Source organism: Pipistrellus kuhlii, unplaced genomic scaffold, assembly GCF_014108245.1.
Source record: "Pipistrellus kuhlii isolate mPipKuh1 unplaced genomic scaffold, mPipKuh1.p scaffold_m20_p_28, whole genome shotgun sequence".
Lineage (NCBI taxonomy): Eukaryota > Metazoa > Chordata > Mammalia > Chiroptera > Vespertilionidae > Pipistrellus > Pipistrellus kuhlii.
The window spans coordinates 758,571-1,270,000 of NW_023425527.1; the positions used below are offsets into that span (position 1 = coordinate 758,571).

Sequence of the window (511,430 nt, forward strand, 5' to 3'; positions counted from 1 at the left end):
GCTGATTTCCCTGATCCTGGCTTTCTGCCAAAGGTGAGTAGCAATATTAATGATTTCATCCATGTGCTGGGATTTCCACTTTCCGAAGCTGTTCTGCTGCTGGGGCTGTTCTTCCTCTTTCTGTCAGACAAACTCCCCGGGGGCATTATCCATAAAGATGTGGGCACCGTGTAGGGAAGCCGCAAGGATGGCCTAGACTCCAAGGATAGTAACGGAGGGTCTCCGTTTGCTGTGTCTAAGCCTGAAGGGACAAGGTAGGAACAGTGCCTGGAACCTGTGAGGGAGCTGCGTGAAGAGGCTGTGTGGTGGAGCTGGGACTTTGTGTTCCTGGACCGTGCGGGGAGGGATTCAGGGGAGCAGATTTTGGCTTCACCCTTCTGCTTCCTGCCAGTCCCCTGCCGATGCCCCCACTGGCAGTATCAACTGGAACTCAACTAGAAACAGAGGGCAAGGAGCAGGGGGGGTGGGTGGGTGCAGTCCGTACAAGTCAGCCTCCTGGGACACAGGACAGGGAGAAGGGTACAGAGTACGTGGAGATCTAGGTGGGCAAATGAATTTACCAATGTTATGGGCTTACCCATGTTATGGTTTGAAAGGCACCCCTCAAAAATTCTTATGTTGAAGTCAGTTCTAGCCCCCAGCACCTCTGTAACTGTTTGGAGACAGAATCTTTAGAGAAAACTCTTGCTTTGAAATTCCTCCCCTATTGAGGGTTTGGGTCTTTGGGTTTCCTCCCTGAACTTGGAATAAACCCTTCTAATTCCTCAGCGGCGGTCACTGCAGGGGCCTCTGGGGGGCAGGCCTGAGTGGGAGAAGGGAAGTGTGTCTGTGGTCTGGGCTGACAACTTGCTCGGATTTGGACAGAATTAGAAACTTGTTATGAGGCCTGGGAAGACTATATTTAGCCGGGCGTGTGTTTGCTCTCCCTCCAGCACAGTCTTCTGGTCGGCAAACTCATTAGTCAACAGAGCCAAATATCAACAGTACAACAATTGAAATTCCTTTTGAGAGCCAAGTTTTTTAAACTTAAACTTCTTCTAACGCCACTTCTTCAAAATAGACTCACCCAGGCCGTGGTATTTTGTGGAAGAGCCACAGTCAAGGGGCCAAAGAGCCGCATGTGGCTTGCGAGCTGCAGTTTGCTGACCATGGTTCTAGACCTTCCTAGGGCTGGGAGACGGGAGCCTCCACACTTAGCCCAGTGGCCAGAGCTGTGTTCTCTCTTCTCTGTTCCAAAGGGCCCTGAGGCAGCAGTAACATACACGTCTCAGTTTAGTCCTGGGCCTCACATCACCCTGTCCCCTGCTGTTGGGGTCAATTTTACCTGACCTCCTCTGCTAACCAGCCTCCAGCTCGAGGCACAGCTGAGAAGGCAGTGTGGCATTCTGGGAAGGGCCCAGGCTGGGCTGGAAGCCCGGCTGTGTCAGTTACCTATCAGACAAGTTACTTAACTCCCTAAGGCTTCACTTTCTAATCTATAAACAAGATAATAATAGCCACTTAGCGGGTGGGTGTGTGGATCCAGTCTGATAACACAAGTACACAAGCACTAACTACTCATCTCACATTCCTCTCCACCTCCTCTCCATCCTCCCGAGGAGCAGAAAGATTGGATAATTTGATGCTCTTTCTTGCTGACAAAGATGATGGGTTCCTGGGAGACATATTATGTGTATGTGATTCAAAAGTAAAAATGTAAATACAGACTCCTTTACAGGTCAAACTCTGAAGGGGTACATAAAGAAAAAAAATTCTCCCTCCCCTCCTGCAATTTTACGTAGATAACCCATATTCATAGCCTTGTGTGACCTTCCACAAGTTTCTATCCTCCTACAAACACAAACACATACACTGCAAAGGGTTTTCTTTTGTCTTTCAACAGGTTAGGGTCGCCCTAAAGGTGTTTCTCTGATACTTCCTTTTTGGTTTAACTATAAGTCATGGGCATTTATCTAGGTCAGTGGTCGGCAAACTCATTAGTCAACAGAGCCAAATATCAACAGTACAACGATTGAAATTTCTTTTGAGAGCCAAAATATTTAAACTTCTTCTAATGCCAGTTCTTCAAAATAGACTTGCCTAGGCCGTGGTATTTTGTGGAAGAGCCACACTCAAGGGGCCAAAGAGCTGCATGTGGCTTGAGAGCCACAGTTCGCCGACCATGGATCTAGGTCAATATATAGATGAAACTAAGTCGTTAAAACCTGCATAGGATTCCATAGAATATATGAAGCATGATTTTCCAGCCATTTCCCATTAGCCACCCTTCTTCTCTAGGGGTGCTGTCCCCAAAGTATGGTTATTGGGCTGAAAGATAACCCTGGCAGGTTCCTTTCCCCAGATTATCCAGTTTCCTTCTTGGAATTTGTTCCGCACACTCTTTCCTTTTCAAGCTCCAAGGAGGAGCGAGGCAGCAACGCCTCCTCCGGGGAGGAAGCATTAGCTGCTGGCAGCATCCTCATTAGGACGGATGCAGGTGGCGCCCCAGGGCCTAAGGGTTTCGTGGGTCGAGCTAAACAGCAGCAGACAAGGCTCGGGCTCCATGTGACCCGGGGCAACGGGCTCCCCTCCCCGGGCCTCGGCTGCCTTTTGCGTAGTCTGTGACTCCAACCCAAATAGGCACAGGTGGGACCTAGTGCTGGAGGGCTCCTGGTGGCTCCCCTAAAACGTGGGCTGCGTCTCCCACCTTCCTCCTCATCCTCTGCCCACCGCGCGGGCCCCACCTAACAGGAGTGGCCTCATTGAGGCCAGACAGGGTAAAGCAGCCACTAGAATGAATCCCTCTCCTAGATCGGCCATTTACAGCTTTTGCCGGGCTTTGGCTCGCTCCTTCCCTCTTGGCTCGGCTGTCCAGTGCTCCTGTCTGAACCTGGCCGGGAGCCGAGAAGCGCGCCAGTTCGGCCGATCCTTTGCTTCTGCCTGGCTCCGCCCCCTCCACCCCCCGCCCCCGGCGGGGCCGCTGGTGTAATCCACCGCTCGGCCAGCAACTTTGCCTCCTTGGCCTGCGGCTGGCGCTTCCGGTTCCGGTAGCCGCTCACCGCGCTGCGTCGGCGGCTCAGGCCATGGCGGGCAGCCGGCTGGAGACGGTGGGCAGCGTTTTCTCGCGGTGCGTGCTCGGAGCCGGGGTGGGCTGAGGGTGCCTCCGCCGGGCGGGGGCTCAGCTCGGGTGTGGGGGTGAGCAGGGCGGGCGAAGCCTTCTTTCCAGGTACGGTGTCCGAGCCGGGGGAGGCCTAGCCGTGCTTCCTCCTGCTTCTGAACGGCTGTGCTTGAGGGTGTCACTCCTTGAGCTTCTTAGCTTTCACGTTCGAGGTTGCACCGCTCCCTTCCCCGAGCGAGTGGAGGTTTCTAGGAAGAGGCGGCTGGGTCTGGCCGAACCGTCTTTGCCTTGGACGTGACGGGCATGGGGCCAGGGAGTGGGCTGCGCTGCCGGATATAGGAGGGCTTAACCCTCTGAGCTGGATTAGGCGGGTTTGCAATATGGAGCTATCGGACCTGTAGGTGGGGAACACCCCTGCTCCACCCTCCTTACGGCTCCGTGATCTGGAGCTGTCTCAGCCTGTGACTGCACTGATTCAGGCTGTGGGAGCGGACTGACCTTCGTGGTTTTCCTTCCTTAAGGACCCGGGACCTCATGCGGGCTGGGGTATTGAAGGAGAAGCCCCTCTGGTTCGACATATACGCCGCCTTCCCCCCGCTGAGGGAGCCCGTCTACCGAAGGCCCCTCATGCGATACGGCAAAGCCAAAGCTGACATCCAGGACATCTTCTACCACGAGGATCTCATTAGAGCGTGAGTGCCCCAGGGCGGGTGCGCGGGGAACTGCAGGAGGAGAGGCTTAGCTAGCGGTCTGGCAACTTCAATAGACTTTGAGTCAGGGCTTGCCTTATGGAGATGGTCTTGTACATTTAGCAAAACGAGGGAATCAGTTCCCTCCCCCTTGTGAGAGAGACAGGAGTTCTGAGAAGTAGATGGAGCCCAGCAATTGACTGATCATTGCAGTTACTTGTTTCTGCACATCTGTTTTGCATCAGGCACTTAACGGGGTTAAGCACTTAACAATCGTCTCATTTAGGCCTTACTCTAGACTTGCAAAGTAGGCATCCTTCTCTCCATTTCAGTCATGTGGGCCTCTGAGACTTACAGAGGGCAACAAACTGGGAGTTCATTGGCACAGCCCTTTTCCTCAAATACTTGTCAACTAGCTTTATACTGGGAACTGGTATGGTTTCTTTTCTGTTAGATGTTAAGATCAGAGGTTGTGCCTAACTGAAGTTAATATATATTCCTTATCCTTACCCCTATTCCTGGGTGTAAGAAGACAGAGTTTATAGTTATATTCTCTATTGAAGCCCAGGTACCTTTCATTTGAGGGTGTTTTTCCTCCCCATACAACACTTCTTGGAGGCAGGAAAACAAGTATGTTCTTGCGCTACTTGGAAATTTTCAGGATAAGACACAAGATCTTTGGGGTATTAAGTACTTTTTTAACACCTTTTCTGCTCAGGTGCATTGGATGACGTGGTCAGCATGCTTTCCATGTTCACTTATACATTAAAATAACTTATGTGATAGGGCAATGTGGAATATTTTATAGCTCTCTTACTACTATCAATGCCAAAATAGTAACACCTTGTATTTAAATAGGTTTTGAACATCTATCTTTGTGGCTTTTGGGGGGCAGGAATGTGATGATGTTTTATATTTTTAAGAACTTAAAACAACAAAATAAATTCTAGAGCTATCAAAACTTAGATGTAAAAATGTGAAATCATAAAAGTACTAGAAGAAAACTTGGGAGAACTTTTTAAATAGTCTGAGTGATTAAGACCTTTTTAAGAATGACATAGAACCCAAAAGTCATAAAATGAAAATATTAAAATTTTCTGCATAAAGAAGTACCATAAGCAAAATAAAAACCCACCCTATATACTGGGGAAAAATTTGTAGCATTTTTGTATGACAAAGGGCTATATATCTTATTTTTACTGCTATAAAGTTTGCATATAAATCAATAAGAAAAAGACCACCAAATGGAAGTCAGCAAAGACATGGACAGGTTGCAGAAAAAAATCTTTATTGTTCCTTTTAAACATGACAAGATACTCAGTCTGTTTCACAAGAAAAGACAAGACTACTATGAGTTATAATTTTTACCTATCAAATTAACAGAGACTGTAAAGTTGGAAAATATGATTTGGTCAGGGGAAATAGATATTGTCGTATATTACTGGTGTGAGTGTACATTGGCACTAATGCTTTGGAAAGCATTTTGGCAATTGCTCATACTTTGCCCTAATAACATTTTTATGAATTTATTCCACAAACTTATTTGCACAATGCACTAAGAAATAAATTGCAGTATTGTCTAGAGTAGCAAAGGACTGGAAATAATCTACGTACATTGATTTAAAAATGGCCTCCAAGAATTATTAAGAAAAAGGCAAGATATGGAATAGTGCTTGCTATCCTTGAGGTCAAATGTGGCTGGAAATGGAATGATAGATGCCTACGTGCTTGCATATGAATGGAATATTCCTGGATGGATACACAGCAACTGGGTAGTGTTACCTCCTGGGAAGGGAACTGGGAATTTGGGGTGCAGAGGTGAGAGGGAGTGTTCCTTTTCCCTGGATGCCTTTGTGTAACATTGGATGTATTTACCATGTGCATGCGTTACTTAAAGACAAAACCCAAGCATTGTTAGGCTTAGGCTATGGAGGTGATGTTATAATTAACTCCTCAGGGCCTAGCGGTTATTTCTTGGGTTTGTTCTTGGAGACTTATCTGGTGCTCTTTGTATTTCCCAGGAAATTTTATTCAGCCTATGGATCTGGTCAAAAAGCTTTTGATCTGTTCAATCCAAACTTCAAGTCCACCTGTCAACGGTAAGCCATTTTATAAACCCTGGGTGAGTTATTTTTAAGAATTTAGTTACCAGCTTGAGGGGTTTTGTTGAATTGCACTAGAGAACAGTGCTCCTATAAGGAGGTCTGTTGAGGAAATCCTTCACACAGTGTAACAGCATGCCCTGACTCTCTCAGTATACAGACCTAAGATGTGACTGTTTGGAATTCCAGGTTTGTGGAGAAGTACTTGGAGCTACAGAAACTTGGAGAAACAGATGAAGAGAAATTATTTGTGGAAGCAGGGAAGGCTTTATTGGCAGAAGGTGTCATTTTAAGACGAGTAGGAGAAGCAAGGGCTGTGAGTATTGTATTATCAAAATTGTTATTAGGATTAGTTGTCTACTTGTCAGAGATTAAAGGAAGGCTTGGTTTTCTTTCCCCAACCTTGTCTCATGTTCCTGAACTCCAGGTCCAATACTGTTAGAATCTACTGGAGTTTTGTGGTTATGACTGAGACTTGGAGCAAGTGAGTTGTCATTGGGTCTTTGTGCCTTTGTAGAGATTTTTATTATCTTGTTTGTTGTTTGTAACAGAATTTGACCTGAAATATTTTAAAAAATCTTTATTGTTGAAAATACATTGCTCCCCCCGCCATTGACCTCTTCTAGCATGCCCTCACCTGAAATATGTTAAATTTTTGAGTCAGTGATAGAATGTGCCTAAATCATATACCGGTAGCTTCAGCCAAATACTTGAGTGAAAATGACATCTTTGTGACATACTTCTGTCTGGTCTTCTAAGCAACAGGACGGTAGTCACGTTTCCGGGAAATCTGAACCCACGGGTGTCAAATTGCAAACTTTGTTGGAAAAAATCCAGCCTCTGAAGGAAGTTCAACAGGATCAACCTTCGGAGACACCGGAAGAGCAGTCGAAAGGCCCCTCACCTCCCTGAAGAACTTGTATACCACACACACTGACATCCAAACTGTGTTCACTGGGTGAATATTGAACTATTTCCAATAGTTAAGCTGTGTAAATGTTTCTGGATCTCAAAGGCATTATGTTTGCTGTCTTTTAGTTCCTGTTGCTAGGTTGTCATAAAGCTCAGGTTCATGGTTTGAAAGAAGCAGTTATGTGAACTTTAGCAGTTAGGATGCTCTTCAATAAAGAATTCCTTAGCTGCTTGTAATGTAAATTTACCTTAACATTGTAAATAGCACCAGGAAACCTTTGTAAGTACTGTTTGAATGGGACTCACTCTGAGCAGGTTTGCTTGCGTTTTGGTGTTAACACGTGGCTGGCGCCCTGGCTGGTACAGTGCTGTTGGGCATCATGCTGCACATGGAAAGCTGGCAGTGTGATTCCCGGTCAGGACTCGATCCCCGGGATCCTAGGGGGTGTGCAGGAGGCAGCTGATCGATGTTTTTCTTTCATCAATGTTTCTAACTCTATCCCTCTCCCTTCCTCTCTGTAAAAAAACAATTAAAAAGAAAAAAAAAAAAGACTGAATCCAGATGGCATCTCTTGGATTGCCAAGAGGGAGCCACCAATTCAGATGATGCTCTCCACTGCCTCCCTGGTGTCGAGCCTGGCTGGTGTGGCTTGGTGGTTGAGTGTTGACTCAGGAACCTGGTTAGGGCATATGCCCGGTTTGCGGGCTAAATCCCTAGTGGGGGGGTATGCAGGAGACAGCTGATTGATGATTCTCATTATTGATGTTTGTGTTTTTTAAATATACTTTGATTTTTTACAGAGAGGAAGGTAGGGGGATAGAGAGTTAGAAACATTGATGAGAAACATCATTCAGCTGCCTCCTGCACACCCCAAAATCATTGTACTTGCTGCTATAGAACTACTTGCTGGAATCAAACCTGGGACCCTTTAGTCCCCAGGCTGACGCTCTATTAGCCAAACAGGTTAGGGCACCATTGACGTTTTTTTTTAATCTCTTCCTCTGAAAAAATAAAAAATAAGTGGCATATTGCTCTGAGATTGTCCCCTTTGCATTTGTAATCAAGCTGAGTAGGAAAAGTGGTTTTTAGCTACTGGTAATAAACTGCTTCAGAAATTTTTTATTTTAAAACTTGTGGTTTTCTACCCTGTGTTGTTTGTGTACAGTCACTTCTATCTCCTGGTACACGAAGGGTGGGGCACACATCTCAGCCTGTACACCTCCTGGCACATGGTGCTCAGATAATGGAAGGTGAGGGACTACATGAGGCAAAAGCAATTCACAGCCATGGTGCTTCTCCCGCCCCCCCTCCACACCCCCTTTCTCCAACCTTTATCTGCAAATCCTCTTGCTTTGGGAATGCTTCCTTTTAGGTGGGGCAGCACATCTCACCCATTGACAGCAGGCAGCCATTGGTTCCAATGCCGGGCCAGACCTTGGGCGGAGGACTTAGCAGGTGGAGGAGATAGTTCTCTTCAGAGAAACGGGTCACTCGTTGCTTCTTTAAACTTGATGTTTCTGGGGCTTAGGGGCAGTTCCTTATTTTTAAAATTAGCAGCAGTACCATTTGTAACAATATCAATAGGAAATGTGTAAGAACAAATCTGAGAAAAATGTACAGTGAAAAGTACAAAACATTATAAGGCAATTAAAAAAAACCAATAAAGGGCAGTTTCTTTTCCACAATATTGAAGAGTTTTAAAAGCTATTTGTTGCATACGTCTTCAAAAATTATACATGCAATGGTTCTAGATTTAAAGGCGACAAGCCAGTCTCCCTCCCCTGTCCACAAGCCACCCTTTTTTTCTCTCCCCTAAGGCCACTGCTATCACCATTTCCTTTTAAGAAATATTTTGGGCCGAGACCGGTTTGGCTCAATGGATAGAGCGTCGGCTTGGGGACTGAAGGGTCCCGGGTTCGATTCCGGTCAAGGGCATGTACCTTGGTTGCGGGCATATCCCCGGTGGGGGGTGTGCAAGAGGCAGCTGATTGATGACTCCTTCTCATCGATGTTTCTAACTCTCTCTCTCTCCCTTCCTCTCTGTACAAAATCAATAAAATATATTTAAAAAAATATATATTTTGGGCATATACATGGGGACACTGCATACTGTCCTGTACCTTGTTTTTCCACATAATATGTCTGGGAGATCCTTCGTATGGATTGATCAGTGCCCAGCTGACAAAAGCATTGTTTTCATATTCTCTTGTGCTGCAAACAGGCTGGTGTAGCCAGCGGGTGCATTCTTAGCCGCGGTGTTGCTGGGTCAAGAGATAGCTTTCCTTCAATGTTGTTATGACCCCAATGGAAACTGCTCACTTAGCCTCCCACCAGCCGTGAATGAAATGCTTACTCACCAGGACACTGTGATCTTGTTAGCCAGCCTGGGGCTCATGGGGACAGCGTGGGCCTGGTAGAAGGGGAGAGACGAAGCCTTAGCAAACCTTTTGTTGAATCCCAGTGACCAAAGCCTAGTGGAAGGTGTGGAGTCACTTGGGGAATTCAGAACTCTTCCCACTGTGGTCCTGGACTCTGTTGTTTGGAGGGAATGGAAGTGGGACCTCCTTGTCTTTAAGGAGCTTAACATCTAACTGGGAGAACCAGCGTGACTTTCAAAATAATAAGATGAATAGGAATCCTTAGAGTTATGGTACAAGAACATGGGAGAGAGTCAGGTGAGAGATCGGCCATGGGCTAGCCTGGGGACACTGCACGGAGAGCCGTGAAGGGTGGGCGAAATTTGGGGATTTGAAGTGCGTGTGTGGCTGCTTCTGTCGGGAACAACCCCTGCCACCACTGTCCTTAGAAGTCGTGCCTTCACTGCCCTTTTCAAATGGAATCTCTGCTCAGAAGTTTTACCTAATGTTCACATCACGTCTCCAGCCCCTTATTGAGCCCCTTCCAGACTGCGCTCACTGCACTGCAGCCGGCACGCCCGGCCCACTGTCTGTTCTCCTGCCCGGTTTACCAGGTCTTCATTCCAGAGACATAGCTACTCTCTCTCACTTCAGAGTGTCAACAAGGGCAGAAGTTCTTACCCACTGAGCCCACGAGGCATGGCACAGCCTCTCAGGAGTAGACCCTTCATGCGGTTTTTCTGAGCTGAAGGGCATGTGTCCCGATTAGAATGAAATTTGCACAAGACGAGGCTGAAGATCTGGGTTCTGGTTCTGGCTGCTCCGTTTTTTTACTGGTGAGGCCTCGTGCCTATCACTGTCTCTCGGGCTTCTAGTCAGAAACATGAGAATTAATGGGTATGATGAATCAAAGCCCACTTGTAAGATATGTGACAGGTGCTTTTATGACTCTCGAATAGGAGTGGAAAGCAGGTTTGACCAGGTAGGATGGGATCTGATCATGGTGGCCTCAAACTCTAAGAGGGATCCAGCTGGGTATAAGGAAGCTTGAACGAGGAAGTGCTGTCTGAAAGCAGAGTCAGGCCAAAGGAAGATTTGCCTGGATGTGATATAAAGAACGTGGCTGGGGGAATGGGCCACGAGGGTGGGAAGAGGCGGCCTTTTCTCTGAGCAGCCGTTCCAGGTGGAGGCAGAGATTCCAAGGTTATAAGCCTGAGCGGCCAGATCAGTAGCATCACTAACAAAAGGAGGGGAAGAGCTTCGATACTTAACATACTGCGTTAGAGGTGACGGAGCTGTTCCAGTGGCAAACGGTGAGATGGGTCAGGTGCTGGGAGAAGGGGCGGAAGCATTGGAGCCGGGAGAACGAGTGAGCTGTCCAAGGGGAGTGCAGAGACACAGACGTGGGGGGCTGGGCCAGGTGAGTGCTCTCAGGTAAAGGGCGGGAGGAAAGAGAAAGCCAGCGAAGGAAACGGGTCCCACATCTTCCATCACCGAAATAGCGAGGCCCGTGTAAATGGCCCTGGATTCCCCAGGTTTTAAAGAGTTCTCTTTTTGCTGGATAGCCTGACCCTTGATTTGTGTGTCCTTAAAAAGCAAGCCCAATTCTTTCTGTAATTTTGTATAATACTTAGTGTTCTCAGATAATGAAAATGTTGTTATAGAAAAAAAAAAAATCGGTGCCTCCCAGGGATTCCTAATTTGGTTAAAATGATACCTTTCTCTAAATAAATGATGGCTTGCTACTTAAAAACATTCACTGGATTCTTTTTTTAAAACAAAGTCATTCCAGTGGGATGATAAAGAGTTTCTCGGAGGCTAACACTGGTGCCTGCCTCTGCTTTTGGGGATCCCCATGAGGCACACGAGAGTGCGGGGACTCATCCACCCCTCCCAGCGCTCAGCTGTGACCAGGCCTGACTCAGAACTGGGCTGGCGGTTCTCCTGCCTGCATAGGAGCTAGGGGTGTGCGACACGATGTGGCTGCGGTAGCTAACACCAGCTGGCCTCAGCTAGAGGACGGTAGAGCTGGGAACAAGAGAAGGTGAGCCATGTAAAGGGGGTGGGGCCATTACTTTGTTCCTGGTCTCTGTGCTCCTGAACTCTGTTCCAGAACAGCCGAAAGGTGGAGGACTGAGAGGCTAGGGTAGCTGCGTGTTTTGACTCTTCGAGGGTGCTCGGCGAGATGGATGCTCTGGGCAGGTTCAGTGAGCAACTTGGTCCGGGTCACCTTGGCTGATGGAGGAAGGGCACCCGCTCTCCTGTGGAAAAGACAAGAAATGGCTTTCATGTCACTGCCAGGGTAGCGCTCAGTGTGGCAGGCGGGCCTCTGATTGGATGAGCCCAGCCCTGGAGCAGCATCTGTGGAGCCAGACAAGTGGTTATTGCCGCAGCACGAAGACGGAAAGGTTGCTAGGGGAAGGCAAAGGAGGCAGGACGCTAAGTGCTTATGTCTCCTACAAAATGCAGCAGCCACTGCCCCCTCCATCTGTGCCGATGACAGAGAGGGGATGCTCGTCGAATGCCAGCTGACAACGAAATTACATTTGGGGTCTAGTTTTGCCCTCGATGGATGCTTTTTTCCTGGGCTAGGACTTAAATGCCAGTCACCTGACCTTCTAGTGTCTCAGTTCTTTTAATTAAAAGACGCTTCTAAGCACCATCCAGGAGTGGGCTATTTATTATTTATCAAGCATTTCCCTCCCAGCAGTTAGTGAAAGGTCAGTGGCTTCAAGGGATGCTTTGTTTTTGGCGAGCAGCTCAGATGAAAGAGGTAAGACAATCAATCCCCGCTTCCCTCCTGTTTGCTCTGGGCCAGGCCACTGTGTAATCGTCACGGTGGCATTTAGGATCGCAGGCTTCTGAAACATGCAGAACAGTGCCTGTGCATCCCTTGCTACCGAAGGTTTCTCCAAAAGTAAACACCAGGTCGTGATGATGGTTAATAATGAGGTATTGACTGTTTGAAAATGTCAGGGCCTGGGCCGTCGGCCCCAGCACCACTAGATGGCGCTGCACTATCATGCTGTTCAAGGACAATTTCATTTCTTTGCCTCGGGGTACCTCGTCTTTCAAGGTTGGCGAGTGTCCTTGTAAAATAATGTTCTGGCTGAGACTTGGGAAGCTGAGGTCCTGGAGTGTGTGGGATAGGGTAGAGATGGGAGCGGTGAGGCCGCAGGACAAATGACAAAGGCCTGGGGGCTCAGGGAGGGGAACCAGCACTGTCTGCACCACAATGTGAGCTGGAGAGGAAGGAGCTAACTGTGCTGAGCCCCTGGAGACTGCCCTGAGCAGTGTTTTCTTACCTTCTCCCGGCAGTGACGCACATCTGTGAATTTGCTGTGCCGGGCAGGGCGGGAGGGAGGCAGGGCGGAGTAGTGGAAAAAACCCAGGCCTTGGAGAGAAACCCTGATGGATTGCTTTGTCTTGTGACATTAGGTGAGTGAGTGAATAACTGGAGCCTCAATTTCCTTATCTGTAAAACCGGAACACCAACGTCTACCTCATCAAGTTGTTTTATAGATTTAGTGAGAACATGAGCAAAATTCTTGGCACGAGTCAGTCTTTGCTCTCCGTGCTGGAAGGGGTTCAGCAACTGTTGATTCCCATGGGGTGGTGATGAGTGTGCATTGGATTAAAACAGAGGAGAGAGGAAAAAATGGGATCTTTCCCTTTTTTTTTTTTTTTTTTTTACTGTGTATCTTTTCAGCAGTCACTAGTTTGACCACTTATCCTTTCTCATCCTCTCCCCGCAAGTAGTTGCTCTCTCCATTATCTTTCTCCAACCTTCTAGTGCCAAAGCATTCAATCAGTTTTTAAAAAAAGACAAAGGAGGAAACAAAAGAACATCCTGGGAACTTGTTCATTATTGGAACTTACCATGCTGCTAGCGTTCACTGAAAAATTTGCTTTTATTTAGTTATTAGAGGCCCGGTGCACGACATTCATGCACGTTGTGGGGAGAGGTCCCTCAGCCCAGCCTGCACCCTCTCTGGCTGAGCAGTGCTCCCCTGGGAGCACACTGACCACCAGGGGGCAGCTCCTGCATCAAGCGTATGCCCCCTGGTGATCAGTGTGTGTCATAGTGACCAGTTATTTGGTTGATCGATTTGCATATTAGAGTTTTATTATATGGGACTAGAGGCCCGGTGCATAATATTTGTGCATGGGGGGATGTGTCCCTCAGCCCAGGCTGCGCCCTTTCTAATCTGGGACCACTCAAGGGACCAATCTGGGACCCCACCTGGTAGGATGGGGCCTAAATAGGCAGTCGGACATCCCTCTCACAATCCAGGACTGCTGACTCCAACTGCTCACCTGCCTGCCTTCCTGATTGCCCCTAAACACTCCTCTGCCAGCCTGATTGATGCCTAACTGCTCCCCTGCCAGCCTGTTTGCCCCTACTGCCCTCCCATGTAGGCCTGGTCACCCCTAACTGCCCTCCCCTACAGGCCTGGTCCCCCCCAACTGGTCATCCCTAACTGCCTCCCCTGCAGGCTTGGTTGCCCCCAACTGCCCTCCCTTGCAGGCCTGGTCCCTCCCAACCCCCCTCCCCTGCAGGCCTGGTTCCTCCCAATTGCCCTCTCCTGCTGGCCTGGTCCCTCCCAATTGCCCTTCCCTGCTGGCCTGATTGCCCACAACTGCCCTCCCTTGCAGTCCTGGTCCTCCCAATTGCCCTCCCCTGCTGGCCATCTTGTGGTGGCCATCTTGTATCCACATGGGGGCAGCCATCTTGTGTGTTCGAGTATTGGTCAATTTGCATATTACTCTTTTATTAGATAGGATAGAGGCCTGGTGCACAGGTAGGGGCCAGCTGATTTGCCCTGAAGGGTGTCCTGGATCAGGGTGGGGGTCCCCTTTGATGGGGCCAGCCTGGGAGAGGGGTCTGAGGAGGTTTGCAGGCTGGCCACACCCTCTTTGGTGTAGGGTTCCCTACTGGGGGTGGTGCTGCCTGGGCGAAGTTGGGGTGGTTTTCAGGCTGGCCACAATCCCATTGGGGTGGGGGTCCCGCTGGGGTGTGTGGCCAGTGTGGGCGAGGGGCCAGTGTGGCCGTTTGGGGGCGATTTGCAGTCCAGCCAAGCCTCAGTTTTGTCTGGAAGGACATCCCAGTCTTATTAGCATATTACTCTTTTTTTTTTTTTTAAATATATTTTATTGATTTTGTACAGAGAGGAAGGGAGAGAGATAGAGAGTTAGAAACATCGATGAGAGAGAGTCATCGATCAGCTGCCTCTTGCACACCCCCTACTGGGGATATGCCCGCAACCAAGGTACATGCCCTTGACCGGAATCGAACCCGGGACCTTTCAGTCCCCAAGCTGACGCTCTATCCATTGAGCCAAATCGGTTTCGGCTAGCATATTACTCTTTTATTAGTATAAATAGGATTTCTTGTGTGTGTGTGTGTGTGTGTGTGTGTAGAAACCAGTGTCTTCATAACATTCCTTCTGTCTCTTTCCTTCCTCACTGATGCTCTTCCTGTTCTCCTTATGGTAAACTTATCTTTCTTCCTTCCGCCCTGCACTCCAGATTGCGGGGAGGAGAGAGAGGGTCACGACCTAGAGGCCCAATAAAGAAAATGGGTCCAACCTCAGAGAAATTGTTCCTGGAGCCCCGGAGCCGCTCAGCCATTGGGGCAGGAGTTTCTGGAACTCCCTCTGGTCCTCCTTGTGAGGGGTGGGTGGGAGGGAGAGCGGTCCGGAGGGCCAGAGGATCTACTCATGGCCTTCTCGCTGTCCTGTGCCTCTCTCACTCCAGTTGACCCTGGTCTGTCTGCAGTGGGCTGTGCAGCCCCCTGCCTCTGGTCACGTGGGAGGCTCACACCCTAAGCACACTCAGGATTATCTCCTGAATACTAACATGGAGAGAGGAGCATCCTGAACTTTAGCCGTAGCTTCCCCTGACTGCTGCCACGTGAGGTAACAGCCCTACTCCAGCTCAGCAGCGGGCCACGGCCTCCTCGCCCTTCAGGAGCTCATCCCTTCTTCAGGCCTGTATTGTCCTGCCCTGGCCTCTATATCACTGATTCATCAAGGCTTCTAGCTCCCTAAGGGTGTAATTCAGGGACAATGGCTGTTTCCACTGCTGCTGGATCCTCCTTGGAGGATCCCATAGGCGGGGTCCCCCTTTTCAGACAGGCTTCTGGCTCCCCTCCTGAGTGTGCCTGAGTCCTGTCTCCCGGTTTCCCTGTCCAGTCATATCCTGCCTCTTGTTGGAACAAGAAAATTCCATTTTAAATCCTAAGGTAAAGCTTGTCTTTGCCAAGCCTGTCACATCCCTAACCTTCCCACTTTTGGATGTGAGAGAGGAGAAAGGGCGGTGGGAGACAGGCCAGATGGGTAGGAGGGGTCCGGGAATCTGAGCTGCATGCAGACACAGGGCACCAGAATGTCTGCAATCCTGCACATGCTAGCCATGTCTTGCCTGGCTTTCTGGGCAACTAGTTAACCTCCAATACAGCGTGTTCTCAAGATTGTAACTGTTTATTCCTTTCCTTTTGATGACTGTAGTGTCTAGATTGGCTTCTTAAGCATTTTGAATACCCGTAAAGTCAAGAAGTTCAAATTTAGGAAAGTCTCATCTGCAGGACTTAGTTCCCCTGAGCTGTTGGCCACTTATGAATATTAATGAAAGACAGATGATAGATGCTTATTGCTCAGCTGACACTCATTGCTAAAACCCAAAGGGGTTAATATAAGAGCTAAAGGACTCAAGTATACTTTACTGGCATGTTGAAGAGAATAAAACTTTCAGGGTATAATCAAGATTTCTTATATATGAGAACTCAAGGACTCATGGGCAATGTCTGCATTAAAAAAAAAAAAAAAAAAAAAAAAAAGCTATCACCTTTGCTTACTGACCTTAAAAATAGCTTCTTTAGCCCCTAACTGAGGTAGACAATGGATGGGATAGTAGATGGAGCCCTGGATGAGGCTCCTGGAGACCCCGGTCCCAGCTCACCCACTAACTGGCTGTGTTACTTGGATGTCATAACATCTATCTAACCATTTGTAACCTAAGGGGATTGAACTAAAGACCTCAGAGGTCCTATTCTTTGTGTCTACAGTTTCAAGAGGAATGAAAGGGCATGGATAGCAAGCACATTTCAAGACTTGTTTAAGATCTCTTCACTTTTAAAATTTTGATAGTGGAACCACTGATAAAATTAGAGTGAGTAAACGGATCCTCCAGATGTTCTTTGTTTGGACTTAACCATTATTAATGTTTTGCCATATTTGCTCATCTGTATTTTTTCTGAAACATTTTAAAGTAGGTGCAGACATGACTTCTCACCCAAGGCTTCAACCTGCTTTTCTGAAGAATAAAATCTTTTCTTACGTCAACATAATACCATTAGAAAGCTTAACAAAATGGTAATGAACAGTAATCCTATCTAATAAAAGAGTAATATGCAAATTAGCCATCATTCTGCTATACCCATAAGCCACGCCCACCAGCCAATCAGGAGCAAGTATACAAATTAACCAAGATGGCTATGGCCATGGAGCGAGCAGGAGGCTTGGGTTTCCCTGGCAATGGAGGAAAGCCAAGCTTTCTGCCTGCCCTTGCCAGCCTACGCCTCCACTCAAGGCTTCAAAGTTTCAATTATAGAAGAATTATCTAAAAATGGCAGCAGCCACGGAGCTGGAGAGAGCTGGGTTTCGCCGGCGATGGAGGATCTGCTCAAGACAACAAAGTTTCAATTATAGAAGATAAATAAATCCTAGATACCAGGGCCTCCGCTTGGGTTGCCAGGGGGCATGGCCAGCCCGAAAACCACCACAGGCCCCTCACCCAGGACGCCCCATGCCCCAAGGGAACCCCCACCCTGATCTGGGACACCCTTCAGGCAAACCAGCTGCCCCCAACCTGTGCACTAGGCCTCTATCCTATCTAATAAAATAGTAATATGCAAATTGACCATCACTTCAACACACAAGATGGCTGACTCCATGTGGACACAAGATGGCCGCCACAAGATGACCAGCAGGGGAGGGACCAGGCCTGCAAGGGAGGGCAGTTGTGGGCAGTCAGGCCAGCAGGGGAGGGCAGTTGGGAGGGACCAGGCCTGCAAGGAAGGACAGTTGGGGGTTATCAAGTCTGCAGGCGAGGGCAGTTAGGGCTGACCGGACCAGCAGAGGAAGGAAGTTGGGGGCAACTGGGCCTGCAGGGAAGGGCAGTTGTGTGTGGGGGGGGACCCAAGCCTGCAGGGGAGGGCAGTTAGTGGTGACCAGGCCTGCAGGGGAGGGCAGGGCAATCAGACTGGCAGGAGAGCAGTTACACATCAATCAGGGTGACAGGGGAGTGGTTAGGGGATAATCAGGCTGTCAGGCAGAAGCAGTTAGGGGCAATCAGGAAGGCAGGCAGGTGAGCAGTTGGGAGCCAGCAGTTTTGGATTGTGTGAGGGATGTCTGACTGCCCATTTAGGTACAATCCCAGAAACGGGCAGTCAGACATCCCTCCAGGGGTCCCAGATTGGAGAGGGTACAGGCTGGGCTGAGGGACTCGTCCCTTCCCACAAGCACAAATTTCTGTGCACTGAGCCTCTAGTTATATAATATCACCTAATAACCAGTTCATATTAAAGTTTCCCATAGTCCCCTGAACAGGCTCTCCACATCTTCCTGCTGCAGGCCTGTCCCTGGAGCTGACCCCTGTTAACCACGTCAGTTTTTAGTGCTTCTGGTGATCACCTTCACACAAATAATCCCCACTTATACCAACATACTTGTTTTACCAACTGCAGTCATTGTCTCTTGGCTTTCTGCTAAGGTAGAAGAGTATTTAGCTAATTTAGATTATCTCTTCTATTCTAGTTCCTCTGTGTAATAATACTTATTGAGGTTCTGTTTTGGGTTGAATTGTGTTGCCCCCAAAAGATACGCTGAAGTTCTAATTGAATGTGATCTTATTTGGCAATAGGGTCTTTGCAGATATAATTAAGTTAAGATGAGGTCACATTGGATTAGCCTGGGCCCTAATCCAGTGACTAGAGTCCTTAGAAAGAGAAAAATATTTGGAAACACACAAAGATGGAAGACAGCCACTTGAAGACAGAGGCAGAGATTGGAGTCATCTCCAGTCATCTCCCTTTATCCATGAGATATGTTCTCAGATCCCTTGTGAATGCCTGAACCGAGAATAATATCAAACCCTCTCTGTGCTATGTTTTTTTCCTATACATCCAGACCTATGCAAAATTTAGCTTGTAAATTAGGCACACTAAGAGATGAACAACAGCTACTAAAAATAAACAACAGCTACTAAAAATAAACAACAATACTATATAATAAAAGCCCAGCAACCGAAACAGCGAAACTACCAGCCCCTTGCCTATTGGGGGTATGGCTTGCCCAGTCCAGCCCTGCCTCCAGAGCGGACCCCCACCCAGATCAGGGGTGTGGCTGGCCTGCAAACCCCTCGTGGCCCCTCACTTAGGCTGGCCCCACCACCCAGCAGTGACCCCCATCCCAATTGGGGGTATGGCTCCTGACCTAGGCCAGCCATGCCCCCTCCCCCCACAGTTGGGACCCTCACCCCAACCTTCTCGCTCCAGCCAGCCCTACCCCCCAGCAAAGACCCTCCCGCCACCCGCTGATCCAGGGCCCCCATCAGGGCAGGCCAGCCGGCCCCGACCTGTGCACCAGGCCTCTATCCTATATAATAAAAGGGTAATGTGCAAATTCACCTTAATGGCGGAACGATCATACAACCATTGGACCAGTCACTATGAGGCACACTGACCACCTCTCCGTCCCTTTCCCCAGCCGCAGGCTCCAATTGTCTGATGACGAACAGGGAACTGGGGTTGGGTGTTGGGGATGCAGGCAGTGCCAGGCCAAGGCCCCAACCTCACCGGTCACCTCACACACAGAGTGCGTGCGACCCACGGTGGAGGTGGGGCCGGCCAGCGGGTGCGAACAGCCAACCTTTCAGTCCCTTCCCATGGCTATCAGGCACCGATCACCCAATGGTGAACGGGAAGTGGGGGGATGGGTGCAGTAGGGGGTGGGGCTGGCTGTGGGCAGCTAGGAAAGATGGTCCTGATGGCAGACCAGGCCTAGGGACTTAGCCATGCATGAATTTCGTGTGCCAGGCCTCTAGTTATACTATAATAAAAGTGACATGAATGTGGCATTATTAAATAAAATAAAGGTTACCTGAACACAAGCACTGTGATACCGAGACAGTGGACCTGACAACATGGATTCCAGACTTCTGGCCTCCAGAACTCCGAAGGAATAAATTACTGTTGTTTTGAGCCACTCGATTTGTGACAGTTGGTTATGGCAGTCCTCGGGAGCTGGTATGGTTCCTCTGGAGCATTGCTCTGAGGGAAAAACTCAGTTTTCTACCTTCCCCTATAGGAATAATCCAGTCTTCCCTGCTGTGTGTTTCTCCCCCATGAGTCTCCTTTACTACTCACATATTATACAACACTTTCCTTGCAGTCACCAGATGTGTGGGGATTTCCCCCCACAACAAGCAAATTTCTGTGACACCAGCTGGGTATCCTACAATTTAATTCAGTTCTGACAGTATTTATCCAGAAATCCTGCAGAATAGGGGCTCAGCCCCATAAACTGCTTCCCTCCCCAGATACGCAAAGACACACTGTAGATGCACTTGGAAGCCAAGGGCATCGCTGGTGCTTCTGACCTGCAGGCTATCGGTCAGGGGTCCCAATGAACCCCAACCTAGGTTCAGTTAATTTGCTGTAGAGGCTCACAGCACTCAGTTAATATGTTTTCACTGCTGTAGAGTATTCTACTGTAAGACTAGACAGATATAAGGTGGTATTTAAGGGCATGGTCCTGGGGCTAGATTACTAGGGTTCAAACTCTAGCTCTGCCACTTACTGCTAGTTCTGCAATGTTGGGCATATTACTTAAGCGATCTCTGCCTCAGTTTCCTCATATCCAAAATAGGCCTAATGATAGCTAATGAAGATTGAATAATTTGGTATCCATAAAGCATGTAAAACATGCTCGGTAAATCGTGTATGCTGTTCAGGAGCCAGCTATCATTGTTATATATTTCCTAGAGCAGTGGCTGCCAGTCTTTCAGACCTCACAGACCACCAGTGGTTCATGGACCACCGGTTGGTGACCGCTGCTCCAAAGGTTTCCTTAAACCAGTGGTTGCCAACCTTTTGGACCTCATGGACCATGGGTTGGTGACTGCTACACTAGAGGCTCAGTGCAGGAATCATGCACAGGTGGGGTCTGGTTGGCCCGTCCCAATGGGGGCTGATTAAATGTGACCTTATTTGGCAAAAAGCTCTGCATGTATTATTTAGTCTCATGCTGCTGACCAGGGCCTCCTCCAGGGCTGCCATGTGAGGTGGCGTGGCCTGCACATTGCGCAGACTACAATGCGACAGCGCCCACTGGAGTTGTGTGGTGGAGTGGCCCTGGCCTGCTAAGTAAGAGCTGAGAGAAAGATGCTCTCTACCTATCTGACAGGCTCAGAGGGGTGGACTCCTACCCGCTGCAGGCCTTTCTGCTCTGGATTTATAGACCTCTCGTAAGGTCATGGGTCTTCATATTTTAAAAGGCTATTGGCACGAGAGCCCTCCCACCTACACAAACATTTGTTTAGGGAGGGAGAGCTCAGCATGGGCCCCGCGGGCTGACACCAGCCATGTAAGGGCACCGACTCGGCTGCTGCTCGTGGCTTTCCCCGTGGCCACCGCAGACTTATTGAGCAATATATTATGAGTGCGCCTCACTCTGATGATGTGTTATGGATAAATCATTAAGGCGGCAGCTCACTGCGGTGATGTATTGGTGTAATAGATCATCAGAGTGAAGTCTTCTGCCGACATACGGGCTGGCTCAAAGGGTGGTGTCATTCAGGGAAGAATTAGCCCAGCAGCAGATCTGGCTTAATTACAGGATAAAAGGCCCGTGAATGATAGGCTGAAGGCTGCGGCACCAGCATTTTGATTCCCGATGTAAAAATATAATTGGGCTTCCTGAGAGAATTTTTGATTATTTCCAAACAGACTTCTGCTTCATCCCAACAGCACAGCCTGCCACGTGGCTGCGGGGCCATCTTATATCGGGGAGGATCTCCAGGCCCTGCCCACATCGGAATCATTGTCCTCCTTTCAATCTGTAGGTCACAGAACGAGCTAAAGGAGATAAAAATCCAGGAGGCCTGCCTTTAAGGTCTTCAGAATAATGTCCTTAGCAGCCAGACCATCAGAATGGAGTGATTTATTCAAATCATCATCAACCGGGGCTGTGGTTCTCGTCTAGGTCCGAGTGCATGTGCTGAGAAGACGGGCAGTCTGGTGAACATGTGTGCGTGTGTCTGAGGACATCAGCATCTTAGGGACAATACCCATCGTCCTGTTTATCAGACACTTAACACGGTGCTAAAGGCTCTGCATGTATTATTTAGCCTCATTGAATCCATACGACAGCATTGCGAGACGGGCATTATTATTATTATTGTTGTCATTTTCCAGCTGAGAGAACCAGCCAGGAGCTGGCATTATTGGCCAGGTTGTACCGCCGCTCTTGGCAGGGCCAGTGAGCCTGATGCTGGGGTGACTCTTACAATCCTCCCTTCCCCCTTCTTTGGAGGACCCTAACCCAGCTCCTGTGAACTGCAGACCTCGGTGGACACAGTTAAAGATATGTTTGCTGAAAAATCTATTATTTTTGTCTCAAGACACATACAACAAATTTCAAATATTACCAGACTCCCAATTTGGCCTGTGTCGATTACTTCTTGAGAAACTGATAGGATGAGACTTCCTAGCAATGGCAGGCGAAACTCTTTGGACCAACTCTCCTACTGGAAATAATTTTGAAAACAGCATACAGTATTTTTTCGAAATCTTCTTAAATAGTATGAAATTGCTGACAGGACAGTAAGAAATGACTAGGTCAACAGGGGAAAGAATAGGAACCAGAGAGGGGAATGAACAGAGGCTGCTTTTGCCCTGAAGGCTGCTGATCCCATGCTGCTCAGCCCGCTGGGAAGGGAAGGCAGAACGGAAGCCAGGAGCCTGCCCAGAGGCCTCACGACAGTCAGCTGGGCCCAGGGCTACATCCTCAGAAGAGGGTGGCCGGGAAGCAGAGCAGCCTTCCTGCAGGATTACCGCCCAGCTTCTCATTACCCAGCCTGTCCTGGTGCAGGAGACCTCAGGCCTGGGACTTGGTTGAGGGTGGGCCCGGACTGGTAGGGCTCCATGAGGGAAGCAGATCTGTGGGCACAGGTGCTTTTACATTAGGCCTCACATTATCCCCATACATTGAAAACAAACCAACAAACGCAAAACACCTGAGTGATAGTCAACACTAACCAGGCACACAAGGAAACCCACTCCAGGAGTGAAAACCAGCAAAAGCAGGCAACAGAACTGGATCCACAGAGACTTTAGATATTGAAACCATCAGACCACAAACAATAAATGGCATTTCTTCCTTATTATGTTTAAATTAAAAAAACAAAACAAACAAACAAAAAAACTTGTTGCTATCTGCAGAGAACAGAAAATAAAAAAGAAGCTGTTTTTCATCCATTCTCATTGGTTGTCCTGCTAAAAAGCCTGGGATCCAGCCATACCTCACTGGACCCCACGGCCATCTTTAGGGCATTTCCCAAGCAGAAGGAAACCCATGCCAATCCATCATCAAAAGCACCTGCAAAGATTCCCAAGAGGGAAGACAGAAGAAGCAAGAGAGTGGCTGAGTTCCCCGAGGGCCCATGTTGTGCCCACTGGCATCGGGCGAGCCCGAGCAGAACTCTTTGAGAAGCAGATCGTCCCACATGGTGGCCACACAGACTCTGCTCAGCCCCAGGGTTCCCTCCCATTGTGGTGAATGATGGCATGGAGTGGGAGCGAGCCCTCTGCCCCTTACACTGCCCTCAGGCGCTCAGCTGGAAAAGTCAGCCTGGCGCAGCTTGTGCCTGCGGGAGAGAAGGCGAGTGGACATACCAGGATTTAGCATCTTCATACCCAACAGGCACCTGAACCAACCACAGCTCCGTAAGGCAGACCAGGACTCTTCTCCTGGAGCCTGTGCGGCTCTGCTTAGGACAACCTACTCCCACTTGACCTGCATCTCCTCCCCAGAGGCCAGAAGAAGCTCCAAACACCCAAGCCCCACCTGGCTCTATGATGAAACCAGTGATGGGAAAGAGGCCCAAGTTAGCGCAGCTGATTTGGAAGCCATTACCCCATCCCCCCTGAGGGAGATGGTGAGCCTAGTCCAGCCCCTGAGGGTCTGTGCACAGCCTTCGAGTCAGAAGGTGACCAGACACAACACCCACATCACAGAAAAGCTGGCCAAAGCCTGCAATGTTCAGGGAGACAAGTGGAGGATCCATGGCTATGCCAAGGCCATCAATGCCCTTAAGAGCTTCTACAAGCCCGTCCCCTCCTACCAGGAAGCCTAGGGTACCCCTGGGATTGGGAAATGGATGGCCGAGAAGACTGTAGCGATCCTAGAAAGTGGATAGCATGCCTGTCTTGAAACTCTTCTCTAATATTTGTGGAGCTGGAACCAAAACTGTCCAGATGTGGTACATCAGGGTTTCCAGAGCTTAGAAGACATTCATTTACAACCGGGCCTCCCTGACTACCCAGCAGGCCATCGGCCTGAAGCATTACCATGACTTTCTGAAATGCATGCCCAGGGAGGAGGCTACCGAGATTGAGCAGTCACCCTGGGAATCAGCTCAGGTCTTCAACCCTGGGCGTTCCTACCGATGGAGAAAAGCAGCCTGTGGTGATGTGGATGAGTGGCTCACTCACCCAGATGGCTGGTCTCACCAGGGCATCCTCAGCAGCCTCCTGGGCAGCCTGTGACAGCGAGGGCTCCTGCCCCACGACATGGTGAGCCAGGAGGAGAACAGTCAGCAGCCGAAGTACCTGGGTGTGTGCCAGCTCCCAGGACCAGGGCTGGGTTATTCCTGGGACGGCACTGATGACTAGACATCATCGTTGTGCCCTACAGCGAGTTTGCATGTGCCCTGCTCTACTTCACTGGCTCTGCCCACTTCGACCTGCTCCGTGCGGGCTCTGGCCAAAACCGAGGGCCTGAGCTTGCCCTCAGCACAGCTGTGGTGCAGACACCCGAGATCTCAAGGTGGGGTGGGGCCTGGCCGAGTACTTCCTACTCCCACTGAGAAGGATGTCTTCAGGGTCCTAGGCCTCCCCTTCTGAGAACCAGCTGAGTGGGACTGCTGACCTGATCCATGGGGTGGAGGGGGCACCCACTGGACCAGCTGCCCTACCTGGCCATCCGGTACTCACCACCTCAATCACCAGCTCTCTGGGCCGGAGGAAAAGGGCCAGCCTGGCTCCCAGGGTCTGCCCTGCTCTGCCCCTACAAGAGCAGACTGCTCTCCCTTCTCCTACACAGCCGCTCTTGGTAGAGGTTTGCACGTGGCTCATTGCCCTGCTCTAAGCAGGAACAGGTGGCCTGTATAAAGCTAGCTTCCTGTGCTGAAGGCCCAGGCATCCCCTTTCTCTACCCTGATGAGGATCTAGCTGCTGGGAGTGGGATGGGGCAGCAGGGGGAGAGGCAAGCAGCTCTGGCCCAGCATTACCCAAGATCCTTTGGAGCAGGAGAACGAATTGCTTCGTGTATTCCCTCTAATCCACCCCACTTCCTGTGCAGCTGGCTGTGTCGGGAGCGGGTGCCTCAGGCTCCGTGAGGACAGCAGTGGAAGACCCAGGGGCCTAGTGAAGTGCATTTCACATTCAGCCTGCGTGGGGACTGTGAGCTGCCGTAGCCTCTGCCTGCCTTCTTCCGCCACATGGGCATGGAGAGGGCAGCTGAATGGCGCCCGGAAGTGCAGGTTAACTGCTCTTCCTATGGGCCAGGCCTAAGTCCGCTCCTGAACTCAGAAGGACACCTGCGGATGTTAAAAGGGAGATTCGTGAAGTCAGGCATTTAGGGGTGCCTGCTTACCCCTCAGCATCTCCCGTGGGCCCTGCCCTAGAACAGGCTATCTGGGAACATGAGCAGAAGTGGGAAAGACCAGCCCGGTTGGCGTGGCTCAGTAATTGAGCATAGACCTATGAACATGGAGGTCACGGTTCGATTCCTAGTCAGGGCACATGCCCGGGTTTGCCGGCTATACCCCAGTGTGGGGCATGTAGGAGGCAGCCGATCAATGATTCTCTCTCATCATTGATGTTCCTATCTCTCTGTCCCTCTCCCTTCCTCTCTGAAATCAATAAAAACATTTTTTTTTTAAAGAAGCTATTACAGGATAAATATGCAGCTATCTAGCCACCGTTCTCCCCTTCCATCCCATCCTCCTGTCCCCAAAAGAAGAGAGGAATTCTGGGCAGCAGCATTTCTTGTGGAAATCTCATTTATCTTGGTGGTAGGCAAGCTAGGAAATACATTGTTCTAGCTGCAATGTGTTTATTTTCCACAAAGCAGGTTAGTCATAGCATTTCCTTTTGGCTTTTATTTGTGAATTTATAAAGTTCTAATTTGAATTTTATTATTCACATGGAAGCAAGAACTACTTTTAGACAAACTGACTAAAATATCTTAAAAATAGACAACAGGCAATATACCACACCCCTATCCTGCAAAAGCGTGGGGATAAATTAAAACTCCCATTTTAAAATTATAAATTTAATATGTAGGTCTTAAAATCTAAAATGTAAGGGCCTACGATGCTATGATGTATAGATGCCATTTTAAAAATTCTTCTGATACTGGAGTATAAGGTCATAGTTAAAAACAGGCTCTCCCTCAAACAGACCGGGTTGGGGTTCGAGCTCCAACACTTACAACATGTTGTAATCTCAGGCAAATCATGTAACTTCTCAGAGCCTCCACTTGCTCATCTGCAGAATGGGAATAAGAATAGCACTGCACCTGCTTCAAGGGGTTGTTTGAGTCAACAGAGATCCTGAGTAGAGAGAGCTTTGCATTCATCTGACCCATGAAATTTGCTTACTGTGACTTTAGCTTCTTAGAACAGCATTACAGCATTCAGAGGACGTTGGCATCTGTGTTTTGCTTGCACTTAAATACAGGAAGGCTTTATGCAAAGAGTTTGATTCCCTAGGTGTAACTAGTCAGAAAAACTCTCTTCTCGAGAAAAGTCACTGAGACTTGGTTTCTAAGGACTGACCCCCGGCTGCTGGGACTCGGCCATACACAGCAAGCCTTGGCATAAAGAAGCCACTTATTTTGACCTCCGAAATCAAGGCCATCTCCTTGTGAAGGGTAGAAATCGAGGTGAGAAAAGATTGATAATCCTGCATTGCAGACTTTATTAAAGATGTCCAGATTACAAATTGAGCTGTCTGTCAATCAGTCAGCCCGTTTCCTGCATTTTTCTCTGTCATCCGCTAAAAATATTCCTGTGCAACGCTGAGCCCCTGTAGCCATCATAAATGCTAATCTCTCTTCCTTCCCTTTTTGAAGGACGAGCTTGGCCATGGTCCCTAGTAGAGGTACCTGGATTTGTCCTTGTCTTGCCATTATTTAAAGATTTCTCAAGTCAGATGACTTCAAGTGAGGAAAAAGGGCATATGAGTGGAAGTCACCAGTGAGGTGTTGTTCAGGCTGAATTCCTCTTTCTTTGGGTCATTTTCTTGAACCCTGGTGAGAAGGGACAGGTTGGAAAGAGCCAAACTGAAGATCCTATAGAATAAAGAGCTAATATGCTAATTAGACCGAACAATGGAATGACCATCCAGACAAAGCCGGGGCTGTGAGGGCTGAGCTCCTTGCACAAATTTCATGCATTGGGCCTCTAGCAGATCAATAAAAGGCTTCACTGATGATTGGTAGTTGCTATACAATTGTTAAGAGTTCCCTGCGTCAAGGAACCAAGTCAGCATCCTTGGAGTGTCTTAGTGTCCCTGCCTGAGCTTGGGGTGCCTTTCCAGGTTGGGTTCCTTGGAAAAGACTGTGAGATGGAGAGTTGCATGCAAAACTTTAATTAGGAGTGGAAAGGGGCAAGGAAAGTAGGACTGAGAGGAGAGAGATGTTCCCTAATGTGGTTGCCATAGAGACCTCAGCTAATTGTGCAGGAGCTCTGCAAGTGGGATGGCCATGCCTAGTTGTCCCAAGGTGTATGAGCTGGGCCTTAGCATCCCCCATCAGCCAGTCATAGGCCAGAGCTGTCCCTGGGAGGGGATTTATCTTGGTTAAAGCGATGTCCAGTGAGGGATGAAGCGCTGAGCCAACAGCAAGCTGATAGTCTCAGCAGCTGGGGGACTGGTGAATGGCCCTGAAGAGTAGGAGCTTGGCGGACAGTATCCATGATAGGCCATCCTCTGAGCTGCTCAGATTCACTTGCTTCTCATAGTGAGTTTGCCCCATCTCTACTGGCTTCTCTAGGATTGTGGACTGTTTTCTAGGGAAACTGATAAGAGAAGGGCTAGTGGGACAAACTACAACTTCTGATCTCAAGACTCTGATAATGCCTATGCCCCTTCCCCATCACCTGAACTAGAGTCTTCTTACCCTGTTCTAGTGTTTCTGCTGGTCTAAGTGGCTTGTTTGGTGGGATGACCCAGACTCTCATTCCTGAGGCTTCTGACCTTTGGCTACCCTGCACTTTTCAAGCCATAGCTGCTATACTTGCCCATGTATTGTTAAAACTGGGTATGAAAACACCAAGAAATGCCCCCAGTGGAACCTCTGGGTGCCAAATGCGTTCTTCCCTGTCTCTGAGTACCAGCAACCATTGCTCATACTGACATGCACTGAGCTGACTCCTCCATGAACTTGGCTTGGATTTTCTCCTTCTCTGTCAGCTGGCCTCAAGGGACCCCTCATGCAGCCATAGGTGTGAGGAGAGGGCTGGGGTAACACTGGTGTGTGACATGGACGTCAGGACTAATTGTTTTTGAAGCTCACTTGTGCTGATCTTGAATGTACCACCCCCATCCTATGATGGATCTCTGCCGGTCCTGCCTGCCCTGTGACTGGGTGGACGTGACAAAAACCAGCTCATGATGGGAAGCTCTGGTTGCCTGGTTGTTTGGCATCACTTGGTCAGAAACTTCATTGGCACCAGGGTCCTGCAGCATCGGGGAGCTACTTTTCAACTGGTGTGTGGTTTTTTCCTGCAGATGTCAAGCCTGGCTTCAGAACCCCAGGGATCTCTGACACTCTCTGGGCCTTGCCAGAAACTCCATGTTGTGTCTTTTCCCACCACAGATACCTCTAATTCCATTGAGCCTGCTGGGTCATTCAGCTCAAATGAACTGAGACAGATGCGCAAGTTTTATGACCATTATAAGGAATTGAAGCATCTCACTTGCAAAATTCCCAGAGGGAGAATCTGATTGGCCTGCGTTGGGCCAGCTGTTCCCTCCAGGCCAATCAACTGTGGCCAGGAGGCTGGGTTTGGACTGGGCATTCACCTCTGGTGTGCCTGCTTCTGTTCTCTCCATTCCCTCCCCCTATGCTTATTGACATGGCTGCGTCATGCGGCCAGCAGGGGTGTGGGGACATGGAGAGGAAAGGGCCTTGAAGGCAGACAATCTGGGTTTGCAATGACTGTGATGGCCAGGGGGTCCCTTATCTCTGAGGCTGGCTCCTCACTTTAGCTAAGAGCGGTGAGGAGAAAGCGCCTTGTGGATGAAGAGTCCCAAGTACACACTTGGCAGGAAGGAGGTCTTCAACGCCCCTTGATCATGAAGCGCGAGCTCAGGTTTCTCGTTCAAGATCATGCCGCTGGGACATTCAGGTGTGGGGGCCTTAGAGTTGCCACAGCTCAGGCCATGCTACTACAGAAGCCATTGACAAACGCCTCCTCCTGGCCCTCCCCACTGGGCTGACGGGACCAGGCACGGCCCATGGAGCGCTGTCTCCACTAGGGGGGGCTCCTCCAATCTTCCTCTTGATCTTGCAGTTCAACCCCCAGGGCGCTTCCCCTACAGGCCTAGCCTTCCCACTCAGTCCCATCTCCCCTCGCCATGGGCCCCTCCACACACCCACTTGGATGTGCGCTAATGCCATTATCTTCCCGAAATTAAAATCAAGCCTCAACTTATAACGTTTCACGGAGAGGGAATTGGGGTTATATATTCCTGCGTTGAGCCGTATTCTATTTCAGTCATAGCATTTAATTATGATTGGTATGTTAGTGCCCACCGGAGCATAACAAATTGTCATTATGTTATTCTGCTGAGTCTAATTTAATTGGCAAGTTGTCACAAAAGCAATTATCCGTCATTTATTTTGTTGCCATAACCACATCTCGAAGAGCACCTGCTGTCTGCGAGGAGCCATGCGCCACAGTCTCTGGGCCCTGGCTCCGAGCCACTTCGCTGACACAAAGACATTGCTTCCCCTTCTGATTTAAAAATATGTTCTTCCTTTCCCCGCTGTGGTCTCAGGAAGCCTCCTGGGGGAGCCTCAAAGCGCCAAAGAAAACCCGCGGGCTGGGGAGTCGCCTGGGACCCCGAGGGAGACAGGGGGGTCAGCTCTGCTGTCGGTGTGAGTGGGAGGCGGCGGGAAGCGGGCCCCGCGGAGGGCCTGGGCCCCGCCTGGGTCAGGCTTTGCTCTCTCAGCTGTTTCAGCTGCCGCCTCCGTGATGGATTCATAAATATTTGTTGCTCTTTTCTCCTGAGGCACACGGCGCGCGTGCTGCCCGGGGAAGAGGCGGGATGGTTTGGCCATTTCACAGAAAGGGAACCCGAGGAGCTGGGGACCGAGGCCCACAGTCCCCAGGGGAGTCTGGGAAGAAGCCAGGACTGCAGTGACCATCTCCAGAGCTTTCTCCCTCCAGACAAGCATGTGCAAGCAGAACCCAGGTCCCAGACGGTGCCCCTGGTGCAGGAGGACATTGCTCAGGGCCCTAGTTCACACGGACACACCTGTGATGGGGGCTGGGGTAGGGAAAAGGAGGGCAGAGGGCAGGGGGCGGAGAGAGAAAAGGGAGGGAAGAGCCACCAGACTGCCTGCCCACATCAGAGAGGCTGAGACAGGAGCGGCCGCTTTGCCAGGAGCCTCTGATTCCAAAGTCTTTGGGAGGCCCTGTGAGCCCCCTCCTGCTTAGCCACCTCCCACCTCCCTGTGCGTGAATATCCCCCATCCACAGGATCAAGAAGACTCTGGTGAGTGAGGAAGCAGAGGCAAGCAAAGGGATTTTTTTTCCTCCTTCCCTGACTCGGGGAGACAGTCATTCCTCAGGGAAGATGTCGCCTGTAGGTCTGTCTTTGTCCTGCGGGCTGGAAGCAGGTGCAGAAATGACTAATCCCCTCCTGGCTTCCCCGATGCTCTCAGTGGCAGAGTCAACACAGGACTCGTTAAGAACAAAAACAAACCCCCAAACAACAACACGAGGCTGCAGAGGGAAGAGAGAGCCGGGCCTTTAAATCAAGCAGCTTCTCCCTCTGGGTCAGTCAGCTCTAATTCCCAGGCTCCCTATTTGGGGACATTGGAAAACTACCAGCTTCCTGAACGCAGGCAGATCATTGCTTGTGACTCTCTCTTTTTTTTTTTTTAAGAAATCTCTCATTGTAATTGCTGACTAAAAATAAACTAAGGGATGTGTCAGGTTCCTTCCTCCTGGACCAGCGTTATCCCAAGGGGATGCTCCTCATCACTGGGGAGAAGTCAATCTTGCCACCACAAAATGGTCAAGACCCCTTTGAATGGTCATTTCCTGTGGGGAGACCCCGTTGAGTCTCAGGGGCCAGCACTTAGGTAGTTGACAGCAGAGCCGGGAAGAGGTTCCTGTGCACGAGGCCTGCTGGGCTGCGTTGCGGGAGAGGGTGGTGCTTGGTGCCACGTGAGCGGGCACATGAGCTTGAACTCTCTGGAAAGTAAGTTGGCAACATGGGGCAAGCACCGTGAAAAACGTCCATCGCCTCGGACCCAGGAATTTCGCTGAGGATAAGCAAATTGCTGCGAGAACAGAAGAAAGATGTTTGCTTCGGTGTTATTTATCACAGCAAAAGCAAAATTCATGCCGAGAGCAGAGCGACTGATTCGGAGTGCGTGGCTCTGAGCCCAGGGGTGCTGATAGAGTTTGCTTTGTGCTTTCTGGGAGGGATGCTGGGTCATGAGGAACTCTTTATGCGGTTTCACGAAGTAAGCACTTATGGGACACCATAATAGATGGAGCTAGCTTATGTGTGTGTATATAAATACAGACGCAACGGTCCCTCCTGGGCTAGTTCCTTATTTCCGCGGTAACAAATTTATCTCCAATTTAGTGGCTTAAACAATACCTATTTATCACCTAGTTCTGAGGCCAGAAGTCTGGAATGGGTCTGACTGGGCTAAAATCAATACATCCGCAGGGCTGTGCTCCTTTCTGGAAGCTCTAGGGGCGAAACTGTGTCCTTGCCTTTTCCAGCACCTAGAGCCTGCCCGCATGCCTTGGCTTGTTGCCTCCTTCCTCCATCTGTAAAGCTGAATCCTCCTCACAATGCATCTCTCTGACCTTCTTCTTCTCTCTGCCTCCCCTCTCCTGCCTCCCTGTTCCACTGTTAGGGGCCCATGTGATGGCATTGGGCTCACCCGGATTATGGAGGATAATCTTCCTATTTTTAAGGTTGGTCAGCAACCTTAATTCCCCTTTGCCATTTAATGCAACATACAAGTTCGGGGGATCAGGACATGGACATGTTTTGGTGATGGGAGGTGGGGGGCATTATTCTGCAAACCTCACTCCAGACCAGGAGCTTACACCTTAGTGGGACAGACATGTGAGCACATCTTTGGAGTGGATGGCAGCGTGCCATGACCAGCCAGCAGGGTCTGGGGAAGGCAGCATGTGCATTCATAACAACCCAGAAATTCCTCGCTGGGAAGCTAGATGTTGTTTCACTCGGTTTTCCTCCTCCTTCCAACACCATCTCTCTGCTGGGGTCCCTTTAGCCTCCTGCTGTTCCATAATCACCTTGTGCTCTTTTCCAGTCCCACACCTTTTTGCCCATGGCCACCCCCACCTGGCTGCCCTTGTTTCTTCTTACTCCCTTCCCAAACCCCAGCCACCCAGCCACCCATCAAAATCCAGATCAAGTCCCATGTTCCCCACGATTCTTCCCTGATCCCCGCCCCTGAGACTTCTATCACACTTACATTCTCAGTTACAGCATGGTCTACTACAGTGCGCTAAGTAGTTGCTCTCATGTGCTATTGTTTAAACTTTAGTGTGTTCTTATGTCTCTGGTTTTTGTTTTTGTTTTTTCTAATATATTTTATTGATTTTTTTATAGAGAGGAAGGAAGAGAGATAGAGAGCTAGAAACGTCGATGAGAGAGAAACATCGACCAGCTACCTCTTGCACACCCCCTAACAGGGATGTGCCTGCAACCAACGTACATGCCCTTGACCGGAATCGAATTTGGGACCTTCCAGTCCACAGACCGATGCTCTATCCACTGAGCCAAACCGGTTTCGGCTGTCTCTGGTTTTTAATCACTCTGAGATCAGGGACCATGTGCTATAAATCTTCTGTCACCCCCATAGCGTCTGGCACGGTGGTGACAAAGAAAAGTTTGCTAAGTTGGTCCAGCCATTCTTTGAATAAATGGAGCATTCTCATCCCAGAGAATGGACATGTGCTCTGAAGTGAGTCCTGTTAAAAAGGAGGCCTCATCGAGAAGGGGAGTCTGACAGGCAAACCGTGGGTTATGATATGACAAGACAAGGGCTAGAACAGAAGCATCCATAGGAAGGCTTCTAGGTCAGCCTGTGGGTGGATCAAGGAAGGCATTCAGAGGAGGTGATGTTTGAGCTGACTTTTGAAGGATGAGTAGGAGTGAGCTAGATAAAGGGATGCAGAGAAGGGTTCTATTCCAAGAGGAGGCGGAACATGTAAAACAGAAAAAAATAAATGGAATTCTGGAAAAGCGACTACTTCTTTCTCTATCAGACGAGATAGAGAGAGATGCTAAATTCTGTCCAACTTTATTTTCCTGGCTTCCCAGCACAAATAGGACAGAATCTCTTTTCTGTTCGACAGTCCCTGGGTGTTTTTTCTTAGTTCCACACCTTTGCCTATGAACTTGGAAAAAAAAAAAAACAGTGAAAGCTGTCATTCACAAGGGAAACTGAGAGGGAAAGGATAAAAATGACCAAGTCCCACTAAGTCAAAAGACTAATGATACCCTGTTTCTCCGAAAATAAGACAGTGTCTTATATTAATTTTTGCTCCCAAAGATGCGCTAGGACTTATTTTCAGGGGATGTCTTATTTTTCCATGAAGAAGAATACAGAACACATTTATTGTTAAATGAAAATAAAGGAAATTTATTACCTGTATATGGTACGGTAGTACGGTAGTTGTCAACACAAACCAGACAAACTGTGAATCTTACAGTATCAAGAATTTCTCATTTATTCAATGACAATCATGTTATCATCATCTGGAACATCATCATAACAATCCAATTCCTAAAATTTTTGTGACTCCATTTCTTTCAGAATCAGTGGACCAAATCTCTCATGTTTAGCCTAGGGGGGCCTTATTTTCGGGGGATGCCTTATATTTCATTCAGAAGGAAACCTGTAAGTAGGTCTTATTTTCGGAGGATGTCTTATTTTTGGGGATACACGGTACTACCTATGACAGACAATAATCAATATCCTTAATGTATAACCTGATAAGGAAAAAACAAAACTTAAAAAAAAAAATGGACAAAGGATATGAACAAGCATTTACAGATGAGAGAATACAAATAGCCAATAAGCATATGAAAAGACACTCGACTCTACCTGCAGTCAGGGAAATAAGAAATCAAACAATAATTAATACCATTTTCACTCATCAGATTGGCAAAAATTAAAGATGGATAAATGTGTTGTCAGTGGGTGGGTAAACAGGGCCTGCTACACATTGCTAATAGGTTCTGTGAATTGTTAAACCCTTTTGGGGAAGTATTATAATTTCAAGGTGGCGGTTAGAAGTAAAAATGAACATACCCTTTGATTCCAATTTTGAGAATGTATCCTATAGAAATAATAACATCAGTATAACACATGTAATATATACATCTGATTCGATATATAATATTATTTATACAATAATATATACATTCTTATAAGATTGACCCTATTTATAATAGCAAAAGCTGGATCCAATCAGAATTGTTCATCAACAGGGGAATGCTGTATAAATTGTTCGACTAGTAGGGGTGTCGAACTCAATCAGAGAAGGGGCCAAAATCTAAAATCCAGCCTAAATCGCGGGCCGAATGGTTTACTGAACAGTCATAAACTGTCATTGTGATGGAAACGCAGCGGAGTGCAGTGATGACAGCGCAGTGCGGGCCACATTGCAAGGCCTGGCGGGACGGATTTGGCCCGCGGGCCTTGTGTTTGACACATGTGGATTAGAGAATAGTATAGAACAATATTTATAGAATATTTTGGAGGTATTAAAAAGTTTGATCCATGTATCTTGACTGGGAGGAATCCCCATGATCCCATAATATAATGTTAAGTAGCAAGAGTGATGTGAAAGCCTGTGACAGGGAGGGGGAAATCCAAAGGGGAACAGTTTATATATTTAAATGATCAGAAAAGAAGGTAGAGAAGGCGATCTGTATTTTAGGATGTTAACATTGATTACCTGAACTGACTGGAATTGAAGGAAAGACAGCTGCTTAAAAATAATTCTGCCTTGTTCGACTTGTTCCAATGAGCACCAACGATTTTTGTCATTGCAAATATTAATAACGTGTGTTGTTTTTTTTTTAAAGTACCGAAGAAAGAGTTCACGGGTCTCAGTGGTAAGGGGCTGAGGAATAATCCCGGTGGGCAGGTTCCTGAGCTCAGGCCTGCGCCTTCCTCCTGGCCTCTCTTCTATTCAAATGAGCTAATTAAACAAACGTGAGATAGTTTTCATTTCCTTGGTTAAGTGCATTTAGATCCTGGGATAAAACAGCACCATTTACATATGTGGTGACCCCCTCTTTCTACCCGTGAACTCCCATAATAAATTAATTAGAGCCATTCAATCCCAACCTGTTCCTCTTTCTTTGGGTGCACGCAGCTGTCTGGAGCAGACTCCGGGGAGGTGTATTGTTCAGGCTTCTACTTGGGAGCAGCTGGGTGAGCCGGTGTCAGCTCCCCTGCCTGGGAAGTTGTTTGAGCACTTTCTACACGTCTCCAGCACGTCTCCCAGGCTCAACTATAATAGTTAAATGTCTGCCCCACGGACCAAGGGGACTGCCATTTGCATCTCAGCCCCCTGCTTCTTAGCCACACTGGCAGAAGCCCTTTCTTCTGAGCCTGAGTTGCTTCAGAGGTCACCCTCCCACCGTCACCATGGCAACTCCCTTCAGGGTATGACATGGGGCTCAGGAAAAGAGTCAGAAACTTACCAGGGGGCCCCAGGAGAAAGCCACTTGCACAGAGAGAGATTTCAAAGTCTGGGACTAGTGGGCTGCTAATATGGGGCACTTTATATAGGATACATTATTTCTGGAAAAGTTGTTCCAGGTCATTTTTTTGGGTGTGTGTGTGTGTGTAAAATTTTATTTTAAACACACAGCACGTGGAGTTCCCGATATTGAGAATCCTGTTGTGAATGCTTTTGTGAGGCGAATCAAAACCCCTATTATTCTTTTAGTGCAAGCATAGGCGTTCGGAGGGCCAGTTGTTGGAAGGTGGGCACATGCGTGTTTTGGGGTTTGGAGCTGGGAGGTAGCTGTGTGGGTGAGAGTGGGGAGGAGTCGCTGGGAGTCTTGCTTTAAGTGGAACTTGGATGTTGACTTAAGCTTGAGTTCTGCCAGAAGAAAAGCCTGGGCCAAGTATCCGTGTGCAAAGTGATTTGTAAATATTGGGGAGATATTTTAGATTTGTAAAGAAACAGCATTACTGTTAATGGGAAAAACAAACAGTCAGCAAGGTTCTAGAAACTTGAGCAACACTGTCAACCAGTTGATAACCCAACTGATATTTGCAGAGCACTATCCAGAACAATGGCAGAGATAACCTATTCGAGTGCATAGGGATCTTCACCAAGACTGACCATATACTGGGCAATAAAACAAGAGTTGATAAATGTAAAGAATTAACACGATATAGAGTATGTTATATGACCATGATAAAATTAAAGTAAATTTTAATAATAGGAGGTATAAAAAATATCTCCCCAATATTTGGCAATTAAACAATTGGATAATCCTGGGGTCAAAGAAGAAATCACAAATATTTTGAGGTGGGTAATAATGAAAGCAACTCATTATCACTGGATGCAACTACAATAAAACACAGTTTATACAGAAATAAGAAAGGTTTAAAATGAAGGACTTAAGCCTCCTCTTTAAGAAGAAAAATAAGAGCAAAATAAACTCAGAAAAAAGTAGAAGGGAGAAATTGTAAAGATGAGTGCAGAAATTATCAGAAAAAAATAGTAGATCAAATTAATGGAAACAGAAGCCACTTTAAAAATAATAAATAAAACAAGCTTCTAGCTAGAATGATCAAGAAAAACATCGAGCAGACACAAATCACCAATACCAAATATAAAAGAGTCAATGTCATTATACAGCCTACAGACATTAAAATGATAATAAGAAAATAATAGGAACAAATTTATGTCAATAAATTCAACAACTTAAGAGAGGTGTACTAACTTCTTCAAAGATACAAATTACCAAAACTGACTCAAGAAGAAATAGGAAATCCAAATAAACTTATTTCTAATAAAGGAATTAAATTAATAATCCAAAAAACCTTCCTGTGATGAAAATTCAAACCTTCCCTCACAGCTTCATTGACGATCTCTATAGAAAAATGTAGTTTGAAAAACATTTCTCTATGCATTATAGACACACTCAGCAAACTATGACTTAGAAGGAAACTTCCTGAACCTGGTAAAATGCAATTAAGAAAAACCCATAGCAAACATCATACTTTATGGTGAAACACTGAGTATTTTCTCCATGAGATTGGCAAGGATGAATGTTCTCATCACGTGTACTCAGCATTACACGGAAGGTTCTTGCAGGCACAAAAAGGCAGAGCAAACAAACAAAAGGGAAAACACACACAGATGGGAAGTTAGAAATAAGCCATCTTTGTTCACAGATGACATGATTTTTTTTTTTTTAACATAGAAAAGCCCAAGGAAAGTTATAAGAACTCATAAGTGAGTTTAGAAAGGCTTCAGGATACAAGGCTTATCATGTACAAAAATAAATTGTAAGCCTGTATGCAACCAACAATTAGAAACTGAAATCTTTAAAAATGTTATCTACAGCAGCATCAGACATATTAAATACATAGGGATATATTTGATGAAAGATGTGCAAGACACCAAAATTTTTTTAAAGTTGTTGAGAGAAATAGAGATCTGAATAAATGGAAGACCGGTGGTGTTTGCTGTGGACTAAGTTGTGTCCTCCCTAAAATTGATATGTTGAAATCCTGACCCCCTAGCCTAGTGTGACTGTATTTGCAGGTGGAGCCTCCTAGGAAGTAGTCCCGATAAAATGAGCGCATCACGACGGAGCTCTGACCCAATAGGACTGGTGCCCAAATGGGAACAGACAGTAGAGTGCGCTCTCCTTTCTCTGTGCCCACAGGAAAATATGAGCACACAGAGAGATGGCAGCTGTGTACAGCCTAAGAGAAAAGGCCTCCAAATGAAACTTACTTTGCTGGTGCCTTGATCTTAGGCTTCCCAGCCTCTTCCTATTGTTTGAGCCATCCAGTCTATGGCTTCTTGTTACGGCAGTCCAAATGGATCAACACAATGCTCATGGATTAGAAGACTCAGTATAGTTAAGATGTCAGTTCAACCCGGATTGAGCTACAGATTCAACACAATACTAGTTAAAATTCCAGAAGACATTTTTATAGACATGAGCAAGCTGTTTCTAAGATTTATGTAAAAATTCAAAGGTCCTAGAATAGCCAAAACAATTTTGGAAACACACACACACACACACACACACACACACAAACACACACACACAAAAACAAAACAAAAACAAAAACAAAAACAAAAAAAACACACCAAATTAAGTTGGAAAACTTATACTATCTGATTTTAAGAACTTAATATACGGCCACAATAAGCCAGATGGTGTGGTACTGGGGTAGAGATAGCCATGTATCAATAGGTCGATGGAACACAACAGAAAGCTCGGAACTAGATTAATCCGTATGAGACCCACTGATTCTCCACAAAGCTGCCCGAAGCCTGTTAGGACTGAGAACTTTGACTTACCAAAGGCCCCTGTCACATGAGTGTAAGTCAGAATCCAGTGAGGGGACAGAATTTATACCAATAAAGTAAACAGGAACTATTACAATATGAAAAAAGGCGATTCGCTATTTAAAAAGGTAAAAAAGAAAAAAGAAAAAAAAAGAATGCTAAGTTATAATAAAAGTAGACACTGTGGAAAGCTGAGCTATTATTTACTTTTCCCAGGGCTGGGGGAAGAGTGAATACGAAAGGAGCTTAAAAAGTTAGACAGGGAGCCCCACAGGGCTGAGATCCAGGTCTCTGAGGAGGGGGCATGGTCCATACCACACAGAGGAAATGGATGGAGAGTCCTCGCCCCAGTGAGCAGCAAGGGCAGCCCACCTGTGCAGTAACACAGCTCCATTTGCCGTTCCATGCGAAAACAGAACAACAGGAGAAAAAACACACAAAAAACCCTTTCTCATCCAGCCTTGCAATGAGCCTCCAGTATCTTCCACTGACAAAGCATATTATCAAGCCAGCTGGCAAAGGAGAAATATTATCTCCAGAATCACAAAGTTCCAGCATCTCAAAGCAAAGCAGAGAGAGAGGGAGTAAATTTACAGCTGGAACAAGGTGAAAAGGCACCCGCAGAGAGTGGAGGGAACTATTTGCCATATGTATACCTGTCACAGGACCCATATACAGAATATATAAGGAACGCCTACAAATCAATAAAGCAAAGAGACAGACAACCCAACAGAAATGAGCGAAGGACTTGTACAGGCACATTACAAAACCACATTTCTGAATAGCCAATAAATATCTTAAAGTGTCATCCTGGAAATGCAAATTCAACCTGCAACGTGATTGTACATTGACCTTGTATCCAGTGACTTTGGTAAATTACTTATTAATTCCAAAGCATCCTCAATATCTTTTTTTTTTTATTTTCTATGTGCCCAATTATGTTGACTGTGAATAATGGCATTATGCTTCATGCATTTTGAAGCTCTGCTGTTAGGTGTATAAATATTTATGATTATTATGTCCTCTTGATGAATTTACTCCTTTATTATTATTTTGAAATGACCCTTCTCTTTTACCCCTGGTAATATTCCTGCTCTGAAATCTACTTGGTCTGATATTTTAGAGCAATTCTAAATTTTGCTTAGTGTTAGCATGGTATATCTTCTTTCGCCCTTTTAAGTTTAACCTTCTTGCTCTTTATGCTTGAAGTGGATTCCTTAGATTGAAAAAGCATTTGGTTGTGTCTTGCTTTCCTATCCAATCTGGCACTCTCTGCCTTTTAATTGGGGGTGTTAAATGATGTGGATAGGTTAAAATACACTATTTTGCTGAAACTGGTTTGGCTTAGTGGATAGAGTGTCGGCCTGCGGACTGGAAGGTCCCAGGTTCGATTCCGGTCAAGGGCATGTACCTTGGTTGTGGGCACATCCCCAGTACATTCCACTGACAAAGCATATTATCAAGATGCAGGAGGCAGCCGATCAATGATTCTCTCTCATTGACGTTTCTAACTCTCTATCCCTCTCTCTTCCTCTCTGTAAAAAATTAATAAAATATATTAAAAAAGTAAAAAATAAAATAAAATACACTGTTTTGCTATTTGCTTTCTATTTGTGCCATCTATTATTTGTCCTTTATGTCTATGTTAATCCTTTCTTTTGTGTTAAATAAATATTCTTTTTATTATTTTTACATATCACCTTTATTGACATATTAGCTAAAACTCTTTGCTTTGTTCTTTTAGTGGTTGCTTCAGAATTTGTAATGTACATCTTTAATTTGTCACAATGTGCCTTCAAGAAATATTACACCACTTCACATATGGTATAAGAACCTTATAACACTACTAGAGGCCCAGTGCATGAAATTCATGCGCTGGAGGGGGTGGTCCCCAGCCTGGCCTGTGCCCTCTCACCGTGTGGGAGCTCCGTGACCAATCAATCAATTGCCCAAAGAAGTAGGCCCCACCCACCCATCCGGGGCTCCTTGAAGGATTGTCCCAAACAGGAAGGCCGGAGCCCCAGAACCCCTGGCCTCGCTGCAGGACCTGCCTCTGCACCACACACGCACCATCAAGCCCCCGCCCGCCCATGCACACATGCTGTGCACACAGCCTTCTGTGATCGCTCGTTACAGCATGAGGGCATCACAACCACACAGGCTTTTATAAATAGGATGCTCCCACGTCTCCCCTCCTGGCCTGTGTGTTATTATTGTCATACATTTTACTTCTATATATATTAAAAGCTCTACAATGCAAAGTTATTTTTGCTTTAAACTATCAATTAGTTTTTATGAGATTTAAGTACTAATAGAACTTTTATATTTATCCACGTATTTACTGGGGCTCATCCTTCCTTTGTGTAAATCCAGATTTTCTTTTGATATAATTTTCATTCTGCCTAAAGGACCTACGTACTTCAAGATTTTATTGTATTGGTGTTTGCTGCTGATGACTTCTCTCAGCTTTCATACGTCTGTAAAAGTCCTTATTTCATTTTCATTTAAAAAATTTTTAATATATATATTTTTATTGCTATTTTACAGACAGGAAGGGAGAGAGACAGAGAGCTAGAAACGTCGATGAGAGAGAAACATCAACCAGCTGCTTCCTGCACACCCCCTACTGGGGATGTGCCCGCAACCAAGGCACATGCTCTTGACCGGAATCGAACCTGGGACCTTTCAGTCCATAGACGGACGCTCTACCACTGAGCCAAACCGGTGTCAGCTAAAAAAAATTTTAAAAATATGTTTTTATTGACTTCAGAGAGGAGTGAAGGGGGGGAGAGAGAGAGAGAGAGAGAGAGAGAGAGAGAGAGAGAGAGAGAGAGAGAGAGAGAAATATCAGTGATGAGAGAGAATCATTGATTGCCTGCCTCCTGCACGCCCTCCACTGGGAACTGAGCCTGCAACCCAGGCATGTGCCCTGACCGGGAATCGAATCATGACCTCCTGGTTCATAGGTAGGTGCTCAACCACTGAGCATACTGGCTAGGCTTGTTGTTGTTGTTTTTAATTGATGATGTTTCAGTATGTTTGTAGTTAATGGATATAATCCAGCAAAGTAGGAAAAATTGATAATACAGTCCAGTATCTCCCCCAGCATAACTCTTTCCCCCTTTCTTTATTGCACAGCTTGGAGCATTGATCAATGTGCTTAGTAATTGCTTGTGGTTGATGTTCCTGTGAATGTCTCTGGCATCTATTTCCCCTTTAGGCAAAGTTGTTTCTCTCAAATATGCCCACGGAATTGGACCAGATCCATTTAATGATGAAAATGCTTTGAAAAAAAGAAATCCCCTGACTTTTGTCCGGGGGATCTTGTCAGTTATTCTCTCACCACTTAGTTGTAGGGGTGTCAGCTGTATCAGTAATAACAGTTATTATTATTGAAGGCTTGCTCTGTGTGTTACATGAATTATCTCCTCAAAGCATCTCTGTGATACACACGCTGTTAACGATCTTTCTTTAATGATGAAGAAACGGAAGCTTGGCCCTGGCCAGTGTGGCTCAGTTGGTGGGAGCGTGATCCCCTCCTACACCCAAAGATTTTGAGCTGGATTCCTGGTGAGGGCATAGGCCTAACTGAGAGTTTGGTTTGATTCCCTTTGGGGGCTTCTAGGGGAAGCGACAGATGGATGTTTGTCTCACATCAATGTCTGTCTGTCTGTCTCTCTCATTAATAAACACATTCTCGGGTGAAGATTAAAAAGGGAAAAAAGGAAAGAAATTGAAGCTTCTGAGGTTAAATCATATATGCCCAGGGCCTGGGCGGCAGTGTATTGTGGGACCAAGTTGGGAACCGGATCCCACACTCACGTGCCTCCCCAGACAACTGCCCCCGCTCCCCCCTCCAGAGGGCGCCACAGGCGGATGGATGTGTTGCATCCTCCTCCTGCAAGGCCTGGTGCCTCTGCTCGCAGGATGACCGGCTCTGCCAGGACACAGCCCTTCCCGGCGACCTGCTGCGCGGCACCCGGCCGCTCGGGCAGCAGGGGGCGCTCTTTTGTCACGAGAAGCGGAAGAACCGCGGCAGCTCCGGACATAGTGATGACACAGGACTCCCACTCGCCCAGCTCCCCCAGCCTTTCCCATCAGAGCTTATCTCTGCTCCATCAGCAAAGCTATTTCCCAGGAGCAGGAAGAACCTCTCCATGGAGGTTCGTGGTAAACTGCCGTGGGGAAGGGCCCTGGCGAAGGGGTGGGATAAAGGTAGGAGGTGCTGGCCCTTGGCTAGCGGGTATTGATGTTAAAATACTGGGGTCCAGCCCATCGGCGTGCAGCCCCGCGCCCGGAATGGTGCCTCTGGTGCATGGCAGGCGCTCGGCACACACCGGCTTTCTCTCCAGGTTCCACCTGCGATCCCAACCACCAGACCCGCTGAAATGCGAGGCCCCAAGTGGGAAAAAGAGGCCCCCGGAAGGGAAGCGCCTTCTGTGACTTTGAAGTGAATGTCAAAGGAAGAAGGACGGGGAGGAAGCAGATGCTGGGCACCCCTCCCCGCCCTCCTCTGCGCTCTTCTCCCCAAGCCCCGCTGGCCGTTTGCCGCTCTGATGGCAGGGGAAGGGGGCGAACAGCCGAGCAGCCGGCCCGGGACACCAGAATGAAAAAGGAAGCCATGTGCTGGGTGCCCGAGCCCTGGCGCCGCCACAGCTGTCAGCTGTGCGTGCTCCTGCCCTGACCAGAGGCGCCCCCTGCCGGCCGCGGGGGGAAGGGCGGGGACCCAGCTGCTCCCGCCGGGAGCGCCCGCTCCCGAGCTTTTCAGGGACCCACAGGCCCAGACCAGGGAGCGAAGATGAGAGCAGGGGGAGGAACCCGATACTCCCCGTCCTAACTGATTCCAAACTGGGCTTGCCTTTGTGGGCTTGCCTCTGCCCCTTGCTTACCGAGTCCTGCTTCTCCCCGCCTTCCCAGAGTCTGTGGGTGGCAGGAAGCAACCGGTGTCCTGGCATGGCCCCAGACGCAGATCTAGCCTTTGATTTGGCGGCTCTGGCTCTGTCCCCACCGCCACCCCTCAATCTGCTGGGAATCAGAGGAGCCGCACTGGAGGGGGAGAGCCAGCCGCCTCCTGCTGCAGAGTCTTTGCATCGCCCCTTTGGGAGTAGCCAACCCCGGAGCTGTTCAGAGGCGTTTAGAGCCGCAGATATCCTACCTGACACCAGCTAAGTTGGGCTGTGTTTTAACCTAAAGAAACTAAATAATAATAATAATAATAATAATAATAATAATAATAATAAATAAAAATCCAAGGTGTGACAAGTCAGTAGCAATCGCCTGCTGAGAAACCGAGCTTGGAATGGAGGAAGCAGCCTCCCCCTCAAGGGCCTTGTGATCTAGTCGGAGAGATGAGATGCGAACCCAAGGGAAGAGCAGCACAGGGAAGGGCGTAAGGAAGGGCTTCAACCACCGCAGAAAAGATGTCGCTGGTCCCTGCATGATTAATTACCAGCCCAACGGCTCTGACAGTAATTGCTCTCCTGGCTGGGCAGAGGAGTGCTGCGGACCCATGCGGTCAGGGGGGGCCGCACCGGGGCAGGTGGGAGGAGGGAGGCGGGAGGGAGGCCTGGGTTTGAAGGCTGAGTGTATCAGCTGTTAAGAGAAGTCGTGATTCCTCTGAGCTTTGGGAAAGATACAGGACGAACCCTCCTTTCTCGATTAGTGCCTGGTTCCAGGGCACTGCTCCTCACATCTTCAGGATGCCCAGAAAGTACAATCTGACAAAGAAGAATGACCTTTGATGGGCACCTCGTATGTGCCAACCATTGCAGGGGGCACCTTTAAAACCATTCTTTCTGATATTTGCAACCACATCCATCGGGAGATCCTCTCCTCCCCTAACATGCAGGCAAAGAGGCTCAGAAAGGGTAGGCATCTTGTCCAACGTCTTGGAACCGAGTCAGAGCGAAGCCAGGATCTGAGGCCTCTTCTATCCCATTCCCAAGCCCAGGAGCTCCGACTTGCAGAAGGGTCCTAGGCGGTAGCTGTTTGCTGCGGAGTTCCCCATATTCGTGCCTAACTGCCTGCCTTCAGGAAGACCTGGGCCTTTGGAAACCTCCGGCGGCACCGCACGGAGTGAGGACCCAGCTGGGATATTGTTTCCCTGTCTTCATTCAGGCTGAGGGAAGAGAAGCCCCCCCAGATTGCCACCGCTGAGAGAAAACAAAACAGTAGGGAGGTTTCAGAACTGGAGGAGGCTCTGAGCCAGTGGAAAACATTCAGAAGGCAGGGATCGCAGTGACTCAGAGGCCTCTTCAGGGAAAAACGAATGGACACTTCCCCATCCTCCCGCAGCTTCCTGTCCATCTGAATGCTGCCTCCCCTCCCTGCGGCTGACACCCACGGACGGGGTGATGCTGATGAAGCCGGACCCAGCTCCTGGAGGAGCCGGAACCCTCAGTCCTCAGAGAGGGGAGAGGCCAGCCCTTCAAGTCCCTGCCCAGGGGGTTCTCAGCAGCAGGCAGGGGGCAGGGGCAGGTGGCACCTGGTCATGCTGCCTGCACAGAGCTTGCTTGGGACCTGTCAGCTGGGTAGAGTGCAAATCCCTCCCCTCCCTTTGCTTTGCTTTCCTGACTCCACAGAAATGAGGTGATTTACTGCCAGCTCCTCCTCTCTTCTCCTGCAGCATCTCTGATCCCCTGGGCTCCTGAGGAATCTTTCGAAAGCCCCTACAGTTTAAAGATGATGAACATGAAATTAAAACCAACATGTTCTAGAAAAAAAAAATATGCATATGCATAAAGAATAGAAACATGAATAATCAACTCCTCCAACAATGATTACTGTGACATTTGGCTATACCCAGGTGGTAATGTTTTGTGTATACACCTTTGATGAAATTACACTCAATTTTGTGTACTATTCATTTACTTAGATTTTCCCCAAATTCTTTATACATTTTTGTGTGAACATAATTTTAATCTATATATATATAAAAGTCTAAGTGGCCGTTACGACCGAACAACTGAAAGGACTGGTGAACCAGTCACTATGATGTGCACTGACCACCAGGGGGCAGATGATCAACACAGGAGCTGCCCCCTGGTGGTCAGTGCACTCCCACAACCAACCTTTCGCAGCACCTACCCCTGCTGGCCAATATCCTGTGGTCCCTCCCCGTTGCCAGTCAGCCTCCTGTGGCCCCTCCCCCTGGCCAACCAACCTCCCCCTTGTTGGTTCCCGGATAGACCTCAATCACTGGCCAGGCCGAGGGACCCCACAGTGCATGAATTTGTGCACTGGGCCTCTACTTACTATATAATATTCTATCATAAGGGTGTACCATAATTTCTTTTACCCCAATATTATTGACTATCTAAATGGCTCTAGCTTTTTGCTGCTCTCATTCACATCACAACCAACATATGTGTGCATAAAGCTTTTTGACATTTTAGTTTACAGCCTTAGGATGAAGTCCCAGAAGTAGAATTAGAGGTCAAGAGTATGAATATATTTAAGGTTCTTCATGGATTTCTCCAAATTGCTTTCCAAAATGGTTATATCAATTCATACTTTATTAGAAGTCTATAAAAGTGTTAAACATGCCAAGCTCTTTCCAGCAATCAATAGGCCCTGTTAAAAATTAGTTTCTAACTCCTCAAGTCTACTCTCCTTGAAAAACAAAAATGTTACAGATCAGGCCTCATCCTCCCTCTGGTTTCCTCCTGGTTTCTGAGTAGATCCCCAGCTCTTCCCGGCTATTCCTATCTCTTTACGTACACTGGTTCAAATGGAAGCCACCTGCTTCCCTGGGTGGTAGAGCAGAAGCACAGGAGAAGCTTCTAGATCAGCTCTGGGCTGCCTTACTCAGGAGTCTTTCCTCCTCCATCTTCTTCTTTAAATAAATGAGAGAGATACAAATCTCTATCTTGTTTAGGCCTCATGGATCAGGTCTCTCTTACAGAAAGAGAAATGCAGTTCCCAAGGGTGGAAGCCTGGAGAAGGTCTGTAGTTTGCAGGACTTAATAACACACAAGAGAGGCCATCTGGCAGGATCCACGTTCCGGAGCCATCAGATGTGATGGGACAAAATGCTAAAAATAGGTGCCAGGCGCTGAACAGAGGCGGAACCCAGGTCGTGGGGAGGAAATGGGTAAAGGGGGAGAGGAAAGAGCCCCTAGGGGAGGGCAGGGCTTTCCTTACCAACTGTGAGAGGGGTGGCCACACAAAGCCAAGAGTTAAGCTTGAAGGAACAGGGCCCCAGATTGCCTGTGGATTTTGAACAGAGTAGATGATACATGAGCTTTTCACACGAAGGTATTAAAACAACAAAGGACTGTTTATGTGTTCCAGTTCCATATGGATGGACTGACCATCAATTATCCTGCTGCCCCTTCCTTCCTTCCTTCCTTCCTTCCTTCCTTCCTTCCTTCCTTCCTTCCTTCCCTCCCTCCCTCCCTCCCTCCCTCCCTCCCTCCCTCCCTCCCTCCGTTCCTTCCTTCCTTCCTTTTTGGGGTGGGCTGACCCTGGGGTAGAGCAGTAGGCCTTAGATCAGGGGCCAGATGGACAGAATTTTATCTGTGTTCACTCTAGGTCTGTATAAGGAAAGTGGCTGGGAACCCCACTTTTTTCCTTCCTTCCTTCCTTCCTTCCTTCCTTCCTTCCTTCCTTCCTTCCTTCCTTCCTCCCTCCCTCCCTTCCTTCCTTCCTTCCTTCCTTCCTTCCTTCCTTCCTTCCTTCTTTCCTTTTTTTCCTCCCCTCCCTTCCTTCCTCTAATAGTGAGGTTACAGTTTGGTGGAAATTAAGTCCAATCTAACTCAGCCTGAGGCTCAGTTGAGGAACATCCATGCACTTTCCATTACCCGAGCAACACACAAAGCCCACCTGTCACTAGCCCTGGGGGGCTCAAGGCTGCTCAGTAAGGCCTGCCATTCAGGGATGTGGGTCACGGCCAGGTTGAATCATAAGTGGGAAGTGTGAGGCTCAGGTACTCAGTGCCTAGGCTACCTGGGGCCAGGTGAGGGGGGCGAGGGGGTCAGTCAACTCATTCCCTGAGTGCACACAGACACCGTGGAAGGTTTGTTTCCCAACTTAAACCAAGAGGAGGAGAAGTGGCTCGCGCTGTGCAGTTAACCTTGAACGGAAGTCGCTGACGGAGGTCACACACTTCACCCTCGTCCCCTGACGAATGCAGCACTCCCCAGTTTTCCCTCAGACGTCTCCCTATCAAGATGATCTGCAGATTTCCCTCCGGTTGGCATACTGGCTGCAAAGATAATGTAGGTATTTTCAGCCAACCCGGAGCAGGGCAGATAAGGGAGGAGAGCTGGGGAGACTTGATTGAGTGACCAAGATAAATGCACTGTACCACAGGAAATCGAAATGCAAAAATAAGCATGGGGAGCCTCTGAAATATTTAAAGAGTGAGAGAGAGAGAGAGAGAGAGAGAGAGAGAGAGAGAGAGAGAGAGAGAGAGAGAGAGAGAGAAGAACGGGCAACCTCAGCCTTACCCTTTTGTCGCCTGAGCTCCTGAATATTGCAAAGGAGAATAGGGCAGAGAGAGTCCCAGAATAGAAAGTAGCCATTAGGGAGACAAAATGACAGGGCTGGCTTAAAAATAGGATTATAATTAAGAAAGAGGGAGAAGGGAGAGGGGCTTGGGGTTTGGTTCTTCACCTCTGGTCTCCCTTAGGTTAGGTCTCAGAGGCAAGCTCCCCCGGGTGGTGGCTTCTGCCTCCGAGAGACCTCAGTCCTGCCCGTCTTCTCCGAGGACCTGGGGAGGAGGCCAGAGCGGCGGCCTGCTTGGTTGATGGGCATGAGGAGCATATTGGGTAGAAGCAATGCCTGGCTGCGGCCGCCCAGAGGCCCAGGCCCAGGCCCAGGGGACAGAACAGCTCACATACGACAAGTGCTTACTTCTCTGTGATGTCCAGTTTGAGGGGAGCCCTCCAGACAGTCAGAGGGACCTAGTTCCTGCCATCGGGCTTTGGCGTAGTCTATAGGGTTGAGGCCGAGCTGCCAGGTTGGCAGCGACAGGGAAAGCGTGTGGAGAGGGCACACCCAGGCGCCCCAAGGGATGGCCACACAAGGCCAAGAGTTGAGCTTGAAGGAACAGGACCGCAGATGGCTTGTGGATTCTGAACAGATCAGATGATATAGGAGGAGCCTTGGACACAAAGGTGTTAAAGCAACCAAGGACTGTTTATGCGTTCCAGATCCACACGGCTGGACTGACCATCAATTATCGGGAGCATCTGAAAGATTAGCTGGGGTGCTGGTGGGCAGCAGGCTCCGGTGTGACCTGCATGTCAGTCTCGGGCCTGGGCTTCCTCCTTTGTCACAGACGCTGCCCTGAACCAGCTGAGTGTTTCCATCCGCGTTTCCAGCAGGGTCTGGTGGCAGGAGCACTTCTTGGCGAAGGTGTGGTGGGGGCGTCCTTCCCCATCTGCTTGCACGTGATCAGCCCCTCTCCCCCCACCCCTGCATCAGCCTGGGCCGCAGGAGGCCGACATGCTCATTTCCACTTATTATGAATGAGCAGCAGCAGCATCTTTGCAGAAAGTCTCTCTTTTCTCCTCCCAAACAGAGTACAACCTGGGACAGAAGGAGGCCGAATTAAACCATCAGCACCCAACAGGGGGACGGGACTTGCAGGCTCAGGAGGGGAGTACAGAGCTCCGAGCACAGACCACCCTCCCAATCCGCAGCAAGGAGGGTGTCTCTCTCTCACAGGCCGAAGGCTGGAGATGGGGTGGGTTTCTGGCCCCCAAGCCCCAGCAGCGGGGAGCCAGCCTGCTCTTCCTCAGGGCCACACGTGTGCTGTCAGCCCTGGGCAGCCTCTCCACCTCTCAGCGAGTGGCTCTGGACCATCTTCCCCAGATCCGTTCCCCATTCCCCAGTGCTGCCTGCTGCCTCCACAATCAATATGCGTGCGTGGTTAGGAGCTCCCTGCTGGGCGAGCCAGATCTAAGGGTGTCAGCCCCCTCCAACGTAACCTAACGCCCACCTCTGTTTTTAAGGATAAAAATCTATGCATAAAACGCCCTAGTGATTCAGAGGGCACTGTCTGGCTTATCTATTTTTTCCTTCACATCATCTGCCTGGCATTTGTTGAAACAATGAAACTATTTTCTTTCTTCAGACATGAAACATGGCCCCGGAAACCCTGACTTGCAGTCAGAAGCCCTGGGCTCTCCCGGGTCTCCAGGCAGAGCTCATCCTAGCTGCACACACTTCCCTCCGCCAGGCCTCTCTCCGAGGCGGCCTGGGAGCAGGCTGAGCGTGCATTTCTCAGGAATTTGCAAGAAAAAAAAATGTGTTTATGCTGGAAGAATGCTCTCAGTATTCTCAAGTGCCAGCTGCTCTGACTATGCACCTGGTTCAGGGCAACTAATGTCTTCTCAGAGCCTGTTACTTAACTTGTTTTTGCCAAAAATCTATAGTCTTTTTTTTTTTTTAAAGATATATTTTATTGATCTTTTTACAGAGAGGAAGGGAAAGGGATAGAGAGTTAGAAACATCGATGAGAGAGAAACATCGATCAGCTGCCTCCTGCACACCCCCTACTAGGGATGTGCCCACAACCAAGGTATATGCCCTTGACCGGAATTGAACCTGGGACCTTTCTGTCTGCAGGCCGATGCTCTGAGCCAAACCGATTAGGGCTATAGTCTTATTTAGATACAGAACCTTAAAGGAAACCACTTCCCAAGTCCCAGGAGCCTCATTTTCCTCCCCTGGCCCATCCAGGCTCCTGTCAGGACACTCTCTCATCAATCTTTTCTTTCTTTCTTTCTTTCTTTTTTTTTTTTTTTTTTAAATATATTTTATTGATTTTTTACAGAGAGGAAGGGAGAGAGATAGAGAGCCAGAAACGTCGATGAGAGAGAAACATCCACCAGCCGCCTCCTGCACACTCCCCACTGGGGATGTGCCCGCAACCTACGTACATGCCCCTGTCCGGAATCGAACCTGGGACCTTTCAGTCCACAGACCGACGCTCTATCCACTGAGCCAAACCGGCTCCGGCTCATCAATCTTTGCAGTTTGAGTTTTAGAGGACAGAGCTCTTCTCTTTTCTTTTCTTTTTTTCCCCAAGAGTTTATTTTAGTCCTAACTAGTTTGGCTCCGTGGATAGAGCGTCATCCTGCAGACTGGAGGGTCCCAGGTTCGATTCCAGTCAAGGGCATGTACCTTGGTTGCGGGCACATCCCCAGTTGGGGTTGTGCAGGAGGCAGCTGATCAATGTTTCCCTCTCATTAATGTTTCTGGCTCTCTATCCCTCTCCCTTCCTCTCAAAAAAAAAAAAAAAAAATCAATAAAATACATTTAAAAAAATAAAAAGAGAGTTTATTTTTTAGTCTTTATATAAGTCATGCAAGTTCAACATAAAAAAAGGGTAACATGGAGTAGCCAGGTGACCGCATGAGCGGGGCTTGGTGGGGTGCAAGCAGAAAGCAGTTTTCTTCTCTCCGCACTGGCCCTGCACGCCGGCTCTGAGGATTGTTTCCTCTTCCTCTTGCGTTTTGGATCCTCCCAGATAGGCAGGAGGAGTCTCCGTTCTCCAGGTAATAACATGTCATGCCCAGCCTCCTCTCAGACTCCCACGCAGTTTGTGAAGTCCCCTCTCCCTACGCTTGGCCTGTGGGCTCAGGGTGTGGTCAGCCCCCTCCCTGTTTTCTCCCTGGTTCTCCTCCTCCTCCACTGGGCAGGCTGCCTTCAGTTCAGTGTGGGAGGGAAGAGGGGGGCAGTGTTAAGGGGCTGCTAGGTCTTGGTTGACCGGGACAGTTGTCGCCGGGTGTCCCCGAGATGTGTTTCTCTTTTGGGGTCTTTGGAAACACCAGCTTTCCAGAGATCAGAGTCAAATGACAACTCATGTCTCAGAAGCCACCCATGGGCCAGCGCTGGCAGTCTGTGTGCAGGCCTGGTTACCTCAAAAGGGGGTCTTCGGCAGGGACACACCGTGCCTGGCAGGACGCAGAATCCGGCAACAGGCAGAGGAGGGGGCGATCTGGCTCCATGTGGGAGACTGTTTCTGTGGAGCCCAGGAGGGAGGTGGATTATATGGGCAGCTTCTCTTAAAGGGGCCAGGCGGCGATGGACCTTGTGTTGCTGTTCTCATGGGTCCTAGATGCCAATGGTACACCTTGCCCATCTCATCGAGGTCAGCGTCTTCATTGCTGCCATGGTTAGCATTACCATCATCAACAACTGCGTCCTCCAACAAGGGGACGACGAGCTTCTTTGTGCAATCAGAGGGCCTGGGAGGACCTCCTGGGTTACCTGTGGCTCTTCCTTACCCTCTTCCTCTCGTCTCTGACGGAAAGGAACATTCTGGGCTCCAGCGACTCTGCCATGGTTTCTCCTTCGAGGACAGAGTTGCTGCAGGTCTCTTTCCTGCTAGTTCCCAAGGCGGGCGTCACCTCACACTTCTTTCCTACCCCGTTCTTCCTACAAGCCAGGGAGGAAATCACACACGAACCCGACATAACATCCATTTCCAAGGCCCACTCACATGTTGCTCGCTGTTCAAAAGGCAGAAATGCCTCTCTGCTTGCTTCATCTTCTTAAAAATTTCCAATTCCCTCTGTCAAGTCTCTTAGGACTCCCAACGCTGAGAGCCTTAGGTAGCAACAAAGCCCCAACTCTCCAGAGCTGTTCGTGCTCTCAATTCAAAAAAAAAAATTTTTTTTTTCTTTCTCTTCTTCACCCAAAATGATCCAGAGGACAGGGCGGGAGCTGGGTAGGAAAGAGAGCGATCAATCTAAAATGCGGAGGCTGCTGGCTAATGGCCTTTAGATTGCAAAGACTGGGTAAACAGACTTAGCACGCCGATTCAACATATTAATTGTTTGTTAACCTTTGTGTAACCTTTTGGAAGCCTTTGAGTGTGTGGATTTAGAACCCAGTGTACACTGGAGGCATTCCCCGTGGCACGACCCACTTTTGCGAGGTGTTAAAACTCATTAATTTCCCGTTGAAGCTGGGCAGGAAAGGAGGGTTTGGGGGGAAACAAAGAATACCAAATAGGAAACCAATCAAGTAAATGAATGTATGCAGAAGGCTCTCTCCCAGGCTTGCAGAAATATCCATTTGTTACCTATATAAGCTATAATTACATAAAATGCAAGCGACTGAGAGATGGAGTGTGATTTAAGGGTTGAGAGAGCAAACATAATAACAATAGTGTGATACTAATAGCCATCATCACTCTAATAACGTTGGCCCGTGGCTAACACCCTCATTTAGGGATCTCCGAGCACGCTAGCCACATTAATTAATCCTCTCGCCGTACGGGTGTGAGGGTTGCTCGGCACCATCACCCCTCACCCGTTACCTCCTCGGGCGGAGAGGAGGACATCAGAGCTGGGAGGAGGTTGTGGGATTCAACGCTGCCCTGGCAAGCTCCAAGCTGGCCATGGTCTTGGTTCTGTGATGCTTGGATGAGAAGAATGGATCCCGATGGCCTTCTAGTGACCCAACCCCTTAGCCATTCAACGAACACACCTGGCCTCCCTGCCCACTGCTGTCTGAAGGCTCTCCTTGGAGCTGCAAAGCCAACACCCTGAGTCCCCTCAGACTTCCCTCTGCAGCCTGGGGCCCCCTGACCATGACCTTGACCCATAGCAACGATGGGGTGATGTCAGCTTCTGAAAGGGTCTGCCCTGCCTCTTGGTGAGAAGCCAAAACAAAACAGTAGGAACAACAAAGAGTAAAAAAATATATAGAGAAAACAAAAAGAATCTCACCTTGCACACAAAACACCATTCCTTTCGCCTAAACCCTCCAAAGGCAACCTCTGTCTGAGCGTTTATGTACACATATTAGGTATTTAGGTGTGTGTGTGTTTTAAACATACATGCTTTTGGATTGTTTTTCAACCAGTTTTTTAAAAAAAACAAAACAAAAAACTCTGTCTTAACCACATCAGGAGGTGCAAGATTCCCTTCATTATTTTTAAATAACTGCGGAGTGTCCCATCGTATGGATGGGCCATCGATCTCCCTAATGATGGGTATTTAAGGCTGATTCTCCTTTTTTATTATGAGCCCCGTTGCCATGAACACCATGCCTACCACCTCGCAGACATCTGTCACATTGCCTTGGGGTCGATTCTGGGGGTCAAAGGGTGTGGCCGTTAACATTTCTGATCAATGTGGAGACATTGTTTGTGAAAAAGCCTTTCTTCTCTCTGTCTCTCTCCCTCCCTCCGTGTGAGAATGCATCTCCCCCAATCCGCACCAGGACTTCCAGCCTTGTGGCTTAGCAGGCTCTTGCTACCCGTGTTCCCCCGAAAATAAGACATCCTCCGAAAATAAGACCTAGCGCATGGAAAGATAAGACATCCCCTGAAAATAAGACCTAGCACAACTTTGGGAGAAAAAAAATTAATATAAGACACTGTCTTATTTTCGGGAAAACAGGGTACTATCCACTAATCCTCCTGCCCCATTTTCCTGCCTTGGAACCTTTATACCATCGCACCCTTAAGCTTCCTGTGCCCTCGCCCCAGTGACCCCGCGTCAGTCCTGGAGCGGTATCTGTCCCCTGGGTGACACGTTGCTCCCCGACCATGAAATCTGGAGGCCACCCCCCAGCATCCGCTGTTTAATATTCATCGGGAGCTTGCGGTGAGCTGGGCCCGCACAGCAGCCGAGACCTTTGGGAAGAAGACAGGCCGCGATTTGAAAGGCAGAGACCACTTAATAAAAAGCGACAGCCTCGTCAGAGGCCGCAGGGTGCTGCTGTCTCCCTGGGCGTCCGCAGGCTCCCGGGGAGGCCGCGGGGGTGTCCCCCTCCGAGGAGCCACAGGGACGCCCGTCTGTGCGGTCCGATGGGGGAGCGCGTCGCTTCTCCGTCTCCGGGCAGAGAAACTGCACCGGGAAGCCCTGTATCTTCCCATCGCCCCCGCCGCGACCAGGGGGGCGTGCGAACAAAGAGCCCACAGCCGTGGTTAATTGGCAAAGTTATCACCTCTCCTCAGAGGCAGAGGCCGAGCGTCCAGTGCTTTTCCCGCGTCTCTCCTCTTGCCGAGGCGGAAACAACGGGCTCTGTCCCCCGCCCGCACCTCTGGAATTAAGTGTCGTTTGCAAAGCCCATAATTGCCCGGAGAGACAGTCGGTCGCTTCTTTTTGTCTTCCTCAGACTCGGATACCTGTAACCCGGCCCACTCCCACGCCTGCCCCCCTTCCGCCTTCCCCTTCCCTCCCCGCAGACTTTTGTTTCCCGAGTCCCACCCCAGGGCCTGTCAGATTACATATTTTATTGCGTGGAGACAAAAAGCCATCTGGAGCTCCTGGTCTCCACTGTCAGCGGGCCCCCGTTCCCAGGGTCTCCTGCCAGGCTCCCGATTAAGAATCACACCCCCCCACCAAGCCCTCTCTCTTTATCCTCCCCCCCACTTCCCCGCCTCAGCTCTGGAGCCTGGTCCCCTATCACTGGGATCCGGCTTCCTTGTCATGGCAGAACAATGTGGGCTGTCAGCTCGTATTAAGCGTCGGGGAAAGCGCCACAATTCCAGGAGGCTGAAAGCTTACAGATTCCTCATTTGGTTCCTCGAGCCCAGACGGTCTCTCCTGGCGGCTAATATACTTATTTCAGGCCTCATCTCGTCCTCTTGGTCCCAAACCGAGATAACACGTGAGTGAGGCAAGAGCCTTTGTAAGGACACAGAGGCCAAGGACAGCACAGAAGCTGGGGGTTGGGGGTGGGAGTAAGGGATGGTGGGGGGTGCAAACGCATCTCCTTGGCTCCAACAGCCCAGCAGGGGGCAGACCTGAGCTTGGGTCTGGGGTTGGATGAGGATGAGAAGAGAGGCCATCATGCCTCCCCCAGGCGGGTCAGGGCACCAGGAATTACCGTATTTTTCAGACCATAAGACGCTCCGGACCATAAGACGCACCAGTTTTTAGAGAAGGGAAATGAAGAAAAAAAGATTCTGAAACAAATAGTGTCCTAAAATATTTTATGTGCATTAAAACCCAACATCACAGTCATAAACACATGTAATCAACCCTGTAAAGTAAACAGCAGCATTTAGAACCATTTTAGAGCCGGGCAAGCACACAGAGACCATACAGAGCCAGGCAAGTAAAAAAACTTTTTTTTTAAAGTATATGTGTAGGCTATATTTGGACCATAAGACGCAGGGACTTTTCCCCCCCACTTCTGGGGGGGAAAAAGTGCGCCTTATGGTCTGAAAAATATGGTACATCTGCACTTTAGGATGCCTGGGTTGGGACTGTAGGGTGAGAACCCAGGCCCTGGTGACCTCTGACCTCCCAGCCCATAGAGAAGGCTTGCAGTGAGAGGCAGAGGCCTCTGCTTATAAGCGGGGCTTTGTCACAGGGGTCAGAATGGCTATCCGCAATAAACCAACCAACAGCAAGTGTAGGCGAGGAAGTGGAGAAGAGGGAGCCCTCTGCACGGCTGGTGGGATTGTGAATTGGTGAAGCCGCTACGGAAAACAACATGGAGTTCCCTAAAAAAAGAAATTAAAAATAGAACTGCCTTATGACCCAGTGACTCCACTTCTGGATATTTATCCAAAGAAATCTGAAACACGAATTTGAAAAGATATATGCGCCCCTATGTCCATAGCAGTGCTATTTATAAATAGCCAAGATGTGGAAGCAACCTAAGTGCCCATCAGTAGACAAGTGGATAAAGACGTTGCCTTACATATATACCCTGGAATGTAAGTCAGCCTTAGAAAAAGAATGAAATCTTAACATTTGCAACAACATGGATGGACCCAGGAAGTATTATGCTAAGTGAAATACGTCAGGCAGAGAAAGACAAACACCACATGATTTTACTTATAGGTGGAACCTAAAGAAAAAAAAAATGAACAAGCAAAGCAAAAACAAACTCATAAATATGAAGAATAAATTGATGGTTGCCAGATTGGGGGGGGGGTCTGGGGGGATGTTTGAAAAAGGGAAAGAGATTAAGATGTACAAATGGCCAGTTATAAAAAAAAAAACCCAGCATAGGCGATATAGTCAATAATGTAATAATTGTGTAGGGTGTCAGATGGGTACTAGACTTATTGGGGTGACCACTTTGTAAGTTATATAAACATCTAGTCACTATGTTGTACACCTGAAACTAATATAATATTTTATGTCAACTGTAATTTAAAAATTAAAAAAAAAAAGTCAGGACCGGTTTGGCTCAATGGATAGAGCCTTGGCTTGGGGACTGAAGGGTCCTGGGTTCGATTCTGGTCAAGGGCATGTACCTTGGTTGCGGGCACATCCCCGGTAGGGGGTGTGCAAGGGGCAGCTGATCGATGACTCTCTCTCTTCGATGTTTCTATCTATCTCCCTCCCTTCCTCTCTGTACAAAATCAATAAAATATATTTTAAAATAAAAACAAAACAAAAAAAAAATAGTGCCATTGTCAGGCAGAAAGGAGGCCTTGCCCCGAGGCGGGCCTGGGTGCAGGCATGGCTGCTGCGCCGTCCCTGGAAGAGCATCGAAGGGCCGTGTGGCCGGCAGTCAGGAGCTGGCACCTGGCTTTCCCGTCAGGGCTCTGCCCGTGGGAGCCAAGTGGCCTCCGTGTTCTCAGCCGGGAGAGGAATCTACTCCCCTCCGGCTGACGTGAGGATGGGATGAGACACTGGCGCAAAGCTTCAACATCATGCTTAGCTCCTCGAGCACGCTCATCCATGCTGGCTGTCCCGATTATCTCTGGTTTGGGATTTGAACTCCAGGCACCTAGTCCCTTGGTACCATTCATCTCTGAACGGAGGAGGTGGCTGGGAGCTCTTCCCCAGAGCTGGAGGGATGGCCCAGAGGTCCCAGGGGGCTGCCTGGCGTGTGCCCTCCAGGGTGCCCTCTCAGGGCCAGCACCTCACCCTACGCCGGATGCCTAGGCAGGCCCCAGGCACGCCTTCCCCTCTGAGGACTTCTTCGGATGGTGGGAGGCGGTACAAAGGTCAATACATCCCGTATCGTGTGCTTACGCTGAAATCCAGCCGGGTCTCCGGCATCAGGTTCCGGATCGGCTCCGGGAATGTGTCAGTTCTCATCCAGATGAGGCAGCCACTGGCCTTCCGACCGGAAACCCGGCCAGACCCATGGAGGGTGAAGGTGCTCATTGTCCTTGTCCTCTCGTCTGAAAACGAGGCTGCCTTTGTCTCTGAGCTGAGTCATCCCCGCACTTAACAAGGGTCCACGTGACTCACCAGGGGCACCTGTCCGCGGATAACCCCGCCTGTCTGCCTGGGAGCCGAGATTCTGTTTCTCCAGGGAAAACAGGGGGCCGGGAGGGCACGCCCCGCTTCTGCGCGCACCCACTGTTCTGCGTGAGTCTCACCAAGTCCCCTGAAGTGGGTTTTATCATCCTCATTTCACACATGAGTAACCGGGGACTCAGAGAGTTTAAGAAACTAGCCACGGCTTCAGAGCCAGGTGAGGAGTCAAGCTCTGTCCCCAGCGCTCTCTAGCACCAAGCCTGGGCCTCCCGGCCCCTCCAGCCCCACCAGCCCCTCCAGCAGCCTTTAATTAATCACCCAACAGAGGCGGACAAGGTACCTGTCAGGTCTGGTCAAGAGTTAACACATTCAAGGGTTCGATGTTCACAAATGATCAACTGGCTGGACCCTACCACGACGGCGTCTTTCCCAAAACACCGACATCATCACGAGGCTCAGCCTCTCGCTAATGACCGCAAACCACCTTGGGGAACCATCGCTTTTAAAAACCGAAGCCGGCTGCAAACTGGCGGTGGACAAAGGCGACCCGGGACGTCTCACAAATCTTTCTGTAATGAGCGCGGGGGTGGAGCCGTTCCTGGGAGCTGACTATGCTGAGGCTGATGAAATATTTGGGAGCTGAAAGGCTCCTGTGGCTTTGCTCAAACCCATTTAGAGTGGAAACTTTCCTTATTCCCAATGAGGTCACAGGAGAAAAGCAAAAATGGTTGGCACAGACCTATGCAAGTGGTCAGAAGTGAAGTGTAGGTAGAAATGCCTAGGTCCCCCCATGTCCTGCTGCAGAAAATATACACTTTGTGCCATAACCGGTTTGGCTCCGTGGATAGAGCACAGGCCCGCAGATGGAGGGTCCCTGGTTCGATTCTGGTCAAGGGCACATACCTTGGTTGCAGGCTCGATCCCCAGAAGAGGGTGTACAGGAGGCAGCGGATCAATGTTTCTGACTTTCTATTCCTCTCCCTTCCTCTCTGTAAAATCAATAAAAAAAATTTTTTTTTTTTTTAAAAAGAAAAGAAACACTTTGCCATTCCTGTACTTCAGTTTTTTCCAAGATTAGATAATCAAACTAGCATGGTTTCTAACGTGCTTCCGGCCTCACCCTATAATGTTGTGTCTCAATACCAGGCACCGTTGGGGATGAGATAAAATATGATTCTATATTCTATCAGCAAGAACAATTTGTGGAGCCCTTGCCACATGGCAGGCTCTGTTCTAGGCCATTTTTTATCTTCACAGCAACCTCCTGAGGTAAACATTGTTATCATTCCCATTTTAAAAATTCGGAAACTGAGGCCCAGAGAGGTTGAGTGACTTGCCTGAGGTCACACAGCTAGTAAGGGGCAAAACCAAGATTTGAACTGGGCAGTTTGGCTCCCAAGCCCCGTTTATTTTTTTGCTGTGGGAAAGTGGATAATATACTCCTACAGCCCTCACAGCCCTCTAGGCTCCTGTCCCAGGCCTCTATTGCACCCACACAGATAATCACTCGGAGCTAGTTTGTCAGGTAGAAAAATTAAGTGAATACAGTATCAAAGTTCAGCAAAGGTGACCAGCCTCCTGGGCCCTCACAATTATATATATATATATATATATATATATATATATATATATATATATATGTATATACACACACACACACACACACACACACACACACATATATGTATATATATATAAATATATATATATATATATATGTATATCTATAAAATTGATTTTTTACAGAAAAAAGGGAAAGGGATAGAAAGCCAGAAACATTGATGAGAGAGAAACATCAGTCAGCTGCCTCCTGCACACCCCCTACTGGGGATGTGTCCAAAACCAAGGTACATGCCCGTGACCGGAATTGAACCTGGGACCTTTCAGTCAGCAGGCTGACGCTCTATCCACTGGGCCTCGCAATTCTTATTTGCATCGAGGCTGGTTGGTCAGACCAGTTTTGCAAATCTCAGGCGTGGGGGTCAAAAATCACACAGTGCTTCCCTTTTTATTTGGAAAAATTAACAATCCTTGAAATAGGGAGTATTCACCTAAAAACCCAAGTCTCCAGGGTCTCATGAAAAACTGGGAGATCCGATGAGTGTGAGCTCCTCTTCCTACAGGGCATGCGCAGTAGGGGGCGGGGCCTCATGGACGGACGCTTAGCCCCCTTCCCTAGTTCCTATTTCTTCTTGGCCCCTCGAGGAACGTGGGTTTGTGGTCCCCGGACTCTGCATCACTGAGACCCCGTCCCATCTAACATGGTCCAGGTGGCCCAGCCGGCGTGGCTCAGTGGCTGAGCGTTGACCTATGAACCAGGAGGTCACCGTTTGATTCCCAGTCAGGGCACACGGCCAGGCTGCAGGCTTAATCCTCAGTGGGGAGCATGAAGGAGGCAGCCAATCAGTGATTCTCTCTCATCCCTGATGTTTCTGTCTCTCCCTCTTCCTTCCTCTCTGAAATCAATAAAAATATATTTAAAAGTAAATAAATAACATGATCCAGGTGTTCCATGTGTTCAGCTGGTCTCTGCATTCCCACAGGGCGAGAAAGGCCCCTTCCCTCTGACCCTGCAGCAGCCATGTGGGGGAGGAGGGGAGGGGGAGGGGACTCAATAGTTGTGTGACAGAGTCTGTCACAGAAGTGCGAGAAGTGGGGAGCTGTAGGCTCTGTGCTGCTGTGCCCTGGTTGCTGTTTTGTAGATGTCTCTGGCGAATCAAAATTAATTCTTAAATTAAATACATTGGGGTGGCGCTGATTAATAAAATTATACAGACTTGGTTGTTTTTGTTTTGCGTCGCTGCTGTTGCTACCAGGAGGCAGAAAGTTAGGGGAAGACATACGTTTTCATTCTTTTTCAGCACCAGGTCTCAACTTGACCTGCCCCTGGGAGGCGGGGGCGGCCATCTGGGTCCTGGCTGAGCCGGGCATGAATCACCAAATCCCTTTGGGACCCATCTCTGCCTGGTTCTTTTTTTCAGAGATCTTGCTTTTCACAGACTAATTGTTGTCCAATACAACTTATTTTCTAATCCTTTCAGGTTCCATTTAAAACCTTCTGCTTTATTTTACCTTTGTTGATAAAGTCGCTGACAGTATTTTTTTTTTTTTTTGGATTTGCCAGTGATTGTCCAGTTTGACAAATTGGATTCTTAAAGCTGATTCTTTGAAGGAAAGGATGCAGTGTGACGAGACGAGAAACAGCTCGTCCTCGAATGGGGAGGGTAAATAAAAAAAAATAAAAGCAACCCCATTCTGCGGCTTCCCCGCGACTCAAAGGGTGTCTGAGTTGTCACTGATAATCTAATCTCTCTATGATAGGCGAGGAACAGGACAATGGCGACCCGGCCGGCTGCGGGTGTGATAGGCCTCTGATTAATAGGACTGTCCAATGAGCCTCCAGCCCCCAGAAGATGATTAATGACATTTGATGTGAACTCTGACCTCCCTGGCGAGAACCGAGGGAGAAAAGGGAGCTGTTCAGACAGGAAGGTGCATCCTGAAAAGCTGATTGATTCCTGAAGGCTTTGTTCCTCAGAGGCGTGTGTGTGTGTGTGTGTGTGTGTGTGTGTGTGTGTGCGCGCGTGTGTGGCAGGGGAGGAGGAAGGGGGGCCCCAGGGAGGTCCAGCCACCCTCGCTGCTGGTCCTAAGCTCTCACATGCGTCCTGGCCTAGCAGGGTTTCACAGCAAGCACCTCTCCCATGGACCAGCCTTTTTTAAAAAAATTTTAATTTTAATTTTAATGATTTTTACAGAGAGGAAGGGAGAGGAATAGAGAATTAGAAATATTGATGAGAGAGAAACATGGATTAGCTGCCTCCTGCACAACCCCTATTGGGGGTATGTTCACAACCAAGGTACATGCCCTTGACCGGAATCGAACCTGGGACCTTTCAGTCCGCAGACTGATGCTCTATCCACTGAGCCAAACCGGTTTTAGCTGGACCAGCCTTTTAATTGCCCCCAAAACACTGCGTCTCAGAAGCAATTCCCTCTGGGGCCTTAGCCAACCTCTGCGGACCTGGGTCCTCCCCAACCCGTGAGGTCATGTTGATCCCTCCCTAACCCAGGTGCCCTGGATCAAACCAAGGAGGCGTTAAAAGCCAGGCTCCTAAGCATCCTTTCACTCCACCCCCTGGATGGGCACAGGGTGGCTTGGAGTTACCAGGCTTATGGCAAAAGCTTGCTTCTGTGGCTGCAGGGAGATGCCAGGAGGAAAGGGGGTGCCGAGTGAGATGGGCAGCGATGGACTGTCAGTCCACACTCAGGGTGTGGGAGAAGGCAGCCTGCTGGGCCCCAATGGCTTGGCTGCAAGCACACCCCAAACTTGGCAGGGGTTGGGTCTTCTTTGCTTACTTAGCTCCCCAGGCTCATTTCCCAGGTGTCTCCCCTTCAGAGGATGGTCTTCAGACAGTGTTAGAGGTTTCTAATGATATCTTACCCCAGCTATCATGTCCGTAGCAGCAACCCCATGCCATTGTCCTACCGAGAAGGACCATTGGGTGTCTAGGCCTTGGCTGTCAGAATGACTTAATGATTATAGACGAGAAAAATGTTAATCACAAGATCAATCAAGGGAGTGTGTGGGCTGCTGACCTCCCGAGAGAGGGAAGTGCATCTGCCTTTGGTGTGAGCAGGCCCTGTGAGGGATGAGCCCAACATGAGACCCAGGGGAGCGGGGCCCACAGACACAGGGACCCTGAGATGAGAGGCAAGGCCGGACTTGGCCACAGCCCTCACTCCCTGACAGTGCACTTCAAAACCCCCCAGTGCCTCCCACCTGCTGGATTTGGTTTCTGGTCCCTCAGCCATCCGGGGGGGGGGGGGGGGGGGGGAGATGGGCAGCTATTGGCCAATGTGTAGTCTAAGCCAGTGGTCGACAAACTCTAGTTAACAGAGCCAAATATCAACAGTACAACGATTGAAGTTTCTTTTGAGAGCCACATTTTTTAAACTTAAACTTCTTCTTATGCCACTTCTTCACTTCTTCAAAATGGACTCACCCAGACCGTGGTATTTTGTGGAAGAGCCACACTCAAGGGGCCAAAGAGCCGCATGTGGCTCACGATTTGCTGACCACTGGTCTAAGCAATGCCACCAGCTTAGGCCACACATTGGAAGTGGTGCAAGTGTTTAGCCATTTTATGGCATGTTGGCCTCTCTGATAGATCTGAGGGGAAGATGGACAAAAGGAAGCCACTGTGAAGGACTCACACCCAATCCAACCGGGACAAGGATGAGCCTTGGGCTCATGCCTGGGCTGGAGGCTCTTTAGTTTGTTTTTTTTTAAGAGCTATTTCTCCAGGGTCAGAAGAAATCTTTATATATATATATATAAATATATATATATATATAATTATTTTTTATATAAATTATATATATATGATATTTTTTTATAAATTATATATATAATTATTTTTTATATAAATTATATATATATGATATTTTTTCAGAGAGGAAGGGAGAGGGATAGTTAGAAACATCGATGAGAGAGAAACATCGATCAGCTGCCTCCTGCAACCACGCTACATGCCCCTGACCGGAATCGAACCTGGGACCTTTCAGTTCACAGGCCAATGCTCTATCCACTGAGCCAAACCGGTTTCAGTGGAGGCTCTCTAGTTTTAAAGGGATAGTGCACACAAAGCCCCTGGGCCAGGCCCTGCAAGCACCACATTCCTGGCAGGAATTATTATTAATTTTTAGTGAGTTATTATTAGTAATGAGATGCTGCTGCATGGCTGTTGGACAGTGTGCTCAGTCGTGAAGAATAACAACATCCAGGAGCCTATATGCCATGCTGGAAACGTATTCGGAAGAGGATGTGTAATTGGGCATTTATAATTTCCTTCTTAACCGAGCATGGATCCTCTCGCAACTTGAGGCCCATTGTTCGGTTGCTGCCCGTGGGACTCTCACCGGGGCTTGGAGTAACTCATTACGGCGAGAAGCAGGGCGCTCCCCGGAAAGTAAAAGGCCGGCTGCAGGGCCTCCCTGACAGGAGGGGGAGATGGGCTGCCCGGGCCTTCCCTCTGCCTCCCTTCCCGGGCCATGTGATGTGCGATGCGTGGGAGGAACGGGAATTCTCGGAGGGATTACAGGGGCAGGGCGTTGACATCACTGTCCCTCCTTACTTGCCAAGTTCACGCCTGCCCACGAGAACTCCCTCCCTCCCTGGCCATGATGTGGCTATTTAATAACAGGCCAGTAAATCTGACCAAAGCATTCACCTAACGCAAGTTTACCTGGGGGAAGGGACTAGGGTAAGGTGACCAGACGTCCCACTTTTGGCGGGACAATCCTGATTTTTAACAATTTGTCCCGCGGCGGTTTTTTTTTGTGCAAAAAATCGGGACTTTTTTGAAACGCCGAGGGACACGGGACAAATTGTTAAAAATTGGGACTGTCCCGCCAAAAGCGGGACGTCTGGCCACCTTAGACTAGGGAGGAGGGGGGAAAATGGCAGAAGGCACAGTGACAAACGGTTTTACTGTTCACGTGAGCAAAGGAAGCAGGTTTGACGTGGGTGAAGTTTCAAAGCCTCACCCAGGAGTTCCTGAGGTCTGGTGTCGGTCAGGGAGCCTCAGGTATGGATTAGCTCAATGATTGTTACAATGGGGTGATCGTCAGTCATCGGACAGGCTTGTTAAAACACAAACTGCTGGGTCACACCCCCGCCCCTCCCCCTGCCCCAAGGTGTCCGATTCAGAAGTTTCCAGTCCATACTGCTTGCTGCCAGGCCAAGACACAATGAGAACCATGGTACTGGCTAGGTTGATGGAAGCATCAGAATGACTTAAGGATTTTGCTTAAAATACCAAATTCTAGGGCCTTTGGTACAGTCACCATGCGTTAGGCTGCAATTAACAGAATACCAGGTGAAAGTTGTTTACGAAAGAGAGGCGTTTACATCACGTTTCAATTGGACTAGAGGTAGATGTTGTTTGAGATTGGGTGTAGCAAGGGACTCCATGATGTTACACAAAATGGAGGCTCTTTTGATCTCATTGTGCATCCATAGCACAGCTGAGTTTTTATCTTAGGTTCGCTGCCTCACGATTGCAGAACGGCTGCCGCAGTTCCAACTGTAATGTTCTCACACGACTACACCTAAGACATAAAAGAGGCAGACTCTCTCTCATTCCCTCTCTCGCCTCCCCCTCGCTCTCTCTCACCCTGTTTTGTCTCATTCTCTTATGTCATATGTAAAACCTTTCCATAACGCTTCCCTTTGCAACTCATTGCTGTGACGTGGGTTACAGGCCCACCTTACATAAAACAGCAACAGGGAATGGAATTACGGAACGCACCCAGGTTCCCCACCTGGGGCCGGGGGAGGGCTCTCTCTCCGGGAGCGTGCTACTGCCTGACCTGTGACCCACGGAGGAAGGAATGCTACGGGCAGGGACTAACAGCACCTGCCCGGCAAGGTGACCTGTGCGGGACTTCAGAGGCTGTCCTCATTGTGAAACGGAAAGTGGCACTTCCCAGGAACCCTCTTGGTTCAGGGCAAACCAAGAGGGTCGGTCCCCTAACTCCAGTCCCCCAAGACCCTCTGAGTTAGAATCTCTTGAGGGTAAAATCCAGACCTTAGAAATTATCTTTAACGCGCTCCCGAGATGATGACAATGTGTGCCCGAGTTGGAGGATCACTGGGCTTCAGATTCCATGAAGCCAAACGGGGGACTCAAGGTGGACACCATCGCGGCTACCCTCAGAGCAGGAAATCCCAGGCGAAGGGCGTGGTGAGACTCCAGAGCTGAAGCCCGGAGCGGCCTGGGGCCTTCTAATTCCACCCCTAGCCTGCTCCTTGTCCCCCCCAGGAGAAGGGACCATCTAACTTACCAGGAGAGTCCCCTGCTCTGGGTGGTCTTGAGCCCTGCAGCCACCGCTGTCAGGCCCCTGAGCGCAGAGCCGTGCTGTAGGACTGGCTAGCCGAGGGGCCGTCGCCTTCGTAGGACAGAAATCCCATCTCAGGTGCCTTCTATCCTGAGCATCAAGCACCAGGCTGGCTCATCTCAATCATTCGCTAAACGTGTGTTGGATACATGAATGAACGAATGAATGGAGACGGAATGAACAGGGAGGCTGCACTCTTGCATAAAAAAATGACCTCTGTCATCTAGACCCCAAACCTACCCTGTAGCAGTCAAATGCCCAGAGCCTAGAAATTACCCGCCTCTTCAGCAGCGCGGGGGAGGAGGGCGGGGGGGAGGGGGAGACCCTGGGCGGGGGTGGGAGAGGGTCGCTAGGTGACTGCGCCCTGTCGCCCTGGCCCAGGCTTCCTGGCTTCCGTGGGAAGCTGTGTGTCCCCCCCACGGCAGTGCTGGGTAACTTTCCGATGGTTTGAGCTCATTACTCATCATTAGGAGTCCTGGTGTCTGGAGTTTTCCAGGTGATCAAAGCTTCTCTGTCTGAAGCCGCCAGGCAGGCCCTGGTGTCTGTCACCAGTAATTCCCCCCTCCACCCCACACCCAGCGCCTTGCTAGGCAGACAGTTAAGTAACCCAGGAAGGAGGGGATTTGGTCTTTAAGCTCACGTAATGCAGCTCGACACCCCGACATGCAGGCAGTGGCTCTGGCTCTGTGCCTGGTTAGAAGGGGGTGGGCCCCAGGGATCAGCAGCCTGGCTTGGCGGAGTGAGTTTAGAGCCGGTGGGTGCCTGCTGGGCCTGCTGCCCTCAGGAGGGCTGAGGGTAGGAGAGAGAGTCAGCCACCCGAACAACACAGGCCTCCTCACTCTCCTGCAGCTCTGTCTGCTGTCCCCCGACACTGGCCTCCAGATACCGCCCTGCCCCCTGCTCCCCCGGACCAGAAGCTCCCACTGGGCTCTTATGGGGGCCTGGCATCTGATTGGCTCAGGGTTCAATTCTCCTTCCCAAGCCCCTCAACACTCCCTGCATCTGTGTCATTGCAAAGAAAATGTGTCACAGGTCGAAACCGGTTTGGCTCAGTGGATAGAGCATCAGCCTGTGGACTGAAAGGTCCCGGGTTCGATTCCGGTCAAGGGAATGTACCTTGGTTGTGGGCATATGCCCAGTAGGGGGTGTGCAAGAGGCAGCTGATCGATGATTCTCTCTCATTGATGTTTCTAACTCTCTATCCCTCTCTCTTCCTCTCTGTAGAAAATCAATAAAATATATTTAAAAAAAGGAAAAAAAGAAAAAAATGTGTCACAGGCTTGAACCCCAGAGTTCTGATGTTTCAGCAAAAATCACAAATTCCTTCAATGAGGGGGGGGGGATGGGGGTGGGGGTGGGGAGGAAGGATGCTTAAAACAAGGGCCTTGTCTAACTTTAAGAAAAGGTTGGGATTACACCTTTCGGCCTATAATTTTTCCTGATTTGACCAGCCCAGCCTGTGTGTCTCAGTGGTTGAGTGTCACGTGATTTGGGGCTCAATCCCCTGAGGGGGCGTGCAGGGAGGCAGCGGATGGATGACTCCCATCATGGATGTTTCTATTTCTCTCCCCTCTCCCTCCCTCTCTGAGATCAATTAAAAAAAAATTTTTTTTTTTTTTTTTTAAAAGAAACAGTTGCCTAGCCCTGCTCTCAACAGGGCGGCCACACTTCCTGTCCACATAGAAGGCCGTCGAAGGTGGAGTGACCTTGGGCAGCTCATTGGTCTCGCCCACGGAAATGGCTTCGCTGAAGAGTTAACACAGATGTCCAGGCGCCGGCTTCCTGATGGGTCATTTAAGGGAAGTAGTGTTGCGAGTGGGATAGACGGCCCTTCCTGGCCTGGTCTCCGGGCCCCCATGCTGGCCTGCGGACCGGGAGGGCCTCTCCTTCCTGCGGGCGGCTGTTCTGCCCCCGCTGAGGCCCGTGCCCGGTGGAGGGGGAGCAAGCGGGTGGTTGGTGCGGGGCACCACCCCTGCCCCGCCTGCTCGGAGGCCCCGCCTGGCACAGGCCTGGGCCTCCGGGGCTGGAGAAGGGCCAGGCCCCCCCCCATGGGGCTGCCTGTACTGCCGTGTCCAAGGCTGGCTCCTGTGTCTTCAGACCCGCTCCCCCGCCCCCCCCCCTTGCATGGTTTACATATTTTAATTACAGTGCCGCCCCGGCTGGCACGGCCTCTGATGGATGGCGCCCGGCCGAGTGGCAGGGTGGCAGTGCTGTGAAACATGGCATCCGACCACGCGCCCCTGCTCTCCGGAAAGCTCTGGCTCCCACCCTGGAGGCGGGCCCACGAGGGGGCCAGGAGGGGAGGCCAGACCGCAGGCGGGAGCAGGGGCGGCGGGGGGGGCAGGCACGGGGAGGCGGGCTCTGGGGTGGGAGAAGGGCTCAGGTAGGAGGCCGCCACGGCTGATTCCCACAAGCCAGCCGGCCGGCGGGCGGTGGGCTGAGTCCTGTTCTTGCAGACACGCAGCCCCACGGACACTCCTTATCGGTGTCAAATTATGATAAATGGCGCCGGGGAGAAGTTGCTGGGTGGCAGCTGCCGCGCCGCGGCGGGAAGCAGGTATTTTTAGCGCCGTGCCTGGGCCCGGCTCGGGTTAATTAATCATGCTCACAGCACTGCGTAGGGTTCTTGGTCCCGGTCCCCACCTGCACCCCAGCCTCGTCCCCATTCCCCAGCCTGGAGAGCCAGCGGCAGCGGTGGGCGTCTCCCACAGCTGGAGCCGCCCTTGACGGGCACTGGGCGTTCACGGGGGATGCCATCCCAGACTCCCAGGGCTCGGGCCCTGCACCTCCCCCTCCTCTCGTCCTCCTTCTGGGCCTGTTCCTGCCTCGGGGCCTCTCCACTGGCTGTCCCCAGGTGTCTTCTTTGTTCCTGACTCTCCCCAAGGGCTCCCCCGCTTCCCAAAGCCTCCCCTGAGGACCCCTCTCGCCTAGGCTCTCCACCTCTTTGTCCTGTTCACTCCCCTCAGAGCACTTGGACCAGCCCAAGCCACCGTCTGTGCTCACTGCTTTACTTTTTTCTGGTCTGTCTCCTTCTGCTGAAATGCCAGCGGCTTGAGGACAGGGGTCCCCTCTCTTGTTTGCTCTCTTACATCCGTTGCCCAGCTCAGCGTGCACAGGGCAGGTGCTCCGTCAATGGCCTTGACCACGCGGCTGGATGGATGGGTGAGTGCAGGCTGGAGGGAGGCCCTCTGTGCGCTCGGGTTTTAAGATGCCGTGCGTCCAGATTGCTCTTGTTGGTAGGGGCACATCTGGGGAGACACAGGCTGTGAAGCATCCTCCCCCAGGCCAGCAGCCACCTGGGGAGGCCCAGGCCCAGACCCAGGCCCAGGGGATTCTGGGAAGACAATATGCCGGGTAGGACCGACGACTACCTTCTCTGCTTTGGAAGTAGCCAACCCCACACTCTCTGATGTTGCTGAGAGATTGCTCTGAACTTGTGTGTATATATATATATATATATATATATATATATATATATATATATTTTTTTTTTTTTTTTTTTTTTTTTTTCTTGGCCGTGGAAGCAGAGGGGCTGGTTTTAAGGGATTCCTTGAAGAAGCTGCTTGAAAGTGGACATGAGCAGCTCAGTTTTGGAGGGTGAGCTTGGCTCTTTCACGCGTTTCTCCTCCAATACAGCTATGCGTTGTGGAAGCCACAGTTGGTCATCTCTCCTCCCCTTTCTTGCTTGGGAACAGAACCCCAATTTGGTGCTTGCATGGGAGGCCCGGTCCAGCCCCAGGAGGGCCCGTGATCAGTCAGAGCCAACTCTGAGAGCTCCGGCCCCCCAGCCAGCACTTGGGTTAGAAACAGGACGTGAATGTGATTCTAAACGGGATGTGAGGAGCTTTAAAGGGCCCCCTCACTTTTAAAGAGGCACGTGAAGGAGTGTACACATGTCCCTTTTCTTCACATATAGAGGCAGAGGCGTGGGCAGGGGCACATGACAGAGCCTGGGAGGGGTGCTGATCCATGTGGGCGGGAGTGTCCCCAACCCAAGACCTCCTAACACATGCCCACGCCTGAGACCCTTCCCATGGAATCAGGAGGGATCCGATTCTCAGGGGTGGGATCTGGACCTCTGTGGGGTTGGTAGCCCCCCATTATCCTGAGTCACAGGGAGCCTGTGAACTGTGGGAATAGACCAAGGACAGAGAAACCCTCCTGACGGACGTCCGAAGCCATTTCTCTTGACACCCTGAAGAGGACAAACAGACGTGTTGTCTGTCCTGGGTTACATGGAAGGGAATTTGTGAGGAAGGCACAGGCCTGGACTGCGAACCTTCTAGGACACATGTGTCAAACACAAGGCCCGTGGGCCAAATCCGTCCTGCCAGGCCTTGCAATGTGGCCCGCACCGCGCTGTCATCACTGCACTCCGCTGCGTTTCCATCACAATGACAGTTTATGACTGTTCAGTAAACCATTCGGCCCGCGATTTAGGCTGGATTTTAGATTTTGGCCCCTTCTCTGATTGAGTTCGACACCCCTATTCTAGGAGGTGGACATGCAGAGCACGTGCCCGGTGGCGAGTTGCCCCTGCTGAGGCCCCCAGAAAGTTCGGGAGCTGCCCAGCCTGGCTCCTCCGTTGACAGAGGCTCAGGGGGAATATGGTTCCCCCCGCCCACCCCCCCCCCCTCCCCAGGGCTCTGAGGAGAAATGAACTGAAACCTCATGAAAAAGCACCAGCGAAATTGAGGAACTGCTATTCCTTTTTTAACTTTTGCTACTTTTCTTTCATAGCTCTGGTTATGATTTCCAGCGTTCTCTGTGGGAGAGAGACAAAGAGGCTGAGAGTAAATGGAGAGAGAGAGAGAGAGAGAGAGAGAGAGAGAGAGAGAGATCACAAGATAGAGACACATTTTTTCTTTTGCTGATTCAAAAACCTACTATGGGCTGGCCCTGTACACACCCCCCCCCCCCACCCCCACCCCCCATTACACCACAAGTCTGCAGGCTGTTTACATCACCTTCCCAGTTCCCCTCTGGATCTCAGGTCTGGGAATCAAGAGGGTGCTGTTCCCACACGGACCAGTAGGTGTCATCGTGTCAGAAGGAAAGCCAGGGGAGCTCCTGGATTTGAGAGCTCCCTATGAATGCAACCTCAATGTCATCCAGTTTTCTAAGTGCACCAGGGCACCAGGCAGGACACTGGGGGTACGTAGGATGAGAGATGCACAGTCCCTGTCCTCATGTAATTTCCTGGGCGGCCTGGAAGGATGGGTTCTAGGTCACAGGAAGAGGGAGAAGGCGGTAAGTGCCTGGGGAGAGGTTTAAAGGAAGGCCCGTGTGGACCTTAGAACATCAGAGACCTCAGAGAAGTTGCCCCCCACTTTCCCACGTACAGCAGAGACAACAGCCTCGGACAAGGGAGGTGGCTCGCCTGGGGTCACACGGCAATCCCAGACATCAGATCTTCTGACTCCTAGAACAGTGCTCTTCCCACCAAACATTCTGTTTCAATATTTGGGTTTGTTATCCCATCTCGAGATTCAAAAGCACACCTTAGTTTAGTCACGAACTTCCCTGCAAAGTGCCCTCAATGGTGCCCACTGCAGGTACTCTAGGACCTAGAGTCTAGGTGGGCCATCTGCATCTCGGGGAAGGCAGCTGTCCTCGCCATGGGCCCTGTGGTTGCAGAGTTGGCTCCTACAGGTTCGTGAGGGCCAACTGAGCGTATCTCTTCCCAGAGACATCCTGTAGGTAGCCTGAAATCAGCCATGGTGGCGATACTTACACCATGGAAACTGGCAACAGCTATAAATCAGAGCTCTTATTTTTCCCCCTCCCAGGGAGCTGCATACCACTGAATTAGTATTCAGACTGTCTAAATAAGGAAACTGAGACTCAGGGAGGTAAGAGACACAGCTGTAGGTGGTGGAGCTGCCCCCCAACCCAGGTGGTCTGATGCGAGCATGCTCAGAGGTGGTGGCATCCGAAGGTCTCAGAGCCACTTGGATGGGGAGGGGTCTACATTGATTCCAGGCTTGTCACGTGGATGCTGGCATGGGTGCTGCCCCAGGGTGGTGTCATGATCCAGATGACAACCAGTTTGAAAGAAATGATAACTAGTTCAGCTTTGGATCACATTTGAGGCACACTGGAGAGATGTTTAGATTCAGAGACCAGAGGAGAAATCTGGGCAAGAGATTGAGATGAGCAAGATAGATGTTTGTCCTTGACTAAGGTGACCAGACTTGAACAATTTGTCCCAAATTGTTAAAAATTGTTAAAAATCGGGACCGTCCCACCAAAAGCGGGACGTCTGGTCACCTTATTCTTGACTAAACCAATTAGAAACATTTCCTTCCTTAGAGTAATCAGATAGGACGTGTGTGATTCACTCTCTACGTGTCTTTTCTGGCAGTTGGGCAGTGGAGACCATCCCGCTTGCCACCCTCGCACCCTGGTCCCGGTGCAGAGTGAGCATTCAGCGAGCACCTGCAGAATAAATGAATGACCTGTTTTTACCCCGCACATCCCAAGTCAGCACTGCTGTGGACCATACATCAAAACCTCATTGCATTCCTCGCCGCTTCTAACATTATCTAGAATTCTGACACCATTATAGGAGTATGGATTGGAATCAGAAATTACTTTTTTTTTTTTTATAGCATTTTAGAGCTAGAAGTGGATTAGGTATTATCTATTACGATGTGCTTGTTTCACTGATGAGGTACTGAAGCCCAGAGACCATTCCGAGACCTCCCCTCCCAGGGTGGAAGACCACCCAGCCTTGGCAGCCGGTGAGTCTGGCCTGGCCTGCTTTGCTTTGGCTGGTTGACTTCCCTGCCCTGGGCCGCGGTCTGTCTCTGAGGCTAAGGGAGAGATTAAACTCTGGTTCTGGAAGGGTGATGAGCTCATCAGAACCCGCCTCTCAGGAGGGACAACTCAATACCTCTTGGGTGGATGAGCACACAAAGCTCTGGATAACCAACCAATGGGACTATCATATGAAATGAATGGATTGTGGCTTTGCCTCCTGATTGGCTGAAGGGGCCCTGATGTCACAATATGCGGGCTTCTCCACTTCAAATGATTGTGTGTCTTGTCTCTAGCGTTCCCCCATCCCTACCCACCGCCCCAAAACTCCACTGGCCTGGCAGGTCTCTTAGCTCCCTCTCCTTGTCCCAAACGGGAAGACTATGGAACCCCTCTACCAGGCGGGGTCCATTCTCATGAAGGTGAATACCTTACAAGGGAAGAAGATGGTGGAGAGCGGCCTCCAGTCTGGGGACTTCTCCCTCCCCCCGTCGTGGCCCTCGGGCCTCCCGCCGCCAGCGGACTTGGAGGTCCTGCAGCAGAAGGTGGCCGCGGTGCAGCGGGAGCTGGAGGACTTTAAGAATGAGGCCTTGAAGGCCATCCACTACCTGGAAGACGCCTTCCGCGAGATGCATGGGGCCCTGGCGCAGCAGGAGGAGCAGGCGGCCCGCGTGAAGCAGCGGCTGCGGGAGGAGGAGGACCGGGGCGTCGTGCGGAACAAGGTCCTCACCTTCCTGCTGCCCCGGGAGAAGCAGCTGCGGGAGCACTGCCAGCGGCTGGAGGGCATGCTGCTGGGCAGGAGTCGAGAGGCGCTGGGCCTCCCCAAGAAGGTCCAGACCAACTGAGGCCTCCCCACGCAGGAGCTGCGCTTCTAGCGAGGAGCGAGTAGAAGGTTTTTTAAATGGAAGGACAGACCCTACGGCCTTGTCCATTGGCTCCCCTTCCTCCGTTTTTGTTGCTTTCCTCCTCCTACCTAAATAATACCTTGCCGAGAGGCCAAAAGACCCCAGTATGTTCTTTCGGTGGAGCTCCATTGATCCAGCATCGTCAGAGAAGGAAGTGTCCTTTAGACACCTCCAGTTCCCACCTTCTATTTTCCTGTTTGCAATGGTAATATTGCTCTAGTGTATGGCATGTTTGTTTTTAATCTTCTTAAACTGATTGTGTTGAACAGCTTCGCCTTTCTTTGAATGACTCAAGGCTCTCGTGACTTGTTACTGAAGGCCTGGGCTCCTGAGAGGGGCCCATCGCTCGCCCAGGCACCACACGGCCTCTGATGGCTTTATTTTTGCGGCTCCTATCCTCGCCCAGCTGGCGTTTCTCCTGCTTTCGCTGTTAGGCTGTCGCATCCTGGCTGCCTCTGCCCGCCTCTACCTCCCCTTTAGTTAGTCTGCCGCCTGGCAGATCAGACGCCCAGAGCTTTTTAGGACTCCAGACGAGCTCAGCCCACGGATGCTGTGACACCTATAGGGCGGCGCTCTAAAGAGTGAAACTGGTGTTCGCCTTTGACCTGTGGAGCAGGAATCGTTTGTGTACATTTCCCAGGCACCTTTGTTCCCTGTTGGGAAAAGCTGACCCGGGGAGGAGGGAAGGGGTCTGTCCTTTACCCAGGTCTCCACGTTAGCAAGTGGCAGGGCCGAGGTCAAGTCCAGGTCACCTGAGCCCCCTTGCCATTGGGCTGCCCCTTTGGAAACAGCCACCTCAGGCGTTCACAGAGGGTTGCGACTGTCACATGGGTGACTTGGGGGTCAGGGTTCCTTGGCTGTCACTGTGCCTTTATTTCCAATGAGCCTTTCCGTTTCACCGAGTCACATCTCCTCTCTTTGGTCCCCCAAACACTGCCAGACCACAGGGAATCTCCCAGAAACAACGGAAGTGAGCCAGGTGGGCTCGCTAAGACCACATGTCTGAGCCGGATGCAGTCCCCAGGCATAGGCACTGGCAGTGATGGAGCTGCCTCTGTATGCCAGGCAGTGTGACCTCTCTACTGAGGGACAGCGAGAGAGAGAGAGAGAGAGAGAGAGAGAGAGAGAGAGAGAGAGAGAGAGAGAGAGAGAGAGAATGGGGTGGGCTGTGCAAGAGCTGATCTTTCTTCCAAATGCCCCCATCAGAAAGTCACTCCCCTTTTTTGGGACAGGAGTGATGGGAGGGAGAACCCATGATGCTGCCCGAGTGGAGGCCCCTCCGTAATGAAAGGAATGGGACAGGAGGAGAAAGAGTTAGACTGCAGCCATGTCCTTCTCTAGCAGCAAAGGATGGATGCTGGCGGGAGGCAGATTTCAGCCCTACATAAGAAACAAAAATAGTGTTGGGTGCGTCTTATGTGTCTGTGCAGTAAAAGGTTGACTCAGCAAGTGTGGGATGTTCAAATCTTGCACATTTCAAAGCAAAGCCTGGCTCCGGACCAACGCCTGGGAGATAGCCTCCAAGCCCTTGCAATGAGCTGCCTGATAAGAGTTTGTCTGAGTTTCCCAGGGGCCTTGGGCCAAGCCAGATAGTTTCTGCTAACAATGTGATTTATGGTGGGGACCCCGGGCCAGGCGGTATCAGTCTGACTTTTGGAGGAGCGGAGATTGAGGAACAAAGGTCAGCCATGGAGGTGCTCTTTGCCCAGTTATAAGCCACCAATAAAACCCTGCACACCAAGACCCAGGCGGGCTTCCCTGGTTGACAGGGCAACGGGTTGCAACATATTGTTGCTGGAAAATGGATCAATCGTCCCCACAACTCCCCTGGGTGAGGACAACCGGCAGCTTGTGCCTGGTCTCCCCCGGGCCCTGGCCTGTGCTGCTTTTACCTTTTGCTGATCTTAATCTGTATTCTTCAGCTGTACTAAAATATTCACTAAGAATATAACAGCTCTTCTTAGACTGTGAGAAGCGTAAGATGACCCAAAGAATGGTCCTGGGAACCTGTGATGCAGTGTCAGGTGTATGTGACCTTCCATCCTTACTCTCCTCACAGTAACCTGTGAGCTAGGCACTACTGTCCCCATGACAGATGAAGGAACTGAGGCCTGGGAAGGTTAACTACCTTGCCTTACACAGTAAGACTCCAGAGCTCCCTCCCTCGAGCACCACCCGCACCAAAGGAAGGGACTTGGCGTGATGGGCCGGCCCTCTTTGCTTCAAGGTCCCATAGGGTGACCCCAAGGCCCTCCAGATCCAAGGAGGTGAGTCATCCTGTAGTGATCATGAGGAGGAAGCGCTGGAGGAAGAGGCAGGAAGGGAGCTTGTGAACTTCCTGTCTTGGGGAGCTCAGGTGCACTTCTGTCCAGGTTGGGTTAGACAGGTGTCCTGCCTGGAGGCAGGTGTCTCCTCGTGGGTTTCTCTGTCAGGGCTTCAGGTGTTCTTCTCCTCTATCACGGGCTTTTAGCTGCAAGCCACAGGATGCGCCGGCCTCTTTGAGGAGTGTTCATAATGGGACATCTGAAGTAAAGGGTTGGTTCAGTAGTTCAACAATGACATGGCCCTGAGTTGGCATCTCTCTGATCTTCTTTCCTTCCCCCCTCACCACTCCCCTGCAATGGTCACATGATGCTGCTGCAGGAGTTCCAAAATTGTGCCCTTGCTCAGGCGACTTCCAAAGCAGAAAAGGAGTGGCAGACCTAAACCCTTTTCCAGAATCTCCCCACCCCCCTCACCCCAGTAGATTTTCTTTGACATCTTGGCCAGACCTGGCTGGCTTGCTCACCCTAACCCAATCATGAGCAAAGAGGAAAGCAATTGCCATAACTCACTAGGGCTGGGCACCTCAGTTACTTATGATCTGAACAAAACCAAGGTTCCAACAGTGAGGTTGGCTGTTGGTAGGTAACCAGCCGCAGCTACCACAACCCAAGACTTAGCTTTTCTACTTTAAAAAAAAATATTTTATTGATTTTTTACAGAGAGGAAGAGAGAGGGATAGAGAGTTAGAAACATCGATGAGAGAGAAACATCGATCAGCTGCCTCTTGTACACCCGCCACTGGGGATGTGCCCCCAACCAAGGTACATGCCCTTGACCGGAATTGAACCCGGGACCTTTCAGTCCATAGGCCAACGCTCTATCCAAACCGGTTTCAGTTTAGCTTTTCTACTTAATTGACACCAGGGGCCAGGTAGAAGGAGCTCCGGGGAACAGCGTGACCGGACAGTGTGAGAAGCTCTTACTTCACTCAGGGAAGCATGGATTCAGGTCTGGGGGTTGGGGAGGAGGGCCGGACAGAGGTGTGGAGCTACATTAGTGCTGTGGGTGCAAACCCATTGCCCTCACCTATTCTACCCTCCTGTCCGCCACCCTTGAAGTCAGAGGCTTAAGATGACCCAAAGGCTGCTGGGAGAATGTGCAGCCCCTCAGACTTTAGCATAGGCAGCCACTTTTAGAGATGTATTAATAATTCACATGTCACCATCAAGTAAGACATTAGTCCAGATTTAATGAACTGTCTCTATTTGAAAGTGCAAGTCCCTCCCATATGCCAGGAGCCTTCTTAGTCCTGGGCAAACTGGGATGGTGGGTGACCTTGCATTAGACATGAACCACCTTCAGATGATCCAGGTGAGCTGTGGTGGGGTGGGTCACAGCGGGGTCAGGGCAGGAGACACAGACAGTGGATAGTAGTGGCCCTCTCTGCTAGATTGGTGCATCTTTTATTTTTAACCAGAGGCAGCTGGCCTGCCCGTTCTGGGGCAGGAGTGGCTTATTATTATTATTATTATTTTTAAGTAGGGGTTTTATTTATTTTAATCCTCATCTGAGGATATTTTTTCCATTGGTTTTTAGAGAGAGTGAATGGAGGAGGAGAGTTAGAGACAAACACATTGATTGGTAGAGGTATGTGCCCTTGACCAGAATTGAACCTGAGACCCTTCAGTCCACAGGCCGATGTTCTATCCACTGAACAAAACCAGCTGGGGCAGGAGTGGATTATTCTTTACTTTATTTCTCCTCCCCACCCTCAGGTTCTTGCCAATACTTCCAATATTGGCCAGGAGATTTGAGAGGTAGGCCTTTCTGGGCAACTTCTGAGACCCGTGTGTGGTCAGTTGGGATTTCTGATTAGGCCACATCACACAGCTGAGACCCTTGCCCAGGAGCACAGAGGACTCCATGGCCAATGAAGGAGCCCAAGAAGGGGCAGCTTTTTGTAGTTTCTGGAAGATGGGGTTTCCATTCCAACTCTTCTCTCCCCAACTGTGAACAATAAAGTTGAGCAGCCCAACTGCTCACTGCCTTTGAAATTCTAAAACAAACAGAAGGCAAAATAACAGATGGGGTTTTGTCCGCTGCCCATCGCCACAGTTCTCACAGGCTTTCTGCAAGCCGCCATGCTCTGCTCGCTCCTCGGAGCACCCCCAGCAGTCAGGGGGATGCTGAGATGGAAGACAACTGGCTTCATCTTAGAATAACTCTCCTCAGGCCAAGTCCTGTTCTTCTGTGAGCTGGGACGCTTGGGTGAGCAGCAAGGTAGTCAAACACAAGGTACCTGTTGTGGGAACAGGGAACCTCAGCTGCAGCAATGCAGCCTTACCTTTCTCCCCACCTGACACCCAGGCCAGGAAGAGAGCTCAGGGCCGGCGTGGCTGGGTGGAGCTGGCCGTGCGTGCGGGCGGGATGGGAAGCTAGGGTTTGGGTCTGGACACTGGCTTCTTTCTACGCAGCACTTTGCCTCCTGATCTGATCCAATCCATTTGCTAGTTCCTGGAGTGCTGAGACCTGCAAGGCATTTGCCTGACATTCACCAGGTGTAGATCTTGCCTTTTTTTTTTTTTTTCTTCTGTGAAAACAGTTTGGCAGTGTCTCAATGTGTTGAACATAAACTTACCACATGACTCAGTGATTCTACTCCCAGGTGTATACCCAAGAGAGCGGAAAGCATACATCCACGCAAAACATGAATGTTCACAGCATTATTCAGGATGGCTCCAAGGTGGAGCAACCCAAATGTCCATCAACTGATAAAGGATGAATAAAATGTGGTATATCCACTCTACGGGATGTTATTTGGCAATTAAAAAAGAAATGAGCCCAGCTGATGTGGCTTAGAAATTAAGCGTCAACCCAGGAACCAAGAAGTCACCGGTTCAATTCTGTCTTTCTCTCTCGTTCCTGGAGTCACACTAAGTACACACTGGGGGTTCATTTAGGAGACAGCCAGCATGTGAGCCAAAGTTCACTGGTGCTGGCTCTAAAACCAAGGTCTAAGTGGAAATGCCTCCCTCCGGGGCCAGAATCAGGGGTTAGGGGAGAGTTGCAGAGTCTGAAGGTCAGAGCTTGGAAGTGATAGTCCCAGCAATAGAGCACGTTAGGGGCAGCAGAAGAAGTTTCCATGGTTCACTCTTGTGGGCCTGCAGGGCTGGAGGCCCAGAGTGGGGAGTCCGGTGGATATCTTGACTTGCAGACATCCATCCTCCTAGAAAAGGTTCTCAAAGATGCTCTGATAATCTGGGGTGACAAAGAGAGCAGGAAGGCAGGGCCTGTCCCTGAGACTCGGAGAAGGGAAAGAAGCTGGTTCCAGTGTCCTTGGCTTGTCTGGCACCATCCTGGACGGCGATTGCTCTGGGAAGGCCACGGCCTTATTTCTGGGTTTGACAGTTCTGGTGGAGTCAAACCTGTCTCTACTAAATAAATTAGACCTCTCCAGGGCAGATCAATATTTAATGTGGGGTTTAAAAAGACCGACTCAGGAAATGAGTTTAAAAGTGGAGAATTTGCCTTAGGTGGTAATTTCTGAAATACAGTGGTATCTGGGGACAGATTATTCAAACCCAAGCCAAGGATAATATAAAAACAGTTCAACAAGCCGAGTTCTGCTTCCCGGGCATCGATGACTCTGAATCCTTCACGTTTCTGTGTGCTATTCACAGAGGTTTGGTCAAGTTGGAAGAGACCATCTCCTATGAAAGCACCTGTCCCAGTGATAGCAAAGGTCCTATAGCTGCCTCTGCCCTCGCCTGTGGCAGACATTACTAATCAATCCTGGCCTTCTTCCATTGTGAGTTGGTTGCAGACTTATATATTTTTTCCCTAAATACTGTACCACACTCTAGGTAGCCACCATCTACCGGCCAGAGTGCACTTGATGTAAAATTTATTTCCCTTCCTCATTTAGCACAAGTTCCTCACTTAGCAGAGGAGAAGCTCAAGGTTACAGGAGTTTGTGGCTGATCTAGGACCAGGGCCCAGATCTTCTTGCTCCTAAGATATATTTTCTCCCTACTCCTTCATGAATGCATCAGAGGTTGGGGTTCCATCAGGGATTCTTTAGTGACTCCACTGGGAGCAACAGGGACATTTCCTTGAGACGCTTTGAATATATTATATATTTTTAAAGTTGGAAGATTTTTTTTTAAAGTATATTTTATTGATTTTTCTTACAGAGAGGAAGGGAGACAGAGAGCTAGAAACGTCAATGAGAGAGAAACATCGACCAGCTGCCTCTTGCATACCCTCTACTGGGGATGTGCCCGCAATCAATTGTAAATGCCCTTGACCGGAATCGAACCTGGGACCCTTCAGTCCGCAGACCGACACTCTACCGCTGAGCCAAACTGGTTTCGGCAGGCTTTGAATATTTTGTTCTGGAGATACAATTATGGATTTTCAGAGCTAGAAACCAGCTTAGAGATCATCTACTTCTACTTATTCCATCAAGGGGAAAATAAAAATCAGAGAGGTTAAGGGACTTGCCTAATGACACACAGCTAGTTGCACTTTTCTTAACAACAATAACATGCATTCCAAACCCAGCGCTCTCATTTTAAGGCCTTGAACAAATCACACAAATGTTTTTATCTCAATTTCCCAGTTAGAATCTCAGTACTAAGTGTTGCAAATGTGTGTGTTTTCAGAAATGTACAGCATCTACTTTTTGATATATTTTGATGTTTTCATATCCACCCTCAGATTTGCCTTTCTAATATTTTGTTAGTACAGTATAGAGAATGTAATCAATAATATTGTAATAACTATGTATGGTGTTAGATGGATACTAGCCTTATTATGATGACCACTTAGTATGGCATATAAATGTCTCACCACTATGCTGAACACCTGAAATTAATATATTCCAACTATAATTTTAAATTTTTTTTTTAATGCTAGAAAATCCCTGGAAGAGATGAACAATAAGGACATAACTAGCCTTAAGAGATATCAACCTCTATAATTAAAAGTGAGTTATCAGAGCATAAATAGAGACCAACAGTGTGGAGTAGAAAGTCCAGAAATAGACCCAAGTACACACGAAAGTATGGGATATGATAAAAATGACATCTCAAGCCACTGTGGAAAAGAGGGACTTTTAAATTGATGGTGTTGGGACAACTAAAAAAAAACAAAATTGTTTGGCTGATACAGAAATTGGTTCCTATTCCCTAATCCAACTGGGAACCTAGATTCGTGCTGGTCCATCTGAAGGAATCCATTTTGCATGAAATATTTTCAGTGATTTTTGGTGTGCTCATGTGACCTGGAAATGAAGGTTTCTGAGGCAGGAAAGAGAAGCTATCTCCCAGGGTTGGAGGGCAATCCTAGACTTCACACAACTTTAGCGGCCTCCACTTCCTTGTCCATAAAATGGCAATACGATTCCTGTGCCCCCAACTCCAGAGGCAGATGATGAAGGTCAAATGGAGCAATGTCTGGAAAGGCAGTTTTGAAAAGTGAGGGATGAGGGTGACAGGCCAGAGGGGAAGGAGCTGGCAGATGGAGACGAGGTTCTCAGGGGTGGGCCAACGGGGGAGGGCAGAGGAGGATAAGATGCGGCATTGGCCGGGACTGGTTTGGCTCAATGGATAGAGCATCGGCTTGGGGACTGAAGGGTCCCGGGTTCGATTCTGGTCAAGGGCATGTACCTTGGTTGCGGGCATATCCCCAGTAGGGGGTGTGCAGGTAGCAGCTGATGGATGACTCTCTCTCATCGATGTTTCTGACTCTCTCCCTTCCTCTTTGTACAAAATCAATAAAATATATATTAAAAAAAAAAAAAAAGATGTGGCGTTGGCATTGGGACGCGGGCGAGAATTTCCATGCCCTCATTACACTGGACACTGCTGTCAGATTGAAAACCAGTCCCTGCTTTACTGCCCGAGACGCTGTGATATTTTAGGAATGGCAGCCCAGAGGAAGGCCGAGTTTGAAAAAGGTTGCTTCCCTGAATTCGCCACCGGGTATTATTTTTATGACGCTGTTCTGTTATCCAACTTCAAAATATACATCATATTTATATGGCTTCTGCTAAGCGTATATTTTCATTTTACTGCTTACCATGTGGGTGACATTTGGTTATTGAATGCTTGGAGAATTGGACCCGGTGGTTGTTGTTTTTTTTTTTATTCTTCCCTAAGTGCTCTGATGTATTAATCTGTACAAAAGGAATGAGACAGGGACACATAAGCATTCGTGTGTGTACACACACACACACACACACACACACACACACACACTGATCACATCGCCATTTTCTCTCACTTTGCGGGAGTGCGGCTACATTTATAAGAGCCGACAGATCTGAAATAGGTGGTCTGAACTGATTCAGGTGGGAAACGATGAAGCCAGCTGCCTCCTGGGAGCTGGTGAAGGGAGAGAGGGAGGAAGAGAGCCTTTTGTCTTCTGTTTGTGAAGGACACACCAGACAAGAAGAGGATTGAACCACTGTGAGTCTGAGCTGAAAGGGACCCTGGGGATAGATGTATGTGTCTCTATAAATACAGACATGTGTTTTATAGATATTTTATATCTTATATATCCATATATCTATTCAGCAACTCACATCATTCCTGATCCCGGGCTCAATAAATGGTTATTGAATTAAGGAACAAAAAGAATAGCTACATAAACCATCTATTGAGATGGTACTCTGTGCAAGATACATTACATGCGCTCTCTTAACCTCCCAGCATCTGCAGTGATTCCATTATCTCCACTGAAAAAATGAAGGAAATCGGGCTTCTCAAAAAGTTAAATATTGAACTGACATATGGTCCAGCATTTTCACTCCAAAGGCATAAAAAACAAATATTTGTACGTGAACATTACAGCAACACTATTCACAATAACTCAAAGGTGGAGACATTGTACATGAGTGGATAAACAAATCGTGGTCTGTTTATTATTGGAATATTATTCAGCCACTAATAGGAATGAAGTGCTTACCTGCTACGACATGAATGAACTTCGAAAACATTGCAAGTCAAAGAAGCCAGGCACAAAGATCATTTATATGAAATGTCCAGAATAGGGAAATCCATAGAAAGACAGAGCAGATTAGTGGTTGTCAGGGGTTAGGGGTTGGGGTTATTGGGGAATAATTCCTTAAAGGGTATGGGGCTTTATTTTGGGGCAATGAAAACATTTTGGAACTGGATAGAGATGATGAATGCACAAGACTGTGAGTGAACTAAATGCCACTAAATTGTTCCCCTAAAATGGCTAATTTTATGTTATGTGAATTTCATCTCAATTTAGGGAAGAAAAAAAAAGGAAACTCAGTTGAAAGGGTGTGGTAGGTGAATTATATTGGCAACAGGAATCACTCTCCTCCCTGTGTCTACACCAAGCATGTCAAACTCACAGCCCACGGGCCGAATGCCTCATTTATTTGGCTCATGTTAGCCTTTGAGTTTGACATGCTTGGTCTACACCAGTGGTCGGCAAACCGGGGCTCATGAGCTACATTCGGCTCTTTGGCCCCTTGAGTGTGGCTCTTCCACAAAATACCATGGCCTGGGCAAGTCTATTTTGAAGAAGTAGCATTAGAAAAGTTTAAGTTTAAAAAATTTGGCTCTCAAAAAAAATTTCTATCGTCGTACTGTTGATATTTGGCTCTGTTGACTAATGAGTTTGCTTACCACTGGTCTACACCATCTGCCCTATAACCTTATGGACCTCTTCTATTCCGACTCTGGCCTCAGCCAAATGACACTTTGGCCAATGGGACAGAAGCGAACTTAAAGGAGATGCCTGGAAAAGCCTGCATGTATTTCTACTCACTTGGACTTAAACACTGCCTTGGGGACAAGCCTGGGCCAGCTTTCTGGGGGATGGGAGACTATGTGGAGCAGAGCTGAGTCTTATGCCAGACAAGACCATCCTACACCAGCCAGCCCAAAGCTGAACTGCCAGCTGCATACAGATGCATGCGTGTTCCCGGCCAAGATCAGCCACGCCTGGCTCACATCAGCAGAACCACCCAGGTTGTTCATTGATTCATGGGAAATAGTAACTGACTGTTGTTTTAAGTCATTTGAAGTGGCTTATTTTACAGTAATAGCTAATGAAAACAGAGAGGTTACCTAATTTTCCTGAGGTCTCACATCTAGTAAGGAAAAGTAGCACTGGTTCCCAAGACTGGTTCTAAAGGTGCTATTCTACTCACCTGCCACCTTCATTTAACTCAAATCAAGAAAATGAGACTCAGAGCAAGAGCATCACCTTGGGGAGGGGGTGAGAGCCATCCTCCCCTATCCTTTGGCCACGAAGGGGTGTCACCTGTAAACCCTCCCAGCCTGTACCCAACTCCATACACACACCACTCCCCAAGCCCCAACCCAACACCACCGGGAGGTGTTGAAATGCTGGTGTTGGTTTCCAGTTTGGGTTGCAAGTGGAACCTGTAGTTTTCCATCCGTTTTTGGCAGGGCTCCTGCCCTGCACTGTCCTGAGGACTGCCTTGCTGGCAGAAAGTAAGACAGATCATTTGTCTCTGTGCTGTTCTTCCCTCTTAGAGCATTGCTCCGGCATGATCACGGCTCTCGAGAAGACTTTAATTTTGTGAAGCGGCCAGTGGCTTGGATGACGGCTGCCTGATCAGCTGTGTGTCCCAGGGAGGATATACAACTCACACAGGCCACACGACATAGGGAACCAAGATCAAGATTTCTTACGTGGTGCCATTCCCTGACATCCCTCTCATGCAAAGAGAATGCTCAGGACACTCTGCTTTAGCACCATCTTTCCCACCCAGCTCCTCCCAGCATCTCCTGCTGCTCCTTGGAGAGCTCGTGCTCGGGACAAAGAGCCAGCAGTTCTTTGGGCTGAGACAGGTGGCAGGCCCCCTCCTGCCGCAAACAGATGTAATCAAGCCATCAGCCTGTCTTTTTATTTTTTCTTAATCAATTCCCATGGCAAATGGGTGTAGGGAGGAGGGCAGCCTGCCCCAGGCATTCTGCACTTCAATCAGGATAACAGAAAGAGCTGGGTTCATAAAGCTATAATGGACCATTTGAGCATGTTTCCCAGGACCGGGACCCTGCATAGAGAGGGCTGCCTGACCTTCCCTTCCATTAGGAGAGGCTGTTTAACCCTTCACCCCAAGGGCAGATGGAGAGGTTACACTGCCTTCTCCTGGGGCCAGGAGCAGGTCTCTGTGCTCAGCTTACCAGCGGGCATTGGGGTGGCATGTTAGGAGGGGGTACAGCACATGGCCATAGGGGGGAACCTTTGGGCTTGGGCACGCCTTTGCCTCCAGTAGGTGTGTGACCTAACTTCTCTGGTCCTCAGTTTCCTTGTTTGTCAAATAGCGTTTGTGACACCTGTCCTTCTGGGCAATGGGTCATAAGCAAGGTGAAGGACAGGTGACCTTCAGGTGAAACCTGGCTCAAAGAGGCGCTCAATGAAAGACCAGAGTGAAATGGAGCCAACACAGGTACGGGCCTTTCTGCACACAGGGACTAGGAGATTGTCTTAACCACAGTGAAAAGCTGAGCAAACCGGAAATCAACAACTCCCTTAGATCTGTCACAGAACCGAGGTCACTGAGAAAACTGCTCCACCCCCAGATTAGAAAGACAGACAGGCAGATACAGATACAGGGAATGCAACTTACTTGAGCAGAAACCTTAGAGCAGAGACATCCACAGGAACCAGTGCTGGGTAGGAACATTTGAAATGTAATTGACGCATTGCTAGAGGCTTAATGCGGGCAAGCCAGGGGGCCAGACTCTTCCAGGGAACCAGTCATACAGGGCCTATGACTACCTCCAGGAGCTCTACCAAGATCTATGGGAGAGAGATCCTCGCTGGCTTCCTACAAGGGGAGGGGAAAGGAAGCATTTGGAAATACTTCAGAACACTCTTCTTTTTTTTTTTTTTTTTTGTATTGATTTTTTTTTTTACAGAGAGTAAGGGAGAGAGATAGTTAGAAACATCAATGAGAGAATCATCGATCAGCTGACTCTTGCAAGCCCCCTACTGGGGATGTGCCTGCAACCAAGGTACATGCCCTTGACCGGAATTGAACCTGGGACCCTTCAGTCCGCAGGCTGTTGCTCTATCCACTGAGCCAAACTGGTTTTGGCAGAACACTCTGTTCTTAACAAGGCCTGCCCTTAAGAGAAACTGGTTCACCAGAGCCTGACCTGCTGGGGCTTTAGCAGAGCCTGAGGGACCTGGGGGAAGAGAAATACCCAACTCAGCCCACCTAGCCTTCCTGGCCCACTGAAGGAAGTGAAAAAATTGAGAAGCACGTGGAAAGGTCACCACCCAGAGGCACGGGCTGCCCATACACACTTCACCATCACACCACTAATGGTTTAGATTAGGGGTGTCAAACTCAATCAGAGAAGGGGCCAAAATCTAAAATCCAGCCTAAATCGCGGGCCGAATGGTTTACTGAACAGTCATAAACTGTCATTGTGATGAAAATGCAGCGGAGTGCAGTGATGACAGCGCGGTGCGGGCCACATTGCAAGGCCTGGCGGGACGGATTTGGCCCGTGGGCCTTGTGTTTGACACATGTGGTTTAGATGCTTCGACCAGCTCAGTCCTCCTCCCTTGAAGCAGGGGCTGTCATCTCCATATCCAGACGGGAAAGCCGATGCTCAGGGGGGTTAGGGAACTGCATAGGGTTCCACAGCAGGAGTTAGATCAGGTGTTCTCACTCCTAGACCACGCCCAACAAGGATGCCCTGCACTTGCCCTTCAGCCCCACCCTCTATTCCCCTTGCTCTGCAGCATCCTGAGGCGGAAACTCTGCTCTTTTCCCAGCCAGGTGGACACCGGGCCACACGGGACTCCAAAGCCGCTATCCTGCGTGGCTCTGGGACGCCACAGAGGAGAGTCTGGCGGGCTGGGGGCACTGCTGTCAGAAAGGAGCCCGAGTGGCAGGTCACCACCCTAAGCTCCTCTGGGGCACACCTTCCTCAGGAGCTGAGGTCCCATCCCAAGCCCCTTAAGGGCCTAACCTCACTCCAGCCCAAGACTCAGGGCCACGGTTGTGAGAAGACGCCCAGGGGAGTTCCGGGTCTCATGCAAGCTGCCCGGAGCCAGGCCCGAGCCACAGCCCCCTCCTGCGGCCGGCACTTCATCAGGCCAGCCTGCTGGGACGGATGCAAGGACACCCCTTCCCTGGACCCCGATGCTCCCCGCTGACCCTGCTGGGCTCCCGGGCAGCCTGTCTCTGTGGTGTGCCCCTGTTGGATGTTTCCAGAAACAATGTGAGTTTTCTTGCAGAGGCAAAGAGAAAGAACTCCAGGCCTTCCTTCCACCCACTTCTCCGGGGACAAGCATAAGGAGAGGGCTTCGGAGCTGAGCACGAAGGCTCTGCCTGTTGTGCTTTCTGGATTCAAGTCCTGATTCCAGCTGTGCCACCTCAAATGAGCTCTCTCATCCTGAGTCTTCCTTATGAAAAGTGAAGATAATATTTGTAAGGAATTCACTAGGGCTGCTGTGCGGAGGATTGAGTGGGGTGGTTTATGCAGAGCCTCAACTCCTGGCACCAGGAGGTGATTAAACAAACTCTCAGTATTACTGTGGTCAGGAGCCTTCCTTCTGGGGACATTTTCAAAGGGAAAGGAGCCTGTAAGACAGCATCGTGCACGGGTCTCCCTGTCCCACCAACCCTCTGCCAGGTGACCTTGAGGCAGTCACTCTGCCTGGCTGGCATCATCGGGCTTCCCCACCTGTGAGTAGGAATGGCCGCTCTCGATGAGCCCCCCGTCCCCCCACTCTCCTCAGTCACAGGAACGAGCTCACTGGCCAGGCCTGGAGGGGGCAGGGAAGGGCGCTGAGCCCTCTGGAGGCGTGCGCTGCCACAATTCAAGATATTGTTTGTGAGTTTGAAATTTCCTGACGGACAGAATGAGCCATCTGAAGCGAGAGTTTCATTTCCGTAGCTGTCCGGCTGGGCCATCTGGGAAGGCCCTGAGTGACAGGCTATAATTAAAGCCTCAGCGTAAGTCCAAGCCGGAGGAGGACGGTCTTCCAGCCCAGCATGCTGGTGAGGACCGGCCTCTCCGTCCACGGGTCTGTGGGGGCCTCTCCCCGGTTGCTGTCGGTGTGCTGGAGCAGGCGGACCCATCCTCATGACCTTTACCGATCTGCACCAGGCCCCCCATCTGCCCGTTCCCTGAAGCCTGTGGAGCTGTGTGCACCTGCTCTGGGACCCCACGGGGCCCTGTGCTGAGATTCCCCAAGGCCACTTGCAGGAGGCAGGGGTGGCAGGGGGGCTCAGGGGCGGATTGCACCCCGGGAATTGAGGCAGTCTGCAGTGGGGACAGAGAGGCTTGCATCTGGGGACAGGATTACTCTCTGGTTTTGACTGCCTGTGGCTCTGGGGCGTGCCTGCAGAGGGAGGGGGTGCCACTAGACAGAGGCCTCCTCGCGCTACCCAGAAGCCCCTGCAAGCTGGCCCTCGGGTGCATCTGGCCCATGAGTCCTTCCTCTCAAGACACCTCTGCCTCAGCAGGGTCTCTGTCTCTCCGGGTCTTACTCTCTCATTTGCTCACTAAACAGTTATCAGGGAAGCTTCACTAATGCCCCGGAATGCAGCGTGAACAAAGATCTTTCCTCCAGACGGCGGGGCAGCTGTGAGTGGAGAAGGGAAGCTCTAGGCCCACACTGAAGCCCCACCAAACCCCCCTGAGCCTGCGGGGTGGAGGGACAGGGCAGCCGCCCGGCCAGCTCAGGTGCACTGCTCTGTGGGCAGGCTTCCTGTCCCAGGACCCGACTCACAGGCGCCCCCCTTCTCCTCCCCGAGAGAGAGAATTTTCTCCTCTCTCTCCAGCCTGCACCAGACTATCTGAGGCCAGTGGGTCAGGACCCCATCCACGTCCTCCTTCCCAGACAATCCTGACCGCTGGCCTGTTTCTGTACCCATCACATCCCTTGGCAAGAAAGAATATTCCCAGGTAACACTGGGGCCTTGAGCTGCAGAATGAGGCAGGCTGAGAAGGGGTCCCTGGTCGCTCTGCCTGGGGCTAATACAAGACGTTCTTTTCCTGTTTATTTGTTGCATATGTTAATGCTCTCGTCCATTTTCACACATTTGTAGTCACCCCGTGAAACAAAGGGCAGAAACTCCTTTTCCACTTCTTTGGGTCCTTCCTGAACCAGCATGCGGGCGTCAGGCAAGCACCGGATGTGGGTTTGGTCTGTGCTGGGTGGGCCCAGTGCCTCTTCACCCCCTCCCACCTCCTCTCAGACCCAGGGAGCCCTCTGCTGCAAACAGCATCACCCTCACTTCCTGCCCCTGGCTCCTCCGTAGGCCCGGCTGTTGGGAGACTGAAGGGTGGGAGAAGGGAGGGGTCAGGGCACTGATGGCCTGCTTCCTCCTTGAGGGACAGTGAGGGGTAGTTGCTGGGCACCACGTCTGCCAGGCCGCCCCTGTTGGTGGACCCTGCTCTCCCCGGACGCCTGTAACACGGGCCCCTAGAGGCCTGGGGGTGCCCACTATTGTGACCTTAGTGTATTAGTTTCTCGCGGCTGATGTAACAAAACACCACAAACAAGGTGTCTTAAAACAACTGAAATTCATTCCCTCGAAGTTCTGGAGGCTAGAAGTCCAAAACGAAGGGATGGCTGGCCGAGCAGCCTCTGAAACCCGGAGAGAAGAACCCGTCCTCCCTCTCCAGCTGCCGGCGGTGTGCTGGCAACCGTGGTGCTCCCTGGCTTGCATTGTAGCAGCTCAGTCTCAGTCTGCCCGTCACAGGCTGTTCTCCCCTTGTGTCTCTGTGTCTCTTTTCTTCTTATAAGGATACCCATCACATTGGATTAAAGGCCTGCCCTTCTCCAGGATAATCTCATCTTTATTAAGTACATCTTACTGACCTATTTCCTAATGTCACATTCTGAGGAGCTGGGCGGTGAGGGCTTCAACATATTATCTTTGGGGACACAGTTCAATCCATAACACTCGTCCTTGGTTCCCTTAGCCCCACCCCTAGCTAGCTCTTTAAGGAATCCTTTCAGCCTGACTGGTGTGGCTCAGTGGTTGAGTGCCAACCTATGATCCAGGAGGTCGTGGTTTGATTCCAGGTCAGGGCACATACCCAGGTTTTGGGCTTGAACCCCAATAGGTGGTCTCATCATTGATGTTTCTCTCTCTCTCTCCCTCTCTCCTCCCTCTCTCTCTCTCTCTCTCTCTCTCTCTCTCTCTCTCTCTCTCTCTCTCCCCCTTCCTTTCTGAAATCAATAAAATATATACAAAATAAAAATAAATAAAAAGAATCCCTTCATCGAAATCGAACCCTCCTCCATTACCCCTTTGAGTATGCTATTCATTTCCTGATCTGAAATGGATCCCTGCTTTGATCCTTACTAGCTGTGTGACCTTGGGCAAGACATGCAACCTCTCTGAGCCTTGGTTTCTTTGCCTCTAAAGCGGAAAGACTTTTCATACCTGCTCTACCTCCTTCGCTGTGTTGTTGAAAGCTCTTTGTAAACCAAAGGAATCCACAGCACTGATTTGGGGTCATGATCGTCCTTTGTATGTGGTAAGACACTGCTGAGAAAGGGCTGTGTCTAGGTACTCTCTTCGATCTGAACTGGACCGAGCACCACAGGCCAATACGTACTGCATAAATGCTTCTTGATGTTGCTGATGACAGTCTTGCCCATCCTGCCCAGCCGTGAGAGATGGAACACGGAGCTGCTCCCCAGATGCAGGCCATCCAGGGCCAGTTTCTTGGGGTCCTTCTGATTTGGACTTCAGCTGAACCTGCCACCACGGGCTCCTCCATCAGCAGCCCTGGGAGAAGCCAGCATCCCCCGGAGCGGAGCCCTTACTTTTAGTGCGACAGCTATTTTATCTAGGCCGCGGGGAAGCAGAGATATTTTAAGATGAGAGTGTCAGCTGGGGTCAGTTTCCACTCCACTATCACTCGCCGATGCCAGGGAAAGAGAGGGTTCAGCTGTCCCACAGGAGCCCATCAATCACCTCTGACAGCACTTAATCAGACGGGGGAGCCCTCACCCTGGTATTTTTGAGAGGGAGCCCGTATTGTTGTTTACACTCAACAAATAATTTGGGATAGGAGTTACAAGACTTGCACCTTTCGAGTGTTTACATAGCTAAGGCAGTAGGCGGCCTTCTTCTCAGGTTTGAGCATCTCCCATTTCTCACCCTGCACAACTCTCCTCTTGTTCAAAACTCTTCATGCATTCATTCATTCATTCATTCAACAAACAGTCCTTGAACCCCTCTGTGTGGCAGACCTGGGTCAGGCGTTGGGGACAGTTCTACAGAGAGGAGGGGCTTATGAGCAGAGAATTCCAAATCCTCACGAGAAGCACTCGAGCTAAGGTATGCATCTAGAAGAAGGAAGGGGAGACTTAGGAGAGAATGGCCAGCTCTCCTCCAGGGGCAGGGGGAGGGCCAAGTCTGCACACGGAGGAGCAGCTCAGCGGGGCTCCGAGGACTTCCGCTGGTGGATGAGGGGGCGAGCGCCTTCAGGGAAGAGGTAGCAGGGGAGTTGTAGAAGTAGGAACAACCAGGATTGTGAGTGACTCAGTGGGCAGGGAGTGGGAGGAGAAAAGGCTGGGGTGGGGGAGGGCTGGGCCCGGAAGAGCCTTGCAGGCGAAGGGAAGCAGCTTGCCTGGGCCCCCTGGCTGCTTCTCCTGCATGTAGAGCTGGGCCTGGATATGGAGACATTCAGGTCAGATTCACTGAGTGAACGCAGGGTTGGGAGTGCTTGGCAAGGAGGCCAATGCCAAATCAATCCCTCCGTCACCTCGCCTCCATCTCCCCATCCTCCAGTGTAAACAGCTTTCCAGATCTCCATCAGCCATTCAGTAAAACTCGTTTTTCTCTGGCTGGTACCCAAGGCTTTACTTAATCTCTCTCCCATCACTCTCTTCAACCGTATGCTATCAGTCAGGAGCTGGTTAACCCCGGACAGCTGGCCAAACCCGGCCCACGCCCTTTCGTGTAAATATTTTTTTGCTGGAACACAGCCATGCCCATTGATGTACATGCTGCCTGTGGCTGTTTCCCTCTACAGGGCAGAGCCGAGTTCCTGCCACAGAGACCTTCTGACCCACCATGCTGAAAATACGTCCTCTCCGGCCCCGCACAGAAGTTCGGGGACACCTGTGTGAAGTCTTCGGCCTTGGCACTGGAGCACAGTGGACGCTCAGTACCTCGTTGTTGAAGGAGTGAACGAATCAGTGAGCAGAGGACTAGTTTCGTGAGTGCACTCAGCCCCACACGGTTCCCCATCTGTTCATGCTTTGCCCTGCCTGCTGTTGTCATATCTCAGCCTGGGCACAGCACCGCCTGGTGACCTTTCAGCAACATAAAGCTGAAGGGCAGGGCTTGGCATTCCCCCTCCCCCCCCCTTCACTCCACCCCATACACAGGCCAGGACAGATGGATCCCGGGACTTCATTTAGATATGGCTGCTGAAGGCAGGGTCTGGGGCCAGGGCGGGGTGTGGTGATGGGAGAGGCTGGGGTATCAGTCAGGACTCTTGGAGTTTCAATGACAGAAACCCTATCAAAGAGGTTAGGAAAGGAGGGGGATGGTCAGGGGGGAAGTGGAGGGCAGACTCCAGCTCTGGAGGAATGCAGTAAACTGGGCAGACCCGGGGACCAGAGTACAGGAGGCCTTAGCTCTCTTTGCTTGCACACATCTCTCCCTCACACCTACCTTCCAATCTCTGGTGCTTCCTTCTCTCCATTATCAAACGGGTTTGTTCCATGAGGCAGAGAAGACAGCCACTCGCCCTAGATTCCAGCTCTCCCATTTCAAAAGCCAAGGGCCAGCGGTCTCTCACCACAAACGCAATTAGAATTGTGGTGGGGAAGGACTCTGATTGGTCAGATTGGGGCCACGTGTGTCCACCCCAAACCAATCCCTGTAGCAAGGGGCTTGAGTACTCTGATTGGCCACACCTGGGTCCCCTGGTTACCCTCCACCTATAGGTAGGGTTTCTTATAAAAAGAAAAGCAAACTAGGGAGCAAAACAGATGTCCACCAGCAGGTACCCCATCAAACAGCTCATAGACCTGCCTACAGAGCTGGGGCACCAGAGGAGGGAGGAAGTGCCTTAGGAACAACTGGAAGTCTAGCCAGCAAACTGAGGCTCGAGATCAGCTATATGTCAGCGGGACAGGTCACCTGACTGAGTCCTGGAATCTAGAGTCGGAGCTGCGACAATCCCTCCTGCCTCCAGTTGGGATTGGTTCTGGGAAACAGAGAGAGGTCTGAGCCTGCAGCGCTGAGAGAGCCCAGGGCCCAGCGGGATGTGTGTGGATGTGGGTGTGGGCTGAGAGCCAGGCCTGGCCTGGGCACAGCCAGATCCTGCCCACTCACCAGGCTGGGCTCAGACCTCCTTCCTCCAGGCCGCCCTCTCTGACGTTCCCTCCCGAAAGGGCTTTTCTCCGCCTCTGACTTCCCACGGAATGCTGGTTCTTTTCCCCGCTGGGAAGTTAACTTTTCCTGCCTAATAAATCTCCTTTCTTCCCCCCCTCCCCCCATCTAACCTCTAACCATGCTGTGCTGGCTCCCACCTCCCTCCTTTCTGCTATTAAGCCCCGTGTCTCCCGTCTGATGTTTATGAACCCTTCCCTAAAACCCTAAATGCAGGAATTTACATTTATCCCTTTACATGTTCCCAGCCCACTATGTCAGCCTGTCAAGATATTTCTAAATCTCATCCTTTCTATCAACAATCCCTCCGGCTTTGTGTCAATGGCAAATTCGATAAGCTCATCTCCTGTTCTGTTTCATCCGAGGTGCAGGAAACAGTGTGGAGGCGGAGTCGAGGGCTGAGCCTGGGGTGCTGTCGGAGATGCCTGCCGGGCGGACACTGGGGGCCCATCGCCGCTCCCACAGGGCCTGCGTCACCGGCAGCCCGCACCCCAGCCTCCCTCAGGGCCTCGGAGGCTTTGAGGAGTGTTTTCCTCTCATCACCACCCCACGCCCTTTGTCCAAAGCACCCCTTGTCCCTCCTGTCCCCGTCCCTGCGGGGCACGAGTTCAGTTGGCTTGGCTCCTCCTGGTGAACTCCTGCGGGCTCCGAGGGACTGTTTCTTTCTCTTGCTAAGTCCTTCCACTTAGGGGTTTGCCAGGGTGGTTTTCAAGCCTGCCAGCCTGCTGGTGCTGGAGTTTAAAGTTCTGTTTCATTTAAAAAATCAGGATGTGAGCTAGCAGTAGTCCAGCATCTCTCCTCTCTATGATCCCTCATAGACGCCTGTCCGTGAGGTCCTTGCCATAGAGCCACATGCCTGGACCATCAAGCTCGCCGAGATGCCAGAGTCACTCTGGCTTCACCCACGTTGATCCAATTTCCCTTCCTTTCTTTTCTTTCCTTCTTCCCTCTCCCACTCCTTCCCTCCCCCCCCCCCACTCTCTCCTTCTCTCCCTCCCCTTCTTTATATTTCATGAAATAAAAATTTTAAGATTTTTTTTAGTTTTTAGATTTTTTTTCCACTCTAGTATAAATATACATGTAAATATAAGTATAGAAAATGTAGAAAATACTCACCTGAGACATTACCCGATTTACAACCTAGTGCTCTCTCGTCCCATTTTCTAGGCATGGTGTGTTTGTTTTAAATAACTGTAAACACGACAATTAAAATACATCATCAATATTGAAATTTTAAGATATTCTGTGCCACAGTTTTCCTAGTGTAAAGGTAATCCACGAGAAAGTAGTATTACATATCTATAGTAGAAAATGTGTGACTAGTCCGAGTTCTGTTATGCTTTTCCTTAACATATACCAGCCCCATCACTCCATCTGCTCCGAGAGCATGTGCTTCTCGCTCCCCGGGTGGCTCAGGAGCCCTGTGGGTTGTGCACACATGGGTTCTGCCTCTTTTCAAGCATCCCCGCCTCACGTCTAGGGCCATCCTGGTCCTGCCAATGTTACCCTCCACAAAACCCGCCTCAGTTGGTCCTACGGAGGCAGGCTCCATTCCTTTCCTGTCCTCCCCAGAAGCCCTTTCGCCGAAGAAAACAAAAACCTCCTCTCTCCGGCTCTGCCTTCTCTCACGGAGGCTTTCTCACCTCGGGGTGAAGGCTGTGCCTGTCTGTGACTCCAGCTGCTTCGCAACTGACACCGCCAGCACTTCTGCTGGACCCCACCTTCCTAGCTCCACCAGGAAAGCTGAAACTTAAAACCATGGTTACAATCGATTTTTTAGAGAGAGAGGAAATAGAGAGTGAGAGCAGGAGAAACATTGATGTGAGAGTGGAACATGGATCAGCTGCCTCCTACACGCCTTTGCCAGGGATGGGGTCCACAACGTGGGCATGTGCCTAGCAGCCCCTCTCTCACGGCCTCGGGGACAGCCCCCCAGCCTCACCAGGCCTGCAGTGACAGCCCTGGGGCCAGCGCTTCGCTCCGAGATGTAAACTACCCATTACCCGGAGCCACTCTCTGGCAGGCTGGGGCTCTGGCAGCTTCACTTAAGTTTATTACATGCTAATTCAAGCAAATAAATTTGCCCCAGCTGTGAAGCAGAGGAGATTAATAACCTCAAAGATTACTTTGCTGCTTTGATGAGTTTCTTGAGCGGAGTATATTTAGGAAGAGCAACTAGATTAGTCAAAACCCCCTTTAATTATTAGTGACACTGTGCAAATGACTCCATTCGACTGGAATACCAACGACTTCACTCCCTGACCTCTGCGTTCGAGTAAACACCTCTTCTTAGAGCATCTCGCCTTCCAGTCCACACACCATGGCAACTGCCTGGGACCTGGCGTGGGGTAGCTGGCAGGTGGACTCCAGGAGTGGGGGGATGACCGCCTTAAAGGCATACACACCCCTTTCCTTGTTTTCACCTTGGCCTGGCTCGGGGCCACGGGGATGCCCTGGGTGTCTGGAGCGAGAAGAATTGGTTCTCACACGAGGGGAAATGACTTGCCCAAAGTCATGCCTCGAATGAGCCACCTGGTCTCTCGGGCCCTGCCACTGGGCTTCCACGCCGACGTCGATGCTGCACCGAGAGGCTGTGACCGTGCCCAAATCCAGTGCCAGGGACACTTGGATCCCTCACTCACCCAGATGATTGGGCCCCATCTTAGCACCCTTCCTCCACGAAGCCTTAGGCTGTTGGGACATCTCCCCTCCCCAGGTCCAGTGAGTGAACCAGGGACGCTGGTATCTGGGTCAGGAGGGGAAGGAGTGCCTTGATATTTACACACACATACACACACACACACGCACACGCACACGCACACGCACACACCCGCACAGCCAACCCAGCACAAGTCCCATCCCCCAAGGAGCCCCGAGGGAGGCACTGTCCCTGTGTTTTCTAGATGAAGGAACTCAGAAAGCTCCAGCAACTCGCCCTGAAATGCCCATCCCTCCTTGTCTACCTGGACTGTCTGTCTCTCCAGGGGTTAGCTGGTCCCAGGCCCGGAGGCTTCTCTGTCACTGCAGGTCACTCCCCAGAATGGGTCTCCCCAGCGTGGTTCTCCCGGAGGCCAGCTGCGGGGTGGGAGGGAGCAGGGAAGAGTGCAGGCCCCTCCTGCTCCCCAAGGAGGTGCCAGCCCCTCCCTGAACAGGAGACAGACTCTGAAGCAGTCAGGCCAGGGCAGAAGGGGGCAGATAAAGGCCCTTTGGTTGTTTTCGGGTGAGCTGCTCAGCATCAGTGGGGGTGGGGCGAGGGCGCAGTGGGGCCGGGGGAGCTTGTATTCCAGGACCATTCAGTGGCAGATTCTGGAAAATTCTTACCTTCCACACCCTTTCTTGCTTCCACAAAGCCTGTGGGGCTGAGGAAAAGCTGCCCCCGCTGTGGTGGAGTCGGCAGCGCCATCCCCAATGAGCAGGAGCAGCTGAGGCGCTGCAGCGAGTTAAATAACCCGCCCAAGGTCAGCGATCCAAGGACCCGGGATGGTGGTTCCGAAGCCTGAAGGATATGGGGCCGGACAGGCCCAGCGGTCCTCCCACCTGCAGAACCGGGAGCAGGTGCAGGGCTCTGAGAGCCGCCAGCACCCCCATCAGATGCTGGAGGGGGCGGCCTGAGCTCCACCCCCAAAGTGGCTCCACCTCCATCCATCACTCCCTACATTTTTGTTTTGTTTTTTATTTAAAAAAACCCCCACATTTTATTAATTTTTTACAGAGAGGAAGGGAGAGAAACATAGATGAGAGAGAAGCATTGATCAGATGCCTCCTGCACACTCCCTACAAGGGATGTGCCCGCAACCAATGTACATGCCCTTGACAGGAATCAAACCTGGGACCTTTCAGTCTGCAGACAGATGCTCTATCCACTGAGCCAAACCAGTTAGGTTTTATTTGGGGCCCACCATGTGGCAGGAACTGCTCCCATCTGGCCTGCGAGCTCAAGGGGTTTCAGGTGCTGCAGACAAAACTCAAATAAGTACCTGCCCCCAGGTGGGGTAGGACACAGACGTGTAACCCCCAAATGAAGGGGAACAGGTGACCAACGAGAGAGCACGTGAGGGCAGGGCTCCCCAGGGGAAGGTGGGCAGGTCTCTCGGGCAGGCATGCATTGCCTTGCGGAGTCCCGTCTGCTTGCGGGGTCTCACACCTGGTTTCATTAGCTCCCCACGTGTGAACCTGACTCTGCTCTCACACTGAGACACAAGCGGAGGGACAATTTCCAAGGGCAGCTCATTGCCAGCATCCAGGGAGGCCAGACTATAACCCGAGGCACGCGTCAGTCAGAACAAGGGGAGCTGGATGGAGCAAATGTCAACTGCGCCAAGTAAGAGGGGCTGAGGCCCCTGCAGCTCGGTAGGGAAGGTGTGTGCGTGGGACGAGAAGGTTAGAAAGCCGTGGGCTCAGCGCCCCGCATCCACCCACCGCCGCCTTGCGGGCGCCCTCACCCCGGCTCCAGCACTGAAGCTGGTTGTTTATGACTTCCTTTCCCCGTGGCACCAGCAGCGGCCCCGAGACTCTCCTCGGTCCTGTGCTTTCACGCCTACATGATGCGTCTCTGCCCACCCCGCATCTCACCATTCGGCTCCTCAGGAGAGACCTTGGTCCCCGCATTAGCCAGCTCCTTAGGAGAGCCTTCCAATGGCTCCGCTTCACGTCAGCACGCCCCCCACCAACGCACCCAAGACCGACTTCGCCAGCCGGACCCAGTTTGCCCATCACACACAGCTGTCTGAGACAGTCTTTACTGCACTTCGCATGGAGCGTCCACAGAACCGAGGGCAGTTCACAGGACGTGATCTACAGCAGGGGGTGGGGGTGGGAGGGGTGGGGAGTTGGAGGATCTATCTGCTCAGCTTCCCCTGGGCCCTGAGACCCCTTCCTCCCCGTACCTCCTCCCACACGAGGCTCAGATGCCCTTCTGGCCCTCGGGTCCCCACCCGGCAGAGATCTCAGACTGGCTTTCACGGAAGAACTGCGTATAACATAGCATGTTGTTTAATGTGTGAACATCTGGGGATGACTGTGCTGGAGGGCACGCCGAGGGGCCACAGGCTGCTGCGGTGCAGGCCCCGTGAACCAGGCACCGTCCGTGAGGCTGACCCGGGCCCTGCTGTTGCTGTTCCGAATTGGAGAATAACCCGGTTAAGTCCTGAATGAACAAAGCACAATGAGACACAACTCTGCAAAGACCAAATTCTCCTGGGGGTGGGGGTGGGGGCGTGGGAACAGGCGGGGGCCAGGGAGAAAGGCTGACTTGTCCTAGGGTCGTTCCTTGAACGTGGAGACATCAGCACCAGTCAGATTAGACTTCCTGTCCCACCACAGGCACTCATGGACCCGCCACACAGGGTTCTCTCAGAGCAGCCACAGGGCCTGCTTTCCACACCCTCCTTCACCTGGCTGTTTTATGGGCACTTCATACCTCCTCAGCATCCAGTTCTGAGGTTCACAGCCATGGCTCTGATTAGTGCAGAACTTCCAAGAATCTTTTGAATCATTAAAGAAAGATTAATCACATTCCGGATGGTTTCGACAGTAAGCGTAGCCGAGCTAATTCAATCTTGGAAAACTGGCAATTTAATACATAGCAACTTTCCACAAGCCGGAGTATCCACATTAGACCCACCTAAAAGCTCAGCTCAGCCCTAGATAGAGCATTGGCCTGTGGATTGAAGGGTCCTGGGTTTGATTCCGGTCAAGGGCACGTACCTCAGTTGCAGGCCCAAGCCCCAGCCCTGGCCGGGTTGGATGTGGGAGTCAAACAATGTGTCTCTCTCACGTCGATGTTTCTCTGTCTGTCTGTCTCTCTTCCTTCCACTCTCTCCAAAATAATCAATGGAAAAATATCCTCTGGTGAGGATTAACAACAAACAAACAAACAAACAAACACACACACACAAAGCCCAGCTGGGCTAGACCACTCCGGCTGGCGGCGAGGCCACGGATACCCGTCCACACAGGGACAGCTGGGCAGGAAGCAGAGCCGATGTCGTGCCCAGATGTGCTCTGTAAATCTCCCAGAAACTCCAACAGCCATTAATATCTGCTGATGTCGTGAGTGATGCTCTCGTCATTGCTGCCATTTATCTGGGCTTGGCCCCGGACAGGGTCATCTGGTTAATGCAGAATTCCATCTTCATTGCTTTGTAACTAGTTTTTAATCAGCCCTGATTGCTGAGTGGAGATGCTGCGGCCGGCTGGCCTGCTCCCTCCTCGGAGAGTGCCCAGTGATATGTCACAGCAATTAGGCAGAGACCTGCGGGAGGGGATGTGAGGGCGGCAGGAGAGCCAGGCTGCTTGGTCCCTCACCAGCTCCTCCCTGTCCCCCAGGGAACTCTCTGGTCCCCATTCACCTTAGGAGGGTTGGCGGAGGGCATCTGCAGACGAGGGATGCATGCCCTCAAAGAGGCATCTGTTCCAACCGTTGCTTTCTTCTTGCCCATCAATTTAATCTCCCGGGGGGTACAGGAAATGACCAGTCTGGCCGCTCTGCAATCAATTCTGATCATCTGTGAAAAATTGACTGGCTAACTGGAAGTGATAGGAATCTTGGAGAAAGGGTCTTTTTTTTAAAAAAAAAAATGTATTTTTATTGATTTCAGAGATGAAAGGAGAGGGAGGAAGAGATAGAAACATCAATGATGAATCACTGACTGGCTGCCTCCAGCACACCCTACACTGGGGATGGAGCCCACAACTCAGTCATGTGCCCTGACCGGAAATCCAACCGTGACCTCCTGGTTCATAGGTTGATGCTCAACCACCAAGCTATGGCGGCCAGGGCAAGGGAAAGGGTCTTCATAATATTTTAGGCCATCATAGCTGAGGCAGAGAAGGTGTGGCACACGGACATATTCCTTAGACTTGAGGGAGAGAGACTATCAAACATTCAGAAAATAATCTATGGTCATTGTTTTGTTTTTTTTTTTTTTTTTTTCAAATTACAAGACTCTGGCAGGGAGGATGGTGTGAGAAAGTGGGAGAGCTCTTGCAAACACACTTCTGATTGGCCAATCTGAAATGACCCGGATGAGGAGGAGATGGGGAATGTCCCTCAAGGTTCCAGTGTTGGCTGAACAAGCTTTCCAAAAAACAACCAAAACACCCGTTTTAGCAGCAATATCTGAGCTCCCTTTTCCTCACAGCAACAGTATCTTCCCACTGTCTGCCAGATTGATGAGTGTGGCTTGAATTTTAATTTCCCACTCTGTTGTGAATTTGAGCATGTTTTCATGTTTCAGATTTCGAGCCCTTTGGGTTGGCTCTTCCCTAAGTCACCTGTTCCTATCCTTTACCCATCTATCTACTGGGTTGCCTTTGTCTTGTCACTTCCTATGAGCTCTGTATATATCATGACCTTTGTCTTCTGCATTACAAATACCCCCCCCCCCCAATCTATCATTGATCCTTCTTACATTTAAGTTTCTTGGCTATATGCAAAGTTTAAGTATTTTTAATATCATAATGTCTTTATATCAGATACATTCTTTTATAGCTTCTGGGTTTCTGATTTTAGCTAAAGGCTCCGTGGTGCATGAATGGCATAGATTTTCTTGCAAGACTTTTGTTAAGTTTTACACTTAAATCCTTAATTTACCTGGAATTTATTTTTATGAATAATGTCGGTTGGAAGTCTGCTTTTATTTTTCTTAAGCTGGAAAAGCCAGCTGCGCTTGTACCGTATGTTCAGTAGCCCACCCTAATCAACGAAATGAAGCTACTCAATATATTTACCGTACAGTTTTTAGTTCTTATTTTTCTAGTTCTAGATTATTTATTTTCCCCCACTGATCAGGGCAATCTACCTGACTTTTTCTATTCCTCTGCCACTCCGGGGAGAGCAAAGTGACTTAGATAAGTCTTCAGATCCAGTAACACCGATAACCGTCATTACCCTTGTCCTTGCTAATTTGAGGGCACTTGTAAACCTTGAATATTTAAAAAATTAAACAAAACCTGTGAGGACTTTTATTGGAATTTCTGTGGGGCAGCAGGGATGGTACTCTCTTGTCCTCAAACAAGGTAACAAGGCAGAGACGAGTGCTGACGCCTTGCCTGTGAACACACAAGGTGAGATCCTGGGACCCAATTCTCCTGTCTCCAGACTCAGATAAGGACAGACCCCTTCCAACTTCTCCTCTTGGCCCCTAAGATGAAGCTGGAATAAGCAGGGAAGGGGAGAAGGCCATGCCCTGGAGCCTAGGGCTCTACCCAAGGCCTGGAGGAAGCAGCTCCGAGGACACTCTTAGGCTCACCTTCACCCCTACCAGCCCCCTCAGCCTGGCTCATTATCTCCATGCTTACCGGCCAAGGAATCCCCGATTCAGATAATGGCTTGACTGCTACCACCAGGTCTTAGGACTCGCCCTCAACAAACTGTCTCAATTCTTTCCCTTTCTCTCACTTATTGATAGCCAGAAGGTGAAAGTATCATAGATGATCTGTTTCTACACCTTTACTTTTGTCATTCTACAAAATTCTCTCCACGAGGCAAAACTTGAAACTCTCGAGGGTTTAAAGTTATCCTCCTGGACAGACCCCTAACTCGAGGGGTATGGGATTTGGCCAGTGTCCTGCGCCCACAGACTGCGGGTAGCCCACAGTCTGGTTGAGGGGGAGGGAGGTGGGTGTGACTGGGTGATATCCCCAACCTCCCAAACACAGCTCTCCCACAGGACTTTGTAAACGAAAGAACAGCGAACGACTCTGTTCAAAACAGTTTATTTTATTTTATTTTATTTTTTTTTTGTCAGACAAACACATTGATTTCTGGACCACAGTAGAGGATGGAAACCTTTCACAAACTTATTTATTTGAAAATACAAATATAAAATTATACTTTCCACATCTGTGATGTGAGAGACTGCCATCCACATAGTAATTTTTACAACAGGGCTTTAAGAAAAGCCACACACAAAGACCTGAAAGATGCTTGAGATATATATATATATAGATACATATATATGTATATATATAAAAAAAATACTCACTACCAAAGTTGTCATCAGTTTCATACTAAAGTATAAAAGTAAGGGTGAGGTCAGCCACAGTGCTAGGGAAAGTTTTATTGAGATACATTTATGTCCACATGAAACGCTTAGACTTGCATCCTATTACATATGGAATTCCGAGTTTACAACACACCATGGACGGCAGATTGGCTAGCCCACGCTACTCAAGAGGACACGCACAGATTCCACACGGATGGTTCGGTATGTACAGGTACAGTAGCGCCTTCTCGGGGGGCCCTGGGACTTGTCCCCCAGGCCCCCGCCCCGCCTCCCCTGCCCCGCCTCCGGGGAATGACATCCTGTCTGCCACAATACATTCTGATTATTTCCGATAGCCGAGTGGTTGGATTAAGGTTGCTTCCCTGGAGGGGTGGGATTTCTTTGTGTCTTAGTTTACTTACATTATTATTATTATTATTTTTTTTTGGTTAAAAAAATAAAAAGGAAAGGAAGAGAAAACAAACATAGTACAGTATTAAAGTATTGCTTAACGTAAGGTGGTGTTTCCTTGTGTAGTGTCTGCGCCCAGATCTGGGCTGAGCTGACCGCTGCTGCTTCTCTGCTTGGGGCCAGGGCGGGGGAGGCCGCCAGTGTCTCTCTGCAATGTGCTTGCCTGCGTCTGCCCCTCTGCTCCCCCCTTGCTTTTCTTTTTTTCTTTTCTTTTTCTTTTTTTTATCTTCCTTGGGAGGTAGCCTGGCTGGTGAAGCACATTCAGAACAAAATTCTCCCCTCCCCAACCCACCCCCAAGGCTCCCTCTGTCCCTGCATGCCACTCCCAACCGATAAAGAGAAGTATGAGTTAGTGTTTCTTTTGTAAACAATTTCATATGCAATATAATACAGAAAGCATGGCTGACCTTCGAGAAAACATGTAGTAAACTATATTGCTTTGTTTTTTGATGACGCTGCAGTGAGTGAATGGCAGAATGAAGCAGTGTGGTGGTGGCTAAGTCCCTAGCCCTCGTTTGCACTAAAGATCAAAGACAGGTTTTGTTTTTCTATTTGGAACCCAAACAAATCTTTTTTTTTCCCCAAAATCCCCAAATGAAAAACCAAAAAAGAAGAAAGAAAGAAAGAAAAAAAAAGACCCCCCCTTCCCCCAAATAAAAATAAAACTGAAAACAAAAACTAAACACCTTTCAGGTCATTAGAACCAACAGTTACCCAATGATTTTGAAACTAGTCTAGCAAGATGTGTGTAACATTCACTGGCTGTGAATTGCTGTGCTGTGAGACATTAGATTGACAGCAAAGAGCCATGCTACCTTAAAGTCCAAGCTGCGAGTTCAAATTAAGATGAAGGGTATATGGAGGATAGAAACGCAAAGGCCTGTCGGGGCTTCGTTTGAATCAAGCCCGTGAGCGCCCGGGACGGCGGAGCGAGAGGCTGTTTGGTTTTCCCAGTGGGTGTGAGGAAGGCCACGGACCGGGTGTGCGACCGACCGCCCCGGAGAGGGGACCCCGCGCTGGGTCATCCCCGGGCGGGACAGGCACCGGGTCCGGGAGCTGGTGCCCCTCACTCTCCTCTGCCTGAAGGAGAGGAGCCTGGGGGGTTCCCGGGCAGATGGATCTGTAAGCCAGAGAGTCACCCGGTGGCTGTTCTATGATTATTTTATGATGCCGGGGAAAAGCCATCGGCCGAGAGGGTTCCTCCCCCAGGGAAGGCGCAAAAGGCGGTTCCCGGGTTCGCCGTTGGGCTTGATTGAAACGAAGACGAGGCTGAACGTCAGTGCGAACAAAATTTACAAAAATCTTTCCAAATGGACTTCTAGGTGAGTGGGGGGCGGGGGGGGGGGGGGAGGGGGAGGGGAGAGACTAACGTGAGCCTTGACCTAGGTAGCCACATGAAAACGTACCAGATTTCCACGAGATTTGTGCTATGGGCTACTGGGTCTCTTCAGAAGGTATTATAAACATCTAAAACATAGTCACACAGATTATCAATTTCTTCTGAGCATCCTTAAAAAAATATTTTTTTTTCTCTTAGTAAAATCATTTGAATATACCATGCCTCCCTCTTTTAAAAAATAAATTAAAAAAATCCAGTTTTGCATATCTAGCGTTAGCATTTAAGGTAGTATGGCACGCCCCTTTCACAGTCGCGGGGCGGGACGGGTGGGAATCTACGAAACGCCGTGGCCGTCAGCCGGCATTTGAACATCGTGAGACCTTGGGTTAGTTGAAACCACATCAGATCAGCGAGAAACAAAACGAAAACTTGAAATCGAAAAAAAAAAAAAAAAAAGGAATAAACTGCCCTCAAATTATGTTTTTTTTTTTTTTCCCCCCCATAAATAAGAGAAAGTTCTATCCTTACTGGTCCTAAATCTGAATAACTATGTCTAAATTTTTTAAACCTTAATTACATTATACCTATCAATATGTACTAGAAGAAAGAGGAGAAAAAAAGTCACTATACTAGTACCAGGACAGCACGCTTACAAGATAGCCATTTTATACATTATTAACAGACAGTGATCAACAAAGAGTCTCCGGTGAGGGATGCAGAGAAAGGCAGGGTAGTACAGTACATCACCAACATGGACAAAACGGTAATTGAATCCCCTAGTCTAGACACCGAGTTTCTGGGAATTGACTGTCTCTTTTTGTCTTTTTTTTTGTTTTTCTTCAATAAAATGCCTATTTTGTTATGTTATTACGTGAACAGGTTTGGATATGTTAAAAGCGCCCAGCTTTTTACTGTAACCTGGTTGCTTGGTAATCGAAAGAACCCCCCCCTCCCCCCGAAAAAATCTCACCAAACAACCCAATGTTTTATTGGAAAAACAAATCACATGATTATTTGTAAGTGTTGTTGTTTTAATTAGAATGGGGAAAGGCTCCTTTTCCTTTCTTTCTGAGTGGGCATGTCGGAGCCTTTTGTTTGAAGATGCATTTGCCCTACCGTGTCCGTGAATGTAGTTCTACGTCAGTCTACTTTGTTAGGAAAATTTATAAAAATAGGAGTGCAGCAGCTCTTTATAATAAATGTCGCATTCAGTGTCTCCTACTGGCTGTGCCTTAAGTACCAAATTTATAAACGTAACAATTTAAAAAATATTAATAAAACGGCAATATCACATTTTTAAAAAAGAAAAAAATATATATCCACGCTACAATATGTTTTAATGCCATCTATTGAGTTGTACTTCTATAGTTGCTGTTGCCGACCTATTACCAATATTAAAAAAAAAAAAAGTTAAATTAAAAAATATCCTTCATCATAAGTATCTCTCCCCAACCGAGGACCATATATTATAACAGCCAAATGCTAACCTGTGCAAACAGGAAACTGTCAGTTTTTCCCACCAGTCACAGTGCAGCGATGTTTATACTTTTTATTTTTAAAATTCTGTTTACATCTACAATAAATTAAAAAAAAAATTCTTCCATAGCCTCTCTGGTGATACTTGCAGCACTGAGGTATTAAAAATAATATATAAACCGAAAGGTTGCTTTCCTAATTTGTAAATAGAAAGTGAATGGAGAAAAAGGTTTCAGTAATGCAGGCTTATCCACTCCTGGCCTGGGGGCCTCAGAGCTGGGGGCGGGTGAGGGATGGAGGGGGAGGGGAGGGGCGAAGAGAGGCGAAGGGTCCCCAGGGCCCTTCGGAGGTGCTGAAATGATTGGACAATAGAAAATGATCAAATATTGAAAAATTAAGACTGAAAAAAGGATGTCTCCCCACCACCCCCCCCAAGCCAAACAGATGTGCTTTGAAACTTTAAATATGTTAAATATTAAAATTGTAGCTTTGTTTTTCTTTAAAAAACGTCTTGGGAAAAGCGGTTTTCCGTATTTTAAATAAAAACCTAACTAGACGGTAACGTTTGAAGCTGTGCACAGACGAGAGGTTAATATGCTGGTATGACACTAATCGAGTCTTCCACACAGACAAAGAGGAGCTAAACAGTGTTCCAACTCTTTCCGGGGTCGTCCTGGCAGCTGGGTGTCCTTCAGCCTCCGCACGCAATCCACTGCGTCCCGGCTCTCCCCCTCCTCCCCCCACAGAGCATCGAGCTGCCTGGGACCGACTCCCTCACAAAAATATCTTCTGATTCTCTCTTTCTTAATAAGTTTCTATGTAGTTAATGGAATTGTATTTACAACAGTTTTTTTTTTTTTTAGAAGTCACAATTTCAAAAAACCTTATATCACCTCTTTCAACAGAAAAAAAGCACTTATAGAAAAGGAGGACACTCGAAACACGGTCATCCTTACCTTATTGCCGAAAATAGATAGATATACTTAGGTTAACAAAGAGACATCACCGAAAAGAACCGCGTAGCCTGTGGTTAGCCTACTGCATCTCACTCCGGGGACACAGCCCGAGTGGCGAGCCAGCGCCCCCCTCCCCTCCGCGCCTCGCACCCGCGCTTCCCCCCAGTGTGCGCTCAAGTTGCACCTGAAAATCCATACAGTCTCAGAACTGGTACCAAAATATTGAGAGTCATATTACCATCTCAGCATCCTTTAAAAGTGAGAACAGAATCAAACAAGCAAAAAAAGCGCTGTTGTTTTTTTTTAAAGAAAAAAATAATACCTTAATATAACAATTATACTATGGTTAGCTTTTTAACTAGATATTAAAGCTATAGGACTACTTGGACTAAGTCAAAAATCACTACTCAATGTGATTCAAAGAGACTTCAAAGGAGAAGGGGCAAGAGAGAAGGGGGAAGGGAAACCATCAAGAAAAACAAAACAAAAAAACACAAAACAAAACCAAAATCATGGTTATATATACACAGTGAAAAGCTGTTGTCTTATATTACAGCAGACTCGTGAGATGATGAGATGTGTCAACCCTCGATCCGAAGCGAGCCATCTCTGGTTGGGATGGGGAGTGAGGCTGGTGGGGGTCCAGGTCTGATGACATCACCTAAACAAAGGGCCGCTCAGAAACTTCGCCCAGTCTTGCCTGGACATCCAGGTATGCTCTGCAGCGTACGGAAGGTCGGGGTGCCCGGAAGAGAACATAAAAGTGGGGGGTGGGAGGAGAAAGAAGTGTCAGGCAAGTATCCCATTTATTCCGACTACGCTTGCACAGTATCACGCCGCGGGCTCCTGGGCATGCTTGAGACTGGCCTGGCTAACAGCTCGCTGGGGCACAGCTCAGGAACCCTGACGTCTAAGCCGGCCGAGGCCGGGGCCCGGGGCAGGGCAGCGAGTCAGCTCCCTTTGCCGGGTGGATGCAGAGCTGTGGGGTCCCTGAGGGGATGGATGACAGGAAGTGTGGCCCGCCCAGGCGGTCATGCTGGTTGTGGGCCGGCCTGGTGAACTGCACGCCGAGCAGCGATGCTTTCTCTGGTTAAGCATCTGCTCTCAGGGCCGCCATGTTTGAAAAATGTCTGCCTTGATTAGCTACCCACCAATGACGGCCCAGAACTGAAAATGCCAGTGCCCACTAAAAGGACTCCTAGGAATCAAGCTAGGAGTCAAGGTCAGGACATTACGAAACATTCGCAATGAACAACCAGCTTTGTTACAGGAAATGGAACAGGCCCAGCAGTCACGGGTGTGAGAGCTGAGTCTCCCTGATGGGGGGGGAGGGGGCGGAGGCCTGGGTCCCCGGGAGGGGGGGTAAGGCAATGAAGCCTGCCTTTTGGTGCAGCCACCTGGCTCAGTTGACTCCCTTCATCCATTTATTTTTATTTTTATTTTTTTGGGGGGGTCGGGTTGCTACCTCCACTCTCTTTGTTATTTCCTCCTTCTGCGGAAACTGAGTCCCAGAGCTGGATGGAGGATGGGCTGGGAGCAGCCCTGCCCCTCCCCCACCCCATGGAAAGGCTGGGGTGGCCTAGGAGGCGGTGGCCAGAGCCCTGCACCACCCTCCTTTACCAGGGAAGGGGGAGCGCTGGCAGCCCCCCCCCCCCCCCCAGGGATCTGCTGCACCTCGTGTTTGTACAATCCCCTGGTCATGTGACCGCAGAGGGCTGCAGCCACCTCAGTCCCCAACGTCCCCGGATCTCTCCGTCGGCCCGGCTCTCAGAGGACCCTGCCTCCCTCTGGGGCCCGACCTCAGCCTCGTTAGTGGGGAGCAGCTCTCCTTCAGGCTGTTAGTGCCTCTGGCTCCCCATGGCTGGGCCAGCGCTCTAAGGGCGGTGGAGCGAGGGCCGGGAGCGTCCACACACGGGTTTATTGGGTTAAGAGAGGTAGTTGGGTTAGTTGAGGTGATTCCTTAGCAGCAACGTTAGAGAAATCCAAGAGGAATTCATGGAGCTCAGCTCAACTGGGTCCCCCTCGAGGAGAGAGGAATCCCACGGACTGCACACCAGTGGCCACCAGCTCCAGCCCGGCCCCTCCCGGAGTGACAGGCGCCCCCGCCCCGGCTGGGGCTTTCTGCGTGGGCCCCGTTCCCAGGCTCCGCTGCCACCCCCCTCTTCCCGAGAGAGAGAGAGAGACCCACGTCTCAGGGCCCCCACACTAACGCACCAGCTTCCCGACAGCACCCCTCTGGCTTCCCACTCTCCCCCCCAGGATGGCAGGTTCCCATTTTCCAAATGAGAGCGTGTGACAAGAGGCTCCCTCCCTGACTGCCCCGGCCTCCCTCTCCTCCACGCCACCCTTTCCACGGCCCGTCAAAGTGATTTAAAAAATGTTTAATTAACTCGAGCTCAGTTGAAAAGGTTAGGAAACTGGCAGGGATCCAAGCCCGTGTTACGCAGGTGATATCGTTAATTTAATTTGCTTTTTGAGCGGTAATCTGGGTAATTATTCAGTCGTTACTGGCAAAAAAAAATGTTTTCTTTTCGCTCAAAGTTGCAGTCTGGGCCGTTGGACGGCAGGAACCCCACTGTCCGAGGCCAGGAGCTCTGGGGAGCGGAGAGGCCCGGCACCCCACGAGGGCAGCTCCCGGGACCCTGCGGGGGAGGCCTGGTGGGAGCCCAGCGCGTCCCTGCCTCCGCTCCCCGGGGACGGGCACAACAGGCGATCGCCTTCCAGTTTCCCACACTCCTGATTGTATTTCCAGACAAAGAACGATGAGGAGGGGTGGGGAAGATGAAGAAAAGGAAGCAGAAGAACCAAACCGAGAAAAGAGAAGACAATAATAAAATAAAAATAAAAAGTGTGTGGGGGGAGCGTCATGATTAAAGCTGAAGAAAGGAAAGATGAAAGATGAAAAGATTGGATTTTTTTTTTTTTTATCCCCCTTCCCCCCAACGAGAAAGGTCCAGAGAGAGGAGAGAGGTAGACGTGATGAGGCCGGGCCTGTGCGTACTGCATGCCCGGGGCGCAGGCACTACGGAAGGCCCGGCGGGGCGGAGACGTAGGCAGAGAAGGTAATACCTCAGAGTGAGATGGCAACGAAAGCACCTGCTCAATGGTATCCATTTGTAAAGGCCGTTGCAATCAAAGGTCCCTAAAATTGCACAATTGTTAAGGTCATCAGCACGCTATACATGGGAACAGATTGTCATATTCTGGGAGAGGAAATGATGTCTGGGACTAGACTGTGGTTGCCAGCATGAATATGTAATTCTGAGACACCGTCCCACCCCGCCAGCCCCGCTCCCACCCCACGCCTGTCGGCGTGCCCGGGGGAAAATCGAGAGCCAGATTCAGGGGCGGGGGGTGATGGGAAATGGAGGCTCAAGCCCCAGATGCCCTGAGCCCCTGGGAGGGCGAAGAGAACAGTGTCTCTGGGCTCCCAGCGGCTCCAGCTGGGGAGAGAGCGAGTCCTGTGCAGCCCAGAGGCGGTGCTCTGTGGTTATCTCTGAAAACAGCCCCCGGGTCAGAGAGACCCCGGTGTTGGAGGACACACAGGGCCCGTGTTTCTGGGTGCTGAGGATGGGAATGAGTTGTGTCCTACGTGGTGAGAGAGGGTCTCCCAACCGGATGCAGCTCTCAGCTGAGTAACAGTACTCTGGACTTGGTCCTACAGCTGATCTGAGCGGTTTTGATGCATCAATCTACTGACTTAAATGATATTGGCTTGGGAGTGGAATTGAACAAGGACCCAGACCACAGAGGCCAGGGCTGGTGTGTGTGTGTGTGTGTGTGTGTGTGGGCTGGTGTGTGTGTGTGTGTGTGTGTGTGTGTGTGTGTGTGTGAGTGTTGGCAATCAGGGGCAGAAACCCAGAGGCCCTGGTGTCCCACACTGTCTGCACTTGCTCTGTTCTCCCCAGCGCAGGCCCTGAGGCAGGCTCTGGTGACAAGGACAGGAGCTGGGACAGCAGACACTCCCATTTCAGCTCCAAGCCAAACTGCCTCCGAGACGCCCAGGTTGGCTAGGGCAGAGGTTGGCTGATTTTGTTTTCCAAATGGAAGGGGCATCGAGTGAGTGGGCTCAGGCACATTCATGCTCACACACACCGGGAGGGAAAGAACAATACAATCTGAAAACAGCATGCAAATCTGTTAAGCAAATTTCTATGGCCTGGATTAGTCAGATTATAGAACCACAGAGCATTACAAATATCAAATGCATTTGGCCTTGGTGGGGAGGGCACAGCTAAAGAACACGAGTGGGAACTTACTTGGAACCTGGAAACTGTAAGAAACGTTAGCAAGGGAGACCTCCGGGGAGGGGGCCTGCACCACACGCCCCGTCCGGGCCCACGTCTCCAGAAGGCACAGATCAAGGACCAGGGGCCCATACTGAGGACTGACTATGTGCCACCAGGTGACGTATCCTATTCCCATGAGTTCTCAGGCCTCTGAGAGAGGCATGCTTATTTCTGTTCTGCAGCCAGCGAAGTGGTGGGCCACGTAAGTGGCTCAGGGTGGCACGGGCTGACGGTGATGGCGTGGTGCTCTGAGCCTGCCCTGCCCACGCGCCTTCCACGCCATCGTGTGGCGCGGCCCACGGGCGCTCGCTCTGGTCAGGCCCGAATGGAGGAGCTGAAAGGACGTGGATGGGGACCCACCGCCTTCTCCTCGGCTCCCAACTCTGGGCGTTCCCGGCACACCCTCCCCACCACGGGCCACGGAAGATGGGCGGGGAGGAGACGGGAAGGCGGGGAGGGGAAGGCGGGTACTTACAGCGATGCCGTGGCCGAAGCCGGAGCCCGGCTGTGGGCTGGCCGCGCTTATGTAATTCCCCACTCCGGAGTCCTGGCTGGCAGGGCCGTAGAGATCGGCGACGGGTCCTGGGCTGTTGGCCCCCGGGAAGCCTCCGGGCCGCGCCGGGTTGGAGCCTGCCGGGGAAGCGGGCGCGCCAAAATTCGGTTGAGCACTGTAGCTATTCAGGACTGGTGTGCAGAGAATAGAGCTGGGTATGAGGCCAGAAGCCAGGCATGCCAAACAAGCCAAACACTAGAGAAAAAAACAGCTGAGGCCCAACTTCTAACACTCAACCAAGGCCATGCGGAAACATCAGCAGGGACTCAAGAATACTCAGCCCAGGCTACTACTAAGAAGCTCGGAGCTCCAAAAATAGAGAGAATAAAAAAAAACAACCATTCAACACACTGCGGCAGTCAACCGGAGGGTGCTCCACTGCCCACCGAGTTATCACAATAGAAATAGAGATATATATGGAAGAGAGAGAGAGAGAGATTTTTGTTCACATCTGATTTGATGCTCATGCAGTCTTGTCTAGGTCTGGGCACGTTGAGACAGCATTCACATCCCATGCAAACTACAAAGGAACTAGTTTTAGACTACACATTGTGTTAATATTGATATTAAAACGTGACAGGAAACAAAGCAATTTGTTGTCTAGGACAAAAACAAAAAATCTTCGGGGAGGGGGTTTTTGATTTGTTTCACATTTTCTTTTTTTGTTTGTTTTTGGATCCATTAAATGACAAATTTGCTTGTTTTTTTTTTTTTTTTTTTTTTTTTTTTTTTTTTGTTTTGTTTTTTTAAGACAAAAAAAGATCTCCAGCCCCGTACCCAACCACTTCCCCCCCTCCCCGCTGGCTACTCCCTCCCCACCCGCCCCTCCCGCTGACATCCCTGCATGAAAGTCGTCCGTACGGAACGTGGTCGAAGGATGGGATATGTCATGGAAAATCTGGGCATCTCCACAGACCTGGAATGATGGTGGCAGAGGGTTCCCCTTTGGGGTGGAGAGCAAGGGATGGAGGGAGGGGGTGGGGTGGGGATGGCAGATCTGGAGGCGGGGGCCGACGTTGGGTGAATGCCAATGATACTTCTATGGGACACCCACACACTCACCTCCTGCAGTAGAAGGAAAGGGGGGATTTAAACTTTTTTTCCTTTTGTTTAAAAAAAAAAAAAAGAGACAGAAATATGAATGCAGAGCATATGGACTGAACCAGTTTATAGCTAAAGCATATCTGACTGAAATGCCTGCTTCCTGTTAGTTCTCTTCAGATATAAACTCCAGGCTGACAAAAAGAGCAGGGAATGTACCTTTGTGACAGCAAGTGGGGACTCTGGGCCCCGAATCCCCAGAGCGGTGGGTGAGGGGCAGCAGGAGGAGACACGGCCCGGGCTCCCCACTCCCATCATTCCCTCCCTCGCGAGAGCCGCGGCTGCCAACCAGGTTAATTTTGTCTCATCGTCCGGTCCCCTCCGTAGCTTAAACGTTCTATTTTCCAGGATGGGGAACATTTTTTTCTTTTAATTGCAAAAGCTAAGTTCTCATTGATTTTCAAGCTCAAGGTGACTGGGGCTGGCGACGTCTGGGCGACAGCTAACCTGCCTTCTCGGAGAACCGTGGGCGACATCTGGGCTCCGTGCATTCCCGCGGCTCCAAGGGGCCGAACCTCCCCATCTCCCTCCTGCCCCCTCAGCATTGCCCTCTCTGCCCGTGGCTAGCTGCCCTCATGGCAGAAGGAAAGAACCTGTGCACCCCTCTTGGTCATGGCCCTGCCCAGGGGACCGTGGTTGCAGTCCCCCGCTTCTGGTGGGGCTGGAGAAGCCAGAAGTGGATGGACTTTTACCAACCCGTCACTGGGAATGGGACGAGACCGATTGACCCTGCACCCAAGCCAGACTGGGAGGAGACTGGGGACAAGAAGGTTCAAAAGAGACCAAACCAGGCTGCTTGGCTCCTGACTCAGCAGAGAAAAGGGGAGCTGCTACCTGGGATGCCTGCCCTCTGGGTGGGAGGTCCCAACATGAGGCCTCTTGGAAGCTGTAGCCGGGAAGTGAATGAACGGGCTGATGAAAAGAACAGGTTAAAGAGAGAGAGAGAAAAAAAAAAAAAATCACAGAGGCTTAGAGCAAATAAGTGGCTGATTTGGGAATGCACTGGCAGACAAAAGGGACGGGGCTTTTGAATATAGAAGATTAAGCTTGCAGATAACATTTGTCCTTTCTCACTCAGGGAGGCAAGTATCAAGCCGAGATGTTCAAAAGACAGAATTATCTTGGTCTCGCACACTTTTTCTCCTCTGGGCTAGGGAAAGTGGCGAGCACTCAGACCGTGGACTCCTGGGTCACCCAGGCAGCTGACCCCCGTCCTACGCAAAGTAACTAACAAGTGGCTAGCCTGCTCTGTTTCGGGGTGGGGGGGGGCCCCCAGTGGAAGATGGATAGATTTTTTTTTTTTTTTTTTTTTTTTTTGCCGATGAGGATCTAGGAAGAGAGTGGGCAGGCCCATCACAGCTCTAGAAGCTGGGCTGCGACAAGGGAGCTTGCGGTCTCGGCTCCCTCCAGCAGGGGGAGAACTACCCAGAGACCCATCCACCGGCAGAGGCAGCCTGGGGACAGGATGCAGCACGCCCACAGAAGGATGCTGCCCAGAAACGGCCCCTCCATGGACTCAGAGACTAGAGGGCTGCAGGCCTTCTTCCCATCCCTGCTACCTCCCCGCTCCTGTGCGCCCAGGCCTGCAGTGTAAGAGTTGGTCTGAAGAAAATGTGGCCAAAAGCAGCTCGTAGGCCCGTATAACCCCTCTCCTGCTCAGCCATCTTCCATCAAATGGCACTAAAGGCGCTGTATTAGAATGCAGCTTTACCGCCCCAGCCCCCTATGTCATATACACCTGCTGCTCATAAGGCCCGAGACCCCTCTCAGAGCCACCTGGCAGGTGCCGCCCCCCCCCGCCCGGGAGAATACTGGGCAGAGTCGCAGGCACGAAGCAGCCAGTTCCGGGCAGGCCTCCTTTCTCCAGGCTTCTGGGCAGTGGAACCTGACCCATCGATGGATGGGGGCACGGAGGAGACGTGCCCGTGTTCCAGCCAACAATTCCCTTCCTCCCCCTGCACGTTCACGTCCCCAAACAAGCCCTCCGGAGGCCAGGCACCTGGGAAAGGCTCCGAGCAAAGGACTCTGGCCGCTGGGGGAGAGAGGGGACCACCACACTGCAAGCCAGCTTCTCAGCAGCTGTTGTTCTGTGTGCAGGTGGGAAGGCCTGAGGAAGGTCATACTGCACGCTGGCTGGCTCTACAGGAAAGGGGGTTACTTGAGGACCCCTCCCCCTCCAAGCTACGACCTCGAGAGGGGAGGCAGGGGGAGAAAGCACGAGGCCAAGGTCCTGACCTGTGAAGGCACCTCAGTTTTCTGTCTTGATGGAGGGCACCAAGCGCCAAGACTCCTTTTGAGGGGCCAGAAATGGTCTCCCACACTAGGATGGAGTCAGGAAAAGGGGATGGCACACCATTCTTAACTGGCAAGGGCACCTTGCTACTGACTCGATGGAATATGCGTGCGTGTGTGCGTGCGTGCGTGTGTAGGGTCTCAGTACATGTTGCTGAATAATTCAGTGCTGAGATTTAGACATGGGACATTATGATTCCTGTCTCATAAGAGGACAATGTCTTGCAAACACCCTGCCATTTCTGAGGCAGAAGCTGCGAGTATTAAGGGCTTGGGCCACGCCCTGCCCCAGGCTGGCAGTTTGGGGGCTCACTGTGGGGAGAAGGGTTGTCTCTCCATCCGCTGCTCTGGGCAGCACCCACAGTAGTGGTTTAATCCCAGGCAGGTTCCTCTTCACCCCTCACCCCTGCTCACCAGCACCTTCTGTGCTTTATTTGTCCAGTTGGTATGCACAGGGGGTGCAGCTGTGATGTGGAGAGACGGGGCACTGGACTTGGAGTCAGAAGACCTGAGTGTGACCATAACCCTGACCTTGGTGTCAGACCCTCACCTGCCAGAGTCCAGGCCTGCGAGTACTACCCGCCTTCGTCCGCCTGACTCTCAGCGGGAAAAACAGAAAGCGCTCTGTAACTTGTCAAGTTTAAAACAAATACACCTATTTTTGAAACAGTGGCGTATACGGAACCCAACCACACAGGTACCGTGTGCCGATTTAGGAAAATACAAATCACTTGCCATACACATCAGGAGGAGATTTACAAAAGGATCTGATTCGTCCACCTGGTGCCTGTAATTATCTCGGATCTGAAGAAAGGACTCGGGGAGTGGCAGGAAGGCAAGGACACTAAATCCCACTGAGGCAGCAAGAGGGAATACATTCGAATTCAAGTTGGAGGTGTTTTGCATTGAATTAAAGAAGGAACTGGTGGCCCATGCAGGAAAGAAGAGCACTCTGACCCCGGAGAGCCAGGGAGTCTTATTCCTGAGACCCTAACAAAGGCTTAGACCCTCAGCTGGACCTCACTTAGACCAAAGCTCCGGGCACCTTTGTCCTCGGGGTTTGGAGGCAAGCCCGGGGGATGCCTGCCTCCCGTCTGGCACACAGTCTGCCCACCTGGGCTTGGAAGGGGTTGGGCCGAGAGTGGAATTCGTCATGGAGGTAGGGAGGTCCTGGGAGAGGTCTAGGAAAGGTATGGGAGCCCAGCTATCTCTGTATGACCCCTAAGGCAGTGGTCGGCAAACTCATTAGTCAACAGAGACAAACATCAACAGTACGACGATTGAAATTTCTTTAAGAGCCACATTTTTTAAACTTAAACTTCTTCTAATGCCACTTCTTCAAAATAGACTCGCCCAGGCCGTGGTATTTTGTGGAAGAGCCACACTCAAGGGGCCAAAGAGCCGCGGTTTGCCCACCACTGCCCTAAGGAATGCCCCTGGGCCTGCGACAGAAAGCTAGCGCTCAGGCTGCGAGGGGCAACCCTGGGAGGGCACTCCTACTCTAAGACTGAAAAGTGGGTGGTTATTGACCCAGAGAAAGGAACTGCTTACAGATGGCCCCAGCCCACATGCCCGGGACAGGCCAGGGCCTGGATTGGTGGGTCTCACATTTCCCCAAAAGGCAGGGCCAGCCCTCAAGACAACTTCAGTCATTTGCTTATGTGCTGCCGCCAGGCTTAGTCCTGGGCAGGCAGTCCTGATGGCCCCTGGCACATGTCTGGGACCGAGTGTGTGTTGCTCAGAGCAGGGAAATGCAATGGCGGCCCGTCCTCCCGGTCCAGTCCCGGTGATGTACTGGCCACACAGTTCGTTACGCCATGCTTCCCGGGCCAGGCGTGGGCGCTTGGGCTGACCCACATCATGACTCATTCCCTGCCCCAGCCCCCAACACAGTGAGGATGGGAACATAAGCTCGTGTGATATTCTTGAGGCCAGGGCTGTGTCAACTCATCACACTGGATTTTTGTTTCTTTGCTTGTTGTTTTATAGAATTTAAAAAACTGGCTGAAAAAGGAGTGACTAGAGGGGCCATGCTGATAGGCTGAGGCCAGAGTCACTGTCCCTCCGACACTCCCCTCTGACTTGTCTGTATTGTGCTTCTATCTGCCTGAACGGCACAGAGACTGTCTCCCCTATTAGCAAGGGACCCCTCAGGGCAGGGCGTGTGAACAGGTGGGTGCTCAGGGTCTCATGGGACCCTGTTCTCCAAAACCAGAGCCACCTGCCCCTATTCCCTCACGATCCCCGGGCCTCAGTGGATGCTGGGCCCAGAATGCCAACTGGCTGTCAACAGTGGGGACCTGCATGGTCCCTCTTCGCAGCCAGCCACTCCTTCCGTGAGGGCTCTGAAGAATGGCAGCACCCCAGGGGAACAGAGTCGGGGGCCCCGCTCCGCAGTCTCCTTATTGTGCCCTCTGAAGGCAGTGCCACCGTAAACACACACAGAGGATCAAATGGGAGAGGCCACCATGAAAAGGTAAGCCTGCTCCCGATAAGGAAGGAGGGACCTCGCTGTGGGCTGCTACAGCTGGTCTCGATGAGAGAGGATTCCCACTCCAGCAGTCGGCCAGGCCACTCTGCCCCAGCCATCCTTCGAGAGCTCAGCCTGAAGTGGGAGGTGCAGAGAGAGAGAGAGAGGGCCAGCAATTACAGCCAGCCTGGGAACCCTGTATGATACACTCAATTAAAATCAAACCAGCTCCGGGACCCAGATGCAGGGACAATCCATTTTATATACAGTAATTTCTTAAGCTCTGATGAAAGTCTATTTCAGAAGGGAAAGAGGAGAAACACGTTAAAACGGGGGAAGGATGAGGAGAGTACGGCGATGGTACTTCTCTTTCCCCGTCTCCGTATCCGAATGGATACATCACCGAGAGGTATACACCCGGTGTGGAACCAACAGGTCTGGACGCACCCAGAGACGCCTGGCTTACCTCAGACCCGGCACAGCACACGCAGGGAGTGTCTGCGCCTTCACTGGGCTGACGGGGAAGTCGGAGTCACATAAACACTCCAACGGCCAGTGACGGTGGGGCCGGTCTCAGGAGACGGCAGTTTCTGTTTGTTCTCTCAAAACCTAACCAGCTTCGGACGGCTCTGGCTGAGGCTCTGTCTGCCGGCTAACGCTGGCGTCTCTCCCGCGGGGACTCGGTGGACAGTGGACCCTAAGACTTGGGCCTAATGACGTTGAAGAATGGTCCAAGTTTCTGGTGACATCTCGCCCCCCCCAAAGGAGATAACTTCACTCCCGCCTGGCCCTGACCCCCTCCCAGCCTGTGTCAGCGTGAACCCGCAGGTCACTCCGCCACCCAGACCACTGCGGGGAGAAGGCTCCAGACGCTGGAGCGGGCCCATCCCGGAGGCTCTGTGGCCGGGACGATGTGCTTTGTGTGGAGGTACAATCTCCACAGAAAGCAGCTCCTTCTCTGCCCATCTCGATGCTCTTTGTTATGGGCCCTGATTTGGGTCTGTGGGGGTGTCTCCTCCTCAGAAGGGACTGGGCCCAGTTGGTTAGGGAGCTGGGGATGGGAGGAGGGGATGGCTGGAGGCCATCGGTACACATTCTGGAGGCGGGGCAGCCTGGAAGGGCCTGGTGGCCAAGGAAACCAGGCTTTTGTCATGAGGCTCCCATCCCTCCCAGACTCAGGGGTCCTGGGGGGCAGAGCTTGTTTGCCTGTGTCTAAGGAACAAGGGGAGAGGGGCCCCAGGAGAGGCGGGGCCCCGGTGTGAGACTGAGGCGGCGGCCTGCCAGGGCCACCATGTCTCCAGTGAAGGGACCTCAGTAGGCCGCCCCCCCCCCCCTCAGGTCTTCAGTCTCAAACGAAAGGTGGGGGGCCTGACCCCGTCTCAGGGGGTTTCAACAGCGCCTCCGCCCTGAGCCTCAACAGTGCTTGGGGAGACGAGGGGAAACCAAGCCGGGAGACAAATATTTATGGTTTGGCTGAAGCAGGTGGTGTTTTAACACTCACATCCTGCTGCCTGGTCTCTAAATTAACAGGTTTCAGGCTCCAAACCCAAGCAGGTTAGAACTTGCAAGGAGCAGCAGATGGAGAGACCCACCCATGAAGCCACCGCCCCCCATGAGAGGCTGTGCCGAGCCGCCAGCAGCTGCCTCCATCACCGGTCACCTAGGCAAAGGCGGGTGGGGGCGGGGGTGAGAGGGCGGTCCCGCGGGTGACGGCAGAGCATTTGCTCCCCTCCCCCCTTTCCCCTGAGAATCACCAGGAAACAAGGACAGGAGTGTGGGGCCCACTAGAGACTGCCTTCCTCTCTCCCGCACAGCATGGTGGCTCCCAGCATCTCCTGGTTCAGCGTGAGAATGCCTGATCCGGTGGCTGCCTCTGTCCTCGGAAACATCCTCCTCTCTGTCTTTTCAAAAACAACCAGTCTGGTGTTCCCCATGGGTACCTGGCAGGCCCTCGGCGGCGCGCCTGCGGCTGTGAGCTCCCTGGCCAACTCCCACCCTGCCCGCCCCAGCCGGAGGGGCCAGGAGCGTGCCTGTGTCTTGTAAGTGACATTGTCAGCCCAGCATACGTTTTTCTGGACTGTGTGCTCTCGCTAAATGAAAACACAATGAAATCTGGCAAGAGCTGCACAACAGACTGCAGGGGGCTCCCGGAGGCAGGGCCAGGCCTGCTGCAGGAGATGGGGGACGCGTCTCCCCCGTGGACCGGACCCCCTTCCCCCAGGCCACGTCCTGGAGAACGAGGCTGCGCGTGCAGGACGTGGCTCGGGCCAAGGTGAGGTGGAGAGAGCACTGCCCCAGAGAAGGGAAGCCCTCCCGTGCCTGAGCCCTCGCAGAGACCCCTCTAGAAAGTGGGGTCTTTCTGCAACCAGAGGGCTGACCCAGTCCCCGAGGACCACGCCGTCCTGCGGGAGCTGGAAGGCCCGAGGACCCCACAGTACTTACTGCCCAATCCCGCTGCGTGGACACTGGCCACCTGGGCCTCAGCGGGTGGGGAGGTGGGAGATGGGGGTGAGGGTGGGGGTGGGGGAGGAAGCTGAGGGGCAGCCCCTTGAGGACCTGTACAAGAGGCTTTCCACTTGAGCAGCCTGTCTTTAATGATTATAAAGGCACAGGAGTTTAATCCATTCTTGATGGAAGCGCTAATAGCTCTGTGTCCTTGAAGTTCAAAGCGGGCGCATACATGTCACTAATTAGCTAAGCACGGAGCCATTCAGCTCCCTCTCATGTTTCTAATTAGGTCTTTAATAACAAACAAACTCTGACCTTACAGAAAGGCTCCCATTCGTCAGACCGTCAAGGAGGATGGCTGCTTCCCTCCTTATGGGGGATCCAGGGCCTCTGCTTCTCTGGGTGCATACATGCCTTTACTCTCAGCGGGCTGGCCCTCGAGGGAAGCATGAGCACTGTCTGAGCACAGAGGCCCTTTCCGCTCCTGGTTTGGCTGGAAAAACCGAGGACTGGCAGGGGGGTCCTGAGCACCAAGGCCTCCAGCTAAGGCTTCCGGACCGGCTGTCCTGCTGTTACGGAGGTTGGGGCCAGCTGCCAGCTTGCCTCTGTTTACCTGTTTCTAAGGTAGGGATGCTGGTGGCAAAGTCACAGAAATGCTGTGAGGTTCTATACCTGGCAAGAACTGGGTGGAACTTGAGTCCACAGCGACGCCCTGGACTTGCCTGGGGAGCCCACCCTGGTGGGTTCTGATGGGATGGATGGGTGTGCAGCGTGGCCTGGACACCAGGAACCTTACACACTCCCAGGCACCGGCCCTTTCTCAGAGCTGATATGGTCATCCACAGCAGCTGTTCGCAGGTCCACCTGCACGAGTACCGTGCTTAGCCAAACCCTCAGGTTTAATCAACCCTAAAGGTGAACCAACCACACCCAAGGGTGGAAATCTGACTAGTTTTTGGTTTCTGTTTTTTTTGTTGTTGTTTTTTGTATGGTTTATTTTTTTTTTTTAACCAATACACAATTTTGGAATGATTTCTGCCCTCTCATTGCCTTCATGCATAAAACAACAACGACAAAGCAAAACAAATAAAAAAGAAACAAACATGACTACTGTTTTCCAGTGTCTCCCCACCAACGTGCCTCATCACTTGGGAGTCCCTGGCTCTCTCTAGCCACTCCTCTCAGATCTAAGGCACTGACCCAGTCACCTTGTTCATCCCCAATGGCAAAGGGATCGAGAGCTTTGGTAACAGAAGCAACGCAGAGCTACAGACTGAATGGTCCCCAAGAACCCTTCAGTCTGAGATTCTGTGCCCCCCAAATCACCCAGCTATCTGTGGCAGAAGCCTGCCAGGAACCAAGTCTTCCCATCCCCTGTACTTCCTTCTATGCTCTTACCCTCCTTCTCCCCGCCCCCCCTTAAAGCTGCTTATCATCCTTATCTGATCAACCCACAAGGCACCCCTCCCCCCAGGCAGGGTGAGGAATCTGAGAGAAGCTTCTGAGTTATTTCCATCCCCAAAGCCAGGGCACAGGAAGACATGGGCCTGATCCCTGAACACTGGGTAACTTTCCAGCAAGTCATTCCCAAGCCTGGTTTGTTTCTCTTCAGGCCAGCTGAGCAGGGAGACATAAAAATCTCTGCAGCTACCTCAGTGGAAGGTTTAAAGACCATTCTGTATACCCAGAAAAGTCAAATAACATGGCCAAGAATACATAGCAAAACTGGACAAGGGTTTTCTCCAACATCAGCCTATGTTTTCTGGTTTTGCTGCTGTGTTTCTGGTGTTTTGTGTATTTTTTGTTTTGTTTTGTTTTTAGGCTGGGTTGACATCGAGGGACCTTTCCCTGGGTAGGCACCTAACTGATCCCCTGAATCCAGGGCATCCTAGGTCCTGCGTGTCTGTGAGGCTGAGCTTCTCTTTCTCGCCCTCAAGACCAGGGAAGCCGACCCTCTGCAGGCCACAGTCAGAAATAACTTCCAGAAAAAGGGGGAAAGGGGGCTGGGCAGCCTTTGCCTCCCACAGGGGGCTCTAAAGCATGCACACAGGTTTGCATTAATTGTTCACCACATACCTGGGCAGACCATTTTATTAATATTAGTAAGTAACCAGGAACAAAGGGCCTCTTTATTTTTAGCTCCCTCTAATTGCGTAGTAATTACTCATCTACAAAACAAATGAGCCCCTGCTCCTGGTTGCCATGGTACCAGGAGCCCAGCCCCTCTCTGCAGGACGATTGGCCGAGGAGCCTACTGCTCCCGCCTTCGGCCGCAACCTTCCCCAGCCATTGGCCTAAAGCAAAGCCCCAGCAACTGGGCAGCCAATCACCTCCCAGGCTGGGCTTCCCAGCGACCTTCCAGATTCAGGCCTCACAGCTCACAGGAAGGGATGTTGACATCCCTATGGAGAATGTCTGTCCTGCCTCGAGAGGCTCTCCCTTGCTCCATCACCTAATTTCTTTGGGGCAGTAGTTAACTTCCGCCAGTCCTGTTTTGGCTAAAGGCTCCTTTTAAGTAAACCCCTTCAGACTGGCTCTCTTACCGGACCACACCTTCTCCTCCTTTGTCTGAAAGGATTTAGGGACCAGAAGTCAGATTAGAAATGTCAGCCAAAGCCAGACAGCACCATGACGTTAAATCTGCAACAGCAGAAGCAAGTACAAAAAATACATGTGCCACCGGAGGCCTCTTGTGAATGATTTTGGGTTCTCTCCTTCCCCAAGGATATGGAGAATCGAGTTGATGGCAGCGGTGGTTTTTTGTCGAGAGTATGTTTTAAAGATGCAGAGCTTTGCTCAGGCATCACAGGGCTGGTATGACAAAGCATCCATTGACAGTGGCTAAGAGCACAGACAGATCTGATGAGACAGACCTAGACTTAAATCCTGTCTCTGCCGCCTCAGATACGCTATCTAAGCCATGGTTTTTAAATCTTTAAAATGGGAATGATGGTGCCCACTTCATAGGGTTATGAGAATTAAATGGGATAAGGCAGGTGGGCTTGGCACAGTACTTGCTTCCCTCACAATACGTCTGAGTCATTATTATTAATATATTAGTAGTATCATTATTTTATTAAAATTGGCTGGGAAGTGTCTCTAGCATCCTATCAACCACATGCAAGAGATCTTTCTCTTAAGGAATCTCCCAGGTGGGTGTGAATTTTGAGGGCTTCCAATATGTCTGGCAATAAATCCCCTAGCATCTTTAACCCTGCCCGGCTGGGTTTCTGAGCCCAACGTACTCTGACCCAAGGCCCAGGACAGTGCCTGCCACATATAATAATTACTGTTGCTATGCACATATAAACATCTGCTGAATTAAACTCCATGGCAGATGTACCCTGGGCCCAGATCTAAAATCTACGTCTGAAAGTCAGGCTGTGAGGTCCTGGAGCCTGAGTCCTCGGCTGACACAGCGCTGGCAGCTCAGACGTCCTGCCTTTCTGCACATGCATGGCGTCCGGACAGCAGGTGAGTCCTGCATGAACAAACGCGGCCCTTCCACGGGGCTGCTTAAGGAAGGCTGAAGACTGAGGGTTCAAGTCCAGGTTCTTCCTCTTTGACCAAAGCATTGCTCCTCAGGTAACTAGCTATGTGATAAGTCATGTCTGCTGCCCAGCCTTCTCATAAAAACAAACCTGTAAAACCAGGCCCAAACTGCCTTCCTGCCTGTCTCATGGGGTAGTTGCAGTGACCGACATAACAGTCTAAGCTTGGCAGAAACACAAGGAACCACAATATAACAGGCATGGGGTTGCACCAGCTTCGGGGTTCCCAGACTCTGCAGTGCTCCCACCCAGCCCAGGGTGCAAGGAGGGGGTCCCTCTATCCCTCTCGCTTTCCACTCCTCCTTCTGAGCCTCCATGAAAGTGGGGACCCAACCCGCTCGGGGGGGGGGGGGGGCAGGCACGGACGAATGCGCCACCCACTGAAAAGAATTCCACTGATTTAAAAGACCATTGATAGTCCCCCACTCCACTCACTTTAGGATTAACTTAAACTTAGGTCTGGGCTTCAGGGCTAGTTGCTAATTGTACTAGAGTTGATTTATCAAGTGCATGGGATTTCTATTACAAAATTATTGATTAGAGTTGATGTATTTTATCCTCCACAGGGTTGGTCCGGAAGCCCTTGGAAAATGAATGAGGCTGAGGTCAGGGGCGGGGTGGCTTTTTGCATAATTACAAATACACCGAGGTTACCTAAATCCAGTGCCGGGCTCTTGAAGGGGAAAACCCTGGCTCTCCCAGAAATGAGGACTGCAAATGACAACTGGAAAACGAGGGGCCCACCCCCCGGACATGAGGCAGTGGCCTGGAGATCCGCCTTCAGAGGTCTCTCAGGTCAGTCTGGCTGGCTGTCGCGGCTGGTCCCAACGGGTCACAGACGGGCCCTCGCTCTGGGCTACTGCGCTGGCTGTCCTCCACGGCCACATCCTCTGGGGCCTGTGGTCTGTCTCAGCGAGAGGGAGTCCCCAGGACCCTGCCCACAGATGGGCCATCGTGGGGCCACAGCCCCCAGAGGATGCTTGCTTGCTGCACAAGCGAGTCTGGAGGGGAAAGTGGAGATGGTTTCACAGCCCTCCTCCCCCTTCCTGGCCACCGGATCCTGCCGATGGGGGTGCAGGAAAGCCCTCTTCAGAAACGAAGGCTGCACACGGATCCACTTCCCATTTTCAGGGAAGCTGACGGTGCCGGGAACAATGCCTCCGGGGAAATGGGCTTTCAGGGGGAGGGTCTGGATTCTCAGACCCGTGAAGGGAGGAAGTGCTATCTGCCTGTATACTCCTTGGTGCTTGGCGCAGAGCAAACCTTCAACGCGTGCTTGCTGAAAGCAACACCTGGGAACCCCAACGCTCACGCCGCAGCCGATGCAAATAATTCCTGGGTGCCTCCAGTGGCTGCAGGAGCATGTGTGGGACACCGCCGTTCACGCCCCTCGGCCCTCAGCGCATCCGGCGAAGGACGCCGCTGGGGACACGTAGAACATTGGGAGCCGGTGGGACAGGCATGCATTCCTTGCAAGATCTGCTCTCTTCCCGAAAGCATTTTCTCTTCTGGCTCCAGTGAAACTGTTCTAAACCCCATTTGAATTTTACTTGTGCTCATTTTAGCTGCTGGAACAGAGACTCTTAAGATGTTCAGCCACAAGACAGCAGAGCCATTTTCTGAGCAGAGCCAGGCCTGGGATTTCGGCCAACAGGGGGAGATGTCCTGCTCTCTCTGCCTTCCGTCCCCACTCTCTTCCCCTGCTCCCCAGCCTGGGTCCATCTGCAGAGTCAGCAGCCCGAAGCCTCTCACAGTTCCACACCTTCCCTCTGCCCGCCCCACGCTCACGGCCACGCCCACCCCCATGCAGGCAGAGCCAGAAGGATGGCACATCCCAGATCTCCCTCCCTGGGCCACAGCCCTCATTCTGGGGCCCACGGGCCTGCTCACCCCTGCCCTCCTCCCTCCCCCACACTGTGCTGCTGACTCCCACAGCCCCCTACTTTTCCTCTCCATGAAGCTCCCATTTGGCCCTGTCACTTCACACTCTTGGGGCCTTCATGGCTCTGTGAGTTCCTGGGCTTCTGTCCCCCACCACAGATGGGGACTCTCCGAAGGCTCTGAGAGACCTCTGGCGCCCCTCAATGACGGGTCCGGGTCGCCGCAAATACGGGGAAGGCGGTGTGTCCAAAGGTGACCGCCCACTGCCCTGAGCTGAGGGCAAGGGCAGCAGGACTGGGAAGTCTTCCTGGGGAGATGGAGAAAAACCGGCTCCCTCCCTGACAGTTACAGAGACCCTCACCCACCCCCTGCCGTGCCAATAATCTCCATGCTGGCATGGTCCTCTCACCCACTCGCCCCACCCCTGGCGAGCTCACCTAACGGCTTCTCCTTCACCTTCACCCACTGGGAGAAGCAATGCTGACCTTCCCGAGGAACAAATGCATTCCCTGCCTTCAGACTGAGGATCTGAAGATCTTGATCCCTGCCCCTCCCACAGCTCATTCCCCTCCACCCCAGGGTGGAGACCACAGAGGCAGGGCTGCCACACGGACCTGCCTCCTCGAAGGGCTGACGTGAGCTGGCGAAGGAGTAGAGGGCTGGGAGGGGCCTTGCTCCTCAGAAAGAAGAAGAGACCTGCTGAGTTCAAGAACCATATGAGGAAGACAAGAAAAGGAAGAGCTTGAAGACTCCTTCTGATCTGGCTCCGTTCTCTCTCTCACTACAGTTGGACACGTGACAGAGGCCTCGGCTGGGAAGGCTAGAGCTGAGAGGGTGGTGACCCAGTTCTGGACTGGGGGAGCAGGGAGCGTGAGGGGAGGTGGTGGTGGCTGATGGCGAGAACATGGATCCAAGCCCCTTGGCGACATTGAAAATATGGAGCCCCTTCTCTTCCTGGCCCCCCCGCGCTATCCTTCAGACAGCCGTGCCATGCCGCGCTGTCGGAGACCCTGTAATATCAACTCAACAATGCATGTTCTACAACTACGGCTACAGCTACCAGGACATCGACTACAGTGCATGCATTTAGTTCAGTCCCACAGATACATACAGTCTAAGAACAGGCAGGGGGGTGTGAAATGTTTTACTGGACAACAGGTGTTTTGGAGTTGTAACTAATAAAAAAAAAAAAAATCAAAAACGAAAGTACAAAAAAAAAAAAGACATTTCTCGAGAGTTGGGTATGAATTTGTTTCTTGAACTGTTTCATCTGAACAAGCAAAAACATGCAAACCAGCTGGTACTAACAGGAAGCTGGACACTGAGAGAGGATTAATAGGTGTGGACAAACCTTCCCGCTGAGCGTGCTCAGAAGAGTGTTTGAGAGGAGGTGTGCAGATCCTAGTGTAAGAGAGGCGGGAAAGTATGCCTCAGAGACACTCTCACCGCAGCCCCAACCAAGCAAGAGAAAAGACAACAGAAACGTGACTCTCACACTCACCACTGTCAGGAGCTCATGTTACTACATTGGGATAAAGCTGGCAAGTATAAAGCACAGTAAGGGGTCCTGGCTGGGGCCGGAGGTGGGCTGGGGAGAGGAGGGGGCTCCAAAGCTCTAAGACTGATCCACGGGCCCACCCGTGACGCCACCCCGAAATGAAATAGCCTCCGAACCACTTCCCTCGCCCATGGGGGTGGGGGGTAGGGGATCGTTTGCAAACAGGATTGAGGTTTGAGTGGGACGTGATGGGGCCACTGGAACTGAATGAACACGATCAAAATAAACAAACAAACTCTTGACTGAGCACAAGAAAAGATGACATTTCAAACCACCGGGTGAGGATAAAAGAAAGGTGACCACTGATAGTGAAGTTATCTAGGAGTCGGCAGGGACCTCCCCGGGTGGGGCCCCCTGAGCCCTGCTCCCCCCAGGCCCTGGGTGAATTAGGCAAAGGCGGGCAGGCCGGCCCGGAGGGGCTGGCTGAGGTGGGCGCAGAGCTCAAGGCCCCCTGGACCTCCTACCCTGACACCGAAGCCCTGACCGGTTCGAGTTGCCAACCTGAGCCCAATGGAAGCTGCTTCCTACCCTCACGGTCTCGGCAGGTGCTTCCGCCTCGGGAAGCTCCTCCCCTTGGTCCTAATGAAAGAAAAAGCCCAAACAAAACTGTGGGGCTAGACAAAAAAAGCAAAGACAAACATGGGGGATGCCTGGTCCTTACCCCATGCCCCGAGAGCCCTGGCTTTTTAGTCATCGGCTAGTCCAGCACGGCACCAAGCTCAAGGTCGGTGCCCCAAAGCGTCTCCCTGAACCAGCTTCTGTGCAAGGGGTGCAGCTGAACTGCGGCTCCCTCGCGGGCCGAGGCTGCTGGGAGCCGGCTCAGGAGGCTGAAGGAGCACCCCTGCCCCTGGGGAGGAGCTGGGCTGGGGTGCAGGGTGGCAGGCATGGGTGAGGGTAGAACCTGACAATCAGTCCTCAGGGAGGATGTGCAGACCCCAACAAGTCTGTGTGGCCCTCGCACCTGTGCCCAAGTGCCATGGAGGGGCCACTGCAGACAGGCAGGTCGTGGGCAGGTCTGCCAGGCTCGGAGTTTAGATCTTCTATTTATTTATTTTTTTTTAAAGAGGGAGGGGGTAGTCCTTACAGGCCAACAGGCACTGACCGAAAGCAAGGCAGAGCTCTCCCTTCCCCAGCCCTGTAGCCCTGCGCCAGGCCCACAGGAAGGCAGGGTGTGGGCCTCCCTGTCTATACACGGGCAGGTGCCCTCCGCTGGGGGGTGTTCTGATCAGGCGGGCACAGGCTAGCCATGCCCCTTGGACACAGCCCAGGCCCCGACCCCAGGCAGCACTGCGGGGGTGCCTGTAGCTTCCCGGCGACACCTCGGAGTTGAGGATTTACTCCTGCTCTACCAGGCTGGTGTGGGGCAGTGGTCGGGGCACACACTCCTGAATAGAGTTCACTAACAGTGCAGCGATGAGCATGGCTGACCTAGGATGGCCTGTGGGAGACTGCGTTTCCGATGGAAATGGCCACAAATAAAACACCACTGAGCCCGAGAAAACAAAAGGTGTGGCTGGAGATGGCTCTGACCTGGGGGTTAAGAGTTAGAGGGGGTGGGTGGGACTCCCGCCTGGCTCTGGGGTCTGTGGGAGGTGAGGGTGGCGGAAGGGGGGCCCGGACCACGGGGAGGCCACTCTGACTCACAAAGAACCCCATGCTGCCCTTTAAACTTGCCATGAGGTCGGGGAGGATGGGGTGGGGAGAGAGGCAGGGTTAATTTTGGGTTAAAGTTTAGTTTCATAATCCAAGTTATAATAAGAAAGAAACTGAACGGAGAAAACAAAACCAACAACACTCAAAAATCTCGTTTCCTTTTGCTCGTCCCCCCACCAGGCACCGGTAGGTAGGGCAGAGGCTCGCTCCTAAAGACTGAGTTAAAAATCCAAACAGAACGGGGTGGGTGAGGGGGGTCGAGGGTGGGGGGGTGGGGGGACTCGAGGAAGCTGTGCCCCCACCCCAGGACAGGGGGCGCCCAGGGGCGCTGGTCAGAGGGCCGGATGCTCAGGGAGGGCACCCCGCTCTCCGCACCTGCTGGCCAGTCTGCCCAGCTCCCTGGCAGACTGCCCTCTGCGCCCCGAGAACAGCCTGGCCCCTCCACATAAATCCCCGGGGGGCGATTCCCAGGAGCGGGTCCTTTGTAGCTCGAGGCAGTGCCAGTTTGCATGGAACGGATTTTCACTGAGGTTTCTAATGGGCCTCGCTGTGCCAGTGTCTTGTCACAAAGATTCGGGCTTTTGGCATTTGCCCTCGGGGCCTTTAATGCCCCACTTCCTGGTGCCCTCGCCAGCACCTCCCTCCCCGCCCTCCTGGGAGCCCTGTTACATCAAACGGGATGGTGCCCCTGGATGCTCCAGAGCCCGGGCCACGGGGTGTGGGGGGAGCTGCAAACCACGGTTTAGGGGGAGCAGGGCCTCTGGGTGCCCAAGGGGGAGGCCAGGAGCCTCGTGGGGAGCCCAGAGCACAGCAGAAGCCCCGCCTGCTTAGGAAGGCAGTGAGTGTCTGGGCATCTGGGGAGAGGACCCAAGGCCCTCCTGAGGCCTGGACGTGCCCACAGCGCCCCTGGGAAAAAGTTCCCATCTCCCTTGAGGGGTCCCAGACCTCCTAAAAGGCCGGCTTTAGAGACCAAAGGACCGGGGCAAACTCCTGGCGGGAAAACTCCGCTTCCCTTGGCAGCCGGAGTCCGGGAGCTCTCTCGTCTCTGCTAAGAGTGTCTGGGCGGCAGCCAGAGTCCAGGAATTGCAGCCGGTTCGCTGAGGTCAGGGCTGCCCCCCAGTTTGGCCTTCGGGAGCTCTGGCCTTTAGTTGGGGCAGCAGGTCCACCTGCCCGGGGGCAGCAGGACGGAGTGGACTGGTTGCTCCGAGGCTGAGCCTCCTGGTGCCAACCCAGGCCTCCGGCTGGGTCAGAGACCCGGGGAAAGGAGCCTTGCGAACCAGCAAAAGCCGAGGGGAATGCCCGCAGCGCCCGGAAGCCGGCTGTCAGGTGAAGGGGCTGTCCAAAGCCCAAGAGCAAACTCATTTCTCTCTCCTTTTTTTTTTTTTTTTTTGCAATGACAGGATAACGATCCACCTCTGGTTTGCAGTCCCTGACCGAGCCCGGCTGGGAGGTGCCCTGGGTGGCGGGGCCTGGCCCGAGCCTCCCGTCCCGCCCTCCGGGCTGTGGTGAGAGTCGGGGACAGCCGCAGCCACACAGATCCGACAGGGCCTTTACCTTCCCCCGCACACTGGGGCATGCCTGGCAGCCGCCTGTCCCGTACGCCTTCCTACCTGATCCTCTGGCCGCCGCCACCGCCGCCGCCGCCACTGGTCCGTAAGCCGCTGCTGGGAAGCCTGGCGGAGAGAGAGGCGCCGGAGTCAGGGGGGTTTGGGGGGCCCTCGCAGGGGCCGCAGGCAGCCCCGTCTCCCAGGCCCCTCTCCCCCGCCCCCCACACAAAGGACGGGCCGGCTTCTAGCGGGGACACAGGCCAGTGGCTTCTCAGGCTTCTGGGAGGCACAGCAGCTGCAGGTGTGTCAGATGCTCACTCACCGGTCACCCCGGAGGAGGCACTCCTCCGGGGAGCTGGGCTGAGCTCCCTGCCACGGCCGCACTGACCCCTGGCCGTCCCCAGGCCCGGCCAGAGCAGGGCCAGGCATGGCTGGGCTGCCTGCAGGGAGCGTCCGCCCTGAGCCCCAGGCGGGAGGCCCTTGGGAAGGAACAGACACAAGAATAGGCACCTTGGCCAGGAGTCGGCTTAACTCTGTTTCCCGAAGGCTCTGCAGGTTTGCTGGGCCATCTAAACGCCGGGCATGGTCATGTCAGCAGCATGGCTGCCCCAGGCCTCAGTGGGGAGAATTCTGGGCGTCCGGCTGGCTGCGTGCGCGTGAAGCCCACAGTGGGAGGGAGCGTGGGGCCCCGGGACGGATGCGGAGGGAGCCCCGTGGCTTTCTCTCTCTCTGTGGCTCAACCTCGGAAGCAGATCAGCACTGCGGCGTCTCCTGGGGTTTCGATCGAGTCCTGTGCGTTCTAGAAACTTCTGGGTGGAGGCTTATGCTATCGAATACTGCGCCGGGAAGCCAGGCGAGCCCAGCGATGGGACTAAAAGGACAAGGTGACCCAGGGTGGCGGCAGAACGTCCAGGGAAGGGAGGCGGTGGGCCAGTCCCCTCCCCTGGGCGTCCCTTGGCCACTAGAACGTGCACACAGCCGGGCACCGGGACACACGCAGACATACTCCCACACACGTGGCACCAACGGCCTCTCCGTCCAGGCAGACACGTGGAGGCCTGATTCCGAGGCCCATTCCCAGTGCCGGGTTTTAAGGGATGTGCCAGAGGCGGCAGCACTGAGATGAGCTGCTGGGCATGGGCCACAGAGCCGTCCAGGGAGGTGTCTGCACAGGACTGAGGGGCAGACATGCACCACGGGCGGCAGGGAGCAGGGAGGACAGGAAGGAGGGAGGAGCCATCCCCAGACAGAGAACTAGAAGCCCACTAAACTCTAAGACTACCGTCCTAGCTACACGGAACTACTGGGGGGAGAGAAGTTCAAACGGAACGAGCTACTCTAGGAAGGTCAGGCTAAGCTACTGCAAACGCCAATGAAAAGAAACATACTTGCATTTAAATATGGTAATAGGGCTGTTGAAGGGGGAAAAAGAAAGATCCAGGTGAAGTCAGTGTACACACGCAGGCGGACCCTGCGGCAGGACTGGTCTCCGGCTCCTGTGAGGACCCCGGCGCCTGCCTGGAGGCTGCTCCCCCCCCCCCCCCCCCCGCCAGCACCCAGGAAGGGGTCCCCCACCAAGGCCTCTCCCCACTTCTTCCGGGCAGGATCTACATTTCTGAAGATGTGGGTGCTGGCGAATGTGCTGAAGGAAAATAAGGAGGAAGTCAGGTTATTTCTCCCTGTCCCAATTCTCAGACTGCCAGGTCCCTGCAGGCAGAGAGCATGGACCGGAGGAGGAGGAGGAGGAGGAGGAGGAGGAAGATGAGAAAGAGGAGGAGGAGGGGGGGAAGAGGAGGAGGAAGAAGAGGAAGAGAAGGTAGATGAGGAGGAAGAGGAGGAGGAGGAGAAAGAAGAGAAGGAGGAGGAGGAAGAGGAGGCAGGCACTGAGAGCAGCAAGGCCCTGCTATTCTTGCACTCTCTCAGGAAGCAGGTTTCCTTGGAAGTGTGACAAGGTGGTGGAGGTAGGGGGATGGGGGGACAGGGAGGCAGGACTGGGGGAGGGGAGTTCAATCAATAAAAAGACTTAACCAAAGATCTATTTTCTGGAGTTGAGTGCATTTTGGATGAAAAGTCCAAGAGAAAGAGGAAGGGACAAAAATATCCAGGAAAATCCATTATCCTTAATCTCAGATAAAGGCTGCTGGAGACTGAGCATCACATGGCTGAGGGCTGGAATTTAATCTCCATCAGAACAGGCTGAACAGAGTGACAGGTGTGAGGAGGGGCTGGGAGAGGAGGGCCACCCAGTCTGCCCCGTACAGGGAGCGGGCCCACCACACAGTGTCCTCCCAGCCCCTCCCCGGGCTCCCTGCCCTCCACCTCCAGCCCCACAGTCACCCTCTACCCAGCCATTGGCCCTGCCTCCGGGACAGGATTCTTCCCCGGGCAGCGCTGTTGCACCTTCTCCACGCTGGGCCACGCGGCTGGGTGGTCGCAAACATCCTGGGGGCCTTGAATTCCTTACTGATGACAGGGGTGTGCCATCCTTTATCCCATCCCCACACCATGATGTCATTTTATTTTTTTTATTTTATATTTTACTGATTTTTTTTACAGAGAGAAAGATCGATGAGAGAGAAGCATCAATTAGCTGCCTCTTGCACACCCCCTACTGGGGATGTGCCCGCAACCAAGGTACATGCCCTTGACCGGGATCGAACCCGGGACCTTTCAGTCCACAGGCCGATGCTCTATCCACTGAGCCAAACAGGTTTTGGCCATGATGTAATTTTAGTGGGGCTCACTTGCCAAAACTCAAATGAGAATGTGCCATCTTCTGCTCAGCTCTAAGGACACCGGGGCCAAGCGGCTGGCACGGCCCTGGTCGTCTGAGCTTCCCATGTCTTAGCAATAGATCAGGCAGAGAAGGAGAAAAGCATTTTGCTGAAAAGAATCTCAGGGCCTGGGTGCTCTAGGTTGCCTACTGGGGAACTCGGGTATTAGGAATGTAGCATCTCCTATTCGGGTACCTGGCATTGGAAAAGAAAATGCCTGATACACAGGAGTGAAGCACTGATGGTGGGATTCCAGTCAGACCCCGTTCGATTCGGTAGCCTGGAGCTGCTCAGTCCCTCAGGTGGGGGACAAAGAAATAGAAGGCTCTCTGGGCTTGGCCTCAAAGCCTGCTCCAGCCCCGGCTGCCCCGCCTCGCTGGGTGACGTGGGTGTCACCCTCTCTGGGCCCTGAGTAACCGACTCCTTTTTCCTGCAGGGAGGTGGGCTTGCCTTGGCTGGTGTGGCTCAGCGGGAGGGGCTGCAAAGGGGTGGGAATGGACACAGTTGAATGCTACATTTTTGGAGTGAGAGGACTCGGGTTCGGACAGAACAGGGGGCATGAAGAGGGACAATTGATAACCAAAGCTACACGTTTACATGATCAAACTGTATAATTTAGGAAGCAAACAAACATATGTCTATTTGGGAAAAGAAAACCCCACCCCGAGTTCCTGGCGTTCAAAAGAGAAATCCGACTTCTATGCTGTTTTGGAAGCAAGCCTGACACTCACCGAGGACACCGACAGCGCCATTCCCAGGGAGGCCCCGGGCAGAGGAGAGAGCTGGGGACGAGGTGCAGGGAGCGTGGGCGGCAGTGCCGGGCCCTCTGCTGGAGCCTGGCTAATGCCGGCCCGAGAGGGAGGTGGAGAGGCCAGTGAGGCGGCCAGGCCTGCCTGGGCCAGGGGAGGGTTACCTGGGCCCTCCCTGTTACTTAAGGGGAGCTGCGAGGTTCTGGGGCCAAGAGCCCAAGGGTGCTGGCACCTACAGCAGGGGGATGGCACAGAAACGGCCCCAGATATTTCTCAATGCAACTGCTGTTTGGCTTAATTTTTAAATAACATGTATTTCTTTGGACATTCAGATGGAGATAAAGGGAAGGCGCACTGTTACAAAAGCTTAGCGAGGTTTAACCTTCTGTCGCCAGAGAGCTTCTGTTTGGATGAAAGGGGTCTTAGAAGCTAGAAGAGGAAGCCAGGGGGCACCCTTTGAAAACCAAGGGAAGTTCCCAGAAGAGGCAAGTGCAGACCATGGGTGCAGGGCCGGGCACGGAAGGTGTGCGCTTGCCCAGATCCCTTCCGGCTCGGAGGTGCTAGGGAGCAAAACAGGGTGCCGGCTGCCCCTGAGCCCGGAGGCCCAGAGTGGGAGAGGCCCGGCACCTGCCCCACCCGGCACCTGCAGCGTCCCACCTGCGTCTGACTGCAGCTGGGCAGGGCCCCGTGTTGCTCCTCCGTAAACCCGTTAGGGACGCCTCCTGGCCGGGCTGCTGCTGCGAGATTCGGCGAGAGGATGGCGCTGGGTGCTCGGCACGGTAATCTGGCACTCGGTAATGGCTTAGTAAGTGGGATGATAACTTTTATTTCTATTTTTATTATTATTGCTCAAGGTAATAACAGTAGCGGAGCTGAGAACTCCCTTCGGTGCCTTCCTATTCTAAAATCCTATTAATTTACATGACATTTCACATCCAAAGTGCTTTAATAGATAACGTTTACAATTCGCTGGTGAGTGATAAGGGTGTGTTTTACCTGCAGCGCAAGCTCTAAGTCTGGTGGGGCCATGTGATGGCAGGAGGCTCGGGGCTCCCGAGGGCTCAGGGAGGGCCTGGCTGGGGCGGCCACGGCCCTGGGCGCGGTGAGCACAGGTGGGGACGCGGATCCCAGAGCCCAAGTGTTTGTCCTTGGCAGCTGGGCCGGTGAGCTCCGAGGCCCTCTGGTCCCTTCTTGTCCTGACATGTGCCCCCGGGCTCCTAGCAAGGGCCTGGCCACAGGAGCCCTGGGGGCCCTCCCATCCAGGCGGGGCCCTGCTTGCTCCTCTGCGGACAGGCGCCCTGGTTCACCGCTGTGTTCCCAGCAGCGAGGGCAGGGCCTGTGGCGGAGCAGGTGCTGAACAACCAGGTGCTCCATGAGTAAAGGATGGATGGGTGGAAGCGGACGAATAGATGCAAGGGGGCGGGGCACGAAGGGGCTCTTCCCACACGTGGCCTTACCTGGATACCAGCGCACGCAAGGCCAGTAGCGGAGGTTAGATGGAGGAAGACTAGAGGGGCCTTAAGCGAGTGCCACTCAGGGGTGGCCTCGGGCTCAGCGCAGGGCAGCCGTGCCACGGGGGAAGTGGCCTGCTTCCCCTACAGAGCGCGGCAGCAGCCACTTTCCCTGTGGTAAGTGCCTCTGGGCGAGGCTGACCACCTCAAAGGGGAGAGACCCGCGCCCACTGGGTCGGCGCAGCGGCCTTCACAAAGGCCCCCGCCGGGACCAACTTCCTGCTGCAGGTGGGGTCAGCGCTCCTGGTCCACAGAGGGTTTGTCCCAGATTCTCTGGGTCTGGAGAGGAGTGGCATCGGTTTCCTAATGCTAAAATCTGTGGCCTAGTGGTCCCACCGGTGACAAATCTGCCCCCGGGGGAGAGGGGGCAGAGAATCAACAGAAGCAGGAATGCAAGGGGAGAGGGTATGAGATATGCAATGCATTCATGCCTTTAAGTCTGCTGGGCCCTTGGCATGGAATACCTTTCTCTCATCACCTGCCTGTCGAACTTCTACTTGTGTTTCAAAACCCCATTCAGATGTCGCCCATTCCTGAAAGCTTTCCAGGCAGAGCCGGTGACTCCTCCCCTGTGCTCATTCTGCACACCAGTCAGGCCGGAAGGGAACCCAGCTCGGGGCAGGCCCTAAAGATCCTTTCCTGCATCACAGGGAATGCGCTCTCGACCTCCCCACCCCAACCCCACCACCGCTGAGGGAACACGGAGCAGAGGCAGTGACCCTGCTGGGTAGGGTCGCTGGGGGAAGGGGATCCAGGTCCATCTGGACACAGGGACGAGGAGGGAGGGAGTGGGGCCACACCTCCGCCTTCTGGTCTGTCCGAAGCTGTTTGTCCTCCGGCTTAAGCTGCGCAGCCCTCAGGCCTGGCACTGCGGCCTGTCTCTACTGCCACACTGAGCTATTTATGCTTTGTTGTTGTTTTTTTTAAGCTGTGACCTTTCGCTTGTTTTTGCTGATGGAAATTAAAACTGAAGGGTTGGAAGAAAGGTGATTACATTCCTGCTGGTAGGCTTACTGGAGCCTTTGTGAGCTGGTGGTACGGGCACCTGGACGGTGTGCAGGAAGTGAGGACGGCAGTGCTGGGGTAGCTGGGATCTGGCGAGCACCATGCAGCCCACGGAGAGGGCAGGTGAAGTCACGTCCACAGCCTACCTCACTGCTGCCCCTGACCACGCCGGCTGGGCCCTCTGCTCAGGCATGGATACCACACTACCCTTTCCAAAGCATTAGCTCATCCCTAGACTCAGTAGCCTGCAAGGAAGAGGACAGGACAAGGATCAACAGCCCCATTTGACAGAGGGGGAAACTGAGGCCCAGAGGTGGCCTTACTCTCCCAGCAAGCTAGGGACCTGGTCCCCGCCTCCCCGCCTGCGAACAGTGTTCCGGCTTCAGCACGGGGCGGAGAGCGGGGTCAGGCACACTCCCCTCTCTACGCAGAGGAGCTTCCAGAGGCGCCGAAAGCTAATCGAACGTGAAACTCGCCACCCCGTCCACTCGGGTGGCACCGATGCATTTCCGCAAACGGCCCTGCGCTCTGCTCCCATCTGGGAACAGCGTCGGCCCTGACCGTCCATGCGGAGGGAGCCGCAGCGGCACGCCCCGCCCACGGCCCTGACTGTCCTCACGCAGGATCTGGGGTGCGCCGCTGAATTTTGCTTTTCCATCTATTAAAGTAGCAGATAGGCTTTCAGGACTAAGCTTGCCTTTAATATTCAAACGAGAGGATTAGCCCCACATGCACAGACAGGGCCAGGCGGCGGAGGGGCGCCGGGGGGAGCTAGCTTGTGATTTAAAACCTGGTTTCCGCCCCATCTGTGGAGGGGTTACCCCTGGAGGGGAAGGGACGTGCGGATGAGGGCTTGGTGAGACAGATGTGCAGGCTGCTGTGTCAGGAGAAGCTTCTGTTACAAGGGAGCACGTGGTTGGAAGTGCTGGGACCCACAGCTGTGGGTGCCCCGTGTGTGGGTGCATGGGCACGGCAACGTGCCTGGGAGCCAGCCGCCTGGGTCAGCACTTCTAGATGGGCTTGCCCGCTACTGAGCAGCCAGCTGTCACTCACCGGTGGGCTCCAGCCTGTATCCCAACCAGGAGCAACGGGGGGTCCCGATGAGGGCACCCGGAGGGGACCAGCAATGCTTCCTCTCAGGGTTGTGGTGGAGATTGCCAAGGGTCCCCTATGGCCCACCCCACGATTCTCCCACAGGCCCAAGCCCTGTTTCTAGCTGGGCACACAGCTACCTGGAATACAGACATCCCTGCGGTTCCCTTGTAGCGAGAACTGGCCGTGTGACCGAGGTCTGACTATGGGACCTAAGCAGAGTGTCACGTGTGACTTCTAAAAAGTATTATTAAAGGGAAGTCATGTGCTCTTCTGGGGGCGGGGGGATATGTAATGACTGGGGTCAAGCAGCCTTCTTATGAGATGGAGTCTTACGTTGAAGAAGAGAGAACAAGAAGACAGGAGAAGCCAGGACTAATACTATGGAGCTACATCCAGGCTTCTTTCACACGGAGAGAGAAACAGTTCTTATTTTGTTTAGCCCATTATCATTTAGTGTTTTCTTACTTAGTTTTCAATTTTCTTCCTTAGAACGGATTCAGTGTCTAAGGGTGTCATGTCTCTGCCTGGGGTACGCCCTCTTCCCCTCTTCACTTAGCTAACCCTTTGAACTTTGCAAGACCCAGTTTACCCTCTCTAGGCATCCCTGACGGCCCCCAGGCAGGACCGCAGCCACCTCTGGCCCCTCACAGCAGTGACAGGTTCCCTCTTGAGCTGAGCAGCTGTCCCAGGGTGCTCAGTGGGTCTCACCCTGACTCACTCCCTCATCTGGACTGTGTCCTGAAGGAGCGAGTCTTATTCACGTTTAATAATTGGTTCGAGACCCAGTGTCTGATGATCAGTAAGTGAAGAGAAGGAAGGAAGAGAACGAATGGGCATGAGGTGGGCAAGCAGTCCTAGCAACTCCCTGGCTTCACCCTGAAATCCTGTTTATTAGGTGTACTGGTTAATAATGCGGATTTTTTCAGTAGATGGAGTTACACGTATATTGATATATATGTGATTTGATATGTATGCAATTTTGTTGTATTGCTTCTTCAGATTACCACATTTTCTGAGCAGCGCTTCAAAACATACGAAGAGGTGGAAAACTGGATCTCTGAATGGTCTGCTTCAAAACAAAAGTTCTATTGGGACGGTACCCACAAATTATCTGAAAGATGGGGGAAATGTGTAGCTAGCGATGGACATTACTTTGAATAAAGCACTTTTGATGTTTCTCTTGAAATTGTCGTGTTTTCTTTGGATTACAAAATCCGAATTATTACGGTAAATTATTAACCGCATAAAAATATGGATTACCTATTAACCAGTTAATAATGTAGATGAACTATTATCCGGTTAATAATGAGGATTAACTATTAACTGGTTAATAATGCAGATTAATCATTAACCAGTCAATAGTGAAGATTAACTATTAACCAGTCAATAATTCAGATTTTGTAATCCAAAGAAAACACGACAATTTCAAGAGAAACATCAAAAGTGCTTTATTCAAAGTAATGTCCATCGCTAGCTACACATTTCCCCCATCTTTTAGGTAATTTGTGGGTACCGTCCCAATAGAACTTTTTTTGGGGGAGGCAAACCATTCAGAGTCACAATTTTCCACCTCTTCGTACGTTTTCAAGTGCTGCTCAGAAAGTGCGTGTGCCATCGATCGGAACAAGTGGTCATCTGAAGGAGCAATACAACAAAACAGCATACATATCAAATCCCATATATATCAACATACGTGTGACTTCATCGATTGAAAAAATCTGCATTATTAACCGGTACACCTAGTGTTCTCTTCATGGAGAAGCAGACCCACCAACAGGCACCTCCGTGGGGTGAAGAAGAAGGAAAACCACGCCGGACAGTGACACCGCAGCAACATCAGTGCCCGTTTCCGACCTTCCCATTGGAGAGCATTCACTGATTTACAAGGCACGTTCCCCTGTACACATCACCCTATCTAAGTGTAACCACCTCACTAACCGGGCACTCTTGTTACCCCAGGGCTTAGCTAAGTCACCTGCTCAAGGGGACGTGGTTACAATGCGCCTGAGGGGGGCCCCAAAACAAGGTCTTCTAGCCTCATGCCCAGGACCACAGTGCCTCCTGCAACCTGCGCCGTGCAGGGGAGCCGGGAAAGCAAGCGCCGTGCAGGCCGCACGCAGGCCGGTGTGCACACGCAGGTGCGTGAGCTCACGCACACCTGGTGTGCAGATGTGCAGGGCTCAGAAGTCTCACTGGCGCTCCTGCTCGAGGGCAGGAGTAGTGGCAGAGGAAGAGGCGTGGGGCGAGCACCATGCAGCTGGCATGCAGATGCTGTCTCCGCTCAAGGACAGGACCACCTTGAGCAAGTGCAGGGACGCGAGAAAGCAGGGGGGCCGGGGACAGGCGGCAGCCAGGGGGAGGCTATGCTTTCAGAAACCGCGCTGGGCTGTCACTGGTCCCGGCCACTCAGTGCAGTCACCTTCCCGGGAGCGAGGACAGGACACTGTCAGGCTAAGAGACGGCAGCACACAGCATGTCCGTGGTAAACAATTTATTTTTCTAGCTCAGTTGTTTATGGGTGGTGGTGGTGGTGGGACACATCATTACGGAGAAGCACAGACGAGCCATTTACAGAGATGAAGAAAATTCACAATGGCTGAAATGTTGGGGAGGCAAGCATATTCGGGCAAGTTCCCCAAAGCAAAACAATCCGTACATAGCAGAACAAAATGAAGGGGGAAAAGCCACAGAGCTTGAACAAAAACTCGCACTCATGAAAAAGCCAGCGGGAAGAGAAAAGAAACGGACCAGTTATCCCATCAAGCGTCTTTAATGAGGTGCGCAGAGCCGCACGGGTGGGTCTCGGGGACTCCGGCATTCAAACACATATTTGCTCACATCCAGCGCACCCAATGGAAGCGCAAGGGCCACTTCTCACAAACTGTGAGTGTGAGCCAAGGGGCGACTCTTGAGGGTCCAACTGAGCTGTACCTGATTAATCCAAGAGAGAGAGAGAGTGTGTGTGTGTGTGTGTGGGGGGGGGGGGTTTCCAATGGGGAGCAAGGGGGTCAGGATCATGGGGAAAGACAGCCCTTCTGGGGGTGACCATCAGGGGTGCCGCCTGATGAGGATGGACCCTCTGAGTCCCGTCCTCTCTTCCCCAGTGGGCCGGCAGGGCAGGGGGTGAGGGTGGGGTGGGGGAAGGAGGGCCAACAGAGCCTGCGATGTGGCAGCCCCCAGGGGGCTCCACTGGCCCCTCTGGAAGACTGGCTGCTAATTATCATGGCAGCAGCCACTGAAGGATGGACCCCAAAGACAGGCAACCAGATCCTACGAATACAGTTTTTTCCAGATTAAGTTTCTCACATTAGTATTCATGGAACACTGTGTGTGTGTGTGTGTGTTCGCTTTCAGTATGTCCACACAGGACAGAGGTGTCCCAACACACCCATCGCCCACCCCCGTGGCCCACCAGCACTTCAAACCTCACCCCGTGACATGCCCAATGAGCCTGTTTGGTCATTATTTAAAGTAATTTGATGTCTTCTACCTGGACTCCCAGCCCCCCCCCCCCCCAACCCCTCCTGAGGCTCTACAGAGTTTGTGAGAAGTTTCCTCTGGCCGGTTACATTCTGGGGGAGGCGGCAGGTGGGGTAGGTGGGGAGGATGTTCACAGTGCACACAGGGAGCAAAATGGGAAGGGACTGGAGAATAAAATTATGTTGAAAAACCTGTGTGAAGCAATGAGGACACGAGTCTTTTCCACGAATTAAACGAGCAAAAGAGCATTCATTCATTCAGACAGGCAGCTAGGAGAGCTCAGTGGGCATGGACAGCAGCTGGGCTGGTCCCGGCGGGACTGGGTCCTCTCTCTAGCATTGGTAGCAAACCCCAATTTGTTATGCCTCTCTTAAGAGCTAGTTGATAAAAATTATGTCTTGTGAAATCGGCAAATAGTCTGCAAAGTAAATGAGAACAGAAGTTAACAGATTAAACTAAGAGCCCAGAGGGGGGAAAAGAGAGAAAACAGGGAGCCACTGACTGGGGTCATAATTCGAGCCCGCATATTGCTCCGAGGAGCTGGGGTGGGGCGGGGCGGGGGAGGGGCGTATAGGGGACACCTGAGCCTGGGAGGAAGGGGCGGGTTGTGAAGTGGCCGGCTGCCATCACCCCGTCTTCCTAGAGAAGAACTACTCCCTACTCTAGTAATTATCCAAAGGCATCGAGCCCGCTTTATCAGAGCATTTCACTATTTTCATAGAATCTAAAGGTGGGCAGCCGAAACCGGTTTAGCTCAGTGGACAGAGCGTCGGTCTGCGGACTGAAAGGTCCCAGGTTCGATTCCGGTCAAGGGCATGTACATTGGTTGCAGGCACATCCCCCGTGGGGGGTGTGCAGGAGGCAGCTGATCGATGTCTCTCTCTCTCATCGATGTTTCTAGCTCTCTATCCCTCTCCCTTCCTCTCTGTAAAAAACAAACAAACAATAAAATCAATAAAATATATTAAAAAAAAAAATAAAGGTGGGCAGAGGCAGGCATTGCTTAATACCTACTGTGCGCCCAGGAAAGTTGGCACAGGTGAAGTGGGGCTCCACTGAGAGGGATGCCAGCTACCCACAGATGAGATGGGTATTCATAAACAGCCAATTCAGGAGGACCTCAGAAAAGGTTAGATTGTAGGTTCCTCAAAGGGATACTTTTTAAAAATACATATATATTGTATTGATTTTTTTACAGAGAGGAAGGGAGAGGGATAGAGAGAAAAATCAATGAGAGAGAATCATCGATCAGATGCCTCTTGGATGTGCCTGCAACCAAGGTACATGCCCTTGACCGGAATCGAACCTGGAACCTTTCAGTCTGTCCACTGAGCCAAACCGGTTTCGGCTCAAAGGGATACTTTAAAAAAAAACACATATTTTATTGATTTCAGACAGGAGGGGAGAGGAGACATAGAAACATCAGTGATGAGAGGGAATCATTGACTGGCTGCCTCCTGCCCGCCCCACGATGGGGATGGAGCCCACAACCTGGGCACGTGCCCTAGACCGGAGTCGAACCTGGGACCTCCATCCATTGAACCAAACCAGCTGGGGAAGGAATACGTGGTTTTGAGTGGAAGCACCTTAACAGGTAAGAACCTTAGCGGCGCTCCGGACCTGGGTGTCTTCCGTTTCTGTCCGCTAGCTACTTGGAATTGTCCCACTCGGAGGGAGTCGGAGGGGCAGGGAGGGTGTAGGATCCACGGGCATCGCAGGAGAGACTGGAGGTGGGAGTGGGGGAGGTGGGCACAGAGAGCACGTGGAGAAGAGGGGCCATGAGGAAGAGACAGCAGGACTGCTGGTGGTGGCGGGACAGCTGTGCTGATGTCCGACTCACAGGACTCAGGGCACGGGGAGGGCCCACGGGCGGCCTGACGGGGCAGGGAGCCTCCTCGGCCAGATCTGCTAGAACGTTCCTCACGGACACGAGGCAAGAGACAGATGTCAGGACATTGCCAAGCTTCCCTCACGGGGGCCCTGCCCTGCAGCCCAGGCTCCAGAGGGTCCAGTCTGGTTCTCAGGGAGACGCCGCTCATGAGACCTCGCTGGGAAGTCCCGGGGACTCCCCAGTGTGTGGGAAGCCCCAGGCTGCTGGGGAGTGTTGGGAACAGACAGAGCCACCTCTCTACAGGGGACGGACCTGGGCCAGCCTGGCTCCTGAGTGAGGGCTGTGAGGGGCGGGGAGCGGCCACCCGCTGACCCGCTGAGAGCAGGCGGCTGCACTCTGGGGCCCCTGATGGCCACAGCTGAGGACCAACAAGAGGCTTCTCGAGTGTGAGTGGGATGGGAATCCGAACAGTTTGATGGCCGAGAAAGAACAGAACAGCCAGGTCCCGGGGGGGGGGGGGGGGGGGGGGGGGGGGGGGGCCCGCGAGTCTGTCTGGATGCTGCGAGGTCTGGTTTCTGCCCCTTTCAAACCCGTAAGATTGTTAAGCGGTGGGACCTGCTGACCGTGATAAACAAATGGGCCCTGGGCATGGCCACTGCAAGCCCGTTCCCTGGCCGTTCCCAGCCCCTCTCCGGCCCCGAAGCCTTGGCTGATAAGGTGGGTTACTTGTGCATCTCCGTCTGTTTAGGGCAGACTCAGGGATGCAGGTCCCTGAGACAAAAGAGTTCTACCAGACATTTCCTGGGCTGGCTCTCAGAGAGATGGGGCCCACGCTGTCACCCCATGTTAGGGCCCCCTGACTCTGTCCTCCTGGGATGAGTGCTGTGCCGGGGGACAACGGCAGCTTGATTGTGAGGGAGGTGGCTGTGCCAGGCGCACAGGGTGCTGTCAGGGAGGCAGGGGTGCAAGCCTGGTCTCCTTCCCTCTAGGAAGGGAGCAGGGGAGGGAAGGCTGCCTGAGATTGCCACAGCTGGGGAGCTGAGCAGATGGAAAGAAATGGGGGATGCGGATGGTGGCACACGTGTGTGCGTGCGTGCGTGTGTGTGCGTGTGTGTGTGTGTGTGTAACGAGACCTCCCACCATAATACGCTCTTCCTTTATGATCTTTCTGTTGTGAAGAAAAGGTTCTATATTCTCACTGATGGTAGCCATCAGTCACATATGACTACGAGTAACTGAAATTTTCGTTTTACTTCATTTTAATTACTCTCAATCTAAATTTTAGTAGCCACATGTGGTGGTGGGATCTTACTGGACAGAAGGTCGCTAGAGAGCGAGCGGTGGGTAGCACGTAAGGCCCAGGTCCCCTGGCACTGCCCGGAGCAGGCCTTACTCACTGGGCCCGGCGCCCCCCCTGTAACCGGGGAAGTCCAATGGAGGCTCAAACTCCGGCCCAGCGCCGGCTGCTCTGGGTGTGGAGCCTGCCATCCTGCTGGGAGCCCGCAGCCACCGAGGCGGCCGTCTCTAGAGAAGCCTCACCCTGACGGAGACACTGCCCAGCCCCAGGGAAGGGGACACACTCACGGGGACCCCCCCAACTCCTCCATCTGAAACCTCTGCTCCAACACCTCCTCACCCCACAATCAGAAAGGGGCACAGACCTCAGTGACCATTCTGCACAAACTCTCATCCACAGAAGACAGAAGCGAGGTCCCGAGACGGAGCGATCTGCCCACGGCCACGCACAGCCTAGGGCTCTGTCTCCCATATGGCACGGCTCTAAGTGTCCCAAATGCCTCCTGACCTGTCTCCCCGCCTTTCCCCCCAAACTGGAATCAAACGCTGGCCGAGCCCTGCACACGCCCACCTCAGTGGCTTCAGAACAGTCCTCTGGGGCTAGGGCATGTTCCTCCTGCACCTCAGGGGGAGGTTCCCGCCTGAAGCCCAACTCCCCACAGAGCCTCCTCCCCCAGCACAGAACCCAAGGGGACAAACCTCCACTCCTGGGGGGTCTCCAGAACCCCACTGTGCTTGGTACACAGACACCCCAAGCTCCCCCCACGCCCCTGGAAAAGCTAAGTGCCAGAAAGTCTCCTTCCTTTAGCACCCCGCACCCCCACCCCTATAGGATCATGCCCACCCTGCTGCCATCTGGGGTGGGGCCCCGGGCCTCCCAGCTACCAGGGGGCTGCAGCAGCCAGGACATACCAATGTGGGCTTGGCCTTGAGTCTCTGATGCCCACACAGAGAGGAGGGAGAACCTAAATACTTTCCCAAGACCGACAGCAAATGCCAACCCCAACAGAACACCCAACATTCGCCGGGACAGGAAGGCTCAGGGCAGAGCTGGAGGGGGGCGGGGGGAGACGTGGACAGCAGGCAGGGCGAGAAAGAGCGGGGAAGAAAACGCTGGCTGAGAGCTCAGTCCCCAGTGAGAGACTCCCCAGCAGGCATCAGACAAAGGAGATGAGCAGGGGAGGGCGCCTGCCTCAGTCTCCCTTCCCCCTAAAAAGCTGCCGCTGTCAGGCCAGTGGGAACTCCAGTCAGTCACAGCCTGAGCTGCCCCTGGCGCTGGTGAACTGGATTGGAAATCAGCACCCACAGGCCGCTTCTGGAATGGATGGATGAGCTGTGTTCTCTCTAGGGGCTCCCCTCCCCCCAAGTGCAGCCCACAGCGCAGGTTCTAAAGCCCCCGGAGACAGACACTCACCTGGGAACTGGTAGCCGTAGCTGGGAGCGAATCCGGGGTAGCCGCGGCCGTAGGTCGCCACGAAGTTGGGGTAGCCTTGAACACAGAGAAAGCAGTCCTGTTAGCACAGCCGCCTGGGTCTGGCGGAACCACGGGGAGGGCGAGGGGACAGCCAGAGTGTCTCCTCCACAGAGTGACCGCCTCCCCTGAGGGTCTGTACCCGGGGCAGGTCACTCCTCTCCCGGGGCTGGGGGTGCCGCGCTCCGCCTGCTGGTAATTAACCCACGCTTGGGCAGAGAGAGCCCCAAAGCCCACGGCTTTGTTGACCTGCAGAGTAAATGCCAGGCATTAGCACCGAACTCGGCCCGGGCCCGGCTCTGACATTTGGAGAGCTTAGCCTGGATGTACTTTACCGAAAAGCTATTGACACTGGGAGATTGAAGTCCTCCAAGGCAGCGGGCAGCGGCCGGCGGCGCCAGCCCAGGCTCAGCCTGGGAGCTGAGTTAGCGGGGAAACTCAGGGCTTACACTGGGCCTGATGAGCCATGTGGGTACAGAGGAGGTGGGTCCCCAGGCCCTCGTCCAAGCACACACACTCCATGGAGTACCAGAATATTCCTGGGAGAACAGCGAGGGGCTGGTTGTGTTCAGATGTGCACCACAAAGCTTAGCCCCAACCCAGAAGCCCGTGTCACATGTCTCGACAGGCATTTTGTAGCAACTGTCTATTTTCCAGATATCTGACCTAGCAGGCAAGCGAGGGGGTGATGGGTGAACTGAGGGTGCATGCTGGGTGGGCATGGGGTGCAGATGAAAATCTGGCTGGTGGTGTGGCCTTCTCCTTCCTGCTATGAGATGTCACTTCCCTCTATGTCCCTGCCTTTTAGTTCAGCTAGAGGAGGCTGGTGTAGTCTCCCGCACTGAGCTTCCACCGGCCACAGGAGGCCCACAGTGCCCACCCCGCCGGGCTCACACGGTCTCCTTCCACGTGGGGTTCTCCCCCTCCCCCTCCCCTGCCACCTCCACCAGCCTGACTTTGGCTTTGAGCTCTGAGATTGTCGTCTGCGGCCCTTTGTTGGCTGCCCATCACCTGGTGCCCCTTCTCTGTGAGTCTCGGAGAGAGGCCTCCCTCCCTTCCTGGGAGCAGCGAAGGCCTTCCTCCTGCTCTGAGGCTGCCCAGACGAGCCAGGCTGACCCTGACCGCTGAGGAGCAGGACCCGAGCGAGACTCAGAAAGAAGAGGAGCAGAGGGGCAGTGACGAGGGACAGGGACCAAACGTAGCTGCACTGAGTGGACACACACACACACACACACACCACACACGCAGGCTGCTTCTTGGGAACTTATTTCACGGCTGGCCAGCTCCATTCTCCTCTGAATTAATCACCTGCGATCAAATCCGATCTTTCAGCACTGGATTTCTTATACCATTATTTCAACAATATCGATAAACGGATTACATGCACGCAGCCAAGTCACTGCTGCCTGAGGCCTTTCCGCATGAAAAATGACTCATTTTCTCCTAACACCTGTGCTGGGGGGGGGGGGGTCTTAAATATTTTAGTGCTAATCTGACAGCAAAACTGCAAGCCCATATGTCACCTTCCAGACTCCTCGGGTGGGTGTGGGTGTGGGGGGTGGACCGCCCAGTCCCTCCCTGACTCAGGTGGGCCACCAGGAGGATTCCACTTTATCTGCTTTCCTCTTGGAGTGCTCGAAAGTCTTCAACAAGAAGGAAGAGAGGCATGGCCAAGTTCACACGGATTGGGGCCTTACCCCCATCTTCCTGGAGATGTCAATATTGTCTCCCTGAACAACAAAGGTGAGAATTTGGCCGCTGCCAGAGTGGGGGTGTGGGTCTGATCACCACCCCCCATCGCCGAACATCTTCTGGGTCAGGCAGATGAAATCATAAATGTATAATACAACATTTCTTCAATTTTCCTCTTCATTTACTGCTGTGCAGCCCAGCTCTGCTCCAGCGGCTCCCGGCCCCAGCCCACGGGGAGATGGACTGGCTGCATATCAATAGCACATTACGGCGGGCCCGTATGGCGGCTCCATCAGGCCACATTACGGGGAGGTGACCCAGCCACCACTTCCATTAGCAGCCGGGCCCCTCCTGCACTGGCTGCTGCGCAATTTATTTGCTCCAGTACTCTGGACGCCTGATCAATCCCACAGTAATTATCTCTTGTCACTAAAGAAAAACCAAGCCTTCTGCCTGGATGGCCACCTCTCTCACCGAAAGGCTTTCCACTCGGGAAAAAGAAACTCAGAAATCTATAGTCGAATCTGAGAGTTTGCCAGCCAGCTCAGTCTAGTGCCCCCTCCCCGGAGTTCTCAGAAGTCTGGGTCTAGAAGCCTTGGCTCCACCCTCAGGTGTCTGTTTGCCAGCTGGGCACACGACTGGGCCAATCCCGGGCTCCGTTTGTTACTCAGCTCCTCGGAGGTTCGGAGAGTTGCTCCCACTGGGCCCTCGACTTGAGAGAGACAAGAGACAAGGACTGTGGATGTGTGGCCCCTGCTGTGGGGGTGCAGGGCACCGCCCGGGGTACCACACTGGCCATGAGATCGGCACACAAATACAACTCCAAGTGCTGAGAACAGATCACAGGCAAAAGGTCTGCAAGGTGCCCAGCCCCAGGATCATCCAGAATCGCGGAGCTCCCCCGGACCTGTGCTGCCCAATTTAAATGTAATTTAATTTAAGCGATATAAAACAAACACTTCAGTTCTTCGACAAGAGAACCCACAGTCGATGCTCCACGGCCACCTGGGCGGCACAGAGCTGGCACCTCCCACGTCACGGGGCGTCCCAAGGAAGACGAGGGGCTGGGTTCCGTGTTTCCTCTGTTTACCGGGAAACAGCTGAGCAAGCGGAGACCTCATGGTTATTTTGGGGAAAGACAGGTCCCAGGAGAAATTACAAGGAGTCCAGTCCTGCGGCCGTAAGTCCCGGGCCCATCCCCGTGCGGGCTGTGAGTGGATGCCAGCTGGTTACAGCGCCTTGTCCTGCTCCATTTCCGAGGTGCTTCACGCCGGGGAACGCTGGGTGACGGTTTCCCAGGGGCTTCCCAGCACCACTTGGACGGGGATGCCTCTGGCTTCCTTCACCTGGGCAACGGGCTCTCCACTTGGGCCTGCCGGGTGAGGCTTTTCAAGGCTTCGGCAACGAGGCGTTTTCCCGGCGCTGGTACTGACCCTGGTAGAGCCTGTGCCCGGCCAGGCCAGGGGAGGGCAAGGCAGTAGGACGATGTGGCGGAGAAGGCCAAGAGGAGTCAAATCTATCAACAATAATTACTTTTTTGTTGTTTTTTTTTTTTTTTGCTTTATTAAGTCCACGTCCATTGAGGAAAACCAGAGAGTCTAGTGCACGGAGCTGGGTAACCGTGGGCACCCCTTTGCTGCTGCACAGAGGGAGACCTTTGCTCAGGGCCTCAGTTGATTTGCGTTTTGTCTGGCTCAGAGGCAGGGAGACCTGACCCCTCCTCTTCTCTCCTGCGTTCTTTTTTAAGGAACTCCCACTGGGCCGATCATTCTATGATTCTGTCAGAGGCTGTGAAAGCCAAAACCCAAACAGCTGCAGGTTCCCCCCCAAGGACGTCTGCCGCCACATCAAGAGAGACGGAGAAAGAGGAACTGGAACTGTACGCTCATCAGCCTTCCTGTGACGAGGCCGCCCCGCCGCCGACGGAGAAGTCTTGGGGATATTTAACATTTCGTCCCGCCGTGTCCTGGTCATTTGCCGACCAGTGTGTCTGCTCTCACCAGACGTCAGCTCCCGGGGGTTAGGCTTCATTCTCTGCTGCTGTCCCAGCATCCAGAACGGGCGTGGCCCTTAGCGGGCCCTCAATAAATATTTGTTGAACGAATGGATTTTAAAACTTTAATAATTTATAGTCTCACTTCTAGAAAGCCCTATCAGTGTCTTTTCCGCCCTTTCAACAAAAATGTTTAAGTCACTGAAACCTCATCTCATTCCATTCATCAATACATTTTTTAAAATGTTCTGTGTGAGCTGAGATCGTTAGCCACGTTGCTGCTGGTGGCAATGGTGATGGTTCCAGGACTGCCACGCAGGCCTTGCACAGCAGGGAGGGGGGCCCAGGTGACTGATGGGGCCCACGGAAGCGTTAGACTTCCCCGAAGTCACCACTTTGGAGGGAAGGAGCAAGTGCTTCAGTCACAGCACAGAAGGCACCCTCCTCACCCAGAGCCCAGGATGCCAAGCTGTGCCAATGGACAGAATGGAGGACACTTCTGGCAGGGGCACTGGAGAAGCCTCGGGGGAGACTCTGGCCTGGGCAGGGAGGCAACAGGCCAACCAGACTGTGACACTGTCAGTCTGTCCCCAGGTCTTGGCCGATCCACCCCTTCTGCCGGACCTTGGGCTGAGCTGGTTCCTGAGGAACCAGAGCTATTCAGCCACTCCCTCCATCCTCTTCTCTTTCCACCTAAAATGTCACCTCCACAGGGAGGTGTTCCCTGATTCCTCAGACTGGTTCTATTCTCCTTTATTTTCTCTGAAATCACCCTGTCACTTTCTTTATTATAACAGATTAGAGGTCTGGTGCACGGATTAGTATACCAGTAGGGTCCCTCGGCTTGGCCTGCAGGGATTGGGCAGAAGCCAAGGGACCCCCCGGGGCACAATCAGGCCGGGGAGGAACCTCAGAAGGGCTCCAGGGCGGGTCCGGACCGTCTTCCCCAGTCCCGATAGGCTGGACCTCAGCAGCAAGTTAACCTACAGGTTGGAGCGTCTACCTTCTGGTGGTCAGTGCACGTCATAGCGACTGGTTGAATAGTCGAACAGTTGGACACTTAGCATATTAGGCTTTTATTGTATAGGAGGATTAGATTTCTGGGTGACTGGGCTGTTAAATACTGTCTCTCTCACTAGACCGAAACTCCACGAGGTCAGGGACCATGTCTGTCTCCCAGCGCTAGCCCAAGGCAAGGTGCACAGTTGGCATTCAACAAGGCCCTCCTGCTGTGGCTCCCATGATGGGTGCCCTCTGTGTAGCGATTAAGCTTGGGTGTCTATGGAGACGTGGACCCTGAGCCCTTTGCTCTTTTGGCGACTGTCACGAGTGAACAGACTCTGCTCCACACCTCTGCTTCTCCTGCAAAACACCCAGGCCACCCTTCACCGGTGAAGGGCATGGAATTAGACTCAGAAAGGTGGAGCAGCACCCTGAGAAAGCCTCCATGTCATGCCCAAAGGCCTTTATGCAGACTCCAAAGCCAGCAGGTGGAAATGAACTCAACTCATTAAGTTTTTAAAAGACTTAAGCCATTCAGGGTTTCTTTTGGTGCACAACACAGGGTAAAGATCAAATAAAAATTATTATTTAAAGCAGCGTTTTTCAACCGCTGTTCCGCGGCACACTATGTTGCCTGGTGTGCCGTAGGTGCAGACAAGACAAGAATTTTATAATTTTTCACTATTTTGTTTACTTAATATTTCATAATAAAGTAATTATAAAATACTTTCTTTGTGTTTATTTGATTCCTATTCAAGAGAATTACTTTATATATAGTCAATATAGGCACAGAGTTAAATTTTTTAACATTTTCTAATGGTGGTGTGCCTCGTGATTTTTTTCATGAAACAAGTGTGCCTTTGCCCAAAAAAGGTTGAAAAACACTGATTTAAAGTAAGAGCCAGACAAGTGCCTTGCAGTCAAGCAGGAAATAATTCTAATTTCTTTTTAAAAAAAATATATTTTTATTGATTTCAAAGAGGGAGAGGGAGAGAGAGACAGAAACATCAATGATGAGAGAGAATCATTGATTGGCGGCTGCCTCCTGCAGGTTGGACCGAACCTGCAACCCAGGCATGTGCCCCTGACTGGAATCAAACTTGGGACCCTTTGGTCCACAGGCTGACGCTCTATCCACTGAGCCAAACAGGCTAGGGCCCTCTCTGATTTCTTAAAAAAAAAATTAAAAAAAAATCTTATAATAATTACACTCATATGTAAAAATATATTTAGTTCTGGTTCTTTAACTTTTTTCCATTAACAAATGCATTCCTCTATACCACACTATTTTAATTACTGCAGTTTTGTGCTATGTTCATATACTCCACCAAACTAGTCTTTTCTCATGTTTCCTTTTAACACATTTTCACACTTATTCTTAGTGTTTCTTCTTCCAGATACGTTTTAGGATAATTTCCCCAGTTTTTAAAATCTTACAATAGGATTTTTCTTTGAAATCGTTAAACCTAAAAATACTAATTTGAGAATAAACATCCCAGCTGTTTTCCATATCCTCATGGCATCTCTCTCCGTTTTAAATTACTCAGAATGACTTCACCTGCCCTCATCATTTCCTCAGAAAAATTATTTTCAAGAATTTACGAGACCCAGGAAACTTTTACAAATGTAAAACTAAGCCAGGAATGATTTGAACAGCAGCAAATCTGAAAATACATAAAAAGCTTATCAAACAATGTAGAGGAGGGACTCTTGGCCAAATCAAATGAAAACCCATTAAAACTAGGCAGATCGTGTGCCTAAATAGGATTTTTAGCATAACTACCATTTATCCCATTTAATTAATATTTTCCCGACACACAATAACTTGCACTAGAATACCGCTCTCTTGCCTTGAAATTTCTAATTATTGCTGCTACCCACACCATTATGCTACTCCACGGCTTTCTCCATCTTTCATGCCATTTAAGCGGCAAGATTTTCAATTATCTACGTAGGACGGACAGAGATACGTTTAAGGAAGGGGCATAATATGCAACTCAATTTCTCTAGAAGCCAGGGGAGATTGTTTTTGCCAGGACAAACACACTTGTCTTTCATCATTCCCCCCTCACCCCATAAAGAATAAAACAGGCTATTTAAAACATCCATTAAAATGCAAATTTTGATATCCCAAGAGAAAAATGTTAATCATTTAAATAGGCAGGATTATCGGCCACCCTCACCACTTCCCACCTCTCTCAAGTTTCAGAAGATGTAGCCTCAGCCCACACAAGTTCAGCCAGCCAAGGGGTCCTTAGGTCCTTACAAACGCCCAGTTAGGAGAGAGGGCTGGGACAGAGGGAGGGAGTGACTTTTCCTCCCTTTGAAGGAAGGGGTGGAAAGAAAGAAAATATCTAGTCCCTCCTATAAGCCAGACATGGGACAAGATGATCTATCCCTCCTTCCCTCCCTCCCTCCCTCCTTCCTTCCCTCCCTCCATCTCTTCATCCATCCATTACTCCCTCCCTCCAATCACCTATCCCTCCCTCTTTCTCTCCCTCCATTCACCCATCTCTCCCTCCCTCCCTCCTTCCATTCCTCCCGCCATCCTTCCATCCATCTCTATCTCTGTTCATTTAATAGTCACAATTGCCTTGCAAGGGGGATTGTCATTCTCACCTACAGACAAGGAAACTGAGGCCCAGACAGGTAAACAGCTTGCCCAGCTGGTAGGCGGGTGCAGGCTTCCAAAGCCCCCAGCCCATGGTGTCCCATCCAGACTCACCCAGCATCCCCATGCCAAGCATGAACGCGTCCATGGTGTAAGGCAGCCCCCGGGCCCGGCCTCTTGTCCCAGGTGGGAACATGACTTCCTTCGGCTGAGCTTTCTTACATTCTACCTGTTAAACAGAGAGGCGAACAAATGAGATGCAAATGAATTCCACGTAAATGTCAAATGCAGAGCTGATCTGGTTACGGGCTGGGTTATTTTTAGCCTTGCTCCTTACTCACTGTAAAAATAGCCGTGCAGAGTAAATGGCCTGCAAAATAAATATTTAAGAAAACACACCATTTGCGCAAATCCTGCTTCAGAAAAACCTACAAGGATGAAATTGGGTTTGGAAGGGCAGCGAGGACGTAAGCTTAAGGTACACACGCGTGGGTTGGGAGCTCAGAGTGTGCGGAAGGCATGAGAAGCAAGCAGGCACTCAGGGCTGTTGGTGGCGTCTGAGGACAGTAACAACCCCGCATGGCTGGATGGACCTGTACATGTGTACAGAGTCCTCGTGGGTTCCTTCCAGTCAGTGACCCTTCACACCGGGGCCCTCCGACTCCACCTCTCGTTAAACAGAGAGGCCAGCTAGTCTTAGTCCCATTTCACAGATGAGAAAACGGAGCGTCAGAAGACTTGTGTCACGGGCTGTAAACCGTATCCTGGCAGGGGCAGGCCTGAGGATGGATTTTTAAAACTTCTAAGTCAGTGATGGCACTATCGCTATAAAACCATCGCCGGCACACTCCTGAGGGAAGAAATAAAATAAAACGCTGCTTCCGCCCATCTGGATTACAGGTTTCTTATTTTGCACAACATCTTCAAGGGGTTGATAATCGTGTCTGTTTCCTTCCGCCTCCAAAATTTCATAATCCTATCTCGCTCACACGCCCAGAAGTTACTTATTCAACAACATATATCTATATCTACATCTACCTATCTCTATGTCTACCTATATAAATAACATATAACACAAGCCCAGGGAAATAAGTAAAACGGCTGCTGCTGAAGTTCCTACAGTATTTTCTCAGGGTTCCTTAGGCCCTTACTTAGCATTACTTGCTCTTAGTTGACTGATAAACTGAACAGGCACTGTTAGCCAGTGATCGGTCCCATTGCTGATGAAGATGGGATGTCATAGGGTAAGTCGGGGATCCTGAAACTGCTCACACCATCAAGGGTACGCATATCCGAAAACCCTCAAGCATCTGAAGGATGTCACCAGACAGAAGCAATGAGTGCCAATGTGTGTCGTTACAATGGTGGCATTGGTAGGCGTGCCCAGGCCAAAGAGAGGGGCTGGGTACAGGGTCACTGGCACAGAAAGAGTGCTGAATTTGGCTGCATGTACTTAAGAACGCAGAAAGCAACGCCAAGCTTAAGGCTTTAGACCACATGTGTCAAACACAAGGCCCTCGGGCCAAATCCGTCCCGCCAGGCCTTGCAATGTGGCCCGCACCGCGCTGTCATCACTGCACTCCGCTGCGTTTCCATCACAATGACAGTTTATGACTGTTCAGTAAACCATTCGGCCCGCGATTTAGGCTGGATTTTAGATTTTGGCCCCTTCTCTGATTGAGTTCGACACCCCTACTTTAGACGTAGACTCTCTGGTCATTGAGCACATCCAGGTGAACAAAGCTCCCAAGACGCAGTGCAGAACTCACAGAGCTCATGGCGGATTAACCCACAGGAGCTCTCCTGCCCCTGTGAGACGATCCTTAGTGAAAAGAGCAAATTGTTCCTAAGACGGAAGAGGAGGTTGCACAGAAGAAAACTATCCCAGAGGAACTGAGGAATCAAAAACTTATGACCCGGAAGTAAATTCAGCATAAAAAAAGTGCTAATAAAAGTTAAAAAAAGAAAGAGCCTGGCTAGTGTGGCTCAGTGATTGAGTATTGACCTATGAACCAGGAGGTCATGGTTCCATTCCAGGTCAGGGCACACGCCTGGGTGGGGGGCTCGATCCCCAGCGGGGGGGTGCACAGGAGGCAGCCGATCAATGGTTCTCTCTCATCAATGATGTTTCTCTCCTTCTCTCCCTCTCCCTTCCTCTCTCTAAAATGAAAAAAAAGAAAAAAAGAAAGGAAGGAAGGAAGGAAGGAAGGAAGGAAGGAAGGAAGGAAGGAAGGAAGGAATGAATCAGAATTGGGTGTATCAGATTTCTCCCCTAAACCTAGTGTGACAATTTGCTCCCGGACTCCAGGTCCCCACCACCCCCAGGACTCAGAAGCAGGCTGAGAAACCTCATTTGCAAGAGCCTGCCCGAGCAGGGTGTGCTCTGCGGAGGCAGACAGATAATTACCTGACGATAACACCAGGATCCGGAATAATACCGCTAACCAGCTCACTTCCTAATAGCCCTATCGGTGACAATCTACTGCATTGTCTTATGAAAACCCGCTGCCTGTTCCTAGGCAACCTGATCAACGAAAATTTCAGGTTTATACAATTTTCATTTAGGGAACATAAAGGTTAACTGACTGTAATGGGAATATTTTAAACAAACCCACCTACTCTTCATCTCTCAGAGAAGGGCTGGCAGCTCTGTTTAATTCTGCTGTCTCCGCTGGTGTTGTTTTGGGCAGCGCCAAGTGCGTGGGTTCTGTCAACCACTGTTGTGCCAACCATGGGCACTCCCTGAGGCCAGGGGGTGGGACGTGCATACTCTCTCAGGGACCCCGGCACCTTCCGGGCACTTGAGTGACAGGGAGCCTGCCTGGCCTGCACTGAAGGCTTCTGGGAAGATGTCTCAGGACCAGGAGGTCTGCCCACCCAGCCCCGATCCTCTTGAGGATGTTGGATGAAGAACACACACAAAAGGGGAAAGAGGCAGAACTATCCTCTGTATCGCAAGTCCTTCTAGTGGGTCAGGGGCTCGCTGAGGATGGAACTCTGTCCTTCACCCATCACACAGGAGGAAACCTCGTCTCCCCCATCAGACAGTCCTTAAGGCGGGCATCAGGGTCAGTCCCGTCTTCCCTGGCGCCTCAGTGAAGGTCCACACACAGTGTGGACTCACTCACATGCTCGTTATGGCCAAGGAGACCATCTATTTAACTCAATGGGGCTGAGCAACTCCAAACACCGCAAGTGCTGAGCTGGGGAGGTAGTGATGGGGGGGGGGGGGGGCAGAAAGGGGGAAGAGAGACACAGAGATAGATAAGGCAGCCCCACCTTTGAGAGTCCTCATTCTTCTGAAAAGAGCAGACCTGTCATATTCTCCTAGCATTAAGACAAGTCCTCACTCGTCAACCAGACCTTGTAACTCCTGGGCCGGCAGCCTCTGGAGCCTCTGGAGTGATAGACCACATTTGGGTCACACCCACCCCTCCCCCAACTCTGCCACCTTCCCACCGGGCCCCGAGCAAACCAGAGGACTTGGCATGGACAACCCGAGTTCTAGTCAGAACCAACTCGGGGAAAACCCGAAGCCCCGGTCACCTCCTTCGGTCATCTGGCCACACGCTGTGTCCCGGCCAGCTGCGCAACAGATACCCCAGACTTAGTGGCTTCGAGCAACAACTTATCATTCTTTCTCGTGGTTCTGTGAGTTGAGTGGGCTCAGCGGGGCTCTGGCTGGCTGTCTCTCCTGTGTTTGTGGTCAGATGGTGGCTGGGGCTGAAACCTGAGAGCCTGGGCTCGGAGCGAGGAATAAAATTCACCAGTTTATTCCTCACTCACGAGGCCTGCAGGGCCTGTCCGTGGTGGGGGCGGGGCACCTACTCCTGGCTTCTCCATGGCCCTCGGGCTTCTCACAGCAATGGCAGCCGCGTCCCAGGCGCAAGCACGCCAAGGACAGCCGGCACTGCCAGGCTTCTTCCAGCCCAACCCTGGGAGTCTCACTGCTATTTCCATCCTGTTCTGCTGGGGACCAGCCTGGACTGGGTGTGGGGTACGGGTACGTGAATCCTGGGGGGCATAGCTCAAGGGCCGTCTGTGGAGACTAACCAACACATGAGCTCAGTGAAGAGCACTGAGCAGACCATCGAGGGGCGGGAAGGGGGGAACTGTTCCTCTCACTCTTGGTGTCCAGCTGGCTGGGTTCCTGGGGCAGTGGGCACTGAGGCTGCCTTCACCAGGGGGACCCAGCAGGACATGGGAGCTCCTCTCCCAGGGCAGCCCAGAGAGGCTTGTCTGGCCCCCAGGTCAACAGAAGTGCGATGGAGGTCGGGGGTCGAGTCTGAGGGAGTGGGGGTAGAGTCTGAGGAGGGAACGTCTCTGAGTCTTGGTGCTTGAATCTCCTCAACCAACATTTCAGTCCCCACCTCCAGAGCGCCTCCTGGTGGCTGTGCTGCTACTGCCTCAAAGGCAGGCGCAGAAAACCAGTTAGGTTGGCGGGGCCAGAGATGGGGCAGGAGGTGACACTTGGAGCAGTGCTTATAAGAAGCCCAGAGGACACGATGACCAGCTGCTCATACTGGGAAGACGAGGTCTCCCATTGTCCAGTGTCACAGCTGACAAAGCCAAGAAGCAGTCCCACCCCAGGGACTGAAGACCAGCTCCCCAAAGGTAGATGGCACTGGCTTTGAAATGCCCATCTCCAAGCATGCTGCCCCGCTTCGGCAACTGGGCTGGGAGGAGAGGAGTGGCTCCGTGCCCCACGGCTCTGGGCCCGGAAGAATGGCCTTTAGGAGGACTCACGGGCTGACGTGAGTGAGCTTGCACACGTGTGAGCGCCAACCCTCCGTGCTGGCTGCCTCCCCCATCAGGGTCCAAAGCAACTCAGCAAGGGCCGCTTCTAACCTAACTCGCTACTTAGAAATAATTTCACTTACAGGGAAGTCGCAAGGACAGCACAAAGCACACCTGTACCCTTTACCCAGATCACCTGTTGTCAACGGGCTGTCACTCTGCTTTCTCATTTGCACACGCTCTCTGACTGTAGCTATGATCCCCCCCCCCCCCCCCCGACCATCTGAGAGTGAGTTGCACACATGAGGGTGTGCCTTTCCCAAACATAAACACATTTTCTGATGTAACCGCAGCGCAGCAATCAACCTCCGACATTTAACACCGATGCCCTCTATCACCGTCTCTCCACCTTACAGAACAGGAAGCCGAGGCCCAGGATGTCAGACACCTGGCCTAGCACTGCCGACTGGTCCGTGTGTGGCACGGCTGGGTCTGAGCCCAGATCTGCCTGATGCCATGGCCCATGCCCAGTGGGTCCTCTGCCATGCCCTAAGGGGGAACGTTTGGCACTGGCTTTCGGAGAAGGCCGCTGGGAGTTCTGTGGGGGCAGCTACTCGGAGTGGCTGCCCCCCTTCCTGCCCCTCAGCTGGCCCGGAGCCCTCCCTGAGGCAGCTCCCGGCCTGGCACCCTTTGGAAGAGGAAGAGGCTGGCAGTCTGAGAAACCAGGGTCTGGGAAGTGAAAAGGCTTTTGTTTCTTCCTGGTTTCTACACAAACAGCCCCTGTCAGCACGCCCCCAGGGCCGGAGGGAAACCAGGCCCCTCCGGGTCTGGCGAAACACAAGCCCTGGGCTGCGGCCTTGACTTTCAGCCCAGGACAAGGAAACTCTGTGTGGCCTGAAGGGGCCAGTGTTTGCAGCCTCACTTCCACCCCAAGCAGGTTATGTTAGAAACCGGGAGAGAGGGGCCCATTTCAAAGGGTAAAACCCACCGCTGGCTGCTCAGAGGTCAACCCGGGCTGGCTGGCTGGGAGGAGGGGAGGGGGGGCTGGGCGGGCGAGTGCTCGGGGATGACTGAGGCTTCCACGGTGGACAGTGTCCTTCTGTGCAGCTCCTGGGAAGACAGAGGTCTGGCCTGGTCTTGCCCTGAGATCAGGGGCTGCTCCTCAGCCAGGCTCTGGGGATCCAGGCCAACACTCTCCTCTGAAGCCCCCGGCTCACAATCTCCTCGGAGAAGGGGCGATGACACCCTAGTGTAGGGGTGTCGAACTCAATCAGAGAAGGGGCCAAAATCTAAAATCCAGCCTAAATCGCGGGCCGAATGGTTTACTGAACAGTCATAAACTGTCATTGTGATGGAAACGCAGCGGAGTGCAGTGATGACAGCACAGTGCGGGCCACATTGCAAGGCCTGGCGGGACGGATTTGGCTCGCGGGCCTTGTGTTTGACACATGTGCCCTAGTGCAACGATTCAGGGGTCCTGCCCTGGTCAGGTGGCTCAGTTGGTTGGAGCGCCGTCCTGTACACCAAAGGGCGGTGGGTTCAATTCCTGGTGGGGGCACATGCCCAGGTTGTGGGTTCGATCCTTGGTCAGGGCACATACAGAAGGCAGCCAATCGATGTTTCCCTTTTATATCAATGTTTTTCTCTCTCCCTTTCCATCCCCACTTCCTCTTTCTCTTAAAAAAAAAAAAAAAAAAAAAAAAAGGATTCAGGGACCCTGTCTGGAGCCCAGCAGCTCCCAGACTCCCCAGTAAGACAGGAGAGTCAGCTGCCCCCCAGGAACCACACAGCGCTCCCTACTTCGGCCTGTGCCACCCCGTGGCCACAGCCTTTCCTTCTGCCCACTGCTCTCTCTTGCCCTCTCTGCCAGTCACAAGCCTTTCTGGAGACTCCAGGAGGGCAGGACCCCATGGGACTCATGCAGGTTCATAACTCAGGTTCAGGGGGACCTGCTCTCAAGAGCAGAGCAGGGAGGCCCAACAGGAGGCCAGCTTCTCTGGGAGGAGAGGTCTCTACTGTCCTCAAAGCCTGGGCTGTGCCAGGGACCACCCGGCTGCTGCAAAACGAAGGCTGGGGGTGGGGGTGGGCTGTTCAACAACAACCATGAGTTCAGCAGAGCATCAAACCAGTGCGGCCCGGGCCTGTGGACCCCGCACAGCTGCTCGCCGCACACCCAGGCGGCCCTGAGCGCTGCTGAGCGGAGCTGAAGAACAAGGCTGAGGAGTGCCAAGGTGCAGGACGACAGCACGTCAGCAGCCCGCTCCAGAGGCCAGAGGGCGGGACCCACTCTCCTCCCCCTGGCACTCACCCCCGAGATGGACCCGCTGGGGTCTCTCTCTGAGTGACCTTCAGAGCATCACGTCACCTCTTCTTGGTTCTACCGTCCACTCCGGGGATCCCACTCTACAGAGTCACTTATCCCTGGCCAATAGGATCAATCCCGGGAGGAAGGAGCACAGCGTGTCCTGAGCACGGTCACACCATCCTCCTGTGTGTGAGCGCATACATGTATGACGGATAGGATATACACGGAATGAAGGTGGTAAAGCCAGTTCCTATCTGTGCTGACTTAAACCCCAAAGACTGGGTGGGGAGCAGCGAGGAGAGGAAGTGGCCGCAACCCCAGCCCAGCAGACCGTGGGCTGACTTTTTCCTTAACTCCCCTTCGCCCCCCCTCCTGCTGCCAGGTAGGGCCCCAGCTTCCTGCTTTCGTCAGCAAGGTGCAGAGGGAGCTGCCGAGGCTGCACTATTTGGGGAAAAAGCTGATGGTGGCAGCAACAGCTGTTCTTTTCCTTTCTGGGAGCCTGCAAGGACGTTTCAAAGTGAAAAGAAGTCTCCGCCTCCAGCAGGTGCCCAGACAGCCACCAGGCTGGGCGCTGCCCCAGGCAGGGTGGGCTTCGCTGGGGCCTGCGCCGAAGGGGCCCGGCGTAAGGACTCTGTTTGAGAGCGAAGGAAAGAAGAGGCGCGGCCGGAGCATTAGCCTGCATCTCCTGGAAGTCAAAGAGCAGCACAGCAAAAGGCAAAGGCAGACCAGGCTCCAGGCAAGGGGAGCAGAGGGAGAGCTGCCTCTTTCGAGGGTCCCTGAGCCCCTCCCGGGGGGATTGTAGGGGATGTGGGAGGCAGCACTCGCAGCAAAGCCCAGAGGCGAGGGCCACCTGGACAGTGAGAAAGATGCTCCGCTCTCCTCATCCCCCACCCCATGGTGACCTCACCAGAGGACACATGAAGGGCAAATGAGTCACAACTCAGGGGACTGGGAGGCCACCTCTCCTCCAGCCTCATTACTTCTGCCTAAACAGCAACAAACATTTACCCCAACCACTCAGCCTGCCCTCCCCGTCACTCCCCCACACAGAAATCCCTCTGCCCCAATTAACAGCAGCACACACACAATGCGTGTGCCAGTGCGTGATTGGGTGTGTGTGCGTGGGGGGGAGGAGACACAGGACCTCCCTCTCCATGGAAAGCGAGATTCATTTATTAAGTGCCTCTCTGGCATTTCCTTTTTTTGCCGTCATCCTGCTTGTTTAATATTGCATTTGACATTCTCATTTTATAAATGGTAACAGAGGCAGAATGGATGGCTAAAATTAGCTTACGAGTGAGAATGATGCTACAAATAGGGTGGGGAACACAGAAGCCTGGTTAATTCCACCCACATCACTCCCCCCGGCCTCCGCTTTTGGGCTGGCTCCCGACCCAGCTCCCAGGCTTCCAGCTGAGGAGGAGCAGCCTGAGGGAGGGGGCTGTGCCCAGTCATCTGGGCACCCTGCCAGGTGGCAGCGCCCCGTGCCCACCCTGCCTGGGGCTCTGCGACTGCCTGGTCCAGCTCTGCAGCCGCAGGTCCCAGAGGCCAACCCGGGACTCCCCTGCTGTCCCTCCTCCTGGCCCCTCCCACCCCTAAGGGCCTGCTCCAGGGTTAACCCACAGGGTTGCTACTTCATAACTAACTTTGCAGCAGGCCTGAGACCCCACCAGGCTTTGCTCAGAGGAGTGGGATGATTCAGCTGCAGGGGGAGCCAGCTTCCCTGGGACCTCTCCTCAGTGTCCCCTCCTCCCTCTGCTCTGCGGGATGTGCCCTCCACGCTGCACGGAGTATCCCTACCTCACACCCTGCCCTGCCCCAGAGACTCAGGTCCTAGTCCTGCTCTGGTCTGTACACCTGCATTTTACTGACCTGTAATCATGCCAGGAACGCCTTAGCTTGTGAGCACAATTTGTTCAATAAAATGATTCTAAGAATAATGACAGTGGTGGCGACGATAATAGTAAAAGACCCGTCCCCTCGATAGAGCGTGCTGTGCCCTTTCAGAGCCCTCCCCGAGTCCTCAGCCCTCCCTCTCTGTGGCAGGGGCCATCGTCATTGTCTCAGACGTGGGCCCAGAAGCTACGTACGTGACTTGCCCAAGGTCACACACTGGAGCAGTGAGCATCTGCACTGGGCACTGGGCAGCGAGGGGGCGGCACCTTTTGCTGAGCAGGCCTCTCGGATTGACAGCACCCTAATCCGAGCATTCCTCTACTCCCCACCTTGCCCCGCCCCCAACACAGAAGACACCAGTACTTCCTGCAGCGTCTATCTGGGGCACCCTGCCCCATAGTCTGCCTCTGACGAGTAAAAAGCTGACTCAGCAGGGACCTCCCTTCCTCGCACCAGGCGGGGCTGCAGTGACCCTGGGTGGCCCCGGAGATAAGCAGACACACCTGCTTTAGCCACATTAGTTGGCGGGAGTCGGAAACTACAGCCGATGGGCCCAATTCAGCGGCTGCTTTTTTGGTAAATAAGGTTTTACTTTAATGTAGCCTCACAAACCAGGTCCTTACTGTCCTGCACTGTGATGGCACAGTGGAGTAGTTGTGACAGACAGACATGGGGCCCTCAAAGGCTAAAATATTCACTATCTAGCCCAGTGGTTCTCAACCTTTCTAATACAGTTCCTCATGTTGTGGTGATCCCCAACCATAAAATTATTTTCGTTGCTACTTCATAACTAACTTTGCTACTGTTATGAATCGTAATGTAAGTATCTGTGTTTTCCGATGGTTTTAGGCGACCGCTGCTGTAGAGCCCAAGACCACTGGAAAACTCAGAGGATCCAGCCCTTCACCCCAGTGATGCGCCCACACATTTACTATAGATGCTGCAAGACCCAGAGCAGAGGGAGGGGTGAGTCCTCCTGGGGACAAGACCTGTCTCTGATTACAGGGGATGGTGGGTGGTGCTGGCCTTCACGTGACAGGCGGGCCATTGGCTCCCTGCTCTCAGGGCTTCACTCCCCTCATCCCGGATCCCTTCCTGACTCTGGTGACCATTGTGACCCGAATTACTATTTTATCTCTTGCTAGCCGTGGTCCTTGTCCCATGCTTCTGAGACTTAAATGTGTGCACAGATCACTGAGTATGTCAAAACACAGGTTTTAATTCAGTAGGCTGGGGGTAGGGGGTAGGGGGTGGGGAAGGAGTGTGAGACTGTGTTTCTAACCAGCTTGCAAACTGCTTAGCAATTTTCATAAATCAGATCACCTTAAAGGAACAAGCAGCAGGACCATTTAAAAGCACCCTATGGTAAACCGTGTAAAAGCAAAGCTTTGCCTCCACCGGTCAAACCGATCCTGATTTTTCAGTTCTGAGGTTTGCCTATGTTGGCAGAAGGGTGCAGTGTGAGCACAGGGTTGGAGCCAGAAAGACACAGGTTCAAATCCCAGTTCTGCCACCGAGAACCGTGGGCTGTGGAAGTCCCTCCACCGCTCTGAGCTCAAGTCCCACCTAAAAGAGGGGACAATGACCCCTACGTCAGCACGAAAGGAGACGCGTGTGCACAGTACAAAGCTCCATCACAGTGCCCGGGAAATACCAATGCCGCCAGCTGAGTCAGGTGTGGGAACAGGCACTCCAGGTGCCCGGGCACCTTTCCAACTGACCCCAAGTTCTCACCAGCGAGGCTGGTGTTGCCTCCCGGACTCCATTGAGGCAGGGACTGAGCCAGGCCTCTGGGGAAGCCCGGAGCGGGTCTGTGCGGACCCCGCCCCCCGCCCTGCGCTGCCGCCTCGCGCTGGCTGGCCTGCGGCTCGCCAGGAGGCCTGGGAGGCTGCGCTGGCACTAATCAAGCCAGTGTCCCTGCTGCTCGGAGGCGGCTTCAATCAGGGCCGCGGCGGGAGGCCTTATTAGCTGCTCCCGCGCCCGGGCTTGCAGAGTGGTCTGAGGTGTTCCTCCCCGAGGGACACCATGTGGCTGTGCATGTGCGAGCATGGTGTGCGTGTGCGTGTGTGTGCGTGCGCGCGTGTGCGCGCGCGCGCGCGTGTGTGTGTGTGTGTGTGTGTGTGTGTGTGTACTGAGAAGGGGCTGTGTTTGTGCTTCACTCTGACCTGTGCCAAGACAGAGGGAGGGGCTGAGTAAGGGGCCATCATCACTTGGGGGTTGGCCCTGAGCTGGGGTGGTGGCCAGCTGCTCGGCAGGCCCCTCCCTCACCTGCCTGGAGATCCATCGTGGCTGACAGGGATTGCTTATCCCCCAAGCTTAGCCCTTCTCCCCAGAGAGGAATTGGGCCCAGTGAGCCCATCTCTTTGCCCTTTCTTAGGAAAACATGGAGCCGCCTGGGCAGCAACGTGGCTGTCGGGGCAGCCAGTGGCCTGGGGAGGTGTAGTCCCCCTGGGTGACCTCTGACGTCCCCGTCAGCCTGGAGGCGGAGAGCCTATTGGGTACAGATGTGAGCTCTGGGCTTAGCTCTTGGCGCTTGAAATCTGGTGCTGCCAATGATGGACGCTGTGGCCCTGGGCAAGTTGCCGAGCTTCTCTCTCTGCCTCACCTTGCCCACCAGTAAGATGGGGAGGCAATGAGCACCTGCACCACAGTGGGTGTGTGATAAGCCAATGAGAAGAGGCGCAGAGAGCAAGCGCTCAGCAGGGCGTGTAGTTTAGCATCGAAAATGTCAGCTATTCACGGGGTCTTAGTGGGAGGTGCCATGTGGGGTCTTCTTGGCCACCCCCTGCCACCACCCTGGTGGTGACCTCCTTCAGCCAGGGCCTCTATGGGGCGGGAGACAGAGCTCTGTGCTCCCAGCTTCCTGACAAGCACTCCCGCCTGCTGCTGGCTCTCCAGGATGGCGGAGAAGGGCCCTCATTTTTTAAAAATGCCCAGGAGACTCGACAACCAGATTAGATAGGAAATGGCTCTGAAAATGATGATGAGCCTCACGGTCACATGGTCCCCTCTGAGCTCATTTCTCCCATAATTATCCGTACAGGACCCCGAGGGCCAGGGCACGGGAGCTCTGGTTAACCGCAGGCCTGGAGGCGGGTCCTGACTGTGCCTGACCAGCAGCAAGCCCTTCGTCTCTGTGCCTGGCAGAGGAGCCCAGGGCCCAGGACCCCCAGCACAGCCCGGTTTACAGAACACGCCCCGGACAGTCTGACCGGCGGGGTTTCTGCTTAGCAGTCTCTGAGGTCTCCAAGTCTTTCCATCTCTCATTTGAATTCTGTCCGTTGCACCATTTAAATTCATCTCCTCTTCCTTAGGCCTCGGAAGCACAAACCAGTATCACAGAATCCACAGCGATTCAGGACTCAGCTCCCAGTGCCCTTCAGAGGAGGGGCCCCGCCACCCCATGAGGGGACATCACAGGCCCTTACACTGGAGTTCAGGGAGGCGACCTACCAACGCCCTCGCCAGCGGCTTAACTCCCTGAGAGCCGGAAAGGGCGGGGCGGGCGCCTGCAGGGACACCTTCAAAGCTTGTCTGTGACCCCACCCACTGCACCTCACGCTCTCCTCTCATTTACTTCCACTTCTGCTTATTGTCTTAAGTAACAGGTAGCAGCCCAGATTCAAAAAGACAGAAACCCTAGCGCCGTGGCCGGCCAACGGCGGCTCTCGAGCCACATGCGGCTCTTTGGCCCCTTGCGTGTGGCTCTTCCACAAAATACCACGCCCTGGGCGAGTTTATTTTGAAGAAGTGGCGTTAGAGGAAGCTTAAGTTTTAAAAATGTGGCTCTCCAAAGAAATTTCAATCGTTGTACTGCTGATATTTGGCTCTGTTACTAATGAGTTTGCCGACCACTGCCCTAGCGCTGTAAACAGCTATCTGCACCTGCCATCGTCAGCCTCGACCTGGGTGGAAAGAAGGGACACCTGTCAAATGACTGGGGTCAATGGCTACAAACCTCTCTGGCTTTACCCTGCTGGAGCTGAAACTCTACTTTCTGATCGCCCCCTAATCATCTGGGGGTTCACCCTCCCACCCGAAGCTCAAACAACTGTCTGTCTGGGGTCATCCGAGAGCCAATAAGCTCAAGACCCATGTTCCTTTACTGCCTGCGCAGCCCTGAGGCGTATCCCCTGGGCCGAGTTTCCCCCCTGGAACAGTGGAAAGCATAAAGCCCTTCCCCACGCGCCTCAGGTTCCCTCAGAGCCAGCAGCGGTGAAGGCCACACCTATGCGTTGGAGGCAGCACTCAGTGTGGTTCCTGGCCGGCTGACCTGTGCCTTCCTGGTGAAGCGGTCAGTCCTAGCAGGTGGGAATGTGCCTGCCAGCGCTCTCGGCCGTGCCTGCTAGTCCGTCACCCACACCAGGCTGGGGCAAACATGTACCTGGGCCCGCAGGCATGTTTCCCTTTAAGCCCTCGTCTCTCTAGTTTTAAGAATTGCAAGTAGGAACCTACGGAAAGAGAGAGGGACCGGCTGGAAGGCACCGGCTTCCGAGGGCAGGAAAGCCAGGGAGGGCACCTGTTAGCCCCACACTCTTATCTCCCCTTTACCATTTTAACGCCTGAGCTGACACCTCTAATCTATAGCATGCAGAGAAACGGTATTTTCATTTCAGATCATACGATGGCTAGGAACAATACCAACAATATTATTGTAGTGCCCTGGGAAAAAATTAGCAAGTCAAATATTGAATCAGGCCTGTAGCACCACATGCTAAGCAGATTGCTTTGATCTTATCCACTCTAAAAGCCCCATTATTGAATTTAAAGTCAGGGAACACATATCAGACCATATACAATGAATAGTTTGGGCTTCAAACAATGCATGTTTCCGAAGCAACGAATGTTCTGACTAAAGGAAAGAAGAAAAATAATACTGAAGTTACAGCTGCGATTGAGACATAAATTTGCCCTCCTTCTCTTGGACCTGAGGCCCTGCTGGCCAACCAGAATGTTTTGGCTCTGAGGGACTTGCTGAGCTCCCATTGCTCTGCAACCAACAACCAAGGGCTTTTTCACCAACCTACTCAAACCGGAAGACAGGAGTTTGAGAAGGAAGCAGCCAGTGCGCACATTCTGCACATGGTGCGGCGCCCTCTGGTGGCCATGTCTCTGGGAGGCCGACCCAGTTCCCCAAACTTCCAATGATTCAACCTTCCTCTCCTTGAGGAGCCACCCCCAGGAAAAGGAGCTTCAGAGTGCAAAAGGGAGGGGCAGAAGCAGCTGATCATGACAATGAAATTAATTGATCGGAGGGAGAAAAATGGTAGTTATCCAGCAAAGAGACATAATGGTGGTAACCAACATACCTAGGACAGTCGTCGGTAAACTCACTAGTCAACAGAGCCAATTATCAATAGTACAAATATCAACAGAACTTTCTTTTGAGAGCCACATTTTTTAAAACTTAAACTTCTTCTAATGCCACTTCTTCAAAATAGACTCGCCCAAGCCGTAGTATTTTGTGGAAGAGCCACACTCAAGGGACCAAAGAGCCGCATGTGGCTCACAAGCTGCGGTTTGCTGACCACTAACCTAGGATATACTGCACCCCCATCGCCCCAACCCCTCTAATTGCCAACCTAAACAGCAAACACATACCCTAAGCCTGGGATCTGGTGAACTACAACCTGCCGACCACATCTGCCCTCTGCCAGCTTTTGTACAGCTGCGTTAAGGACAGGTTTTCCATTTTTAAATGGTAAAAACAAATATTTGTGACACACGAGAATGACATGAGATTTCATCGTCCGTGTCCCGCTCGTTCATGGATGCCTTCGCGCTACGACATCACAACAGCTGTGACAGCCGGCTGTGTGGCCTGTAAAGCTATATGGCCCCGAACTCCTGCTGTTGGCAGGGCTGACCCCCTGGAGTCCAGCCTCCTTGCCCACCCTGCCCAACCTGCAGCATGGTGACCCCGCTGGGGCGGTCTGCGTGACACGGCGTGTAGATGGGGGCAGGGAGGCATCGCCTTTCAGCGTGACCCCTGTAAACTTACCATTTTATTATTGATTTCATGGAAATGAATCTCACAGACCTTCTCCACAACGTCTTCATTCTCAAAAGTGACAAAGCCAAACCCTAAAGGAAAAGGGGAGACAGAGACAAAAAAAAGAGGGAGGGTGAGTTCAGGTCTGGCCGCCCACGCGTTTTCTCTTGTCTGTCCCACAGTGGCCACAGGAGCCGGGCGTGCAGATCCCTGGTTGAGGACACGATTTCTAATTGGTGCCCTCGCGACAGTGAGGACAAGTCAATGATTTCCCCCACGTGCGGCGGGCGCTGGGTGGCTTCCATTTGTCCCCGAGCAAACAGGACCTTTTCCTGTCTGTCAGTTGCAAGGTGGTGGGCAGCCCCCGGCGGCGGCGGGCTCACCCGGGGGCCACGCTTGCCCTTTCTGCTGGAGTGGCCAGCCCTCCGGTCGGCCTCCAGACGGAGACGGTTATTTGTCCTTTTCTTCCTGAATTACTTCCTCTAATACCTCATCAGGACATCCTGAGGCCTGGAAGAAACTATTAAAAGTTTCAGGCCTCTGTTCTGCGCAGGCATCCTTTCTCGACTGCCGCTTCAAACGCGCTACAGGTTTGGGGCAGTTTAAGACCGTTTGATGCCTGCTGTCAGCCTGTCGGCTAGCCATGGCATGTACTCGGCTGGAGACCGCCTTTGCTAGACCAGCCGTACTGGAGGATGTTGGCAGGCAACCTCCGCTCAGCATCCCGAGCTCCTCTTGCTACCCTCCTGCCCCTCGCTTTCTTCTCTTCCTGCCCCCGACAGGGTCTCCAGCAGGCGGCCCCATCTGTGACCCTGCGGGCAGGCGCTGCTCTAACACATGGACCTGCTTGCAGGATGGCACCCCACCTCGATGAAACGCAGCTGCAGTGTCAGTACCAACAGGCAGAGCAGACAGACCCTGATGGGGAGGCAGGAGGCCTGGGTTCCAGTTCTGACTGGGCTCTGGCTTCCAACCTACGTGTCACCTCGGCCTAGAGTCCTGCACCTGCGGATTATGGTGGTGAGACTGGACACTGGGTCCTACGCCTTGAGCCACAACCCAAGTCAGGATCTTCAGGGCTCTCTGCTATGGGCTGAATGTCTGCGTCCCCTTCCTGCAAGTTCTTAGGCTGAAACCGTAACCCCCGGTGTGGAGGTATTGAGGCCTTTAGGAGACATTCAGGGCACCGTGGGAGAGCCCTGGTGAACGGACGAGTGCCCGGAGAAAAGACAGGAGGGAGCTGGCTTCCCCTCCCTCTGCTCTCTGCCGCGGGAGAAGACGCCCAGGAGATGGCTGTTTGTAATCAGGAAGCAAGCCTTCACCAAAACTCGACCGTGCTGGCACCCCAATCGTGGCCTGCCAGCCTCCAGAACCATGAGAACCGCACTTCTGGGGTGCACAAGCCTCCCTGTCTGATGCACTTTGTAAAAGCAGCTCGGACACAGGAAGACACTCTCCTCTCCGGAGACGTGAACCTGGCTGAACACGAGCCTGCGGGTGGAGGAGCCCGAGATCAACAAGACAATTCCCCGCCCCCGAAAAGGCACACGTCCGAGGTTCCCACTCATGGAGAGCGCCTTCTCTACACAGGCCTCCTCCTCCCTCACACCCTCACTTCTGGCCTGGGGGTGGGTCACTCCGGGTCTCGATTTCCTCTAGCCTGGACCCAAACCCCGGCAACCTGTGAGTGCCTATGCAAGCCAGGGCAGACCAGTGTCTGTCAGTTAGGACTAGTGCAACGGGTTGAATAGTGCACCCCCTTCCCCAATATATCCACGTCCTAACTCCTGGAACCTACAAACGTGATCTTATTTGGAAAAAAGCGTTTTTGAAAATATAATTAAGGCCGAAACCGGTTTGGCTCAATGGATAGAGAGTTGGCTTGGGGACTGAAGGGACCCAGGTTCGATTCCGGTCAAGGGCATGTACCTTGGTTGCGGGCATATCCCCAGTAGGGGGTGTGTAAGAGGCAGCTGATCGATGACTCTCTCTTAATTGATGTTTCTAACTATCTCTCTCCCTCCTTCTCTGTACAAAATCAATAAAATATATTGTATTTTAAAAAAAGAAAAGAAAAAAGAAAAGAAAATGTAATTAAGGGTCTTACTTAACACATTAAGCGCCAAGCCTGTTTTGTCTTCCTTTCCGTTTAGCCTGCGATATTCGATTTCACCGATATGCTGGTGGCACCAGTGACTGACCGGTCCGGACGGAAAGTATAGTGTCAGTCACTGGTGACTGACGTGGCGCTTAACATGTTAAAGATTAAGGTGGGTCCTAAAGCCAATGGACAGGTGTTCTTTTAAGAGAAAGGAGAGCAGACTGGAGAGGCAGCGTGGAGCAGAGATTGGAGTGATGCAGCCACAAGCCAAAGAAAGCCTGAGCCACCAGGAATTGGGGGAGGCAAGGGAGTTCTCCTCCAGAACCTTCGGGGGCAGTGTGGCTCGGCTAACACCTTGACTTCAGAGTCCCGGTCTCCAGAACTGTGAGAAAATACATTTTTGTTGTTTTAAGCCACCGAGTTGGTGTTGATTTGTGGCGGCGGCCACTGGAAACCAAAGCAGCAAGGTGACAGGCTTCTGTCACCCCCATGCAGGCGGGTCACCCATGAGCTCCCTGCTCCAGGCCAGTTACTCGATCTGGGTAGAAGGCAGGAGGATGTGGATGGATGGACCAAAAGCATCGTGCCATCGGGAAGGAGCATGAAGTCCATGTAGGCCAAGGTGCCCTTCCAGGAGCCGGAGGACAGCCTGGTTGAAAGCCATCTGCTGCCGAGCACATGACCTTGACCCTTGGTAAGGCAGGTCGCTACAGGGGTCAGGAGCTGAATTCACTGCCACGCAAGTAACTTTTTTTTGCTGCGACCCACGTCTTCCTGGCCCGCTGTGCAAACAAATCACCGCCCCAACTCCAGGCCCAACCCCATTCAAGATCCCTACTGCCCCAACTTCCCCTCAGTGCCAGCGCCTGGGGACAGGAAGAGGCGTGGGAGCCAGGAGCCAGGAATTAGAATGCAGACTGTGCACCGGGAAGGCGGGGGCAGGACTCAGGGTATCGCTTCAAATTCTGACTTGGATATTCTTCCTCTGGTCCCTTCCCTAAGCCCACAGGTTCAAAGTTCAAGGATCACGAAACTGATTTTCCTGATGAAAGGAGAGCGCCTTGGACGCCCACCAATCCGGTGATGTCGGGGCTCCCGGGCAGTATTTTAAAGATCTCTATCATTTTAACATCCTGTCTCTGTTTGGCCCAAACAGAGAAAGCAAACTTGATTATGTCTAAATTACTTATTTATTCATTTGGAGAAAGCACAGAAACAATGATCAATAAAGGTTGCTCCTTAACATATAATCGTTTTTTACCTCACAGATGCCTTATCACTTACAATCAAACAGTTGCCCAGTGATGAACACCCTCCCAAATAAATTAAACCGAGGTGTGAGGGACAAAACAATGAGGTTAGGAATTTGGGAGGGGTCGAGTGGTAGGTAGGGAAAAATATCCCTTTTTGGCATCAATGCCTTATTTTTTGAAAAATTTTCCATTGGGTGAAATATATATAATAAAATTCACTATCTCCCCCCCCCCCCATTTTAAGTGTACAGTTTAGTTTGCTATTGTGCAGCCATCACCAACACCCATTTCCAGAACTTTTCCACCAGCCCACACCGAATCCATCCCCATTAAGTATAACTTCCCATTCCTCTTCCCCTTGGTCCCCGGTGACCTCTGCTCTGCTGCCTGTTTCTATGGATTTGACTATTCTGGGCACCTCAGGTGAGTGGGACCCACAGGATGTGTCTTCCCGCCGCTGGCCTGTTTCACTCAGCATCATGTCCTCAAGGCATCGTGGTCCTCTGAGCAACATGCTGGGGAGCCTTCCCGACAACGGGCAGGGAGGACTCGTCATTTCCCTCCCGTTTCCCCACAAGAGAGCCCCCCAGAGACTCTGAAATGGGGCGTGGGAAAGCCGGTGAGGCTGGGGCGTAGCCGCCAGGTAGGAGAAATGCATAAGCCACGTGCCCCTGGAGACTCCCCTCACGGCTCCGGGCCTCTGACAGGAGCAGGAGGAACGGGGCAGAGGGAGCAGGGGGCACGTGGGCACATCCTGCTCTCACACTCCACCCGGGCCCTCTGGGGGTCCCCGTGACCATCCCCACTCCTGCCAACTGGTACCCCAACTGCTCAGGGAGGGTACCAGCTGGTAGGGAGCTTTTCAAAACGAAATTCTACATCACTGCCCTGAATGAAGCTAACAGTAAGCTCTATTTAAGAGATAAGCATTTAACAGTCCAATCCTTTTCTCTCTGTTATTCAAATGAACAACACTGAATATTCATCTGAATAATACAAAGCTACACACACACACACACACACACACACACACACAGGCACGCAGAAGAGAACAGACATCTGAAAGCAAGATACCTCAAAATTAAAATGACCTGCTCCAAATGCAGTTGCTGAGGAAAACCGGCAGTTAATTTACAAAAAAAATTTTTTTTTTTAGGTCAGGGAGGGAGAGATGGGGACGGCTTCCTACTCGCCTCAAAAATAATTTTCTTCTCTTATCATAGAGGTCAATGAGCACTAATGGGCATCGAGCAGTGCCTAATGCATCCTCAGTGAAAATCAATGCCAGGCGTGAGTTAACACACTTGGTTGATGGGGGGGAAGTGAGGGGAGAAACACCGCCCCGCCTGTGGAGCTTACTCTGACTTCACCCATCAGGAATTTAAGGAACGTGGGTGCCAGCATATGTATAACTCATGCCACCTCCTCCTCCCGCTGGCACCTCCGTGTGGAAGGGCGTGGCAGCACCTGTGGGCTGCTTCCAGGGTAAACGAGAGAGAGAGAGAGAGAGAGAGAGAGAGAGAGAGAGAGAGAGAGAGAGAGAGAGAGAGAGAGAGGGAGGGAGGAGGGAGAGAGGGAGGGAGGGAGGGAGGGAGGGAGGGAGGGAGGGAGGGAGGGAGAGAGAGAGAGAGAGAGAGAGAGAGAGAGAGAGACACATAGGTTTGGGTGTGGGGAGTGCTTTCTGGTTTCACCGTGTTTCCCAGGCATCCGTCATCCTCCCTGGTCCCCAAGGTAACCCTGGGAGAGGCGGGCAGCCTCTGCCCTCAGCCTTTTGCTTAACTGCTCAGCGCAGTTCCATGACGTGCCCACAGTGACACGCGGCCCCTAAGCCAGAGCAGGACGTCGGTCTTTCTGGGCTCAGGGAGATGGATTTGCTCAGAGTGGCCAGGAGGCATGCGGGTCTGTGGGCTTCGTCACGTCGACCTCGGTGTGCGTCCGTTAGCCGGCATTTCACCTCGGGCTCCCGCCGTCCCCAACTCAGAGCGTTACGGAGCCACCTCTCTGGGCTACGTGGCATTTGGCACATTGGTTTCCGTTGCCTGAAGGGTCTTCCCGGAACCCTGGATGGAGAAGGTCTCAGACACCCCCCTTCCCCCTCCTCCGCCCCTGCAGGCCCCTCTGACCAGAAGGCAGAGATGGCTTCACATGCCCTGGATTTGCCCTAAAAACAGAACTCGGAAGATGGATTGGTTACGAGAACAAAACAAGCTGGCTCTCCAAAGTGGACGGCGTGTTTCCGATGGCGGCCGGCGCTCTGGGAGACTCGGGGCGCGCTCCCTGCACTCAGTGAAGTGCGCCGGGAGCTGCCAGTCGAGTTTCCCGAGCAGCCTCAGACCTTAGACCCTGGTGAGTGATGGGGCCACAGTCCCCCCGCTATGGCTGCCTCCAGGCCCCAGCGGTGACGTGGACCTTGGCAGGTAAGAGTCCCATTTCCCACCAAGCCAAGCACGGGTGCCCCCGGTTATTATTTCCAATGTCTGGTATCCCCAGGGCAGTTAGTTATCAGGTCGCATACTAATGACCACTCTGAAAAGAGAAAGCGTAGCTGCATGTACTGAGCAGCTGTTCTTTTTTTTTTTTTAATTTCTTTATTGATTAAGGTATCACATATTTGTCCTCAAACTCCCATTCCAATCCCCCACCCCTCCCCACTCATGCTCTTTTTAAAAATATATTTTTATTGATTTCAGAGAAGAATGGAGAGAGAGGGAGAGCTAGAAACATCAATGATGAGAGAGAATCATTGACGGGCTGCCTCCTGCATGCCCCATACTGGGGATCGAGCCTATGCTTTTTTCACCACTGCCCACTCCCATCACGTGACAGCATCACCTGGACTCTAAACTCGCCTCACACCTGGCTCTAGACCCTGCCCCGTCACATCCTTATGAGAAGCTCTACATAGTGAGGGAGGGACAGTCCCCCTCTCCCCCCACCATCTATTGACCCGGCAGAAGGAGAAAGTGCGGATAAGACTCGCTCGTCTATTCCAGTTGAGTGCTGCGTCCCTGCACCAGGGCCCTGAGTCCCTGGATAGAAAGGCAGCTGGGGGGACACTGAGGTCTCTCAGGCACACAGCAGAAACGACTTTTATAAAGAAAACCGCAGAGGGCACCGCCTAAGCCAGCTTAGCCTGGGACGGGCACAGGGGGAGTGCAGCAACGGGGCTGGCAGCAAGTGTGATGCTAGAGGCTTCTCGCAGCAAAGGGGCTCTGTAATGAGTGAGCTGCGCAGGAGGGGTGACCAGAGAGGCACCCAAAGAGCAAAGACGGGGGCAGGCAGGCTGACCCGTGGCACACACAGGACTCAGCTCAGGGGCTGGTCAGAGAAAGATACGTGAGCCAGGAGGCCACCAGAGGCAGACGCTAGCTGCCACTCTCGCCGGGGCCGGCGGACAAGCCTGGGATGGACTCCAGGGGTCTGCAGAGGTCACCCCCTCTCTCCTCCCCGTACCTCTCTTCCTCCCGGACTCTGAGCCAACAAGCGGCCTCTTTCTGGGCCCTTTTCTGGCCTGGCCTCCCTCCCTCCGTGTCCCCTGCAGGGTGGCCCTGCAGCCCCTGCACCGTGGCATCATTCATGCACCTGCTTCCTCGTTTACACCAGCAGTTTGGCAGCTGGTTGCTGTAAACTATAATAAAATGCCTTTCCAAAAAATGAAGGAATGTGACCAGACATGCCAGACATCATGATATTAAAGCCGTGTCAATTAATTTCTCCCCCTGCTTGATAAACGAGCCCCATTCCATCTCTTAATAATGAGGAGAGAAACAAGAAAAGTTGACACTTGGTTTAATTTATTTTCTCAACTTGCCTGGTCATATTTCTTTCTGCCTTGCAGAGCTGGCTGGGGCTGTGGGAATTACAAGTGGCTGGCGCAGGCAAGGCACAGATCGGTGCGAATCGACGTGGGTCTCCTTTATTCCCACACGCCACTTCATCAGGAGGGGAGAGCGGCGTGCAGAGCCAGCCTGCACCTGCGCCTCTCCAGCCACCCTTGGGGGCCGGGGAGAGTGGGGGCCGGGGGAGGGGGGGCAATCTCAGGTGCACGGGGAATCAGATAACAGAAATGACACTATCAGATTTCCAATCTACTGCTCAAGATCGAATTCCCTAAATTAATATTAAGCTACGTCGGCGGCATTTTCTCTCGTTCCTTTTTAGCACAAGGATGCTCCAGCTGCCACCACCCGACCTTGAAGTGTGAGTGCCAACCTTCTAAAAGGCAGAGGCCAGCCGTGAATCAGCGAACGCGTCGTGAAGGCTTTAGTTACCAGTGATTTTTTTTACGTGGCCGCCACAGCCTCAGGACCACTTCTGGAGGTTAGACCACAATCCCGGCCGGGTGGAAGTGTCTCTCAGTGAGGCCCCTCCCGGGCCTCGGTTTAAAATGCAGATCCCTGGGCTCTACCCGCCTCTATCGTGGGCTCCGGGACGTGACCCAGCCATCTGCACTCTCACCAGCTCTCTAGTGACCTGATGTCCACCCAAGTCTGACTCTGCTCTCAGCTTCCCAATTCAGGGCAAGCGGAGTAGAAGCGATCTGGTAAAAACAAACAACAAAAAACAAACAAACAAACCAAAAAACCAAGAACATTCCACCTGGAGGGGAAGCTAAGGCTGCTTTAAGAAGCCTCTGATATCCCTTCTTGGAAAGCAGGACCTCTCAGCCCCACAGGCCACCCTCACCCACAGCAGGGAGAGGTCGGGGAGCAAAGAGGATGCTTCTCGATTGCAGGCTTAGGGAAGGGTCAGGCACCAGTTCACACTAAAGTGTAAATGACTGATTTTGCTTCTGCTCCCAGAGGTATCAGTGGTTTACCTGTAACAAATCCTTATGCAAAAGCAGTTCAGTTTTATTTTAGAATTCCAAACAGTTATTCAGGAGGTGGGAGACTTTTTTTTTTCTTCTTTTTTTACACTGAGGGGAGGCACCTCCTGGTCTGTGAAATTAGATGAGCATATAGAGAGCTCTACGATGGTGGCGGTTCTGAAAAAGCCACCCAGGAAAGAAGAGAAAGAGGACAGACAGCAAAAGAGAGAGAGAGAGAGGAAGGGAGGGAAAGAGATTCACCGAGGGGCGTGCTGCGGAGGGAGGGGGAGAGAGAAAGACCTCCCGCCACCCCCAACTATTTTCCCGAGAGAGAAATCTGCCATGAATACTGATGGCGCGATTTGAAGGCGCGGGTGGCTGCAGGGAGAAGGCTGTCTCGTCCCAGGGCCTTGTTAACTGAGGGGGAAAAAGCACCTGTGATCCGGGGCCAGACAACCCCAACCTCATTTCATTCCGAGGACGCTCCGTAGCAGCGAATCTGTGAATGACACTTGTCAGGGCAGCAGATTAGTTCGCAAACCTATTTTTTTTTTTTGTGTGCACGGCGTTCCATCTTGGTCGGGGAAAATAGCCAGTTCTTGGCGAGAGAGACACATATTACTGCTGTTAAGTGCCAATATAAACGCTGGGACGCGGTGGTAAATTCACCAAATTAAATCGCTAGACAACTGGCTCGGATCGGGGCCCCGGCAGATGGTGCCTGGGCCCCGGTGCTCGCCCAGCGGGGCGGCAGGGGCTGGGGTCGCTGCCTCCGCCTCGGCTCTGCAGGCCTCGGCCTGGGCGGCTCCGGCCGGCTCCCCCGGGTGCAGCGTGTCCTTTAAAGCTTCCAAGTCCCGGGGCTTTCTGAGCTCAGGGGGGACAGGGCACCAGTCGGGGCTGGACTCTGCTGGGATGGTAACCCCAGGCTCTCCCCCGGAGAGTGGGTTTCAAATCTGTCACCTTTCAGACACTCGCCCTCCAGCCCCACCCACCAAGTGAGCGTCCTGAAGGTAAGAGCAGGTTTCCATTCCTTGGGGCCCATGCTGAGGTGAGCTCTGGAAAGCAGGCTTGGGTGTGAGCCGGCAAGGACGGGCTATGTGACTCTGAGCGAGTTACAGGACCACGGTGACCTCAGTATCCCCCTCTGCGGGGCAGAAGTAAAGCCGACCTCACCGGACAGGAGGATCGCTTGAAAACGCTCGCTCGTGGGGGGTTAGCTACCATCTGCCACCCACCCATCCAATGAGACTCTTTATGGCTTCTCCCCTACCCCAACCCCAGGTCCATTCACACTCACCTCTGCCCTCTGCCTTGAGCCTTACTTATGAAAGCGGATTGGATGTCAAAGTAATGCCACGGTGTTTTACCAACTATCACGGGGAACAGGATTCAGGTAAATTCCCAGGTAAAGTGTTGTCACTTAAAAAGACCATCCTGTGCTTCCTTTTGGGTAAAAACAAAGATCACGTACTGGTTCTTGAGCCCTAGGCTCTGTCACGTTTGCTCTGGGGCTGGGAACCTGCAGCCAGCCGGGCTGCTGAGGGAAAAGCCACAGGCCCCTGTTCTTTGAGGGGGAAACGAGGGGGGGGGGAGGTGAAGAGGCTCTCAGCCCCATATGGCGAGGGGATCGCTCAGAGCAACCACAGCAGTCACCTCCAGACGCCCACCTGCCTCCCCTCTAACAAGTTCTCGCAACGGTTGCTGGCCTCAGATAAGGTTCCAAAACTCCATCAAAAAACCACCGCTTGGAAGCAGGCTTTCAGCACTGCCACAAATTATATGACTTTTATGATGAGGTATGGTTTCAGAATAGTCCCAACTGACAGGGCCCTGGCTGGCCGCCCGCCGTGCCCGCCCCCCTTCCACGCTCCCTGCAGGGGTGTGTGTGTGTGTGTGTCTGTACTGCGGTATCGGGGGCAGGAGGGCATCGGGACTCCAGTGACTCCAGCCTGCCTCGCCAGTGCCAGGCCCACCCGGAGTCGGGGGAGGGGGCTGCCCATCAAGGGGTCCCACACACGCTTATTCTCCATGGGAGGGTGGCCTGTTTTATTTTATTTTATTTTATTTTATTTTATTTTATTTTATTTTATTTTATTTTCTGGGCTGTTAAAGGAACTGTGCTTAACATCTGGAGGCCAGATCTCTCGGAGAAGCTGAAACCGGCAGCCCAGGCAGCCTGGTGGGGGCGGCAGCTCTGCCGAGAGCTAGCTCCTGGGCTCCCAGATAACGCCTGGGGTGGGGAGGGAGGAAGAGGATGCAGAGGCAGGGGCTGGGGGCAACCCAGCACACAGACTGGCCACTCAGGGTGTGTCACCAAGCAGCAGCGACGGCATTGCCAGTGAACTTACTGGGAATGCAGAGTCTCAGGCCCAACCCGGGACCTCCTGGGCCTGAATGTTAGGACCTCCTAACACCTTCCCCGGGCGATTTTTATCAGATTGAAACGTAAGAACCAGTGAGGACACATTTTTAAAATACCCATGCCGACACGCCACCCTCAGAACTGAGTGAGGTCTGAGGCGGCACCCCGGCACCTGTCTGTCTTACAGTCTCCTGTGACTCAGATGCACAGTGAGGGTTAAGAAACACTGGGAAAAGGAAGAAAGTATAACGTTTAATTTTTACCTATAATAACTTCAGCTTCACTCACAGTTCATATGTGGACTGAATGGTCCTGGCCCTCACGTGACCAACCACATGTCAGACAGACCCCGAAGGAAAGGAAATGCTGCAGGGGGTGCAGCCAGAGGCACACCCCCTTTATCACCCGCTGCAAGCACGGCTGCACGTAGTGCAGTTGAGGTGGGGCCAGTGAGTCAATGCAGAGGTGATGTGATGCGGCTTTAATTAAAGGAACCCTCACCGAACGGGCGCTGCAGAGACAACCTAGCCTGCGGGTAATACCAAGGACGTAAGTAAGCTTGTGCCAGGGTCAGAAAACAGCAAGTTGGCCGTGTTCTAAGCAAGCCTCCTCCGGCCACAACATGCTCCCCAAACGTGTTCTCATCCGATGGGGCAGCCACGCTAATGAGAATGAACCACTTTCCCACAGGAACGTCTGCTGTAAGAGAAAACACTCAGAAAGCACACGCTCCCAAAACATTTCTATTGTTCTGTGATTTTGTTGTTAAAACTGACGGTACTGGATTTCCTAGGAAAGCTCTTGTATCTGCATACATTTAAAACTTGAAAACAGAATTATGAAACTCAATTTTTAAAAAATGAACATTTCAATGGATTTTGAACCCATTTGTTAGAAATAAAAAATGCAACACTTGATTAGTTTAGAGCTGATTGACATCCGGGAACATGGAAATTTAATAAGCTGAATTTCAACAGAATCCTCTGCATAATGGGAGGATGGGACTGAGAAATTAGTACCCTGATCCAGCCAGCACAGTGCATGTGCCTCTGTCCCCGAACCCTGTGTGTCCTGGAGGCGTAGTTTTCAGTAAGACGGGCACTGAAACCAAGGATCAAAATAAGTGAGGCATAGAATCCAAACTTTAGAGCTGGACCACAAAGGGTCAAGTCAAGATTCTTTTTTTAAAAGAAGCACATTTCTCTCACTAAAAATATCTGTACTAATAAAAGGGTAATATGCTAATTAGACTGGGAGATCTTTCAGACAAAGCCATGGTGGTGGGCCTGAGGCAGAGGCGGTTAGGGGCAATCAAGCCAGGAGGGGAGGGTTGTTGGGGGTGATCAGGCTGGCAGGGGAGGCAGTTGGGGATGATCAGGCTGGCAGGGGGGCAGTTGGAGGCAATCAGGCTGGCAGGAGGGCAGTTGGGGGCAAGCAGGCTGGCAGTGGGGGCAGTTAGAGGCAATCAGGCTGGCAAGGGGGGGGCAGTTGGGGGTGAGAAGGCAAGCAGGCAGAGTAATTAGGGGCAATCAGGCAGGCAGGCAGGTGAGCAGTTAGGAGCCAGTGGTCCCAGATTTCGAGAGGGATGTCCAACTGCTGGTTTAGGCCCCATGGGGTTGGGCCTAAATTGGCAGTCAGACAACCCTCAAGGGGTCCCAGCCTGGAGAGGGTGCAGGCCGGGCTGAGGGACACCCTTCCCCCCATAACCCCCCCCCCCCCCACCGTGCACAAATTTCATGCACTGGGCCACTAGTTAACAAATAAAAGCCTAAATATGGCTTATTTTAAATGTATCCCACCTAACTATATTCCTAGTTATACGGGTTTTATAATAAACATGATCTACTAACACAGGGTACATGTATAGAAGTTGAAAATCAGACAAGATATATTGGGGAGGGGGAGCTCCCCCCCCCCCCCCCCCATTAAGAGGTCTTGGAGATTCCTGCTCTGGAAGAAGGTGTGGCCATGGGTCTGGACCTCTGGTTCTAAAGTCTTCTTTTTGTCAGAGACTACAAACTGCCAGAGGACAGGGTGGGAGTAAGCAGGTCCTTCTGTGGCTGACAGATGGTGTGGGGACCAGCTGGCTCCCAAGGCAGGGCCTATGGGTGGGATGTTCAGTGGGGGGAGAGCCAGCCGATTCCAGGATCTCAGGGCCCTCCCAGGCCAGTGCACGGAGTGATGAGAAGGCACTTTTTTTGGGGGGTGGGGGGGGCCCACCCTTCAAACCTCTGCTCCCTACACATGAATGGCAGCGATACCTGAACTCTTCTCGAGACATTTTTCATAGCACCGTATCTTCATTAAAATTTTATTCTATTAGCATTCTGAATCCAAACCGCTAAGTACATAATTGCTAAAACATGTGTTAAGCGACGACATATGAAATGCCGGTTTTATCGTATTGCTAATTAACAGGAAAGTAGGATTAATACATTCATAGATCATTAGGAACACTCAGCTCTTCGGCGGGCGGGGTGGTGGTCAGCGGGCAACCCTGAGACTTTGCAGCAAGGGCAGACGTGCCCCGTGCGTCTCCCCCTCCGCCCCTCTGCAGGCTCCACCCGCATGCCCAGGAGAAACTCAAGGGGCAGGGACTCAAGGTCTGTTTTGCCCCAAGGAAATTATTCCAGGATCTGATGTCACTCGGTGCAGCGTGTTGGGAAGGGCGGATGCGAGGAGGGTGTGGGCGGGAGGAAGAGAAAGAGACGCAGGTTCTTCTTAGGCAGAGCAGTGGGACTCTGTGGACCTCGGGGAGCTTTGAACCCTGATCTGGGGGATGTGGCTGGAACCCCGGCTGTGTGATGTGGGGCGGGCCATTAGCCTCCCTGATCCTGCGCCTGCGCCCGAGAACAGGGATAAAAACTGCTGACCTCCCAGCACTGCCACGGGGATTAAATGAGATAATGCACGCCCCTGTTATCGCCCCTGCACAAATCGGTGGTTTTCGTGTAGGATTTTGTACCTAATATTGCTTGGAATAAGTGGGCTGCCAGCTGAGTCTTGCAAATAATTTCAGTATCAGTGAGCATTGGCTGCGGCGGGATGGGCTCTCGTGGGGCCTGTCCCCAGGTGCCAGAGCCATAAGCACTTGGGAAATGAATTTGGACTCACCTTGCTGTCATCTCCAGCGGAAACCAGGTCACACGATCCCTAGGCCAGAGGGGTTTATTCAAATCTCTGCCCAACCCGTTCTAGGAATTACAGAGGTATCCAGGCATGAAATGGACTGACTGTCTTCCCAGCCGGCCAAATTGCTTTAGCCAGGCCGATGATGGTGGTCCCAATTCTTCACGCTTAATGATGAACCGTCCGCCTGGCTGGGCGGCACAGGAGACCGCAGCAGCCAGGGGTGAAGCAAGGGGGCAGGCAGGGCGACACCTGGGGCTTCCTGGAAGCTGGGGGGTCAAGGCAAGTCCGGAAGTCAGAAGCCAGGGGTCAAGGTGAAGCCCGGTCAGAAATAGGAGAGCAGTCAGGAAGAGCAAACAGAGTCTGCCTCGGCCCCCATCCATGGACTTCACCTGGGGCAAGAGCCCTCCCAGAGGGAGAGGAGGGGAGGACCACAGCCAACTGCGAGGGTGGTGACGGATGAGCTCCCCTGGCTGAAGTCAGGGCATAGAAACTAAAGCTCAGGGGGAAAAAAAAAACCCGTAAATGCAGACCAGCCTCTGCCAGGCCCAAGTGGAAAGAAAGAGAAATCACCTAGATGCATTTTTTTTTTTTTTTCTGGAACATTCTTTCAAGTCCCTAGCTTGCCTAGTAAATAGAAGGTTTCCTGTGGGGAGAACGTGTGGGTTATTATTTGTGGACTAAGAATGAAGAGCATCTGGGCTCTGAGTTCAGACATGGGCTTTAATATAATCCCAATTCCACAACTGATGAGCCCTGTGATATCCCCCTGTGCCTCAGTTTTCCTATCCATAAAGTGGGGATAACGGTTGAGGATTAGAGAGCCTTTAGGACAGGACGACGCACATGAAGCTCAGAACAGCTCCTGGCCCTAATCTGACGCTGCAGCGCTTGAGCCCTCTGGAGACCTGTTTTCTCACTCAGTTTGACGTGCTGCCTTGAGGTAATAAGTGGCCTGTGGGATGACGGAAGCTCCAGAAAGAGGATGCTTTTGGCATCACCTTCCCCACTCACTGAATGGGGGCAGAGAGAGCTGGAGAGTCGCCGAGAGGGACTCCCCCCGGGCAGAAGGGTCCACAGGATGGCTCCGCCCGATACCTGTCCAGAACAGTGGACATACCACAGGGCACACCTCCAGTCAGGGAGGAAGGCCAGGTCTGGATCTCCACCGGGAGCCACCGCCCCCTCCTGCTGTCAAACGCAAGGCCCAGCGCCCCCCGATTCTCGGGGGAAGGCGGGCGGGGGACGGAGCGGCCTCTCCAGGCTCGGGAATCACGGAGGCGCGCAGACAGCCCTGTTGTGACCGTTCCGCCGCGCGGCTGCAGAGACCCGTAGCTTCAATTTGCTTGTGTCTGGGGCCTTAAAGAACCTCAGCTGTCATCCCTCCCTTAGTTTATTACCAAATTTCTAAAATATTACATTCTTTATTATATCCAAATTTACTTTATTGCACTTGACAATACAGATAATCACATACCATATGCTCTAATGTTTTGAAACCAATGCATGTTGACAGCGGTTTTTATTCATGATGCATAATTCCATCCCGGGCTCACAATGAGGCCTCGGAGCACCCGGCCTCGTGGTAAGACTTTTGCCTAATAACAGATTAACAATACAGCAAGTTTCCGAGGCACAATCTGTCCCCTGCCATTCTCTATTTGCCACGGGAAAATGTACCTGCCCCGGAAAGATGGATTTGCCGGAAAGGAGGAGAACAGCCCTGCCACCGCCACCCACCGCCCGTCTCCGAGAGTTTATAATGATGTGTTATTGTTCCACGCTTATGAAACTTGATATTGAAAAGAGGCCCTGGCCTGGTGCCAAGAAGCAAGGCAAAGTAATCACACCAGCCCACGCTGCCGGCCCCGGGGAGCCGGAGGCATGGAACGCCCAGAGCTCTCATTAGGAGCCTCTCTTGTTTTTGACTCTTGTTTTGCTACAAGCAAATATTTGTCACTCATCTACCTTGGTGAGAGTCTCTCTCTCTCTCTCTCTCTCTCTCTCTCTCTCTCTCTCTCTCTCTCTCATCCCCCAGCTCCTCATCCCCTGGGCATCCCTTCTGTTCCCAATTAGTCTCAAGCTTTCCTGGCAAAAGGAGCGCAGCTGTGACTGAGTCCTACCCCAGCGTCCTGGCACCTCGCGGGCAGGGAGGCCGGGAGGCCGGGAGGCCCGCCGGCCGGCAGGGGCGGTCTGTGCGGCCCCTTCGGCGGAGCTCCGCGTCCTGCCGCGGCCGGAGCAGAGGGTGGATAATTGGAGGATGATCCCCCGGCTTTGCCGAGGGGCCCCGGAACAAACACTGCCATTTCACGCGCGCCCTAACTAAGAGCTTTCATTTGCTTTGGAGAAGCACTCAAACAACTGTAAACCCATTAGATCATGTCAGACGTTGTGGGGAAGAGCCTGGGCTGTCACCAGCAGAGAATCAACTCAGATTTATAGATCCTTAAAGCTTTAATATATAGATATCTGTCTTCCCCCGCAGACAGACAAGGGGACCAGGGTGGCGGAGGCGGGCGGGGGGAGGACAGCCCACAGCTCGGCTGGTAGACAGACTGGAGTTTCACAATCATTCTCCCGGATAATGGGATTTCTCCGCAAGGGGACGCGGAGGGAGGGAGCGAGGGAGGAAAGCCAGGCCTCCTGCTTTGCTGAACACTTGGCTGTTTTTCCAAAGCTTTGCTGTGGAGGAGCTGGGGCGTGGGTGGGAGCACCAGTGACCGAGGAAGAGGCCAGAGTCAGACCGGGCAGAGCACGGCCGCTCGCAAATGAGGCATCTCACGCCACTCACTGCTGAGCTCCGAGCAGCTTCAGCTCTAACTCTTTTTCCCCAAACAAAGCTGACTTCCCCTTTGGGCTGACGACTCCAAGAAAGGCTTTTCCTTTATTTCCTAATCATCTCTAGCAGGCGGGGACGCCTCCTACCACCTCACAGGATCTGAGCTGCCTTTTCCTTAGTCTTCGTTTCGTTCTTTCCCTTGTTTGTCTAGCACCTATCGAGTATGGAGGTAACTAGCTGGTCACTAAGCCAGGGTTTACTGGGGAGGCCAGAGCTAGGGGACAGAACTCCGCGAGGGCTCCTCCTGGGGTGCCGCTGAGTGGCCTCCCTGGGTCTGGGACTGAGATGGTTTGGGCATGTCATCATTTGGCAAGACCCACTTGTGCTGTGCGCAGTGACCGGACACTAGCCCCTGGCTGCTCCTGCTGGGGCTCTTTTTTGAAACAAATGACACGTTTCCGTGCCTTTGAAGGCCGGGAGGGAGGCCTGCCCTGCTCATCTCTACAGCTGCTAAGCCAGAAGCTCCGCTGTACTTGGCAGCAGACGGAGCAGGAGCTGGGACAGAGCATAGGCTCAGACCCAGACCCTTGCTCTTCGCCCCACCCAGTGCCACCCGTCACTGCTGGGCCTGAACCCTGGGCCCTACAACATACCCAGCCTTTCCCTCCAGGATGGGCATCTCCCAGGACAGGCTGAGATGCCACTGGAGGCTCTGCAGACGGCAGATGGCCCAGTATAGCATTCTTCACCTGGACTGGCATTAGTTCAGCCACCCTTCCCCACACCCGATCCCCTGAAGGGGGACCATGTGCCATCCTCCTGAAGGAGGACCACGCCCCATCTTCCTGAAGGAGGACCATGCCCCATCCTCCTGATGGAGGACCATGTGCCAGCCCTGAGGGAGGACCATGCCCCAGCCCTCTGAGGGAGGACCATGCCCCAGCCCTGAGGGAGGACCACGCCCTACCCATCTGGAGAAGGACCATCTCCCACCCCCTTGAAGGAGGACCACATGCCATCTCTCTGAAGGAGGACCACACCTCATCCCCCTGAAGGAGAACCATGTGCCAGTCCTCTGAAGGAAGACCATGTGCCATCCCTGAGGGAGGACCATGCCCCATCCCTCTGAGGGAGGACCACACCCCATCCCTCTGAGGGAGGACCACACCCCATCCCTCTGGAGGACCACGCCCCATCCATTTGGAGGAGGACCATCTCCCACCCCGCTGAAGCAGAACCACATGCCATCCCTCTGAAGAAACACCAGACCCCATCCCTAAAGGAGGATGTCCCTATCCAACAAGGCTGCTGCAGACGCATGAGGCCTTGCCTTCTGGTTCTTTGCTCCTGGTTTCCTGCCAGCCGGGAGTATAATGCACCCGCTTATTCTATTTCATTGGTTTGTAAAGGGACATAACCAAACCTTGATGGGGAAGGAAGCTGGCAGTGGCAGAGGCCTCAGCCCAGGGCTGAGGTGCCAGTCACCCGAGCTCCCTGCAGACCGGCAGCCTGGCTGGGCCAGGAGGGCTGAGGGGAAGCACAGGTGGCAGGGGCAGAGCGCCTCCTGGCTGGTGTGCCTGCAGGATGAGCCAGAGCCCTCTCCCACCCGCCGGCTGCTTAAAAAAAAAATATTTTATTGACTTTTTTACAGAGAGGAAGGGAGAAAGATAAAGAGTTAAAAACATCGATGAGAAAAAAACATTAATCAGCTGCCTCCTGCACACTCCCTATTGGTATGTGCCCGCGACCAAGGTACATGCCATTGACCGGAATCAAATCTGGGACCCTTGAGTCTGCAGACCGACGCTCTACCCACTGAGCCAAACCGGTTAGGGCTGCTGGCTGCTTTTTATTGGGTCCTTGTCATTCTCATCACAACCACCACGTTTATCTCGCATACAAGTCTTACTGGGCCCTTTCATGGACGTTACCTCTAATCTTCCCAACCTGCCCTGAGGCAGGTAGCATTATCCCAATTTAACAAATAAGGAATCTGGTGCCAAGTGCAGTCAGCTGCCATGGCCTCTCCTCATGAGCAGCTGAGCTGGGATACAGCCCAGGTCTGTCTGTCCCCAAAGCCAGGGCTTTCCTCTCCATCAGCCCCCAGAAGGGCAGCCAGGATTGAGGGAGGGCTGGTGCTCACACAGCCCGGGACAGGTTGCACACGGGAGCGGCTGTGACTGCTCGGTACCCTGGCAGCCTGGGCTGCTCTGAGGGCCCCCGGTGACCGGGACGGATGCCTGGTCCCATGCTCACAGGTGGCACCACCGTGGCTGACTCAGCTCAGCTTCCTCATCAAGGCCCGAGATTCCAGTCTGCATTGTTCACTGCCGAATCCCCTATGCCTCCAACTAGTGCTCCATAAAATGTGTCCAAGAAATGAATTTGAAAAATGAAAACCCAGGTGACACCCCCCTCCCCATCTTATTAATGAGAATAACACAGAACACTTTGCACAGAGCAAGGCACACGCCCAGGGGTCAATGAGCAGAAGCTCCTGGTTATTATAAATACTAAATGCTTTTATTTTAATACTTGGATTGCTTTACAAGGTCATGATAACCATCAACGAGTCTGTGAAGTGCACATGTAAGTGGTAGTTTTACAGTAACTAGTAACCAATGCCCAGCGGTAAGGGCAGACACTGACACGTGGTCTGGTTAGCATGGCAAAGGCCAGCCCAGAGGCGCCCGGGATGCTGCCTGGCATCTCACAGGTGTGTGCCTCCAGCACCACGGTGCCCATCTGGGATGCTTGGGCTGAGCTTCTGGGCACACTGGCAGGACAATTCCGGCGAGAAGGTCTCCTGTCCCCCTGAACAGCTCACCGAACGCCCCTGAGTTACAGCCTCCTCCACCAGTTCCCTGCTCAGCTTAGTTAAAAATAGAGTTTACAACAGAAACCTCAATCCAGGCTCCTCTAAATCGGGGCGGCGGGGGGAGGTGCCGCCCAGTGTGGCGCCGAGCTGACGTGCAGGGGGTGGGGTGGTGGTGGTGGGGGGGACAGCCTCCGGCAGAAATGCCAGCTCTCCAGCTCTGGGCAAGGAGGGCTCTACTCAGAGGGTCCCGCATTCCCATCCAAGTGCCAGCCCTTCTGACTCAGGCAATATTGGGCCAGCACCTGCTCATGTACCAGGAGGGACCAGGGCTGACTCAGCCACGCTCAAGGTGACAGAACGGACCCAGACCGGCCGATGCAGAAAAATCCTAACTCAGGAAAGATTTCCTTAAGGAAAAAGGTCAACAGATCGGTCTTTTTTTTTTTTTTTTTTTTTTTTTTAAATATATTTTATTGATTTTTCACAGAGAGGAATGGAGAGAGATACAGAGTTAAAAACATCAATGAGAGTCATCGATCAGCTGCCTCTTGCACGCCCCCTACTGGGGATGTGCCCAAAACCCAGGTACATGCCCTTGAACGGAATCAAACCTGGGACCTTTCAGTCCGCAGGCCGACGATCTATCCATTGAGCCAAACCGGTTTCGGCCAGATCGGTCTTTTAAAAGACAGTTCCAAGGCTGGGTCTCCCCAAAACTAGTCGCCAGCCGGGGCCTCCAGAACTCTGCAAAGTCCTCTAATCCAGAGGCTTCCCTGCTCATCCTCACCCTTTTCCAGGTCGCCGGTGCCAAATACCTTCTTGCTTAGGAAACCAACGTTTCCGGAACAGGGAGAAGCTCAAAATAATTCTCACAGTTACCTCACTGGGACCTAAATAGCTTTGCTGATTAAACCCCTGGATCCTCAGCCGAACCTGTGATTCTCCTGCTCAGGGATGCCAAGTCCTCTCCTGCTCCCCACGAGCCCAGGCCCGAGGCCGGATGCTGCTGTGCACCCATTAGGGCCACCCACCCTGCACTGGCCGGAAGCCACGGGTCCCCTCTGTGGAGCAGCTGGCCAGCTTTGTGGCTCGCACCCCCCTCCCCCCATTGCTTTTCCCAACGACGCAGCACCCTTCTCTCTTTGGGAATCTGGGAAGCAAAGGCAGAGGAGGGTCCAAGGTGACATGGGGGGGAACAGGGACCCTTGGGACCCTCTCCTGATTTCCGAGGGCTGGAGGCTCGTGGCCAGCCAGCTGTAGAAGGGACTGTCTTTCCCATTAGGTGTGAGCCGCTCGCCTGCCGGCTGGAAGCAGAAAGGAGAAGAACCCAACGAGCGTCAGGATTTGCTCTCAATGTGCCATTATTATAATCACTGTTATTATTCTAACCACCGTCTTCTCAGAGCCACTGCCACAGGTTACTTCGCTTTATCCGCACACCGTTTAATGAAGGGTCTCCAAAGGGATTAGTTTCCCCATTGGGATCCAGGAGAGCACTACGGCGCAGACGGGCGAGCCCTGGCCTTGGCCACACTGTGAATCAAATGACAAGGACAAGAGGAGGCGTTCCCGGTCTTGCTGGCCAGATGCCCACTGTCCAAAGGCATCTGAGGAAAAGGCGAGGCCGGAAACAGGCCGCCCGGGGCCTGGGTGGTGGGGCCACCTCCCCTCAGCCTTGTGTCTCCTCTCACTGTCGCTGTCAGGCCACTCAGCCTGGGGTTCCAGAGAGAGAGAGAGGTTTAACGAGCCGAAGAAGACGGTGGTGGATTGAACCCCATTGCCGGGGGCGGCCCGTCCCTCCTCCTCGGTGGTGACGGGCAGTAAAAGGTTAGTGGCAGGCTTCCTGCTGCCGGTTCCTTGGAGCTAAATGATAAAATGTCAGGGTCAGGGGAACGCTGGATTCCTAGTTAGAGCCACCACAGTTCCAGAAATGAAACGCTGCTCGGCACCCTGCCCTCCTGCTCAGACGCTCTGAGCTCGACCCAATACATCACGGAGGCAGCCAGTTACAGCTGATGGTGCTTCTGCCCCGTCTTCACCAGCGAGAGCCAGCCGCCAGCCGCCAGCCACCGCAGGTGGAGGCCCCGGACCCGCCCTGCGGCCCACGCTTCACCCTCATCTGCGGGAGAGAGACTGTAATTGCTGCCCTGACCAGCTGTCCTCACCCGTCCCTGGGAGGAAAGCTAGTCCAGGCAAGTCTTATCCACCTGCCCACCAGGCTGGGCTGCGGGAACCCCCACCATATGTACAGTTCACATCCCAAGCTGCCCAATGCTGGTGACCTGGACATGCCCGTGTGAGCCAAAGCACTGGGGACTTCGCCGGGTCCCCCCCCCCCCCTTTGTCCAAAGTAGGTCGTTTGGGTGCTTGCTTTCTTGATAAACATTCTGAACAAGCATCGTGGCCTCATCACTGAGAGCACAGGAATCTATGCCCAGTTCCACAGCATCTCCAGGACCCGGGACCAAAACGAAGGAGTGAACTGTGTCTCCTGCTGGTGGGCCCCCCCATTCTAGTCACAGCTCGCATGCTGCTGCAAAGCCCTGGAGCGTCCAGAAATGACGAGGCACAGATGTAGAGCCCATCGTAACTGCTCCCCCAGGAAAAGCCACGGGTCATTGTTTGGAGAGCTCTCCTTCCACGGGCTCTGCTTTGACTGCACCTCCCAGTCACTCGGAGCTTTAAGCTCCCTGTGTGCAGGCCCCACCCTCAGACACTAGGATCTGCTGGGTCCGAGGTGGGGCCTGGGAATGGGTATACTCCCAGAGCCCGCCAGCTGATTCTAATTCTAACGTGATTTACAGCACACACACATTTTATAGCCTTTCTCATGTAATATTATGTCATAAGCATTTCCACATGTCATTGAAAAACTCTGTAAACATCACTTTAATGGATGTGCGATAATCCATCAGACGAACGTCCCACAATTTCCTTTCAGTTTGTTCACTCGGCAAGTGTTCCGAGTGCGTGTCGGCAAGGGGCTGGGTCCAGACTGCAGTCGCCCCCAACTCTCCAGGCAGGCCCACTGCAAACCACCCCCCCTGCCCCCGCCACCTGGCTCTGCAGGGGCTGGCTATCCTGCAGAGCCACCGTGGGGCCCTGGACTGCACCACAGGAGTCTTTACCAGCCAGGTAACGTGTGCCAGGCTACTTGGCTCCAGGGGCCCTGGATGGAGGTGTGTGAGGCAGAGAGTTTAGGACAGTCACCACCTCAACGGGCATTTTGAATCTTTTCATGGGAGACCAGACATTTGGTCAGGAGCTGATTCTACGCCTGTTTCTCTGGCTGCTTCCTCCCCTGAGCCTCTTGAAAAGCCTGCATCTCTCTAGAATTAGGTGTCTTGTTGGCCCAGGCGTGCCAGAAGCCTTGTTTTGGGGCTTCAGGCTCAGTCCTCCCAGGTCAATTCCGAGATGGATCAGGTCCTGGGTGAGGAGGGGTCACGGCCCCTTACACAGCCACAAGGTCCAGCTTTTCGAGGATCCACCAGCAAGCGTGCAGAGATGCTCTCTGGCCTCGCCCTCCAGATGTTCCAGGAAGGAGCCAACACCTGGCAAGCAAGCTGGGGCCACTGGCAGTTCCAAGCTACTAGTTCCCCAGCAGGGGGACTCTCAGGCTAGGCCCCTCCGCTCCTCTCTCTGGGAACATCTGGCAAGTAGGCGATTAGAAGCACATGCTAACAGTTACTAACACACTTTCCAGTGAAATCTAAGCTCCATCCCAGGAGCCCTATCTTCCCTCCTCTCTCTAATCCGCCGTCCCGCCCCACTCACCTCCCCATCCTAGCTGTGCTGAGCTTTGCTGCAAAACAGATGTTGCACCTGACCCAAGAGCTCCCAGGCACGTGGCCAAAATTTTTTTTTTTTTTTTAAGAGGCTGCAACATGAAATAGTCTTCCCAAGTCCAAGATAGCTCAGTAAATCCTGTGCCCCACGCCTTGCACCCCGCCCCCTTCGGCCTCCGTTACCAGCCAGGCCAGGTGTGCTCACTTCCAGCTCCCAGCCTCTCCTCTCACCAATAAACACCATCACAGCTCCCCGCCTCCCGGAGGCCAGCCCCCGCGTGAAGCATGTCATTCCCACTCAGCAGGCATCACAGTAACCAGGCCCCCCAACTCTCCTGGGGTGGAGAGTTCAGGTCAAGTTTAACGTGAAAGGAATGTGGTGAAAGGACCCTCCCGGAGCAGGATCGCTGGTTTCCAGCAAGCCAGGCTGCATTCGAAGGCATCTATCAGGGAAAAGTGCCAACAGGTGGAAGGTTAGAGTCTGGAGCTAGACGTTCCTTGTTAGGAGGTAAGCCATTAAAAGCTGCGAAGAGGGTTCTAGAAACAGAATGGTTTAACCCTCTCCGGCATGAGGCCCTTGGCAGCCTGCCGCCTATGGGCTTCCTATCCTAAAGGCAAGATCTGGGGGCTGGGAAAAGTGCTCCTGAACTTACAGCCACCGGGTTAGCCCAACCTTGGATCGCTGTCTCTTGCATCCTGTCCCCACATTATAGATCATCCTGACTCAACCCCGAACGTCCAAAAGAATAAGAACATGATTAAATAATAATAAAGCAGAAAAAAAAAATCTGAAGCGTGACCCCTCCTCACCCAGGACCTGATCCATCTCGGAATTGACCTGGGAGGACTGAGCCTGAAGCCCCAAAAACAAGGCTTCTGGCACGCCTTGGCCAACAAGACACCTAATTCTGGAGAGAGGCAGGTTTTCTCCCACCCAGCGGCCCTCTGGGAGCTGGGGCCTCCCGGAACAAGCGAGGGGTGAAAGGGGAGAAGATGACGAACTCTCCCTCCCCAGAGCAGGGACCTCGCAGGGCTCTCTGCACCCAGGTCCCCTGCCTGCTTTCCAGTCTGTCCTCCCAGCTCAGGAACGTCGAGGGAACATAGGCTTTGGAGTTAGATCAGCTCAGATGGCCATCTCAGAGCCGGCACTCACAGGAGAGCCTCCCGTCTCCCTGTGCCTGAGCATCCTTTTCCGTGAAACCGGTGATAAAACACTTCTCCTACTGGGTCACAGGAAGGACTTAGGAAAGGCATTTACTGCAATGCTGGGTACACGGAAAAGTGCCCGAGACCACATCCGTGTCCCCCCTTCCCTTCCTATAGTCTGCTGACAGACAGCAGGGGGAGGCCACGCTGCAGAGGGACAAGCTCGTCCCACCCTTTCCTGAGCTCAGCAAGTGGGCGGTCCCTGAAGCACCGGCTTCATCCGAGGGGAAGACGCCGCTTCCGAGCTGCTCCGCAGGCGGGGAGGAGCGCTGCCATCCTGGTGCCTCCCTGGCACAGGGAGGCAGGGGACTGGCGGCCGCTGGTTAACTGCCGGTGAAGGCAGCTGCACTTTACAGTAACCCAGCATGGACAATATTATGAATGACACTCGCAAGCTGCCAGCCCGGGGACTCATTACAGTCAAGGTACAACACGGCAGCCTGCCAAGCCCCCGGCTTTCACACTCGCTATGCCAGAACATCCACACACAATTTAATTGCATTATAATTTCAAAAGTGCTTTTCAAACTGGAAAAAGGCATTCACTGATTAACCAGCGAAGAGCAAAATTGTTTATGAAATTGAATACAAAAAGCTACAGAAATGTAATTGGGTCGTTCTAGCACCTAATTTTCAAGCCATTTTCCCCACTTATTTAATCACAAGATACAAAAGGAGCGACTGAATTGACTTCATACTAATTAGATTACACCCCGCGATACTCCGGGCCTATATCCCAACTGGTTGATAGCAGTGTTTTAAGCGAGAACAAAGATGTCGCAGCAGCGTGGTGGGACGGGAGGGATGGCTCTGAGCAGCCCCTTCGTCCGTTTGTAATAAGCATTTGCTCCCCGGACCTCACCAGCTTCCTGCCACACATTGGTGTCCCTTTTCGTAAGCCTGCCATCTCCCCGGGGCACAGCTGTCGCAGAGGTGGGCAGAGAGAGCCCACCTGATTGGCTGCTTCTGCACACTTCCTCTCTTGCTTCACACACTGACGGTGGCCCCACCTACCCAGCTGCTGGCCTCACGCGCAGGCTGGCTGGCTCCCCATCTTCCCTCCCTTCTGCCCTGAGCTCTGGGAGCAGGCCGCATCCTCTCTCCCTCAGTCACTGAGCGAATCGAGCCATTTCCCCTCGAAGGAAGGCGGAGCTGCGCTGCCCTCGGCCCGCGCGGGCGAGCCTGCAGGCGCGGAGCGGAGGTGCCTGGCACAGGTGAGCGCGGCGGCCGCCCTGCGGGGCCCTGGGCTCTGCGTCCGGCTCCCGGAGCACAGCCTCTCTGGAGACCTTCTTCTCTTGATAGATGGTACAGCCTTCTCATGGCTTTTTAAGCTCATTTTAAATTTTATTAGGAGCAACATAATTTATTATATAATCAAATGTAAAACGTACATTATCAAGATATCTCGGCACTTCACAGACCATTTAATCAAGATATCTGGGGCCGTGCCAGGAGGAATTAACTTAGCGAAGCCTCAAGTACCATTGCTCTGTTCCGCCGTCTCAGGCTCCGCGTGGAAGCCGGGCCCTGCTCCCCGGGAAGGAGCGCTCTCCTGTAAGGGCGGGCAGTACGTGGGCTCTGGGCGAGAGGGTCCCCGTGACGCTTCCCAACTCCTCCAAACAAGGAGGAAACCCGGAGGCCCTCCGCCGCCAGCCCCATCCGCGCGCAGCCCCCAATTTCTCTAGTCCGTGAGGGTATCTTTGGGGATCTGCCCTCGTGCCTCAGCATACGCAGGCAGCTGAGAGATGAAAAGGAGTTTTCACTTCTGTTCGCTCATCCTGAATTGCTACTCTCCCTGGGCAAGTACACAGATGCGATGGAGGAGGCAACAGAGGTATCTTGTGACTACAGCCAATTTTCACCAAACGCAGGGAGCCTGAGGGAGGCGAGCGGGACAGGAAGGGGACGCTGGCCTGAGACGCCGTCCCCTCCTCCACTTTGGAAACCAAGGCAGATACGGCATCAGCCGCTCCACGAAGCTGCCCAAATGAAGCCATTCCATCAGTAACTGCACGCTGCGCCTGCCACGTGCCAGGCACGGTGCTGGTCCCGGGATATAATAAATCAGCCCTGTCTTCAACGAAATCCCTGCCCTTGGGAGAAGGATGGGCGGACATCCCATCACAAAACCGCCAAGGAGCTAATGGCGGTGGGACAAACGAAAAGATGACTGCCTGCGGGATCGCAAGAGGGCTTCCTGGCCGTCTGTCTGTCCACCGTCCCAGCGGACATCTGCATGGGGAGAAGAGGCTTCCGGGAACCAACGGGCGGAGAAATGCATTCTGGGTGACGGTGAGGGCAAGTGCAGTTAGGCTGGGCTGCGGAGCGTGGTGTGATGGGAACCAGCAGGTAGGACGATGGGGCTCAACATCCAGGGAGTGGGACGAGGTGAGGTTGGGAAGACTGGCCAGACTTGAGAACCCCGGACAGCCATGCTAACACATTCAGCCTATCCTCCAGAAAATGGGAATGCCACGTGACCTCCTCCTTCTCCAGAAATGCTGTCCTACAAGATACCCTGAGAGGCAGAGCAGGGCAGCATCTATCGGAGAGGAATGCTGCAAGGATTAAGTCAGGCAACCGAGGCCGGGCACCTCGGGCGGCATCCAAGGTGCTCACCCGTTGTCAACAAGGGAAGTGAGGCCAGGCACCCAGGCAGAGCGTGGCTGATGACCCAGAGTCAGACTGGCACCAGAGGTACTGGCTCGTCGGGCAGAGGGCTGTCTGTCGGTGCGGGTGAGCAGCCGGGAGTGCATGGGGGCACGTGACGACATCACTCAGGCCCACCGTGTAATCGTTGATAGAACGAATGAACAAATAACATGCACACAATCCAGCACTAATCACATACTGATCGAGACTCCTAGTCCTTGAGGCGAGGACCACACTTTACAGCGCGCCACACCTCACTGGGCACAGGCTACAAGCTCCCATCAGGGCAGGGGCCCCGGCAGTGCGGTCCCTAGAACCCCTCCCAGGACTCAGGGTGCAACACAGGCTTTCGGCACCCACAGGAGGGTCCACCCTCGGGTCTCTGTCACCACCATCAATACCACCAGGAGGTACTGGACCCACCGAGGCCCAGAAACAACAAAGGATTTAAGCCAAAGCCAACCCAACCAATGACAAGACTGTCGGAGTCACGACACCTGTCACAGGTGACCTTCTAGGCCATCCTTGGCCAGTGACCGCAAACACGTTAGCTCCTGGGCCATTCTGACTTAGTAACTGCTCCGCTCCAATCCAGGCATCGGAGCCCCGTCCAGAAAGGGGCCCACCGACACACTGCACACGCCCTCCATAGGCAGGGAGGCCGGCGGCCAGGGACACGGGGTCTTTGTGTCCTATGCACAAGGGATCGCTGTACAGGGAGAAACGTACACAGGGGTCCTGGCCATAAAGGGCGTCCTATCCGTCTGGCTCTACTCTGGCAATGTGACACTCTGGCTCAGGTGGGCCGTCCCAGGCCGACAAGGGGATCTTTGCAAACTCCTTCACCATAGCATCTCTGGGGAGGGTGGCAGGCCTGGGGGCCAGGAGGTGGGGGATGAAAGGAAAAGGAAAAAAAACACCTCCATTTGGGGGCGGGGCCGTCTGCACACAGAGGCCTATGTATGCGTTTGTGAGTGTCCACTAACGTGTCTGTTATTGGTACATTAAATCCTGGAAGCCATAGTCCACATGAGGGAGGTTGGAGACCTCCTGACGGGGTGGAGCTGTAGTCAATGCCTCACTATTCACGAAAGCAGGCAGTGCCGGCAGCGGAGGAAAAGGTGCTGGAGTCCTAAGCTCACTTCCCGGCTTTGCTGCTGCCTGGCCTGGGGTCTGGGGCAAGTGGCCCAGCTGCTCTCAGCTTCTCCCACCTGAGAGGGGAATTCCTGCCTCACAGGGCTGTGTGGTAGCCCTGCCAGTCACTGCCGGTGAGACGCCCGGCAGAGTGTAACAGTCCCCACATGTGGGGCTGGAAAGGAACAACTTTCCACGGGAACCAGCAGGAGGAACAATTAATTAACTCACTAAAAAGAACAGCCTCCGAGGCCTGCAGCCATTGGTATGGAAACACCGAGTGTGCAATTCCCAAAGCAAGGCATGCCTATCCATCAGCGCAGGCCTGGAGCGCCTGATTTGTGAGCCGTTTGCATTTCTTTACGTTGGTGAAATAAGAACAAGTGTGTTATTTTCCCCAATACAATATGTTTAAAAGATGGCTCTCCTCCACCCTCCGGAAAACTGGCCGACGTCTGCATCCGTGGGTGCCTTCTACTGAAGAGCCAACGTCACTGTCACGGGCTGTTGACAGCACAGATCTGAGGAAGGACCACATCACCAGCTCCGTGCTTCCAGCCACCTGGAAGAGAGATCCTTGGGTCCAGGCCCAGGAAAAGCCAGCGAGGACGTGTGGCATCCCCTCGGCCAGGGTCCAGGGTGGGCTGGCTGGGGACCAGCAAGTGATGCCTTCTGTGAATGGAATAACGGAAGAATGCCCCGTGAGAGCCACGAGAAGAGGAATCTGCAGGCTGAGGGAGCGAAAGGGTGTGACCTCCAACCTCAGATGTCTCTAGACCACACAGCTCCTAGGACGGAATCTATTTGTAACCATGATGGAATGTCCAAGCACTTGGCACACAGCAGGGGCTCAATCATTGTTGGATAGATGGAGAGTAAGAGGTGACATTTGTTGGACATTCCTATTTATCAGGCTCTGGATGTACGCATCCTCACTTAATCTACAGTCATCACCCTCTGAAGTGCTGGTGTCCCCATTTCATAGATGGAGAAAGTGAGGTTCAGAGAGGTTAAGCAGCCTATACAGATAGTGAGTGGGAAGAACCACTTTGAACTGGACGCCAGGCCTGTTGGATTCCAACGCTGCAAATTCAGATACTGAATGGACCTCTCCTCTCTGGCCATCGGCTTCCTTATCTACAAAATGAGTACTGCCACCAGCTGGTGCCTGGGAGGGCACCTTCCAGGCCTCTAAAATCCTGACTAAGCCTGCAGGCTGCCCCCCTCCCTGGACAATAGGCCCAGGCAGTGACCCAGGCTTCCACCTCCTGAAGGCCAGGCTGTGCACTGCCTACCTCTCTGTCTGCCCTGCAGCCTCCCCCCTCACAGCACAGCCTCCTCCCGAGGCAGGCCCAAGACTTGGCACTGCCTCTTGTCTGCAGCCTGGGTGAAGGCTGGGAGGGGGTGAAGGTGGGAGAGAGTCTGAGACCCACCAGTTTAGGTTCATGTGGGATTTCTCAGCATCAACTGCACAGAGATGGATGTGCTGGGGACGGGAAACAGTGAGACTGGGGAGTGAGAGCAGAGATGTGGGTGCCCTCTGGGGCCTGAATGGGAGACAGGCCTTAAGGAACTGAGCGTGGGCAAAGCAGGTATACTGTGTTTTCTAATAAGGCAGCTGGAGAGAACATCAACTGCTTCACCCAATGCCTGGCAGAGCCTCCTCCGAAGTGCCCATCCCACCCTCACTAGTGGAGTCTTTGCAAGGACAGACAGTGGGTTCCATACTTGACTCGCTAGATGTGCCCATCAGCCCGGGCAGGGGCATTATCATTAGAGGCCGTTTGTGTCATCAGTGAGGTGGGGCAGCAGTTCCTGTGTGGCCAAGAGAGACATGGTGGGCTCTCCATCCTCCCACATCTTGGCTCCCACCACACTTCTAGAGGGAACGCTGACCTGCCTCCTTCCTTCGGAGTAGCTCGGAGGCAGGAGTGATGGCTACCCATGTTGCAGAGAAGAGGCTGAGGCTCAGAGAGGTTGTGCAATCCGCCTAAGGCCGCTCAGTGGACAGAGGATTGGGTGCTGGGATTTCCAAAGCCGGGCGGTCTGATACCAGAGTACTTGCTTTCCAGTCACTCTTCTCTCCAAACATGTCGTTTGGAGGGGTGGGAGAAAGCAGCACTCAGAGAAGGGTTTTGAACACCATCCACGAAGCAGGCTGTGCAAATCCTCGTAAATCCCCATGACGTTTGGCACGGGTCCTTCCCACCCCCTTCCCCCCAAGGGTTCGGCGGAGGGGCACAGGACACAGAGAGTCTCCCCGCCACACACCCCAAAAATATTTTTAAAAAGCAACCCTCCTCCCCTGACTATTGAGAGAAGCCAGCTGGCAGGGCACACTAGGAAAATGTCATGACGCAATGAACCGCTTCCAAGCGCTGGAATAGCTTCTCACGTTTGCTACTGTATCGGGAGATACCGAGCAGCAATTCTAAGCTGTCTCCTTCACGGCCCATCTCTAGTCTTCCAGGCTCACATGTGTTTCTACTTTAAAACCTGTTAACATAGTATGTTCAGAGCGCAGAGCCAGATGGCCGGGGGCCCTCAGAAAACCTGCTTGGCATTTTGCAGAACTGCTTTTACGACTTCCGCCTTGCCGTCTTCCCGCTGACGGACTGTGGCTGAGGAGTCACACTGAAGAGGCGAAGACTGGTCCAGACCCGGTCCTTGCTCCTGCCTCGTGAGGCCTCTGCATGGATGTGGGACAGTCTGGGGCGATGCTCACCACCGGCCACAGCAGCCAAGCTCTCTCTAGCCACCCAGCTGCCTTGGCACCAAGCAGAAGCTGAGGGGTGTTGCTGAGGGGCAGAGTGGGGACAGGCACATTCCGGCTGTAGGCTGTCACCAGTGCAGCTGGTCCCCCGGGGTCCCTTCAGGGTCCCTCAGACCCGGCCTGCCTCTCCAGTGGCTCTGGGACCTCACCTCTCTACCACCAGGGTCTGTGGGGCTAGGGCTATGGGCAGAGGAGCTGGGCTGCAATGCGGCCACCGCAGGGCTGGGCAGATGAGCGGAGGGGAAGCCACCTCGCAGTCCAGGAGGAAGGGGCGGGGCAGGAGAGGAGAGAAAGGGGTCCAGGGAAAATCCGTCGTGACTGTCCTCTCCCTCGCCATCCTTCCCGCTGTCTTAGCCTTAATTTTCCAAACACTGTCCTCAGGAGGCTTGTGTTTTGGCTCAAACTTCCCTCCATTGTGGGGCAGGCTGGGTCTCCCCGGGTGCTGGGCACAGCAAATACCCCATTTCCTAGTCCTGCAGATAAAATGTCTGTTTTAGACAGAAAGTTATTTTTTAAAAATATATATTTTATTGATTTTTCAGAGAGGAAGAGAGAGGGATAGAAAGTTAGAAACATCGATGAGAGAATCATTGATCAGCTGCCTCTTGCACACCCCCCACTGGGGATGTGCCCACAAACAAGGTACATGCCCTTGACCGGAATCGAACCTGGGACCTTTCAGTCTGCAGGCTGACGCTCTATCCACTGAGCCAAACCGGTTTCGGCGTGAACGAGATTGGCGTCTAAGAGCCTCTGCGTTTAAAATGCAGGTGAATCTTCCAAGCCAAGGAGAGCCTGGAAGGTTCTGACTCAGGAACTCCAGAGGGGCGGCCCCTGCAGGCTGGCCATGCCCTCAGGTCAGTGCCGGGGGATGGCCTGGCTGGGGACAGGCCAGTGATATACAGAGCAGCTTTCTATGACGCCACCAGGAAAGATGTGTCTCCAAAAGCGGACAGTAAGGAGGCCACCCAGGCCAGCTCCCCATCACCGTGCAGCAGGCTGGGTCTCCCCGGGTGCTGGGGGTCCCCAAGAATCCCAAGTCTTTGGGGAGACACCAACACTCCCGCCACAAGATTCCTCCAGGGCACGGGGCCCCCAATCACAGCCCAAAGAGGGAACCGACTATCTTTGCTTTTCGTTGGAAAGACTATTTATAGCTCCGGATCTTAACTGCCTTTTAAAAAAGGCTTTTTTGGGGCCATTTTTAGAGCCCGACTTCCCTCGGCTGGCTGCCTGGGGACTGGAAATGGCAGAGCTGAATAGGTGTAATTATAGAGGCTCCTGCCACGCCGAGACCATAACTGCGAGGAGTTTCTCTTCGTCATCTAAGCACGCCCTTTCCCCCAGAGACTTTATTTAAATATTTTGTCAGCGCCCCACGCCAGCAGCAGGCGAGCTCCGTGCCCAGCGCTCTCGGAAAACGGGAGGGGGCGATTATGAGAAATGCCACTCCTCTCCTTCTTAGCAAAATAAGTCATAAGCAAAAAAGGGTGTGTGTGTGTGGGGGTGGGGGTGGGGAGACTGAGTTAGCTGCGGTCCCGGGGCCAAGACAGCCGGGAGATGGCACTTTCTGGAACGCCGTCAATCCACTGACTTAGCTGCCTTGGTTATGGCCTTGAACGTTTAGAAGAAATATTCAGCACCCAGGAAAACAGCTCTGCTGTTTCACCCCATTAACTCTGACCAAAATTGGGGCTGCTTCTCTCTCATCAACAGCATTTCGGAAATCAGGGACTCCGCGCTCCCAAGAGACACGCGGGGTCTCCCCAGTTCCCTCTCCAGACAGGCAGCGGCGGCAGAGGCACGAATGCCCAGCGACCATCGCGGTGGGAAGGGGCACCGGAGCACCCCTGCCCGGGGTTTTGGGGGACCAGCCCCGATCACTCTGAGTCTGTCCTTAGCCCCACACTCTCCCGGGCAGGGTTCTCCTTTGGCCAACCAGACCTCACAGAGCCTCAGGGACAGAAAGGGACTGAGAAGTGGGCTGGGTGGTGCTGGCATTGCTGAACTCATTCTAAAACACATCATGAATCGGAGTCAGGAGCAGGAGGGAAATAGGATTTGGGGCCAAGGGCAGAGCCTTAGACAGGCTTCCAGCTTCTGAGGACTCCTTACGTTTTTCAGGGACACTCTGGTGTCATCTTGTCTGGACAGAGGTGGCGTGACACAGTTCACCGGAAACAGGAAGGAATACACTGGGCAGCACCCCTTCCTCCCTCTCCCGAGAAAGCCTCCCAAGGATGCATGGTTCCCTGTGCTCTTTCCCCCCCATCCCCCCCAATGCAACAACCTGCTAGTGCAGCCCCCCTCAGGAGGAGCTCTCCCATGGCCGGGTCCAAGTAAGAGGTGGCGTGAGGTGGAACTCTGGTGCGCCACCGGCTGTGGCTCACTTCTCAAGAAGTCCACTCTTCAGGCGGGGCCAAGGGGTGCTATTTATTTATGGGGCGCCCTCACTCTCCCAACTGTGGGAGTCCATACTCTGTCCACTGAACCCTCCTGGACACGCCTCTCCACCATGTTAAGCCTTAGTTTCTCCATAGGAGACATAGTGAAATCAAGCATGCCACATGCCCACTCTGGAAGGTGCCCTCGACAAGGAACATTATTGAACACCAACTGAGTGGTAGACTCTGTACTTCTGTTACCTTGGGGGGGTAAATGTAGAAGCTAATTTAATTTTCTGCCATTATAGCACAGCACTGTTTGAAGGAACTCAAGCTATCAAAATTGAACAGGTGGAAGTACTTTGTAGATGATAAAACACATTAAAGACAGGAGCTAAGGAGTCAAGGAAGCACATAAGATAAAGGCATGGACCACTGACCCACTCACAGCGACACACCCCTCTCGGTACCTTTTCTCCCAGGAGTGAGCCAGCCTGTCCCCCTGGGAGATGGATCGATCACGACCTTTGCCCCCACGAGGCCGGTGGGTTCTGAGTCCAGGGACCAGGAGGCTGTGCTGGTCCAGGTCACCCTGACCTCCCTCCCGATGCCAGGACAGATGTATTCTGCTTCACTGCCCACAGCCCTCATCCGTCCACCTCAAGGAAGATGTATCCTTGCTCTTTTAACCGATGCCTCGGGGAAATAATTAGATGTCACTACTCCAACACTATGTTACAACGTGCCTGCACATCCGGGAGGAAGGGGAAATGAGTTACGGCGAACAAACCAAGCTAAATACAGCTGGTAATTGAAAAAGCGGCCAAGGAAATCAGGAGGGGAAAAAGCAAGCCACTCAGTCCTAAGGAGATTATCAATCATTTCCTTTCAGGGCAAGCTCCACTGCAACTTAATCAATGGCTATTGCTTCCCAAATTCAATAAGAAAACTGATACTGTGGGGAGGCAAGAGGGAAAGAAAAGTTCAGTGTTTACCATCACATTCTTGATGGGTACTGGACAACATCCCACGTGTAACTGCAAGTTTACTGGCATAAAAGAAATGTACGAGTAATAAAACTCAGATAACGGATTACTATTATGACCAAGGGGGTACATGTCTAAGGCATGATCCCCAGAACCCACTGGAGGGAATCTGAGTTTAACAGTCACAGCAGGAAGGGTGGCTCTGAGGGTGTTTGGAGCTGATCAAGTCAGGGGGATTGGGCGGGTGGGAGTGGGAGTGGGGAGTGGGATTTGGGGGGGGTGGACTTGAGGAGGGTAGCTGTGTGACCTTGGGACTTCCAAGTCCTAAGTCACTTGATCTCTAATGGCTGTGCTGTAGTGTCTGCTGCCATAGCAACCTGTTGAGGATAAACATGCTCACTTCTCTAGTTAACCAACAGGCACCAAGTTCTTGTGTCCCAAGTACTGGGAACACCAAGAGGGACAGAACCTGGTCTCCTCCTGGAAATGTCCTTCTAGTTCTAGGGGGTGAGGGTGGGGGGAAGCCAAGGATGACAGAGGAATCTGCAGAGGGGCTGGGAGAGAAGAAGGGGCACCCGCTTAAACTGGGTTGGGCGCAGGCAGAGCCCTGGGGGCCCTCGGGAGTTTAATATGCGCCAAAGCTGAGAGCGACCCTGGTGGTCAGGTGGTGGTCAGGAAGCTGCAGGAGCACAGGACACACTAAACAGATACCCTGGGGATGGGGAGTGGAGGGGCAGGCAAGGCTCAGTCAAGCAAGGCCCTGGAGGCCACCTAAGGCGCTTGGCTGGGAAACGGTCCAACTTGGCACAACCAGGATCACTGTCCAGAAGGATCCCTCTGAATGGGTGAGAGAGATGGTGGGCCTGAGGCAGAAGTCCCCCGAGAGTCACTACAGGAGCCAGAGAGAGAGGTGATTGGTTCATGCAGCCAGCATGGCAGTGGATACAGAGGACAGGGCAATCCAGAGGTGGATGCACAGAGACTGGCCAGATGTGGTGGGAGGCGGGGTCCAGGATTAAGCCTCAGGCTGGCTTGAGCATCTGGGCACTGTTACCCAGAAGGGGGTGGTCAGCGGGACACCCTGGGTATCTCAGTCGAGTGACCCTGCCTGCCCACACCGCCCTGCCTCTCACTCACAGCCCTGAGAGTTAAAACACACACGAGGAGCGTAAGCTTCTCTGTGGAGCTCAGCATGGTGCCAAATGCCACGGGGGGGGAGGACCCTGAGAGCGAGGCCTGGGCTTCTTGGAAAGTCTCAGCGTGTCTGGGCAGGAGATCCCAGCGGGGGCTGCAGGAGCTGCTCAGGCCCCAGGAACGGAAATGACAGCCGCGGGCAGATGGTTGTGAGTAGGGCTGTAAAATACGGCCCACGGGCTGGAAGCCCTGGCTCGACGGCTACTCCTTGGTTCAAATCCCAGCTCTGCCCCGGTTGGCTGGGTCCCCATGGTTGATTTCCTGAATTCCTTTCTTTCTTCATCTGGAAATTGGGCACAATGAAAGCTGGGCCTCACGGTGTCCGCAGGAAGGCACAACGGGATACAGCAAGGAAAGCGGTTGGCCCAGCGCACAGGCTGAGGAGTGCTCGCTGTCGTGCACCATCGCGGTTACTAATGAGAAGCCCGTGGCTAAGGCAGGTGGAGAGCATCCTCCCACACCCGTCAGTATGAGGGAGCCAGGAGGCAGAGCTCCAACACTCCCCGAGCAAGGGACACCCAGCGACTCCTTGCTGAGGAGGAGGCAGAGGGAAGGGGTCTCCGGTCAACAGCCCAGCCTCTCCCGAGCAGCCCAGCCGGAAGCAGATGCTGGGGGCTTTTCGTGGTGGTGTCGCTCCTGAGACTTGATGGAGGTGACTCTGTAAGCAACCAGGCTCCAGCGACGCGCCGTGAAACTGTAAATTTGCTTGGAGAGCACCAAGTCTAATTACCTCGCCAAGGCTCTCTGCATTTTTGAGAACCCTTCTCCCCCCTCCTTAAACTCTTGATCATAAGGACTCTTGTTAGCGGTACTCAGCATCCTTCTTGTTTCGCCTGTTGCCGTGGCAACAAAGCAGTGTTTACCAGCTTTCCCAAGCTGGTACATCTTTATTAGTACCCAGATCCCATGAGGAGCAGGAAGCAGTGCAGAGGTTTAAAGAGCATTAATCCCCTTAAGCTTTGCAAACCTCTCTAGTTAGGGAGCCTATAAAGGGGGGCGCGGATTGGGGTCACTGCCATTTTCAGGGTCCCGCTAGAATCCTTAAACCTCCCTAAAGCACCGGACTGAAAAACTTATCTCTCGGCAGCTTCACTTGAAATTTCTTCCCCTCTTGAAAAATACAAACTTGCGGGCTGTCTGTGCTTCACAAGAAAAGTTTGCTCCCCATCCATCAGAGAAGGGCCGTGGGCTCTTTCCTTGCCGCTTGCTCTCTCTCTCGTGATAAACACAGATTTCAAACACCGTTATCTCTTGGCCAGGAGGAGGGATGGCCACAAAGGCCCACTGTCTCCCTCCTGCCCCCGCTCCCATGCACCCTCCACTCAGTCCCTCCGTGATGAGAACCGACAGATGATTACTAGCCTTGATAGATTTCCAGCATATTTCAAAAAAAAAAAAAAAAAGCCAACCTCAGAAAGCGGCTTGAGAAAGCGCCCGTATCTCAGCCTCTCTAGGAAGGCTTTTCAAAGTCAGCACCAGAGCAGAAGTGAGGAAGGAAAAAGAAGAAAGGGTTTCTTTACACCATTTAAAAGCAGCTCAATGTCCCAATCCCTCCTACCAAATAAATGTCTTTTTTATCTTTCATCCAGGCCGGAAAAAATCAAACCCCGGTCAGGGCTCCAGGAAGACCTGTGGCTGAATTTTGAAAACTTGCACAAGTGAAAGATGATACCAACATTCATTCTGGCTTCCCAAACAGCTTTCAAGTGGGCCGTTTTGAGCTGGACAGCCCTTGGCATCCTGCACGGCTCCCCGCCCAGCGCCCTGTGCCCATCGGCCCAGCTCAGTCAGCTGAAACGCAGGCGCCTTTAAGAGCTGGCCTTGAGGAGAGCAGGCGGGCTGCGGGAGACAACAAAAGGCGGCGTTTCCAGCCCAGCGATTTCTGAGCCTACTTTCAATCTACTAGGCATCTCCCATTATTCCCAAGGGTGCTCAGAATTCTTAAAACAGCAAAAAATGTTTGTCATTCAGATCCTTTTCCTTTCTTTTTCATTTTTTCTTTGGGGGGAGGTGGGGAGTGGGAAGAGATAAAAGAGTTCATTCAAAGACCCGTATCAGCCTCTCAAAAGAGAAGATTCGCCTGGCTGGTGTGGCTCAGTGGCTGGTGTGTCAACCCATGATTCAGGGGATCAAGGTTCGATTCCCAGTCAGGACACATGCCAGGGTTGCAGGCTCGGTCTCCAGTAGGGGGCGTGCAGGAGGCAGCCGATCAATGGTTCTCTCTCATCATTGATATTTCTATCAGTCTCTTCCCTCCCTTTTCCTCTCTCTGAAATCAATAAAAATATATATTTTTAAAAAGAGAGTGAAGACTCTGACCAAGCTGCACCAGCATGGAAAACTTGGGACAATTGGCTCCTCAACATTATGAATTCTAGGGGGTCCAGCAGTCGTGTGATTGCGGAGTTATTTATACTTGACACCCACCCATGTTTTAAAAAAGTACTGGAGGTGACTTACTGTTTTCAAGCACATACAACACTGGACAATATAAACAGAAACGGATGCTGTGAAAGATGAGCCACCTCAGGAGAGGGCAATGGTCGCCTGGTCAGGACAGAGCAGGCAGCCTGAGGTTCCGGGCCGGACCTCCCTGAGGCCTGTAACTGCTGCTGATTGGGGGGGGGAGACGTATGAGTCTGTCTCTAACCCGGAGTGGTCAGTGGGCAGCAGGACTTAAAATAAGACTCGGAAGAGCCCATCAACCCAGACCCAGACACAGAGGCAGGACCAGACTGGCGACACCTAGTGTCTGGCCCAGTTACTTCAGGCTTCAGCCTGAGAGGGAGACCCAGGGTCTGGAGGTGGCAGGGGTGGGGGGGCCTCCGTATTCAGAGACACAAAGCAGACAGAAAGCCACACTGGGCTTCCCAGGGCCTTCTCCGGAAGGGAGTCAGGAATAAAGGCCAGGGAACATGACTCGGAACTTTAATTAAACTATGGAAACTCCCCCATGGGTAATGCGGGTTACTCCCGGGCATCAGCAATAAAAACCTCATGACCAGACGGTGTGACGAACAGTCTGAGGGCCCAGTGAGGAAGTGGGGGGACAGAGCCCCAGCAGGGGGAGAGACCTCCTGAAGGTCATGGCCTGGGCCCAGGGCACGCTGCATCGACGCTCAGCCCCGTGCAGCCAGGGGAGGGGAGGAGTCGATCCTTTCGGAAGCTGGAGGATCGAAGGAAAGTTGGGCTGGCCGGCCGGATGTGGGCGCTCCGTCCAAATGGTGAGGGAAGGTTGGGGTGGCGATGGGCAGGGCCCAATCCCTGCCTGAGCTGCTCTTTCTATAGGAGCCGTCGGTGTATAAACCCATCTCCCAGCCAACCCGTGCCCCCAGCAGTGGCTGCCACTGGTTCCAGCTCTGTTGTCTGTGGTCACTTTAAATCCCTTCTGTTCCTTCGGAGCCCAAGAGAAGCCTCTAAAGTAGGGGTGTCGAACTCAATCAGAGAAGGGGCCAAAATCTAAAATCCAGCCTAAATCGCGGGCCGAATGGTTTACTGAACAGTCATAAACTGTCATTGTGATGGAAACGCAGCGGAGTGCAGTGATGACAGCGCGGTGCGAGCCACATTGCAAGGCCTGGCGGGACGGATTTGGCCCGCGGGCCTTGTGTTTGACACATGTGCTCTAAAGGAAAGGGCCACCTGGGGACATGCCTTGCTATTAACCTCCACACCCGGACTCAAAAGCTGAGCCCAGCAGCAGGTGGGGCGAGGGGGGTGGTTGTGGCAGTGGGGGAGGGGAGGGCCTGAGAACAGGCTGTGGGTACATGTGTGACCCATGGGTGCATTCAGCATGGGCAGACTTACTGCAGCAACCAGTTTACTTCCCGCGCCCGATTTCTCCCCTTGGATGAACACCAATTTCCAATCCAATTGCCACCTCTTCCCGGGCTGCAGACGATACGCCTTGTCCACCCACCTGGATCGGCTGCTCCCCGCCCAGGCCCCCACCCCTGCGCGCGCTGAGGCTCGGCCAGGTTAAGAGTCTGTGGCCTCTCCGAGGGCAGACGAATTAGCAGGAGGAAGTCAGGATGCCGCTGGGGCAGGCAGAGGCAGCTTTCTTTAGTCTGAGAGAGACGAGTGCTCCTTTGCTCCCAGACCCGCTGTCTACAGGCACCCGAGGCAGACGACTTTCTTCCTCTCGTCCCTGCACAAGTCCCTGGTGCCCCACAGACGTGAGCCAAGTGCGAGTTCTCACCGCTTGGAATAAACCAACAAAACCTCTTAAAAACAATCGCCGAGAGAAGGTCATTCATGTGAATAATAACCATTCTTTCTCTTTAGTCAGTATAATAAAATTTTAGTCATATCTTCCAAGAGCACCCCGCCCCCCCATTCCCCATCAAATCCCAATCTGGTTTAATAGAAGAATGATTCCTGGGAATTCGGGGGGGTGGGGGGGTTGAGGCGGGGGCTGGAAGAGGTCTGCAGTGTGGACTGAATCAGGGAGAGAGAGGGGTGTGTGTGTGTACGTGTGTACAGATCACAAGGGTGCCAGCATCCTGGTCCTGCTGGGTTCTCCTAGGAAAGGGGGGAAAGGAAAAGGTCCCGAAGCGCCTGAACATCTCCCTGTTTCCCGGTCAGGCTTCAGATATCCGATGGAGAGGAAACCAAGACAAGAGGGAAGGGTGAAGAAAGAACAGAGAATGAAGGTGGATTTCTGCCTAACTTTAGTTTCTTTCCTAAAAATTCCTTTTGGAAGAGGAAAAAAGATATAAAGGAGATAAACAAAAAAAAAAATTTTTTTTTTTAAAGATGGATAAAAACAGACATCGTGTTCCTTCCCTGTGACCCCCAAACCTCCAAACTTGGCTGTTTCGAACAGTGACCGGCACGGTGTGCGGGGAGCAGTGCGGCGCCGCTGGGCGCGCTGTTTACCGGCTCCCGCCCCGCCCAGCTGGAGGCAGCAGGAAGGCCTCAGGGGAGACGCGCACCGCACGGCCCTGAAGGCCCCCGGTGCTCTCTGCCCACACGGCCTCCGGGCCTCGCCAGGCCAAGTCGCCACGTCCAGTTCTAAAATCACTTCTGCAAGCCCCTCTCCCGCACTGGTCCCACTTACAAATGGCCTTTTTCTGAGGCATTTATTCTGAATCCCTTTGAGATACTCCCGACTGGCTCAGAAAAGATTGCTCTTAGGCAACTGAGGCTGCGGTGGGGAGGGGAAAGAAGACAGGGTGACCACAGCCACCCCGGGCCAGTGCCTAGAGGCCAGTCCCAGGTCTCCGGTGACCACAAAGGACAGTCTCCAAGGTTCTCTAACTCCTTCCTCCACTCAGCGGGGCCTTGAGCAGCCACTAAAGTGTTCTTGCCAAGAGCAGATGCCTTGCTCCTGAGCAGAGATGCAGGAGGAGGGGGGTCAAGGTGCTACCGTCAAACAGAGTTCAAATCCCATTCTCAAACTCACACTGGCTGTGTGACCTTGGTCAAGTTACATAACATCTCCGAGTATCAACCACCCATTAGGTAAATGGAGTGCGTGGCTGGGCCGTAAAAAGAAATCGAGAACACACGAAGAAACCTCAGCAGTGCCTATAATAATGACTATAGGCATCATTCATTAATTTACTAAAAAAAATATTCACCCAATGCTTAATTTTAAAAGGTGAACGGTTTTACAGCCGAGGATGGGCTGAAGGGGAGATGGGAAGGAAGGCAAAAAGCTATCCCAAAGGGAGCCAGGGTGGTGAAACCGTCAGAAATAAAGGGGAAAACAGGATCCTTCTCCACACAACCCAACCCAGACTTGATCTGCTGGAGGGAAGCCCGTGCCCAGCTCTTGCAGCGAAAAGAGAGGTGAGCTTTTTCCCCAGAGCTTCCCAAATCCTCCAGGGTAGGGGCCAGGCCCGCATAACCGGCCAAGTCTTGGATGACACCATGCACAACCGTGCACTTAATGCATGCTCTTTATGTCTTTGGGGAAATCGAAAGGCTGGGGCCCATGCCCGGGCAGGCAACTTCCGGGGCTGGAGAGACTAATGGCTGTATGTTCCAAAAACGAATTCAGTGGGAGGTGACTTTTTGTTGAAAGGAACAGTGAGCTGGCAAATACACAAATTCTGCTGAGTGCCTACATGCCTCTCGCTCATTAAAAGCACCGCTTGCCTCGGGTTACCTTGGAGGACTCCTCCGGCCACGGACCCAGGAAGCTGGCAGGCTCCAGGCCTTGGTGGTGCAGTTGGGGACCCATCCTTCTCCCTCCCCCGCCCCCACACCAAACGTATCTGGCCACTGTTTACAGCTCACCACACCACAAATCTTTATTTCCTGTCACCCACTGGCCGGAGCTGTCCCCACTCCCCGTTCCTCCCAGACAAGTTAATAAGACGGAGGGCTCCCTAGAGGCCTGGAGCCAGCGAGCATTATCACTCGGAAGCAAGGCAGAAATCCTGACACGTCGGAAATGACTTCAAGCCTATTAATTACCCTTCTTCTTCGGCAGATCTTTTGAAAGAAAGCTTGACAAATCGAAAGGAAGGCTAGCACTGCCCCTCCGCCCCGTTTCAGTCCCACTCCGGCCCCAATAACAACAAGTATGATATTTTTTTTTTTTTTGCCTTTTTTTAAAAAACAATTTGTCAAGGCTGCACCCGCCCCGGGAACCCCACCTATGATCTGCATGTTTAGGGACACAAAGGGTAAGTTCATCTTATGGGCTAAGTCTGCGAAATCTAAGAGATCCGGGGGCTAGAAGGAGGGAGTGGTCAGGGCTGAAGGCCCCAGGAGAACAATAGTAGCGTACCAACAAGCATCCACAGGGTCTCTCACTGGACCACATACCATGATGCTTTGGTTCTCGGACCTGGCATCCTTTCTGAAACCTCTGGTTGAACCACCCAACAGAGAAGCACAGGGTGGGCGTTTGATGCTAGAAAAACTGGCGTGTAGGGGACCGACCACCTCATCTTCAGCTTTCATTGTCAGCAGTACCGACAACAAGGTTTACGCGGGATTCCCTTCCTTAGTGAGGCTTATGCAGAAACCACGGGGTGGGCTCTCTGAGTTCCCCAGAGACCTTTCTTTTGTGCATATTTGTACACCCATCCATGCACCACCGCCAAGTGGATCCCGGTGGGAATTAGAAACGATTGATATATGTTCCTACCACCGAAGTAGTCCCCAGAACCATCATCCATCTCGAGCCACCCAACCCAACAGCCCATAGTCAGCACCACGTTGTCTCTCCCCCAATCCTCATGACCCACATCCAACCTATCAGAGCATCTTATGTCTCATCTCCAAAACCACACTCTGAATCCACTGCTTCTCCCCACCCCCCGGTGCCTGGTCTCAGATGCCAGTAGCGCTCACCTGCCCCTCTGCAATGAGCTCTCGCTGGCTTTCCTGCTCCCAGAGTGCAGCCCTGCCATCCGTCCCCAACTCAGGAGCCAGTGGGACCTTCCTGGAGCAAACACCACATGCCTCTGCCCTTCTCTCCTCCTTCCCGTGGCTCCCACACACTTACCCTGGCTCACAAACCCTTGGTGATCCACCCCCTACCTACCTACCTTCCCACCCATCGCCTGCCACTCTCCCTCTTGGCCACCGGCCTGCCACCTGTCCTTCAAGCTCGCCAAATCTTTTATTTCCCTTAGAGCAATGGTCGGCAAACTGTGACTCTGTTGACTAATGAGTTTGCCGACCACTGCATAAGGCATTACCCTTACCCAGAAGTTTTGACTTCAGGTTAAAGACATTAGTACATTATTAAAATGTTGTTTTTTAAAAAGTGTTTTTCCCTAGCAGTGGACGGCAAACTCATTAGTCAACAGAGCAGCTGGCGAGCCTCAGTTTGGCGACCACTGCCTTAGAGCACTTCACACCTAAAACTGCACGCTCTTCGCTCCTTCTCCCCAAAGAAGGCGAGCTCAGGAGAGCTAGGACCGGGTCGGCCCATTGCTAGAGTGGCTCCCGGAACACAGGGCACCAGAATAAACGGGCCATGACACTGGAGCATGAAGCCCAAGAGCCTACGTGCAGGCTGTGCACCTGCCAGTGGCGCGGAGTGCACTCTGCCCTGGCAGCAGCCCATGGCAAGCATGTGGCTGCATCAGTGCAACCCAGCCTGCAGCTCCAGGAACACTAGCTGGAACCTGCCCCTCATCGCCGGACCACCCCAGCTGGAACGGACCACCTCACTCTTGCCTATGCAAGTTCCACCTGGCCTTCCAGGGGCATTTTTTTCTTTTTTAAAATCTTTATTGTTGAAAGTGTTGCATAGGTCCCCCTTTTCCTCCCCTTAACCTCTTCCGGCCGGCTCCGGCCCCCCTCTCCCACGCAGGCCCTCACTACCTCATTGTCTGTGTCCATGGGATATGGACACACACACACACACACACACACACATATGTTCACTGTTGATCTCTTTCCACCCATCCACCCTCCCCTCCCTTCCCTCTGAGGTTCAACAGTCTGTTCATATTTTCTTTGTCTCTGGGTCTATTTTTGTTTATCAGTTTATTTGGTTCATTAGATTCCACATATGAGTGAGATCACATGATACTTATCTTTCTCTGACCAGCTTATTTCACTTAGCATCATACTCTCCTGGTTCATCCATGCTGCTGCAAATGGTAAGAGTGCCTTCTTTTTTATTGCCGCATAGTATTCCGCTGTGTAGATGTACCACAGGGTTTTGTTGGTTTTTTTTTAATCCACTCATCTGCTCATGGGCACTTAGGCTGTTCCCTACTCTTAGCTATTGTAAATTGTGCTGCTATGAGCATAGGGCTGCATATATCCTTTCTGATTGGTGTTTCTAGTTTCTTGGGATATATTCCTAGAAGTGGGATCACTGGGTCAAATGGGAGTTCCATCTTTAGTATTCTGAGGAAACGCCATACTGTTTTTCCACAGAGGCTGCACCCGTCTGCATCCCCACTGCAGTGCACGAGGGTTCTCTTTTCTCCACAACCTCACTGCACCTGTCGTTTGTTGATTTTCCTTCCAAGGGCATTTCGGCTTTGAATCTCCGTGCCTGGGCCTGATAAAGGCACGATCACCCCTCCCTCCAGGGCCCCAGTTTATCTGGTGCATTCCCGCCATATCTCATTTTAAACTCAAACAAAAATCTTTAAGCCATTACCCAGGAAATCATCATTAAATCATGTGTTCATTTTTATTAGCGTCGCTGTAATTAAAGAGAATCATATTTCCGAAATCTTCAGCGGCACTTATCAAAACCCACCCTCCAACCAATCAATTAGTATTACAATAACCGCGCTCCCTTGTTGTCGCCGCTATTAGCATTTTGATTGAATGTGTGCTGAAAAGTGGCTGGTAACAGAAGATTGTGTTCAGAAAGTAATGTTTCTTTATTCGTTACCACCGAACCTTGTCTGGTTGTCTCCAGTCTCGGCTCAAAAAGAGACAAGACAGTTTCCGAGCGCAGTCATTTTGGTGGCGGATTATATTTTCCCGAGGTGTGTGATAAACTGGGTACAATGGCTCCGGCATCGCCTGCTACACACAGGGGCCTCCCCCTGGCTGTGGCCTCAGCACCTGGCAGCCCCAATAATCCAGAACCATAAATGCCAGGTCTTCACACGGAATAAGGCCTCCTCCAGATAAGCCAGAGGCCACTGTGATTCCTACAGATGATGATCATCATCATTACACAACCCCTCTGCTGCCAGGCGCTGGGAAGCCTGTTATTCTAACATAATAAGTTCCCGGTTGTCGTCATCAGAATAAAAGCACCAGTCAGCGAAGAGATGGGTTAACAAGCTCCATTATGGGGAGAGAATGGCTGTCTTCTCCACATCACAGGACTTAAAGACAAGAGTTCATTAAATCACTATCCTCGAATTTAAATGACCTGCTGGTGCAGACAGCTCTATTTACTGATGCCCCCACCACCACCCCCCCACCACCGATGCCTTCTGTGGTTAAATGGAGATTTCCAGAAACATCATGCACAAAATAGTTCCCATCATGGCACTCTCTCTGACTCCGGTGCGCTGGCTCCACAGCTGCAGCCAGAAGGCACTCGGCTTGGACCTGTCTTAAAGAGAGGGCGGGGCAGGGCACAGGAGCAGAAGCCCAGGATGAGGAAGTGGTTCAGGCTATGAATATGGAGGTGGGTAGATGCCACCCATCCGTTTGTCCGCCCATCAGGTTTCAATCCACAGCAAAGGCCATGCAGGAGTTTGTCTTCACTGTACATTCACCCACAGATTACACTGCAATGGTGAGGGGGCATTGACAAATACTGATGCTCCATTTAAAAAAAAAAAAAAAGTTTTCCATAATTCAATGAAAGGTGGGGGTCAGAGGGAGGAGAAGCACTATGCGGTTCCTTTAAAAGTCTTTCCTTTCTCTAAACTCAGCCTTCTTTTCCTCCCCCCAATGTGTTTCTCCCCTGGCTGCCAGCCAAGACATTATAATAGTGTCAGGTAGCAATTTCATTTTTAAAATGCTCTTATCAAGGATTTAGGGTGAAAGATAAGAACAGCACAGTAAATCATCATAAAGGAGCGTAGTGTGAGGCATAGCGTTTTACCAATCAAAACAGTTAACAAAAGGAAAAGACAAGGACAGGGAAACAGGGCAAGTTTAAGCATCATCTAGAAGGGGGAGGGGAGAGACCAAATTAAACAAAGAGCGTCCTTCAGATTCCCTTTGAAATTGGCTTGGTAATAGTGGCCAAGAACGGCACTAACAGTCCAATTTCCATTTAAAATAGGATGTTTTGAGAAGGCACATACATTGTCAAGCCGTCCCACACTGGGGGCTCCCGTTGAAGTCATCTGACCTGCAAGCATGGGCGGCTAATATCACTGCTTTATTATTTATCAAGTCAATTTCTCTGCGGAATGACTAATAATACAGCCGCAGCTGCTCTCCTCTCCCCGCCCAGCTGCGAGGCCCTGGCGGCAGCGAGGTCTGCGAGGCTACCTACCCGGAGCCTCCCCCACCCCGCAGCGCGCCCCCATCCCGCCGAAGGACCTTGTGGAAAGAGGAAACGGAGGGATGGACCCAGGGTGCCATTTAGGATTCAAACCACTTGGTAGAAGCTGCTTATACTACCCAGGAAAGGTTAATGCCACTAATTGACTAGGCCAGGGGATTTTAATTAGTCCCATAATAAAGGAACTGCAAAGTTAAAGTAAAATAAAATAGATACAGGTAACTACTTTCCTATACTGATCCTTTATGATGTCTTTGAGTACAGTGTATATTTAAAAGCCAACCAAGGGACACATCCAATTCAAATGTGCAACACACACACACACACACACACACACACACGTGACAACCATCATTTCTCTCTCTCTCTCTCTCTCTCTCTCTCTCTCTCTCTCTCTCTCTCTCTCACACACACACACACACACACACATACACACACAAAACCGTGATTCAACCCAAGAGTGACATCAAAGCTTTCAACTCCTGCATAGTCATTAAGAATTATTCTAACTTTTCATACATGCCCATCAATTTCTTCTGAGGTCTACCTGAAAATTCACAGTAAATAAAAACATGCAATTAGATGATTTCCCATCTGCCAAGGAATGATTCAATTGTCCATTAACAGCTAAAGTTCTAGAACTACACGAAGGGAAATTATCAGGTGTTGTTGGTACACATTGGTGTTGTAAAACAGGATTAGTGTTCCAGGCAAAATACAAAGCTTCTTTTGTAAATCTTACCCATTTTTTTTTTTAAACATAAGACAGCATGAAGGAGGGAGCAAATTAAACCATAATTTTCAGACTACGCTTCCTTATTGTCACTCAGAAAAGTTGCCAGGTGTTTCCAGAGAAGTTTATACATAAATATACTAGCTGAATCAGGAAATCTTTCCAGGGCAAATGAATCACGTTAATTAAAAGGAGACATTAAGATGGCAAGCCTGTGATTTCGGAAGTAAGGAGATTTGGAAACCTCGAACTGCCGGCTTTCTACCTGGCCTCTGAGAGTCAAGCGCATAGCATCTTACATCCTGGTACTTCCCCCGGCCCAGGGCATCATGGGTCGGAGACAGGAGTACAGGACGGATTTTACTTACAATGGAACCAATATTTTTAGTCTTTCTTCCAAGTCAGCTGTCAAGGGCAGCTACAATGACAGAAAACCATCCCTCCTCACCCCCCTTCATAAGACAGTTTGCTGGATAATTGCTCCTTCTCTAGGTTCTGGAAGCAGCGAGTGTTCCCCAATACGTTAGTTCTCCAAGCCCTCTCCAGAAGCACCTGCAGCTCCCACACCTCCCTCCAGACCAGAGGGCAGCGCCTCCGTTTTGCTAGAGTAGGTCTTGGTGGGGGGGTGGGGAGGTGGGGGAAGCAAGCAGCTGAGATGGGCAAAGTGAGTGGGAACCAACACAAAACACTGGTAGTTATACCGCCCACTCCCCACGTGGATCACCAAAGGGCGCTCACGTGAAGGAGCCACACACACACACACCACACACACACACCACACAGTTCCTACACTCCAGGGCACATGCCAACAAAGGCTCATCTCACTGCTCAGACACAGGTCAGAGTCAGAGACCTGGTCGGCGGTACTGCCTTGGTGGGGTTCAAGCCAGGAGGATCCTGGGAGATCTGACCCAGGGGTTCCCAGCCCTGACTGCACGTTGGCTTCAGCCGATGGGAATATTAACACTGATCAAAGCCAAGACTCCCCCCTCCGAGTCCCACTTAACTGACCTGGGCAGGGCCCAGGCACTCGTGTGTTAAAAACTCTCTGGGCCATTCAAATGTGCAACAGAGGCAGAGCAGACCTCTGACGTGACAACCATCATTCATCTCACGGACGTCTAATGCTGAGCTGTGGGATGATGTACGTCACCCAGACTTTCCTGTGTCGGAGAGAGGAAACCCAAGTTGGCCACGCAAGTTGCGTAGCTCACGGGGTTCTAAGGGAAATCTAAATTCCAACTAAAGGAGTGCAAGGGGAAGAGGTGAACTTTGAGGGAGTGCCCTCTCTGCTTCATTGCGCAGCTACGGCAGCACTGACGCCTGCCTCTCTGTCCTCCTGCTCAGGAGACACCCCTGCTGGGCTCTCGGGGTCCACCAGCATTCCTACTCAGTGGACTCACGGCTGTCGGGAGCGGGGTGGGCAGGAGCCCAGGACGGGCGAGGACACACAAAGCAGGGGCCACTGTTGCTTCTGAGTCTATTCTGAGCCCAGAATGGATGATGTCACCTCCAGCGGTGGTGGCAAGCGGAGTCATGAATCATCCACGAACCGGCCCAGACTCCGAGATAATAAGTCGGATGTCAGCACTGCGCACTTTGCAGATCTGGTGCAGAGGCGCCAGCACTGCCGCCTGGGGGGCTGGGACACGGGCACCAGCGTGGAAACACTCAGGGAGGAGGAGGCGCTTTCAATTATCTCCCCATAGCAGGACAGGGTGGCAAGTTGAGGAAGAAATTTCACATTTGTAGGGAGTGCTCAAAGACACACAACTTTGATCACCTTGGAATCGCCGCAGTTACTCTGAGGATTAAGAGAAGCACATCCCCTAGGTGCTCCAGCTATTAATTATCGCGGTGACCACCGGCCGGCAACCAGAGACCTGCAGGTGTTACCATGTTGACCCTCAACTGCATTAATTTAGCTCAGGAACTCACTCTGGGATTGGATTTGGCAAATGCTCCTGCCTGGAAGGGTTTCTGGGACAACAGAAAGAAACCAAGGAGTTTGTTAGGCAGGCTCAGTGTTTTTCTTTCTTACTTTTTTCCAGGGTGGAAGTCAGGGCAGGTATGGAAGGATGGCAGGGTTTGCATTGCCATACATACGAGCTCTCCTGACCTCCTTTCTTCTTCCTCTTCCTCTACTTATTTTTTAATGTTTTATGGGTTTTGGGGGGGTGGGGTGGCTTATTTTTATAGCCCTAAACAGCTGAGTTGAATGAACCAACTGGAAACACCGATTATAGTTCACATTCTTGGAGCTCGGAGTTTGGATAATTCCCAAGTGTATTGGGTATTCCTTGGCTTATAAAGAAATGACTGAGCTCTAAAAGCTACTAAATAAAAATGTAAACCTCAGAGTTCTTCAAGGGTCTCTGGACCAAAAGGTACTTTAACATCCTGAGGTCAATTTCGGGGTCTTTGGCTACATTGACTTGGTCAAGGCATGAACCATGTCAGGGTTGGTGGGCTGTGTTCTCTCATTTCTCTTGCCCACAGTGCTGCTGAGGGAGCAGCGGTAACATGGACAGGAACGTGCCAGGAGAGAGGCTGGGAGGGCCCACTGGGGCCGCAGGCCAGTGGTGAGCAAGGGGATGTGTCCAACGGACAGCAATGCTTAGCCCTGTGTATTAGTTTCATGTGGCTGCTGTACCAAATGTCAGACTGGAGGGGCTTAAAACAACAGAAATTTATGCTCTTGCAGTTCCAGAAGTCTGAAATAAGCTACTGGCAGGCCCAGGTTCTCTCGAAGGTTCTGGTAGAAAATCTGTCCCACACCTTTCTCCTAGCTTCTGGTGTTGCCAGCCATCCTTGGCTTCTACCTGCATAACTCTCCTCTCTGCCTCCATGATCATGTGACATTCTCCGTGTGTGTGTGTGTGTGTGTGTGTGTGTGTGTGTGTGTGTGTCTTCACCTGTCCTCCCTCTTCTTAGGACACCAGTCACACTGAATTAACTTACTGCAGTATGACTTCATCCTAACTTCATTACATGTGCAAAGAACCTATTTCTTTTATTATTTTTTAATTGATTTTGAGAGAGAGAGAAGAAGGGGGAGGGAAAGAGAGAAACATCAATGTGAGAGTGAAACATCAATCGGCTGCCTCCTGCACGCCCCCTTCTGGAGATGGAGCCCGCAACCAGGGCACGTGCCCTGACTGGGAATCAAACCGGCAACCTTTTGGTGCCACACTGGCCAGGGCACAAAGAACCTATTTCCAAATAAGGTCATGCTCTGAGAGGGCAGAGGTTAGGACTTCAGTACACCTTTCCGGGGGCTACCATTCAGACACAATACCCCCTCCCATCTTGGAAAACTTGATAGCATCTGGCAGCAGTTATCTAGAGCAGCGGTCACCAGCCACTGACCTGCGGACCACTGGTGGTCCGCGAGGCCCGAAAGGTTGGCGACCGCTGATACAGAGTGTTAACCTTTTCTCCAATCAACATGCCTTCACCTTTATTCCCTGGGGAATGACAGCAACAGTAATCTTATCAGCAGTAAGAGAACAGTACTTCTTATAATAATAAAATAAATTTACAGGTACTCTCCTAATCATCAGATGCTTCCCACAGATTATCTCACTTAAAGCTCACCAGTCCATGAGGAGTTCATGTTTAGTGCCATTTTACAGGTGAGAAAACTGACGTTGAGAGGAGTTTAGTAGCTTGCCCAAGGTCCCACCGCTCATTGGTGGCAGCTCTAACATTTGAACCCAGTGGTGTGACTTCACACCTAAGCTCCAACCTGACTGTCACAGGGCCCAGACACCCCAGGGGCCTCACTCACTGGGGTCCTTGCCTTGACTCTTAGGCTGTAAGCGACAGGACACAGCTGCCACATGGTGTGAGGTCCCCACATATTAAACACAATTTGGTTTAGGTAGACGGCTTTAACTCTTTTTCCTGTTAAATTAAAAAGCATTCTGACCTCCTAGAACGAAGGATCTCCTCTCTGGTCTGGACTAAAACTCAAGCAAACTGGTTTCCTTTCAGACCTGGGCGAGTCTGGCCAGTCTATTAATAGCACGTTGTCGGGGAGGAGCAGGAACTAAGAAAATCCTCATCTATCTATCTGACTCTCTGTTTATGGAAAAAAAAGGACCGAAGCGACTCAGAGGCAAAGGGTTCCGGGCTGCGTACTATCATGTCTTATAAGGAGCTGCCTGGTCCCTCCTCCCGGCAGGACAGAAACCTCAGACGAGGCAGGGCCCATACCTCCTCCAAAGTCGGAGACACCACGTCATGGCGACCCCACAATCGCAACCAAGTGTAAAGCCATTTACACATAACATCAGAAACCGCTACAGGGACAACCATTGCTGTGCTAGGGATGGGTGACCTTTATAAAAAAATTCTCACCTTGTTATATTACTACAGTTACAATTTAAGTTGAAACAAATTTTAAAAGCTCACTATAAGGAAGTAAATGTTTGAGTAGGTAATGAATGCACACGGTACAAAAATGCAAAAGGTAAATAAGTATACAATAAGTTTCCTGCCTCTTTGTACTTGTGGTCACTTAATCCTCATCCACAGAAACAAATGCTGTTTTTCATTTATGCATATTTGCAATTTATGTGTATATGTACATGCACATAAAACATATTTGAGGACTTACTGTTACACTTACTGACGCATGCCTCAAGCTAGCCAATATCATCGTTCCTATTTATAGATGAGAAATCTGAGCCACAGAGAGGTAAAGCAACGGCCAAGGTCACACAGACATTAAGTCACGAAGCTTAGATTCAAGGTCCAGAGCGTGTGCCATTTTACTCTGACCAGTGTTGTTGGTATCCTTTCAGAAATAGCCTATGTACATGCAAGCAGATATTTTGTGTGTGAGGAGAGGGAAACATTATTTTTAAAGACTAGAGTCTTGCCGAAACCGGTTTGGCTCAGTGGATAGAGCGTCAGCCTACGGACTGAAAGGTCCCAGGTTCAATTCTGGTCAAGGGCATGTACCGTGGTTGCGGGCACATCCCCAGTAGGGGATGTGCAAGAGGCAGCTGATCGATGTTTCTCTCTCATCGATGGTTCTAACTCTCTATCCCGCTCTCTTCCTCTCTGTAAAAAAATCAATAAAATATATTAAATAAATAAATAAATAAAGACTAGAGTCTTAAGAACTCAAACACAGGTGTTAGCTGTACCTAAAGAGGTTAAAACTGATGGTCTCCTTTACGGGGGAAAGGAAAGAAGTAAGACCACTGGGCGCTGACCACTCGCTGTGGGCACTTGGCCATCTGACTCACTAACTCCTACGGAGTGGTGAGCCACTCCACAGTGAGCCATACACGGGGTCCACGGGGAAGCTGGGATGAAAACCGAGTATGGCCAGCATGGAAGCTGACACACAGCTTCAGTACGCCCTCTGACCCGCCAGGCTCGGAGCAGAGGCTCGGGTCCGGAGCTGCACCCGACCTGGGCTTCCCCAGGAGCTTCCGGGCCCAGCAGGAGGCAATCGACCCCCGCTTCTGGTTCCCCGGGGTTGCCCCGCGATGACCCCGAGAAGCACCGTGATGCTAAGAAAGGGGGTGCTTTAAATCAAGTCACCACGCCGAAGGCTCCTTTCTCATCAGGCCTCCACACTCTTCCCTCGCCGAGATCTTAGCACATGTCATGAGAGTCAGGGCTTGGGCCTCTGTGGGAGCAGGGCCGGACAAAAGCCCCATTGTCCCTCTCTACAAAAAGTCACTTCTGGGTCAGTGAAGTTGCTGACCCCGGGCCCACCCCTGGCTCCGTGGGCCAGCGCCGGAAGCGGGGCAGGGAGGCCTGTTCGCTCACCACCCTTTTGGTGCCAGAGCTTTTATTCCAAAGGAGAAAAGTGGAAGGTTTATACTTGTGCTGAAGAAACACACAGCATGCAGGGTGCTGAGGTCCCATGGGGTTCACCAGCTCCTCTGGCCCTGAGCACCCCTGTCCCCAGCCCCGTGGCTAGCGAGTTCAGGGTTTTGTAATCCTTCCCGTCTACGAAGCGAAGCAGGTGAAGAGAAACCAAGCTGCTGTGTCGATTAATATCTCAAGAGACAGCCGGAATGGGCGCTTCCGGAATTCGGTTAGCTCAGGGGGAAAAAATCAAAGTGCATTCCTCGCTTTCTTGTCAGAAATAAAATTACGGTCTCGGATGGAAGCTACCAGGGTTGGGGTATCTCCAGGAAGCTTGAACGGCCTTCTCGACGTGTTTTCAAAGTCACATTCCCCTTCAACCCTGCCCTTTTAATTGGTTATTCGAGAGGTCATGTTTGCACCAACTTCTCGGGGAGGCTAATGGTGTTTATTTAACGAGAAAATAAAATGTGCAGACAGCTCTGGGCGCTGGTCTCTGAAAGATGGCTCAGGGTGGGCGCTGTGGCTCCTCATCCCCTCCTTTCCCTCACCATCTATTGCTGCATATTCCTCAGAGACTCCTTGTTTGTGATTCCGCAAACCCTGATCCCGCATTTTACCCAGCACTTGAGGAGTGGAGATAGATGGGTCAGGTGACAGGCCAGGCCTTGAGGGGCACGTACTGGGCGCCAGGGGGGCGGGCAAGGTTGCATGGCCTCTGGCAAACCCTGCAAGGGTGCACCCCACGGGGTGGGTGCACAAGCATGCCCACCCACTTACACAGGCCTGACTTTAGAAAGAGCCCAGGTGGAAGCACAGACCCTTGGCTTCTGAGAATCTAGTGGAGGTCAGAGGCTACTTATGCCATGGTGGGCCTTGTACCTCGTTCTAACCTAAGCGTGCCCAACCTCGCACTGGCACGTAACTGAATCCAGTAAAATCTCTCCAAGTGCCCAAAGGCAGCAATCAGTGCCCACATCACTGCCAGCCCCCTGCCTGCTGGTCTCTTCTGAGTGGACTAGGGGAGACTCAATGGTATTGAGTTCCTACCCCACTCTAAGCCTGCCCTAGAGTCCCAGTTCATCAACATTCCTTACGCAGCTGCCCCGCACTGACCATGGCCCACTTAGCCAGACCCAGACCTCCACTTGCAGGGAGGAGCCCCAGGGGATGGCGATGGCCGCACTGCACCAGGGACTGATGGGAAGCGCAGTATGTGAGGCCTTGGCCGGTGTCTGTGTCTCTGACAGACCAGCTGCTTTCTTGTCAACGGGCTTCCAATGCAGGCGTTGACTTGGGTCAGTGCCGATAATGATCAGCTACTGGTTTCCAGGTATCCAACAAACCCCTGACTTCACCCACATCTCAGACTTGGGGTGCAGTGCGACGGGAGCATCTGGCACAGGGACGAACGGCAGATCTGAGAGGCGGAGGAAATGCCAGGGGCACAGGCCCCCCCCCCCCCCCCCCCCCGGGAAGGCAGACCCAGCAGCAAATCCTCCAGCCTTGGGAGCAGGATTTATAAGATGCCCTCAGGTCACATCAGCACCAGTGTCCTCACCACTGTGCTTCCTCGAACCCTAATCCCACTTTCTACTCCATCCAAGGACCCTTCCCACCCACACTCCTTCTTCCATCCCACAATGTCACAGTTGCAGGTTACATTCCCAGGGAAACAGTCAGAGTGCTGGGATCACGTCGGGAAAAGCACGAATGCATTATCTTGAACATTACCTTGAACATCCCACCCTCCAAATGAAGCAATGCTGTTTTATTTTTAATTTAATTTAACACCTTTGTGAAACTCTTTATACATGCCCGCCCCCTGCCTGAGGAAACAGGCACCAAAGCACATAAATCATTACGGTGATTCTTAATCATTTTAGGGTACATAAAAGAGTCGGTACGGGCCGCAGAGGTCAATTTCAAAAGTGAGTGTTTGGCAGGTACTCAGGACATTAAGGGCTGTTTTTTCTCCATAGAAAAGCATTATCTTCTATCACAGTTTTGGCTCCATCTTCCTGGCACCATTTTCATAAATAAACTGATTACACAAATTATGAAGGCTTTAAACTTCAGCCAGCTGCTTTTGGGGGCAGAGCCGTTGTAAGGTTCCCGGGAGGAGCCAAGCTCAGTCCTCTGCCCTGCAGCTGAGCCTGCAGCACGCTCCTCCCACAGGCTGCATGGGTCCCCCACGGTGCATTCCCAGCCCCCCTGGGAAACGGCCGTCTGCAGGTCACAGGACCACTCTGGGGCAGAGGTCGGCACAGCAAGGGGCCCTGTGGGGACTGGACGCCGTATCTGTGCCGCGGTTGCTCTCCAAAGCCATTAGCATTGCACTTAATAAGCAGCTGCTAACAGTTGGGAGAGGAGTCATCCATCACACTGATCTTTATTTTCTCTGGTGTATCCTGTTCCTTGCCTCTGGCCTTGTTCTAGAGCAAACAGGCCTGCTGGGTAATGGAAGCCACAGGGAGGGAGAAGCCGCGACCCTTCTGTCCTCACTCCCTCTCCAGCTGACCCTCGCCAGGCACCCGATAAGCTTCAGAGACACAAGCTCATTTTCTGATGGGCCCCCGACCACCCAGGGCCTCCCCTGATGAGCCAGACATAGAGGCACTCAGCGGTGCGGGGTTCATGGTCCCCGGGCCCTGGGGTCAGGGGAGGGACAGCCGAGGCTCCCCTGGAATGATGCCCCTGGAGGGGGCTCCCTTACCCCCCAAGGAGGTGAGTGTGAGATGTTATTTCAGCAGCCGGCTTCTCCACACCCCACGTTCTCAAACAAGGCTGACGTGGGGCGAGAGCCCTGAACCACAGCCCTTCCTCCCTCTGGGCTCAACCTCTCCGTCTCTGCCAACCGAAGGGAACTGGAAAGGACAGCAGCTTGTGGCTTCTTCCCTCCCAGGCCCGTCCCGCCAGCTCCACTCTGGGATCAATACCAATGCTGAATTCACGATCTTATCTGAGTTTTGCAAGGATAAAGCAACCAACTTCCCCCCATGATTAAATCCTATGATGATCAGCCCAATATTTCCCAGACCACTTCCAATAACTTCTAGAGAGCAAATGAAATGACTGAGAAATCTGAAAGAGTCCCAGGGGAGCCAGGATATAAGGTGGTGGGCGAGGCCGAGGAAGGCCCCAGCTTCTACCAGTGGCTCGGCTCCCGCCCGGCTATAAGAACCTATTGGGCAATCCAGAACTTTATGTGCCTCAGTTTCTCCATCTGGAAATGGAGGTGTGCTGTAGTCCACAAAGAAGAGTAGGTGAGAAGAAGAACTAGTAAAGAGAAGGTGCTCGAGTCCTTAAAATCAGCAACTCCCCTGCTTAAACCATTGCCTAGCACGGTGCTGGGCTTCCATCCGACCAGAGTGGGGTCACCTACGACTGTCACAGAGACTCCACAGTGCGTGCAGGCACTGTGCTGAGTACTTGGTGCCTCGGAGCTCAGGAAGTGCTACTGTTTGACATGGCCTAGTTAACTTAGAACCCGCCACACCACACGGTGTGTGCTGGAGGGGACCCAGTTCCCCCTTCAGCACCCATTGCTGGAGGAAGGCCCCGGCCGTCTGCCCCTCCCGGATTTCCTCAGGATAAGCCCAAGGTCACATCTTTACCTGGGTGGCCTGCATCCAACGCCTGATGAACATGCAGGTACAAAGCCCGCCCTCACCCCAGCTGGGGACAGTTGCCTTGGGAATTCCCCAGAGCATCCCAGGTGGGCTCCGCCCCCTGCCTGCTGCTCACCAGGGACACTCCTGCTGCTAATCCTCCTCTGGGGGGAACAGCCTGCACCTGCTCACCTCCCGCCCCTAGGGAAGAAAATAAAAATAGAAAAAGGAATTTATCTTGGACAGTCTCTCAGATAAGAAAGCTAAAAGCTGGAAGCATATGTCGGTCCTGAGCTCCTCCACCCCAGCTCCCAGGCTTCCAGAGCAGAAGCCTGAGGTGCTCCCCCACGACAACCAAGGGGCAGTGAGCCGCGTGAGCCAGCTGCTGCTCCAGCTTCTTCCTGTTCCGGGGCAGAGGACTCACATCTGGTGGCTCACCGTCTCCTGTCCCGACTCCTTTCCCACGGTGCCAGCAGGTCCCAGTGCAGATGGGATGGGAACAGAAGAAACTGCAGTGCAGTTGTAACCGAGGGCCACCTTCATTTCTAAAGGACCAATAGGGAACGGGGGCGGAAGGAGGCCACTGTGGGGCGAGGAGGGGAGATTCTGCCATGACCTCTGCCTCACAATGGCAGTGTGGCCGGCTGCACTTGACCAAGGCCGCACCCAGGCCTTGGTAGTTTTCCCTGGCAGCAGCTGCCACAGCTCCAAGGACACAGGTTTTTAGAATGCCTGGGGTGCAGGACGAGCCAATGCCCCAGGCAGCCCGGCAGGTCCGGTTAGGAGTTGGGCGTGGGCTGAGCCAGTGCGGGGACGGGACGGTCAGAGAGACTCAAGGCCGGGCTCTTTAAGAAGCCAGCTTGAGGCAGCACCAGTCTGGGAGGTGTCCTCGGTGTTTGCTGCTGCAGCATTTTCCACTTGATAAGATCGCGGCAACCGGGAAGCTGAGGAGGTGAAGGGAAGGTTGGGCAAGGTGGCTGCAGAGGATTTTATTTTCTTGTGCTTATCACCCGATTCCAAGCGCACATCCCATCAGGCCCGGGTTGGGGCCCCCTGGCTCTATACACATAATCTGTTTTCTTTCCTCCCCTAACTGCTCTGAATCACTGAAGGAGCGCCCCAGCTTCAGCCCTCAGTTCAAGGAGAAACTCCTCCTCAGCTGCTAAGGGGCTGGGTAAGGTGCAGGGGCCAAGCTCCCCCCCGACCCAGAGGAACTGGGGAGCAGGCTTCCGCAGCGTGTCAGGGCCTTCCTGGTGAAACTTCTAGGCACTCCTCCCCTCCTGCCTCTCCTCTCCCGCCCCAGCAGCATCAGGCTGGGCCCCGGCGATGCATTCATGGGTGGGCGATCTGTGCGTTCACACACAGGGCCCCTGCTCAGAAGGGCTCCATTTGGGGCTGAATGCTCTGCTGTCATCTTGAAATTCTTAGTAATTGTTGATTAAGACACCCCGCCTGTCATTTTGTTCTGGCTCCAACAGCGATGGAAAGGGGCTTGCATCGCCCACGGGAATTGGAAGCTCTGGCAGGGCAGGAGGAGGCCAGGCAGGCCTATGCACGCTCCAGGGTCTCTGCCCACCCCCTACCCGCCATGCCCACCAGAAGTCTGACTTGGGAGGACCTGCTCTGAGCACTGGGCCATAGAATGGGGCTTCCTCCACTGCACAACAGGGAACGCCTCCCTCACCCAGTCACTGGGGAGCTGCTGCCCCATCGCTGCACCCAGGGATGCCCGCAGCAGGAGTCAGAAGTAAGAGAGAGCATTTCCTGGCTCCCAGGAGCCCGATGTCCTGAGTTCCTGGCCACTGAGAGTCCCCGAACTCCCCAGAGGACAAACCTCTTTCCCTGCACATCTTTGAGGGTGAGATGAGAGGACTGATCATCTCCTCCAGCCCAGGGCCTGACCCAAAGATTAAAAATACCTTTTCATTCATTGACATTCAAAGAAGAATGACAACAATACCGCCTGGAAGCCGCTGGGGAATCTTCCAGGATGACAGATTCTAACGCTCAACATTAGACAGTGCCATGTGCAGAGGGGCCTCGCCCACCCTGGATGTAAACACATAAACGCATTCTTAACAAACCCATCCCCATGTGGAGACAACAGAGAAAGAGGGGAATTTGTGTGTGTTTTTTTGTTTTGTTTTGTTTTTAATATATTTTATTGATTTTTTTTTTTACAGAGAGGAAGGGAGAGAGATAGAGAGTTAGAAACATTGATGAGAGAGAGAGATTGATCAGCTGCCTCCTGCACACCCCCTACTGGGAATGTGTCCGCAACCAAGGTACATGCCCTTGACCGGAATCGAACCTGGGACTCTTGAGTCTGCAGGCCGATGCTCTGTCCACTGAGCCAAACGGTTAGGGCGAAAGAGAGGAATTTGAAAGCAGCTGTGAGTGCCTGCTCTTACCTTGGGAGTGGCAGTTGCCCCCTCTGAGCTTTGGTTATCTCAACAAAATGGAGATGATGATAATATAATAAGAGCTAACATTTAGGCACAGTTGACAATGAACAATACCTTAGGAAGTACTAGTATCATCCCCATTTTACAGATGAGTAAACTGAGGCATGAAGAGGTTAAGTGACTTTCCCAACATCGCAGCCACCCGCCTGTGGCTGCTGTGAGGATGTAGAGAGACAATGCACATGGACGCCACACAGACAGATGCAGCGTGGATGCTGCTGCAGGATAACTGCCCTGCTCATCGCTGTCCCTCTCTGGCTCTCACTCCTGAGCAATGCAGGGGACAGAGGCAGACATTTTCACCTGTAAGCTCTTCTTTTCTCTCCTTGCCTCCCCTTACTCCTCATCCTCCACTCCTCCCCAGTTCTTCCCAGCATACATGCCGCTGACACCCCAGTTTTCTGCCCAATTTTCCTTTCTCCCTTTTCGGGTCGCTGCGGATGATGCATGAGAGGCCGACAACCCGGTGCACTCAGGACACCGTCGCCTGCTCCCGCCCCTGCCTGCGACGATTCCCACTCCTTCCTCCCTTTCACTCAGCCTGCCTGCTCGGAACAGGAGACAGACCGTCAGAGCTGGGTAACTGCTTCTAATCACAGGTGACAGCAAGAGTGTAAACAACACAAGAAACATCTAAATGCAATCCGAGTGGCAAGGAAACACCGCTCACTCACTCCAGCTCCTCTCAAGAGCTCCGCTTCCTGCTTCCTGCCATCGCCCCTTCGGAAGCTCTGCTCATTAATGCCCCATTAATAGGAATCTTGCCCTATTAATAGAACACCACCTTCCCTTCCCCCCCCTCACCCCCCCCCCCCAAACACACACCAGAACAGAACGCTGAACCATAACCTTTGACCCTACTTCCTCTGGGGTGGATTTTTTAGCTCATGTTCTTTTGGGGGAAATGGAGATCAGAGACCCTTTTGAGAATCTGTCCAAAGTTTGGCGGGGGGGGGGGGGGGGGGTACTCTCCCAAAGAAAAGCGCAAACACCAAGCATTCTGTGTGTGGTTCCCAGGCTCACAGAGCCCAGGTGGAGACCCGCTTCCTGAGACGTGGGTGGGGCAGTGAGAGCACAAGAGGAAGTGCAAACGCAGCTGCACTCCAGACGCTGCTCCCGAGGCACAGGGCACCAGCCTGCAAGGCTCTCCTCTCTTTTTTGGCTCTCTAGATTGACAGTGTGCTCTAAACCACCTCCTCCAATGCAAATTGGAAACTCAATTGAGTAATTACTGTGAATGATTTCCACTAGGATCGCTCGGAGCTGAGGTTCCGCGAGGACTGAGCAAGCCAGGCTGAGAGGGGGGTGTCTGAACGATGCTGGGTGCGGCTGCACGACGCAGTGACAGCGCCCGAGCCAGAAGGAGCCGGTTGTCTGGACTGTCTAGTGTCCGGCCTCTTTGTCGCCCTCCATTCATACTGATCTTCAACAGGTGGTCAAGCCCATCTGCTTCACTCTGAACAGTCCGCGCACCTTCTGTCTGTGGGACTGAGGTGCGAGGGGCAACCTTCACAGCCTGGGGGTCTTACCTCTGTGCCTGTTGGTGGTCTTATCGAACATCAGCATTGCATCCTCCACCTGCAAAACACACACGGAATAGAGCTGTTTTAGGAATTTTAACAAAATACACAAAACATTCTATAGGGGGGTGGGTTCCATGATAGAAGTCCTAGCTGCTCACTAAACACTGTTTGGAAATACAGAAACTCAGAAAAAAAAAGATCACTTGTCTTTTAGTCTTTCCACTTAGCACAACCACGTGTTGGGCAGCGGGCTCTGAGCCTGGAGCGACTTCCGTGTGTGCCTGTGGTTAGAAGGGACTGAGCACTGTCCACAGGAGCGCAAAGGCTCACAAATGGGCTTGGGCCTGAGCTAAGCTGGCTGAGAAAAGAAATTACAGGTTATTCATTCCTTACTCCTCCCAGACTACAGTCTCCGATGGGGGGAGAGGGGGGAGAGACACTGGGTAAAGCAATAAAACCAGGTTTAAAATGGTGCCTCCAGACAAATCAAATCCATTTTTCCAGACGCTATCAAATATAATAGGGGAAAAAGCAAAGTCAGGGTAAGAATGGAAGAGGGGGGTAGGCAAGCCAGGCACAAACCTCGGAGGGACTGGCCTCACTTAAAAATCTCTTCTGGAGTCAGGGCCCCGTTTTGTTGCTAAGCAACCGAGCCTGCACAAACAGGCTCCTGGGGCCTTCTCCTTCTGGTCCCCATTTCTGAAGTCAGTCACTGGGAGGAAAATGGCCTTTCGTGGGGAGTGCTCCTCCAGCAGGGAGCTGCCCTCTCTCTCTGGGCATCAGGCCGATGGGGGTAGGGGGTAGGGGGTGCTAGCTGGAGACTCGGTAAGCCTCCCAGGCGCCTGCTGAGGCCACACACAACACAGTGTCTGCCTCCCGAGCACCACTCAAGCAAAACCACCAGAAGACCAACTGGTTTGTTTGTACACAGAGTAGTCACACTTGAGCATATGGTGTTGCAGATTCAGACCCTGGGCCTCCATTAGAATTCCAAAGCCTGGGGTGCGGGTGCGAGGTGGGGGGAGAAAAGAGAAGGGGGGAGGGGACTGCTGGGTATCACGCAGGTAAACGTGACATCTGTTTCCCACCCATCTCCGTATTTTCTAAGATGTTTGCCAAGTCCTTATTTTGAGCTAAAAATGCCTAACAGTAAGAAAAACAGCCTTCCTTCTATGTTGGCCATGTTTTGGTACTGCAACTCAGATCCCCTTAGGGAATAAATATTTTGAATTTTTACAATAATATATTTTCAAACCTCCTTTTCAAACAGTACGTAATTGGCTCCCTCTTTTTTTCTTTCTAAGTCTGGGCATTTTCTGATGCTGCCCTCCAACGCTCGCTCAGCCTGGTGAGCAAGGGGGAGGAGCTGTGCACATTTTTTAGGGCAACCATTGTTGGAACGAATAGAGCTCTCTCCTCTGTAGTCCAGCTGGACAATGGGACTGGCAAAGACGCCTGAATAGATAAAGTGTCAGGGCGAGAGAAAAATTCTATTAACACTTTACAAAATACAACATCTAAGAAATAGCTAGAGAGGAAAGAGAAAGGGGGTTAAAACCCATCTGGATAAGCCCCGGTGCTTGGGGGAGAGAAAACTTTTCAGCGATTGCAAAACACATTAATTCAGAGAAGCCATCAATGCGATGGAAATCTGGCAGAACAGCAAGAGCTGAAACGGGAAGAATTTGAATATACAAAGACTGACTGAATAGAGTGAAAAGCACGGCCTCACACACGGGGCCGTTCTCACGGTTCTGTGTGAATCAAACAGAAGTGCTTGTGTGCTTCTCCTCAGTCCTGGGGGATGGGGGCACAGTCAAGGTAACTGGTATCCAATCCAGGAGCCAGCAAGCTGATACCTCTGAGCGTCTGATGTCTTTGTCTGTCTGTCTGTTTGTCTGTCTCTCTCTCTCTCTCTCTCTCTCTCTCTCTCTCTCTCTCTCTCTCACACACACACACTTCAGCAGCAGACCAGGCATTTCAGGTGCTGGAGGAACACAGAGCCGTGTGGGGCTGGACACAGGTTCTTCTGACCTCAGGTCACTAACCCTTACCCTTGTGAAATGCATCCTCAAGGGCTACCACTCTCCTTCTCAAGGTCAGCACTGCGATTTCTTGTGGGTTGACAGTGCCCTCCCCTGCCTTATGGGTTTCTTTGTACTAAAGATGGGGGCCCTGGATCCCTGGAGAGAGCGAGAAGGAGAGGAGGTATCTGAACCTCAGCATATTTTGTCCCACATCCTGGCACCTGCCCAGTCTGTTTTGAGAGAAGAAACTTGTTCCGACCTTGAGATGTGCCTTCTGATAACGTAAGGCAGGTTGGAAACACAGCCCTGACATTCTAGGTGGTGCATCTAAGCAAACGACAAAGCAGGAGAAAGTAAGTTGGATGTGAGATGTCTGAGGACAGCCAGCTTTGTCTGAACACCAGGGTGTCCTGGACATGTATTTCTGTCACATCCTCCGAGGTGTGCACCATGCACTCACAACACCCGAGGGTCAACAGCGGGAGCTGTAATGTGAGCTCTATGGCCCCGGGGTTGGGGCAGGATTTCTCAAACTCCATCCACCTCAGAATTGCCTGGAGGGTTTGTGAAAACACGGACCCCCAGCGCGTCTGATTCCGCTGAGAGCTTTTGTATTTCTAACAAGCCCCCGGCAGTGCTGATGTCTTGCCTGGCCTGTGGACCACTTTCTGGGTGCTACTCTAGGGATGAGAGACCAGAGCAAAGGTCAAAGACACTGGGCAGAGCCGCTCCTCCTCTTTGCATACACTCGGCGCTCAATACAGGAAACAAATTTCTCTTCCGGGAGCAAGAGATGCACTTCAGTCTGGCAGTAGCTCTTCCCTTTGTACCCCTTTGTCTCTTGGATGTTTATAGTCTACAATCCTGAAAATGACGATGGGAAAGAAAACAAGAAGAGGGACTTCTTGGCAACCAATGCAGGAAAAATTCGGAATCCACCAGGACCCTTCTAACAGATAAACCAGCGAGTGTCTGCATCACTCAGCCAACTCAACCTGGATTAGAAAACCTAGCTAATGTTAACTTTACTTATTAATTTCATGCATCGGATAGTTATTAGGCACTCACTGTTTGCAGAGCTTCAGCCCAAGTACAAAGAAGAGGCAAATTATATGGGTCCCGGGTGGAGGGATTGCGCTAACGGCTTCACACCCTTTACCCTGTAATTTTGCAGTTCCTCTCCCCAAAGAAGCAGAGTCTATCTCCTTATCCCATGGATCTGAACTCGACTTGTTATGGTCAATAAAGTGAGGTGGAGAGAATGGTATTCCCAGCCTTCAGAGGGTCTGCCTGTTTCGGCTTGCTCTCTCTTGCACCTCCGCCATCCCCATGAGAAGGGCGTGCCCAGGCTGGCCCGCTGGAGGGCGAGAGACACGTGGAGCAGAACCAGGTCCCCTCAGTTGCCCCAGCTTGAGGCCGGCCTCGCTGACAGCTAGTCAACCCAAAAATGTGCAAGCAAGCCCAGCCACGGTCAGGAGAACCACTCCCCATGGACTCTAGACACGTGAAATAAACAGCTACGGTCTGCTGCTGAGGTTTTTGAGGCTGTTTGTTACACAGCACAAGTATAGCAACTGGTGACTTGAACATGGCCCCTGTTCTAAAAAAAATGTTTTTAAGATACACAGGCAGTTTCAATAATTCTAGACAATGAACAAAGGCCAGAGAAGAGGTGGCAGGAGATAAAATGCAGAAAGTGGGCTGAGTCATAAACGCTCAGGTTTCACAGAGCGAGTGGAATACAGGTATTAGGGTGTGCAGGGACCGCTCCTAAATCTCACCCCGGCGGCCAGCGTGGAGGCTGAGATCCCAGAAGCACCGGGAGAAATTGGCAACATGCTCCTCACTAAATGAGCACCATGAAAATCAGCAATAATTAGCACTCAAGTCAGTGGGTGATGCCTCTCTAATCCTAATTCATTTAATGAATGAGCAACCCCTCTCTATAATGAGTCCAAAGATTTATTGTGAACCAGACATTATTGCTGGGTGATTTAGGAGCAGCCAGATGGTGCTGACCGCATCCAGAGGTGCGACTGTAGCCAGCTCCTGTGCTAACTGAAGAGGAAACCTTTCAAGTCACAAAGCAACGAAGTTCCCGAAAGGAGAGATCAAAACTTCCGTTTGTCAATTTGGATGGCCAAAAGGCTGGGACCCTAGAATGTACCCCCAGACCATTGCTTCTCCTGCCTGCGGTTTTGGCTCCAACGACATGGTAAGTCAAAGACGCTGATTCGGGAACAAAGAAAACTTATTCCTAGGAGGTGGCAAAATGGGGGAGTTGCTGGTAATAACTCAGCAGGTCCCGGGAGGCAGCGGAGCGACAGTGCCGGGCGGGGTGCACTAAGCCGTGGGCAGGACCCAGGATCTACTTCCATCTCCACGGATCTCACTGAGGACAAGTCACCTCCCGTCTCTGTCTTTCAGGTTCTCATCTGTGAACAGAGGGAACTGTATGAGGTGGTCACCTGAGATTCATTCGCAGAGACCCTCTACCCAGAATGCTAACACGGACCGCAGAGCCTGCTGGGACATCTGGGTGCGTGAAATTCATCACCAGTCCTCCGCAAACACCCTCTGTGAGGGTGTCCCCAGAGCTCTGCTGCGGCCAGCACACCCTGAGAAATTTCCTACGCCTCTTGGGATACAAATACAGACACCCACACACCATACATATCAAGAACCCAGCAGGAAATGGCACTTCAAATGATCCTTAAATTATCTGGCCAGATGCGAGGAGGGAGAGGGAAGGGAAAAAAAAAAGAAAGAAAGAAAGAAAGAAATGTGGCTCTTCAAACTCCCCCAGAACAAATGCCCTTGAATTTCGCTTCCTGCTCCCACGCAAACGCTTCAAGTGTTAGTTTAAATAAATGCCTGTAAATGTAATACCACAATCCTATAGCGTGGGACTTCACAGGCCGCGTTATGCTCCATAAACTCAAGGCACTAAACTCGCAAGAGTGGAGACTTGTATGGAGGAGGCCGCCTGCCCAGGACGAAGGAGCTGGCGTCCGTGCGGGACACAGAGCCGGCCTCACCCCCAGACTGCCTCAGGCTAGGATGGCGCTGTTCTCCACTTCTCCCCAACCAGACCGGACAGAAACAGAGCACACCTGCCCCGACGTCCAGAAATGGTGTCTAGTTTATAGAAATGAGACTGGTCAGTAAGCTGCAGCCACCATAGCGTGAGGTTGGTCTCTGTAATCACCGCCCAATGGGAAGAATGGAGGAGAACAGGAAGCCGCAGGGAAATCCCATCAGCTCACACTGAAGTCTAGATAAGTGGTTGTCGAGCTGGACTGCTCACCAGGATCACTGAGGAACTTTTAATAGCCCTGCTGCCGAGGCTCCACCCCACCTGTTAGACAGCACTCTGGAGTGGGGAGCCCGTGATTCCAGGGTGCAGCCCAGGCTGAGAACCCCTGTTCTCAATGGCTGAATACGGCTGAGCTGAGCCTTTACCCAGCAGGTATATGTGAAGATGGGCCCTGAATAGAAGGGTGTTATGTGGGCCTTCGGCTGCCTACAGACGGGCTCTTTATCCCCTGCTGGAAGTCAGGAACAGCAAGGCTCTTTGCCACATGCTGCTTTCAGGGGACTCGCCTCACCTCGTCTTGGATTTAGGATAAAAGAATCAAAGTTCTGTTCTGGAAGAAGCTCAGAAGCTGAATATAGGATTTTAAGAAGACAAAACAGACTCGGTGCTTCCCTCTCACCACCACGAATACTTTCACATATTATTATCATTTTGGTCCTCCCAACAACCCCAGGTTCTTGTTCTTTGAGCCTCAGATTCCTCACTAGAGCTGGCAGGGGCTGGGCCCAGGACTCAGCTGCTGGTCCTCAGTCCAAATCTCCCCTGGCCAGCCCTTGCCCAACTGCCCCATCTCTGTGTATCGACCACAGGGAGACTGCAGCACGGAGCCACCCTCAAAGCTGACGGTTAGGCACTTTGTTGTTTTATTCAAAAACTTCTAGTTTGCATCCACCTGGAAGTGCATCTTATTTTAACTCATGCCCATGCCTTTAATTGAATAACAAGAGAAACAGTCCACTCCGTCTCTTTTCCTAAGCTCCCCTTTTAGTGTAGTAAAATACATATAACAAATATTACCTTTCTTTAGTATACAGTTTGGAGCGCTAAGTATATTTTCTTAAACTCTTCACAGAAGGCCAGAAAGCCCCCATGGGCAAGACTCTTCTTTACTAGCCCTATTTTTTTTTTCTTTTCCTACTTTTACTTAAAAAAAATTTTTTTTTGTGGGGTCATTTCTTTACCCTATTTAACTTAAACAAATAAACCCCTGTTTTCACCAGTCAGCAGTTAAGAGTTGACAAGTGGACACTTGTCCAGGGGATCTGAGAGGTTGGGGGTATCTAAACTTTTTATCCTGTTGATTCAGAGGGCAAAGCCTCCTGCTCAGAGATCCTGAGTCCACAAGCAAATGTCAGACTCTAAGTTATGAAATGCTCGAACCCCTAAAATGATTATAATAGCTACCACTCACTGGAGCTTAATAGGCAATTTGCAAAAAGCTCATTTAATTATCACAATAGCTCCGAGGTAGATATTATCACATCCTTGTACAGGGTGGGGCAAAAGTAGGTTTATAGCTGCGAGTACATGAAACACAGAGTTTATTCTTGTATCATTATTTATTAACTAGCGGCTCTGCACACAAATCTGTACGCAAGTAGCTCGCTGCCACTTGCCTCAGCGGGCCCTGCCCACCGCCATTTGTAGTTCTCTGCTGCTTGTAGCTCACTGCTCTTAGCTTGCTGCCCCACTCTCTTGCTGAGAGGTCATTACTGTCACGGCATAACAACCATTTGCATATTACCTCATTATATAGGGTTATTGCATAATTTCCATTCCAACTGCAAACGTACTTTTGCCCACTCTGCGTAGGTGAGAAAAGTGTGGTTCACTGCAGTTGACTTACTTAGGACATGCAGTACCTGGTAGGGTTGAGATTTAAAACCAGATAAGTCCTTCCATCTTTCTACTGGTCTCCCTTAACTGTCCTACTTTTTTGAATCCCTAGAGCTTAGCATAGTACTATTACTCTAGATCAAGTACATCAAACTCTTGGCCAGCGGGCCACATGCCTCATTTAAGGAAAGGAGGCAAGCGGCCCGCCAGCCGTGAGTTTGACATGCTTGCTGTAGATAGTCAGTTGAAGCTTGGGGGAGTCTCTCCCTTTGGCCAAGATGGCTCAAAAGGAGGGTCCTGCACTGAGTGTGCCAAAGCTAGAAAGGTAATTGAGTAGAAATAAAGCCATCCCTAGCCCCGTTAGAGTGGTGGGCTTGGGCAGGAAGAGAGAGTGGTCTTTAAGACAGGAACCTGCCCTTCCAGGTCGTGTGGCTCCTGAAGAAAGCCTCTTTCCTTCTGCACCAGCACCTGCCTCACAAGTTCTGCTTTTGCTGTGCCAGGAAGCCAAACCGCTGTTGTTTTTTGTTTGGTCACAGTGTCATCGTCTCCTAAATGAATCAATTAACCAACAAACACTGTCTTAAAACTCTATCAAAAAGTTAAGAGAGGTGATGGGATTACAAAGGAGAGAGTGATAGGTTCAGACTAGAAAGGCAAAGTGAAAGGCAGAGGGGGCTGTTTCCTTTTAGGAAGGTGAACTCTAAAAGCCCAGAGGTCACATGGCCACTCCGTGGTCACAGAGCAAGCCGGCGGCAGAGCTGGAACTAGCAGAGAGGTCCCAGGACTGTCCAGGGCTTGGCTCCTGCAAGCCCCTCTGGGCAGAAATACTGAGGGTGTGAGTGTGTTCCCTCTCTGGAATCTCTAGCTTGTGGTGGCTAGTGAGTGCTCAAGGCACAAAATACAGACAATGCCCTCTCAGAGCTCAGAGCCAGCTCAGCAGCACATGCACAGATATATGTGCACGCACACAATCTATGCAGTTGAGCAGGGAGCCACACCCAGTACAGTTCATGTTCCCACTGCATATGAGTCATACCAAGGGACAGCCACTAGCAGAACCAACTCATCCTTGTGGGAGCAGTCCCAGGAGGTCACACCTCAAAACTGAGCAAGGAAAGTGAGAGTCTGCCTGGGCAATGTATGGCAGGGGGGTAGGGGCTCCCTTCTGTCTGAGCTGGCAAAGCCCAGAACCCCAAGAGAGGGGACTGGGCACCAACTGAGGGAGGAGAAGCAGTTGGTTCCAGCAGGCTTGACAGCTGTCACACGGAAATGGCATCTGGCCTAACGGCCGATTGTGTGAGGCGTCTTCGAGTGGCGGCTGCTATGCTCTGGAAACCCATGGCCTGTTTACAGCACTGGTTGTGAGCACATGTGTGCATGCATGTGTACATGCGTGCATGCATACATGCATGCATGCAAGTGTGTGCACAGGCTGCCAAATGCTCCTTTCTTCCCCCTCCAGCCTCTCTCCATCAGGCCTTACCTACCATGAAAAAGGCCCAAACCTGCCAGCTCCAGAGGAGACAGGCGAATCATTAGTGGAGCGCTGATGTGCCGTAACACTCTCTTGCATTCCCATTAAACAAATACTAAATTGCTAATTGCCAAAATAGATCTCTACGACTCTGACCGAACAGGGGGAGGGTTTATAATTACCAAGTGTGAAAATGCACAGCCTGTAAATAACCACCTCATCTGTCCTAATACAGGCTGATATTGATGGGCATGAAATAAACATCAGGACCAAATGGAAAAATCATCCGCATCTCCTGTGGCCAATGCAGTCGCAAATGGTGACAAGCGTAGCTGCAGCCAAAGGCCTGGGGAGGGGAGAGGGGTTTTGTGGGCTTGGAAAGTCTAGGTTCCAATCCTGATTTCAATCCCTTGGGCCATTTGCATCTACTTCCTGCCTGGAGAATGGGGTGGATTGGGAGCATGACATGACGAGGGGACAGAGGGCTTCTCTGCACCTTGGAAAGCCCAGGGCCTTGAGGAAGGAAGCTTGTGGGTGCACGGTCCTCTGGGTGAACCTCTGTCTGGGGCCCCTTTACCACAATGGCCAGTGAGGATGGGGAATGAGAGAGCAAGCTTCACCAAGGTGACACATTCATTAAGCCAATGCAGGTTAAGAATCTCTGTCCAACAGAGATGGTTGCAGAGCACAGATGAAGACAATTCGGGTTCAGAATGACCCTTGGACTTTCCGACACCCTGTGCCAGGGAGGCCCCTATCCCCCACTGTCTCTCGCCACGGGGATGGGAGTAGACTGGTCCAGCAGATTCCAGAGCCCTGCCTCTCTCCTGGACTGCACCAGGGGAGGAAGGAGGTGATGTGAAGAGGTACAGGGACCTCCAGAACCCCAGGCCCTTCCCTCCCCACCAGCCTGTGATGCTGAGGACTTCAACCCATTGTTGGAATGAATGTTGGGAACTGGACGAGAGGAGGTTCCATTAGCCTCAGAAACTCAGACTCCGGAGTTAGAAGTGACTCTCAGTTGGAGGAGTCCCTTCTCCAGGGGCTCCTCTGAACTCTTTCTGGAGCTTCAAAAACTCAGTGTCTCCACTCCACCCCCTTGATCCAGCTGCTCAGGCCTGACTTCAGCAGAAGTAGCACTGAGATGCCTGAAATAGTAGCATCCTCGGATCTGAAGCCCCATTCTGGCGCACGGCTGAATCCTGAGAACTGCGTGGTGTCGGGCACCCGATCAGAGCACCAAGCACCACCCGCCCCAGAACTTCTTAACGGGGCTCATCGGCATCTGAAGAAACACCTGCTCCTTCTCTGTAAGGCAGCCTCAGAGCCAATCTCCTCGGCCCCCTGGTTCCTAACGTCACCCCCAGGGCCCGGGGTCAAAGACCCCATAGGTGCTCTAGTTCGTGTCCTGACTCAAAGACCTTATCAAATATCAGCAGAACGAAGGAAGGTCTGAACCAACAACTATTTTAAAGGAATCCTGCTTTGTTACTTTTAAATTCCCAAAGCATCTTCCAAAATGCTGCTGAGAATGAAGTTCAAGTGCAGCAACAGGCTGCAGGACTCAGTCACCTGGCACAGTTACGTTGCGTTCAGAGAGATCATCAAGTATCTGAGCCGGAAAGGACCAAAAAACTGTAAGTCTGGCCCACTTGTTCTACAGAGGAGCAAACTGCCTCTCCGAGATTCCATGGCTCCAGGTAAAGGCCCGAGTGGGGAAACAAAAGGAGCCTGGGCTCATATCCCACCCGCACACAATCTTGGGCAAGGCTTTCCGGAGCGGCGAAGGCCAAGTCTCTTGTGTGTAGAAGGTGTGATGATCACGATTAACCTTCCCCTCAACCTTAAGAAGAATTACACACAGGAAGGCACTTGCTCTGGCCAGTACACAACGCACACAGGCGTGGTACCTTGCTGTATGTTCTGTGCTGTAATGAGGCGTATGCAAATCACCCAGACTTCACAGAGGACGGGGAAAGGAAGAATACCCTAGAGTGGAACTCTCCTCGCAACAGAAAGAAACAAACCACTCCCGGCACACAACTTGAATGCATCCCGAGGGAATTTCGCTGACGGAAAAACATCAGTCTCCAAGGCTATTCTATACTGTATGATTTCATTTCTAAAACATCCTCGAAATGACAAAATTATAGGGATGGAGAACAGATTAGTGGTTGCCAGGGACTGGGGCGGGGGAAGGAGGTGGCTATCGCATAAGGAGTTTCCTTTCGTGGACAGAATAGTTCTTGTCCTGACTGTGGTGATGGTCACCAGAGACTACACAAGCAATGCGATTTCAGAGATCCGTGCACGTGCGAGTGAGCATGCTCACACACGAGTGCCTGTTAGAGGTCATGGCCTACCAGCACCAGTTCCCTGGTTCCTACAGTGTGCTCAGAAGATGGGAGATAAGATCATCGTAGGAAACTGGGTGAAGGGTACACAAGAGTTCTTCGTGCTATTTTTACAACTTTTGGGGAGTCTGACACTATTGAAAAACAAAAATTAATAATGAAAAAAATTTAAAAACCACAAGGGGGCTCATTATTTCAAGAAACCCAGTAGCAATCAGCTTATAATGCCAATAATTGTGTGCTCATTTCTCTTGGTTTGGATACAGTGCACATAAATGAGTGTCTCTCTCCAGTAGAAAGACACACCCTTTACCTGTGTCTCATGCCTGGCACGGGCATACCACGCTCTGAAATACTATTTTATCATTACATGAGTATCTGTCTGTGTTGGCAGCTCCCTGCCCGTCTCATTGTCTTCCCTGGTCCTCAGAAAATCGGATAGCTCGGCAGACCTGCAGCACCCACTGGAGTCACTAATACATAAATGAGTGTACAGTAAGTGTTTATTGATTTTCAGAACGATTTTGCAGGATAAAGAAAAAAACTTCAGCTACAAAAGACCTCAAAATCCATCGATTTCCAAGTTTCTTTTTTAAGCCACCAAAGGCCTCCCTCTTTCGTTTAATTTTAGAAACAGAGATCTTATGCTTTGAGACATTTCATACATCAAACACATCGTACTTACTACTATTTCTGAAGCATGGAAATGTATTTGTCAAGACTTTCCATAATCATAAAACCGGGGTTCCTGACAGTATGGGGTGACTGGGGCAGAGTGAGTTGGGGTACTTTGTCTAAAGCAAGCACACCTGGATATTTTAGTTGGCTCTCATGCTGTTTGGGTGGAGTAACCACGATGGCTAATAGATTTTTTAAGTCTTTTTTTTTTTTTTTAAATCCTCATCTGAGGATATTTTTTTCCCATTGATTTCTGGAGAGAGCGGAAGAGAGGGAGGATGGGGAGAGAGAAAGAAACATCGACATGAGAGAGACATGAACTGGTTGCCTCCCGCATGCACCCCTACTGGGGATGGAAAACCTGCAATACAGGTACATGCCCTTGACCAGGAATCGAACCCACGACCCTTCAGTCCTCAGGCTGACACTCTAATCACTGAGCAAATTAGCCAAGGCTTTTTTGAAGCATTAAAGTCAACCCGAGTACCCCACATTCCTTCTGTTGACCCCAGGTTGGAAACCATCTTACCTGCTCCTAATGTCCAAATGATGGCTCAGGTCTCTGTAAATGAGTATTGACAGGAAAACCAACCTTTCTATGCAATCCCCAAGCTACACAATTCTCTAAAGGAGAAGAAGGGAGAGAGGAAAAACCCTCGTCTACCCTTAAAAATAAAGGTACCATTTCAAGCTGCTTCAAGACCCAACAAGCATGTTTTTCTTTCACTTATTTCTACATCAACACTCTGAAGGATAAAGATCTTTCTCATTTCAAGAGCTGTCAATTTGCTTTAGTGCTATGTTTTTCATCTGTTTGCGGTAAAGAGGAATTACAAAGCAGGCAAATGAAATAATGCACTGCAATCTAACATATTTTGGCAATTCAAATTGGGGCCAGGGAGAAAGGAAATTAAACAAGGATGACGGGCTACAAAGCACACCTGCGTTGCAACCCACGGGCCCGCCCCTGCCTTCCTGCCACTCGCTAACTTTATGATTTGATGAAGTTTTCAGTTCTTCGCTGAAAAGTGCATTATTTGCTGCACCCTAATTTTTAGAAATCATTTATACAAGTTGCAAAACTCATACAATATTTTGCTTTCTGAAGCAGAAAAACTTCTAAGCTGCTGGTGAACTGTCAGGCGTTGTTACTTTAAATACCCCTGTGAAACAGCGCAGAAGCCAGCAGCCCTTTTCCGTAGATTCATTACTACCCCTCTCTATATAAATTAACAAAGACAAATGCTCGCCACACACCAGACTGTGAGAAGTCCTTACCCCATATCAAACCTAAGGGTTCCATGACAACAGAACTCAAATAACAGGGGGCCTCACTCTCCTCCTCTCAGGGGTCCTCCTCTGCCAGTGATGGTGCTCATGAAGATGTTGGCCTAATTCATTTCCATTTCTTTTTGTTTTTAATTAAACTGCCCCTCAACTACACAGATCAGTTATGTTTTTTTCCTCTTTAGTTCCAGGGCTGGGATTTCTGAGAGAATGACAACATTTCTAGGGCCAAGATGCCCCGACAGACCTCAGGTGCTATGTGGCACACAGGTATCTGACCTTGGCCATCAGTGGTGAACCATAAGGAGTTGGCCAGAGGTTGGGGAGCCCAGGAAACAAGGCCCCTTTGATATGCTAGATTAAGGAGGATCCCCCTCCCCAGGACCTCCCTGGCCCCTAACCGCTGCCACCAGCAATCTGAAGTGTGAGAGTGGGCCTGTGCGCAGTACTATTTTGCAGAATCCTGTAGGGGGCGGCTATAGGGTTAAACCTAGGACTGACCTGTGGCTCAGCCACATACAGGTCCCAGCTTGGAGGGCAGAGCCCTCCTAGCACAATTAAGCTTGACCTTATAGTCCTCCCTTGTTCCTACCGTGTTTCCCCGAAAATAAGACATCCTCCGAAAATAAGACCTAGCGCATGGAAAGATAAGACATCCTCTGAAAATAAGACCTAGAGCAACTTTGGGAGAAAAAATTAATATAAGACACCGTCTTATTTTCGGGGAAACAGGGTAGGTAGCTAATGCTCTTAGGTAGTTAAAGGTGTAGCAAGTGCTGCCAAAACAAGGCTTGAGTAACAAAATAGATTTGAAACTTGCAAGAACATTGTAAACAGGTTGACCACTCCCCTTGCTTTGCTTTGTGTGGTCTGACTATAAAATAAAGCTCCCATTTATAGGCTGGGTCACTGTTTCCTCATCCAGGCAGTGATCCACCTGGTCCCAACAGTATTCTTTCATCTGTCTTATTTAATCCTTCACCGCCCCTCCTCAGGTTCACTCCTGGCCGTGGTTCAGAATCCCATCTGCTTGTGGACACTATCCTCCTGCCAACAGCACATGTGTAACACTCAGTGTTTGCCGGGACAGGGATCCCAGCTCTGCTCATGAAACAGCTCAGCGGAACTGAAGAGTGGGAAAGCGCTCGAGACAGACTCCGGCTCTACCACTCACTAGCTGTGCAACCTTAGGCAGGTTACACAGCCTCTCTGTGCCTCCGTTACTTCGCCTCTAAGTTAGTACTGATTTCATAGTGCTGTTATAAGCATTCAAAAGTTAATTCATGTGCAGCATTCTGGCACACACGAAGAGCTAAATAGCTGTCATCCATTATTATCATCACCTCAGTGAGCTGGTCAGGAGAAATGCCTAACGTTGTTCATTGTACCCGAGGCTCTGCCTGTTTCCACTGTTAGCTTGTTGGCGCCAAGTGAAATTAAAGCTGGGGGAGAGGCCGGCTTGACCTGAGCAAGAAGTACCAGGATGAAAGGATGTGCTTGAGCTGGCCACCTTCCCTAACATCACACGAGCATGGAAAGCCAGTGAGAGGGACAGGCAGGCAGGCTTGTGCTAGAAGGGGTGGCTCCTGCTGCTTGCAATCAAGTCTTCACTACTCTTTTGCTTCTGAGTTCTGTGGTGAGGAGATAAACTCAGAGCTTCTGACCCTTTGGACTTAAATCTGCAGTCCAATGCTAGGGACAGTCCTTCAGGGCCATCCTACACAGAAGGATTCAGTCTATCCCTGACGAGGCTGCGTTAGCCAGACAGCAAGAGAATCAGGGCCTAATCTTCCACCCTAGGCCAGTTACAGCCCTACCAACGGGGCTGGATGATCTCCTTTGCTTTAGCAAATGGGCAGGCCCTGGCTTAGAAAGAAATAACGTTGTCCCAGGCAAAATTCTGTCATCCATTCATTTTAAAAAATAACTCTAACCACCCATATTTACTAAATGTCTATCCTATGAGGGACAAGGATTCTAAAATGAGGAAGGCTTGGTTCCTGCCCACGAAGCCCCGGGGGACAGACAGGACCACCTCATCGTATGTGACAGGTTCTCCGAGAGGTGTAGCCCCCTGCAGCGCACACACAGACATTCTGGAGTCTTTCATCACTCATTCATGCCCTCTGGGCTCTGAAAACTCACAGCAAAAATAACACTAATTTTTCCAAAGGAAACAGATGATTTGTCATGGATGTCACCCCAGACCTAGAGCAACAGGTCTGCGGTGATACCTAAGCCAAGGGAGCAGGGCCGCCATCGGTGAGGGGCTGGCCCATGGGAGCCACAGAAGGGCTGGGTCTCCATCCTGAGCATGTGGTCTGGGTTTTCAGAAAGGATCTGAAGGGCCAAGATGTGGAAGCCACACAAGCAGCTCATCAACAGATGAGTGGATAAAAAAGCTGTGGTGCATTTACATAAAGGAATACTACTCGGCCGTAAAAAAGAAGCAAGTCTTACCTTTCAAGACAGCATGGCTAGACCTAGAGAGTGTTATTGCTAAGTGAAATAAGGCAGTCAGAGAAAGACAAATACCTCATGATTTTACTTATATGTGGAATCTAAAGAACAAAATAAACAAACAAACAATAAAAACAGTCTCATAGCTACAGAGAACAGACTGACAGCTGGCACAGGGAAGGGGGGTTGTGGGGCTGGGTGAAGGAATTAGAATACGAATCGGTAGTTACAGAATAGTCACAGAGATGTAAAAGTGCAACATGGGGAACATTGCCAGTAATATTGTAATAACTACATACGGGGCCAGCTGGGTACCTGAAATATCGGGGAACCACTGACTGCTCCGCCTCAAGAACACAGCTCCTTCAGCACCCAGCAGGCCAGGTGCAGGCCTTTCTCCCAGAACAGCAGCCGCGCCCTGGTCTCCCACGTTCTCCACCCCTCCCTGGTGCTGCTGGGCTCATTAGCATATCTGCAGGAGTTGCACTCTTGTTTCCCATGGCAGCAAACCTTTCCATTCCTATTGAGGACCCTGAACTTCACCCTTAGAGGGATTTTCCATTCATCGCTTCAAAATAAGGGTTCCACTTTATTAGGCATTCATGGAGCAAATGGGTTGATTTTTCTGGGGCAGGATGAGGAAGGATAGGCTGTCTGTGCAGATATCTCCATTTCTGTGCACCCGGGGAGCGGGGGGTGACTGGGGGGTCCATACAGGCAGGGGCAGCAGTGCCATACATACAGGTGACGGGCAGTGCCATAGAGTGTGACCCAATCAATGTCTGCAGGTGGTGGTGGACTTCTGATCAATGCAAAACTGTGTGCCCAACAGGGGGATAGGGTGCGAGGATGCAGGAGGGTCCAGGCGCTCCCAAATACAGTCACTGCTAACCTGCAGCAGGACCTAAAAGGTCAATTCCTGCTACCCATGTGCCCAGAGCTAGCTCATCACTAACTCATAAATGACCCCGGCCCTTATTGTGCGTCTGCTGGCTTGTTTGATGCCTAATGCACAGCAAGGATTAAATAAAACACAACCTCTATCTTGTTGCTTGACAAACGCACACACCAGGATGGATACCAAACGGTCACTGTCCCCTTCCAAGCACTTCCATGAAAGGCCCTGTCGTTACCGACTACGACTTCAAATGTGTTTTTATTAGAATTGGGGGGGCGGGGGGGGGGGCGGGATTCCCTTCTAGTCAGTTCCCAAGTCAGGCAAGACAACTAGTCTTATTATTTTATAGTCCTACTGCATTCTGGTCCAAAAACAGCATAATCAATCTTGGCCACAAGTCACTTGGAACTAAGTCCAGTGATGGTTTCCAAAAATCACATCCACTTTCAAAGGCCAAAGATTTATCACCAGCGAGGATATTCAGAAGAAAATGCCAGAGTTTGACTATGAGTTCACAGGGAAAGCTTTGAAAACGCTCAAAGCAAAGGCGAGATCTTTGGAAAAAGTACACAGACTCCCACTTTGAAGAGGACACATTGCATTTGTAGGAAAAAAAAACCCAAAACTCTGGTTTTAATGCTCCTAGTCATTGTGGGGAGTGCACAGGGGAGGGAGAAAGAAAGGCGGAGGGGGGAGGGGAGAGGAAGAGAGACAGAGAAAGCAGAGGGAGACACTCCCCGACAGAGAGAAATACAGACAGACAGGGGAGACAGGCAGAGAGACTAAGAACTGATTCATCATAAAAGAAGCTTGGGGGTGAGATAAAAAGAAGAGCAATAAGAAAGGATTTTGCATAGCCTAATACCAAATGAATTATGGATTCGACTGTAGGAAAACATTCACCATTTCAATGCACCGTATTAGCATCCTCGGGAGGCTGGCGAGGCTGGGCCCGGCCCACACTTGCTTGAAAATCAGTGATCGCCCCTCGCCCCGGCACACACCACTCCATGCGTTTCTTAGCTGTCAGAAATCTGCCTTCCCTTGCCCAGCCCCCTAGGCTGACCCTTGTGTCCCTGAACCCATACGAGGAGGGTAAGGGAAGGTTTTCCATTAGCAGGCATGAAAAACAAGCTCCAGTCTTGCTCAACTCTGATCAGACAGGCTGAACCCCTCCAGATGTGCAGACAGCTGGGGAAAGCATGGCAGAGCCCTCCACCCACACCCCGGGGCCGGGAGAAGACCTCTCCTTGCAGACTGACTGGTCCTCGGGGACAATGCAGTGGCCGCTTGAACTCCCAGGGACCACGGCATTGGGCACAAACCACAAAGAGAGCACCCGCAGCCAAGGAGAGAAGTAAGGCTGGCCCACTCCCGGGGCAGCTGGGAAATAAAAGGGGCCGTGAGCGTCTCTATCGCATCTCTGTGCATACACATTCACAACAGAAAATCACAGACCCCTCTCATCTCCCAAACGAGCCGTAATGACCCCCACAGGTTTCCCCCCAACTCCTCGGGACATTCTGCCTGTGCCAGCCATCACAGGGACGCAGGCGCAGCACCCGCGGAGCGCCTTTCACAGGGAAGGCGCCTGCGTCCCAGAGCTCAGGCCGCGGCTAATTGCCCCAGCAGGTTCTTGCTCTGGACAGGCCCAGGTGAGATGTCTCAAAAGAACACGTCCAGCCTTCCGTCACCGCGGAGGTATCTGAGGCTCGCCCACTGTCCTTTTGTCAATGCCTGCTGGGGACGCGCGAAGATAAGACGAGTATTACGTTATGATGCTTCCTTGTGCAAGAAAGTCCTTTTAAAGAGTCTGGAGGAAGGGAGGGGGCCCGGGCAGGACGCGGAGGAAGCCTGAGGGGGAGGTTTAAAAGAAGGCTGGGTTACTTAGGAAAAGTCTCGGCTGCAGAATAAAACTGTGCTTTACCTGCAAAGGAAAACTCATTGAGTTTCTCTTTGGTTCCAGAGAAAGCTACAGCCACAGAATTCCAGAGAAACTGCTTTTTATTTCCTTATTTGCTCTCATCGTGTCCCCTCCCCTGACATAAAGACACAACCCAAGCCAAGATGCCATCCAACCCAACCCTATCAAAGAAGTATGAACATGGCCTTTACCTTACTTCACTCTGGGGTTTACCTTCCCTGCAAAATAGTCTTACAGTATTTGGGGAACTCTGGCTAGCCATTCTTTTGGAAAGCAAGAACTATCTAGAGAATGAAGGTCAACTCTGTTAATTCAGTCAACAAAATCTGGAAGGCCCCACCTCTTTTTTTATTAAATAGGAAAACATATCCAGGAAAACTCAGAAACTACCCGAATCCCACCTCTGCATCAGGCTCCGTGCACACTCCGCTCCCCGGATTCCTAGGCACTATGTGCTCTGCTCCTCTCAGTGTAACGTTTCCTGGCCCCCTTCCTTCTGCCAACCCGTAAGGCTCCAGTTTGTCACCCCCCTGCACTATCGTCACCCCACCCTCTCTGTCTTTGCTTCTCTCTGTGTAAGAACACAACTCCTGTACCCACCCACCCGCTCTGGGGGATCCTCTCAGGCTGTCCCCAGAGTGCCAGCCTCGCTTCTTTGCCATGGGTTTTCTTGCCACGTGGATGTTCCTCAAAAATCCAATACCTCCTGCCCAGCTAGTGTGGCTCAGTGGTTGAGCATGGACCTATGAACCAGAAGGTCTCGGTTCGATTCCTGGTCGGGGCACATATCGAGGTTGTGGGCTCGATCCCCAGCATGGAACTTGCAGGAAGCAACCGATCAATGATTCTCTCTCATCATGGATGTTTCTCTCTCTCTCCGCCTTCCTTTCTGAAATCAATATATATATATAACCAACACCTCTTAACAAGGACATGCCACCCACTTTCTCCCCCCACGTCCCACAACTCTATTTTCACCAGTGGACCACCACCTTCCATGATCGAAAGCTTTATGCCGTCATAAACCAAAGTCCAAGCTCCCTGTCCCTTTCCACCACTTCTTTGATGTTGCCTCCACCCCACCCTTTCTTAGCTCTTCGACATCCCTGTGAGTTCCAGGCCCTTGTCACTGTAAGTCTGGGCCTGCCACACAATGACCTCATTCCTGTGACCGCTGACACTCTGGCTGTGCTCTCATCTCTCCAACTCAGTGCAGCCTGGATACTTATCCTAAAGGATCCCTTCCTGTGTCCAGTGCCCAAAGGGACATGTCCAAACACTCACAGCCCAATACCAGCTGGCCTCAACCCTACCTTCCAGACTCAGGTCTCTCTGGCCCCCATAGACACACACCCCCGGGTTACCCACTCTCTCCTGAATTCCCTCCAGCCCCTTTGTTTATGGAGACATGGCTTTTTCCACCCTCCACAGTGGGGAGAACAGAATAAAGACCACAAGGAGCTCCAAGAGGAGGTTCCCAGAGGGGCTGGCTCTGGGATGTCCTGAGGCCATGGCGGCTGGACACACAGGCTTGGGGGCTTTCAGCAAGGGGGCCTGAGGGGAGGGGCTTGTGCAGGAAGCGGCAGCGGCAACAGCGCTGGCACCATTATCTTTCTGGCATCATGAAGGAGAAACCAAAGTCTAGGCAATCACAGAGTTTGGAGTCATGGTCAAGAGAAGAGAAACTTTCAATAAAAACCTCTCTCCCCAAACCATGAGCAGCACTTTGTGAACAGAAACTACATCTTAAGTCTTCTCTGCCCGTCACCACCAAGCAAGGACTCAGGATTATTTCTTGACTGACAGATAGATAAAGGACAGCTGTGGAGGTGGAGCAATTACCCGGGGTCTTTCAAGACCTGGACTCGTGCTGATGTGTGGAATGACCTTGAGCTAGCTGACAAATGTACCATGCCTAATCTGTTATAAAAAAGGGCTTTTGAAACATTTATTTAATCCTCAACTGAGGATATGCTTATTGATATATATATATGTGTGTGTGTGTGTGTGTGTATATATATATTTAGAGAAAGGGGACATGGAGAAGGGAGGGAAGAGAGAGAGAGAGAGAAAGAGAGAGACAGAGAGAGAGAGAGACAGAGACAGAGACATTGATGTGAGAGAGAACATCGAATGGTTGCCTTCCATACTCGCCCTGACCAAGAATCGAACCTGCAAACTAGGTATACAGAAAGACACTCCAACCAACTGAGCCACGCCAGCCAAGGCAACATTTTTTTTGTTTTAACATATTCATTACATGAATATAACAAAAACTGCCAATGAGCCTAATAAGAAAATACAAATCACCATTATTAATATTTTGCTGTTTATTTTCGTAGCCAAATATCAACGTGTCTGTGTACAACAACATTTTTAAATTTTTAATAAAAGGAGCTGATGGGGAAATAAAGAATATTTATTAAAGTAATTTGCCAACTCTCATGTCCTTAATCATTGAGAATACATCCCCAAGTATGATAGCTGAATATAACAAAACCCCCAGTCAGTTATATTTGATTTCTGAGACTCACATCAGTCCTGAAGCCACCCCTGAACTGATTTATGTGACAGCTTGGGAAAAGCCAACTGGGGACAATCAACGGAGCAGCCGGAGACAGGCCTGGTGAGTGTGCGTGAATTAAAAGGAAAACTCCATTGTAATAGGAACAAGATTCTAATCACTACACCTAATTACAAAGAGGAGTAGATCTCTGGAAAAAAAAAATTCAGTGTCTCATACAGAACAAACAAAGCAATTAGTCATAAACAGAAGCTCAGACTTTGGCGAGCAAGCAGGAGCCCGGACCCAAGCCACCAGCTAGCTGCGCATCTGCTCCCAAGGCCACGTCGGGGCGGAGGAGGGGCTGGAAGGTCAGAGCGGAGGGAGGGCGGGCACAGCCACCCACACACACAGCCTCTGCGCACACACATGCACACGGCCTCACCAAAACCTTCTGGCCGCAGCAGCAACCCACCATCAGGAGCTTGGAGGCCTGAGCCTGGAGCCCAGACTTGCCCGGAAGGCAGAATAACAACAGGCAATTTAAAACGACAGAACCACTGCCTTCGTTCTCTGTCCGGTCCCTCAGGTTGTTAATAATAAGAACAACAAGAATAACAGCAGTAAAGTCGTGTTACACAGTTTCTGTACACACAACACCAGGCGAGGCGTTTCGCAGCGCGGTCTGGTTTAATTCTCACAGTAACCCTTTCAGGAAGCTGCCGTCAGCATCACCTTCGTTTATCAACAGGGACACAGAGCTCCAGAGCAGGGGTCGCCCACCTTTCGGATCTCACAGACCACAGGCTGGTGACCGCGGCTCCAGAGGGCTGGCCAGTTTGGCTACATTCACCCACTGTATACGGAGCAGAGCCTGGACTAAACCCCACAGCGGACCTCAGGGCTCTTAAACCCGGTGCCATGTGGCCTATAAAATGGGAAAAGATGCCCATTTCTCTGAACTGAGGTCAGAAACGAGGTGTCCAGTGTGAAGTGCCTGGTGTACACAGAATGTTCAGTAAATGTTAACTGTTGGTTCTGAGCCCTTTATTCTTCCTGCCCCACCTGCCCTCTCTCTCCTGGGGTCCTCCTTCTAGAGGCCCTGGGACAGTGCCAAATCCACCCTTCAAGGAACCTCTCGGAAACCCTGAGACACACAAAGTCTGTGCCTGGAAGGGCAGCTTTCTGGAAGGTTCTGTGGGATAAAACCTCCTTGTAGGTCCATCTCATTCCCCCAAAGCCGGACTCGGGCTCTTGGAACAGTAAAGGAGGGATGAATCAGCAAATCTCCCCGGGGTCATTCCCAAGTACTTCTCCCAACACACGGAATCTGTTTCAGGCGCTGGGAGATGGGCTGATTCGGCAAGATTAATGTGATAGCCCTGCAGCACAGGCAGAGGGAGCTGGGGGCTGACCGGCCTGGCTGGAGGAGGCCAGGTTCTTGTTGAGGGAGCGTCCTCCCCTCACTTTAAACTAGATGATAAAGCAAGAGCTTCTGGCTGAGCGTGTGTGGCCATCAACACATAAAAATGAGCCTGTTTTCAACAAGCCTGGCAAAGGGACTCAGCTCAGCACAGCACAGCACACACCCCCATGGATGTCCTCAATCCGGCCCGGCCTCTGGGCTGCGGCTCAGCACCGGCCGACTGGGACACTAGCAGAGTGGCCGAGGGCCTGGGTCCCAGGGTCACACACATTTGGCTTCACATCTGACTCTCAGGAACCACAGTGACCTTGGACAAGCAATGGCACAAGTTACTTACTCTCTGAACCTGAGTGAATAGAATGTTCTTAAAAAGGTAATGAAATGAGATTAAGTGGAAGGTGCATTTATACACATACATAGGTGTTGGCTTCTGGTGCTGTAATTATTATTATTATTATTGATTAGTACTCTTTATTTTAAGGACACAGCGGAGCTTGTCCTTAGTTGAGTGCACTCGCCAACAGAATGGATGGGACAGAGCTCCGGGTACAGTCTGGTGATCACCCGCTGTACAGACCCAGGCGGGCCTTCCTCAGCTAACAGTGGCTGTCCGACACTGGCTGCTCTACCAAGAAGGCACCAGCCAACCCTCCCAATAGGAGGTGAAGCCTCCATCCCATCCCTTTATTCTAGGTGAGTTTGTGACTTCCTTGTGTCTTATGACTTTCAAGGCCAGGTCAGAAAAAGTGAAGCCACTCCTGCCTGGTTTGCTGGGACACCTGTGCGGGAGCCCTAAGCTGCTGTATAATGAGCCCTGAGGACACCAGGATGTGAGGAAGCTCAAGCCAGCTTTTGCAGAGGCCACATGGACAAGTCCGGAGACCACATGAGGAGAGAGATACCTGGTCAGCCCTCAGCTGTGCCGGGCGCTATCTAACTGCAGCCTCAGAGATACCCCCAACCAAGCCCCTTGCAAATTCCTGTAGAAACCACAAGAGATAATAAAATGATTGTTGTTTGAAGCCAGTTAATTTTGGCATGATTTGTTATGCACCAACAAATAACTGGAACTCCACGCATATGCACACACACTGTAAACCGATGGGTAAACATTAAGAATGACTAATGCTATAATATATTATGTGATCATGTTCTCTTCAAGTCTGCCCTTGGTTTTGTCTTTGGAAAAACGTGTGTTGGGAATGGGGTGAGGAAAATGCATATAGATTTGCCTTTAGCTTCTGAGAAATAAAGCCCAATTGTCACCAAAGGAGTGGTGTCAATATGCAACGTGACATCTCAGTTCATACAGTGGCATCATTTAGAAATAAAGATTCTATAAACTAATTAAAAAGTGACTTGCAACAGGAGGATTTTCCCCAAGAAGCCAAACTAATTCTATGCAAAGATCCTGAAAACCCTCACGTCCTGTGTTCTGCAGAGGTACGTTCTCTGTCTGACACGCTCACAGGCACAGAGGAGAATCTGAGACCGAGTGAGGATGTAGATGCTACGTACGTCTGGCCCGCCACCCCACACCTGGTCTCGGGGTGGGCGAGAGCTGCCCCGCCACCCACGAAACGAGTGTGCCTGGGGTGGCCAGGTGCCTCATGGTTCAAAACCACAGCCTTTGTGCTCTCATCTATGGAGTTCCTGGGAGCAAATTGAGATCGTAAGGCCGTCAGCGGCCTGAGCGCTCATCATCTTGACAGATACTTAGCTATTCATTTAAAAACAAGCAAGAGAACAAGCGTCAGCTGTATTTTTTAATTACTCCTGGATAGGACTGGGAATGCTTCGGCATAATTGGGGTATTGAGATTTTTTTTTTCCCTTTGAAGGCCTCGTTGCAGTAAAGAAAAATACTGTGTTTATTCTAATTACAACCACACTTCTTCTAAACCATTTTAGCAATGGAAAGGCAAAGGGCAATGGACAGTTATTTATTTATTTTTTTTAAATATGTTTTTATTGATTTCAGAGAGAGAGAAACAGCAATGATGAGAGAGAATCATCTCCTGCATGCCCCACACTGGGGATGGAACCTGAAACCCGGGCATTGCCCTGACTGGGAATCAAACCATGACTTCCGGATTCAGAGGTTGACGCTCAACCACTAAGCCATGCCAGCTGGGCTGGGCAATTATTTTTTACTAGAGGCCCAGTGCACGAAAATTCATGCACTTGTGGGGGAGGGTCCCTCAGCCCAGCCTGCACCCTCTCGCAAACTGGCACCTCTCAGGTAGAGTCCCTAGGCCTGGCCTGAGATCAGGGCCTCTTGGGGCTTTCCTTCCCCCAGCTGCAGGCAGCTGGTCCCGCCCCTGCTGTTGCTACTGCTTGCCATCTGTGCAGTACAGTCCCACCCCCTCCTCTGGCACCAGTCACCTCTGCCTCCCTCTGCAGACGACAGGTGTGGGGTGCAATGGGTTGGATGGCCTGGGCCATGGGATGGATGGCCTGCCTTTCTCTCTCTCTCTCTCTCTCTCTCTCCTTTCTGTAAGAGTAATATTTACTGAGTGATACAGAACTGAATACTATAATGGATTTACCAGGATGGAAATGCACCGCAACCCTGCCCCTGCCACCCTCAACACCCAGAGACTACAGTGCTTAGAAGTTACACACAATGACCATAACTGCTAAATATCTGTTCATAACAAACATATTTATAATGTATCACATCGAGTGATTATAGAAATCCATTTATATTGCTCGTTTAAAACCATTTTTTGTAAAAAATATATTTTTTAAAAAGTATAAAAACATGTGCAGTTGAAAGCCCTGCCAGGACAGCCGGTCAGTAAACATTCAGTGAGTATGTGCTTTGGAAGGGCGCCTGTGCCTTGTGCCCACAGCAACTCGAGCTGGGCCGGCGAGGGTGCGCCCAGCTGCCACTCCAGGCAGGACTGAGCTGGACCACAGTGGGTGGGTACAGCAGGGCCTGGCACTGTGCCCTTCTCCAGCCTTGCATCAGGATCAGGGTCAGAGACAGGGCTAGGGGCAGGCAGATTGCAGTTTCATTCTGAGTTCCATAGACTGATTTTGGTTGCAACTCATGACTTTTCCTGGCTGCTCTGAGGTCCTTTGGGTGGGTATCCTGGCAGAGAGGCTGGAGAAGTGCCCACACCTGCCTGGTTGGGCATCTCTCTGGCCCAGAGCCTCTGTCCTGCCTCCTGCAAGCCTGGCCCCAGGCAGAAGGCCCCTCAGGACTATTTTGGTCTCAGCTCGGTTCTGGGTTTCATCAGCCTGGGTTTCTTAACCTGGTGTGGCTCATCTGAGTTTCATAAAAAAACCTGGCTGATGCTGGCTGTGCTGAGCCTCACTGAAGAGTTTTTCACACAGCAAGGAAGAGCACTCTGGGACCCTCCAGGTCTTCCCTCTCCTCTTCCTCCCCCACTTCCTCCTCCCCGCCCATGGTCACTTCTTCTCCAGCGGCTCCAGCAGTGGGTTGCCTTCTGAGTCGGGGGTCTTAACACTGTTGGTCCTGGTGATGCAGGTGGGGAGATGCCAGCTGAGCATCAGGATGAGCTGCTGCCGCTCCTGCTTCAGCTCCTTCCTCTGGGTCAGGGGTCTTCAAACTACGGCCCGCGGGCCACATGCGGCCCGCAGAGGAGTCTGATCCGGCCCGCCAGGTTTTTTGGGCAGTGAGCGCAGCCGAGGTGTTACAGTAGGAATTAGTAGTTCATATAGTCCGGCCCTCCAGCTCTCTGAGGGACCGTGATCTGGCCTCCACTTTAAAAAGTTTGAGGACCCCTGCCTGGGTTTTCAGCTTCACATTCATGAGCTCCGGCTGCAGAAACCCTTCCACACCTTCTTCCTGTTCTGGCATGGGGCTGCCGCCACTCTGTTCTTTTCCCGGTGCCTTTTCCTCCGCTCCTCTTCCTCATCCAGCTCACTTTCCACAGGTTGAGGCCTCTTGCCCAGTTTCACCTCCAGGAAGTGCCAAGGGGCGGCCATGGCCCCAATGTTGTGGATGTTTTAGCTCCTCTGAAGTCAGGGCCAACTGGGGAGTCTGGTCAGGGAGCCAAACCCTGGCAGAGAGCCCACAGTCATGGAAGGGTCCGGGATCTGCCCAGGCATCATAGCAAGAGGAAGGCAGTCTAAGCCTGCAGAGCCACAAGGAGAGGCTGCGACCATGGGGCCTGGGCCAGGCTGCAGGCGCCATGCCAGCGCCTCCCATCGCAGCCGCCCAACATCCCTCTGCAGGCTGGGCCGGGGTCTCCCTCTTTGAGGCAATCGAATGTGGGCTTCTGTTTGCCTGCCTGATCACCCCTAACCTGTCTACCTGATCGCCCCCCTTGATCGCCTGCCTGCCTGTTGACCCCAACCACTCACCTGCCTGCTGATCACTCCTAACTGCTTGCTGGGGGTCAAGGCCAGCCCAGCAAGGGGCCGTGGTGGTTTCATTCTCTAGTTGTTCTGGTCATTATGGTCGCTGGACTTCTATTATATAGGATAGGGCAGTGGGGGTAACAGGTATCAGGGCCAGTTCTGCCATGAACGTGTGTCCTTGGGCACGAACTCTCTTACTTCATGTTTCAAATCTCTCATTTACAAAATGGGAGACTTTAAGAAAGTTCCATGTGTTCCCTTTGGCTTTAATTAATGTGAGGTCATCCTCCCACTTCCTGACATCCCTGTCCCATGGGGTACAATGTCCCACGGACCTGTGATCCTGGTACGGAGAGTATTTCAGGGCAAACTCGTGGCTGGCCTCAAGGGCAGCAATGCCATGTTCCCAATCGTCTGCATGTACACGGATCACCCAGTACCCTGGTTCAATGCACAGCCCCAGGCCACTCCAGAGAGTGTGATTCTGTAGTTCTGGGGCATGGCTCAGGAATCTGCATTTTTGTATGAACACAAGTCTAGTTGAAAAACATGGCCTTGGGACTCAGATACACAAAGTCCTGTCTTCTTGATTTCCTAGCCAGGTAACCTGAGCAAGGTGCTCCACCTTGCTGGACCTCTCCATTCCTGGAGAAAATGTCCCCAAGTCCCTGTCCACTTCCTGCCAACACAGACCTGTTCCTTTCTCGCTCTACAAGTGGGGCACCTCATAGAGGCTTTTTACCAAGCAGGACAACGGCCTCTTGAAAAACAGGTTGGACAGGAAAAGCTACACTGCCTAGGGCCCAACGCAGCACTGACCACTGAGCACAGCCAACCAGCTCACAGTTCATAGCAGCCGCCAACAGAACAAGTTGTAATCCTACACCTGGCAGCTGGAGAATATAAACAAAAAGGTTATGCTCCTTATAAATAGCATTTCTAAAGCCTTCGGGTGCCCTGCCCTGTTCAGAGCTGAGCTATCCTGTTCCCAACCCTGGCTCCTGGGACCTGACTCAACCCCCCAGAGGAATGTAAATGCCATGACTGGGCACCAGAGAGGGGTAGGGGGACAAAATTGCCCACAATGCTGCTGCCCCAGGCTCCACCCTCCTGCTGCCCCAAGCCCCGCCCACCTGCTGCCCCAAGCCCCGCCCACCTGCTGCCCCCATGTTCCGTCCTCTGGGAACAGATGGGGAAGTGATTCACCTGAGCACACCCGTGTGCAGGCAGACACCTGGGCTAGCCACACTGGCCTTTGTGACCAAATGGCTGGCAGAGCACATTAGCTCACCTCCTGTGCTTGTCACAACAATTAGGCTCTGGAAGGTGGCACTGCCACTGTCACTGGGAAAATGCAGCGGACCAGCCAGTTCATCACCCTCATGGACAGTTCAATGGGGCCAGGAGGGCAGGGGACCTACATTGGGGGGGCGAAGGATTGGGCTGGGGGACACAGAAGTTGATTAAAACATCCAGCAGAAACATTATAAAACCCAAGGCACCACATGCCAGGGACGGCCAAAGGGCTCCATCCCCGTGGACCTGCAGGACACGTGGCCAGCACTGTGCGTGGGAGTTGGGGCGGGAGTCCAGGCTTCGCCCAGTGATTGACAAGCTGGCCCTCCCGCACTTCTACTCTGCTTCAGTAACTACCCATATTATGCTGAAATGACACAAGCGACAATAATTAAGCCCAGATCTCTGTGGATCGTTCGCAGTGATAATTCCACCTTTGTAATTCAGCCCCAGATAAACCCCTTTTGTTCTGCCTTATAACACAGATTCTAGTATCATTCAAGTATATTAACTGTAGCCTATTACTGTCACAAAAAATGCTCCCTGAGCCATAGCAAAAGACTCCCCAGACAAAACTTTATGTCATGTTAATCCAAGCTTTAATAACTATGAGGATATATAACTGTATTCTAATTGTGCTCTGCGTTCCTGCATACGAAAACAGGAGATATCAAAAATGACAGCGGCAAATCACTTCAAATAAAAACGCATTAATTCCCCACTCGGGGTGCTGGGATGCTAGGGTGAAGGGACGCATGCTTATATGGGAAAGAAGTGATATGGGGCTTCTGGGGATAGGGAAGACATTGGGGCTGGTGTGGGGCTGTCAGAAATCAATGCCGCTGAAGGCTGGAGACGGTGAACCATGTCAGGGCTGTGCAGGGGAAACAAAGAACCTTGTGGGACCTCACCAGGTAGCTGCGGGAATCCCTGGTTCCGAACCGGGTTTGGATCCCAAGGCAGCGTGTGACCTTAGCCACTCCCGGCCTCCCTTCCTCCTGAAAAGCGGACGTGATAGCAGACCCACGTGTGGATCTGGTATGGCTCCCTCCCTCTCCCAGCTCACCGGGACCAAGTGATGTGGAACTGCAGCCCACCCAGGGGCTCCCTATCGCCTTTACCTGTGCTGTGTGGTACCTCTGAAATGGGTGATTCGCTTATTTATTACATTGGCTGTTTATCATACGTCTCCCTCCTCTTGAATTCTGGTCTGGAAGGATCGAGACTGGTCTACTTGTTCACTGACGGGTCCCGGTGTCCAGGACGGCACCTGGCACCCAGCGCGTGCTCCGTGAGCCTTTGCTGAGTGACTTAGCGGCACTACCACGAACCAGGCATGTGGCCCAAGACAAGTTTCTTCAACTCATTGAGACTCAGTTTCCTCAACTGCAAAGAGGCAGAAACCTGCTTCCTAGTGTTGCTGAGAGGATTCCAGAGCAACTTCGGAAGACCTGGAAGGGCGATGAGCACCACACAGGCTCACCAAGCATATTCTTTTCTAGAAAAAAATCACAGTCTCCCCTCTAAGACGCCATTTTCACTGCTCAGCCCAACGCCCAGCCCTTACTCAATCACTGGTCTCATTACCCTCCCAACACACGTTCCACTTCCCCGGCCCCCACCTCACTCCTCCTCATGGCCAGGCCACTTCCCGGGCCCCGGAAGAGGACCGGACAGCACCAGGCAGATAGGCACAGTTGCATCACGGAGAGGTCTGGGCATGGGAGTCCAGAAGGCCAAGAATCTGGGCAAATCACGAGCTTCTTGGCCTTAGAGTGACCTTCCCTATAAAACCAGGACATGCCGCTTCATGGTGAGGATGAACACGCTCGGATAAGAAGAGCAATTACCCTCCGCTACGTAACCCCTCTGAGCCTGGTGTCCTTATCTGTAGACGGGGGAACACAATAACCCTCACCGCCACATCTCATGGGTTGTGCGATGTATGGAGACCTCCGCTGGGAGACCTGCCCTCCAGTGCCAGCTCCCAGGTGCACGCAAACCACCTATTCTCTCCACGGGACCAGTTTCCTCATCCATGTAAGGGAGACTCAACTCAGACATGTGGGAGGGCCGCCTCACGTTGCGGGGCTATAGGGGTGGGGTGGGGGGGACGGCTGGTGGGTCCTTCCTGGCCGGCCAATCACATTCACATCCATATTTAGATGGCAGGAAAAGGCCCCCAGGGGAAAGGACGGCAAGGCCCACCTCCTCCCTGCCATGCGGGCAGCTGGCGAAGGTGTTGCTAAACACAGCAGGCAGCCTGGAAGATCTCATGGCTAATGTCTTCCCCCCCAAAGACAGATCTTCAGCCCGTTCAAGACTATTCCCCACAGACCCGGGATCCTGAGTGGTGGGGAGGGACTGAGACAACTGAGGATCAGAAATTCCATCAAACACGTCTTGACTCAAAGTGCAGGCGAAGCGCCGGCGCCTGCCTGGACCAGAGCGCCACGGTGAGAGGACCGTCCCCAGCAAGCCAGCCTGGTCTGAGACCTCCACCGCCAGCCTCCTTATTGACATTTTTGTTGCCCTTAACAACCAAAGAATAAAAGAACCAGAAGGTGGCAAGTGAGCACAATGATTTCATTTATCTCTCCTCTTTTTTGCTACAGATCATCTATGGGACCAGATTTTATCATGAGACGAATCCCCTTTCATCCTTCTTCCCAGATGCAAATGGCATGACCGTCCCAAACGCCTACTCCCCAAACTCCTAGGGACAACAGACGGGCAGCGTGTGGAGGAAAAGTCTGCTCTCCGAGTCTCCACGGCGCCCACCTGGCTTTCCGAGCCCATGGGCTGCCACTCTGGATGGTGGTGCGGCTGGGACGAGGGTCCCAGAATCCGTCTCAGGTTTCCTCCTTTGAAACAGGAGCCCGAGTCTCCAGTGCCAACGGGGTCTACAGCGGGCTTCCTTTCCAATCCTGCCCGGTGCTCTCATCCCATTCCAATTCTCAGCTCCCCAAAGCGGAAACCTGGCGGAAACTGACAAAGAACAGAGAGACTCCAAGAAAGACCGAGTCCAAACGGACTGGCCCTCCCACCCAGAGACCGGCCTGGGCATGTCAAACCGGACAGGGCCAATGTTCCCCCGGCCGCCAGTGATTCCGTCAATACCCATCAAAAAGGATTTCTCCCCTTGCCCATCCAACATCGGCTGCCAAAGACTTGGATATCTATTTGAGAGCCCGCCGTATTGATTAGGTCAAATACTACAAGAGTTTTATTTCCTGATTTCCTGACCTTCAAGCCCCCAGAGGGCTTACCTAATACAGCAATGCCACCGCGAGAGTAACTGCGGGAGAGACACTCAGTAACGCACGTCACCCAGGCGGACTTGTCCGTCACCGGAGGGGCCGGTGTGGACTGCCTCTCAGATCCTGCTCCCGTTTGTCACGGGGATTACCAAGGCCCTGACCGCAGAACAGATGCCTTGCTTTACCAGAGAAATACAAATGAAAAAACTAAAGCCATTCAGAACATTATAAATTAGAAATGATCTTTTTCATCTCTGTTAATATGTGAACTCCCTGGTTTAAAGAAAGAAGGAGAAAAAAAGCTTTCATCACAACAGGTTTAGGTGGTATCAGGAGCAAATTACAGGACTAATTCAGTCCTTAGAGGAAGAAAAATAAGTTTTAAAAGCGCAAAATGATGATTCTCAGAGCAATGTTCACCGTCCTTCCGAGCGGTGTTGTAAATTGATCATCCAGGGAGAAGAACCGAGGCAAAGCCACGGCGAGAAGGGCTGACTGAACGGCAGGAAGAAGGCAAATCGTGGCTTCACACTCCCATCTTTAGATCAGTCCTTTGAAAAAACAGCATCTTCAGCAGCATCACCACCGAGGTGTTTGGCCTCCCCTGCTGGAATGCTCACTGGTTCCTGACAGGAAGTGAGGGTTGGCAAGCACTGGTCTCCCTTCCCCCCTTGCCAGGACAAGAAACCTGATCTCCCCCCCCCCCCCACACACACACACACTCCTGCCACACACATGCCATTTGCACCCCTATCTGACCCCGAGGCTCTCCCAAAGGGTTAGGACCCTCTGGCTACTGGAGTTCTCTGTCAGGAGACAGGCCAGGCCTCCATTTAATTTACCGAGAGTCTGTGATCAGCCACCAACGGTTAACGCCAGTCTGGCTGTTGCTGCCCCCAGCATGCTCCTGCTATGCTTTCCGCATCTCAGCTCGTCTGAACAGTGCTGTTGACGCCAGGGTCAATGTTCTGCTGAATTGCAGTGAAGTAGAATGTGAGAGTCTAAGAGTGAACACCCTAGAATCTCAGGGTCCCTGCACCCATGTACACCATGACCCGTCTTTTCCAATGCCCCTGCTACACTCTGTGCTTGAGCACGCTCTGAGGGGCCTCTAGCCAGGTGCCAGAGAAAAGAAAGAGGAAGAATCCAAATGAAGTGACCAACAGGGTGCTTGGCAGAACTACTCCCCAGGTCCTGAGGGCAAGTCCTTGATCCTGGCGCCAGGACTGCCATGAACTGTGAGCACGAAGCCCACGAGGGGCAGTGTGGTACATCCATCTGCCTCCCTCCTCCCCCTCTTCCCAGGCCAGGTGCTTGGCTGACGCTGCCAGAATGCACCTTGGCTCCAAGGAGTCTGAGCCATTCTAGTTACTGGTTCCAAATACTAAGCTGATGCCGCTGGCTAAGGAAGAAAAAATTAATAAAAAGAGAGAGAGAGGATAATGGGGGTGAAAGTAGAGACAGAGTTAAAAGGGAAGTCAAACTCCCACCCCCCACCCCCCGCAGGCACTTCAGCCATTGGGAGCAATCTGGAAGTCTGAAAGTGGGCAGGCCAAAATGTTTACCTCTTGTTCTTTTTTGCTGTGTCTCACAACAAAATATCAGGGCGTCTCACCAAGATCATGGCCACTTCTGGGCCTCTGATATCTTGAAGCGAGAGTCATGGCATTTTATCCCAAATGCATCCCCTCTGGCAAGAATGACCCATCTGCTTTGGAACCAGGACACATGAGTGGCTCCACCCCAGCCACTGCCCCTTACACTCACTGGCCTGTCTGGAAGCCCAGGACTAGGGGCGGTTTTCAAACACAAAGACCCTTTCGGGGTGAGGATATTTTTAAATGGCCCCCCAAGTCTCCAGGCTCCAATTAGCGCGTGTCTGCAGAACTCTGGCCGGAGGAGTAGATCTGAGAAGCTGAGAGTTCGGTGCACACCAGGGGCAAGGTCTCTGGTGTGGTGGCCATAAGACATCTGGCAAACTTCCTCAGGCCCCAACAACAGATCTGAGCATATCATGGCCAAGAGAACAAAGGGGAGTCGGGTGCCTAGGAGGCGCCTATTGTTACGCATCCTGGGCAAGCCAAAGAATCAGAGAGCTCTTTGAGACCATGGTTTCCTTCACATCTCTACCACAGCCATCCCAGGAAGCCTGGGGACCCCCATTTTGCAGATGAGGAGACTGAGGCCTGGGGAGATGAAACAGTTTGCCCTGGGAGAGCTCCAAGGTCTGTGATCTTTCTGCCACGGCTTGCCTCAACTGGGTACATTTCTTATCCACTGGAAGTCGAAGCTAAGAGGGCTTTTCCAAAGAAGTTCTTGTGTCTTTTGAGTCTCCCATTAGATAAACCCGGCTGCATCGAAAGCACGTGCAGTTCCTTCCAGCGGTTCCATCGCCTGGGCTTTCCAACCACCCTCTCTCCATCCTCTGCTCACCCCAATTCTTAGCACTTCAAATAAAATAGGAAGACCCATTTCTTGCCTTGGTCCTTCTTCCCCAAGTCCCCTGTCTTAGCTAAGGCGTATGGCGCTGCCACAGAGCAGAGGGCAGCAGCCTCAGGGTGTCCCACTCCCACAGGGTTAACGGCCTCCCCTTCTCCAGACACACAGCGGTAAACACAATTAGAATGGCAGGTCTTGGGTGGTAAGCAGGACTGGGACCACGCTATGGCTGTAGTCACCAGTGTCCAGCACTGCTCCATGCACACAGTGGGCTCTTTATTGTTGTTGCTGCTGCTGATGATCAATAACTGAGAGGAAAGCCACATGCTAGGGAAGAGTTACAGAAATAGCGATGCAGAGGATGGAAGAAGAGGGGGCGATGCTGAGTGGGCCTCACCAGGCACTGGAACCACAGTGGCTCCGGGAGGGCCGCTGGCACACACAGAGAGCACACTGGGAAACTGACGGTGCAGGAGCCTCCCTGGCCAATTTGGAATTCCAAAGCTGGTGCTCAGAACCCCTGAGCCCCTGGGCTCCAGTTCGGGGGCTGCTTCTTCCCTGCTGGGCAGACCTGTTCTCTTCTCCTTCCCGCAAGTGCCCAGAGCACCTATTCCTGGACCCTGCAGTCACTCCCCTCCTTCCCCTTGCAGCTGCTTGCATCTCCCAGGGGCACTAATCCCAAGAAAAGTTCACCAGGCCCCAGTGCCAATCCCACCCCTGGGACTTTCATAGACCATGGAATTGGGAGGCTGGGAAGGCCCTGGGAGAGCTCTCCAACTCCCTTCGACAGAGAGGGCGGCCTGGCCCAGCAGCCACGGGGCTTGCCCAAGGCTACTCAGCAGGTTGGCAGCAGCGCTGGGACACGAACCCAAGGCTCTTAATGGCCCTTGATAACCCTGATGATGCACAAATGAGCATGGAGTGGCTGAAGCTCTGGGCAAGACGGAAGAGCAAAGACCTCAGGCCACTGCCTGGCTCGTGGCAGCCTGTTCCTTCTGAGAGTGGCACGCGTGGGAAGGGCACTTTGGAGCTCTCTGCCAGCACATCTAATTTTCTCCTTGCCATGTTTGCACACCGCCAGCTCTAATGCACTGCCATTTTGCAGGATCTGAGCAGATTTCTAAGCTGTATTTCTGGCTCTGAAAGGTGCAAAGTACATACCACTGTGCCCCCAAAACTAAAGGGGAGAACAAGTGAGCCCTGAGTCCACAAGCATCAGCTCCAAAGGGCCCAAGGGCTCGGTGGAGTGTTAAACAGGTCAGTGGGGGGAAAGGGCAGTGGACGGCAGAGTCATTAGTCAACGGAGCCAAATATCAACAGTACAAGGACTGAAATTTCTTTTGAGAGCCAAATTTTTTAAACTGAAAACTCTTCTAACACCACTTCTTCAAAAGAGACTCGCCCAGGCCGTGGTATTTTGTGGAAGAGCCATACTCAAAGGGCCAAAGAGCCGCATGTGGCTCTCGAGCCACAGTTTGCTGACCATGGGCCCAGGGTGAAGAGAGTAGCTTTCATTATTTACCTGAGCTCTGAGGACGCTGAAGGAGACAGGTGACTGGGATGTATGGAAGTATCATTTCCTCCTGGGACAACGGAGGAGGGGGGGCGTCTTTGTTATGTACACATGAGTGTCCCCCCGCCCCCCTCCCAGTTGTTTTCTGCGGTCATCTCAGTACCGCACTCGGGAGAAAAGAGGCAAACTGGGATCAAGATCATCAGACAAATGAAGGTGGCTGGCTGCCAACCTGAACTTCAAATGGGTCCTCCTGTCTCCAGCTCTCTCCTCCTACTCTCCCCACACTCTGCCTGGGGGCCAACCATGGACCTCACAGTCTAATGACACGATGGGCCAACAACAAAATAATGATAAAACCCTGTGTGTGCAAAAAAGGCGCACCATGCATGGGAATGGAGGGAGGGAGACACAACCAAATGCACTGGGTCAGGGAAGGGAATGAGGCTGGCCTGGCCTGCAGATGTCCATTGGCTGAAGGATGGACAAAGGGGGTGTAGGACCGAAGGATGAGAGCTCCAAGCAGAGGACACAGCACAATTAAAGAAACAGAGGAGAGAAAGTGCCTAGGACAGTGGTGGGCAAACTGCGGCTCAAGAGCTTTGGTTTGCCGCTCTGTTGACTAATAAGTTTGCCGACCACTGGCCTCGGCCATCCAGATTGGTGTGGCTGAAGCTAAGCACGTGAGAAGGCGGAGGCAGGAAGAGCATGCCTTGAAGGGCCACACACGGGAGCTTGGCCTTTGCTCGGGGAATGACGGGAGCCGCAGGGGCGAGTTGGGCAGGGAAATGACATGGCCAGACCAGCCTTTTAAGAGCCTCCTCCGGCAGCATGGGAAGGATGGCCTGAGGACCAAGATGGAGGTCAAGTGAAGACTTTGGCACTGGAGGAATCACGCAGAGGAGAGATGAGGGAACGGGTGCCAGCGGCAGAGGAGTTGGAGAGAGGCACTTTTAGGAATGGGAAGACTGATGAAGAGGGAGACACACCCAGCCGAGTAGGGAGAGGGAGAAGAAAAGGTATGGAGACAACCCCCAGGGTCCAGACACTCCTGAGGTGGAACGCACAGGGATAGGATCTGCCCCTGCTCCTCACCTGTTTGCAACACCCTGAGGGCTCCTAACGTGCCATCATAATCCCCAGCTTGGCACCACAGCCCACCACTCTCTGGCTCTGCAGGCCAGAGATGGTGCCACAGAGCAGTCCTGTTCGTCTCTCACTGCACTTCCTCACACACTGTGAGCCAGTCCTTCCCAGTCCTCCGGCACTTCTCACATCGCATCACTCTTCTGTCTGCTGAAATGGGTATCCTTCAGCTACAGCCCCTGGCTCAGCTCCTCCCCTCCCATCCATCTGGGTGTATCTCCCTCTTTGGTTTTCAAGCACCAGTACTTCCCTGTACTAGGGACTGTCACTGGCTCCCCCACTAGACACTAAGCTCCCTGCAGGCAGACTCGGTTTATCTCGTAGACTTTGGACAGGTTATGTACTCACTAAGTCTGGCAATACACTGAAAGCTCAGCAGACAATAAAAAAATCTAGGAAGCAGAGATATCAAAGCTCTTTCAAACCGATTCTTGTTTCTACCCTCAGGAGGGGCACCACTTATACCCTCACAATTCTGAGTGAACCAAGGAGCCTGGAAATTGTGGCCTAAAAAAAACTCAAGAGAAGGGAAAAGGAAGCCAGCTCACCAGTTAATAAGCTTTCTAAACACACATGTGGATGACGAGTTGCACAAAAGTAGGTGATGTGAATCCCATATATTATTTGCATATAACGTAAGAAAACCACTTTCAGGTTCTTTGAAGAGAGACGTTATAATAACACCATTTCTTTCATCACTCCAGTGACCCGGGCCATTTTCAGAGCCCGGCGCTGGCAGTGAGAAAGCCTGGTGCTGGCTCAGCTGGGTTTTGTTTTGCTTTGCCCTTCCCTACAGAAAGGAGACACAGCTCATTTGGATTAACTGAAGTGAAAAGAAGGCAATATCTCTGCTCTAATTCCACGAGGCTGGGAGAGCCCCTTAGAAATTCACTGCTGGTTCTCAGACAAATGCTTGGGAACCTGTTGATTAGAGGAAGGGTATTATCTGCATTTGCTGGGAGAAAAAAACACGGCTGCAACCTTCTCCCTTCACCAACTGGGCAGTGAGTGCTACGCCCAGCCACACGGGTGTGTGAGTCAGAGAGCAATCTGCACGAGTAAAGAAAACTCATTCCAGAGGCAGCAAAGCTGTTGTTCTGCGTGGCAACCCTGGGAGATGAGAGGGACTAAGCCTGGTTGCAGAGACAGATCCCCACCCCAGGCTTCCCAGTCCTTCGCACTGAAGGAAGGTGAGTCTGGTGCATTCATGAGGCTCAGGAGGGTGTGGAGTGGGCTTAGGACATGGTGCAGACCCTCCCGGTAACACCCTCCCTTCCACAGCCAGAGATGGAGGGCTGCATGGAGCAGGTGGCATTAGAATTGGGTCTTTAAGGAAGGGTGAGAGACGGGGCAGGAATGAACCACCACAGGTGATCTGGGAGACAATGGAGCAGGTCAGGAGAGCCATTAGCAGCTCGTTGGGCTGGAGAGGCTGGACCTATACCCTGGAGGGGAGACAGGGGATCCTCCACCACGTGAGGACGCCCTGCTCTCTGAGGGACCTAGGCCTCATCTTTGTTCAGGAAGCCACAGAGAACCAGCAGATGTTTTCAACGCAAGGAATGACATGAACAGAGCTGTTTTAAATTTCTCCAATTGCAGTTCGCTGAATAAACCAGGCGAAGACATATAGAAAGAAGGCAGTAATATGGCTATTGAGCCAACCTAAGTAAAAAAATGTACTTAGCATCTGAAATAATCAGGTGAGGGAGTGTGTGAAGATGATGACACCAAAGTCAGAGAGAGAACTGGTTTATAGAGAGGAAGGTGGGTGCTTTTTGTAATTAAAAAATAATTGGGGAGGAGGGTGAAGGAAAAAGGGAGAAGAAATATTTGAGCTCTCTACAGACATCATTGGACTTCCAGGCTTCGCATCCAAAACATAGTGCAGGGGATGGGTACCAACGTGCACTCCTTCACACAGCGGAGATGCAGTGGCTGGAAGTGCAGGAGCAGGCTCAGGGGATGGAGCCCTACGGACATCCACCTCAGGGCAGGAAAAGGGAAGCACCCGCCGCAGGAGGCCAGGGACAGCCAGAGGGGCACGAGGGGAGCCAGGGACAGACTGGTGAAGGCAACAGTGTGGGCTCTGGTACCAGCCTCAAATCCTGGCTCTGCCACCCTCTAACTGAGAGAATTCCTTCCGTTTCCCCATCTGTAAAATGGCTCTCAACTGCAAATCCACTCTATGTATCATACTCTGTTTTGTTGCTAGAGCTGGGACCCTGCAAATCACATGGCATATTTCTGCTTTGCCACTGGGTCCCTGCTAGGCCTTGCCAATAGGGGGCACCAGAGCCTCTTCTGGCCTGCTTCCTGGGGGCTCCCTGTCAGCTTGAGGTTCTTCTGAGCATCACCCCAGCAATGCCCCTTCACACTGCCAGCAGAAGTACCTCCTGTACCAGAAGTTGAATCCAGTTTGCAGCTTCTCCAGACACTTGCCGCTTCCCCTCCCTAGAGGCAACAGCACCAGGGGCCGAGACTCCCTCCTCAGACGTCTGGGTCCCTCCTCCTCCAAAATTCAAGTCTCAACAATTCTCAGTGCTGGGGATCTCAGAGCATGCCTCTTCCCCCCCACCAACCTCCCCGCCCAGCCAACATCAGCATCATTTGAAAACTTATTAGAAACACAAACCTTAAGGCCCTATTCCAGATCTATGAATCAGAACTTCTGGAGTGGGGCCCCAGAAACCTGTGTTATTAAGCCCTGCAGATGCCTGATGCACCCTCATGTTTAAGAACCAAGTGTGTGTTTGCCCTTTCAGTCACCTCGTTAACTGGATGGGCCAGTAACAATTCTGTCCCCTGGCTAGAACATAGCTCATTCAACAAGGAAAATAGTATCAGTCTCATAGTAATGATACCAATATTCATCATCACCAGTATATTCGGTCACAGAAGTCAAAAGCAAGATTGAGAAATGTTATGGTTAATGGAATCGACATATATATATAAAGGGCTAAGTGACCAACTGTCCATCCATCTGTTCTACCAGCCAGTATGCACAGTGGCAATCCTATATAATAAAAGCGTAATATGCAAATTGTCCCCTGGACCGGGAGTTGTCTGGGAGTTTGATGGGGAGGGGGTTAGGGAAGAGGAAGAGAGAGAGACCCCGGCTGGCAGCAGGCAGCTGCTAGGAACCCTACCAGTGCACAAATTTCGTGCACTGGGCCTCTGGTCAAATATAAAGGGATGCTGGATTAGGTTATTATTTTCTTTTCACAGCAAATTTTAGAATTGGATTGAAAGAGAAAAAAAAAATACCACCCTAACTTACACACACAGCCTGACTCTCTCAGAAAATACTTCCTTTTCAGTCAGTTCCTACGTGGATGCCGTGTAAAACCACTCCATCTATCAAGCTGTCAGAATGAACTGCAAAATTCTTAATAGTCTCTCACACAAAATGCCCACATGGTCCAATGCATCTGGGGGGTCTGGCCCTAACTTTCTAACTGCAGGCACGTTCAGATGGCCTTCAGGCGTCCTCGTAACAGCACCGCTGTTCACAAACAGGGCACCAACACAAGGCATAGGCCAGAGCCTCAGGATGTCAGAGACCACCACACCAGCCAGCCCAAACCCCTCACGCTTCAGATGGGGATGCTGAGACCCCAGTGAGAAAGGGTCATGTCCAAGGCCAAACAGCTACCAGTATCCAGCTAACACCAGTACCAAGTTTCCCAGCTCCCCCAGCACCCAAACTCCCTTCAACTCCATCAAATGTGAGTGACAAGCAAGGCCGTAGCATTCCATTTCCTAAGTACAGCAATTTAACTAGCAGCAGGAAACCGCACTGTCAATGGGGAGAGGAGGAGCACGCACGTAAGGCCGGGATGAGCTTGGGAGAGAGCGTGACTGTCGGCAGGCAGGTTTCGTTGCCCATCAAAATAATAAATGAAGTCAGGCATTTACAGCAGCATGGACGCCAAAGTCACTGTGAGCCCATGGTGTTTTCAGCATCCAAGACAATGCATTCTTAATGCGTTCTTAAACAGATTCTGACTCAAGCCCTGAGACAGCTGGGCCTCTTCCAAGAAGTGTTAGCCACTGTGAGATATCTCTTTCAGTTCTCTCTCCAGTAGATCTCCTTGGAATTTGCCAGATAAAGAGGCAATTTATCTTGTGGCTGAAGGTTGTACGTAATGCATCATCAGCCTCCCACCAGGGCCTGTGCATCTGTGGAAGGCCCTGATTGGGCCGGGCGACTGACTTGCCTCCATCTTAAGGTGCCATAGCAACAGGAAATCAACAAGGAGAGAATGGTTAAATGAATAATTTACTGATTTCATAAGCACCTGTCTTGCAATTTATACTTCTATTATCTTTCCTACCCATGCCTTCACTCCTTTGTATAAAAGCCACAATCAGGCTGAACAACATCTGAGAAGCTGAGAAGCACATCTACTCCTGTACTCAAAACCAACAGGTACACAACTCTGATGCCACGTCTCACCACTGCTGCCTTTTCCTCGCCCCTTCGGCAAAGGGGTGTATGTCAGAGAGCAGCTAGATGGCCTCCAATAAGCTTTATGTTTTCCACTGAAACGTATTTTCCCCTTGGGATGTTGGGAGCAGAGTTGAGTGGCATTCTGAAGCATTGTGTAGAAGGCATATCCCTGGCCACAATCTACCACTTTAAAACTTCCCCAAAGAGACCTAGTTACTAGCAAAGGAGAGAGAGAGAAGAAAAGTATAGTTTCAATGACAACTATGGTATTTTAAAAGCTCTTTCAATATCACCAGTGATAGCGTTTTAGTGGCACGAGCGCATCTTGTCACTCAGCCTCAATTTAAAGGATATTTATGAAGACAATACGAAGAAAGCAGACTTATTTGCTTGGGTGGGATAGGGGATGGGTTATTTCGGTTCTGCACTTTCCAGCAGAAAGGATAGATGCTTCTGAGGCGCATTACCTGCCGCCTGCTTCTCTCCAGGCTCCTCGAGGATACCAACCCGAGAAGCAGCAGCCACTAACTACAAGGAGATGCAGACTTTAGCACCTTGTCACCGAGAAGCCAGCTTCCCTTCCTCTGGTGTGGTTTCCGGCCGGGGTGATGGGGGGTGGGGGGGTGGGCGGTGCAGAAGTGCATAATGATCATGAACCCAGTGAAAACATGTCTCTCTTTCATTCTCCACCATCCTGTATAGCAAGCATGTCAAACTCGTGAGTTTGACATGCTTGCTATACAGGGAGGCACTGAAATGCTATCTATTCCCCTATTACTGTCACCTCCAGCTTTCAAGTCAAAAGCTAATGTCGACAGGACAAACCCACCCCTTTCTTGGAGCATGCAGAAAGGGGCATGTGACTGCCCTGAGGATGCTGAGGGCAGTGGCTAAAGCGATCTCCTTGTCGCCGCTCACCGGCTAAGGAACCATGACTCTGTGACCAGAGTGTGGGCTGGCATGAAAAGGAACTCAGGTGAGTTACTTTTGCAAACTTCATGGCCCCGAGACTAGGACAGCTGGGCCCAAAGGGCAGAATGTGGCAGTTCTGCGAACACAGTTCTGGATTTTTGTGCTAAGTCTCTTCCCCTCGTCTACTATTTATAGGGCATCGTCTCTACAGCTGAAACCCAGTCAAGCACAGGCAGAGGTAGGCCTGTTAAGTCCTGCTCACGTGATCCAATCTCCAAATTCTGAATATATTACTCAAGGGCTTAGGGTAAGGCAGATACTCGGATGAAGGTGAGGAGAAATCTCTTCTCTGGCTTCAAAACTCTCATGCTGCTGGCTGGAGTCTGAACCTCGGCTGCTGTCCCAATGGGTCCTGTTTGCTGACTTCAGAAACACTAAGGAAGTTATACTCTTTGTTTGGGTTTATTTTGGTGTTTGCTTCCACTGGTTACATTGACAGATGCTAATATGAACTATTTATATCTTTATTTGATTGGCTGATATTTAAAAACGGTTCTGGTAATTTGAAGTAAAAAGATTTCAATTGTGTGACCTGAGTTCAAATGCTGGCAGGTCTTCTATAAACTTCTATAAACCTCAGTTTTCCCACGTGTAAAAAATAGGTTTTCACACCTCAGACCCATCAACAAGGATCATAGTCACATGTGCAAAAGATGACAGCCCAGCACATAGTAGGGCTCAGGCATGGCAGCTCAGATGTGCCCACAGAGGACCTCGCCATCCTGGTGACGCCCCACCACAAAGAACAAACAAAACTCCCAAGTTCACAGCTCCAGTCAGCACAGGCCTCAGCCTTGCACTGTGCTTCACCTTCTCTCGGGAACCAAAGCTCCAAACCCTAATACTTGGGACTTGTCCCTCCTGTTCTTTTTTTTGGAGGAAATGTTGGCTTACCCATTATGAAACATATACTGTTTGGGACTCAATCCTAAATGTAAAAATGAAGCATTTGGGAAGTTTTTCCCAAAGCAGGAATGAGAACCAAAACCCATTCAGGGGAAAAACACTGTGATGAAGGTCCCTGAGTCCAGAGAAGAAAGGCAGAGACCAAAGGCCAGGGCCGAGGGCCTAGGAGGAGCTTGTGCTCCAGGTGAAACCCCTTTCCCCATCCCCATGCCCATAGGCAGGAGGGAAGGGGGCTGCCTCCCGCTCCGCCCCATTTGTCCTGAGAGGGCAGAACAAATCTCAGGGTGACTTTTATCCCTGTTGCCAACATTCTCCCCAGCCCTCAGTCCCCCAAACTCCCAGGTCACTTCTCAGGGCTCCATGGGCCAGAGAGTAGCACCCCTGCCCCTCCCCTGTGCTGCTTGTCCCCCCATCCCTCATCTCCATCAGACACACGCGGTCTTCTATGTGTCTGGGTGTCAGCCCTTCACCAGAATGACTGAGCTTTGTCTATTTTGTTCAGTGATGCATCTCCAGGCCCTGGGGCATGTCCACGCAGCAGGCACCCAGCAACTACTGAATGAACGAGTGAATGAATGAATGAATGAATGCAACAACAAGACCACGCAGCCCCTCTCTCGAAGCATTAAACAGCTGAGTCCTTGCTTGCTTTCTAAAGAGAAGAAATCTGTAGTTCAGTGGTGGGAAGAGGGGCCAAAGCCACAAATGACTTGGCTTCTTGCCCCAGGTCAACACGGGACTGGCTCACACCAGAACCGGTAGGGGACCCGAATTCCCTCCAGCTCTGAGAACGCTGCGCTTCCTTGGGGAAGTCAGGGCCTCACGGTGGCCTTCCTCACAGCCCGGCTCAACAACGTGAGAATTCAGAAGCCCAGGGACGTAAGTGCTGGCTTTGAATGTAACACAAGATGGTGGTAGGAATCTATCTATCGATATCTCACTTGGTTCGGGGGGTGAGGGGTGGGGGCAGGTAGCATTGTAATACAGGCTGCAGAGGCTTGTGGCCTTTTCTTTCTTGAGAAAAACATTTGGCCGCGTATCCTAAAACCCTCAAGACCTGTAATCTGAAACAAAACACAAGAATTACGTAACGAACAAAGCCTTCTTCATTAAACAGTGAACCTATGCTCTTGTTTTGGGACGTAAGCAGAAGCCAGGAGGGCACTGAGGATTCTGGAACTGGGGCCCACGAGGCAGCGTCGGTTCTGACTTGCTGATTCTGTCAGTGGATCCTCCGCTCCAGCACAGTACAGCCAACCTCCCCAGAGCTCAAGAGCGGTCATTTGGATGGATTTTGCTGGCTTCCGGCCTGCGGCAAATGGGCACATCGTGGACAGGCCCTGGCATGTGTCCCCCCTGCTAAGAGGCTGCAGAGCCAGAGAAGAGAGGCCAGGGAGAGCTCCTCTGGGTGGGCAGGTCCTTGGGACCAGGCTGGGCAGGTCCGGGCCCCATGCTCTCCAAGCACTGAACTCCCCCGAGCTGCAGAGAGCGTCCTAGCAAGGGGAGGAGCACAGCTGGGGCTCCCTCTGTGCTCCAGGCTGATCAAGGAGGGGCTCCTGAGACTGACTAAACCTGAGCTGTGACAGCCTCTTGCTTTCAAGCCTTTCAGATGCTGATCACCACATGCTCCTGACCAGGCATCGCTCCGGAGAGACAGGGATGCCAAGTCCCCAACATTGAAGGACAGAAAGCTTTCTCCAAGAGCCCTAGAGCTTTCAGGGGCCGTTCTTGTACCAACTCACCTCCAGACCCCAGCACTCAAAGGGAAACCTCCTGTTGGGGCACCCCTGGCTGTCCACTCCCCGTGGATGAGTTTACATCAGTGCACAAGCAAAAGCAAGCCAGAGGCATCCCCAGGCTTTGCAGGGGTGGGGGAGGGGAATCGGGGGGTAGGTGAGGATCTAGGAAAAGCCTAGGGAAGGGTTGCTGTCAACCACTTCTCTGTTTGGTCAAGGCCATCTCCGCAGCAGTGCAGGGCCTCAAGCGGAAACTCATTTCTGACCAGCAGCATGGAGTGCTGGGAGCAGCCTGGCTCAGCAGCAGTCTGTTCTCCATGGAACTGCTGAAGTCTGAATCCATTAACGGGCAGTATGTCCCTTCCGTGGAGCCCACCGGCTGTGTTTGCCTCTCCAGAGTCCAAATGAACAGCCTCCCTCCCCCACCCCCAACGCAGGCACACACCTGAGGCCACTCGAGGCCAGGTCTCCGCACCTGCCAGTCTCATTTTGGTGGGATTCCTCTGCCTCTTACCAAAGACTGACAAATAGTGAAGGGAGCCACCCAACGGCTGGCCACATGGGACGAGGCCCTGGAAAGAGAACTTGCTTTTTCAGCCTTGAGGTGGGAAGAGGATGGGAACAGATCTGTCCATCCACGTGCCTTGAGCGTGGGGTGGAGGACCAGGCTTTTCCTTAGGAGGCTCCCAGAAAAATGACGAGCTCTCTGAACCTCCGTTTTCTCACCTGTGACATGAGAACACTATCATCTTCTAGGAGCTGTTGGGAGATTATATGAGATGATGTAGCTGAAGCCATTCCTCACTGCAGCGACTCTGGGGCCCTAGTGGATGGCAAAGCCGTAAGAGGGAAGTAACCCGGATCCTCGGATCACCACACGGAAGGGAAGTCGACCAGGAACCTCCACACTGAATTGCTAAGTGAGCAAGAAATATAATTCCGTGTGTTTAGCACCAAAATGTGGTGGTGGTGGTGGTGGTGGTGGTGTGTGTGTGTACGGGGGAGGGGGGGTTAATTATTTCAGCAGCTAGTGTTACCCTAACTAGTAAGTAATACAGGTAACAAGGACAGCTTCTTGTTTGGGATTTGAACCCCGACAGGCAAACTCCAGGTCCTTCACCCTTAACGCCCATGGAACAGTTGAACGTTGAAAGCTTCCACCCATCCTGCTCCCTCCCTGGCCCACTGCTAGGCTCCGAGGAAGGAAGGTGCAGGGAGGCGGAAAGCCTCACTGTCCTCAGCTTCGGCTCAGGGTCCCCAGGAAGCACACCAGGCTATTAGCCAGAGGGAGCTGCTGATACAAATCAGCTCGGAGAGCCCTGCATGTTGTGAGTGGCAGGCACTAACCGTTTGCATGACAAACCTCCTACAAGATGCCGGCTAAACTGCCCTTTTGTGCCAATTAAAGATTCTCCAGAACACGAAGATTACACACCATTCTGCAGCGCTGACAACAATAAAACAATTTTAAAGGCTATTCAGATCTTCAGTTCACAGCTGACACTGTCAGGAGGGGGAAGGCGGCTGAGGCTTTGTTCTTTGTTGATGTGGTCTTAAGACTTAACCAAGGATATTTGGGGGAGGAGTGGAGACTGGCAGACAGGAGGGGTTGGAAATGCATTCTTGGACTTTTTAAAGAAGAAAATGAGCAACCTGATGTTCTTTTCTTGTGGGCGTTTGTACACACACACACACACACACACACACACACAGGAGAGAAAGAGAGAGGTGGGGGGGAGGAGAGGGAGAGAGAGACACACCCCACACATTTCTTTCTCACTGGCTCCTCTCTGGGGACCCTCAGAAATGACTCCCAGGCATCCAGCTCTCTCTAGGGTCTGCTATACCCTGAGACATGGGGTAGGGGTGGCACTAGTAGATATTTTTGGCACCAATTGAAACAATGAGGGCAAAGGCCCAGGAGCTTTTCCTCCTGTGTTTGTTTTACAGGCAAATTTGCAATATAGTGAAAGATTTCTATTTTTTTTTTTTTTTAAGTTTGAGGATTTTCAGACATGAGAAATGTATCCAGGTCTCAGCCAAATCGAAGGGGTGAGGGGAGTTATTTGAGGTGCCCATCAGGTCCTGATGAGGAATGACTGAAAGCCCCACAGGCATCACGCGAGTTTTATTCATCCTAATCCTGAGTGCAGGCAGGCATCTTTGGGGAACCCCCAAACTCACCCATGGGCCTCACCATCTGGCCATCCAAACACAGGAAGTGAGGCTCTGCCACCCTGCTAACCTGTGAGAGTCCCACCGGCTGGCCCCTCCTGAGGACAAGGAGCCTCTCCTAGTCACTGGTAAGTCCTTTAGCTCCCGGGCACAGTAGAAGCTCCTGCCTGTGGCTTCCCTCTTAGCCAGTACCTTGCAGAGCCTTGCACATGGTGGATGCTCAAACAGCCCCTCAGATGCCCACTGGTCACCTTAGACTTAACAATAGCTAGTGCCACAGTCCCATACAGAGCAACAGGGCACGGGCAGGCGCCAAGTAGAAAAAAGAACATGGTTTCTAAGCCTTGGTTCTCAACCAGAGACAATTTTGCTTCCCAGGTTACTTTGCAATGATCCCTGGAGACATTGTTTATTGTGATGATGGGAGTTAGGGTGCTATTGGCATCTAATGGGTTGAGGGATGCCACTAAACAACCCCCATAACAATGAATTATCTGCCCTATAAGGTCAGACGGGTTGAGATGGAGAAACCCAGGCTTAGAGTTGGGCCAGCCCGAGCTGAACAGCTCTGCCACTTGCTATATAAGCTTTGTCACTAGGGGCGGGACACTGATGTCCCTGAAGCTTGGCTTTCAGGCAAACATCATGGGGAGAGGTAGAACCAACACAGGGGGATCAGTGAGGTGCCGAATAAATTAATGTTCTGGCACCAATAAACCAGCTGCTGTTGTTACCGGTCCATGTCCGGGGGCCTCGGCAAACGCTGCTGCTGGCCCGTGTTAGGGGGCAGGAGGGAGGAACAGCTTGCCCCGGATGCGACCAATCAGCAAACACCCCCGACTCGGCGTGAGAGCCCCTGTATCTCTTCATCTGCCTCCGTCCTGAACTCCATCCCCTGAAGCAAATTCATTCATGAGAGAAACATTTTCCCCAGAAGAAAGAGGAGGAGAAAGGAAAAAATGAAACCCAAGAAAAGTCAAATCATAATAAGTCTGGGTCAGCTCCCATCAGCTGGATATGATCAAAACCATATTCACATTCTGTCTGCAGGGCTAAACAGAAGGCTTCAGACCGGCTCAGGAATGTCAGGCCCCCGCGCCAACTCCCCCACCCCAGCTTTTACCGAGAGCAGCTTCCAGAGGGCTGGGCGCTCCCCCCCCCCCCCCCCCCCGGCGCCCCGGGTGCCGGCCCAGATGGGAGGGTAGCAGCCAGATTCTAGGAACATCCCACCATCCTCCGTTCTCAGACAGCCTCTTTCTTCCATGATCGGTGGCCAGAGGAAGGTTCCAGAAGAGAGTCCGGTGCACAACTCCTGCCCATACCCTCCCCACAGAAACAGCTAGAGCTCGGACCATGGCTGCCAAGTGCCTCCGTCCAATTCGGTGGAGAGAGGAGGAGAATTCCCCCGAGGCCCCCCCCCAACGGAAATGCGCCATGTCAGGGGACGTTTGTTTTCATTTCCTTTTGCTGTCAATGAATTCTACTCATGGCTACGGCGTGGGGCTGGATCCAATCCACACAGAAGCTAACCAGAAGCAGTTGTTCCCTGAAATAAATCTCTCTTCGGGGAATGAGTTATATATACATCTGTGTGGGGGGACCTCCACACATGTGCTCACACACACACGCAAACTGCGCACCGCAGACCATGTGCGTGGGACAGGCCCTCGGACAGGCAGCCCTGCGCCTCGGGGAAGAGAGGCCGTGTGCTGGTGAGTTTCAAAGGCCAGTGAGCGAAAAGGCGCTCTGGGGAAACACAGTGGTTTTGGCGCCCTGTGAGGAGGAGGAAGTACATAAAAGCGGAGTCCCACAGGGTACGAGGCAACCACAGCCACATGGTGTTCACTGGGCCACGCTAAGTACTTCTCATTCCTCCCCTTGTTGCAACCTCACAACGACCCAGTGACAACAGACATTATTATCATGACTTATTACTCCCATTTTGCAGGTCAGCAAACGAAGGCTCGGGAAGATTAGGGGCTTGACTGAGGTAATAAGGCTAGGAGGTGGCAGAGCCAGGTGTGGCTGGTCCCAAATCTACTTCCCGACCTCCAAGACTCAGTGGCCCTCTTGCCATCACCTTCGATCAGAGGTCAGAGGCCTCCCCTGCACTGGCCTATGGCGGCTGGGTCATGGTCTTTGGGTCATTTGTCCATCTCCAAGCCCTTGCTAAGGGATCTATCTGGAACAACAGTGAGGGAAAGCCAGCGGCCACACTGTGCTTCCACCTCCACCCCCAGCAGGTCCCTCCACCCCGGAAGGAGGCAGGCACTCTCGCTGGCTTCCTGTGAACCAGCTCTGACTTTGGATTCTCGTGGGTCTATATTAAAAGACTTCTTTCATGAGATGATAATCCTCACCTAATCTGTCTTTTGTGGGACCCTGTCATTTCCACTTTCCAGCTTGCTTACAGCAGGGCTCACTCCCAGGCAGAAACAAGAGGCAGATCTAATGCCCTGTCATGAGTTGCTCCCCCATCCGCCCTGCTTAGGGGGAGGGGAGGGGATGTGCTCCGGGGTGTAAGCAGACCTTGAAGCCTGCTGTGAAGTCAAGGGCTGAGAGTGTGTTTGACCATCTGGACCGGACTAGATAAGCATTTTGCTCCTAGCAGACCCAGGCATGGACGGGAGGGGGTGTGTCCACAGCTGCATCCCCTCCTGCAGCTGCACAAGCCTCGAGATACTCCCTGGCTCAATGTCTTCATCTGAACAAACAAGAAGAACGCCAGCTTGGCCTACCTCATGGGGAAAGGGAGCAAATCAAATGTGCTTTTTAAGGCATTCAGGAGAAACAGGTCATCTGGAGGGCAGCATTGTACACAGAAGGTGCTCCATTAATGCCTCAGATAGACTGGCTGAGTCCAGTAGAGCCAGCTTCACCAAAGATGCCTTGACTGAGCTAACGGTCAACATAGAGGTCACAAGCTCCAGCATCCTGAAGGCCGGGCAGATGGCATCAATAAGACAACAGGGTGGTGGGGTCTGGGGCAAATTATCCAAAGGGGCAGCCACCACCCAGAGAGTCCACTGTGTGCAAACAACAACCCAAAGGAGGTCCCCCAGCACTGGCCCAGCTGGGCAGAGCTAGCAGAGCAAAGGCCTGGGGAAAATGGTGGTCACCCCTCACCAGGCGCCGTGGGGGGGGGGCGGGGGAGGGGCTTCCCAGGGACTGCTATGGGCTGTGGTAACACGTTTAATCCTCTGAACTGCCCTATACCTTGTACTCCTATCTGCCCCATTTTGCAGATAACGGAACGGAGGCACAGACAGTTGAAGTGACTGGGCCAGGTCACAGTGGTGAAGCTCAGACTGCCTGATCCGAGCCCAGGCAGTCTGGCTTCAGTGCCCACATTCTTCACCACGCTGCTCTATTATCTTCTGCCCACAGGAGCTGCCGGCCGCCAGGCATGCTGCCATCCCCACGTCCCTACCCCGCACCCCCAGCCAGGTTTGGGGGCTCACTGATTCATTCCACAAATGTTCACTGCCAAGAGCTGTGCCAGGCACCGGCACACAAAGAAGACAGTGGCTGTCCTCAAGGGGAAGATGGGCCCGGAGTATATAGTATGGATTAGTCGGTGCTACAAGAGGAGAAACTGAGGGCAGCGTGGGACAGGTACCCACCCAGACTCTAGGTGAGGGTGGGCTTCCTAGGGGAGGCGGCGTCTCAGCTGGGTCCCAGAGGACGCAGAGGGAGAGGAGAAGGAAGTGCTGGGCAGAGGGCATGACGCAGCGAGGCACAGTGAGGGAGCTGCAGGAGGGTCGAGGCTGGGGGGGGAGCAAAGAGGTCAGATGGGCACTGCTGGACAGAGAGTGGGGGCCACGTGGGCTGTCTGGATTTGATCTCAGGGCTACGAGCAGCAGGATGCAAAATCCAGATGTGCACCTTAGCAAGATCCCTGAGCAGAGCTGCCGGGAGAAGGGAGACTGGAAACGCGCCGGGTCCCACCAGGTTCAAGCAGCCTTGGCGCTCTTGCCCCTCTGACTTGGGCCCCAGCTTCCCATCAACTCTTCCCGACTGCCCAGCCTCCCGGCACAAGCCGGAGCCTAAAGATTAATATGGCTCTGCAGTCAGAGAGGTGACCCTGGGTAAGAACGGAAATCCCCCACAAGCTTAACCCTTTCCTCCCCTCTGACCATGGTCACCCGCTCCCCATCAACTAAAAACCGCTCGGGGAGACCACTGACTGGGCACCCTCGTCATTTGTGTCTAAGTGTAATGGGAAAAATTGACTGTTTGCTTGGTGCAATAGGGCATGACACTGTTTACACAGAAATAATAGCCCAACTGTGATGGATTCTAAATCTCCATTACAGTGAAAGATTTGAAGGAGTAAAGCAGTTAGAAAAATAATTGGTTTTCTTGTTTAGTTTAAAAATCCTCTATGCACCCAGATCATGGACTTCGCACCTCCCTTCGGAGGGGCTTTAAAATAGAAAGCAGGAGCCTCTGCTGTTCGAGGGGGCCTCTCGGGAGGCGGCAAGGCCAGGGTGGCCCTAGGCTTGGGAGCACTGGGGGCTGGAGCCGGCAGTCACCAACCGGGAAGCAGCCCTCCCCGAGGCGGACGTGGAGGTGAGAGCCGGTCCCCAGACCGTGCCTGGAGTCCAGCCCCAGTGGGATGTGCCAACTGACGGCAGGGGGAGAGTCTGGGGATTCTGCTTTCAGGGGGGGTGGAAGCTGCCAGAAGGTTATTTAAAAGAACAAAAGGAGAAGGGAAAGGATTGTGGCCTCAACCAGGGAGAGGTCAGCTGAGGACCCTGAGCCACCTCATCGTATCTTTCCAGAGCTCTCAAGCCTGAGCTGTTCCCAGAAACAGCGACAGGCCACGGAAGAGACCCAGACGAGGTCTGCGAGGTCGTGTCCTGAGCATTCGCTGTGCTCAACGGATCGCCTCTGCCCGCAGCACCGGAGGGCACCCCACGGCACTGCCGCCAGCTGTGGGCCTGACAGGGCGGGCGCCATCGTCTCAGCAGCCCAGGAGTCTTCATGTATCTTCCCCGGGAGACGGCAGCGCCCCCGCCCTCTGAAATCACGCCTGTACGCGAACTGCAGGGGCAGGTGCCAGGTGCTGGCACTGCTTGTTTAAAGACCTCCCTGAACCTGCACAACACTCTTAGGCAGAGATGATTTCCCCGTTTTACAGATGAGGAAACAGAGGCCCCGAGAGGTTACATAACCCACCTAAGGTGACTCAGGTAGCAGGCAGTGGCACCGGAGATTCACACTTGGCTCCACCTGCCTCTGGAGCCTGAATTCCTATCCACTATACCTGACACCCCTGTGCTGGAAGCAAATGCTTTAATTAACTGATACCAGTGGCGAGGAGGTGAAACTTGTGGCTGGACCCGAAAGAGGATGCATCTGGCTCTTTGGCAGGGGACTGCCAGATACCCCAACCATGAGCCAGAGAGGGTCAGTGTGCAGGGCCTGCAGGTGGGGATGGAGTGTATAAGTGCAACACTCCCCTTTTAAAGGGAAAGAAACTCTATGAGAATGGCCTTCTTGGAGGGTCAGTCAGTAGCAGGATCTGTGAGAATTCATTACGGTCAAGATGAAGTAAGGATTCTGTGGCACCAGCGGTCTAGATCACCTCACCCAGCTTCTAGGAGCAGGCCTGAAAAATGCCCTAGACCAGTGGTTAGCAAACTATGGCTCACAAGCCACATGCAGCTCTTTGGCCCCTTGAGTGTGGCTCTTCCACAAAATACCATGGCCTGGGCGAGTCTATTATATTTTGAAGAAGTGGCATTAGAAGAAGTTTAAGTTTAAAAAATTTGGCTCTCAAAATAAATTTCAATCATTGCACTGTTGATATTTGGCTCTGTTGACTAATGACTTTGCCAACCACTGTCCTAGACCAAGCACAACATAAGGAACTATCCTTTCATCCACCTATCAGTCCATTCATTCACTCATCTATTCATCCTTCATCTGACCTATCCATCCAACTATCCTTCCTTCCTTTCCTCCATCCATCTACCCATCCTTCTTTCTTTTTTTTTCTTTTTCTTTTTTTGTTTTTTTTTCAATTAAATTATTATCTGTGTACATATTTTTAACCAATCTACCCATCCTTCTTTCATCCGTCTTTCCAACTACTCATCTATCCATGCATCTATCAATTGTCTATCTGTTCATCTGTCCTTCCTTTCATCCATCTACCCATCTATCCTTCATCTGTCCCTCTATCCATGCATCTGTTTTTCCTTCCATGCTTCCTCCTGTCCTTTCTTGTTTTCCTCCTTTCCATTCATTCATCCATCCATTCACTCTTCTACCTTTCATTCCTTCCTTCTCTCCATCCAATACTTATCAAGAGTCCAAAACTCTCAGATTCAGCAACCTCCTCCTGGCCCCAGCACTTCCAGGAGACCCAGAAATGCACTCCTACTTGAGAGTTCTTCCAGGAGGGGTTTGCCTGTCTTCAGGGGTGAGGACTGGGTAGATTGGAAGCTTTTCTAATCCGTGCACCCTCATCCCAGTCTAAGCTTCCGTCTACACAGAGGCCTGAGCACCTCTCTCCCTTCAAAAGGGAACAGGTAGGTGCTGCCGGTCCAGTCCTGGCTGGCCAAGTTTCTGGAAGAAGATGTAGAGTGACTCCTCATATAAACCATCACTCTCTCCTGCTCACAAGATAGCAGACTCCTTTGAAAAGAGTTAATAGGATGAAATATCACAGCAGCCAAATTCATTCCACCGCACCCTCTCGTTAAACTAAAGAGCAGGGGGCACCGAACTTAGATGAACGGAAAAGACCTTAGGTTGGTCTGACTTAAGACCGGCTTCTCAAATATGATTTATATTTGAAATTTGGACCTAAATGTTGCCGACAGCTACCTTTGAAAAAAAAAATTCAATAAAGAAAAGAGGAGATGAGAGTAGAAGTGAGAAAAAAATGCAGACATTTATGAGTTCAAGACCCTGTGGGACACTCCTGAATATTTTAAATATCTTGGGGAGGAAAAAATGAAAACAGTTTCTCCCAACTTAACCAGAGAAGGGAGTCTCTTTCTAGTCTGAAAATCCTTTGAGGCAATTCTTTAAATTATTTACTAGCGTTTTGATTATATTTTATGGTGGGGTGGGTAGCAGAGTTAGAACAGAGGGGAAAGAGAGCCGGGCCAGAGTGGGAGAAACCTGGGTTGACATTTTCAGTATCTGCCTGGAATATTTTAAAAGCTGCCTGTTTGAAATTGCACAGTCCCCAGCAACAATGGGCCGCTGCCTCCGTGCTTCTTTAGGTCATATTTGCATACAAAAGACCAGCTGCTGAGCAGCTATTATGCTGCGAAGCCACAGTGGGCCTGGCAGAAGCCAGGTTACCAGCAAGTGTTAAGAACCCACAGAGACCCCATTAATTTTTCAGGAATTCTCAGGCCCTGGCCTTTAAAAGGCCAGTGGGGACAAATCCCAGTCAGAAGTCTCCCCCACAGTCATTGCCACTACATGTTGGACCCGAATGGAAAAATGAAGTGTGGCCCGGCCTCTCCCCCAATCAGGGGAGAGACTCCCACTCTGGAGGACCACAGCGAACCGCGCCTTCGCAGGTGTGTGCGGAGCCCGGGAGGGGCCGCTGTGCGTGCGCCCGCGTCTCCCTCCAAGGTCTAATTTCAGGAGATGGATTCCAGTTGTAAGCCATTAGGTACCAGTTTTTCAAATCAACCTTATGATTCCAAAGCCATGAAAGTGCTTGCCACCTAATAGACTCTGGAAACCTTCTCCGGGGCTCAGGGCTAAAAGCATCGCAATAAAGCCTCGTGTTCTCCCACATTCTCGGGTCTGAAAAGAAACTGATGCACTGCTAAGTGCAGCTTGGGTTTCTGGGCTGCTCCCAGCTCACAAAGGTAGAGCATGAAAAAGGGGGTGGCGCCGGAACAGGCTGGAATTCAGGGAAGGACGGTCACTCAGGCTAAGAGGTGGGTCCAGCCCATCTCCACCTCCCCGGGGACATTCCTCGTCTCCCAACCTGCTGGCCCCTGTCAAAGGGAATAGACGACACCTGCCACCCCTGGGCTTCGGATCAGGGGTAAAGGACACAGGTAGCGCTCTTAGCCCAACTCCTGACATAGAGAGGCCCCTGGAGGCACAACAGTTCCTTCCCCCCTTCCCCCGGCCTCCACCCCAACCCAGGACCCCGCAGTCCAAGAGATGTTCGGATCAAGAGCAACAGGGACCTAGCTCATTTTCTCTGCTTAAGGAAAGGAGGCCCGGGAGACCATGCCACTGGAAGGGGCATGTGTGTGAAGTGTTTGGGGTGGGGCTGGTTCTCATCTAAGCAAAATGCCTCCTCCGTGCTTGAATGTAGGATTTCAGAACAAGTCACCGAATCATGTCAAACAGAAATTTGACAATAATGAAAAGGATCATCATAATATCACATGCCTAAATCTATTCTAGGTGGTTCCATAAAATATATTATATATCTTTTTTCTCCAGCTTATGGGCAACAGCAGTGCGGTCCAAGATTGGGCATGAGGGTAGGGTGGGGGTGGAGAGGGGCATCTCCCAGAGAATAGAGTAGATATAAGATAGACAGACACTGTCAGCAGGAAGCAAGGAAGCCATGCCATTAACAAGGAGGCTGCACAGGTTTCCATGCACAGCACCTGGGCCAGGTGGGCCCCACACACCTGACGTTGCAGAGGGACTGTTTTCAACTCAGAGCTGAGGGCTTTTAGCAAGGTCAGGCATCTCCCTGCCGAGCTGAGCAGGAGGCTCTGCAGGCTGCCCGCTGGACCAGGCTCAGGGAAGAGTAACCCACAGGGTTTCTCAGGGCTACAGGACGAGTACCGAGCGGGGTTGGTGTGGAGGGTGGCCCACCTGCCCCATCTCCTCCTTCTATTATAGCTAAGGAGGCTGGCCTGCACCCAGGGGATGGATCAGTTCTCATTCTCCCTTCCCTCCTGGAGAAATAGACTTAACCAGGTTCTGCGCCTTTCTGACTAAAGACTTGAGATCTGACCACTTCCAAAAAAGAGAGCCTGTTCCTTTAATTTTTTTTTTGTTGTTTTGTTTATTGATTTTAAAGAGAGAGGGAGAGAAATTTAGAAACATCAATGGTGAGAGGGAATTATTAATCCTTGGCCTCCTGGATGCCCCACACTGGGGACAGAGCCCCCAACCTGGCACGTGTCCTGACCAGGAATTGAACTGTGACCTCCTGGGTCATAGGTCAATGCTCAACCACCGGCTGGGCAAGATACTCTGTTTCTTAATCCCACTTCTGAGACAACTCTGCCCCACCTCCTCAAGGTCACGCCTTTCCCTCCTTCCTCACCTACCCACCATGGCCAAATATCAACCCAGGAGTTGTAGGAATCATATTGAGTCAAAAACTATTTTTTGAGCACCACATATTTGTTAAACTGAACCAAACTAAGGATGCCAGGAGATAAGGTGGCAAAGAGATGAGGAGATAAGACACCTTGGGGTGTGTGACAAAAATAGGAGCTATTCAGGACATAATCTATTCTGTCTGCAGTATTCCACTGTAAGAATCCAGTAAATGGCAAATGAATGACGAAGAAGAAAGGCACCTGATTGGATAATGTGGCGGATGAATGAACAGCGTTGAAGGGCGGTCAAATCTGACCACATGGAGGGGGTGGGGCACTTGGGGCCTCAGCCGTGAGCTCTCACTGGGAAACCAATGAAGAGGGTGGGACAGTCCTTGGACTGAGAAAGCACTGAAACTTCTGGAGGGTGGTGGAGAGGCAGGCATCTGGGAGGAGACCGAGTCACCTGAAGGCTGGGCACACACCATGGGGTGTGGGTGGCCAGGGTCAGGACTAGAGACAGCCTCAGTGGGACGGAGACCCAGGCTGGGAGCAGGGAGATTTCGCAGACAGGAACTGATGACGAGCTTTCTCAGACCTCCTCCCTTCCCCCTCCCCGAGCCTCTAGCTTTTACTCATGCTGGAAATTCCCCAAGGTCAAATTTTTTCAAGTCATTTCAAAACTAGTGGTGCTAAAGTCAAAGGTCCTCCCCACTCCGCCGGCCACCTCACCCCTATATACACGATGCTGGGAGATCTAGCCCTGTCCCACCCCATCTCATTCCTGACAGAACACAGCATCCTGGCGAACTGAGCAGGTAGGGTTCCAGCAGAAGGGAGAGAGCAGGCAGAGCCCGGTGTCTGTCTGTACCCCTCAGAGCTCAGGCCCCTGCTCCACCAACATGCAAGCAGGGAAACCACGATCCTAATCCTGAGACTCCGGGCAAGAGGGCCCAAAGGCCTCCACGACGCAGGCAGAGAGAGACCCAGGGGGCAGTCGGTGGGCAGGAGGCGGCACAGCTCTCGGGCCACAGCTCGCCACACGAGTACACAGGAAGGGAGGGACTGCGGGGAATGTGCCTGCGGGCTGGTGGGTATGGCACCAAGTGTAACCGGAGGAGAGCGAGGCAGCCCAGCGATTAACAGGGAAGGAAGGCACGCCGCTACCCAGAGGCCTCAGCTACATTACAGGCTTAATGGCCCATAATGCTTTGGGAGCCAACATGCCCCTCTGGCTGAATTTCAAACGCGGCTAGCGCTGCACTTTGCTTAAATTGATTGCCTTGGAGGAGGAAATGCTTTAAATGATAAGGCTCATTCAGGGGGATGTCCCTGCCCTGCGCTGGAATATTCTCTGATCAATAGACGGAAATTCTCTCTCAGAGGCAGGCTCACACGGGCCCATTATTTCTTCCTGCCCCCTCCCCACATACCCCTGCTTGGAAGGGAACCCTGGACAAAAGATTCCTTCTACCTCCGGAAGGAAAGTTTTGTCTGAGAATGGCGGGGCCTGGTGGCCGCATGGTGAAATGCGGCACAACACCCACCACTACGGACAGCAGGGGAGGGGGCCTGGTGGGGGCAGGCACATCTCCGGTAGCTATGTGTGGCCTGATATTAAGGTGACGCATGCAGGGCTGAGGCAGGGGAAGTGGCAACAGTGGGCGTAGAGTGAGAGAGAGAGGTCAAAGGGGACACAGAGGTGGAGAGAACCAGAGGGTGTCAGGGCAGGAAGAAGAAGGGTACGAGGAGGAGGAGGAAAGGGTGCTCTAGGTTGAATCACGTCCCCCTGAGATTGGCGTGTGGAAGTCCTAACCCTAGCACCTCAGAACGCGACCTTACTCGGAAACAGGGTCCTTGCAGGTGCGATTAGTAAGAGGAGGTCGTTCAGGTGGCCCCGATCCAATACGCCTGGTGTCCCTACACAAAGGGCAGATCGGAACCCCGCTGCACACATGCACACACGGGAACACGGAGTCAGAGTCAGGGGGATGAGCCCACAAGCCAAGGCATGCAAGGGCTGCCGGCAGACACCGGAAGCTGGGAGAGGTGGGACCAGTCTCCTTCCTCACAGGCCTCCGAAGAGCCAACCCTGCTGAGCCCTGGATCCCAGACCTCTGGCCTCAAGAACTGTGAGAAGTGTCTGTCCTGAAGCCACCCAAATGGTGGACTCCCTGGTAGCAGCCCTGGAAACCAGCAGAGGGAAGGGGAGGAGAAGGCAGAGTAGAAGGAGCAAGTCGGAGCAGCCCTGCCACTTCCATAAAACGCGGCCGGAGGAGTGGGGGGGCTCGGCTCTGGGCCCTGCTGTTCCCAGCCGCAGTGGCCCCAGGAGCAGGTCCTCGCGTCCTCGGACACTCCCTCCACCTGCCTTCCTTCCAAGCCCCCTTGCTTCCCCTCTGAGGAGGATTAATTTTTAATATATAAGCACTCTGTTTTTCTGTACTTATTAAAATTTAAGACAATGAGTCATGGAACCTGCGAGGCTGGAGTTGACTAATTACCGCTGCTCAGCTGCCTGGGATGACCGAGGCCCTGGGAGTGGGCAGAGTGCTGTCCCCGTGCGGCTCTGCACGAGGCCGGCGACACCGCGTCGTGGGGTCGGCGCCGCTCACTGTGCGCGGGGTCGAGGGCAGGGAGCTGGCAGCCGGCCCAGGGCACATGCTCAGCCATCTCAGCATGTCGCCGATCCCAACACTTCAGAGGGGAAGAGCAGCTGAGGTGAGGGGGGACTTCAGCCCCTGCCACTGCCCACAACGTGCAGCTCTCATTTCACTGATGCACCCAAAAGGGGGTGCAGCCTTGGCCAAGAGTCCCGGCATTGAGTCACATGGTACCAACGACATGCGCGCCCCACCTCCCTGTCATTCAGCTAGCACATACCCTACCAACCCCACCCTCAACCCCAAATGCCCTTCTCTCTTCTCCCCTCCCTCTGGGTCAGGGACAAGTTTCCAATGCTAAAGGCAGCTTTGAGACCCGGCACCTGCCTCATGGCCATCACTGCTCACCTCCCTTTGGCAGGCAGGCACTCGGCATTAGCCAGCTGCTCGTGGTCCTCCAAACTCTCCACGGTGTCACCCTCAAGGCTCTTAAGGGTGCAGCTCCTCCTGTCTGGAACCCTGGCCTTCCCTTTCTACCTGGTGAATCTGAGTTGTCCTTCCGACCCTGCTCATACCTTCCCCCCACCCCCATCATGCTCTCCTCAGAGAACCCCGCTCCTGGGTCCTCCCCGCACATGCTTTCTCCAACCCGCACATGCTGGACTTTAATTACCTGTCCTGCACAACTCTGGCTCACCTACAGGCCTGGGGTTACTGACTATGTCTCCCTGTCCAGTACCCAGCACGCTGTCTGACCCCCAGTCAGAGCTAACCAGATGCAGAGCAAACACACACACATACACACACACACCACGGCATTTACTAAAATCACTCTGTTCAAGCTTCAAGGTCCCAGCCTACCGAGTCGGCCTTTTCCTGGGAACCACGGGGGATTTACGGACCTGGCGCCAGGGGTCAAAGGCCCAAGGCTTCGCACCATTCTGACGTCAGAGGACTCGGATCTCTTCCTTCCCATCTCTGGGCCCTTTTCTAGAAAAGTCCCGGGCAATGGTCCCGCACAAAGGCCCCTGGTGCTGTCTCCCTTCTCTCACCTCGCTCCTTTCCCGCTCCCGCCCCCGCGGTAGAGCAGGCAGCACTTCAAAGCAAGTCGCCCGTGACCCACATTGAACACAAAGGCAGCCTTCAAAATGCCACTGGGATGTTTGTGAGAAACGCTGAGCCCGCGTCCCTGAACGCTGCAAACGGTTTAACTTTCGTGCCACATAAACACCCTGAAATCCAGTTTCACTCGGCGCTCATTAAGTGGGAAGGAAAGCACGGAACAGCGCAGGCCTGCTCCGCTAAGCCTCGCCCCAGCCCTCAAAGAGGGGGGGCCTTCTCCTGGGCGGCGCAGCAGACGGCGTGTGAGCCGGGGCTGGAACTCTCCGGTGGCCATTACAGGGAGCTCCCACAGGCACCCAGGTCAACACCCACCCCGCCAGGTGCCTGGCAACCGCACGTCAGGCATGGCGAGGGCCTGCTCACGTAATCCTCCCCTGGCCTGCAAGGCCCCACGCCCCACACCAGGCTGGTTCAAGCCAAGGGACTAGGAGATGTTACGGGCCTGTTATTTCCCGGCGTTAAACAGGGGCCCCTCAGAGTTCGGGGCTAAGCAGTCAGGCTTCCTGCTGATCACTCAGAGGCAAGGGACACTGACACTGTCAGGGCTGGGGCAGGGGGGCTCCCTGTCAGAGTCCCTGTATTTCTAGAGATGAGATCAACGATAAGCTCAGTCGGCTTCTAAATGCCAACCAGAGACTGCACACCGACCCAAACTTCTTTGCTTTGGACTAAAGCACAGTAACAGCAGTTTACCTGAAGTGCTGATGGCCACTGAGAGACTGTATTTATAAACATAGTATAAATACATATATACATGTATACATAGTGTTTATATTTACAATATGTTACAAATTATAACTTACAACATTATTACATAATGTATAACATATGTGCCATATATCATATCGGACACCATAATACAGTGTACACACATTTGAACATATAGATATAAAATATATCAAGTTGATGCATTTTTAAATATACATTTTATGTATGCAGCATGTCTGATAAACACAGCTATGTCATTGATATATAAATATATATCTGAATTGAACCTATCAAGTAAAAATTCAACTGACTTCCCATTTTTACTGATTAATTTTTAAGAGAGAAAAATATCCTTTCAGGGCATGGGGTCTCTAGGAGAAAAATAATGTTAAAAGAAGTGAAGATCTATCTGGTCGACCCCCGCCTCCCTCGCGGAGACCATTTCACAGCGAGGCATCGGAAGCCCTGAGCGGGGAGGTGACTGCTCCCAGACACACCTGTCCTGGGAGAGGCTCCCACAATATGTGTGGGGGCCCAGTAAGTCCAGGAAACGCTGTCTGCCTTAACCTGGTCGTGGGAAATCAGGCTTGTAAGCAAAATAAAGGCTCTGAGAAGTCCTGCATGTGGGGAACGTTTATTCAGCAGTTGCTAAATTTATTTATAAACAAACACCTTTGGCCACCGAGCCTTGGTGCCTCCTACATCTCACAGTGCCATGGGGAAGGAAACGTGGCCCTCAGGGAGAGTGCCCACCTAGAATCCAATGCTGCCCGGAGAAGCGGTGAGCTGGCAGCGGAGGTCAATCTGATCGCACAGGCAAACTCCAGGCCTTGGAACAGGTCACGGCCGAACTTCCTGCTCCCCTCGCCTCTCCGGAGCCAGGAACTTTCCAAAGGCGACGCCAATGAAAACACAGGGCCCGGGGTGCGTGGCAGTTGGGTGGGGAAATGTCATGCCTTGTTCCCATCTCACAGAGCCTTAGAAGGCTCAGGTACGTCTCCTGCCAAGGATACTTAAATGGTGGAGGGTGACTTAGAAGGCAATCATCTGCCTAAAATAGACTCTGAGACGAAGCAGCCCTGGGAACTATATCAACATTCTGCGGCAGAGATTTGCTGACCCGCAGGAGGCAGGCCTGGGACTCAGCCACATTCTGCTCCTGACCGTAGCCCTTGACCAAGACTGCACACCCACCTCCAAATGGGGAGTCAGCTCTGAGGCCCTCACTCTCTGTGCGATGTGCTGTGAGGCTGGGAGGAGGCACAGACACCAGAGCTCTGGACACAGCCCTCTCTTCCTGTCTGTCCCTGCACCACGAGCTCCCAGCCAGAGGCAGGAAGTGCTCTTCACCATTTCCACATCCCCAGGGACGGGCTCAGAAATGTCGATGATTGCTACTGGTAAATGGTGGTGGTGATTTGAGGGCAATCCCTCACTTCTTTGGGGGCAGGTTCCATGAGGGTGTCTCTGTGGGGCAGCTGCACCACCTTCACACACAATAGGCTTCCTGGTGATGCTTATTCCATCACCCAATTAATCTTCAGAGCTTTGTCCCCAGAGTCCAACACCCTTTCAGACCTCAGGTTGTGCAGAACATCTGCAAATGGGTATCTGTTGGGCTGGGGCGTGTGTGTGTGTGTGTGTGTGTGTGTGTGTGTGTGTGTATGTGCACGCGCGCGCGTGCGTGTCAGGGAGGGGACAAATCCAAAGACTTTCCAAGGTCACACGGCAAATCAGCCTGCGGCAGGTTCTGCCGAGCACGCCACGCTGCCCTATTTCTCAGAATACAAACAGGAGGCCAAGAATGCAACCCTGCAACCTACCCCCTCCCCCACCCCCGCTCCCCATGCTGCCCTAATTCTCCTGCTGTCTCAGGCCCAGTTCACGGCATCTCTCTGGAACATCGCTGTTTGCTTTGGACTCACTCTACACGAAAACTTTAAGCACTCGGGGGCATGGGGAGAGGGAACTGCACTTGTTTGAAGATGATCTCTTTTTAACAGCTGATCTTTAATTCATAACCGTCCCATGAACTGGGCAAGCAGTGGGCAAGGTGGGGGCCATCCCCCTATTCTTATGGTTTTTTAAACACAAGCGGCTGAACAGGAAGTTAGTTTTCACAAAAGCAAAAGAGAGAGAAACATGCTAATTTACTAGTATAAGCAATGCTTCATCTCCCTGACCCCTCCCCCCCTTTCATTTCAAGTCTAGTTATTGTTGCCAAGTGGTCCTGACTGTGACAACTCCCTGTGTAGGAGCTGGGGGCAGGGCTTTGCTACATTATTTGGGGGTGACCATAAAACCATCTTTTGTGGAGAGGGAGGGAGGGAGGGAGGGAGGGAGGGAGGGAGAGAGAGAGAGAGAGAGAGAGAGAGAGATTCATATACAAGTGGCAAGAGACAGCTGGTTGTCCTCAGAAAGAAAAGGAAATTCTAACAGGCCCCAGAGCCACATGAAGAGGCGCAAGACAGAACTGTCACCAAGCAGCTGTCACTTGCCTGAGCACATGCTAGGTGCTTTACGAGGTAGGTGGGGAAACCCAGGCTCTCAGAAGTTACTATGATGAATATGCGTTTGCCGGCCACGGAGACAACCAGGAACTATGGGTAGATAGCCCAGAGGAGGGCGATGCTGGCATGTGGTGGCCATGTGCATCCACGAACTGTTCTCAAGGGCAATCCTGGGTGGATTCAGCCTGCCTTGCCCTCTTCCTATAGCTGCCAACGGCATGTTTTCTGGTGTGGTTTTTGAGATCTACTTCAACCAGCAGGCACGGAATAGAAGAGTTTTTCACCCGAACTCTTCCCTGGTCAAAGCGGAATTTAAGACCGGCCCCCAGCCCGGGAAGCAGGAGGCTAGTGTGGCTCCATCTGGAAGTTGGAGTGACCCGCTGCTGCTCAGGGGGTCGGAAGACCTAGCTGGGGCCCAGCCCCCACCAGCACTAGTTTCATGTGGGCCAGGTGGTCCTGGGCAAGCTGCTTTCCCTCTTCACAGATGGACAGGGGTCACGGGGTCCCTTACAGCTGAGAGTGTGTGACCTCCCCTCTGAGGAGAGGGTCCCTATGCTGCTAGTGAAGCAAAGGACTGAGCTACATGGTGCATGGCCCAGAGCCAAGGGGATGACGGCCGGACCTCCCAGCCACATCTGTCCCCACTCCCAGCTGGACAAAAACCTCCATCAAGCTTCTGGGGAAGTCACTAACTAAGCTGGTCTATAAGGTCCTGGGCACGTCCTCTAACTGGAGTCTGATGACGGAGAGAGAGAGGCTATCTTCCGGTCAGATGGATGTGAGCTTGTGGGAGACCAGTTTCCCAGGAAGAGAGAGAAGAGGATCCCACTCGAGGTCACGGTCAGCGGAGTGTGGAGGAGGCAAGGAGTCATTTTCTACTCCCTGATCCCCCGAAGCTCTTCTTCCTAGGCTTCCCTTTCAGGACCGGAGAGCCAGCTGACGGAGGTGAGATTGTACCCTGTCCCTTCCCGCTTCCTGACAGGCCCGAAGTTGTGAAGAGCTTTAAAGTCTGCAGCCTTCCAGGGAGGCGAGGAGGGAAACTGGCCAGGCCAGGTGGCTGTGCCAATTCACGGTAATTCCCGAATCACACGCCTGCCTTCCTAAGGCTCTACGTCTTCAACTTCCCACCTCAAATCTCAGAGAGCAGCAGAACACCAAAGCAATTTTCTCTGCTGGCCTTGGAGCAGAGGTATGAGCAGGTGAGAATGAGATTAGGGACCCGTTCTCTGTGAAGGTACAGCAACAGCTATAGGATCTCTGCTCTTGGGAAAGGGGGAGGGGGAGAAGAGAAGGTGTGACACTGTCCAGAGATGTGAAGCCCAGGCTGATGATGCCTCTACTGCAGAAATGTCACAGGAGGGGCAGGATGGAGGTGGCTTTTTTTTCAGAAGGTCTTCTGGAGCCCACCATGGGCAGATCAGCCCGCTATTTCAGAATTAACTACCTCTTTGAAGGGGCCTACCTCAAACACCCTCACTCATGTCTGTGGACTTACTTAGCTAAAGATCTCACATGTGCGTTCCAGGACAAGATTGTGCCATGGAGGTAGATGGAGGCTTCTCCACAAAATTCCTACCTTAAATGTATACCCACGTGCACACCCACACTTTCATGCAGGTATGCCCTGGAAATCACACAGTGGACACTAGTGTCTGGCAGACAGTCTCACGCATCCCTGGTTCAGAAGTGTCAGCGTGTACACAAAAACAAAGCCAGATCAGCTCTAAATTCCTGGCACTCAATTACTCGACACTTGGTTCCATCTAGACACTTACTTGCATCCTCCAACCATCATCTTTCCAGTCTTATCCCAGATTGTCAACAACTGAGGAAGCTTCTAGAACCCAAAGAGACTTAACAAAGTAGAAAACTATCTATCTATCTGCCTTCCAACCCCTACACTGATCCATCCAACTCCCTCTTCTCCCAGCCACATCTCAGGAAAGGACAGAGAAACATTTTGGAAAGTGGAAAGCCTGTGAAGACTCAGCTATGCCCGTTATTTTCTCTGAGTCTATAGACACGTATAGAAAGGCACAGAAAAAGCTCAGTGTGAATGGCCACCAAAGGTAACAGCAAGTAAGGGCACGATGCTGGGACAGGGGACAAGGAGGAGTGGCTTCTCCTCCAAGGTTTTTTTTTTCCAAGGGGATTGTCTTCCTGCCATTTGACATGATTTAATGAAGCTTTTTTCTCGGTTAAAACTGGGAAGTGCCATTTCCAGTTGCTGCTCCAGCTACAGAAGAAAATAAATCCTCTTCCTCCCTTCCCCACATTTTTTTGTTTTGAAGAAGGAAAAGAAAACTGCTCCCCTCCAATGTTGAATTTGCTGAAGGTCAAATTCTGGTGCCTATAAACTTTGATAATGTCTCCATAATTTACTATTTTTTTACAGGCTCTATAGCTTTTAATAGCAAAAGCGAGTAATTTTTCACTGCTCATTTGCGGCTTGGGAAGGGAAAAAAAATCTGTCGCGTCTGACGTGTCTGAGCTAAAACACTTCATTTTCCTTTCTAGTCAGTAAGTGAACTAAAAATTACTTCTTGCGATAGATGCATAGGTCTCTAATGAACACGCAATGTATGTGTCTGTGAGCAAGGGTAAAATGGAAACAGCTGCCAGGAGAGTGGTCAACACCATCCACTCACCGAGGCTTTCTTTACTAAAATGTGTCTGTGTGTGAGAAACTGCGGGTCTACAAGGTCAAGGATTTCTTGGGTCATCAACCAATTACAAAGGCAAATTCCTAGCAACCCAGTCCTTTAGATGTGGGAAGACAATTTCACAATTTACCCTGGAGCTATCAACCAGGACCTGGGTGGGTGGAGATGAGACCAAGAGAATCCATGGCAGCCCTTCCCACCGAAGAGGGGCCTCACCCAAATCTTCCGTGGGCTGACTGAGGGCATGTCAGCACTCACCCAGGCTCCCTGTGTGCATTCCTATCCACCAAGAATTGTGCTGGGGGAAGTTGGGTATGGGCAGATTGTGCAAAGGGCATGGGCCTTGGAGTTAGCTATCTGGGTTGCAATCTTCGCTTGGCCTTTGATCAACAACCCAATGAGGCCCTTTATGTTGACAAAGACTACTTAGCATTGACCACGTAGGTAGCAGACATTGTACAAGGCACTAAGCGTGCATGACCTCGGGTGCACCTCACGCTAATTCTCCACGCACGCCTAACCTTCCGTCCCACTTTACGGATGAGGAAGCTGAGGCTCTGAGCCGTTGCACGGACCAGCCCAAGGTACGAGCTAGTGAGTGGACAATGGCACCACAACAGAACCTTCATCTCTCTAGGCTTCCTTTTCTGCTCCTCACCTGGTTTTGAGGTTCCCACAAACCCAAGTTGGAGCCAATACAAACCCAAGTCCTTCTATAAACAGCCCAGGGTTACCCAGGAGAGGGGACTGTCCCTTCCTGGAGCCACGAGCCCTTGGAGGGGAGGTCCGAGAGAACCTGCCTACCAAAGCGTTCTAGCCGAGCAGGTCACAGACAGCTGCCCGGAGTCCACAGACCCATCCCTCAACGTCCACGCATCCCCCTGGGGAATCCGCGTGGCGCTTCTGCGGTGAACGGTTTCCGCAGGAGTGCCTGCTTCCCACCGCCGAGTGGGCCTTATGAGGGGGAGGGGGTGGGAGGAGAAACCTGCTCTGCACGCCCACGGGCGGGCTTCCTGCCAAAATCTGCCTCGCACTGTCTTCTTGTTCATTTTGCCTCACGGATGATTTTTAGAGCTTTTTAATTGTCCTTAATAAATTACCTCCATGTGCATGGTTGTTACAATAGTTTCATTCATTTTACTCAGTGCATCTACGCTGTTTATCACAGAAGTGTTAATAGAAAGGAAAACCGCGCCGGTCAAGCTCTTTCTCACACACTCTGGGCTCGGACAAATGTTTATGGAATGGCTTTCCCACACCGCAAACAATGAGGGACGTATTTATTTGGTCCCAGCCAATCGCCTTTCCGCCAGGCCAGTGAGAGTGTGCCCACAGAGCGCCCTGGAGCCGCCCACCCTGGGCCCGGCACACAGGCCTGCCTCGGATCGGGTAACGTGTAACTCCATCTCCACGCTCCCTCGGCTGCAGTCTAAACTGAGAGTCTCCGGCGCTCACGGCTCACCCACACCAACGAGGAGAGAAATGTCAGTGATATTTCGGATGATGTGCTTCTTGCCATTTGAGGCTTTTGACCAGAAGTAAATTACCGAAGGGTGAGGAGAGTGGGGGCAAAAGGAACATTCTGGAAGCCAAGCTTGTAGTTCGAGAACAAGCGGCAGAGAACGCAGGCTCCCGGGTCCAGCAATCGACAAGGGACTGATTGGCCTCCCGGGAGCTGGAGGAAAAGGGTAAAGGGGCTGCGGGGAGCGTGTCTGTAAAGCCTGAGCTGCCAATATCATTGCGTGTACTTACCATCTGACCATGAGCTTGACAGGACAGCTGGGTCAGCTGGGCCTGTAGGAACCCCGGGTGCAGACAAAACACAGACCGGGCCCTCCACAACAGGGCCACTCTGTCCAGGCATAGCCCTTCCAGAGCAAGGAGCTTTAAATTTTAAAACTTAACCTGTAGCAGCTGGCTTCAGAGTTGTTAAGGATGACGATCAATCTGCTTGGAGCAAATGCATTTTTTGGATTCAGCACTTATGAATCAACCTGGCACCAGAGCATGTGTGAGTGCAGTGATATAATAAAGTCAGAACTGCCTGACCCTATCACAGCCTGACCCCAGCTCTTCTTCCCAAAAGACTCATTTCTTACCACACAGGGTTCTTAGGATTTCCCCTAAGTGGGTTTTCTTTGCCAGAAAAGTTCTTCCCAGAGTCATCTTTCTATCAAACTCCTATTCATCCTTCAGAGCCCATACTATTTGTCCCCATGTGGAGCCATTCAGAATCAATGATGTCCTGCTCCTACAGCAAATGTGTAAGTCCCTTTTATAGCCCAGTGAGCACTAAAAGAATATTCCCTGAGCTGGATGGATAGTCAGCCTTTTCTCTAACTGGTGTTCCTCAAATCCTGAAGGGGAATCCTTCCCCTTCCGGCTCCCTCCTGCAAATGAAGGGACCTCTGCTGGGGCCGAAAAGACTCACTCCAGGGAAAATGCCCTGTTCTATGCACTTGGCACCTTTGGCATTGAGACTGGATGACAGAGAGCTCCAAACGGGGCCATCTGGGCAGGAGCGGACATCTCACTCTCCTTGTAGCAGGTCCTTTCCAAACTCTGGACAGTCATCCCCACCCCTCCAACCCCCTCCCCCAGCTCTCACTCCCTTGCTCACCAACCTTCACTCCAACATCCTTCCTTCTGCTCCCTGAACTCACAAAGCTCTTCCTTGCCTTGGACACAGCACAGACCATGCCACTGCCTGGAAACCCATCTCAGGAGAGTCTCACGGCTTCAGAGAGGCCTCTCTGCCTGCTCAGCCTAAATGAGCACCTCACAACCCCGCCCCGCCCCCCAGTCCCTCTCCAACCTGACACTCTGGTCTATGTTCTCTTTCCTCTGATCAGTATCTGAACATAGCCGTTCATGTCTTTGTTTTCTCATCTCCAGCCCGACTCTCCATTAGATTATCAACTTCATGAGAGCAAAGAGGCTGCTGTCTCATTCACACCTACATTCCCCATGCCCAGGACAGTGCCTGGTACAGGTAGGCACTCCTGAATATTTGTCTCATGAATGAGTGAGACACATCCTGTTGCAGAACAAAGTCTGGTCTCCTCAGCCCAAGAGAAAGGCTCCATGTTCTGGAATATGGCCTGGTTCTGCTGCAAGAAGTCCAGAAGCACAGAGGACTGAGGAATACACTGGAAACTGGGAGACACCTCAGGACACTGGTAAACAGGCAGCACGAACAAAAACTAGTTGCATGTTAATATATGCTGCCTCCTCCTTACACAGCTTATGAACACTATAATTTTCTCCACTAAACTACTGTGTAACAGAACCAACTCCCCTAATTACAGACGTGTGTATGCATTAGAATCTTTACACAATTAAACCTACTTAAGAGAATAAATGATTAAACGCCCCCCTTGCCCTATCACTAACCCATCCCTCCCCTAACCACCACCACCCCAAAACAAACAAGCAAACAAACAAAACAATGAAAAATAAGAAAGGTGCTGAGAAGAGTAGGTTGAGCGGTAGACAGACAGAAATCCCAGGAAATTGAAATTCAGGCTGACACAGGACTTTGTAGCTACAGGGGGGGAGAGTCAACTTTCAACTTCAAACCCAGCAGCTGACAGCTCAGCAGCTGACTGCAATGTCAAATTAAAGGCTTGGATGTAGCGTACAAAATGTCTTATTTCAAGAGCAAATGTCTTCCCGCTTACGATTCATCTCCAGACAATAACACACGGTTTGGTGAGTGCCAACCGGCAGAGGCTTTTCTGGGATCATCTCTTACAATTTTCACAAATGCATTCCTGGCCTGGGGATGTTTACCAGGAAGTCGGTGGCACTCCCCGGGAGCCAGGCAGGGTTAACAGATAAATCTCTCCCCCGGACACTGGCTGTGCATCTCGGGGGAAACATCCATCCTGGAATTTCCATGGGAAGGGCCCAGAAGTGAGCTCCTCGCCCGATGCTAACACCCCACTTTTTAAAAATTCAGCCTCGTGGGGAGAAAAAGGGGCCTGCCGAGAGTTGAAACGGATCCTCCTGTTTCAAGTACTGAAAGGGCCCTGAGCACAAAGCCGTGTTATCTGAACCCCTGAAAAGCCGGTGCTTGAAAAGGAGATCGGCAGGGAGGTTTAATTACAGCCGCGAAGGGGACGCGGCCCTGCGGGGCCTTCTCATCGCTCTACATGTGCCTTGAAGAGCCATCTTTTTTTGCCTGTGCCACGTTCACAGGCTACGCAGAGGAGGTATCTGGAGGGCCAGCCAGGACTGGAGGTCTTTGGACATTCAGCACCACCTTCCTGCTCTTCTGGGGACAGAGTTCTCAGCGCAGAAGCAGGGTGGCCTAGCGAGAAGACCAGAATCGGCATCCCAGGCTGTCGATGATGTCCTGGAGAAGCCCGTGGGCTATAGCTACGAGTATCAGAGAGGGAATGCCTGGCCAGGTCACGAATCATGTAGGATCACTCGGCCCCCCCAAGTCCCGTCTAGAAAACAGAGAGGTTTTGGGGAGGAAGGAGAGGGGCAGGAGGAATCAGCCAGCACTCAGGTTCTCCCTGGCTCTGCGCCTTGCCCACTGGTCTCCTCCCCGTGGTTAAGCGAAAGGCAGCTGCAGTTCCCGGGGTGTCCACTAGGGCGCTGCAGGATTCATGGGAGAGACTCCTTTGCAGTTTTGCTGAGAGGAAGACAGAAACGTGCCGGTGGTGGGGTGTTATCCTGGGCCCTCATTCTGCCCTCACCACAAGCCTATGAGGTAGGGACACTCATTATCCTATTTGGCTTCTGAGGAAACTGAGGCTCAGAGAGATGAAGTGATTTTCCCAAGGACACACTGCTAATGTCTCACCCCAGACACCAAGTGAGACAAACACCATCATTCAAAGGGCAGAGAGGAGACATGAGTTTAAATGTCTGCCCAGCCCTTAACTTGCCCTTTGACCTTAGCTACCCTCCTGGCCCCAAATTCTCTCCTCCGCACAATAGAGGGTTGTAGGCTCTTCCCATTCTTGGTTCTGTGGACCCACGAGTCACTGAGTTCCAGGGATCCATCTGCAGGCCCTCTCCTCAGGCCCTCTGGGGTTGGAGTAGGATGGGCGATGAGGAAGGCGATCCCTGGCGGAGCCAAATGTGCCCAGGGCAGCTGCCAGGAAGACTCCTTAGTCAGCACCAACAGCTGCTGCCACAGAACACATGGCACCAACCGGGACGCACCCAAGGCTCCGCTAAACCTTGGGGGCAGCTGGAGTGCAGGAGCAGCCTAGGGAAGGCAGGGTTCCAGGACCTCCATGGCTCAAACCAAAACACACACCCCCACCCCCCGCCACCCCACACTCGTCCCTCAGTACCAGCTAGGAGCCCGGCTGAGCCCTGGAACCTCAACCAGGTAGACAGAGAGGTCACTGGAGGTAACTCGCTCCGGGGCCCTGAAACCCCAGCCACCACGTGCTGTCTCCCAGGGCCGGGAAGAAGCCGGTCAGGTGAGATGGTTTCAAAGCCTCGCATCATCGCCTTTCCTCACCCCCTCAACTTTTGACAAGAGCAATTTCAGTAAGCATTCTCCAGTGCTCTCCTGTCCTCGGAAGAGCCTGAGCATCAGATTTCCGGCACTGTCTGCCAGAGATATCCCAGGCCTCGTGAATGCTGGCAGAGATGCCAGTCTCTGTACCTGTCAGGAAGAAAGAAAGGAGAGACTGGCCCCCCTCCCCAGCTGCCCTCCTCACCTACCCCCTCACCCCACCCCCGGGGCCCTCCAGGGACTTTTCGACATTCTCTCTCACTTTTCATCAAGCCTCATCTCGGCCAACAGAACCTGGGCTGTGGGCTGTTTCCCACAAGAAAACCTCACCGAGGAGAGGCCACGGAGAACAAAACACCCGATTCTTCCGGGGAGCAGGGCGGTGGCTAACTGGACAGGCCCCGGAAAATCCTACAGAAACCAACAAGCCCCTGCAATTTAAGGAAAATAAATCCCCAAACAAAACCTCTCCAAGTTCTGAATCTGCCAGCAATTCTCCTTTAGGGAAATGCAGTTAGTCATGTTTGAACACCCATATCTCATCAAAACTGGCGATGCTGACGTACAAGACCATGAACGTGGCCGCAGCCCAAGTTTAAAAGCGAGACTTCAAGGGGCCACTCTGTGAGGGAGGAAGCGGATACCTCATTCGGATCCCCTCTGCCCTATCAGCTCCCTGAAGCCATGAAGCTGTCCACAACAGTGAAATAGTAACAAAAGACAAGCATCCCCTCCTCCCCAGACAGACAACTGCAGAAATAATAGCCACTCCTCATATCCCAATTAGCCAACATGATGCCTCTGATGTAGCTGAAATTACATGAACAAGTTTAAATACCATAAAAAAAAAATTAAAAAAAAAATAAAAAGAAGAGAGCCAAACTGGTTTGGCTCAGTGGATAGAGCGTCGGCCTTCAGACTGAAAGGTCCCAGGGTCGATTCCTGTCAAGGGCATGTACCTTGGTTGCGGGCACATCCCCAGTAGGGGGTGTGCAGGAGGCAACTGATCGGTGTTTCTCTCTCATCAATGTTTCTAACTCTCTATCCCTCTCCCTTCCTCTCTGTAAAATATCAATAAAATATATATTTTTTTAAAAAAAGAAAGAAGAGAGAAAAGAAAAAGAAAAAAACAATAATCAGGCTAGGGAGAAAGGGAAAAAAGAGCAGCCAAGATGGGACATGCCTCTGGGCGTCACACAGGGACTTAAGTCTTACAAGAGCCCCCTTCACTGAGCACGGAAAAGGCCCTGAGAAATTCACAGATGCTCAAAACTGAATCCTGGGGCCGAGACTCAAACCCAGCTCCACCTACCCGCTCATGCCACCGTTACACACCTCAACAGAGCCTCCTTCCCTGCAGGTAGGACCAGTGCAGGCTGCAGGGCAGTGTGTGTGCAAGGGGCGGAGACACTTCCCGAGGATGGTTTGGACACCTTGCGTGCTGAGTCTAGAAGAGGCCGGGGAGGAGGCCAGACTTCACCAGATACTCAAGAGCCTCAGGGCCGGAAATAGCACCAAATGTCTTATGAGGTATCAGCCTTGGGCCTTGGAGGGGTGGGCGGCTCTCTTCAGTGCAGACCACTGGGTGAGAAGCTCAGGCCTGAGCACCCATCCTCTCTGGGTGCCATGCCCCCACTCCCACCCTGCCCCGGCCGGCCAGCTTGTGCACATGAATCACCGGGACAGAGCGAGGGTGTGGGTGGTTCTGCAAAAAACAAAATACAGAGACTCCATCCTCCCATTAGTGGATGGCCAGTGTCACTCCTCCTCCGAAGGGCTGTGCTGCCTGGGGACGGAGCCTGCACACTTTCTTCAGGGCTGTGAGGTCCCCGCAGCCCAGGCAGAACAGCAGGGGGCAGTGTTGCCAGGAGCAAGCTGGCGAGGAGCCCAGCCCCCAGCCCAGATGGCCCCTGACCTGAACCTGATATGAGCCCGGGGGGCACCTCTCTGGGCTCTGATTCCTCAGAATTAAAGAGACATGGTCCAAGCCGACACCAGCACCCAAATACCAGAAACACCAATTCTCTGGGTAACTCTGCAGCCCCTCCCCTGCAAAGCCTGCACCCCCTTGTCCCCCTCTTCACCCTGGGCAGCTGGGAAATCACGTCCACACCCACGGAGAGAGGCCCATAAATGAACAAACACATACTGAGATTCAGTACACAAAGTGTGTGCGCCTGCACAGACTGCCATTCATTAAAGGCCTGTGGCAACCGTCCAAATTATAAATAGACCAGCTCATTTTTAAGATGACCAGCTCTTCAGCAAAGTTCTCTGGCCCTTAGCGGGGGTGTGAGTCCTGCCTCCTCTTAACCTCTTTTGAGCTCAGTGCTCAACAGAACCCCGTCCTGGCCCAGCCAAGCCAGCAAAGCACAGCGCGTAACAAACCTCGGCTAGGGCTGCCTGATAAACGGATCTGATTGATGCTGAGCCCAGAGGTACAGGGTCCAGAGAGGTCTCTCGAGTCACAGGAATGACAAACACAAAGCTATTTAAAAGAGAATGAGGGGCACAGCTTCTCACGCCCCAGCGAGCACCAGGCTGCGGGACCCAGCTGGCTCTTGGGCTCACTCCTCAGACCTCCATTAGCGCACGGTGTACCCATCGCCGCCTCTTCAGCTCGCGGTTCAGAACGGGCCCTGCCTCCCCACCTTCCAAACGCAACTCAATCGGCCTTGCATGGCTGCTAAGCTGAAAACACCCAGAGGTGACCTGAGGTTGAAATAACACCTAACTCGGGGGAGAACAGACAGTGCTGATGGCTCACCCTTATCAGAGCCATGACCAAGGTGGTCCTAGTGGTATTGACTCTTAGCCAGACTAGACCCCTCCACCAACCTCATCCCACGCATCTCAGGCGCTGGTTTACCATGTGGCTCTACTGAAAGAATACAGCATACACACCTTTTGTTTATCTTCATTCAACCACATTTAGGATATCCATAATATACAGTGAGTGGCCAGATTATTATGATTTCTGAACGCATAGTAATCTGGCCACTGTGTGTGTGTGTGTGTGTGTGTGTGTGTGTGTGTATTAGAGGCCAAGTGCATGAATTCATGCATGAGTGGGGTCCGGCCAGCCTGCCCGGGGGAGGGGAGGGGACATGGGCAGTTGGCTGGCCTGCCTGCTGGTCCAACTCCTGGTTGAGGGGACAATTTGCATATTAGCCTTTTATTATATAGGATGCGTCCAGAGATCATAATAATCTGGCCAGTCAGTGTCTGAGCAGCATTTGTATTCAGGGAACCTGGGATGCTGGGACCCCTTTACTTACAATATTAATAGTATGGACTGGAAGAGGTTCTTCCCCAGAACCCAGCTCTGCACCCTGATGTCGGTCTTCCCACCTCAGAACTGGGGACACCAGTGTCTGTGGCGGAAGCCCAGTCTATGGTGTTTCATGATGGCAGCCTACTCTGCTGACCAAGACAGTTTTAGGCCTCCAATTGCTCTTCACTGTTCAACTTCTCTCTCTGGCCCTCAAACACTGACCCAGACTTTGTGCCAGAAATGTATTCACTCCTCAGATTCTTAGGAAACGCCCAAGTCTGGGCCTCCTCCCCTGCCGGGAGCTCCTGCAGGACAAAGACCACCTCTCTCCCCGGGGCCCAGCACTGGACACGCAACAGCCACCCCTCAATTTATGAACCAACGGCACCTCGGGGTAGGTCTTGTGGTTCTGATGAGGAAGGCTGGGGTCGGCCCCACTCTTTCCTCCGAAATACCCAACCTCTACCATCAGCCATGGAGGCGCTTCTGCAGGCCCCGCCCACAGCCTCTGGGTGAGGCCGGCCATAGTTTAACTAGAAAATCCCATGATCCACGTTGAATGCAAATCCTCCTACAGGACTACACACACCTCTCAGCTCAGCCTCCACTCTGTGGGATCCCACAAATCACACAGGCTGGTGGTCAGAGGTGGCCGGAGGAGCCACCGGGACAGAGGACTGGGCCTCATGTCAACTATCTGACATTGGCAACAAACGGACGCACAGACATGCAGCTCACTTCTCTCTGAGGGAAAAGCTCAAGTCCCCAGGCCCCCCAGGTTGGGACGGACTGGGCTTCCCACCGCCTTCCCTCCTCCTCCGATTGTACCCCTCACCTCGACCCACTTCTATCCCCCCCCCCATAAAATATTCTAATTTCTAATTCCTCAGGGGGAGTATTTTGCTTTCTTAACTGAACTGTGGTTTTTAAAATAGTCCTGACCTTCCTGCTCCCCACCCCTCTGTCACCTCGACACAGAAATTAAATTGATTCCCACTATCAGCGTTCTGCATCTCAGCATCTGTGCCCAGCCACCGGAGGAGTCAGCTCACTGCGCCATCCCGCCGACAGAACCCTGTTGCTAAATGCAAGCCCCCAGGGCTCAGGAAGGAGGTGATGGAGGAAGAGGGGTAACCGAGGGGCCAGGTAACGATTTATGGGCCCCTTGTCACTGTGGTCTTATCTCTGCGGCCAGCCCTTTCTGAGAAATGGTGCCCGTTACTAACTCCCCGAAGGGCTGGCCCCCCGGGACCAGCCGTTTGGGACAGGTGGCCCAGCCGGGGAGCGGAAAGATCCTGCCCTTGCCCAAGTCCTCCTCTCCTCGGCACGGCACGGGCAAGTCACCACCCAGGCATCCCGGCTCAAACCGCCTCCGGTGGGGCAGGAGCAGGGGAGGGAGAGGCCAGGGGAGGAAGAAGCCCCTCCACGGCCACCAGTCCAGATGAGGCCTCTCTCCCTCTCCGAGAACACACTGCGCTTTCCCCAAAAAGCACCTCTGACAATGTGTGTGTGTGTGTGTGTGTGTGTGTGTGTGTATGCTTAATGTGCATGCATTTTAATGTCAGACTCCCCCGGTAGATTAGTTCCCACCAGGGCAAGACCATGACTGCCTCCTTCCCCGCAGTATCAAACACTCAATAAATATTTATTGACTAAAGAAGCAGAAAAAAGAAACACTTTACCAGAGGCTACTAGAGAACGGATTCTAACTTATTTTTGGTTGGGCCTCTTGGGGAAGCATTTTGGTTCAGACTACAATGCAGAAAATAAACTATAGGAACCTAGAGGGTCTGGTTTTTCCCTTTCCTGGTACCTCTCATTTTTGACTAGGTAGCACGCCGGAAAAATGGATCCCTACCCCGTACTGAAGAGACACAGAGCCCAGGACAAAAATGTCAAAGCTTCATTGCAGTGAGCACTGGAAGTCTACCCAGCAACCCGTGCAAACCCCTTTCCTTCCTCACCCAGTCAGTCCCTCCTTCTCTCCGATTCCATGTCCAATTCCGTTGCTGCGCCATGGTGGCCAGGAACTCCTACGCTGAGCCCCTCCCTGAGATGGAATTCGAATGGTGGCAAGACCCAAGTTCATCACTGGCACCTAACGGGTCCGGCTCAAGTCATCTTTCTGGTGCATCAAGAGCAAAAGCCAAGAGACTTCATTTAGTTATTTCTACCTCACTTGGTTCCAAAAGCGACTGGAGGTGTCTTACCAAAATATCTACAGAGTGATAACGGTAGATAAAGAAACGAGTGAGCATGGGGAATAAAATAAATCTAAAAGTAAAGGGACTGCCCAAAACATACATCGTATTTGATAAAGGCATTCCCCAGGCATGAGACCTGAAAGCCTCCTTTCCCAAATTCCAGCCTCTCTGGGAAGACGGGAAATATTTCCGCTGAGATTCAGCAGACGCCGTGCCCACCCCGGGAGCGTCTGGGCCCAGCCTTGGGGATTCAGCAGCAATGTGCACGCCAGGCTCCGGGCTGCAAGTGTCTCTGATGTCCTTGAAGCCCGTGTCAGACGCTCTCGGCCGGGGAGACACGCTGCTGGAGTCAACCCAGGAGAAGGGACAGGAAGGAGAGCGGGGGGGGGAAACGCTTTCTTCTAAAACCTGGGCGTGTCAGCACTCGTCTCCCCTTGCGGAATAAACCCTGTCTGACCTTGGGTAGGAAGGACCAGATGCTCTCCCGGGTCCTTCCAATAGTGATTTTATGATTCACGGCTGTCATAGTCAGAGGGGTGGTTTTATTGGAACACCGTGGCAATCGGTAATCTTTCACTTCCACAGGCAAGCCTGGACCTGGCTTTCCATTTCTGGGCGTTCTCGCCCCTCTGCCTCCGGGGGGAGGATGGGCTGCCCGCACCCAGGGACGCTTCCGTCCCAGCCTCTTGAATCTTCCCACTTCCATTCCACGCCTGCCGAGGCCACCTCAGCGGAGCGGGGCCTGCGCCGGATCTGTCCCTGCGTCTCCCGGAAGGTCACCCGTTTTCTTTGTCCACACTTCTCAGAGAGCCCAATACCCGGAACACAATTACAACAGTGTTTCCCAGAAAATCTGTACACACACGTTCTCGCTTCTTCAGTCATCTGTTATGTTCCCAGTTCTTGTCATAACAGGAAATGTTCGCTGACTGCATACTCTGTGCCACACACTGTTCTGAGCCCCTTTCATGAAGTCTCTCATTCAATCCTCACGACATCACAGGAAGGCAGTCATTATTATCCTTCCCATGTTACAGATCGGCCTACTGAGACTCCGTGAGGTCAAGTTACTTGCTCAAGGCCACACCAGGATTTCTTCTCAGGTTACCTCATTCCAAAGCCCTTAATCACTACACTGTACAGTCATACCTGCTTCCAACATCCACAAGGAACGCCCCCCCCCCCCCACCCAGTTTTTCAGACACGCATTCATTCCAAGAGCTAGGATTCCAGTTGTAGGACTGAGAAGCAGGGAAACAGATCAGATCATGAAAGAGGGAGTGCTTGGGGGCTACTGGATTTCTCGATCCAGCAGACCTGGACTCTAATCCTCATTCAAGGTCCCACGCCTCTCAGAGTTCCCGTTTTCCGTGTGTGTGGTTGAGCTAATAATCCCCAAGCTCTCCTCAAGGCACAAGTTGGTTATGTGAGTGTGGCAATTCCTGCACAGGTAAACGGTTTTCCAGGAGGGATGAACGTACCCCACATGCTTTGGCCAACTCTACACATAACACAAACCACCCCTCAGTGCTATCTGTAGAGCAATGACTTCGTCACCCCAGACTTTGGGGCATTCTAAAGGAGCCAGACACCTTTCGCGCACTCCAGTGGGGGCGGCCCCTTTAATAGGTGGAAACGATTTTCTAGTAAGTGATGAGTGTGCTGTATTGACTGTAAGTGCAAAAACACCGCAAGGGGAGGAAGAGCGTAGATTAGGGGACCATAAAAAAGAAATCACACTTTAGTATCGAGGGCAGATCACCTTTGGTGGCCCCAGCCGCCCATCCAGTATCTACAGAGGACGTTTGATAACAATGACCTGCCATTTTTCTGCCTAGCACCTCTCAAAGGCTTTCCATGGTGTTAGAACAAAACGCAGACTTCTTCTGTGGCTCACAAGGTTCTGAGTCACCAAATCCCACGTCGCCTATGCTCCAGGATCCATCACACCTGCTTTCCTTCTGATTCTTGAATCACCAGGTTGAGCCCTGTCATGCATGGGGCCTTTGCACTGCTGGCTTCCTCTGCCAGGATGATCACCCCCACGTCTGCACACATCTGGCCCCTTCTTTCATTCTGGCATAGCTCCACAGACATCCGAGAGAAGCCTTCCCTGATCAAAAGTAGCCCCACGCACTCCCTCTTTCATTATCTGATAATACTTTCTTCATAGCCAAGGGCACAACTGGATAGACGTTGTTTGTTTGCTGGCCATCCACATGCCTTCCCCTTAACCTTCCACTGAAATGTATGCTCCGTGAGCGTAAGAACCTTGTCCATCCTATACCCTCCACGGCCGACACGGTGCTGGCGGACCATAGACACTCAGTACAGATGCAGTGGGAGAGGAGGAGGCAGCACAACAGCACAAGCAAAGGACACGAAGTCAGAGGGAGCGGGCACGTGCAGAAGACAAGCTCCCTGGGGCGGATCCACTCCGAAGGCAGATGCAGGTTAATCATCGCAGTTAAGGCTTCCCGGGAAGGGTTTTCGTTGGGGAAGACTATGAGGCGGGGCTGGGGTGACCGGGTACCCTGAAAGATCTCTGAGTACTCAAATTGGGGGACCTGGTTATAAACACACTATGTTAGTTTTGTCCCTTCTGTGTGAGTTTAATCAGCAGAAACATTTTCTCTCAGTTCTGGAGTCCAGGTGTCAGTCAGCAGGGCTGGTTCCTCCTGAAGGCTCCGAGAAAGACCCTGTCCCACCTCTCTCTCTCCCAGCTTCTGAGAAAGACCCTGTCCCACCTCTCTCTCTCCCAGCTTCTGCTAGCTCCCAGAAATCCCTGGTGTTCCTCGGATTGTGAATGCCCCCCTCCAATCTCTGACTTACATGGTGTTCTCCCCGTGAGGAGACTTTGTGTCTAAATCCCCCTCTTCTTAGAGAGACACTAGTCACTGCACTAGGGCCCACCCTAACCCAGTATGGCCTCACATTAGCCGATTATATCTACAAAGACCCTATTTCCAAATAAGGTTGCATTCTGAGGCCCCGGTGGACACCCTGAAGGGAGGTGGCAGGATGGCCACAATGCCTGTCATGTGGGAAGCGCTGGGTTGGGAGGGCTGCAGATTTGCTGAGGCAGGAACGGGAAGCCACGGCAGGCTGAGGAGCGAAGGGCTACCCAGTGCACACAGGGGTTAAGGAAAACGGGTCCAGGACAGATCAGAACAGGAAGGAGCCGTGGCATGGGGAAGTGGAGTGATAGAGTGACTCAGCCTGGCTGGGACCGGGACAGCGGCAGGAGAGACGAGGGGTGAACAAGAAGCTGCTTAGCAGATAAACATCAGTTTCAAGCAATGAGTCAGGAAGAGCTGTCAGGAACACCACTGTTCTCCCAGACAGGAATTCGGAGCGGCAGACAGATTGGCGTGGGTGAGGTCAGTGTGCGGAGGGTGGGGCGAGAGATGGGACCGGAGGTTCAAATGGAAGTGCCTCGCAGAGGGGTAGGGGCAGAGGTGGGTAGAAACTGGAAGGTGAGGGATGGTGCTGGGCCCAGCCAGCAGGGATGAGGAGGTGCATTTCTAGAGAAGAGTCAAGGGCAGCGGCAAGGGCAAGGCCTGGCGGGCATCTCATTCCGAGGACAGGCTGCCTGGTTTCCAGTCTGGAAGGACTGGCCCTTTCAATGACTAGATGTGACTGCCTCCACCTGAACCCAACTCCTATTATCAGATAATGAAAGAGGGAGTTTCGGCGAGCAACTAGAAGGCGGCATATGGCAGAAACTCGAGAAGGGCTTTCCCTTGGGGAACAGAGCCTCTGAGGCTGGAGGCTGCCAACTGTCCCCCATCCCTACCCCACCTGGGGCCCCATGCACCCTCTGTCAGAAATGAGGAAACCAAGACCCCTTCAGACACTTAATGTGGCTCCGGTTCTCATCCACCGGAGCCACATTAAGTGCCTGGTAACTCAATAATTCAATTAAGAAAGCTCAATGTTTTTTAAAAGCTTAATATTTAATGGAAGGGTTGTGAAGTGCGACACAACTGGGGTGATTAATAGTTACAATTAAAGGCTGAACGTGTTGGGAGGAGAAAGGCACAGCTCAGTGGAAGCACGTGGCGCTGAGAGGTACGGCACGTCACACCCAGGGGCTGAGGGAGCCTTGGCTCATAGTGCACCCCCAGCCGTGGACCCGCAGAGCCTGTGCTTCAGGGACGGCCCTGAGTGCAAGATCGCCTGGCACACCTGCCCAGGGCAGCTGGACACTACCTGCAGTGTCAACAGGGGTCTCTTCCAGCTTGTGTGCTGCGGTGTCAGCACATGGCCCACTATGGCCATAGGCCATCCCCCTGCATTGCACTCGAGCCTTCAGGGGACAGGAAGGGCAGAGGAGTGCAGTCGGTCAGACAGGGAGAGGGGGCGGCTGAGCTCTGAAAAGCAGTCCAGAGGCAGCAGGAAGCCGTTCTGGCATCTGAGCCTCCTCCTGTCAGAGAGATCCTCGCTCCCAGACCACAGGTGCCTGTGGCCACCAGTCACCAGGTGGAGGGTTCATGAAGGGTCAGGCCACACTGACCACGCTGCAACACACCTGGCCTTGAGGCCTGCAAGCCTGGCCTCTTGCCCCGGCGGCTGCCCCTACTAGTCCATTCAAAGGAAGATGTGACACCCACAATGCAGTGCTCTGGGCTGGCTTCGGCTGTGCTCCACCTCACACCGGGCCAGGTGCCAGCTCCGCCCACATCGCTGCAGCTGCACCTGCATTGTACCATGGCCACCTCCAGTCACAGGCCTCTGATTTCTTCACCCAGAGCGCCTGCCTCTGAGTGTCAGGAGGGAAGAAAGGGCTGGTCCCTCAGTGCAGCCTGGGCTCCCAGGCTGTGTCTGCGCCGCTCACAGAAAGTTCAGGCAAGAAAGGAGGGCCACAAGGAAGACATGGGGAGGAGACACCAAGCCAATGAGGAAGAAATAATGGGGTTGTTATGCCTTAGGATGAAGCCATCTTCCCCTCTGAGCTGACGGGAGGTCACACCCCCTCTGGGGCACCTGCCTTGCGCCCATGGCGGACAACCTGCAGGTGAGACATAAAAGCCCTGCAGCTACAAGGTGCCCTGTCAGGGTGGAGCCCAATGCAAAGCAGGATGGGCAAGGGTGCATGCTGCCTGCAGCTCGTATGCTCACAGACTTCCATCTCTTGACCATCCGTTGACTAGGAGAGGTCAGTTAACTTTATAGTATCGGGAGGTCAATTCTATTGGGTTAGGGGCAAAGCCTCCACCTTCCAGTTGGAACTTTCCATAAAGGCAGTAGGCACTGGGCATGCTAAAACGCCCCCAGGACAACTTGATGAGAAATTAACATTTACTGAGTTATGTTCTAAGAGCTGGGACAGGGGTTCTGCATAAATCTTCTGTTCTAAGTCTGACTCCCGCCATTGGAAATGGGAGCTTGCTACCTCACTTTTCAAAGGAAAGCAACTGAGCTCAGAGGAGTCAAGTAACTTGCCCAAAGTCCCACAGCTCACAAGAGCTGGCTCTAAACCGAGGTCGGTTGACCTCAGACTGTGAGTTCCAACAGGGATGAGGAATGGAATGAAGGTATCCAGGCCCAGGACAGCCCAAAGAAACCTATGAGGGCTGCTTGCTACCCCTCCCCCTTCATCCCCCCCACAAACACATGTCATGGCAGCACTGCTACAGGGCATCCAGCTTAGCTTCCAGCTATCCAGCAGGAGAGAGGACTGCTACTGGGGACTGTCTGCTGCTGAATGGGATTCAGTCACGGGAGCCCTGCACTCTGACAGGGGAACACGGTTTCCAGGGAGAGGCTTTACAGATAAAAGTGGAGCAAATGGAGTTCCATCTGCTTGTGGTTCTTGGAGGAGCCTTCTCCATGCCCCCAAGATGACAACCGGGGGTAAATCCAGGACTCCAACCCAGACCCTCCCAACAGCCACCGCCCCTTCACCTCTGCAGCCAGAGATGCCTCCTGCTCTGCACCCTGACCCCCTCCACCCAGCACCACCAATGGCCTTGCCCCACTTCTGCCTACTTGCCCCCTGTGGCAGAGCCATCCTGTAGATGAGAGGGTGACCTCGGGGCTGCCAGCACACAGGACAACGAAAGGGGTGAGTGGACACTCAAGTGTCTTTTGCTTGGGCCAGGTGAGGGGTGAAGAGCTGGAATAAGAAAAATATGTATCGGCCTTCTGAATGAATGAATGAATGATCAAATGGACAGCTGTCCTGAATTGTTGACATATCTTGAGCCTTAACGTACCAGATAGTTGGGATGCAAAGAAGAAGCCTAAACCTGCCCTCTGGACGCATACCCACAGGGACGATGCCAGCACTGCCATTATTTACCCTGTGGAGAACCACACACACAAAGAAAGGAAGCGAGCTTAGATTTGGCTGGAAAATATTTAAAAGCAATACTAATTAATTATAATCACTGATGTGAACTATTTGCCATTCATGCCTAATTACTGTGCAGCAAAACAATGGTGTTTACCATGAAAAGCGCATCACGTTAACTTTAGGGTGAGTTTTCTTTGTCGGCACGGAATTTCCAACGCATGGGCAAATGTGTAGCTACTGTTTACGGTTGTCTGCTAACAACCTCCAGACGCTGGAGGAAGTCCCGCTCTTATAAATAATAACGCACGTATGATTTAAATGAACGCTGTTCCGAGCGCTCTGTGTGAGGTCCCCAGCAAAGGACGAACGTGCAGCCATCTCCTTTGCGATTCTCGCGCCGAGAAGATACATTCCACCACATCAAACTCTGTAGATGCATTAACTTGTCCAACATCACACAGTTGGGAAGTCACTGGACCAAGACTGGCAGCCAGGCCTGCCTGCTTCCTGAGGCCACGCTTGCCATCAAAATGACAACTGCAGAGTGAATGCGCAGAACACAGGTCTGGAAGGGCACGCATGAAAATGCTAAGAGTGGTTAGCTCTCAGTGACGAGGTTATAATTCTTTCGCTTGACAATATTTATGTAATTTTTAAAAATTTTGTAATAAATATGAATTTGAGGCGGGGGAGGGTATTGTTTTGCTGGTTTCTTTCCTAAGGAACAACTACAAGTTACGACGGTCTCCGTCCAGAAGCCACGTCAGTGGGGGGAGGTGGTAGGCCTGGCACTCAGGGCACGACGAACCCTAGCTGGCCATCGAGACCGACCTTCAGAGTGCGGCAGATGTCCTTGCCGCCTGGCCCTAACAGATGGTCCTGACTTCATCGCAGCCTCCCCGATGCCAGAGGAGCGGATGGAAGCTCCAAAAACATCCAGCCGGGGAGGACGGCAGCGGCAGGAGCCACTGGTCAATCAGTAACGATCGCCCTACAAAATGCCTTTCCCGGAGCCTGAGAGCACACAATCGGCTTTTCTTCCTCTTAATAGGAGGACAAAAGTACTGAGGTTAATCTCAAAGACAAAAAAAAAACAAAACAAAAAAAACAGAACAACAAACCTTCCAAAACCAGGGCCAGCCTCTTTCCCCAGGGATCTCAGAGCAACGCTGAGTGTCTGGTGGCCAAGCAGGGCTGATCCACAACAGCCCAGGGATCATCTAGAAGGCCCTGCCCACCTGTGGCCAAATCTGCAAGTGCCTGCCCAGGTTAGACCAAGGACACCTCTCAGATCCAGACTTTAAGAAAGAGCCAGGTCTGGCCAGGGTGGCTCAGTGGTTGAGTGTCAAGCTATGAACCAGGAGGTCATGGTTCGATTCTGGTCAGGGCACATGCCCTGGTTTCAAGTTTGATCCCCATTAAGGGGCATGCAGGAGGCAGCTGATCAATGCTTTATTCTCATTATTGATGTTCCTCTCTCTCTCTCTCCACCTCTCCCTTCCTGTCTGAAATCAAATTAACTTTTATTTATTTTTTTTTTAAAGGAAGAAAGGGCCAGAAATGCTGAGAAGACCTGGGTGGCAGCACAGACAAGGGCTATGTCCAAGGCATTGGGCTTGGGTTGCGAGCTTTCAGGACACACTCGCTCGCCAGGGCCCAGCTTGGTGCCTGGCCCACAGGATGTGTCGTGGCTGATTCACAAGCAAATCCTGAGTGGCAAATACGTTCTTCCCTAGCGAGTGGAGGGCACTCGCAATCAAAGCGCAGAGAGAACTGAAGTAGCTGGGGGGCGTTCACCCACGGTGAGGCTGGAAGGCAAGGGGGATCCATAACGGTGCTTACACAATTAAACTTCCTGATTAAGGAGACAAAACGTGAGTTTGGAAATTAGAACACGGTGCTTGGAGACCCAGCCTTTTGTTACTCAATTTTGTGTACCCCTAGCAGAGTGATTAGCATTCTAAATATGGAGACAGGTGGCCAGTGGTCCCCATCTCTAGCGATATGTGAGGACTTTTTAAAGATAGGTGCTCACACACCCCCGAATCCTATAATCTAATCCCCAAAGATGGATGAATATCTGGGTTTGTAAAAGCTCAGAAAGCAATCCCAATCTAGAGCCAAATTTAAAAACCATTGACATGGTACATCTATCAAACCATTCATATATATATATATATATATGTGTGTGTGTGTGTGTGTGTGTGTGTGTGTATGTAAAGTATAACTATATTTATAGCCATATCTATGTATGTTAAAAAAAACTGTTCAAAATACATCAGGTACCGAGTTCCACTGCAGAGCTCAAAAGCCAAAATAAGAAACTATGTGCTCATCAAGCTGGGAAGCAAAGTCACTCCTGGAAGGTTCTTCTTTAAGCCATTAAAAACCCATCAGAACTGGGAGCTGATGCCTTGGAAGGCCAAGAGGGATACCTAACAAATCGCGTTTGTCAGGAGCACAGCAGAAGAGAAATCCAGATGGATTAGACGGGCAGGCTGAACTAAATAACGTGTTAATTCATCGTGTCAATAGTTAATGACGCCATAACGAGTAAGCCCTACTTTGTATATCTCCCACTCTCCATACCGCCTCGATTAATTCTTAGCCCCGCAGGATGGGGAAGGTGGCTGTAAACCCTTCGGTGGGGGAGAAGCTGGTCCCCAGAACAGCCTCTGCGCCAGCCAGGCTGTTTCCTCACATCCAGGGAGGCTCCCAGGCGCATCCCTGCCTTTGCTCCGCCAGCGCCATCAGAGAGAAATGTGGCGCTTCTCTGGCTCCGAGTCCTGCCGTCAGTCAGTACCCTCCCCGGGCTGTCCTGGCAGGGCTGGGGCAGCACGGAGTTTAGAATTCCAGAGCCGGGCCCTGGAGACATCGGGCACTGTTTGCTTTCCCATTGGATGGAAAGGGTCAGCTTCCTGTTAATCCCTTCCCCAAACACCCCTCCACCACGTCTGTCTAAACCTGCACTCCAAGGCTGGAGGGCAGAGGCTGGAATAAGGGTTCTGTGGGCTCTGGGCCTTTCTCTGGAGAAGGTTTTTTTTTTTGTTTTTTTGTTTTTTAATCAAATGCAGATGTAAAAGGTAACGAGGGATGAGAAAGGCAGTGGCCTGTGGCCGCGGGCCTGCGCTCCGGCCCCTTGCAGCACTGCTGGGGCCAACTGCGCTCTCTGGGCTCTGTGGCTCCCATGGAGACGAGGATTCTGCCACAGCTGCTCTGGGTCCCCCTGACCTATCACACTTGGTCAAAATAACTCAAGACAGGCAGTGTAAAGCTTTTTAAAGTCACGGCCACACAGACTCCTTGCTCTTCTCTATATCTTTTCTTAATGTTTCAAATGACAAATTTCAGAGAAACGTACATTTTGGAAGGACTTTCATCTCCGGTGCAGAACACCGAAGCTCGTTCCTCCCACTGGCAGGGATGTAAAGCAGTACAGCGCCCTGCAAAGCAGTTTGGCAACGAACAACAAGTCATAAACCATATTATCTCCTTACTGTATACTCCTAACAGTGGAACCACTGGATCAAAAGAATGGCATGAGCAGGAGAGTCATGCACTCCCAACGCAGTCCTGACAGCATTGGTTATAAGACCAAACAATGATAATGATGCTGAAAACAAGCTAAATATTCCTGAGAGAGTAACTCACTCCTAGTACATCAATATCACAGAGACAAAGTGGCACCAACTATCCTTGTGTAGAGCAGGCTGATTGGGAGGATGTCTCCGATGCACCGTGAATGGGAGCAGCAGTCCAGCAAACGACCCAAGATCCCCTTTATGCAAACGTGCACACCACCCCGTGTTTACGATGTGTGTGCGGACAGGCCTCTGGAGAGCTGCCTCCAGTGTCAGCACAGTGACCTCAGGGCAAGGAAACGAGGGGAGTTTTTTACTTCTTTGTTTACTTCTGCGTTTAACTTTCTCTGGTGTGCGCTCTGTTTTTAAGCGAAAGCATAACCCTGCTAAAAATAATCCCCTGTCATTTGCAAATCACCCGGTTCTGTGCAGACTGTTGCACTGGCCTCACCCCTGATCCAGCAGGCGATTCCCAACTCTAGTGCTGGAATATTGCGGAACACCTTCTTGTGACCCAACCACAAACCCGGCCTCCCCTCCTCAGGATGCTAAGTGGGATTGAATGGGAAGAAAAGCTTGCACAAGCCAGCTTGCTTTTCTAACCCATCTAAGGGCTTCCTGAATCTGCCCCACCTCCTTGGCCAGATCCTGCGGGGTGACTAACCTGCCCCAGGAAGGAAATGGGGCCTCGCTGAAGATGAGGAGTTAAACCTCATTAACTGTAGAGGTCAGCTGTCGGTTCCCAAGCACAACCTCAAACACACCCCGGAGGCCCTGCTGGACCCAGTGTGGCCCCTTGGTTCTGAGCCCCTCACTTCTAAGCATGGGGTCATCGGTAGGGAGGCCAGAGGCAGCCTGAGGGGGATGCGGGGCCAGCTGTCCCCCCACATGTTCACTTCCATCCGTGTGGCAGGAAAACGACTTTGGAAGCCTCTACCTGGGGAGTAGACCCCTCGGGCTGGGAACAGCTACAAAGTGACATGTCAGCGATCCCAAAGCATCACACCACACGGCCTCCAGGAGGCCAGAGGGGGTTCCATCTTCCAACTTCCGGAGCTCTGAGAAAGTTCTTAAAGGACCCTCTGAGGAAGCCTGGGAATGAAAGGGGGGAACCTACAGGTCAGAGCACCTTCTCTGTGCCAGGCGCAGGGTCCCCTTAATGAAACCCGCAGCACAGAGAGCTAGCATCCCTCCTGTGGGAAGCCAATTATATAGAGACGCTAAGAGACTGGCTCAAAAGCACAGAACCACCGAGTCAAAGAACTGCCGATGTGTGTCTGATCTTGATCTTCATCCCACAGGCCACCTTGTCGGACTGGAGGGACACCATGTTTCTTCTCCCAAGTCATTCAGTCATTCTTGGATTTGCAGAGTTTAGCACGGGGCTCTGCCTTTCCATGTAAAAACGAGCCCTGAGAACATCTCCAGCAGTTCAAGGGTCACGCTGCCCCCAAGGAGGTGAGAGAAGAAGCGGCCCGGCACAACCAGCTGGAACAGCCCAGCGATTGCCCCTGCAGGAGATGTATATAATAAAAATTGAATGCTGAAGCATGAACTTCATACATACTTGTCCTCTTGGTTTATTCATCAGAAATAATTATCTGTGCTTGCTTTCACAAGAGCACATATTTTATAGGGTACATTAAAATTTAATGGATTTTTAATAATATTGTAACTACCGCACAAGAGAAACTGGAAAAAGCCCCACCACATGCCTCTGCTGCATTTTAGTGGTTTGGGCCATAGCGCTGCAAAGAAAGAACTAATTTGGCGTGCAGGCAGGACAAGATGGGTGTCCTGATGAAGGCAGGCGAAGAGGGGGACGCTGGGTGTGGGTATGAAAATTTTACAACTGTACTGAGGGGAGGGAGGGAGTCGAGGAAAAGGAGATGCCAAACTAACAGACTACCCTTTTCTTCACCAATGATTTCCAGAAAGAGCAGAAGGAAAGGAGAGGGAGAGAGAGAGAAACTATGATATGAGACACGTCAATTGGTTGCCAACTGGGGCCGGGGATAAAACCTGCAACTCAGCTATGTGCCCTTGACTGGGAATCGAACTTGTGACCTTTCAATAACAGACTACCCTTGATGGTCCATTATGCTAGATTTGACCTGATTTAGGGCAACTTGGGACCCAGATCAGGGACGGAAAGAAGTTAGCAATGGTCATGCATAATACAGACACTTCAGCCCTGGCTGGTTTGGCTCAGTGGATGGAGTGTCGGCCTGTGGACTTAAGGGTCCTGGGTTTGATTCCAGTCATGGGCACATGCCCGGGTTGTGGGCTCAATGCCCAGTAGGGGGCAGGCAGGAGGCAGTCGATCAGTGATTCTCATCTTTGATGTTTCTCTCTCTCTCTCTCTCTCTCTCTCTCTCTCTCTCTCTCTCTCTCTCTCTCCCTCTCCCTTTCTCTCTGAAATCAATAAAAATCTATTTAAAAAAAAACAAAAAAACCCAAAACAATAGGCACTTCAATTATGGAAAATCACAAGTAGGTCCCAGTCAATAGAACACAATCCTAGGGCTGGAACAGATTCAAAATGTCATTTAGTCCAACTTCATAGCAGGGCTAGCCAAGGCCCAGAGAAGGTAACTGCTGCCCCAGAGCACCAGAGGAACCTGCAGGCAGGCTTACATTTCTGTACGGGCCTTTTCCGGTTACCTCATGTGGCCGGGGTTAAAGCGTCCACTGAAAGCGAACTCTGATGGCAAAGATAATGTGTTCAGTCTTCAATAACCATGTCCCATATTTTTAGCCATTTCCAAGAACTGTTATTTTTTATGAGTCACCCAATAGTTTTTCGTTTGATCTGCATCACAAAAGATCACTCTATTTTCAATTTTTCGGGAAAAGCGTTCTCTCTTCCTATAGGACTCAAAACCACGTATCAGAGGAACTTTTTACAGAACAGTGTCCAGTCCAGAGGGCGCGATGACCCTCCTTTGGGGTCTCATAGAAGGTCTCTCTCTCTCTCTCTCACACACACACACACACACACACACACACACACACACACAGTGCCCCAGGCAGTTGTCCAGGGCCTCTGAGATGTCCCCGACACAGACACCAATGCCTGCTTCTGGCCGAGGAAAGAAACATGTGGTATCTTTCCACCAGTGACACATCCACAGCCGCCTGACTCACTCATTCATAAGCCCACTATCAGAAATAACACGCTGCCAGGATGACGTTTCCTAATCTTTGACAAAGCAATATCCAAATTCAAATGAAAAAAGGCTTAAATGTCAAGTGATGACGGTGATTTATCTTGTACTGGTTTATATAATGCACCGCATCTTGGACGGGCAGATTTTTCCATGACATCAATCAGGCAGCAAGCAGGTTTAATGGCGACAGTGACGACTGGAGAATGAGTGTGCAGTCGGAGCTCGCTGGCCTGGACGCAGGACTTCCTCTGTCCCTGGCAGCTTTGGCTACTGAGCACGTACCTGCCCCTGAGCCCCATGTTCCTCACCTGTGGTAATGATGTAAGAATTGTCACTGCCTGACAAGGGTACTGTAACAGTTATGTATTTATCTATAATAATAAAAGTGTAATATGCAAATCGACCGAAGGGCCAAGGCAGCTGGGCCTCTAGTATGTTAATAAAAGCAATCAGCATAGTGCCTAGGACACGGCAAAGACGCAATTAGAGACAGCTGCGATTAAACATACTTAGTATTACTATCGCTAAATATGGTTTTAATGGGTGATAATTCCTTACAACTTTCCTATCTAGAGATATAATATAAAACGTCTAATATTAAACAATATTATATCAAACCACCGTATTAATAGGAAAGCCCCAAATACTGAACATTGCAGCAGCAACTGCCTGACAGACCTCCACGTGCCATTTTACTAGCCTGCGATTTTTGCTTATTTTGTTTTATTTATTTATTTTGCCGTGATCTATTTTGTTGTAGGAATGTATTGTGCCTTCTTAGGAAGTAGGAGAGGAGCTGGAGGAAAATGGGGAAGAGGGAAAGAAAGAGAAAGGAAGGCCAACAGTATTCTAGAAGAGTCTGTGTGTCCAGGCCTTGTCTCTTACTGCTACCCTCAGGGAAATGCTCTCCTTCCCATCCACTCACTGTCTCGCACATGCAGCCTGCCTCCCACGTGACCCGTGTTCACTCCCTACTCGTACACACGAGCAGTCACATGACCGCCGGGTCCACATGCGCTCCGGCAGAGGGCGAGGAGGACGGCCACGGGGCCATTAAGTGAGGACATTAAAAGCGCTGATGTAGGTAAAACCCATTAACCCGTAGAGGAAGCCAGGCTATAAGCTGCAACTCCACCGACATCATAAAAAGTAAAGAGGCCTCCGTAATGGAACCAATATTACAGCCATTGATATAAATTATACCTCAGAACAGGGGATAAGGGGGTGGGATGTAAAAAAAAATGGAACAAGTTCAAACTTCTTTTATTGTAATAGTCTCCAGTTGAGCATAATCACCAAAGCTACAGTGCGATGCGATTGCCAAAACTAGACAAACATCTGTGAGATGGATTCATCTCAGAGGGGAGGCCAACAGCTTGTTATCATTAAAGCGGCGATGCTCGCTCTGCGATTGAACTGCAGGCCGCCTTGTTACTGTGTTTGCGGAGGCAATTGTACCAGATGTTGGCAACTATCTTCAGATAGATGACAGGCACCTGCTGTGGAGGAAATTTAGCTCCTCTTGGCCTGCCTGGTTTGGGGGCAGGGAGGGAGGGGCAGGAAGGAGTGACCCTTGCAGACACCCCACAGGGAGGCTCTAACCAAAAGGGACCAAGAGAAGAGGGTAAGCTTGCCAGATGGGGGCCCGCCCATCTGCTCCAACTCAGTTCCTGGTGCCAAAGACCTGAAAAGGATCCACAAGGTCCTGGAGGAAGATGGAGAAACCAAGAAGCCATCTCACTGGGGCAAAAGGACAGAGCCCCACATCATCAACGCCCCCTGCAGGTTGCTCTTGGTAACGGTATCCCAGACTCCTCCTGAGATCCTAAATGTGAAACATGGCTGTGGACATTAATCATCATTAAAAGGCAAACAGGCAATTTTCAAACCATGTCATGCTGACTCAGATGGAGACAAAAGCTCTGGGAGGGGGGGAGAGCGGGGACAAGAGGGATAAATACCACCCATGCCACCATGGACAAATAAAAATCATGAGAGCCCATAATTCACTTCCCAGAGTGCCCCGAACATCAGCTACTAGTTGCTAGGCGGAAATGATTTACTCCAAAGTTGGCAGGGCTCACCCAGGTCTACCTTGCTGAGGGGTGGCCTAGCAGAAAGATGCTGATAAAATGCAACGGCAACATCCTAGACTCTGGAAATGCAAACCGACTCTTTTTTAGCTGGGGGTGGTCAACAGCGCCCCCGAAGGACTTCGCAGATGGGTTCGGCCCTGGAGAGCTGGCCATTCTGCTGATAAAGGGGGTAAAATCATGTTTGCCTTTGTTAAGATGGTCCAATGTGGCCCCTCGGCTAGAATCCAGGTTATTTCTGAGCATGTGACAACTCTCCTTCCTTTTGAATTGTTTGAGCCAGGCCACTCCATACGTGGCTCATTCTTACACCAATGCTGGAACGGGGACACCAGATGCTGACAACTGCCCTCAGAGAGGGGCAGCAGCTGGGCCTCGGTGCCAGAGCCCAGCAGAACCCAGGGTGTCCTGGGAGAAGTGAGCAATGTTACTTTTTTATTAAAATATATTTTATTGGTTTTTTACAGAGGAAGGGAGAGGATAGAGAGGATAGAGAGCTAGAAACATAGTGAGAGAAAAACATCGATCAGCTGCCTCCTGCACACCCCCCACTGGGAATGTGCCCACAACCAAGGTACATGCCCTTGACCGGAATCGAACCTGGGACCCTTCAGTCCGCAGGCCGACGCTCTATCCACTGAGTCAAGTTGGTTTGGGCTGCAATGTAACTCTTAAGCCTCAGCATTCTTCTCTGTGCAAAGGCCTCCCAAGCCCCTTCCAGGTCTCCATGCCTGAGACCTAGATGTTCTAGCCACAGCCAAAGAGAGTACATGGCATGGTCCAGGTAGTAGAAACATGTAACAGACATGCTAAATTCTAAATTTTCCACATCTACTGCTGGCCCAATTTGGGCTTACTCTTCATATTTAGCCACAAAACAAAGTGAAACATGCCTCTTTGGCCTGTAATTAAGGTTGTTTCATGTCCTTCACCAATAAGGACTTCTTTGCTCTGTTTAAAAAAATAAATAAGTAAAAGTATACTTGGAAGTTCCTACGATAAAAATGACACAATTTCAGAGAAACACTTACTAGAGAATACAGAAATCAAGGCATCAACTTAATTTCACACTCTACCTGCCTTGGACTAATTTGTGTAAATTACATTTCATACTAAGAACCTCAGCCCACGTGTCCACAATGGAAAAATAAGCAGCTTGCAGCAAATGGAGCTTTTCGGGTTAAGTATAGAGCTCTTCTTAGTGTGTGAATGTTCAGCTGAAATCTCAATGCAGGTTTTATATAAAAATTTCCAAGTGTTAATTTCCACATTTTCATCGACACATCAATGTCATTGGGTTTTTACAGCCTTAAGGAGTGCAAATTAATCTATGTGATTCTGGGTGGGTTTTTTTTTTTTTTTTCCTCCCTTCTCTTAGAAAAATGATTACAACCAAATTCTCCATTCATGGGAGTGTGTTAGCAGAGGATCCACCGTTTGAAGCTGCACAAAAGTCCCCACTTTGACCTTTCACATTCGGGAATGGGTCAGGCAAGTGGGAGGTGACACGCACACCTTTGCACACACATTCTCCAGTGCAGCCCTCTCTCTGGGTCTGCCACAGCCACGCAAGGAACCTGTCACCTCAAGGTCGCCAGTCGCCCAAGCAGTAGCAGGACCCCAGGATCACAGCTCACCTGTCCACCGTCATGTGCCCTGTGTGCTCCGCTCCTCTAGCTGGCCTTGGTTTTGAAAGCCTTTTGCAAATGGATGGGAGGGACAGCACGAGACCACACGATGTCATCTTTCTAATGCATATCTGTAATAAAAGGGCCGTTCTTCCAAACGAGTACATGGGTGTCCCCCAAATCAGTTTATGACTGACCCTAAAAAGACCTACAGTCCTATGAAACCATTCCTTTCTTTGAGACTCAAGTTGGGGACGGGAATGTCTACAGCAGAGGGACAGCAAGTTACAGCCCACAAATTTAGCCTGCTGTGTTTTTTTGTAAATAAAGTTTTATTGGAATACAGCCCAGCATGCTCATTGGCTATATGGCTGCTTATCCACTACAATGGCAGCACTGAGGAGCTGGGGCAGAGACTGTATGAAAATACTGTGCTGTCTGGTCCTTTCCAGTGAGTTTGTCAATCTCTGTAAGAAAGTGTGACTCCATGATCCTGGGAGAACTGAACACATAGGAAAATCAGTGGTATCTCTTTTTGTTGCCTTGGTTTAAAAAAGGTATCTAGAATGAACACAATTTGGAACACTTTCTACAAACTTTCACTCTAGTGGTTACACGTTAAGGGTTTTGTAGAAAACCACTAAGTTCTATCATTTTGTTCTACTGTATCTGAGGATTCGCCTCTGTCTATTTCCTGGGGCTGCCAGATCCAATCACAGGCAGAGCCCAGGTTAAACGCATCTGGGAAACCATCTGAGATTAGCTACGCCTGAGACACCCTGATAATTTGTTCTCTTCGGTTCTCCAACACTAAGAATACAGTGTCCACTGCCCACCCCTGGGCCAAACCAACTAACTTTGTAGCTTCAGGTGGGGTTGAAGGGTAAGATCTCAGAGAGGAACTCTGAATTTGGCAAGAAGGGGCGAGTCTTTAAAATCCTGGGGCGTAGCCTCGGCAGTTAATCCACTTGGGAAGAGCGAGAGCTGGCATCCGGTTTGAGCTCTGCCTCCCTCCCTGCCCTCCAGCTGATGACAAGTCGAGCTCTTTCTTTCAAGGTCTCTGGTAGTGAGCATTCTCCATCGGTTCTTTCCAAAGCGGGCACAGGCAGAGCTGCTATGCCCAGGGCCGAGACACCCTGTGGGCTTCCTCCTACCCTGCACGACAGCTCGGAGAGAACCCAGAATACACGTCTGCCAAACACATCTTCTGTTGGTGCTGAGGCAAATGAAGGCAGGACCATCCGTCAGAGGCTGCCATGGGGAATAGGCAAGACGGCAGATGCAAAGCGTGAGAGGCACGAAGGACACTCCACAGCAGCCACCACCATCGCCACCCGTCAGTGGCGGTTGGCACGCCCTTAGCCTCCTCTCACCCACATCCCTGCCTCCCTGATCTTTGTGACCCCACAAAGTGCCTAATACTGAGCAAACACTCAAGAACTGGATCACTGTATGAATTAATAGCCGAACAAGCATAGCCACCCGGAGGGCCTATCAACAACTCCTGGTAAAGACCTCCTTCTTCCCCCTCCAACAGGTCCTGAGTGGCCCAGCATCCTCAGAGCTGGGTTCTGGAACTCCCTGACTCCCTTGAGCGCAGGCCTATGAGGAAGACCAGCTACTGTAAGGCATCCCCAAAAAAAGGCAACCGCAAGGGTGTGGTGTTCGATTAACTATGACCAGACATGCCCCTGCCAAGAAGGTATGTTATCAGCAGACAGTCATTAGAGACATCCCGGACCTCGAGAAGGGAGAAATGGCCATCTTTCTGAAATTGCCTGCAAGTGAATTACAGTGGCTACTTCCTGTGGGAGGGGAAATGATTATAGGTGGCTTTCCGGTCCCCTGTGTGCCTTTTATCTGAGTCAGATGCAAGAAGAAGAAGCCGTGGAGGGTGATGTGTCCCCACAGGTGTGTTTTCGGGGCGGGCCGTGCTGGAGCACTCCCATCCGCCACGGAAAGCTGCCTGAAAAGAACATTGCTAATGCCCGCTCTCATTTGCTTTAAACGGATTCCTCGTCGCAGGCAAACAACTCCCCCACCAACATCCGCTCTCCTGCGCAGTCGGCCTCCACTGCCAGGCGTGCACCACGTGCTCGGGGACGCCACCGTGAAAATGGTGCTTTTCAATAGAAACTTGGCATTTATCATAGTGAGAGCATTATCTTCTCAACAGAAGCTGACAATTTGTCCTAGTCCTCCCTCGAGAGAATCCAGAGAGATCGCATTTGCTTCCCCGGCATGCTGTTGCTCCTACTACAACATTTCTTTGCCTGGAAAGAAAATATTGTGACTCCTTGCCATATTCGCTTCATTAGCATAAGAGGGGGAAAAAGCCAAGTCCTCCCTCGGCCTCCCCCAGGCAGCTGCTCCAGCTGGGTTAGATCTAGCAGGATCTTAGAGGCAGGCCTCTGTGGCTCGGGATGTGTCTGATGGGTCCAGAGGGATGGGGGAAGACTAGTTCTCTAAAAATGCACAGCAATCCACTTGGCACAGAGGAAGCGCATTGTGCAGATGAAGGTGTCTGTAGGAGAGGGTGAGCCTGAGAGAAGTCAGCAGTGTGGGACTTCACCACCAGGTAGGGGTGTGTGTGTGTGTGTGTGTGTGTGTGTGTGTAACAGAGAGGGGAGGGGTGGGGAGAATATGAATGCAAAGACGAGAGACTGTCATTGAACAGCCACATGGCAGACACACTGGGCAAACATGTCTCTTCATTCTCACAAACCCCCTATCAATGAAACTTGGACAAAAAAGAAGGCTCAGGACAGTGAAATCAGCAGTGCGAGGTCACAACGCTAACAGCAAATGGTGGCACCTTGATTCCAGCTCAAGCCTTCCTGATTCCAAAGTCCAGAATCACTCTACTTCATCCCATGCAACCCAGATAATTCCCAAGAGCCTGGCAATCGATGCCAATGGCATCCTTCTGTTGTCCAGCGGCAGGATGGTGGGGGGGGGGCCGGACGGGGGGGGGGGGGGGGAGGAGAGGAAGGTACTCACAACAAGTTCTCTCCGCCCACAGATTTCCCAACATCAGAGATGTCTATGCTTTGGCTTAATGTGATTGGACCCATTTTCACTCCTCAGCCTGGCTGATCACAAAACAGCAAGTCTGGAGGGCACTGTCTAGTGCCCCCACCCTGGGAAGATCCCTGCATCTGAGTTGAGATGATTCCACGTGCCCACCGGTTTCTGAAAACCACAGACCCTACTTAATACCTTCCACTTAGCAGGTCCATTGCTTTCCTTACACCAAAGACAGACCCGAGCAGGGGAGAAGATGACACAGGAGAAGCGTGTAGCCATTTTTTACCCTCCTCTCTTGTCCCTTCTCTGAAGCAGCTCCTTGTGTAACCCTACACCAGGGCCCACCTGGGCACGTCCCTGCTCCAGCAAAGGCGTGGACCCGCCCCGCCCCGCCCCGCCCCGCCCAGAGGGCCCCTTAGTTCCAGCAAGCTCTCCCCGCAGGATGGAAATAGCACATTTCTCCTGGGCTTCAGGGAAATGACGGGTTGGTTCCACAGGCGGAAATGCTCCAGATAAACAAAATACATTCTCTTAAAGCCCCGTTTTTTAAAAAGATCATAATTTTACCATTTGAAATTCCCCCAGTGACTGGCAAAGCAGAGGGTCCATTCATCCCGCCACTATCTACTGAGTGCCAACCACGGCCCAGGTGCCAGGCCAGTCCTGGTGCCACACAGTGAGTAAGCAGGGCCTTGTGGGGCAAAGAGGTTACGTGTATTTGACTTTTTTCTTGCTAAACCACAACTCCTCCATTCCACTCCCATATGGATTCATTCTCTCGGCTCCTGGCTTGTTTGCTTTGAGACAATTTATAATTCCTTTGTTTTTATTATTTATTTGCTTGCTCTTGACTGGTCCTCCACACTCCATCTTAGCTAAGACTTAAACAACAAGTAAGCAGGGATCTTGTCTGTTTTGTTTGCTGATATGCCCTTGGTCCTAGCTAGCTCAGTGCCCGGCGCCCGGAAGACAACCAAGATCTGCTGAACGGATCAATAAACAATGAAGGATGCATGAGGCGCGGACAAGATGCCTTCTGGACCCGAGGAGGAGGGACAGCTGCTTCCCTGCACTAAATGGGCTTAGCCATGCGGTTCTTTTTAGGATCAAAGGCTTTTTGTTTTTATAGGTTTTCCTCCCTCCTGCTTTACATTGGTTTTATTAGCATCTTCCTACCATCCTAATATTTGCTATAAATTAAAAGACCAGAAAACAACGCTTATTAGAATCATATGTAAAGAAAAAGGAAAGGAAACTTAAATGAGGATGTGGAAAGCTCTCTCAAGAGGGTAATGCTAAATGATATTGGGACAGTTTCCAGACAGTATCCCTTAGCCCCCACAAACAAACAAAAAAGTTTAATTATTAAAATGAGTTTAAAAAGTTTATCAGCAGGGACCAACCAGAGGACAGATGGGCGGGGGGGGGGGGGGGGGGGCGCGACTATTGCTGGATAGGGCTGGGAGAGCAACTCTGGAGGCTGAAACCTGGTCGGAGGGTGAAAATAACAGCAGCTAATGTTTCCAATATTTATAAGCACTTACTCTGTTGCTAGCAGAATGCTAAGAACTAGCTGACCCTTGAACAACACATAGGTAAGGGGCACTGACCATGCCCAATCCTGCAATCAAAAATCTATGTATAGCTTTTGACTCCCCAAAAACTTAACTACACTCATTCCTCAGTATCCACGGGACCCCAGTGGATACCCAAATCCAAAGATGCTCAAGACCCTTCCATAAAATAGCACAGAACATGCCTATAGTAGGTCCTCCGTGGATTCCCAACTGTGAATCAAAAATACCATTTTTTGCTATGGCTGGTTGAATCTGAGAACCTGAAACCCAGGGATATGCAGAGCCAACTGTCTATTTATTTAAAAAGATCACCGTGTAAGTGAACCCACCCAATTCAAACCCATGTCATTCAAGGGTCAACTGTACATATGTAATAGTTAATTTAAGTGGTCATGAAAATGCTATGTGACGAGTACCATCCTCATCCCCATTCTGCAGACAAAGACACTGAGGGAGAAAGAAGTTCAATAACCTTGCCAAGGTTACAGAGCTAATAAAGAGATGAGTTGGATTTGATCTCAAAGTATAAAAACTCCACACCCTTGTTGGGCAGTATGCTAAATCAGGGGCCCAGCACATGATGGTGGAAGGCCAACTCCAGGAGCCTTCTGATTTTTGTAAATAAAGTTTTATTGGAACACAATCACAACATTTCATTCTCATCCTGCCTGTGGCTGTTGTCCTGTTACCACAGCAGAGGTGAATGGTCGTGAGAGACCATCTGGGCCACAAAACTGAAAGCAGTCATTCATTATTTGGCCCTTGACAGAAAAAGCATGCCAATCCCTATGCTAAACGGCAGTGATTCTCAAGTTTCTACCCAAGAACTCCTCATGTTCAAGTAAATCTGGGACGGCCGAATGCGGGGAGACGGGGGCTACTGTAGCCAGCAGCTATCCGGAAGCGTCTCCAGGCCTCATGGCATTTCAAAACAATTTCACAAATTTTGTATTCTGTGTCATAATATTTGTTTTAATAGGATAAGTTTTAAACAAACAATTGTAGAGTCACAGTCAGTTTCCTGGAAAATGCGTCCCATCAACCTCGTGGCGCTGCAGACTGCGAGGCACAGCACCCACGCAGCTGAGGGAGGTGGCCCCAGGTGAGCAGCTCTGGAACAGCAACCCCAGGCCTCCTCACCAGGGGGCAGGGCCTGCAGCCTGCACCCACTGCTCCCCAGCTGAGTTAGCCAAGCAAGTCGCTTCTGCTCTCCCAGCCCTCCTTCCCTAACTTTAAAATGGGGTCATTCCTGGGCGGCTGGTGTGGCCCAGTGGTTGAGGGTCGACCTATGAACCAGGACATCCCAGTTCCATTCCCAGTTGAGTCATGTGCCCAGGTTGTGGGCTCAGTCCCCAGTAGGGAGGTGTGCAGGAGGCAGCCAATCTGTGATTCTTTCTTATCACTGATGTTTCTCTCTCCCTTTTCCTTCTTCTCTGACATCAATAAAAATATATTTTTTAAATCAAAATAAAATGGGGTCACTCCTCCTAGCTCACGAGGCTGTTGGAGCACTATAAGACACGACCCATGAAAGGTCTGAGCAAACAGGAATCTCTGCATCTGAGCACAGATGCCAACTTAATTGGAATGAAGAGTCGTGGCATCAATAAATCCTTTGGGCCAAACATATCCATCCATAAATGAAGAAAATTTTTGTCTTTTTAAAAGACAAAACCCAGAAATATTCGTTTCCATGTCAGAGAACCGGCAAGCTCCTTGGAAAACTCCAGCATCTGACTCCCCGGCGCTTGCACAACCCTTCTGCCATCCCTAAGAAAGCTCGGAATCAGGTCAGGAAGATGCTTCTCACCACCATCCCATGCTCTCTGTTCCTTTAAGTGAAAAACACTTTAAGCTGTTTTTTCTTCCCCAAGCACTAACATTTCTCAAACAATAGCCAGTCTGAAAACATTTATTTACCTCTGCCGCCAATTATAAAGGACCCTGAGCGACCTCAACAACCAAAAGTCTCTAATTTACAACTAATCCCAGTCCATAAATTACATCTTCCTCCACACACCACCTAAAAACACCTTCCTGTAAACAAAGCTCTCTGCTGGGCTTTTAATCTAATTAAATCCTTATTTTTGCTCTTTGACAACAAGAAGCTCACTTTTCCACACACGGCGCAGACATTTTTATTTTCAAGAGACGTCGAAATAATCCCCAAGTAGGAGCCCAAAGTGGTCCTCCGCTCCATGTCAATGATGAGCAGCCCTTTGCCCCAGGATGGGGGTCCGTCTGTCTGTCTTGCCTTCCCCAGGCCACTTGCTCCATTAACAAGAACTGGCCCCTATGGTGTGAGGATTCCTTACTGGCTCCTGCCCCCAGTGGCCAGTGGCCATTAAATAAGGAGGACAGATTGTAAACAGGGAGGAAGTGTTTTCTAGAACACACAGGGAGGGAGATTTAAATCCTTTGGTCAAGGAAGGTGTCACCCACTTTCAGATTTCAGGCCCAAGTGTCTTGACTTTTCCCACCCCCTTCTTATTTAGAGTGGTTTGCAGGTCAGAGTTTCTGGAAACCCAGTTGGTCCTAAGAAAATCAGGACAGGTGGTCACCCAACCTCCTTCCCGCCTAGACTTATTCTCTAGAATCAGGAATCTGTCCAGAGCTATTGCTTCCCTGCTGTGAGCTGTCTTCTAGGTGCCTCTCCCACACCGCCCACCCCCTCCCCCTGCTTTCTTCAGCACTTGCAAGAAGTAATAATCAACCTTTCACAGGAACAGCCCCTCCACCCAGATTCTTCTATCCTGGAAACATCCTGGCCACACAAATGTCCCATGAGAAAAAAAGGGCCATCACCCAGGCTGCAGAAGGTATGTGGGCTTGACATGAATCAAATCCCACTTTGCCAGTAACTGGATGCTAGGAAGACAAAACGACGTGAGGAAAAATGCATATACAAATTCAATCTATCAAATCTCCTATTTATTTTATGCAAAGTTTTTCTGGTGCTTATTAATGCCAGCTTTCCCCTCTACCATTTAATCTCTGCTTCCATTTCATTCTTGGAGGCCTGTGATTATTCTAATTCAGCATGTGGATGACTTCATTTCCGCTCAAGTACACCCAGGTCAGCTTGGAGAGAAAAGAAAGAGGAGGAGAAGAAAAATAATCAGCTAAAAGCTATTAAATATCAGCCGTGTGCCTCATGATTGGTTTTAAAGGCAGTGGTGAGGTTAGCAACAGGCAGAAACTCAACCCTTCTGCCTCTTTCTGCATATTAACATTTTTCTGGGGCTCTCACTCAGATGGCCTCGAATGTAAATAGACGGCCGACGGGCAGCCCACTTTCAGCTAATTCACAAATACCAAGTCTGAACACACAGAGCTGTAAAAATTTAGAGGGTGGTAACTTGACAAATCCGGCCATTCAACAGAAGACTAATTCTCAGTGGACAAAAGAAGGAAAGAAAAAAGAAGAAGAAAAAAGAAAAGCATTCACCAGCCCACGTAATGGGGTGTCCGACTGGAAAGGGTGAGGGGACAGGCAGGAATCTCCATATCAATGTTCACTCCACAAAACAATGGAATTCGATTTCTATGCCAAATCTCAATGAACCGAGCTTTCTCTCCCTTAAGAACCACTCCTTGCACCCGCTGGTGCAAGCCTGAACCCTGATTTCTCAGACACTCTCAGTTCCCACTGAAGTTCATCCAGGGGAAGAAAGGCTCTCTTTCTCATGCAAACAACTCCATTGTCAGTGATGTCCTCTGAGGCTGCCGGGAGGCTCTGGGAAGGTGAGCTGGTGGAGCCGCTAGGCCCCCCTCCCTGGCTCTTAACTGCTTCCTGCCTGAGGGCTCCCCTGCCTTCCCCTTCAGGGCCTCCTAGAAACATTCAATAATGCGAAGCCCTCCTGGGGAGCACACTTACACAGCAAGGCCAGCAAAAGCTGGGGCCTGTTCCTCTTCCTCCTCCGAGGACGGCCATGGCATCTGATTCCCATCATCTCCAAGTTTTCCCAGCTTGCTCCCCAGAAGGCATCCTATTTTTCTACTTGTAGTTTTAAAAACACGGTTAACAGAGAAATAATAATGTCTGATGCATTTGCCTAACAACAGCTGGCTATATTTTATACACTAAAAGGGAAATGGGGAGTTTTCCTAGAAACCCACTGATCTATTTCAGGAGCTTTAGGGAGGGTGGGGGTGGAGGGGGGGAGGGAGGGAGGGAGGGAGAGAGAGAGAGAGAGAGAGAGAGAGAGAGAGAGAGAGACAGGCTCTATCCACCAGCTGCAGCAGGGGTCGGTCTATGGAGGAAAAGTTCCCCAGGAGAACACAGAGTTCTGGCAGGAAGGGTCACCTGCAGAGCCCGGGGATCATATTACCGTGGGTACCTGCCCGCCTGCCCGCTGCCACCTGGCCCACAAGGCCCAGAAGGCTGAGGCGGGCAGAGGAGCAGGATCCTCCTGTTTGCTAACTGCAACCTTCGCACGCAGCAACTGTGCCAGGGGTCAGAGGGCAAATAAAGTCCCCTCCCCGTATGACACACTTCCGAAGGGAGAGCCTGACACAAACCAGACAGAGGATTAATAAAACATGAGGACAGTGTTGGCCTTGTTCGGGCGATTACAGGAAGAGAATTTAAACACAAAAGTAGCCTTCAGCCTGGCCGGCCCGGAAGGGGAGAGGCCAACGGTCCTTCCTGGTCCGCTCTGCAGTCATGGTTCAGGGTCTGAGGAACATCAAAGCTTGCACAGCAACGGCAAGCAGATGACAGGCGAGGCCCGGGCCGCCGACCGCCTCGCAGGCAGTCCACCTGCACAAACCACTTCAGAAGACAAATGCCTCCTGGGAGCGTGGATGCCCACAAAGAGCAGCCGGGACTTTTGTTTTCCACGCCTGATCGGAGAGGACCGAGCACTGCGCGGAGCTCCCCATCTACCGCACACGCTGGCGAGCAATGCAGTGTTGCCTGGGGATCACAGTCCAGTCTCGGGGACATGGTAACCTGCTTATTTATTTTCTCTAGAATCTGTAGCCTTTGGAGCATTTTTATTCTAGGTCTTACTGTCCTCACACATACAGCATCAAAAGGAGTGTCTGAGCAGCAGGGTGGACGCCACCATCGGGCCTGCACGTAAAACCTGAGCTGAAACTAGCAGGTGTCACACAGGAGCGGAATAAATAAGGCCTCGCTGCATGAAAAAGCCAATTCATTCTGGTTTTTCATTTTTCTCTTCCCAAAAGCCTTCACACACCATTCTCTGTAACTCCAGTTAACTTTTATGAGCCCCCACACAACCCCAATCCAACAAAGAGACTCCAAGGACCCTTTTCACCTCGTTTTTCACGGGCTCCCCTTTGATGAGACCTAAAGGGCTGTAACTTCCCAAGCCGGTCACTTAAAGGCCTTCCTTTCCCATCCGCCACAATGCGGGGCTGGCCCAGGAAGGGGTTAAAACTCTCATGTCAAACCACAAATTCGGGCACTGGCCCAGAAGGGACATGGGAACCAGGGCAGCGAGTGATAAAGGCCGGATTGTAGCAGCCCACTGAATTGGAAATGACTTGTAGGCCTAATGAAACAGAACTTTGGCAGTAAAACAGAATGAAAGGAATGAGACAATAAAAGGCTGGAACAAAGGGTGCAGAGTCGTTTCAGCTTAGCAAAATAAGCTCACTTTGTTGGTGGGGAAAGCCAAAGCCGATTAGGGTAAACCAATGACTAAGCGTAAGTCTTCCAAACTAATTACACAGTTCACCATGTGAAGTATAATTGGAAGCCTCCAGATGCGGCTGCTTTGCTTTCACGGGAGTTACATAAAGTGCGAATCACCTCGAGAGCACGCACCGAGAGGCCCCATCATCGAGGTGGACGCTGGAAGATGCAGGACGGCTCCATCCGGGACGCAGCCGAGAATCCATTACGTTTAAAGGCCCCTTTCTGATCTCCCAAATCCTATAAGTGAGAACGCAAGAAGCTGGTCCTTGAAGGAGGGGCCCAAAGGGGAGGAGGAGGAAACCCAAGCACATGGACTTGCTTTGATCCCAGTGCTTTTTAATTACCAAGCTGCGTTAGTTATTCGGGATGGCGGTGTGGGGAGAGCGGTGGCAGGCAGGCCGGTGGATCGGCAGGGCCTGTGTGCGCGTATCTAGAGCATCGTTTGCGTGCCATTTTTTGGGACGGTCTGTATACATCATTCTTGGATGTATCAAATCATGAGCTCAGATAACGTCCACTAGGAAACCTCAAGCAGTAAAATAAATTACCATATATCAACGGTCTTGACAAATGAACCAAACCCGCTCCCTCTGAGCATGGGGCTGCTTAGGCTAACGTGGGAGGGAAGGTTTAATGAACAGCAGAAAGAGGTGAGGGCTAGATTGTGCAAAAATGTGATCTTGGACAACTTACTGACCTTTCTCAACATCAGTTTTGTCAATGACGTGACAGATGTTCTTCCTACCTTGACTGACAGCCTTGGAAATCAAATTTTAAAAGACATTAAAAAACCAAGCACAAAGCACACATCCCTCTAATTCAGAAACATCAACTCAAGGAATCTTCATAATAAAATCAGAACTTCACAAATTCTGGGTCTTTGTTAAGTTAGATCTCACATGTGTAATAGGGAGTTGAAAATACAATTGTGCTGGCTCTTACCCAGAGGATGAAGATTCCCACTTCTAAACAGCAGCTGTTTCCAAATAGAGAATCCTCAGCGTCCCTGCATCTGAAGCCCAGCAATGAACTCAGCCATCCTTATGACTGTTTTGCTTATTATATCATGCTCATTACCCTATTGATAATACCCAGTTTTGGTTACAGTTTTTAGATATCTATCTTTCCACCTAAGTATGTGCAAACACTCTCCAATTTATTAAATTTTCAAGCTTGAAACCAACCTTAAGAATACTCTAGTCCACCGGCTGGCAAACTATGGCCTGCAGGCCAAATGCAGCCCACCACCTGTATTTGTAAATAAAGTTTTATTGAAACACAGCAACACCCAATTGTTAGCTATGGCTGTTTCTCCACACAACAGCAGAAGTGAGTAGCTGTGGCATAGACTATAGGCTTTGCAGATCCAAAAATGTTTTCTGTCTGGCCCTGACAACTCTTTCAATCCCTTCCCTCAGTGAGAAACTGAGGCCAGGAAGGAAACGGCTTGTTCAGGTATCACAGTGGGGTCAGACCCAGCACCAGGGCTCGGAATAACTACTACCTTACTTCTATCCAATGACATCAGAACTGCCACCCAGTGGGTGGGGTGGCCATCCAAGTTAGACAAAACCTTAGGCCAATGGCCACACTTCATGATCTCATCTGAAATATAAACAAGTAAAGACATCCCTAATCTGGGGTGGGGGTGGGGGTAAATCTTCTGGGAGAAAGGTAGGAGGAAAACACAAAAGGGTTTGAGTTATTTAAAGCTCTCGGTGTGTCATTCCACACCCACTCCACTTACAGTAATGACATTTAAACTCCCTTAGCTCAGTCCCATGATAGCAGTCTTAGCCATCTTGATTGCCACCTGAAATAAACAGTTGAAGCAGCTGCCACCTTGAGCAAGAAGGGATGCTGGAGAGAAGAGAGGAATGACAGCGAGGGAAACCTAAAAAGAGAACAGCGAACCCTGAATGGAAACTGGAAAAGGATGGAAAGTTCTAGACTCAGAGAAAGAGGAGGGAGGGTGTGAGTTCTGGCTGTTATACTGCCTTACCTAGGTGATCAAGCTGTCACTTAACCTCTCTGACCCTTACTGTCTACCTTCTCCGGATGGGCTGATGATACCAAAACCCACTGTGCAGTGAGGCAATGCACGTGCAGGTGCCCAGCACTGCCCAAGACACACAAGGGGGCTTTCCCTTCCCCCTGCATCTCCCGTCCCTACATCCTCTGGCTTTATCAGCAGAGAATGGGGCCCAGAGTTCAGGTTCTGTTACCAGACAAGCCTGGAGGGGGAGTCTGCATGCCACTCTATCCTTCAGGGTGCTGTGACCTTGATTCAAAGACTTAACAATCTGCAAATTGGGCAGTACCTCCATCAGCCTCCCGGAGGAAAATTAAATGATGTGAAATAAGTCAATGGCTTGACCCAGTATCCAACACTGAGTATGAACTCACTAAATAATAAAACTACACTCCTTAATCTGCAATAAACCAACTGAAAAGAGCCCCAAACAACTTTACAGAGTCAGGAACATGTTTGTGTATACTTCAGGGGTGTGTGTATGTGTGTGTGTGTGTGTATCCTACTTACTTCACCCAGAATACAAACTGCTGAAGGGTAGATCAATTTGTCAACTTAACCTGTTACCTCCCTTCAAGTCTTTGCCTCTAAGGCCCACAAGCAGAGTCTCTCGCCTTTAATCATTTGGATTCAACTGAATTGTACCAGAATCCTGAGAGGCAATGGGCCTACCCAAGGGGACACCAGCCACCAGCCAAAGGAGGAATAAGCTATTCTGAAGACAGACCCACAAATGTATGAAACAAGCTACTAAAACATGAGCACACAGAGTGTTACAGTTTCGATACATTCAAAAGCCTCTCTAGCCTTTTTATTTAAAATACTAGAGGCTTGATGCAGGAAGATTTGTGCAAGATTTGTGACTGCCAGCACCACCTTTGCTCTGGCAGGGGCCACCTTTCTGCTTTTGCTGTGGCCTAGAGCCGCCTTTCCGCCTTCCCACACTACCCAGAGGCCCGAGCAGCTGGGCAGTGGCATTGTTGCCTCTGTATGCAAATTAACCCACCATCTTTGTTGGATTGATTTGCGTGTTCGCTCCTGATTAGCTGGTGGGTACCACAAAGGTACAGTCAATTTGCATCTTTCTTTTTTATTAGTGTAGATATTTTTATTGACTTCAGAGATGAAGGGAAAGGGAGAGAGTGTTAGAAACATCAATGATGAGAGAGAACCATTGATCGGCTGCCTCCTACACACCTCATACTGGGGATCAAGCCTGCAACCCAGGCATGTGCCCTGATCGGAAATTGAACTGAGACCTCCTAGTTCATAGGTCAACGCTCAAACACTGAGCCATGCCAGCCAGGCACCTCCCTGGTCATTTAATGAAACACTTTGTAAGTTTATCCATCCTGCTGGAATCCACAAATGTTACTGCAAAATTAACCGAACGGCTTCAGACCGGGTGAGGGCCTGGCCAGCGAAGAGTGTGACTGCCTCCCAGACAAGGGGACAAGTGTTCTCGGGCAGCAATGGTTGCTTCCCTGGGCCTGGCCAAAGCTTGAAGAGCCTCCCACTGCTGGCATATGGGGTCACAACTGTGAGTGTTAATGAAAAAAACGACAGGAAGACAGGAAGAGAGAGGAAAAGAGAAAGAGAAAGAAACCCAGAGCTGGGAATGTGCGGAGATGTGCAAGCACAAGCCTGTCTGGAATATGCTAACGGCCCATCTGGGAAGCATCAACTTCCCTGACACCACAAACAGGCCCATGAGATTCCAAGGCAGGTTATGGCTCGAAAAGCAATCCCACCTCATGTTTGCAAACACTAACCCTGGCCTGTCTGAAAGGCGGAACGGTAGCAGCAAAGAGGCTCACACTCCAGAGCCTTCCATTATGCGAGCTGGACTTGTCTCTTTTAATTATTTCCAAGCAGGCTGGGGCTGGGCGATGAGCACATCCCCCCTGGTGCTCTCAATCTGTCTGGAAGAGAAGTATGATAATGCACAGGATCACCCACCACCAACACACTCAGCTATTCTTCAGAATCAGCCAGAGTGAACCAGCCCCCGACCGACGCAGCAGACACTGCCGCAGGGAAGGCGTCATCCGTGACCGACCTGGAAGGGCAGCTAAGTGCCATTGTGAATGCAAGGCTGGGCTGGAGGAGGCTGGTTTCTCTTTGTTGCATGTTCTCCTATCCATGAAGAAATTTATTAAGACCGGAGACAAAAAAAAAAATCTCCATTTAGAGGCTAAATAGAGGTCAGGGCACTCTTCCCAGACAGCAGCTCACGACTGGACACACCTGGGGACAGGGTCACTGCTGCCCATTGCCTTGGGCAAATGAATAAGCACAGAACCTTCAGACTGCACAGTGGGCACAGTACCTTTGTGCCACCCAAGACAAGCATGACAGCGATGGGAAGGGGTGGAGCGAGGAAGCTTAGAACAGGAGCAGGGCTGTCTCACGGACACAGCCCTGCCATGTCAGCCCCTCAGCAAGGGCTGCAGGGGAAGGGGGGACACAGACCTGTGCAGAAGGAGCCATCTCACACCTGGCTCCCAGGATAATGCCCACAACCACTCACAGATGCAGGAAACAGAAAGCTCAGACACTTGGCCTGCCAGCCTCCTGCGACACAGGGTCCAACCGGGTCAATCCCCCACAAGCTGGCCTGCTGGGGCCCTGAGGCAGCTTCCTGAGGCAGCATGTCATCCTTGGGAAGAGCCCCCTCTCTGAGGCACCGGATCCCCCACCAACTAGGAAGAGGCTGAATTACATAAACACAGCACCATGGCTCCGCATCCTGTCTGTCTGTCAGACTCCGTCTGTCTGGCACACACGCCCCCACACTCCTTTTCCTGACTGATCTGGGGCATTTCGTGTTGTTCTCAGCCAGTTCCAGCAGCATAACCCCGGGGGTAACTTTGCTGCTGCCTCCCAGACATTCTGACAGGTACAGGCCCAGCATCCTTCCTGGGTTTCCTTGGGCACTTGACAGGGAAAGGTTCAGCTGCAAAGGGCCCCAGGGGGCCCCCCTCTCTCCACCCGTTATTCAGAAAGGCACAGAGGAAGCCAGCCGCCTCACAGGCTTCCAGCAGCTTCTGCAGGAGCCCCTGCCCTGTGACTCAGGACCGCATCCCTCCCAGCTTCCGCCACTGCCAGCTCCCAGCCCCGGCCCCAAGTGGCCAGCAAATGCCAGCATCACCGCGCTCAAAGGCCACTCTGTCTGCTCCTGCAGGCACGTGGGCACCGTGCCAACCGCAGGCTGGGCTCCTCCATCTCAGCTTCTGCCGAATTTCACTTCAATCTTGACGGCCAAGTTCAAGGGCACAGCTTTTGAAGGATATAGCTGTGGCAAAGGCAGGGGCCACTGCAGCCCCTTCTAGGCACATTAGGGCACCCTCACACACCGCTTACCTTGCCAAACTGCTCGAAATATTGCTTTACATCTTCCACCACCGTGTTCGCAGATAACCCGCCTACAAATATTTTCTTCGTTCTTGTGACCATCTGCAAGAAATGACAAGAGGTGGACACGTGTTAACCGGGTTATCTGAAGCAATGCTCGCCAAGACGGTGCAACAACCCACTCTCTGCATTTCTCTAGAAAGGCAATTTTAGACAGGTTCAAGGTGTAAGAGTGGGCCCCGCAGATGCCTCGGGGTGCTGGAGACGGTCAGTCTGGACATTGTGGGCCTCCAGGTCACAACCCAGAGGCTCACGTTTCCCATAGGCCCAGAGTGGCTTTCAGGACCCCCTTAGCCATAGTGCACAGCTTCATCCTGATGCACCAGCACAAAGAGAAAAGTCCCGGAGTCAAAGCCATTTACACCTAAGAGACATGAACGAAACAGAACGACGTACCCAAAAATCTGCTGCCTGGAAAGAACCCGTAAAACCTGCCAATAAGAAAATCACACGCAATTCAAACATGTGAGGACTGTCTGCACTCAGCTGTTCTGGGTGGTGGTGTATGTCGGCCAACAAGACAGACACTGGCCTCACACACAAAAACACTCTCCCAGCTCAGTCCCCAGTCCACCTTACTTCCTTGATTTCCCTTGATGCACCCTACACACTGAGTCAAGCCCAACTCATCCCCAGGTCTCCACACCTCTGTCCACCTAAGTCCCTCTCCAGCCTCAGTCTCCCATGGCAAGTTGCGACCATCTTCCAAGATCCAAAGACCCTCTCCAGAATTAAACACCTATGTAGTCGCCCCGTGCAGAAGTGTTCTTCCTCCTCTGAATTCTGCTAACACTGTGCCATCATCCTCCCCAGCACTCACTACATTCTTCCTGGTGCTGAAGGCATCAATAATCCTGGCTCCCTCCTGATTGCTCCCGGCACCCACGCAATGCCACAGACAGGTCCAGCCAGGCACATGGAGCCCAGAGATGCCTGGTAGAAGCCAAAGCGAATGCATGTGGCCACTTTTCAGAATCCCACCCGTTCCAAAGCTCAGAAAAAAGGATGCTCAATGACATAAACTACTCAGAGCAGCAGAGACCAGCGATCTTAACATGTAAAAAGGAGCCAGGAAGAAAAAAAAGAAAAGAAAGTTTATTCTTTGAAGCCCGAGTTTCTGCTGTGTGTGTTTTTTCTTTCTAATGTCAAATGAAAAAAAATTAAAGACTCAGTGGGTACAGGGTCTTGCCGGTTTAGTTGCATGTAATAAAAAGCACAAGGTCTTGACTCGGGAGGAGTCCAGGCACAGTACATACATGTACAAATCATCAGGTCGTATGCTGTAAATACCTGACATAAAAAGGCCCTGGACACCTGCTTCCGGGCCTCAGTCTGGGTGTGACCCCGGACAGGACTCACCCTGAGGTGTGGGTTCTGTCTTCTGCACAGTGAAGTCCTGCTCCAGGTCCCACCCAACTCTGAACTCTCATGAGTCTACACGATGGAGGCGACTCCCAGGTAGCAGGGAGCTCACGCTTCAGCTTAGTGGCTCCCAGAGGGGACGTGTGCCACCACAGCCGGCTGACTGAGCCCAAACGGGAACATCCTTGGAAAATAATGGACTTCCTGCACTATTTTAAGAGGACACTGCCCTAGCAACTTCCTGTCGGCTGTGAGAGCCATGCAGTGGCTTGTACTTGTGTCCAGAGCTGTGATTTACTGTTTTTCGTCTCCTTCAGATGAATGGGGCATAAGATGGGATCATGCATGTGAGCACTGTCTAGGATAGGGGTGTCGAACTCAATCAGAGAAGGGGCCAAAATCTAAAATCCAGCCTAAATCGCGGGCCGAATGGTTTACTGAACAGTCATAAACTGTCATTGTGATGGAAACGCAGCGGAGTGCAGTGATGACAGCGCGGTGCGGGCCACATTGCAAGGCCTGGCGGGACGGATTTGGCCCGCGGGCCTTGTGTTGACACATGTGGTCTAGGAAGATCCCCCGGGTTCCCACACCACCAAGTCCCAAGAACCTCTTGTTAAGTGGTGCCTTACTGTCCATCTCCCTTCTCATCCATCCCTTAAGTCTCTGGTGGATCACAGTCACCTTTGTGGTCAAACTCCAGCAGGCCCCTTCAGATTCAAATCTCTCTCTGTACTCACTAATCGCCAGATTTTACTAACCTAACTCTCCTAATGTATTCATTCAGCAGATATATTAATTGCTAGGAGCTGGACCTTACATTCTAATATAAGATGGAATTTAATCCACTATCAAATGCAGATAAAATAATCAGACTACCACACAAGGTTCCTATTAGGAATAAATTAACATGTCCAACTGCCTAGTGGGATACCAGGTAGATCCTAAATAAACGGTCACTGTAACTGATTCTAACTCAGTTGCTAAATGCTTCCTTCAAAGCTCAGAATAAATGTGCATCAGAAAGTCACCTTATCCAGAAAACTTGATAAACTCACTGCCCCCTCTCGCACTGTCATTTCAAAACACCCTCATGCATCTCTATACGATTTCAGATGAGCTAAGACTCCCAATAGCTTCATTTTAGATTTTTCATTCATAACTAAATATCTACAAAGAAATACTAATGTGATTTAAGAGCATGCACAAGCGGAGTGTTCGGCTTAAAGAAACTCTAGAGAGGCATTCTGCAAAAGGAACCCCATGGTCTCACTTATGCATGGTTAAAGCAGGTGGGCAGAGAGAAGGCCTTGTTTATATTCCAAATGTGCGCATGGACCCAGAACATCACACAGTCAGCGTGTCTTCATTCCAGATAACCTAAGTCAACAGAATGCTCATTCCCCAGTCACCGGTTCAATGGAAAGGTCCCCTTTTGCACCCTCCTCTGTTGCCTCACAGCCGTAAACCTGCGAGGCCTCGGAGCCCTAAACACTGGGGCAGACACCCAGCTATAAATCTACGCAGTCCTAAAAATAAAAATATTTAAAACACTTTTTTTTTTCTTTTCAAAGAAGGATGAGAAATCCCAGGTCCCAGCCAATGAGACAAAATATTCAAGTTACTAAAACATCCTCTCCGGGAACCAGCTCAGCTATGGTGACGGGTCCCACTCTGCAGCAAACGCTGAAAGGAAACTGGTTTAATCAAAGCCTTCAGAACGTGAAGAGGCCAGTGGGAAGATGTGCCACACTTGGTTAGCCGCTCACCGATGTCTGGGCTGCAGGAGAGCGGAGCAGAGCTGGGGGCGGCGGGACTCTGCGTGTGGCCTCTCCCACCCGGGGCGGCGCACAGGGCGGGAGGGGAGGGACTGGCTCGGCGAGCCCTGGTGGCACCACAGCTAAATGGACTGAGCGCTGTTTGAGGATCTGCAGCCTGGAGAGGGGCTCGGGAAGCAGGCAAGGACTCTAGAATCACACATTTTCCCTCCATCCCCCCTGCATCTCCAGGACTGGGCAGGAAGGGGACAAGGCGGGGATGTTGTGTCCAGGTTCTCAGGGGACAAAATGGAGGTCCTCAAATTCTCATCAATATTAGCCAATTTTCTGTGAACGTGTGTGTGTGTGTGTGTGTGTGTGTGTGTGTGAGAGAGAGAGAGAGAGAGAGAGAGAGAGAGAGAGAGAGAGAGAGAGAGAGAGAAAGAGAGACAGAGAGAGAGACAGAGAGAGAGAGAGAGACAGAGGGGGGGGAGGAAAAGGGGGGAGAGAGATTTGGGGGGTAACTCTAATCCCAATACTTGAGTCTTGGCTTCTATTTGCCCCAGGAATTATCTAGAATCCCCAGAACTTTAACCCTCTTCTGATCTTGGACACAGTGAGCAGGACAAGTTACCCATGGCTCCCTGACTCTACAGTCCTTGCGTTATTAAAAAAAAAAAAAAAAAAAAAAAAAAAAAAAAAAAATCCTCTCCACCCACAATGCAGGCAGAGAGCCACCTGTGTCGTCTTCCTGTGTCAGCCCGCCGGGTAACTGTTTCCTAACCCACAGCCTTCACACGGATGCGGCACTTAAGCACACAAGATGGGGGGAAGCCAGCCACTGCACAGCCGGCCTGCGTGGCCCCTGGGGTGCACCTGGGTGGAAAGAGCGGCCCATCTGTTCCAGAGGGAGAGCACAGCCCAAACCCATTAGGAAACTGATCTTGGAGTTCTTGGTGGACGGGATGCAGAAAACACTTCAGTATGCAAATGCTTCCCACTCTTAGGGACACGAGATACCCACCAAGGGCCCTGCACCTCTGGGGGAACAGCCTGCCCTCAACAGATGCCCTCCTGTGGTGTAGGGCAGCACTCCGGGAAGTGGTGTGTGCGTGCACACATGTATGTGCGTACGAACGTGTGTGTGTGTGTGTGTGTGCGCGCGCGCGCGTGCGCACATGCGCGCGTGTGTGAGACCTAGGGAAGTGGGGAGTGTTCAGACTCACAACTAAACACTGCAGTTTTGCATCTAGACCCGTAATTTAACTAAACAGCACTGCTCTCTCCACAAACCTCTTGGCTCCACAAAGAAAACCCCAGCACCATTCCAGCTCAGAAAATTGCTGTTTACATGAAAGAACTGGCCGACACCAGCTGCTCACTGGAACTGCAGAGAACACGCCACCTAGAGCCTCTGACCTGAGAGCTGACTTTTTATTTTTATTTTTATTTTCAAATTCATACATTCCCTTTTTAAAAATTCATGGCCATCTGAAATGGTCCCTCCAAGAGGGGCCCCTGGCTGTATTTTTATAAAAACAGGATAAAGGGGGAGAGGGAGTGCTATTCCGTATGGGGTGAAAAGAGAAATTACTCTTGAAAATGAGACTGAAGGAGAAAACTTAGCTCCAACAACAGCACTGGCCCCAAAGTATTAATTGTCGCACAAGAAAACAACAGCAAATATTCCTTAATCCTGACAAATGCGTGGAAAGGCAGGAAACAGCTCTGGGGAGCGTTAAGTGGGTATGAGAGAGGCCTGGAGAAACTGTCAGCTCTTGCCATCATCATGTTCCTGAAAAGAGTTCAAATTCCCCTGAAACAAATGAGCCAGGATCACTGCCCAAGAACACAGTCTCGGTGACCGGTGGTCTCTCATCTCTGGGAACCCCAAGGAGAGAGCCCCAGGTAAGATGCTAGAATTCCAGTGCTGGGTAGACCAGACTGTCCCCCATCCCATAATGCAGGTGGAAAAATCCAGGCCCAGTGGGATGAACCAGGTGATAGCTAAAGCCAAGGCAGAGTGGCAGGGGTGAAGTAGGCCGATGCCATGTGACTTCATCCCAGATTCTGAATTTGGTGAGCACATGGCTGTCCTGTGTCACTCTGCATTTGAGAATTAAGCCCCATCTTTATGTGCCAAAGTTCTAGCCAGGCTGACTGACGTCACAGCCGTCCTAATTCCCCTCCTTAGGGTGTTTCTTCCAAGCAGCCTGTCCTCCAAAACATCTAAGTTCTCCTAGTTCCTCTCTCATCCTTCCCTCCTCCCCCTAAGCTGCCACCACCACCACCACAACTACCATCATCTCGTCTGAATCCAGTGGCAACACTCACTTAACATACAAAACCTGAATACAGGTCAGGTACGGGGATCTTCTGCAAATGGTTCCAGAACCACAGGTGGGAAAGAGACTATAGCAAGTTGACGACAGTCCCCATCAAAATTCAGGTCCACCTGAAACCTCAGAATGTGATCTTACCTGAAAACAGGTTCTTTGCAGATGTAATTAAGTTAGATATCTTGAGATGAAATCACCCTGGATATAGATAGGGTGGGCCTTAAATCCAGTGACAGGTGTCCTTATGAGAAGAGGAAAGGAGGCACAGAGAAGAAGGTGATGTAAAGATAGATACAGAAGCTGGAGTGATGGCCTACAAAGCAAGGGATGCTAAGAACTGCCAACAGCTCCCAGAGGAAGGAGAGAGGCTTGGGGTGGTGTCGCCCTCAGAGCCTCCAGAAGGCTCTATCAACACTGGCACACAGGCTTCTAGACTGCTGAACTGTGGAGAACACATTTCTGTTGTTCCACCCCCCAGTGTGTGGTCATCAGTCACAGCAGCCCTTGGAAACTAGCACAGAGACCTACCAGGGAGATGCCCCAGGGCGCCATGGCCTCGGCCTCCCCTTTTCTTGGTGACAGTGGACTGACAGTCCACATGGAAGCCAGCCTGGCAATTCCTCCGATGATGAAACATAGAGTTACTAGATGACCCAACAATTCCGCTCTTAGTGTACGCCCAAGAGAAACTGAAGCATGCGTCAACCCAAAACCTTTTACACACAACCTTCACAGCAGCATTGTTCATAGCGGTCCAAAAAATGGAATGACCCAAATGTCCATCAATGGATGAGTGGAGGCAGCAAATTTGATGCATCTGTACAAGGCAGTACTGTTCAGCCACAGAAAGGAATACAGTACTGACACACGCAGTATAATAAGGCTGAACCTTGAAAACATTATGCTAAGTGAAAGGAGTCAGTCGTAAAAGACCATCCTATCTAATAAAAGGGTAATATGCAAATTAACCATCACTCCGTCACAAAGCGGGTGGTGCCCATAGCCACAAGATGGTGGTACCCAGTCCCCTTAGCCCCACCGGAGTCCCCCAGTCCTGGTTGAGGGCGAGGGCAGCTGCTGAGAGCAGGCAGCGTGAGCAGCCTGGCAGAATGCTTGCTTCCTCACCGCAATGACAAGGCAAGCATCCCACCCCACGCACGGAGGACCTCTGGGGAACAGGGGGGCTGGCCTGCAGCCAAGCACAGACCTGGAGAGGAGACAGTGTGCCTGCCTCCCACGGAAGCAGCATGGCTCCCTCCCACCTCCAGCGGAATCAGGTCCCTCCCGGCTCCTGCAGTAGCGGCGCGGCTCTCTCCTGGCTCCCGTGGACATAGGCGGCTCGCTTCAGCTTCCCACGGAAATCGCGTGGCTCCCGTGGAAGCAGAGCGGCTCCAGTTCCCGCCAGCTCCCACGGAAGCAGTGGACGGCCTACTGCTCACCATATCGCGCAATGGGCTACTACGGCAGTATATTATACAATTCCATTCACAGAACGTTCATAACAGGGAACTCTACAGAGGCAGAGAGCACATTAAGTGGTTCATTAGGGCTTGAGGACAGGGACCAAGTGATGGCTTAAAGGGGGTGATGGGGCTTCTTTTGTAGGTGATGCTCTAAAATTGACTATAGTGACGCCGAGACCAGTTTGGCTCAATGGATAGAGCGTCGGCTTGGGGACTGAAAGGTCCCGGGTTCAATTCCGGTCAAGGGCATGTACCTTGGTTGCGGGCATATCCCCAGTAGGGGGTGTGCAAGAGGCAGCTGGTCGATGACTCTCTCTCATCGATGTTTCTAGCTCTCTATCTCTCTCCCTTCCTCTCTGTACAAAATAATAAAATATATTAAAATAAATAAATAAATAAATAAATAAAATTGACTATAGTGATGGGTGCACACATCTATGTGTATACTAAAAACCACTGAACTATATACGCTTTAAGTGGGTAAATAATATGGAATGTGAATTATATCTCAATAAAGGGGGGGGATTATTATTCCTAACGGCCAAAAAGATCCCTACGTTGAGAGTCTGAATGCAAAAAAGGCTTAAGATAAAGCCAAGTGCGCAAGACCGTGTGCTCCCCGAGGTTCCTCTGCCCGCTAATTCTACGGGCCTCGATGCACCCACAGTTGACCACTGGACAAAGGTGAAACAGTATCTGACGCTGCCAACTGAAGAAATTAATTTAACTTCAGAGGAAGCTAATTATAAATATAACCCCAAACGTTTCTCGGAGTACTCTCTCCGCGTCTATAGCTATTAGCCAGAGAGCACAAGGGTTCAGACTACAATTTGGCAGTCCCTCTAAATAGCTTTAAAATTGGAAGGGGAAAAAAATATCCTTCCTCTATACGGTGCTAGAATATAATTTACACACAATTATCCAACATAGGTTACAGCACTACCTCTGGTTAAAAACAACAGTAAGTCACCGAAAGGAGAAGGTGATCTTGTAATGAAATGATCAGGCTGCTCTGCTGCAGCAGGGAGCTCAGGCTCCCCACCCTCATCCCTGAGCCCTCAGCCTGGCTCCCTCTGAGGCTAATTTAAAAAATACTACTTCCTCTTACCCTTGGGGGGAAAGTTGCAGCTGCCAAGGCTGACCTGTCCACAGATTGGTATCTGAGAGTAATATCCTAGACTGCGCCACTCGGGCTGGGGCCAGGGGAGGTAGCAGAAAAAGGTGCGGAGATGGAGTGCTGCCTCGGAAAGCACAGGAAATTAAGGATCGTGGCCCGAGCATCAACTGATACTGAGTGAGGTGGCTGGCTGGCCGTCAGCCCAATCACAGGCACCGAGCTGCTCTGCATCCACAGGTAATTTTCCCATCACTCCATCCTTCTCGGAGCCCGCTCCCCAATACATGCCACAGATGAGTTGCACTCACTATGAGAAAGGCCCGAAGACTCTCACCAGTGTTCAACCAACCTGTAGATGCAATTAAAACCAATAATCTTTACAGCAGCAAAAGTAAGTGAGCATGCTCTGCTGTTGCTCCAGGTGCCAGGAAGCCGTGCATTTCTGCACACGAAAGAGGCGCCTCCTAAGCCCCAGCACGGGAAAGGAGCCAAAGCAGATTCTTCCTGAACCGCAGAGAGACGGGGGAGGAAGGGCCAGCCAGGAGGGCGGCCTGGTGGGAGCTCAGGTCCTCCCATCTGTGCCTGCCGCTCCAGCCTCCGGAGCCCCATGCGCGTAACCCAGAGTGGAATTCTTCTGAAGGCGCAGAAGGTGACTCACGGTGAGGGGTAGGGCCCTGGAAATGGTGACACGATGGTCTCCAGCCCCTGGCTAAAGCAAAGGTCCGAGGTGATTCTGCCTTACAGAAATGATCCAAATGAAAACACAAGTTTAAAATATCTTCTCTCTGTCCACGTGGCTTTGCATTTTCAAGCCCACCTGTGTATATCCTGGGATACACCGAATAGCTGACCCTGGTTGGCCACATGAGGTTAGGTCAAGTCTCTGAACAGTTCTGGGCTTCTCTCTTCACCTTTGAAATGTGGGCATAAGACCTTCCGGAGAGCTTCTCCCCAGCGGGAGTCCCCCCAACGCCCAGGTCCGGGCTCAGAGGTGCCTGAGCCCCTTCTCACGCGCCGGGCCAGGCTCACTGAAGCCAGCCTGTGTGCAGGCTTATGAACATTCAGCCGTGGTGATGAGTTCAGAGCATCTTTCCTACTTCCCAAACTGCTCTTTTCCTAAAACCTTGCAGGTCACCTGGGTAGCAACTACCAGAGAGATGGTTCCTACGGCCAAGGGTGTGTGTTTCAAAGTCTCTTGGAACCTGAACTAAATAGCACTCCCTTACATGCCAGCCTGGAGGGCCTCGGGGTCCTCCATGTGACGTGAGGAAGCCTCAAGGGCCGGGCTGAGAAGCCACGTCAGAAAGGGCGGGCAGGAGCACAGGCCCTTGGTTAAGGAAAACCCAGCATCAGCCAGGGGGCCCACTGTGTCCTGCGGATGACCGCTCAAGAGATGACTCCTGGCAGCCACCCTCTGGTAAACTGGGAGCCACCTGCGAGATGAGGCCCCTTGTCATCAGCAACAACTGAGTGGCTCTTTAAGGAGAGAGAAAAAATAAAAACTTGGCTGTAGACAGGCTCTGAAGCCAAGGTGCCCCACCCCCCAAACCCTCCAGTTGATTTCTTGAAAAGAACGAAATGGCAGCCTTAACCCTTAGCCTTGATTACCGCCATTAACATATTTTAGATGCACATGGCAATCAGTTCTTGATGAGCCAGTTCTACCTAATCCACGGGGCTCAGCCAGGCTGCAGGTTCACTGACACTGCCGCGGTACAGCGTGCTCAACCCTGCCCGCCCCGCAGAATCACCTTCCTGCCCGCCCCGCAGAATCACCTGGGGAGCCATTAGAACCTGACACGGGGCCCCACCCTGGGGGAGTCCGCTTCACTGGTCCATGGAGAGGCCCGGGCATCGGGAATGTTTAAACATTTCCCAGAAGATTCTAATGTGCAATCAGGGCTCGCTAAGAAGTCGCTTCTGCCATCCTAAGGGAGAACGGTGGGCGGGGGGGGGGGGGGGGGGGGGGGATGGAGATCTCGACAAAGCAAAGATTCTTTCTCATTATTACCATACTGAGCAGGGGGGGGGGGGGGGGGGGGGAGAGCCACGGAAGAGTGGAGGAGCCTGGGATTGAACCCAGGGCTCTGGGATTGAGTCCCAGCTCAGCCACCTCACTATCTGTGTAATATTAGGCGAGTCACATGTAAAGTGGGGAAATCCCTATATGTCACAGAGCTGCTGTAGGCATCACAAGGGATAAGTATATACAAACACCTGGCACATAGTAGGTGCTCAGAAAGACGTGTGCTGAATCCCAGAAGAGCGAAAATGTTGATAGAGAGGGTAAGAGAAGACAAACTGCAGAGGACTGTGTCTGACGGCTAGCCACAGGCGTTCATTCATTCTCTCAACAAATGGTTTTGAGGACCTGCCATGTGCCAAGTGCTGTGCTAGGCTCTGTGGCTGTTAAGTGGATAAGACCGGGTTTCTGTATCAAAGGTGCTTATGGCCAAGTAAAAAGCTGTGTTAGTACAGCATGGTGGGGTTGAGGGCACAGGGCTGGGCATGACTTCAAGGGGGGCTTGGGGGTCACTAGGAGGCAGCCAGGAGAGGAAGTGAAGAAGGGCCTCCCCAGCGGAGGCCGTGGCGTCTTCAGTGTTGGCTGAAGGGTCGCGCGTGGATCGGAAAGACCACAGCACAAGGTGTCGATGGGATGCCAGGGGGCGAGGGGCTGGGCGGGAGGTCATGCCAGGGAGGCAAGGGAAACCTTCACGGGATTTAAACAGGGGAGCAGCTCTTCAGTCGGGCCATTTAACCAGAAAAGCAGGGACCCTGTGGGGGTGCTGGGTCACCTGAATGCTTACGTGGTGGCAAGGGGGCACGGCTAGAAAGCATGAACTGGGAAGAAGGCACCTATACGCCAGCCCTAGTGTGGCCTGGTGTCAGCTCCCCCATCACCAGGCCCCCTCCCTGCTCTGCCATTCTACTGTTCCAGAAACATCCATGGGGTGGGAGGGAATGTGGGGGCAGGTGGAGAAGGCATAAGGAGAGATAAGCACATTGCACTCTTGGTGTGGTCGCCTTCGGAAACACTCAGCCATCTGTTAGGTCATAAATTTTATCTGTCAAAAAAAAAAGTCAACCCCTCTCCCCGCAGCATGTGCTGGTCTGGCGCCCTGCCACCTGCCACAAGTAACTTCCTGTGAGGGAAAAGGAGGGACCCAAAGCAGTGTTCGCAGCGCAAAAGGGAAGCCAAGATAATCGAGGGCAATTCTCTCCACCTTTTATTAAATGTCTCGTTTCTCAAGAGATGGAAGGTGAGTCTTCCTAAATCCAAGGGGGCCTGGAGACTGGGAAGAGCACCAGATTCGGAAACTGGAGATGAGAGCACCAGGTTCCAATCCCAGCACCTGAAGCTGGGAGGAGAGAGAAAAGGAACCCAGGAATCTCGATTCTGACACATGTAGACTAGGTGACCCAGGCAAGTGACTGCCTCTGAACTTGAGTTTCTCTGTCTACAAAGTGGGGTTAAAAGAGCTAGTACATGGAAAGTGCTCGGCCCAGAGCTGGGATAACAGACACACAAAGCTCCCCTTCTCCCTCCTTACCACAGTCCCTTCCCCACCCGGGACTTAGCCTCCATCTGTTTGGCTGTGAATGGGGATCAAACCTTCCCTGTCTGCCCCACAGACGAAACAACAGAAGGAAACGCACTTGAAAAAGGCACGTGCTCTGTACATTTAAGGACTAATTATTACCCATTCTCCCAATTATTCTCAATTCCACTTCCCTCAGATTTTTTTTTTCCCCCTGACACCACCAGAGTCAACCCACTCCCAGCAGTGGTACTGGGCAACCATGGTATTTCAAGGGTTGAAGATGCTCCGGCAAAAATTCTATCTCATTGCAAAGCTGTGTCTTTGTCTACCTGAACCAGGGCAGCCCCTTGCCCTACGTAACAGATTGTCCCAAAAGAGAAAGGTCATTCTCTAACAAAGCTGTCCTTGCCTCAGAGGCAGTATTTCTCTGTGACACCAATATCCTAATATGTCTGCGCTCCCCTTGTGCCAGTAACATATTTCTATAAATCGTCACATAAAAGAAAACTTTATTTTCCAGAGGGATCGACGGGGGGGGTGGGGGGAAATGAAACAACAGTCACAATAAAAACATCACCCATCAGGCAGAGCGCAGGCTGCCAGGAACTTTACTAAATGTGTAATGTTACAGATGTTTTATAGCCGTGATGTCTGTTCTATTTAAAACACTTGCACGAGGCCGCCAAACACGGAAAAGAGAGACAGGAAAGATGTGTTCCCCGACGTGCCCAGCCTGGCTAACCGGTCTGGGCTGGCTGTTTATTGAGGCAAAGAGGTGACTGGGGAGCCGTAGATGTCGGCTGGAACGCGGAGGGCTCGTTTTGTAGCTCACTCTGGAGGGCTGTGGAATCGGCCACACGGCCCCGCCAGCGGCGCGCGGGCTCTCTGAAGGGCACTTCTGCCTGGAAGACCGGGATCTTCTATGGGGAAATTGCTCTGCACCTGGCAATGCTTAATAAAAGCTAGTTCCCTTCCCTCAAGGAAGAAAAATGTGCCCGGTTAAACCTCATTTGTCCAACGACACTCATTCATTCCCACCACAAGTGTTTGTTCAGGGCCTGCTATGCAAAGGCACTGAGTTAGGGACTCACGGCCCCATCAGCCACGGTCAGGGCACACACACACACACACACACACACACACACACACACACACACACCCGGAATGGAAATCTGAAGGGGAGGGATGTGATCAGTTCACCCACCTAGAACGGAAGCCTCCTAAAGTTAAGAACTTTCGTCTGTTTTGTCCACCACTGTATTCCTAGCATGTAGAAGTGTGCCTGGCACGGAGTAGGCAATCAGTAAGCAGGAGCTGAATGAATGCAGGAATATTTCCTGCTCTGAATTACCGGGATGGTGGACGAGTGAAGGTCCCCGGGCACCCTCCTTGTCTCCTCTCTTTTCCCGTGGGTGGTTCCAAGCACTCCTATTGCCAAGCTGACATAAGCACCGAGAAGGTAAAAGGCCTCGTTCCTAAGAAGAACAGCTGGCCGGAGGTCTGGTCAGGAGCCACAGAGCACGCAGACTGCGCCGCAACTGAGAGATCCTGCCGGCCTGGGGCACAAGCCCTCCCCTCCCACTGGGAGAAACACAGCTGGTGGTTTGGGAGAGGCATCTTTACACGCAAAAAAAAGGACAACTGGTGACTCCTGACAAGCAAACACTGGAAAGGGCTAGGAAAACAGGGAGGGGCCTGAAACCTCTGGCCATCACAGATTCGGGGGTAATATCAGGGTCTGTGTCAACTGCCCCTGATTCATTCCACTCGACAGCAAGCTTGAATGACTACCTAGTCCCCACCGGGATGTAGGAGCCCAAAGGGAAAGATTTCGTTCTCTAATCTTAAAGGTCTCACGGAGGCCTGACAAAAATACGCAATGGCAAAAGTGCACAAGATGGACAGAGGGAAATGTGATGAACTCTGTCAGGATAGTCAGAGAAGGTTTCAAAGAGGAGATGCCTCCCTGGGGTTTTAAAGGATGAACAGGAGTTTTCCAGGAAGACAAGAAAGAAGGGCTGGCAGAGTCACAATGGTACGAAATAGCAAGTTCAATTCAGGCACTAAGTTTGGCCCAGGCAGAAACCAAGTAGAAAGGAGGGTTTGATGGAAGATACGGAAGGAGGCAAGGGTTCCATCCCAAAGAGTCTTGTAGACGTAACCAAGGAGACTGGACTTCACCCTTTCAATAAGGGGTAAGCAATTTTAAGTGGGGGAATAGCATGACCAGCTTTGTGTTTTAGATAAGTCACCCTGTAGAAACGTAGAGACGGGGAGACAGTTAGAAGCTTATCATCATAGTCCAAGATGAAGGGACCCTGAACTAAAGCAAGGATCTTTTACATAACAAACAGGAAGAGATTTAAGAGAGAGCAGGAGACAAAATTATCAGCACTGGGTAAATGGCCAGAAGCAGAGACGAGGGAAAGGAAGGCGCTTTGAATTTACTGGGTGGCCGAGCCAATGGCACTGTCACCAACTGAGATAAGGCATGCAGAAGAAGCAGGTATGTGGAAGCATGATAAACGTGTTCGGTTTGGGTATGTCAGATGTGCGGTGCCCGTGGGAAAATTTGTGTATTTGTACTAGAGCTCCGGAGAAGGATCAGGACCGGAGACCCTGACTGAATTCACCAATGTCTAGGTGGCCACGAACTTCATGGGAGTGGTTCAGGGGAGGGGGTAAAGGAAAAGCAGGGACAAGGACAGGAGGAACCACAATATCTCTTGGAAACGCAAAGCAACAGCCAAAGAAAACAGGAGAGAAGCAAGAAAAAAAACAAAAAACTGTTTCACCAACTACAGCATACAGCCCCTTGTTCTATGCCCCTTCCCTTGAATTTAAGTAAGCTCGTGACTGCTTTAGCCAATGAGTATAGAAGAAGGGATATGCGAATTCCAACGCTGGGTCATACAAGGTACAGCAGCTTCTAGCTTGTTCTTTAGAACAATCACAGTTGGAACCCTGAGCCACCAAGCTGTCAGGAAGCCCAGTGTTACATGGAGAAACCCCCCTGGTGGGCTCCTTTCTTCGAGCCATCCCTGCCCAAGCACCAGGCACACGAGGGAATAAGCTTCCCGATGATTCCAGTCCTTTGCCATCAAGTTACCATCAAGGTCTCAAGTCTCTCCAGCTGAGTCCCTAAGCATGGTGAAGCAGAATCCAGCTGGGGCTGCTCTGCCCTGTCCGAATGCCTGACCCAGTGATGCCCTGAGCAGAATAAAATGGTTGCTTCAAGCTGCTAAATTTGGGAGCAGTTTGCTACAGAGCAATGATAACTGTAACACTAAAGTTAGGGCATTTCAAATGGAAGGGAATGGTGAACAGTGTCCAACAGCATAAAGATGATTAGGAAGGGAAGGGGGATCCAGACCTGAGCCACATTTTCCACGGCCGGTCATGGTACTTGCAAGGCCAACATCTACATTGCAGCTCGTCAGCAAACCCCACGCTGCCTCATGAGCAAGTCTCCTGGGCAGGCCCACGGGTGCGCAGAGCCCTGGAGTGACTTAGCCGTCCGTGGTGAGTTGTGAGCACTCATTGGGGGGAAAAGCTTACTCTGATGGCAACTGGCACTGAAGATGTGCCCATGAACACAACTGCCCCGTGGCATGCCGCCATGTGCTTGCCGTCTGTGGTCAATGTTGCTTTTAGGAAAGTAGAAATCTAAAAAAAGTCAGTGTTGTGTTTTGTTTTTTTTTCTGGAGAGAACTCAGTATTTCTCCTAGGCAGTGACACCTAATTCATCTAACGGCACTTATCACTGTAAATATCAGTAGTTCCCAAGCCACCTTAAAACAGGCTGATAAGCAATCTGTTTTAAAAGCCCTTTCTTGCCCTCAGCCAAAGGCACTTAGTTCTCTCTCTTCCTGTGTGAAATCTGGGCTTTTAATCCACAGGATACACCTGAAACTAGGCTCACCCGCACAGCTGTTCTCCAAGCAGCACCTGCAGCTCAAGGCGACTCACTTCCCATCCAGTCATCTTGTCTCTGGGGCTCCAGGCTTGCTGGGAAATGTGGCGTCCCTCTCCCTGGCCAAAAACCCTGGCCCTCCAAAGGGCTGCTTGGTCTTACATTCTGTTCCTGTTACTCGGAGGCCCTCCCTCCCCTAAACCTTCTCTGTGTCCCAAAGATGATCCAGTTCAAAGGACTGTGTGAAAACATGGGAACTGAGCCACCTGGGACCCTGCAAAGCACTCAGTCTGCACAGGGACCTAGAAATGAAATAAGAACCGGGGGTACAATTAGCCCAGACTTGATCTTATCAGACCTCTTTTGCAAAATTTCATCAAAGAAATCTGGCTTAGTTTTAAATGTCCCTTAATTAACACAATTTCTAAGCAGCTGCTTGGAATGAAAACCTTGTGGGAAGAGAAATGAGAAGTAATAACTGGGGCCATTGTCCTTGAGGTGGTGATGGAGGGGGCTGACATTTGAAGCAGGAAGACAAGACATCAAAAATCAGCAGAGATTTTGCAGAAACCGGTTTGGCTCAGTGGATAGAGCGTCGGCCTGCGGACTGAAAGGTTCGATTCCGGTCAAGGGCATGTACATTGGTTGCGGGCACACCCCCAGTAGGGGGTGTGCAGGAGGCAGCTGGTCGATGATTCTCTCTCATCGATATTTCTAACTCTATCCCTCTCTCTTCCTCTCTGTGAAAAAAAAAAAAAAAAATCAATAAAATATATATTTTTAAATGTAATTTAAAAAAGTCAGCAGAGATTTCAAGGTTTCAACCTTTGTTACCGGGTTCCACGCTACCTCTGCAGCCTCGTTTCCCATTCATCCAACTATTCGGAGCTCCAGCCATGCTGGCAACCTGCTTGCACTTCCACACCCCAGGCCTTCACTCAGGCTGCCCCTTCCCTAGGATGAGCCTTCTGCCCTTTTGCCCTTCATGCATCCAAACCTCACACCTCAGCCCAAATGTCTTTGTGCAAATGTCACTAGGCCTTCTATGACCCACCTACTTAACAAGTGCACCCCCAGCGCTCCCTGGACCTTCTCCTAACCTACCTGCTCACACTCTATGATTGACTTGTTTTATTTCTTATCTGTCTCCCTCCCACCAGAAACTAAGCCTCATGAGGTCAGGAATTTTGTCTATTTTGTTCACAGACTATAGTCCCAGGACCTGGGTCCTAAGTGACATTCATGAATTATTTGCTGGGTGAATGAATGAACATGCTTTGGCATCTCCCCTCGGTCACCATGAACGACTCCTTTCTCTGCACCGGCACAGGAAGTGAGTGGCCCCTGAACGGCGGCCCTTTATTTCATTCTGCTTCCCGTTATCACTCGCTATTTACCTATGAGATTCAAGTCCCTTGCAGAAAGAGAACATGTTTATTCATCTTTGTATCCCCAAAAGCACTGGTGGTGCTCAAGTATACAATCTACTGAATCTAACTTAACAGTCAAATTGCACGGAAAACAGGCAAAGAACACACAGTTAATAGAACGATATGCCCAGGCGACTCCCGCTGCCTTCCTCCTCCCTTGTGAGGCGTGTCGTGTGTGCGGAGCACAGAGCAAGGGCTTCTGAAAACATCAAGATAAGTGAGGCACACGTGTGCAGTGTCCCAAGAGCCAGCTACCAGCCACCTGTAGCCACTTAAACTTAAGTTGTTATTAACAATTCAGTTCCAGTTGCATTAGTCCCACTTCAAATGCTCATTCACCACATGGCCAGACAGCACAGAATATCTCCTTTGTCCCAGGAGGTTGTAATGGACAGCAGCGACATCGACAGTACTGGCCCTCCACATCGAACCCTCCTTCTAGTGGGGCACATGGGACAGGGACAGGAAGGACCAGGAGGACGGATCTGTTAGCCCAGTGGTTGGCAACCCATGGCTGGTGAGCTACATGTGGCTCTTTGGCCCCTTGAGTGTGGCTCTTCCACAAAATACCACGGCCTGGGCGAGTCTGTTTTGAAGAAGTGGCATTAGAAGAAGTTTAAGGTTTTTTTTGTTTGTTTTTTTAAAAATATATTTTATTGATTTTGTACAGAGAGGAAGGGAGAGAGATAGAGAGTTAGAAACGTCGCTGAGAGAGAGTCATCGATCAGCTGCCTCTTGCACACCCCCTACTGGGGATATGCCCGCAACCAAGGTACATGCCCTTGACCGGAATCGAACCTGGGACCCTTCAGTCCCCAAGCCGACGCTCTATCCATTGAGCCAAACCGGTTTTGGCAGAAGAAGTTTAAGTTTAAAAAATTTGGCTCTCAAAAGACATTTCAGTCGTTGTACTGTTGATATTTGGCTCTGTTGACTAATGAGTTTGCCGACCACTGTGTTAGCCAATAATAAAGGAAGCAGCAAAGGGCTGGGGGCTGAAAGAACAGGTATCACCACCTGGGGGAAAGGAAGCAGCAGAACAGGCTTCAGGCCGAGGTAGAGCTATTTGAGAGGGCCCTCTAAAAGCAGGTGGGTTTTCTAGGTAAAAAAGAAAGGGGGGTTAATCCAAAGCTGGAGAGGACAGAGTCCCAGACAGAGGGACTCGGGGGCAGGCTCCCTGGAGCTCAGGCGCATGGGGACCTGGATGACAGGAGGCTAGAATCCACAGCAGCACCCCGGAGTCTTGAGCAGGAGGCATGTGCGTCCGGAGTGGAGGGAAGCCAGAGAGAGAGCCACAGTGGAAACATGTGAGAGGTTCTGATGGACGATGGCAGCATCACTGGAAATGAGGTATCAGGCACCTGGCAGTAGCAGGTATGGGACCAGCAACCAATTAACCTTGGGACGACAGAATGCTCAAATCCGAAGGGTCCTGGGGCGCTCACAAAAGCAGCACCTCCCTTAGATTTTAAGCAACTAGAAGGCAAAGCCCATGTTTGCTCGGTGTTTGGAGGTGGGGGGGCTAACTGCCCAAGCCACCGTGCTTCACCCGCTCCAGGGTGACGAGATCCTGCATCAGTCTCAGCTCACTCCCACTTTGCTCTCATTGTCGAGGAGCCGTAAAAATGAACGTCTAAAAAGGGGAGGGGGGGAGGTCTAGGTAAAAGAAAGGGGGTTTATTCCAAACCTGGAGAGGGTAGAGTCCCACACAGAGGGACTCAGGGCAGACGTGGGGGCCACTCTAGGGGCCATGCTCCACCCCCCCAGGAGGCCAGCACTGCTCTCAACTAAAAGTCCAATGGCTCGGCCTCAGCAGCCTCCACTCTGAAACGAGGGTGCACCGCCAAGTTCGGCAGGCCAGCTTCCTGGCCCTGCCCGGCCACCCGTTGTGGCTTAAAAACATTTATGCACCTTCTGGGGCTCAGCAGGGGACTTTTCCAGACACAGAATGAGGTCTTAACCAGGTGCTTGAGATGCAGGGCACAGCCTGGTTAACGCGATTGTGAGGCTCGGCAAAGACCGGGTGCATTTCTGCAAGCAGCTAATAATAAAAGCAGGAGGAGGGGCAGGTGGGGAAAGTCAACCTGGCATTTACTGAGGATCATCCTCCTCCCCACTTTTCATCCCACCCCAGACACCTTTGTGACAACTTGCTTCTATCTCCAATTAGCCTGTTTCAGCAGCCAGTACCCCAACCTGCCAGGCCCTCTATTCAAGAGCCTTTTATCTAGCATGCACATACTTTACAGAGAAGAAGAAGATGAGAGAGAGAGAGAGAGAGAGAGAGAGAGAGAGAGAGAGAGAGAGAGAGAGAGAGAGAGAGAGAGAGACAGAGAGAGAGACAGAGAGAGAGACAGAGAGAAGGAGGAAGAGGGAGATATTTCTAAAGTGGCCAGGCAAAAAAAAAAAAAAAAAAAAAAAAAAAAAAAAAAAAAAAAAACAACTAAGAGTATCAAGGGTACTGTATTCAAGAACAAAGAAAATTCTGGAAACCTCTTGAACGAACCCAGCCTGCCCCTTCCTATTAAGCAATCAAGAACCGACAGAGAGCTGGACATGTGGGTGCTGAGGAGTGTAAGAGTCCATGGGCCACACTAGGGGCCGTGCTCTACGCCCCACAGTGTCCAGCCTTATCGCCAGCCTGAAGGACAGAGCAGGGCCTCTGCCTATGTGCGGGGTGCGGGGGTGGGGGGCGAGGGGGCAGGTCCATAGCGGGGTAAAAAGGAGGGAGAAACCGAGCCGAGAAATAACTTCCTGACAGGCCTACAGCTGACATCCTTAAGTGAACACAGGATGTGCCAAGAAATTATCAGGCCTGGCTTTTCTCTCCCTGATAGATGACCAAATAAAAGGAAGAAAAAAAAAGACAGAAAACGAAAAAATAACCACAGCCATACACATCTCATAAATCACGACTTTTATGAATGCTCTGCCACATAACAGCAACAGTCAAATTGGATAAAGACACCTTTCTGCCCAGTAACAGCTAGAGACTGGCCATCTCTCCCGACCTGGAATGGGTGGCAGAGAAACGGCACTCTGAGACAGAGGAGGGTTTTGGGAAGGCGGCTTCAGCAGTAGAGACAGGTGGTGGTGTTTCTCCATCCTCAAAACACAGGCATCTCGAAACTCAGAGAAGTGAGCCAGACCGAGAGCAATGCCAAACAGGAAAACAAACGTGTGAGTGAGGGTGTGTCTGTGAGGAGATCAAGAGTGAAATGAGTAGTACTTGGGCTGAGAATGCAGAAAATGTGAGAATGGGTGAAAGCAAGATGGAGCATCTGTGGCTGGATCCAGCGGGGGAATGTCAGGCCGGGGGCCAGCCACTCACGGCGACCTTGAACTCATGAAATCAGCCCAGGCGCTCACACCACGGGTAACGCCGCAGGCCTAGGAGCGGGCGCAGAATGCAGCTCTACTCATTTTACCAGCTCACTTACTCCAAGTTCATCGCAGAGTCAGAGAGAGGGGCATCGAGTTTGGGGTTAGGCCTTCCTTCCTCATGGGGGGCTGACCCACTCCAGAACCTTCTCTCCAGGTGACCCACACTCAAAGCCTGACAAGTCAACACCCCTAAACTTGATGAGCTAAATAAGAAGCTAAGAAAGGAGCTAACACAGGTATCTTCCAATGCCTCAGCCAGTGGGATGTGATGGGTGATAGGAGGCGGTCTTTAGTTCTAGCCTCTTCTCTGTCCCATTCATCTAAACCACATGTGTCAAACACAAGTTCCGCGGGCCAAATCCGTCCCGCCAGGCCTTGCAATGTGGCCCACACCGCGCTGTCATCACTGCACTCCGCTGCGTTTCCATCACAATGACAGTTTATGACTGTTCAGTAAACCATTCGGCCCGCAATTTAGGCTGGATTTTAGATTTTGGCCCCTTCTCTGATTGAGTTCGACACCCCTAATCTAAACAAAGGGTGGGGAACCTCCAGCCCGAGGGCCGTATAAGGCCAGTGAAACCATTTGGTCTGGCCCTGCCAAGGCATGAGGGGTGAGTTAATGAAATGTCTGACCAAATATAGCAGGCTGATGTTTAAGATGATAATTTTGTATGGCCTGCGAATGATGTTATAAATATCCAAATGGCCCTTGGCCAAAAAAAAAAAAAAAAAAGGTTCCCCACCCCTAATCTAAACAAATTAGCTTGATGGGATTGTTTTTAAGTGATGAAGATCAGGAAAAGAAAAGAATGCATCTCTTTTCAAATTCTGCCACGCGCAGAATCCACACAAAAAGATTTGTGGTCACATATATTTTAAGCACTTGTAGTTAGATGACTACTTTCCCAGGGCAAGTCATCACCAAGATGAATGGGCCTGAAGCTCTCCGCACGGCCGGCTCTCCACGAACATGTGCTGGGGCAGAACTGTACTGGCGCGCCCCGCTCGCCTGGCCCCGGCTCCAGATTCCCTGTGCTTTGGCCAACATAGAATTCCAACCCAGGAGCCAGCTGCCATGACGCAAGAGGAGAGGGTGATGATGTAACAGAGCAGGCGCACTCAAGAGCTGCACTCCCTGATTCAAGTCAGCATCAATGGTTATGGGACTAACACCTGAGGTCAGGTTTGGGTTACTCCTTTTCCATCCCAGCACCTTCAGAAAGCACTTAGGAGTCCAAGTGGCACCCAGAACGGCCACATGCTTCCCCTTGGGGTGGGCGGCAGTCAAGGGGAGCATGGGATCTCCCTCGAACGTAGATTTTGGCAGCTAGCGTGTCTTAAGACAAAAGGCAGAAACTTTTGATTGTGAGAAACAATGTCTTTCCTGAAGATTAAGACACCATTACTGGAGTGTTAACGTTTAACCCATCTTCCACTCATCACTAGATGCCTCTTCTAAGAGCTCAGGAAGACAACAATGCGGCTCAGTTTTTATCTCTGCTCCCTGAAACTTGAGAATGAAAATCCACAAACTGAAAACTAGCTGGCCAATGAAGTCACGTAACCAAAGTTTCTCCAACTCCAAAACACGGGTTCATGGAGAGGTCAAGTTCTCCCACGTCAGGACTCCCTGCCTCTCAGTGTCTCCTCCTTGGGGGAAGGATCTGAGTGCTGGCAGGTGTTGTGTTATGTTGAAGTGGCTAACACAACACTGCAGAGTGCAGTTGTTGAAGTGAACTGAACCAACAGAAAGCCTTATTGAAAAACCAAATCTAAATGGACACTGGCAGGACCCGGATGTGACTCCCAGCTCTGTCACCTGCTGACTGACCCTGAACCAACACCCCACCTCCTTACTTCCCCCATCTATGAAATGGGATAACATTCCAAGGATGTCACAGCATTGCTCTGAGGATCAAATCAGATTGTATGCAAAAGTGCTTTGGACGCCTGAAAAGGCACTGCAGGTTATCAGTCACCCAGAGGAGCCAAGCGCCTCACCCATCGCTTGCATAAACATGTGATTTTTCTCCAGACACCTAGCAACAGGGCCTGAGGGAGAAATGGGAGTAGAAACTCGAACCCCACACTGGCGTCAGTAGCCGTTCACCTGAAAAGAGAAATCTTCTCTAGGGAAGATAAGGGAAACCACCTATCATCTAATTAAAGCAGGTAGGTGAGCACAAGTTCAAAGGCGGGGCAGCCTGGCTCAGCCTGCTGCTCCTGGGCGCCCGACAAGAACGGGCAAATGGGGCTTAGTGTGCCTTTGCTGTGGGAACGGGCATCCTCCAGCTGGAAGGGCCAACCGAGTGGAAAGGAGAACGAAGGGGAAGAGGAGCAGAGCCACCCCTCATCCCTACATTTACCTCCCATTTGTACCCTAACCCAGCTGCCCATGCCCACCAGACTGCTGTGGCCCAGGGCCCCCAGACACGCACCCAGGGTGGTCTCTGTGCCTTTATCTTGCTGGGCAAGAGTCAGCACACTGCCCTCAGTCCCAGTGTGGGAGGGTGTGACATCATCCATCTCCAGCGTCATCTGTGTGATTAACTATCGTCTTTGGGCCCTCGCTCTGTGTTGGACGTTGTTAGAAGTGCCAGCCATATAATGGCGTGCAGGGTGTCCCAAAAAATGTACACACACTTTTGAATGCTTATAAAGTCGGTGTTTATTAACGTACAGTTCATTTTCAAAATGTGAAAGAATCTATAAAAATAAGTAATTTTTTTGTCAATGCCTGTTTTCAAACTGATGACCATTCTGGTCCAGGCACTGCTGATAACTCAAAGCAATGGAATCACAAGCATCAAGAATCATTTCGCTCAGTGTTTGTGTGCCCTCAACTCATCGATTGTGTTGCTGGTTTTATCTTTTATATATCCCCACTTAAAAAAAAAAAAAGTCTAGTAGCACTTTAGGATAAATTTTCTTTGTTCAAAGCTTAGTCTGGCTTCACCCATTATTTCAAATCAGTTAAACCTAAAAAGGAGTAAAAATTAAATGAGTTATCAACTGTTAAAGTGTGTGTACATTTGGGGAAGAGGGACACCCTGTATTTCATTTTTACCAACCCTATAAGGTGGGAAATATCCTCATCCCCAAGGCACAAGAGCTATAAAGGGTAGAGCTAGAATATGAACCCAGCCAGCAGGATGGGAAAAAAGCGTACAACCCTAACCACTCATCACACTACCGCTCCTGAACACAGTGCATGGCCCTTAATATTTTCTTTATGGCCAGGGGAATTTCCAAAGTCCTTGTCAAAGGCACTTGGTCTGGGAACAAAAACCTAAATTAAGACAGCATCCCCTAATTCTTACGCAATCTAGTCCATTCTTCTTTCACGTCTTTGTTCAATCCTCAGCTATTCCCAGAAGCCCTGACTGCCCTCACAGCCCCCTCCCCACTCCATGAACCCCCGGCTGCTCAGAAATCCACTACGTCACCTGGCACACGATCCTGTATATGCTCAGAAACTGTGTTCTACTAGCGCTTACCCACCTGGATAGAAAACAAAACAGCTCCGGAGACAGAACCGTATCTTTACTTTCTTAGGTTTCCACGCTCTGCCCTGGCTCTATACAGTAGAGTAGTATGTTTGTTCCACAAGCAGCCACTCTGTAAGAGGCACTGACCTCTTGGGCCCAGCTCAAGGCCTGGGCAGGTTGCTGATCACCTATTGCCAAGTACTTAAATTTGCTGATCACTATAATTCATGCCATCCCTTTCTGAATTTTTAACCCTCTCATTCTTTTCATTTTCAATTTAATCATGCTAAATGTTCTTAAATAAACCATGCCCTACTAACCCAGGCAAATCGAAACTCAGGGCTGTGCAAACATGCCTCGGGCAACCTGGGCATGTGCCCCTGACCAGAATCGAACCCGGAACCCTTCAGTCCGCAGGCCGACGCTCTTCTTTTTCTGTCTCTTATATTTTGTACAATTCTCTTGTTCTTGCTTTTGTTTTTTTGCTTTTCTGCTAGTCTACCTTCCATGACCATAAACAGAACTCAAGTTTGTTTCTTATCATTTGATCTGTTTACTAAATTGCTCAGGAGACATAGTAAATTGGTATCCATCATCCATTCCAGCTTCCTCCCCACAAGCATTTCTGTCTTGCAGGAACTGGAAAGTTGAAGTCTTTTTTCAGACTCCCTTGCAGCTACCCTGTTTCCCCGAAAATAAGATAGTGTCTTATATTAACTTTTGCTCCCAAAGATGCGCTAGGTCTTATTTTCAGGGGATGTCCTATTTTTCCATGAAGAAGAACACGGTACACACTGATTGTTAAATGAAAATAAAGGAAATTTATTACCTGTATACGGTACGGTAGTACGGTAGTTGTCAACACAAACCAGACAAACTGTGAATCCTACAGTATCAAGAATTTACTCATTTATTCAATGACAATCATGTCATCATCTTCTGGAACATCATCATAACAATCCAATTCCTGAATTTCCTGGTGTATTTCTTGTGACTCCATTTCTTTCAGAATCAGTGGACCAAATCTCTCTTGTTTAGCAATAGCATTCTGAGACAGAGCCTAGGGGGACCTTATTTTGGGGGATGCCTTATATTTCACTCAGAAGGAAACCTGTAAGTAGGTCTTATTTTCGGAGGATGTCTTATTTTCGGGGAAACACGGTAGGTATGAAAGGCAAAGTAATGGATTCTGTGCTTCTGTGGTTTGCGCTGGCAGCACAGCCAGGGAGGCGTTTGGCTATCCCATGGCCGTATCTTGTGCCTCAACTGGCTTCTCACGGAGAAACTATTTTGCTGGAGAAGATTGTGGCAAGACAGCGTCAATAAATGGTGCTTCCTGGCCCAGCAGTGTGGCATCAGCTCCTTGATTTGCTAGGTGGCTTTCAGATGTCAGAAGAGACCGCAGCTTCCTGGAGTCCCAGATCTGTTGTGTGGCTCTGAGAACTGTTTCTGAGGGCATAACCTAAAGGTCTTTCTAGATCACCTAATGATTTCTGTAAGCATTTTCATGCCCTCCAACAAATTCCTTTCTGCTTAAACTAGATAGGAGTGGGTTCAGCTTTCTGCAACTGAATCCAGACCAAAACTTGGCTGCCGTTCTTGTTCTTAAAAGTAGATCAACATCTTCACTTCAAAAGAAAGACACAAACCAGAACCCTGAAATTTCAGTTTCATTTCTAACTAGCTGACTGACCTGAGACAAGGCACTCACTAATGATTATTGGGCCTCAGTTTTCTCATCTGTAAAATGAGAGGGTATGACCAGATGATCTCAGAGGTTCCTAATATGGCTAACATTCGGTGATTCTAAATCTCATGAGAGTGGTGGCTTTCAAATCATGCTCTGGAATACCAGGGCTCCAAGCCAAGAAACTCAGGTTTCAACCTGGAGTTGAACATTTCCCTCTGGAGAAAGGGTCGGTCCACAGCGGAGGGGCAGGTGAAAAACACTCCTGATAGTTTCTTCTGGAAAGGGAAAAACTATTGGACTCTGTGTTGTTTATATATTTTACAACAGAAAGTACCCATTGATTTTTCATATAATTAAATAAATAAATAACAGGCCTGCTGGCTGTCAAATAGCATTTTATCTGAATGTACTATTCTCCAACCTCCATCCTACCCCCTCCCCCCCCCCAAAAAAAATAGATCAGTATATTAACCATGATTACCTCTGTACAGGGACATTTATTTTCATTTTTATAGTTTTGAACATTTCCCAAGTTAATTTTAGTGTGTTTAGTGACCCCGTGAGTAAAAGCTACACTGCTCTCCCCATTCCCACATCTGTGCCGGCGGCTTCATGAACCGGTTATGCTGAAAGCTCTGACTCAGTGGAAAGCTATTTCCATCCTCAACCTTGGATAAATGTTAGCCAAGGATGATAGACAGGTAGGTAGGTCAGCCTGTTAAGATAAGTAGGTAAGTAAACAAACCCTAAAGAGAGAGCTATGCCAAACTGCACTGGGAAAAAAGGGAAGTTTAAAGAATAAATTTAGTCCAAGCTGAGCCAAATAACACCGATCTTTTAAACAATAAGCCTTACCCTGCAGCACAAATAAAACTTTTTACCATAAACACGTGACTTTTTAAAATTAAGATCATTCTCTCAAACAGACTTCTGGTGAGAGAATAAAGTAGTACCAACCTCCTTACAGAATCAATTAAGATCAAAATATATTTTATAAGGATTTTTATATGAGTAAGTATACATTATGGATATTTATAAAGATTATACACATATTATATATATAATTTCACAATATATATATATTTAAATATATATATATATATATATCTCACCACCTTTAAAATACCTGCAGCTTTTAACCCTGAAAGCCCACCTCCAGGCATATGTAGTAAGAAGGAAATTGAAAATGTTGACGAGGGGTCACATACAAGCATGTTCCCCACAATGTTATTTATAATTCTAACAAATCATTAACAAGCTAACTATTCAGCAATAGACTTTGGTAAAAATAAAGTATAGTTATAAGCCACAATAATACCATGTAGACAGCAAAAACCATGCCATAAAAAATAATAAATTACAAGGGGGAAATAATTCAAAATGTATTATAAAATCAGCTTAGTAAATAGTGTGTGTGTGTGTGTGTGTGTGTGTGTGTGTGTGTATGTGTTGTCACACCTAAAAAAAAGGTTGGGAGAAAAGATCCCAGAATGTTAACAATGGTCATCTATCTCCAAATGGTAGGTCATCTACCTCTAAATGGTAAAACAGAGTTAGGGAGATTTTTACTTAGTTCTTGTGCTTTTTCACAATTTCCCCCAGTTTTTGTAGTTGGAGGAGTAGGGCAGGAGCAGTAATAGGTGTTCTAAAGGACCAAACTGTCCAAATCTCTACTTTCCATAAAGGTCCAGGTTGGAGCCAAAGCGTTTTTTATCACAGACCAATCTTGTCAATGTTTGTGGCTGGGGTAGCGTCTCAGCGTTTTTAATTGATTAATTTGACTCAGAAGCATTGGAAATAAGACTATTTTATGGAGCTGCCGTTTACATTTATCTCTCTTGTTAAGGCCCATTTAGCAAATTAACAAGAAAACAACAATACTCAGAGAAGTCACTGCATCCACTAGTATGTGTCATGTATAAAATAACTACGGGATTCTCACAAGGGTCAAATGAGATTGTTTTGTAAAGAGTTCTGGAAAAAATAAAATGCTATACAAGTGATAGTGAAATATTACTACTATTCTTAAAGTCCAGCTGTTTTGTGACTTCAATGCAGGGTTTCTTAATCATTAGTGAGGTCATGTCCATGCACCAAGGGTTCATGGCTCCCGACTCCATTGTGCAAAGAAAGCTCCTGTGATTGTGGCAACAAACACCTCTCTGGGTAAAGGGTCCCTGACATTCCCCATGTGACCCAGGACCTCAGATAAGTTAGAAATACAGCTCAGAGAGGCAAAATCGATGAAGCATGTTGCTGATGAGTTTTATCTAAAATCCAAGTTTTTAATCTATAATCAAACCAGGTCTATAGGGGTCTCTGTCTACTTGAACCAAAGCTGAACAGAAACATCTTGTGGTCACCTGGCCATCACAGAGTAGCCCAGAGGTCTCGGTGCAGAGCAGATTATTTTGGGGCTATCTCCTGACAACACCCACCCCACCCCTCCAGGACCTAGGTTATCTCTGGACAGAAACAATACCAGAGAGCAGTGGAGGCGGCAGGTGAAACATCAGCCTCAGGTCAAACCCTGGAAGCCGAAGGGACTCTTAAAGGGCCCTGTCTCCCCAACAGACTCTATCCAACCACCTCCTGATGCAAAGGGCCCTTTCCCACAATGTATCTGAATCTGTGAGGCCTCCAAAATATTTACCATACTTTGATTAAACATTTTTAAAAAGGAAGCAGCCTAAGACCTTGAGCACGGAGGCAGGCCTGAGCAGGAAAAGGCAGAGGAATTCACCTTCTGAAGGGGGGAGGCTTTCACCGCTACCCAAAAGGATGGCTTGAAATTAACTCGCTTGGTTAATCATTCAAACCCATGGGCTGGGCAAGTTTTAACGTTTCAATGTTGGTTTACAATTAACCCAGCAACAGAGTTTTAAGGTGTTTGATTTTTAATTAGTCTATCGATTTACCAATCCGGTTAACAATACTTTATTCCTGTGCCCTTTATTCTGTCTTCCATCTTTATTAATAAAGAGTGATGGTTGCTCTGGCTCTTCTCTCCTCTGGACAACACCATATGATGGCCCCTCCCCTCCCGAGGGGCACAGGATCTGACAGTAAAAACAGAAGACAGAAAGCCTGCACACCTGGATTTTGTGCGGCCTTGAGCAAATTAAGGTAACCTGTCTGTGCTCTGTTTCTGCACCTGTAAAGTGGGATACAGCACCTGCTCACAGTGACCATTTAATAAGATGACTCACGAAAATCTTCAGATAAGTGCCTGGCACAGACTAAGCACCTGAAACCTGGGCCCCTCTTCTCTTCCTCGGTGGTTCAGAAGCTGTCTAAATCATTCATCTGCACCTTTCCACCTCTTACAAAACCAAGAGAACTGAAAAGGTGGTAGGCCCATGTAATACCTTCTAAGAACAAAACCAGAATGAACTCTTTATCAATAGGAGGGTCCTTTTCATAAGTAGATTTAGCCATATCTACTTAAAAATATATATATATCTGTTCTGCCCTAGCCGGTTTGGCTCAGCATAGGCCTGCGGACTGAAGGGTCCCAGGTTCAATTCTGGTCAAGGCCACATGGCCAGGTTGTGGGCTTGATCCCCAGTAGGGGGCATGCAGAAGTCGGCCAATCAATGATTCTCTCCCATCATTGATGTTTCTATTTCTCCCTCTCCCTTCATTCTCTGAAGTAAATAAAAATATTACTAATTAAATAAATAAATAAATAAATAAATAAATAAACGGCTGTTTGTCTCCTGCTGAATTATTAAAAAAAAAAAATCTGTCCAACATGCTTCCTTTCTAGGGAAATGGGCTCAGAGACAGCAAATCCCTTCTCAAGGTCACACTGCTCACCAGCAAACAGGTCTTGGGATGCATGACCCCTGAACTGACCTCCCCTCTTAAGCTTCGTCCTCATCTGTTTCCCGGACATAGGTTGTGGGTGAGGTGAGGAGGAAATGCACGTGTCCCGTGATCTGCTGCAATTCTGTGACGGAGCCAACAGTGTGGCATGGCCTAGGCTTGCTGCAGAAACAATTGTGATGTCAGTCTCAAGCAAATAACTAAAAATGGCACAGAGTGCCCGGTCATTCCCACCACCAAAAGCCAATCAACAGATCAAAAGCAAGCCTGTAACTTGCTGCATCCATACTTCTATAAAGCTCACCACGTAATTCTGAGATGCAGCCTCGTTTGGAAATCACGGTTAGGGAAAACCCCGTGGGGAGGCCAGTCTGGACTTGCTGCCCCACACGTTAGTGAGAAAAGGCCTCATGGTTTCCTTCAGAGAGATGCTGCTCCTTCTTTCTAGAGTGTGTTCCCCTTCTTTCTCTACATATAGTCTATAGGAAAACCCCTATTCGTCCTTCAAAACCCAAGTAAGAAAACTCCTCTTGAAAGTCTTCTCTGACAATCTTCTCCCAAGTTCACCCACCAGCTCCTTCCATCTATCCCTACAGCTGTGCTACTTCAGTGCCTAGTACACAATTTCAATTTGCCATTCACCTACCTAGAATATTAATTCTAATTCTATGATTCTCAAACCTTGAGGTATCATGGCACCTTTATATTCTTAAAAACCAAGCAACACCTAGAAACTTTTGTTTATGTGTGTTTTATCTATCAATGCTTACTATATTAGAAATTAAAACTGAGACATTTTTAAATGGGGGGGGGGAGGGGGAGATACCCATTAATCATTAGAACAATGACACTGACATAGACCATGAAGTCTTTGGAAAATTCCACTGTCCGTTCACATGAAAGGATGAGAGTAAAAAAGGTAAATGAATTCTTGGAGTGGTTACATTAAAACAACAACAAACAAAAAAATAACATTTTGGGCCGAAACCGGTTTGGCTCAGTGGATAGAGCGTCAGCTTGGGGACTGAAGGGTCCCAGGTTCGATTCCGGTCAAGGGCATGTACCTTGGTTGTGGGCACATCCCCAGTAATGGGTGTGCAAGAGGCAGCTGATCGATGACTCTCTCTCATCGATGTTTCTAACTTGCTATCTCTCTCCCTTCCTCTCTGTACAAAATCAATAAAATATATTTAAAAAATAATAATAATAATAATAACATTTTGGTATCACAGACTCCTTGAAAGGGTCCCAGGGATGCCCAGACGTCCCCAAACCAAAATTTGAGAACCACCGTTCTAGTTCATTCATTTGCACACCTGTGTTTTCTTATTCTGGAAGCTGTTTGAGGGCAGGGTCTGCATCTCACGACTCTGTTCCTGAAGCCCAAACTGGAGAACTGCCTTGAACCTCTCCCTTCCTGACTCTACCTAAGGCCCAGGAACCCCAGCAAACTAACTGTGGCTCCGCCTCATTGGAGAGTTACTGTACGTTCCAGCTCCCACTGGGCCTCCAGGACTGGGCTCAGCTGGAAGGGGATGGTCTGACAGGGGTTTTGGGGGAGGGTGGGGAGCCTCCAGGCACTGGCCTATCCATGGGGAACCCAGCCCTCTCCCAGGGTGAGCTTCTCTGCAGATAAGCACTCTCTCCATTTATTTACAAAAGGCTGCTTGCTCCCTGGGGGATGCAGGACACCTTCAGGCAGAAATTTAAAGTCCTAAAATCTTTTGATTCGCTTTCCACAGACACCCCTTAACCAGCCCCCCAGGTTGCAGGAGGAGAATGAGGCGGCACTGAGGCGGGGCCTGTTCTGGGCCAGGTGCGGGAGGCCACGGAACCCAAGGCTTCTTTCTCCAAGGCCCCACGCTCTCAGCAAGGCAACCAGCACCGTGACCAGTCCTCCTCGAAATGGCCCTATGCAAATGCCCCGAACCATGTCTGTTCCATCCCTCTTGCTCTTCCAGCCACTCCCCACCTCCCTCCACTCCACACAGGGAGTATTTCCCACCAGCCACCAGTTTCTCGTTTCCTCTCCTCATACAATTTTTTTTAAAAAAATCACGATTCAGGAAAACACGCCCGCACCTCTTGCTCACGGAGCGTGAAGTCATTCCCCTGGGCATGGCTGTGCCTCTCTGCTCTACCACTGAGGGCGGAGAAGGAACCGCCTTTTCATACCGAAATGCTGCCTCATGCTCACCCTACAAGGCCCCTACCTGGGTGCGCGTTTGCAAGTCTAATGTGGATATCACTATTTGCGCGCTGGAGCTCGGGAAAACAAGCCAAGAGCTCAGAGGATCCAAGGCAAACTCAATCTGACAGCCACAGCCCCGCCGCCTGCCAAGTCGGATTGACTAGTTGGATATATTTAGATGTGGGGGAGGCGGGGGCTCACGCACTGTTGTGCCACTGAACTCCAGAACTCTGTTGGTAACGACAGACTAGCAAGTAAACAGCCAACAGTCATTCGACTACATCATCTGGCATCCCAGGCACAGAACCTTCGCCTCCGCCTCAGATTTCAAAAGCCACCCACGCTATCCTGGTGTTTAAAAAAAAAAAAAAAAAAAAGGCAATTAAAAAGAGTTCTGCAGCAGCAATCCCCACAATTATTCTCCGGAAATAAACAAACAAACAAGTAAATATGATCTGTTCCTCGGCTCTCCTCCGCCCCCACCCCTGTCTTCCTGGTGGAGGACAATCAGAATACTAAGCAAGAGCAGGGTAAGCCTCACATATTAGGCTTCTGTTGCCGAGGTTCTTTTAAACCTGGCCCTCCTCACCTTCGCTGCTGCATGTGTGGAAATCAAAGGTAGCAGGTTTGCTCTTATTTGTTTCTTCAGAGAGATGGGAACATTGGGAGTAATGGGCTGGTCACAGTTATTCATTACGGACCCCTTCACCAGATAGTTCGTGTTTAGGGGGAGGGAGAGGAGCAGAGAAGGGCCCAGGTGGGGAACCAGGCTCCAGCACAGAGGCCAACCCTACCGGAAGGTGGGGACCTCAGGCAAATGGACTTATGCCCTGTTGGTCTCAGTTTACCAACTACAAAGTCAGGAAAATAATACCTAATCACTGGGGAGGACCCAGTCATTCATTCCATAAACATTTACAGAGATTCTGCTCTGTGCCAAGCACTGTGGGAGATGCTGAGATGCAAAATTTAAAGTTGGGAGAGGAGCTGCAGGAAGCTCTGACCACCACGAGAACCATCGTAAGTACTCAATGCCCGGGGGCTATTCTGCCACGAGGACCCTCCCTTGCTGGTCTCCAGCCTGTCTCACACTGCCTCCTCCTTCACATGGCCTTCGTTAGGCGCTTCTAGTACACTGAGCTTTTGAGCAGGCCATTCCCCCCTCTGCCCGGAAGGCTCTTTCCACCCCTCCTGACCCAACTCCATTCATGCTAAGTCAGTCCTGGATGCCTCCCAACAGGGTGCCCTTGTACCGCACTCTCTGTCACCCTCTGCTCTTCCCCCAGCGCACTTATCCCAAGTTACACTGATACCTTTATTTGTGGGATTGTTTTAGTGTCCCTCTCCCATAATTTCCTGTAAGCTCCATGCAGGCACAAGTGTCTTCTTTCACCTCTGAATTTCCCTTTAGCACCTAGAAAAGCACTTATGGATACCTAACCAGTGCCCATCTGTCGGTGGGATGGATGGATGGATGAAATAAGCACTTAATGGAGGTAGCCCAGATATCCTCAACAGCCTCTTCTCCAGCTCTGGACACATAATTCCATGGAATTAGTCCCCAGGTATACAAAACTACTCCGCCTCTATTTTTTTTTTCACCTGCAACATGAAGTTCTAGAAAATGTTCAAAACCTTCGGGTTTTTGTTTGTTCGTTCGTTCGTTTTTAAATTAAGTCTCAACACAGGAAACATTTCTCTGAACATGAATGGATCTTTAAAGACAGTACATTTTTTTACGAAGTAAAAATAAATTACGAATCTACTGTTAATAAACAGGAAGTGCCACAAGGTCGTGAAAACAGAGGTTCTTTCTTTTTTTATTTTTAAGAATAAGTAAATCGAGACTCTTGGGGGAAATGCTGTGCTGTAAAGGATAAAAGCCAGCAATACTAAAATGGAGTAGAGATAGGTAGGTAGGTAGGTAGGTAGGTAAATAGGTAGATAGGTAGGTAGGTGAGAGATAGAGAGATAGAGAGATAGAGAGATAGAGAGATAGAGAGATAGACAGACAGACAGACAGCCTGCCCAGGCTTCTCTGAGCAACACATCCAGGTTAGTGGACCAGAAAGGTTACACAGACCCCCAAGATATCCTATAGTTTCTGTTTTTAGGACGAGATTCAATCCTTGGGAGCTTTGGGATCACAATGAAAGGAGCCGGGGGCCTCTCACACCAGATATTCAAGACCCCATCCTGCTGTTGCTGGGGCCTGGTGTAGGTTCTGCTTGCAGGGGTGAGGGAAGCGACGGTTATTGTATGGGTGGAAAACGGCTTAAATGCAAGGCCATTAGAGAAACAGAGCCTTAATTTATCAATTAGACGCCATCTGTGGATTGTGTTCCTTGAAATAATTGTTGAATCTGACAATGCACTGCAGCTTTACAAAGTTTCTGCCATCCTTGATGCCGTTTAATTAAATTTTTGCACTTAACTTTGATTGCGCTGAAAGCGCTGATGCCTTCCACAGATTGAGTTCCTCGGCCACCTGCTGTGAGGGAGCCAAACCTTTCCAGAGCAGGGAAATATGTATTTTTCTTTTATTTTTGAGCCTCGCCTTTTCTGTGTTCACCCAAAGGGAACCAAGTCTCCTGTTGCAAGAGGGGCCCGCATCTCCAAACCTCGCCCGCAGAGCCGTCCCCCCACGCCACCTACACAAGGTCTTTCTGTTCTTTTATTGTGTCTCACGGAGAGAGTTAACAAAACAGAATCCCAGACGGTTATCAAATGCAGAGGAGTGGCTTAAAATAGAACACACAATAACTGTCACAGAAAGCAACCCGGAGCACAGGCTCCGGGGGAGGGGCTTCTGCTCCAGAGCCCCACCTGGAGGGAAAATTCGGGTCAGCCCAGGGGTGGACCCCACACCGGGAGGAGGCCTGGGACCAGGGATCCACCTTAGCTGGTTAACCTTGATCGATGAGCCCGGGGAATGCTGTATTTTAAAGCACATCTGGAGGGCAGTTTCTCACCAGCCCGTCAGAGAGAGACAACCCCACCCACACAGGGCTTCCCATCCGCCTTCATTTATTCATTCTGTGCGTGTGTGATAAAATATGCAAATCACCTTCTTATGTTCTGTCTCTGTGGATTTGACTACCCTAGGAACCTCAAATAAGAGGAATCACACAATATTTCTCCTCTTGTGACTGGCTTATTTCATTTAGCATAATGTCTCTGAGGCTCATCCATGTTGTAGCACGGGTCAGAATTTCCCTTCTTTTTTTAAGGCTGAATAATACTCCTTTACACGGATACCCATTCTGTTTATCCATTCATCCATCAATGGACATTTGGGTTGTTTCCACCTCCTGGCTATTGTGAGTAATGCTGCTACAAACACTGGTGTATAAATGTCTGTACAAATCCTTGCTTTCCATTCTTCTGGGGATACAACCAGATGTGGAATTGCTGGATCATATAGTAATTCTATGTTTAATTTTTCTAGGAACCACCATACTGTTTCCATTGCAGCTGCACCATTTTACATCTCTACCAGCCATGCACAAGGGCACCATTTCCAAATAGAAACTTTATCATAATTCATGCACTTGTGTTGAACGTTGCCCCCTCCAGATTTGTTTTAAAATGCTTTTTTTTATTTTTTATTTTTTATTTCATTGATGAAGAAAGAGGGAGAGTGAGAAAAATAGAAACATCCATGATAAGGGTATCATTGATCAGCTGCCTCCTGCATGTCCCACACTGGGGATTAAGCCTGGAACCCAGGCATGTGGCCTGATCAGGAATCAAACCATGACCTCCTGGTTCATAGATGGATGCTCAACCACTGAGCCATACCTGCTGGGCCCCCCTCTGGATTTTTTTTAAATACAAATATTCTATGAGTGGTGTTACATAAAGGCGGACACTGTAGTATGGATTTCTTTCAAGTAGGAAATATCAGAGGGGTGGCACATAAAAAAAGAAAAGAATGAGGGAAAGGCCAGGCTAACAGGTGTGAAAAATGAACTTGGCACATTGTTTCCCTCTATAACCGCATGGCTCCTCTAACTCAAAACCTTAAGTTCAAAAGATTTATGGACTAGAGCTTCAGAACTATAAAATAAAATTCTCGGGAAATGCAGTTGCAACAGGCGATGGATCATTACAACAGCCACTTATGCAAGCCATAAACTCGCAGGGCACACAGAATTGGGTCAGATATTAATTTCCACAGCAGGCCGGGTAACTAGAGACGCATTACTTCGCCATCTCCCCTTCCAGATCAGACGGCGAGCCTTCATCTCAAGAGAGCCAAAGGATCCTCAGTGTAGAGGATGGAGCCCGCAGTCAGTTCCCCCAAACACAAGCAAAGACTACCCATACCCCACACTGGTACAGAGCAACATGAAAATAGAAACCTAATGTTAACTCAAATGTCTGGTCACAACTCTACAAAAGACAATTTGGTTTCCAAATTCATTCTCTGACTACTGAAAGGCAACCTTATGTTGTTTACAAAGATCCTTCCTCCCCTGGGTTCCACGGGCGATCCACACGGTTCCACGGGCCATCCACACGGTTCCATGGGCAATCCACACGGTTCCACGGGCGATCCACACGGTTCCACGGGCCATCCACATGGTGCCACGGGACATCCACACGACTCCATGGGCCATCCACATGGTGCCATGAGCCATCACATGGTTCCACAGACCATCCACACAGATCCAGGGCTCAGATAGAGTTAAGGGTCCACTCAGTTCCAAAAGGGAAAGTCAGGATCACGCTCACCAAGGTATACCCACTTTCGACAGCCAAATATCCCAACAACAAAGATCAATTCTGGCTTTTCCAAGGGCGCTCCGATTTTACTTAATTTTCAGTAAAGACCGTCTATGGACTATATAAGGAGGTGGCACTGCACTGTTCCACCTGCATCAAGTGGACTATATACTTCCAGAAATCAACTGACAAAGGGGAGGGATCTTAGGTCAGATCATGCGCTCCAATTTGGGGTTCAGAAAGGTGTTTCACTTGCATCAGTGCAACTGAGCTCCCTTTAGAAGGGACGCAATGTGGGAGCTGCTCCCCCCACAGCTAATCTCCCACTCGTTAGGGGCCGTAGCAAATTTTATGGACAAGTTATAACCGCCAGAATTGAGCAGTTCACACAGAAATCGCGTCTTCACCTTCACTGTGTGACGCCCTCGTACCCTGTAATTAGCCTCTGCTGATGACTATTAATCGAGTCCTATTGAGGGATGAGGGGTCAATCATCTCAACAAATGGAGAAGAGAGGAGACACTTTGTCTTGGCCTCTAGTTTTGTCTTAACTTTTAATAGGGAACAAAATGTTATATTTGCTTTTCTTGTATTCTAAAATTTCTCTTCTGTGAAAACAATATGATATTTTTAAAATATCAGAGAACTAAGAAACCAGAGAGGAATCACACCACGGGCGCAAAGCTTGGTTCTAACATTTTTTCTTCATGGGTTTGCACGCACATCCGGAAACAGCACCAACCCGAGTACTACTAGATTAAACCAGCTGGGGCGTGTGGCCCCCGCGGGCGGGAAAGGGACAAGGGGCCAGTCTCCTCTGCCACTCAGAGCCCCAGGACAGGTGCTCCTCTCCATGACCCCCAAGCCACCTCCTGCTCGGCCCTTGTTATTCTCCTCACTGAGGCCAACCCCAGCAGATGAGAGACCCTCTACCACTGGGAGTCCCAGCCTGTGATGGCATCCAGCTCCTTTCCTGAGTCCTGAACTTCGGTCTAAAGAAGGTCCGTGACTTCCTGCCCTGGCCGGTTTAGCTTGGTGGTTAGAACATCAGCCCGAGGACAGAATGGTCATGGGTTCGATTCTGGTCGTACGTCAGTTGCAGGCTGGATCCCCAGCCCAGGGTCCAACCAATCGATGTGTCTCTCTCACATTGATGTTTCTCTCTCTCCCTTCTTTCCACTCTCTCTTTCCTCTGGTGAGGATTAGCAACAACAACAACAAAAAAGAAAGTCCACCTCCTCACTGTGATTGAGGTCAAAGAACTTCCTGAAAAACACCATCTATGGCAGTTCTCTGGTCCTAAGCCCTGCAACACCCCAAGGGGATTTCCTAAGAGATAAGATGGAGCGCCAGGCTGCCTAAGATACCTGCGAGGAGGTTCCCAGAATAACCCGAGTCACAAATAAAAGTCCTGAATGACATCACTTGGGGTGGGGAGCTTAGCATAAGGGTGACGGGCTAAGGCAGTGACTGAAAGAACATTAATAAAGGTATTGAAAACTATATTCGGTGCAAAAGATAACAGAGTAAGTCAACTATAGAAGAAATGGCATCAGGTGTCGCCCAGGGCCCAGCAGGGCTTTGGTACCACAACAGGGATTTCCCAGAGACGGGGCCTTGTAGCTTAGGATGTCACTGGCTGACCACAGCCATGCAAAGGCAGGTACAATTCCCCCTATCATCCATTAATATTAATAACTAGAGGCCTGGTGCACGAATTCATGCACTGGTGGGATCTGGCTGGCTTACCCAGATTGGGGCCCATCGGGCTAGGCCAGCTGGGGGTAGGGGTTGTGGATGGTTGGCTGGCCGATCGGGGATGGGCCCAGCCAGCCAACTGTCCACAGCCCCTCCCTACCTGCTGATCCCTTCCCCTGGTTAAACTCCTAGTTGAATTCCCGGTAGAGGGAACAATTTGCGTAATTGCCTTTTATTATATAGGATGCCACTACCAACTTTTCTTGAGGGCTCACTCACTCAACCCCAGGGAGGGGAACAGTATTGGGAGGGCCATTCTACAGATGAAGAAACTGAGGCTCGAGCAGGTAAGTCCCTGTCCAGAATTACAAAAGCTGGCTGCTGAGTTTGGAGCCCTTGTCTTTCTGACTTCAAGGCCCAGGTACTTAATGATCAGCTCATTTTATTTCCTTTGCAACTGGATTCCAAATAACATGAAAATACCCACCATTAGTCAGAACAAAAATTTGCTTTTGACTAGGAGGCTCTCAGCAGTGCCAGCTCAGGGCTTCTGGGTACTGCAAAGGATGGGTAAGAAGCAAAACCTTTTCTCCAAGAATGACAAGAAGAATGAGGGGCAGCTCTCGTGGGATGGCAGGACCACTTGTTAACCTGATCTGAAGTGAAATCTCCATTCTCCTACCCAAGTTCTGACAGACAGTGACACTGAGGGACTTATATGGGTAAACTTGGTTATCCTCCACAAAACCAATCCCCATGTATTAGAATATCCCTCATAGGACCCTAGTGGCATTGTCCTTGAATTTACTGACACTCTTCTTAAGCATATTTACATTTCAGTATGTATAGCGCCCCAGGTATACAACTGTCAGCAGTACTATGAAATCCCGTCCTTCTTTAATATAAAATTATTTTCCTGAAGCCTGTGCTTCTTGTATTCACAGAATCACTCTATGACCTTCAGTCTTTTAACTTTTCTGGGCCCATTCATCTGCACAATGAGCTTGGACCTTGAATATCAAGGTCCCCTCCAAAGTCTTAACTATCAGGATCCCACATCTTATATCCACATTATGATATACCACTTTGTTGCTGAACCCCATCCAACCACACCTTTCCAAAAGATGCTTGTACTTAAGTAATGCCTTTCTAGGATGACTACTAGCCCATAAGACACCCTTTGTGTGAATTAGTAAAAGATGGAACTAGAGATACAGCCTTGCATTGGAGCACAATTGATCAGCCCACAATTGATCAGAAGCCGTGTTCAACGAACCACCTGAACCACCGTACACAGCAACCTTGCATCTTTCCATTGTACATTACTAGGGCCTTGCTGCTTGTCAATTCTGCCACCATTAACAACAAAAATAGCAACTAATATTCACTGATTGTATTATATGTACCAGGCACTGTAGTAACTTCTGCATTGCTTTAAATGCTACTAAATAGACATCAAAAATATTAAAACATATATGTACACTATAAAAATGATATAATTAATACCTATATACCTATCAGACAGTTTAAGAAAAACAAATTAAATTTGCCTTTCCCTAATCCCACCCCCTTTTCCCTCCTTACTCAGAGTTAACCATTATCCTGAATTTTCTGTGTACTGTTCTCCTGCTTTTCTATAGGTTAGCCACTATTACTTTTGCATATTCCTGAACTTAATGTAAGAGGCATCATAGTGTAAGTATTCTTCCATGCCTACTGGTCTCTTTCAATGTTAAGTTTGTGGCTCATCAGTGTAGTTGCAGGCAGCTATGGTAATGAAGCAAGTGCCACAAACCATTCAACCACAGTAATAATATGAACACTAATAGCTCCATTGTGCAGATGGGGAAACTGAGGCTTTGAGAGGCCAAATGACTTACCCAAGGCCACATGGTTGGTTAGTGACAACTCTGTGAGTCGAACACATTGATGCAAATTAATAATGCAATCAGTATAAACCAGGCAGCCTGGCTGAGGGGAGAGGAGTGCATAAGGCAGGCCCAACCCTGCCCTGAAGGAACTTAGAGTGAGGCCTGACCCAAATGAAGATCTATCTGAATGCAAAACCTTGGTTTTTGACTCCTAGGTATTGCTACCTCTATTGAAAAAGCCCCAATCAGAACTGCATCTGAGGATTCCATGGCAGAAAGCCTTCAATGGCCAGGGTAGACCACTTCTGAATTCTGAAATGCATTCTTATTCTAACATTTAAACACACACACACACACACACACACACACACACACACATGCAAACTCAGAAAAACAAACACCCCCATAAGGAGAATAGCTCTACATTTCTAAAAGGCAGAGTGTAGTTGATAAGACTCAAACTATAGGCTTGAGTCATTAAACAGGCTACCTCGCAAACCCTGAACCTTTAACATCACTGCAGTCTTCAGAAAAGCCAACATTAGCCCATGACCAGAACCATCCCAGAGAAAAATGCCCAAAGGAGTCATTCTGGTTTTACAGGTACAAAATGCTATCCAGAAAAAAAATAAAAATAAGAACCACAAAGGTTTTCTTATCTTCCCTTTGCCCTCAATATTTCACTGATGTTTTTCTTCAGGGTCAAATAGTGGCCAAGCTCTGAAATGGGGGAGCTTTGTGACCCCTTTGAAGCCCAGCCCACCGGGTTGTGGATCCCTGAAGTAGCAGCCCCCACCACAAGCTTCTTCCTGGGGGGTAACACAGAAGGACTATTCCAGAAAGAAAGTAAGAAGGCACTAGCTGATCCCAGTCAGGTGATGGGGATGGGCAGGAATCCTGGCTGAGTTATCAAGTCGGCCAAGGTCAAAGGTAAGGCCAAACAGAGACTCAGTCAAAAGAAACAGAGAAATGCCTTTGGCCCAACCAAAAAAAATAATAATAATAATTTATTTATTAATCTGGATAGCAAGCATTTCTCCCTTGAGCCTTTTCTCTTCGTATTTACTGATCAAATCTTTTTGAATGAAAGCACCAGCTTTTTACTGGATAAAGACACACACACACACACACAAAAGCCCCTCAACTGAAAAATCGAGTTGGGCAGGTCGTGATTTCACCTTTGAGTGAACAGGACGCGGCCACAAAGGGCTGGAAAGGGAGCTGGTGGCGCAGCTCCCACCGGCTCCGTCGTTAATAAGTAAACAGCAGCGGCCTGTGCAAAGCTCTCACGCCCTGGCAAGCGCACTGCCAGCCTGAGCGAACACAACCCGCTGCTGCCAAGGAAGCTCAGGGTCTGGGGTAAGCAGGAGAGAACGGGGGTCCCTGTGCACTGCCCAAGTCTGACTGCGGTGGCTGGATCCAGCTCTGCAGCCCAGAATGTTTAGCCAGCCCTCTCTAAGCCGCCCGCCTCCTGATGTTTTTCCCACCATTGCAGATCCTGACTCCGGTGGCCTGGGAGGGTCCTAGAGCTTAAAGCCACCCACAAGTTGTCACTCTGGAGACCAGAGTTCAGAAGTCTAAGGAGTCTGTAGGAGTGCAGCCTTTGGGGTCTGGGGTTCTTGGCTGCTCTAAGAGGCAACGGACTCCTCTATCTGGGGCGAGGGGGACCTTTGTGGCAATGAACGAGGCTGTTACTAGGAGTGAGGCTGTTACTAGGAGTAACAGGGCCAGGCCTGCTTTGTTGCCTAGGGAAGGCCCGCTGGTGGGGGACAACTCAGCTGGCAGAATGGGGGCTGGGCCACTGAATGGGGCAGGCAGCTGGCCAGGAGGTGAGCTGGTGCACAGCTCACCTGCTCCAAAATAGCCACACCAATTTGCACACGAAAAAGCAAACACAAAACCCCAGGGCGAGGACATTCAAAACTGAAAGCAGCTGCTAATCACCTGTTCCATTTTTTCTCCCTTAAATTAGCTGCAACTAAGAATTTTCAAACTCTCAAGTACAATACACAGCTTAACATTTTCATACACCTGTAAAACCACTAAGTTAAATCCCATTACAAAAGACTCCAACTTATAAAGGAGCAGTTCAAATACAGTTCTTATCAAATACAAACAATGAAAAATGATTTAGGCAGAGAACATCAGTCACTGGAAATTAACATTTGAAAAACATTTTTTTACATAAAAATCATCTGTGTATTGAGATGGTGCACTCTGCTAAACCACAGGCCTAATTAAGGAACTAGGAGCCAAGGCATTACATAGTGATGCATTAAGCTTTGTGTTTTCTTTTTGGAGTCTTGCTGAAATCTTATCAATAGCGACTGTGTTGTCCTTTCCTCTCTAAATCTAAAATTCTGTCTATACGCCATGGTTAAGACCACTTGTGGCTGACAGAACCCATCTTCCCCGGGGCCAGCATCCCCACCCAGGGACGTCTGCTTAAAAGTCCACCCAAGGCATAAAAGCATCAAGAAGAAAAAAAATGAAGAAGCATGCCCACTGGGCAAGAAGTTAGGTGGAGAGTGTGTGGGCAGCAAGGTCCAGGATTAAAATATAACACCTTTCTCTTCCCCATCCGAGCAAAGGATTAAAAAAAAAACCAATTACTAACAGCTATCACCAAAATGGCACTTTACATCTTGCAAAGCACTTGGATATCTTAGTTGATGCACAGAGCAATTCCGTGACGTGAAGATAAGGAAACAAAGTCTCGGAAAGGTTAAACGGTGCACCAGGGTTTACGGAGCTAGTTAATAAGAGACAGGCCAGAGCCTAGAAACCTGCTGGGCCCTGCCTGCGTCATCACTTCTCAAAAGAGCATCGTCAGAACAAGAGGGGGGTTTGGGCACAGCCCTTGGAGCAAGAGAAGGATGTGGTCTGAATAATGGTAACCAAGAGACGGCATGTGGCTATTCTCCTTCGTGAGGCTGTGCTTGGAAGGCAATGACACAGGTTTCGAGTTCTCACATGCTCCCCAATAGAAAGGCCTCAGGAAAAGCAAAGCAGGGAGACAAAGGGGACAGGCTGTTATGTCATGGACATACATTGTTTTGTCTGCTCAGCACCTACCATTGGGGAACCAAGTCTCCCCCACTCCAGGCAATCCTAATGGGACTGTCAATCAGGCACCGGTCCAAGGGCTGGGTCTGTGATCTAAGCAAGGCCAGTCAGTAAACTTACCCTGATAGTGACATGCGGGTGTTGAAAGAAAGCAGTAATATTTCCACTAGAACTGCCAAGCTAATACGTGAATCCAGGATTCTGATGGCCATCTTTTCCAACTCATGGAAAACATTTATCTACAAAAGTGAAAGAGGCCAACCCACGGAGGGAAGGAGAGGAGAGACATGAGGGACAGAGACAGACATGATGACTTCATTTAGCCCCTGGAACCAACTGAGACAAAGCCAGGAAAACTTCTGGGCTTCACAGTTACGTGGGCCAACATATTCCCTTTCTTCCTTGAGCTTGTTTGAGCGGGGCCGTTTGAAATCACAAGAATGCTGTCTTATGACACTGAAGACAGGGTTCAATATATTCTCACCAGACAAGGCAAGTTTTTCAGACCATCTCTATTTTCAATACAGTATTCTGTTTCGTGGCCCCATAAAACTACTCCCACTCTTGCCTTCCAAAATTTACTCTGGCCCAGCTGCTGGAGTAATCTTCTTCAACGGTTAATCATATTACATCATTCTCTGACTTAAATCCTCCCAATGATGTCAAACCACAATCTCCTTCTCATGGACTTCAAGGTTCCTCCTATCTGGCCTCTGCCTCCCTCTTCAAATTGATCTCCCACCCCTCCCCCATCATGCCCACCCCCTCCCACCACTCGGCACAAGCCCTTTCCTGCCTCAAGGCATCCACATTTCCTGCTGCCTCACCCAAGGTTTTGGTGGCTCCCACCCATCCTTTAACTCAGATCTCTATCCAAATATCACCTCCGAGAGGTGTCCCTTAAACACCTCTCTGGCATTGTTCATGTCCCCTTACCCCACAACTTCAATCACCTCCACCGGGAATTGTATTTCATACTTACTCGTGTGTTTATTGTCTCAACTAAAGTGTCAGAATGTAAGTTCTCCAAAGGCAGCGACCTTAATCATGGTGTTCACTGCTGTGCCCCCTTGCCTGGCCTCTTTGCCATAATTTACTGAATAAATAAACAGCACCTCCATATTATGGCGCTCACACATCTCCCAAGCCCTCAAACAAGGCCATTCCACCCCAAAACTAAGATCCCCAGAGTTATGCTGTTGACCAGGGGTTGGCAAACTACAGCCTGTGGACCTAATTCAGTCTACTGTCTACATTTATATAATCTGTAAACTAAAGATGGGTTTTACAGGTGTACATTTCTCAGTGATTTGATTATGGGAAACAAGAGCTTTCAACTAGTTCAGCAAAATGTTACCCACCTCCCTCCCCCCAAAAATTGATATCCATTCTTCTCATTAGTAAGCCTGCATTACAAAAAAGTGTACGCAGTTATTGTTATTACACTTTGAATCATCATGGGGGAGGAAAAAAAGCCTGTATAAAGTGCTCTCTCTCGTTATGTAAGTACTTATATAATATCCTCGATATTGCTTCTTGACCCGCAAAGCCTAAAAATATTTACTATCTGCCCTTTCATAAAATAAAAAATAAACGTTTGCCAACCCTGTTGTAGACTATTTGTCAAGAAGGGAAAGGAGATTTAATAAGTCAGTTCAACCTCAGCACCATCCAAGATTGATTGTTAATGAGGCCCAGGGACTCGGAAAAAAACAATCCGATCAAATCTCTTAAATTCAAAGACCCTAGATAGGAAGCAGACATTCTGGTTCAGCAAACACCCCTATTGGAGAAATGGCCCCATCACTCGGCCCACCCTCCATCCCCACCCACCTACTAAATAAATAAGGAAAACATGTGTTTCACCGTGGAATCCAAGAGGGACTTCTCTCTTTGCTCCTGACTGAGCCATGCGTCAGCGCACTGAGTCTGCCATCAGCCACATGCTCCGTGAGGTCCTCCAGGACACAGAGGTCCTTGGGACAACCCGAAGAAAACCGCACTTCAGAACCACGTCAAATCAACCAAAGACCCTCTATCCAACATGGAAGGCACAGCCCTGCTCCACCCCACAGCTGGTCCAAGATGACTTAATAAACAGCAGCATCAGGCAAAGACAAAAATTCACCCCCATCTTGGCCAGCAAAAGTCCAATAATGGTCTGGGAAACCCAGGAGCTCAGACTCTACTTGAGTTGCCAGAATAATAAAGGAGAGAAACGCACCCGCCCCTGGAAGACAGTGAATGGACGGGAGTTGTCTGGGCAAAGATGGGCCAGGGGGCTATTGGTATTCAAGTCACCATTAATGATTCAACTTTCCAGAAATAAAAGGTGTCACAGTGGGAAATTCGCCATCTTGACTTTCCTTTCTGGCTTCAGCAGGATAAAGCTGCTAGGCAGAGAATCAATTAATTTTTAAGCATTTCTTTAAAATTACAAGAGTCACCCTCACCCAGTCCAGTCATTACTAATTTCCTGCTTTCCACACTCTGATCCTTAACACCATCCTGTAAAATTGCTCTATGCCTGCAACCGCAGGGAGGTGGCCTAGGAGGGGCTCCAGGCCAGAGCAAACTGGTAGCCTAAGGGACTCCATCCAAATTATATCCATGTAGCGAGAGACCGAGGAGCTTGAACACATGAGAACGACTTCCTCAAGATCTAAAACTAGTCCAGGTACAGCCTTTGCAAGGTACTGTAACTGTTACTCAGGGATTAGCCAACAATTACTCCACTGACCCATCATCCCCTTTGTCTCTCACCCAGGATGCCTCAGTACCTCCTCCTAACATTACAGACCCAAGTGTGCCTAGAAGAGCAAGAAGAGATACCGGCTACTCAGTGCTGGGCAAGGCCACCTCCACGTGGTCACATCCAAAACGAGTGTTCCAACCACCATCACCACGAACCCTTCTTTGTCTGCCTCCCTTCTCTTTTCCACCAAGTCTTAAATTCCTAGGTTTTCCCCTACTTCCTCTCCAAAACAAGAGGAGCAAATCTAGAGCTCTCTATGCAGAAATAAACAGAATAAATAAGCAGGTCAACAATCGCTTTCTCTATCTTGTGGCCTTAGGTTCCAAAAGTAAGAAGGTGGCCTAAGACTTCCTGCACGTGGGCATCTCAGAGAACATCTCATTAAAGAAGAAACCAGTCAGGTTTGTCACTTAACATCCAGATTCCTTCATTTGACAAGTGCTTGTTGAGTGCCTATGACCTGCAGGCACTGTGCCAGGACACAACAGTAAACAAGAAATCCCTGCGATCCTAAGATATATCCCTACTGCACTTAGGGATTTGAAAGGTGTACAGAGAAAAGACGGCCCACCTCAGACCTTTCCCTCACACACAACATATCTTTTCCATCACTTAATGTCTCACTCACTCAGCCGTTTGCTCATTCATTCATTCCATCAACACATGTATGTTGAACATCAACCTTAGGTCAGTGGGGCTCCAGAATTTAGAGACAAAGGGGGCTTAGGAGCAGCAACATTCTTAGTGGAAGTGGGAAGGGAGAAAAGGTCAAGACTTGTGGTGAAGCTATAGAAGCACTCAGTTTTTTCAGGGGTGGGGAATGTCCAGCCCTCGGACCCTATCGTTTGGTCTGGCCTTGCCAAGGCAACCACAGGCAGGACTTGAAAATCAATAATTCTAGGAGCTTTTTTCATAGCCACATAATTTTTAAGTTGATAATTTTGAATGGCCCATGAATGATGTTATAAACATCCAAATAATCATTGGCAGAAAAAAGGTTCCCCACCCCTGGTTTAGATGTGTACTTTTTTGTGGTGGCTGGGAGGCACTGATGGAGGCTGGGGAAGGGACAAGGCCCTCCTGTCCCAGCACACCACTAACATAGGCCCTGGGGAAACGGAATGAGGATAATGTGGCTGGTGTCCTCACTGAGATTGCACTCCCACAGAAAAATGTATGGGTCACTCTAGGATTGACCTTCCAGAACCATATCTGCTCTTTTCCTCTCTGCTTGGTGCCTGGAAAGGCTGGTCTTTGCAGAGTGGCTCTCCTGTGCTTCCTCACTCTCTGGCTTCCAGTTGGGTCTGGTCAATAGAAGACAATGTCAGGAGAAGATGGGGAGAAAGAGAAGCTGGGTATGGCCTCATCCCGTTTGCTGAGCCTCATTCCCCTTCCTCTGCAACAGCTCCTACCCAGCAGTCCTGCCCACAGCTTCATTCCAGCAACTGCTCCTTCCTCCTGTCCCTTTGGACTGAGGATTGGTGACAGCTTAGCACTGCTGAGCATCCCAGGGTGCTTCATCATTCCTCACTGAACCTTTAACTCTGTCCACACCTCTGCAAATCTTTGCAATTATCCCCTTCCACGAGGCATCTGTTTCCTACAGGGGCCCAGGCTGACACGGTGCAGTGGACGGACAAAAAGGATAGAGTGCTGCGGGTATTGACAGAGAGAAGCACAGCCTTCCAGGCACAGGAGTTGAGGAGAGAGGGGTTAAGAGAAGCTTGTAAACAAGGTGATGCTTCGGCTGAATAAGCAAGATGAAGGCAAGAGCATCCCAGGCCAAGAAGCCCCATCAGCAAAGGCGTAGCAGCACCGAAGCCAGCAGGACCCGGGGTCTCCCAGCAGCTCGGTACAGCGTGTGTGAGGGGGGCAAGCCACGATGCTTGAGGGGGGGACCCGATAACAGCATGCAGTATAGCAAAGCTGAGGCATTTGGACTTTGTCCTGGAGCAACAAGCGATCTCCAAATGCCAATCACACGGCGATTCCATCCAGTACGCCATGTGTTTCCAGACACAGCCCTTCCTTGAACAAACTGAAAACTGGCATTCATTTAGGACAAATAAACATAATCCCTAAAACGGCTATTTCAGAGCACTGTGTCTGGACTCTAAGGCAAAAAAATAAAAGCTACTGGACCATGAAATATGGTTCACAGTAATAACCCTCTATGAACACACACACATACACACACACACACACACACACACACACATCCTGGCATTGCTAACAACAGGCTTTGGAGCATTAACAACCTCAGGTGAAAGCACACCAGTTATTAACAACAGATTCCAAGAATATTACAACCTAAATAACTAGCACTGGAACACCTAAGTTACTGAATATAAAGTGGTTCCATATGGTTCATTTAGAATTCACATGGCATCCATTCAGGTGACATCTACTAGAGTCACTCGATGTGCTTTTATTTTTCCAAAAGGGTATCAAAGAAGGGTGAAATTAAAGAGATTTTCAGGTACTACTGGATTACAAAATTATTTCTTACCTTCCTACAGCACCCATGGTTCTTGGGCAAATATATTCCTGAGACTGGCTTTAAAAGGCTTCCAGAGTAATTTTTAAAAGTCCATCTGCTCGATAAGCTCACCACGACCAGTGTTCTTGCTCTTTTGGTTGTCCCTGTGTTGTAAGCACACAAGCTGGGACCTACCGTATTTTTCGGACCATAAGACGCACTTTTTCCCCCCCAGAAGTGGGGGGGAAAAGTCCCTGCGTCTTATAGTCCAAATATAGCCTACACATATACTTTAAAAAAAAAGTTTTTTTTCTTGCCCGGCTCTGTTTGGTCTCTGTGTGCTTGCCCGGCTCTAAAATGGTTCTAAATGCTGATGTTTACTTTACAGGGTTGATTACATGTGTTTATGACTGTGATGTTGGGTTTTAATGCACATAAAATATTTTAGGACACTATTTGTTTCAGAATCTTTTTTTCTTCATTTCCCTTCTCTAAAAACTGGTGCGTCTTATGGTCCGGAGCGTCTTATGGTCCGAAAAATACGGTAAGCACAAGTGTCCCATTTGATTACTGTAACAAAACTGATCATTTATTTCTGAGAATTTACGGTACAACAGTACTCAGACACCAATGTACACAACTGATGCTTCTAAAGCAGATTAGTCAGCCCTGGCTGGGTGACTGGAGCATTGGGTTAGACAGCAAAAAGTTGCCAGTTCCATTCACTGTCAGGGACGTACTCAGGTTTCGGGTTTGATCCCAGGTTGGGCTTTGTACAGGAGGCAACCAATGGATGCTTCTCACGTTGATGTCTCTCTCACTCTCTTTCCCTCCCTCTCTCTCTAAAACCCATAAAAACATATCCTCAGGTAAGGATTTTTTTTTTTAAGCAGATTATTCAAACGTTTCATTTTTCCTCTTTTTTTTTTTCTGGCAGAAAACTGGATGATAGTACACTAAATAGATATGATTATAACTCGCTCTTCCCTCCTATCTTTCAAAGTTTACAGAGTGCTATTTTACTTTTTTAATTTGAAAGATATTTTTGTGGTCACTGAAACATTACTAAAATTCTTCAGAATTTCATCACACAACTGTATGATACTGTCAGATGCTGGTCCAGAAGGAAGAGAGCATAACTGTGCGCGTTGACCAAACATCTAAAATGAAGAACGGGCAAGCTAGAGGCTCTCACCTGACACGCTGCCAGTCCCCTAGTCCAGATTTAGACTTTCTCCCTCTGACCAAGAGAAAAAGCCATTTTCACGTCATCGCTAAAATGCTGCAATTGAATGACTAGACTTTTCTTCACCAGAACTCAAACCTCAGCCAAGGATGTTTCTACTCTACGTTGCCTTGTAGGGCTTCCCAGGACAATATCCACAGGCTCCTCTGATCCTGAAGGACAGAGGCCCAACCAGAAAGTCTGGAGAAGGTTAAAAACTTGGGTGGTCCATCAGAGCGGGAGCAATCACATTGGAAGGTTAAACGGAGTTCCAACACCGTTTCTTACTGCCCCGTCCTGAGGACAGGATGTCCATGTCCCAACAAGGTGTTTTGCCAACATGCCTCCTATCCACATCAAATATAATTTCCAAACCAATTAGCTCAAAAGCATCACGACCAAACCATTATCTCCCACATCCTCATTACAGGGCCGTCCTATTCAATTCCTAATGAGAGCAAAGACAAAGGTAGTGGATGCAACAGGGTCTACTTCAAAAATTCTTTTTCTTTTAGAGAAGAGATCCTCTTTTGTTCTGGTTAAACACCAATTACTCTGCTCTCTCTAACATGCAAATCAGCCAAAAATAGGGCAATATGTAGCTCACTCGGTTGCACTGCAAGTTTGAATGAAGAAAAGGGAAAGAGGACAGGGAGGGAGAGGGTGAGAAGAGAGGGGAGAGGAAGAGAAGAAAGGGGAGAGAACAGATGAGGAACAGAGGCAGATCCCTGGGGGTCTTCAATTCCAAGTACTTTGTGCTCAGATAAAGCTCTTTTCAAAGAGCTTTTTTGTGTTATCTGTGGCCAGTGCCCACAAGCGGTGATTTTGTCATTATCCATAAAAATAAAGCAAGAAAAGAAAAGGCACGCTAAGGTCTACAATATAAACAAAAAAAGCAAAAGTGGCCCACAAAGCTACGTACCCGCAGCTCCCACTTGCTACCAACACTGTCCCCAGAAGACATGCCATTGCCATCGTGGACCATGGAGAGAGCACAGAGGCAGGTGGATGCAGGGATGGTGTCCTGGCCTTCGACGCTGCAGGTCCCTAGCCAGGTGACGGTGTCCTCACACCGTCCTAAGCCAGGAAGCACCTGACCGTCTCTCACCTAAGCTGCTGCTTTGTCCCATTTTGTTTTTTTCTCATTTTAGTTTCACTGAATTAATTTCAGTTTTCTAAATACATTATTACTTTTTTTATATTTTTTTACATATAGGCCTGTGGAAGGGTATCATTCTTGTTCCTCACAGCTCCAAAGAAAGTCTAAGGTGGGCTCTTGGCCCTTCCTTTGCACAGGAATCACCTGGGAGCTGGGTAAAGCACAGACTCTGACTCTGAGGTCCAGGGGAGTCTGAACTACATTCCTAACAGGCTCCGGTACAAGTGATACAGGTCACCTCCTGCCCTCTCCCCCTGGTTTGCCTGTCCTTCCAGACTTGTCTTCATTTGGCCTCCTTCCCTGACCCGCCTCAGCCCCCATTCTGAGTGGGGAGCCCCTCTTTGGGCTCACACGACATTTATGTTCTAGATTAAGAACAAAGAAGAGGGCTGGGGAAATGTCAAACAACCTTCTCAGACCAGGACTGGAACGGCACGCTTCCCCCAGGAAGCACCTGCATTTGTGTACATATACCCTGAGTTTTACCCCCCCTGGGTACCCTCCGAGACACAGTGGGACTAGAGACCAACACAAATCCAGGCTGAGAAGAGGAGCCTCTTCCTGCTGGGGTTCCCTCCTGCAGCATGGGGGACAACTACCGAGGAGGAGCCGTCCAAGATGGAGGTAATGCCCGTATCTGGCTTCTCCGTGCTTATGAGAGGGGTTGGTACACTGGGCATCTCCGCAGAGACCACATGCTCAGTCTCCAGAGCCCAATTCCACGTCCACCCAAGTCAGAAGAACAAGCACCAACCTCCACCCAACTGGACTCCAGTGTCTACCTGCCGAGACTTCCTCCTGCACATTCCTTCCCGGAAAGAAGGGCCCCTCTGCCCGTTTACGCCCCAACACTCAGCAGGCCAGCGCTGGGGAGACTCCCATGCTGAAATGACCTGGCCACACCCCTTCCCTTTCTTCTCCTGCCTTCCTAACACCCATGGCTACCAAGCAGGGCATAAATGGCCCTGCTTCTCATGCCCCATGCCCTGCCCCAGAGGGATTTGCTGGGCTCCTCCCATGTGCCAGGGACCAAGCCACTACATTGCATCTCATTTGATCTTTCAGCAGAGCCTGCAGCGCTGACACTGTGTCTCCATTTCGCGGGTGGAGAAACGGAGGTCCCGAGGGCAAGCCTCTGGCTGTGTTGTAAGTCACAGCAACACAGTGCCGTGGCCGTGAGGGTGCGGGGTCTGGAGGCAGACTCCCTGGGTTTGGATAAGGGTCCACCACCCCCAGCTGCGTGCTTCCGGGCCTTGATGAGCCTCCTAGGACGGGGTAAGGATGAAACCTTTCCCCCAGGGTTGTCATGAGGACTGCATGGTGAGGAAGCCCGCGGTGAATGCTCAAGAAACACTGGCTGCCATCACTCAAGGTCACACACTAGGAAGGGCTTGGCTGTCGGGGAGGCTGGGTTCTAGCACCCGTGCTGTACATCACGTGATGGCCAGTTTCAGGCGGGCTTCCACCTTTAAAGAGTAGAACCCGTTTACCGTTGGGGAGAACCCGTTTACCAAATAGGGGAGAGGGGATTTGGGGGAAGTACTCTCAGCTGGGAAAACTGCTTTCCAGGAGACCATGCTGGGAGCACACACTGAGCAGAGGCCATGGGAAAGCTCCAGGGGTGATGGGTCTCGACGTCCTCCCCTGGCGATGGACGGCCACTGGGGGAACACAGGGGCGTACCCACAATTACCCTAAGCTCGGGAGGCCACGCTTCACATCCTCAAGCTCTTACATGAAGGACCTTTCCTGGGGAGGGCAAACGGACATCCTGGCATCATGGACGGCACACTGTACGGGCGAAATGCCGAGAAACCAAACTCAGCCCCTCTCCTCTACAGCTCCCAACCCAGGACAGCAGCACAGGTACCGATGAGCCCAGGGCAGCGGAGGAGGGAAGGAGTGGGCCCACCAGATCTGCCAGCCCTTAAACCAAATCACTCAAGTGGAGGCAGACGCTGAAGGCTTGTCAGGGCAGATCAAACACCAGAAAATGGAAATGGCTTTTACTTTCCCAAGTGCCCGTGTAAGATGAAACACTCGGGAAACTGGTTGGCTTTGAAGACGATCCTGAATCAATCCTTGAGACAATGACCCAAATATGCCAACTCCCAGGAGGCTGCCCAGAAGCAAAGCCGCGGCTGGGCAGCACCGCTGTGCCCGCCCGCCTCTCCGAGGGGTGCGTGCCTGATGGACAGTTCTAAGGAACACCCTATAATCTGCATTTATGCCATTTGTCTCTTTGATACATAAAACACAGATATTTGCATCATTTATTCTAACACGCGTGATTTTCTTCTGAAAGCCACAAAGAGAAAGCCTGATTCCCCAGCTGCCCCCCTCCCCCGCCTCTCCCCCTCTTTATAGAAGTCTGAAAACTTGGCCTGGCACCCCTGACAAGCCAAATGGGTCTGGGAAGGATCTTCAGAGCCCAGTTGCCTTAAAAGCACAAATAAAGGACTCTGCTTACAAAGGAGACCAGGAAGACAAAGGAAGGCCATGGGCGGGTCTCCCTCCCCATTCAGAGGCCTCCTGGAGGTGACTGGCGAGGGGGGGGGGGGGCGGCGCACACAGGAAGTCGCTGCATGAACTGCTCATCCCACATTATCTGCCTTGTGGTAGAACTCAATTACGCACCCTGAAACCACAGCCTTAAACGAAAAGCCATACCAGGGGCCAAAATGAGGAAGAAAGGTTTCCGTGCCAACAGGAGAGAGAAGCCTCCGGGCCGGACTGCGGGCGGGGTCGGTGGCTCCCTGCCAGCTGGCTGCTCAAGGCAGAGGCCCCGCTCTGAGTTACGCAGCCTTCAGGGTCCCCGAGCAACTGGGAGCAACAAGCCTTCACGGGCCCTGCCAAGCCACTTAGTCGTTATTTATGCTCTCACGGGCACCTGCATAGAAATATGGGCATGGAAAGACCACGTGCCCCATATTTTACTGCCAACGGGCTCCCGAGGCGCAAACAGGGCTGCGTGGCTGGTACATCTTCTCTGTCTTCCCCTGGGCCGCCTCTGTTTGCCCAATGAGCATGGCTCTCGGGCTCCCATTACCCCCTGCCAGGCCCCAGGACAGCACACAGCCTTACCCTGCCCCTACAGGGTGGGCTTATCCTCCCCACTCGTCTGAGGAGCAAAATGAGGCCAGGGTGACTGACCAGGGCACCTGTGACTTGCCCAAACCTTCTGGGCACCTCTCTTTAACGTCCTCTAGCCTAGCCGGTCATCTGTTCTTCAGACGTTTTCCTTTCCTCAGCCACGAACATGGCACTCATGTACTGAGCACCTACTGCGTGAAGAACAGCATTCTAGGCACTGAGAACGTAGTGCAAACGTGGTGAGAGTCTTCTCGCGAGCCTACCTTCAACATAGAGTCGGATAAGAGGATCAAAATGAACAAAGACGGCCCAGCGGCACTGTGAGCTCACACACGCGGACATGTGCTCCCTCAGCAGCCATAGGGAGCCACGCTGGGCTCTCACTTCCCCCTCATCTCTCCTAACTCAGCTCCCACATACTCCCCCACCCCTCCCAGGCATCATCGTCCCTTCCAGAGAAGCCCCCGCACAATACACAGGCGATGGACAGGCGCAGGATGCTCCCCACTACAAAGGGCACCCCTCACACCCACCAGTCAGCAAAGGGCGCTCTCCCCTCCTTCGCCAAGAGTTCCTGGAGCCACCCACCTCCATCACACTCGGCTCTCTGCTCTCAGAGGGACTGCCATCCAATCTCCTAAGCTATCTCCCTGACCACCATCCCCAAGTTAAACATAGTCTCCTTCCAAGGGTCTTCTGAAGGTGCCACCCAGAACAAATAAACATTCAAATAGACATTTTCTTAAGCTGTGATGATTAGCAAGGCCTGAGTGTGGGACGCGCAGGTGGCTGATATGGATGAAATGGGACCAGGATTTTAACAAAAAAGAAAGCAACTTATACTTTATGAAAGATCTGTACAGGCATTTTCTCATTTAATAGTCACAACTAGGGGCTATAAAGTACATAATACTGTCCCCATGTGACAGATAAAAAAAACTGAGGCTCAGAGTTTAAATAATTTGTCCAAGTGGCAAAATTGGGACTCAGACCCAAGCCTGCCAGCTTCAAGCGGCATGCTGTTTCTGCTCTACCCTGAGCTAACTTGTGTGGTATGAAATTAAAACTTTCCAGATCTTGTCCTTGGCAATAAGGTGTATTTAACATGTCTGTATTTTACAACAAAATGATGGAATGTTATACAGCAATTAAAAGTCATGTTTTTACAACCACCTAACGCACATGTGAAAATTATTACAAAGCACTATTGAATTTTAAAGCAGAATACAGCGCACACACACACCCATGGCATGATTCCAATTCTGTATTTTTTCCAATTCTGTTTTTAAATATACATGTACACACGAAAATAATAATGCACCAAAACATTAAACTGTTGCTATCTCTAAATACTAAAATTATGGACCCTTTTTTGCACTTTCCTTTATGTTTTAAGTTTAAAAGGCATTGATTTTCCAAACTGGGAGAAAATACTAATAACAGTTACTTATGGAAAGCAAGGAGCCACTCTCTTCACTTGCAACAGACCAATCTGTGATATAAAGGAGGACCCTCTGACCTAAGTCCCCACCCAGCCAAGGACCCAGAGTGACACCAACACCAGCCACTTGTTGCCAAGGGGGCAGCCACCATGGGAACAGCCACCGGGGATTTTCGCTGCGCCTCAGCACCAGGGCTAGCAGGCGCCTTCCCAGAGGACAGAACCCAGCCTCCGAGACGCCCTGGCCAGGAGGGTTGAAAACTAGGAAAAGAAAGTGAATAATATGGGGTGGGGAGAGGGAGCTGAAGACAGAATGAGTCTCACAGACAGTAAGATGATTCATTTTCTTAAGCTGTGATGATTAGCATGGACCACACAACTCCATCAAACGGCTGAAGTGAAACATAATGACCCCAATGGGCTCCTGGTGTCAACCCCTAGATCACAGCCATGGGGAAAACAAGGACAACCCTGTGGAGCCTGAGAGAAGAAAATAAAGTTGGAGTCTGCCTTATCAGGGACAGTGTCCTGATCTAATCACTGTGTAGACGGCCTCTCTAAGCCTCCGATTCCTCGTCTGGAAATCTAGATTAAAATACAAGCAGAAAAGATAATTTTAAGAGCTGAGAGGAGCTGTGGTTGCTAAGCACTGGGGTAAGTCAGCAGCAATATTGTGGGGTCTCTCGAGTACCTCTGGAGAGGTCCAATGCAGGGAAACTGAGGCTTCCAGCCACCAGTCCAGTGCATGAGCTTGAAAGACGACCTTCCGGGCCCAGTCGAGCCTTCAGATGACATTAGTCTCGACGGTCTGCTTGACTTCAACCTTGTAAGTGACCTTGAGTCAGAACCACCCAGTCAATGCCACTCCGGGTTCCTGAACTACAGATACTCTGTGAGATATTAAATGTCTGCTCTTTTAAGATGCTAAATTCTGGGGTAATTTGTTACTCAACAATAGATAGCTCATTCAAACTCTGACTCCTGCACATAACAGCTCATGAGATGGTTCCTACAGTATTTACTCAATCCTGGCATGTCAAAAACAAAAACAAAAAACCATAAGACCAATACTGATTACTAACAACTTATCAAAAAAAAAAAAAGTCACTGTATTAGTTAATATGTACATTAATTATAAGATGCACCCAAAGTGAAAATGTTCCAACTGCTGATTTCCACCTCAAAAGCTGTTCCTGCCAGTCTGCCCCACCCAAGGAAACAGACTTCCAGCTGCTCAGGACAAAAACTCTGGCCTTACCTTGATTCTCCTTTTCCCACACTTCGGACATCCCCGTCTTCAGCAAATCCCACTTCCAAGACCTATATGGAATTGAACCACTTCTCACTACTCCTTACCACCACCTGGTCCTTAGACAACTCAGCAGCCTCCTAACTGGCCTCCTGGCTTTCACTTTGCCCCTCTGTGGTCTCCATGCCACACAGCAGCTGGTGGTCCTTCCCAGATGTAAGCCCTCTCCTGTCAGTGCTGTGCTAAAACCCTGCCATGGCTTTCCCTTGCATGCAGAATAAATCCCATGTCCTTTCCAGAGTTTACTGTGAGCCGGTCTCCCTGCCTGTCCATTCTTGACTCCTTCTGCTAACTCAGTCCACAAGGATCTTCCTGCTACTCCTCGCACCAGCACGCTCCTGCCCCCAGGCCTCTGCCAACTCTGTGCCCTCCCTCCACCTGCAGCACCGTCTCCAGAAAGCTCTCTTAAGGGCTTCCACACCAATGGCATCTGCCAATAAAGATCTTGTCTCCCAATCGTATCTGTAACTCTCTCCTCCCCGTCTCAGCCTCTCTGCCCTTACTCTGCTTTATTTTTCATCACTGAGAGGACAGAGCAGGGCTAGGACAAACTTCTGACTCCACTGTGGGGGCAGGGCGGAGTTATCCTCCATTTTGTAACTGAGCCCTAGCCCTCACCCAACCAATCAGGGTTAGCCGAGGCAGTGACATCACCACCGACCAGGGTAAAACCCCTGGACTGGGCGAAATTTGTGCTATTCCGCCATGCTGCCGGTGTGAGTGGGACAGAGCCCATGCTAACATGGAAAAGACTCTTTTGTTTATTGCATCGGACTCGGCTCCCTGGTGGTCCTTGGGGATCACAAAGTCTGGGCGTAACAATCACACGTCTCACTAATTGACAGATTACATCCATATCTGATCATGTTTCCTTGTCAGGACTTTGTTACATTCCCTGCTGCAACCCTAGTGCTTGAAGCAGCTCCTCGGATGGAGTTGGTGCCCATTACGTAAATCAACAGTCAGCAAACCCTTTCTATAAAGGGCCAGACAGTAAATCCCTTACAATCTCCGTGACAACTACTCCACGCCGCTGTCATGAAATCAGCCAGAGATGATACAAATGAGCGTGGCTGGGTTCCAATAAAACTTTATTTATAAAAACAAGGGTTGGGCCAGATTCAACTAATGGGGTGTAATTTGCCAACCCTTGACATCTTTGATTAGTTCATTAAAAATATAGTTGCCTCTCAAATATAAGACTGTTTCCCACCTTCAAGCTGGACAGTACAGGGGAGGATGGGTTGCAAACGCATCTCTGAAGGCTCTGAGGCGAATTCAACGGGAAGTTCTCTCAGGGTGAAATGGTTGATGAAAACCCAAATGGAGGACAGGCAGTCCCGACATTTTTCTAGGGTCTTGCAGCTCAGATTGGATACTTTCAATGGATTGGGGGGGTGGGGGACTAGCAGCAACGGATTGAGGGGGTGTGAGCTGCTCACTTCTTTCAGACTCAGGGGGGCTGCAAGGTAGGTAAGGACTAGGGTTCTAACATGTCCCACTATTGCTAGGATGATATCAGCCAGTTACCACTTCAGAGGAAAATCTATAAATTCAGGTTTGCTGACTTCCCCAGGATGGAGATGGGGGGGGCGAGGGGAGCAGGGATACACTAACAGAGCCAAAATTCGTCCAGAGAAAAAATATCTGGGGCAATGCAAACAAATAGTCGTGAAAAAAGACATATGCAACTCTGGCAGCTGGGCCACTAGACAAAGACGATGCTTGTTTTAAATGAACCACCAAGAACAAAGGTGGATAACTACAGGGCACTTCTTTAAAAACCCACATGCTCAAGGCTTTTTGCTTTAATTGCCCTTAAATTCATAGTTCAGTGTCTCCTACCAGCCTTGGCTTGTTTCTCTTCCCAAAGCCTTCTGCTCGGGCTCCATCCATTGGAGGAAGCACTTTAATGAGATCTGGAGCAGCGCTGCTTTCAGAGGCGCTCCCCAGCTGCCCCCAGTCCTCAGCCCACCCTGAGAGCGGAGCCTCTTTGCAATTCCCCTTCAGCGCCGCCCCAGACGGCCCTCCCCATGAAGCGTGAGGCTTGCCATTTTTAATCGCCACCTCCCCAGATGGCAGGGGACCCTGATGTGCTGTTTCATTTCGTCCAACTCTCAGATTTTATCAGCATTTTGCTGCTGTCAAAGAGTAGGGAAGAAAGAGGAATCAAAACCCCTTCCACGGGAAGGTACTTTTGACTTTCTAAACCCACTCTCACTTCGGTTATCTTATTTCAAACTCAGAAGGAACACACAAGGCAGCAGAGCAGAGACTTCAATCTCCATCCGTCCTTGTATTCAGCAAACTGCTGAGTGGCCTTGGAGGGAGGGGGAGAGGGAAGGGCTGGGTCCAGGAAAGAAAAGTCCTTGCTTCTCTGGGAGGAAACAATAGGGTGGAATAAATCCCCAGGGTACAACAGGGAAACTAAGGCACAGAAGAGCAGAGTGACCTTCCAATGGGACAGCTTCACTCCACTGCTGAGCCAAACAGAGGACTCTGGGCCGGGCAAGCCACTGATAGCTCTCGAAAGGACTTGATCTTCAGGAAAAGTATGCCAACCCAGAGGGCAAACCTTTTATTTATTTTTTTCTTCCTTTCTTATTAAAATACATTTTTGTTCTTGTGGTGAATCCTCACCCGAAGATATTTTTCCATTGATTTTTAGGGAGAGAGGAAGAGAATAGGAAAGGCAGAAAGACATATTGATGTAAGAGAAACACATAGATTGGTTGCCTCCTGCACAAGCCCTGACCAGGGCCCAGGCCAGCGAGGAACCTGCAACCAAGGTAGGTGCCCTTGACCGGAATTGAACCCAGGACTCTTTGGCCCGCAGGCCTATACTGAGCCAAACCGGCTAAGGCTAAAATATCTTTTTTTAAGGTACAAACTACATGTTGGCTAATTACACCAGGATAAAGTTGGAACCAAAAAAAAACAAAAAAAAACAGAGATAGATGCTACTGTAGAATTTCTAAAGAAGTTAAAGACACAATGCCAGAAAGTAGTCATTTGCTAGCAATGGAGAAGAGTTATAGGCTATTTATATGTACTAGACACAGTTTTGGGAGTCTTGGGTATTAACTGTCATCTAATTTTTACTGTAACCCTGCGAGGAAGAGAATGGTATTATCATCTCCATTTTGCAGGTGAGAAAACTGAGGAACAGTAAAGTTACATAATTTGTCCAGGGAACCCTGGCTTCTCAGTCCATGCTCTTGAATATTATGCTAATCAGAGTCAGCCAGTCTCAGCCAGTCTGTCTGTGACTCTCCCCATCTCAGAAAGTTTTTGCATTTTTCTAACAGCATGAAATCCTTATTATTTCCCTTTTATTTATTGTGTTTGTTTTTAAAATACTTTTAACCCATCTCTTTGCACAAAGCCTCTGACATGACTAACAACAGCAGATATAAAACCAACAATAAAATTAAAGAAGATGATGCTCATAAAAGGGGGGCAATTTTAATACACCAATAATGAGGTATATTGACCCTTCACATCTGCCTCTTCGCTTCCTGGTGGCCCAGCTAAAGAGGGCAACATGATCAGTTACAGAATTCTCTTTATCAAAAGGCGAAAAGCTTATCGGTTTCTCAGAGAACCAGACTTTTCTTATTACTAAATTCCCACTTTTTTTTTTTTTTCACTTAGCAATAAGGAAAGAATACAATGAGGTGGTGCACATATGTTCTGATATTTTTTAGTATAGTTTTAAGATCAAGGCTGTAACAATAAAAGCAACTCAGGAGAAGGCAGTTCTATAAAGAGCTGGGGTAATATTGTCCGAGTGTGTAGCTTTTCGAGTGGGACAGTACAGTAGGTCCTGGACAGTAGGGTTACGTCGGAGATCCGTTCCTATCGTGGACATAACGCAATTTTCGCCGTGAGTCAGAACCCACCTACATAAGCACCTACATCACTCACCTGGAGCACATACGTAGCAGTAATGAAGTGAGACAATAAAAGAATTTTTTTAAGAAATACAACAATTCCTAGCCTTTACTTGTAGTAAATAAATAATTTTAAAAAAAAAACATAAAGCATATATGTACATACATCAAAATGACAGGATTTTTTTTTTTTTTTAATAAATAAATGAGATGGTGATGTAACCAAGAAATGACGTAGGACTGTCTGTATTAGCTAAATGCTCTACTGGTGTCAAGTCACAAAATGGAGAGCATTACAAAAACAAAACCCTTCCTCTGAGATAGAAAGGTCCTTGGGGCAGCTAATAAGCCTTCACTGCACTAAGACAGCCCCTGAGAAACCTGGGACACTGAGGCAGGTGAAGAAAAGGAAGGTCGACACCAGGCAGTCACGTGAACGGGCCTGGAGGAGTCTCCGGCACCTCCATGCTCTCAGCTCTACTGCACAGATGCCCTGAGAGAGCTGTCTGCTCTTGCTCCAAAGCTCGAAAGCTACAGCCCAGCTGTGAGAATGTCTTATCCACAGTGGAATGACAGTCTGCTCCTCTCACACATTCCCTTCCCAACATCTCAACTCTCCTACAAAGGAGCTGCTGGAAACCCAAGTTCCTACCCTCAGTCTGCCCCTCCTCGGCTCAGAAACCTCAAGGAAGAAAGCATCTCCATCTGGTTGAGGGTTCATCAAGAAGCTTCATGGAGCCTGGCTGGCGTGGCTCAGTGGTTGAGTGTTGACCTATGAACTAGGAGGTCGAGGTTCAATTCCAGGTCAGGACACATGTCCGGGTTGTGCATTCCATCCCCAGAGTGGGGCAGGCAGGAGGCAACCGATCAATGATTCTCTCTAATCACTGATGTTTCTCTCTCTCCCTCTCCCTCTCCCTCTCCCTCTCTTTTCCTCTCTAAAATCAATAAAAATAAAAAATAAAAAGCCGTATGGAAACAGAGACAGAAGAATGGGGTGTCCTGGGTGGTTCTTCAAGATAGTGCCATTAATTTAAACTGCTTTGAGACATAAAGGAACAAAACCTCTTTGAGTCAGGAAAGGAATATAATCCAACCCTTCATTTTACCAACAACGGAAATCACAGTCTTATTCAAGGTCACGGCGCTCGAGAGACCTGAACTCCAGGGTCCTGCCCCAGGCCAGGCTCCATCACCGCTATAGGGTGCTCCCTTGAAACAGATAGAATGAAATCCAAGTGTGTTTTAAACCATCCACCTCCTTCGACGCTCTGTTAGGTTAGAGACCGAGGCTCCTGGGTCCGTGGAGAAGGGACACCTGAGACACAGTCTCAGGAGGACCAGAATCGTGCAGGCACGCCAGAATTAATCAGAGGCCTTTCCGAGCAAACGTAGGGAACAGGAAAGCAATCAAAAGACACAGGCACACTGTGTGGAAGAACAGTCACCAAACCCAGAGCCACCGTCAACCACGGCAGCACTGAATGCTCAAGCCCACAGCCTGCCTCTGGACTGGCCGTCTGTCCGGTTTGCTGACTGCAAGAAGCTGGAAACTCTACCATCCACCCTCCTGAGGCATTATTCAACAACAAACAGGAGCTATTTTTAGAACTTTTTCCATGAAGGCGCCATAGGCCAAGGCCACCAACCTCTGAGGCACAAAAAGGTTAAATAAGGCTATCTAACAAAAAAAAAGAAAAAGAAAAAGAAAAAACCCTTCATAGACAAGTTCCATTTCATATTCATCTGCTCAACACAGCTTCTGATTTTATAAATGGACCTTCAAATTAACAGGAGGACAGGCAGCTTTTCCCAGGAGCCTCTGTGTCAGTTCTGCAAAATTACGTAACTCAGAAAACCAGGGTCTGATTCGATTATGCTTTCAACAGCCTGCTGGCCAAGACGGATGCCCTGCGCACGTCAGCTCCACGCGAGGGACCCAGACACAGGGAAGGGAAGCAGGAGAGAGGGAGGCGTACAAACCCTTTTCACTCGCTCCTGAAAAGGAGTCTTTGAGAAACCTCCATCCACCCTCAGTGATCCTCCCCGCACCCCCACCTCCCTCCCCAGTCAAACCCCTCCGTGGGTTCCTGGCCCACCCAGACTGGGTAAGGAATGACACGTTTCGGAGCTGGGTTTACCATGTTGTCCGCCCTCGGTGGAAGTTTACACAAGCCTCCCACATAGGGACATTGTCAGACGGAATCAAATCATTTGCTGTTGAACACTCTGAGTTTAAAGGACAGAACACACTCTTGGGAGTGTAAAACGTTAGCATTCACACGTGTGTGTGTGTGTGTGTGTGTGTGTGTGTGTGTGTTTTAAATGTATTTACTTGTCTTTTACAACCAAGCCAAACGAAATACAGCTTTTTCCAAATGCAGTTGGAGGTGCTGAAAACCTCTTCTAATAATCCTAATTCTACAAAACGAAGAGCTGTTTTGCAGGGAGACATTCAAATAAGGCCCCGGAAAGCAGTCTCCTGGCCAAGTGAGGTTACACGTCTGTGTCCTCGGGTCTCTCGTTTCTGGGGCACCACCCACAGCACCCTCTCTGGGCGCACACTAGCTGCAGTCTTCCCTCCCCCTCGGCCGACCAGAGAACCACTTCCTTCATCATTCACAAATATTTAAACGAGTTTATATTCCTGTCAGAGAGCCCCGAAGCCAACTGAGTGAGGAATCGGCAAGAACTAAAATTCAGCCGTGTGATCTGGCAAAATGTATCAAAAGCCCTCACACACACACACACACACACCCCAAAAACACACAGACTTTAACCCAGCAATTCCACATAGAGGAATGTCTCCTCAGGCAATAATCAAACAAGTAGTTTAAAGAGGAAAAAAAAAGAAGAAGAAGAAAGAAAAAAAGGCTATTCAAGGATGTTCCCTGTCGCACAGTTTATACAGGCAAAGCCAAGCCCCCCAGCTGTCCAACCGCAGAGGATTGGTGAAACGAGGTTATATCCATACAATGGAGCAGTCTGTTACCGCTGGAAATGTGGCTGTGGAGGAGTGTACCTGGAGAGAAAAAGGCATTCAGAGCATCAGAAAACTGCGCACACAGTAATGGGATCTAATTTTTATAGAGAGATATACACATGGGACCGAGTGAAAGAAACCAATGTGAGACGATTCCAACCATATGACATTCTGGAAGGGGCAAAACTTGGGAAAAATAAAAAGGTTACTAGTTGCCAGTGAAGGGGGAAAGTGAACAGGCAGAGCACAGAGGATTTTTAGGGCAGTGAAAATGCTTCGGATGGTGTTAGAATGATGCAGACAGGCCGCTGGATGTGTGTCCAAGCCCACAGACTGCACACCACCCAGCGTGACCCCTAATGTAAGCTGTGGCCTTTGGGTGAGGATGTCGTGTCAGAGGCTCATCGGTTGTAAGGCATGTACCACTCTGATGGAATCGCTGATGGTGGGGCAGGAAGTGTATGGGAAATCTCTGGATCTTCCTCTCAATTTTATTGTAAACCTAAATCAGCTCTGAAAAAGAGTAAAGCCTTGGACATTTTGTAATTTAAAAACTTAGAAATGTATTCAAAGTTATGTCCATATTTACATTGGAGGGCTGAGAAGGAGAGACACACAGCGGACAGCTGCATAGACGGGTGTATGAGAGGGATGAGAAAGAGAAACTGATATTGGTATTTTGGGAGACTTTGTCATCAAGGAGCAGTTATATTACTTTTGAGTCTAGGGTATGATGTTTTTACAACATTAACTCTGCTGAGAAAAACAGGCAATTTAAAAATTAATTTAATTACTAAAGAAAATTAGTAAAGAAAAACATCTGTGTCCCACACCCTCCCAGCCCCCAAGAGAGGAAAGATTTGCCCCTCCCGTTCCTGGAAAAGCCAGCCACCTCTCCCAGGTGGAGAGGAAAGGAATTATGAACGAGGCCGGATCCGGAGGCACACAGCAGCCACGGGCACGTTTCCTCTCCTGAGCAGAAAAACGAGCCTATGACACGGGCCCCCCTTACCTGGCTTTACTCGCAAACTAGGGCTTCTCCCCAGCAACCCCGTCAGCTGGGGACCTTGGAGGGGTCAGACCTGTGGCATGGTTATAAAAGCATCTGCCACTCTAACTTTGGGAGCAGACACAGTCATTCCTCAGTTTTGTCTACATGAAGCTCAGAGAATAGATTGGGGGGGGGGGGGAGACTATACAGCACTCCCCCTGGATGCTGAATGACAGGGCACCTGTTGGGTGAACTCCTTGTTCTCAAAGTTTGGCTGATACCAATTCACGAGGCACATGTTCAGCCAGCAAGCTAAGCATCCAACTAGCAGAGTTTCCACTGTCTGGACTGAAATCCATCCGACTCAACTCTCATCCCCATGCGCCTCCCTGAGTGAGAGAAAAGGCACCCAGCGCGGGGCATCAAATTAGGGTTCCCGCAGTGAACACGAGCTATGTCACCTCGAGCAAGTCACTGTGCCTCTCTGGGCTGCTTGTCTGGCATCTTTCCAGAGGCTGGACAGGACGACTGCACCAGCAGTTATTACTGTGGATGGCCTGCTCCTGTAAGCGCTGCTCAGTAAAACACTCAATGGCAGGACTATTGTGGTTTTTTCTTTTTAACTCCCACATCCAATCATTTTATTACCGTATCAAAAACGCTCTGGTGGGGAGTGGTACCATTCCAGCTCTGAGGCAGCAGGCAGAGTCCCTGACACGCTTCAGCTTCTCCCACAACGTGGCCTGAGCTGTTCGGCATCGCACCGTGTGCCTCCGCGGAGGCAGAACTGCCTGGTGGCTAAAAATCAGGCTATCTGAATGCAAAGTCCACATCGCTACTTCCTAGGCTGTGCGATCCTGGGCAAGCTACCTAGCCAGCAGCTCTCCCATCTATGAGACGGGGACAAAATGAGTACCCTCCGATAGGGCTGTTGTGAAGATTAAATGAGAGAGAGTAAAATATTCCGAACAGAACCAGGCACAGTGAGTACATAATAAAAGTTAGCAAGTACCAGCTAGTATTATCCAGTCATCCAATAAACTCTTTCTGGGTATTTATTATTTATTGTAAGAGTGCCAATTACTCTTGAAGACTCTAAGGAAACACAAAAATGTTGAACAGGACACAGTCCAAGACCCTTACTGTCTAGTGGGAAGAGGCCAACTGGAACCAATAAATACAGGCCTCTGAGCCCTTCCCCGGAACCCTCGGGTTTAGAGGTTTCCGATTTCCGACAGGTAGCAGGTACGTGTACTTTATTATAAAGAATCCACCTCTCCTCCTCCCCATCCTGGGACCTGGAGCAGGACCTGTGGTCAAACAGGTTGGGAATTCTTTAGCAAAACCCTTGTATGGCCCCAAGAAATGGAATCAAGAAACATAACAAACAATCTCATGACAGTTCAGGTCAGATTTTGCAGCCGAATGAGTTACCAAAAGAACAGGTTTTCAGAACGTTTTGCATATCAGGATTGTAGATAAGGGAATGCAGGCTCAGCCAGGCAGTCAAAAGGTACTGCCAGGCAGTCCACAAAGGAAGCAACAGCAAACAACCAAACGGGGTGGCAGGAGAGGTTTCCCAAAAAAGGCACCATTTATTACGGCTGGCACTCGAGGGGAAAACAGGAGCCTCAGTGAACGAGGCAGGTGAACATTTCTGGTGAAGACACTGACAGATGCAAAGGTGGGAAGGTGGGAGCCCCCAGAGAACGTTCAGGAACAGCAGGAGGAACCAGGGTGCAGCCTGGAATGTGTGTGCAGGAAAGGCAAGAGGAGAGGCCACACGGAGGCCGGGGCAGGTCCTGGCGTGAGCCCCGCTGAAGAACCACACTGAGCAGATTTGCATTTTTGTCAAGTCCCCTTAGGAGGCCACCCTGTGAGGACAGGAAGAGGAAGAGCGGGAGGAGGTGCCCAGCTGGGAGACTGTCAGTGGTCAGGGAAGAGATGACAATGATGATGCCAGCTCAGGCAGCGGAGGGGGACCGAGGAGGGAGAGCCACTGCAAGCCGGCGTGGCGCACCCACTCCGCCCCGAACAGTGCTGAGGACAGTGATCAGTGCCAGGCGCAGCCCACACTTGTCACAGTAACGGCCTCATGGAGGCCCCTTTCTCGAGGCCACTTCCTGCTGCACCAAATGACACAGTGACGCTTTAAGGGCCCTAGAATCTGAACCACACAGCCCTCCTCCTTCGCCCCGCCCCCTCCCGCTCCAGCTTATAGCGGTTGGCAGAGTACACACAGGTACCTGTGACCCAATCAGGCCCGGCCCTGGCGGCTCGGAAGACACGTCTGAGAAGACGTAGCAGTGGGTCACAGAGGTGGGGACGGCACCATCCTTCTGAGCCACAGGGCTGACCCTAGATTTACCAGGCGGGGGACCAGGAGAGGCTGCAGGAGGTGAAGGCCCAGCTCGAAATGAAGCTGGTCGCTGCCGACTCCTGAGGATGACGTAAGGCCATCCGTTCTGAAATGGCCACTGCTCCCCTATTAGAACACAAAGGCAACGGAAACAAAACACAGGCCTAAAGCCAGGGGGAGGGGTGGCGGGAGGGAGGAGGAGTTATTTCCTGATGACAAGATAGAGCTGGTGTCCAGAAGCAGGGGCAGCGACCAGCGGGGACTCTGGCAGCTCTTTCCCCACTTACCTGCGGCCTCCTCCAGGGACGGAAAGGCCAGGGGCTACAAGGGCAGTGGCCAGTGTCACAGGACAGAGGGGTCACAACTAACCAGGTCAAGGAGGACTAGCAGGGCCACTCAGTGACTCAGAAGACCACCGGCCCGCCAGGGACAGGCCTTAAACAGAACGGCACCTACATAATTACCGGATAAGTCAAGTAAAGCCAGGTCAGGAGAACAGGCCTGTGGGAAGAACGGTGCTCGCAGAGCAGGACCCGTGAGGGTGGTGGGTTAGTGACAAATTCACGCAAGAACTCAAAGTCTAGAGGTCATTTCACACCAACGAGAGTTTATGGTTTAAAGAGCCACCAAGGGAGGCCTCTCCTGACCCCTTCAGCAACGGGAGGCTCGCCTTCTCACCTTCCTCTGCTTTGCACACTGGCCTGGACAGCCACCCCTCCAGGTAGTCGCAGTAGCACAGCTGCACCAGTGTCCACACCGCAGCCCCTCTGGGAGTCCGAGCGCCGGGGCTGCCAGCAAAGATGGGGCCCGTGTCACCAAAAGGGGGCTCATCGCCCGGGGACGGTGGGCCACCAGCGAAGGCCGCCGCTGGGACTGGATCTTGGGTCTTAGGGAGTGCCCATCAAGTGTCCAGCTGATGCGGCACTTCCCTGGACATTACGGAGCTCCATCAACCTTGGGAGCAGGGAAAACCCAAACTGCTTCTCCGACAAGGATCTCCCCAAGTCCACGGGACAAAGCACTGCTCTCCGTCAAAACCCTCAGAAGTCTGTCTCACTTTCCCCCTATTTTCATGCAGGATTTGAGGCCTGGGTTTTTGTAGAATCAGCCTATGGAACACAGATGAGGAAACAGACCTCCCCTGGATTACAAGGGATTGATGCCCGGGGGAAAGTCTTGGGGTCAACTTCTTCTTCTATGTTATGACCTTTTATTGCACATTTGCAAAACATTCACAAAGGTACGGAGATCACTGTAATGATTCCCCCGACTCATCCCCCATCACCAATCATTCCCATCCTTCTTCCTTCATCCATCCCCACCAACCCCACCATATTATTCTAATCAGTCACTTCTTTCCTGGCCTGTTTCTAACCAACCGGGCACGCAAGTCCCAAATAAGCTTTGCTCACTGCTGTGTGTCCCTTACATTTTTACCTGAAAACTCTCCAGGTGGCAAACTAATCCCAGAGACTGGCAACCACCACACCTGGGGTTTCCAGCTTGGAAACAGAGCGCGGGCATGAAGGAGTCTGGGCCCTGCCAGGAGGGAAAAAGCCCAGCACGGCTCCCTAGTTATGCCAAGGTCCCCCGGGAGGCCCAGGCCTGGCCCGGCTGCATGATGCTGCGAGGATCCGCGTGCGTGCGCATGTCCTGCGGGCGTGTTTGATGAGGGCTGGTTTACGTTTCCTGGAGCAGGGGTTCGTTTTTATTTCTGGGCTGTTGTTCCACCCCTCAAAGTCCAGAATTCTTCCGCCCGGCTTGAGTCAACGCACTCCCTCCTCTTCCTAGTCTGTGAATGGCCAGAAATAGTTTCCATTGTCACTGACTTACATTTCCACTTTGATGATGGGAACAAATATTTTTCTCGCCCTTCCCTGAGGAATAAATGTTTCCATTCAAGTCCTTCTAATCAGAGTCTGCGGGCCAAACCCCGAGCAGAAAGTGCAGAGGACAGCGGAGCAAACAGGAGCAGCCTGCCTCCCTCCAGCGCCCGGGGTCCAGGAGCCGGCATCCGCGCCCTGCTTCGTGGCTGCACACTGGGCTCCCGTCCCGCGTCCGCTCTCACAGATGCTCCCCAAACTCTGGTCTGGGGTCTGCAGGTACAGCTGTGAACAAGACAGAGCCTGCCTACCCTCATGGTGCTTCACGTTTACAGCCAGGCCTCAGCTGCCCAGCCCAACACGGCAGGATTTCTCTGGAGGCTCTTTCCCGGCGCTGACAAACAGGAACAGCCCACAGCGTGGCCTTCCCTCTGTGACCGCATCTCCCTCCCCAGCTCACCTCCTCTCCCCGGTGCTGCCTTAGCACAAATCCAGTGACTCCCCAGGGAGCAGGCACAAGCCAGGAGACAAATCAGCCCCGTGGCTGCGGGCCTCGCCCAGGAAGAAAGCACCGAGCTCTCTGTCTCCGGAGAAGCTGGTGGAATTTCCATAACTCATATTCTGAAGCGCTAGAATGCCGGGAGATCACACGAGGGCGGGGTGGGGGCTTCCTCAGACCAGTTTTTTTCTCCTTCTCTAATTCCAATCTAATGTTCTGAGTCACCTTGCCAAGCGAGGCGAATGGCGGCTCTCAAAGTGTTGATAATTACCGTCGCTATCTGCTTGGTGGTGCACAGTAACAACTGAGCGATTAGGCCCGGAAGCCACGAGAGCGAACACCACAGTCGCAGCAGCTAAAATAAGAGGCTCCTGGTTCCCCTTTGCAGCCTGTCTGGCCAGGCCATGCACAGGGGGTTCAGGTACTGTGAGTCAATAAGAAGCAGCCAGAGCATTCCTCCCCCGCTCCAGAGCAACCCCCCCCCCAATTGGTTCCCCATTAGAGCCCAGAGTAAGAGAAAACGCCTTGCCTTGGTCCGAGGGGCAGTGCAGAGTCAAGAGGGCTAGAGGAAGGGCAGTGGGAACAAAGGGGACCCCAATGGAATTAGGGCAGAGCGAGGAGAGGCAGGGGAAGGCTTTGATGTCCCTTTTCCATCTCTGGGGAATGACTATAAGGCTGAGACAGCTGTCAAAGCCTTTCATGGCCCCAGGGCCCTTCCTTCTTCCCGGCTGGGCGGCCCTCTGTGGGGGGAAACAGCCCCGCCCCCTGAGGTTTGGTTGCAAAGACAGCTAAATTGGCTTAGCATTTCTTTCTAACTGTACCTTAAGATGGGGGGGAGGGGAGGGAGCTAAAGGGGGGAATAGAGGCATGTAGAGACTTCCAGACACAAGTTGCCTATTTCAACAAGAAGAAAGCAGAGAGGAAAGCCATGGCCTCAGAATTCAGGAAGAATTATTCATCCCCTTTGGGCATCACTCAGCTCTTTGATGAGACTCTGAGGGTAGGAACCTCTGACCCTCTCAACTGTCTTAAAATACGACCTCCAAGTGCTTGGCACCCCAGGGAGGAACATCTGATCATGCACACACACACCCCTGCCCCAACCCCCCTCGGAACCTCCCCCTGGAGGGTTCAACTAACAGCCAGGCATTCCTAACAATCCCCTCCGCTCCTTCCCGCAAATTGGCTCACACCTGAAAGAGGTGAGATCTCGCCTCTGCCCTGAATTCAAGTCCCCACTTTAACGCCTGGATAAAAATAACTCTCCCCGCTCCCCAAAGAGGCAGCAAGCTGACCATCCCTGTTCCTGCAAGAGAGTCAATGCCCTCTAGCTCCGGCTCCACCCAAAGATGGCTTTCCAATCCTCTCAAGAGAGACACTCCAAGCGAGTATTGAACCAGAAGGCCGACTGCAAGTGTTCACAATTGCCCTCAAGTCTCAGAGAGTAATTGTGTTTCTCTCGATCGGAACACAGTTCAGCGGAGAGCGCCCAGAAAACTTGCAAGCGACCACTTGAAAGAAGAAAGTGGTCTCCTTCCAGAGAAGCGCAGAGTGAGAAGGTGCAGAGGGAAAGGCCTGGTGGAGGAGGGCTGGAGGACTCACTGGAGGCTGGCACTGAGCAAGGAGGTCTGGGAGCTGAGCGAGCTCTCTCCCTGGGAAAGGAGGCGACCGGGAGGGGCACAACAGGCTGGAATCCCGCTCTACCACTAGCTGGCAGTGTGGCTGGAGGGGAGCTGAGCTTTCTGTTTTGGGGCTTGTTTTCCTCAACAGAAATGAATGCATCAATGGAGCAAACTGTCCAGAGCAATCTGCACAACACTACCATAAAGCACGCTCTCAGTGAACAGCCTCTGTCCTCTCTGATTGGCTCCACGGGGGTAGTAAAGGTCACCGCCCTGACACAGTGCCATCCATCTGTAAGACGCACCCTGATTTCCAAATGCAAATGTGAATAAAAATGCAGCTTGGGTTGAGGAAATAATAGTGTTCCCAGAGGGGATCTGAAGAGTCAAGTTCTTGTCCTGGCTGTACCACCGAAATCTTGTGTGACCTTGAGAAGGTCATGTCGCCTCTGAGTCTCAGTTCCCCCAGTGTGAGGTGAAGGGATGAACTAGATAACCCTTCGGCCCTAAAAAATTATACTAAGGGTCCCCAGGCACCAGTGACAGCACAGGCTTTGCCTATTTCTGAGCAACTGCTTCATAGCCATCTAAGGAACTTTCTCAGCCACCAGCCAGAAGGCCCCTACGCATGTTCTGCATAATCAACAGCTACCCCAGCTCAGAAGAAGGCAAGACCAAGGCCACAGCTCCTGGGCCCTCTTTGCCCTGGACACAAGCATTGTCCTTCCAGGGCCCCCACACCCCAAGTCACAGGCCAAGGCTGGGCAAAGAGGCATAGAGAGTGTGGCCTTGGTCTTGCCTTCTTCGAGGCTGGCCCTGGAGCCACAAGCACCATTTGAAGCGGAGTGGAGAGAGCTGTTTCCCAGCCAACCTCCCCTCGTCTCTCCTCCACCAGCTCCATACCTACATTAGGAAATTTACATTTAACAAATCAGCCACAGAATCCTAAGGAGCACAGATGTTCCTGCTGTGAGGCATCTTCTTTGCACTTAAAAGGGCAAAACAACACACGAAAATAGCAAAGGGGAAACTCTCAACTCAGACATTCCCTTTCCTCTAAGACCTGGCTTTAGGGAGGTGTTTTAGGTGCTTTGATGGCTGCCTACCTTTTCTCCGGCCCCCCTCACCCCCCTCCCCGACAGCCCCTGCAAACCAAGACCTCCACAGGCACCTTCTCCAACCTGGGCTTCAGATAGGTCCCATCCTCCTCCACTCAAACTACTCATGAACATCGCCCCAACTTCAGTCCCCACCACCAACCTCTCTGGCCCAACCACTCATGGCCACCCTCTCTGAACAGGTGAAGAAAATGAAACTGAACAGACCCCAAGGCCAGGACCCAAGAGTGACCTCAGAGGTAAGGCAAGAGCCCTCAGGTTATCTCGTTCAGAATATGTCTCATGAGGAAGACTCAGAACCAGTGAAGAATTTAGAACTGGGGGACGGCATCCAATAAAAGCACATCCAGAAGAAAAGGCCACTCCCCCCCCCCCCCCCGCCTCCCCCTCCCCCAGCAATGCAAACCTCACTGGACCTCCCACCTCATCTTCACGGCCCTCCTCACCCAGTTCCGGACACCTTCACGCCCTGCTTTAAACCTTTCCCAGAACACAGGGCCGTGGCCAGGGCCCCAGTGCCCATGAGGGCCTTGGTTCTAGGTTTACCAGCTGCTCGGCCTCAGGAAGTAAAGTCCCTATCTCAGAGCCCTGACTTCTTTATCTGCCATGTCCTATCGACTCCATGTCTCAAAACTATACAATGCGATACAGTGTTAGAGGGCAGTTATTACTAAATTATGCTAATAATGCTAATTGAGATCGTTCAGATTCTTTAGGCATTAAGTCCTCTTTGTGCATAAATTCTGCCTCCCTGATGGGATTGTAATTTCCCCCAAGGACAGAGGTTATATCTCTTTATTTTTTCAAAATGCCTAAAAATAGGATTCTCCACACATCATCATCTCAGCTGGGGGTAGAGGCCAAGCCATGGCCATGGAGAGCACACGCACCACCCGCACCGCCACCCCCTGGCCCTTGACAAGCATTGACTAATGGAGTGCACACCCCGCCCCCTGACCAGTGGCACTCCAATAGGCAAGCCACTTCCAACTGAATGTGGGAGATGGCAGCGGGGGAAGCAAAAGGACTCTAAACCCCCAGTCTGGACGGCACCCATCTCTGACACACACGGGCCCTTAATAATTGGCGGGCACTCGGAAAACAGCACCCCTATGAACAGTGGAGACACCAGCCTAATTCTACCTACCCAGCTCCCCTTTCTTTCTTGCTGCCTCAAAGCCTTTTGAGAAGATCAGCAGGATGTAAATTATTAAATTATGATGCCTGGTGTCATATCACTAACAAGCAGTCTATAATCTGTGACACAGGAGAGGGGAACAAAGGACAGAATCTGTGATGAATCCATAAAACTGGACCCCAAGCTGTCACTCAGTTCCTTTAGCTGCCTCTCAAACATCCATGCATTCACATTAGCCTCCCTCCCTCCAAACATGGAGGGGGAGGGCAGGTATAGGTGTAAAAGGAAGAGAAGCATGTGATTTTCCAAACAAAACAAAAAGTAAAAATGACCCTTGGCCTCGGTCTTCTGGGCTTGTAAAATGAGGGCCCGGCTGAGTGACTCCTCAGCTCCCAACCAGTTCTAAGAGGTCTGGGGCTTGTAGATTTATCGCTTTGCATTATCCACTACTTTACACTCTCCAAAGAGATTTCCCTTCTCGTTAATGTTATAACCCGGAGTTGACAATGCGACGGGTCATGGGTTGGATTTCGAGAGGCCCGTAACAAGGCCACTGTGCAGCCACGCGAGGCCCTTTCTCTGAAGAGCACCTCTATCCACTCGGCGGGATGTCAGATATTCCACAACAACGATGATGATGACAAACGGCGACTTCAAAGCCCTCTCCTGTTTACTGTCTCAAGGCCTCTCAGTCCCCCGCGTGCGTTGATGTGCACATATCCCCTGCACCGCCTCCTCCATAGCAAAGACCTAATTTAGACAGAGGCAAATTAGCTCTGTGGGGTGAAATGCATTAACCAAGTCTCCCAAACAGCACAAATCTAATTAACTGAAAATCAAAATTGCAAAGCTGCCGAAAAAGATTTCCACGGAAGAAGTCTCCTAAGGATTGAAGGAAACTTGTGGGCCATGTGACCTGCCTAATCCAAGTCTCGCCGCTTAACGGGATAAATGCTGTTTAGGGTGTTTGGGTCCCTTTGCTTTTTCACTGAGGTTTGTTTTCTCTAGATCGCCTACATCGTCAGTGGGCTTTAGAGAGTCTGTCGGGTACATGCAACGGCCATGAAAAGCATCCTTTCCGGAGAGGGGAGGGGCAACCTGGCTGGGAACTCCTCTCTCCTCCTGAACATCTGCCCACCTCCCCTATGAGAAGCTCTTTCATCTGGCCCCCAGCCCCCAGAAATGTTGGCGGCATTGGGTCCAATGGTCCCCACTTGCGAGTCCTTGACATAACCGAGTCACGTTCAAGCCGGGATCCCCTGGGACAGGCAGGTGAGTTGGCCTGGCTTTTGTCCCTCACTCCTCTGAGCTGCCCCAGGCCCAAGACAGCAAGACAGTCACTGGGGTAGAAAGGCTTCCTCTTAACTCCAAAGCCCATGAGCTCCTGCCCTTGGGAAAGAGAGAGTCCAGAGGCCTCCTGCCCCACAGCATATCCTGCTTTCAACTCTCCATGGCTCCCGGCTGACCAAGACAGTGGTTCTCCATCTTGGCTGCACTTAGAAGAATCACGTGGGGAGCTTTAAAAACAAGCAAACAAACAAAACCTACAGCCCAAACCATACCCCGAACCAAGTACGTCAGATTTTAGAAGGAAGAGCTCCGGGCAACCAAGGCTGTGAACCACCGCTCTAGACCAGAGCTTCTCAAACTTGAATGTACACTCAACTTTCCTGGGAATCTTGTTAAAACGTGGAGGCTGACTGAGCAGGCCGGGGTGGGGCTCCCGGCTCCTGTGACCAGCCCAGAGACCACTCTCTGAGCCACAAGCCTCTAAATCAAAGTCCAAACTCTTCAGCTCTAGATGTATGTGATCTAACCCCTCTATCTATCCTTTCCCATTTCTTGCCACTGCCCAACTCGTATGCCTCCAAATGCAAACAGCTCCTCCAACACACAGGGCTATTTCTCCCCGTGGTGGCTGTGTCTTCCCTTTGGCAGGAAAGTCCTTTTCACAATGACTTCATCTTCCTGGAGAACTCCTACCATCTGCTAGGGGCTGACCTGTGGCCCCACCAAAAAATCATAGTCCTAACTGTCCCCAGCACCTGTAAGTGTAATCGTTTGGAGATAAAGTCTTTAAGGGGGTAATTAAGCTAAAATGGGGTCATCAGGTTGGGCCCTAATCCAATAGGACTAGTGTCCTTGTAAGAGGAGGAAGTTTGGACAGACATGTGCACACGTGCAGAGGGAGACAATATGAACACACGGGGGAAGATGATCATCTGCAAGCCAAGGAGAGAGCCTAGAACAGATCCTTCCCTAGAGCCTCAGGAGGAACTGGCACCGTGAAATCAGACTTCTGGCCCCAGAACTGTGAGACTGAAATTTCGGTCGCTTAACTACCCTGTCTGTGGCCCTTTGTCATGGCGGCCCTGGGAAGCCAACCCACCCCTCTCCAAGGCCCAACGCAAGTACCGCCTCCCTCGGGAGCTTGCCCTGACCAGCCCTGCAGACCCCATTGCATCGATGGCCATCTCTTGTGCCTCCAGGGTGCCTGGTCCCTCAACTCCCAACTACGGAAGCTCTTCGAGGGCAGAGGCCCGATCTCCCCATGTCTAGGGTCCCAGCACCTCCCACAGTGCAGCACATGGAAGGTGGCCATGGGTGTCAACCAGATTGAGTTTAAGGAAAGCAAACCTCACTCACAAGCAGTCACTTCCCAGTGAGTTCCACTGCCTGCCTGTCTGCCTGCCTGCCCGCCTGCCCACCTGCTCCCCGCTGTTCTGCAGCCTCCCCTGCTCATGTTTCCCTCTAGGCAGCCAAGAATGATCACTGTTTTGAACTGGGTTTTGTTTTTATTGTGTGTGGTGTGTGTGTTTTAAGCCACCATATTGAAATGCAAACTGCCAGGTGTTAAAAATGGTGCCCCAAGCCATGAGGGGCAGCTGGTTCCTACAGACCGGCATTTATCACATTTCAGTAAATACACAAAAGGTCCTCAATTCAAAGCCAGGAAGAGAAAGTAATTCTTTTGTCCAAAGGCATTGGTAACTAAACCAGGGAGGGAAGGCAGGTTCAGACTGTTGCTTCACGGTCCCCTAGGGCGTGGATGTGTTTTATGCTGGGAGAGGAGACCAAAAAAAGCATTTTGAGCTCCTGCTATATAAGTCCCAGCACTTTCCCAAGCGCATTGCATTTAAACCTCGCTGTCATCCTAAAGGAGGGCGGAGACCTGGGAAAAGGATCGCCCACCTTTTCAAGAGGGAAATCCCAACCCTGCTTTGGAACTAGGATGGGACCGGGGAAGCTGTGCTGCAGAGGAGAAAGATCCAAAAAGGTCCCTGAATTCAGACAAAGAGAAGAAACCAACTCCTTCATGTCCAGAGAGCAGAGAGGAGAGAGTCAAGTTAAAAGTTACGGTGGCCTCCAACCCTGTGAAGAGAAGCCCAGGCATCTTGGTCGATTTTTTTATTTTATTTTTTTCCCTTTTCACACAGAACCTGAAATATGAAAGGGTCACTTTCTACGTGGGGTCGATTTATAGTCCCTAGACTACAGGGTTCGCTCTTTTGAAGGCTGTGCGGCTGGCCAGCCTTGAAATTCCAGCGCAGCGTTTCATCCCTGCCGGGGCCACCCTGGGGGAGCCTTCCCAACCTGGCCCTGGGAGCCTGCGGCCTGGACTCCCGAGGTCAGCGCCCCTCAAACACCACCACTCCAGGCTTCCTCCACTTGGGGGCTTGAAAAGAAAAACTGGGAAGGGGAGGTAGAGGATGGGCAGGAATTGGTACATAGCCTGACACTGGCTTTGGATTTAAGGCACTTTCTTCCTTGCAGAGATGCCTGCAGACACTAAGAAACCATAGAGTGGGGTTCATTTCTCCCAGGCAGGGTGCTCCCCATGACCCTCTGACAGCCACGCCAGGTACCCCTCCACCAGCACACTCCTCACCCTGGCTGCTACCACGTGCTCCGTCCCCACCCGAATCAATGGCAGCCCTTCCCGAAGTAAGCATGGTTGCTTGTCCCTGGAGAAAGCCAAGGGTCAGTTCTCCCCTCCAGCCTGCCCACATTCTTGTGCCACAGGCATTATACGACCAGCCCTCGGTGGTTAGGGTCCCTTCGGAGACCTCCTAGGACAGTGATGGGTTGTTTAACTGCTTCTAGAGCTACTAGGATGTCCCCCTTCTATCTATTACACTTTGCATAACAGGAGTTCAAACCATAGGAAAGCCTGCTCCTGGCAAAGAAGCAGGTCCATCCCCAAGCTGTTCAAGGGCCCCGCGCCCTTTATCATCTGCTCAGACGTCGCCGCAGCCATGCTGCATCACGCAAGCCCACGGCTGATCGCAATGGCCAAGGCCCTCCTGTAACTTCACCTGGTGCCATGGGCTCCCTGCCCGCAGCCCCCAGCGGGACGGACCTGCAAGCCCGACTTCCTACAGACCATCCCCTCCACCACGATAACCGTAACAGTAACAAGGGCCCCCACGGATTGAGCATCTACTGTGTTCTGGGCACTACAGGCATTTAACGTGTTACACAGAAACCCGTGGAATCCTCACAGCGTGGTCAAGCAGGTGTCACTGTTCTACTCAAAACATTTTATTATTCCTTTCATAGTGATAAGAAAACCAAGGCTAAGAAAGAACAAACAACTTGCCCAGGATCTCCAGATAATGAAGAGGCAGAAAGGGGTTTGAACGCAGGTGCATCTATCTGATGCCAAGGCCCTCTCTTCCTTGGTGCCATGTCAGCTACAAAGATTCTGCGGCCTCTCCTTGTCTGGCCTCGATCTGGACAGCACCCAGGTGGAACACTCTTTAATATCCCCATTGCACTGGTGGACAAACTTCGGCCTAATGAAGAAGCAGACTGCCCCCACCCTTCCTTTAGGGAAAGAAGACAAGTCTCTTTCTTACAAGAGACAGGTCTGCAGAGGCCCAGCCTCTCCGCTGAGCTCTACCCTTGACCTCCAGTGACTCCCAGGTGATCTGCTCCTGCTCCATTCTGGAAGCGGAGCAACGTGCCAACTGCCCCCAGCAGCGTTCCCTCAGGAGGCAGCACATGACCCGTAGCTTACGATGCAGAAGCGGGATGCAGGCTCAGGCAGATCTGCAGACCTCCTTCAGGCGAGAACCAACACACAAACGCTAGTTCCTTCACTCATGAAGGCTCAACCCTTCACCGCCCCCACCACCACCCTCTGCCAGGAGATAGGCTGCAGCCTGGTGGACAGAGACCCATCACCCAGGTCTCAAGGCAGAGTCCCCTGATTACTAATAGCACTTAACTCTGGCCTCAAGAACTCTTCTGCCACCGAGTCGTGATGCTCCGCCACGCTGGCTGTCATGCAGCGAGACGCGCCCAGTAAGGCTCTCCCCGCCTCCCCTTCCCCAACTGTTCCCTCCTGAGCTCAGATCTCAGGGAACTGACACGTGACCATCTGGAGCCGACACCTGCTTTTCTGAGAAGGAATTCCCCTCAAGGACAATCAAGTCATAGCAACTAAATCCATGCTTATTTATGCAAACATTTCCTAATATTTATAGCATACACTTTTCTTGCAAGACCACACACATGCAATATGCATGACATGTACAAATTCCTCCTCTATATATCTCATGGTTTATTACACTTTCCTCCCCATGGCAGGATCTAGAACAAGTGGCTGACGGAGGTTTGAAGCCACTTATTCTGAAGCCCCTCCCGGAAGCTGATGGGTGGCAAAGGGAAATCTAAACTGTCAAAGATCCAAAGCAATTTTGGAATAAACTGGCACCAGGCATAATCCCTGATGATCTTGTGATCCAAGTACAAGGAGGGGCTTGCTCTGAACACAGCTTCCAGCTTGCAGGAAAGAGAGATGCACTTAGAAGTTCCTTAGCCCCAAACTTGAGGCTAAAATTCTCTGTGATGATTAAGCCCCGCAGAACAGATGATCTATAGACTTGCTTATGTTCAAAGAGTCTCTGTGCAGGGCATTTTAACTTATTAAAGAGCATTAACATTTCTTTTCAAAGGCTTTCTCCCGTTCACAGGAAACCTCGGTTGACATACCCGAGGCTCAGTCAGTCCCAGCCTACAGGATCACATCCAGGATGTGATCTCCCCACACCAAGATGGGAATACAGGCAGCCCTCAACTTGGGGAACCTGCAGGTGACCTTGGCCAAGCTTCAGTTTATGTTAGCTCAGCTTCATTTTCAAGTTCCTCAAATGTTCCATGAGACCAATAAAAAGTACAATCACCCAGCTGGTATGGCTTAGTGGTTGAGTATCAGCCTATGAACCAGAAGGCCACAGTTCGATTCCGGGTCAGGCCACATGTCCTCCAGTCCTCCCTAACTGGGGTTTCTGGCTAAATCTCCAGTGGGGAGCATGCAAGAGGCAGCCAATCAATGATTCTCTCTCATCATTGATGTTTCTCTCTCTTTTTCCCTCTCGCTTCCTCCCTGAAATCAATATTGATTTCAGGGAGGAAGCGAGAGGGAAAGAGAGGGCTAGTGGTATATATATGTGTGTATGTATGTATATGTATGTGTGTGTGTGTGTGTGTGTGTGTGTGTGTGTGTATTAAGCTCAATCAAAATCTTAGTCCTTGTAATCACTGAAATTTCCTCTTACTACCGCCTGAAGTGATTAACTAACTAAACCTACCATCAAAAAAGGCCTGAGGACAATACGGAGGTGGGAGCTAAGAGGATGTGCCCTCCCGAGGAACCAGACCTAGAGAAGAACTCCCAGAGGTGAGTAGGGGTGGCGGTGGTGGAGGAGGTGTGACCAAGCTGAGTGCCTGGGGGCCACATCAGTGAAGGAAAGGCGAGCCCAGGAGCCCAGGGCTTACCAAAGTAAGGCCAAGGCATTCCCTACGTTGGAGCCATGTTCTCGCATCTGACTCTGCTGCAGGTGGCCGGATAGAGAGGCTCTCCCCTCCCACGCCCACCGAAATCCACAGAGCTGCCCAATCTCAACTTCACACCAGCTGAGCAGGCAGGGAGCCTCTGGCCTCAAAAGGACTATCGTGCAGACTTAAGGACTAAAACATTATTTTTATGTTGTCTCCCTGGGAATCCTCATTCCCACTCCCAACAACCAACTTATAAAGGACCTTTTGGAAGGAAAACAACTCACCTTTCACTTTGGGGACGACTGAGAAGCCACGCAAACCCATGGGACTGGCGGATGGTAACAAAACGACAGCGTAAGGGGAAAACCAGGGTCCAAAATTACATGGTAATATGCCAAAGAGTGAAGATGGCAGGAATGGGAGCTGAACCAATGTGGGTCTGAATCCCAACCAGAAAGTAGGCACACAATAAAAACCCACCTGCTAAATTTTGGGTAAGTCATTTAACTCAGCTCAAGGCTTCAGTTTCCTCATCATTAACATGGGACCATATTAATTGTTCCACAGGATTTAAGCAGAAATTAGATTTAATGAAAATATGCATACGAAAGAGCTTGGTACATAGAAAAACAAAACAAAACACAGCACTGAAGACCCTTGATTATGTGCTTAGGAATGTTATATTCATCATCTCAGTGAGTCCTTGAAACAACCTTGGAAAATGATGGCGATGGTGGTAATGGTGGTAGTAGCTACTACTGTTTGGTTTATTCTGGCTTAAAACTACTACAATCCAGGCACATCATCTCATTTAATCCTTACAACTACTTGGGGGACAGATATTATTCCCCACCCTCCCACCCCCATTTTAAATGAGGAATCTGTGATCCAACAGCTAATATGTGGTGGAGCCAAGTCTGCAACTCAGGCCTGTCTGACCACAAAGGCAAAACCCTGCCTCTCCGTGAATACAGATCCCTCCATTCATTTAGTGGCCACAGATGCCTCTGTTTATCCTTCATGTAGTTATTAGCCATCTTCTGCGTGTCAGGCTCGAGGTAAAGGAGAGCTGTGAACAGACAGACACTGTCCCTACTCTCCTGTAGTTTATGGTCCAACAGGGAGAAAAAGACAATGAAGCAAGCAATTACTATGATTGGGGGTGGATTAGTCAGGGCTCTCCAGGAGAGCAGACTCAATGGAAGGTCTATATGATGTTAGAGAGACAAAGAGAGGGGCATTTATTGAGATATTTTAAGGAACTGGCACACAATTATGGAGCAGGCAAGTCAAAACTTCACAGGGCAGGCCAGCAGGCCAGACATTCAGTAAGAACTGATGTTGAAATCTAAAGTCCGAAGTCCGCAGGGCAGAGCGGCATCCTGGAAACTCACCGAGGAGTCTCTATGTTTCAGTCCGAGGTGAAATGGCTTCTTCCTCCAGAAACTTCTTCAGTCCTGGCCTTAAAGCCTTCAACTGATTGGATGAGGCCCACCCACATTCAAGAATATAATCTGCTTTACCTAAACCAATTATAAATGTTAACTACAGCTCCAAATTCTTTCACAGCTTACAATTTCTAGCCTAGTATTTGACCAAAGAACTGGGCATCATAGCCCAGACAATTAACCTTCACAGGGGGTATATGGAGTGAACGTTAAGGAAACACAGAGAAGAAAACCTGGGGATTTAGTAAATGGGAGGCTTAAAGAATAGGGAGGCATCAGAAGCTCAAAATCTCCCTCAAAAAAGTTGGAAACTTATTCACCAAAGACTAAGTCCTCATATAAATGTACCAGGGATGCCCCAATTAAAGGAGCCCCAGTGAATCCTTTTGAAATCCAAACAATTACTTGGTCTATCAGCTTGCTTTTTAAGATGATGGGGAGGAGGGTGTCCTTATAGCACGTTTTCATAAAGCGATCACAGTTGTGTACACTAAAGAATAAGAAGGCTGGCTGAGTGTTTGGAAGTGATGAGCAAAACAGAAGGGCACGTGCATGCATCTGTCAGCAGACGCCCCAATTCCTGGGAACGTGAGGGGACAGCAGAATCTCCCTCCTGCCTTTCCCATCCATTTAAGACAAACAGCAGTGACTTAAATGTCACTTGACTCTTCCCCTCATCCTCATTTAAGCGCGCTGCAGAGCCTCGCCCAGAGTTCCCTGCTCCATAGCTGAGGGTTGGAGAACAATGGGGTGGCCATGCGTCCCCAGAGGAGGCATAGGGAGGCTGACAGGACTCTGTTCTGTTACTCCACCACTGTAAGGTCATCTGTTTGATGAAACGACAGACAAGTCTAACTTTTTAACAAGCAGCTCTCAGTGGAAATCGCACCCTCTCCCCCTCTCATTAGCAGGCAAGGAGCTTCCTCTCCGTGGCAGCGGTGAACTCCAAGCCCCAGAAGGCCTGTGGGTGGACAGGGACAGGCAGACACCGGAGGCAGCGAGACGAGCGAGTCCTCATCAGGCTGAGGACCAGCTGGGACCTGGTCCGGTCTCCCCCGAGGCGCAACTGCTCCCCGCCCCGGCCCCCACCCCGGGCGAGCAGGAGCCAGGCTTCTCTCTGCTCCAGGCGGATGGCTGGGGTCCCTGTTGGTGTTACTCACGGAGCAGACAGTCAATACATATCTGTTGAAGGAATGAATGTATCTAGACCTTAATAGAGTATCAGCACCATATTCTCTTTAATATGGACAGAGCAGAGGTTTGGAAGTGACAGCTCATAGAGCCTTTCACACTGCTGTGTGGGTCACACGACCCATTTATGACGAGGGGGTCACGGAAGGCCATCCAAATGGTGGGAAAGGAGGCCAGGCATGGGCGACCCTGGCCTCCATGGAACAGCAGCTCTGACCTGAGCAAGTCACTCTTCAGCTGTGTGTCTGGTTCCTTGTCTTGAGATGGAACTGTCTCCTCACGGGTATTTGAGGGCCGGCTTTAACCCCAGTGGCTGCCTCTCCGTCATGAACTGACCGCATGCTAACAATGAGGAGGGACCACTGCCCAAGGAGCCAGTGGAGCCAGTCGCCCCAAACCTTCTCAGCAACGGCACACCATCATCAGCCGCCCCGGCCAAGCCCGGCCCCGGCCGCTGAGGCCTCGCTGGTGCTGCGGCGGGTTCTTCTCCCGGAAGACCAATTATTGGCTCTTCCTGAGAGCTGTTTGTTTGGAGGCGCACACCACCAGGTGAGTGCGTGTTGCTAAGAACAAAGGCCCAGAACGCAATTCCTCTCATCCTCTTCCCCTCATCCTCCACATGCGAGGCCCCAAGGACACCTGGCTCTCTCTGAGCCTGGACCAGTGCCTCGTTCTGGCCCGACTATGATAGTGAGAAGATACATTACACACCCCCAAGGTCCCTCCGGGGCGCCCCAATGGGATTCAGCACCACCTCACCCCCACATATCCCAGCCCTGAATCCTAAAGGGGCCTTTTCTTGCATCAAAGAAAGACTCTTCCCAATGTCTGGGCCTTTTGCTGGCTGCAGCCCACCTCAGGGTTCATCCTTCCCATCAGACTGGAAGCTCCCTGATGGCAAAGGCCTGGCTTGTCTATTCCTACTTTATGCCCTAAACCCCACAAAATACCCGGCATGTCTGAAGACATGTCTGATACACTGGACTGGGATCCCCAAGGATGGGCTGCAGGGAGTCCTTTGAAACTGCAGGCACAGCCCTCTGCGTGGGGACCTCCTGTGGTTCTAAGGGTGTGTGATGTGACCTGGTTCTCAAGAGAGGGTCCAAAGGTGTGCCAGATGCTCAAAGAGGGCCCAACCTAAAGTTCCTGGGCCTGCTGACAGAGGGTGAGCCCTCGGCAGGTACAGAGGGTGAACTCTTAACTGTCACCCCTCATCCTGACAGTCCATGAGTCCTTGATGGCCTCGGCCCTTCAGATAAAGCTCCCCCTCCCTCCTCCCTCTAGTTACTCAGATCCACCCCCACCGCCACCCCCCATTGCTTCCAGGGCTCCCTCAAGACCATCTTCTTCTGAGACGTCCTCCCTAAAGCCTCCCAAAAGAGCCTGCACTCTTGTCCTTCAATGACCTGCATTGGCCACCTCACATGACACCCATTACTCTAGCAAACCATGCCTTATATCGTGGGTGTGTGCATTCTCATACCACACAATTCTTCATTAGCTCCTTAAAGTCAAGAACTAGGGTCTTCTTTGTTGCAGTGCCCATCATGTAAGTGCCCATCAAGTAAACATGTAAGGCATTCCGAGGGGTGTAATAAAATAATATTACCCAGTCCAAACTCATTTGCAGTAAAGACTTTTTTTTTTTAATACAGTAAGGATACAATTTTGAAAGCACTAGCTCACCACACAAACAAAAGCAACTAATATTACGATCCTCTGTTCCCTCCCTGGCCCTGTCCACAAGCACAGGTAAGATTTATAGAGTTGTGCTCATAATAGCAATATAATGTTAGCCTCGATATTTTCCCCTTAGCACTGTCTCTAACACATGCTTCCACGTGGGACTAAAAGCCCGTGTACTGTCCTGTGATTCTCCTCGTGGGGTTACTCCAACAGCCAGCCCGGCATATGCCAAGCTGTGCAATTCCATTCTTTCATAACAGAACGTTTCCCCCCATCGGCAGCGTCTCTACCCCAGGTGTCACAGCAGATTGTCTTTCTCGTTTCCCAGCACATCAAAGGTCTGTTTTCACATGAAAGCACTCAACTGAACATGGAGTGATGCCCACAGCCCTCCGACAGGAGCCTCACCCACGGCAGGCTGGTCCTAGCCAACAGGTCCCTCAAACGGATTTGGAAGTTGCCCCATGGATTCCCAATGGGGACGCTTGTCTCCAGCAATCCTGCTCATCCTTTCCGGACCTCTGACCACGCCTGGGAGCCTGGCCCTTTTCCCCTTCTCCCCACACCACGAGTGTTAGGTCTCCCTTTCTCCTCTCACTCACAGGACAGCCAGCCAGTCGCTACCTCTGCTGCTGATGTTCCCCTGGAGCTGTCCCCAGTGCCTCCTCAAAGCCACTCCCTTGCCCAGGATCTGCTGCCGCCAAGCACCTAGGGACCTTGCCTGAGCTCTCGTTTACTTGCCTGTTTGTGCGGAAAGAAACAGCGTGCTCCCAGCACACACAGAGCCTGCTGTCATCCAGGAGCTTCCCATACAAGGAGGGTCAGCAGGCCCCAGGCATCAGCGGGGGTCTCCAAACACAGTGCATGGAACCTGAGAAAAGGCTCGCAAGCTAACGATGCTCCCCAAATGCCCACAGTAAATGAAAAAGTACTGGGTCTGACTCTGTTCAGGGCAGGAAAACAGCACAGGGAAGACACGGCCTACCAAAGCGGTGGTTTCTGTGTCACTGAATAAGAAGTACGTTTTAGTGCCCGGATTTTTTTTTATTTTTATTTTTCCTAAAACACAAGCATGAAGTCAACCTCACTGCTGATTAGAGAAATTCAAATTAAAACCATACTGAATGGCAAAAAATCTAGGTCTACTATGCTGGTAGGAATACAGAGCAATGAGAACTACATATCCTCTACTTGGAGGGTAGCTCCTAGGAGAAGGTCTTCAGGACAGAATTTCCAGGAAACCTGAGTTATACATACCCCAAACTCAGTGATTCCACTCCTACCTGTGCATTCTGGTAAACTCTCACATAGATACAGCAGGACATTTGTACGAGGATATTCACAGCAACTCTGTTTGAGTGGCCATAAAAACAAAATTGAGAACAACTCAAATGTCCACTGAAAGGAGAAAAGACCCGCCCCCATGAACACCATACAGCCACAGGCCACGGGAGTGAATGTCAAAGACATCAAACTGAAGGAAACAAAATACTTCTGTGAGCAAAAAGCAGGCAAATCTACACACGGCCAGTGGGCGGGGCTTAACGTTGTGAAGGAACACACTGCAGTGTGAAAGGTACGGTAATATTCCAGGCAGTGATTATGTGGGTATTTGTTCCTTGCTGTTCACATCTTACACGTGCATTTCACATGTTTTTGTGCATGTGCACTATTTTATATGTGTGTGGGGGACTCAGCTCAACTCAAAGTGAGTGCCTCTCTTCTCTGTGCAAACAGTCTTCCTCTGGGACCTCTCATTCTCTCTAAAGGAATTTACTTGTTAAGAGCTCTAGCACTTACTAGCACCCTTTTCCCTTGAGTAAAGTCAAAATTCTAACGACGAGCAGCAAAACCAAAAGGGAAATGAATATTCATGCCACAGAGTAAGTTCTACTTTAGAAAAATCTCTGCATCCCCAGCAGACGCCAACTGGGGCTGTGACAGCACGGTGCTTGGTGCTTCTGCTTGGTGCTTCGAGATGTCTTTCCGAACAAGGACAATCCCCACTCCAGGGCACCCCGCATTGCCAGGCCTCTTCTGGAGGAGAAAGGGGAGCTTCCTGAGGCTTCCCAGGGCCCACCAGGTCCGAGACAGACTGTAAGCACACACTGTCTTGCAGGCAACACTGAGCTCCCTTCTGCAGGCTCCCTTGAGGAGCATGACCAGGAGAAGAGGGTAGCTCCCTCACCAAGGAACTCTTCCAAGGACTCACCCCTTTTTGACGCCTAACAAATCCCCTCAGCTGAATTCACCCTTCCATCCAGCAAAATCTTCTCTGTATCACTACTTTCCTTTCTGTTCCAGAAAACTCCCAAAGTGACTGGTGGCCAGATATCATCCTGCCCCTGTTCAAACTGCTCCCCTTCCCCATCTCACCCCTCAAGCCCACCCTCTGCCCATCTGTTTTACCCGATTCTCACACCTCCTTGGACACCCTCGACCCCTCATGCCATCTTCTTGAACTCCCAAGAATCAACCCATACGCCACTATCTCTGCTTCCACCAAACCAGGTGATCTGGGACTCAGTTCCTACTCTCCCTCTCACAACTCACTGTGCCACCACAGGTCACAACTCCATCTCCTGAAATGCTGTATCTGTTCATGGAAGCTGGCCCCAGGAATCGAGCAGATAAAAATGCCTCCCTCCCAGTCAAAACAAAGCTCTATCACAAACCACCCCTGTATCCACCTCACCTTCTCTCTGCACCCAAGCACACGCACTGTGTGTTCTGAACTATGACTTAATCTGATATAATATAAACAATAATATATAATAATACAATCACAATAATACACACATACTGCATGTGTACAATGTGCCCTGCATTGTGGTGGCCAACATGGGGGTAGACAAAAAAGAGAGACAGTCTCTTGGTGGTGAGTAAATCAGACACAGCCATGCGAAGAATGTTTGTTAACTGAAAAGGGGAGACTGCAAAATACGTGTAACAGGACCTCACATTTGGAAATCATAATATATATATCTGTAGTAAACACATGGAAGACTATACTCTCATTTATTAATAATGGCTGGGAGGGGGGCAGTCCTGTGGTAACCTTTATTTTGGAAGCAGTAAATGTTCTTATGGTAATTTCTTATATAAACATGCATTGTTATGCAATGGGGAAATTTTCTAAAGTAAATTCTAAAAGAAAAAGATCAAGACAAAATTCCAGCTCTTGGGAAGCTTCCACCGTGGCTAAAGTAAAAGTTAACGCACATGGATTGAAAGTGTACATACCGGCTCCTGCCAAGAGAAGGACAGGATATCAAAAGATGCCAGCTGCCAATAGAATCAGGAGAGACCTTTGGGCCACAGTTATCAGGATGGGTACAGGCAGGGGGACCTGCTATGTCGCTGGAGGGAGAAGGGCAGGAATGAACAGCATGACAAGGGGAATGAGCCAGGCATGAAGGACTCCCTGGCTACTCAGGCCTCGTTACCCATTTCCAAGGCAGTAATGGAACAATTTGCCCTCCCTATAGGTAGAGCATTTTGGATGCACATAAGTTAAATATAATCTCAACCAAGCCAAAAGGAATACCACAAACATAACACGTTTTTAAAAAACACTTATTTTGTGAACAAAATAAACTAACAAACAAAATAGAAACAGACATGCAGAGAACAGACTGGCAGCTGTCAGACACAGACCACAACAATATGGTGATTACCAAAGGGAAATGGGAGGAAAGGAAGCAGAAGAGGGGGTAGAGGAGGAATAAATGGTGATAGAAGGAGACTTGACTTGGGGTGCTAAATACACAGTACAATATATAGATGATGTATTATAGAACGGTATGCCTTAAACCTATATAATTTTTTTAACCAATGTCATCCCAATAAATTCAATGAAAAGGTAAAAATTAAAAAAAAACACAACTTATTTTGAAATAATTTTAAGACAGAAGAAATGCAAAAATAATCTGGAGAGTGCACCTACACCCTTCATCCCAAGCTTCCCCTAATTTGAATATCTTACATAACCACGATATACTTACCAAAACGAAGAAATTAACATTGGGTTAATATGTTTTTTTGGATTTCCCCAGTTTTACCACTGCTATCCTTCTCTGTCCCAGGAGACAATCTCGGATACCACCTTACATTTAATATAACTGGTTCTTAAACAAGCAAACATTTTATGATTATTTATTCTCTCTTGGTAAGAAAATGTCCTGGCACTCAGAGCAAAGACTTTGTCCTCATCAACATCAAAGCAAGCAGTCTTTGACACAAATTGAGGACCTCGGAAAGGAAAAGAATTTGATCTCCAGTGAGATAAAAACCCAGACAATGACCGAGCCTCTTAACCCTCCATAAGCAACCACAACCCTGGGCCTCTCTCCGTGGCAACTAACTGGTATTTAAAAGTAATTTATGTTAATTGCAATCGAGCACATATGAACATTACAAAGCAAGCTGGCTTCAAACAAAAAGGCTCCAGAGGAGCCTAACAAAAAATTAATTTTACAAAAGACCTATTTCTTATTCCAACTTGTTTTTAAATATATGTTCTGAGTCACACACCATTAACCATCTCAATTTATTAATAATCTCGGGGCAACCAACTATCTCAGATCATGCAAAAATGAAATCTTGCATAAAAAGGAAAATGAAATATCTACACGCAAACATTAAGCAGGTAGTCAGCTGTGATGACCAGAGAGGATTATTATTACTTTTTAACCAGAATTTGTGGTAGGGCAAAAAAGAGGAAGGTTATATGAACCGGTAACTCAAACTTCATAAAAAATTTTTCCCTCTGAGCTTGAGATTGTTTTAGAATTGACCAGTTCAAACAAAGTTCTTTGGAATTTCACCCTAACACCCTATGGAATTGTCCTTATAACAAAGGTTCCTGATGGGAGGGGAGAGGGTCCCCATGTTCTCAAAGAACCTTCCTCTAGCTGAGGAAATGAAGGGGCATTTTGGCATTTTAAAGCAAGAACCAATATTTTAGCTATAAAATCCACTTTGTACATTGAATTAGCAAGACAGCTGTTTATATAGAAACCCTTTCCTCTCTCCCTCCAAGCCCCTCAGTGATTCATATCAGTAATAAAACACTGGCTGGAACAAAGAAAACTTGAATTGAAAAAAAGAGAGAAAGGCACCAATAGTACACCCCATCATTTTAATTCCAACTTAGCCCGTTTCTCTGAATGAAGCTTCTCAACCTATCCCACTTGTTATAGAAAAAAGAAAAAAGAAACTCTCCTCAAATCAGCCCAACATTTGGTTGCAGAGCCAGAAATTAGATACTTATTTGCGTAAAAAGCATATTCAATGTGACACAGTTCATCTTTCATATGCCCTGGGCTTTGAGATTTGCTTTCTTTTTAGCCACAACCTGAATGACTCACCAACACCCCAGTCTCCCTCCTCTCCCACCGTGAGCCCTCTGACTAAGCAGGCAGGGTGCAGGCCCACCAGGTTGATTCCCCTGAGTGACAGAGGCTTGAGGAGGGAAGGAGGGCCAGGAAGCCATGTGACCATCCATCATGGAAAACAAGCCCTCCCCCAACCGAGAAGGGTGTTTGCACTTTCCTCCACCTCAATTCTCTTCTCCTGCTCACTCTTCAAGGCCCAAATCACACATCACTTCCGCTGCAAACCCAACACTGACTCCCCCTTGGTGGTCCCGTAAGGCCTAGTGCATCCTTCACCTGTAGATTTAGCACCTCCGCCCGTTGATTACCTGCCTTCCCAAACACACGGCACACCCAAGGGCAAAGAAGGTCCCTTCCTCATCTCTGTAACCCCAGCACCACGCGTGCCCTGCACCCAGCCCAGAGCAGGGAATCAACAAATGTTTGTCCAATGAATGAACACAACTCAACTGCCCCCCAGAAACCACATCACTAAATGCTAATTACCACTGGCTGCATGAATAATGAATAAAGAAATGAGCGAACAACTGTCTCCTTGTTAGCCACGTTGCGGTCCTTCGGGAGCACAGAAGGGGGATCAACTGGCTTGTGGCCGTGGTAGCAGGATGGTTGGAAGCCAAGACTGATCAAGTGGTCTTGAAGGGGCGTGCGAGAGGCAGGGAAGGAGGAGGGCCACACTCACTCCAGAGCTGGTGGTGCCCTGAGATCTCACCCATCGGGCTCACTTCTCCACCTTCCCCACGCAGCAAATCCCCGGAGCTCAGCAGGACAGCCACGTGGCCCAAGGACAAATCATGTCCACCTTCCCACACAAAGCCCTCCCAACAAGGTCACACTGTGACCCTCTGCACCCACCAGTAAAACTCGAAGCCAGATGCCCAAACAGCACCCAGCTGGAGTGCTATACATGAGCAAACCACCAGATTTCTTCCCACTTGCTAGGACAGAAAGATCTCACACATACATTCAGTTTGGTGCTGGTCAGAGCTGGGTGCTCCCAGCTCTAGGGCTCATTCTACCTGAGGAAAATAAGCCAGGCTCAAAAAGCCTTCGTTAGGGTCATCGCCACACCCCTGGGGAGAGGCAGAACCACAGGGACTGAAAACACTCAACGGTGACACCAGAACATTTTTAAGTTTCCCGGAACAGGCCTCAGCGAAAGTAAACACACAATGCCCATCCATCTATGCCATCTAACATCCTGTATTCCTTTAATATAATAATAATAGAGGCACTGATTTAGATATTCAGAGGATGTGCTGTATATCCAGGAAAAATAATGATCAGGCACTTGAGCCTTTTCTAATTCTGCAAATAATCAAGTAATGGCAAGGTACAGCTGAGCACTGTCCCAGTTTCAGGAGGAGGCGGGGACAGAAGGAAGGGCTCCACCATAGGGCGCCCGAGGCCAGGAGCTCACAGCAGGCCTCCACCCAACCGCGCCCGGCCCCTCGGTCCAGGGCACAGCCGCTCAGGGACACCCTCTCGGTGGGCCTCCACGCCAAGCCTGAAGCAGCACATGTCGTGTGAGGTCCTTCAGCAGCAGGGCCCTGGGTGCCCCACCCTGCCCTGACCGAGGCTCTGGCGCTCAGGAGCGGTTCTCAATGCCACTGACCAACTACAGCCTTTTTTTTTTTTTTTTTTTTTTTTGTAACCTTGTGCAACATAAACAGTAAATTGTTCAAATGTCCTCAGTTTTGCAATAGAAGCCCTCTACGGAGAAATCAAAAATCTTATTTTTTGGTTTGAAAGAACAGTTCATTACTTAAAAGAATCTTATTCTGAAAACCCTGGTACCAGGAATAATTATCTCTCCTTGACTCAGCTAGCTCCAGAAGATGAAGTTTTTGTATAAAGGGTTTTCTCAAAGTGGGGCATACCTAAGAGCTGGAGGGTCCATTTCTCGGTGCGAAGGGGTACGTGTGCAGGTCCTTCAGCTCCCTGAAATCTAAAGCCCCAAAAGCAATTCACAGAAAAGCTGAGGGAACTCTTCCTCCTTTCCCGGTCCCACACCAGCTCCTTCACCCACATCCTTTGTGGGGTGAGGTCCCACTCACTCCCAAGGGAACCCTCTCCACGTGAGACCAGATCCACAGGACCTGTTTACAGACCCAGACATGGAGAAGCCCAGCAATGGGAGAACCCCAGGGATAAGAGACGCCCACCTCTGGTTCTAACAAGCACCCCCGGGGGCTCTTAGACCAATATTGTCTCAGCACTGATGTACCCTCTCTCCTTGTAACCCCCCCCCCAACCACCTCACCTGCTAGTCACCAAGTCTAAGGCATAGGGGGTGATTTCAACTCTCACCCCCATCATTTTAATATTTTTCAAATATATTTTATTGATTTTTTACAAAGAGGAAGGCAGAGGGATAGAGTTAGAAACATTGATGAGAGAGAAACATCCATCAGCCACCTCCTGCACAACTCCCCCTGGGGATGTGCCCGCAACCAAGGTACATGCCTTGACCAGAATCGAACTTGGGACCCTTCAGTCCGCAGGCCGATGCTCTATTCACTGAGCCACACCAGTCAGGGTTCAATTTTTTTTTTTTTTTTATCCTTATCTAAGGACTTGCTTAGAGAGAGGAAGGGAGAAGGAGAGGGAGAGGGAATGGGAAAGGAAAAGGGAGAGGGAGAAAGAAAGGGGGAGTGGGAGGAGGAGGGAGAGGGAGAGGAAGAGGGAGAGAGATAGAGGGAAACATCGATATGTTGCCTCTCTTACGTTCCATCTGCCCAGGCTCCTCTCCTATCCAAATCCTGACCTCACCCTACACCCTTTCCCCCGGGTTAAAGCCCCACAGCTCTGTCTGCCCTCTCCCACCTCTGCCTCGGATTCAGCAGTTCCCACCATCTCTCTGCCATCCTGCGCTTACACACCGGTCTCCCCCAACATCCCCTTGAAGAGGGGGACCGTTTTGCTTCTTCTTTTCCTCCTGTCTCCCCACGCCCAGCACAGGGCCTGGCCCATGGCAGGGGACCTGGGCCAGGGAATGTGCTCCGTGAGCCAGCCCTCAGCTGCCTGGACTTGCTGGTGAGCACAGGGTGCTAACGAGGCCAGGTCATGAGTTCCGTACTCCTCGGCTCCCTTGCCCTTCACTCAGAAAAAGCGTGTTCAACCGCCAGCCACCTGACTGCTGGTCACAAGAGGGGCGAGGCCAGACTGCGTAGGCAACTCAGCGCAGCCCAGTCCTGGCACAGGCAGAGCAGTTCCAGTCCGTGCCCTGCTGAGCACGGGCCAGGCGGGTCTTCTCTGTGCCTAAGGAAAAGCATCGGGCCGGGCCATCTTCCCACGTCCCCCAGTGGTACTATGCAGCAGGGTGAGCTGTTATTTCAATAAGCCTTATTAAGACCCAATTTTCTCGGGTCTTCTTTCAGATTCTGCAGCATTAAAAGCCTCGCTGCTTAATTACATTAGAGCACCTGTATATATTATGTGCAATAAATCAACTTTAATTTACCGCCACACAAGGCTATTCATCTTCTCCGGGTTATTTATTGCTCAGTATTATTGGTGCCGAATTGTACGCTCTCCGCTGTTAAGAGGGAGCAGTTGGGGTAAGAAAAGCTGAGACGCTCCAGGATGCGGATCACACATGTACGCAGCAAATAGGAAAGAAAAAGAAACCTATAAGCGAATCTTGGCAATCTGCTCCTCACTATTTTCCTAAAACACTCGCCAAACATTTTGATGTTTGCTTCTGCACACAGGCACACACATACCAGCTACCCACTGAGACGACACAACAGGCCGGCGGCTCTCGTCAGCAAAGGGAGAGCCGAGCGTGGGACGCAGGCTGAGCCAGGAATGGGAGTTCCGGGGGCCAGAGCACATGAGGCTTCCCTCGCCCACTGCCACTGGTACCGGCCCAGTCCAAGGACTGCATGGGCAGGACGGATCCACAGGCAGAGATGGGCAGCTTGCAGCCATCCACACCCGCCTGTCATGCCCAGCCAGGGCCCGAATCAGGCCACTCGGAGTGGACGGAGCAGTTCCTAGATAATCCGGGGTGGAGGACATTGTGATGCCATGTACTATAGGACCCTTATTCCTAAAGATTCTGATAAATGCTGCCATGGAGGAGGGAGTTCTCTCTGGACCTCCTATATCAGCACCACCTGGGATGTTAAACATAGATTCCTGGGATCAGTGACCGAGACCCTAATTCTAACACGTCCAGGGAAGGGCGTGTGATTTTCCTGCACAGTGAGGTGTGAGAGCCACTGTCATAAAACCTCAGGAGAAGGTTAACTGTCCGTTCCAGCATAACATAACTGCTAACAATATCATTCAGAGTGACTTCCTCACTCCTTGCCAGGCTCTAGGCTCAGTTCTTTCCATCCATTCACTCCTCACAACCACCCCCAAGTAGGCACTGTCATTTTCATCTCATTTTATAGATGAGGAAACTGAGGCACAGATTACAGACCTTACCTCCGAATCCCACCTTGATAACTGGCTGGGCAGCCTAGTCCCTGCGTCTGTGCTCTCAACCACTAGGCTACACTGCCTCTCCAAGCCCAGACTCCCCGTCCCCGCTCCAACTGGACAAACAGGCACCTTTTGTTCTAAACAAAAGGGAGGCAAAAGGCACGGAGACATCAAGGGCCCATAAAGCCATCTGGTTCCCCCAAGTTCAATAGCTCAAGCTACTGCTTGGCAACCTGCTGGCAACAGCCAGCTTTGTCTCGGAGCTTCCCACCAATCAGTTAGCAAGCGTCTCTCACTCACTCACTCACTCACTCACTCACCAAGAGCTGGAAAGCAGGATCTCAGGACACTGTGCCGACCAGATGCCTTCCTCCCGCACGGAAGCCAAACCATTGGAAACTAAACTCCCGTCGGGATATACTTCCCAGCCCCCCTCCTTCTCACCGAGGGAGCCACGATGGGTTTTATGGCACACAGATGACTTTTTTACAAGCACAGCAGCAACATCCAACTTCCATTTGATAAGGTGCCTTAATCAGGGCCTCGACAAGCACAGGCCAACCAATCTCACCAGAGAGCCCTTCAAGGCTCTCTGGATGGCAGAGAAGGAATAAAAGGGAAAAGGGGATGGCATAGTTCTGGTAAGAAAACTTGGTTTTTGTTTGTTTGTTTGTTTGTTTGTTTGTTTAATTAACGGGTTCATTTCAAATAAAAGTCCATTGTGCATACAGAGGAGCCCGTTCACGTGTGCAGAGGAGGTCAGGGCAGATCAAACGCGTGAGCTAGGAACCAAAGTCCTGAAGCCCAAAACACGGGATCCCCGAGGGCCCCTGAGCATGAAGTCACCCCAAAAAGAGGTTCCCCCCACGAAAAGCTCCTCTGAGAGGCTGGCCCGGAAAACGTCCCTGCACTGGACCACAGCGAGGAGTGTCAGGGGCCACGGCCAAGCAGGTGACTCTCTGGGTTCCTTCCTGCTCTTGATCCCACAAATGTTTCATTGTCCAGGTTCCCACCTACGCAGACCACAGCCTCAGAGCTCACACAAGCCTCTACCCCCCTTTTCTGTACACCAGCCCTGGGGGGCTCGACCAGTGAGTCTCAACCAGGGGCGACTGTGCCCCCAGGAGACCTTTGGGAACATCTGGAGACATTTTCAGCTGTCACACTTGGGGAGGGATGTCACTGGCATCTAGTGGCAGAGTTAAGTCTCTTACAACATACACAGTACACCCTACCTTGCCACCCCTCCCCTCTTCCCCCCACTCAAGCAACAAAGAATTATCTGGCCCCAAAATGTCAACAGTGCTAAGATTGAAAAGCCTGGGCTAGAATGTTGAAAGTAATTCACATTCACACTCACACCATCTTCCCACGGCCTCGGCTCCTACCACCACCCTCTCCCACCACCCCACTAAATCAAGCAAGAGTGAGAGACCTAACCGAAGCCATCTATAATCTGGAAGGTAAGGTCTAGCCTCAGCTGAGAGCCGAGGGTCTGCGCCAATCTGAGCCAACCTCCCTCGTCTCTGGCACAAGGTGTTCTCGGACCCAGGAGAAGCCAGGACTCTTGTCTCCAAATGATCCAGAGGTTTGCCCTCGGTTCAGCAGATCTCTGAGGGCAGAGAAGAAAGGAGTGGAGGGTTGTGCTGGGCCGTCCTCCTTCCTAAAGGGACCCTATAGATCTGGAAACAGCAGTAGGGTAGATGTGAGAGAGCCCGCCCAGGGCGGTGCCAGGAGCAGCTGGAAGAGCTAGGGGTGAGTTTGGGGCTTCTTCTATCCCTCTGTGGTGGGTGTTTGGGAGAAAGAGAGGCAAGATGAGGTGGTATGGTAGAGAGGGCTGGTACTTAGAGACGGTTCTGGGGTTGAATCCTGGCTATGTGACCTGGCCAGGTTCCATAACCTCTCTGAGCCTCATCTACAAAATGAAGACAGGAAGGCTCGCCTGGCAGCTTGCACAGTGCCAGGCACCCAGCAGGTGCTTACTCAGCCCCGACTGCTCAGCAGGCTGGATCCAGCCGGGACAGGGAGGAGGCTGTGCAGACCGGGGCCAGGGGAAAGGACGGCCCAGAGAAGCCAGGGCTCTTGCGCCGAACCTTCCACCCATCTGTTGTTTTGTTGATTTGGATCAAGGGGCCACGTGTGCTGCAGAGCAAGGTGAGCACAGGACTCTCGTTCCATTCACAACCCGCTGAGACCGACATCCTGCCTCCCTCTAGGCAGGGCCTGAGGATGGGCCCCACTGACTGTTCACAACTTACAAAAGGAGGGCCGGGCTCTCGGCTGGCCAGCAATTGCATAAGTGTAAGCTCCAGGTACCAGTAGAAGGGCCGAGAAGCACCAAACGAAAGCTCCAGTGCCCACCTATGTTTGGACGCCCAAAGCAAGGCAGAACACCACACCCAAACACAAACTAACTCAGTGCAGAATAGAAGGATGCAGTCAATGAGGGGGGGAGGATCAACGCAAGCTCCTGGGGTAAGGAGCCACCTTAGGACCACCATGTACACGTGACAGTCCTCCCTCTGGCAACTGTCCCTAACACACTCTCCTGTCCGCATCACACCTGCTCCACAGGCCTGGCCTCCAACCGCCTGTGGAAACCAATAGATCACATGTCACCAAACTCAGATACAGTGAGGCCTCCAAAGCCGCCAGCCCCTAAGACTCAAAGGGTGGCCCCCGCAGGGCTGGGTCTTCATTGAGGGGAGCAGTCTTGTGCCTCCTTTCCTCGGGCTGCGCTAATTTCCCACACTAACACTGCAAGGAGGCATTCCTGGGCTCCTCCTGAGGCCCTTGGGAAGGGTCTCATTAGGAAGGTTCAGCCAAAAAAAAGAAAAGAGCTTTTGGAGATCACTTATTTACAGAGTACTATAGAGACCTTGAATATGGAGCAAGTGGGGTTGCTTTTTTTTTTTTTTTTTTTTTTTTTGCTTTTGCTTTTTTTTCAATTCCCAATGCCAAGAGAAATGTTGCTTCAAAATCTCAGCAGTTTCTCTCCGGGCAGCCCCCCTCGGGGCCTCCACTTTGTTCCTGGGTCCACTCGGTTCCCTGAGCGCTGCATTCTGACCTCAGGACCCTGCACTTCATATTAACCAACCCCACCCCAGCATTTTAATGAGAGGCTAGCGGCGTCTCCTCCCAGTGCTGCCTGCACTCTGCTAGAACACACCTTCCCTAATTTTTGTTCACTGGAAGAAAAAAAAAAGGGCAGGTTTACTGGGAGGTCATTTTGCCTTAGGAAAGGAACAAATTAAGTTGAGGCCTACACTGTTGGCTGGGGAATACACTCTCCAGCAGACAAGCGACCTTGGGAAAGGTCACTGGCAACCCCTTGTTTATGGAGCCCGGATCCTGGCGGCGTGGTCACCTCCGAGAAGCACAGCTAGCAACTGTGGCATGCCAAACTCTTTTATGGGGCACCTCTTAAACACGCCAGAAATCCGCAGAATAGCGGAAAACAAAAGTGCTCTCAGCGGGAGGGGGAAGCCGGGCCTCGATTATGAGCAATTAGTGAATCAATGATTCTCAGAGACACTGATTCAGGCCAGCAGTTCTTATTAGCGACCCCTGAGAAAAAGGCAAGGGCACAGAGTGCCAAAGGGAAGGAGGGGGGCGAGAGGGAGAGGAGAGGGACTGCCAGCATTTTCCTCCCTCAAACTAGTAAAAACTACATTCAAGCTAAAAAAGAAAAAAGGAATTTAAAAAACTATGTGTAAGTTGTTTCCTTATGCAAATAAATAAATAAAGTAAATAAACTACAGCCAGCAGTTGTTGGCCCACATGAAAGTACTATCTCAAAATGCGGGAAATGGGACAAAAAGCTGGTATCAGTCACAAAAAAGGGAGAAGAGAGGGAAGGAGGGAGAGGTAGGTGGCTAATGGGAACAGCGTGACCCTTTCCTTGCCCTCAGCAAAGGCAGGAAGGGAAAACTGATTGCGGCTCCCACTCCCCTGCATGCACGCAGGACGAAGAGGTATTGATTCGTGTGACAAAAAGTCTCCTGCAGTATTTTTTTTTTCTTCTTAATAAAACCCCTCATCCATCCAAACACCTGTTCCGGAAATCAGAGCGACATGAGGCACAGTGCGACGAGCCTCGCTAACCGATGGGCAATGAGCAAAGTAAACATTTCTAAAAATATAATGATGCTTGCTGGGAAAAGCAGGGCTCCTTTTACCCAGAAATTCTCAGGAATACCCCTTTGGGGAGACGTTCCCGTAACCGGTTTTCGGCGTTCGGCTCCACGCCACAGAAATCAAAACGACAACAAGGAACATACGCTTCCCGGGCACCGCTGTGGGGTCTCAGGCCGCCCGAGAGCGGCGCTGTCCGGAGGCCGCTAACAGCACACAGCTCTGCGTCCTCTCCCCACGCCCCTCGGTCCCGAACAGTGTCACGTCCACCCCTCAAGCTTTTGCTTTTTTCTCTGATGTCCGGGTACCAGGAGCAGCCCTGAGAGCATGTGGGTCGACATGAAAATGTAGAGGTGCAAACTGGCCCCCAAACAGAGCCCTGTCTGTGTCCCCGGCAAACTTTTCTGAGTTTGGGCATTTGTTTAGCTTCCTTTGGTTTGGGCCCGCTGGCTGACCATTGACTCTAAGCAGCTGGGAGAAGACAGCAAAAGAAAACAAAAACAAAGGCTTTCTTCTTAGGAGGGGAGAAGCCGGTGCCCTTGAACTCAGACAACGCTCCCTTCCCTCCTCCTGCGCCTCCCTGGAAAGTGTGCTGCTCCCTAACCTTGAACACAGAACGTGTGCAAGGCCCTCCAGCAACCCCCTGCGCCTGGCTCCCACAACCAGGAGGAGTCTTTATCTGAAGAGGCGAGTCCATTTTTTTAAAGTTGGAAGGAAACTTCTGAGACACTGAAGCTGATCTCTGCACAGAAACCTCCCTTCCTCCTCCGAGGCTTCTAAGAAAAAAGGGAGCGGGGTTAAGGTGAAAGCAAACCCGAGAAATGTCACTGCTCAGCTCAGTAGCTCCGATAAATTGTTACCAACTCGCCTCCAGAGGCAAAACGGCCGTTTTCATTCCCGCCGACTGAGGGCACGGGAGAAAGCCGCCTTAACCTCTCTCCTCCCGTTTGCCCGCAGGTGCCACGTGGGTCCACCTCTCCCCAGTGGGGGAAGGAGATGGCATCGCTAAGCCCACTTCTCATGTCTACGGTGACAAAATAATTTTTTTTTAAAGCCTACAGGAGGATAAACAGGAATCCCAAACTTAAAAGCTTTCTTCTTCTCAATAACTGTCTTGTATTGTACAATATTTTAACTAAATGCTTTCTTTAAGAATCGGGGGTCAGAGTATTGAATCAATTACGACAGTCAAACCACACCACCCCATCTCTTCCTACCCTCCCACCAGTTGCTTTTTCAAAACACACACACACACACACCACACACACACACACACACACACACACACACACACGCACGCACGCACGCCCTAACATCCATACACAGGTTTCCTTTTCGCTGGGAGAGTTCTGGGCCAGCGGCTGAAGCACAGGCGTTGGGGATGCGGGTGCAGGACTCCAGCATGGACGGAGCCTTAAGGACAGCTGACAGGAAGGCCACCTTGGAGCCTGAGGCCAGTCACCCCCTAGACAACCATGCAGGGTGGGGACACGGGGGCTGCTGGGCACTTTCATTAAAGAAGAGAAAAAGAAAAATTGACAAGGATGGAAAGAAACCAATACTCGAACCTTGCACAACTCTCCGGGCCCGTTTTTAGGATTAAAAAGGGAAGATAAATCCTGGGCCGCGCTGACCCGGAGCAATAAGCAACGGGCTTCCCCGTGGAGGGCCTCCCCACACACACTTTCATCTCCTGATGTTGCTATTTTTGTTGGCACCACGTCCCTTGAAGATTGTTTACAGATACAGAGCCATCGATAATCCCTAACTCAGGGGCATCCTGGAGAGGAACACGGTCCCGCTGGGCCCCGTGCGTCCCCACCAACCCGCCCCCTCTGCCGGGCCTGGGCCTGAGTGGCCCCCGGGCTCTGGGGAAGCCCGTGCTTCGGGGCCGCCATGTGTGTCCTCCGCCCTTTGAACATCCTTCACCAGTTTTGCAGACTCTGGAGCCAACTCCCTTCCCGTGCTTTCTGGGGGCCTGCACTGGGTTGTGTTGTTGTTGTTAGTGGGTATTGTCGTTTCGGGATTTTCTGTTTGTTTGGGTTTTGTTGGGGATCTGGGAGAGCCCGTTTCTTTCCCCTTTCTCTCCTCCTTCCTTTCTTCTGTATGTAAATGCACTTTCACATGCTCTTCGAGTGGCTTACGGCTTGGCATCCATCTCAAACACGTCTGTAATGGATCGGGAGCCAAAATCTGCTTCTGATTATCACAGACAAATCAAGGCCCCTGAAGCTGGGGGGCAGGGGCCGAGAGGAAAAGATACAGGATCTTGAAAGGGCTGGGGACAGACACCGACCTCTGGGCTCTGCCAGGAGGAAGCACTGGGGCCCCAGGGGCCGCCATTACTCCCTGACCCCCCTTGGCCTTTGCTTATAAACCTCCCGGCCATTCCCTCCGGAGGGTTTGTGGGTGGAGATTCCACACCTAATGGAACCTGCTTTCTGGACACCCCCGCCAGCTTGAAAGGGAAAAGGAGGGGGGGCGGGGTACCGGAGTTCCCGCTCCCCCCAAAGAGGGCCGGCCCCCACACGGAGCACACAGCTGCAGGAAGATGAAAAACATTTTATTGTTTGAAGAGTAACAGAGGGCTGCTGGACATGGGCAATTTAAAATTAAATACAACTCCCGTCACAGCCGTTTGCAGTTAAAGGTGAACACGTTGTTTTCAAAGCAAACGCGTCTCGGCCAGAGGGCTGGCTGCCTCCGAGGGGCCCAGATGCCTCCTCAGTTATTAAACCTTTAATAGCGGCCACCCAGCCACCCGGCCGGCCAGCCTCTGCCACAGACAAGTTTTCCCCGAAAGAAGAGCGTCTTGCCCTCTCCCTGCCCCCACCGAGCATACAGGAGGAGCTTTTGTCTTGTCGCTGAGGTGAAAGGCTCAATTAGAAAACCTTCAGGATCCTCTAGGAACATCTGCCTAGAGTGACAGCGACGGATGCAAAACCTGAAGACAAGCTAAAATGTTTCCCTCCTATACACCCCCTACCCTCCTCCCACCTACAACACACAGGAGCAGAGAGGGGAAGCGGGGACATGGGGGAACGCTGTCATCAAAAATCGATTCTGAGATCCGGACACTCGTCCGACAGAAAGCAACATCCTCCACTCCTGAGAGCCAAGCGGGCCACGCACGCGCTTCCTGGGCACCTGAGCACGGAGTGCGGCTCAGGGGCCGCCTGGTCTTAGTCACCCGGCCGGCCGGCTAAGGCAGGGACTCTGCAGGCCTGTCCCTGACTCCGCGCAGAACGAAACTGCCTCCAGGCAGCCCCCAGGAGGAGCAGCGAGGCTAACAGACAGAAACGTCCCGACTCCTCGCACTCCTATCCGGCAGTCCTTGGAAAACAGGGACTGGATGTCCGGGCTGCTTCCCTCACAAAGTCCTCTCTGGGGGTTTCTAAGAGCTCCCTCTGACTTCCAGACCGCCACACGCCTCCCACCCCAGTCACCCCACGCAAAGACACAAACCCCAAGGTCACAAAGCAAGGGACACCGACATGGTCTGATACCGAGCCCTGGAGTGGCAACCTGTAGTCTCCCTGCTTTGATCCCAAAGAAAACACTAGTAAAGGCTGGGACCTGAGAGCAAGGAGAGACTCAGTGTGGATGCTCTCAGCCAGCTGCCTCCACCTAGCTCTGCAGACATCCGAGCTGAAGACAGATCTCCAGGCCGATTTATCTCAGCCGGGCTGCTCGGCTCCGGTTCTGGGCATCCTCTCATGTGCTCTGGGCCCTGGTGCCCCTCGGAGTCACCCAGGGAGCAGGTGTGTTGCTGGCAGCGCTGGCAGTTGTCAGTCAGCCTGACGCTTCGCTCCAGAAGGTCCTTTCCACACAAAAGGCCTCAGTGAGGCAGAGCGGGCTCCCCTTTGATTTGCTCACCTCTCATATGTAAAAACAGCTCAGCGGCCTCGCCCAGCACGGCTGCACTGAAATGCAGTCTGCTGGGGCACACGGCTTTTCAAAGCACTCTCTGGAAGGCGAGGTCCCTGGTTGGGTTCTGCTCGAAGGAAGCGCTAAATGGAGCGGGCTGGACCGGAATCAGTCTCCGAGAATCCAGCCTTGGAGCGAGAGCAGCTCTACCAAACTGCTGGGAGAGGCAACGAGAGGAACATGGGGATTGCAAAGACAGAACAACCCACTCGGCGTCCTTCGCAGCCTCCGGAGTTGAGCAGGGGAGTATTATTATCGACCCAGCAGACAAAAGGGGGAGAGAGGCCAGGTGGGCTTGGAAGTGGCATTGCATTCCTTATTCCGTGTTCTCTGCGTGAGACCTGCTCTTTCATGGACAGCTGTGGCCTTCGGCCCTCTGGGTGGACAGGATAGGTACCCGCTGGGCCACAAAGCAATAAGCCTGATCACATGTTCCTGTGAGATGAGCACACACAGACAGCTAACACCAAGCCCCCAGGGAGCCTTCACACACCTCCTAGGATTTTGCCAAGACCACTTCCGGGGAGAGCGGAAGTGGGGGGGTTACACTGCCTCACCGGCCCCCACATGGTAACAAGACCATGTGGGCCCTCCCCACGGACCCCTGGCCTGAGCAGAACTCACCCACGGGCCACTGGCTTAAAGAACGCTCCTCCCCAGCAGCCATCTAACCAAGCCACCCCCACCCTAACACTCACGAATGGCTCCCTGGGGCTAAGTAAGGTTTGGGGGGGAAAGACTAGAAATTTCATTTGTGTTTGGCTTTTTGTTTGTTTGTTTTCCATCTCTATTTATTTGTAATTATTTGTCTATGACTTATAAGGTATATAATATTTTAGCACAGTGCACGCTCAAAAAAAGTTTACCCCCAGAGGTACATCCAAAAGTGTGCAGATTTCCAGGTAAAGGGTTAACTTTACGATCCTTAGCCAGGCTCATACCAAGGTGGGAGCTGGGGGCTCCGTCCACAGAGGACAAGCCAAACTTGCCTGGCCCTTTAATACCCGCCACTCAGCTGACCAAATCACCCCGCCGCGGCTGCTCCAGTCCACAAGCACACCTCAAACCCACCCACTGGGCTCCACCGCCAAGAACCCGGCCAGGCCACCATCTCCTCTCACACAGATCACTCCCCGATCCCCCCACCTCTGCCTGGGGCTCTGTAAGTCATTTTCCACAGACTGTCAGTGGTCTCTCTTCAAAACTCAAAACTGGCCAAAACCGGTTTGGCTCAGTGGTAGAGCGTCGGTCTGCGGACTGAAAGGTCCCGGGTTCGATTCCGGTCAAGGGCATGTATCTTGGTTGCGGGCACATCCCCGGTAGGGGGTGTGCAAGAGGCAGCTGGTCGATGTTACTCTCTCATCAACGTTTCTAGCTCTCTCTCTCTCTCCCTTCCTCTCTGTAAAAAGTCAATAAAATATATTTAAAAAAAAAACAAAAAACTCAAAACTGATCATTTCCCGTCCCTTCTTAAAAATCCTCTTAGGACAAGATCAGCACAGGGCCCAGCCTCACTGTCCCCACCTCCCGCCTACACTCAGAATGCACCCTGATCCTATACCCTTTGCCCACCCTGCTCACACCTGTATTCACCCTTCAAGCTCAGCCTCAACATCCTTCCCCCAGAAGCCTTACTAAAAGCCGACAGGTGACCCTGAACAGCCAACGCATATTTACACCATTTATGGTAACTGTCCTCCAATGATGGGTCCCACACCAAGCTGTTTACTGAACACGTCCACGGCCCGATGCAAACCCAGGAACCGTGTCCTCCTCAGCGCAGCGGATCTCAGTCCCAGCTCCCAACCCCAGCTCGGGGCCCGGCTGAGGATCGGAGGTCCAGAAACCTGCTGTGTGGTGGGTCTCTCTCCCAATCAGAGTCAGTCCGTGCAGCTCGAGTGTGTCCTTGATGGGGCCCCGTCTTCGCCCCGCCTTGGCTATCCTCTCGGGAAACTTCTCCAGGCAGGCCGCCGTGTGGCTGGGACAGGAAAAGCAGCTCCCACATACAACGCGCTAGACACCCCGAGGCACTGCGCTAAGCACTTATGAACACGGTCACACGCAATGCTTGCCACGCCCCGCTAAGGTAAAGACTGTATTATATTATATTATCCCACTTGACAGATGGGAACAGCGAGAACTCGCAACGTCAGGTCATGCCGTAACGATTAGGCTAAGACTGCCTGCTTTCTACACCTCTGCTTCCCAGCACTCTCCCCTCGTTCTTCCTCAGCCTACAGCGGAGGAAACCGAGGCATGAAGCTGTGAGGCAACCAGCCTGGGTCCACATTCAGTTTGTCAGCGCCGAGCGAAGAACCAGAAGCCGGGTCTCTCCCACCACGCCTGCAACTGCAACTCACACCCATGGTCAGCCACTCTCCCTCCTGCCCAGCCACCCTGTCAGCAAGAAAGCCAGCCCAAACCCAGAGGCCCAAGGAAGACCCTTCAGGTGATCCAGCCTGAGGAGAGCAGGCCACCTCCTCCCCAGGACTCCTGCCTCCCAACCGAGCGGCAGAGTTCACCGGCTCTCTCCACCCTTACCCTGTCCGCCCCCTGCCCCCACAGGACCCCGAGGCTCAGCACAAAATGAAGCGTCTCTCTGTGACCGGCCCTCACAGGGGATGCTCTTCAGAAAAACTGAAGAAAGAAATGAGCTTCAGCCGAAGCCGGTTTGGCTCAGTGGTAGAGCGTCGGTCTGCGGACTGAAAGGTCCCAGGTTCGATTCCGCTCAAGGGCATATACATTGGTTGCGGGGACATCCCCAGTAGGGGGTGTGCAAGAGGCAGCTGGTCGATGTTTCTCTCTCATCGACATTTCTAGCTCTCTATCCCTCGCTGCTCCTCTCTGTAAAAAATCAATAAAATATATTTAAAGAAAAAAAAAAGAAATGAGCTTCAGTTACAGCGAGGGAAACTGAGGCATAGAGCAGCGGCAGCAAGCTGGTCAGGGCCCCATGCTGCTGGGAGGAAGCAGGAAATAGAGGGAGAATTTCCAGATGCCCCTGCTCTCTCCTGTTCCTGTCTGAGGAGCTAGAAGCTGCTGCATTTCTTGAGGGGTCAGGCCCTCATCTTCTTCTCTATATACTTATTCCTTTGGCTTTTACATCAGAAACTTTTTCTCTCTCTCTCTCTCTCTCTCTCTCTCTCTCTCTCTCTCTCTCTCTCTCTCTCTCTCTCTCTCTCTCACACACACACACACACACACACACACACACACACGCACACACACGCAAAAAAGGAGCCACATTCATCACAACAGCTGAAGCTCCCTCTTGGAGCCACGGAGGCCGAAACCGGCTCCTAATTAATATTAACCCTCCAAATCAGAGTCATGCTCAGGGAACCCGGAGGAAGAGACACAGGACGGGAGGGGAGTCGCCAATTTTCTTTTTACTTCATCTGGAAAATTAAGAGCACCGCTGATTTGAACAAGAAATCATCAAGGAAAGCAATCACAACTCCACACAGCCCGCAACTCGGCAGACTTGGCCGTGCAGCCCGCCACGTTCGCGCGCTGAAATTAAAACGACTGTGGCAAGAATAGCAATGATGGCACGGCTCGGTCCCTCCTCCTTCATCCCGAGGAAACGTAAAAACCCTACGGAAGGTTCTGAAGGGACCAGGCAAGAGGGCCTCCTTGTCCGTCTAAATAAACCAGCAGAAAACCGGCCAAGACTCCACCTCCATCCTTGAGATGAGGGTGTCCCCAGACCCTTTACCTCGAAAGACCATGGCGGGGAGGGAAGAGGGGGGCAGTGGGCGTGGAACGCTGAAGGGGGTGGGGGTGCCTGGAGACCCTCACTCCAAACACAACACTTATTTGCTGTTTCTGCAGTAATTACAATAAACTGCTTCATAGCCTAGCGATCACTTAATGGAGCAGCAAATATGGCTTTTTCCCTATAATTAGTCAATGTAATCTACTATTTCCCTCCTCCGGACCACCCCGTTCCATCCCCTGCACACTAACATTCACACACGGCCCCTCCCTTCCCGGGATCCACCTATAATCACAATCTCGTGCCGGGCTCCCAGCGTGGCCTGGTGAGCTCCACCCAGCCGACAGGAAGTAGAGGGGACTAATTTGGAAACGAACCGGGAGATCTGGACAACTGTGGGTATGCGAAGGCACCCGTTGGATCTGAGGCTGGCCTGTGGGCGTCTCCTGGAGCTCTGCCCAGTGTATTCCACTCACACGACGGGGCTCGAGGGTTTGCAGTCCACAACCTAGAGTCCCGTGTCCCCAAGCGAAAGGCTCTATGAAAAGGCAACGCTCATCCCCCGTCCCCACGTCCTCCCACCCTCCCAAGCAGCCCCACCCGTGGTTGGGAATCTCATTTCCTTGGAGTCATTCCTCCTTCCAAGCATCTCCCAAACCTCTTCAGCCATCCAGCCCTACACTTCCCATCCCACCGGGCGTCCAAGGAACAAACCCGCCTCCAAAGGCTGTGGACACCGTCTAAGGCATTTCTCTACCGTTGGAAATTCGGGCTTTGTGAAATGAAGCCCCTCAGACAGCCCTCGTGCGTGTAGCGTTAAGGACAGCCACACCCTCTCCTCAGGATCTGCTTTTCTCACCTCCAGCAAGAGCAGAACTCTATCTTTCTCATTTTCGAGATGCAAGAAAACAAAACAAAACAAAAAAAACCTCTCTGGTTATGGGGGAAGGAATTAGCATGTTCTAAATGTCAACGGCACCTTATTTATAGTGTCTCATTTCAAACCCTCAACTCTGTTATCGCCGCTGCTTTAGGAGTAGAATCAAAGCTCCGAGAGTCACGGGGGAAGCAACAAAATCCAAAGTATTAATAGGTCCCTCGGAGCCCAGAGGCTGTGCTCATACCAAACCACATGCTTCACTCCTTGCAGCACACACACATATCTCAATGCAAACTACACCACAATCCCACCTGTTGTCTATATTCACGGTCCATACATCCCTGTGTGCATACATACTTTTTTGCATCTCTCAATGCATAAGACAGATATAAGTAAGGAAGTAGATTCCAGCACTTACAGTTCTCCAACCACAGAGAAAGGCAGCCGATCGGCACTTGGCCAAACTTGCCGTTGGATTTGTCACTCTTCCTAACAACACTGTAACTCACATCCACAGCACCTCATGTGCGCCAGACTCCCTTCCAAGCACTTCGTATGTCAATTCATGTAATCCTCACGACAAACCCATGAAGGAGATTACTATCTCCATTTGCAGATGACAAGACTAAGGCACAGAATAGTTAGATTACTTGCTCAAAAGGCCACACGCCTGGCAAGGGGCAGGGCAAGGACTCCTCACTCAGGTTGCCTGGTCCCAGAGCCCGCGCTCCAGTGGGAAACCGTGCCACCTCAGTGGAAAGGAAGAAAAATGATGGAGTCGGCGATTGGATGCAAGCAGGAGGATGGGGTGGGATAGGCCTGCATCTGGAGCTTTTCTTTTCCCCTATTTTCAGGCCCCAACCGGAATGACAGCAGCTCATGCACAAGATGGTTTTGTGATTCTCTATCACCAGCAAGTGTTCACCTCAAGCTCTCCTGTCAAGATCTGAGCTGACGGTCCCCAAGGCCGGAAGAGCTGGTCTCTAGGCAGCTTTTAAAGGCCCTGCACGGACAGAGATGTCTGAGGATTCGAGAGTTCAAACCCACAATGCATTTCCCACAGTCAGTCCTCCTCCTGGGACGCCCGGGGGTATGGGGGGGTCCGATCGCCCTCTCGGTCACCTCCGTACAGCCTGGAAAAGAACGCGGGCGACTGTCTCCGGGGCACCTTCTCCCCTAAGCCGCTGGGGCCGCGCTGGAGAGGGGCAGCTGGAAGAGCTCACCCTGCGGCTGCGCGGGCTCCGAGCAAACAGGATGATGTGGTGATAACATGCTAACGTGGCAGCGTGCCAAACACAAGCCACCCAGGCAGGACTTGCGCTCAGAAGAACTTTAATTGAATTCTTTCGGCAAGTGCAGCAGAAAAATTCATAATGAGGAGCTCCTCCCGGCCCCCACCCCCAACGGCGTCAGGCAGTTCCACAGTTGTGTGGATCCAGCGAAAAAAACTCTCTCTTAACGAGGGCATGGGACGTATGTGGACGTTAACCTGGACATCCTGTACCGCGGGGGGGAAACAATGATCGAGCCCGTGGGTTTTTATTTTCCAAGCGAGGTGAGGAAGGCTCTCTGCCGCAGTCAGCTTCACTACCCCTATTAGGACAGGAAAACAAGTTCTGAACCTGGGTCCCCAGTGAAAAACGCAGAATTCGTGTAATTAAAATTACACTTGTGAAATTCAAACACACTTTAATTTCCTGAGGGCCCCCTAATCAAGTCAGAAGTTCTTACGGAGACCAATTATCCGCTTGGAAAACAGACGTGGGCAGGCTCACGGACAGCCACTGCCCCGTGTTTTCCTCGTTCAAGCATCCTCCTCCGATCCTTTCTTCCCAGGTGGACCAGACGGGGAAACTCCTGGTTGGTTTTGAAGTGTGATGTGCGAAGCTTAAACGTTTTTGTTTGTCTGTCTGCCTTGAGCTGCAAAAGTGACAGACTTGAGAGCTCTCCCAGAGGGAACTGAGTTGAAAAGGATTTTTACCAAAAAGATATGCATCCATAAAGGCACACTGTCTTTCTAGCCACCCACCCCCTGCCCTGGTCCTATCTAACTTTTTTATTTAAGGTCTCACAGCAGTTTTAAACACTTGCCCATTACTATTTAAAATGCTCACTCCAAAGCCAAGACGAGGAATAACGTGGGAGATAGCAGCCTCGCGGCTAGACCAGGCGGAGCCAGGTATTCCCAAGGTCCTCTCATGCCCAGCTTTCTCACCTCCTTACCGGCTTATCTGCCCGAGAGGTGGCAGCTTTTCCAGAGTAACCGAAAAGTCTTGCACAAGCGCAACATGGAAACGGGGAGCAGTCTCCGAGGCACTAAAATATTTAAGAAGCCATTGTTGCAATGTTTCATTTATACCATCAATATGAAATGATACCAGGCTAGGGCCTTAAAAAAGAAAGAAGAAAAAAACACTGTACACCAACAGGTTTTCTCTTCCCACCTCCCAGGAATCCGCTTCAGAGAGGAGGCTGTTGACTTTTCGCACCCTCGGCTTTGGTGTTCCCACGGCGCCGGCTCTGTGCGCTCAGCTTCCCGGGCCACCCGCCCCAGCTCCAGCCAAGGACCCGGAAGGTAAAACAAATGCCTCTCTCTCCCTTTAAGACTTTACTTTCCAGTAGGTGGGAACAGATGGGGACTATCGCAGCAAACTGAGCAGGGTTTGGTGTGAAAACTGTCATCGGGAGACTTAGGAACAAAGGGCGAGCACGCAAAAACACGCAGGCACCCATGCATGCGAAAACATGCAGCCGCCCGTGCACCCATGCAGATGGAAGCAAACTGGGCTGCAAGCAAGGCAGGAGAGCCTCTGCTTCCGGGGCTCCTTGTCCCCCTCCCACCAGGTGTCCTGAAACCTAAGGTTAGGTGAGGGTTGAGAGCGGTCACCTCGCTCATGTCACCCAGCTTCACGTTTGGCTACAGCAGGTCTTTCTGTGCTCTGTTCCCGCAGGCAGCCAGAAGACCGAGAAGAAAAAAACTTTGATACAGAGTCTCTCTTCTCACTCGTCCCCCTCCTCCCGTTTCTTCTCCTTGGTGCTTTCTTCAAAATCCCCTACACACACAGACCATGCTCTGAAAGTCATTTACAACATGCCAGCTTAAGAAATAAAAAAAAATAAAAAAAAAAATAAAGGCGCTAGTGATTGCAGCGGCCCGTCTATTTGCCAGTCGCCCAAAGAGAATAATTCATTTCGGTGGAGGATAGGCGGCTGAAGCGCTGAATACATTCCGACACTGTTTTCTGCCCTTCAAAACAATAAAAATGTAAAAGCCCAGACGAAAGGAGGCCCGAGGTGGCAGGAATGAGACTCTCTTGACCCCTGAGGAATTTATTCTCCTGGATCTTCTAAAGCGCTCTCTCCCCGGAATGCATCATCAAGACCGTTTTTATTAGATTTTTCTAAACCCTTGAAATTGTCACATAATTGAAACAGAAACAGCAATTTAGGGCTCTGAATGGATTTCTTAAGAAAGAAGATGCTCCCTTGCCCGCTCTCACCCCTAACCTAAATTTGAGGCCCTCACACACACACAAAACCCTATTTATCTTTTAAATCCTCCCCTACCATAAAAGTTACACATTCCCCTAATGCCTCAGATTTCAGGACATTGGGGAGAAACTCGTCCCAGACAACAGGCTAAAAAAAGAATCCATTAGCATTAACTTGCCTGTCACAGCCAGTGACAAATAAATGAATGTGATGCTCTCAGATCCCTCCTCCGTGGACCTGCCCCCAGGCAGATAAAGACCAAGGCTGGGAGAGAGGAGGCTGGGGGAGACCTCTCACACAGCGGGGTCTCAGCTGTCCCCGAGCTGCGCCCCAGGACTTCGCTCTCCGAGGCAGCAGAAACACAGCATCAGATAGGGAAAAGGAAATGAATTCCCAGTGCCCGCTGAGCATCCCCAAGATAAAGGATGCAAGCATCTTCCCTGTGAGAGCCAGGAGCCCGGGAGCAGGCCAACCCACCGACGCATGCTGTTCTATCATCATCCCTAGAAAGTAGCAACAGTGCCGCTCAACCAAGAGGCTACTGGGTAAGGGCCTCCTGTGATCTGGGCAGCGCCATCTGGACCTACTATGTGCAGATATCACCCGAGGCCCTTCATGTAATCTCCGATAATATAAGGTACTGTTTAAAAGCCCCATTTTATAGGTGAAGAAATGCAGGCCAAAAAAAAAATTAATTATTTGTCCAAAATTCCATAGCTAGTATAAGGTTATTTAACTATGGCAATCAGGTTTTTATAAAAACAGGCAACAGAAACTAACCTGAAGCTTCCCGGCCAGATGATAACAAGTTTTATTCCTTGGCCTGAGCACCGTACAGCAGTCAGGCAGACTCCAAGAACCTGAAGTCCACTCAGTCGTGTTAGATGGAGCCCCCACCCCCTAGCAGAGGAGCTTAGAGGTTACTGGAGCCAGGACCCAGAATTCAGATGGCCCAAACACCAACCCTGATCCTTACCAGTTCTCTGGCCCCAAGAAAGCTGCTTATCTTCACTAGGCCTCAGTTTATCCATCTGTCAAGTGGAGATAATATCAACAAAGGACTGCGGTAGGGGTGAAATGAAAGGAGATTAAGAATACAGAGGCTCAGTAGGGTGCCTCGCACACACTGACTCACAATAGGCAACAGCCATTATTTTGAGTTAGAATTTTTCTTTTGGGTTATTCAAGGTCGCAAAGCTAAAATAGAGAAGGGTGGCAGCCAGGAACGCAACCTGGAAAATAACTTTCCAGCTTGGGAGCCTGATGCTATCTCCCCTTGAGAGAGAGGGAGAGTAGGGACGCCATGTTGTGTTTGGAATGCCTGTTCCGGACGAACCAACCACCCAGGCTACCATGGACCACGGGGGCTCCGTCCGCAGACCACAGGTGCTCACACCTCTCACTCCACACAGAAAGCAGAGGCTGCGATTCCAAAACCCCCTGCTCCCCACAGGCAGCCGCTCAGCCCACGGTAACGCCAGGCAGACACCACGTATGACGTCCCAGGTCAGGCTGCTCCGAGCCACAGGGCTCACACATTCGTGTCATGTAGACAACCTGTGATTTCCATACCGAGAAGTGACACCTCGCTGCCTACGTACGGGAAGGTCACGGGCACAGCTTGGACAAGGACAGAGCGCTGAACTTTAGAATTTTGTCTGCATCACGGCGCCTTGTTAAGGAGGTGGAGAGGAAGATGGAAACATGAGAATGACGGGGCCTTTCTGTAGCTGCCACACACCCCAAAGAGCAGGGGTGGTACCTGCCAAGAGCATCGCTCCCAGAGGAGGGTCCACAGCCAGAGCGAATGCACTGTGAATTCCGCCGAAGGCACAAGCCCGGGACGAGAAGCATCGGCCACAGTCCTGTGTGCGACCCCCGCTTCCAGGTGGGCCCCCGAGAGCTCCTAACGTGGCCCGGAGCCTCCCGGTGACCCCGCGCACACACGGCGGGCTCCTGGCACCTACCGAGTAACGCACGGACTAACTCGTTTGCTTTCCCCGGCACTCAAGGCCTTCCACAGCCCGGCCCCAACCTCCTCTCCATGCCTCACCCCGAGCACTCTGCAGCACACACCCTCTGCGACAGACAGACAGACAGACAGGACAGCCGCACGCCCAGGCCTCTCCTGGCCCCTGGTAGGAACACTGCATTCCTGCCATTCTTCCTTCCTACCTGTTCTTCAGGATCTGGGGCAAAGAGCAGCGCTTCCAAGAAGCTGTTTGCACTCTTCCTCCCTCTACACGCTGTCACTACCTCTCTTACTGTGTCCTCTCCTGCGTCCTGTCCCGTCACACAGGCCCTTCCTCCCCGCAGGGAGGTAAGACCCCTGAAGACAGGCACGGTGCTCCCTGAGTCCCTCTGCATTCGTTCTATCTAAACGGAGACCCAAGGTGTGCAACAAAAGAGCAGTATTAAAAGCTAAGGGGTTTTTTTACTAGTAAAATATGCTTGTACCTTTAGAGTTTATGGTCCAGCGGAGGCAATAAGGCATGAACCCAAATAACCATAAAACGCAGACTGAAGCGCCTACCGCGGTCCCCGGTGCGGAGCAGAAACGTGGTAAATAATAACGGAATACTCAGGTGGCGGATGACTGTACGGAAACATCTGGACCAGCCCCACCCCTCCCATCACTCCCGCCCCGTGGAAGTTTTTACACCCACTGGCAGGTGAAGTGCCTGTGCGTTTACTCGCTGCTAACTTGGCCCACTAGGAGTGAAAGCCCAGGAGGGTGGGGCCTTTGTCCTAACTCTCCACACTGTCCCCAGGGCCTGACACACAGGAAGAGTTCAGGAATGCACCGAAACCGGTTTGGCTCAGTGGATAGAGCATTGGTCTGCAGACTGAAAAGGTCCCAGGTTTGATTCCGGTCAAGGGCATGTACCTTGGTTGCGGGCACATCCCCAGTGGGGGGTGTGTGCAAGAGGCAGCTAATCGATGTTTCTCTCTCATCGATGTTTCCAGCTTCCTATCCTTCTCTCTTCCGCTCTATAAAAACTCAATAAAATACTTTTTTTTTTTTTAAAGAGTTCAGTAACGCTTGGTGAGTAGGTGAATGGATGAATGCCTAGCACAGTGCCTAAGTGGATGTTTTTGCTAACTTATGACGGTCAAAAGGGTTACCACCAAAGGAAAGCTGTGGAGATCCAGAGGAAGAGGTATGGTGTCCACGAGGGAGCAGGGACGGCTGTGCGGAAGAGGTAACGATGAGGCTGGGCTTTGGGAGAGGGCCTGTTTTTGACAGTAGAGAGGAGAAGGGCAGAGCACACGAGATCCACAAAAGGACAGCTATTCGGGGAAGGGAGACACTCGGTTTCAAGGCAGCAGAAGGTGGATGAGTCAGGGAAATAAGCTGAAAGAAGACCCCGCCCCTCCCCCCGGGACAGATACTGAAGGACGGTCCCTATCAGGCTAAAAAGTTCATAGACGGTTCGCTGGGCACCAGGAAGCCGAGGAGGGTGTCCTGAACCCCCCAAAGCGGACACACGCAGAGCCAGCAGTGAGAAACAATTAAGTAAGCTCTTAAGAAACAAATACTCCGGATCCAACTAGAGGCCACACGTAATGAGCCGCATCTCCCTGCGTGTTGCCGGCGGTGCTTTCGCCAAAGAATGTTTAGGTTTAAAAATACAAAGCAGGCCCGGAAGAAGGGGTGCTGTGCTGCCTCAAGGGGCACCCACGATGGTCAGCCGGCTCCTCAGAGAGGGCCCTCCTCCTCATGCTCCCTTCATGCGGGATGGGGAAGTCTCACCCATCCGCCAAACCCTCCGACACAGAGCGCAGGAGAATGACCTTAACGCTGAGACAAGGGCACGCGGGAAAGGCAGAGCCCGGGAAAGGACGTTTGTAGGGCGGGGTGCCCCTCCCCCTGAGCTGACACCTGCTGCTGGCAGGAACGCAGGCAGGAGCTGCTGTCCCCCATGAGAAAGAGGCAGAGCCACTCACCCCCGGGGTCCTGGCGGTGGGGACGAGGGCTGCAGACGCGCCGCCGCCTCCCCCGCTGGGAACCAGAGGCCCACCGCCGGTCTGTGAGCTGTGGCTGCACAGATGACAGCTGCGGATCATCCAAGACGGCAAGACGCTAGCGCGGCCCGACCCGCAGCAGTGGGGAAGGCCAGATGCCGAAAACTCACCCCTCGCCCTTGAGAAGCTGCCAAGAAACCGCTCCCCCGGAACAGGAGGCGCGGAGCAGGAGGTGCGTGTGGAAGACGCACCCATCTGGAGGCCTGCTCCACAGAACCTTCCTGGGAACAGAAGCCGGCCTTCCAGCCCAGCCTTGCCGCAACGCAGCCGTGTGACCGGGCGGCGGACACAACCTGCCTGGGTGTCAGCCGCCTCCGTGGTGAGGGAGGCAGGCTGGTTTCCACTCGCGCACTTAACCGTTGCCACCCGCCGAAAAGCAACAGCCCCCCGCCATCGGGGGGCCTTACGTCCCCGTGAGGAACGTCCTTCGGGCCTTTTCACCATCCTATGTTTTTTATTTCACAGAAATAATTCAATTAATAGTCACATCAGCAGACATTTTTGCCAGGTTCCAGACAGAACCTTCCTGCAGCTCCAGGGTAAGCACCACACGATCCCTGTTTTAAAGAGAAGGAAACTGAGGCCAGAAGGGGCTCAGGAAACTCGCCTGGGGTCACCAGCCGCCACAGAAGGCAACTGGAAAAGGTTCTGGCCTCCGAGACTTAAAGAGCAAAATGGCAGCAGCGGGGAGGGCTTCCTTATACACAAGGATAACGAAGGCAGGCAGTGAGCTGTGCCCAGACTCACTCTTGCTCTCTTCGTTTGTCCTACTAGAAAAAGAACCCACAAGCTCGGACAGAACTCCTCCGGGCTGCCGGCCCATCGGTCCAAAGGGACGGAAGGATATGTGACATGATTGATCCCAATCATCTCCGTTCCTCCAACGGCTCCAAATTAAGTCATCTTTTTAGAGTAGCATGACCGTTTTAATTTTTAAAAAGATAGAGGGGGGAAACTCTTACATATTTCACAAAATGAAATGATCATCTGGAGAAATAGGCAGATACAGAACAGGCCCATCTCCTTCTGATCAAAATGCACTTCGCTAATTAGCGGCCACGGGTCTCCCAAGAGCGGCCCCTCGGCTGGCTAATAAAGGCCCCGCGCGCTTCACTCGGGGCCTGAGCATTTACATCGCAAAGGGGGATAAATGAACGGCGGGACTCAGAACCCTTCCTCCGGCTGCTCGTTAAAATTCCGGTCCAAACAGATTTTTATTTATGTGATACATTAAAGAATATTACGACAGTACTAATACGAAATCTGTTCTTCACTGCCAGGGATTTTCTTTCGTCTTAAGTTACAGCTTCTTTCCACTGGTCTTGTGTTAACACCTCCACGGAATATTTCTCCGGCGAGTGTCAGCAAGGAGGGGCGGCCAGAAAGCGCTGAAGTGAATTGGAACCAAAACACACGCTGACATGTCACCGGCAAGCTCCTCGCCCGGTCAAGGAGGAGGGGCGCAGCTCACCTGGCCCCGGGGACCTTAACACGCACACGCCGAAGTTTTGTTGAAGGGAGACAAACAAGAAATAAATAAGTCTTGACTTAAAGTTCTCTATTCCTGCCAGCGGGTTTTGGCCTCCAACACGAATGTGAGTCTGAAATCCCCGCGGCTGGGCTCAAATTCTATCAGAAAAGAACTGTGGACGAGGAAGGTGCTTTCTCCCCACCCTGTCCAACCACCACACACCGCGCCAACTCCTCAGCCGCCTCCCTGGGGTTGAGCAATCCCAGCACCACCTGAGAAGATGCCCTGGGGGTCCGATGGAGAGCTGCTAGCAGACAGTGCCACACAATGGGATGATATCATAGGGGTGGCACCTCCAAGTCCTGAGATGCTGGCTGTGGTTCTGCCTGATGACTACTCTGTCACCTCCTGCCCATTGCAGAGAGGGGACACAATGCTACCCACTCCCCACCCCCCAACCCCCGCCCGCCCCAGGCCAGCACATTGGGAGAGGGCCCAGCGCTGGAGCCAGGTTGCCTGGGTGGGTTCCCTGTAACACTTCTCAACCCACATGCACTTGGGTTTCTTCATCTATAAGACAGAGGTAGTGCTTCCATCCACCTCACAGGACAGAGGTAAAGACAAAATGAGTTACTATACACATAATGTCCCTTCCACCATGCCTGGCACTTCAAGTCATATCATTATTATTATCAGCCCTCTCACTGAGTTGGCGTGAGGGGGTCTAATTAAAATAACAGTAAAAATAGCAGGTAATACATAGGTATTACACTGCACCGCGTCTTTTTTTAAGTACTTTCCCTTTATTAATTTATTTAATATGCACAAAAACTCAACAAGATGGGTAAAATTTAAGGTTCAGGGAAGTTCAATGGTTTTGCCCAAATTCATACAGCTGAAATGAGGCACAGCCGGGATCAAAAGTCAGGCTGTCCAGCTTGAAAATATCAATAACAACAAAAATGATTAACCCAACAATAAAGGTGGTGGTGGTGGTGGTGATGGTGGTGAGTGACAAGGCCCTCACCCTGTGGCAGGATTTTATTCTTCACAACCACCTTCTGAGGGAGATACTGTCATCGCTTCCATTTTACAGATGAGCAAACTGAGACTGAGAGAAGCCAATTTGCTCAATGTCACGGGACCTGAGATTCAGGTGGAGATAATGGATAGGAAAGTCCTTTGTAAATTGTGTCATAAAGAAACAAGGTGTTGTTATAAAATCCCTAGAGCCCCATGGAAAGATGTCCCTCCCCAACTGGTTTACTGTTTCTTCACAGCTACGTGTGACATTCATCCAAAACATCCCAGACTCCGGGTTGGGGAGGGAGGGGGGTGATATGTGTGTGTACTAGTACATACTGACAAGTTTAAGAAATATCCTGTCTCGTGTTCAAGTTGAATGCATCATTGAAAAGACCAAATGCCATGATACACTAAAATGAAATATGCCCTAGCTGATGTGGCTCACCTGACTGAGGGTCATCCCATGCACCAAGAGGTCACCGGTTCAATTCTCGGTCAGGGCGCATGTCCAGGTTGTGGATTCAATGGGAGGCAACCAATCCAGGTATCTCTCTCGCACTGATGTTCCTTTCTCTCTCCCTCTTACTTCCTCTCTCTAAAATCAATAAAAACATCTTTTAAAAAGTCTGTCTTTAAGAAGCATCTAAAATTGCTAAATCCAAATAAATAAATAAATAAAATAAAATAAAATTGCTAAATCCTATCCTAACTGGTTTAGTTCAGTGGATAGAGTGTCGGCCTGTGGACTGAAGGGTCCTGGGTTGGATTCCAGTCAAGGGCATGTACCTAGGTTGCAGGCACATCCCCAAGAGGCAGCTGATCGATGTTTCTCTCACATCGATGTTTCTAAGTCTCTATCCCTCTCCCTTCCTCTGTGTACAAAATCAATAAAATATATTTTAAAATTTTTAAAAATGCTAAATCCTTCATCTAATTAAAAAAAAAAAAAATACCGCCTTCTTGTAAAAAAAAAAAAAAAAAAAAAATGAGGGGAGGAGCAAGTGGGAGGAGAAAACAAGTCCAACCCATGGTTTGACCAAGTCAGGGATTTTTCCAGTTTCCCTCTAGAGTAATCTGACCCTAGTTCTGGGTGATCAAATGACTAACCTGGAAACACGAAGATTCACACTTAGGGAAGAAACAGCAATTCTCCCAAACCCAGGAAATGCTGCTTATTCTGGAAGCCTTCTGCAATGTCAAGGGTCACTCAGAGTTCAGAAAGCAACCTTTAAGCAGTTCAGATAGTCCCAAAGTTTGTGCTCAGTAAAGAAACAATCAAACTGCTTTGGCTCGTTAATTCCTATTATTTGCTTAACATTAGGGGGGGGGGAAATGCCTTAAAAAAAGTATTTCACACTATTTTAGGGATTTGTGCTTCCTTAAAAAGAAAGGAAGAAAAGGAAAAAGAGAGGAAAGGAGAGAATCTCATGGCAGAATCAGACCTGAAATTCTCAAAATACCATCCATAATTCCAACTTTTTCCTCGCTAACGTGCAAAACCACTCCTCCCTGAACACAATCACAAGGTGCCACTTCTGGGAGACGGAGCTTAAAGAAATAAACTGAGTTTGCTAAAGCCATAGCCCATTTTCTTTAGGACCTACAATCAGAAGCTTCACCTTTTCCCCTTTCCTTAAAAGAATGCCAAGGCCACAAGGTGCAGATCAAGTTTTTCCTCCAATGTTATACAGGAAAGAAAGAAAAAAAAGTGTAATTCGAAAGTGCAAATTTAAAGGTAAGCCGTAAGCCCTTCACATTTCACCCCGGGCTCGGGCAGCTGTGTTCCCACAGCCACACCTGGCAAGCTCGGTGAAAACTACTAGCGACACACTTCTGGAAAAGCGAAGGCCCGTCTCAAGCCTTTAAGCAAGCCTTGTAGTACCACTCGGACAAGCTTACAACATTTTCAGGACTTCTCTGCCCAGGCGCCGGCACCTGCGAGAGCAGTAGCCCAGCGGGTTTCAAGGGTGCCCTTAACTTATCCAGCCAACCCGAAACCCAGACATCCACAGGCTCCCCAGGCAGGTTTAGGGCTTTACGGGTCTACGAGGTTGTTTTTCCCAGGAGAGGGCAAGCTGCTAAAAGTCTCCTCCTCTCCATAAACTCCACGTTGTGAGGCCTCCGACGAGTACCCTCCAAAAAGGGTCACAAGGAAATGTCCCAACTTTTCCTGATATGATCTTGGCAATGCTTAACAAATAAATAGAACACTTGCATAAATATGGCACCGGACGGAGCTGTGTCCTCCCACTGAGGCTCGGGCCGGTCCCTGCCTCGGCGGTATGCTCAGAACCCACCTCCGGGCGGCTGACTCGCAGACGCAGGTCATCTCCGAGGGCCTGGCCTCTCACAGCCATGTGCTGCCGCCAGGAAGGAGCCGTGTGCACTGGGGTTCAGTGCCGCACTGCCAGGGCTGTGTTTGAAACCCGGAGTCCTTGGCAACCGTGTCTGAGTGCTACCATCCTACTGCCAGTTCTCCTACTTACCTTGGGTTGCGCCCGACGAGGAAATGCAACCTTGGGGTCGATCTAGGAGAAAAATGGAAAAGTGGGAGTCAGTTGCAATCCTTTCAGGAGAGGAAAAAAATATATATGATTAATCACCTATGTATTAATCACTCATTTCTCAGGCTTTGAACCCAGTAGTAACATCTCGGGGCAATCCAAGAAAAGTTTTTAAACTTGGATCCAAACATTCTGGTTTCTCCCCAAAAATGTAATAAACAGAGCTAGCCCTTCTGAAATGTCCTACACCATGGTATTCAATGTGTGATATTGTTAATGAACCAGACCTCATGGATTCTTATGTAGGCCAGGGCCTACAGATACCGAATCACACAGACACTGAGTGCATCGATCTAATCTGCAGTGCATGGCTAGGAGGAAGAGATGGGAACGTAATCACTGAAAAAAATCACAGCCTGAAAATTAAATGTAAGAATCTTCCAGCGGTAGCTGGATGGTATTTCTTTTCCCCGGTGAGAACTAAACAACACAGGAGGGGACGGGGGTTCCAAAAATTTTGAAAATCAATGACATCCAAAAACACCCCATAGACATCCAATGCAATACTCTGCAGGGATTAATTCACACGTTTTTGCAAGAGTTATCTAAAATTAATCAAAGGCATTGTTTATTCTGTAGTTATATCTCAAAAGAAAACAGGTAGTAAAAGCTATGGAGCCCAACTTGGTTCTTAAAAATAATAATACTACTACTGCCGGGACCGGTTTAGCTCAATGGATAGAGCGTCGGCTTGGGGACTGAAGGGACCCGGGTTCGATTCCGGTCAAGGGCATGTACCTTGGTTGCGGGCATATCCCCAGTAGGGGGTGTGCAAGAGGCAGCTGATCGATGACTCTCTCTCATCGATGTTTCTAACTCTCTATCTCTATCCCTTCCTCTCTGTACAAAATCAATAAAATATATTAAAAAAAAAAAAAAGATAAAAAAAGGTAACGAGACAAAAATTAAAAAAATAATAATAATAATAATAATAATAATAATACTAAAAGAAAGGAAACCCATGAGCTAACATCCACCTGGATTTTAAAATCACAGGTGAGTAAAAAAAATAAAATAAAATTCTATAAGCAACCAAACCCAAATAAACATCATCAAGGGGAGAGGGTAAAAAAAAAAAAAAGTTTTACTAAAAAAAAAGAAATCAGAATATAGCATAACAATCAGGGTATTCTCCTGCCCTAACCCCAATCCCAGTGGGAAAACATCCTCAACCCTAGATTAGACCACTTACAGAACATGAGTCTCAATCAGGGACTGGCTTTAAAATTCAAACAATTCCCATGGAAGTGTCTGAATCTAATAGGCTGGGGGAAAGGTGTTGAGTAGAAAATATGGGTAGGGAAGGAATAAAAAAAGATTCCCAATGTTGATTTTCATTTAATTTCTAAATGTCATGAGTCATTAGGTGAAAATCAATGGGGAGAGAGGCATGAATATTGCTACCATGTAGTTATTTATAGGCTTTGCCTCTCATTTTAAGATTTCCCCCTTGCCCTAACCGGTTTGGCTCAGTGGATAGAGCATTGGCCTGCGGACTCAAGCGTCCCAGGTTCGATTCCGGTCAAGGGCATGTACCTAGGTTGCAGGCACATCTCCAATAGGGGGTGTGCAAGAGGCAGCTGATCGATGCTTCTCTCTCATCGATGTTTCTAACTCTCTATCCCTCTCCCTTCCTCGCCTGTAAAAAAAAAATCAATAAAATACATATATTTTTTAAAATATCCCTCCTCCCTTTTAAAATGTAAATCTGAACCTTGATTTCAGTTCTGTCAGGGGGTTAAGTAAATGAATAAGAGTAGTGCTCTGGGAGAAAGCACAGAGGGATCATTCTTGTTCGCAGACTTCTCATCCCTTAGGACCCCAGCGGGTAAGACATACGAAGACCTACCCCTTTCATGAAAGTGGTTTAAAGACCTAACAAAAGTCTGCAGCGTGTTTGTTTTCTACCTTTCAACATCACCTGAGAAATGAGAGATTAGTTTTCAAACACTAAAAGAGAGAAATCTCTGATCTAGGAAACTATCCTTTCATCGAGATTAACATTACCGCATCTACAGGTGTATTCAGCACTGACTAGAGCTGTCTACGAGAGAAATACAACAGGTGTGGATTTCCATTCTGTTGACCCAGCCTAAGACAGATACGTCTCTTCGTAAACACTCTCAAAGTCTTTCTTTTTTTTCTTTTTCTTTTTTTTTTTTTTTTTTTTTTTTAGCTGACAGGCACACAATTGCAATAAGAAGTCATCTTGTTTGTCGGGTAAAAGGTGAGGGACATGTTAGGGAAGAGACCAGGAGCTGGAGGGGACTGGGAGAAGGGAAGAATGGAGCACTAAAAATATATATATATATATATATATCTCTAAAATTACAAAACTCAAAGCCAATTTGGAATTCCCATGTTGAATATTGCGATAACAGCGTGTGTTCCACAATGGGAGCTCTTCGGTGTGCTGAGGGCTCTAAGGGAGAGGACAGGTCAAGGTAAGCATGGCAAATCCCAACCTTTTGCACGTCCCTGTCAACTATTTTTTTTTAAAAAACGAACAAGAAAGAAAACTACCAAAAATTAAAACATTAGTTAGTTAGGTTCAGCTCTACTTACTGTAGCTACAAATCCTCTAGGAAAAGACTAGGGTACTATTTTGGATGTGAATGGCCATTACCTAAACAAAGCTTTTAAGGTAACGGTAAACAAGATCCTCTGTTTCCATGTCAATAAACCAACCGCTTCTGCCTCCTGCACTGAACGGTTGAAACAAAGTCAAAAGCTATGTTATACTAGATCGTAGGAACTAAAACATGTCTACAAACAATTAGGGAGGGGAAATGCCAGGCTTTGCACCTGATAGTGAGGGATATGACCCACCAGCTACTGCAGAAACCAGATCCTCTGTCGCCTGCCCAGGGTGGGGAGAGGGAATGGATAATACGTTCCCGGATTTGCTTTGAAATATTTGCCCTCTAATTTTACTAGCTTTTTAAAATGTCTAGTCAAAAATCAAAGAGTAAAATAATTCTTCAAATATCCATTATCATCCTACATATGATCGTCCCTGAAATTATATAACCTAAAAGGGTCAAAAGGCTGGGCCGGGACTATGGCAAATCCAGTCCAATTAATAAAGCAACTTAGAGGGTGTGGAGTCTTATCCAAAGAGGGGAAATCTGCAGGCACACCGAAAGTGGTCAGGTTTTTGTTTTATTTTTCTTCTATTTAATGTTAAAGTCAAAAGGAACTTGGGGGCCCTCGTCGGTTTGGCTCAGTGGATAGAGCGTTAGCCTCCGGACTGAAGGGTCCCGGGTTCCACTCCAATCAAGGGCATCTGCCCCGGTTGTGGGTTCAATTACCAGTAGGGGGCTTGCAGGAAACAGTTGATCCGGTGATTCTCTCTCATCATTGATGTTTCTATTTCTCTCTCCCTCTCCCTTCCTCTCTAAACTCAATTTATAAAAAAAAAATTTTAAAGGGACTTGGAATATCATCTCAGTTCCACACCTTTATTTTAGAAAAGAGTAAAGTGAGGCCTGAGGCAGAGAACAACGTCCCGAAGTTTTAAAGGGGCAGCTGGGACTAGAACCCAGTCCCTTGCCTTGTCCCACTACCCCACCAGAGAAATGAGTCCCAAGTAGCCGAGCACTGCATCCCAATGTCACCTCAGGTCCCCTGCTTTGGCAAGATGTATAAAAACTGTGGGAAAATTCTAGAAGATATAAAGGGAAGGGGGGTGAGCACAGAACCAACACAAGGGTCTAAATAAAATACTACACATACATGCACACACACCCCATTAAATGTATTATTCTATACCGATCCTCTTTCTTCCCTTTCTCTTCTGGCCTCTACCTCGAGACTTCCCCGGCCCTTAACATCGGGCTTCAAAACCTTCTAATGCTATAAAAGTACCCACATTCAGAATAAAGAATCTGAGAAAGAAAAGGAGAAAAACAAATCACTTTGAAACCCAAGGCCTTATCAGCCTTAGATTTCACGCCATCTGGAGTCAGCCACTGGATGCCCAGTTTGGCCCTGGGAGCGTCTCCTTTCCTTCTCAACTCCCATTCCAAAACCAAAGTGCCCCAAGAGGAACCTGTTGCCTGGATCTGGATTAACGCCCCCCTGGATTCTTCCTGACCCCTGGTCCCTGAGCCAGGAAGCAGGCTGTGCCTTCTGAAAGCCAGTTCCCACAGCCACAGTTGGTTAAGCATGCTCTCTGCTCCCTCTCTGCTCCCTCGGCTGACAAAGAAAAGTTGCCTTTGCTCGGTGGTGGAGTTTCTTTGCAGGGCCCCTTGGCCCTGAAAACAGCACCACCTCCCCTCCAACGGACCCCTCCCCCAAGTCTAGCTTGGCAGCAACTGGGACGGACAGGCTCTAAAAAAGAAAACCCCACACCGAGCGATGGTAGCAAACTTTAGTGCCAATTTGCCAGCCCTGCTTTAAAAGTACCTGGCTCTCGGCACAGAAGCAAAAGAAGGCACTGTCCCTTTAAGTGGGGCTGTCAATGCTCAGATTGGTCCTGAAAAGGGGCAACAAACAACAACAAGGAAAAAGCAACCTACCGTCTTGGAATCTAACTCATGGTGGGGCTGACCTAATACTTTATCTACACTTGCTGGGTCTGCGAACGTGACGAAACCGAAGCCTCTGCAATGAGACAAAGAGGGAGAAAAACAAACAAGAAAATGTGACACCATTGAAAGCAACAGGGAGGGAGCCCTACTGCAGAATGGGGAGCAAAAGTTCCTCCGCGCCCCCTCCTCACCCCCCCCCCCCCCAGTCCTCCTCCAATCGCCCTCGGGTCTGCAGCCCTCCGCCTCGCCAGGAACTACACCAAGGTTAATGGGGGAAGCGGACGGGGCCGAGCTGGTGGAGGTAACTTGGAAAAAAGCTGGTGTCTCCACTCTTTCGCCACCTCAGTTTCCTTTCCTCCTCCTCCCCCTCCCCTTTCCTTTCTTAACGCTTTGTTTTATTCCGATGAAAACCCGGCACTTAGGAGACATTCGTCCAGCTCCCTCACAGGGGGTTAAGAGTTTGGGGAGCTGGGAGTGCGAAGAAAAGCATGTATTATAAAAAAAAAAAAAAAAAAAAAAAAAACTACGTGGAAAGTGAATGAAGCTGAATGTCCTTTTTAAACAGGAGAAAAAAAGAAGCGACGGGGAAAATGACTTAAAAGACGGAGAGCTGGGGATCTCTGTAGCCAGACAGAGTTCAAGCCCCAATTCATAATAACCTTTGAGGTTATGGGGATGGAGGGGGTGGAACAGAGCGACGTTCGAAACCAGCCACATGCCCTGAGCCCCATTCTAAATCCGCTTAGCTACTTAAGACACCTCCAAAAATAACACTTCAACTTTGTTCTAAAATAAAGGCAAAAATCCAGAAGGGAATGGTTTACCTGGAGCGTTTCGTAGTGGGATCTCTCATGACCATACATTCTCTAATTTCTCCAAATTTGCTAAAATAGTCTCTAAGGCTATCTGTAGAGAGAGAAAGAGAGAGATGGGGGTGGGGGGAAGAAGGGGGGGGGGAAGCAATGCAAATTTTGATCAAGGACAAAAACCAAAAGTAGTTTTCTGTTGTTATTCTGTTTTGTTTTTGCATTTTTTTTTTTTTGCACACGCGGGGGGAAATTCGGCAACAGAGGTCGCGTAGAGGGCTCAGAAAGGATTTGCTATTTTTAAAAAATAATAATAATAACCTTGCACAGGAGAAGTGGGGAGCCAATGGCGGGGGGGGGGGGGGTGCTCCTACACTGGGATAACAAAGAGCAATAAAGAAGCCAAGAAGGGGGGGACCCAGGCGTCCCCCCCTCCCTCCCTTACCTGGTGAGGTCTGCCAGCTCAGTCCACCGATAAACATTTTACTGGAGGGAGAAAACATAACAGAAGTGAGCACCGATGTCAGATCGGCCATTTTGACGTGTAACTTACAAAAGCTAAAAGGAAAGCAGGGGGGGAGCGTTCGAGCGAGAGCCGGGCGGTGGGGTGGGGGGGGAAGGTGACGGCGAAATGCAATCCAAAGGTGTGTAACTTCCACGGGGGGAGGGGGCGCGCGGGAGGGGCGCGCGGGCGGGGGGGCGCGGGAGATGCCGGGCGCCGCGCACCGCCGTCCCCGCCGCTGCAAGGAGAGCGAGCCCGCGGCGGGCGGGCGGCGGCGTGGTGGGCAGCGGCTGGAAACTTACCCGGGGTCGTGCTGGGAGTCGTTGGCGCTGCCCGAGGTGCCTTGGCTCCCATTTGCCTCCATATCTGAGCCCCCCCGCCCCCCCACCCCCAAAAAAACCGAGCCCCACGGCGATCGGAGCGGAGCGGCGGCCGACTCCGAGCCCCGAGATCTCCCGCTCCCTCCTGCCCCTCCTCCTCCTCCTCCTCCCCCCCGCCCGGGCGCCTCCGAATCTCTCTGCGAGCGAGCGAGCGAGCGAGCGGCGGAGCCGGGGCAGCGGCGGCGGAGCCGTCACACGTGGGCTCGGCTTAGCTCAGCCCCGCTGCTCGCACACCCCCCCGTCCCCGCCCCCCCAGCCCATCCCCACCTCTCCCCCTCCTCCTCCCCACCCCCCTCGCCGCCGCCTCCTCCCCCTCCTCCCGGCGCACGTGGGGCGGAGTTCTATAACGTCGTGTAACCAATGCCGGTGACGTCACGCACCCCGGTGCAGCCCCCGCCCGCCCGCGCGCGCACAGGCGGCACCCCCCCCCCCCGCCCGCCCCGCGGCCAGACCCGCGGGGGCGGCGCGCGGGCCCCGCGGCCTCCGGGCGAACCGGGGCGCCGGGCGTGAGGAGCGCACCCCGACTTTTCCCGGGTCACATGGGCTGCGAGGAGAGGGTGGATCGGGGAAGGGGGGAGGCGCGGGGAGCCAGCGGCCGATCCCCGTTCGGACACGGGGAGAAGACGACCCCCGCCCCCGCCGGACTGGCCTCTCCATTCAAGTTCGCCGGCCGCGGCGGCCGGGATCCGGGGATGGCACCAGGCGCCCGCCCGCTCCTGCGCCCTTTTTCCAGCCGCCGCGCGGAAATTTAGGTCAAGGACGTCGGGATCAAACCCGAACCCGGGCTTTCCTTGGGCGCCCCCCCCCCCTCCGAGATCTCCCGGGATCCGGGGGCTTCGGGATTGCCGAGACCCTCTCTCGCACAAACACACCAGCCACAAGTTTTATTTTCCTTTCGCGCTGAAGTTCTCTCTGGCTCTCGCTCCACACCGGCGAGCCTTGCGCCGCTCCCCGCCCTTCCCCGGCTGAGGTACCGAATCCGTGCCCGGGAAAGGTTATTTTGGAACTTTGAGAAACTGACGCGATTCCAGTGGTGAGAAAGCGCCGGAGAAAGCATTTCCACGCTAATCATACAGCGTTTTAAAAAATAATAAAATAGGTTTATAGGGGTCAAGGTCAAACGATTGAGATTTAAAGCAAAATTTTGTATATAGTAAAAAAAAAAAAAAACTAGTTTTGAAGGGTTTCTGGGATGACTGGGAAGGGAAGTTATTTTAGGAAATTCCTCTCCCAACTTTTCCATTATACTTTAGTTTCTATACCGAGATCGTATGCTTGCGATTAAAATAGCCCAAGACCCCCCACCATCTGGGGAGGTAGCTGAGGGTAGCTTCAGACACCCCCCTCTCACTCCTCTCACCCACCACCTGCCACCTTAGGAGCTGTGTGTGTGGTGCAGCTGCAGCATCTGGCACACAGTAGGTGCTTCATACTGACTTCATCCCTTTCTCCCTGAAAAATTCCATAAAGGTGACGTTGGTAGGGAACTTCCCAGAGGCATCTCACACTTCTCCAGCAGATTCCAGGCTGGCCAACTTCAGGCTGGATCAATTTATGGGGTATTTAAAACAATTATCCTTATTGTTTTAAATTATTACAATACCCTGACTTAATGTAGCATGAGGGGCAACAAAGCTGTGGTTCACCGAACACTCAGACTAGTGTTAAGCATGAATCGATGCCCAGTAAACACTTTTCATTAAACTGTCAGAGGATTAGGACACAATGGGATACACTCAATACCAAAACTTCCAAGCCCACTGTGGGTCTTGGGAAAGTGGAAGATTTGAAAAATCTCAACACCAGCCAAAGCTTGTTGGACCAGGCTCTCTTACTCTCCCTGTTTCCTAAACCGAGATAATTTCTCCCTGTCAGGATTGATGAGTTGAGAAGAGGGACTGAGATAAGCAAATGTAAAAGTCCCCTTTTCACTGTAAACCTAGAAGGGTCATGCTTATTATCAATCATGACTTCACATGACTTTTAGAAGGTGCGTTAAAGCTTTATACCACAAGCCCCGGTATTTTCTGTCACTTCAAAGCTGCTTCCCAAATCATCTGGGGTCTCACATGTCCAAGAGCCCATTGTTATTACAGTGATTGTTGTTTTTTTATTATTATTCTCAATTTTAAAAATGCAGACAGACAGCAGAGCTAAATGGATTGTGTTTGGGATGTTTATACTAGAACTGCAGACCATCAGAGGTAGAAAGGCCCTTCCTGACCCAACCCCCTCATTTCACATCAGGGTCCCCGAGAAGTCAAGCTCACCAGGCAGTACCCTGCCCCCACCAGTCAGTTCCTAAAAGGGGTTCTGGCCACCAGTGCAATGCCCTTTGGCTCTGCTGCCTGCATATTTATTCTGTCCTTCACGAGGCAAGAGTAGGGTGTCCTTGTTCCCTGTTGTGGACCTGCCAAGCTGACAGTGAACTGAATTAAAACCTGAGAGGGGCTAGCACTGCAGTTACAAAGTCATTGAGAGAGCACTAGATTTTTTTTTTATCTCCATTACTACACTGTTTCTACTTATTTTTAATTTATATGCAGTAACATTTGCTCTTTGTATTCTATTATTCCACGAGTTTTAGCAAATGCCCGGAATTGGGTAACCACCACCATAATCAAGATCCAGAAGACTTTCATTGTCCCCCAAAATTCCCTCCTGCTGTCCCTTTCACTTTCTATTATTATTATTATTATTATTATTATTAATTATTATTATGCATTTCTTCTCCAGTTCACTCACTGAATGTAGTTCCTGGATAAGAAGAATTGCGGGAGCACGATGTCAGTCCTCCACCCTTAAAATCTCCACAGCTCATGATATTGTTAGACACTCCCTTCTTGTAACTCACTCTTTTCTTGGCATCCTTGATGCCCACATTCTTCTGGCTCTCCTCCTCTCTCTCCAGCCATTCCTTCTGTCTCTTTGCCCTGACTCCTCCTCTGCCTTTCCTTTCAATATTAGTGTTCATTCTCAACCCCCATCTTCACACTCTCTTCTGGGTGAGCTCCTCTCAGATGGGTTTAAATTGCCATTTACGTGCTGCTGCCCCTCAAAATCTTCAGCCTGACCTCCCCATTGAGCTCTAGGTCCTGGTTAATTTCCTACTCAACATCTGCACCTAGCCTTCCTAAAGGTCCCCAAACTCAACATGTCCAAAACTTGCTTTCCCCCCCCCCTAAATCTGAACCTCTTTTAAGCTTCCTTCTATCATCCTAGAGACAAGGTTGACCCCTCCCCAGGTTGACCCCTTCCCATGTGCAATCCATCATGAAAGTCTGTAGTATGTGGTATTTAGGTCTTCCTAAATATCTCTCAAATTCATCTTTCCTGTTACTGCATCCCAGATCTTCCACTTGAACCCCTGCAGTAGCCTCCTAAACATTCTCCCCAAACCCATTCTTATTCCAGTAATATGTCTAGAAAGCTTTCCCTAACCTTTCTGACCAGGTCAGATATCCCTTAGTATGTACTGTTGTTATCCTGCCAGAATGTCCTCTATGTACCTTACTCTGTGTGATCATTTGCTTTATTGCTCATCTCCTCCCTCAAGCCCTAAGCTCTCCGTTTATTAGCACAGTGCCTGTTGGTGGACACTCAATAAATATTTGTTGAATGACTGAAAGGATGAATGAATGAATGAAGGTCAACATCTAATTTCATTGTAGGATTTTTTTTTTTTTTTTATCCATGTCATGAGTCAAATTGGCTGTAATTTTCCCTTCTTGTATTGCCTTTGTCTGGTTATACTGGCCTTATAAAATGAACTGGTAAATGTTCTTTCTTTTTCCATTTTCTGGAACAGTGTGTATAAAATTGGAATTATGTGTTCCTTGACTGTTTGGTAGAACTTGCCGGTAAAATGTCTGGCTCTGGGATAAACATTTCCTGGGCTGATTTTTAACTACTGATTCCATTTCTTTAATGGTTATGAATCTCTTTGGGTTTTATACTGCAAGTCAATTTTTACACATTAAATTTTTCAAGGAAATTATTACCCATAACATCTTGGTTTTCACATTTATTGACAAAATGCAGTTCATAGTTTTCTCAATATATTTTCTCTGCTGCATCTATCCATAATGTTCATTTTTTACATTCTAAATATTATTGTATATGTATCTTCCCTTTTCTGAGTCAGTTGTCTCTGTTTTTTAACTAGTGTTTTTTTTTTCCTACTTTCTACTAGTGTTTTCAAATAATCAACTTTTAGTTTAACACTGTTTTCTGGTTCATTAATTTTTGCTTTTATATATTACTAGAGATCTGGAGCACGGAATTCATGCATGAGGCGGGAGGAGGGGGGTGTCCCTCAGCCCAGCCTACACCCTCTCCAATCTGGGACCCCTTGAGGGATGTCCGACCGTCCGTTTAGGCCCAATCCCACCAGGATCAGGCCTAAACAGGCAGTCGGACATCCCTCTCACAATCCAGGACTCCTGGCTCCCAACTGCTCACCTACCTCTGTGTGATTGTCCCTAACCACTTCTGCCTGCAAGCCTGATCACCCCTTAACCACTCCCAACAGCCTGATCAATGCCAAACTGCTCCCAGCCAGCCCGATTGTCCCTAACTGCCCTCCCCTGCAGACCTGGTCCCCCCCAACTGCCCTCTCTTGCTAGCCTGGTTGCCCCAAACTGCCCTCCCCTACTGACCTGGGTTCCCCCAACTGCTCTCCCCTACAGGCCTGGTCCCCCACAACTGCTCTCCCCTGCTGGCCTGATCCCCCCAACTGTCCTCCCCTGCAGTCCTGGGTCCCCCCAACTATCCTCCACTGCAGGCCTGGTCCCCCCAATTGCCCTCCCCTGTAGACCTGGGTCCCCCCCAACTGCCCTCTTCTGCTGGCCTGGTCACCCCCAACTGCCCATAACTGCCCTTCCCTGAAGGCCATCTTGTGGTGGTCATCTTGTGTCCACATGGAGGCAGCCATCTTTGATTACATGGGGGCGGCCATCTTGTGTCTTGGAGTGATGGTCAATTTTCATATTACTCTTTTATTAGATAGGCTGTCTTAACAATTGAATTCAGGCCAGAGAAAGTGGTCTGTATGAAGCAAATTCTTTGTTACCTGTTGAAGCTCTCTCTAATAAATGGTGTTTTTCATATTAATAAATATTCCATGTGGTTTAGAAAAGAATGTGTATCCTTTAATTAATAAGTGTAGCCTCCTATCTGGGCCTATTAAATCAAGCTTATTAATAATGTTATCCAGATTTTCCATGGCCTTACTATTATTTTGACTGTCTCATCTATCATTTTTATAATGATACATAAGAATCGCTACCTGACTGAATTTTCCAACTTCTCCCCTAAATCTCTCAAATTTTCCTGGAGGGAAAAATTATTTTTAAAATATGGTAAGGTACATCAAAAAGGGCTATTAAAACCTATGACTATGCATTTTTCTCATTTTTACATTTTATTTCTCTTTCTGCTTTATGTATTTTGAGGCTATGCTATTAGGTATATACAAGCTTAGATTTACTATGTTTTCTGAGTGAACTGTTTAATATATGCACAGATAATCTTTAAACTCAGTGCTTTTTGCTTTAAAGTCTATACCTGCAATAATTATAACTACTCACACTTCTAGTTAGCATTTGCCTGGCATATCTTTTTTTATCCCTTTACTTTTAGCATTATTATCTGTGTCTTAAAGCTTTAATTGAGTCTCTTGTAAACAACATATAACTGAATCTTGTGTTTTTATTTCATTGACTGGAAGTTTAGTCAATTTACATTTAACGAGATGGCTGATATATTTTTTAATATATTTGTATTGATTTCAGAGAGAAAGGGAGAGAAAGAGAGATAGAAACATCAATGAGAAAAAAATCATTGATTAGCTGCCTCCCGCACACCCACTACTGAGAGTCAAGTCCACAACCCAGGCATATGCCCTTGACCAGAATCAAACCTGGGACCTGTAAGTCCGCAGGCCAACGCTCTATCCACTGAGCCAAACCAGCTAGGGCAGTGGTTGGCAATTTCATTAGTCAACAGAGCCAAATATCAACAGTAACGATTGAAATTTCTTTTGAGAGCCAAATTTTTTAAACTGAAACTTCTTCTAATGCCACTTCTTCAAAAGGCCGAGTATTTTGTGGAAGAGCAACACTCAAGGGGCCAAAGAGCCGCATGTGGCTCAAGAGCCACAGTTTGTCAACCATGGGGCTAGAGCAATGGCTGATATTTTTAATGGAACTTAGGGGCACAAGAATATATTAATCAGAATTTCTGGCATAAATATGCTGTCATCATTAGGTATATTCATGGCCTTGTTTTATGTTTTTATATAATGAATAACTGTAAATCTACTCAACTAGTGAACTAAAACAGTAGCCCTAGCCAAAACTGGTTTGGTTCAGTGGATAGAGCGTCGGCCTGTGGACTGAAAGGTCCCAGGTTTGATTCCGGTCAAGGGCATGTACATTGATTGCGGGCACATTCCCGGTAGGGGGTGTACAAGAGGCAGCTGGTCGATGCTTCTCTCTCATCGATGTTTCTAACTCTCTATCCCTCTCCCTTCCTCTCTGTAAAAAAATCAATAAAATATATTTAAAAAAAAACAACAGTAGCCCTAACCCGTTTGGCTCGGTGGATAGAGCATCAGCCTGCGGACTGAAGGGTCCCAGGTTTGATTCTGGTCAAGGGCATGTACGTTGGTTGTGGGCACATCCCCAACGGGGAGTGTGCAGGAGGCAGCTGTTTGATGTTTCTCTCTCATTAATGTTTCTCTCTATCCTTCTCCCTTCCTCTCTGTAAAAAATCAATAAAATATATATATTTTTTTAAAAACAAAACAGAAACAATGACTTACAATTACCTATGTGCTCCTCCCCATCTGTTCCCCCTTCTGAAGTAATCACCAGTCTCAGTCTTGTATATATTATTCTTTGGCTTTAAGGAAAAAAAAGTTATATCAAGTTTTTATCACACACTTGTTTTAAAAATTTATGAAGAATTTGAGGCTTTATTTTTACTCAATTGGTAGTATTAAGATTCAACTAGATTGTTGCATCTGGTTGAGGTTCATCATTTTTCATTGTTGTATAGTATTTCATTGTATTACTATGCCACAGTTTAGTTTGTCCATTCAACTGTAATAGGCTTTTGGGTTGTTCCAATGTTTTGCTTTTATGAGCAGAGCTGTCATGATCATTCTCTTCTAGAGTATGTGGTATTCATAATATCAAAAAATAAAACAAGGCCAATAATTTCTCTTGGAAGTGATTACTGGTTCATAAGATATGTGACTGTAAAATTGTACAAGATAATGCTAAACCATTTTCCAAAGTGCTCTTCCAATTTGTACTCCCACTAGCAATGTATAAAAGAGTCTATTGATATATTGATTTCTGGCATATTTAACTTGACTTCTTTCTCATCTTGCATCTTATATTTATTCTTTCTCTGTAAGTCTTTTGTTTACTTCCTTTCTTCTCTTCTATTGAATTAAGAATTTTTTATTTCCCTTTTCTCTTTCACTAATTCAGAAGTTGTAAGTTCTATTTCTATTCTTTTAGTGATTACAATTTTTAACAAGTACTTTGATCCAATCCCCCCTAAACTATAATAAACTAAGAATGAGACAACTTCAACTATGTGCTCCCTTTTACATATTACTGTTGATATTTTAGACCCTCCTGGTTTTTACACCCTAAATTTAATCACTGTTGTCATTTTAGTTTTATATAATCATTGTTCAGATGTACACGTTTACCATATTACTCACCTTTGTCTCTAGCATACTATTCCATTTTTTTCTAGGTTCCAGCCTTTTTCCTTGAAACATAACTTTCAATAATTCTTTCAGGGAGGGTATGTGAGTGACATGCTTTCTCCATTAATATAAAATTGTCTTATTTCACTCTTATCCTTTAATGATGAGTTCTCTGGGCACAGAATCCTAAATTGAACGTTCTTTACCCTCAGCACATTTTTACTATCTTCCTGTTTCTCTATTTATTGCTGAGACACTTGCTGTCAGTCTAAATGTCATTCCTTTGTAGGTAATCTGCCTTTTCGTTCTGGTTTTAAAATTTTTCTCTTTGTCTTTGGCTCCCTGCATTCTTACCATGCTGTGTACAGGTATGAAATTCTTTTCATTTACCTGGTTCAAGATTCATTGTACATCCGCAATTTCAGGATTTGTGTTTTTTTAAATCCAATCTGGAAAAGTTTTAGTCATTGTCTCTATAAATCCTGTCTCCCTTGCATCCTTTCCGTTTTCTCCTTCTGCTACATAATGCACCTTCTCCCTCTACACAAGATATTCTGAACCTTTCTTCCAGACTTTCCTTCACTTTGTTTCTCTGCTGCTGCTTCCTGGGCAATTTCCTCAGGTCCATTTGCAGTGTTTTCTTCAGCTATGTCTAATTTGCTGTGTAACTCTCCACTGAGCATTTCATTTCAATGATTATTTGTGTGATTTCTAGACGTTGTATTTAGTTCCCTTTCATAACTACCTTCTTTTTTTTTCTGTCATGATCATCAAAGAGCTCCTGGGGAAACTGAGGCAGGAGATGGCATTTCTGCATGAGTGAGGGAAGGCACTGACCCGAGAGCCCTGTACCTTGTCCCTGAACTTCACACTGAGAACTCTTGGAAGGCTTTCCGTGTGAAAAACTGGAAGATTAAGGCAGGAAGACCTTTCCACCCGTTCTGGGATTGGGGACAGGCCATGCTGCCCAGCAATCTCAATCAGAGGGCCTGCGCCCATCTGGCATGTGTGCGATGCCTTCCATACTGTGCCCAAGGCAGACATTACTAATCAATCCTGCTCTGTCCCCGATTCAGGGGCATGCCTTGAAAACCTCCAACGCCCAGAGCAGCAGGTGGAGCCTCCCTGCCTGTGTACTGGCCTTGTTCGCTACTCAGCACCTCCTCAGGAAGCTTGTCACAGTCCTGGCCCAAGACACTACAGGTATGTTTGGGGGAGAGGGGGATGAATTAGAGACCACCTTTTGGTCAGTGATCAGAGACCGAGCTCTCTTTCCACCCTCTCTATCCACATCTGTTGGGTTAGCAGGCCTGGTCTGAGAGCAAGGAGGGGCCTGACCAGAGCTTGGGGTTCCAGGCTCAGGGGGTGTGCAGGTCCCATGGGAGCCATGAGGGGATGGGGGGCAGGTCTTTGGCGGCCTAAGCAGCTGAGGCCCTGCCATAGGCCCATCAACAGATCCCTCTCACTCTCTTGTTGTTGAAGTCAAAGGAAGATTTCAGGTGAGCCCGGGCAAGGTAGGACTCCTGTCCTCTCCAGGCTGTAGGCCTCACTCTTCACAAAGTCCGGGGAGACTAGGTGCCTGGTGGCTCGCACCAGCTTGTGGGTGGAGAAGGGGGAGGCCTTGTTGCTCAAGTATGCACCCAGCACCTCCTGGAGGATGGCCCTGCAGGCAGGCCCTGAATGCTGATAATGCCCAGGTCCTCTGAGCTGTGGCTGAACTGGCACCAGAACTGGCAGTCCTGCAGCACTGAGGTGATGTGGTGATGTGGGACCAGTTGTGCTGCGCCACAGCCCTGCCCACAGCCAGGTAGAAGCCATCCCCTTCAAGGGTGGGGGCGAGGGGCGAGGTCTGGGAGAGGGGGGACAGATCGCTCTTGGTGCAGCCTCGAAGATTAAGCATGCAGGTACCCCTCCCTTCATTTTTTAATACAGGTAGGCTATTTTCTCATGGTTTCAAATGTTCTTTTATGTCTTTAATAATTTTAACTCACTTGTTTTATAGACTATCTGATAGTTCTATTGTCTAAGATTCCTGGGACTCTTGTATCTACCACATCTTAGACATGGTGGATTGTATCCATGTATATTTTGTAGTTTAGCATTGGGTCTGCATTTTTATACTCATTTTTCAGCTTTGGAGTTTCTAGACCATACAGGTAGGGTAAATTCCAGCCCCAAGTTTACATGAAGCCTGGGCTATAGTCCTAAATCCCCAGCAAAGATTTTTTTTTCTCCACTTTCAACTCATGCCAAGACAGTTAAATTTTCTTGTCTTCCTGTGCCACTGGGGAGATTTTTTCCCAATGAATTATTTCTATAATGATTCATCCTTTGGAGGGTTCCAGCTTTATGTGGGGATCTCAGTTCCATCTCCCCATTTTTAACAGGCCCAAACCGCAGTCTCTTTTCCATTCTGATGCCCAACCTTCAGAATGTCAAGATGGGCAAACCTGCCCAGGACCAGCTCTGCCTCTGCATGCTCGCTCACCATGTCATCTCCCTTTCGCTTCTTGCGCTGAGGGCCTTTCCTTGCTGTCCTATGACCTCATTTCAATAGGTGTTTATTGCATATTGACCAGTATTTATAGATGATTTATAATGGGAGGATTTTCAAGTTCTTTAGTCAGCAATATTGCCATAAATGGAACTCACTTCCATTTAATTTTTAATACCTTCACTTTGAATGCACTTTTTTTTTCTTAGAGTGCTATAGCATCTGAGATTTCTGAGTAATTTTGCTTCTGAATAATCTTTTATGGGTAAGGCAGCACTAAATGAACTCAAATGAGGCAAACAAGGTCCATGCAGCTATATTACATTTATCTGGGAACTTTAAAAAGTACTGATGCTTGGTCCCACCTAGGAGATCCAGATTTAACCGGTCCAGGAATAGTCTGGGTAGTGGCCTTCTTAAAAACTTCCCAAGTGATCCGAGTAGGCAACCAAAGCTGAACACAGTTCTTTTACAACATACCGATGAGCACAAACAACCATAATGATCCCTGGGCTCCATCCCAGAATGTCTGACTCGTTTTGCTTGGGGAGAGCCCCCAGGCATCCTTTTTTTTTTTTTTTTAATTCCCCTGATTACTGTAATGGGGGTCAGAACCAACGAGTTACCTGGGCATGTCCTGTTGGAAGGGAGCAGTTCAGATAACGTCAGTGCTGGAAGCGAGAGAAATCATGTACTCCAGCAGGGCTTGCTGCTGCATAGCAGCCCATCAGACTGTTTTTAATTATGCAGATTCCTGGAGGTTGTGAGTGGGCAGACTTAATGTAAGGCAGTAAGTCTCTCATTCCCCAGAGGACTGTGATGGGCAACCATGTTTGGGAACCATTCAGTTGGCACCTCTGGTTTTACAAAGGAGGAAACCATCCCTGAGACAAGTGTATTTTCTTGAGGTCACAGTGGTGATTGAGAGGAAAGAGGACTCTTACCTTCCAATGAAGTGTCCATTCTGCTCATTTCCAAACATAAAGCCTCCTAATGCCTTCAGACAACCCTGGCCACGATTAGAAAGAGGCAGGTTTTGGATTTCTAGGCGGTGATTTCAGGAGTGTAGAGTTTTCTGTTTTGCTTTGTGTGTGGATGGCACAGCCTGCTGCCTTGCATGTGGGTCTTACTATGAGTTTGGTGACCTTGAGCTGATAAGCCACCATCAGTCTCAACTACCTCTCTGGGGTCTCAACAGTTTTTAAATATATCCATAAATCCGTTAATATGCCTCCAGAAGGGGAGCCCACGTCCCTTCCCCCGAGTGTGGACTGTACTTAGTAACTGGCTTCTAATGAACAGAGAATGGAGGAAATGACAGTGGGTGACTGCTGAGGATGGATCATGGAATGCGTGAGGGTGTCACCTTTCTCTCTTTCTCCCTCCCCCCACCTCTCTCTCGGATATTGCTTTGGGGGAAGTCAGGTGCCATATCCTGAAACACTCAGGAAGCCCGATGAAGAGGCCCACGTGGAGAAGAATGGCTGTTTCCTGTCGACAACCTGAACTAACTTGCCAGAATTGTGGGTTACATACCTTAAAAGTAGATCTGCCAGGCCCAGCCAAGCCTTCAGATGACAGCTACCACCTCCCACATCTCAACTATTATTTCATGAGAGACCCCAAGCCAGGCCTTTCAGCTAAGCCATCCTAATTCCTAACCATCAGATACTGTGTGAGATAATAAATACTTGTTGGTAGAAGCAACTGAGTTTTGGGGGTAATCTGTTACACGAAATAGATGATATTAGTATTAACAGAGACACTACAAAATGCACTGAAATAGAGCTGCTCACTTATAGGTCTGCAACAGGATTCACATGCTAACATTTATAGAGTAAGTTAGACCCTGGCCAAATGAACTGCATATTAGATTCAAAGTAGTGATTGCGTATTATTAATGTTATCAGATTGCAACACATTTCATGTTCAATTACCTACATTGCTCTTTCCGGAGCATCTCTTTGCTCATCTTCTTATCCCCACTGCACACTTATAAAAGGTCACTGTCAAGATATGAAAGTATATGTATGATTTAAATGTCTCGACTCAGTTACTAACAACCGTGAGCATGTTTTCAAATTGGAAAAGCTAGGTTAATTTAAACTCGCTTTTTCACACAATGCTCTTTGTTTACTTCTTGGTATTGCGTTTCACTGCCACGCTGAGCACCTTGCTGATTAAGGAGTCTGTTCACTTTATCTGTCTCCTGGAGTTACAAGCCTCACTCTCAAGAACTGCCATGGCAGACTTGGCGCGCGTGCACACACACACACACACACATACACACACACACACACACACACACACACACACAAAAGCAAACCATCTTTTTACCAGAAAATATTTAGTGAAATGAATTTTTACTCCTAAAAGTTCCAGCAAGTATAAATCCCATGTCTAAAAGTAATTGGCCTGCCGAACTGGTTTGGCTCAGTGAATGGAACATCGGCCTGTGGATTGAGGGGTCCCGGGGTTCGATTCCAGTCAAGAGCATGTACGTTGGCTGCAGGCACATCCCCAGTGGGAGGTGTGCAGGAGGCAGCTGATCAGTGTTTCTCATTGATGTTTCTGGCTCTCTGTCCCTCTCTCTTCCTCTCTGTGGAAAATCAATGAAATATATATATACTTTTTTTAAAATAAATAAATAGATAGATAAAAGTAATGGGCCCTTTGTGTTTTCTCAAGAATTAGGACTTTTGAGCATGCTCTTAACTTTGGAGCTAGTTTGTTTTCTTCCAATAAATAGAAAATAAGCCTGTGTGTTTAGCTCTTAAGCCAGTCCTTTTCTGGACTGTATAATATGGGAAAACCAAGATGGCATCTTTCAAACAGAGCCATAACTGGAGGCATAAATTATCTGGGGGCGGGGGGAGGACATGAAAAAAAGTGTTCGAGGCCAAAAGTGAACTTCTATTTTTCAAACACTCTACTGATCTAACATGCAACTATCTTTACGTATAATTTACTTACTTCTAACTATTTGATATATACAGAGACATAAAGGTCTTCGTAATTTAAATGACAGAAAAAATTGTTTGTTTTTATTTTTCTTTCAAACTGGGGAAGGAAATGCAAAAAGCTCCCTAAAGGAAGAAACAATAAAAATAAAACATGTTCAGCTAAATGTTTCCTTTTGCGTGTTCACACTGGCCTCAGCTAGAAGCCTAATGTTGAGGGGGAGAGTTTTGCTCCCTTTTGTCTTCTCTGCCTTCCTCTTTCCTGGTCTCCACCTCAGCATTCTCACACCCAACCAGGGCCAATGCTGCACACAAATCCAGGTGAACAAGAATAGAGCAGACTCCTAATTAGTATCAACATCATTCATTGGCCACAGCTGAGGAGCCTTCTGGGCGTGATGGGGACAGGGATCAGAAATCTTTCACCTCTGTGAGTTACAAGAGGTGGACAGGACTTGTAGTTGGGAGTGAGGCTGGCTCCAGCCCCTTTGGGTGGCAGTTTCCTGCAGGGGTTGCTCTATGCCAAGCATGTCAAGCTCATGGCTGGTGGGCCGCATGCCTACGGCCCTGAGTTTTACATGCTTGCCTATGCCATCCTGGTAAGCCCTTCCCCAACCATAGCTCTCTCATATGAGGCTAGGTATGGTAGCCACAGGAGATAAGCCTCGGGAATTACACAGAAAGTTAACGTTCTCATTAAAAATATCCCAGAGCTGCTCTCCCGTGCACCTTAAAACCGTTTAACAGCTGTTTGTCATTCTGTCATCATTATTCCAATACGCGCAGGTAAATATTTTATTAAACATCTTCACTGCTTGGCAGTTGGGAGCCCTTTGCCTCCTAGCGCTGGCAGTCGCCCAGCACTGCTAGGCCGGGTGGGAGCACCGTGGCTGCCTGGACACCGGCGGTGTTAATAGAGTAGCAGTCCTCCCCACCTGGAAACCATTTTCTCCTCTGGCCTCTCGGGCTTAATCTTCCATTTCTTCTTTTTTAATCAGTTACCAACTTAGTCCTGATGAAAGGTGCCGGGGCCCCCAAAAGAAAATGGCTGTGCCTTTTAACTCCACCTGGAAACGGTTGACTCGGTGCCTCCATCACCTTCCCTTACACCTCTACACCCAATTAGGAACCCACCCCACCCCCAGCGTGACCCACCTTGCCAAACAGAAATCTAAATGTCACAGCTGGAAACATGCAAGGCCCCTCCACCCAGACTCCTCACACAGTCTGCAGTTTCCATCTGGGAACTCCACACACCTCACAGTCATTCCCGCCACCAGCCTCGCACCCCCACCAGCTTGCCAATTTCCCAGCAAGCTCCTACACCCGCCCATTCGTTTGGACCAACGTTGGGTCCACCTCTTGAAAACTCTTTGCCTTTTTACCCGTTACACACAACCGGAGGTGGCCAAAGCAGAATAGTCGCTTGGCTGTAGTGCCATCCCATCCTATGTTTGAGTCAGCAGGAGGCCACCCAGACAAGATCCATTTCTGTGAGTAATCCCAGCATTGGAGGACTGGAGGTATGACGCCCTCTTCTGGCGGATGGTGGGAATGCCTACGTGTACCCATGCCTTTCAGTTCCTTCTGCTGGGAGAGGAAAGAGAAGCCTTCTCACCTCAGGGCCCCAGATTCCAGACTTCAAAGTCCTGCTATCAAATTTTGAGACCCACACCCCACAGATTCAGGGGTTTCCTAGAGTTGAATCCAAGACCGCCACAACAGCCCACACTGCAATTCCTACAACCACCAAACAACTAATTCCAAGTGGCTGCAAAAAACTAATGCAAGAAAAAGAGGGAGAGAGGGGAAGCACTATCATCGTTGAAAGGGGGTATTCAGGTAGGTGGAAGTGAAATCTGTTTAGCCAAACATGATACTGACACACAGCGACAGAGGGAGGAAAAGAATAAGAGAAAATATTAGATGTGGGGACAATAGAGGATAGACTGTAGAGCAAATTGCTGAGTAAGACATTCATGCTAAAAATAATATGGCGTGGAGAGAACATAAGAAATGAAAGTGTGACTGTGCCCCTGGGTTGGAAGAACAAGAATCAGAACGAGATAAAGGAGGGATCATAATCCAAGAAGAAAAGGAATGCACGTAAGAATAATTAGAAGCTAACCAGAAAAGAAATTTCATCACCGTCCTCGTGCTTTTGTAGATGGGATCGATGATGCTGGCCATGCCTCCGGCTTGTGAATAGGTCCCCACGACCCCATCACCCACCCAGCAGATGCCACGAAAGAAAGGAGGGCAAGACCTTTGTTTGTATCTTCTAGTCTGAGTCATAGATAATCATGAGCATTAAAAAAAAAAAAAAAATCAATTGCCCCAGTGGCTGATGGGGAGGCCTGGCTTGACAGAAGGCGTTCATGAGGAAGACCCGGGGGGGTTAGCTGATCACAAGCCTGATGCAAACCTACAGTGCACAGAGGCTGGTGAGAACCCTAATGCAATCTTAGGCTCTATTAATAGAGCAGCAGAGAGTGGAAGGAGGGAAGCAATAATCCTGATGTGTGCTGGCGGTCAGGCCACATGCAGTTTTATGCTCTGTCCTGCGGGCTGTGTTTTAAGAGAGGCACTAGCAAATTTAAGGCTGTTCAGAAGAGCATGAAAAGGATTGAACGCTGGTATTTAGACAGAACTGAGATTAGGCTGACAGTCCTTTTACAACTGGCACGATCAGAATGCTTATTGCACTGAAGACACAGAATCTCAGGCGCCAGTACCAGGAATCATGTTTCCCATGTTTACGAAACCTCCCTGAGCGATGGAGGAGGCCCCTCTCTATATAACCTGCAACAGAGTTTGAAGGATACAGCCTGCTCCTTTGGGTTGGAGTGTGCCGAGCAGCTAGCTGTGAGCTCTGTGCCAGGCACTGGGGTACCAAGAGAACCCTGAAATCTAGGTAGACAGAGAAATGCATAAGTAGGTATATTTACATATAATATGACATTGTGATAGATATACATATTGATTTGAAGTGAGATTCAATTAATTTCTTAGAGGGACAGGAGAGAAAAACAGAGTCTCTGTGGAATATGTACTTGCAAATGCAGAAGGTGGGAAAGGAGAGACAACAAAGATGAGGAATCACAGGCAGTTAGGGAGGAAAGATTAGAACCAGAAAAACTCAGTCACAAAAGACAACTGTGTCAGATGCCACAGAGATGTCCAGGAGGAGGAAAACTCCAGGCCACTCCCTAAAAGTGAAAATCAGGAGCTGATCCTTAGTGGCCAAAAACACATTTCGGGGGAAATAAGAGACAGAGACAGACTTCATGTAGGAAGTGTGTGGACGGGTGCATTTATTGAACACCTGCTACAATAGCCAGCATGGTGCTGCACACCATGGAAGTTCAAGAAACAGAAGTCCACTTTGACAATTGGTTGGTGAGTTAAGACTAACACTTATATGTCCATTAGAAAGTAGTGGAAGATTAATATATGGATTGTTCAGCTGGGTGAGCCAACAGATGGTGGTTCAAACGGCCAGCTGATTGACCCAGGATGTATTCCTTATGCTTATGAATGCCAAACGAGGATGGCATGAGTGCCCTTCAAATATAGCCAACCTGATGCTAGCTTCCCCTTCCCCTTGCTTCTTGGGACATTTTCTTTCCCGGAGGTGTTCAGAAGTACAATCCCTGTCCTAACATTGCTCATGTTTGCTCCGGTTTTCTTATTTACCAGGGAAATTAATATTACTCTTCACTCTGCTCGTATTCTAGATCCAACATGCCTGTGTTTTTTTCATCAGTAGGTTTGTGTTTGGTTGATTAGTTATTCATGTATAATGTAAGATGACAAGAGCCGTAATACAGAGGAATAATTGTGGATGATGCAGGCGAACAAGCTCAGGAGTTGGCTTCTGTTTTTCTGAGTGTGTGTGTGTGTGTGTGTGTGTGTGTGTGTGTGTGTTGGGGAGTGGGGGGTGGGCAGGTCAGAAAGGCACTTGGATTACTTACAGATGGCTGAAATTCTCCTCTTACCAAAGTGGTGACTGAAGCAAAATAGGGAAAATTAAACTAAATGGCGTTTGCGGCACATGCCCCATCTCCTTGATCTGCTTCATAAGCACCATGGACTGCTGAAAAGATTTCCCTCCTTAGACCCTTTGCATATGCTGTTCCTTCCTCCTGCAATGTTCTTTCTCCACACACTGTATGGATATCTCCTCATTACTCTCCAATTCTTAGTTCGAATACTACCTCCTCAAAAATGCTTTTTTTTTTTTTTTTTTTTTTTTTTTTTTTTTTTAAACCAAGCTCTAAACTCGCCTCCTAGCCCACTGCTTTCTAGTTCATTGCCTTGTTTATTTCATGCTGGGAGCTCAGCTGAGGGCCCCAATTATCCTCACTTTGGGTCTTCCCCTGTGGCAGCGTGGGCTTCCGAACAGCTGGGTTCTAAGAAGGAGGAAGTAGAAACACCAAGATCTAAAATATTCCCCACCTATCCTCAAATTATTTTCTAGCACATCATCTTATTTTATCGTCTTCCTGGCACTTATAGTTCTCTGAAATTACTGTGCTAATTTATGTTTCCTTGCTAATTGCTTGCTCCCTCCCCCCATCCACGAGGATGTAAAATCCATGAGAGTTAGAAGCCTTGTTCACCTCATTCACCACACGTGCCCAGAGTAAAGGAAGTACTCAGAAAACATTTGTTAAATAAATTTTAAATGTTTAGAAATAAGAAGAATCAAGATGGACATGAAATGCAAGGAAACACACAAACATACTAGTACACGTGTTCACCAAAAAATCAGATGCAGAGAACTTCCCAGGCCTCTGAAGCATGTGGCTTGCAAGGAGGGCCTTCCAGGGGCAAGGAAGCCAGGGCACATCTGGGTACCCCCCAAGAGCTCCACTAGGCTGGAGGAGGGTAGGGTCTGCAGGTGTGTGCAAGAAAAGCTTATTATGAAAAGTTCCAGTGAAGTCTCTCAGAACCAACTCTTGGAGCCAGAGGCTGGAGTCCTGGATGGAGAGCGAAGGAGAGGTGGTTTTCCAAGTGGGAGACTGGAGAGCTGTTTTACAGCTTTATTAGAAGAAGGGGAAGGAATGCTGGGCAGGCAAAACCACAGGCAGCACCGCGGGCAATGGAAGGAAAGTCCAGTAAGGTATCTGGGCCGTGCTGTGATGGAACCAAATAGTAAGTGACTCTTGGGAGGTATGTGGATTGGGGGGTGGGAGAGGATAATTATAAACACAAAGATTTTTTTGTTTGGACCTGAATGAACTAATTCTGGATTTAATGTGGAGTGCACCTATGTGTATAACAGTACTATTCATAATAGTCAAAGGGTGGGAACGACCCAGTGCCTGTCAACAGATGCACAAATAAACAGAATGTGGCATCTGCATGCATCAGAATATTATTCATCTGTAGGAAAGAACAGCTTGGTGTGGCTCGGCTGCTTGAGCATCATCCCATGCACCGGGAGGTCACCTGTTCAATTCCTGGTTCGAGTACATGCCCAGGTTACAGGCTGGATCCCCATTAGGGGCGTGCAAGAGGCAGCTAATGGTGTTTCTCTCTTTTCCTCCCTTCCACCCCCCCGCCCCCGTCTCTAAAATAAAAACATTAAACAGATTTTAAAGGAAAGGAATGAAGAAGAGACATATGTTACAGTGTGGATGAACCTTGAGGGCAATATGCTAAGTGAAATAAGCCAGACACAAAAGGGCAAATACTGTATGATTCCAGTTATCTGAGGCACTTACAGTAGTCAAACTCATAGAGAAAGAAAGTAGAACGGTGGCTGCCAGGGGCTGGGGAAAGAAGGAAATAGGAGCTATTGTTTAATGGGTACAAAGTTTCAGCTTGAGATGATAAAAAAAAAAATTCTGGAAATGGATTAAAAATAAATTCTGGAAATGGATAGTGGTGATGGTAGCACAACAATATAAATGTACTTAACATCTCTGAATTGTACACTTAAAAATGGTTAAGTGAAATTTTTACACAATGTATATCTTCCCACAGTAAAAAACAATTAATGTGGAAAAATAAACAAGTCAGGAATATCCAGGATAGTTCTGAGAAAGTAATGAGGAAATGAAACCCTACCAGACAGGAACACAAATTATAAAACCTCAAGAATTCAAACCAATACTTTCAACAATAAAGACTTAACTAAAAAGAAAAACAACTCAACCCTGGCTGGTTTGTCTCAGTGGATAGAGCTTCGACCTGCAGACTGAAGGGTCCTGGATTTGATTCTAGTTAAGGGCACATGCTCAGATTGGGAGCTCCATCCCCAGCAGGGGGCGTAAAGGAGGCAGCCGATCAATGATTCTCCTCATTGATGTTTCTATCTCTCTCCCTCTCCCTTCCTCTCTGAAATCAATAAAAATATGTGTGTTTTGTTTTTTTAAAGTCAAACAGTGTGACACGTGATCACACAGACAGATGCTGGAATAAAGTCTGAAGCAGGCCACGGAACTCAGGACTTGCACACGTGGGGAAGTGGGCATCTGGAAGCAGCAGGGAAACAGCTGGGAATAACTGGAGCCACAGGAAAAATGAAGTTGGATTCTTATCTCACACTTATAGCAGGAAGAGCTCCAAATGGAGGGAAGACTGAAACGTGAAGCACAATGCCACACAAGTTCTGGAAGGAATCAGGGAAAATTCTTTTTGAACCTCAGAGGGGGAGCACACTGAGCCGTGACTTTGGGTCAGTCCTTTAACCTCTGTGCTTATCTCCTGGGGTGGTGTGAGCACTGGAGGAGTTAATACATGCAAAGTGCTTGGGGCAATTCCTGGCACACACAAAGAACTCCGTATGTGACCAACATCATCACCATCACCATCCAAAAGAATGAGGACATTTTATAAACTGATATGGAAAAAGTATCAAGATATATTATTAAGTGGGAAATAGGTAAGGTCCAGAGCAGTGTATACAATATACTATGCTTCACTTTAAAAGTTGGGGGAGTTAGAAAAACGCACACATGCACATATAAATCTACATGTATTTGCAAGTGTATATTTACACACACACAATATATTTTTTTATTAGGCCATCACACAACTGCATCACACAACTCCAGGGGGCACAATTCCAGTGTCGATGGCATCCTAGGGACTCAATATAAATGGTGTCCCTTGGACTTGTGCACCACGGGGGCCCTGCTAACTTGGCTGCACATGGTCACGTGTCTCTGGGAGAACACAAAGAACCAATAATAGTGATGGCTCGTGGCGAAGATACAGAGGTGGCTCAGAACAGGGGTAGGAAGGAGACGCTTGACAATACAGCCCTTGTGTCTTTTCGATTGGGAACTACGTACACGTGTGATGGAACACTCCTCCCCCAAGAAGATAAATAAATAAAAGAAGTTGTAAAAAGAAATGCACACATATAAAAATAATACATAAAAATAATAATACATGTTAGAGAATCTGGAAAATACAGAAAGTATGAAGGTGAGAATTATAATTAAGCAGGATTTTTCTGGTTGTTTCTGTGTGCCTGTCTGGAAGGCTTTGAAAAGTAGCATTGCGTGTAGGCAGGAATGAGTAAATGATAACTCCAGGCCATATCAGGCCTACCACCTGTTTTGGTAAATAGTTTTATTGAAACACAGCCTCACACATGTGGTTATATGCCATCCTAAGTCTGTCCTCCTGCTACACTTAGTTACTGAGTAACTTTGATTTTGGTAAGTGATTTGCTGCTATTTCTAATTCAATCTACACATCTAGTTCTATCTATAAATGCACTGGCATGTTCCCACTAAAAGGCACAGGAAAAAGTAGGATGTCAGCAACAAGTTATAATGAACATGTTAGTTTTAGATTTAGAATTTAAGGAAAACAAGGAACAGAGTTGTTCACCACAATGAAACTAATGTTAGAATACGTTATAACAGACTGGACTTGTTTGCCTATGATGAGAAATAGAGGATTAAGCCGGCTGATGTTAACATATGAACCAGGAAGTCACGGTTCAGTTCTTAGTCAGGTCACATGCCCAAGAGGGCATACAGGAGGCAGCCGATCAATGATTCTCTCTCATCATTGATGCTTCTATCTCTCTCCCTCTATTTTCCTCTCTGAAATCAATAAAAATATGGTGTGTGTTTTTTTAAGAAATAGGCTTATAATTTTAATTAAAGTAAGAACAACATAGCAAGACAAAGTAAAGATTACCAAAGTGGAGAAAATAGAAAAGATAATCTCATAAATGAGCTGGGCCTTATTGGAAGTACAGTTTTTAAAATAATTCCCTAGGTTATGACATAGATTAAGAATATAAGGGGGAGGGGGGGGAACATACCTCCTCTCTTGAAATCTCACCAGATATTTAGTCTCTCAATGTCCAGGGGGACATTCAAAAGCCACGTGAGAAACAGGACAGTTATCCTTTGGGCAGGACTGTCTTGTGCATTGTAGGAGTCTAGCATCTCTGGCTCTCCCACTAAATGCTGATAATGGCCCCATTTATAATGACAATCAAAACAACTCCTTCAACTTTTCAAAACTCCCTTGAAGGGCAGTACCACCCCCCTTGAGAACCACAGATACATGTGAAAACAATTTGAAAAGTTAAAAGCACTTTCCAAACACACAGAATGATTAATCTACAAAAACTGCAGTGAACTTTCAGTAGATGCTGCATATCTACACAATATAAAAAGAGACTTGAATTATAAAAGATGAGTGTTTTCTTTTTCTATAAAACCTATTTCCATTTCTAGAAACATGGCAAGTGAATCGATAACTTACTAAAAACAACTAAGAATTCTGGATTAGAACAATTTCTTAAGAGGGTCAGGGAATGAACAGAACAGTTAAGGATCCGCAGCCTTGGGACGGAGTGTTGAGGGGCTCAGTGACATAGGCGGAGTGCCCCCGCTCCAGGGGCATTTGTTGAACCTGGAGAATTTGAACTTTGGTATTCATGGCCTCATAAGACTTGTGAAGAAGGAGCTAAAGCCTCAGGTCTGCCCAAGGTGGGGAGTGTAATAAGAGATCTTCCAGCATAAAAATTGGGCTCTCCCAAGGCCGAGCCTGTCATGGAAGGGTGGTTTTAGAAACACCTCCCACACTCTCCTAGAGCCTGAAGGAAACTCTGCCTCAGACTTTGCAATGGGGAGGATATGGGATGTATGTGTGTGTGTGTGTGTGTGTGTGTGTGTGTACACAGATGCCAGGAATCACCACAAAACATTCAAACTGCAAGCTGTCCATGACACAATTTATAGCAAAAATCCACACTCTTTGGGTGGTCTAAATACCCCAAGTAGAGAATGAAACTGGAGTCATCCCAGGAAATAGTAATGCCTCCAGCACCTGGCAGAAGACAAAGTGAATTGTCTATAGAGGAAGCCAAATTTATCCCAGACCTCAAAGTAGTCCCACACATAAAATGTCCAGGAAAATGATCAAGTTAAACTTAAATTACAGAGAGAGGTTGGAGAGAGAGAGGAAGAGGAGGAGGAAGAGGCAATGGAGGCAGAGAAGAAAGGGAGGGGGAGGGGAAGAAAGAAACTAAACACAATGAAACCTATACTAATAAAAGGATAATATGCTAATTAGACCAGGTCGACCAGACATATTCCAGATGTCCAGCTTCCTTCCAAACAAAGCCACGGTGGTGGGGGACGAAACAGAGGTCGTTAGGGGCAATCAGGCCAGCAGGGGAGCAAGCAGTTAGGGGGCAATCAGGCTAGCAGGGGAGAGCAGTTAGGGGGTGATCAAGCCAGCAGGGGAGGGCAGTTGGAGGCGATCAGGTCAGCAGGGGAGCAGTTACATGACGATCAAGCAGGCAGACAGAGGCAGCTAGGGGCAATCAGGCAGGCAAGTATGTAAGCGGTTAGGAGACAGTGGTCCCACAGGGACTGGGCCTAAACCAGCAGTTGGACATCCCCTGAGGGGGGAAGATTGGAGAGGGTGCAGGCCAGGGTGAAGGACACACCCGTTCCCCTACACACATTTTGTGTACCGGGCATCTAGTAAGGTACTAAGAACTAAGAGCCAGGAGCAGCAGACAGCTGAAACAACTTTAAAAAGCCTGCAAAGAACTTCAGACCCTGGATAGTAAGATGAAGACTATAAAACAACATGTTTAATATGGGTTTTTTAAAATCACAGTTTACACTCAATAATATTTTGAATTAGTTTCAGATGCATAGCCCAGCGGCTAGATAATCATATACTTTACGGAGTGTTTCCCCATTATTTCAAGTACTCACCTGGCACCATCTACAGTTAGTATGATAATAAAATCCATGCATGAAAATATATACAAGAAAAAGGAACTATAAAATATGTTCAAGCAATTAAAAAAAAAAAAAAAAAGGATTTCTAGGGAAAAAGAACTCAATGGACAATCACATGTGAAGAGAATGTGTAAACTGGGAGACTGGCCTGAAAAACATTTTTATAATGCAGCATAGAGACACAAAAAGGAAATATGAATGAAAGGGAAAAACATGGAGGATGGGTCAAGAATTTTAGCAATTCTAAAGTCCCTAAAGGAAAGGAATAGGGATGGTATATTGGCAATGGGAAGATATAAGGGCTAAAAATTTCCAGGATGGATGAAATACATCAACCCATAGAATCAAAAAATCCTAGAGATACCAATTAGGGTATACATATCCATCTCAGTTGCAGAACATCAAAGACAAAGAGAATATCTTAATGCACTGTGGGAGGAAAGAAAGATTATTTTCAAAAGTGTAACGGAGCACTTACTTCTTCACAGCAATAGAAATCAAAAGCCAATGGGTGATATTTTCAATGGGCTGAGAGAAAACATTTGTCAGTTTCAATTGTATATCCATAATGAAAGATAAAAAGTCATTTGCAGACATGCAAAAACTGAGAGAAGGTTGTGCTAACAAGCCTTCACTTAAGGCACATGTGTCAAACACAAGGCCCGCGGGCCAAATCCGTCCCGCCAGGCCTTGCAATGTGGCCCGCACCGCGCTGTCATCACTGCACTCCGCTGCGTTTCCATCACAATGACAGTTTATGACTGTTCAGTAAACCATTCGGCCCGCGATTTAGGCTGGATTTTAGATTTTGGCCCCTTTTCTGATTGAGTTTGACACCCCTAACTTAAGGCACAAGGAGAATGAGTCTTGATGGAAGGTCTGAGGAGCAAGAGGAAATAATGCACATAAAATTAAAAATATTGGGTTTATACAGCAATAATAATATAAATAGGCTTGTGGGTTTTCAAAAGAAAAATTAATAGAATTAATATTCACAACAATGATAGCACATAAGTCAGGAAGGTATAAATGAGGTTTGAGATTTTTATATTTTTCAGAAGAATAAATTTGTTGAATAACTGATTTTGGTATGTTATTTGCTGCTATTTCTGGAAAATCCACATACAGAAAAGAAACAGAGTTTGTAAACCAGTGGAATAAAAAAACTAAAATGGAAAAACAGTAAATCAATCTAAAAAGGAGCAAGAAATTATAGAGATATGAATGGAACTTTTGAGAAAAGTAGAAATAAAACAAAAAGCATAGCTATAAACCTTAAAATATTAATAATTATGACAAATATAAACAAATGAAATGCTCTACCCAAAATATAAAACTTGTCAGAATGGATTTTTTAAAAATCTAACTATATGCTGCTCATAAAAAATATATATATGTCTTAAGCAAGAGTATATAGAGAGTGTGAAAGTGAAAGAATGGGGGAAAGGTGCTAAGAAAAGGTGTACTGGCTTTAGCTATATTAATATTAAGCAAAACAGATTTAAGGGGGAAAGTATTGCTAGAGACAAAGAAGGTCACTTCAAGATGTTAAGCATAAATTCCATCAAAGAGGAGGATAAGTTGATATGAAATTTACACACTCAATAACTTTCCAAATATGTGAAGCAAAAATTGACAATTACCAAGAGAAAGAAACAACTCAGCAATCATAATGGGACACCTAACCAACCTTTTCCAGTAACTGGTAAAACACACAGTAAAAAAAAAAAAAAAAAAAAAAAAAAAAATCATCAATAAAAGGATAGAAAACTTTTGAACAACACAACACATTTAATACAATTGACCTAAGAGACATTATGTCAGTTCAGGAAACATGCCAAGATGTGATTAGATGTGCCAGGGTTTATTGGGGAAAGTGCCTATGAAGGATATAAATAAGGAAGCGGGGGTAGATAGGAAGAGCCTTCTGACCACAATGCAGGTCTGAAAGGAATGAGAGAAAGCAGGAGAAATGAGTAGGAAGAGTTTCAGATTACAATGCAGTTCTACAAATGGTTTGGCCAGACTCATGGCGTGGCTTTGAGCCAAAGCTGCCCATTAAAGTTTCACCTCCCACGGGAATGGACCTGCCCTGATACCCCCAACATGCTCAGTTATTGGCTGGGAACAAACAAGGGGAAGAGTGGTCTCAGCACAAATATGTTGGTGAAGCCAGAGGAGTAGCAGTTAGGGCTCCAGTCAACCATGCTCCCCACAGCAGGAGAGCTGAGCTACCCATGTTTATGATCATCACAGACATATTTAGAAGAGCTGAGTGTCACATTTTCACTGTTTCCCAGACATACCTCCAAATTGCAAAAACACATTCAAATACACACATAACCTTTACAAAAACTGACTATATGCTAGGTCATAAAGCAAATCTCAACAGATTAAAAAAAACACACAAAAAAAACCACTATTATATTGATTTCAGAAAGAGGAAGGGAGAGGGAAAGGGACAGAGAGACAAAAACATCAATGAAGAGACAGAATCATCCATCAGCTGTCCCCTGCCTTGGCGATCAATCTGCAACCTGGGCATGTGCCCTGACCAGGAATCGAATCATGACCTCTTGGTTCATGGGTGGATACTCAACCACTGAGCCACACAGGCCAGGCTCAATACATTTCTTAAGTATTAAAACCATACAGACTGCATTTTCTGACAATAACAAGAAGTTACTAGAATCTTCTATCCCACTATATACTTAGAAATTTAGATGGGAAGTCTAATAAGAGATCAAATAATCAGGGAATCAAAGAAGAAAATATAGTGGAGCCTAGAACATATTAAGAATTAAAGTACAATGAAAATACATAGTAAAAATTTTGAGATAGAGCTAAATAATGCTGAGAAATATATGGCCTAAAACATCATGTAAAAAAAACTGAACATTAATCAGCTAAGCATCCATTTTACGAAATTAGAAATAGATCAGCAAAATAAACTCAAGAAAGGTAGGAAATGAAATAATCAACATAAAAGTAGAAATTTATGAAATAGAAACAAACACAATAGAGAAGATTAACAAAGCCCAATGAGACAAAAGATTAATAAATACAATAAACCTCTAGTAAGACTGACCAAGAAATAAAAGGAAATCATAAACAATGTGAGATATAAAATAGTAACATAAATAGAGACTATAAAGAATGAAACAAAATAGTAAGAGGACATTGTTGAAAATATTTAGGTTACTAAGTTTGAAATTTTATACAAGGCAAACACATTCTCAGGAAAATCTTAAATAACTCAAGAAATAGAAACCCTGAACATGAAAGAAACTGAATGTATACATGAAAACCTTTCTACATTTTTAACTCCAAGCCCTAAATGCATCACTCACTAGTGAGTTCCAGACATTCAAATCCTATCTAATAAAAGGGTAATATGCAAATTAACCATCATTCTATCTCAAAGATGGCAGCACCCAGACCCTTCAGTCCTGCTGGAGTCCCCATTATTTCAGCCCCGCTGCTGAGAGCGGACAGCAGGGAGTGGGGGCTTCATTCGCACAGCGGCAGCAGAGCCCATAGGCCTGACAGACAGAGAGCAAACAGTAGGCGTGGTGGCTTGCTTCATGAGGTGGTGGTGGTGAAGCCCCCAGACCCAGCAGACAGAGAGCGGACAGCAGGGCATGGTGGCTTCATTTGCATGGCAGTGGCAAAGCATCCAGGCCCCACAGAGAGCAGAGAACCATGGGGAGTGGGCCTAAGCTGTCAGTAGGACAGCTCCTGACAACTCCTGGATTGGAGAAGGTGCAGGTTGGGCTGAGGGACTCCCACGCACGAATTTTGTGCACCAGGCTTCTAGTAATAAATATTTATCATCTTATTCAAGCTATTTCAGAATAAAAAAGAGCTCCCATTCCCCCAACTAATTTTATGAATCTAGCATTAACTTGATACCCAAACCTGACAACATAAAAAACAAAAATTTCAGGCTAATCTCTCATGAACATAAATTCAAAAATCAAAAAATATTATCAATCTTAATCAGCAATATGAAAAGGATAACACATCATGAACAAAACAACATAACCATATGCTATAAGTGTAGAAGCATTTGATAAAATTCAGTATTTATTTCTTATTTTTTTTAAACTCTGAGAAAACTTGGCATGGAAGGAAACTTTCTTAGCATGATAAAGACTATATACCAAAAACACTGGTATGTAGGTAATTGGTAGTTGTGGAGATACTACCAATGCAATAAGGAAAGAAAAATAAGTGAATAGTATAATAATTAGAAAGAAATAAATTATCTGCAGACAAATTATCTGCAAATAAAATATTTGCAGACAACATGGTTGTGTACTTAGAAAATTCAAAGGAATGTGCACACACTTAATAGAGTTAATAAGCTGATTTAATAAAATTGCTAGATACAAAGTAAATCTTGCAAAAACCAACTGCATTTTTATAACCTAGCTATAAGCAAGTTGAAATGAGTTTTTTAAAGATGTTTAAATAGTACTGAAAACATAATAAACCTAGGAATAGATCTTCATTTGGTGTGCAAAAGTTCTACTCATAAAACATCCTAATATATAAAAAGCCAGGGCTGTCACAACCGAAACAACCAGACAGGCGACCGAACACAGGCTGCGAGGGACAACCAAACAACTCAACAAGCAGGATGCGTGGGGCCACCAGCTGGCAGGGGGGTTAGTGAAGGATGATCAAACAACTGAACAGCAGGCTGCGTGGGTGGGGGAGAGGGGCAGTTGGGGGTGACCAGGCTGGTGGGGGGGGGCAGTTAGGGGGCTACCAGGCCAGAAGAGGAGGGTAGTTGGGGGCGATCAGGCCAGCAAGGGGGGACATTTGGGGGTGATCAGGCAGGCAGGCAGGGGAGCAGTTAGGAGCCAGCAGTGCCAGATTGTGAGAGGGATCCTGGATTGGAGAGGGTGCAGGCTGGGCTGAGGGAATCCCCCATCCCCCATCCCCCATGCACAAATTTCATGCACTGGGCCTCTAGTTATTAATAATGTTAAAGAAGATCTATGTATATCGAGAATTATATCATGTTCATGAGTTGGAAAACTCAAGTTAGTAAAGATGTCAATTATCTATAGATTAAATCAAAATAATCTATAGATCAATTTACTCCTGATCAAAATTCCATTAGGATTTATAAGTTTCAATTTTTTGTTGCTAAAGATATAGAAATGTAATTGATTTTTGTATATTGAACTTGTGTTCCTTGACCTTGCTGAACTCATATTAGTTCTAATAACTTTTTTGTAGATTCCTTAAGATTTTACATAAACAACCATGTTATCAAGAATAAAGAAAATTTTATTTCTTACTTTCCAATCTGTATGCCTTTTATTTTTCTCTTATTTATTCTCTTGCCTCCACTAAAGTATTAAATAGATTTGGTAAAAGCAGACACAAGTGGACATTCAACATCGCATCATCAAGTATAATGTACAATAGATTTTTAAAAATTAAAATATTTTTCATTTATAGTTGACATTCAATATTATATTAATTTCAGGTGTATAGCAGAATGGTTAGACACTTATATACCTTATGAAGTGATCTCCACAATTAGTTTATAATCCTCTGACAACATACAGTATTATTGACTGTATTTCCTATATCTTATGTAGATTTTTAAAGACATCTTTTATCAAGTTAAAGGAGCTCTTTTTTATCCCAATTTTGCTGAGAGGTTGTTGTTGTTATTACTATTATTATTATTATTATTATTATTATTATTATATAGAAGTTCGTTTGTAAAAGAAATTCTATTTAGATGATCGTATGTCTATTTTTTACTGTGTTAATATAAATTACATTGATTGAATTTTTAAGGTTAAACTAATCTTCAGGATAAACCCCACTTAATCATGATGCATTATTCTTTTTACATATTGCTGGCCTCATTTTGCTAAATCTTTGTTAAGGCTTTTTGGGTTCTATGTTCACAAGGAATATTGGTCTGCAGTTTTCTTTTGTTGTAACATTTTTGTCTAGTTTGAGACGCATGGTAATGCCAGCTTCATAAAATAAAGTGGGAAGGGAACCCACATGTTCTATTTCCTTAAAGAGATCGTATATAATCAGTATCATTTCTTTCTTAGGTGTTTGTTAGAATTCATTAGTGATATTATCTAGGCCTGGTGTTTTCTTTATGGGAAGATTTTAAGTACCCATTTCGTTAATATATTTAGAGCTATTCCAGTCATCTACTTCTTGATTGTGCTTTGGCTGTTAGTGTCCTGTATGGAATTTTTCCATTTCATTTAAATACTAAAATTTTTTTGTTAGAAAGTTGGCATAATATTTCTTTATTATCCTTTAAAGTTTCCAGGATCCATAATGATATCTTTTACTCCTGATATTCTTTTATTCTCAATGTTGATAATTTATGTCTTCTTTCTCTTTTTTTATTCATTAGTCTGGCTAGTTCACCAATTTTATTAATCTCAAAGAACCCGCTTTTGGTCTCATTGATTTTTCTCTATTGTTCTTTCGTGTTCTATATCAGCAATTTCTGGTCTTATCTTTATCTTTTCCTTTCTTTAGCTTACAATGTATTTTATTTGCTCTCCCCCCCCCCCCTCGTTTCTTAAGATGGAAGCTTAGGTAACAACTTTGAGACCTTTCTTCTTTGCTAACATAAACATTTAACACTGTATATACTTCCCTGTAAGCACTGTCTTAGCTATTTCCCACAATATTTCATAGGTTGTAATTTCACTTTCATCCACTTCAAAATATTTTCTAATTTCCATTCTGATTTCCTCTTTGATCCATGGATTATTTAGAAGGATACTGTTTAATCACCAAATGCATGGGGATTTCCCAGGTATCTCTCTGATGTTCAGTTCTAGTACTATAATTCCATTGTAGTAAAATAAGCATACAATGTATGACTTCAATCTTCTTGAAATTTATTGAGACTTGCTTTGTGGCCAACAATACATTTTACCTTTGGTGATTGTTCCATGTGTACTTGAAAAATGTATATTCTGCTGATTTTGAGTGGAGTGTTTTGTAATGTCATTTAAAAAGTCAAGCTGGTGAACTTCTATATCATTATTTTTTCTACTTGTTGTTCATTACTAATTAAGATGTAATGCAGTCGCCAACAGATTGTAGATTTGTCTGTTTCTTAATTCCAGTTATGTTTATTATTATTATTATTATTATTATTTTCTAGTTTATTGAGTTATACTTCCATTCATGTGTTTTTTCATTAGTTTTTTTATTCAAATATTTTGAAGTTATTTTATCACTTGCACACACATTTAGGATTCGTATGTCCTCTTAATTTTTTTTTAATATACATTTTATTGATTCTCCAGAGAGAGGAAGAGAGAGGGATAGAGAGTTAGAAACATCGATGAGAGGGAATCATCTATCAGTTGCCTCCTGCACACCCCCTACTGGGAATGCGCCCGCAACCAAGGTACATGCCCTTGACCGGAATCGAACCCGGGACCCTTCAGTCCGCAGGCCGACGCTCTATCCACTGAACCAAACCAGTTTCAGCTGTCCTCTTAATTTTATTATGCCCTTTATCATTATGAAATGTCCTTATTAATCTGATATTATTTCATATTCTGAAGCTTGCTTGCTTTGATATTAATGTTTTCATAGTATTTGTTCTTCCATTTGTTTACTCTTAACTTGTCTATGTCTTTCTATTTAAGAGATTTATTGTAGATCACATATTTTGGATCTTTCTTTTCCCCACAAATCTGAAAACCTCTGCCTTTCAGTTAGAATGTTCACCATTTATATCTAAGGTAATTATCAATGTGGTGGGGTTCAAATCTACTAACATTATTTGCCTTCTAGTGGTAACATCTTTACTTTGTCCTTTTGATTATCTTCTCCTGCTTTCTTTTGAATTGCTTGAGTATTTTTCTTTTCATTTTATTATTAAGGTATTATACGTGTACATATCTTACCACTGCCCCCCCAACTGCTTGAGTATTTTTCAATGATAGCATTTTAATTTCCACTATTGTCATCTTAGGCATACCTCTTATTATTTTAGTGATTGATCTGAAATTTTTAATATACATTTTTAACTTAATACAGTCTGTCTTCAAAAAATACTAATTCATTCACATTTAGAGTAAGAACTTCACAATAGTATATCCTATAATCCTCTTCCCATCCTGTGCTATTTTTGTCATATTATTTACTTCTACATATTGATATATTGTAAACCCCACAATACATTATCACTATTGTTATTATTATTTTGCTTTAAGCAATTATATTTCAAGGGATTAAAAAAATGAGGGGAGTAAGACAGTTATATTTTTCTGTACATTTACCATTCTGGCAGGCTTTATTTTTTTATACAGATCTGAACTTTCACCAGGCTTCATTTTTCTTCTGCCTGAAGAACTTTTTGTTTGTTAATCCATACTGGAGGATATTTTTTCATTGATTTTAGATAGAGTGGAAGGAACGGAGGGAGGGAGGGAGGGAGAAATAAATAAAGAGAGAGAGAGAGGATGAGCAAAACGAAAATGTGAGAGAGACACACAGATTGACTGTCTCCCGTACATGCTCCAAGTAGATCCTGGAATCGAACCTGCAATCCTTCAGTGTATGGGCAGACACTCTAACCACTGAGAAACACCAGCCAAGGCCTGAAGAACTCCTAATCATTCTTATAGCACAGGTTTGCTTGTGACAGTTTCTCTCAGTATTTGTGATAAAAGTCTGTTTATTCTTAATTTCTCTTTATTTATTAACTAGAGGCCCGATGCATGAAATTCATGCAAGAGTAGGCCCTTACAACCCGGACTTTGTCTGGAAGGTTGTCCAGAAGGCCTTTTAGAAGGTGGTCCGGACAGTCGTTCCACTGTTTGGCCATTCAGTCAATTTGCATATTACACTTTTATTATTACAGTTAAGTATTTAAATTGTATATTCAATTCTGCAACAATTTAAGTCTTTATTTCTCAGAAAAACATTTCTGCTGGGAATGGAATTTTAAGTTGTCAGGTGTTTTTTCTATCAGTACAATAATTTAAAAGATATTGCTCCACTGACTTTTGGCATGCATAGTTTCAGAACTTTTGTACACATTGGTATCTCCATTTACTAGTAGAATGTTTTCTGACATATCTGTCAATTCGGACAAACTCTGATTCATCTTTTATGACTCAGTTCAGACATGCCTTCTTCTGTGACTGACAGTCACTCATTTCTCGGTGTCCTCATAGCACCTCGGACGGTCCTTGTGGCAGCACTTAGCACATGGACCTGGGATCATGTATTTTTTCACATCCCTGCCCCCTCCTGGAGGATGGGGACTAAGTAGTTCATCTGGACATCTCCCTGCCCTGCATGTGATGTTGAGGGCATAAACAAAAAAGTAACTAAGTAATTTATTTTGAAGGATCAACCCTGGGTACACACACACACACACACACACACACACACACACACACACACGTGCACGCGTGCGCGGAAACTACTGAATTAAACGGGAGAGCGAGGGCAGCTGTCACTGAATCTCTCTGAGTCATTCTATTTCCATGGCTGTGGTGAAAGGAAGAGGTAGGGAAGTCAGAAATGGAAGCAAGTGGAAGGGGTGGTAAACTGTTGTTACATAATGAACATCTCACCTTCCCTGAGCACCTGAAGGATCCTACCATTTACTTTACTGAGCTGATCAGAAAGTGAGTCTTGCCTGTCTCTCTGGGAAGGGGATGGCCAAGAGAGGAGCCAACACGTGCACTGGGTGCCCGTTCAGTGCCCGTGTGACACCCCCACCCAGCCTGAATAATTGAGGGCCAGTCATGCAAATGAGATTCCCGGTGTCGTTCACATCATTGTCCCTTTATCACTTCATCCCCTTTCTCCACATCATGTCAGGAGGAATATTCCACTGGGATTCTTCCTAATAAAGTAGGTCTTTTCAGTTTGATTAAAATGTGCTTTGATCTGTGCCACTCAAGCTCTTGTTCCATATGTCCATGTGTCAGCTGCCGGCTCCTTTTGGTCAACGTCACTCTGCCTGTCACCATGTGCAGGAGTTGAGCATGGCTATGATCAGGCCTTGAGGAGAGAGCTTCTCCTGGGTGGCACTCTGAAACCTGAGGGTCGGGAGGGTAGGGCCCCTCCAAAAGGAAGGAAAAGGAATCTAAATTGTTATGTGATGTCACTGAGTTTTCTTTTTCCCATGAGGTAGTTTAATTCCTGTTGACAGGCGAGGAAACTGATATGCAGCAAATTCCCCATGATTACTCTCCTGGTCAGTGAGGGGGTCAAAGTCCAAGTCCAGATCTGTCCACTCCAGCATCTGGGTTCTTAGCCCTTCCCACCTTTCCACCTCTGGTTGTGGGAGTGGGCCGCCCACTGGGCTGAGGGGAAGAAGAGGGAGCAGACACTTAGAGTGTCCAAAGGGGAAGGTGCATGTAGATCCTAGTGAGGCTCATATCTGGGTCCAAAGGGTCCAATCTGGCCATGGGATTTGATGGTGTTCTTCCCATCAAGTGTAGTGTCCATCAGGCCCTGGTATTGGAGAGCTGGGAAGGCTGGGCACCACAGGAAGCCCCCAGCAGAGGGAGTTTGGCAGGGAATTGGCAAAACCTAGGCCCCAACCAGTAAATGGAGATGGACTAAGGCCAGGCTCCTACTCCTGGAAATGGAGTTAGAAAGCAAGTCATCAGATCTGATTAAACTTCTTCATGTGTACCATACAGTCATGGTGACAGAGAATCAGATCCTGAAGGTAGGAGAAGCTCTTCTGTAGTTATAGCAAATCTGCATCGGGAGAAAAGTGCATGCACTTACAAAACTGAACACAAAACAAAGCAAAGGAAAGAAATCAAGTCATCAGACAGGACACTCTAGTAGGGATTTGGAAAGGCCTCCATCTGGGGACCTGGACACATGGGCTGGAGGCAGAGACAACATCGCCAGGGGAGGAGCTCCTGATACCCATCTGGCTTCACCAGGACGAAGTTCAATGGCATCTCACGCGGGACTCTGCTTTTCATTTTCCCACTTATGTTCTGGCGTCTCTGCTTTGCTGGTGGTGTAAACACATGCACACTTTACCCACAGGAATGTGAAGCTGGCTGGTTGCAGTACAGTGCTCATCTGTGCAAAGCCACAGATTAAATTCCTGTATTTATTCATTCAGCAAACATTTGAGGGGCTACTATGGACTAGGCACTGGGAGTAATCAGATAAATAAAACCAAATCCCTGCCCGAGAGGAGGCCACAGGTAGCCAGGGAGCAGGTATGTATGTGAATACTCACAGCGCAAGGGATCAGCGACGTGCAGAAGCGTGTCTGAGGGCTGTGGACAGAATGCATTCCTTGGGGATACAGGTAGGAGAAAAGAGTTTTCCTGGACCATGAGGGATGACAGGAATTTGCCAGATGGAAAGGGATGGAAAGGGATTTGCATACAGAGCAAATGGCAGAGCAGAAGTAAAATAACAGAGGTGAGAAAGTAGGTGACATGTTCGGAGAACAGAGAGGGAAGCTCGGTGAGTGGTGCTGGTGACAATGCCAGGCCGTGGTCAGGCCTGAGAACTCCAAGAAGAACATGCTCGATGGTGCAGCAAGAGTTAAGATATAGAAAGGTGGAGCTAGCACAGAACCACCTGGTAATAAGGTAGATCCTTAAGTTTTGACATGACGCTTCTGTGAGAACCGGTCGCCTCTGTGAGGCCCAGGTGGGCACAAGGAAGCACATCCACTCAGGCCATCACATATGCTTGGCTAGATCATCTTTTGCACTGCTTATGTACAGGTTAAGAGTAACTCCAAATTGAAGTAAAGCAACAGGGTCAGGGCAATTTTCATCCTCAAGCTTTGCCCTTGGGCTAACCCCTGTTTCCGGCCTAGTGTAAATGACAATGTCAGTGCTCTGCTCAGATACCCTTTGGGGCATTTATGAAGTGAAACTTATGCTTCCCACTGGGGTCAGTCTGATGCCACTTCTGCAGGACCTTCAGTCTGCACTTCACCCTTGCTCAGCTCCCCTCCCATCCTGCCAGTCTCCCATGGGAGCACTTCTATAAATACATTTATTGCACATGAATCCTCATCTTAAGATCTGCTTCCTGGGAACCTGACCTAAGACATTTAGTTGAAGGAGAAAGGGAGAGAGGGCTGAAATAATAGTTGGTGCCACCAAGGGCTACATTATGCCTTTCCTGAAGCACTGCCAGATGTAGCAAGAAAAAAAAGTTGAATTTTAATAAACAGGATGCCCAGTTCATTATGTGGTTCTGATATCTTTTTCTAAGTTCACCATTAAAGGGTTTACCAATTTCAGATTAAACAAGAAATATGTTTTTGAATTTTAATAAACAATAAGTATGTTCTTTAGAGTATGTATGTCCCAGGCAATATTTGGAGTATGCTTACACTAAAAAATTACTTATTGTTTATCTGAAATTTGACATTCCACATTTTATATGGCAATTCTTAGAAAGGGCACAGGATACTTTTGCCTCCACGAGTCCCTTCATTGAAGAAAAAATATTTTTAATTAATATTTATGATTGGATGAGTATAAAGACAAATAAAATTCAGGCTGAATTCATCTATACTAATAAAAGGGAAATATGCTAATTAGACCAGGAGACCTTCCAGAGGTCTTTCCAGACAAAGCCATGGTGGTGGGGGCGGTTAGGGGCAATTAGGCCAACAGGGGAGGGCAGTTGGGGGTGATCAGGCCGGCAGGGGGCACACTTGGGGGTAAGCCTGCTGGTAGGAGGACAGTTTGGGGCAAGCAGGCCAGCAGGCAGAGTGGTTAGGGGCGATCAGGCACGCAGGCAGGCAGGCAGGTGAGCAGTTAGGAGCCAGCAGTTCCAGACTATGAGAGGGTGCAGGCCGGGCTGAGGGACACCCTCCCACACACACAACCTGTCATGCACAAATTTCATGCACTGGGCCACTAGTTATCATATATTCGTTATTATTATTATTATTATTATATGAATTTTTCTTCTACTTTAAAAGAAATTAAAATAAAAACATGTTCTTAGGCTCCAGGCACCATTCCTTCTATGTCTAATGGGTAAATTAGCCTGTTATCAGCTTAGGCAGAGCACTGAAAACCATGATTAAATATGACTGGACTTTCTTCATCAACCATTGTTCTAGCAAGAGCTCTAGGATTAGACTGTGTTTCAGAAAGTTATCTCAAGTGGAGAGTGTGGAGAAGAGGCCAAAAAGATTGGAATTTTGGACCAGGGAAAAGATGCTCACCATGAAGGAACTGAAACATTGGTAGGGCCTCAACAAGGGAATTAGCAAGCTCATTAATTTGAGGTCTACCTGCTATAATACTCACCAGCTCTCTCCATCATGGAAAGGTGTGGCTTGAGCACAGGTCGGGTGATCATTGCACTTGCCTGTAGAGGTCAGAGCCACTGCTGGGCTCACCTCCTCATGACAGCAGGAAGGACACCATTACTCAAAAAAAAAAAAAAAAAAAAAAATGATGATCTGGGCCCCTACCAGGTGAAACAATGAAGGATGCACCAAGCCAGAGGCTCAAGGCTCACTATCAACTTTTATAAATAAAGTTTTATTAAACACTGTCATGCCTATTTAGTTCCATGCTGTTTATGGCTGATTTAATGCAAAGTTGAGCAGGTGCAACAGAGACCAAATCTCCCATAATGGCTAAAATATTTACTAGTTGGCCCTTTATAGAAAAAGTTTGCCAACTCTACTCCAGGCTATGGGGAAGATTCACAAGATAGGATTTTTATGTGAAGCTGATGTTCCTGAGTTATGTGAAATTTAAGATGAAGCCCCACCCCTCAGTCTATGCTGGCTGCACTTAGGGTAGGCTGTGTGCCCCATATCCCGTCCCCACCAATTGAAACAAAATTCCATATATCCTCTCCCAACAGATGGAAATGGCTTATCATGTTGGTTAGTGGGGAAATACAGCAGAAAAACTTGTCCAAATGGTGTGTATAAGTCCAAATGAGAAACCTACCTCATGAAGACTAGGGTTCCTGGTGGGATCTAAACAGGACTAGGGAGAAGGAGAGGAGAGAGATGGGGAGAAGGGTGGAAATTCCTGCTTGCCCTTTGCAATCACTGAAATACGGTGCTCAAAGGGTTCTTTGCCTGATCTAATTAAAAATCAGATCACTATTTTAACTGAGAAAAGTAGTCCTTCCAATTGTTTTAGAAAGAAGAAACGAATAAATGTTATCAAGACCATCTCTTAGACGATTAGGACAAAAAATCCGGGAGGGGAGGCTTCAAAGCTGTTTTTGTTTTTCCTGGCTTTGAAATCCATACACAGTCTTGATAATTTTATCTTCTTCAAAATATAGTAAATAAGGTCTATTTATTACTCCTGGGCAATTCCATACATAAATTAAAAACAAAACAAAACACAAAGCACTTTAAACGAATCCTCCTGTGAGTCTCAAATCCATCGTTTCTCTTCCTGTGGCGAAGGCTTAATGCCACAGATCAATGCAATTCAAAAGTTTGGGAGGCGATTGTGTTTTTCCTACCTCGCTATTTGATGAGCTTTCAGATGGCCATCTGAGGAACAGCTTACACACTGTCTCGCCTGGATCCCAGGGAATCTTCAGAGGAGCTCACACGTCGAGAGATGGTTAGTAGAGATATAAGTATATTTCCTTTCGTTTCTTTAAGTCAGCTTTTAAAGTTAGTTCAAACACACTACTTAGTGAATTGATGAAAAATCTTTTTAACCCCTGAGAATGACATTTCTACTTCTCGTCTTTACATTTAATGGAAGAATTGCTTTAGAAAGAAGCCTCATCTTTCTCATTGGGGGGAAGAAAAGGTTCCCAGGCAAAAACAATGCCACACAAAGCCCATGGAAAGGTGGGCTGGGTTCCTCTTAAAATGTATTTTTGAATGTGTTGAGATATTAAAATGGGTTGAGATATTCCAACATTCCTAATTAGAATTTCTCCTGGCAGAAAGTATGCTATCCTGTGGCCTCAAGAGAGCACAAAAATCACCTACTTGTGGCAGGAAATGCATTTTTAAGTTATTTTGTATACGACTCATTCTCTCTTTCAACAAATCATCTGTATGAGCCAGATCCTTTGCCAAACTTATACAGAGATTAGAGATGTAGTTCTCGCCACTAAGTTGCTCACAGTCCAGAGGGGAAGACGGTGTAGATGAAAGAGGGGTGCTATGGAAAGTAACCTCACGGAATGACTTGATCATAAATTCCTAATTGGTCAGGTCATCGTGAGTAGTCACACTCCATGATATAATTTATTTTTCTTCTTTATTTCTTTCTGTTTTAGTTTTATTCTTTAATTGATTCCAGAGAGAGGGAGCAAGGAAGAGAGAAAGAGTCAGAGACAGAGACAGAGACAGAGACAGAGAGAAACATCAATTGGCTGCCTTTTGAATGAGCCTTGACCAGGGATAAAATTCGCAACCTGGGCACGTGCCCTGACTGGAAATGGAACCTGACACCCTTTGGTATACTGGACGACACTCCAACCCCACACCAGACAGGGCCAGGCATATAACTTTAGTAAATGTTTGTTTTTGCCTTAGGTCAGCCATGTTTACTGTTTCTGTCAACACCCCTTTGAAATGGCCCCTTTTCAAAGTAACTATCCTCAAGAGAGCACAAAATCTTGTTAACTATCCCATAATTCAATCCCTCCTTGCTTTTCCCATCTCCATGTATATAATCTTTCTTAGGGCTCCTTAACGCCCAATAAGCTGCAAGCTGCCATTCTCAGAAGCCCTTTTCTATCTGTTGAGATTTTGCTTCCAGACATATTCTCTGTTTGGCTCAATTTCATTTTTATAAAAATTCTCTATAGGTTTGGACATTCTTATGCTAGTAATGGACACAGAAAAAAAAATAATAAGTACAATAGAATGCAGCAAGGATGTCCATAGGCCCCTCTCCCTGAAGTTACCTCTTGTTACTGAAGGTGTGTATCAAAGAGATTGGTTTGCTGTCTGGTTGACTGATAGATAGCCAAGCCTCATTCCTAAAAGGGACAGTATCAATATGGCCAATCAAATGGTATACAAGAGAGCAAATAACAGATTAGGTAGAAGTTAGCTAAGTCTCCTATTTCTGCCAAGACGATAAATTTCTATCTCAACCCTTCCGTGAAGAGCAGATACCGCACAGCGATAGAGCTGCAATCGCTTCCTTTTCCAGGCACAGATGTTAGATAACATGCCTTAGCCCTACCACTAGCACCAGTTTTAAAAAATATCTCAGGGAGCCAATGCACAGAGAAAGACATTATTGTTACCTAACAATTTGGGGTGGGGAGAAGGAATAGGACAGGTGCTGACAGCCCCTGAAGCCTATCAGTGAAATATGCTTGTGCACAGTTTGGACATGACCCAGTTTCCATGACTCCTAGTGTATCACTCGGGATGCTCGGGGCTGCAAGTAACTGTGGCTTAAAAATAAGGGGTTTATTTTCATTATGTAACAATTAATCCAGTGGCATTGGTTCCAAGTGAGGGGCAAAGATGCATTTCTAAGTACCTAACTATCCATATGGCACAGGTACTGACTAATCAGAACTACTGCCCGACCAGTCAGCACAAACCCCAGCTATAAACCACTGCTACTGCTACATCAGTAGATCTGACTGAATTCCCTCCCTGGGTCAAGATTGGCTTTTATAGCTCAGTGATGTCAGAGCCTGCGTCTGCTTCAAGAGGCTCTCTTGGAATTCCCTTTGTCCTAAGAGGTTGATTGCCATGCCTCCAAACAGCACTTCCTCTTCTAACAGTGGGGTCTAAAAGCAGGAAGAAAGGATAGTTTCTCTTTTTTTAAAATATATTTTATTGATTTTTTTACAAAGAGGGAGAGTTAGAAACATTGATGAGTGAGAAACATCAATCAGCTGCCTCCTGCACACCTCCTAATGGGGATGTGCCCACCACCAGGGTACATGCCCTTGACCAGAATCGAACCTGGCACTATCAGTCTGCAGGCCAATGTTCTATCCATTGAGCCAAACTGGTTAGGGCACATCTTTCTTTTTATCAGGGAGAAATGTCAGAAGTCTTCATCAGACTTTCTCCTAATAACATTGGCCAGAAACTGGGTCACATGTCCATGCTTAAACCAAACAGCACAGGATAATGGGAGTAGAGTGGTTAGCTTAAACCTATCATTGTTCAACCTCTGGCCATCCCACTAACCCTGCTCCTTTTCTCTCAGAGATGGAGGCAGGTGGCTATAGAGAGCTCCAGGTCATTATTCAAGATCAACTCCTACATCCGAATTGAGTGCTTGAAAGAACTGATCTCAATAACTGTGAAAGGGGCACCATGGTTCACTACTGTCCTTAGTAGGTCACATTTGTGTCCTAGATTTCTGAAGCTTGATTTATAGCCTTTAAGCCACAAAGCTGTGATAATTCCTCCCATCTCTATCATGTGTGCAGTATTTGAGGAGGTCAGCAGGAGCCCAAGTAACTATAGAGCTGACGCACTGGGATCAGGTGTTTCCAAAAAAGAAGGCTTAGTTAGTTCAAACCTCGTTTCAAAAAGAAACATTTGAATCCAGCCTCAGTGGCTCAGTGGTTGAGTGTCAGCCTATGAACCAGGAGGATATGGTTTGATTCCTGGTGAGGATGGGTTGAGAAGAGGTTGAAGTCACCTCTATAACGGATGGGGTATTAGCTGCTGTTGTGTCAAAGAACACCCCTAAACTTGCAGTCTGGAACCCAGTAAGGGGTGTGCAGGAGGCAGTCAATCAATGATTGTCTCTCATCACTGACATTTCTATCTCTCTCTCTCTCTCTCTCTCCCTCTCCTTTCCTCCCTGAAATCAATTTAAAAAAAAATTTTTTTTTTAAAGTAACATTTGAGGTAGCAGGGGATGGCCTGATTTTCTGGTCTCTCTATAAAATGCAGGAGGCACTCACCAATGTATTGAAAAAAGAAATCCTATGCAATATTTTAAATGTGGGAAGCCCTTTGGTCCTACAATTACTTGCTTAGAGACAAAGCCCCTTTGAGGTTAGGGCTTCAGTCTGATTCCTCCATGGGTCTACTCACTTCGCACAGAGATGGATAGGGTTCCAGGTCACATGTCACACCCATGGCCTATGTCAACCAAGTCACAAATACAGCCAATCCATTTGTGTAGACCAGTGATTTTCAACCTTTTTCATCTCATGGCATATAAGCTAACCACTAAAATTCTGCAGCACACCAAAAAATGTATTTTTTTTTGTCAGTTTGACCAAAAAAAAGTACATATAATTTTGATTCATTCACACCAAATAGCTATTGTCATGTTGGCTATTGTCTTTTTTGAATTTTACAGTCTAAGGCAAAAAGAGGTCAGTGTGTCCCTGACTAAAGAGTCAGGTATTGCATGTCTTCAAAATTCTTGTGGTGCACTGATTGAAAATCACTGGTGTAGATGGATTACAAATATGGTCCCAATTCTATATATCTGTCTGCACCTTAACCACTGAGAATGCAAAGGCAGCTCCTCCCATCAAGAGATCGAACCAATTTTCCCAGTCCTTGAATCCAGGTGGCCCTCCTGTCTTGCTTTGGCTGACAGAACATGATACAAGTGACACCAAGCTCCTCTGAGTCTAGGTTTCAAGGCCTTTCACACTTCTTGTTCTGGTCTAGCCTGCTGGATGATGAAACTCATGACTCAGTCATCCCCATTGCTACAGCCAAACGCCAGCCAATCTCTTAACATGAGTGAAGCCATCCTAGATCAGCCAGTCTCTGACCAACCCACCAGCCAACTAGAGGAATATGAGCAAGGCAAGCTATTGTGAACCTAATCTAGCCTAGATCAAAAGAACCACAGTTTTTCTTAAACTTATGAGAAATAACTAAGAGTTGTAAGTCACTAAGTTTAGGGGTGTACAACAGCAGCTAATATCCCATTTGTTATAGAGGTGACTTCAACCTCTTCTCAATCCATCCTCACTTTGAGAGAAAGTGCCTTAGACACCAGGGAACTGGGTACATCATCTCCTGTTTCAGGACAGCACGTGGTGAGGACTCCTGCTGAAAGTCTTGAAGTGGATATTATGGGTTTCTTATGCCTTTAAGAGGCCCAGGGGCTCTAAAGAAAGCCATGCCTCCAAACTGGATTAACTTCTTAGTGCTAGGGAACACCATTCTGCCAAATCTATTCATGGCTAATGGATTAGGGTCAAAGGCTGAATGTGAAGAGATTACTGCTGAGTTCAGGGTAAGATGCTATTAGGGAAACCAGGCTCACTCGTCCAGGCTTCTGTGATCCATCTTGGTGTCAAGACTCTAGACGCCTCTTAGCATCTGACCTTTTAAGCTATTTCAGAAATCTTGATCTGAGTCCAAACCCACCCATCTATGGCATCCGCCTCTCCCATGGGTGAGCTGTTCACATTCCCTCCTCCACCAGGTAGATAGCTACCCAAACACGTCAAGAGACTCATCACCTCTGGGCTGAATTCAGCTGCGATTCTTGGTATACTCCCATTTCACCCTTCCCAGCCCACCGAGTTTTTCTCCCTGTTCCCTAACCTAGGCCTTCACCCAGGCTGGGGGATGGTGGTCCCTAGCTTGTACAGCTCAGAATAAACATGAAGATTAAGAAGAACCTTCATCAGAAAATGACACAATCCTGCTTTGAAAGGGAACTTCCAAGAGGAGCAGGAGGCAATAAATCAACTTCAGAGAAGCAGGGCTTTTGAATGTGATTTGGTCCAAACCAACACTTTCTCATCACTAACTATTCCCCAAAGTGCAGCCTGGAGATCCAGAAATCCACTTACATAAAAGCTCAGGTAGGGAAAATGTCGCAATGCAAACGATAGGTCTGGTCTGTGGAACTCTGGATGCTTTTCTCTGCTTCCCCCAAACCCCCACCCTCAGCTGATACTTGCACAATGTTCTTGTTCATGTCCAGAGCCATCAAGGAGTTTCTTTCTTCTCTCTCCTGCATTTGTTTCCCACCTCCTCTCTTTCCCTCTCTCTGAGGTCCTGGGCAAAAATCTGTGCGGGGGCCCTGAATGGCTAGGTTTATGCCGGTGTGAGGTTTTTGGATGATTTCTTCCCTCTCATGAAAGGGGCCCTTGAAAATGTTTTTCTCTCTCCCGGGGAGGTGGCTGGGGACTGCCTGGATTTCCTGGAGGGGGTGGCCAGTCTGCCAAACTCAGTGTGAAGCAGAGACAGTCAGCCAGTCCAGACTCCCGGATAATGGGGACCCTGTTCTGCGCTCATACAACCCTGAGATCTGTATCCAGCAAGAAGCCTCGAGCTACCACCGAAAGGTGAGGCAGAGGATCACCTCCCCCTGAATTCAGGAAACAAATTATCCAGCCTCTAATTCAGACAGTACGGAGCACTTAAACTCAACATTCATTTTTTATGCCCAGTTTGGTAGTGGGAGTTGGACACTGACAGTTTTCTTTCTTTTTTTTTTAAGCATGGGAAGTTTGCAGGCTAGAACATCCTTATTTTGTGACAAATCAGTCAGACTCCAAGGATAACCGTCAGAAACCGAGTACCATGTACCACTCCAGCTAAAAACGGAACTGAATGAGAAAACCCCAAGCAGGAGACACAGCGCCTCATGCACTTTGGGTGTGACGCCAGGCAGCCTCTGGCAGAGACACAAACAAGGATCTAGTCCCATATTTGAAATCTGGCGCCTCTCCTCACTGCCCACCTTCTGGGAAGGTGACCTAATCTCTCCATGTTATCATCACTTTCTCAGAAAATAGGGTTAATTATAAATCCAGGTGATGATTAAATATCAGGTGGCATGATGCATTGAGTAAAATTGATTTCAGGCACAAATACCACTTGCTGGTATTGTGTTTGACGATTGTATCAGTCTGAGCAGCCTGGGTCATGTGTGTTGACAAAGACGCCAAAATCTCAGGGTCTTGCAAGATTTGGGGTTTGCTCAAATGACTGGTCCCTGGTGGTGGGCCTATGGCTCTGTACTATTTGCCCTTCACTTTGGGGTCTGGGCTGTCGGAGCATCTTTTACCTGGAGCTTTGCCAGGCCATGCACAGAAGAGAATATGGGGGAATGGCACCCGGGCTCTCAAAGCCTCTGCTCAGGACTGGCACGGGTCCCTGCTGCTACGTTTTCATTGGCCAAAGCCCATCACAGGACCAAGTCTGCCCTCAATGAAGTGGGAATACCGAAGCCTCCCAGTGGGACAGACAGGAAGTGTTTAAACAACACTGTTAATCACTGCTGCACATAACAGAAAATTCCAAGTATCAGAGGCAGAAATGGAAGCGCACGCTCTCTCCTCTCTCTCTCTCTCTCTCTCTCTCTCTCTCTCTCTCTCTCTCTCTCCCTCCCTCCCTCCCTCCCTCCCTCCCTCCCTCCCTCCCTCTGTTATAAAATAAACTTCAGCCATGACCAGTGTTGCTCAGTGGTTTGAGCATTAGCCGGCACACCAAAGGGTTGAGGGTTCCAATTCCTGGTCAAGGCACATAACTCGGTTGCAGGTTCTATCCCCAGCCCTGGTCAGAGCGTATGCAGGAGGTAACCAATTGATGTATCTCTCTCACATCAATGTTTCTCTCCCCCTTCCCTTTTTCGTTCTACCTAAAGCAATGGGAAAATATCTTCAGGTGGGTATTTTTTAAGAGTCTCATGCTCTACCAACTGAGCTAGCCGGGCACCTAGGTGGGTATTTTTAAAATAAATAAAATAAAATAAGCTCCAAAACAGGCATTCATGGGTTAACATGGAAGCTTCCCCATCACTGGGGACCCACACCTTCTATATTTCTGTTCTATCATCCTCAGTTGGCATGCTTTTTCCAAATTATAGTAGAGAAATGTGCATCCTTTCAGGAATGGAAGGAACAGGAGCGTCCCCATATTTAATTGCATTTCCTAAATATATAGAAAACACAATGGGACTTCTTAGCTAGGCAGGTGAGAAACAGAATGGAATGAATAGGGACTTGGTCCAATCCAAGCCAGGAAATAGAAAAAGAGGAAACAATGTTAAAACAACAATCCACATAAAACGGAAGCAATGAAAGCACACATGTGGACTATGACACTGAGCAGGGCGCCGCGAAGAGAATGCGGAGCAGAGCTGCCAGGCACCAAGGGACCTGTAACGTGCGCGCGATCACACCTTTGTTGTTACAGCCGCACGATTGAAAGTCACTTCGTCTTCCTACTTCCCACGGTCCCCGTGGATTCATTTGTTGTTTTGTCCGTCTTTCTCAAGTATTTTTCACAGATGGGGCTGTGAGTGATGCATTTGGAGCTCTGCACACCTGCACCTAGCTTTTGTGCTCCTCCTGTCTTCTTAAGTGTGCTTATTGCTTATTAATTCTGACTGAGGTAGATGCCTGTCTCCATTTCACTTGGCACAAATTCTGTCGGCTCTGACTGATGTTCTAAGGGGGACCCAAGGATCCGGCCCACCCATCTAGCTCCCCCAAGGCCTCTGGGCCGTCACATGTGGACAGCAGCCCAGGAAGCCTCTAATCTCTGAGGGCCAGTCTCTCCACAAGGCCCCGGGGGGGGGGGGGGGGGGGGGATTTGCTTCTGAGACCTCATAGCTACCTGATGCCGAATTCCCCTCTCTCACCCCAGCTCTTAGAAGAAAATCCTCTTCCATTTCTCCCAAAGCCCAGAGTCCCGCCTGCGGCTCATTCTCCACATCCCCAGGGAATCCTGGCTGAAGAATGCAAATAGGCCAGGGTTGGGCGTACCAGGGTGACAACCTAGTTCAGTTGTCACCTCCACAAGAGACATTGTTCAACAGGCAGGTGTTCTGTCCCTTCAAGATGCACATAGAGCCCAGGCAGCGTGGCTCAATGGTTGAACAACTACCTGTGAACCAGGAGGTCACAGTTCGATTCCTGGTCAGGGCACATGCCCAGGTTGTGGGCATGTAGGAGGCAGCTGATCAATGATTCTCTCTCATCGTTGTTGTTTCTATGTCTTTCTCCCTCTCCCTTCCTTTCTGAAATCAATAAAAATATATCTTTTTTAGAAAATATACACATAGAGACAGAGCCCAAATGTCATGTGGCTCCTACAAAGAGATGAATCAGTAACTATTCTCGCTTCTTGAGGCAGCTTGCTGAGAAACCCAAGGCTGGGCGGCCCCATTGGATATACCAGCCACCAGCCTGCGCCTCAGCGTTCAGGCCACATGTGTTCCTTTCCCTTCTGTGGAAAGGCTGATCAGTAAAAGGATGGCCCGTGGCCCCCAGGACTGTGCCAGCTCAGCATGGAGGGCAGGCCTGCCCTGAGTGGGTCTTTGCATGGCCCTCAGACTCCAGGGGCAGCAAGTGAAGGAGCCAGTGTCTTGGGTGACCAGGGCAGAGACTGAAATGCCTTTTTTACATGGCCTCACACAGCAGCCCTTGTTCACACAGCTCCGCCCAGGCCTGACTGGCACACACGCTGTCAACAAGGAAGAGGAGCCGTCCAGCTTTATTAGTCTTACGTAGAGGGCTGCGTTCCATTTTCAGGGTTATGCAGTCAGCGCTGTGCTGGGGTACTGACTTTTTAGAGACAAGTTCAATGAAGTATGAAAACTGAAAGCATCTAACCAGACGCGGCGTCACTCCAACTAACGAGGCCTGTGGGCCATTCTTTAAATTCTGGCACTGAACGTCAAGGTGAAATGCACCCTAGAAGGCCGGCACTAACTCAGTTAAACATCATTATATAACCAGAGGACTGAATCCCCTTCCCATCACATAACATCACCCAATAGAGCACATTTCTGCTAGGGCTAGTCCTCGGATGTTATGCCATAATCCTAATCTAAAGTCTCTGCTTGCCTAGAAATGACACAGGCAGAAGAGCTCCACATGCTTCTTGCTGACCCTTCTCTCAGATAAAGAATTGGTTGTTCCTACGTCTCCTGTTCCTCTGCCTCCTCTCAGAAGGGGAACCAGGATTCCCTGGCTCCAGCCCCTTTCCAAGAAATGAGGCTGGAACTCCCCTGGAGAGGGAAAGAGGAAGTCTGAGGGAGGATCCACACACGAGAGCACAGGGACCTGCTGCAAAGATAGATGGGGTGGAGCTGAAGTTCATGGGCTGTGTATGAGTTAGCTTTGCTGCGTAACAAAGCACCACTAACTCAGTGGTGTAAAACTACACACTATTATCTCACAGTGCCCTTGGGTTAGGAGTCCAGGCATGGCTTAGCTAGGACCTCTGCTCAGGGTCGCACAAAGCTGCAATCAAGCCGTGTTCTTACCTAAAAACTCAACTAGGAAACAATTGGCTCCTCAACTCATGCAAGTTATTGGAAGAATTCATCCCCTAGTGGCTGTATGAGTGAGGGCCCCAGCTTCTTACTGGCTGTCAGCTGGAGATGGCCCTCAAGTCCTAGAGGCCACCCACAGTTCCCTGTCACTTGGCCCTCTCCTTAGGCAGCTCACAACAGGGTGCTTGCTTCTGTAAGTCATTAGGAAAATCTCTCTTGCTTCAGTTGGCTGGGACAAAGTCTTATATAAAGTAGCATAATCATGTTTTATGAATTAGAAGCAAGTCACAGGTTCTGCCTGCACTCAGAGGGACAGGACTATTCAAGGACATGGCTCACTGGAGCTTACCTTAGGGTGTGTCTACCACCACCTGCAAACTGCTGCCTGGGGTTGTATCTTACCTCCTCCACTATGAGTTAGGTGACCTTGAGCAAGTTGCTCAGCCTTATTTACAAATAAATTTCCTGACTTATAAAAATAAGCCCCACAGGATTCTTAGGAAGATCAAATAAAATATTCCATTTCAAGTGTTTCACAGAGTGCCTGGCACATAGTAAACACTCAAATATTAGCTATGATGATGGTGGCAGTGATTAATATTAATATTATTGGCACTCTCAGGTCTGTTTAGATATTAAGAAGCAGAAATGTAACTCAGACAGCAGCTACCTCCATCCTGGTTATAAAACCCTCTGCTCCAGGAGATCAATTTCAACCTCAGCTGGGAGCTAGGGCAACATGTCAGGCAACAATGCCAGTCTCCTAACTCCGGAAATCTGTTAGGTGATGAGCATGCCCAGAAGGTTCACAGGTGCTTCTGAAAGAGGTTCTGTTCCTCTCTTGTGAGCCTCAGAATAGCCAAGCTCCAGGGATGAGTGACCTTCCTGGACCCCATAGGACAGGCCAAGTTGAGCATCTCCCCAAGTTGGCTCCGATTGGTGCCTCACCTACAGAAAGCTCTCTTATGTCCTAATCGTCTCTGCATATATACTCTATGACCTATTCACACAGAATAACAATAGCCATTATATATTATCACCAGACTTCCATAAATCCCATGAGAAGAATTTTAAGATAGCAAGTACTAGTACAAGACACACTCAACCAACCCTACATTACTGCAACAACCCAAACACCCACACCCTCAGGCACACAAGCCAAAGACAATCCTATTCAAATAAATCTCACCAATAATCTACATATATAAAAGCCTAAGTGACCAGACCAGCTGACTGGCAGCTATAACACACAATGACCACAAGGAGGCAGATGCTCAATGCACAGGCATGGAAACATGGAACAGGATGATGAATCTCAGAGGGAATGGGGAGAGAGGGGAGGGTGGAAGAGATTAACCAAAAATCATATGCATACTATCCTTTTCCCCAAAAATAAGACAATGTCTTATATTACATAAATTTTTCTCCCAAAGTTGCGCTAGGTCTTATTTTCAGGGGATGTCTTATCTTTCCATGCGCTAGGTCTTATTTTCGGGGAAACACAGTAGAGGCTTGGTGCATAGATTCATGCACCGTTGGGCTCCCTCGGCCTGGCCTGTGGGGATTGGGCCAAAACCAGCTCTCTGACATCCCCCCGAGGGGTCCTGGATTGTGAGAGGGTACAAGCCAGGCCAAAGGATAACATTAACCCACAGAGAAATTTTTAAGTGTAGTGATAATACACTGATCTGGACATTGGCTCACAGAGGAGTACACTCCTGTCTGGTCCCTTCCTGAATAGTGCATTAGGGGAGCTCCCGTCTGGTGGTGTTTCCATGTGGTGCCTCATTGTTCTGAAGGATGTTTGGAGGCCTAACTCAATGTTATTAGCTTCTTATCCCTATCATGTCCCTGTGCCAGTACACATACTGGACACTCAGTACATCTTAATATTTTCTTTTGGAAATTTTTGAAACTTTGAGTTATTTATTTCTCAGGGAGGTAAAAGTATTTTTCTTATTATGTCTGTGTTTTGAAAGAACAGCTGCACCACCTCTGGAACTTGAGGGGGTGGCTGTTTTGATGCTTGTGATGCTTGAAAGAAACCTATCTTGCTTTATTTCAAAGAAGGAAATTATCCTTTAACAATAACCAAAACAACTGGATGAGTGATAGTCATCAGTTCTTTTGGAATCTGTAGGCAGCTCTATTTTGTGAAGGGGCAAGGATCTATGGTCTACTTAGCCTTCCATTGGGGAAATTTCCTCTAGAGCATTTTCTTTAGATCCTTAAAGCTCTCATGTTTATGAGATGTGGAGTTATATATGCCAAGTAAGCCAAGATACACAGTTGAGGGCTGAAGCTTGGGTTTCTGGTGAGAACCACATCTCTTCTTCCTTCATTCTTTTGTTCAACAAATGCTACAGGCACTTCCCATGTTTCCAGAACCGTGAAGCCAGGGTGGAAATAAACTTGGCTCTTGTTCCACTAGCTCACTATCACAGGAGATGCGCAGGAAATTCTCAACACCGTGTCACCTGAGGTGAACTTGGGGACACGCAGAACACTGGAAAAACACCGAGAAGGCAAGGATACCCAACTCAGCTTGGAAAATGGAGAAAAAGAAGGCTTTCAAGAGCAAATAAGTTCATGGAGGACAGTAAGGGAATAGGGTGGAGTCCAAGGCAATACTCCTGGCAGAGAGAGGGAAAAAAAGAGTGAAACGTCTCTTCAGCATGAGAGAGGAAGGTGTGCCAGGAGCTAGAGGAAATTGGAAAACAGTGATGGGGAGGAAAGAGGGAATCATCTGGAGAAGCAGACAGGGGCCACCTCACAACCCTTCCTTGGAAAGCTAGCTCAACTGCAGCTTGTGGAAACCCATAAGAAAAATAAGGCCATGCAACAATTGTAAAGAGCCTGGATTGAGGGTTACGGTTAACAATTAACACAGAAAGTTCCCTTATTTTTACATTCTTAAGCTTTTTAAAAAAAAAAAATCTTTTTTTATGCATGCTGTTTTAACAATTCAAATAATACAAAAAACCTACATGGATTAAAAAGGGAACATGTCCCCAACCTTCTTCCAATCTTATTCTTCATTAGAAA

At 50.3% G+C, this 511,430-nt stretch overlaps 3 protein-coding genes, 1 long non-coding RNA gene and 2 pseudogenes across 18 annotated transcripts; 4 read left to right on the forward strand and 2 right to left on the reverse strand.

Moving 5' to 3' along the window:
• The first annotated feature begins 2,972 nt into the window (after nucleotides 1–2,972).
• Nucleotides 2,973–7,931, forward strand: MRPS23 (mitochondrial ribosomal protein S23). 3 transcript variants are annotated; one of them, XM_045587335.1, is made up of 5 exons: nucleotides 2,973–3,086; nucleotides 3,619–3,789; nucleotides 5,808–5,885; nucleotides 6,078–6,204; nucleotides 6,648–7,931. In XM_045587335.1, the coding sequence occupies exons 2-5, from the start codon at nucleotides 3,632–3,634 to the stop codon at nucleotides 6,798–6,800; spliced, it is 516 nt and encodes a 171-aa protein (XP_045443291.1). In that variant the 5' UTR covers nucleotides 2,973–3,086; nucleotides 3,619–3,631; the 3' UTR covers nucleotides 6,801–7,931. The 3 variants fall into 3 exon arrangements, with proteins under 3 accessions (XP_045443291.1, XP_036310188.1, XP_036310187.1); XM_036454295.2 differs by having other exon boundaries at nucleotides 2,974–3,106; XM_036454294.2 differs by having other exon boundaries at nucleotides 2,974–3,106; nucleotides 6,654–7,931.
• A 14,541-nt stretch (nucleotides 7,932–22,472) lies between these two features.
• On the forward strand, nucleotides 22,473–24,596 carry LOC118728053 (annotated as a pseudogene).
• Nucleotides 24,597–71,702: 47,106 nt separating this feature from the next.
• Nucleotides 71,703–73,249, forward strand: CCDC182 (coiled-coil domain containing 182). Its single transcript, XM_036454210.2, has one exon. The coding sequence runs from the start codon at nucleotides 72,472–72,474 to the stop codon at nucleotides 72,931–72,933; it is 462 nt and encodes a 153-aa protein (XP_036310103.1). The 5' UTR covers nucleotides 71,703–72,471; the 3' UTR covers nucleotides 72,934–73,249.
• Nucleotides 73,250–103,955: 30,706 nt separating this feature from the next.
• MSI2 (musashi RNA binding protein 2) lies at nucleotides 103,956–461,012 on the reverse strand. Of its 13 annotated transcripts, XR_004990790.2 has the most exons (16): nucleotides 460,702–461,012; nucleotides 460,343–460,383; nucleotides 459,916–459,997; nucleotides 459,080–459,164; nucleotides 454,482–454,523; nucleotides 335,573–335,665; nucleotides 227,113–227,161; nucleotides 166,681–166,763; nucleotides 151,856–151,970; nucleotides 144,387–144,461; nucleotides 130,620–130,643; nucleotides 129,295–129,357; nucleotides 125,825–125,874; nucleotides 110,653–110,807; nucleotides 108,958–109,030; nucleotides 106,540–106,607 (listed from the first exon to the last, which is right to left on the reverse strand). XR_004990790.2 is itself a non-coding variant. In XM_036454389.2 (15 exons), exons 1-14 carry the CDS (start codon nucleotides 460,761–460,763, stop codon nucleotides 108,989–108,991), a joined length of 1,011 nt encoding a protein of 336 aa, XP_036310282.1. In that variant the 5' UTR covers nucleotides 460,764–461,012; the 3' UTR covers nucleotides 103,956–106,607; nucleotides 108,958–108,988. The 13 variants fall into 13 exon arrangements, 11 of the variants coding, with proteins under 11 accessions (XP_036310282.1, XP_036310278.1, XP_036310284.1 ...); XM_036454389.2 differs by lacking the exon at nucleotides 125,825–125,874 and having other exon boundaries at nucleotides 103,956–106,607; XM_036454385.2 differs by lacking the exon at nucleotides 125,825–125,874 and having other exon boundaries at nucleotides 103,956–106,607; nucleotides 110,653–110,861.
• LOC118728118 lies at nucleotides 225,498–242,520 on the forward strand. Its single transcript, XR_004990792.1, has 3 exons — nucleotides 225,498–225,511; nucleotides 230,801–230,805; nucleotides 242,234–242,520. It is a non-coding gene; the product is annotated as an uncharacterized LOC118728118 (long non-coding RNA).
• On the reverse strand, nucleotides 252,301–253,152 carry LOC118728117 (annotated as a pseudogene).
• Nucleotides 461,013–511,430: the final 50,418 nt, after the last annotated feature.

Excerpts from the sequence above, each read along its gene's own strand:
- MRPS23 (XM_036454295.2), top strand. The coding sequence starts at position 3,063 with ATGGCGGGCAGCCGGCTGGAGACGGTGGGCAGCGTTTTCTCGCG. Across the intron at positions 3,107-3,618 it reads GTGGGCAGCGTTTTCTCGCG|GACCCGGGACCTCATGCGGG; the intron begins GTGCGTGCTCGG and ends TCCTTCCTTAAG. Across the intron at positions 6,205-6,647 it reads GAGTAGGAGAAGCAAGGGCT|CAACAGGACGGTAGTCACGT; the intron begins GTGAGTATTGTA and ends TGGTCTTCTAAG.
- CCDC182 (XM_036454210.2), top strand. The coding sequence starts at position 72,472 with ATGGAACCCCTCTACCAGGCGGGGTCCATTCTCATGAAGGTGAATACC.
- MSI2 (XM_036454386.2), bottom strand. The coding sequence starts at position 460,763 with ATGGAGGCAAATGGGAGCCAAGGCACCTCGGGCAGCGCCAACGACTCC. Across the intron at positions 459,998-460,342 it reads GAGCTGGCAGACCTCACCAG|ATAGCCTTAGAGACTATTTT; the intron begins GTAAGGGAGGGA and ends CTCTCTCTACAG. Across the intron at positions 151,971-166,680 it reads ATGAAATCAATAATAAAATG|GTAGAATGTAAGAAAGCTCA; the intron begins GTAAGTTTACAG and ends TCTGTTTAACAG.